Raw genomic sequence first — 502639 nt, 5'->3', positions numbered from 1 at the left:
TGCTGTATACAAGAAACATTTTGTTTCCTTCCATAAAAGAAAGAACATTGAAGTAGAGAAATATCAACAAGGTTTAGAAATACCCTTAGTAATGTGATTTTCTAAGGGTATTTTTAACCTTTGCGTCACATAAGGTGGACATTTTATTAATCTAAAAGAAAACAAAATCCTATAAAAACCTGGGTTCTATACTAATGTTAATTGTCGAGTTTAAAAGGGAAGGAATTGAGTTTTCTTTTTTACAAGCAAATGTCAAAGAATTAGCATCCGGGTTAAACAGAATGTAGAAGATATTTAAATATGACTTTTGGATTATCCCCTTCCTTGCCTTCTAGATCAGTGGTTCCAAACCTTGTTTTGACCAGGGACAACTTTGACCAGGGACGACTCTCCAACATTAATACCAAAAGTGTTACAAACCGGTTTTTGGTCAACTTTCGATTTGGTTTGGTTAATTGGGGAGCTGATTCAGAAAATTGCATTGGATAGACCACGTCAGCTTTAGTTTCTGATACAGAACATATGTCATCCAGTAGTTGCCATCTGCTTGCCTACAGAAAACCATATTTAATAATCTAGAGCTGAGGTGGTGATAGTAATCTTTCGTGGGCAGTCAGCCTCTCCCCTCCCGACATCCTTACTCATGATTTTTTTTTAATTGCAGCATTTTAATTCCTTTTCTCTGTTCAGCTGTTAAAATGCTGATCCATATTTTAGTTACTATAAGGGTTTCGTGAGAGTCACTCTTGTTGCTATGTGGTTTTGAGGCAACGGTGTAGTAATGGTGAGGCCATGGACCATATTTTTGTTCTTGCGGCCCAGTGGTGGTCCACAGACCACAGGTTGGGAACCACTGTTCTAGATTCTCTAGATCAGTGGTTCTCAGCCTGGAGGTCCCAGATGTTTTGCCTTCCAACTCTCAGAAATCCTAACAGGGAATTGTAGATCCACTGCTCTAGATCATGAGATTAGGCTTTGCACAGGCTCCTGGGAATATACCAAGGAATAAGGTACTAGGCATTCTCTTATGGGCAGGTTTTTTTTGCATTGTGTGACCAGCAGATAAAATCCAGATTTCAGAATCCTGGGTCTGTGTATTACCGCATTTACAAAAATCCGGAATTTTGAATAAGACTACAAAAGCTACGGAATCCAGTGATTTTTATTGGAATGCAAACATTTGGAGTTTAAAAATAGGGAAAATGGTTAATATTACAATTATTAATGCTAGAGGTAAGAAAATTACTATAAACATCCATAATCTATGGCCACAGTCTAATACAGAGGGAGGTTGAGCGGAGCTTGTTTTGCCAGTTTGACGCATACACATGTTGGTCTGTGCTCTGTGCCTTCAGTTTATACAAAGTGAATATTAAATACATTTTAGTCACTAATCTGAACCCCCCCAAAAGGCTAGAGAAGTACACAGACTTTCAAAATCAAGCGGGGAGGCTCTTTACCATAGAGCGCTCCAAGGAGAAGAGGCACTGCCTTATTGGCAGTGAAACAGTTCTGGTTCTGAATAGATGAAGGCCACGTCAGCAAGGACAGCTGGAGAAACTGAGGCACTGCATCGCGTTGGTGTGTTTCCCCCTGATACAAGTATATTTACAGGTAGCTGCACAAGAATTTCACAGCATAAGGATCTTTAAAATATACATTGTATATAAAGTTTGCTCACTGGGCTGAAAGAAATCCACCCATCTTTAATGGAAATGTAGCGAGGGAGATTTAAGCCCAGTCGTTTCAAGAGGAAAAAAGGGGGCAATTGGAGAGGGTGAAGGGAGGCAGACCCTAAGATGATGCTCTCTTCTGCTCAGCAAATGGTGATTCATAGACTTCCATTGGTGGACAGGTACAAACCAGGTGCTGATCTCCATAGATGTCATCAATTCTAGCAATTGTGGGCCAGAATTTATTTTCAGGCTTCACAAACGGCTAAAAAACAGGGGGAGAAATATTAAGAAACATCACTAAGGTAAACTTAATACATTATAGAAAATTAAGAGACACTGCTCTTAAGATCGTAATAAAGATTTTTTATTTTGATTTGATAAGAGACACTGGCTGGAATTTTGTTGATCACAAAATCTTAGTACAGGTTGAGTTTCCCATGTCCAAAATATTTTGGAAAACAGCACCTGTATTTCCATATATGTACGCAACCCCAAGACCACCATGCAACCTCACCAATTTGAAGCACTGTGGCACATCAATAGCTATGGAGTCAGGGTTTTCTCAGTATCATTTGGCTGATGCCATGTAGGCCAGAAAAAGAAACAATTATTGCTTTTCTGTTTGTTATTTAATATCTTCAAATCAGAAACGGTTCCAGGCCAGTTTACCTGTCCGAACATGTCTCCCCCTACGAACCATCAAGGAGTTTGAGATCATCGGGGAAGGCCCTGCTCTCGGTCCCACTGCAGTCGCATTTGGTGGGGATTAGAGACAGGGCCTTCTCCATGGTAGCTCCTCGGCTGTAGAACTCCCTCCCTAAGGAGGTTAGATCTGCTTCCTCCCTCTTGACCTTCAAGAAGAAACTTAAATCCTGGTTATGGGAGCGTTTGCAGATTAGATTGATTTTACTGGCAATGATGAGCTTTTATTGGACCTCAATTTGGATCGATTTGGATGATATTTTGGAAGGGCATTCATTGAGAAGGCCCTCTCTCTTGTCCCTGCCAATTGCGCCTGTGATGGTGGTGGGACCGAGAGCAGGGCCTCCCCGGAAGATCTTAATCTCTGTGGTGGTTCATAGAGGGAGATGCGTTTGGACAGATAGATTGAACTGGGCTGTTTAAGGCTTTATAGGCCAAAGCCAGCACTTTGAATTGTGCTCGGTAGTAAATTGGAAATCTTTCGTGTAGTTTTCCTGACAAGATTTGTTCAAAGGAGGGTTGTTTTTGTCTTCCTCTGAGGCAGAGAGAGTGTGACTTTGCAGTTTACACTCAATATGCAGATTGTTTTGAGGACACTCCGCTTCAGTGGAGAAGGCAACTGAATTCTTCCACATCCCACTGCACTCTTGAGGAAAGTAACAATTCTACTCCAAATATTTCTTTTTGAGAATCTCCTTTTAAAGCAAGTGTACTTTGGAAAAATTACCATCTTTCTGACAAATCTAAAGATGGATTAAAAAGTTGCATTTTCCAGTAAAAGTTTTCCTTAATAAAATTACAATTACTTGAAGTATTAGCATGAATGCATTACTTACCAGAGGAAAAACTGCTACTTCTCTAGAGTAAGGACGATCCCAGTTAGGAGCAGCAATGCATGTCAAGGTATGTGGTGACATCTGTCAATAAAAGCAAGTTTAGAACATGGTAAATAACAGTTCCCTAAACTCAGCCACTCAGATTGATTTATGACGCATCTTATTCAGTTCAAATAGGTAGCATAGTTCAATTGCTCAAATAGAGGCAAGAACATTTAGCATGTGAAAGATATGGTAAATCCCATAATTTCAACCATACACATTTATTATTGTTGTTCTTTGGCTATAGATCAGACATTGAGCAATTGTGTTATGAATGCCTATCAAGTGGACCTTTGTCATGTGCCTACTAGTCAATGTCAACTTATAGCAACCCCATCATAGCAAGATGTAGTCAGAGATTTGTCAGAGCGTCCCTACAAGGCCTGGTATTCCTTCACAGCCTCCTTTCCAAGTACTCAACAGTCCTGATCCTATTTAGTTTCAGAGGGCAGATATGATCTGGGGCCATCAGGTATACAGATTTTAAGTGTATTAAGAAACAATAGTTGAAAAAAAAAGCAGAGTCCAATCTATTTACTTCCACAGTCACAAACAGCAGAACGATAAGGTCTCTAAAATAGTTCGTAGTTTCCATCACACACAGTGGGCAATCTACTTCAGACTGCTTCAATCAAACTAAACAGGGCAACAGCATTAAAAAGGAGTGGGGGCTCCAGTTACTAACCTTTAATGGATTAATTCTAGCATCCATTCTCCCTTCTTCTATATCAGCAATTTCTTGTCGTATGTTGATCATTGCATCACAAAATCTGTCAAGTTCTGCCTTGTCTTCAGACTCTGTGGGTTCTATCATAAGAGTCCCTGCTACTGGCCAAGACATTGTCGGAGCGTGGAATCCTAGGGAAAACAAATTATAGTTATGGGTCAGAAGAGCTATTGGAAAATTTAGCAGTTCTCCATACCATCACACAGCTATAAGTAGTCTAAACAGTGGGTATTCTAGACCAAGTGATTAGCTACATAACTCTACATCAGTAGTTCCCAACCAGTGGTCTGTAGACCATCGGTGATCTGCAAGAACGAAAATATGGTCTACAGCAGGCATGGGGAACCTTCGGCCCTCCAGGTGTGGTGGACTTCAACTCCCACAATTCCTTGAGGCCAAGGTAAGCCTTTGGGGCGAATGCCGAGCCTCAAGGAATTGTGGGAGTTGAAGTCCACCACACCTGGAGGGCCGAAGGTTCCTGACCCCTGGTCTACAGCCTCACCGTTACTACACTGTTGCAACAAGAGTTACTGGTCTTGCAAAACCCTCTTATTGTGCCGAAGCTATTAAATATGGTTTTCTGTGGGCAAGCAGATGCTGACTACTGGATGGCATATGTTCTGTATCAGAAACTAGAGCTGATGTGGTCTATCCAATGCAATTTTCTGAATCAGCACCCCAAATAACCAAACTGAATCTAAAGTTGACCAAAAACTTATTCATAACTCTTTTGGTACTCATGTTGGAGAGTGGTCCCTGGTCAACAAAAGGATGGGAACCACTGCTTTATGTAGTGTCTTGTGTGATCCCTCCTATCCTGATTTAGCAGGCAGCAGCCAATGGGAGAGATTTGGGTCTGTTCCCCTATCATTGGGGACACAACAGACTGATATCATCTCCCTCTTTCTGCAAGTGTTTTCCAGTGTAGCATCCAGAAGTAGGATCCCTGGTGCCTTTCTTCTTCACTGCACCAGAAATTGCTGGAGGAATGAATGGGAAGATCAGTCTACTGCTTCCTGATTGATAGAAGAACAGATCCCTGTTGTTTACACCAGCTGCTGCCTGATAAACCAGGTTTGAGGGACTGTCATGATCCCAATGTATTTATTCCTTACGTTACTGAATAGAGATTGTGAATACAAATTGGTTAATAGTATTTAACTTTGGGTCACACATTTGTAACAAATCATGGTTTCCAACCAAAATCATTAGAAGCACGTCATTCGCAGAGTCTGGTTAATGTTTATTTGCCCTGGGTATCCCTTCACAGGGCGGATCCAGACAGACCTTTATCTCAGGAAAGGGTGGATTTTCCTGGGACCCTGTCCACACCCACTCCAGAAAGCACGTGCTTTCTGTGGTGGGTGTCCAGACGTTCTCCCGCGACTGTTGGAAATCTGTTGGAATACTGTCTGGACTGCAGTATTCTGCAGTCTAGAACCGGAAATAGTGGGTTTATCCCGAGCCTTCCAGGAAGGCGCAGAATAAAGCCACTGTCTAATTAATTTGCTACAAACAAGGCTTTCCCTGGTTTGTAACAAATTAATTCGGGACTGTCCAGAACGTTGTCTGAAAAGCCCCTTCTTTATAATATATAACACCATCTGCAAAGCCCATGTACTGGCCTGCATTTCACATCATGATGAAAAGAAAAACATTCTGAATAGAAGCAGTCTTCTCTTTTCCCTTCATCATATAGTTACACCTTGTATAGCTACCCTGTTTCCCCAAAAATAAGACATCCCCTTAGTTTTTGCTGAATTGCTAAATAAAAGGCCTCCCCCGAAAGTAAGACCTAGCAAAGTCCCTGCTGTGCTGTACGAGTGTGCTGTGGTGAGCTCCCCTGGTGGCTGGAAGCTGCCATACTGTATGCTCTGTCCCTGCTGTGCAAATCTGTTCGTCATGGGAGTTCTGTGTGCCATATTTGGTTCAATTCCATCATTGGTGGAGTTCAGAGTGCTCTTTGATTGTAGGTGAACTACAACTCGCATATATCAAGGTCTATTTTCCCCCAAGAGCGCCTCAAGAACACCCCTGGGCAAAATCAACTATATTGCAAATGCTTACTTTGCGTAATGGGTTGAGCCGCCCCTGTGTGTGTGAGTCAGGCAATCAGTGTCTCACTTTTATTCTTTAGGGCAGTGTTTCTCAACCTGGCTTCCACACAGTCTGGAGACTGTAATGATCTCCCACAGCAGTTCTCATCACCAATGATGGAATTGAACCAAACTCGGCACACAGAACTCCCATGACCAACAGAAAATACTGGAAGTGTTTGGTGGGTATTTACCTTGAGTTTTGGAGTTGTAGTTCACCTACATCCAGAGAGCACTGTGGACTCAAACAATGATAAATGTGGAGTTCCAAAAGCTCTGTGGATGTAGATGAACTATAAATTCCAGCAACTACAACTCCCAAATGACAAAATCACCCCAACCCCAGCAGAATTCAAATGTGGGTGTATTGGGTATTTGTGCCAAATTTGATCCAGTGAATAAAACTACATCCTTCATATTGGATATTTACATTATGATTCATAACAGTAGCAAAACTACAGTTCTGAAATAGCAACTAAAATAATGTTATGGTTGGGGGGTCACCGCAACATGAACTGTATTAAGAGGTTGCGGCATTAGGAAGGTTGAGAAACACTGGTTTTTAGGGGGTGTCTGCTTTTCTTCTGAAGGGTCTAAAGTACAAGAAAAATAAGACATCCCCTGAAAAGAAGACCTAGCGTATCTTTGGGAGCAAAAATTAATATAAGGCACTGTCTTACTTTCGGGGAAATAGGGTATGAAATCCCATGGATATCTCTGCAAACTATCAAGTTTGGAGTGACATTAAAAATAAGCAGATATAAATTGTGTTAAAAAGGGAACATTGTCCTCAGCCACACTCTCTTTGACCTCTTACCATAATCCTGCAGCCGCTTAGCAACATCTACAGCTTCAATATTTGCAGTTTTCTTGAAAGGTCGGGTGTCCAATATAAATTCATGAGCTACGTACCCTGCAGAAGAACAAAGTTTTATATACAATTTTATATCGGAGCATAGGGTAGAGTTGTTTGGCAATTATTTACAGCCACAGGTATAACTCGGATCATCAACTTTCACTTGGATACTGCAGACTATTGTATACAGTTGTATACCCGATTAAATAGCATTGTCTGAATCATTCCAGACAATACTGTATTGTTTCTCCAAATGTCTCTACAGTGTTGGAATGTAACCTTGACTGTATTGTTGTTCTTCAAGAGTTGATTTTTAAAAGAAACATACATCTTTTTCCTTATCTGTTTGTAAATAGAAATAAACACATACATGAACTCACACAGATATCTAATTAACACTAGTCAAATAACTTTTAAGGAATGATAAGAGGCTCATTGGCTTCATTGAGAAGCAGATGAGTTCACAGCTGCCCTTTTTTTTTTATTTACTTATTTACAGTATTTTTATTCCACCTTTCTCGCCCGTTGGGGACTCAGGGAGGATTGCAGTGTACATATACATGGCAAACATTCAATGCCACAGACACACAACATACATAGACAGACACACAGAGGCTATTTAACATTCCAGCTTTTTCATGAGGGTATTCTGGCCACCAGGGGAGCTGTCGCTTCACCGTCCATTTGTGACACTGATTAACTACTTCCTCAATTCTTTGCATGCTTGCTGGAGATTTTTATAGCGTCGTAAATTAGCCTCCCTGCATAAGCGGTACCTAAATTTCCTATTTGACAGATGCAACTGTCTTTTGGGTTGCAAAGATCGACAGCAAGCTACACAACTTGGTTGGAAGCTCACTCCGACCCGGGCTGGCTTCAAACTCATGACCTTTGGTCAGTAGTAATCTTAATGCAGCTGACTCCCAGCCAGCTGTGCCACAGTCCCGGTGCTACAGCTCTTGAGACTATCCTCTTAGGACAGCTTTTCTCAACCTGGTGGTCAAGACCCCTGGAGGGGGAGTCATGAGGGGGTTTCAGAAAGGTCGCCAAAGACCATCAGAAAACATTTCTGATGGTCTTAGGAACCCCTTTGGCAGAGAAGGCTGAAGATTTCTCCATCTGTCCTTCTCTTTCTTTTTGGAAACAGCTGGCGAAACCTCCCACCAAAAGCCCTCCTCCGCTGTGATTGTCTGGCCTCTCAGCCAAGGGGAGGGCTCTTTCTGAGACTCTATGCAGGGACAGAAGAGCAGGAATGCTCAGCGCATGGCAGCATGGTGTGCGGAAGGGAGAGCATGTGAGGCTAGAAGGAGGCTCACGCCAGTGAGTCCCTTCATGGCATGGGGGTTTTGTGGGAAGTTTGGCCCAATTCTATCATCGGTGGGGTTCTGAATGCGCTTTCATTGTAGGGGAACTATAAATCCCAGAAAATACAACTTTTAAATGTCAATGTCTATTTTCCCCAAACTCCCCCAGTATTCGGATTTGGGCATATTGAGTATTCATGCCAAGTTTGGTCCAGATCTATCATTGTTTGAGTCCACAGTGCTCTCTGGATGCAGGTGAACTACAGCTCCAAAACTCAAGGTCAAGGTTATGAAGTAGCAACAAAAAAATTTTTATGGTTGGGGGGTCACCACAACATGAGGAACTGTATTAAGGGGTTGTGGCATTAATACATTAATAAAAGGTTGAGAAACACTGTCTTAGGAAGATGAATTCCTCCACAAATGCATTTCTACCTCTATTACTTACAGTACTACTAACCCATATTGTGCATGAGTATATGCTTGGTGGATGGCAAGAATACAAAGCAGGTACAACATGAGGACTAAGTGGTTCAGAGCAACAACAAACAGTGATGTGGTTGACTCTCAGACTCCCTTCTCCTCCGCCAATGGACACTTTCCGTTCTGATGTCAATTAACTACAGTATTAGATTCTATGTAAAACCTAATCTATGGTTAATCTTAACTATGGTTTATATAAACAAATCAGCGTTGTCATTTCAGAATTAATTATGAGCTTTGGTTAGCTATAAACTAAAGCAAAGGTTTTCAGTCTCCTTGCAATCATGCCGTAGCAAGTTAAGAGGCCTTTGCAAAAAGGGCAGTCAAGAAACAAAACAAAGGTTCTTTAGAAAACAGGACTTATACAAGCTGCTGCTTCACAGGGTACGCAGCTGGACTGATCATCCCTGGAGTGAAGATGGAGACAATTGTGAAAACATCCTCTTCCAAAATTTGGGTGAGAGCTGCTCAGGGGTTGGGGGTTGGGGCATGGTTTCTTGCAGCTTGCATAGATAACAGATGTTGAAGATTTTTTTCTTTTAATATTGCAACAAATAATGTAGCAATATTCCTACATTGGGTTATTGTAGGTTTTTTGGGCTGAATCCAGAAAGAAGTAAATTACAGTAAATAAAAATCAACACTCAAACACAGGGGAACTCTAGACAAGAAACAATCAAGGGCAGCTAATCACCCCTCAACAAAGGATTACCCCAGGCAGTAACAAGCCACACCTAAAAACTGTCAGGCCATCAAATGCTAATCAAGGTGGCCAATTGAAACATTCACACCTAGTTCCAACAGACAAGACTTCTTTCTCCCACCCTGGACTTTCCACAGATATATAAACCCCATTTACATAGTTTTCAACAGACCTCACAATCTCTGAGGATGCCTGCCATAGATGCAGGTGAAACATCAGGAAAGAATACTTCTAGAACACGGGCATACAGTCTGAAAAACCTACAACAACCCAGTGATTCCAGTCATGAAAGCTTTCGACAACACATATTCTTACATGATTGGTTACAGCTGAAAGTTCCTAAAACTGCTTGATACCTTCTTCTTTGTTGTACTTTGTTTATTTAAAGCATTTATATTCTCCACTTCTCAACCTGAAGGGGACTCAGGGTGGAGAACAGATATACGGCAAACACTCAATGCCGGAACGTAAAACAAACTATAGATATACACAAACACTAAACTCAGTTATATCCACTTTAAAAACAATTGTTAAAACCATTTCAAAACAGCCATACTGGATCCGGTCAGCAGGGGATGTTTTCCTATTATTACCTTATTACACTGTCCCAAAGGCTTGGTCCCACATCCAGGATTTTATCATTTTTCTGAAGGACAGGAGGGAGGGGGCTGATCTAATCTCGCCAGGAAGGGAGTTCCATAGCCGAGGGGCAATCACTGAGAAGGCCCTCTCTCTTGTCCCCGCTAATCGTGCCTGTGATGGTAGTGGGACCGAGAGCAGATCTTAATCTCCATGGTGGTTCGAAGAGGGAGATGCCTTCAGACAGGTAAACTGAGCCAGGGCCGTTTAGGGCTTTATAGGTCAAAGCCAACACTTTGAATTGTGCTCAGTATCAAACAGGCATCCAGTGGAGCTGATGCAAAATCAGAGGTATGTGCTCCCTCTGGCCAGAGGCCACAGTTATTAACCTGGCTGCCTCCCGTTGGACTATTTGAAGCTTCTGAACAGTCTTCAAAGGCAACCCCATGTAGAATGCATTGCAGTCGTCTATCCTGGATGTAACGAGCGCGAATCACCATGGCCAGGTCTGACTTCCCAAGGTACAGGCACAACTGGCACACAAGTTTTAATTGTGCAACCCCCCCCCCCTCCCCAGCCAACTCTGCAACTTGAGGTTCTAGGCTCAGCAATGAGTCCAGGAGGATTCCCAAGCTGTGAAACTGTGCCTTAAAGGTGAGTGTGACTCCATCTGGCACAGGGTGTAACCCTACACCCTGTTCAGCCTTACGACTAACCAGCAGGACCTCTGTCTTGTCTGGATTCGACTTCAATTTGTTTACCCTCACCCACTCTTGAGCACGCGCTAGCATTTTGGACCACACCCTATTGAGCAGAAGAGAATTCAAGGTGATAATACTTGCCTCTGGCTCCTCTAAAGAGGATTTTGTAGTGCTTCTCTAGTCTCTTTGCCATATAATTAGCATTGAGTATTGCAATCTCAGATGCATGCTTAAGCCCTTTTCCTCCCATCATCTGAAAAGGACAGAAAAATAATAATAATACTGAAAAAGAAGATGAAGAAACCCCAAGAATTCTCCATCTCATCCCTGTTTTCTTCTAAGCTGGACATGGTTTATTCTGAAAAGCACAGTAGTGAGTTCCCTGACTAAGAACATTGAAGAAGTATGCAGAAGTCAAGAAATTAGTATGATTTGAAGGGGTGCTTCTTTCTCAGATAAATTGCTCAAAAAACTATCTTAAATCAGTGTTGAGAAGAAAAAAGATTACAAAGGAGATAGAAGAATGGGAATGTCAATTTCTCTTGTTCCCTTCTGGCAAACAAGGACAAAAAATGTAGTCGTTTTCTTTCTGCTCAGCACAATTCTGCAAGTTGTCCATCTTTTAAATCTTGTTACTGTTTCAGCAGAAAAGGGAAGCACAGTATTCTTTTTGCTTTCAATGAAGTATGAAAAATCAATGCGATGTTCTTGTCAGGAACAACAAAGTTTCAAGAGGGCTTTATTTTTGAATAGTAGCCCTGGCTGATTTTCACCATTTTTAAAAATCCCATTCTGGAAAGTTCATGAATCCCCATAAAAAACTTTTCAGGTGGCTATAGTGGTGACTAGAGTTTGTAGGAAAGTCCAAATGTAGATGTGTCATTCTACACCAGTGGTTCCCGACCTTTCCTGACCAGGGACTACTTGACTAGGGACCACTTTTGTCAGGGACCACTCTCCAACTTAAGTACCAAAAGTGCAACAAGTGTTCCAGGGGGTATTTATTTACACCAGTGGTTCCCAACCTTTTTTGACCAGGGACCACTTTTGTCAGGGACCACTCTCCAACATTAGTACCAAAAGTGCAATAAGTGTTTCAGGGGGTATTTATTTACACAAGTGGTTCCCAACCCTTTTTTGACCAGGGACCACTTAACCAGGGACCAGTCTCCAAAATTAGTACCAAAAGGGTTACAGATCAGTTTTTTGGCCAACTTTAGATTTGGTTTGGTTATTTTGGGTGCTGATTCAGAAAACTGTATTGGAGAGACCACATCTGCTCTAGTTTCTGATACAGAATACATGCCATCCAGTTGTCACCACCTGCTCACCCAGAGAAAACCATTTTTAATAATCTAGAACTGATGTGGTCAATCCAAGGGGACGAGGCTGGTCAGCGACAGGGAAGGACTGGCAGGTGGTGCAAAAGGAACAGAAATAAAATAAAATAAAGAGGAAGGATGCTCACGGACCACAGGTTAAGAACCACTGTTCTACATCAACAAGTCTTATGTAAATCCCTCTCCACATCTTTATTTTTTAAAAGAGGAAAGAGCCCAAGACTTTTAGAGAGAGTCTTGAAGGGAAGGAGGCACAGAGATGAGTGAAAGTAATAGAAGTCCAATACCTTGATATAAGCCCACGAAATGGGCAAGATAGCACTAGATCCCCAAGGGGCAGCACTAACTGTTCCTAACGGGCTGGAAGCTTTGTCATGCTGCAACGCAATGACCGGGTGGCTGGGCAGGAAAGGAGCCAAATGCTTCTTCCTAAAACGGAACAAACAAAAGGTTCTATGTATGGATTAAGCTCCCTTTTCACTTAATTGTCACTATATTAAAACTATTGGTGGCACATGGCTGTGTATTAGGAATTGCGCTTGCATTTGTGCTTTTTTGGATCTCGCAGACAGAGGGTCTTCTGTTCCTCCTTCCGCAAGGATTAAATCCAAGTCTGTAACAAGAACCAGGAGGCTGTTGGTGGGTCTGACTTTCTGGCCACCGATTGGCCATGTGGGCACACCAGATTTGCGCTTGTACAGTAAGAGAGGGATGAGCAGCCTTATGCTCCTCTTTCCTTCTGTGCTCAAGATCATCTGAAACAATCCTGGCCTTCCCCACAAACATTCACTGGTCAGAAAAACCAGTCTGTACCACGCAGTCCCCCTCCCCCCAAACCCTAGTTCTTGTTGTCTACCAGACAAAGGAGACAGGCATAGGAAAAAAGAACCACACACTGGGAAAGACTAATATTTCGGCTGGCATGCAAAACAAGATTTTGGATTATCAGTTTTAGCCAAGTGGTCCAATATCCAAGACCAGCTTCCACTTGCAATCCCTCATACAAAGGTTTTTCAAAGAAACACAATCATTCTTATTAACATGTCATAAATAGCTCCTGTAGTCCATCTTTCTATCCTTAAACAGTAATCATTGAATAGGTCTTTTAAAAAGAGAACAAATCATCTCTCCTCCCTATGCAGAACTTGGAAGGAAAACATTTTGAATCAAGGATACTTCTCACTTTAGGTAATGAGGATGAAATGATGTATTTTGTAAAATAATGAAATGACCAATGTGTTGTCAAAGGCTTTCAAGGCCCAATCACTGGGTTGCTTTGAGTTTTCTTGGCTGTATGGCCATGTATCAGAAGCATTCTCTCCTGATGTTTTACCCACATCTATGGCAGGCATCCCCAGAGGTTATGAGGTCTGTTGGAAACTAGGAAAATGGGGTTTATATATCTGTGGAAAGTCCAGGGTGGGAGAAAGAACTCTTGTCTGTTCGAGGCAAGTGTGAATGTTGCAATTGGCCACCTTGATTAGCAGATGAAACGTCAGAAGAGAATGCTTCTGGAACATGGCCATACAGCCCTGAAAACTCTCATTAATTCAATGAAATAACCACTTTGAACCTTTATTTTAAAAAGTTTGGTCTAATAAGTAATGTGTAGTTGAAAACAGAAAATTTTGGTCATTTTGGTCTATGTTTTGTGTTTTTAAATGAACTTCAAAAATAACTAAGTGTTGCTTATTCTTGAATAGTAAGCAACAGCTTACTGGGTGGTAGTGGTGAGTAAATGCTGATACTAATGCAGCAACTTCTGCAAAGGTATATGAGAAAAGCCACAAATGCAACTAATTTTCTCAGAAGGACACCATGACTTCAGATATATTGGACAGGAGAAATGTAAACATTATGATGTGAATTTCCACCCATTATGCCTTTTTATCCTAGCAGTTTTAAAGGACTGGAAGCAAGCCTTGACCAGACTGGCTCCTTATTTATGGCACAGGATCATTTACATTGTAATCCCAGGCATATAAAGTGAGATGGGCTTGTTTACAACCAAATATATTCCGCAATGTATATTTATATTAAAATATAAATGAATAAAGAAAGAAACATGAATACTCTTCATCACAAGAGTTAAATACTAACACTCCAATTGGTCCCATGCCAGGCCCTCCTCCTCCATGAGGAATGCAGAAAGTTTTGTGAAGATTCAAATGAGAGACATCTGACCCATAATCTCCAGGACGACAGAGGCCAACCTATTAGAGAAAGGACATCACATTTCAAATTCAAAAGTTCAGGACTTATAACTGGGGTGAGTGGAGGATGTGTAGCCTAATGGCTCCATGGGGGAGACATAGACAAGAAATGGGTGTGGAAATGAGATGAAAACTATCACACAATAAGAGGCAGTTATCCAATTGTGCAATGTTAAACGGGGCACCCGTTTTTTGATCTGGCTCTGTTGAACCTTAGCTGCAAAATCTAACCAATTTATTCTTGTGGTCAAAGGAAGGATTGCCAGGTCCCAGGACACAGAGTGAATTCTCAATGAATCGTTGTGTTTCCCCAGGCTTCCGGATGGAAATATATCTCAAGGTGAGTGGTGCTGGAGGGGGTGAAAATTTGGTTTTAATATATGGGCTTAGACAACTCCTCCCCACTGGCACCAGGGCTTACTGCAGTGGTTGGCAAGTGCCAATTCTGATCAATTTGAGAGAACCGGGGGCAACACATCCTGCTATGTTCACCTCTCAATTAGTTGCTCCTACTCTTCCTAATGCTACAGTTGGAATTGTTGTTCCTCCTCTTCCTTTTCTTCTCCCCCTGTTGGAAATGACAACCTTCTTTAAGGCTTCTCCAGTAATGTCTCTCTATGATCTTGTTGCTTACTGTTTCCTGTATGTATGTTCTGGTATGCAGCTTCCTTTACTCTATGGTTCCTGAAAAGTTATAAAAGGGGTTGCAGAGTACATGATCATGAACAGACTACAGACTACTGCAGGCAGACAGATTGCAAACTACTTCAGAACTCAGATCACATACTTGCTTGCTGTTTTGTTGTGAGAGATGTCCTGGCCCAATGGCAAAGAGAATTATCTCAAAGATATTTGAAACTGGACTGATAAGTTTTATACCTGAACACATGAAGGTTGTGAGTAAACCAAATCAAAGTCTACTTCATTTTTGTCTCTTGAGTGCATGATTATAAAACAAGTTGTTTTATGGAAGAGTATATATTTTGGGGCACTAAAAACACTTCTAAAGCTCTGCTGTTTTTATGCACTGGCAAATCTCTGTTTTCCTAACAGATCAGAGATAACAGATGATTCAGTCTAACAACTGAAACCATTGCCTTGTATAATTATATCTGGTTGTATACCACAAGAGAAGATTCTATTCTAAAGGGTTTTTGGCTCTTCTCTGAAAGGTCATGCTTTTCTAAAAGTTATGATCTCCAAAAGGTTTTTCCAAAAGGTTATAAATGCCTTCCTCCTCTACAAATAGATTAGCATTTTGGCTCTCTTTGGGCTGTTTTAAGTCTAGGAAACCACATCAGAAAACGATCCTGTATCTCAAGTTTGCATTAGCTGAAGAAATCTGTAAACTTATTCCTACCTGGGCATTCATATTTGCTCCATCTAGGTAAACCTGGCCGCCGTGTTTGTGAATTAAGTCACACAATTCACTGATTTCCTCTTCGAAGACACCATTAGTGGATGGATATGTGATCATGATAGCTGCTAGGTTTTCCTTGTGCTTATCCACCTTCACAATAAGAAAAGGAGAACAATGTGAAAGGAGAAAGAAAAATGTAAAGGAGAGATCAACACATTTCTAGGTCCTCCCAATATCTCAGAGCAAAGAGTAGAATATCTCTGGATAAAAACCCTCTCACACCACACAAGGGTAGCACTATGATTCCACTCTAACTGCTATGGGTGCATTCCACGGGGTTTGTAATGTTGACGAGAGAGGCAATAATAGTAATAACAATTAACTTGCCTCTCCTTATGACTCAAGGCGAGGTACATCAAGAATTATACATATATACAGTATGACTCCTGTGTCTGTGGGACTGGTATTAAAAGTTTCACTTATTCAAATCAAATAAAATATGTCTAATAATAATAATAATAATAATACTTCATTCTGCCCTTCTCCCCAAGGCGACTCAGAGCGGATTACAGCATATAAACAGACACAGGCAAACATTCAATGCCTATTTGCAGTGAAATACAATGAAACACAAATAACACAGACAAAGGCAAAGTCTTCTCCTTTCATTTCCGGCTCTGGAGATGGTGCTCATCACCAGCTCTAAGGGAGGTACTCTTCTCCATTTCCAAGAAGAGGAGCCTGTGTTGTCCATAGACATATTCTGGTCATGTGGCCAACATGACTGCATGGAGCGTCCTTTTGACTTTCCTGCTGAGGAGGTACCTATTGATCTACTCACATTTACATGTTTTCGAACTGCTAGGTTTGCAGGAAAATTTCGGGGGGGGGGTTGAAAATTTCACGGGGGGGGGGGTTTGAAACCTGCCTCCTAGCTCACTGTGAAGCAAAGAGCACAGCAGAGGGCAGAGCAGCCTTCCATAGCCTGCAGCTCCGCCCCTGTCAACCACCTCCACCAAGTCAGGCCTCCTTAATGAGAGCATTCAACACTCCCCCCCACCCCCCAAATTGGTTGCTTCACTACATCGGCTATTGCTGCAAGTAATGACAGTGTGAATACATTGTCAATATTTGCTTGAGATAGTGCTTGCAGTTCTGGAGGGACTCTTAATTTTTTGCGTCTCATAGACTTAGAATGGGATTAGGTTAACCAGTTAAAATTCACGAGTAAACCAGTTTTTTTTAACCTGAATCTTTGGGGGGGGGGGGTTGATCCCCTTACCCCCCCCCCCCCCCGGGCTACAGGCCTGGTCCAGAATGACCCTGGTAATCTTGGGTCAGCCATCCTTCATTTTAATAGGATTCACTAATATTTATGATTTTGTGTATCACTTGCAACATATGGGAACACATTCTGCATGGATAAAGGGGTCATACTGTATAACCACCAAAAGGAAAAATCTCTTTTTCTTCTTACCCCTCTTTCTTTTTGCTCTCTCTTCTTGAACCTTTATTTCATTGCATTTTATCTTTTAATATTTTTTGTTTCTAAACTTTATAATTTTAATGTATTTTAAATTTTGCAATAAAATATTATTTTAAAAAGAAACCATGGGGTTTGTAGTCTGGCAAGGTGCTTGAGCTGAAAATTCAAATACCCCTCTCTAAACAAAGATCTCTGTTGGTGGGGGCACTTTTGGTCATTGCAACAGTGTAATGATTGTAACAATAAAGCTGTATAATTACAGTGTCAAAGGACGGACTTTGTCATTACTGATCAGGAAGCCCACCTTTGTATTAGTAAATGAGGCAGAGTGACATGGATGAGCAAACAGATGAAACATTGGTCTAGAAACTAAGAGAGGCAGCTGGACAGTTTTGATTTAAATTGCTAAAATATTTATTGTGTTCCTATTTAAGACATAAAATATATTTTTCTGGTATGAACATTTTTTCTAGATGTTGAAACTTAGAGGCCACTAATAACCAAAGCTGTTTAATACAAGAGAAACTCACCATTGCCTTAAGATGACCAGCATCAATGTTTCCATTTTTATCTACTTCCACTGGCTGAATTTTCATCCCTGCCATTTGAGCACTTGCTGGGTTTGTGCCATGGGCAGATTTAGGAATAAGGCAAACCTAAAGTGGGAAAAAGAGACTTGACATTAATAGAACGTTTATCTCACACACATCCGATCAAGACATTAATATTGCAACAATTAAGCCCTAAGACTATATTGTGTCTGTGCCTTTAATTCATCTGTTGACCTATTGGTGACTTCATTAATTTCATAGTGTTTTCCTAGACAAGGAATACTAAAAAGTTTGCCAATTCCTTCGTCTGACATGTAGTCTACAGCACTCTTTCTTAAATTGTGAGTCCTGACCCCAAATGGGATCCTCTTTGCTCTGTCTTGGGGTCACAAAATAATTGCCAACAGCAAAAGGTTACTGAATGTCACCTAGTGGCTGTTTTAGACATTTACACACCCTGCAGTATTTACAATGGACTCTGCGGAAGATGCTTCAGTTGTACTTCATAAAAAGGAAAATCAACCTGCTTAGCAAACCCTGCAAATAGTGATTTGGTATCCATACATGTTTGATTTTAATACCTATTTTATATATCGATATATCTAGGTCACATACAAATTTATTGGGCCAAAAGGGGTTGTGGGAGTCAGACTCCCCTAGACTTAATGTCAAGGGGAAACCTTTACCATTGTAAAGTGAAATGAAAGTTCAAGAAGACACAACAAAAATAAAGCGAGGCAATTTATTTGGATGCAACTCTACTGGAACCTCTGGTGGCGCAGCAGGTTAAATTGCTGACCTGCTGAACTTGCTGACCGAAAGGTTGGCAGTTCGAATACGGGGAGCAGAGTAAGCTCCTGCTGTTAGCCCCAGCTTCTATCTACCTAGCAGTTCAAAAACATGCAAATGTGAGTAGATAATAGGTACCGCTTCGGCAGGAAGACAATGGTGCTCCATACAGTCATGCCAGCCACATGACCTTGGAGGCGTCTAATGACAACACCGGCTCTTTGGCTTAGAAATGGAGATGAGCACCCCCCCCCCCCCGAGTCGAACACGATTAGAATTAATGTCAAGGGAAAAACTTTACCTTTACTTTAACTCTACTAGATTTTCTCTAATATTTTCAGTGATTTTATTTTGTTTTCCTATTCATATCAGACAAATGTGCACTGGGTTTTTTTTTAAAGTGACCAGTGTGTGTTTTGCATTTAAGTATATGGGCATTGTCCCTCTTTCTTTAACAGACTATAATAAAGGAAGTTCAACAATATTGTTTGGCTGAAATGTATTGAACTTCCTCTCTGTGTGTAATAAAATATCTTAAATATATCCCAGGGGTCTGATTTTCCTTGACATCAGGTTCCACTGAAGTTTGTTCTCTTTCACCTTTAGATAGGAGTTGTTGTCCAAAAATATGTGGAGGGCCACATGTTTCGTATCCCTTCCTGACAGTTATCAATACCTTTATCCACAATACCAAAAGACAGAATACATATAAAATTGCTGTGGTTTTGATAAAAAATTGCTTCCAATCCTTACAAAACATTTACAAAGATGTCAGGAAAAGCTTATTGTTAGACACTTTGAGTCCATATGGAAAGCAAGGCAAGATAGAAATAAAGTAAATAAATAATACTGTATTTTAAACATTGTATTAAATATATTTTTCCATCAGGAAGTCTTTCAGTCTAAAAATATGCCTTCCATAGAGCAAATTTATTATCAAGGAAGAATAGTATCCTGCTTGAACAAATGTATTATCTTATTTTGGTTAACATCGAGGTATTAAATTAGGTAAAGGTAAAGGTTTTCCCCAACATTAAATCCAGACGTGTCGGAGGGTTGGTGCTCATCTCCATTTCTAAGCCGAAGAGCCAGCATTGTCCATAGACACCTCCAAGGTCATGTGCCCAGCATGACTGCATGGAGTGATGTTACCTTCCTACTGGAGCGGTACCTATTGATCTACTCACATTTGCATGTTTTCGAATTGCTAGGTTGGCAGAAGCTGGGGCTAACAGCGGGAGCTCATCCTGCTCCCCAAATTCAAACTGCCATCCCTTTGGTCAGCAAGTTCAGCAGATCAGCGGTTTAACCTGCTGCGCCACTGGGGGCGCCAGTAGAGTTACATTCAAATAAAACAAGACTCTTTATATAGCTACAAAGAAATATTAAAATCTGTTTGGAGCTATTTAAGATATTTCTTCAATCCAACAACATAAGCTAGTATATAACAGAATGGTACAGATTGAGCATCCCTTATCCTGGATTCCAAAGTATTCCAAAATCCAAATTTGTCCACACGGGCAGCTGCAGTAGTGATACCTTTGATCTCAGATAATTCAGTATCCACAAACTGTTTTTTCATGCCCCAAAATATTAGAAAATATGACTTCATGGAGCACTGTTATGGAGCCTTAGGTATTAAATTATCTGTTTGATAATCCGACTTTTAATTGGTTTTCATTCTGTTGACAGTCTGTATTTTTAATTAATATTTTAAAATGTGTGCTACTTTTCTATGTAAATTTGAACAATGATTTGTATTGATTTAAAATTAAACAAAGGTTATTATTTTTTTATGGGTTATGTGGAATAGGGAAGGAAGTTTCCAAGAATGGCCATGGACAACTTTGTACTAGCAAAGTAACCTAGCTGTGAATTTTAGTTCACAATGCTGCTCTAATCCCTACACAAAAGCCTTCTGGCTGACCCAACAAGGTTTTGGAAAATCATCGTACCCTGGCCCAACTCTTGGCATGCCTTTTCTGCTAATCTCGGCTTTGCTTTAATGTTGCTAATGAGCTAGTTCCCGGATTTCTGCTGTAAAAACCCAGCTGTGCGTAGCTGTTCTCCAAGCACAAGAGACGGGGCCTCAGTGGGAACTTCCAGTTAGAAAGGAATGTACCAAGGAACAAAAAATAAAGGAGCGAACACTTTCAACAAATCTGTATTATGCTTAGGTGCACATGATGTTTCCACTCGTTATCTGAAGAACTGAGGGCAAGGTCCACAAATTTTGGCTCACTTTGCCCGTCAAAACTTGTGACAACTTCCAAGCATTCTCTTTCTCCTGGGGAGAAGCTTTTCTTCTGTTCCATCACTGACCTTCAATCTGAAGATGTCAGAAGTACTGTCAGCTCAGCATCACTTTAAGGGGCCAAAACTCCTATTAGACTTGTCCTACCCCTGAATAAAAACACTGAGTTTTGAGAGGAAGAGCAAAGTTTGCCAAACTGCTTATTGAATCCAAGAGCCTCTGAAACCCAACACAAATCCAATGATGACTCCATTACTTTAAGGATTAAATAAGTCGTCCAAGTGTATTTGTCTGGAGAGCCACTGGGAAGTCCACTGGGAAGAACATTGATGGGGCCTTGATGAGTGGTTTAAGGCTTTATGTTTTCCATATACATCAGTAGTATCCAATTGTGGTCCTCCAGGTGTTTGGGACTCTCCAACTTCCATAAGCCCTTGACAGCTTGTCCAAGTCTCAGGAATTCTTGGAGCTGAAGTCCAAAGCACCTGGAGGACCAAAGGTTGGGCAGTACTGATATATGTGTCGAGTATCTCTCATCTGACATGCTTGGGAGCCAAAGTGTTTGGGATGTATGATATTTGGGGTGAGTGGGAGGGATTTGGAATATATCTTGAAATTCATTTATGTTTCATACACACATTAGAAACATAGTCTGAAGCCCCCTGACTTTGGAACACCCTCCCCAGGCAAGCTCCACACTGTCCTCCTTTCATAGGGAACTGAAAACCTGCATATTCCAGCAAGCTTTCAAGAATGACTAGTCCTTAGACCCAGTCCCTAGGTCGCCAGATAGTCTTCTTTTCTGCACTTCATCCACTTCTCCGGCCCTACAATACACTGTTTGCACTATCCTTCACCCATTTTTAGCATTCCTGGCTATTGCTATTGATGAACCTAGCCCGATGGAGCTCCAATGTATTCTGCTTTCTATTTTATTTTTAGTGTGTTGTATCAGTTTTTTTGTATTTTATCATGTTTTTACTTTATTTATTTTGATTCTCACTATTTTGACTATTAAGTAATAGTTATGTTGTTTTATATTGTTTAATGTGTCTTGTCCTGATATAAACTGTTTGTATGGTTTTTCTTTTGGCATTGAATGTTTGCCATTTGTCGGAAACTGCCCTGAGTCCCTTCGGAGAGATAGGGTGGTCTTTCCAGGGAGTGGGGTGAGCTCCCGCTGTCAGCCCCAGCTTCTGTCAACCTAGCAGTTTGAAAACATGCAAATGTGAGATCAATAGGTACCGCTCCAGTAGGAAGGTAACGGCACTCCATGCAGTCATGCTGGGCACATGACCTTGGAGGTGTCTATGGACAATGCTGGCTCTTCGGCTTAGAAACGGAGATGAGCACCAACCTTCAGAGTTGGACACGACTGGACTTAATATCAGGAGAAAACCTTTCCCTTTACCTTTTATAAATAAAGATTATTATTATTATTATTTTATTTATTTACATGCGCAATGATAAAAAGGAGTGTGTCTGCAATACACTGAAAAAAACAGGGGAGGATTATAACAGAATCCCAAATACACAAAAAACTTACTTGGACAACCAATGATGAAGAAGCTGATGAAGCTTTGAAAACTTGTTTGATGCATTTTTCTGGATTTTGGTTGGCCAGTAAAAGCGTCATGTGTTTGTGAATTTTGTTGCAGAGAAAAATTATGTTGTATAACCAACATCTAGACTTCATATGCATGGAAAATAGACATATAACCAGTCCTCCTCTGAGCACTCATTCAGCACAACTAGACTGTACACAGTGAAAAAGATGGTTCTTTTTCAAGAGTTCAGACATTAGACAAGATTCATCTTTTTTTACTTACACTTCTCTGCCGTTCTCCTTTTGCATTCAAATAAGCCTTGATTGCAGCCAGTCCAGCATATTCACCTTGAGCCCCACTGTTTAACCATTTCCAGACAGATAGCAAAATAATCACGGTTACTATAACTAATTCAAATCTAATAATAAAAACCTTATGATTTATGAACTCTGTACACACACCCTATCAACCTGGAATATAGACATGAGAATATAAAAAATGTGACTTAATATTTACTTTCATTATATTCCATGCTGGAAAGCAAGTAGTGTATTCAACAGACTAGCAGATGTTCCATTTCTATGTGTTTGTAACTAAGTAGTTCCCTTTTTAGACTTCTTCAAGAAAGGGGTTAAAATACTGAGATGTTTTGTCAACTAACAAGCTGTGGCAACACTGCGTAGGAGACATTACCTTCTCCTGTCCCAAAGCAATCTTCTATGTTTATTAAAAACATAGGCAGAAACAGCAAGGAACTGCATCAATACAGGTTTGGCATGGGACTTCTGCAGTCCAGAAAAAAAAAGCACCAGTCCTCAATCTAGATACAGATCATGGGGTCTCTTCAGACTACACAATTCTGGGGGGAAACTTCTGCCATTTTTGGGATCAGCAAGTCAAATATATCCAGAAAAAGGGCTAACATTTGAGGCAGCAAAACGCATATTGGCCAGTGATAATCAAATGGCTGTAATTCCATCTGCAAAGTCAGAAAGATGGGTGCTGGGACCAGGATCTCTACCCATCACATATTACGATCATATAAGAATTTATACTAAGTTCAACCCTTTTAAAGATATATCAAGAGTTTGTGCTTACTAGTCACTCTTATTAGGCAGTTGCAATGTCAGAATTCCTACACACCATTTATACTATTAGTTTATCCTTTTTCCATAAGAAAAAATATTAAAATTGCCTGTATTTGCAGTATATATATGGGTTCATAGTGATTGCTCTATGCCATGTGAGTTATATTCTTATGTTCATGTATGTGTAGTCATTTGGACAGGCAAATGATTATGGAAGCCCTATTGAGCCCCAGAGAAAAGTGGAATATAATACAAATAAAGTCAGCTGGTTGCGTGAAGCAGCCTTTAGAATTGAGACTGGCCCTCCAGAAGGTTTAGGACAGCCAAACCCATCAACCCTAGCTAACATAACAGGTAGTGCATGTTGGCATGGGGAAAGCAAAAGCAGCATTTCTAGCCTACCCAGAGATTTAAGCAGGATTTATCATACCTATTGGGTTGAAAAGAAATTTTGTCATAACCGGTGATCTCACACAGATCCTTCTCCAGTTCCTTGAAAAGCTGCTGGTAACCTTGAGCCTGATCTAGTGGCACAAAGGGGTGGATATTGGCAAATTCCTTCCACGTAATAGGCTAGAATTAAAAAGAAAAATAACTCAGCCACACAAGGAAAAAAGATAACCATATTTTTGGTTAAAGAATTACAGTATATAAATTATATGAGGTTAATAATAATAATAATTATAACAACACGTGACTCATCCTTCTTCATATTATTTATGCAATGGCTAGTTTAGGCTCAACACTGTACTGAAAACTTCTAAACTTATTCAAATACACTCTTGAAATTTAACAGAATTGGGGGCAAAGTTGTCTTAAGAATAGATTATAAAATCAACTGTTACCAAATGATCAAAATAAAACCAGTTATTACAACATAGGTCCCAAATAACTGGAACTATGCAGGCGAAACGTCAGGAGAAAAATTGCCTCCAGAACATGGCCATATAGCCCGGAAAAACCTACAACAACCCAACTGGAACTATTCCAGAGATAATCCCCAGATGGGCGCCATGTAGGGACTTCAAAAGATTCCTTCTCATTAAAGGTTTGTGTAACCTTCCATAAAAATAGACTTTTCTTTATATTCACATAGAACTTTGGATCAGGGACCTATTAATTAGTTTATTCTCTATATTGGTCTCAGAAAAGTAACGACTCCGAGAAAAGCTTACCATAAGTTCTGATGAACTATTCAACTTCATTGTACAGGATCCCTGAGAAAGGGAAAACATGATCAGTTGATTTCATTCTAAGGAGACAAAAAACTATATTTAAAAAGTCAATTTAAATCAAGACCTACCAAGGGAATCATGCTGTGAACAAGGGAAATATCTTTGTTTTCTAATCTTTTCATATACCGAACAATGTTTGTTTCAGAGTGATAGCTGCAGATACAAAATGTAAAGTCAGCAAATAAATTATATAAGTCAAATGACAGAAACATCAAAAATAATCTTATTTAATGTTTATATTTGTCCCCAAATTAAGTTGTGATACAAACAATATGAACACAAAACAAATCATAATAAGCAGCTAAAATCTGTACTAGGAAGAAGCTTCTAGATTCAAACATACAAAAACAATTGAGTATGACAATGAGCATCCTATACTAAATGAGTCTTGGGGTTCATTTGCACTGCAGACTTAATGTAGTTTTTGCACCATTTTGCCAAGGCTCGATGCTATGGATGTGGTTTGAGAACAGTGGTTCCCAACCTGTGGTCCATGGACGACCAGTGGTCTGCAAGAACTAAAATATGGTCCTCGGCCTCACTGTTACTACATCGTTGCAATGAGAGCAACTGGTGTTGTGAAACCCTCTTATAGTGCTGAGGTTTATTAAATATGGTTTTCTGTGGGCGAGCAGATGGCGACTACTGGATGGCATATGTCTTGTATCAGGAACTACAGCTGATGTGATCTATCCACTGCAATTTTCTGAATCAGCACCTCAAATAACCAAACCGAATCTAAAGTTGACCAAAAACTGATTTGTAACCCTTTGGTGTTGGAGAGTGGTCTCTGGTCAAAGTGGTCCCCGGTCAAAAAAAAAAAAAAAGATGGGAACCACTGTTTTTAAAAGCTATTTAGCCTTCTTTGCCAAATAGCGCTAGTGCCACCATTCCATACCATTGAGGTATGGCAATAAAAAGGGTGAAAACTGCATTCATTCTGTAGTGATGATGCACACTTTGCCATTAGACATGGATTATGCATTCCCTCTCCCAAAATTGCATTATAAATAATAGAATACAAAAGTGTGAGCTGGGTTTCTCAATTTTGAGCTTTCCCCCATGACTTGCACTGTAGTAATGTTTTGAAATAATGATACCCTGATTCTGTTGTAATATAATCTCCTATATTGTCTTATCAAGTAATATGTAGGATTGCAATATCAAATGGGTAAAGAAGTTCCACTGATGTCCACAAACCTGTTGAATACTTTATGTGTTAGGAATGTTGACGTTCTTTTAAATGCAGTAGCAAAAAGGCCTCTTGTTTCTTCGCCCATGCTCTCTGCAACCAGTTCCTTTGAAACACAAGAAAGAAAGACTCTTAGGCATGATTTCCCCTCTCTTAGAAATAGCTTATTCCGAGGAGTAAGGTAAGTATTGTGTCCCCAATTCAATAGTTCAGACTGAACATTACTGGAAAACCAAGCAACCCAGAAAATGGAGAAATTACTTTCAAGGAAGATCTGCAAACAAGTTTGTGCAAATATATTAACATCTTACTTTGAACTACTGGAAAGATGAGTGGAACATTAATTAATGAAATAATTTTTTTAAAATTCAAAAAAGCAAATCTGTTTCATAAGAATCATACATATCGAGGGAGGGATACTTAAATGTTTGTTTATTGTTTATTTATTTATTTATACCTCACCCTTCTCACCTTGAAGGAGACTCAGAGTGGCTTACAGAACACACATACGGCAAATATTAAATGACGATTATATAATTAACAAGGACAGACAACACAAGCAAAGGTAAAGGCAGTTTTTCCCCATCTTATTTCCGGCATCTTGGAGGCTGTGCTCGACTCTGGCCACAGGGTGTGCTGTCTCTCCATCTTCCATGCCGAAGAGCTTTCCTCTGATCGATGACCTTAAGGACACCTTTATTACCTTCCCGCTAAAAGCAGTATGTATTTTATCTACTCGCATTTCTCCTTTCGACTTGCTAGGTGGGCAGGTGAGCTGGCACTAACAGCAGGTACTCAACCCGACCTGGGCTCAAACTGCTGAGCTATTGATTGGCAGGATTTTTTCTGCAGCACAGCGGTTTAGCCTGCTGTGCTAAGCCCAGCCCTCTAATGTTCCAGGATAAAGTGGACTATTAGAGGCACAACTCACTTTAAGGGCTCTGAATTAAAATTATACAGGCTTTAGTAATCTTCCTGTTTCTATAACAACAATTCTCAAGCAGCGAGAAGAAACTAATCATGCAGCCAGAAACTGGAAGGGGGCAGAGGACAAGAATATGGCCCTCCCTTCCCATAATTCCACCACATCCCATACCTTGAAAGCATCAAATTCTATTTGATCTCGCGAGTTAAGCAGGGTCATCCCTGATTAGTCCTTGGCTGGTAGACCACCAACAAATACCATGTACTGTAGGCTATATTTCAGAGGAAGGAAATGGCAAACTACCTTTGAGTATTCCTTGCCTAAGAAAACCCTATTTTATTCATGGAACTGCCATAAATTGACATGCAAATTGAAGATGCATACACCTTAAATAAAATCTGATGAACTATGAAAAATATTTATTTTTATTCTGAAATCACATATTCCCCATTTAAAATTGTTTGAACGTGTAATTCAGTCCGAGAATTCTAGAGGTTTGCAAACTATTTTGCAGTTTTTTGGCCACTGATATTATCTTGTGCGTGTCTTGATTATTTTTACTGTACAGATTAGCATGGTGGCAAATATTGGGCCAACTGACATTAAAACTTTATTTTTCTGATCCTTTTCACTGAAAAAAATAATGAATTCTCATCCACATTTCTTTAAAATTCCCTTTCAGTAGACGTAAGGATTAGATGGCTTAACAATTCTTGATCCATTGAAGAATGTCTGCAATTTCCGATACGTGCTAGCTTATTTGAAACTTATTTCAGATTCTGCCAATTTGTAGAGCTACGCACAATTCACCAATTAATTGTATTATTTCTTGCAAATCTTGTTTCATAATAAGTAAAATGCATATCCTTTACTGAAAAGCCGACTTGATACTTTTTTCAAGTAGAGCATTTCACAGGCTTCTCCCAGATTCCTATTCTCTAGTATCATGTCACATTACTGTTCTGCCTTGAACCTATGCTCTAGTGTGTAGCTAACTTTGCCTAGAGTTTCATCAAGAGTGAGAATGAATTACTGATGTTTACAAATCCTCCTAGTTTTTGTTTAACTGCCCAAACGTGCTCAATACTCCAGAGAGGACTATGTTATGGGCCATCTAACAGATGCAAACTGACACACACACTAATGTGTTCGTGCTGAGCTATGGTTGACTTACAGCAGAAGATTCGCAGCCAAAGATCCATAATAGATCATCCAGGTCTTTTTCATTTACAGTTTCATCAAGTGATACTCCAAGCTAATGACAGTTTGAAGAGAGAAAATATAGTTACTGAGACGCTATCCACAATAAATATTTCATGTTCAAAAATTGTAATTTTTCCTCTTTTGCATTTTCAATCTCATAGGTTCATTGCATGCCGTTGTCTCAGCTCTAGCTTTATATGACTGTGCTAAATAATGTTAGTTCATTTCTACCAAGGCCCCATCTACACTGCCATATAATGCAGTTTCAGAATGCAGACTAACTGCATTGAATTGGATTATATGGCAGTATAGACTCACATAATCCAGTTCAATGAAGTTTATTCTGCATTATATAAGTCTACTTATATGACAGTGTAGTTGGGATCAGATATTTTCTGTCTTTAAATATAATTTCAGTTTTCCACTGTAATGAACATAAACTTTGAAGATGCAAAACAAAATTACAGGGATGAGAGATAAAAAAAAACTCATGAATATGCATCATTCCTTTCCCCACAATCCTGAAAATTCTACCTATGGATTGTATTTAAACAAGTTTCAACATCACTGTCTGCATATTGATGCCCATCAGGAAACTTTATTCTATTATTAACTTAAATCAGTGCTTTCCAACCTTTGGATCTCCAGGTGTTTTGGACTTCAGCACCCACAATTCCTAACAGCTGGTAAATTGGCTGGGATTTCTGGGAGTTGAAGGCCAAAACACCTGGAGGACCAAAAGTTGAGAAACACTAATTTCTGGAGGATGGTTCTGTGGATACTGTAGACTGCCAAACAAACAAACAAAATGGGTAAAATGCAAATCAAGCCTAAACTGTCCATAGAAACAAAGATGACTAAACCCAGACTGTTATACTTTGGCCATATCATGAGATGACAATACTCACTAAAATTACAATAATGCTTGATAAGCTAGAAGGCAGTAGGAAACTGCTTTCTCGATGGATAGACTCAGTCAAGGAAGTCATGTCCCTGAGTCTGCAAGACCTAGCTTTGTAGATCTCTGATTGGTAGTGTCACCATTAGTTGAAGTCAACTTGATGGCAATTAACAACAACAACAAACCTAACCAACATAATAGTTTGAAAGGTATGCAATGCTGTTCTACTTTTGTCAATGAGCAAGTAACTAACCGTGTGATAAACCTGGAAATAAAGAACTATCTTGAAAATTACTTTACCACTGTTTTTAAAGGATTTTAGAGGTTTCTCGATTTTAATCATTTTCTTATTTTAATTACTTTTTAAAAAGGCAATGAGAAATGAATGAAAGTAGATTGCAGTACCAATAGTTTACATTCCCCTGTCCTAAACTACTTTTGAAAGCCTTTCCATGGTTTTGGGAGAATGGGCAAAATAACTGGCTAATGTTAATAATCAAGATAATGTTATCATCACTTACTGCACCATCATTGTAAATCCTCAGGTTTATTTGTCTCTGAGCTGCTCTGTGCAAGACCTCTTGGGTGCCACATCCACACTGAATTTTCAAGGTATCAAAAAATAGGTCATTTTCAAGCTTATGGCCAGCTCTCTTTAGACCTGGAAGTCATAACATATGCATTTTTGTCCCAATGGTTTCTCGCATTTCCATGAAGTTCTGCATGTCTTTTGGTTGTTAATATTTTATCAGCAATTGTACTAGAATTCTTGACTACTGTAGACATACAAATGTGTTCGGGTTTGGTCAAAATCATATAGTAGAAAGAAAACCCATACCGAGATCTGTTTCATAAATAACTTACACAGATAAAAATTAATGATTGCAACACTTCTGACCTTCTCTTAGAGCAGTTGGGGTTTTACAATTAACAATTTCTTGACTTATGGTAAAGGTAAAGGTTTGCCCTTGACATTACATCTAATTGAGTCCAACTCTGAGGGGTGGTGCTCATCTCCATTTCTTAGCTGAAGAGCTGGTGTTAGATGCCTTCAAGGTCCATAGATGCCTTCAAGGTCATGTGGCCAGCATGACTATATGGAGCACTGTTACCTTCCCATCTAAGCAGTACCTATTGATCTACTCAGATTTGCATGTTTTCAAACTGCTAGGTTGGCAGAAGCTGGGACTAACATTAGGAGCTCAGTCTGTCCCACGGATTTGAACCACCGACCTTCCGGTCAGCAAGCTCTGCAGCTTAGTGGTTTAACCGGCTGTGCCACCACAGCCCACATCATTGACATAGCATACTATAAATGTGGACATGAGCTTTTGCAGACAGTATCTTCATTTTTGAAGAATTACTTTCATGCGGGCATTAAATATTCACTCACCTTCAGCTAAAATTAAAGTGGCATTGTGCACCCTCCTTGCAATGTGTTTCAAGCCGTTAGCACCATGATAGACTCCAAACATAGCAGCCATATTAGCCAGAAGAGCCTGAAAGGCACAAAGTTGAAAATAAAGAAATAAATATTTTTGCTAGTTTATTAATGGAAATATATTTGATTGGAAAAGACTAATTTTAGTAGAGTTATACATAGCTGATCAGCTCCAGGGTACAATAACATTTCTGATACTTTAGAATACTTGAGCACTAAGAGATCTTGCTTCAAAAGACTACAGTACACAGAGATATATCCACGTATTTTACTATTCCCACATTCAATTACTTAATGGAGGCCGCCTTTGCACCTTCATCATTAGACAGAGATGCAGTGGCCCAGTATAAAATCACAGGCCCTAATCTAAACAACATATTTTAAACACATTGTTACATAAAAGACCCACTGGACCTAGAAGTTAAAGCCATAGAACAGTACAGTAAAATTCACTGCTATTTCAAAATCATTTTCCCAACGAGTCATTTTAGAAAAGTTCACCTGAGCAGTACAGATGTTGCTTGTGGCTTTATCCCTTCTGATATGCTGTTCTCTGGTTTGTAGTGCAAGTCGATAAACTTCTTTCCCAGTAGCATCCCTTGAACCAAACAAGAAAATATTGCTCTCTTTGATCTAGCCAAATTAAACACTTTGTATTTTTTTAACACTCACTTGTGTTGAAAATGAACTTTGATGCTAAGAAGCTTAAGCAATATTAAAACTGGCAATGAACAACTCTAAGGCATTTCTAAACAAATTTATGTGTTAAGACAGACTTTTTCAGTTATTATTTGAAATGTAATGGAGCAATGAGATGGAATGGCTCAATTCCAAAATATAACTGTGCAAATTACAGTCCTGTGAAATAAGAGTCAGGTCCCATTGAGATTACCATGTAAAATCCAGATTCTGTGCTTTGAACTGGATTCTGTGGCAGTGTAGACTCATATAATCCAGTTCAAAGCAGATAATCTGGATTTTTATGGCACTGATGGGGACTCAAGTGTTTTAGGTTCTCCCAAGACTTGGCTCTTATCTGTCATCCTTCTACTCAGAGAAGGGGATGGTTCCCTCCTGGATTCAGCTCTGATGCTTGAGGCTCAGGTGTCGGCGGTGGCTGGGAGGGCCTTCGCACAGTTAAAACTTGTGCACCAGCTGTGACTGTACCTCAAAAAGGCTGACTTGGTCACAGTGGTTCACGCCTTAGTTACATCTAGAATGGACTACTGTAATGCACTCTACATGGGGCTGCCTTTGAAGATGCCCTGGAAACTGCAATTAGTACAATGATCGGCTGCCAGATTACTAACTGGGGCCAATTATAGGGAGCATATGATGCTCCTATTAAAACAGCTCCACTAACTGCCAATAAGTTTCTGGGCCAAAGTGCAGGTTATCACCTATAAAGCCATGTACGCTTCAGGTCCAGTCTATCTCCGAGACCATAACTTCTTCTATGAACTGGCAAACTCTAAGCTCTACTGGGGAGGCCCTACTCTCAGTCCCACCTCCATCTCAAATGTGGCTGGTGGGAATGAGAGAGGGGCCTTCTCAGTGATGCCCCCTCCCAGCTCTGGAATGCCCTCCCCAGAGAGATTAGATTAGCCCCCCACTCTCCAAGTGTTTTGAACCAATCTGAAGTCATGGCTCTTTAAACAGGCCTTTGATATCATTTAGGAACTGATTATACTTGAGGACTTAGTGATTATTTCATTTTGAACTTACAGACTGATATTGCTTACAATTTGGTTTATATCTGCTCCTACTGTTGCATTTTATTGATTTTTAACAAGTGGGGTTTTTGGTATTATGCTGTATTTTACTGTTATTTTTACTGTGATATAGTTTAGACACTTATTGTATTTTGTGTGTTTGCACCTTGAGTGCTTTCGTGAGCTGCCCCAAGTCCCTTTGAGGTATGGTAGTGGGGTACAAATAAAGATTATTATTATTATTATTATTATTATTATTATTATATAAGGAATAGCATTTACATTGACCCATGGATAAATTGGTCCATCTTCTAGACTAATACATGAGTATATACAGTACTTCACTGTATCTTTTCCCCTTCAGAGTTCTCTGGCTGAAAATGTAAGCATTTTTGTTTGATGTAAGTATATTTGTTCTGTAGCAAGATTTAGAAGACATATAACTAGAGATTTTTAAAAAGGAAAAATGATCTATTAGTGCACCAATAAGCAAACAATTGTAAAATTCTAGAACATAGGTTTTTGGGTGTCTAAGAGCACATTTTTAAACCACTTTATCCAAACAGAAGCATTACATGGAAAGAATGGAGAACGGTAAAAAATCTACAAAGGATGTTTTCAGCATAGGTATCCTGGGAAATAGTAGGCTGGAAGCTAACTTACCTTGTGACTCCTACCATTCGTCCAGGCATCATTCGCACCAGATTCTCCTTGACGGCAAAAAAGGCTGCATGTGGCCCTCCATAACAAAGAGGCACCCCAAACCTCTGGGAGCTCCCCAGGACCACATCTACACCAAATTCTCCAGGAGGCCTCAAGACGCACAGGGCTAACAGGTCAGTGGCACAGCAGGCAAGAGTCTGAAAGAAGAGATGCATTTACTTGTATCTTTTACAAATCACAGTCTATACCAGGTGCAAATGGAGGCCCTCCAGGTGTTTTGGACTTCAACTCCTACAATCCCTAACAACCTACCAGCTGTTTGGAATTGTTGAGTTGAAGTCCAAAGCATCTGGAGGGCCAAAGTTTGCCCATACTTGATCTATATAGACATGCTATAGACAACTAATATGAAGCAAAATATTCTAAGATTCAATGTGTGTGAAACTGTTAATTCTCAAATTTAAAAAAAATCACAGATAAAAGGATATCAGTACCTTAATGTGGTGTCTTCTGAATACAGAGGGAAATAAATTATTTGTTTCCAACAGTTTAAAGAAAATGCTGTGTTATTATCACAGCTTGGAAGTAATAACTCAAAATTTATTGAGTTATCTACAGTGTGTTACCAGTGGGGATACAATTAACAGGAACCAAGTTACTTTTATTGAAATAACGTTGACTTTGTTGTTGTTGTATGCCTTTGAGTCCTTTCTGATGTCTAATGAATCTATGGCAGTGGTTCCCAACCTTTTTTTTTTTTGACTAGGGAACCACTTGACCAGGAACCACTCTCCAACATTAGTACCAAAAGGGTTACGAATCAGTTTTTGGTCAACTTTAGATTCGGTTTGTTATTTGGGGTGCTGATTCAGAAAATTGCATTGGATAGATGGCATCAGCTCTAGTTTCTGATACAGATCATATGCCATCCACTAGTCACCATCTACTCACCCACAGAAAACCACATTTAATAATCTAGAGCTGCTGTTGGCACTCTAAGAAGGTTCTGCGAGACCAGTCGCTCTTGTTGCAACTGTGTAGTATTTTAGTTCTTGTGACCACTGGTGGTCCATGGACCATAGGTTGGGAACCACTGATCTATGACAAATGAATCACAGAAGTTTTCTTGAAAAGATTTGTCTAGGAGAGGTTTGCTTTTGTCTTCCTCTAAGGCTGAGAGAATGTGACTTGCTCAAGGTAATTCGGTGGGTTTCCATGACTGAACAGGGATTGCCAGTCCCCAAAGTCACAGCCCAACACTCAACCCACTATACCACATTTGCTAGTCACCTTTGAAGGCTTTCACTTTAAAAGGCATTTTAAGAAGCAAGCTGACAGTACTTTTATAATATTCTCTTATCAATCCTAAAGGGTTACCCAAAGTAACAAAACATAATGAACAGTGCAACAAGTAGCACAATAAGTAACTTATAAAAATAAAGATGAATTGTGCTAGTACATTATATTGCTAAGCACTGTAATGAGGAACAGAAACAAAAGCAACTTTCCAAATTCTGGCAATGACCAATCCAGGAGCATTAGGAAGCTACTTCATACTGAATCAAATCACTGGTTCCATCAGCAAGAAAAGTACCTTGACTAAGAAAGAAGAACTTGTCTACAGTTTGCTGCCCCCATTAAAAAACAAATGGGGCAGAGATTAGTTAGGGTTGACAAATTTCATTACTATGGGTGTATTGTTGTTATCTTCGGGCATTGAATATTTGCCTTTTATGTTTGGAATGTGCCCTGAGTCCCTCTGGAGGAATAGAGTGGAATATACATAAAGTTGTTGTTGTTGTTCTTGTTGTTATATTATTATTATTGTTATTGTTATTATTATTTGTTGTATAAGTGCACCTAAGTAGCTATATATGTCAAGAATCTCCTAGATTGGGATAATGGTTTTCTGCAACTACATTTGATTGTCAATTAAAACTTTCCAGGCATATAAAACATAGGATATTGCCATCGGCTTGTTTTACCCCATTCTGATGAGCTCGATCCACCAGTCCAGTGAAGTCTTCCACTTTTCCCTCTGTATCTGGGTACTGAAACAGCACTCCACTGACATCTTTACTGTTGAAATCCATCTCATGAGGCAACTTCAACTCAACAGTTATGCCGGTGTAACTGGAAGCAAGAGTTACATGTTCTAATAAAACAATTTATTTCCTGTTTGAAAAGCTATTTTTTAAAAAATATAAAGCAAAATTAAAATAGGAATATCTGACAGAAAACCAATGATCTGATTTATTGTTCCTTAACAATAATTATTACCAAGTAAATAGCAACCACATTTATTATTTAGCCAGCTTTACTAGTATAGATAAGATTGTCCATGCAAGAATGGTATTTTGAATTTTTGCTATATTTGTTTTCAAGAGAAAATATGAAACAAACATTACTTTGCTCTAGTCTGCACCACTGCTATCGTCTGCGGATGGCATCTGATGTCAACATAAAACTTCCTTCGCTTATTATGTCTGTTGGAAGGAGACAGAAAAGACAAGCATGTTGTGTAATTACTTCTGATATATTATGTGCAAATATAATTGTAAATCAATATGTTTTGATTTTTTGAAAATGTGAATCTTCTTAACCATTTGGGAAATGGGATTCATAACCTTTTTGGAAATCACTGGTCACAGGAAAGGCATGACCTTGTTAGAAGTCACAACCTTTTGAAAAGTGATGTTCACCAGAATTCATGCAAGGTCACTAGGTCTCTCAGCTGGTAAACTGATGTACCAAAGTATGTCTTTGAACTGCCAGGGACAAAGATATGCCAATGCACAACCCCCCCCCCCCCCAAAAAAAAACCCATATTAAGCAGAGTTTCAGAAGTGTTCCTTTAGTTGCCCCCTAAAAATCTACTCTACTTTAAAATATATTTGCCTTTAAACCATGCTCTCAAGAGACAAATTTGACAGTCTTCTTAAAAGTAATATAGTTTGTTTACCCACAAAACTTCATGTATACAGCATACAGGCACATTGCTTTTGAATCCAGTTACAATAGGATTTTAAGTAGATTCTCTGTGCAGGTAACATAGGGCATCTTCCTTAGAAACAACAGTCCATAGTCCAATGGAGTCTTTAAGCATACATCTTACTGAAGTCTAAACTGTACTGTTCTTGCAGTCTTCTAAAAAACACACTGCTTTACATGGCTTCTGTTCTCTCTAAGAGTCTAATAGCTTCTATCTCCACTGAAGTCTAAAGTAAACACTGATCTAAAATGCAGTCTGAGTCCTGAACATGTCCAGACCTGATCACAAAGTTTGCATTCCCTCCCACAACAAAGAGATCAGATAAACTTGCAAACTAATACACACATAAAATACAGTAAGCAATTACATACATAACAACCAACCAGTGGAGGCTTGAGAAGGTTGCTACTTCCAACATTGATGGCCTACACCAGGGGTCCTCAAACTTTTTAAACAGAGGGCCAGGTCACAGTCCCTCAAACTGTTGGAGGGCCGGATTATAATTTGAAAAAAACATGAATTAATTCCTATGCACACTGCACATATCTTATTTTAGTTCAAAAACCACTTAAAAACAATACAATAATTAAAATGAAGAACAATGTTAACAAATATAAACTTATAAGTATTTCAGTGGGAACTGTGGACCTGCTTTTGGCTGATGAGATAGGATTGTTGTTGTTGTGGTGTGCTTTCAAGTCATTTCAGACTTAGGTTGACTCTGAGCGAGGGCCGGGTAAATGACCTCGGAGGGCTGCATCCGGCCCCCGGGCCTTAGTTTGAGGACCCCTGGCCTACACCATGCAAGCCAAAATAAATATTGCTTCTATCTATCTTGATATATCAATGGTTGCTCACTATAATAATTGAAGAAAAGATACAGTTTTATGGAATACCTTCCTACGCTTCACTGTGTCTGTGTGCCTTCAAATCATCTATTGACTATAGCAACCTCCATTAATTTCATAAGGTTTTCTTAGGCAAGGTATATTGAGAAATTCCTTCCTCTGAAGTACAGCCTAGTACAGCTGTTATTCTTTGGCAGTTTCCCATCCAAGTAGAAACCAAGGATGGCATGCATCGCCTCTAAGATCAGAGGAGATCTAATGCTTTTATGGTTGATTTGCTGGTTGGCAAAAAAAAGGAAGAGTATTGCCCTCAGTCTAAATTCTATGGGCATTTCAGAAGTGTCTTGGTGGACACTGCACAAATAAGATACTGGAATATATGGACTTTTGTTCTGAACAAGGGAAGGACTACTTATTTTCACTTAGTTATGATTTAGCTAAGTTTAATATATGTTTCCTGATTTAGTCCCCTTCCCTTTTTCCTTGGAGTTGTATTTTACACTGCAGGCCTATGGCATCATCATCATCATCATCATCATCATCATCATCTTTATTTATACCCTGCCATCATCTCCCCAATGGGGACTCAGGGCAGCTTACCTGAGGCCAAGCCCAGAAATGCATTACAACAAAATAAAACCAAAAGACAAAATAAACATCACAATAAAATAATTAAATATAAGAATACAATAAAATAATGCAAAATACAGTAATAGATAAATCACAATCACAGTGAGCGAGCCACATGTACAAGGTAAAATGATAAAAACTCAGGATGAAATAGAAATGAAACACAAATAATCGTGAAGGGGAAACTCATTGAAAAACGGAGCAATGGAGTAATGGAGACAGACCTTCAAACAGGCAGGGGGAAGTACAGTGTGGGGACAGACATTATGGGGGAGCGAACAAAAGGAGATATAGGGTCACTCTCCAAAAGCACAGCGGAAAGGTCAGGTTTTGAGATACTTCTTGAAGGCTGCTAGCGTGGGGGCTTGTCTAATTTCACCTGGCAATGAATTCCAGAGTCATGGGGCCACAGAGGAGAAGGATTACGCATTCAGCTGCACCTATATTTTGAGATAGTTTATTAATAAGATTTTTTAAATTTGTTACCTGTGGCACAACTGCATAGCTTCTGCTGCAGCAGTCCCTTCATCCAATAAAGAAGCATTGGCCACATCCATTCCTGTGATGTCGCACACCATGGTTTGGTAATTCAACAAACTCTCCAGCCTGCCTTGCGATACTTCTGGCTGGTAAGGTGTATACTGAGTCACCCTATTAAACACACACACACAAATACTCTTGAGACAGCAACCCTTTCTAAAAGGCATTTTTAAATAACACAAACACAGAGACATCACAACCACCAAAATACACCAATGTGTTCCTGAGAGTGTCATAATTACAGATTTATGAGATAATAAATATTGTAATATTATTTGCATTTGAACAAGAGCTATAATATGATCAGAAGAGGGAATTTAGAAGTACAGGCAGTCTCCAAGTTACAAACAAGATAGGTTATGTTCTGTATGATCTGGGTTGCTGTGAGTTTTCCAGGCTGTATGGTCATGTTCCAGAAGCATTTTCTCCTAACGTTTCACCCACATCCTCAAAGGTTGTGAGGTCTGTTGGAAACTAGGCAAGTGAGGTTTATATATCTGAGGAATGTCCAGAGTTGGAGAAATGATCTGTATGATCATTCTGAAAGCTCTCAGGCATCAAAACGAAATGTCCTCACCTCAGAATGAAAGGAATGTTGAGAGTTTCAACAGGACTGGGATTGAGATAAGGATGCAGTTTTAATTCGCATGTGTAGATTTGGTCCCACTATGTATTTCATAGAATCATAGAGTTGGAAGAGACCTCATGGGCCATCCAGTCCAACCCCCTGCCAAAAAGCAGGAAAATCACATTCAAAGCACCCCCAACAGATGGCTATCCAGCCTCTATTTAAAAGCCGCCAAAGAAGGAGCCTCCACCACACTCCAGGGCAGAGAGTTCCACTGCTGAACAGCTCTCACAGTCAGGAAGTTCTTCCTAATGTTCAGATGGAATCTCTTTTCTTGTAGTTTGAAGCCATTTTTCTGCGTCCTAGTCTCCAGGGCAGCAGAAAACAAGCGTGCTCCCTCCTCCCTATGACTTCCTCTCACATATTTATACATGGCTATCATGTCTCCTTCTCAGCCTTCTCTTCTTCAGGCTAAACATGCCCAGCTCTTTATTTGCCCATTCTCCTTCAGTGTAATTTGCAACCTTCCACAGCGATGCATTCCCTTGTTAGTTTAGTAAATAATATTATCCTATCTCTGAAGCCTTCTTGATGCAAAAAACTCCCAACTGGATGAAGCTGGCCATCATCTTGGCTTTGTTGAAGGACTGTTTAGGTATCTCCTCATTAATTCAAATGTGACTGGAGCAAGTGCAATGGTTTTGCTCTCCTGGAAGCTTTGTTTCAGTCTTAGGCATCTGCAAACTCATTGTTTCATTTGAACAGTTCCTTCAATGTGCTTGTAAATGTAAAGTGAGGCAGGAAGTCTCCCTGGAGAGGTACTGCACCTAGACTGGAGCACTTCCATAGCTGATTTGTGGGCTGAAATACATCCTTATTTTTTCCAGGTCATGGCAGATATCTCTCCATCAATTCCATGTTCCAAAAGGTTTATATACCATGTGCACATTTCTTCTTGTTGAGCAGAACCTTGTTTAACCTTTCAGGGTCATTAAAATCCCCGGTTATAGTTGGGCACTGTGATGTTCCACCATGATTTTTGTGACAATAACATAATCTCCAACAGAATCACTGAAGTACTTCATGGTTCATTTTCTTAGTGTCTAAAGCTGTGACCAATGCAGTTACTTTCATGAACTCAATGGTAGGAAATAATTTAACAAAAGCTTTGGCTTCTCCAAGCTATTCCATGATTTATTTTTATTCAACTGGAACAAATCAACACAGAGCATATACATTGTCATTTTGTTTACTTCTAATGACAACTACAGCCCACCACTCTGTGTATTCATCAAGTGAATCAATACACTGCCTTTCAATACCATAATTTTTCTACAATTTTCTTGAATTTATAGAGCAGGGAAACTTATACTGCTGTCTAGAAATCAATTTCTTGCTGTCTACAAAATCCATTTTGAATAGATTTTGTGGTGTTTTCATCCATCAAAGGACATGAAAGAATGTAGAGAAGTCAGGTTGACATCATGTTTATTGACATACTTCCCAAATGTTTAATCAATTATAGGTCCTCATGTGCTCTATCTCCTCGGAGGTGTAATTTTTCTTTGTTTTTGTTTTCAACAGTGTGATCTTTTCAGTCTGTACATTGCCACCATGTGTTATTAAGCAAAAGTTTTGGGTGTCTTTTATTCATAACTCGCAACTGGCAAGATGAACGATACAAAAGAGCTATCATAACCATTTTAATTCTTCCTCTTTTGGCATTTTTCTTTACCTGTGAACTAGGAAATTATTGGATAAACTTAGTTTTGAAAATAGTTTATCATGGTTGATAGGAGCTTCTTGATGCAGAAACACAGTATTTCTCTTTGAGCTCACAGAAATAGTTGCAAGGTTCTTCAGTAGCCAACTGACATACAGCAGCCTTATAAAGGCAACGGCATAATTTTTATTCATAATAAAATTAATATAGGTAGAGCATCCCTATATTTATTTATTTATTTATTTACAGTATTTATATTCCACCCTTCTCACCCCTCAGGGGACTCGGGGCAGATTACAATGTACACATATATGGCAAACATTCAATGTCAAAGACCCACAACAGATATAGAAAACAGTCAGAGGCTATTTAACTTTTTCTGGCCACGAGGGGAGCTGTCGCTTTCACCATCCATTTGCGACACTGATGAAGTACTTCCGCATTCTCCGCATGCTTTTGCTGGAGTGCTTTGCTGGAGTCTTTTTTTAATGGCCTCATGAATTTTGTTAAATTAGCCTCCCCACACTTTAAGGTGGTACCTAATTTTTCTACTTGACAGATGCAACTGTCTTTTGGGTTGCAAAGGTTGACAACAAGCTACACAATTGGTGGGAAGCTCACTCCAACCCGGGCTGGCTTTGAACTCATGACCTTGTAGTCAGAAGTGATCTTAATGCAGCTGACACTCAGACAGCTGCACCACAGGCCTTGGGATTAAAATTGTTTTGGATTTTAGATTCCTTTTTCAGATTTTGGAATATTTGCATATAATGAGATATCATGGTAAGGAAACATAAGTCTGAACAGGAAATTCATTTATGTTTCATATGCACGTTATATACCTAGCCTGAAGGCAATTGTATATACAATATTTAACAATTTCATGCATGAAACAAAGTTTGTATATATTGAACCCTCAGAAAACAAAGGTAACACTATTGCAGCCACCTATGTGAACAATTTTTGGAGGACTTCGGACTTCCATGTAAGGGATACTCAGTCTGTACTTGACACCTTCTTAGATCTGTGAGAAAATAATCCTTCTCATCCAATATCTTATTTATAGGCGGGATGAGAAACACACTGTATGTGCAGCCCTATGTGGGGTTGAAACGAAGTGGGTATTCCCTAGTTAACAAGAGAGATGGAGCAGGAGAGGGAGAGAGATAGAGAAACAATCATAGAGACAGAAGGGGTCGCATGGGCCATCAAGTTCAACCATCTCCATCTACAGCAACCCCAGGAACATGGAGGAGAAAGTGAAAGTGAAAATGAGCTTCTGCTCACCTTCATTGTTGCTGGAAGGATGTACTATGACCCATGGGAGGAGGGAGGAAGCGGAAATTTACCCCTAGATCTGCTAGTTGATTATTCCTGCTTTACACATAGGAAGAACATTCCTGTACATGACTTTCCATGTACACATTTTTCTCTACGCTGCCCTGATATTAGCACTACGATGGTTCAACTGAATACACAAGTTTCCCACTTAAAGATCATTTACAGAATTTCACTTGAGTTGGCTTTTACTAATAAGTCTGTATCTTTAATATAACATTAGTATAACATCATACAGTGCATCCCAGAGACATATGCAAATGATATAAGAAGCTACAAGAATATGGTACTCAAAACATTTCCAACCAGTGCCATAAAAACCAAGCAGCGATGATGACTTGGGGAAGGTGGTTTTTCTAGGGTTAAGTCTAGACTTATTGTCAACTCACTCAAGAAGCCAAGCATTCTTTCTATTCTCTACCCATTCATTTGTGTTCATATCACGTCACCTGAATTAATTAGTTTGGTTTCTAGGGCAACACCATAGTAGACTCAGAGCATGAAGGCAGTCAGGAAGCATAGGCACAAAAATGTGTGCAGCCTAACGTAGTCCCACAATGTCACTCTGCGAACAGCTGATTGTAGGTTAGTGAGCCAAGCAATTTATTTTGAATTTTTATCCATTTTATACTTTGGATAATTTTTTAAACGGCAGATAATGTCATTTCACAACTCTTTGAGCGGGGGGGAGGGGGGAGGGATAATTACCAGAAAGGTAATTTGTATTCACATTACAAATATGTATATACTCAACTATAAGCCTCATTTTCAGCCCTTCATTCAGGCTAAAAGCCCCCCTTGGCTTATACCCGGGTGAGGGTCCTGGCGGAAAGGTGTGGGGGCTCTCCGCACAGCCGATGGTGGAAAATGCAGCAGCTACTGATAACAGCAAGAGTATCCCTCTGGGCAGCTAAACCAGGAAATCCCAACTGGATGGCTCCCCACGAGGGTCTTCCTCCAGGGGCAAACCAAGAATGGGTAACTTGGAAGTCCCTGAACAGACTTAGAAGTGGAGTGGGCAAAACAAAAGACAACCTGGCAAAATGGCACTACCTAAAGGAATCCCACACCTTGTGCAACTGTGGAGCAGAACAGACAACTCCGCATCTGTACGCTTGTCCACTATGCTTTGCTTCATGTACAGAGGAAGAATTGTGGGAGGCTACAGACAGTGCCATTGCTGTTGCCCGTTTTTGGTCAAAAGATATGTAGCCGCTTGTGCTCCTTCTATTTTTATCAGTTTTATACTAATTTATGCAATGCTTTTGATATGAAATAAACAAACCTTATACTTGAGTATATACAGTAGATGTTGACTGTATTAATTTTACAAAATATTCTACTTTTTCAGTTTGTATATATATATCCAGTTTTCACAGAGATCAATTTTTTGAGTCTAAAAATTAAAGGAAACAGTGGATCCACAAAGCTGTATGGCTCACTAATATTCACTCTAAGCTTGCTCATGCGAATCAGCTTTGTAAGCCATATCTTACAAAGGTATAAACCATATTTTTACAAGGCTTCATTGTAACACCAATGTTTTTAGAATTTAGATCACACAGCGTGAAATGTATGCAACCATACAGCAAAGGGAGTCCATATTTGGGAGATTCTGTTTATTAAGAAATGGTAGATTTCAAAAAGTAATTCTGCCTTTCTGACAAGGTCATTCAAATTGACTTTGAAGCAAATGGACTATGAACTGCTGATTTAGTTATGGCAAGCAGTATACTCTTATCTCTCATTACGGGAATGCTTTTAATGTGTATGCATCAATCAACATCTCTAGAAAAACAAGGAAACACAGTCCTAGAGAAACAAAGATAATCCTAATAGCATTTGACCTCGTGGCCCCATCACATACATGAAAGAAAACAAATACACTGTGCAAGGGAAGGGATGACTTCCCCGTATTTTTGGTTAGTTGTTAAAAAGCATTCCTCACATGGAAGTTGCTGTAGCTATAGGAAGAGATGGAATCAGCCTTTTTTACTATTTGTTTTCATTTCCATTTCACAATTTTGCATCTTCCCAGGTTTTTTAAAAATTATGATAGTAGTGATTTGAGAAACTGTAAGTTGCTTCTGGTGTGAGAAATCTGGCCATCTGCAGAGTCGTTGCCCAGGGGACACCAGGATGTGTTACCATCCTGTGGGATGCTTCTGTCATATCCCTGCATGAGAAGCTGGAGCTGACAGATGGGAGCTCATTCCATCTCACGGATTTGAACCGCTGACCTTCACGTCAGCAGTTCAGCCAGCACAAGGATTTAGCCCAATGCACCACTCCGGCTGTATCTTCCAGGTTAAAATATTGGTGATATTAGCACTGCAGACACAGTTTGCCCATAACAGTACTTTTAAATAAGAAATGCTTTCGAAAAATTAAACCTATTTTTAAAACCAGTTTATTACCTTAAAAACTTTTTGATCCTAAACTTATGCTCACTGAAATTCTATGGATGACCAAAACAAACAAACAAATGAACAAAATAGTCTCATGTGGGTATTTTACACATTCTCACGCATTAATCCCAAACTCTCTCTCTTTAACATAGACACATACACACAGAGAGAGAAATGGATGTAGTACATTACCATCCTGCATTCTCCAACAGATTCCTCACAATGGCTGGAGGAACTGAGCAGTTATAATATCCCATGCCAATATAGGATCTCCAGATCTTGTTCTTGCTGGCAATACTGTGCAAGGTTTCAAGGATTTCATTCTCACCTAATAAAAAGAAAGTTAGAAAACCTGTCTTACAATAGATCCAATAATGTTACACATTATGAGCTTGTGCAACCGTTAGAATCCTGATTGAGGCAGTCTTTTCAATTTCCTCTCCATTGTACATTCTGATCCATCCTTGCTGTCTGTTTGCCTTGCCTATTGTTAATAATTAAATCCAGAGGTAAATAGAGTTTCGTCACAATTATTTTATTTCACATGAGACACATAAAAAGCCTGCCAAGTCATACATTTAAAAAACTTTTGTAGGTGAATCGATTGCTGTACGGATTATAATTCATGTTTTTGGTTGTTACTGAATTAGCTATTCTAGTATGCTAGCCTGTGATATCATAAAGGGATGACCAAGTCCTGCGCTGAATATCTAGTAGTTTCAGGACAACTGACAACTTTGATTCCAAATCCTGTGGTCCATGAATAAATTCTGCAAAGCTACAAAGCAAACATTAATAAAATCTTTATTTATTTATTTATTTCATTTCTTCTCTATACCGCTTTTCTCACCTCTGGGGGGACTCAAAGAGGTTCATAAAATATCAAATGGTAAAATTCAGTGGCTCACATAAATGTAAAATACATCACATATCTAAAATAGACATGTGGATTAAACTATGAAACTATGAAACATTGAACATAGACATAAACACAAAACATCAGACATTGCACCAATCCCAAGGTTGTCATTTAACTGCTTCATTTCACTTCCTGAATGCTTGCTTGAAAATCCAAAGTTTAAGTTGCCTTCTAAACACCAGGAGGGAGGGAGCCGATCTAATCTCACTGGGGGGGGGGGCTTCCACAGCCAAGGGGCCACCACCGAGAAGGCCCTGTATCTCGTTTCCACCAATTGCACCTATGAGGGCAGCAGGACCAAGAGTAGGATCTCCCCAGCCTATCCTAGTAGTCTAACTGGCTCATAAAGTTAGATTCATTCTGATAGGTAAGCTGGACCAGAACCGCTTAGAGACATATAGGCTAAAGCCAGCACTTTGAATAGTGCTCAGTAGCAAAGCCACAACCAGTGTAGCTGACACAACAGGGGGGTTGTATGCTCCCTGTACGCCACTCCGGTGAGCAACCTGGCTGCTGTCCGTTGGACTACTTGAAGCTTCAGAACAGTCTTCAAAGGCAACCCCACGTAGTGCGCATCGCAGTAGTCTATTTGAGATGTAGGGAGAGCATGGACCACCATGGCCAAGTCTGACTTCCCGAGGTATGGGCGCAGCTGGAACACAAGTTTTAATTGTGCAAGTGCTCCCCTGGTCACTGCTGAAACCTGAGGTTCCCAGCTCAGCAATGAGTCCACGAGAATTCTTTGCCACTGTTCACTGAATACTCTCAATTCTTTTTGAGGGAAATACAATGGGATCCTTCCTAATGATCTTTGCTTCTCAGAAGGGAAAAATGGCCACATGAGAGCAGAACACAGCAAAATTGTTGAGATGTTTATCAAGGCTCTTTGAAACTTAGGCTAGGACTATTGTTAGACGTATGTTAGATGTCAATAGGTAGACCTTTTGGAAACAATGGCACTTAAATTAGTTACGTCTTCCAACTCCCATTTATTTCAGCCAATCTATTCCACATAGGATGAACATTGGATTTAATTATTCAACCATTTTATCAGTGATCACTCTAATAACACTAATTGTGATGTTATGCTCAGAACAGAATTACGTAAAAGCACACTAAAACCCCTTATAGGGTGAGGAGACTCCTTGCCGACATGGTTCACCATTATCTGCAATGGCAAACTTAAAGATCTTATAAAATCTGTACCCTAGGACACAATATTTAAGACTGAACCTTCAAACCCAGAAAAAATATTTTTAAATAAATTTTAAACTTTGTAATGTATCATTCAGATAGAAAGAGTGCACTCAAATAGCAAAATGCGATTTTCTTTTATAATGTACTAGCTGTACCCTGCCACACGTTGCTGTGGCCTATAGTAAAACTTATCAAAGTTGAGGTAGATATCTGGACTATTATGAAAGAGAGGTACCTACCTATTCCTTCCCCCTTTTCCTCCCCTTTTCTCTCCTTTCTTCCTTCTCTACCTCTTTCTTTCTTTCCTTCTTTCACTACTTGGTTTCATCCTTCTCTTTCCTTCATTCCCTCCCCCTTTCTTCCTTTGCCTTTCTTCCCTCCCTGTTTGCTTCCTTCTTTCTCTTTTTATTTCCTTTTATTTCACCACCATCATAACAATAACAATAATGCAGTGCATTGCCTCTGGGACCTGACACCTCGCCCATTCCCCCTAAAAGGGTCTCATAGGAATAATAGCATCATAATAATCATAGAAATAACCTTTACCCGCCACGCGTTGCTGTGGCCAACCTTCCCTCTTTCTCTCCTTCTTTCCCTCCTTCCTTCCTTCCCTCCCATCTTTCCTTCTCCTCTTCCTTCTCTATCTCTTTCCTTCCTTCCCCCTTTTTCTTTCTCTTCTGGTCTCTTTTCTTCCTTCTCTCTTTCCTTCTTTCCTTCCCTCCCTCTTTCTCTACATCTTCCCCCTTCCTTCACTCCCTCTTTCCTTCCTTCATTTCCTTTTTTCTTTCCTTCTCTCCTTCTTTCCTTCCCCCTTTTTCTTTCTCTTCTGGTCTCTTTTCCTCCTTCTCTCTTTCCTTCTTTCCTTCCCTCCCTCTTTCTCTACATCTTCCCCCTTCCTTCACTCCCTCTTTCCTTCCTTCATTCCCTTTTTTCTTTCCTTCTCTCCTTCTTTCCTTCCCCCTTTTTCTTTCTCTACTGGTCTCTTTTCTTCCTTCTCTCTTTCCCTCTTTCCTTCCCTCCCTCTTTCTCTACATCTTCCCCCTTCCTTCACTCCCTCTTTCCTTCCTTCATTACCTTTTTTCTTTCCTTCTCTCTTTCTTTCCTTCCCCCTTTTTCTTTCTCTTCTGGTCTCTTTTCTTCCTTCTCTCTTTCCTTCTTTCCTTTCCTCCCTCTTTCTCTACATCTTTGCCCTTCCTTCACTCCCTCTTTCCTTCCTTTATTCCCCTTTTCCTTTCCTTCTCTCCTTCCTTCCTTCCCCCTTTTTCTTTCCCTCCCTCTGTCTCTCATTTCTTCCTTCTCTACCTCTTTCCTTCCTTCCCCCTTTTTCTTTCTCTTCTGCTGTCTCTCTTTTCTTTCCTTCCATCTTTCCTTTTCTTTCCTTTTCTTCTTCCCTTTTCTCTAACTTTCCTTCCTTCCCCCTTTTCTTTATCTCCCTTTCTCTTTCTTCCTTCTTTCCTTCCTTCCTGTCTTTCCTGGATTTTGACAGGGCGGGAAGGGGCGGGGTGGGGTTTGGAGGAGGCGTGAAGTAAAAGGAAGTAAGATTGGGGCAGGGGAGTGATGGAGCGTGGGGTTGTGTGTGTGTGTGCGGCGGCAGGAGGAGTGATGGAGCATGGGGTTGCGTGTGTGTGTGCGGCGGCGGGGGAGTGATGGAGCGTGGGGTTGCATGTGTGTGTGTGCGGCGGCGGGGGGAGTGATGGAGAGTGGGGTTGCGTGTGTGTGTGCGGTGGCAGGGGAGTGATGGAGCGTGGGGTTGTGTGTGTGTGTGCGGCGGCGGGGGGAGTGATGGAGCGTGGGGTTGCATGTGTGTGTGCGGCGGCGGGGGGAGTGATGGAGCGTGGGGTTGTGTATGTGTGTGCGGTGGCGGGGAGTGTGATGGAGCGTGGGGTTGTGTGTGTGTGCGGTGGCGGGGAAGTGGGGTTGCGTGTGTGTGTGCGGCGGCGGGGGAGTGATGGAGCGTGAGGTTGTGTGTGTGTGTGCAGCGGCGGGGGGAGTGATGGAGCGTGGGGTTGTGTGTGTGTGTGCAGCGGCGGGGGGAGTGATGGAGCGTGGGGTTGCGTGTGTGTGTGCCGCAGCGGGGGGAGTGGGGTTGCGCGTGTGTGTGTGGCGGTGGGGAGAGTGATGGAGCGTGGGGTTGTATGTGTGTGTGCAGCAGGGTGTGTGTGTGTGTGGGAAGCGGCGCGGCGGGGCTTGGAGTGGGCATGGCTTCCGCAGAGGGAAAGTTGGCCAGAAGACTGTGCGCGCACCAGGGAACTTGCTGCTGGGCACCAATGCGCATGCTCAGTTGTTTTGCCGTTTTGTGAGTGTGTTGTTGTGTTGTTTTTCATTTTGAGTAGATATGTTTGTACCTTGTGGGTTGTGTTATGGGCATGGCAATTTTGGTACAGTTTCGTTGGGGGGTTGTGGAGTTTTGCTGTCCGGTTGAACCAACCTAACAGATTTATATATATAGATAGCTAGTGAGACCTCTTGCTAAGATAATATATACAAGAGTTATATGGAAAGTAAGGTTACAAGATTTTTTTAAGAATACAAATAATGAATATATTTTAATAAAACTTACATGGATTGTAGCATAGGTGTTACAATATTTTTCCACATAATCACTATTCAGTTCAATACATTTTGTCATCCATAGGATGAGTTTTTGATGCCTGTGTCATAGAAGTTTCCCTCCGCCTTTTTCAGCTAGTTCATCACTTTGATTTTTGTCATCGCAAAAGAGTTTTCAACCAAGATGTTCCTTCAATTTAGTGAACAGATGATAGTCACTGGGTGCGAGATTGGGAATGTGAGAGAGATGGCTTAAAACATCCCAACCAAATGAAGTCAACAACTCTTGTGTTGCATGAGCGGTGTGCGGATACACATTGTCATGAAGGAGACAGACTTCTGCTGTCAGCATCCCACGGTGTTTGTTTTGGAAGGCTCTAGGAAGTTTCTTCATCGTCTCACAATATATTCCTTACCCCTTTTGTCACATGCTGTCTTGACATTACGTCCTCTCTGTAAACTGAACTGATTTTGTGATGAATCAAAGCGGTGTTCATTCCCTTAGCATTTATGTAGCATATTACAGCACAAATTTCGTACTTGGAGGGAAACGGAAAGAGGACGCTCATCTCTAACCTTCATCACAATGCCAGTCGATGAGCAACTGATGACTGGCACTGCTCGATTGCTTCGCACTACACGGCAATGATACCAACTTCCCCTGAGAAAATTTCCCACGAGAGCTACATGCCTTGTAACCTTACTTTCCGGATAACCTTCGTACATAAGGAGATATTTTGCTAAGATTACCTGCAATGGAGGTGTGATCTGTTTTTATCTTCTTGTTGTCATTATCTGTTGGCTTTTGGAAGGTCACACAGTGAAAAAAATCACCCCCAGATTCCCAATCTCTGGTAGCCCAAACCAAAATTTGTTTTCTTTATTTGTAAACATGATCTTTAAATGTTTTGGTGCATATTATTCTAAATATCTGACTTCAATCCGTATATGGGATTCTAGAGTTATCATCTTGTACTACCTGAGATGCCACTTATAATTTATTTATTTTATTTATTTACAGTATTTATATACTGCTTTTCTCACCTCTAGGGGGACTCATTTATGTTTTTTCTCTCACTTCTGATTATAAAAATAGCTTATAATTGAATTAATGTCAAAGGTAAGTTACTTCTTCCTCTCTTAAAAATTTATTTTTGCATTTCTTCCTTTCAACTCCTCATTTTCAAAATTTAATAAGCCACCAAACAAGATACTCATAACAACAAAGCCAGTTAGCTTCAGTTTCAGAACGCTGACACTGTAACTTCCGTTGTCTTTTCATTCACTATTTTCTAGGAGTATTTTTCCACAGAGAGTCTAGACCAAAATACAAAAACGTATCAAACTTTTTGGTACGCTACATTTATTCTCATGTTACAGAGCAGACATTAGCCTTTCACCATTCAACTATTTGGTTCATTTGAGAGTGTCCCCTTCTTGTTGTGCAATGAGAAAGCTATAAACCAATGTACTCAATAAAAGGGAAGCTGGAAATACAAGAGGACAGTAAACACTCATTAAGAAACACTTGGAAACCAGCCATCCTACTCAGCCTACCGTTTCCAGTTTTCTAGGGCAGCAAATAGGATGAACTGCACTACACCAAACCTACTACATTGAAATAGTTGAGTAATCCTTCAGGAACTTTAGCTGGCAATTCTTCGGACTGAATAAATGCCTCCTGCTGATCTTGTTTATTTCTGCTGGCTGAGGGTATTGCATAACATGATCAGAGGCAATGATCTTAATGTACCAAGAAAAGAGTTCATTGATCTTTTGGAACTGTTATCTGGAAACCTGGGAAAGGCAAGAGGGTTTAAAGATACACTCACTACACATCGAGTTCTGTGCTAACATGTACAGATCTTCAGACACAAGAGTGCACATTTCTAAACAGGACAGAGATAGTTTTTCAGACTTGGAGCAATAAAATTCACTCTCCACACCTCACAGATTTAGCACATCACTCTAAATTTGACTTTTTTAAAACTTTTTTTTGTTATTTAATAAAAACTTTTCAAAGTTTAACATTTTTTAATATTGAAAATTGCTTTGTTTTTTTTTAAAGCAAGAAGATACAAGACCATTAATACAAAATGTTCAAGGCAGTTCATATATCACTCAGTGAAATGAATTTAACCACTTGTGTTGTGAATTGCCACCTTACCTTATTTGTCTATATCGGAAACACACAATGTGGCATATAGAAAATGAATATAATGGCTCAGGTTTTAATGTATTGTCAAAGGCTTTCATGGCCAAAATCACTGGATTGTTGTAAGGTTTTTGGGCTGTATGGCCATGTTCCAGAAGCATTCTCTCCTGATGTTTCGCCTGCATCTATGGCAAGCATTCTCAGAGGTTGTGAGGTCTGTGGGAAGCTAGGAAAAATATATAAACCCCATTTTCCTAGTTTCCAACATACCTCACAACCTCTGAGGATCCCTGCCTCAGATGCAGGTGAAACATCAGGAGAGAATGCTTCTGGAACATGGCCATACAACCCAAAAAACTTACAACAATCCGGTGATTTTGGCCATGAAAGCCTTTGACAACCTGGCTCAGGTTTTGTTTTCTGAAGTGCTACTTAGGTGCACTGAAACAAATCATTTTTATTATGATTCATCTCTGGTGTGCCATACATGTGCTTAAATAAGTTTCCAAGACCCTAGCGAGTTGGATAGAAAAATCCACATGGAAACAAATGCTTCATGTATAATTTTCCATTCCGATCATGTAGCTGTGACTGTCCACATGCGGACTTCCAAAGAAAAGTAATATTTTCAAACTGTCTACGATGGGAGGTTAGTGGCTGAATCCCCTCTTCCCTTCCAAACTTGTTGATAGGTGCAATCGTAGCTTGGGAGTGATCCTGGGCTCATTGCTGAGCCTGGAACCCCAGGTTTTGATGGTGTCCAGGGGATCTTTTGCACAATTATAACTTGTGTACCAGCTGCACACGTACCTTGGGAAGTCTGACTTTTCCACGGTGATCCACACTCTAGTTACATCCTGTAAAGATTACTGCAACACACTCTACGTGGGGTTGCCTTTGAAGACTGTTTGGAAGCTTCAACTGGTCCAGTGAGCAGCAGCCAGGTTGCTCACAAGAGTAGTGTTCAGGGAGCACACAATCCCCCTGTTACATCAGCTCCACTGGCTGCCAGTCTGCTACTGAGCATAATTCAAGGTGCTGGCTTTAGCCTATAAAGCTCTAAATAGTTCCAGCCCAGTCTACATGTCCGAACCTATCTTCCCCTATGAACCAGCTTGGAGTATAACATCATCTGGGGAAGCCCTGCTCTCGATCCCACCTTCCTCGCAAATGCAATTGGTGGGGATGAGAGTCAGGGCCTTCTCAGTGGTGGCCCCTCAGTTGTGAAACTCCCTCCCTAATGACATCAGATTAGCCACCTCCCTCCTAGCCTTCAGGAGGTGAGTCAAAACCTGGTTCTGAGAGCAGGATTTCAAAAAATAGGGCAGTGTATTAATCTTAATATGGAATTATGTGCAATTGATAATGGAATGACCTTTGATCTTGAACTCTGGGTGGTGTGTTTTAACCTTGAATGTATTTTAATCATGCTTATTATGTTATAATTTTAACCTAAACCATTTTAGATGAATTTTGTGTGTTTTAAGGCACTGTCTAAGTGCCATTTGTAAGCTGCCTTGAGTCCCCTTCTGGGGTAGAGAAAGGCGGGGTATAAATAAGGTAAATAAATAAATAAGTCAGGTTTCCTATAGGGACAGCCTGTACAATCATGGCTGATGACCCAGGGTACATTTACATTGTAGAATTAATTTAGTTTAATGTCACTTTAACTGCCATGGCTCAATATTATGGAATCCTGGGATTTGTAGATTGGTGAGGCACCAGTATTCTTTGGCAGAGAAGGCCAAACATGTTGTAAAAGGCCATGGTAGTTAAAGTGGTGTCAAACTAAACATTCTACAATGTAGATCAGTGTGTCTCAAACTGTGCTTCTCCAGGTGTTTTGGATTTCAGCTCCCAGAAATCCCAGCCAGCTTAGCAGCTGTTAGGAACTGTGGGAGCTGAAGTACAAAACATCTGGAGAAGCACCATTTGAGACACTCTGATATAGATGTACCCTAAGTAGGTTTCCACGTGTGCACTTGTTCCTTTCACTTTCTTCAGTATCAGAAATTGACCCTAATCAATGTGCAGAGAATGAGAAGCCCTTCGAACATTCAGCTCAATGTTTGTATCACAACTTTTTTTAGAATGGTCAGACGATGTACTTGTCCTCCTCAGTAACTCCATATTATTGTTCTGTTTCAGAATCAAAACAACAACATTTTATTATGGTCCAAAGACCCTTATTGCACCATAGGTTTCAGAATCAGTAGTGCTTATAAGTACAAAATGTTCAGTAATAACATCCAGTCGTTGGACTTGTTTTATAAACATGTTGATCTGGTAAATGTATTCAACATTAATCATATGCTAGGGAGACCAAATTAGAACAGACATAAATTATCAGATTGCATAATCATAGTCCTTTAGAATTCTTTTTTATTTTTGGTTGGCCTTCTAAAGGTTTTACCACTCTAGAATCTTCAGAATTTGTCTTATTGTCAAATCAGATTACAAGTTGAAAATTAGAGATAGCCTGCTGCCACGGGCAGGAGTAGTTTTATGAGAGGTTTTTATTTATGGCATATCAAAAGAATTGCATAAATAAGTATAAAACGGATAAAATAGAAGGAGCACAAGCAACTAAATAATTTTAGACCAAAAACGGGCAATAGCAACCGCATTGTCTGTAGCCCTAAACCAGGCATCCTCAAACTGCTGTCTTCCAGCTGTTTGGGCCTTCAACTCCCAGAAGCCCTAACAAGCTTGTTCAATATTCAGGAATTCTGGGAAATGAAGGCCCAAACAGCTGGAGGGCCGCAGTTTGAGGATGCCTGCCCTAAACAATTCTTCCGCTGTGCATGAGGCAGGATACTGTGGACAAGCATACAGATGCAGAGTTGTTTGTTCTGCTCCACAGTTGCACAAAGTGGAGGATTCTTCTAGGTCAGTGTTTCTTAACCTGAGGGTCGGGACCCCTGGGAGGGGGGTTGTAAGGGGGGTTTCAGAGGGATCGCCAAAAACCATCAGAAAACCAATTTCTGATGATCTGAGGAATCCCTTTGGTAGAGAAGGCTGAAGATCTCACAGCCTGCCCTTCTCTTTCTTTTTGGAAGCAGATGGTAAATCCTTCCACCAAAAGCCCTCCTCTGCTGTGATTGGCTGGCCTTTCAGCCAAGGGGAGGGTTGTTTCTGAGACTCCAAGCAGGGAAGGGAGAGCAGATGTGCTAGCATGGCAGCATGGTGCGCATGTGCAGGTGAGGGAGAGCATGTGAGATGGGCGAGAGGCTCACGCCAGCGAATCCCTTCAAGGCATGGAATTCTATGTGGGAAGTTTGGTCCAAATCTAGTGTTGGTGGGGTTTGGAATATTCTTGATTGTTGGTGAACTATAAATTCCAGCAACTACAACTCCCACATGTCAAGGTCTATTTTCCCCAAACTCTACTAGTGTTCACCTTGGCGCATATTTGAGTATTCATGCTAAGTTTGGTCCAGATCTATCATTGTTTGAGTCCACAGTGTTCTTTGCATATAAGTGAACTACAACTCCAAAACTTAAGGTCAACACCCACCAAACCCTTCCAGTATTTTCTGTTGGTCATGGAAGTTCTGTGTGCCAAGTTTGGTTCAATCCCATCATTGGTGGAGTTCAGAATGCTCTTTGATTATAGGTTAACTAACTATAAACCCCAGCAACTAAAATTCCCAAATGACAAAATGAATTACCACCACCACCCCCCCCCCCCCAACCCCACCAGTATTCAAATTTGGTCATATCGGGCATTTGTGCCAAATTTGGTCTAGTGAATGAAGATACATCCTGCATATCAGATATTTACATTACAATGCATAACTAGCAAAAATACAGTTATGAAGTAGCAACAAAATAATTTTATGGTTGGGGGTCACCACAACATGAGGAACTGTATTAAGGGGTCAGGGCATTAGGAAGATTGAGAAATACTGTTCTAGGTAGTGCAATTTTGCCATGTTGTCTTTTGATCTCCCAACACCATTTCTCAGTCTGTTCAGGGACTTCCAAGCTGACCATTCTTGGTTTACACCTGGAGGAAGACCCTCGTGGGGGGGGGGGGGGGTTATCCAGTTGGGATTTCCTAGTTTAGCTGTCCAGAGGGACACTCTTGCTGTTGTTGGAGAAACATTAAGAGGAGGCTTTCCTTGATTTCAGTCTACTGGGAGGAAGATGATAACCATGCAGTGGATGGCTTTCCCAGTGTTCAATCTTATTTCTCCCCCAGTTAGCAGCGACTTCCCAGTGCACACTGGAGCCGAGGGGCAATGCCAGCTAGGTTACACTAGAGGGGTGCAATATTCATTAGCAGCCTTTAGTAATCTGAATATTAAAAACCATAATAAAACTAGTTTCTTAACAAGCAAATAGTAACACTTGTTTATTCTAGTAACATCAATTACCAGAATAAACTCGCTGTGCCCATGAATGGAAAGGCTATCAGTGTTCCCATCATGTTATCAGAGGATCACAGGTGACTGTTACAGAATGTTTCTAGTTCCTACTCGGGGCACGGAGTTCATTTTTTAAGAGTCAGAAGAAAGCACAAAATAGATAATGCTCCAGAACATATAATCTCAACATTAATATCCTCCCCATTCAAACAAAAGGGGCTTTCCCATAGAGACTCTGTATTTACTAATTAAGGTTATAAATTTTGGACCAAGATTTTTCCTTATAAGCAAAGTACAATGGTTATGTGTGGTTCAACCTTATAGAGGGAGGATACATATGAAATACAATGAATATAAAGAAATGCTGCAAGGTGTAGGGCAGGCATGGGCAAACTTTTTTGCCTTAGGGCTGCATTGTGGGTCCAGCCAGGAGGGTCGGGCTGGGAGGGAGGAGGAGGAGGAGGGGCCAGGTACGTGCTGGATGGGGAGGGACTGGGAGAGGGTGAGGCCAGGAGGGGGCAAGGCCCAGGTCATCCTCAGGTTGTCTTCCCAGCATAAGGACTGGGCTATGGGAGGAAGGCAAGACACGCGGTGACTGCCCCAATCCTTCTCCCCATCCTCCTACCCTGATCCTTGGGCAGTCCTCTTGGCATTATGCCAGGAGGAGGCCAAGACGTCAACTGAGAGTGCTCTGGAGTGTCCACTGCTTTATTTTCTCCTGTGTTACCAAAACCAGGTACCCCATCAAAACTTGTATTGAGAGGCTTGATCACATTGCTGGGATAGAATTCAGATATGTATGCAAATAAATTTAATTGTGTAAATATATGGAAATGTTCCTCTTTTTATATAGCCATTTCCCCTCATATATACCCTTATAATTGGCTAGCCGTCCCCTGCCATGCGTTGCTGTGGCCCAGTCTGGTGATCTTGAAAATAAAGTAATGAGAAAGTGTTGGTTTCTAATATATGTAATTTCTTTATGTTTGTGGGTAAGCAGTATTTCTTGTTGTTTCTTTGTCAGTGTAGAGATTGTCTAGGTTGCCTACCCTGGAACATGCAACATATAACTGACCTTCTTTAGGAGTCCCTTTCAAATCTATGATACTATATCTGTCATATACATATATGTGTGTGAATCATATCTATCTATCTATATCTATGGCTCTTTGTCGGGAGGGCTTTGATTATGTTTTCTTGCTCTGGTGAAGTGAGTTGGACTGAATGGCCTTAAGGCAGCGTTTCTTAACATGGAGGTCGGGACCCCTGGAGGGTTGCGAGGGGGTGTCAGGTGGGCTGCCAAAGACCACCAGAAAACACAATATTTTCTGTTGGTCATGGGGGTTGTGTGGGAAGTATGGCCGAATTCTAACATTTGTGGGGTTCAGAATGCTATTTGATTGTAGGGGAACTATAAATCCCAGTAACTACAACTCCCAAATGTCAAGGTATATTTCCCCCAAACTCCATTTGTGTTCATATTTGGGCCAGGTTTGGTCCAGATCCATCATTGTTTGAGTCCACAGGGCTCTCTGGATGTAGGTGAACTACAACTCCCAAACTCAAGGTCAATGCCCACCAAACTCTTCTAGCGTTTTCTGTTGGTCGTGGGAATTCTGTGTGCCAAGTTTGGTTCAATTCCATCGTTGGTGGAGTTCCATTTTGATTGTAGATGAACTATAAATTCCAGAAACTACAACTCCCAAATGACAAGATCATTTTTTTTTTAGTGATGGTAACTCCGTGGGTTAGTAGGTGTCTTGTAGACAAATGTGGTAGCAATTTGTCTAGCGGATTTTGAGTTATGATGTCACTCAAAACAGAGCTATTATACACACACACATGTAGATTGATTGATTTCAGGAGGTGACATGTTAACATGTTAACTAGAGGGTACTATCACTTATAATATATTATTTTAAATTATATTTGCCTAAAAAGTGAAGGAATAAACAAAAAGCTTGCAAAGAAATGACCCTTCCATCACAATCTGTTATTTCTGCCTAGATATTTTTCCCCCTTTCAAGCTATCATTCTCCTGGCTTTTTCATCCCAGCTGCTGCTTCTGTTGTCTGAGATCAACATGAACTAACCAGATTGAACTGGCCAGAAACCTAAGAGAAGCTGCATGGCCTGAAGTTTACACTCAAACTGCAATGTGCTGATGAGCAACATCAAAAGCAGAGAAAGAGGGCTCGGAATCACATTATCTTCTATGTACTGAAATGCTATCCTGGATTAGAAGAGGAAAAAGCAGGAAAATATTCTTCAGGGAGTCGAGAGACTACAAGATATGTGACTGAGTGGTTTCACTGTATCTTTATTATATTTCCTAAAATATATATTTTTTGTAGATAGCATTCTCACATTAGAAAATACTTTATACAAGAAGAGACAACACTTCCTCTAAATCCTTATTGCTTCCTTCCCAATGGGAAAGCCAAGAATCTGGAAACTTTTGCTGATGAATTATTAAGAAAGTATTCATTAAGTTGTCACTAAGTCTTCCAAATTTCTTTAGTTTTTAAGTGCCTCTTAAAATTAAACCAGGAAAATATTTCACATATTGAAGTTTTACAAGAACAGGAGCAGTTTGGAAAGGGAATACCAGAATAAACAACAACAATGGATTTGTGTTGTTGTAAATTTTCCAGGCTGTAGGGCCATGTTCCAGAAGCATTCTCTCCTGACGTTTTGCCTGCATCTATGGCAAGCATCTTCAGAGGTTGTGAGGTCTTGTGCATTTGTTGATTGAGTTACAAAATGGAATATTACTACAGGTAGCGGCATTGCAGACTAATATAAAAGAGCAAATATTTTTGGATGTTAGGATTTGATCTCTTCTGTCAATCACTTTGGTAATCAATATCTCGTGTGCATTGTAACTGGCAGCAAGAAGGACTCATTTCACAATGAACTGACATACAGAGCTAGACAAGTCTTTCATAATGTCACACTAAGGAAAACTTCTAAGACTGTAAAAGATCACAATAAGCTTTATGCTAAAACCTTCAGATATATTTTGGAATTGTTGTCACTCAAAACATTATGGCAAGCCCTGTAAACACAATTCTAAAACTTCTCATCTTCTTTCTTTGAAAGATTTACACCTATCTATTCTTACTGAAATGAATATTCCAATTCAGCTAGCAAAGGCATGGGCTAACGTCGGTTCTCCAGGAGTTTTGGACTGCAACTCCCACAATTCCTAATGGTTGTTAGGAATTGTGGGAGCTGAAATCCAAAACAGCTGGAGGGCCAAAGTTTGCCCATGCCTGGGCTAGCATCATTTCATACAATACAGGTTGAACCTCCTTTCTCTGGAATGCCTGGGACCAGAAGTGTTTTGTATCTCAGATTTTGAAATACTTCTATTTGCATATATGTAAGGTATCTTGGGAAGCCCCCAGTGGCACAGTGGGTTAAACTGCTGGCAGGGCCGTAGCCAGAAAAAAATTTCGGGGATGGTTGACAATTTGGGGGGGGGGGGACAATTTCGGGAGGGGGTTGAAAATTTCGGGGAGGGTTGAAAATTTCGGGGGGGGAGGGGGGTTGAAACCTGCCTCCTAGCTCACAATGAAGCAAAGAGCACAGCAGGGGGCAGAGCAACCTTCAATAGCCTGCAGCTCCACCCCTGTCAACCACCTCCACCAAGTCTGGCCTCCTTAATAAGAGCATTCAACACACACACACCCAACTTGGTTGCTTCACTACATCAGCTATTGCTGCAAGTAATGACATTGTGAATAAATTGTCAATATTTGCTTGAGATAGTGCTTACAGTTCTGGAGGGACTCTTTAATTGTTTGCATCTCATAGACTTAGCATGGGGGTTTGGTTAACCAGTTAAAATTCATCAGTAAACCAGGTTTTTTAAAAAAATCTGAAACATTTCGGGGGGAGGGTTGACCCCTAAAACCACCCCCTCGCTACAGGCCTGACTGCTGAGCTGCTGAACTTGCTGACTAGAAGGTCAGCGGTTCAAATCCAGGGAGCAGGGATGAGCCCCAGCTTCTGCCAACCTAACAGTTTGAAAACATGTGAATGTGAGTAGATCGAGATACTGCTCTGGCAGGAAGGCAATGATGCTCCATGCAATCATGCTGGCCACATGACCTTGGAGGTGTCTATGGACATTGCTGGCTCTCCGGCTTAGAAATAGAGATGAGAACCACCCTTCAGAGTCAGACATGACAAGACTTAATGTCAAGGGGAAACCTTTACTAAGATACCTTGGGGATGGGACCCAAATCTAAATACAACATTCATTTATGATTTATATCCACCGTCAGCACATAGAAGGGAGATAATTATAGACTATTTCAAAATAATTGTATGTATGAAACAAAGTTTTTGTACACTGAAAAATCAGAAAGCAAAGGTGTCATTATTATCTCAGCCACCCATGTAGACAATTTCAGTTTTTGGAATATTTTGGACAAGGGATGCTCAATATGTTCTATACACAATAGATTCTTTATGAATGTGATGCTGAATTGAGAGGTTATTAATATAAATTAATGACAGGATCAGTTTGAAAACTAATATGGATGCCCTTGTATGTTTATGCAAACTCCATGCTTGACTTTACTGCTCCTGCAATGAGTCTTTTAGGGCCCTTCTACATAGTCATATAACCCAGAATATCAAGGCAGAAAATTTCAAATTATGTGAGTCCACACTGCCATATATTCCAGTTCAAGGCAGACAATGTGGGATTTTATTCAGCTGTGTGGAAGGGGCCTTAGACAATTCTCCTTGATGACTGTACAACTGATTAGAAAATAGTGAACCCAGCTAAACAGTCAAAGGTGATCCCAACTAAACAGTCAAGGAAAGAGGAACTTTCACACAAGGGCTTTTTACTGGCATTTAAAGGAAAGTGAACACTTACATATCTGGTCATCCATCTTCAGAGGCCGTCGCAAGCGGATATTGGCGGGGATGGTTTTATCGATCAACTCATCCATGCTCTAAAAAGGCAAGGAACAATGCAGAGCATCACATGAGCCATCAGCAGGTTCAAAGTTGGACAGCCTCTCAGGCGATTGGAGCACAGATGCAGACAAAGGGGCCCAAAGGAAAAGCACTGGGGGAAAGGCCTGGGAACAAGGGGAGATGCTACCCTGGCTCTGAGGGCTGCAAGAGAAGGGTGACAAGCGGAGGTTCATGCTGGCTTGGAGGGGAACAAGTGGGGAGGGGGAGGGAGATCCTGGCCTTGAGAGCCACATGAGGAGGGTTTTCCCACTGTGAGAGTAACAAAAGTGAGTTCATGCTGGCTTTGCTGCTAAGAAGAGTATGGAGATTCATGCTGGCTTTGAGGGCAACAAAGGGAAGGGAGATTGTATTGTCAAAGGCTTTCATGGCCGGAATCCCTGGGTTGCTGTGAGTTTTCCGGGCTGTATGGCCATGTTCCAGAAGCATTTCCCCCCTGACATTTCAGGAAGCGGGATTCACCCTGGCTTTGAGGTCAACAAGAGAGGAGCTCAGTTTGGCTTTGAGGGTAACAAAGGGGGTTTATCCTGGCTTTGAGGTGAACAAGAGGGAGGATGTTGTGAGCCTGGATGTCAAGGCCCCGCTCCTTCTCCTTCCCAAGGAGCCCCTTCCTCCCAAGTGAAATAAGGCCAAGTGGGGAAAGGCAAGGATGAGGGGAGGGTGGAGACAAAGCAGAGGCTTTCCCGGGGGGAATGGAAGGGGGGCAACCCATCAAGGGAGGGAGGATGAAAGAAAGGAAGGAAGGAAAGGGGAAAGGAAGGAAGGGTGGGAGGAAGGAAAGAAAAAAGGAAGGAAGGAAGGAGGAAAGGAAGGAAGAAAAGGAGGAAAGTAAAGAAGGGAATAGGAAAGGAAGGAAGGAAAAAGAAAGGAAGGAGGAAATGAAGGAAGGAAGGAAGGACGAAGGAAAGGAAGGAAATAGGGAAGGAAGGGAGAGAGGGAGGGAGGAAAAAAGAAAGGAAGGAAGTAAGAAAGAAAGAGAGAAAGAAAGAAAGGAAGAAAGGAAGGATGGAAGAATAGAGAGAAGTAAGAAAGGAAGAAAGGAAGGAAATAGGAAAGGAAGGAAGGAAGGAAGAAAAGAGGGAAGGAAGGAAGGTAGAAAGGAAGGCAGGAAGAAAGAAAGGAAGAAAGGAAGGGAGGATGGAAGAAAGTAAGGAGGAAGGGGGAAAGGAAGGAAGGAAGGAAAGGAGAGAGTGGGGAGAGAGAAAGAAAAAGAGAAAGGAAGGAAGGAAGGGAGAAAGTTTCCTCACCGCCACCTCCAGGGTCTGGAGCATCTCCCGCTTCTCTTTGTCCCCGGGGCCGATGTGCCGCTCGGAGAAGTCATCGTGCCGGGGCAGGAGGCGCTCGATGTGCCGAACGGTGTGCGGGGACGAAGAGGAGGAGGCTTTGCTGTCTTTGCTGGAGGAGGAGGAGGAGGAGGAGGCGCTCCTGACCCCGGCCAGCCTTTGGTGCTGCTGCTGCACCTGCTGCTGGCGGCGGCCCCACCGCCCTGTCGCCCTCTTGGCCCCCCAGCAGGGACCCCGACCCAGCACCCTCCCCCACCACCAGGCGCAGGACTGCATGGTCAAGCCGAACCAGCTCTCTGCCCCCGACAAAGGCTTTCTGCCGGCGGGGCTGCCCGGGATGCGCCTTATATACCCAAGCCCACGCTGAGAGAGAGAGAGAGAGAGAGAGAGAGTGAAGGAGGGCGCCAGGGGGAGGGGCCCCGCTGTCCCCGCCCCCGACCGCCCCGTCCAGGGCACCTGCCTGCCGCTCGGGCCGCCCAGCCCCGGCCTCTCCCTCGCCGCCTCCCTCCCTCCCTCTCTCCGGGCGGGATGAGGGACTCAAGGGCAGGAGAGGGGCTGGCCGGGGCGCCCACGCCTTCCATAGGCTCACCAGCCCCACGCCCCCACCGGCAACCTTTGCCCCCAGGGTTGGCCGCCAAGCTTTATGACATAGGAGCGCCCTGCCCTCGGTTTGGCCTCCTGCCTCTCACCATTGAAAGACCGGGCTTCCAGCAAGAAGCTCTCCCCGCTGCTTTGTGCCTGCTTCCTAAGGTACATCTACACCAGGGTCCCCAAACTATGGACCCGCCCTGCCCTAAACTTCAGACTTAGGGTCGCCTGAAACGACTTGAAGGCACACAGCAACAACAATCCTTATGTTGGGGAATCCGAGCTCTTAGGTTCAAAAATAACCCACAGTTAGGGTGATTCCACCCAAAAATATAGCAGAGTACCAGAAGGAAACTCCATAACCAGCAGAAACTTATGTGTGGTGAAACCTCCAGATATTTTGGACTTCAACTCCCACAATTCCTAACAGCCTACTGTTAGTCCAAAACACCTGTAGGGCTGAAGTTTGCCCATGCCTGATGTAGATTCACCATTAGCCCCAATGCTTTTCTTGTATCACACACACCACCCATCATTCCAGTGTTTTAATTTTTCTTTCACTGAAACTACATATGTGTCCATGCCTTCCACTTATGGTATCTGTAATGAAATCGCTAATGATAATGTGTGTTTTGAATGTGTTTATTGATGTTGTGATATGATAGATGCAGGCCAACATTTGCTGTGGTTGCCATAGCGACGTAGGCCTCCAGGCAGAAGCAAAAGGGGCAGAGCTATCTGTCACTGGGAGAGAGAGAGTCAGTCTTTGGTCAGAAAACCAAAGAGGAAAGTTGGTTCTGGTGTGTTGAGAAACTGAACCAAGGGATTTACATCTTCAGCCTGTGTGTTTAGAGAGCCAATTGGACCTGTTTAAAGTAGCAATTACTTGTGAGCTAAGGGAAAAAGAAACCCCAGTAGAAACCCATAACTTCAGTGGGGATAGCTGAAGGGAGGAAAAGGCAAGCCAGTGTCTGAATTGTCATCAGGAAAGGAAAGATACTTTGAAATTAAATAAGTTTAAAACCAGTCTGGTGGAAGTAAAAGCCATACTGAGAGTTATATTGGAAACTGTTACAAGTATTTGTGTTAACTAAAGTCAACTGTAACAACATTTAAAGGATTACAGAATAACCATCACACCTTGTACACCTGTGAATCCTTGAATAAAAATTTCCTTGATCAGTTCTTTATAATTAAGACTCATGTCCATTTATTGAGAAGAAGATTTACCTCAGAAGAAGGCGGCTGAAGATATTGGAAGAAAGGATTCTGGTTGGGGTAGTGAGTTACTCCTTTTAAAAAATGCCTCAAGTAAAAACATTTTGAAAGTCAAGACTCAGTGACATGCACTACCACTACCTTAATCTCCTCATCACCCTATCTTTTATATATACTTGTCATTTGTTGTTTCGGTCTTCTCTTTTACAGTAATCCTATTAATTTTAATGGTTTTTTATATATAAAAAACTCTCTAGCATTTATGGGCTCTGTCACGTTGCCAGGGCTCAGCCAGTACACAGGCAGTGGTGAACCAAAACATACACCTAGCTTGTGTCAAACTGTTCAATTAAAGCAGCACTTACTCTCTGGCTGTTTTCATAGTGCAAAATATAAAACATAAAGATAGCATTCAGCCACAGAATAATAAAACAAAGACTGATAGCAAATTCTGATGCAGGTTTGAGGAAACAACATAGTCAAAAAGGTCAAGTCCAGTAGTCGGACGTCGAGAGTTCAATGAGTAAAGTCCAAGGATCAAGAGTCTATATCGTAATCAAGATCCAGTCTAGAGATTCAAGGTTCCAAGAGTTCAGGATACCAAAAATCCACAAATCAGCAGCATCCACAGCCAAAAATAGGACAAATGCTTCCCCCCACCCACCAAGATCAGTCTCCAGGCTAGCACCTTATAACCAGTAAAACCCAGCTGCAACCTATTTCTTGCATGCCTCCACCCTTAACTGTTTTCACCTGTAAACTCTTACTTATAGATTACTCAGCCCTTTAGAACCAAGACTTACATTAACCCCTTCCATCACCAACTGCTAGGCCTGCCACCGCCAGCCACCATCAACTGCAGATCATGATACATGTTCATTGTTAATTGAAGGTGTTTTTGCCAGTTCCTTCCCCTGAAATCCAGCTTGTGGCACCTAGTATTCTTTGGCAGGGCTCTCATCCAAATACTAACCAGTGCTGACCCTGCTTAGATTCCAAGATCAGGCTGGACATTATATCTTTATGGTATTTGGGTCAATAAAATTAGACCTGTTTCTTAATGAATGCTCTGAAATATCATCACTTCTTTTCAAATAAGGTGCACCATCACACTGCTACCTTTTTTCAAAGGATTGGAAAAAGCCATGGCTGCAAAAAGTAATTGCTTATTGTAATTCTCTTGCAAAACGCTTGCCCTTATTTCTTCCTACTTTGGGGGATTAATCCTTCCATATGCCTGCCCTCACCAAGTCCCGTCAGTCAGGGCCTATCTGTATAATGCTAAGCGCTGTTCCATACGTGCCGGGAAGGCATTCCCTTTGGTCTTACAGTAACTGTGCCAGATCCTCCTTTGCTTTGAAATAACCACATCTAATTACAGCAATGGGGGAAATTAGAAATGCCATAGCATTCGTCCACAGAAAATGTGTAAAACACTTAAGAAATTTTAATATTTCTTTAGGTTCTATATAAATACATTCATTTGTCTAAAACAGAATAAACAAAATAATTCTATTGTAAATGAGCAGAGAGCACTTTTCCTCACTTCACAAAACTACCCTTGACTTAGCTAGGGATGACATCAAAATCAATGAATTTGGTCCCAAAACCAGGCTTAGACCTACAGATGAAGTTGATTTATATATGAGTGTATACAGGACCTGTGATAAAGAGGACACTTGAGTTTACTTTGTTCTTTAGGACATTTTAAGTGCTAAATTACAGTAAAAAGTGAAACAACTGCATGTTTAAAAGTAGTGCCTTTTCAGGAGACAAGGTGCATCAGGATTTTTTGTAAAATTCAGCACAGGGCTTTCCTGGCCGGAATCACTGGGTTGCTATGAATTTTCCGGGCAGTACAGCTATGCTCCAGAAGCATTTTCTCCTGACGTTTCACCCACATCTATGGCAGGCATCCTCAGAGGTTGGGAGATCTGTTGGAAACTAGGCAAGTGGAGTTTATATATCTGTGGAATGTCCAGGGTGGGAGAAAGAACTCTTGTCTCTTTTGAGGAAACTGTGAATGTTGCAATTGTCCACCTTGATTAGTACTGAATGGCCTTGCAGCTTCAAAGCCTGGCTGGTTACTGCCTGGGGGAATCCTTTGTTGGGAGGTGTTAGCTGGCCCTGATTGTTTCCTGTTTGAAATTTCCCTGGAGGAAACCATATAAATGAACAAAATCTGGCTACTAATATTTTAAAAAACCCTCTAAAATCAATACAGTAAATAAAGAGCATCACTCAAAAAATGGGGGAATACCAGACAGGAAGCAATCAGGGCCACATCCCAACAAAGGATTCACCCAGGCAGCAAGCAGACAGGCTTTGAAGCTGCAAGGCCATTCAATACTAATAAAGGTGGTCAATTGCAACATTCACAAGAGACAAGAGTTCTGTCTCCCACTCTGGACATTCCACAGATATATAAATCCCACTTGCCTAGTTTTCAACAGGCCTCACAGCCACCGAGGATGCCTGCCATAGATGTGGGCAAAACGTCAGGAGAGAATGCTTCTGGGACATGACCATACAGCTCAGAAAACTCATAGCAACCCAGCAGGAAAGTTTCCCCACAAACGCTCTGAGATATGCCTGAAGTGGTGGACACAGCTAAGAGGATCACTGCTTCTTTTAGGTTCTCCTGGGACAGACCCCTCTTACCTCTCACCACTGACCTCAGAGAAGGGAGTGGTTCCTTTTTCACAATAGTTATGGTGCAGCAATTACATTGACCCATGGCTTAGTTGATCCAATTTTTAATTGGTTTTTTAAACTAATGTTTCTAGACTGATACATGCATAAATAAAATTCATCTTTAAATGTCTCAATCTAAAGACCGTGCTAGAAACGAGAGAGTAGGATGGAATTCTTTTTCTTATCCAGACACATGTTCTGTACCAACCTTTCCCTTCCTGGTGTTCTTGGGATGATTTGGAATCTAGTGTTCATCATCCCTGGCCATAGCCATGATCAGAGTTGCAGCCCAATATCAGAGAGGCACCATGTTGAGGAAAGCTGCTTTGTATTCATTTTATAATGTTCTCAGAACAGATGCAGCAATAGTATGTTAAGAGCCAGTACAGTAAGCTCCTTTTCTCTCCAATGTACTGTTCTCTTGACCTATAAATAGAAATAATGCTGTCTAGAAAATTAAAACAAGCTATTTAATATCCATAGGAGCAAGGTACTATAATACAGATTTTGAAAAAATCAACTCAGTTTTCATAGACCTGATATTTTATAAAGTACACATTCAGATTTATATTCTTATGTAACAGACATTACTCAAAATACTGTTTTATGTGTTCATGTCTCCAAGCTGTTTCCAATGTATGCCAATCCTATCACAAGGTTTTCTTCACAAGATCAGTTTTTTTATTTATCGTGTCAGAAGTGAGTTGAAGGTACAGTTATAATGTATTTAAAAACACAAAGTTAAAAACTTGGCATTATACTAAATGTCCTTTGATCAGAAGCTGGTCACTTGGAGTGCCTCTGGTGTTGCTGTGAGAAGGTCCTCCACTGCGCATGTAGCGGGGGTCAGAGTGTATTGTAGTAAGTGGTCTGTGGTTTTCTCTTCTCCACACTTGCATGTTGTAGACTCCACTTTGTAGTCCTATTTCTTAAGGTTAACTCTTCATCTTGTGGTGCCAGAGCACAGCCTGTTCAGCACCTTCCAAGTCACCCAGTCTTCTGTGTACCCAGGAGGTATCTGGTACCAGCCACTGATTGAGGTTCCGGGTTTTCACTTGCCACTTTTGAACTCTCACTTGCTGATGTGTTCCTGTGAGTATCTCAGTCTTAGGAAGCTATTTCTTGATTTAAGGCATTGGCTTGCTAGCTAATATTCGAAAAGAGGATGGGTTGGAAATTCAATGCCTTGGACCTTTCATTACAGGCTGCTACTTCCCAACGGATGTCAGGTGGTGCAATACCAGCAAAATACTATAATTTATCCAGAGGTATTGGGCATAGACATCATGTAATAATGCAGCATTTCTCATTATGAGCCACATCCACTGTTTTAGCGTGGTAAGATGTATTCCTGGGCATGCATACTCAGCAGCAGAGAAGCAAAGCGCAGTGTCAGATGTCTTCATTGTGTCTGGTTGTGAACCTCCAGGTTGTGCTAGTCAGCATTTGTACAATATTATTTCTGGCACCCACTTTTTGCTTGATATTCAACCAGTGCTTCTTATAAGTCAAAGCATAGTCCAGTGTGACTCTGAGGTATTTTAGTGTGCTGCAATGCTCCTGAGGATTATTCCTTCCCAAATAATCCTCAGAACTCAAGATGCTTGTCTTTTCTGAAAATGGAAAGTACACACCTGTGTTTTGATGGATTAGGAATCAGTTGGTTTTCCCTGTAATACAGTGGTTCTCAAACTGTGGGTCCCCAAATGTTTTGGCCTTCAACTCCCAGAACTCTTAACAGCTGGTAAACTGGCTGGGATTTCTGGGACTTGTAGGCCAAAACATCTGGGGACCCACAGGGTGAGAACTGACCCAAAGCTTTGAAGAGCTTCTGCTCAACCATTTCATAGCTCCCTTTTTGAGTGGTGATGGCATAATTCTCAGCATGGATGAAGCTCTCTGTCCCTTCTGGCAGTGGCTGGTCATTTGTGTAAATGTTATACATTGATGGAGCAAGCACGCTCCTCTGAGGCAGGCTGTTCTGTTTTCGCCATCTGCTTCTCTGGCCTGGAACTCAACAAAAAAGCTTCTGTTTTGTAGCAGATTTGTTCCATCCGTAGATCATCCAGGCTTCATAAGAAATCTGCAAGGTGTGTTAAAAGTTGGTTTGTCTTTTGCCTCCTTCTGGAGATGAATAGTTGACGTGCTCAAGTCACGCACTGGGTTTCAATGCCAAAGTGACAATGAAAAACCCTGGCCTTCAAAATTATAACCCATCACTCAAACCATTATACCTCAGTGACATCTCCACTTGAACACCAACATGTTTAAACTGGCAAGTCTTGTTTCTCACAAATTGCTCCTTAAATTCCCTAAGGATGACATCTAATTTTGAGACAAAAGACTTCTCACTTTACAAGGTCTCCAATATTCTCTTCTTCAATGCATCCCTGACCCAGGTGGAAGGAACAGGGAACTATTCTGGCAGTGGATGTCAATTTTAATGATGGACAGCTGGATACAATTAAAGACTAAACTCAGGGGACTTTTCTTTCTAGGGTCAATATGCTATCACCTCTCCCCAGGTTCAAAGTTTTAAAACAGGATTTCTATTCTTGTTTTTTGCAGCCTGTTCTTATAGTACTGACGAATAGCAACTGTTGAAGTCTAATAAAAGTCTTGCTCAGAGGTATCTATAACACTATGTGAAAGCAACACTTTAAATAGCAAACAAAATACACTTTAAACAGTAAACAAAAGATGGTAGACCTAGAAGTGAATCAGGGACACTACTTAGTAACAGATGACATGCATTTGCACAACTTTTATTAGCATGTGGAAAGGAAGAACTCTATGACTAGCTTTTTAGAAGGTCTGGCTCATGCAGTCTCAAATCTGTAAGATCTTGATTGATCAGTGTTACAAGAGTAGTATTCTGATTTTTTCACTTCTAAGAACTGACAATAGGCACATGAATATGAAAGAGGTAGATCATTAGCCTTACAGACCTTTGGAGGAAGCTTTGTATACAACTGACACAAGAATGGGTCAAACCACACACATAGTGTAGAACATTTTAGAATCACAATCTTTTCCTTTGTGTTCTTTTTGAATCTGAAGTTATCTGATTTTCTAGAAATAAGCTTACGGTATTTTAAATTGCATAAGCCTATGTTAATTAATTGGAATTCCAGTAATTTACTTCTAGATCTGAACAAAGGCCGCAAAGGGCTGCTTAGGTTTTACCCAGCCTGGCATTATTTGTGATTATTATGAAAGAGAAAATTATTTTTAAAAAGAAAACTCCAAAACAAGCAAACTGGTTTAGTTACATATCTTTCTGGGCAAAGATGAAGAGTAAAAATGAAGTATTTGAAGTTTGATTGTGTGGGCAATAACATTTCTCATTTATAGTGATACTTTCAAATATCCAGAGACAATATGAAGAAAACTATTACTGGTACGTTCCATTTGTTTTTGTTTTTGTTGTTGTTGTTGTTGTTGTTGTTGTTGTTTTAAATCAGTGATTAGGCCACAGAGATCAGCACACAATGATGTCTTTGTATTGAGTGTAAGCAGCAGCAACTAGAGGACACATGGATAAAAAGCACAAAAGGCAAGTAGATACCATATGCTTTATAGAGTGTTGTGCCTTGGCCTGACTAGAGTGCTCGCGCTATTTCTATTACATCCTGAATGGCATCGCTAATTAAGCACTACTTCCTGTTTGGATATAGGAAAGCTAGGACTTCAGAAATGTATTTATCGTGTCAGAAGTGAATTGAGAATACAATTATAATGTATAGAAAAACCACAAACAAAGTTAAAAACTTGGCATTATACTAAATGTCCCTTGACCACAAACTGGCCACTTTGAGTGCCTCTGCTGTCGCTGTAAGAAGGTCCTCCACTGTTGAATGTGGCAGTGCTCAGAGTGCATTGAAGTAAGTGGTCTGTGGTGTGCTATTCTCCACATTCGCATGTCATAGACTCCACTTTGTAGCCCCATTTCTTAAGGTTGGCTCTGCATCATGTGGCGCCAGAGCATAGTCTGTTCCAGCACCTTCCAAATTGCCCAGCCTTCTGTGTGCTTAGAAAGGAGCCTCTCATCTGGTATCAGCCACTGGTTGAAGTTCCAGGTTTTAACCTGCCACTTTTAAATATTCGTTTGTTGATGTGTTCCTGTGAGTAAATCTGTAGATCTTAAGAAACTATTTCTTGATTTAAGGAATTGATTTGCTGGCTGATATCCAAACAGAGGATTGACTGGAGATGTCAATGCCTTGGTCCTTTCATTATAGGCTGCTACTTCCCAATGGATGTCAGGTAATGTGATACTAGCTAAACAGTATAATTTCTCCAGTGGTGTAGGGCGTAGACAAGCTGAGATAATATGACATGTCTCATTAAGAGTCACATCCACTGTTTTAATGTGGATGTTTTAATGTGGGCATGCGTACTCAGCAGCAGAGTAGCAAAGCTCAAAGGCAGATGTCTTCACTGTGTCTGGTTGTGATCCCCAGGTTGTGCCAGTCACCTTTTGTACAATGTCATTTCTAGCACCCACTTTTTGCTTGATATTCAAGCAGTGCTTCTTATAAGTCAGAGCATGATCCAGAGTGACTCCCAGGTATTTTGGTGTGCTGCAATGCTCCAGTGGGATTCCTTCCTAGGTAATCCTCAGAATTCGAGATGCTTATCTGTTCCTAAAATGAAAAGCACACACCTCCATTTTAGATGGACTAGGAATCAGCTCGTTTTCCCTGTAATAGGCAGTAAGAGCATCTAAAACTTTGGAGAGCTTTTGTTCAACAATTTCAAAGCTCCCTGCTTGAGTGGTGACGGCACGATCGTCAGCATAGATGAAATTTTTTGTCCCTTCTGGCAGTGGAATTATGGGAATTGAAATCCAAAACACCTGGAGGGCCAAAGCTTGCCCATCCCTGCCTTATAATATAATTGCCATGTCTAGGCTGACACTGTAATGAAAACTGTCCCTAGGAAGCTTAGCGCTTTCCTGCTTACACTGCTGAAGTGTTCATGTGGGTAAGGGCATATGGCAAAGAAATGTACTGGTGAATTGCAGTAAAAAATGAGAAAGGTGGACAGGAAACTGATGACCCAGGGGAGAGGTTGAAACTACTGAAATCCATAACTGAAGAGCACAACTATATGTTTACATTTACATTTATTTGTAGTACTTGTATTATCATCTTTTAGGTCAGAACTCTTCCAATGTAAGTTACACAATAATTACCTTTATATATAGTTTAAAATATGGGAGGAATATTGCATTCCAAATAGTTTTCTCTATAGTCTACTCTTGATTCATCCTGTCCGGGCTGCAATGAACTTCCTTCTGCCAATACATTTCCGATTCACTCTACCCACCAAAGTTATTCACAGTCCCTAAAAATCCTGCCTCTAGTTTCCTAGACTGATGAAAGTCTGGAATTTTGTTCTACATAATAACAGAAATAAATTAGAATATGAAGAGCTCAAATTAGGTCAAGAGTGTTCAAGTGGGGGCTTTTGGCTAAATTGTAACCCCTTCACAGCTACACTGCCAACATTTGGCAATACCACAACAGCCAAAAGACAGACAAAAACAAACAAAAAAGTTTTGAGGGAACAGTGGAAGTCAAATTATAATCCTTGCAAGGTTAAAGTGACTGAATTATCTTGGTGAAGTTACATTCAAGCAAGTCTATTTTGTAGGAGAAGAAATTATAATGTGAGTTTGAGATTTATATTCATTTTGTGTCAAAAGCATTCGACAGATAAAACAAGTAAAAAAACTAAATAGAGGGAGCACAAGCGGCTAAAAAAGTCCAGACCAAAAATGGGCAACAGCAACTGCAGTGCTTTAAGCAATTCTTCCTCTGTGCATGAGGCAGGGCATTGTGCGCGAGCATACAGTAGTTGAGTTGTTTGTTCTGCTCCACGGTCACACAAGATGGATTCTTCTAGGAAGTGCTATTTAGTCACATTGCCTTTCCTGGTTTAGCTGCCCAGAGGGATACTCTTGCTGTTGCTGGAGGAACATTAGGAGGAGCGGTAGTTCTCATGAAACATTTCCTTGATAACCATGCAGTGGGTGGCTTTTACAGTTTTCAACCTTATTTCTTTCACAATTGGCAGCAAATTCCCATCACAAATTGGGGGGGGGGGGGGGCAAGGCAGCTAGCTTATAGAGTCTATCAACATGTGTAGGTCTAAGACATCCTGTGATTATTCTACGTTTCATTCAGTACTATATTCACCTGCTTCATATGGGAAGACTTGTGCCAGACGGGGCAGGCATACTCAGTAGTTGAGTAAGACATAGCCAGGGCTGATGCGCTTATTAATTTTGGGTCTGCACCTCATGTGCTGCCACTAACTTTGAGATAAGAGCCATAAAACATTTTCCACATTAAAAACGATATGCAAGCAGAGGTCTGTAGATCTACTGACATGCATTTAAAGCTTACTGTGTAATACCAAGTTCCAGTGAGACACTCTAACACTGCAACAAGGTAACGGACTTACGTCATATAATGAAATCATCTCTGGTTTGTCCTACAGATACACAAGTTGATCGTGTATTTGCCTTTCCAGGACCAGAGAAGAAGTGGGAGGTATTATTTATCTTTGTCCATAGAAGTAAGGTTAGAAGTTGGCTTTCTTTATACATGTCTATTAGTTTATTGGATTGTACCCTCCATGACCTCGGCTTGCCTGCTTACAGTAACAGGATTTCTGCTTTATTGGTTATCTGTTACAGGTGCCTTTGTCATTTATAGTCTCCCAGGAACACACAAAAATGTTAAAATTTATATTGGCGAATACCTCAAAAAGGAAGTTTAAGAATATTAGGATTGATAATATTACCATGGAGGATGCAGTTTTCTAAATTCTCCCCTCTCTCATCGTATTTCCAACTGGTGCAGAGGTACACATTGTGGAATGATAAGGGAATATTATACTCTGTTCCCAGTGTTATCAAAGGAAATAGTACTCATCTTGTAATACTAAATATGACTAGGAATATGCACAGCTGGTAAAAAATCAGCCTTTTCAACTCCTCCTATCAGTTTTGTTATCTGTACCAGGTGGCTACGCAATAAGCACAAGGACTACTCTTGCCCAACTCTGACTCATTGGGTAATTAAATGCCGCTTCTGCCCAAATTTAATGATTTCCAGATTTGTGCTAGCAGAAGGCCAGAATATCCAATTTGAAAATGTTCAGAGCTTCAGTTAATTTTTTTCACAGATGTCTGATTGTTGTTAAAAAGTTTTTGATCATAGCATGGTGAGAGAGAAAAAAATCAATTCCAAAGCTCAGTGAAGACTGAATACATTGAAAAGGTATGAAATCCCATCTTTCATGGGAGGCAATGGGATACCCTAGATCATTGTTTCTCAACCTTACTAATGCTGTGACCCCTTAATACAGTTCCTCATATTGTGGTGACCCCCAACCATAAAATTATTTTTGTTGCTACTTCATAACTGTGATTTTGCTAGTGTTATAAATTGTAATGTAAATATCTGATATACAGGATGTATATACAGGATGCATTTTCATTCATTGGTGGGGAGGGATTAATTTTGTCATTTGGGAGTTGTAGTTGCTGGGATTTATAGTTAACCTACAATCAAAGAGCATTCTGAACTCCACCAATGATGGAATTGAACCAATCTTGGCACACAGAACTCCCACAACCAGGAGAAAATACTGGAAGCGTTTGGTGAGCATTGGCTTTGAGATTTGGAGTTGTAATTCATCTACATTCAGAGAGCACTGTGGACTCAAACAATGATGGATTTGGACCAAACTTGGCACAAATACTCACTGGTTGAATTTGGGGAAAATAGACATTGACATTTGGGCAGTTGCTATGATTTATAGTTCACCAACACTCAAGGATCATTCTGACCCCACCAATGACAGAATTGGGCCAAACTTCCCACACAGAACCCCAATGCCTTGAAGGGACTCATTGGCGTGAGACTCCCTCCAGCCTCACAGCTCTCCCTCACTCACACATGTGCACCATGCTGCCATGTGCCAAGCATGCCTGCTCTCCCCTCCCTTGTTTGGAGTCTCAGAAACAGCCCTCCTCTTGGCTGAGAGGCTGGACAATCATAGCGGAGGAGGGCTTTTGGTGGGAGGATTGGCCCTCTGATTCCAAAAAGGAAGAGAAGGACAGGCAGAGAGATCTTCAGCCTTCTCTGCCAAAGGGGTTCCTAAGACCATCAGAAATATATGTTTTCTGATTGTCTTTGGTGACTCCTGTGAAACCCCCTGGTGACTCCCCCAGGGGTTCCGACATCCAAGTTGAAAAACAGTGCCATAGAAAATGGCACAACTGCCTAGGGCCCCTTGAACACAGCTGAGTAAAATCCTGCATTATCTGCTTTGAATTGGATTATATGGCAGCGTGGACTCAGATAACCCAGTTCAAAGCAGATATTGTGTGATTTTCTGCCTTGATATTCTGGGTTATAAGGCTGTGTGGAAGGGCCCTAGGTGGTTAGTCCCCTGAACAAGAGCAGTCCACTCTATGAAATATTTTTACAAGCCTTATTGAACAGTTAACAAAACCATACAAGGTGAAACATTATTAATGAGTCCATTGTTCATGTTCTCAGTTCAGTTTTCACTTTTGCTATCTGTATCTCTAATCTCAAAACTGCCCTTAGCTCTGACTTCATGTGTAAGTCACAAGCTTTATGCTTAAGAGAGAAGAGATTATAAGTCTTAGCAGGTGCCCTCTAAATCTGATAGTGTGAGATAGCTTTCTTGAAAAGAGATATAAGCTTGGATTCCCCACATCCAAACAAATAAGCGGCATCCACTAGCGCACGTCCGAGTTTACAGAGTTTTGTTTAAAGCTTCAGAGATAAAGAACTGAATCCATAAGGACATATTCAAGCCAAAGTTATCTTTTAGACAGACAGTTGTAAAAAAGGTAAAAATTCTTTCATTTTGAAATACTATAGTCTCTTCTGAAAGTTAAAGTGAAATTTCAACGTATTCACTTCAAGATAAGGTCAGGGCCGTAACCAGAAAAAAATGGGGGGGGGGGGGGGGTTGTTGAAACTTTTCTTTAGTGAATCATGAAGAGTAGCTCCATAACACAAAATAATTTAAATTATATGCTTCATTCTATATTTTATATAGATTTAATTAAATCAAATTTAGATTTTAGTTCCAAAGTTTCAAGTCTAAAAATAACTCAAAATGACTGTTAGTTGGTAATTTACAGTTACAAAAGAATACCACCACATCTGTTGGAAACACTTGAAAACTGTGCCAAAACACTTTGACAGAAATCAGGCTCCATAGATAAACTTTGGTGGACACTCAAGATTGCAAGTCAGAGAGTGAACAATGGAATGAGCACATTTCAGTTTCCAGTTGATTCTATTAGTAGGCATGATGAGAAATTTGAAACTCAAATACATGAGACTAAATTTACCCAACACCTTTAGAATTCCAATAAGACTAAACATAGTTATTCAGCATCACTTTTCAAGTTGCGATGGGACCTTATTCAGACAATGACAAATATGGATAAATACACAGGGAAGGTTGTATACTGGGCCTAACCTTCTGGATATAATAAGAGGGTCCTTCTCACACTACAGTGTTCCCTTGCTACTTCGCAGTTTGCTTTTAGCGGACTCGCTGTTTCATGAGTTTTTGAAAATATTAATAAAACACATAAGATATAAAATATTTATGTCCAGTGGAGGCCAGGGACCTCGGAAATGTGGCAGCCTGAGGCGCGGCAGGGGAGACTTGCCTCTCTAGCCTGCTGCTGCCTGCGTGGCTCCGGAGGCTCTGCCAGGGTGAGGCCGGCAGGAGCGCTTGGGATGGGCCGGGAGGCGGGTAAGGAAGTGCGGGTAAGAAAATAATATATAAAATATATAAAATAATGTATAAATATTAAAATTAATATGGTGTCCCTACTTTGCGGATTTTCACTTATTGTGGGTGGTCCTGGAACAGAATACCCCCCCCCCCCCCCCCCGATAAGTGAGGGAACGTTGTATATCTCCCTGGTTCCTAAAATAGAGCTCTCCGTGTAAGAAATAATTCTGTTTGTCCATACCACAACTTCTAAAACAATTGGATCTTCCTTTCATCTATTTCATTGCTCACTCTTTCTCAGCAAAACAACAGCTTTGCTTCTTGTTTCCCCTTCTTTGCTTTTTTCTTTGAAACCTGGAACGGAACACCTACGATAAGCGAGGGATGACTGTATTGCTATTGCTGCAAGTAATGACAGTGTGAATAAATGGTCAAAATTTATCTGAGATAGTGTTTGCAGTTCTGGAGGGACTTGTTTAATTTGTGCTGCTCATAGACTTAGCATGGGGATTTGGTTAACTAGTTAAAATTCATGAGTAAACCAGTTTTTTAACATGAATACTTTGAAGATGTAGCAGAGCGCTAGTGGTCTCGTTTGAGAGGCAGGAGTATAAAGTTTTGTTCTGACACAGTTCAGTCACCATCATGCGTTGGAACAGTGAGAAGAGTAGGTTCTTGTAGGTTTTTTCGGGCTATAGGGCTATGTTCTAGAGGCATTTCTCCTGACGTTTCGCCTGCATCTATGGCAAGCATCCTCAGAGGTAGTGAGGTGACCTCACTACCTCTGAGGATGCTTGCCATAGATGCAGGCGAAACGTCAGGAGAAATGCCTCTAGAACATGGCCCTATAGCCCAAAAAAACCTACAAGAACCTAGTGATTCCAGCCATGAAAGCCTTCGACAATACAGTGAGAAGAGTGCTTTTGCCATTGAGGCCTACTTTTCGAGTGGATTTGGAGTGGTCGTTCCGCTCTCCAGATTTGGCCCCTTGTGATTTTTTTCTATGGGGTTTTTTGAAATCCTGTGTTTATGTGAACCGTCCAAGGACCCTACAAGATTTGAAGACCAACATCCAGGAAGAAATTGCCAACATAACGCCTGCTATGCTGGCAAGAGCCAAGACAAACGCCAGAAATCGGTTTACTCAGTGTATTGAGAATGGAGAATGGGGGATGTCACCTACCTAATTTGATCTTCAAAACTACGTAAAACAAAACACACATAGAAAAGGGAGATGTTAACTGCCTGCTTCCAAAACAGATACTGATATCGGGAAAATTAAGAGATTACTCATCACCAATAGTCCAGTTGTGCCACTGTTGGCTGAACTAATGAAGAAAACAGTCATTGTGAACATTTGCTGAATGCATGTAATTTGTAAGTAAACATCATACAAAAATCTTATCTGTGGGAAAGGACAATGCAGAAACTATATTTATATATGATATATTAGATATTTATGTGTGACTTCCACTTTAATTCTGCTTTTAGCTAATTAAGAAAAAAATGCATCAGCAGCACTGAAGAGTTTTTCTCCAAAAGCTGAGTGGATAACCAATTTATTTAAGTAAACATACTTATTAGTAAACATACCTCGAATTAAACATATATATTTGTTCAAGTGCTAATATAAAAGATCAGAATTTATGTGCCTTAAACTATATTGTTCTTGAAGGAGTCAAAACATAATAATTCCATATGAGGAAAGGAACTTGAATAGAAGACAATGTATATATTTTGTAATACGGTGTGTAAAATAATAAGGCATGTCACAAATGCTTTGATTGGGTGTTCCGACAAGGCAGGGGATTAAACTGGAGGGCTCGCATGGTCAACTCTATGATTTATCACTTAAATTACTGTTATAAAAATCATTCAGCTGGATTAAAATAGCTTATTTATCCTACAAAAACAGTTCTCAACTGCTTCTACATTCCGAAGTAGGACACAATATATGTGGACGTGAACATGTATCTATAATGTTCATTTGTGGGATTAACTCAAAAACCACTGGATGGATTGACACCAAATTTGGACACAATACACCTATCAGACCAACGAGTGACCATCACTCATAACCCCCCCCCCAAAAAAAAAGCAGAAAGGACTTAACCCCCCCCCCCCCCAAAGCAAAATGATGATACAGGAAAAAAGGGAAGGAAGAAGGAGGGAAGGAAGGGGGGAAAGAAAGAAAGAGAAAAAGGGAGGGAAAGAAAGAAGGAAGGAAAGAGAGAAAGAAGCATGGCAGCAAGGGCAAAGGAAGAAAGGAAAGAGGTAGAGAAGGAAGAAAGGAGAGAAAGAGGAAGGAAAAGAAAAAGGGAGGATGGAAGGAAAGAGGCAGAGAAGGAAGGAAGTAGAGAAGGCAAAAAAAAGGAAGGAAGGAAAGGGGGGGAAGAGAAAGAAAGAAGGAAAGAGAGAAGGAAGGCTGGAAGCAAAAAGTGAAGGAAGGAAAGAAGGAAGGAAGGAAGGAAAGAAGTAGAGAAGGAGTAAGGAGAGAAAGAAAGGAAAAGAAAAAGGGGGAAGGAAGGAGGTAGAGAAGGAAGGAGAGAAGGAAAGAAAAAGGGAAGGAAGGAAAGAGGGAGGGAAAGAAGGAAAGAAAGAAAGAAAGAGAGAGCATGGAAGCAAAAAGTGAAGGAAGGAAGTAAAGCGGTAGAGAAGGAAGAAAGGAGAGAAAGATGATGGAAAAAAAGGGGGAAGGAAGAAAAGAGGTAGAGAAGGAAGGAAGGAAGGAAGGAAGGAAGGAAGGAAGGAAGGAAAGAAAGAGGAAGGAAAAGAAAAAGGGGGAAGGAAGGAAAGAGGTAGAGAACGAAGGAGAGAAGGAAAGAAAAAAAGGAAGGAAGGAAGGAAGGAAGGAAGGAAGGAAGGAAGGAAGGACAGAAAGAGGAAGCGAAGGAAGGAGGGAAAGAAGGAGAGAAAGAGGGAGGGAAGGTTGGCCACAGCAATGCATGGCAGGTACAGCTAGTCTTTTATAAAAGGAGAGCCATGACAGACCGAAAGGGTGCAATCAGTTGTGAAGAACATTGTGCAGCATGGCCAACAAACTGCTTCCCATGCCTTTTGCAGACACTCATTATCCAGTTTTGACAAAACCAAGAGATTGAATGGCAATTTTTTAAAATTAAATCCCAGTGTCATTTTAATAAAACCTTAAAATTTGCCTTCCATGTGTCTCCTTGTCCTGTGACCAACATAAGCACTCTATCCCAAAAACAAATTGCACATACTGCAGGGCTTTCTACCACCAAGATGATTTTGCAAGACAATGTTCACCTGAACCATTTGATTCCAATGAGAAAGAAAGACCGCCACCTAGTGAGTACTAAAACACACACCAATTTTGTGAAGTGAAAATAGAGTGAGAAATCCTGACTAATTCTATAAAAGCGGTTCAGTACATTTACAATGAATAAACAGAATCATGTCAATTACTTCAAAGCTATTTTTCCCGAGAGGAAAGGCATGTCTACTGGATGGTTAAATAATATATTTTGCAGCACACGATACAAAAGCAGGGAATGCATGATTAATGCAAGAACAGTTTCTTTGATTAAATATTTAATGTGTTGTTGAAGGCTTTCATGGCTGGAATCACTGGGTTGCTGTGAGTTTTCCAGACTGTATGACCATGTTCAAAAGGATTCTCTCCTTAGATTTCGCCCACATCTATGGCAGGCATCCCCAGAGGTTGTGAGGTCTGTCAGAAACTAGGCAAGTGAGGTTTATGTATCTCTGTGTGGAATGTTCAGGGTGGTAGAAAGAACTCTTGTCTTGTCGAAGGCTTTCATGGCTGGAATCACTAGGTTCTTGTGGGTTTTTTCGGGCTATAGAGCCATGTTCTAGAGGCATTTCTCCTGACGTTTCGCCTGCATCTATGGCAAGCATCCTCAGAGGTAGAGGTCTGTTGGAATTAGGACAATGGGTTTATATATATCTGTGGAATGGCTGGGGTGGGGCAAGGAGCTCTTCCCTGCTGCAGTTAGGTGTGAATGTTCAGCTGATCACCTTCATTAGCATTTGAAGGCCTGCCTGCGCCTGGGAGCAACACCTCCCAGCAACAGATTTTCCCAGGCGCAGGCAGGCCTTCAAATGCTAATGAAGGTGATCAGCTGAACATTCACACCTAACTGCAGCAGGGAAGAGCTCCTTGCCCCACCCCAGCCATTTCACAGATATATATAAACTCATTGTCCTAATTCCAACAGACCTCTACCTCTGAGGATGCTTGCCATAGATGCAGGCGAAACGTCAGGAGAAATGCCTCTAGAACATGGCTCTATAGCCCGAAAAAACCCACAAGAACCTAACTCTTGTCTGTTTGAAGCAAGTGCGAATGTTGCAACTGGCCACTATGATTAGCAATGAATGGCCTTGCAGCTTCAAAGCCTGGCAGCTTCCTGCCTGGGGAAATCCTTTGCTGGGAGGTATTAGCTGCCCCTGATTTATTCTTTTGTGAAATTATGCTGTTTTCTGAGTGTTCTTTATTTTCTGTCTTGATTTTAGAGTTTTTAAATACTGGTAGCCAGATTTTGTTCGTTTTCCTGGTTTTCTTATTTCTGTTGAAATTTTCCACATGCTTGTGGATTTCAATGGCTTCTCTGTGTAGTCTGACATGGTGTTGTTAGAGTGGTTCAGCATATTATCTGAGAATACAGAAATGCTGGATCACTCTAACAACTACCATGTCAGGCTGCACAGAGAAGCCACCGAAACTTGCACTTTGAATTGGGACCGGAAGCGTATCAGCAGCCAATGGAGCTGCTTTAATCAGAATTGTAGGGATATTATTCCACTGTAATTGTCATGGTTCTGTCCTATGAAATCCTGGGATTTGTAGTTTGATGAAACATTGCAGCACTTTCACCAAAAACTCCAAAGGCTCTCCCCAACATTGCAAATCCCAGGATTCCATAGGATGGAGGCATGGCAGTTAAAGTGGAATAATGATCCTACATTTCCATCATGTGAATGAGACCAAGGACAACTAAAGCCTTGGATAAGTGGACAAAGACAATTGGATTCTTCTTGAGATCACAGAAAGTCTTCTTCCAAAAGACATCAAGGGATGATTTTTTTTCTTTCACCAAGCTCCATTTTTCTTATCATTTTCATGTTGGTGGCCAAAATTGTAGATACATATATATTTAACATGCTGATGGTAGCTGATGAGGCCAGCCTATCTGCTCCCTTACTTTGTTCTACTGTTCATGTACACTCAATAGTAGATTCTGGAGGTAGCTGTTTACCTTCTCTATTGCAAAAGTTTCTCTATGTTAACTAGCAAAACCTAGCAACTGACTTATTGAAAGACGAATATCAGTTCTTGTAATTATAGCAGCTACCCACAATAATAAACAGATTAAGTGCAAGATTATTATGTATGCTACAGTCCATGTTTACATGCCCTGAAACATGATTTACAAATTATATTTAGTTACAAGATAGAAGGATGAATGTTATATATAATATGATAAGCAGGCTAACAAAAATGATGCACTTAAAAGTCTTATAGGAGAAAGGTGGGAACTCAATTTCCATTTCCTTTTATTATTTATTTATTTTAAATATATTTTTAGTTTTAATGTAAGTGGTGGAAGGACAAGAGGAAGGGACTGGTTTATAATAAATTGTCTAAGGAAATGTATAAACAGGATTAAAATTGTTTATTATATGAAAGGGGATCTGTATCACGTGTAAAATGCAATACTTATACTCAATAAAATTATTATTAAGGAAAGAAATGTGACTTTTGTAGAGACAAAAGTGTCTGTTTGCTGCATTTTCACTGCCATTTGATACTTTGACATGCAACTGGGGAGAGGGAGACCAGTGTGCAAGGACAATTTGAAAGCAAGGCTGACTTGCTTCATAGACAGATTATAAGCATGAATTTGCAATGCTGAAAACATATGGAAACTACCTATCTAGGAATTTATTTAATAAAGTTGGCCCTCCATATTTGCAGGTTTGACTTTTGTGGCGCAGCGGGATTGTGGCACAGCTGGCTGAGTGTCAGCTGCATTAAGATCACTCTGACCGAAAGGTCATGAGTTCGATGCCAGCCCGGGTTGGAGTGGGCTTCCAACCGTGTAGCCTGTTGTCGACCTTTGCAACTCGAAAGACAGTTGCATCTGTCAAGTAGGAAAATTAGGTACCACCTTGTGTGGGGAGGCTAAATTAACTAATTTATGAGGCCATAAAAAAGACTCCAGCAAAGCACTCCAGCAAAAGCATGCGGGGAATGTGGAAGTACTTCATCAGTGTCGCAGATGGATGATGAAAGCTACAGCTTCCCTGGCGGCTAGAAAAGTTAAATAGCCTCTGTGTATATCTGTATACGTTGTATGTCAAATTTGCATTGAATGTTTGCCATATATGTGTACACTGTAATCCGCCCTGAGTCCCCTGCGGGCTGAGAAGGGCGGAATATAAATACTGTAAATAAATAAATGAATAAATTTGATTATTAGCAGATGTGATTAAAACGTTCTGTCCAGGGAAATTATGCTATGGCCAACTTCTGCTAGATGTTGATGCTGCAGGAACTAGATATTCCTTGACAGAAACAGCAACACCTCTCTAGGAAACTCTGTCCTCTAGTACAATTCTATCAACTTCTAGCAGAAGTTGACGATAGAATAGCACTAGAGGACAGAGCTTCCTAGAGAGCTGTTTCTGGCAGAAGTTGACCATAGAGTTGCACTGATGGACCTATAGATTCCTAGAATAGTGTTCTTGCATATGTGTCACCCCAGGATGAACACCTTCAGAAGGATACTCTTGGATCAAGAGTAAGGTTTATTTTAGGCCTACAGAGAAGCAAAAAGGAAAAAAAGAGACCACATTCATGTACCAACCTATCTTGTATAGGTGTATCTTAGAATAATGTTTTATAATTCACCTTATCCCTATTAGCTAGCATCATCGCTGCATGACCCTCCTAGCCAATGTTGGTCAGGAGAGCTGGGCTTTTGCTTGATCACACCATTCTCTAAACATGGTCATGTGTGCATTTCAGCCAAAAAGTGGTTACAGTCACACACTGGCCACTATTTGGGTCATCCAATCATGAAGCAAGGAGGAGGGCAGAAGCCTGAGCATTCCTTGCATAATGCAGCAATCTCTGCACAAAGGGGTTTTGAAAAAAACAACAAAAGTTTGATTTCTGTCTCACACATAAACAGTGCCATTCTCATTTTTGCAGAGGTCCTGCAGAAGATACTTTACCTGTGTTTTCTAAAAAGGGAAATCATCCTGTTTTGCAAGCTTTGCAAGTGCTGGTCTATTATCAGTAAACGTTTGATTTTATACCCATTTTATATACCTGTGTCACATAAAACTGCTTAGATGGAAAGAAGTCATGAGGTGAAAGGTTTAAGAAGCTCCTCATCAGAGGCTTCTGTAGACTAAGGGTGTAGAATGAATGCAGATTGACACCACTTTAACAGGAATGTCTTGCTGCTATGGAATCATGGCAGTTGACATTTGGTAAGGCACCTTCACTCTTTACCAGGGAAGCCTAATGAGAAGGTTAAAGACCTTGTAAAATTACAACTCCTATGATTCCATAGCATTGAGCCACAACTGTTAAAGTGGCATCAACCTACATTCATTCTATAGTGTAGATACACCCTATGTCTACTTATTCAGAAGGAGGATGATATTCCAGCCTAACATAGCTATGTTGAAATAGTCATCAAAAGCAGAGTTATGCCTTTGATTAGGCAGTTCACTAGGAAACTATCCTGCCCCTACTTTAAGTTCTGCACTTTATTTTGGGCCTCTTATTGGTATACTTTCAACAATAGTATCCCCAGACCTCGTTTATTGTTTTTGGCACTTCCATTGGCTTCTTTTTAGAAATTTGGAACATTGATCCTGTACTTAGCTATATTTCCTTTATCCCACCCATTTTGTTTTATGATGTTTTTATTACTGTGTTTGTTTATTATATTATTGATTGATTTTAATTGTGTTTCTGTTTTTATCTGTAATTTTTGGGCTTGTCCCTCTGTAAGCCGCTCCGAGTCCCCTAGGGGAGATGGTGGTAGGGTATAAAAATAAAGTTATTTATTATTATTATTATTTTCTTTGTTCATATGTTGCTGAGCCCACAAATAAAATTGAGCATTCTTAGGGACAATAAAGGCAACACCTTTACATAGCAGGCATGATTAAACATATCTGTTACCTAGGATGGCATTATTATTTGGCAGATTAAGACTAGGTTTCCTTTTTCATAAGCCAACAAAGTATTTTGGTCAGGCTGCTATTAAGAGAAAACTGAGGAGTTAGGCAAAGGGTTTGAACTACTTTTGAAACAATTCAATATTTTGAGATTTTTTAATAAAACGTATCTTTACTAAACACAAACACACACAGGCACATTAAAAATAGATATAAAGGTTAATAATAATAACAAACTAGAAAATGCTAATGTAAAGAAAAATAAAATGGGGGAGTCAACAGGGTTTAGCATTTAATACCTCTGTTGTTTGCCTCCCAAAGCAACTTCCCCTTGTGAAAACATACACGGGTGGGTCAAATATTTTTGCCTCCTGTGTCATAAAAACATTCAGGTTTATCATCAGTCAATTGCTTGGGAACCCACTTAGCACACACTTTGTGATATCCCAAGTCAGCAATGATTCCTTGGGCAGAGCCATATGAGACGTTCAATGCATCAGCAACATTCTGAACTGTTAACCCATCTGTCTTCTCAAATCCATTCATCAGCACGTTCTCGATTTGCATCTGTGACTGATGTTGATGGCCGACCGCTACTTGGTTTATCTGCGATTTCCATTTCTCTGTTTTTGAACTTCTTCACACAACGCCGCACATTGCTGATGCCCATTACAGTGTCCCCATAAACATTCTTCAAGCGATGATGGATTTCTTTAGGTGCACAACCTTCTTTTGCCAGAAATTCAATGACGGCTCTTTCTTTTAGCTTCTGATCCATGGTTCTAATCAATCTGAAAAGAAAAGGCTGTATCAGTAGAGTAAGGTTACCCCTATAACATCATGCATAGATAGTCCAGGAGCTGGGAAAGAAATAAAAGTTAGAGCGATTAAGGCATTACTTTTTGACTGATGCTGGTGTGTGTATGTGCATATATTACACATTTTCTTTATTTTGACAAATAACCTACATGTTATATTTTCCTTATTTTGACAAGTAGCCCATATATATGTATACATAGAGAGATACAAATGACACACATACACAGTGTTATTTGGACAAATAATCTACACATACACGCATGTTTACTAGGCTTGGTTGATCAAGAAAAAATGGTTCTAAACTCGTTTCGTATATAGGGGCGCTGGCGTTTCGATTTTAACATTATTTCTCAAATTTTCTTGAAAAAAAGATCGGAAATAGCAAAAATCTGAATAGCTTCGTTTACTTCGTTAATTGAAGGTGCCCCTCCCCCCCTGTTAGTTTAAAATCTCGCAGTTTCCATGGCCTCCCTGGCGACAAGCGGTGATGCAGTTTCCCCCAGTGGCCGTCAAGAAGAGCTGGGCGTAGCCACGCCCACCTCATTCCCCTGCCATCCATTGCCATTTGTAGTCACCCAGGGAAGGGAAACTGTGAGATTAGTTTTAAAGTCTCGCAGTTTCCCTTCCCTGGGTGACTGAACGGCGATGGATGGCAGGGAAATGAGGTGGGCGTGGCTACGCCCAGCTCTTCTTGACGGCCACTGGAGGTGTAGCCACGCCCACCTCGCCCTTCCGCATCACCGCTTGTCGTCAGGGAGGCCAGGGAAACTGCGAGATTGTAAAACTTGCACCAGACATCCAAAAATAGTTACGAAAAATTGGGAAATTGTTTCAATTCGTAATTACTCCTCACACTATTCCTGCGTGGCTCGATATTGGATCAAAAGGTAATTTAATAAGAATTCATTACGAGTTTAGAAACTTGCGAACAAGATCAACCAAGCCTAATGTTTACATGTTTTACTTATTTTGCCATATATGTCAAAATAAATAAAGCATGTAAACTTCTACTTAACATGATTTCTACTATTATTCAAGCATGATTTTAAGTATTTTAAAAGCTCAGGGATAGCATGGTACCACTACACTCTATTTCATTGGGAAGCTGATGAAGAAATACACCATACAAACGATGTACAGGCCCTCTAAGAAAATCCAACAAATGCTACGTTCAGCAAAGGACTAGAGGGATCTTCTCACCTCTGCAGGAGCCTACCGGATACCATGCAGCTGTGGACAAGTCTACATAGAGACCACAAAACGTAGCATTGTCCAAACACGAATCAAGGAACATGAAAGGCACTGCAGACTACTTCAACCAGAGAAGTCAGCCATAGCAGAGCACCTGATGAACCAACCTGGACACAGCATATTATCTGAGAAGACAGAAATGCTGGACCACTCTCACAACCACCATGTCAGGCTACACAGAGAAGCCATCTAAATCCACAAGAATGTGGGCAATTTCAACAAAAAGGAAGAAACCATGAAAAGGAACAAAATCTGGCTACTAGTATTTTTAAAATACTAAAATTAGGGCAGTAAATAAAGAGGAACACTCAGAAAACAGGAATTCCAGACAGTAAACAATTAGGGCCAGATAACACCTCCCAACAAAGGATTCCCCTAGGCAGGAAGCAGCCAGGCTTTGAAGTTGCAAGGCTATTCAATGCTAATCAAGCTGACCAGTTGCAACATTCATATTTGCCTCAAACAGGCAAGCGTTCTTTCTCCCAACCTGGACATCCCAGGGATATATAAACCTTACTTGCCTAGTTTCCAACAGACACCTCAACTTCTGAGGATGCCTGCTACAGATGTGGGCGAAACGTCAGGAGAGAATGCTTCTGGAACATGGCCATTCAGCCCGGAAAACTTAGAACAACCTAATAATTATATTTTTTTCAAAATAAGAGATCTTTGTAGTGTTCCTGACTGTAGTCTCTCTCACCTACCTCTCTATGAGTTACCACTAGAGGCCCCTGTGTAAATGTCACCTAACGTCGCTCAGAAGTAAAAGGAAGGAAAAGCACCGAGTATTTCCTTCCTGACAGGACATCACTTCCCGACTCACCACGCCGTGCGCCGGCTGAGGAGGTCGCGCATGCGCACGGCAAACCCTCAATCACACCCCTTCCCATCCCCCACCAAGAAACTGACCATACAGAAGCATCCTCTCTCTCTCTCTATATATATATATTTATATGTGTGTGTGTGTGTGTATTCCTAACTCTAAGCACTATGTAACATCCAACGTGATTGGGCAGAAAATGTAGAGGGCGGGTCGGAAAAGGCAAACGACCCTTTTGATTGGCTCGCGGGACCTTTCTTCCACCTCCCCCTCGCCCTCACGCGCCGGGTCGTTCCGAAACCTCACGCCGGCGTCCGCGCGGCGCGTGGCCGACCCGTATGACATCACGCGCGTGACGACACCAACCAAACCAAACCACGCCCTCCTCTGACTTCTCTCCCTTTTGCTTTTGGTCCGTTGCTGTAGGAAGGGGGGGGGGCGCGTGCAGGCAGGGCGTGCCTTCTCCTGTCACGTGACCCCACGCCGAATCTCGAGGACGCCCGCCGGCTCAGTATGCGTCACGTGACAAAGAAATATCTCTCTCTCTCTCTCTCTCTCAGAGTGGTGGGAGGAGCCAGAGGAAGCGTCCCTTGCGAGAGGGGGAGCGCGTCGCCTCAGACGGGTGACCCCCCGCGCATGCGCAGGCGGCCTTAGCTGTCATCCGCGTACGAAACAACAAGTCCGACTTGGTCGGACGCCACAGCGGCAGCAGGGCCTTGGAAGCTCCGGCGGCACCCTCTCGAGGCACAGGCCGGACAGGTGAGGGCGGAGGAGTGGTGGCCGAGGAAGAGGCTGGGGTTGCCTGGCCTTCCTCCTCCTCTTCGTCCTCTTGAGGGGAAAACAGCCTTGGTGAGGCAGGAGTCACAGGTGGGAGGAGACGCTGAGGAGAGGAGGGAAGCCGGTGGCCCTGGAGATGGATGGAGGGCAGGAAGGGGAGCGGGGAATGTGTGGGCGTGTGTTTAGACCAGGCATGGGCGAACTTGGGCCTTCCAGGTGTGTTGGACTTCAACTCCCACCATTCCTAACAGCCTCAGGCCCCTTCCTTTTCCCTTTTCGCTTAAGCGGCTGAGGGGGAAAAGGAAAGGGCCTGAGGCTGTTAGGAATGGTGGGAGTTGAAGTCCAACACACCTGGAAGGCCCAAGTTCGCCCATGCCTGGTTTATATTATATATATATATATATATATATATACCTTATACTCTCACCCAACATATTCAACTTGTATGCAGAACACATCATACGATGTGTGGGGCTTGAGGAATGCAAGGCTGGGGTGAAAATCGCTGGAAGAAACATTAACAACCTTAGATATACAGATGACACCACTTTGATGGCCGAAAGTGAGGAGGAGCTGAGGAGCCTTCTAATCAAGGTGAAAGAAGAATGCGCAATAGCTGGGTTGCAGTTAAACATAAAAAAACTCAAGATTATGGCAACAAGAATGATTGACAACTGGCAAATAGAGGGAGAAAATGTGGAGGCAGTGACACACTTTGTCTTTCTAGGTGCAATTATTACTGCAGATGCAGACTGCAGCCAGAAAATCAGGAAACGCTTACTTCTTTGAAGGAGAGCAATGACCAATCTTGATAAAATATTGAAGAGTAGAGACATCACACTGGCAACGAAGATCCGCATAGTCAAAGCAATGGTATTCCCCATAGTAACCTACGGATATGACCGCTGGACCATAGAGAAGGCTGAGTGAAGGAAGATAGATGCTTTTGAACTGTGGTGCTGGAGAAAAGTTCTGAGAGTGCCTTGGACTGCCAGAAGATCCAACCAGTCCATACTTCAAGAAATAAAGCCTGACTGCTCATTGGAGGGAAGAATAGTAGAGGCTAAGATGAAGTACTTTGGCCACATCATGAGGAGAAAGGAAAGCTTAGAGAAGACAACTATGCTGGGGAAAATGGAAGGAAAAAGGAAGAGGGGCCGACCAAGGACAAGATGGATGGATGGCATCCTTGAAGTGACTGGATTGACCTTGAAGGAGCTGGGGGTGGTGACGACCGACAGGGAGCTCTGGCAGCGACTGGTCCATGAAGTCACGAAGAGTCCAAAATGACTGAATGAATGAACAACAACAATAGATGGGTACTGTGAGGAATTGTGGAAGTTGAAATCCAAAACATCTGGAGGGCTGAAGTTTGCCCATGCCTGCTGTAGATCACCATTAGCCTTAATGCTTTTCTCTTATCGCCTACACCAGTGTTTCTCAACCTGGGGGTCAGGAACCCTGGAGGGGTCGCAAGGGGGTGTCAGAGGGGTCACCAGAGACCATCAGAAAACACAGTATTTTCTGTTGGTCATGGGGTTTCTGTGTGGGAAGTTTGGCCTAATTCTGTCGTTGGTGGGGTTCAGAATGCTCTTTGATTGTAGGTGAACTATACATCTCAGCAACTACAACTCCCAAATGCCAATGTCTGTTTTCCCCAAGCTCCACCAGTGTTCACATTTAGGCATACTGAGTATTCGTGCCAAGTTTGGCCCAGATCTATCATTGTTTGAGTCCACAGTGTTCTCTGGATATAGGTGAACTACAACTCCAAAACTCAAGGTCAATTCCTTCTAGTATTTTCCGTTGGCCATGTGAGTTCTCTGTGCCAAGTTTGGTTCAATTCCATTGCTGGTGGAGTTCAGACTGCTCTTTGATTGTAGATGAACTATAAATCCCAGCAACTACAACTCCAAAATGACAAAATCAATCTCCCCCAACCCCACTAGTATTCAAACTTAGGTGTATTGGGTATTTGTGCCAAATTTGGTCCAGTGAATGAAAATATACCCTCCATATCAGATATTTGCATTACGATTCAGAACAGCAGCATAATTACAGTTATGAATTAGCAACGAAAATGATTTTATGTTTGGGGGTCACCACAACATGAGTAATTGTATTAAGGGGTTGAGGCATTAGGAAGGTTGAGAAACACTGGGCTACACGCATCACTCCAGTATTTTAATTTTTGTAGGAGCTGGAGTCCCAAGTACCTGGAGGGCCGAAAGTTTGCCCATGCCTGAGATAGGTTCTGTAGGTTTGTTCTTAAATTAAATTTGTATGTAAGTCAGAGCAGGTAATGTTTAAGTATAACTTCAGTCGCAAATATATATTTATATGTATGTGTGGATGTGTATTTTCCGCTGCTCTGGAAACTAGCACACAGAACAATGGTTTCAAACTACAGTAGAGAAGATTCCACCTGAACATCAGGAAGAACTTCCTAACTGGGAGAGCTATTCAATAGTGGAATTGTCTGCCCCAGAGTGTGGTGGAAGCTCCTTCTCTGGAGGCTTTAAAATAGAGGCTGGATGGCCATCTTTCAGGGGTGGTTTGAATGTGATTTTCCTGCTTTTTGGCAGCGGGTTGGATCGGATGGCCCATGAGATCTCTTCCAACTATGATTCTATTTGTGTGTGTGTATAGGCTTTGGATAGCATAAGGAAGGGCCAACACCCCTGTGGTGTTTGATTTGCTGTTTGTGCTCCTGTTCAGAAGATTTCATTACACTGTCTGTCCCTATGATAATTGGACTTTGAAAAATTTGGCTTGATGTGGAAACAAGGATTGATGAGAAACCTTCATTGGAGACACCTTTTCCCCATGATAACTCTTTCAGGAGTGAATTTCCTTTCCAAGGGGTAGATTTCTCTCACTTCCTGTTGCCTCATCCTTGTTCTTAACTATGAGTCATTTGTAATGTGGATGTTTGTAACTCAGGGACTGCCTGTATTCCAATATTGTCCATGCAGGTGGTTTCAGTGTATGCAAACTTTGTTTAATGTACAAAATTATTTAAGATATTATTTATAAAATGACCTTCAGTCTATGTGTGTAAGGCAGAGCTTTCCAAACATACCATGTTGGCAACATACTTTGAGGCATGCATCATTTGTGACAGTGATGCAATTTAACTAGGTTAACTAGGTTAAACCGACCCCTCATGGGAGATATGGACACATACATAATCTGTAATAGTGAAAAATGTGGGGATGCATCATATTTTATTTATTTATTTATTTATTTCCTGCATTTATTAACCGCCGTTCTCAGCCCTAGGGCGACTCGTGGCGGTGTACAGCACATAAAAGACAATTTACAATGAGCCAAGACAACAAAACTAACATATCACTAATACACAACATCTAATTAAACTAAAATAATCCGCTCCGTCTTATCGTGGAATCATAATCAATCTCGTAGTCGTAATCCATTCCGGTTGTCATTTCCAGTAACATAGCACTCAGTTGAATGCCATCTCGAAAAGCCATGTCTTCAGGCCCTTACGAAAGGCCATAAGGGAGGGTGCCTGTCTGATGTCAGCAGGGAGGGAGTTCCACAGCCGGGGGGCCACCACCGAGAAGGCCCTCTCTCTCGTCCCCGCCAGACGTGCCTGTGAGGCAGGCGGGATCGAGAGAAGGGCCTCCCCAGATGATCTCAAGGTCCTCGTATCATATCTCATGTCTCATATCTCATGTAAACCTTTGATTTACATTTTAAAAAATATATGTGATTTATTGCTTAATTTACATGAACTCGTTACATTTGTGCGACACATCTACACATTGTACCCGACACACTACTGTGAGCGGCACACAGTACAGAAAGGTCTGGTGTAAGGTGTATATGAAACATGAATATTTTTTTCTGTTTCCAAGATACCCATTATGTATTTGCAAGTAATCCAACATTTGAAAAAAACCCCTGAAATATGGAACAATTCTGTTCCCAATAATTTCAGATACAGCTAACCTATAATGTCTTCATCTGTGGCTGTCATTGGGATTGGGCTGTCTTTTCTCAGCTCCGATGAAGGTGAAGTTAAAAATGTCCTGATGAAAATACTGTTTGATGGTTTTGTCAGTAAGGTGTAATGAATGGAGAAAGGCCTTTTGATTTGCTAGGAAGCAGTAGTCCTCAGGCTTGACTGGATAAACAGACTACCTGTTTAAGAATAGATTGTGGGGAAGGAAAGATGGGCAAAAACTGGGAGTCAAACAAAGTACACACACACACACACACATACACACATATATAGTTGTCTTCCTAGCCATTCAGTGGCAGATCTTAAGTTCAGGAGCTCAGCAGGTTTTCAATCTCAACTCCTCTGAGACTTAAAAGAGTAACAAGGAAGATGCTTGCCATTATTAGATTCTTTGTTTATTGATTTTCTTGACAAGATTTATTTAGAGAAGGTTTATCATAGCCTTCCTCTGAAGCTGAGGGAGTATGAATTGCCCATATGTTTCCATGGCTGAATGGAGATTCGAATTCTGGTCTGCTGGAATCCTGGTTGAACTCTCAAAGCATTACACCACATTGGTTTTCACTTTGCTTTAATTTCTGAGACCATGGTAGTATTCAGTTATGTGGCTTGTAAGATTTAGATGTGCATTTTATGTTCACATTGCCAGGGGTTTCTTGTATTAAACTTGCATATCTTTTGTCTTTTAAAATGTTGATCTTAAAGTCCCATTACTTCTCAACAAAATTTGTGGTGTGCAAGTTTGCTTCTTCTTGTGGTTTGAACCCATAGTGCACTGAAAGAGCACAGCATCCTTTTGTGTGTAGCAATGCCAAAGATTGATAATTGGTAACAGATTTTTATAAAATATATAAATGAAAAAAAAGTTTCTTTCTCAATCTCATTGAAGCCAAGAACAACTAGTCAGAGAGGAAAAAACAAGAGTTCATGACAAGTAACAGTAAGCTTTTAGAAAGATCTGCCTGCATTTAATTATTTCACCAGTCTGTTTAATTGAGACGACAGTTAATTCTCCTTCCTGTTAAATGCAGCACACATAATTCGATTTTGAGATCTAGCAAAATATTATAACAACTTTAAAAATAGAAGAGCGTGGAAACTGGCTGTACATTTCAAAGAATGAGCTCTGTAGGATCCCAGTAGAGTTGGACATTGGTTTCCATTTCAGCAGGGAAGTGAATTTGATTTGGGCTTTACTCTGAATTTTAAATGAGTCACGGTGCTGGGACATGTTCAAGGGACAGGATTCAGAACCTTGGATAGCTCCTTTAAATTTCTGGTTGGCAGATTTACGACTCTACTGACCTGGAAGCTAGCAGCTGGTACTAGATCCCAGGGCTCTTCTCCTACCTTAACTATTGTGAGGAGATGTGATGATTAGGAAACAGTGATAATTAGGAAAGGAAACTGGAGGGCTTCTGCATGGAGAAGGTCCTGAAAAGTTAACGGGATAGGGAAAAGGAAGAGCTGTTCAACACCTTCTTTGTCTCAGTCTTCTCTCAAAAGGAGAGTGGTGTTCAACCTAAGCAATAGAGAGTGGGTGAGGTAATAGGGGAAATACAACCCCAAATTCAAGTTTCCAGGGCCAGATTAATTATATCCAAGAGTATTGAAGGAACTAGCAGACGTCATGACATAACCACTGGCAATAATATTTGAGAATTCTTGGAGGAGAAGTCCCAGCAGACTGGAGGAGGGCAAATGTTGTCACTGTCTTCAAGAAGGGAAAAAAGAGGACCCAAACAATTACTGTCAAGTCAGCCTGACATCAATACCAAGAAGGATTCTGGAGCACATCATTAAGGAGGTAGCCTGCACTCACTTAGAAAGGAATGCTGTGATTCCTAAAAGTCAACATGGATTTCTCAAAAACAAATCATGCCAGACTAATTTTATCTCTTTTTCAATAGAGCTACAAGCTTTGTAGATGCAGGGAATGCTGTGGATATAGCATATCTTGATTTTAGCAAGGCTTTTTACAATGTCCCCCATGACCTTCTTGCAAACAAACTAATGAAATGTGGGTTGGGTAATGCTACTATTAAGTGGATCTGTAATTGGTTAAGCTACCGAACCCAAAGGGTGTTCACCAATTGTTCCTCTTCATCCTGAAAAGAAGTGACTAGCGGAGTGCCACACGGTTCGGTCCTAGGCCCAGTACTGTTCAACATCTTTATTAATGACTTGGATGAAGGTTTAGAAAGCCTGCTTATCAAGTTTGCAGATGACATCAAATTAAGAGGGATAGCTAATATTCCAGAGGACAGGATCAGAATTCAGATGACCTTAACAGATTAGAGAGTTGGGCCAAAAATAACAACATGAATTTAAACAAAGACAAATGTAAGATACTACACTTAGACAGAAAAAAGGCATGAGTACAATCAATGGTTTCTAAGATTCAGATGTCCTAAGCTGCTAAATGACTTATAGGTTAATAAAAGATTATTACCATTCTGGGCCAAGTTAAACAAGCAAATCTTTTATTGAGGTCCCAAACCATGATAGTCACCAGTTTTGAATCTAAAGAAGGAGGCCTTAGTCTTTTCACAAAAAAGCAGATTAAAAGGGCTGCTCAGATCAATTAACTAGTTAAAAGAAAAGGGGTGGATCCAATATCATCTTCATGCTAAGAACCTGAGTGGTGAATGAGCATAGAATATTTTATGTTAAATATTTATATTTCATTCTTTGTTGTTAGGGAAGAGGCCTAAATCCTCTAAAGGCACCAGAAACTGTCCGATCTTGAAAGTTAAGCAGGCCTGGTCCTGGTTACTACTTGGATAGGAGACTAGCAATAAATATCAGGAGCTGTGGGCTATATGTCAGAAGAAGGAACTGGTGAAACCACCTCTGTATATTTGCCTAAGGAAACCCCATGAAATTGATGAGGTTGCCATAGGTCAACCGTCAGCTTAAAGACACATGCAAGCCCACATACATAAAATCAATGAATCTAAAAATAGTTTAAACAGATGAAAATCATACCAAATCATATAACAGCTTAAAACAGGTTTGAAATGTTGAAAAAAGTTTAAAGCTGTGTGCATTTTGGAATAAATTAGTACCAATTGGGCCTCCAAGGGGAATGCATGCTACAGTTGTGCTGCCATCACCAAGAAAATCCATTCTTATTATCTTCCACATCACATTGCCCCTGCTGGTGAGACACAGAAAAGCCCATTTTAGCTGATTTTAATTCTTAAGCAGGTATATAAAGGTGTATTAATGAATAGACTTGGAGTGCTGAGTTCTGTTGATGAATCAAGGTCTGTTAATCACTATAACAGCAGGAACTATCATAAGATGAACGGATGCTTTAGATATTGGAGCAGAAATTTTGCTCCCCTCAACCTGAAATGGGACAGGCAAAAAAAAGTAATAAAGGTAATTCTACTGGTCATCAGTCCCATTGATCCTGTATCTTTGGTCTTCCCATCCCAGGAAGGGTTTTAGGAAGTTCTGAACCATGTTGATGGTTTTTTTTGGTCAGGTGCAATTAGGCAGAGAACTTTACTAGCTTCTGAATGTAGCCATTCATGTCAAAAAGCGGGGAGGCACTTCCTCTTTTTCCTCTGCTTCAAAATGGGTTGAGAAGCTCTGTTGCACCCTGGCTGTTAGTAATGACATTGAAATAGTTGCTCTTTTCATATATTAAAACTAGAATTTTCCATTTGCCTCCAGAAACAAAGTAAGTTCCATTTCTCCACTTGCAAAATTTATGATTAGGCAGCGCCTTTCAATGAAATCTGAATAAGTCTGTAAGCAAATCTTTACGATCAATTTATCAAGGAAAATAAAAAGCAGTGGGGAGGAGAGAATGAAGAGGAGAAGCAAAAAATCTGACTTTATGTAGCAGGTCACATAACTAAAATGGGATAAAGAAGAAGGTCTAGCCTGAAATAGGTTAAACTCACTAAGTGTCATACAGCCTTCAGGTCCAGTTTTTAGTACCATTTAGGAATTGATTCAGAGGGTTTATTGTAGTTAAGAGTAAGAATTGACTTCAGACCATAATATCTATTTTCTCAGTTTATAAAAATACGCAACCCAGTAATTAATCATATTTATCTCCAAGTCTAGGCAAAACACACGTTCCTAAGGTATAAATAAGTTCGTGGCATTGAAAAAAATAATTTTAGCATGAATTTTTGTGGATAACAATCCACTTCCTCAGATTCATGAAGTTTAATAGTCTACATTATACATAGTGTATATCTTTGTGGCTGTGGGATTAGAATGATAACATTCAAAAGGGCACTTGGCATATAACCAACTGACAGTAAGGCAGATAATTAATTGAAGCAATGCACCATTTTTCTAAGCAGTTAAATACTCCTGAAGTGTTAATCATTGAATTTCACTTTCAGGAAAGTGCTTGATTGTTTTAATGCCAGATGGTGCTCATTCATTTCATAATTTGTTTTATAAAAAGTCTGTATACAAGAGTAATGTGAAAACCAGCCTATTCAGACACATACATTCTTCTCCCAGTTCAAATCTTTGGTGACAGACTGGAATCTGTGAAAGTATCTTGATTCAGCGTTTTCCCACTTAAGTCTTCCCTTGATATTTCTTTGAGATCAGTGACAAAAAGGTGTTAGAAGACTGAGATGTTCTGGTACTGGTTTTTGTGTTGCCATTTTTAACATGATTGTTCTGTTTGCAGAGGGGCATAATTGACAAAGGATGGCTTATATCACATTAGGAAATAAGCAAGTGAGCAACCTCTTCATATAGTAGGTTATTATGCCTACTATATGCCTACTATTATGCCTTCTCATGGTACTACTTCAGTTGATGGTTGGGACTGAGTTGGCATATGAATCTGTCTATGAAGTTGTGTAAAGTTGGGGGCTATCTGTAAAGACGCATAGACTTGCTACCCAGATCCCATGAAATGGAAGTATTAGTGTCTAGTGGTTGGATTTCATAGTCTGAGCAGTGCCAGCTGCATGTTTTTTTCACTTAATTGGATTGATACTGCAACTTGAGACATGCCTGCTGTAAATTCATGATTTGTCCGTCTCTGTTGGAACAGATGCGGATGTGTTGAAGATGCTAACTGTAGCTTTTCTGGTCTGTTCTGGGCAGAAGCTAGAAGCATATAAGGACATGTGATAGCATGATTTTGATAAAACATTATGTTTATATTCCTATTATACAGATTCAGTCTGATGTTAGAACAGAAGTTATTTAGTTCTAGTGGAATTTGTCAAGATTTCTGCTCATGAATCCAGGTGATAAACAGGCCATTAGTGCAGCTCAGGTAGAGGAAGGTCTTTGGGGAAGGAAATGAAAGTGTTGTACTTGGTCAGCCATGACTATGCTTGTGAAATGGTGGTACCATTGAAATGTTCAATAACAATGACACTCATCTGAAGGTTCATCTTATTCTGAAAAGTGAATTCATTATGGATTAGTACAAAGTGATAGATTTTGTTGGCTTAATAAACTAGAACTATGAGAAGTGGAAGTAAATTCACTCGGCACTCACAGTGGCCGGAAAAGAAGTAAGTCTGTAGTTCCTTTTTAGTAGCTTGGAATACTAGTGGCATTTGACTGGCATCCTGCTCTACACTATGCTGTCATAACAATAGATGGGCAACAGTGGTGGAAGGATGGAAAAGGGCTCAGATGCAATGTCCGTGAAGTAAGCAAATCATGGAGAGAGATACTGAGCTGAGTTGATAGGCTTCTCACCACCACTGCATGACTTTAGAAAAAGTGCAACCTGTTAGATAATATATCCAAGTACCACAAAAGTGATAGCATTTGAGTATCAATGAGAAGTTAGCAAACAGTCTCCAAATTTCATCAGACTGTGTAGTTCCTTCTTGAGGGGTGTCTGTTGACAGATTTGTAAGAAATGATTCTGAAAAGTTGTTTCTCAGATTAACCTGTTTGTGGCCAACTGATTCATACCTCAGTGTCTCCAATTTTCTGCCTGCCTACCTTTCTTGGATTGCACTCTGTATAGATGAAATTACCATATTTACCTGAGTCTAATGCACCATTGAATCTTATGGGCACCTCAATTTTCAAAATCCTGAAACCAAAAAGAAAAAAGAAAAAAAAAGAAAGGAATATAATGCGCAGTGCCAAAAAGTGCACTCTTTGAAATATGGCAAAAAAGGGCACCTTACAGTGGATGCAAGCTTAGAATTATTTCTTTAAAAACAATATAACACCAAAGCTTTTAGCAATGGAAAAGAAAACCTTGGGGTGCACCTATACTTCAGAATGAATCTACTTTAACTGCCCAGTCTCAATGCTATGGGGTCATGGTGGCTGCCAAAGAATTCTGATGCCTTTCCAACCTATAAATCTCAGCATTGCATAGCATTGAGGCATGGCGATTACATTAGAGATGGCGTCCCTCAAATAGGAGCTCCAGGTGCTCCTGAAGTAGTTTCCTCTTTTGCTTTGGCTCAGCAATAAACCATATTATGCAAATCTAATGTGCACCCTAATTTTGGGAAGGTAATTTAGCCAAAAAAAGTGAGCATTAGGTTTGAGTAAATACAGTAAATGATTGTTTAGATTGTTTTCTTGATGAAGATCTTACATTGGTTGTTGCAGTGGAAGCATTCTAGGTAGAAACCCAGTTCTGCATTCTGACTATCAGGAAGGCTTCAGATAGGGTCTTCTTTCTGTAGCACTGAGTAGGGTGTTGCTCTGTGTTAGTGCAATGTCCACTGCCATGCTTTGGAGACTGATATGGCGCTTTTATACTGGTTCACTGCTTGGAAGAACTAGCTTGATGTAATGGGTTGAATGTTGGACTGTGACTCTGGAGACCTGTTCACCCATGGAAATCCCCTGGATAACCTTAGGCCAGTGGTTCTCAACCTGTGAGTCCCCAGATGTTTTGGACTTCAACTCCCAGAAATTCTAGCAGCTGGGAAACTGGCTGGGATTTCTGGGAGTTGTAGGCCAAAACACCTGGGAACCTTCAGGTTGAGAACCACTTCCTTAGGCACTCTCTGCATCAGTGTAAAGTAAAGGCAAATCCATTCTGAACAAATCTTGCTTGGAAAGCACCATGAAAGATTCATCTTAAAGTCACCATAAGACAGAAATGATTTGAAATTACACAACAATGAACATTTGAAGGAACCATAGTTGTTTAGCTGGTCCTTGATTTCTAGCTGAAAAGAAAAAGACTCCAGGTCAGTTGGAATTTTATTAGGTGTGGATTTGATAGGGCAGAAAGTTAGGTCCCAAGAAAACAGAAATAGATTAGACAGGCTAGATTAGCAATATTCTTGTGTTCTTGTGGATTTTAAGACCTTAAGAGAAGCCAAATGTTCTTAATTGAAGGCTTTTCTTGTCATGGAGAATTCTTGTGCAGTGTAGTCTTGTGGATTGGTTCAGTATATGTTTACATCCGCTCTGGTAATACCATTATGGAAACCAATAGTTCTGCCCACAACATCAGAGTTTCTTTACTTCTCATGTAATACGTGCTTTCTTTTCCCAGCAAAACTCTTCTGCATTCTCACAGAGAATTTTTTGTACAAACAGGTGGGTAAAAAGCTGAAATAAAAATGACAATGTGCAAAAACAAGTGTCAGAACACCTTAGTCCTAAAGGACATTCCTATCATCACTCTCCAAATGACTGTTGCAGAATAAAGAAGCATCAAGAGAAGAATTGAATAAGAGATTGCGGTACTGGGATACATTCACTAATTGTAGTCTATTACCAATTGTTTGAACTGGCAAAATATTTTCTTAGCTTATATATTAGTAATAGTTTGGTTTTCATATCAGACTTTCACCATTCTACTCAGAAAAGGGGATAGACCCATGGAAAAGTTGATGCAGATTTTTGGGTTGACCTTTTGACTAAAATTTCTAGACTTATAATTGAGTATATAGGAGATGTGTTTCAGTTCACATAAAGAACTGAAATTTAAAACACTGATCACAAAGGTGATGGGTGGAAACAATGTGACCTCAGCTGCCTAGTGAAGGAAGAGCAGCAATGCCGTCAAATTTTCAGTCAACCCTCTCAAGACTTTGTCTGCTCTTCTACCTCTAAGAACTGGTCCAGTACATCTTCTGGCTGGCTTAGATTGGACACTGAAGGGTTTATAATTTGAGGTGTGACTCTGAGTGCATCTTAAAACATAAATTTAGGCAAATGTGTAGAGATGGGATGTTGGTTATGTGTGACAACAGTTGTGTCCCCCCCCCCCCCCCCTTGACCTTGAGAGAACTTGAGGGAATTAGTTAATTTCTGGAATTTCCATTTTTTCCACTGGGGCCATTATAATACAAAACAAACTGAGTGGTGATGATCAAATGATTGGTATTTATTTATTGTGTTAGAAGTGAATTGAGAATACAGTTATAATATATAAAAAACCACAAAGAAAACTTGGCATTATACAAAATTTCCTTTGACCAGAAGCTAGCAACTTCAAATGCCTCTGGTGTCGCTGTAAGAAGGTCTTCCATTATGCATGTGACAGGGCTCAGACTACATTGTAAGAAGTTGTCCATAGTTTGCTCTTCTCCACACTCGCATGTTGTGGACTCTACTTTGTAGCCTCATTTCTTAAGGTTAGTTCTGCATTTCATGGTGCCAGAGTGCAGTCTGTTGAGTGCTTTCCAAGTTGCCCAGTCTTCTGTGTGCCCAGTGGGGAGTTTCTCATGTGGTATCAGCCACTGATTGAGGTTCCAGTTTTAACTTGCCACTTTTGGACTCTTGCTTGCTGAGGTGTTCCTGTGAGTATCTCTGTAGATCTTAGGAAGCTATTTCTTGATTTAATACATTGACTCACTGGCTAATATCTGAACAGAGGATGGGCCAGAGATGTCAGTGCCTTGTTCCTTTCATTATAGGCTGCTACTTCCTGATGGATGTCAGATGGTGCAATACTGGCTGTGGTGTAGGGTGTAGACATCCTGTGATAATGCGGCATGTCTTATTAAGAGCCACATCCACTGGTTTAATGTGGTGAGGTGTATTCCACACTGGGCATGCATACTCAGCAGCAGAGTAGTAAAGCATAAGGGCAGATATCTTCACTGTGTCTGGTTGTGATCCTCAGGTTCCCCTAGAAGTGATTGGTGGGAAGAAAGTTCTCAAGTGTAATTACTTTATGATGAACAAATCTACTCCAAGGAAATATATGTGATTTCTCCTACTCCTGGAATCCATGCTTACTTGCTGTTTGCAACTGAAAAAACTCATCTTGCTCAGTGAAGAAATGTGGAATTTCTGAAATCTTGACTAGAACTGTGTTCAGGTTTACTTAGTTTCAGTAAAACTGTATTTTAGAACAATGTGTTAAAGAAACTTTAATGTCTAATAATACATGATTGTTTTTTCCCATTTTCATTAAAATTAAAGTTAACTTGCCTCATTAAAGAAGAACTTAAATTGTAAAGCAAAATAAAGAGGGCAAAACACACACAAATGAGAGCTTGTTTAATGTGTATATGCTTCTATATTCAGACACATGTCTAGCAGTATGTATGAAAGTGCTATGTGCATGCAGTTTCAGTTCAGTGTGTCATAATAAGGTATATGTAATAATATGAAATCTGGGCTTCCATATGAATTCTTTTTATGCTTCTGTGGCCTCAGTCCAACATTCCTTTATCATAGTATAAATACTTACTTCAGCATAAAACAGCTCCAGGCAGAATAGAAATACCCCCATATATCAATGACTGAGTGCCACTACATGGTACCCAACTGTAGTGCAGAGTACAGAATTTACAACTGCTACATTTAATGCATTCTTCACCTTCCAAAGGCAAGTCACAGATGAATATGCTTTCAGCACAACTCTGCTTTCATCAGAATATATCCACTTCACAGTTGTGACTTTTTAGTTCTGCATTTTTGTGATTTATGCATTCATTATGGTCTGTGTCTAGTAAGTAATACTCACAAGGCTTTTCTTATAAGAGTAGTTTGTATTCTGTTTGGGATTTCTGAGATGTTTCTTAAGGACCACTTTCATGCATTGCTAAAAAAGAGAAAATGGTTCCGCCAAACAAATACCTGTAAATTCTTCATTTGGGTTTTGTGTATATATTGAATAGATACATTGTATGGGAAATTTAGAATAATTATTATAATTTACATAAAATATAATATCTCTCTTTATAATGGGGGAGAGTGGGAATAGGTGACCTCTTCCCCTGCTGAGTTTGCTGTTCAGGTGGTAGCTATTGATGCGCACCTTAAAGGCTCCTACTCTCCCTACTTGTTATTCTTTATCTTTAAAGTTTACTTGGTCTCTAGATAGCTCTCCAAATAGGCAATACCTTCATATAGATGACCATCACAACACTTGACTATCACAAAACATGAGAAGAACTGCTGGTGTAAATCAGTGGTTCCCAACCTGTGGTCCATGTACCACCAGTGGTCTGCAACAATGAAAATATGGTTCGTAGCCTCATCATTACTACACTGTTGTCTTGAAACCATGTGGCAATGAGAGCGAACTGGTCTTGCAAAACCCTCTCATAGTGCCGAGGCAGCAGGGATGTCTGGAGGGGAGAGGCTGACTACCCATGAAAGATTACTACTACCACATCAGCTCTAGATTATTAAATATGGTTTTCTGTGGGCAAGCAAATGTCAACTACTGGATGGCATGTGTTCTGTATCAGAAAATAGAGCTGATGTGGTCTATCCAATGCAGTTTTCTGAATCAGCACCCCAAATAACCAAACCAAATCTAAAGTTGACCAAAACCGATTCGTAACCCTTTTGGTACTAATGTTGGAGAGTGGTCCCTGTTCAAGTGGTTCCTGTTCAAATAAAGGTTGGGAACCACTGGTATAAATAAATGCCCCCTGGAACACTAATTGCAATATCAAGAACAGAAGTAACTTAGCTTCTAAATTAGCAGAAAATATATGCAACAGAAGAGTGCATTCTCTATGGATAATTAAAATGATAATTGTATATTCAGGTGCTTGTACAAGTGTTTACAAATCTGTGGGACATATACTACTGTATCATTTACTTGTGCTTTGAAGATGACTTTTAAGATATGATACTTAATAGCCAGACAGGTTTGATTTTGCAAAGGTTTTCTGCTCAGTAAAGATGATCCTCTTCATCCTTTTTGTTTAGAAGAAAGTCACAGCTGGCATAATATAATTTGGACACATGAGATTTGTTTAACTGGCGAATTCTGGAGGCCTTTTTTGAGACAAGTGGGAATAGTAATGTAACATTATATTTTTCGTTGGCTTGATGGAGACTAGGATGCATGTAAAGACAGTATTTGTCAAAATTGTTTTGCTTTGTAAACCTAGATGATTATTACTGTATTACTATAGCCAGGGATTTATTTACATTAGAAGTCATATTGTTCACTTCTTTATTATTTTTTATGATTTTTTTCAACTTGGTAAATTTGTTTTAAACAACTTAAAACTTGGCTTAGGAAGCAAGCTTTTGGAGACGCTAGGTCTTTAATGGAGGTATTTTAGTAAGATCGATGGTTTTAACATTTTAATGCTTGTAACCAGTAAGAGCATCTATTTTTGATATTGATGTTATGTTATGTTTTCAGTAATTGCAGTGGTTCTATTTTAAGTTATGTTAATTCGACCTATGTTTTTTTGGTATTGTTTTAATTGTTACTTGCTGTAAGCCACCCTGAGTCCTTTCTGGGAGAGAGGGCGGGATATAAATAAAACATTATTATTATTATTATTATTATTATTATTATTATTATTATTTCCAGTTGGATACAGAATGGGAACTAATTATGAATCCATCAGAAACTACATGATAACTCAAAGCATACAGCTTCTACTAATTATATGGGGCCTTAATATATCTTATAAAAGAAGCATAGCATGGTAGAAATGGTTTGCTCAGTGTCACTTTGTGTAGGCTTAGTGAAATTAAGAATCAGGTATGGGCAAACTTTGGTTCTCCAGGTATTTTGGACTTCAACTCCCAGAAATCTCAGCTGGCTTTTTAGCTGTTAAGAATTGTGGGAGAACCAAAGTTTACCCATGCCTGTTAGAAATAATAAGGAAACATTGTAAAAGAGGTAAATATATGCTTTGTCATCTGCAAAGATTTGGTGGGAACATAAGCCTGAAAAAGTTGTTGACTATGGTGAAGTAATTGTCTTAAGGACAATTAAAATGATTAGTGTAAAATATGTTAGACACAACTGGTTCAGTAAAATAAACCTTGGATTATAGATATGGCAATCCTGGAGAAGAGATGAACGAATGGCAAAGAGAAAATATTATGCAATATTGAGACCTCCAAATTGAGATTCAGCACTTCTGAGAAAATAAATCAACCATGACTTCAGTGGTGATAGGTATTTTGGCAGCACTTCCAACCCAACTGACAAAATATCCGAATGAAATTGACATAGATAGGATCACAGTGGCATAATTACAAAAAGTGATAGAATTTGGGATATGTCACATTATTCAATGATACCTCACTGATTCTTAGACCAAATCCAAATCATTGATGGTCCAAGACTTCAGTCAGTAGCAGCTGCTAAATTATGAAACTGTGAAACCATAATTTTGAACTTTCATTCGGAGGGGAGGATTAGAATTTTCATATTTAGTACTAAAGAGCTGTTGTGCATGGATCAGCAGATGGTTGCTCTATGCTGCTTACTGTGCCTTTTGATGCTTTGATGGATATAGTTCAATCATGGGCAAACTTTTTTGGGTGGGGGCCACATTGGGGGCCAGGGTGGGGCAGGTAGGCTAGGCCAGCTTGTGAGGGAGGGGCAAAAGGGGAAGCCAAGGGCAATTGGCATGGGTGGGGGGCATTTGGTGCAGTGAGGGTACAGGCGTGTTTGGCATGGGGGGCAGTTGGCGCAAGGGGGAGATTGGTGTCTGGAGGGAGGATCCTCCTCTCCGTCTGGGAATACAGTGGCTCAGTGCATTTCTAAGCTCAGAGGAAAAAGAGACACATAGCGCTGGTGATACATTATCCATCAAAGTGAATAAGGCAGTTTCTGTGCTTTCCACCCCCTTACTTGAAACCGGCTTGAAATTTCAATCTGAATTGATTTCCTGCTAAACCAAACAAATAATAAAACAAGGATATAGGCAATATCTGAACATGTCATCTTGTCTTATATGAAAGAGTTTTCATGAAAAGACCTTCATGGGTCATTGCTAAGATTGGCCAAAGTGGAGTCGGAGGGATTGCTAAGGATTAAATAGAACTTGTCCTGAGAGCAAGGCACTGCACAACTTTGGATTCTTTTTTTTTTAAACTTTTTAGAAAAAAAGTTCATTTCTACAACTTTTTGATTGCAGGGAGTAGATTCTTTTTTCAGAAGAATCTGGGGTTTAATCATAGTGATTTTACCATCATAAACAGAGATTGAAAAATGTAACGCATATACCATCAAACCCCATTCCTTCTAAGAGTCTGATTTTCCGCATTTTAATAGCCTTCCAGAACAGCTACAGTTTGTCACTTTTGCTCTTGTTCTCAGCACAAAAATACAGAAGTTACATTTGAGAAAATTTTGCCATCTGATGTATTATAATTATATGCACTCCCAAATTATAAGCAATATTCTAATACTTAAACCTAACGTATCTCCGAATGTACCTCCCTCTATGAGCCAGTTAGGAAGTTAAGATCGTCTGGGAAGGCCCTGCTCTTGGTCCCATCTACTTCGCAGGTGTGTTTGGTGGGGATGAGAGACAAGGCCTTCTCAGTGGTGGACCCTCGACTATGGAACTCCCTCCCAAGTGAAATCAGATCAGCCCCCTCCCTCCTGACCTTCAGGAAAAAGTGAAAGATGTGGATGTGGGACCAAGCTTTCAGTCAGTAATAGTGCAATAAGACAATACAGAATGCTACAATGACAATTGGAATGGTCTCGGATTATGGCATCACACTGCATGATTTTAAATAAGTGGTTTTAATGCTTGATACGTTTTTAGCTATGGTTTTAATGTATATATTTTTTAATTTGATGCATATTCATGTTGGCATCTAATTGTTGCCTCGATACGTAAGCCTCTCTGAGTCTTCTAAGGGGCGAATAGGGCAGGGTATAAATATGATAAATAAATAAATAAATAGACCTATATTTTATCTCAATTACGTAGAGTTTTAATATTATATTGTCTTTTGAACTACAGTTTTGAGTTCCACCCATTTTTCTTAGCTGTCTTCTCTCTCTAAAGTTATATTTTTCATCCTGCTAGTACTTCCCTGCTTATTGAGAGCTTTTGAAGTAAGGTTTACAAAACTGTACATTTTAAAATGGTTAAATATGGATTAATATAATAATTTAAATGCATTTTCTCTTTCTCTTCCCCTTCTTTTCCCTTCTCCCTCTTCTCCTGTTACTTAGGTTGAAAGAAAACTGTTTTTGAGTTGATGTAGAAGACAGGTATCAAGTTACAGGTAAAAACAATGCCTTCATTTTTTCTCAATCTTTCCATATTTTACATGCTTACACACACTTCTTAAAAAGGCTAAATATTAACTTTTAATCTCCAAACTGTAAATAGTATCACCTTTACTGTTTGATAGCTGTGCCCTGCTAAATCCTAAATAAAATATAGGTAGTGTATATAATATTTTATAAAGCATTCGCTGAGCTTATATCAGTAATTCATTGTGTTGTATTTACTGTCCCCTTCCTGACTTTATAAGGAGTATTTGCAATCCTGAAAGTCCAGTTGAAATTTATTTTTATTCTGATAGAACTTCGAGAATTGATTTTTCAGAGAAAACAGACTATAATCTATTTTTAGTTGTTGATTTAATTCATTTCAATTTTATGATGATTTAAATGCTTTCTAACAGTTGTAAGCTGCCTTGATTCCCAAACTGGGAAAAGGTGCGATATAAGTGTAATTGTATGAGTTATGTATGGGTATCATCGTTTCACTCCTGAATTGGCCATAAATGTCAGAAATAAGTACATATATGTGAGGTTTTATTTGGATAATAAATATTAAAGTGAATGAATTTCCATCTCTTGTCAGACTTGTTTTCATATATTAATTGTTCGAAATACTGGAGTCCATTGCTTAAGATGTAAAAGCATGAAAGAAGTGGTGACTACTGAAAATGTTCATACTTTTTGGGCTGTATCTATATAATTATATACTCTTCAGTTTTGTTTGTCTTTACTGTAGACTTGTATTATACACCTAGAATCAGTATAAGAGCAAAGAACTATAGATAGAACAAGGTCTTCAGTCAGCATGGGCTGCATTGATATAATTGTACAAGCCATTTTAAGTATTTTTTTTTGCTAAAACATAATTGTGATTAATATATATTTGCTCATTAGCAGGTATAACATTGAACAGCCATGGCTGCTCAACCAACAGAACCTCCACCAAATCCAGGCTGTAAAATTATGACTTTTCAGCCTACAATGGATGAATTCAGGGAATTTAACAAGTATTTGGCTTATATGGAATCAAAAGGGGCTCATCGTGCTGGATTGGCAAAGGTAATTCTTTGATATGCTGTAGATGATAGAAAATGAGTTTAAATAATATGCTCCTTCTAAAACCTCCTGTCAAGGCTCTGTGAACTGCAGATTTACTGATACATTAACACAACGGCTTTTATCATATTACTGTCTAGTTATTATTTTGAAGAAATCTTGTTCTTACTTTATGCCAAATAGAACAGTAAAATATAGAAAAAATCTGGTGAAACTTTTTTTTAAAAATGTTGGATAATTTGCGTTATGAGGATAAAGTTGGCATTCAAATATTACTGCTACAATCAATGCCTGAAGGTTTTTAAACAGAGACTGGGTGGCCATCTGTCAGGAGAGCTTTGATTGTGTGATCCTTAAATAAAATAATTTCCTGAAATGAAATAATAATATACAAACCATCATTACTAAAAAACAGAAAAGGATTGTCTGTGCAGGTGACTGCACATCATTTACAATTTGGTGTTTTTATACTTTTCCCCTTATTAGAGGTGTTATTACATTGCATACATATTAAATGTATATGCTCTTCTGTACTACAATTTATAGCGATTAACAACACTAAAATATAAGATAAAATACAAAATTATAATTAAAACAACAAAGTTAATCAGTTTTATTATTATTTATACCCCACTTTATCTCTCCTGAAAGAGAGAAAAGAAGTGAAAAACATTCAATCACTCATGCGTTGTACTTACACCTACTTCAACAAATAGCTTATAAGACAAATAATAACATTTGTGCTTCTCAGGTAAAAGATGACAAAGGGCCGGGCTGGTAACACAACTGGTTAATCAGCTGCAATAAATCACTGCCGACTGAAAGGTGGCAAGTTCAAAGCCCGAGTCAGGGTTGAGAGCCTGACTGTTAATAGCTGTTTTAAAAAATAGCTGTTAAAAAAAATTGCCCAGCTCACTATCGACTTAAGCAGTTCGAAAACAGCTGTGAGCGGTGAGTAGAGAAATTAGGGACTGCTTAAAGCGGGGAGGCTAATTTTTGACACCATAAAAATGCAGGAGAGCAAGGAAGAAATACTACGATCAAAAAGTCTCGGCGCCATAGTAGACAAAGCGACAACTCCCCCTGTAGCCAAATCGAGCAACCTCCAGGATCCGGTGGAAGAACGGCTGAATGGCCTCTGTCTGTATGTCTTGTATGTCAAAAACGGCATTGAATGTTTGCCGTGTATATGCGTACAGTGATCTGCCCTGAGTCCCCTTTGGGGTGAGAAGGGCAGAATATAAATACTGTAAATAAATAAATAAATAAATCTAGTCTGACCTTTCTTGAAATGAAGTTTCAGAGATTTTAAGCAGCCATTAATAAGGCCTTTTCCTCACCTTCATACCAAATGGCCAGACAGATATAGTGTAATGAAATCTCAGCAAGTTTATATGGAACAATATTTCATATAGCCTGTTCATATAGCCAAGGTCATGTAGGACTTTGCAGAGCATAGCCAACGTGGGTTTTTTTCCACTTTGTGACTTGTACTCCATCTTCTGGAAAGAAATTAAATATTACATTCTGATAGCCTTCATTGGCTTCTCCTCCCTCATACCTCCAAAACAAGCTCCATAGGATACTCAAACACTGAAGCAGATGTTGTATCATAAGAGACTTAAAAGAGAAATCTGCTTGACTTACAGGGTCCATTTGGCCATTGATGGGCACCATTCTTTTCACTTGTTTTTATCTACCTTGTACTTTTCAGTTCCTATCATAGGCCAGGAGGTCATAAGTACATAAAGAGTTTTGTCCACTTGAAAGTATCCTTCACAAAATTGAGAGAGATAGCTAATGTCCCAAAGGTCAGGGTCAGAATCCAGAATGACTTTAACAGATTAGAGAGCTGGGTGAAAACTTTACAAAATTATTTCAACAGCGAGAAAAGTAGGGTACCATACTCTGGGAGCAAAAAAATGAAATGCAGATAAATATAGGGTGGGTGATACCTGACTTAAAAGCAATACATGTGAAACTGAGATAGGAGTTTTAGTAGACTACAAGCTAAACATAAGTCAGTAGTATTTTTCAGCAGTTAAAAAAGCCAGTATGATTCCAGTTTGTATCAATAGGAGTCTAGTGTCTAGATTATATTCTGCATTGATCAGACCTCATCTGGAATAGCGCTGTGTCCATTTCTGGGTACCACAGTTCAAGAAGGATATTGACAAGCTGTAACGTGTCCAGAGAAAAATGACCAAAATGATCAAAGGCTTGGAAGCCAACCTCTATGAGGAATGGCTGAGGGAGCTGGGTATGTTTAGCTTGAGGAAAGGAAGGCTGAGAGGGGACATGATAGCCATGTTTAAATATTTTGAAAGGTGTCACATTGAGGTGGGAACAAAGTTGTTTTCTGAAAAATGGATTCGAATCACAGGAAAAAGAAACACCTCAACATTAGGAATAACTTGCTGATAGTTAGAACTGTGGATATTCTGCCTTGGAGTATGCTGGAGTCTTCTTCTCTGGAGGTTTTTAAACAGAGATTGGATAGCCATCTGTCAGGAAAGCTTTGATTGTGTGATCCTGCAGAGCAGGGGATTGGTTAGTATGGCCTTTATGGTCTTTTTCAACTCTATGATTCTCAATAGAAAAGATAGCCTCTTGTATAATTGGTTACGTGTGTATCTGCTTTAAAAAAAACTAAATGTCTAAACATTACATTTATCTTTTTAGTTGGATACATTTGTTGTGTGTGTGTGTATACATGTTGAGTACATGGAGAGATTTAGTGCCTTTGGGATACTGTTTTCCACATTGGAGGCTTATGAGTGTTGTATGGACGTGTTTCCTGAAGGGTTGCAGTAACTTCCAACTAATTAAATCTCAGTTAAAGCTAGAGTAATAAGTTCTCATAGGCCATATTGCTTCATATATGTCACCAAATAACTGTAATCTCAAATTGTGTAATTTAGCATGGTAGTAGTAAGAAATGGACTACAGAAGCAAGATGGAGTCAGATATAGGCAAATTGGGGATTTGGAAGCTTCCAGGAGAAGAGTAGGGAAGAAAGAAACAAATAGAGTTTAGGAAGTGGGAAGGAGTGAAAAATGCTGAGTCTGGCTCTTGCAAAACAAAAAGAAATTGCAGGCTAGTCATCATGTGTGATTGTGGTAACTAAAGGGGAGGGTGGGACAGTCATTAAGCATGGCCACTCATTCCGGACTAAGCCTTTGTGTGCTTTGCCTAAGTTCCTGTTGTCTTCTATTGAACACACATATTAATGAAATAAAGACGTGAAATTTTGCCTTACCTTGTTTCCTCTGATGAAATTAGCAAGACAAAGATGAGAATAATAAGAAGGAATTGGAGGCAGAAGAGGAGAGAACAGGGAAGGAGAATAAAAGATGAGGACAGACAATTGAAAAGGAAATCTGATTGTAAGCAGATTTTATAAGGATAGGCCTCCCCCAGGTGACTGCACACCCTTCAAAATAAAATTAAAGATAAATTAATCACACCACCAAAAAGAGGGAAGGAGAGCTTGAGGCTGGCTGCTAGTGCACTGAAAAAAAATCTCCTGAAGATGGATTAGGGCTGCAAATATTGCCTTCTCCTGGTACCTTGTTGCCTCCCAAAGTAGCATTTAGTTCCTTTCTGTGTTTGCATATCTCTCATGAAAACATTGTCATATAGACCATCCTATATGTATGTATGTGTGTGTGTGTGTGTGTGTGTGTATATATATGTATATATATAGAGAGAGAGAGAGAGAGAGTCTAGAAATTGTGGTCAAAAAATCAACTAAAAAAACTGAGTCAACTTATCACTGAAATACAAGTACTGTAACTTAATTCTAATTAAAAAAGAAATTGTCTTTCTTCTGAATGAAATAATGCAAAGGGAGAGCATAGTCCTTCCTGACAGAATCCACTCTGCTATTTTCGCTGTGGGTTTTTGAATGTATTTGCGGGAAAATGGCAGTGGTGGCCAGGAGTGGTTGGCGCTTTCCCCCTTCCATGGAGTGACCCTCAGGATATCTTAGGGCCATATCAAAATTCTTAAGTTTGGCACCAAAACCCACCCTCGACTTATGCATGAGGGCAACTTTTACATGTGCATATATGGTAAGTAAAATGGAGAATAATATTACTGAAGTTCTTATATGGCTAGATATTCTCTCGTATATTTATTCAACTGATGTACATAAGGAAGCAACCATTTACTAATTTCATTTTACTTGACCGAAATTTTGCCATCACATTTTAAATGGCAATATCTCTTTGAAGCTCACTTGGAGCCATAATGACTAAACTGTGGCTAAATTTAAAAAAAACCATAATGTGTAATCAACAATATTTTAATTGGGCCTATTAAAAAGCAAGAAATACATCATGAAGCTTTTGAATCACCACTGGTCCTTCTCATCAAGCAAAGGTGTTAAAATCATACAGGAAAAGAAATGATGATGTTAGAGTCAAGGGGCTACATTAAACATATCATGAGAAGACTTGATTCACTGGAAAATATAATAATCATGAGAAAAGCGGAAGGCAATAGGAAAAAAGGAATAAACTTTCCTTAGTTTGTGAAAAGCTTCAAGCAGTGTAAAGAGGGCAGAAAGGTTTTGCAGAGTAATGAAGTGTAATTTTCTGACATTAACAATTGTACTATGTCTCTACTTGCTGTTTGCCTTGTCCATGCACTGTGTTGACTTTTTTCTCTCTAACTCATGACTATTTCTGGAATATTACATAATAATATAGAATAAAATAGAAATCCCTGTTTATAGAGAGAGGTTCTACATCTGATGATGTTCAGTTTGTACAGAGCAAGGATTTATCTGCAACAGCCATGTGCAATATCAAACTCATTTGTAAGCAATGGCGGGTATACTTTCCTCAAGATCCATTTGCCAACCCAAGAAGTGAAGGCATAGACTAACAGAAGATGCTGTGTTAAAGTGTGTACAGTTTTCTGTTAGCCTACAAGTCACATTCAAGCAGTACATCTCCATATAAACCTTGGCCAAAGATTATAATCATTACATAGTCTGTACTACCACTAAGCACAAAGAAGTACCACCAACTGAGTACAGTCCTTACTTATATTTTAGTCAAATTTATAAACATACACATATGCAGTATATTAAGGAATTAAGCATAAAGATATTTGGAAAAACAATCTATCAAGTTCACAAGTTGGAAAATAATTAAGAATGATTACATAGTTGTTTTGGGGGATCCAAGAATAACGGATAAATAGTTTCAGTGTCTTCATCATTTACATTAAAGTTATGTAAATAATCTGCGATCATTATTTTTGTTTCTGATTTTCTTTATATATTTAATTTTTCATTTGTAGGAAAAACACATTACAAATGCATAAACATACATAATAAAATGTATACTAAAGAGAAAGAAAAAAACTTAACTAAAACAATCCTCCAACTAAAAATGCTAACGCTATCCATAAACACCTTTTCCCATAAGAAATACACAAAAGTTGAATTTCCACCCTATACAATTATTTAACCTTTCTTTAACTTTAGGCTAAACAATTCTTCTCTTGACTAAAACAAAACAATCTGTATGTATCAATTTTCAAATTCTGCAAGTGTAATTTTTCATTCCTTCTTTATAGAAAGTCTTTATATAAATTCTTTTGTTGACACTTATTTCTCTTTTTCTAAACTTCTAGGTAATTCCTCCTAAAGAATGGAAGCCAAGAAATACTTATAATGACATTGATAATCTGATGATTCCAGCTCCAATTCAGCAGATGGTCACTGGTCAGTCAGGTCTCTTTACACAGTATAACATTCAGAAAAAGCCAATGACTGTGAAGGAGTTTCGACAACTTGCCAACAGTGACAAGTAGGTATATTCTTCTACTTTTGCTATTGCTATCCTCCTTTTTTCATTTATCCCCTACCTTTCTCTCAACATTTATTTATTTATACTTTATTTTTATCCTGTCATTCTCCCGATTTAAGGATTCAAGGTGGTTAACAACAAACATGATACAATACAATTAAAAACAGAGCAAATTATTAAAATATGCATAAAAAATTTAAAAACAATTGCATTTGTGTGTCATAGGGCATAAGAATATTAAAACACAAATAAAACTATGTTAAAAAAAACTACACAGCTCTCCAACTCTCACCCACAACCTCCCCAGCAGCCTACCTTTCATCATTCCCTAAATACCTGATGGCAGATGTATGTTTTCACCTGTGAAAGGCAAGCAGGGATGGGGCCATCCTGGTCTCTAGGGGAGGGAGTTCCAGAGTCTGGGAGCAGCCACTGAAAAGGCCCTTTTCCTTGTTCCCATCACAGGCTCATACAGAGAGATACTTTCCTTCAATAACCTAGACCCAAGCCATATAGGTTAAAACTAGCCCTTTGAATTGTGCCTGGAAATGAGCTGGTAGGCAGTAGAGCAGTTGTGACAGGGAAGTTGTGTGCTTCTGTAGCACACAGAGAGGTTAAGTTGGTTGTGCTAACCTATGTATTCCTCCAATGAAACCATGTAACATATGGCTACTAAGAGCTAATCAATACATGACTTAAGTCTTTTGTACTATCATTTATTTTCTCATACTGTCCATGAGTATATAACTTATTCTGCAGGAAGTATTTTTTTCTCAATATAGTACTTTTTTGGATTTTTTCATCTTGGAAAATATTGTTCTTCATATGTTGACATTATTGTTTGGCGTATAAATCAGATTATAATTTTACGAATAGCTTTTGCAATTTTAATCATGTACAAGCTTTAAAAGCATTGAGTTGCCATGCAAAAGCATTCAGCCAAAGCAAAGCCAAACTAAATTTATCCAACTGAAATATAGATAATCCCAGTTTTGTTTTAAAGAATGTTTTAACTCTTAGTACAAATATACGTTATAGCACATAAGGTGCTTCTTTTTACATCTAGCTTTTACCTTTGTAATACAGAATACGCCCAGCAGACTAAAATATTAGATTAGATTTCCTGTAAAACAGAAAATTGCATATATATTTATGTAGACGCAGGGGAAATGAATTTTGAGCTGTGAGAAAGGTGAAATATTAATTAATTAATGTATAAATGAAGGATAAATGCACATTCATCATGAAATAACATAGAAACATTATACCATACTTTTTCTTCATGTTTATTGTCATGTATTCAAACTTGGTGTATAATACAACCCCCATATCCTTGGGGAATACGTTACTGGACTTAGCATGGATACATGAAACCATAGATAATAACAAACCCTATTATTTTCATTGGGATGAATGATGGCAGTACTGACGAGAAGGTGTAGTACAGGCACAGGCAAATTTTGACCTCCAGTTGTTTTGGACTTCAACTCCCAAGAATCCTAGCTAGCTTACCGGCTGTTAGGAATTATGAGAGTCAAAGTCCAAAACACCTGAAGGGCTGAAGTTTGCCCATGTTTGGTGCAGCATCCACAGGCGGTTCCAGGTGAATATGTGAAACTGTGTATATAGGTTCTGTGGATATGGATGTCATATTGTACTACTAATTTATTTATCTCTTAGTTAGGACAACGTATCGCAAAAGAATTAAAATACCAAGCCTTCTATCATAGCTAGATATCGTAAATGTCTTGAATCCACGATGCTCAAAGGATTGTTTCCTCCCAAACTTTCTTCCTCCTAGACCTATTTCTTAATATTTGTTGGAGAGACTTTTATTCAAGTTTTATCTGTATCTGTGATTGGTTAGGATGGGAGAGAGCCTTCTTGATGCATGTGCCTAAAGTCTGGAATGTCTTATTCTGTTGCTCTCTTATTCTGTTAGCACCGGGATTGTGGCGCAGCTGGCTGAGTGTCACCTGCATTAAGATCACTCTGACCAAAAGGTCATGAGTTCGAAGCCAGCCCGGGTTGGAGTGGGTTTCCAACCAATTGTGTGTAGCCTGTTGTCGGCCTTTGCAACCGAAAAGACAGTTGCATCTGTCAAGTAGGAAAATAAGGTACCACCTTAAAGTGTGGGGAGGCTAAATTAACAGATTTATGAGGCCATGAAGAAGACTCCAGCAAAGCATTCCAGCGGGGAAACCTGTGGGGAATACGTAAGTGCTTCATCAGTGTTGCAGACGGACGATGAAAGCGACAGCTCCCCTGGCGGCCAGAAAAAAAGTTAAATAACTTCTGTGTATGTCACTATATGTTTGTATGTCAAAAATTGGCATTGAATGTTTGCCATATATGTGTACACTGATGAAAAGAAGCAAGGGAGCGGAGGGATGATTTATTGTTGCCACCAATTTGAAAGGAACCAGTATTCAGGAGATTTTACCCCAGTTCCCAATTTTAAAAAGAACTGGCTGATTTGTAATGGAGGTTGCCGATTAGGAACCAAATTTACCATCAAGTTGGAAGGGAGGCTGTTCAATTGCACCTCCTCCTTTATTAAAAAAGTAATAACTTAGTAGTAATTACACTGTATATACTGTAGCATGACTGGAGAGAAGAATGTAGATTTATTTGGTTACTTTTCCCTGTGTTTCTGCCACCACGTGAGGTAAGTTGTAATATTGTGAGAAATGGCACTTTGGACACAGAATAGACAGAGCTGAGGCAATCTTCAAATAAAAGTTAACAATTTTATTAAGTACACAGGGTGTGATTGCAAGATGTAACTTTTCCTTGTTGCACTTGGAATAATACTTGTAACTTTAACAGTTCATTCTTTCAAGTAACACAGTATCTTTCTGATGTAGAGCACTTGTTTCAGACAAAGTTTCAATACAGGGATGTTTCCCTTATTTGATCCTCCCTAGATCAAATACTAAGTAAACTATTCTTTAGCCTCTCCTTAGACTAAAAGAATACCAGCTATGTTTCACCATTCGGCTGCACTAGCCTGAGAAACTTCCAATAGCCAAACCCAGCTTTTCAAAGCCTCAATGCTTTGCTTCACAAGTCACTCCGCCACCTTTCTTTTCCTTCTCTCCCAACTCCTAACTCCTGACTCCTCTGAACCTAACTCCTGACTCCTCTGAACCTAAACCCGGACTGCTCACTCCTCTAAACCTAAACCCTAACTGATTTTTAACTGTCGTTTTTTCAAACTCTCCGCTCTAAGCTCCTCCCACTTCCCTCTCTCCTGCATCGGTCTCCATGGCAACGCACATGGAGGACTCCTCTGACTTAAGCCGCTCCAGCATTATTGCAGCCAATCTAAACACAAATACAGTTAAAATCATACCATTTATAATCAACTCCTGTACAACTGTAATCCGCCCTGAGTCTCCTGCAGGGTGAGAAGGGCGGAATATAAAAGCTGTAAATAAATAAATACATAAATAAATACTCTCCTGCCACACAACTATTTCATTTCCAGAACAGATTTCTCTTGCACAGCAGATGTTTTTTATGTAGAAGACCCACATGTTAGAATACAAAAAATGTATTGGTTTGGTGTGTTAGCCTGGATCTCTTGGGATATTTTTCAATTGACAATTATACAAGGTACACAAACGGTTTAAATAAATGTTGATGGTTTGTAATATCTGATAACTAATATTTAAATGCTCTATCTTTTGTAATTACTATGACATTTCCTTTATCTCCTTACAGATACTGTACTCCAAGACATTTGGACTATGAAGACCTGGAGCGTAAATACTGGAAGAATTTAACTTTTGTGGCACCAATCTATGGAGCAGATATTAATGGAAGCATATACAATGAAGTATGTGCTATAGTTGGATATTTTTCTAATTATCTAATGTTACAACACTTCTCATTTTAAAGAAGAACAATAGTTCCAGTGTTGTCTACTTTCTGTTTATTTTGAGTCAATGTACACTTTATTTGATGACTTCCTATTTGCCCTACCTGTCTGCATTTTTAATACAGCTGTGCCGATAATTTTGAAGCCATTAAAAAAAATAGAAAAGCTAGGTATGGCAACAAATCTGATAAGAAAAGTAAGATTATCAAGGGAAAAAGAAGTAACTGAGGAAAACGTGAGAAACAAAAGCAGAGGAAGAGGGATGCTAAGAATGCAATCTGTGTACATCTCTTCAGAAGTATACTACATTATGTAACATATTGTGCATCCTTTTCTGTGTTTTAGGACTACAATTCCCAACACTCTATCTAGCATGTCTAATGAGAAAGAATGCTTGGAACTGTAGTTCAGTAAATATGACTTCCACTGCAGTGTTCCTTGCAAAGAAACATAGATGTAAAACTGATGAGATTTTTGAAGGGAGATTAGCTCAATCTAAATAGCAATGCTTGTACCAGTTAATTTTTCTTCAGCCACTAGATGGTACCCTTGTACAAGGATACATTTCTTTTCATGTTGTGAGCTATTAGTGAAATATGTTCTAAATTTAGAATCTAGATCTCATATTTATTCACATTAGGGATTTATGTGTTCAGAAAGGAAAGGGAAAATATGCTCAATCTAGAAATGAGGCTATGGAAGGGGAGAAAGTACATAGCATATTTTCTCATGAGAAACTATGAGATGAAATATTTTTTGCATTAGTGATAATAAAAGCTGTGTAGACAACCTAATGGAGGCAAAATAGTTTCCACAGTATGTAAACAGTCATTATTCTATGAGACTTTATCTTCTAATACAAAATTCCAGCTAAGATATAGGCAATAATTTAAGTAGAATATAATTACAATTAATCTGAATTTGTTGAATGAACGGGTAAAATCTTCTAGCCGAGGAGCTCTTCCCCTTCCTTGGGTACCTGTGCCCCATTCTATGTTGTTCTGGTCATAGACCGTAATAAATAATTGATTGATTGATAGATTGATTGATTGATTGCTGAGGAGCTCTGTGAATGCAATGCCTAGGATCCGAAGAGCTACTTGGACATATCCAGTGAAATGTGTGATTTTTTTTCTTTTAATGGTAGACTATGACACAGAATAGAGAGTGTGTATACACTTACACTTACACACACACTCGTCATTTGCCTTTATTTCAAAAATAATTTTTCATGGAAAATTGGTGTTATGAAATCCAGTATAGTTCTTTAAATCTGGCTGTATTCTAATGATTAAATTCACTTATAATTTATTATTTAAAGCATTTATATTCCACCCTTCTTATCCTGAGGGGGACTCAGGGTGGAGCACAACATATATACTGCAAACATTTAATGCTGAACATACTATAAACTATAAATATATACAAACATTATTAAAATGTGACAAAACTAGTTTGCTGCGTCTAATTAAGTGTCCATTTCATCCGGTACTTCACTTCAAGTATCCATCTTAAAAGCAAGGACCTGATATATCACCTCTTCAATGAGTTCTGTAAGAGTTGATGTGTTCCTTGATAGAGTAGAGTCACTGTTGAATTGTAGTGGAATCTCTGGATTTACTTGTTTTTTTTTCATGTTTCCATTTTTTATTTAATTTTATTTAAGAAAACATACATTTGCAAGTGTTTGTTGCATACAGTGCAATACTCGCCATCTATTAATGTTCTATAATCTTTTATCTCATAGTATATTTCTATTAAGGGGTCACAGTCTACTATCTAAATATTACATAAAAAGATATCATAGATTCTTACTTTGCATCCACTTCTTCCTTGTCTACGGTCTTATAGGATCCTCTATATACATTTTTAATTTAACTTTACATTAAGGTGTTGAATCATTGGTTGCCATTCATTAACGAAGTTGTCTAGTATTTCTCCTCTTAACAATACAGTTATTTTGTCCATTATCAACATATCTATAATATATTTTTCCCATTCTTCTAGAGGAGGTATATCTGGGGTTTTCCAATATCTAGCATATACTATTCTAGCTGCCACTGTTGTGTAAAACAAATTTTTTCCAAATTTTCTTTCTAATTCTTCCTCAGGCATATTCAAAAGGTACATTTGAGGTGTCATTTTGAAATTTGTGATTAACATTTTTTCAAGATATATGTGGATCTGTTTCCAGTAATTTTTTACTTTGCTACAAGACCACCATGTGTGATAGAATGTACCTTTTTCTTTCCCACATTTCCAACATTTGTTGGAGCAATTGTACATCTTAGCTAGTCTCTCTGGAGAGAGATACCATCGCAAATGCATTTTATAAACATTTTCTTTTAAGTTTTGACATGCAGTGTATTTCATTCTTCTCCTCCATGTCTTTTCCCACTGGGACATTTTTATCTCTTGGCCTATATTTTGGGCCCATCTAACCATAGAATCTTTTACTATTTCCTCTTCCGTGTGCCAAGTCAGTAAATTTTTGTATATATATGATATAAGACCTTTTGGTTTCTGAAACATTGCCACATCAAACCATGTTTTTGCTGTCTGGAAGCCTGAGGTTCTAAGTTGTTCTTTAAATTTCTCTCGCAGTTGTCTATGCAGAAGCCAATTGCATTTAAGGCCCTTTTGGTTTAGTTCTTCTAGGGATTTCATTTCTGGTTTTTCTAAATCAGTCTGAATCAGTTCCCTGTAGGTTAGCCATTTCCCTTGGAGGATATTCTCCTTTTTATAATATGCTTCATGCGGGGACATCCACTCCGGTGTCTTTGTGTAAATTCTGTTTTTATATCTGTTCCAGGTATTTAGAATTGGTCTCCGTATATAGTGATCATTAAATATGCCTGTTGGTTTGGCCTTTTGTATGTCCAGATATGCATGCCATCCGAATGGGAGATTTAGACCTTCCAGATCGAGTAGTTCATTGTCTTCTAAGGTCACCCATTCTTTAATCCAATCAAAACAGGATTTACTTGTTTTTAATTATTCTGTATAAACTACTCTATGGAACATTTTTGGCTAAAAACTAGTATAAAACCATTTATTTACATGTTTAAAACAGTTTTACACTAGTCTTTAGCCCAAAACGTTTCTAGAGTAGTTTATAGACAATAATTAAAAACAAGTAAATCCCTGTTCATTGTTTTACAGCCTAAGGCCTGAATCCTTTGGTTACTCTTAACTAAAACAATGAATTAATGAAACTTATACAAGGGATGATTTACTGGTGACTAAATTCTCATATTTTTTTTCTTCACTATCAATCCATTAGTCTTGATATAGTGGGTCCACTCTAGATGAGATTAACAGTAGGGTTTAGGCCAAAGCAACATAACACAAAAGGTATTAGGGATGCAGAGGAAAGAGAATGTAAAGCAAACATAAGCACTAATGTTAGCGTTCTTAAAAGGGCTACCTAAGATACAAACACTACAGGCAGAGAGAAAATGCATTACTCTCCCAGGACATCCATGTGAAATGCCCATTGGTTATGCTGCTATACAGACATGGATAGATGTTGCACAAAGAAGCATCTTATATGTCCCCATGTATTGTAGTTCAGGGACTCTTAAACCTTTTCAACTTGCAATCCTTTTTTTTCCAAAAAAATGTTTATGTGACCCCAGGTTTATAAAAATTTGTATAAAAATCAACATTAATGATAATAAATCAACATTTGCAAGGCTTGCTAAACAGGCTGATTTTCCTTTTTATGGCGTACAATTGAAGCATTTTCTGAAGGGCCCACTGTAAGCACTGCACATTGTTGCTAACAGATTCATTTAAATGTGCAGTGTTCAGAAAACCTTTACTGTTGCCAATTTTATGACCCTAACATTGAGCTAAGGAAACCCCATTTGGGGTTGGAACCCACATTTTTAAGAAGCAGTGGTTTAACTGACCCCAATGTGCTAGAATTGCCAGGATATTCTTAGCCTTTGATTGGGCTCAGGGCTTTGAGGTGCCTTTGAACATGTTCTAGCTGCACTTGATCATCTGGCTAAGAAGGAGCAGCCTTACACTGGAGGCAGAGGTTGTTTCTTTTCTACTGGGTCTGCAAGAATAGTGGGGATGCAGCTGGGCATAAGTGAGCAGTACCTAGGAAAATGGAGCCATGCCTGGAAGTACAAAAAGCAGGCATACATTGGTAAAACTTCAATTCTTTGTTTTACCAGATAATTTTTGTTTACAATAAAAATAGCATTTTATAACTTATTAGCATTTGTGAAGCAGCAAGTAAAGGTTCAGTAATTTTTAATTTCAGCAGACATATTCCATGTGTGACAATATTCTTAGGATGCAAGAATTTCTCCAGGATTTCTTCTAAACAAATATAATATAATTTTTAATTTAAGTACTCTCCACTTAGGTTTTAACCTACTACTTACCTATGTTGTATCTGCAGGAGTGGCTGTTCTTACCATTCTGATTGAATTAAGTATATTCCTTCTCAGAGAGAAGCAATGTAAAAACTCCACATGCAGAACTTTGCTGTGTCTCCTTCTCCCCAAACCTACCTTTTAGTTGCAACAATCCTTCATGGCCATTTAATGATCAACGAAGGGCAGGAGACATCAGAGAAGTGTCCTGCTGTGTCCCTATGGCCACCCGCAGAATAGCAAATCCTCTGCTAAGACTTCCACAGTGGCCCCAGAAGTCATGGCTATCTGGATAATAGTCAGATGTTTGGGTTGCTGTGAGTTTGAGAAACATCTGACTATGTGTTGTTGAAGGCTTTCATGGCTGGAATCACTGGGTTGTTGTGAGTTTTCCGGGCTGTGTGGCCATGTTCCAGAAGCATTCTCTCCTGACGTTTCACCCACATTCCCTCCTGACGTTTCACCCACAACATCAGGAGAGAATGCTTCTGGAACATGGCAACGAATCCCGGAAAACTCACAGCAACCTGATGATTCTGGCCATGAAAGCCTTCAACAACACATAGTCAGATGTTTCTCTGTTGCCTCCTGCTCTCAGCAGGTCATTTAATGGCTGCAAGGGTGGGGGAGGACTACTGCAGCTAAAGGATGTTATTAGAGAATTCTGATACCCGCAGTGACCAAAAAGTAACATTATGGTGTAAGTTGGACTTATTCTGCCATAAATCACTAACAACCAGTAATTCGTTTTGGGAATGATTTTTAAAACCATTATCTTAATACATGCCTTGCCTCCAAGACAGCTGGCCATGCTCAAATTAATGGTAATAGAACAATTTAGATGCATACAACTTTTTCTGAATAGGAGGAACATAAACGGAATTGCTCTTTAATTCAAAAGCTGATGGTACACATTTGTTTTCATTTGATCAATCATTTATTGATCATTCATAAAATTGATCGACTGTGTTTTCACATTTTTCTTTCAGAATGTTAAAGAATGGAATATTGCTCATCTCAATACAATATTGGACATTGTAGAAGAAGACTGTGGAATCTCAATTGAGGGAGTAAACACCCCATATCTGTATTTTGGCATGTGGAAAACAACATTTGCCTGGCACACTGAAGATATGGATCTCTACAGTATTAATTATCTTCACTTTGGAGAACCTAAATCCTGGCAAGTTTCAACTCCTTATGAAAATGAATTTTATGAAAGATGTTTCCCCCCCCTTTCTGAAACTTAAAGGAGATAAATGGGTATTTGGTTAATTTTTTCACCATATCTGAAAACAGAAAGAATCATACAAAAATGTAAAACAACCTTTTTCTAATATTTGTGGAAAAGGCATAACATTAATGTTCATATAATCTGTTTAAAGAGAAAAGCTTAAAAGATTAAGCATACTGCTCAGATAGCTGCGGTAGAACACCAGCGTTGCATGCGAAATGACCCCAGTCTCAATTCTTGACATCTCCAGGTAGGACTGGGAAAGATCCCTTTGTGAAGTCTTGGATTGCCGCTGTTAGGCATTATAGTACACAATACGGAACTTGATGGACCAGAGTTCTGATTTGGTAAAAAAAATAGAATAAATTTTTTAAAGAAAAAAAATCAAATGAAGGGCAGAATAATAGAGGAAAATACATCTAGTGGGAAAGAACTTCTAGTAAGTAACATAGCATGGGTGAATTATGATTGGTGGGGTGTAACATCCACCTGTTACATAGCTTAGGATTTGAGGTGACATCTCTTGTCTAGAAAAATGCCATTGAAATTTTGGGCAAGGGGATAGAAACACTGCCACATCCCCTTTTCCTGTTCTTGAAATTCTCCCTTCCTTCTTGAAACTGGAACAAAGCTATCCAGAGCAAAGAGCAAATGCATTCCATTTTGAGGTTAGGGATACATAGCAACATTTTATTCTCTCTGACAACAGACTTGAGTTATTGAATGTGTATCAGTTGGAAACAAAATAAAACAAAATCCACAAAAAATGACACTTTTAATGGATCAACTGAAATATTACTGGATTCTTCAGGCAAAGGATGTTAAAACATACACGAGAAAGGAAGGAAGATATTATGGTGTTGGAGTCAGATGTTATTGCTGCTGTGTTTTCTTCCTAACAAAGGGGCCCATGGCAAAACTTTAATATACTATGTCTTCACTCCCACATTACCAAATAAATGAACAAACCTACGAGTGGCCTCTGCCTGCATTGTGATCCCTCCAGACCAAGTGAGCTGCAGCAGAGGCTACATCTGATACAAAATGTAGACCTGTCATATTTACCCTCTTTTTCTTTCTCCTGCATGGTTTTTTAAAACATCTTTTGCCTGGTAAAGAAGCCAGTGGAGCTTCTAAAACTTGCATAGTATGTTTTGTGCATTTTGGTAGGCCAATTAAGGTATTGATTTATCTCTTGTGTGTTGTCAAAGGTTTTCATGGCCAGATTCACTGGGTTGCTGTGAGTTTTCTAGGCTTTTTCGCCATACAGTGCCCCCCTCACTTATTGCGGGGGTTCCTTTCCAGGATCACCCGCAATAAGCGAAAATCCTAAAGTAGGGATGCCATATTAATTTTAATATTTATACATTATTTCATATAATATTTTCTTACCCGTGCTTCCTTACCCGCCTCCCTGCCCATACCAAGGATGCCTGCCTGCCTCCCTGGCCTCCACAGATCCCTGCAGAGACTCCGGAACCATGCAGGTAGCAGCAGGACAGGGAGGTAGGTCTTCCCTGCCACACCTCAGGCTGCTGTATTTCCGAGGTCTGTAGAGGCCAGGGAGGCAGGCCTTTCCCGCCGTGCCTCAACAAGAATAAATCAGGGGCAGCTAACACCTCCCAACAAAGCATCTCTAGGCAGTAACAAACCAGACTTTGAAGCTGCAAGACCATTAAATGCTAATGAAGATAGGCAATTGCAACATTCACACTTGCCTCAAGCAGTTCTTTCTCCCATCCTGGACATTCCACAGATATATAAACCACACTTGCCTAGTTTCCAACTGACCTCACAACCTCTGAGGATGCCTGCCATAGAAGTGGGTGAAACATCAGGAGATAATGCTTTTGGAACATTGCTATACAACCCGGAAAACTCACAGCAACCGTATCTTTTGTGTATTTTGTATTTTGTTTTATTTTGGCCTATGACTAACACAGCTGCCCCTGAGCATATTTCCAGTTGGAAGTAAAAACAAAGTAATGATTTTTTATGTTTTCAAGATATTCTGGGCATGTGAATTTGCAGCGACTTTCTTAAATTCTCTAGTTACAGCCCAACATGGCCCTGTTTGTGGGGGAGAAGATTAAAAAAGGATGAATGGATGGCAGGAAATAGAATTAAAAGAATCTTCATTTTATGTAGTATACATTAATGTCTTAAAAGGATGGAAAGAAAAAGTTTTGTGTGAGCTAAAATCCTCAACAGAAGTGAGAATTATCACTGAATGTTTAGCTCAGGGGTCCTCAGACTTTTTAAACAGAGGGCCAGGTCACAGTCTCTCAGACTGTTGGAGGATCGGATTATATTTTTTTTTAAAAAAATGAATGAATTTCTATGCACACTGCACATATCTTATTTGTAGTGCAACCCCCCCCAAAAACCCCCAACACACGCTTTAAAACAATACAATAATTAAAATGAAGAACAATTTTAACAAATATAAACTTATTAGTATTTCAATGGGAAGTGTGGGTCTGCCTTGGACTGATGAGATAGGATTGTTTCCCTGCGTGGTCACTGCAATTTACACATATATGGTAATATCCGGCGCTCGCGCCGGCAGCAACGGAAAGTTCACGAGATAAAAGATCAGTTGGAGCAGCCCCTCCCGCCCCCCTCTCCTCTATAAATAGCCCTCCCGAGAGACCGCGGCCAGTTCTTTCAATCCGCGCTAAAAAGGCAGCATCAGGGAAAGTGAGAGATTTAAATATGACAACAACTTCCTTCAAGAAATGTATTTTGTGCCCAAATAAATATCCGGACAATGATGCCCATCCTCATTGTCTTGTTTGTCTGGGAGAAGAACATCTCTCCCAGCCTTGTGAAATATGCAGAGCGTTTACGCCGCAAACGAGGAAGAATAGGGAATTGCGGTTAAAAGCGGCTTTGTATGAGCAGGCTCTGCTCCCTCCGATAGAGGACTCAACAGATAAGGCCGACCCGGCCCTTAAGAAAAAGAAAATCATAAAGTTGAATAAAATTAAAGCCAGCAAGCCCTCCGAAAGAGGTGAAGTGGCTCAAACTTCTCTTTTAAAAAAGCCTCAAAACCCCTCTAAGGAGGGAGAAATGGCTTTATTAAACCAACCGCCGAGTAAAATGGCGGTTTCGGCTCGCAACGAAGAGAAGAATGAAGGGGCGACCCTTCAGTTACCTGTTGAGGCATGCCCCAAAAGCATGGCCCCATCGTTGGTCTCGGTGTCGACGCCGATTCAAACTCAGGGCCCCAACGATACCGTGGCTTCGGTATCGGGCGCCCTCTCCTCGCCAGCCAGACAGCAACAAACGACTCCTCGACGCGCTCGCGATCGAGCGCCTTCGCGTAATGCAACTAAAGGAGGAGGACGCCGGCGTCGAAGCCGCTCGGCGCCAAAGACCTCAAGCTCCTCCTCTGACTCCTCCTCTAGCTCCTCCCCTTTGAGGAAGCAGAGCAAGAAAGGGAGGGCTCGTGACAGTCCAGGGAGTAACTCCCATACATCTAGATGGATGAATATACAGCCCTCATCCACTAACGTTAACCAAGACAGCCAGGGCTGGAGTGCTGGCAATCAGAGCAACCATTGCCAGCCACTACCTCCAATTTTGTCCTATGGAGGATTTAATCAAGGGGGTCAACCCCAGCCTAATGTTCCTTTTATAAATCAAGGAGGCATGATTCAAGGGAACCAGTGCCAGCCCTCCCAAATCTTTATGAATCAAGCAGGCATGTTACAGGGAGGACAATTTCAACACCCACCTCCCTTTATGAGCCAGGGAGGCTTCTGGCAGATGGCACCAAATGGTCAAATGTTTTATTGTGGAGCACCACTGCTTACGCAATGGCCCTTATCTAATACTAATGTGAATACTGTGTCCACTACTGGACAGGCTCAGAAAAGGAAAACACATTCATCTAAAACTAAGAAACATCATACTCTGGCTTCGGAGTCAATAGCTCCACAGGGCCAACTGTCTCCTCTTATTCAGTCTGAGGTGCCACAAATGGCTGAATGTCTATCCTCGGATGAGGATGTGATTATTCAGGATAATTATGAAGAAACAGAACAAGATGTTCTCAGTGAAGAGTACACGAAGTTCGCTTCACTTATAAATAGAATGGTTCGCGCACTTGATCTCCCAACTCCAAAACAGCCGGAGTCAGTGGACGACCCAATGTTTCCTGCTGAACAACAGGAATCTACTACTTCGGCAGCTCTTCCGGCACTTCCTTACCTACTAAAGCTTACTAAGTCGGCTGAAGGTTCTCCTTCATTGGCTCCTGCAATCCCAAGGAAAGTGGACAATCTTTATAGGATTGATGTTTCCTCAGCAAGCTGGATAGCTAGACCGCCTATACCTAATACGGTTATAGCTGAGGTTGGGAATGGTCAAAAAAGCAAGAAATTAAATCCAACACCTTCTGATAAAGAGGGAAGGAAAGTGGATGCTATGGGTAAGAAGGCCCATATGACTGCTGGACTCTTTACTAGGATGGCTCATTTTGCAACTTACATGAGCGCTTATCAGACTCATTTATGGAATAAAGTGGTCCCATACATGGACCTCATTCCAGAAAACGAACAACGTTTTCCACGAGCATTCCATTCAGAGGCATTATTGTTGGCAAAATTCCAAAAGGACTTCGCCAAACATATGGCTGAAACTGCTGGGAAGCTTTTTAGTACTGCTACTTCAATAAGACGACATGCTTGGCTACGTGCATCAGCTTTGTCCGAGGAAGGGCGTTCTTTAGCGGAACACTTACCTCTCCACGAAGACGGCCTTTTTCATCCTACAACAGATGAAAGACTGAAACACAATCAAGAAATGAAAAAAACGATGCAGATATATGGCTTCCCAAAACAAGGATACTTCCAACAAAGACCTCGATGGCAGTCGTCCCCATCATACTTCAGAAGAAATTCTGGTAATTTTTATGGAGGCCAGCAGCGACAACGTGCGCCTCTGAACTCTAAGCCTTACGTTCCGCGAAAGCAAACCTATGGGCAAAGAAACAAGTTCCAGCCTTACCAGAATAAGCCCAACCGCCAAGGGGGAAACAAGCAGCGTTTTTGACATTCTCTCTATAGGCGATGGGGGATCTAGTTTACGTACATTAGTACCTTCTGTTTCATTACAAAGTTGTAACTTTACTGTTTGTGAAAATCTGAACATTGTAAATGCAGACTTACCTTATTTTGGGGCGCGTTTAGCCCCTTTTTATGACGCATGGTCAAGTATAACCACTGACTCCTGGGTGCTTCAAATTGTTAAATTTGGCTATTTGATCGAATTTGAAAATTTACCGCCTGTGGGTCTAATTAAGACCACGTCTCCTTCTCCTGCACTTTTAGAGGAGATTAAGATTTTACTGTCTAAGGGAGCAATAAGCCCACTATCTCCATCGGCATATGGACAATGTTTTTTCTCCCGTTACTTTTTAATATCTAAAAAAGGAGGTGGTTTACGCCCAATATTAGATTTACGAGGGGTGAATAATTTTATTAATTCTAGAAAGTTTCGCATGGTTTCACTTAAGACGATTCTTCCGTTGTTAAATAAAGATGTTTGGTTTGCATCAGTAGACTTAAAAGATGCTTATTTTCATGTTTCCATTAATCAGCAACACCGCAGATACCTGGCCTTTAAAGTCGGTAGTCAGGCCTTCCATTTTAACGTTTTGCCTTTCGGACTGGCTACTGCACCAAGAGTATTTACAAAATGTATGGCCACAGTGGCGGCGTACCTCCGCACATCTGGAATAACGGTTTTTCCATACATTGATGATTGGCTGATTGTATCGAATTCGAGAGAAAGACTTCTATCGCATATCGACAAAACGTTGTTTCTCCTCCAGTCTTTAGGTCTAATAGTGAACTGGGAGAAATCCAACCTCGTTCCATCAAGACGGATGCAGTTCATCGGAGCATTGTTGGACTCGGAGACTCAGAAGGCATACTTGCCCGACGACCGCTTCAAAAGACTGCAGAGTCTTATACTTCAGGTTGTAAAACGAAACGTCGTAAGGGCCAGACAGATTCAGGTGATATTAGGGCATATGGCGTCGACGACCGCGGTGACTCCGCATGCAAGACTGCATTTCAGACCCCTTCAGTCCTGGTTCCTGTCGGTTTTCAACCCATTGTTACACAGATCCAGTATGCACCTGTCTTTGCCTGTGCAACAACGCAAACACCTTTTATGGTGGACGGAACGCCACAATGTTTGTGTTGGCCTTCCCTTTCATCAACCCAAGCCTTCCAAAATCCTAACCACAGACTCCTCACTCACGGGATGGGGAGCACATGTGGATGGGTTAACAACACAAGGGACATGGACTTCTGTAGAAACATCATACCACATAAATCTGTTAGAGTTATTAGCAGTAGAGAAGGCACTGAAGGCTTTCGAACCAATTTTAAGGCATCAAACAGTCCAACTGGTAACAGACAATACAACTGTAATGTATTATGTAAACAAGCAAGGAGGAACCCATTCAAGGGGATTACTGGAGATAACACTCAGGGTGTGGAATTGGTGCATAGACAGAGACATTCATCTCTTGGCAATACATCTGCCAGGGGAGCAGAATGTGTTAGCGGACTTTTTAAGCAGAAACCCCCTCACCTGTCACGAATGGACTCTGAACAGGCAGGTTGCAGCTCTACTATTTCGAGCCTGGGGCAGGCCAGAGTTAGATCTATTTGCTTCGGCCCAAAACACACAGTGCCATCTTTTTTGCGCCAGGAACAGTCAGAAGCTGATGCCCAATTGCCTGGGCGACGCCTTTCTGCAACATTGGGGAGAGTGGAAGGTTTATGCGTTCCCTCCGTTTCCCCTTATACATCGGGTAGTATCAAAGCTAGCCCAGGATCGGGCTCAAGGGATCCTAGTTACCCCATGGTGGCCCAGACAGCCATGGTTCTCCCTAGTACTGGAAATGTCCCAAAGAATATTCAAACCGCTTCCTCAGAGGGAAGACTTGCTGACGAAGGAGGATGGTCGGGTGTTATACCCGGACGTCCAGAAATTGAAACTGACAGCTTGGCGTATATTTCCAGTCTAGTAAAGTTAATTATGGAAGCAGCCCAGAGACAATCCACGAGAAGGTCATACATCTATAAGTGGTCAAGGTTTTCGAAGTTTGCTCAAAATAAAGGGATAGATCCTGTTAAGGCTCCAACTTCTTTGGTGTTAGACTTTTTGGCCCATTTAGTTGATTTAGGTTTATCCTGGTCATCTTTAAAATGTTATTTAGCGGCTCTATCCTGGTTTAGGAGGAAGGCAGGCTTGCCATCGTGTTTCAGTGACCCGATGGTGTCCCAATTCATGAAGGGTTTAAAGAATCTGAGACCACCAGTAGCACCAATTGCTCCTTCATGGAGTTTAGAGATAGTACTTTCGGCCTTGGTTAAAGCCCCATTTGAACCATTGGCGACGGTAGATATGGCATATTTGACATGGAAAACAGCATTTTTGGTTGCAGTAACGTCAGCACGTAGAGCGGGAGAGCTGTGTGCCCTTAGGTGCGATGAGCCCTATATGAGAATACACAGAGATAAGGTAGTACTAAGACCTGATATATCTTTTCTACCGAAGGCGACAAGCAGGTTTCATATGTCGCAGGAAATTATATTACCAGCCTTCTTTCAAGACCCATCTTCTTCTTTAGAGAAGAACTTGCATCTGCTGGATGTCCGTAGGGCTCTAATATATTATATAGATAGAACCAAAGGTTGTAGAAAATCTACTAGGTTATTTTTAAAATACAGAGAGGATTCTGTGGGACTTCCTGTTTCCTCACAGAGGTTTTCAGCTTGGATTGTCTCGACCATTAAACTTGCTTATCAAATGTGTAGGAAAGACTTACCTTTGCAGGTTAAGGCGCATTCTACAAGGGCGATGGCCACTTCGACAGCGTTTCTGAAAGGCGTTCCGCTTGACACTATTTGTAGAGCAGCCACTTGGTCCAGACCAACGACTTTTGTGAAACATTACAAGCTGGATGTGCAATCGAAGGCTGATGCAGCGTTTGGTAGAGCGGTGCTTTTTTCGGCTGTGGCATGACGCCCTCCGTCCAGGTTAGCAGCTCGCTAGTCTACCATATATGTGTAAATTGCAGTGACCACGCAGGGAAAATATGGGTTGCTTACCTGTAAACATAGTTTCCCTAGTGGTCACCTGCAAATTTACACAACCCACCCTTCCTCCCCTCCTGATTGTCATGCCCCAGCTCTTCTGTATGCGATTTTTAGCGACGGAAGAACTGGCCGCGGTCTCTCGGGAGGGCTATTTATAGAGGAGAGGGGGGCGGGAGGGGCTGCTCCAACTGATCTTTTATCTCGTGAACTTTCCGTTGCTGCCGGCGCGAGCGCCGGATATTACCATATATGTGTAAATTTGCAGGTGACCACTAGGGAAACTATGTTTACAGGTAAGCAACCCATATTTGTTGTTGTTGTTGTTGTTGTTGTTGTTGTGTGCTTTCAACCTAAGTTTCAGACTTAGGTTGGCCCTGAGCGAGGGCTGGGTAAATGACCTTGGAGGGCCGTATCTGGCCCCTGGGCCTTAATTTGGGACACCTGGTTTAGCTGAAGGTATACATACACACGTACGAAACAAACCTTGAACAGCAGGGGATGGGGTAGAATTATGGTTTATCAAAAAAGGCTATAGGAGACTGCTTTGAAAAAGGCAAGTTGGATTTTGAGAGAACTAAACTTATCAAGGTTTAAATGGCATTGAATGGGCTGTGCGACAAGGAAAATTGAGAAATTTAAATATACATTTGGAGAAAGAGGAAGAAACAGAGCAGTTCTTTTATTTAGATAGTTAATTGTGCTTTGTGATAGTTGGTAAATATGAAATTCATAGTGGACACATACTCCTTTGATGTTATTCAGTCTTTGGATGACATAATGAGATTATTACTTCAGACTGTGCTTCAGTATGGTTTAGACAGAACCAGCATAGGCAAAGATAACAAAACAGACTGTCTAGTCAGTTATTAAGGGATCCTAAAACCTCACATAAATGCTGAATGCAGGAATAAAGTAGAATTTGGAATGGAGAACACTAGAACAAACACTGTTGACCAGTATCAATTTCAAGGCTAATTACTTTTATTTAAATGGGCAAGAAAGCTATTATTTTCTGACAGTAATGATGTACAGCACTCTAGCTTCACATCATTGGCATAACATATGCCTGGATTTTTCATTTTAAATTATATGCATTGCTTTGAAATAATGGATTTTATAAGCTGAAGTGTATTGTAATGTCAGTCAGGAAAAACAGTCTTTTCAAACAATGCAGCTGGGTATTAGGTGGTTCATATTTAAATAGTACATTTAACAAAGGATGGTTAAAATGTGATGAAATAAATATAATAGTCATATTATTCATAATGAGTTAACTCTAAATTATCAGTACCTTATTAATAAACACATGTTTTGTTATGTTACAGTAAATGACATTAATTTTCAAACAAAAAGGAACCTTTTAAGTGTTAAACTGGGAACATGGAGAACACTTTCCCATGGATGCATTCTGTAGACCAACTGTAACATTTATAGGGCACCATAAATACTCATTCGCCTATCTCCTCCAACCCTCCGTATATCATTTTCAAGGGCTTGGTGGGCTGCCATGAAGAGGAAGGTTAGGGAAGTCCATTGCCTTCAGTCCACTTGCATGAACATAAATCTGGCCCTAGTGCAGCTTAAGGGATCAGATAGCCAATGGATTTCCATGAAGAAATTGTGGAATTCCTTGGTCTTATTTTTCGTAGTGTCTGTAGCGATATGTTTTCATAGTTCATTTAAAATTCTTTGGAAATAGTTATGCAATTGGATTACTTTCTGTTATTTACTTTAAAATATTGTTTTTACAAAAATACTTCACAATAATCTTGAGTTGCAAACACCTGATGTGCAAATGACGCAAAGTTAAGAACGGGAGTGAGACAACAGGAAGTGAGAGAAATCTACCCCTCGAAAAAGAATTTCACTCTTGGAAGAGTTATCATGGAGGAAAGGTATCTCCTCTGAAGATTTCTCACAAATCCTTGTTTCCACAACAAGCCAATTTTTTTTTCAAAATTCAATTATCACAGGGACAAAAAGTTTGTAATTGCCTGTCTGTGGTAGATTTCCTGATACGTGGCTTTTTTTGCTGATTTATATTCTTGAAGGATTTTAAGGTTTATACCACATTACATTTATGATTTTTATAGCTTGTGTATGTATTCCTCTGTTGACTAGAACAATGGGCAGCTTACTTGCTAAACTAATTTATCGACATTTATGAAAATTAAGCAGGAAAGGAAGTCTGAAACCTCTCTAAAATAAGGTTGTACACACAGTCCCCAAGTCGCAAACATCTGACTTACATCCGACTCCTTGTTACTAATGGGGTGTCAGACAAAAAAAAGTGAGAGGAAATTTACTCCTAAGAAGTGGAATGCCCTCCTGGAACACTTATTATGGGAAAAAAAGTGTCCTCACTGAAGCTTTATCTCCAATCCTTGTTTTCCATGACAACCCAAAAAATTCCAAATTAAATTGTCACAGGGACAAAAAGTGAGACAAAATCTGCAGAACAGGGACAAAAACAGCAAAACAAATGTTATCGGGGTGGTAGCCATTTCCTATAAAAAGAAAAAATAGCTGGAGTTACACTTATAAAATGTACCTATTCCAAGTTACATACAAACTCAACTTAAGAACAAACCTACAGAAACTGAGGTGTGAATTATTTTTATGGAATTGTATGAGCCATTGATGTCTCTTTGTAAGATGTCAGAAACTTCTCTTAATTTTCCATGTTAAACTTGAATCTCATGAAAACAGAAGTGATGCCAAGCGCTGCTTGCATAAAGTAGAGGCAGGCTTCTGGCATGGGAATGAAACCTTTTGAGCTGCCCTCCAGGGCATATCATTCAAGATTTGGAAGAGCAAACCTTTTGTCATTTGACAGCTAGTGTACTCAGGAATTAACTTGTGAAGTTCCACAAAGGTTAATCATTTTGACAGATACAGTTAAGAATGGTAGGAAATGCCGATATTTTCTTCACAAGCAAACAACAGATAATGTAAATACATATTATATAATTGTTAATTGGTATTCCATGGGATTATTGGCTGACCCTTATACTTGACAGCTCATCTTTAGTTAGAACACTGTTTATTTGGATAAAGAATGTAGTTTTGTCTTGCCCTCCTTTTGAATAGGACAGTGTCATGTAGGTGAAGAAAATGGTGTATTATGACAGACACCTTTTTCATGTAGAGGAAGCGCCACTGCAATAAGTGTGTTGAATTTAAGTGGGGTTACATGAAAAGGAAAGCTTTCTCCGCCATGGGCAGTATAAAATGTAGAGGGCTGCTTTATGAACAAACTTCTACTTTTTAAAATGTATATGCTAACTTTCTTCCAGCATGAGACCCAAGGTGTCTTGTTGTTGTTGTTCATTGGTTCAGTCGTCTCCGACTCTTCGTGACCTCATGGACCAGCCCACGCCAGAGCTCCCTGTCGGCCGTCACCACCCCCAGCTCCCTCAAGGTCAGTCCAGTCACTTCAAGGATGCCATCCATCCATCTTGCCCTTGGTCGGCCCCTCTTCCTTTTGCCTTCCACTTTCCCCAGCATAATTGTCTTCTCTAGGCTTTCCTGTCTCCTCATGATGTGACCAAAGTACTTCAACTTTGTCTCTAGTATCTTTCCCTCCAGTGAGCAGTCAGGCTTTATTTCCTGGAGGATGGACTGGTTGGATCTTCTCGCAGTCCAAGGCACTCTCAGAACTTTCCTCCAACACCACAGTTCAAAAGCATCTATCTTCCTTCGCTCAGCCTTCCCTAAGGTCCAGCTCTCACATCCGTAGGTTACTACAGGGAATACCATGGCTTTGACTAGGCGGATCTTTGTTGCCAGTCTGATGTCTCTACTCTTTACTATTTTATCGAGATTGGACATTGCTCTCCTCCCAAGAAGTAAGCGTCTTCTGATTTCCTGGCCACAGTCTGCATCTGCAGTAATCTTTGCACCTAGACATACAAAGTCTGTCACGGCCTCCACGGTTTCTCCCTCTATTTTCCAGTTGTCAATCATTCTTGTTGCCATAATCTTGGTTTTTTTGACGTTTAGCTGCAACCCGGCTTTTGCGCTTTCTTCTTTCACCTTGATTAGAAGGCTCCTCAGCTCCTCCTCGCTTTCGGCCATCAGAGTGGTGTCATCTGCATATCTGAGGTTGTTAATGTTTCTTCCAGCAATTTTCACCCCAGCTTTGCATTCATCCAGCCCCGCACATCGCATGATGTGTTCTGCATACAAGTTAAAAAGGTTGGGTGAGAGGATGCAGCCTTGCCGTACGCCTTTCCCAATCTTGAACCAGTCTGTTGTTCCATGGTCAGTTCTTACTGTTGCTACTTGGTCCTTGTACAGATTCCTCAGGAGAGAGACAAGGTGGCTTGGGATGCCCATCCCACTAAGAACTTGCCACAATTTATTATGATCCACACAGTCAAAGGCTTTAGAATAGTCAATGAAGCAGATGTTTTTCTGAAACTCCCTGCCTTTCTCCATTATCCAGCGGATATTGGCAATTTGGTCTCTCGTTCCTCTGCCTTTTCTAAACCCAGCTTGAACATCTGGCAACTCTCGCTCCATGTATTGCTGGAGTCTTCCTTGCAGGATCTTGAGCATTACCTTACTGGCATGAGAAATAAGGGCCACTGTACGGAAGTTTGAGCAGTCTTTCGCATTTCCCTTTTTTGGTATGGGGATATAAGTTGATTTTTTCCAGTCTGATGGCCATTCTTGTGTTTTCCATATTTGCTGGCAAATGGCATGCATCACCTTGACAGCATCATCTTTTAAGATTTTAAACAGTTCAGCTGGGATTCCGTCGTCTCCTGCTGCCTTGTTGTTAGCAATGCTTCTTAAGGCCCATTCAACCTCACTCCTCAGGATGTCTGGTTCTAATTCATTCACCACACCATCAAAACTATCCTCAATATTATTATCCTTCCTATACAGATCTTCCGTATAGTCTCACCACCTTCTCTTGATCTCTTCAGCTTCTGTTAGGTCCCTGCCATCTTTGTTTCTTATCATACCAATTTTTGCCTGAAATTTACCTCCAATGTTTCTAATTTTCTGGAAGAGGTCTCTTGTCCTTCCTATTCTGTTGTCTTCTTCCACTTCCATGCATTGCTTATTTAAAAATAGTTCCTTATCTCTTCTGGCTAACCTCTGGAATTGCGCATTTAACTGGGCATATCTCCCCTTATCCCTGTTTTCTTTTGCTTTCCTCCTTTCTTGGGCTACTTCAGTGTCTCAGCAGACAACCATTTTGCCTTCTTGGTTTTCTTTTTCTTTGGGACGTACTTTGTTGCCGCCTCCTGAACAATGTCTCGGACTTCTGTCCATAGTTCTTCTGGGACTCTGTTTACTAAATCTAGTCCTTCAAATCTGTTCTTCACTTCCACTGTATATTCGCTAGGAATGTTAGTGAGATCATATCTAACAAGGTGTCTTACAAAAGACTAAAACAAGATAAGCTAAAACTCTAAAATATAATAAATAAAAATACAGTTAAACAAATTGTCATATTAGAATTTCACTTAAAAGTGTAATATTATTTAACACATAACAAAAAAGTAAACAGGTAGACTAGTGCTTGTACATCTATTTAAAGTTAATATATGGATTTAAAGCACAACTTTGGTCATGTAAAGTTAGAGGTAAGTCATATGTTTATCCTGTTTTCTTACCATCTTCATACACTGACAAAACGGAGTCTCACAAAGGCCATCCCATGATACACAGCCACTTCCGGTGGCTGCCTATGGGAATCCATCTTGCCAGTGTGCAAAGACGTCATGGGGTGGCTGGCCATCCCTAAAGATGGACCTTACTGGGGTAAGATGGGTTCCCACTCTTCAAAACACTTTGCTCTGCTTTCCCCCGCTTTCTTCCCCCTCTTCTCCACCTGTAGGGTAACGTCCTTACTCTATTTAGTGGAGCTTCTGCTTTGGTAAGTGCCACCTAATTGTAGATGCTTGAGAGTATGGCTCTGGATTCCAGCCTCTTTAACCTAGTTATTCTTTTCATATTTTGAAAATTATTGGAAGCATTCACACTATTTTAAAAAATAACAATTCATTCTTATAGGCATTCAGGAAAAGCTATTTGCATGTGCACAAATATATGTGTGTGTCAGGGCTACAACACACCCAGAGGCTACATGCAATTCAGAGCCACTCCTACCTTAAAAAAATGAAAGTTCTGCTACCTCTATGTTGCTCTGCTTTAACCATGTTTTTGTAAGCTCTTTACAAATATTCACATTTTTTAAAACATTAATGTATAATGAATTACAAAAAATTGCCAACTTATAGAAGAAAGCACACCCCTCCAAAAAGCATACCAACATGTTTACACATACAATGATATGGAAAATTATAAAACTTTACAATAAACGTGGTTTATTTATTTATTTGTCGTGTCAGGGAAACCAGTCAATTGTATTACATTTCTAATAAACGTGGTGAGGGGAGAGTATAGTAATTGCATTCGTATATCATTAAGTTTCAAATGAGAAAACTGGTGAAAAAGAACTTGAAATAATGTGGAGCTGCAGTAAAAAAAAATTTTCTCCAATCCCTATGTACTACAGCTAGAGAAAATGTTTAGAAATTTCTTCATAGAAAGTATTCTCCAAAATTATCCAGAATATCTTACCCACTATCATATAATTCAGTTCAGGTATGCGTTGTTTTTGATTTGGTTATTTCACATTGATTTCATGACCTACTTCAATTAATATTAATTAATATTAATAGAAGTATCCTAGATGCAGTGCCCCCGGTGGCACAGTGGGTTAAAGTGCTGAGCTGCTGAACTTGCTGATCGGAAGGTCGCAGGTTCAAATGCGGAGAGTGACGTGAGCTCCCACTGTTAGACCCAGTTTCTGCCAACTTAGCGGTTCAAAAACGTGCAACTGTGAGTAGATCAATAGGTACCGCTTTAGTGCGAAGGTAACAGTGACCCATGCAGTCATGCCAACCACATGACCTTGGAGGCATTTATGGACAATGCTTGTTTTTTGGCTTAGAAATGGAGATGAGCACCAACCTCCAGAGTCGGACATGACTGGACTTAATATCAGGGGAAAACCTTTAGCTTTACCCATCCTGGATACGTTTATTCAGTAGAAAAAGTTTAATACTTAGGAGGTTCAAAAGTGCTCCTCCTTCGATTCAGTATATTTTAAAAGCTTGGAAACGCAATTTTTTCAGTTTGATGATAACAGTGGGTTTTGCAGACTACTGGCTTATTAATGAACTAAGCCATACCTGTGTAACTGACCATGGAAAAAACAAAGAGTATCTCTGATGTCACCCACTGCAAGCTTTTATCATAGTAAAGTATTCTCCTGTAAGTGTCAACATTTTTATTGATGTACTTAGCGCTCAGCAGGTATTTAACATTTGAAACTAAAAGCAGTTCAAATAATATCAAGAGAGAAAAGACTGACATTTTAACTGGTGATATTTTGGTACTCATTAAACTTTGCCTACACACTGACACTTGCCATCTAGCCTGTCAGTGGCTATAAGTAGTGTTAAAGTCTAAGAAAAAGAAAGGTAGCTTAATAATTCAGTGATGCATTTCAAAACCAAGCTGAAATGAGCAACTACAATTCATAGTGAACATTTGTATGAGTGAGTGTTTTGTGAAGAATGATTGGCTATAAAAACATTTTATTTAAAACATTTTCCTTAGGTACTTTGTTAAGCTCAGGAAAGTTTCCATTGTTAAAAATAAAAAATAAATTATTGCAACATTAAAATCAAGAACAAGAATGAGGGGGTTTGAAAAGCTAAGTAGGTCCTAACATACGATATATAGGCACTAACTAAATGTTGCATGAATTTCATTTTTTCTCCCTAATATTGTGCCTTACATTTCTCCCTTTTGGAATTAATTTTGTTAGTTTTGGTCCAGGTCTGTTAAGGTCACTTCGGGTTCTAATCTCATTTTCTGCTGTATTTGGCCACCTCACTTAGTTGGTTGTCATCTGTTAATTTAATAATCATGTTCTCTATTCCATCAACCAAGTCATTTATGTTGAATAGCACTGGATCTATTGTAGAACCTATAGTTCTCCTCTAGTCACTCCCCTCCAGGATGAAGGGGATCCACTGATGAGTACCATTTGGGTTTTGTCAATCAACCAATTGCAAATCCACCTAACAGTAGCATTGTCTAGCCCACATTTTACTATATTTATCGTGTCATCAGCAACCAGACATTTGTATTAAATTTCTAACAGAACAAACAAACAGATAAAAACCCACAAATTTTGCAAAACTTGGTAGTTTATTAAATGTCCTTTGACCAGTATCTGGCCACTTGGAGAGCCTCTGGTGTTGCTGCAAGAAGGTCCTCCATTGTGCATGTGGAACGGCTCAGGTTGCATTGCAGCAGGTGGTCTGTGGTTTGCTCTTCTTCACACTCGCATGTCGTGGATTCCACTTTGTGGCCCCATTTCTTAAGATTGGCTCTGCATCTCATGTTACCATTTTACTAGTGTGTTTGCTAGAATATCATTGGAAACTTGTTAAAGACCTTATTGAAATCAAGATATCCTACATCTGAAGTATTCCTTTCATCTTATAACTCTTAAAAACGAGATAAAATTTAAAAACGAGATAAAATCAATCCTGTATGACTTGTTTTTGAGAAACCCATGTTGACTTGTAGTGATCATGGCACTATTTTCTAAGTGACTAGAGTCTGTTTAATAATTCTAGAATCTTTCCTGGTTTTGATGTCAGGGTTAATTGGGTAGTAATTATTTGGGGTCTCTCCTGCCCCCCCCCCCATCTTTTTTGAAGATGGAGACAACATGTGCTCTCCTCCAGTCTCCTGGGATTTTTCCTCTTTTCACTAAATGCTCAAAGATTATTGCCAGTTGTTCTGAGATTACACCTGGCAGTTCTTTTAAAATCCTTGGATACAGTTAATCTTGCCTTGAATTCATTCAGAGTAGTAGGTATTAATATCCTCTTTACCTGTTCTGTGCTGCGTTCCCCCTGTTGTACTATCTGCCCCATTTTGCCAAGCTTGAACATTATTTTCCTTTGCTGAGGCAAAGTAAGTCTTGAGTACCTTTTTCCTTTCTCCTGTTAGCATTTCACCATCTTCTACAAGTTTCTTGTCTTTTGCTATGGACATGACCAAACAAGCCCTTTACACTATTAGTGATATCTCTAATGAGCCTGAGTTCATTCTGCCTATCCCTTTTTCTGATTTTTTTATACATGTGCTGTTATTCCCAAAATCATATTTAGTGATTTTCCCCATTTTCTATTTCTTGTAAATGTTTTTTAAAGTCTTAGCTCAGTTGAAAGTTTTTTAGTATCCATCCTGGTGACAACTCCCATTTTAATTTCTCATTGGAACTGTCTGAAATTGTGCCTTCACTATCATATTAAAAAAAAAACTCTCATCCATAATGAGCTCTCTTCTGTTTTAGTATTCCTGACCACAGGATCACACCCGGAATTTCCCTATCTGTACAGAAATCAGATATTTTGATGTATATAATATGTGTCTGACTATGCTTGGTTTCCTATTTTTGGTGTATAACAAACTCCAGAAGGACATGGTCACTCCTACCTAAGAATCCCACCACTTCTACTCTATTAGCCCAGTCATCCTTGTTGGTAAGAATCAGATCTAAAATAGCTGATTTACTTGTTCTCTCTTCCACCTGTTGGACCTTTAAATTATCTGCAAGGCAAATGAAAAAAACTGTTGAACTTGATAAGTTTGGCAAAGTTTGGCTTCCAATGAATGTCAGGAGAGTTGAAATCTAGTAGTACTATTTCGTATCTCCATTCTGAATGTGTGACCATCTGTTCCAGGAAAGCATGATCCAAATCCTCAGTCTATCTTGAGGGAAGTGTAGTAGGCTCAAGGATTTAAGTAGGTGTAAAGTTCTTCGATATATAATTATACTCCTTCTCATTTCCAAGTTCGTCTAGTTCTCTGAAATAGATTATTTCCCTCTGTTACTTCATTCCATTCATGAGATTCATTTTAGTATATTTCAGTGATGCATGTTGTGTCATATTTACTGTGTGTAATATAAGTTCAATTTCATCTTGTTTATTTCCCATGCATTAGTGTAGAGACATCTAAGATCATAGGCCATTCCCTCTAGCTGCTCCCTTAAGTTCTCCTCCCCACTATTGGGTTCTTATACTAGTCACCCAGTACTCTCTATAATAGTCTTCAGCACTTGATAAACTCCTGCCCTCAAGAATTCTGTCTCCCCTCTCCACCCCAATAACTCAGTTTAAAGCCTTCCTGATAAGATTTGTGAGACTCTTAGCAAAAATTTGTCTGTCTACTACTGTGAGCTGCAACCCATCACCTGCCAGAAGTACAACTCCATGAAACCACAGACTATGGTCCAAGAAGCCAAATTATGGCCAGCAGCACCAACTGCAGAGTCGGTTCAAGTCCACAATTATTCTTTTGCTTCTTGACTTATCCTTCAACTGGAAGGAAAAATGAATTGGCAATAGGTGCATCAAGATCCTTCAGGTTCCTACCCAGAGCCTCATAATCCCTTGTGATATCCTGAAGACTATGACTTGCAGTGTCATTGGTTCTCAGTGAAACTTTTTAGCCTGTCTGCTATATCACAGATTGTTGCCCCAGGGAGACATCACATTTCTTGACACTTTCTGTTAGGCTCACAAATCACTGTTATTTTATTTCCCTCCCTCAGCAGGGAGTCCCTTACCACCACATTGGGATTGGCAGAGGCTATTCAGATTAATCCACAGTCAGATCCCACTGAAAGTGATGTGATAAATTTGCCATGATTTTAGTCCCAGAAATTTCAGTGGAAATGAAGTGCCAATTTAGTCAGAATTTCACCTAATAATTTTTAGCATATGGAAATGGTGCATTTGTAGTTGCCATCAAAGTTATTAATTCCATAGAACTGTAAACAAAAATATCTTCTGTATTTCACAGTGCCATATATTCATATAGAGAGTACAAACTGTATTTAGCAATAACCCTCTAATTTTGCTATATGATCTGCTTTTAAATGGATACTATAATATGCTTCATTATCATGGGCTGACATTTTCTGGTTATGAGAGGCAGTCAGAATGTGGTGTTATTCATATTTATTCTTTTTCAGAAGCTGTGGAAAATGTATTTGCTAATGGTGATAAACTTCTTGAAATTGTAAACCAAAATATCTCAAAATGTATTCATCTTTAGGTGACACAGTTACTTTCACATTGCATTTGGAGACCCGAATATGTATTAAAAGGTAACTGAGGCATAAACTGAAAAGTAATAACTTTTGAAGACAATATAATATGATTGTAGCTGTGCATGTACTTGAAACAAGTAATATGACTTTATTAAAGAAAATTTGCTGGAAAAAATAGTATCCAATTTGTAGGTTATTAAAAAAAACAACAACACATGATATCATGACCAAAGATAAATACTAAATTTTCCAGCCTGATTTTACTCATGTTTCCTCAGAAGTAACATTTATTTAAATGAGTTACACCCAAATGCAAATGTGACAGAAGCTCTCATATTCAGGAAGTTTGAGGGAAATTATTAATTGTAATTTGGCTGTTCTGAGTATATTCACATCACTTTTCAAAACCCAAAAATGAAATACAGTTAGAGCTAGATCCCAAATCAAATCCTAGTGATTTGTTGAAATTCTGTGATTTTAATGAATCAATTAACATATTTTGAAGCCTTTCCTTTTGACATTCACCTAGCAAAGAATATGGCTAGTCCCAAAAAGACCAGTGTCATGGACAGGAGTATGGCTGATTCTCAGGATGGGACGAAGGAATTGTTTTCCCCCTGATTGTTCAATATCCTATTGATGTCCATATAGATCTGCAACACAGTGCCTTGGTGGACACTGTCACCCAAAAGTCTTCAAAGGGATGCCTTTATATCTCTCCAAACTTCACTCTCCGTAATGACACGTGTGTCTTGTTCTGGATAGGGCATTCACTACAATAGGCTTACTGTTCATGGAGGATGGTGAATGTCTAAGAAAGAACTGCACATAAATGTGTTGTAGTTGCTAGTGATACTGAAAGCCTTCAGAGTGAATCACAAATGTATCACAGAGTGATTTGGTGGTGTCAGACATGAAAGTCGCCTGAGATCAAAAACTTCATTCAAATTGGCTATTCAGATTTGGGAATAGTACATTCCCACATTTATAATTCCCGTGGCTGTCTATTTACTGGGATCTGACTTAGCTGGAACATGATATCAGCTTGTGAATGATCTCTGTCTTGGGAAGCATTCAGTCTCCTTGTTGCCTTATGAGAACACCCTATTACAGATGTGTTCACTTCTACCTAAGCAGTGTGGTGATTAGCCCTTTTTCTTTAGGGGATATTTTTCTCATGGTCTGATCAGGACCAGTGTTTTATGGTTTTCTACCAACAAAAGTGCTGCTGAAAATTCAGAAGGCCACTTGTAGGATTCTTGTTGCCCTTTGTTGACTATCAAACATTCTTATTATTCTTATTATTATTTATATCCCGCTTTTTCTCTCCACAAAGGAGACTCAAAGTGGCTCCAGGGCAGCAGAAAACAAGCTTGCTCCTTCTCCCTATGACTTCCCCTCACATATTTATATATGGCTAGCATGTCTCCTTCTCAGTGCTGTCTGCAGGCTAAACATGTCCATCTCTTTAAGCCACTTCTCATAGGGCTTGTTCTCCAGACCCTTGGTCATTTTAGCAGTTTTCTCTGGATACATTCCAGCCTGTCAACGTCTCTCTTAAATTACGGTGCCCATAATTGAACACAATATTCCAGGTGTGGTCTGACCAAGGCGGAATAGAGGGGTAGCATTACTTCCCTGGATTTAGACACTATACTCCTATTTATGCAGGCTAAAATCCCATAACATTGTTGGCTCATGTTTAACTTGTTATCCACAAGGACTCCAAGATCTTCTAATTCCTTCTGCCAGATTATTATAAACTTAAAGCGAATGGGTGTTGTGATTCACCATATTTTGGCGAAGAATTGCACTTCCTGGAGACCTCTGGGAATAGACTTCTCCAATTCTAATTTTTTTTTTTTGGGTGATTGACAATGAAACAACATAAGTACTATCTCTGTGTCGAAGGGTATATAGCTCAGGGTAAAAGCATGCTTTGTAAGCAAAAGGTTGAAATTGCAGTAATGCCAGGTAAAGCTGGAGAAAATCTTGCCTGATATCTCTAAAAGAATCTTTCAGTCAAGTTGACAAGACTGTACTAGCTGGACCAGTTTTCTGATTTTGTATAAAACATCTTTATGAATTACTGAAAGTTTGCACTTCATTTAGCTCCTAGTCCTTTCATCAATATAGTTTTGATATGGTGGATCAGAAAAAGGCACAGCTTTTTCAGATATAGTATTGCCATTATGAAAGACTTTTTCCCAAAGACAGGTTGCTGGGCTGCTTTTAAAATTTTGTTTCACCAGCTTACTGAGGTCTTAAATTAGACCACCTTTTGAGGAGGCTTTATATTTTAACCACTCCTGTATTGAGAGGCGGGTTTGAAGACACAGGTATTGAAGACGCAGGTTTGCATCTTGGGAGTGATCCTGGACTCATCGCTGAGCCTGGAACCCCAGGTCTCAGCGGTGGCCGGGAGAGCCTTTGCACAATTAAAGCTTGTGCACCAGCTGCGCCCGTACCTTGGGAAGTCAGATCTGGCCACAGTGGTCCACGCTCTTGTTACATCCCGAAAAGATTACTGCAACGCACTCTACGTGGGGTTGCCTTTGAAGACTGTTCGGAAACTTCAATTAGTCCAGCGGGCGGCAGCCAGATCAATCAGCGGAGCGTCATACAGGGAGCATACCACCCCTCTGCTATGTCAACTCCACTGGCTGCCGATCCAGTTCCGAGCACAATTCAAAGGGCTGGTTTTGACCTACAAAACCCTATACGGCTCCGTCCCAGCGTACCTGTCTACGTCCCACCTCGGAGTTTGGGATCTTCTGGGGAGGCCCTGCTCTCGACCCCACCTCTATCACAAGTGAGATTGGTGGGGACGAGGAGCAGGGCCTTCTCGGTGGTGGCCCCTCACCTGTGGAATTCACTACCCGGGGAAATTAGGTCATCGACATCCCTCCTTTCTTTCAGAAGGAAATTAAAACATGGTTGTGGGACCAGGCTTTCGGGCAATCTGGCAGTTAGATAAGGACAATGACGACCAGAATCGATGGTACTGGTGCTGGTGTTATCCTACAAAGCCCTAAACGGTTCCGGCCCAAAATACCTTGCAGACCGCATCTCGGCCTATGAGCCCACGAGGGCCTTGAGATCGTCCGGGGGGGCCCTTCTCTCGGTCCCGCCTGCCTCACAGGCACGTCTGGCGGGGACGAGAGAGCGGGCCTTCTCGGTGGTGGCCCCCCGGCTGTGGAACACCCTCCCTGTTGAAGTTAGACAGGCGCCCTCCTTGATGGCCTTTCGTAGGGGCCTGAAGACATGGCTCTTCGAGCAGGCCTTCAACTGAGTGTATCTTGAACGACACTGGAACGAACTAGGACTATGAATTTTGGCTATGACCCCAGGACTTGACGAAGCGGATTTTTAGTATAAGTATATGTTATGTGTGTATTGTCTGGTTTGTATTGTCTTGTTTTATTGTACACTGTCCTTTTTTGTTGTTGTTCACCGCCCCGAGTCGCCCTCGGGCTGAGAGGGGCGGTCAATAAATGCAAAAAATAAATAAATAAATAAATAAATACTGACAATGTGGAATGAATTTACGGACTCTGAGATGGCGAACGATGTTTAAGTTTGTTTTTATTGATTTTGATTTATAGACTGACTGTTTTAGTTGCTATAATTTGCTGTTTACATGTCTTTATCCATTGTTATGTTTGTGCTGGCATCGAATTGTGCCTTTGTAAGCCGCCCTGAGTCCCCCCCGGGGGTTGAGAAGGGCGGGGTAGAAATGCGGGAAATAAATAAAATTATTATTCAACTGTTTCCTTTTTGTGGTTTTATGCTTTTCGTTTCTAGTTAATTGATGTTTTATTGTTTGATTTTTCAGCTTTGCATTTTCGTATGAGAAGCAAAGTAGCATTAAAACCCATAAAAATATTTTGTTTCTCTTGTTAGCATCATATCTGTTCAATTTCCCTTCTTGTATGTAAACAGTAAATAAAAACCCCTTTTTATGTTTCCTTTTATGTAAATTTCAGGTATGCTATCCCTCCAGAACATGGAAAACGACTTGAACGACTAGCTCAAGGTAAGGTTGCTTCCACAAAATACTTTCATATATATCAAAGACATGCAGTTGAAATGTGTCTTAGTTTTAGAGGTAGGTGGAGAATGTAGAAGGTCAAAGCTAAGCAATACAGTGATTTTGAAACACATTGATATCTTTATTTTTTGTTGTATATCTTCATATTCTATCTAGATAAAGAATTAATAAGGTTAGAAACATGAAAAAGTAGGATATCTACTTGAAAATTGTATGTAAACTGATTCCTGTGTTCACATTATCCTTGTGCATAGAATATGTTAGGTATAAATCCTTACATGGCATTTTTAGAGGAAAATGACATCTTGGTCAAAAGCCAATGCCATGCATGCAGGCTTTGAATTGTACATGGGATCCATCTATCTTTCCCCCTCCTATCTGCTTCCGAGTGTCTAACCTAAATTTATGAGTAGAGCAAGAATCCCTTGGTGTTGATCTCTTCTCATGGAAACTGATAGTTTAGAAAATATAGCTTAAGCTACATGAGGATGGCGATGCATATTCAGGAATCCTGCAATATATGAGTTTATGTTGGTTAGGAGAGAATTCATATGTTGTTTAAGAAACACTCTTCCAATTTTTCAGTATTCTGTGTTGTGTGGAGTGTCTATATATAGAGAAGGTGCTTTTGTGTTGCAACTGCTACTCTATGGGAAGAGAAAAAAAATGGCAGGGGTGCTTATGCCATTATTTTAAACTTTTTTTATTAGAACGTCTTTTGTCAGCCTGTGGACCAGATATTAAGGAAAGTGGGGGAAATTCTATTTTTCCATCTTGGGAGGTAGAAATTGTCAGTTGATGATGGATAAGAAGAGTGGGGGATCTTAATCATTTTGTTGCCAGACATTTCCTCAGAAACGACCCCTCTTCACTGCTTTTGTTCCTGCCACTTTGGTTATCTTGAAAGCATAGGTCAGCTGTGCTTACGTTTTTATGGTAATTCACAATGAGAACAAAAATCACACTTGTGTGCACACATATACATAGGAACACACTCATTCACATACAGACACCAATCAAATCTGATTCAAAGTATAATGAGTGGAAAGAATGAAAGGAAAGGGAATTTGTAAGGTAAAACATAATTTAAATATATGAAAGTTTAGCAAAAAAACAAAACAGAGCCTTTACTGTGTGAATCTCAGTATTTCAGTGTTGTACTCGTGAATAATGAGAATTTAAATAGTAAAAACTGTAAAAGTGGACTTGTAGCTCCATTGTGAACTACTATTTTTGCACTTTTTGGTTCAGAGAGCCCATTTTTACATATCTGTAATGGATTCAAGGGGGCTGTGGTGGTGCAGCGGGTTTAACCGCTAAGCTGCAGAACTTGCTGACCGGAAGGTCTGCAGTTTGAATCTGCGGGATGGGGTGAGCTTCCATTGTTATCTCCAGCTTTAGCCAACCTAGTAGTTCAAAAACATGCAAGTGTGAGTAGATCAATAGGTACCGTTTCAGCGGGAAGGTAAAGGTGCTCCATGCAGTCATGCTGGCCACATGACCTTGGAGGCGTCTAAGGACAGTGTTGGCTCTTTCGCTTAGAAATGGAAATGATCACCACCCCCCCAGAGTCGGACTCGGCTAGACTTAATGTCAAGGGGAAATCTTTACCTTTATTATAGTGGATTCATCCCCCTCCTCCGAAAATCATCATACTAGGCTATGTTTAAACATCCTGTAAAATGTATGAAATAGCATCCACAACTAAGCACTGGAATTCCTGCGCTCAGTCCCCACCCAAGCCTTCATAATTTCTTATAATATGTTATAATGGTTTGAGCGTTGGCCTAGGACTCTGGAGACCAGAGTTTGAATCTCTGATCAGCCATGAAAACCCACTGGGGACCATGAACAAGTCATCCTCTTTTTCTTAGAGGAAGACAAAGGTAAAAGCCGTTTGAACAGACATTGCCAAGAAAAAACCATGTTAGGTTCTCCATAAGTTGGAAACAACTTGAAGCTGCACAACAACAAATGTGTGATTATTAAAATGGATGATTAATTCTAGAAATATTAGTATAATCTGTAATACCGATGATCATCTTTAATGAGTGGCTTATAGCTCTGATTTGGAATTTTAGAATGCAAGAGTGGTTCTGTTATGTATGAATAAAAACCTTGAGAGTCTTGCAATTGCATTTTTTTCTTTCACCATTCACTAAATTTTGGGGTGAGGGTGGAGACAATTCTGTTTTATTACTGGGAGAATGTGTATGTAATTTCAATGCTCTAGTCACTGTCCATAAAGATTACAATGGAAATTTTAAAACAAGCTGTTTTAAAATGATGGAAATGTCACGACAGCCTCACAGCTACAATTTGCATAATCAGCAAAGGTTAATAAACTTGCAGAGTGAATAGATTTCAGGCTTAATTACATATTTATATTAAAAGTGTTGCGTAGAGTTGCAGCATCTAAAAAAAGCTGTGAGATGCAGGAAGGCTGGTCCTGCTTTCCAGATGCCTCCTGAATTAATTGAATTTTCTTAAATAATTAAAATGCTAAAATAATGCAGTAAATGTGGTGAAGCATTGCAGGTTATCTAGGTCAAGTCAGTACTTGATACATAAAATTAAAGGAAGGCTAGGATTTTTTCCATTATCTTGTCTGCCCATCATAATTATCACATTGCCTTTTATGCATGAATGCTTTCATCTTCGGAATACATTGAAAACTTGATTGACTATGGCACCTACAAATATTTTATCCGAAAGATATTAGACTTGCACCTAATAAAGGCAGCAGTTTGATTTTGCCCTTCAGGTGCTTTCTCATTTATGTGATTCTTTCAATTTTATGTAGATACAAATGTAATAAAAATATCAAGTGAGCTGTTATTGCAATTTTGAACCTAGTAATGCTCCTTTCTAATATCACTGAATTCTTAGATAGTGAAATGCTTGGTTGGAAAATATAGAGAAACATGAAAGTTAAAGAAAGAGATTTAGGTGGTCTATTCTGTATTCACCAGGGTAGCTTAAAAAAAGACATCTCATTAAGATGTTCAGTTATGTTTGGCAAAGTTGCAATGGAAACAAATTTAATTTACGGGTATTCTGTGAGATTAATGAATAATGGTTGAGAAATCCCACTTCAATTTGTAGATATGTCAGTCTGTTCCATTCAAAATGTTATTTTGTTTAAATTAAGATGTGTGTTTAGTTACCTCTTTATATTTTAACATTACCTCTGTATTTGCTGTGTTTTGGGGTGGAAGATTAAATACTTACGTCATGAGTATTGTAACTCTCGTTATATAGCTTCTTGACGAATATGATGAGTACAAATTCCTGTTTTACACAGATATACACATAGAGCATATAAAATGTACCAAGGTGGCAATCTGATATAGCTTTAAGCCCAATGAAATGAGCAAGCTTAAATCTGCATTAGAATGTGCTTTATGGTTATTTATTACATTTTTTTCAACCCAGGGTTTTAGTAGAACTTCTGTTTCACTATTATAACGTGCAGCAATGTATTTGCTTCCTAGCTTCAACTGCCTGCAGAGTGACAGAACAATTTTTCAGTACCTTCAGGCTGTAATCTCCATGCATGGGTCTGTGTGTTCAGTTGCTGCCCATTGCTTCCTGTTATGTGGATTGAAGTTTCCAGGCTGTTATAATGGCTCTAGATGTTGAACTGACTCATCCAAGAAATGAAATTTCTTATTGTGCCATCTATTTCTTCTTTAAATCTGTACTGATTTACTCTAAAGATGCTTTGGTTTGTTCCTATTGCTAATTTATTTCCGTCTCTTTTATTGCCTGTTTTGTAGGGTACGTTTTATATGCTTTAAATGAACCTTTAATAAGGTATATAGCAGAAGGCACTGAGGCTTTATAAATCATGATGGTGATTTTTATTACGTTGTAATGATTGTACTGGTGGAAATGAAATATATGTTTTGCGGCCTACGGTTATTTATCTGAATTGTGCACCCACAGTTCCTTCAGAAGTGGAGTAACATAAAACCCTACATTAGAGGAAGCCGTTTTTGGTATTTTAAAGAGCTTCTTTTGATTTTTTATTCAAAACATTAAAGAAGTGTGTGGAAAATCAATTAGCTCTGAATTTTAATAAAATTTGACACACTAATTAGCTCTCATAGGCTCCAGAGGATTTGATTGTTCTTCATTGTTCTTCCATCATTGATGTGGTGACATCTTTTCTGTTATCTCAATTTACAAATTTCTTAGGAATATTCATTGCCGAGGTTGTAGACTCAGTCACAAAGGACGATTGCCCCATCCTGATACGCTTCAAGAATAGTTCTGTGCTGTTCAGGTCCTTTCAAGCGTAAGAACTTAAAATGTAAAAATAAATGGATATTTAGCATTTATTTAGCCACTATTTCACATAAAGATGCTTGTCTTTCAATAGCAGGAGTGGACTTTTGGCCCTTCTGTTTCTTTTCTTTTTAGTTTTGTTGTTCTTTTTCTGTTATTGTTGTTGGGCATCATCCCTCCCCCCCAATTTTGAGAGCATTTGGAAAATTCTGGGACAGCAAATTTGACCATAAATATTTCCATTTTCTGTCCTCGGGGTACACTTGGACACAAGAAAATAACCCCCAGATCCTGTTGAGCAAGATCTCAACAGGTTATAAAACTAGGACTTGGGATGATCAAAAATCCACTTCACTTTCTTGATTTTCCCCTCAGGATGCAGAAATTAAACTCCCCCTCTCATCATATTTCAGGATCCTTAAAAGAAAGTGAAGGTATTTGCAACAAGATGTTTCCCCACCTTAGTCTGTATGTTCATCTCGCTTCCCAATGCATTGCATTCAGCTTTCAACATTGAGGAGACTGAGGAGGGAGGCGAATATCCTTTTCATCTAGCCATTCAGATGACTACATAGTTATAAGGCTGTGCATTATCCTTAGTCAGCATGAATAAGAATAGAGATATTGCACATTGTTTGCAAAGCATACATTTCCACTTAGAACTTAAACAGTGTTGAAAAACATGAAAAAAGCACTTTTGTAGAGAACTGGGCTATTAACATCCCACATTTCATTATATCTCCTTGTTCTTTGCTTTCAAATAGATGTTGCTATGAAATGGAGATAATATTTTCCCTAAACACCTTTAAAACTTGTTAAAGATGTTATACATACGTGGGAGGAAATTGTTTAACATTAAGTCAGAGAACTAGTCTTGCATTTCATTATGTATATAAGTGTGTTTACATAATGTATTTACATACTATACATAATATTTTGATATGTGATTGTTTGTATTGGCTTTGTCACAATGAAGTGAATGAAGCTGTGGCTTGAATTTGCTAAATGTGGAATACATGAAGTGAGATGATAACCTGGGTATAATGGTCAAACTTGATGAGACATCGAGTCTATAGTTGAATCTCTCTCTCTTTAAAGTTAAAATAGTTATGATTATGGGGTGTAATCTAAGGATTACTCCTTTGTTATTTTCCTATTCTAACTTCTTTTGCTCTATATAAGAAACATGTAGGTGTTTTTATTGTGTCTTAACTGTTCTCTTTGTGGAGTAAACAGAAACTTTAGGGGAGGAAACTAAGAATGAGAAATAATGCCTAGCCAAAGTAACAGGCATTTGATTGGATTTCTCCGTTAGATACACACCACTGTAACAATGTTATTCCTCACTAATTTTCTTCTTGAAGCAACAAATAATTTTTGAAATCTTCTTTCTGTAAGAAAATCTCAGAAAACAGAGTAAAAGCCTTTTTTCATTTTAACGCATTTTATGCAATAGCAACACTGTTGTTTTATGCACAAAACAACATTTTTTGTGCAAAAAATAGTATTTTTGCAGAGAAAATTTTGCTTTTTGTGCAGAAAATGCAGTTTAAAATCTGTCAAATTCTGTTTGCCAACTTCTTGCCAGGATTACTCTAAAAAGAAATGTATTTTTCAATGATTATGATTGTGATTGTGATTTGTTCTCTGTTTTTCTCTCAGAACTGAATAATAATAATATTAATAATAATACTTTTATTTCTCCAAACCTGAAAACTCCCACTTACTCCCAAGCCGAGAACACAATCCCAAGACTGGTTGACACACCTCCACCCCAGATTAGGACCCTTGATGGCAAGCACCTCTGTTTTGTCTGGATCCTGTTTCAATTTGTTTTTCCTCATCCAGCCCATTACTTCCTCCAGGCATTCATTTAGAGGAGACACACTAAGCTTAGCTGAAGCTGTTTTTTAAGGTATGGAGAAATATATTTGGGTGTCAACAACATATTGATAATACCCTAACCCATGTCTATGGATGATCTCTCTCAGTGGCTTCATGTAATGACTTGAATCACTGTAGTCCAAGCCCCTCTAGGCGTTCCAGAAGGATACCATGGCTGACTGTATTGAAAGCCACTGAGAGGTCTAGAAGCACCAACAGGGACACACTCCCCCTGTCAGTGTTGAGATGGATATCATCCACTTCTGGTAGAGCAAACCCAGAAGTGCGCACTGGGGCTTCATATCTTGCTTTTCACACAATTGAACCAATTTCCTAGAGAAGTGGAGTGGTCGCCTTTTCTGGAAATCTTCAGAAAGAGGCTGGACAGCCTTCTTATGATGCTTTAGCTGAAGATCCAACACTGAGCAGGTTCTTGGACTTGATGCCTCATGAGATCTGTTCAAATTTTATGATTCTTTGTATGTTGCATTACATTCTTATGCTCAGCAGATCATTAAGAAATGGAGATGGTGGCAGGAATTGTTGGTCCACCATTTTTTCACCTTACAGTTGGCCTGATAGCCTGTCATCTTGCAGTAGGCATGCCCTAGAATGGATGCAATGATACAATCTACTTTAGTCTTTATAGCCCTCCCCCCTTTCTTACCACCAAATTTGAAAAACGAATTAGAGTATAAAGCTATCTGGAATGTAGCTGTATTTTAGAATTGCAATATGAATGACTTATCCCCAAAACATTATATCCCCAAAACAACATAAAAACTATACGATTGGAGTTGCTTTCCCTTTGGCTCTTGTACATTTTGTGAGTTTGTCCTCAGTCCACCATTGTTCATTAAGCCACATCTAATAACCCAACCAGTTATACAAAACTCTGTTCTCATTTTCATGTGCAAAACATTGGTGAGTATAGTATTTCTAAGGAAGAAATGTAATTGTGTTACAAATGGTATCTGTTTCAAATAGTCACAGAAGATTGGCTTTCAACGCATCTATCTTTCATTGTGCATTGTGTTTTCCCCTGTGCTGAGATGATAGAGCACATAATTTTCCAGGGTCATTGTAAATATATATTCTGAACTGATATGCTGGGCTTAATATACTATGCATTACCTTACTCCAGTGGTTTTCCAATTTAAATTAACTTATGACCAGTCACCACATTTGTTCAGGCCCTGATTGCAAATCCATAAAGAAGGAGATTTAAATAGACTCTTCTTTCTTCATTGATTTTAATTTAAAATTTAATTTATTTAATGCAGCTGAAACCTACAGATTTTTAAAAAGTGTGATGTTTTCATTTGATATATGTGGTTAATAGATAGGCTTTCCTCTGTTATTGCATTTGAAAATACCAACCTTTAATAGTGTCTTCTCTAAAACAAATAGTGCTGACTAGGCAAACAAAGAATGATTTGGCATACTTTTCCTCACTTTTGCTGTATGAATCTTTTGCAACTAATGCTTTGGTTGTCTAAAGTGCTTGTATGATAAATCCTGCATCCATTTGCACGTTTAGAATTGTTGTCCCTCAGCTGAAATGACAATTAATAGTATATGATGAGCATGGCATTGCAATTGAATGCTTTGATGCAAATATGCCACTTTGTATGTGGGAATCAGTGTCTATGCTTGGGTCATGTACACTGTAAAGTGTCAGAATTGGTGAGCAAGGTCTTTCAGATCTGTCTTGTGTCATCCCTCACTTGTCTTAGGCTGCTTCCACACAGCTGAATAAAATCCCACATTATTTGTTTTGAACTGGAATATATGGCAATGTAGACTCAGATAATCCAGTTCAAAGCAGATATTATGGGATTTTCTGCCGTGATATTCTGAGATTTAGGACTGCCTCAGGTATCATGCACACTCAATGTTGTTTGCAAATCCAATATGGGGAAAGTATCCTGAGAGGAACAACATTTATTGTGTGACACTATTCTTGAAACTTTGGTTCAGATTCCTTATACAGCATAAAGAACTGGAATCTGTGACTCTACTACATCACCAATTGCCCAGACTCTCCCAGAAACATCTTTGGAAGCTGCTTTGGCACACTAGATGATAAGGCTTTTACACATGACCTTACTCCTTCCAATGTTTCTTATTTTTCCAGCTGGGCAATAGGGCTTGTGCAGTCAGCAAGCCTATTTTTGCTATTCAGAGTCTTGGTTTAATTATGTAAATAATTGACAAAAATACATGTTTTATGCAACATAGAGCTAACACTGAAAATAGCCTTTGCATGTTCTCTTCTATACCACTGTTTTGACAATACATTTCCTTGTATGTTGCTCTCCTGCATCATTGGTGGTTGGGAGAGAGGGGCAGGGAAATGCACAAATTGTTGACATCATAACACTAATTAAATGGTGTAACATACTATGGGGAAAAATTCTGATGTGCATTTTGTTTTTATTACTAAACTCGTGTCTTGTGTAACGTGGCATTCTAATTGCTAGAATGAGTCCTTGAGTCTTCCAGAGATAAGCCTTTCTATCCTATCCAATGTGGTTCCCTAAAACCATACAGTATGCGGTTATTGACCATGAGAGGACTTTGGTTCCAGTTGAATCCTTCATACATTTTTTTTTCATAGGCATCTGAGAGCACTGAACCATAGAATACTATTTCACAAAACCCAGGGGTAAGAATGCAAATTACCAGGATCTTTTCTGTAGCTCCTTGAGTTCCCTGTTGAAATGTTGGGGAAATATGAATTTCCAAATCTAGATGCCTGCAGAAGCAATGATTTTGCATGTACACAAAGCTCAGCCTCTGCCCTACATATTTTTTTGTTTGCAAAATAGAATAGAATAGCTTTATTGTCATTGTACTATTACACAACAAAATTAAATGCCTTCCCCAGCACACATCACAAAAACAATACATCCGTCCTTCCACACTCCAACCTCCACAGCTCCCAATGACACAGCTCTAGGATAAAAGCTATATCTCAGACTGTTTGTCCTTGTCTTTAAGTAACCCTGTACCATCTGCCAGATGACAATAATTAAAAAAAAGAGTATCCTGGATGAGATTGATCCCCAAGAATGCTCTGAATTTTCTTAAGGCTGTGGGACCTATAAAATAAAGTCAAACAATTTTAAAAGTTTTTTTCTTTACTTTTAAAAAAACAAAATAAACTCTATTTCCAACTTTACTTCTGTTTTCCTTAGTGGATTTTAAGGTGTGTTATAAAACATACCTTTTATCAGAGGCTTCAACAGCAGTATGTATGAGTGGGGTACCTTCTTGTTTAACTGCTTTGGCCTTGCTAGTAGATGATTTGTCTCACGGAGAGCAATACTGATCTCCTCCTTGAGACGACCAACTGATGTTCCAGACATAATCCTTTGTGTGTGAAGTATTCCTAATGCTGCATGCATTATAACTCAGCAAGCAAGGTGAACATAATGACCCCTTTCTCAGTTAAAGCATTTGTCTTTACCATTATAAGCTTCTATTCAGCATCAAATAGGCAGGGATTAGATATGAGAGATGGTGTAAGAGTTAGGCAACACTCCAGGAATGTGGATAGTTTTAAGGATTCTTTAGATGCCCAAATTCCCCATACTTTTAAGTACCATTTGAGGCTTATCTATGTATTTTTTTAAAAATGGTGGTTCCCCCCTTTCTTGGGACAAAATGTGGCACACAATTAGCTCACCATGGTGCAAGATCCACTGTTTTTGCTATTGGAAGAGAGGCAGTATGTAATTGCCTATCTGACTTAGTGGTTCCTCTTCAAAGTTCTCTGGTGTGAGTCTTGATAGAATGAATTTAAAACTTTAATAAGAAAAGACATTCAAATTTCAGACGGAAGCATACAACCAACAGTGTAATTATTGGATTTAAAAATCACCTGGAAATTGTGACTTATCTCTTCTATAGACACAGCTGTTGTAAAATGCTCCCAATGATTTTTTTCGTGTCAGGAACGACTTAAGAAACTGCAAGTCACTTCTGGTGTGAGAGAATTGGCCGTCTTTAAGGACGTTGCCCAGGGGATGCCCGGATGTTTTTTGATGTTTTACCATCCTTATGGGAGGCTTCTCTCATGTCCCCGCATGGGAAGCGGGAACTGACAGAAGGGAGCTCATCTGCACTCTCCCGGGATTCAAATCTGCAACCTGTCTGTCTTCAGTCCTGTCGGCTCAAGGGTTTAACCCATTGTGCCACCAGGGCTCACTCAATGAAATATATGCATAATTTTCAAAACATGTTTATTTTTTAAACTGAATTTATCGGTATTGAACAATGTGGCATGAAAATTATAAGTCTAAATGCACCAATTACTGTTGGGTTTTTACTGTGTATATGAAGACAGCTGCGAACCTCTGAAGACACAGGTTCGCAGCTTGGGTGTGACCCTGGATTCGTCGCTGAGCCTGGAGCCCCAGGTCTCAGCGGTGAGCAGGGGAGCATTTGCACAGCTCAGGCTCTTGCGCCAGCTGCGCCCGTACCTTGGGAAGTCTAACTTGGCCACAGTAGTCCACGCTCTTGTCACATCCCGCCTAGACTACTGCAACGCTCTCTAAGTGGGGCTGCCCTTGAAGACGGCCCAGAAACTGCAACTAGTCCAACGCGCGGCAGCCATGATTCTAACAGGAGCGGAGCGCAGGGAGCATACAACCCCCCTGTTGCACCAGCTCCACTGGCTGCCGATTTGCTACCGGGCCCAATTCAAGGTGTTGGTACTGGCCTATAAAGCCCTAAACGGTTCCAGCCCAAGATACCTATCTGACCGCATCTCAGCCTATGAACCCACCCGGACTTTGAGACCTTCTGGGGAGGCCCTGCTCTCGATCCTGCCGGCCTCTCAAGCACGGTTGGCGGGGACGAGGGATAGGGCCTTCTCGGTGGTGGCTCCTCGGCTGTGGAACACCCTTCCTGTAGACGTTAGGCTGGCACCATCGCTCATGACATTCCGTAGAAAGCTCAAGACTTGGATGTTTGTGCAGGTGTTTGAGTAATCCAGTGCAAGTGTGGTAATGTGAACATAGGAACGGAACAATGACGACGAATTTGGATCACGTTTGGATGATGAGGCGATTGGGGGATGGGATTTGTGATAATTGTGTATTGTTGATTGTTTATTAGCTATTAATGGAACTGTGTAATTTAACTGTTTTGTATATTGATTATTGCTGTTTTTATTGTCTTTGCTGTTTGGAAACCGCTGTGAGTCGCCCTCGGGCTTGAGATACAGCGGTATACAAGAATAGTAAATAAATAAATAAATAAAAATAAATATATGTTTATGTTTTGCTCTTCTGTACAAAACTTCTGTTTTGTGTATTTTATAGAATAGAAATAATTGTAATATGTGTATTTGTGGGATTTTTACAATGTTTATGTGTTTAAATTATTCTGTAACCCATCTCGAGCCACAAGTAGAACCGGGTAAGAAATAAAATTATTATTATTATTATTATTATTATTAATAATAATAATACTACACTTTAAAACCAGAAATCCCATTTTATCAAGGATTGGACTTAAAATCACATACCACTTTCATGGTGCATTTGGGCAGCTGGTTTATTTCTTTACACTGTGAATATAACAAATAACTAAAACATTCTTGTTATGACTGATATCATTTTGTTTTGTTTTCTTATTAGGATTTTTCCCAAGTAGCAATCAAGGATGTGATGCTTTTCTACGCCATAAGATGACATTAATTTCTCCCTCAATCTTGAAAAAATATGGAATTCCTTTTGATAAAGTGAGTGATTCATTTAAATTTTGCCCATTATATCAACTTTTTAATAAAACTATATGGTATATGGATATTTAGACATTACTTATCTAGAGATAAATTCCAGCTCAAGTGTTGACATTCTGTATTCTTTAAGTTAGGTACTCATTTTTAAGGGTGAGGAAGTTCTAGTATAAGTATGTGTGCCTTCATGAAACTCTTTGATAATAAGAGGTAGAAGTGCTAAACAATAGAGATGACTCCCTGTGGAGCAATTTAAAATAGGCATTTGGAGAGGCCCTGCTCTCGGTCCCACCTCCTTCGCAGGCGCGGTTGGTGGGGACAAGAGACAGGGCCTTTTCAATGGTGGCTCCTTGGCTCCCCAGTCATATTGGCCCCTTCCCTCCTGACTTTCAGAAAAAAAAATTGAAAACATGGTTTTGTGACCAAGCCTTTGGCAACTAATACAGTTTAAAAGATGACTTGGATTTATGTATAATAATCATTGGAATGGCCCAACCTTGGTTGTGGATAATGTGATTTTATAGCTGTAATTGGTATTGTTTATCTTTTAATTGCTTTTAATCTTGTTTAGAATTTTAACTAAATGTTATCTAATTGTTAAATGGTTTAAGACGTTGAATTTTGCCTCTGTTGTAAGCTGCCTTGCGTCCCTTCTGGGGTCGAGAAGGGTGGGATATAAATATAGTAAATAAATAAATAAATGTCTGAATGGGTCATATGAAACTTCCTTTTATAAAGCTTCTTGAAATTTTAACCCCACAGAAGATTCCAAGCTAATCAAACATACAGATTAATGTTTACTTAACCATTTAAGAAGAGTCATTCTCATACATTCATGTATATAACATTAATCAGCTTTATAGCTTACTTTCCCTATCAATAGCTATAGGAAGTGTACAAGGTTATTTTTACATGAAGATTGAGTGATTAAATGTAATCATCCAAAAGGAGATTCTATAGTCCAAGACTTTTAGAGCAAGAACATCAATAAATAGTGAGCTTTCCAGAAGTATTTTATTGTTGTAAATGGAGGTTTATTGGTCCTCATCTACACTGATGGCCAGACAGTAAACTCCTACAGAAGAGCGTGTGTGCAAACAACCCAACCCCCCTCCCCCAAACCCTTTTATGTATATCAGTGCTCTGTGTTTTGTGTAATCCAGGTTTCAAACCGGTTCTATTTTCTTCAATACTGTTTATAATTGCATTAAATGAACAGTATAGATGGGACCTTAATCAGGGTTCCATGGAATTCTTAAGTTCTTCAAGAACCCATTAAGGGTTCAGCAAGTGTTTATAATTCTAAAAAATCTGGTATAAATATGATAATTTTATATTTTATATACGGGTTCTCTGAGAACTCATAATTATTACTTAAGAGATGTTCAGTGAAAGAATCAAAAGTAAGGAGGAGAAAACTGGCTGGTGCCAAAGATATGAATTTCGTATCTAGTGAAAGCCTTAAACTGGAAAACAGGCGAAGCAAGAAAAAAATGGACTTTGGGTTGTATTTAGGATTGCTGGTTTAAAGAAACATACCTCAATTTTTGAAATATACATTCCCATTTTTTAATTTTTGAATTGGTTAATATTAACTTGTAATGTGCTGTACTAGAAATGGGCATTACTCAAAAACCTCCGGAAATCAAATACCAACTCTTTTAAATTCAGCATTTCTCCAGACCTTGGAGAAAGCACTGACAGACCACCCTACAGAGCTTATTTTTTAATTGTTTTATTGTGTATATAAGAAATAGAAAAGACAATCAGAAAAGAAAAGAGGAAAAAAGAAAAAAGAATGGAAAAAAGAAAAAATACAAAAAAACCTAAACAGGTTTAGAAAACAATATACAGCAAACACTCATCAAACATGTGAAAAATCGATATTAGCTGAACAGTTATTGTACCTTAACATAACTCCACACCTGTGAAGTCAACCCCATGACCTCCGACACTCCTCAACTGGATCACATAACTAACCAGCAACTACCCATATGTAGTTTCACTAAATCCCCTTTGTGGCAGTCATCGAGTCTACTTTTGTCTTCTTTTCCAGATACCCAAGTGCCAGCCTCCATTTGTTTGCAAATTCTTCATTATTTCCTCCTCTGCTACTATTTGTCAGCTTGGCCATTTGAATATAATATAATAATTTATAGCTCCAATCTTGAATAGTTAACTCTTTCTCCTCCTTCCATGTTCTAGCTATTATTAGTCTTTCAATAACAAAGCAATATTTACAAATTTCTTCATCTCCTGTGCTAATAATGCACCTTCTAAATAGTCCTAATAAGCACATTTCTGGTTTTTTCTTGATCTTTTTGGTGATCGTATTGTTTGTTTCTTTCACCACCTTTTTCCAGAATTCTTGAATGATAATACAGGTCCACCATATGTGGAGAAAAGATCCTTTCATCTTCTTACACCTCCAGCAAGCCCCCCTCTAAAAGCACTGACAGATCACCCTGGGCTTTTTTTTTTTTTTTAGCTCTACAGAGGTTATTGATCCCCATATTATTTTGTGTTTATGCCATGTTTACAACTTATAGATCAGCTGGATATGATTCATGCTCTGATTTTCAAACTGTGTTTTGTCTTTCTTGCTTAAATACATTTCTCACTATGATATCTGGGAATTATTTAGCAGGAATAACCCCTGAAATCTACTGATTTCTTTCTTCTTTGCAATTATATGTTATGGCACGATGTTCCTTTATTCAAATTATATGTGCAGCACACCTTTTCTCCGCATTCCTCTGCATATATAAAATGAAACCAAACAATTTAGATATTTTCAAAGCCAGGTCACAGCAGTATATCTTCTAGCATTGGAGAAACAGTAAGGCTGTCAAGTAGTTGATGCAAAAAGACTCCTTCCTGAGTAATCTCTTTTCTCTTATTTTTGCAGAAGCTGAAGAATATTCAGCATGTAAGCTTTATCATTTTAGTACGTCTTTCTTTTTTTTTTTTATTTAATCTTTATTCAGTTTTCCAATATTAAAAAACAGAGAGAAGAACAACTAGACAAGTAAACAAACATAATGACATACATAAAACGTCCAATACAAACGGTAGACGATACCAACATCAATACTGACAGACGCACAATACATACAATATAATGCTAACCCTGCACCCTAACATTTATCACCAGTACGTCTTTCTTGATTCACTGATTTTAAGGTATTTCTTTCTTGCCCTTCATAGTAGAGGACTAGAGACTCCCCAGTTTCTCATTTAAAAAATTGCAAATAGTTAAATACCATTTTATGTCACATTGTGCCACCAGAGAGCAGTCTATACCCAACTGTAATTCTGATTAATAGGCTTCTGTGAGAGTGTGAATAGAGAGAATCAGGCTCTGATCTCTTGTGGCTTGGAGTGATAGAACTGGAAACGTGCTGAACACTGATAAGCCAGCCTCCGCCTACCAGGTGACAGCTGAACTGTCGGTTATTGCAGTAGCACACCTGCTAAACTGCCATCAGTAGGGGTGAATGACAAGATAAATTTGGGAATTGCTGGCACAGAAAGTGTTCATACTTATATGCACTCACACCACACATTTAGAAAAACTCCAATCACAATCTCAGCATGCACACCTGTGTGTTGTGCATACTTACGTATTTATGTGCTTGTGTTTAGGCACAGTATGCAATTGCTACCAATTCATCTTGGAACTGTAATGTAACATAATATTAATGCAAAATGAATATACTATGACTGTGTATAATTCCTCTATGCCAGCATTGTGCTGACTAAATTGTGCCAAAAATTTAACAGAGAGTTACAACATTCCTTTTATCAAATCATGCATAAACCGCTCAATCTCCCCTTCCTGCATAGAGAAACTTGCTGACACCTCTTTCTCTCTTGCCCACCGCGTCTCCATTCTCATTCTTTCATATACTAACCTGTTTCCTGGTTGATTGAGAATAGGCTTTACTACCAAGATGGAACAAATTGAAGGCAGCTGTGTTTCAATCCATGCTTGAGATTTAAGGAGATGCTGTATCACAGTGGGAGAACAAAGCAAAAACAGACCTTTGGCTATTGTTCTGGAGGATCCATATCAATAAGTCAACACTGCTGGGCACAAAATAGAGACAGACATATCCAAAACAAAGATTACTGTGTTTTCATGCTGTTCTTTATTCCAGAACTGTGGACATCAGGGACATGATTGGGAATGAACTTTTTACAATTTCTTCCTCATAGTACTCTTTTTTATTAGCCTTGGAGATTTGGTCATGTGGACTATGTGTTTGGGCTGGTGGCTTTAAGCAGGTACAGTAGATGTCGGCTAAGTGTAGTTTCTTGTTACTTTAGTTACAATAAAAAATAAGCCTAATACTATATCCCATGCTATAGCATACCATAAATTCTAGATTAGAGGGAAGGATATTAGAGGCAAAGATGAAATACTTTGGCCACACCATGAGAAGACAGGAAAGATTAGAGAAGACAATGATGCTGTGGAAAATGGAAGGAAAAAGGAAGAGGGGACGACCAAGGGCAAGATGGATGGGTGGTATCCTTGAAGTGACTGGCTTGACTCTGAAGGGGCTGGGGGTGGTGACGGCCAAGAGGGAGCTCTGGCATAGGCCGGTGCGCAGGAGCAGGGGAGCCTCGGGATGATTATTGTTGCTACCAATTTGAAAGGAACCAAATTTACCATCAAATTAGAAGGGAGGCTGTTCAATCGCACCTCTTCCTTTATTAAGATAGTAATAACTTAGTAGTAATTATACTGTATGTATTGTAGCGTGACTGGAGATAAGAATATAGATCTATTTGGTCACTTTCCCCTGCGTTTCTGCCACCACGTGAGGTAAGTTATAATATTGTGAGAAATGGCACACTGGATGCAGAATTGATGGAGATGAGGCAGTCTTCAAACAAAAGTTAACAAGTTTATTGAGCACAAAGCGTGTGGTTGCAAGTTGTAACTTCTCTTATAGAACTCAGAATAATGCTTGGTTAGTTGAATGTTATACTCTTTCAGGTTATACAGTATCTTCCTGAGGTGAAGCACTTATTACAAAACAAAGTTTCAATACAGGGATGTCTCCCTTGTCTGATCCTCCCCTGATCAGATACTTAATAAGCTTATTCTTTAGCCTTTCTTTAGACTAACGGAATACTGGTTATGTTTCCCTTATCAGCCTCTCTAGCCTAAGAAACTTCCAGTAACTTAATCTGGCTTTCCAAAGCCTTGAAACTTTGCTTCACAATTCACTCTCTTACAGCTATAACCTCCTAATCTTTCCTCTATCAATTCCTCACCCTCAAATCTTAACTCCTGACTGCTCACTCCTCTAAACCTAAAACCTAACTCATGACTGTTTACTCCTCTAAACCTAAAACTTAACTGAACATTAACTGTCGTTTTTCAAACTCTCCCCTCTAAGCTCCTCCCACTTCTCTCTCTAGCCTACATCGTCTCCATGGCAACGCACTCCTCTCAGTTAGGCCGCTCCAGCATTAGTGCAGCCAATCTAAACACAAATACAGTTAAAATCATACAATTTATAATCAACTTCTGTACAGCTGGTCCATGAGATCACGAAGAGTTGGAAGCGACTGAACGAGTAAACAACAACAACAACAATGAAATAAAACACAGTTTTACTGTACAGCGATACCTTGACTTAGAATCATAGAATCAAAGAGTTGGAAGAGACCTCATGGGCCATCCAGTCCAACCCCCTGCCAAGAAGCAGGAATATTGCATTCAAATCACCCCTGACAAATGGCCATCCAGCCTCTGCTTAAAAGCTTCCAATGAAGGAGCCTCCACCACACTCCGGGGCAGAGAGTTCCACTGCTGAACGGCTCTCACAGTCAGGAAGTTCTTCCTAATGTTCAGATGGAATCTCCTCTCTTGTAGTTTGAAGCCATTGTTCCGCGTCCTAGTCTCCAAGGAAGCAGAAAACAAGCTTGCTCCCTCCTCCCTGTGGCTTCCTCTCACATATTTGTACATGGCTATCATATCTCCTCTCAGCCTTCTCTTCTTCAGGCTAAACACGCCCAGTTCCCTAAGCCGCTCCTCATAGGGCTTGTTCTCTAGACCCTTGATCATTTTAGTCGCCCTCCTCTGGACACATTCCAGCTTGTCAATATCTCTCTTGAATTGTGGTGCCCAGAATTGGACACAATATTCCAGATGTGGTCTAACCAAAGCAGAATAGAGGGGTAGCATCACTTCCTTAGATCTAGACACTATGCTCCTATTGATGCAGGCCAAAATCCCATTGGCTTTTTTTGCCGCCACATCACATTGTTGGCTTATGTTTAACTTGTTGTCCACGAGGACTCCAAGATCTTTTTCACATGTACTGCTCTCGAGCCAGGCGTCACCCATTTTGTATCTTTGCATTTCATTTTTTTCTGCCAAAGTGGAGTATCTTGCATTTGTCACTGTTGAACTTCATTTTGTTAGTTTTGGCCCATCTCTCTAATCTGTCAAGATCGTTTTGAATTCTGCTCCTGTCCTCTGGACTATTGGCTATCCCTCCCAATTTGGTGTCGTCTGCAAACTTGATGATCATGCCTTCTAGCCCTTCGTCTAAGTCATTAATAAAGATGTTGAACAGGATCGGGCCCAGGATGGAACCCTGCGGCACTCCACTTGTCACTTCTTTCCAAGATGAAGAGGAAGCATTAATCATAGAATCATAGAATCATAGAATCATAGAATCAAAGAGTTGGAAGAGACCTCATGGGCCATCCAGTCCAACCCCCTGCCAAGAAGCAGGAATATTGCATTCAAATCACCCCTGACAAATGGCCATCCAGCCTCTGTTTAAAAGCTTCCAAAGAAGGAGCCTCCACCACATTCCGGGGCAGAGAGTTCCACTGCTGAACGGCTCTCACAGTCAGGAAGTTCTTCCTCATGTTCAGATGGAATCTCCTCTCTTGTAGTTTGAAGCCATTGTTCCGCGTCCTAGTCTCCAAGGAAGCAGAAAACAAGCTTGCTCCCTCCTCCCTGTGGCTTCCTCTCACATATTTATACATGGCTATCATATCTCCTCTCAGCCTTCTCTTCTTCAGGCTAAACATGCCCAGTTCCCTAAGCCGCTCCTCATAGGGCTTGTTCTCCAGACCCTTGATCATTTTAGTCGCCCTCCTCTGGACACATTCCAGCTTGTCAATATCTCTCTTGAATTGTGGCGCCCAGAATTGGACACAATATTCCAGGTGTGGTCTAACCAGAGCAGAATAGAGGGGTAGCATTACTTCCTTAGATCTAGACACTATGCCCCTCTTGATGCAGGCCAAAATCCCATTGGCTTTTTTTGCCGCCACGTCACATTGTTGGCTCATGTTTAACTTGTTGTCCACGAGGACTCCAAGATCTTTTTCACACGTACTGCTCTCGAGCCAGGCGTCACCCATTCTGTATCTTTGCATTTCGTTTTTTCTGCCAAAGTGGAGTATCTTGCATTTGTCACTGTTGAACTTCATTTTGTTAGTTTTGGCCCATCTCTCTAATCTGTCAAGATCGTTTTGAATTCTGCTCCTGTCCTCTGGACTATTGGCTATCCCTCCCAATTTGGTGTCGTCTGCAAACTTGATGATCATGCCTTCTAGCCCTTCATCTAAGTCATTAATAAAGATGTTGAACAGGACCGGGCCCAGGACGGAACCCTGCGGCACTCCACTTGTCACTTCTTTCCAAGATGAAGAGGAAGCATTAGTGAGCACTCTCTGTGTTCGTCCACTTAACCAATTCCAGATCCACCTCACCGTAGTTTTGCCTAGCCCACATTGGACTAGTTTCCTTGCCAGAAGGTCATGGGGGACCTTGTCGAAGGCCTTACTGAAATCCAGGTACGCTACATCCACGGCATTCCCTGCATCTACCCAGCTTGTAGCTCTATCGAAGAAAGAGATCAGATTAGTCTGACATGACTTGTTTTTGATAAATCCATGTTGACTATTAGCGATGACTGCTTTTGTTTCTAAGTGTTTGCAGACCACTTCCTTAACAATCTTTTCCAGAATCTTGCCCGGTATCGACGTGAGGCTGACCGGACGGTAGTTGTTTGGGTCATCCTTTTTTCCCTTCTTGAAGATTGGGACCACATTGGCCCTCCTCCAATCTGCTGGAACTTCTCCCGTTCTCCAAGAACTCTCAAAGATGGTTGCCAATGGTTCCGAAATGACTTCCGCTAGTTCCTTCAATACTCTGGGGTGTAGTTGATCTGGCCCTGGGGACTTGAACTCATTAAGAGCGGCCAGGTATTCCTGAACGACTTCTTTTCCAATTTGGGGTTGGATGTCCTCCAAACCCTCATCCACTCCATCTTGCTGAGGTTGAAGACTCTCTTTTTGTGAGAAGACCGAGGCAAAGAAGGCATTAAGTAGTTCTGCCTTTTCCCTATCCCCTGTCATCATTGCCCCATCTTCTCCTCGAAGAGGTCCTATCGCCTCCTTGTTTTTCCTTTTTCTACTGACATAAGAATAGAAGCCCTTTTTATTGTTTTTAATGTCCCTGGCAAGTCTGAGCTCGTTTTTTGCTTTAGCCTTGCGGACCTTTTCCCTACAGGTGTTGGCTATTTGTTTGAATTCTTCTTTGGTGATTTCTCCCTTTTTCCACTTCTTGTGCATGTCTCTTTTGTGTCTTAGCACAGTTAGAAGTTCTTTGGACATCCATTCTGGCTTCTTTGCACTTGTCCTATTTTTTCTCTTTGTTGGCACGGTTTGCAATTGCGCCTTGAGTATTTCACTCTTGAGAAATTCCCATCCATCCGTAACTCCCTTGTCTTTTAGTATCTGTGTCCACGGAATGCTGCTCAGCGTTTCCTTCATTTTTTGGAAATCAGCTCTCCTAAAGTCCAAAGTGCGGGTTTGACTTGTCTTAGTTTCGGCCTTCCTTTGTACCTCAAATTGCAGGAGCACATGGTCACTTGCCCCTAAGGATCCTACCACTTCGACCGCATCGATCAGGTCCTCCGCATTTGTTAGGATGAGATCAAGAGTAGCCAATCCCCTTGTTGCCTCTTCTACCTTCTGGACCATGAAATTGTCTGCAAGGCAAGCGAGGAATTTGTTGGACCTTGTACTCTTGGCCGAGTTTGTTTTCCAGCAAATATTGGGATAGTTGAAATCGCCCATGACTACTACATCTCTTTTCTGTGCCTGTTTGGTCAACTGTTGGCAGAAGACTTCATCAAGTTCTTCCTCCTGGCTTGGGGGTCTGTAGTAGACGCCTACAACGACATCTTTTTGAGTCCCAGTTCCCTTGATTCTTATCCAGATGATTTCAAGCTGGTTTTCCAGATTGCTGTCTTGAATCTCTTCTGCAGCATAAGAGTTTTTGACATATAAGGCTACTCCGCCTCCTCTCCCCTTTGTTCGGTTTCTGTGAAAGAGGTTATACCCCTTGATACCTACATTCCAGCGATAGGAGTCATCCCACCAGGTTTCAGTGATCCCTATGATATCATATTTGTGGTGTTGTGCTAAAAGTTGGAGTTCGTCTTGTTTATTTCCCATGCTCTGTGCATTAGTGTAAAGACATGTGAGCCCCTGAGATCTTCCCTTGAGCTGTTTAATTGGGATTATTGTGCTTTTGGTCCTTGGTCCTTGTTGTGTTTGTGCAGCCCTCCGTTTAGCCTTCTGGCGATTCCCAGACATTATGGGTAAAGTAGTGTTCGCAAGGCTGTTGTCCCCCTCCCCCGGTGGACCTAGTTTAAAGTGCGTCTAATGAGGTTTGCGAGTCTGTGAGCAAAAAGGTGTTTTTTTACATGTGTGAGATGCACCCCATCCCTTGCCAGTAGGCCATCCTCCTGGAAAAGCAGGCCATGGTCGAGGAAGCCAAAGCGTTCCTCCTGACACCATTTTCTAAGCCAGTCATTGACCTGTACTATTTTTCTCTAAAAGTTTAATTCATTCCATGACCGAGCTCTTAACTCAAACACTCTTATCTCAAAACAATCATCCCATTGAAATGTTATTAATTCATTCTGCCCCTACCCCACACTCCTAATTTTTTTGTTACGTGTCTTTAAATAAGAAAATGTACTTTATAAATAACATATACTGCATAAATGTATATTGACATGGAATAATAAAAAAGAAAGATCAACGTTAAAATGGTAGAAGCACAAAGTTGTGGCAAGGAAGCACAAAGCACAAAGGAAAGAGGCAGAAGCATCATTTTCTTCTTACTGTACTCATTCCAGCCTCCATCCCTCTCTTTCTCACTCCCTCTCTTTTTGAAGACAAACATACCAGAAATAAAAACCACACAAAATCAACTAACCCAGACAATGGACAAGAGCAAAGCAGACACCAGTCTCCCAAAGTGGACAAGAGCATGAGGCATGGAGACACGAGGCATGGAGGCTGCTTCTTTCAAGTCCTAAAGCCTTCCCTCTTGCGCTAGTGCTCCCTCTGGTGCTAGCTCTTAACTCAAAACACTTCTTGTATGATAAAGCATAACTCGGGCTGAGGGAGAGCTTTTAACTCAAAATAGTCTTTAAGTTGGGATGCTCTTAAGTAGGAGTTCCACTGTATTATTAAAACAACTTTGTGGATGCAGTATATATCTTCAATTGTTTTTCTGGTTACTTGAGAGTTCTGGTTGCTTGTGTTCCGGTTAATTGAAAGTCTACTGCACTTTCATTTGTAGTTCACCTAGCAAGTAGTTTGATCTGATTTTCTCTGCTAGAAGTTACGCTGTCAGTGACATTGCAGAGTCTTTGCTTTTTCCATGGAAAATTCACAGACGCTGAACAAAATAAAGTTCTGGCCTATTTTAATTTATCTGTTCATCTCCAGTATCCTTTTCTCTTCTCTTCTGTACTGCTTAAAATAAATGAAAAGTAAAGTTAATGGAACAAGAATCTTTAGTGTAAGGGATGAAGCCACTGGTGTCAAATCATGATAAGAAGTTCAAGTTTCAAGCCATGGCATATACTAGTTACCAAGTTTTGTTGTTGTGGAGTGAGGGGCTTCCTTTCCATTTCCAGCCTTACTGTTTAACAAAAGGAAATGATTAATCTTATCTACCAATCTTCATTTATTCACAGTGAAACAGTGCTTGAAAAAGTAAGACACACTATACTCCACTTGGAAGTTATTTTGTTTCAAGAAGAATGCATTGCTGTTAAATGCCTGAACCATTTATTTTGTACAAGTTCACACCATAACACAGAGCACTGGCTGATCCCTCTTAACTAATACACTCGGAGCTATAACTTTAATGTTAAGACCATCATTTCCCCCTTCTTAATAACTCCTCAAAAATACCAGACCATTATAGAGCTACATTTATAATGGTCAAAACTGAGTTTTATTTACGTTCCAAAACTGTTCTTAAAAAAACACACCAAAAATATAAGTGATCATTGCAAAAATGGCAGATGTTTAAATATTTCAGAAGATATAAATAAAAATTGTTCTGAAATAATGAATTTCTGAGTTAGTAATCATGAAAGATGCACAAAGGACAGTCTTATACATTAGATCACAGTCCTAGTGAATCTACAGCTGAATGGAGTTCCATTTCTGAACAATGCTCCCAAACAGATTTCTACTACAGACCACCAGCTCCCAAGTGGTCAGCATGATATAGTTTTATTATTTGGTAAGTCCCCAGCCTTAGCACACAGCCGAACAAAGCTTGGAAATGTATCTTTTAATAACTAACCCACAAATGTAATTATTTAATTGCAAATGTTACAAAACCATTTAGTGATTGTTACATTGATTTTTTTTGTTTTTAGATTGGTTTTTAAAAATCTGTTTTTAAAAAATAAGGAAATAGCCTAAAAGTTGAAATATCCCTCCCAAATGATCCAAAACACTTTAACTCCCCAAGTAATTTTAGCAGTTCCTTTTGGAAAATGGCATTATAACCTTTTGGAAAAACACCTTTTGGTGATCATACCTTTTAAGAAAAGCACGACCTTTCAGAGAATAGCCAAAATCCTTTAGATTAGAATCTTTTCTTGTGGTATACAACCAGATATAATTATGCTAGGCAATGGTTTCAGTTGTTTGACTGATTAACCCGTTATCTCTGATCTGTTAGGAAAACAGAGATTTGCCAGTGCATAAAAAACAGCAAAGCTTTAGAAGTTTTTTCAGTGCCCAAAAATATATATACTGTCCCATAAAACAACTTGTTTTATATCATGCACTCAAGAGACAAAAATGAAGTAGACTTTGATAAAAATAACATATTCGGTTTACTCACAACCTTCATGTATTCAGCATACACAGGTACAAAATTTATCAGTCCGGTTTCAGGTATGTTTACTCATTATTTATTTAAAACATTTATATTCCGTCCTTCTCGCCCCAAAGGGGACTCAGGGTGGAGCACAACATACAAACGGCAAACATTCAATGCTGGGACATGAGTTCATTATCTATATATATAAATTTGTTAGGGGCATCCAACGAGGAAACAAAATTCAAAACCCCCCCAACGAAACTTAACCAAAATTCCCATGCCCATAACACAACCCACAAGGTACAAACATATCTACTCAAAATGAAAAACAACACAACAACACACTCACAAAACGGCAAAACAACAAAACTAAAAAAAACCCCAACGAAACTTAACCAAAATCCCCGTGCCCATAACACAACCCACAAGGTACAAACATATCTACTCAAAATGAAAAACAACACAACAACACACTCACAAAACGGCAAAACAACAAAACTCAAAAATCCCCCAACGAAACTTAACCAAAATCCCCGTGCCCATAACACAACCCACAAGGTACAAACATACCTACTCAAAATGAAAAACAACACAACAACACACTCACAAAACGGCAAAGCAACAAAACTCAAAAATCCCCCAACGAAACTTAACCAAAATCCCCGTGCCCATAACACAACCCACAAGGTACAAACATATCTACTCAAAATGAAAAACAACACAACAACACACTCACAAAACAGCAAAACAACAAAACTCAAAAATCCCCCAACGAAACTTAACCAAAATCCCCGTGCCCATAACACAACCCACAAGGTACAAACATATCTACTCAAAATGAAAAACAACACAGCAACACACTCACAAAACGGCAAAAGAACAAAACTCAAAAAAACCCCAACGAAACTTAACCAAAATTCCCATACCCATAACACAACCCACAAGGTACAAACATATCTACTCAAAATGAAAAACAACACAACAACACACTCACAAAACGGCAAAACAACTGAGCATGCGCATTGGCGCCCAGCCGCAAGTTCCCTGGCGCGCGCACATGGCCTTCCAGCCAACGTTCCCTCTGCGGAAACCATGCCCACTCCAAGCCCCGCCGCGCCGCTTCCCGCACACACACACCCCTGCCGCACACACACATGCAACCCCACGCTCCTTCACTTCCCCCGCCGCCGCATACACACACACAACCCCACTCCCCCCGCCGCCACACACACACACGCAACCCCACGCTCCATCACTCCCCCCACCGCAGCACACACACGCAACCCCACTTCCCCCGCCGCCGCACACACACACGCAACCCCACTCCCCCCGCCGCCGCACACACACACGCAACCCCACGCTCCATCACTCCCCCCGCTGCCGCACACACACACGCAACCCCACGCTCCATCACTCCCCTGCCCCAATCTTACCTCCTTTTACTTCACGCCACCTCCAAACCCCACTCCGCCCCTTCCCGCCCTGTCAAAATCTAGGAAAGACAGGAAGGAAGGAAAGAAGGAAGAAAGAAAGAGAAAGGGAGGTAAAGAAAAAGGGGGAAGGAAGGAAAGTTAGAGGAAGAAGAAAAGGAAAGAAAAGGAAAGATGGAAGGAAAGAAAAGAGAGACAGCAGAAGAGAAAGAAAAAGGGGGAAGGAAGGAAAGAGATAGAGAAAGAAGAGGAGAAGGAAAGATGGGAAGGAAGGAAGGAAGGAAGGAAGGAAGGAGGGAGGGAGGGAGGGAGGGAGGGAGGGAGGGAGGGAAAGAAGGAGAGAAAGAGGGAAGATTGGCCACAGCAACACGTGGGGGAAGGAATAGGTAGGTACCTCTCTTTCATAATAGTCCGAATATCTACCTCAACTTTGATAAGTTTTACTATAGGCCACAGCAACGCGTGGCAGGGCACAGCTAGTATGCATATATAAACATTAAAAAACATTTGTCTCAACTTTAAAATATATTTCTCAGCACATGGGTGAAAGGGACCATTGTGAGAAAGCATGGATGTGTAATCAGAGATGAAATGTTGACACTTAACAATGTTATTTTGGTTTTTAGATCACACAGGAAGCAGGAGAGTTTATGATCACTTTCCCATATGGATACCATGCAGGATTTAATCATGGTTTCAATTGTGCAGAGTCTACAAATTTTGCAACAATCAGGTGGATTGATTATGGAAAAGTAGCCAAATTGGTGAGTCAAAATACATTTCTATTTTTTTTAAAAAAGCTATCAGTTAAAATTTGTTTAAAATGGAACTTGTGGATTTAGATAAAATAAGCTTGGAAGACTTTTCAAATAGCTAATTGTTATAATTTTTAACATAATGAGGTACTGAAGGTGCTGAGCTTCAAGAACAGTACAAAGGGTAGTGTGTGTCTTGGTATACAAACATTATGGTCTTACATGGGTCTGCATAAAATACATTTATTATAGAATGCTGCAGTTTTTGTCAAAGTTCCATTTAACAATTCATGAACTTCTCAAAAACAATGAGATAAAATATTATTCTGTTTCGTTAATATGAGAATCCTATAGTCTGCATATACTTTCATGGTTTTGTGTGCCCTTCATTTGTCAGATGTTGAATGCCAGGAATATCATATCACAATTAACTAGAGCCATAGTTTTTATTGAGTCATTAAAATCTATCTATAAAAACATTGTGAATTACAACTGAAATCCTTAATTCATCTGGAATAATGAAGACAGGATGAATTGAAAGAATATTCTGCAAAATTAGGAGTATTAGTTGAGAGACAGGATAATTGTTACTAATTGGAAAAAAACAAACCCTCCAATTTATTGAAGAATAACATGCAAGATATGGTTAAAAACACTCTTTCAGTATTCCTGTTATAAAACAATTTGTAAAATGCTAATGATCAGGATGAAGACTGGCTGGATGACTAGAATATATTCACCACATAACAAGACATAATATAATTGCATGTATATGTAGTACAGAAGTTGTTTTATAATACATTTTTTTTGCATGTGTAGTTTTTATTTTTAGTGATTTTTCTGGTATTATTTTATCCTTATGCATATTTATGCCCATTTATTATAAATATTCCTGTTAAATGAAATTTAAAAATAAATCAGGCTATTAGTTGAATACTTTCCAGTCTTTATAGTGTCAAGGAGTCAACATGTCCACCAAAAACACACAGTGCAAATGGCAGAGGATTCTTGAAAATGTTTCCAGGTTCATATCTGTTTCATTCAAGATGCTGTTGAGCCTTTGGGGCCTTTCTGTTGTTCTGTATATACCGCTGCTTCTTAAACTGGATCCCAACCCCAAATAGGGCCCCTTAGCTCAATGCTGCGGTCACAAAAGCTTTGGCAACATTCAGGTTTCTGAATGCCACCCATTTACCCAAATCTGTTAGCAACAACATGCAGTGTTTACAGTGGACTCTGCAAAAAAATGCCTCAGCTGTACACAAAAGGCCTGCTTATCAAGCCTTGCAAATGCTGATTTATTATAAGTAAAGGTTTGTATCTATTTTATATGCCTATATACCTGGGGTCAAGTAAACATACCTTGGGCACAAAGTGGTCACAAGTGGAAAGAGTTTCGGAAGCCCTGGTAGATATTATAGGACTTATATAAGCGATGTAAATTATATTAAACTGTCCAGTGATGCACACATGCAGGATAATGCTGGGCATGCTAGAGCACTTCCAGTGTGCTACAGTGTGAAAGTTTACTAATTGTATGGAATCTTTATTTTTAAGGTTGCTTGTTTATTATTAATCTTGTTAATGAACTAGAGTTCCCCAGAGTGTAGTTTGACATTGACGTGTTGAGGTAAATGTGACCTTTACTATTAACTTACTTGCCTCTGTATCACAAATCCATTTCTGTTTTTGAACCTTTTTTCTTAAACTGAAACCAATAAAGAGAGAGTAGATCACATTCTAAGGTTTTGAAGAAGGGCAGATGCAACATTTCCTCAGACTTCTGTGGGTTTTATTATTTACCTAATAATGCTGATATTCATCTTAGTTGGTTAGAGATTCTTCTTTCTGTGGGAAACATGTTGAGCAATTGTACTTCAGTATGTTTTGCTAATGTTAATAAAACAGATGATCCAGTGGCAATTACTTTCTATGTGTTTTGTTAGGGCCAATTTCTGCTGAGACTGCAATATTAGTGCTGAACTACGAGGTACATACAGACATTAGAACTGCTGAATATAAATGTTTACATACTGATAATTTCCCTCTGTTGTTAGAAAATAAAGCTTTTTTTAAAAGCGATTCTGTTAAAAACATTTTAATTTGAACATGTCCTTGGGTGTTTCTCAGTAGTCAAGCTTTTTCTTTTGCATAGCTAGAAAAATGGAGATTCTGGGTGATTTGATTCATGACCTGCTCAGGACTTTCAACTGTCATTTATTTGCTTGATGTATGTCAGTAACCAGTTTTTAGTAGCAGCCATTCTGAATTTTTAAGGACTGGAATGCCAGAAAAGTTGGCTTCAACTACTGAATTATTTCCACATAAACTGGGAGGTGAAAATGAGTTCTTCTCTCCAAAAATAGTTTCAGTAGAATTCTTTATTTGGATAGTCTTCACCTCAAAGAAAGGCCATGGGGGGAGAGGGGGGCTGCGATATTGCCCTCCCTTTATCAATATAATCAAGAATATCTAATACTGGTATATTAATAAAGAACAATATTAGATATTCTAGTGGTTTTTTGCCTTTCTTTAACCTGGGACCCCCTTTTTAGTATTTTTTGTGTGTGGCCGTGGTTCCTTAATAATATAAAATTATATATTAAATTACTATTTAAATTTACTATATATTAATTTTATAAAATTAACGATATTATCCTATTAAGGTATCTAAGAACATATTTAAACAAAGGGATTATATACTATTTTATACTGTGCTATATCAAGCTGTTTCTATATGTGACACCTTATACATGTTCTTTAAATAGCTACACTGTAATACTTTATACATTAACATTGGTAAAACTTCCCTCCTCGGATACACATTACTCCATTTACCTTTATCACCCAGGGTTTAATCAATTTTATCCTGTGCATTTAGCCCTCCCACTGTGTTTTTATTCTTCCACTATTTTATTTTGTGTTTGTTTATTGTGTATTTGCTATTGTTTGCATTTTACTTTGTTGCTATTATTTGCTGTAGTATTTTACTTTGCTGTATTATAATCTTTGGGCTTGGCCTCATGTTAGCCGCCTCGAGTCCCTTTGGGGAGATGGTGGCGGGGTATAAATAAAGTTGTTGTTGTTGTTGTTGTTGTTATTTGAAACACAAGATGAGTCTACAGCAGACAAGATCACTCTGCTGGCTGTTATATTGGATCACATGTCGGACACTTCCCAAGTGTCTAGGACTGTGTGATGTTTCGGTGTATAATGCGTGCAGATCCTAGTAAGTTGGCCTTCTGCAGCTGGCAGATGGTAATTTTGTCAGTGCAGATTGTGTTTAAGTTCAGCCCAAGGTCTTTAGGCACTGCACCCAGTGTGCTGATCACCACTGGGACCACCTTGACTGGCTTGAGTCAGAGTCTTTGCAGTTCAATCTTTAAATCCTCATATCGTGTCAGCTTTTCCAATTGTTTCTCTTCAATCCTGCTGTCACCTGGAATTGCAGCATCCATGATCCATTGTTGTTGTTATTGTTGTTGTTGTTGTTGTTGTTGTTGTTACATTCGGGGTTTTGTGTCCAATTGTTGTGACTCTTTCTTAAGGAAATGATTACAAAGCACTCCAGGCCATTGTGCACACATTGTTAAAGAATTCAGCCCTGTGTGGCCTAACAAATGTGAAGTTCTATGGTTAGGCTAGCATTTACTTGGCACTAAATAATACAACAAATCCTTCAGGGCTGAATCCAGAAGTGCCTCCAAACTGCAAACCTGCATTTTCAGGGGGAATGTGACCCCATCTAACACAGAATGAACAACTTTTCCCATACCTATCTTTTGACTGAACAGGAGCACCTCTGTCTTGTCTGGATTAAACTTCAATTTGTTTGCCCTCATCCACTGCATTCCAGCTGACAGGCACAGGTTGAGCACAGTAAGTAAGGGATCTTATGCCCTTAAGAGAAATCTGCTTTACAGCAAGAAAGACTCTACTTTTGTGACTTATGTAAAATCACTGTATAAATAACAGTTTTTTGTTCCTTGTATATTGCTCAATGCTGTATTATATAATTTGATTATACGTTTAATATTGTATCATATAAACTGCTAAAAAACATTTACCTTTGTGATTTTTGTACTATGACTTGTAGTGGATTTGTGTTTGTTGCGATTCTGGGAATCAATTGTCTTTTGTTTTAAGGCACCAGTTGAGCACAGGAATAGCTTACTTAGAATTAAGTGGAAGGGAGTGATAAGAGTTGGGTGCATATAGATGGTATTTCACTCAAAAACTCCAGATGACCTCTCATAGTGGTTTCATATAGATATCAAATAGCATTTTGGATAGGTATGAACCCTGAGGGACTCCACAGGCTGATGGTCTGTGGAGTCCCTCTTCTAGAGTAGATCAAGACCTCTAGAGTTCTGGTAACATTCTCAAAAAGAAGAAATAAATAAATAAATAAATAATAAACTTTATTTGTACCCCGTCACCATCTCCCCGATGGGGACTCGGTGTGGCTTACATGAGGCCAAGCCCAAACAACAATTACATAAAATAAAACTGAAAACACAAATAATAAACAATAATAACATAATTACATAACACAAATGAAAACATAGCAAGATTATAAGATTATAAGATTACAATAAGCACAATCACAATAACAATGGGCAAGCTACATGTAATGGATAAAAGGAAGGCTGATTAAAAGCAGATTAAAAACGCAGGCGAGACAAAACAGAAACAGATTATTTGTGGAGGAGAGCTCATTATAGTGGAGGTCGTGGAACCAAGCTTTTCCACAAGGGGGGGAATGTACTCCAATGACAAAAAAAGTTGAGGCTAAACACTAGTGTGAGGATGTAAACCTATTCATCAAATGCGCAGCGGAAGAGCCAGGTTTTAAGGTTCTTTTTAAAGGTTTCTAGGGTAGGGGCTTTCCTAATCTCTCCAGGTAGTGAGTTCCAGAGTCGGGGAGCCACAGAGGAAAAAGCTCTCTCCCTTGTATTCATCAGGTGAGTCTGTGAGACTGGCAGGGGTGAAAGAAGGGCCTCCCCAGAAGAACGGAGGGCCCGAGTTGGTTCATGGAGGGAGATACGATCACGAAATCAGGCGGGTCCCAAACCGTTTAGGGTTTGTCTTCGTACTGCCACCTTACATAGCCATTCACTATGGTGCAGAATGATAATTGTGTAATCCTGTGATATAACTGTTTATTCCAGGTCCAAACGTGCATATTCTGTACTTGTAACTACTGATGGGCTCCTGATTGACAGCGTAATGCATATATTTCATTAGCAAAGCAGAACGATTATCTAGGCTATCCTGCAAAAGAGCAAATAAGCAGATTTGTTGAAAGAGCATGATCATGAAATAGCACGGAAGTATGATAAACCCACTCCTGTGATTGCAAAGGCTTAGAGGACATGGATATGCACATAGCTTTTCCATCTGTACACTGATAAGCACATTGTGGTGTGCACGCTGAGGACATGCTAGGAGGGAGAGGAAGAAATATGCTGATTTCTGCCTATTCAGAAATGGATTGTGTCCCTTGCACATTTGTAGTGTTCAAGGCACTTCACATATATTATTTAGAGACAGCTTCCACAAACAGGCAGCACTAGAAATTTGCATTTGAAAGCTGCTATATCAAGCCACATGCAACAATCAATGAAGAAACATTTTAAAATCTATACTGTTTCCGAGCTTTGTCAGAATTTTTGAAAAATCATGACACTCACATATTTATAACAAATATTGTTAGGACAGCATAAAGGAAAAGCAATACTCATTGTCTCTTTTTTACCACAAAGTTAGAATAATGTACAATTAAAAAAAGCATATCTGTTATAGCACATGGGTTCATGTACAATCTTAGAATCATAGAATCATTAAGTTGGAAGAGACCACATGAGCCATCTAGTCCAACCCCCTCCACAACACAGGAAACCACAATCAAAGCACGCCTGACAGATGGCCATCCAACCTCTGTTTAAAAGCCTTCAAGAAAGGAACTTCCATCACACTCTGAGGCAGAGAGTTCCACTGTTGAACAGTTCTAAAGGTTGGGTTTTTCCTAATGTTCAGGAGAAATCTCCTTTTCTGTGATTTGAGTCTTTCTTGATCTGAGTCTTAATCTCCAGGGCAGCAGAAAACTAGCTTTCTCCCTCTTCCTTGTGACAGATATTTAAATACGGTGATCACGTCTCCTCTCAACCTTCTCTTCTGCAGGCTAAACATCTCCAGCTCTTCAAGCCACTCCTCATTATGCACGATCTCCAGACCTTTGATCATTTTAGTCACCCTCCTCTGGATATGTTCCAGCTTGTCAATATCCCTCTTGAGTTGTGGTGCCCATTTTATCATATGTAAAGTAACCAGAAGTCACTTGCCATAGGTTAAAAATGTAGTCTTATTTATTTATTTATTTATTTATTTATTACTGTACTTGTATACCGCTGTTTCTCAGCCTAACTGGCGACTCAACGTGGTTTACAACAAAATACAACAATCAACAGTATTCAGTTAAAACCATAAAAAACACCATACACAATATTGGCCCATCAATAACAATCCAATGCATCTCCTGACTAAAATCGTGATCCAATTTCGTCGTCCATATTACCAGTCCTTTAATCATCAAATTCATTGCACCGAATTAACCAAATGCCTGTTCGAACATCCAGGTCTTCAATCTTTTTCGAAACACCATCAGCGAGGGGGCTGATCTTACCTCCATGGGAAGGGCGTTCCAAAGCCGAGGGGCCACCACAGAAAAGGCCCTGTCTCTCGTCCCCGCCAGCCGCACCTGTGAAGCAGGCGGGATAGAGAGCAGGGCCTCCCCAGAAGATCTTAGGGTCCTGGTGGGCTGATAGGCTGAGATACGTTCGGATAGGTAGGTTGGATCAGAACCGTTTAAAGTTTCAGAAAACTAGGCAATAATGTTTTTAATGGAACTTCAGGTGCCACTTTTTCTTCCCGTCCAACGGAACTATTCTATAAGCAGACCAGAGGGAAACAATTCCTCCTCTCTCAAAAAATGTATGCTGCGGGGTTGGATATCTCTGGAATAGACCTTGATGGCGGCAGGGAAAGGAAACAGGGTCTGTGGGTGGAAGAAAGGAGGAGAAAATCCTATTGCATGAAGTAATGACTGCTCGCACATCATTGGATTTTGTTCAGTGTTTTGTGTCCCAAAATAAAACGTATTTCTGTAAACCATTTGTTGCTGTAAAAGCTGCATCTTCAATGCTTTCTCTTGCCACTAACACTGTTTCTTGTCTACCAGCATTTCAGATATATTCATTTCAGATATTCAAGTATAAACTATAGTATTACAAATACTATAAATATCCATCTCTTCTTCGATAACACAAGCTAGATGTGGTTGTCCTGAAGACAACAATATTCTTTTTGAAAGTCAAATAAATCAGCATAGTAAATAATTTTTCTCCTCTTTAGAGATAGTGCGAGGTGCTTGAGGCTGCAACAGAACAAACACAAAATATCTTCACAAATGTCTCCAAACAGTCAAGCTGAAAATCTAAGCCAAAGTTTCATTTAACAGCCTGTCAGTTTTTTGATGTGAAGCTAATGAATGCAGTGGCAAACAAATCCATCAAACCTAACATCAAAACAACTGCACTTCATCCCACCAAAGGGGAAAAATGAAATACAACCTGCAGGCCAGCACTTTGATCTAACCTACCCACACAACAAAGGTCTCTTAACAGCTAGTGCAGCAGAATATGCATGAGTAATTATGGACTTAAATCTTAGGAAAGGAGCTGATAATTTGGAGCTTCTACAGCTTTAGAAGAAAGGATTGCCAAATACCTTCCTTTAGGTGTTCATTAAACAGGGGATCATCACGAGAGAAAGAGCATGCAATCTTTCAAGGTTCTCTCAAAAGGCACTAGGTTCTTCAGTGGTGTTCTCTACCATCCCAAATGAGAGACGTTAAAATAAGCAAAAAGCTAGGCTGTGAAATGCTTCAAATTTGTAAAGAACTAGAAAATGAGGATGTAATCATGCACATGCTTATTTGTATTTCTGTCCCAGTACAAGCGCATAGGCTTGGTGCACAGATAAACTGAACTTTTGTGCTAAAATTATTCCATAGCCTTCTTTGGGTGCATCTACACTGTATAATTAATGCAGTTTTGGCACCACTTTAATTGCCCTGGTCCCAAGCAATGGGAATGCTGGGAGATGTAGTTTTATAAGGACTTTTAGCCCACGCCTTTTATCATAAAAAGAATGCAGTTTTGATGTAATGTCAGCTGATGAGAGTTGTAGTTTGTTCTCTGGGTGCATCAACCCTGTAGAAAGAATGCAGCTTTGTCACCACTTTAACCTCCCATGGTTCAGCGCTATAGGGTAACTGGGAGTTGTAGTTTTCCAAGGTCTTGGGTCTCCTCTGCCCTTGCTGAACTATAACTCCTGGTTTCCGATGCATTGAGCCCTCTTGACAAGTTACTCCAATACAGACAACTGTGAAAGCCATTTGCAGCCATACAAGCAAGCTGAAGACAAAAGGGGGATGGAACTAGGAAATTGGGGTGTTTCAGTAGCAGCCTGAAAAATGGGAATAATCGGGATTCTTCTTCCTCATTCTGCCAAATTGATGATTGCAGAGCCATTTTCCAAGACGCCTCTCTTTGAAGGACCGATCAATGCAAAGCTGGAGGCAGGAAATAAATTAAAATTGCCCATTGATGATGATGATGATGATTTATTGAAGTCAATGATGACCTCCAGTAGTATGGTTTAAAAATGGAGATGGCTATAATAGGTGCTATTCTTTTCTTTTCATCCTACTAAAGGAGAATAATTCACCATTTGTGTCCCCTGCGGCACCAACAAGTATCACGTTCAAGGGTGCTGAGGCTCATGGCTTTACTTAAACGTCAAGACCTTAGAACATCTGCTACAAAGTAACAGTATGCTGATCATCTATAAGCTACTGAGTTGTGATGTGACAATTATTGCTCTGTGATGTTTGGAATATTAGCTCATATAAGGTGGCTTCAGGTATAGCAAGCCTATTATTATACTACACTCAGAAAATCTATTTCACTGCAGATAGATTTCAAGAGCATTAGATATGCATGGGAAGGAATTTCATTCACATAGTTTTGCTTTACGCTACAGCAGTTTCCATATTTTATGTCAGAGGATAGCAAAGGGCAGATTGCGGGCCTAATCTATCTTCCCACACATCCTTTTTGCAGTGTCCACAGACCCCACCTTTCCATGTCTATTGATTCCCTCCCTCTTACTGTTTGAGGCTTCCAGGAGTAGCAGTTTTTGCATTGGGATCATAGCCCCTCCAAGGCTACATTACTTAAATCAAAATTAGATATACTGGTCATTCCTAGTTTCTAGGGTCCTAGGGTATGTGTATGCTCTGTTTGGTTCCCCCCCCCCCCCCCAGCTATTACCAGGCTTGGTGAGGGGAAATACAATATGGTCCTTAAATCTGCCAGGATTGCAAACCCAGGTCCAAGTATATTGTTTATCTGTCACACAATTGAATTTGAGAAGTATATGTCTTTTGTTGGAAGCCATTTCAGAGAAATTTTTACTATTTCCCTGGTACAGCCTTTTAAACAAGTTCAGACAGAGCACCACCTAGTAACATACACACCATAGATTGCATGCAAAACTGTGCTGGTGAAAAATTGATAGTATGATAAGATTATCTCCCTCTCTACTCCATAGTCCCCCACATCTACACCACCTGAAAGTCAGTTCTGAAAGGTTTCTTTGCTCTCTGAAATAGATTTTTTTTTGGAGCAGGAGACTACATCCTCCAGAAAACCAACATGGTGCAGTGGTTTGAGGGTTTTTTTTTAACCACGTCAGGAGCGACTTGAGAAAATGCAAGTCACTTCTAGTGTGAGATAATTGGCCGTCTGCAAGGATGCTGCCTAGGGGATGCCTGGATGTTTGATGTTTTACCATCCTTGTGGGAGGCTTCTCTCATGTCCCTGCATGGGGAGCTGGAGCTGACAGAGGGAACTCAACCCGCTGTTCCTGGATTCAAATCCCTGACCTGTTGGTTATCAGTCCTGCCGGTACAAAGGTTTAACCCATTGTGCCACTGGGGGCTCCAATGGTTTGAGTTTTGGACTATGACTGATGACCAGGGTTTGAATCTCTGCTCAGCCTATTGTGTTACTTTGAGCAAGTCGCACACTCTCAGCCTCTGGCGAGGGCAAACCACCTCCCTCTGAACAAATATTGTCAAGAAAATCTTGTGGTAGATTTCCCTTTAGATTCCGTAAATTGGATAATATATGAAGGCGCACAACAATGAAGTTTGGTTTTAGCAGTTAATAATCAATGGATTTTGAAAACAGCTTCAGAACAGAATTTCAGACTGGATCAAATGGTGTCCTGGGGTGGTCGTGATTGTGGAATCCTTTATTGATACTAGAGAGAATCGAGAAAACAGGAACTTAAGGATACAGCATAAACAGTGAAGTAGAAAGTGCCTTCTTTATTAAGAATTAGACCTGGTTTGTGTCTCAGTGCCGCTAGTTGGACTAGATGGCCTAAGTGGTCTCTCTTAACTCTCTGATTCTATTATTCTTGTGCAGAATACTAACAATATATGCTGAGTTTTAGACTTTGAGGTGTTTGCTATTTCTGCCACCAGGTCTACTTCATTAATGCTACAGAAATGTTTTTCAAATACTACTGTTTAGTTTTAATTCAGTCAAGATATCAATCACTATGCAGAATTTCATTTCTTTCAAAGTCATAGTTTCTAAGGTTGCCTTTGAGTGTTGTGTTTGACTCTGAATTCTAATCTTATGTAGCACATCTGTATTTGTCAGTACCATACTTCAGCTAGTACAATTTAGTACCATGTTTTCCCAAGCATTTTTGCTTTACTGGCATAAAGAAAAGTTCAATTTCTATTCCCTCAAGACAATATTATTTATCTCTAGTGGAATTTTCATAGTGACAATCCTTCAGGATCTTATTTGTCACTTACCACAAGAGACTTCACTCATCTGTTTAATGAAAATTAAACACCATGCATGATTGTAATATTCATTATGAGTGGGACTGCTTAGGCAGGAAGGAAAGAGGCAACTGAAGGCTGTTGAGTATTTCACCAACAATAACTGCATAAATGTGCTCCTGGTGATAAGAATATTTTGAAAGCAGGTCAGATTCCTTAATGTTTTTGTCTGTATTTTAAATTAAGTGTGATGTTGCAGATGGGATATGACATTAGTATAATGTGGAAGAAAAGTTTGCTCCTTGTAATGTGTGTTGTTTATGTCTATGAAGATAGAGCAACAAATCATTGATCAAAGAAAGAGCAGTTATATATACAGATATTTTATTACAAAACAATATAGAAAGAAGAAATAGTAATGGTGTCCCTACATGTGAAATTTCTGGCAAAAAGAGCTTAAAATTGTGAGTGTTTTTTAAAAATGGTGCTAACGGCGGAATAGACAGATGGATTTCTTTACATATTTCCCCTTATCCCTCACATTCATTCATCCCCAATGCCAACAGAAAGAGAGGCAGTAATAATTTTTAAACAAGAACATAGGCAGTACACTATATTCAGCAATTTCTTTTATCCAGATTGCTGAATGGAAGAAATCTAAATGGTTGTTTCTTATCTCTGTCAGTATATCCCATAATAGTTGGGTTTCTGCAAAGAAACATACAGTACTATAGCCATATGTTTCAGCAAGCAGCCAAGTCTGCACAATTCTCAACTGGAGGCTTTCAGTGCTTAGGCTCTTATATATGATATTTTGAGACTGTAGCTCAAGTATGATTACTATTTCGCAATCTTGTCTTATTTAAAAAAGAAAAACTGCATATTTTCATATTTTTATGGTTTTAGTCTTATTCATTTGGTGCTCATACAGGAAATGCTTATAGATGGGTAATCATACTGAAATTGCAAACACACACACACACACACACACACACACAATTTTTCTGGCTTGCTAACCTGTTCAGGAACCATTACTAATTCCCTGTGAGAAAAACTATAAGGGCTGTACAGATTCCAGAATGTAGTTTGATAACCTTCTGTCTGTTCTAATTATATTTCTATTATTAAGCAAGAATACAAATAAGTTGTTGCAGATATATAAGCACCGAGAATCTTTTTTAAAGGTCCATGTGATAAGTCAATTGCTTTTTTGTTTAGTTTCCTGTTTTAGTTAGTGTTCAAGCAAGAAAAATGTTTTAGTCTGGAGATGTTCATATTTTGCAACTCTTTTCTTGGAATCTGGAATTAGAAACTGATTCTTAGAATAAGGAATGTATGTGATCTAAAAAAGACAATGCTATACTTAGATACTTCACATTCAGTGGAAAAGCAGTGAAACATTGAACTTCCTCCATCAATTATCTTTTGTATATTGATTTTTAGGTGTTATAAAATAGTATTTCAACTTAAGTTGTGCTTGGTCTGCATAGAATCTTTCTTGTATTGAATTTCTTAGTGTAGCAGACTTCACTTTCATGGCTCTGAATCAAAAGAACCTTGCAAATGGATCCATGAATTTAGTAAAGTTTTGGATTTGTTGATCACACATAGTTTCCCATGTTGTCTGACCAGCTTCATAAAATGTAGGGGTTTTGATAGGAGCATGTGATTTAGAATAAAGTTAATTGAAAGGATAATTTTTTTACCCAGCGTGCTTAAGGAGATCTTTACATCACAGTCATAGATTGAGGGCATCGTACTTGTTTGCGTATTTATTCAGGCAGTGTACAACATTTTAAAAACACAATGCAACTGAAAACCTCATGGTACAAAAGTTAAAATCCAACAAAAACAAGTTGGAACAATTTAAAAACACATTTAAACTACAATACCCTCCTTAAAAGCTCCAATGCATCGAAAACTAAGTGTCTTCTTAGATCAGTGGTTCTCAACCTGTGGATCCCCAGGTATTTTGGCCTGCAACTCCCAGAAATCCCAGCCAGTTAACCAGTTGTTAGGATTTCTGGGAGCTGAAGGACAAAACATCTGGGGACCCACAAATTGAAATTAAAACCACTGTCTTAGATAAAGGTATTTTCCTGCCGGGAAGGGAGTTCCACATCTTGAAAGCACCATCAAAAGGCACTCTTCTTTAACCTCACTTTCTGTGCCTGTGATTATGGTAAAACTGAGAGAAAGTTCTTCATCACAGTGATGAAAGGCCTTTCAAGCTTGCAAAGATTCAACTCAAGTGAATCTGTATGTAATCATGGAACTATCAAAAGTTCCTCAGTATCAAATGGTCTCACTATTGGGGTTGCATATAGATCAGTGGTTCTCAATCTGTGGGTCCCCGGATGTTTTGATCTTCAACTCCCAGAAATCCTAATAGCTGGTAAACTGGCTAGGGTTTCTGGGAATTGTAGGCCAAAACACCTGGGGATCCACAGGTTGAGAACCACTGACCTAGATGATGGTCTTGAGTCATATCACACTTCCCATATTGATTGTCACAACTTTGGGCAGATAAGACACAGAAGCTGAATCTAGTTTGGGAGGAGATGTGGCTTGTGTGGTTGGAAAACCATACAGTGACTGAGTGGATCCTTACATCTCTCATCCCAGCATTACTTAGCAAATAGTTTGGGTGAATGTGTTTCCATTGGCCAGCAAGTGGGTTGACCGAAGAATAGCTTGCCATTGGCTGGCAGCTAAATTGACTGTTGCCTGAATTCAGATTCACTTGTGAGCCAATGCTGTTCAGTTGTAACCAATAAATGTGTGTCCCTTTCCATTCCGATAAGATGTGTTCTCTGCTTATTCTTGCAAAACATGAAGCCCCGTGCTTGTTGCTGGGCCTGAAATTATAAAAACAGATAAATAGACAGGATGTCTGTGTTAACTTGTTTTTGATTTAAAAAGTTAACACAATCAGAAATCTTTTATAAAAAAATCTGCAGATCAAAAATTTCCAGAAGAGCAAGAGAGGCATCACTTGAAAAGTGTATATCAATAAATATAGAAAGTCAAGGTTGCTCAATTTTGGGGGATTAAATTAGAGCTCACCCTCATATTATTTAACATTCTTTGATCAATACTCAAAATCATTAGTATGTTAGATTTAAGCCTCATTTTCAAAGTAGTCACATACATTACTTTGTCCAATATGAACAATGAGTTCTCAATGACTTCCCAGTTTTGGCCAACCTTGGTAAAGTGTTGCATGATGAAAGCTCATTTTTAAAGCTGAACAATGGGCCCAGAGCAGCGCCAATAATGAGTTTCTTAAAGTAGAAAGCTGTGGTACTGCTAAGTAATTGCTTTGAATAATATGGCAATAGGAGTACAATTTTGCATTCATGCAAAAGCACGATTGAGATAAAACTGCCCTAGATGTTTATCAGATATTTTGCAATTGGATTTTCTGTACAGAGCAAGATCAATATTCTTTGTTACACAGACAGTATCACTAAGATATAATTATTCATTAAGAGTAATATAAAATTTTTACTTCTCTCTATATTTCTCTGGAAATCGTTATACATTAAATCCACTAGAATTCAAAGAATTAAATGTAATGAAAACTCTTTAATTATATCTTGGCATATTTTAAAATGTAATTAATATTGTTTATCCTATTATGGAGGTATTAGCTTTTATTTTTAATTAGCATCTGATTGTATTGTTTTAGCTTTCATATTTATTTAAAAATGGAGGCACCAAAATTACGTTAATTAAATATATTATTACATATTAAAGCAAAGAAAAACTACTGTCTTATTTTTGGGAAGGAAACAAGGTGAAAGTAACTGTCAAGACCCAGAAGCCCCAGTAAAGCCAAACACAAGATATAAGGTCCAAACACAAGTTTATTGTTCACAACAGTCTTTGAAACACTTAAATTCAGTGCCTCAAGCTCAGCCAACAATTATAAGCAACTGAAGTATAATCCGGATTATCCTGGCGTTTTAATCCGGTTCAACACAAAAATTCAAACCCCATGAAGTCCTCGTCCTCTGTAGGAGCACTAAGTATATCACGGATACGCTTCCTTCGAATCTCCTCGTCGGACTCTTGCTCGCGAGTAGCCCGCTTTACTCCCCTGCTTTCCTCCCCACCCCCCATTTCACAGTCGGAGAAGTCCTCAAAGGTTTCAGAATCACTCGGAGCCATGATTATCTCCCTAATCCGCTTTTGTTGCTGCTCCTCTTCCAACACATGCGCAGCCCTCTTCTCCCTTCTACCAGTAGTAGCAACGTTACCATCATGCTGAACTACAACAGTAACACAGTCAAATTCTATGAAAAGCTTAATATAATCCTTGTCTTAGTAATGGTCAAAGATACCAAAGATGCAAATATACAACCTACAGTGTTGTATATTTGTTTATTTGTTTACATTATTTGTATACCACTATAAACCCAAAATGGTTCTTCAAAGTTATTCACAGTAGTAAAACAAAATTTATAAGCAAATGCTGTTGTCCCCAGAATATCAGATATAGAAATACAAGTTACTTTCAATAGTGTCAAGCAGCACTTGCATTATAGTAGCTACTCTGTGTGCCTACTTCACTGGATTTTGAAACATCCACAAGTACAATCCTGAAAACTGGCTGGTCATGCCCCAGAGTTCAGAGCTGCTGCTTCAGTATGGGCAGATTTACATTGACAACTCATATAGTTTTGATACTTATTTGTTCAGAGTCAAGGACTTGGTTTTGAGTGCCAGAATTGAATGGTACTCACTGCACTTTTTCATAAGAGTCTAGTTCTAGGTGCTTTCTTAATTTTGGCAGTTTAGCTTAGGGCAGTAGTCAGGGCATGGTTTTGTTGCTGCTACTACCAAATAATTAGGAGTAAAACATATTTGGTATTGACTGTATATTACTTAGAAATGTGTCACAGCATCCAGAGCTACCTTCTGCCTTTCCTGATATTCGCTTTATTCCCTGTAACTTCTGTATGACCTTTATAATCAAGAACTCTTAAAGCAAGGCCTGAAATGATTATCTCAAGAAAGGTTTATAGGATGGGTATTGATTATTGAGGAGGGTAAAAACCAGCACTTTGATTTGTGCCCAGAATTTTATTTTAAATGTTATATTACCAGGAATATGTGGAGTATCTCAGTTGACATCCTGATTACCATATTCTGAATCAACTTCAAGTTTCCAGATGCTCTCCAGTGGCAGTCTAGTGTATAATATACTGAACTAATCTATCCTAAACATTACAAAAGCACCGTCTGCATCCATAAGGAACATTTTGAAAAGCAGACACAACTGGTGTGCCCTCTAATACTGTTAAAGAGTATTCTATGCTATAAACATGACTAAAAGATTAATAAACAGGGATATAAAAAAGCATGTGTTCCATACATTCCAGAATAGGCTAATCACTACCTCGGTTTGCACCTAAACTGCCTATAGACAGAATCTTATTCTTGTTATGATTGAATTTTAGTTTATTACTATCATTTCACACACCCCCAGGATTGAGATCCAAAGCAGCTCTAGAATGTATGAATGTGCTATATTTAGTTTGTAAACCATTAACAAGGGGTAGAGAAGCTACTTAAAGAAGTTTCACAATATCTAATCATAGAAACAATAAAACTAAATCAACCCATAATCGTATTAAAAGTCAAATATATGCAGTTAGACATTATCTAATATCTTTATCCTGATTTTCAAAACCATATTTAAATATGCTGAAGACTTCTTAGTAATTTTGGTATTTTATTCTTCCCTACGTTTTGAGAATGATAATTCATTGGAGTGATTTTGAAGGGATGCTGAAACTGAATACTTCAGTTTTCCTCCAGTCCCTTGGCTAAATGAACAATAAAACAGATGGGTTTCAGTTTTTCAGTATCCTCATACTACAGAAGCAGTGATTAGATGGCTCTGTGTTATCCTTCCAGCAAGTGAGACTTCATCACACATAACCTTGCTGGTTTAAAATCTTTGCAATACTTCAAAATGGTTAAGTTCTGTATGCAAATCATTCTTTGCATGATGTTGGGGAATGTTAAATGATGAGCCAAAGGTGAACATACACAGTTTGATTGTACCAACTAATTGAGTTTCTCTGCCCTGGATTCTTTTAATTAGCAATTTAGTTTGTGAATTCTCTATTCAAGAGGAGAAAAAATCAACAAAAAATGAAGCATGAGAAATACTTTTCGTCTAGCAGGATTCAGAAAAATCCATCAGGATTAAGTAAACAAATATGCTGATAAAACAATTCCATCTTAAACTCAACCCGTAGCAAAGCTGTTACTGACATACCTTGATGGCTACAATGCAGAATTTTGATTCTAAGCTATTCCTACCACACATCTTGGAAGTAGATGCATCATAGGATAATAGAACATAAGAATCTTAGAGTTGGAAAGGACTTTAAGGGTAATTTTGTCCAATCTTTTGCAATACAGGAATTCATAACTAAAGCACTCCTTAAGATCTCCATCCAGCTCCCGTTTAAAGATTTCTAAACAATGTAGAATCCATCAACCCCTGATGCCATTTATCCCACTGTCAAACTTCTTCCTAATGTTTAGGTGAAATCTCTTTTTTTGTAATTTAAAATAATTAGTTCGAGTTGTGGTCTCTGAGCAGCAGAAAAAACTTGATCAATCTTCTGCATGATATCCCTTCAGTTATTTAAAGATGCCTATCTTATAATATCTTGCTCCTCTCTTCTCTGAGGTAAACAGATGAAGCTTCTTAAGTGATTCTTCATAAATCTTGATCTCCAGTCCTTTGGTCATTTTTGTCTATGTTTCAACTTTGATTTCCTGCTTGAACTAGAATTTGACAAACTATTCCAGATGCCTGTGATCACAGGCAAGCATGGTCTGGGTGAACAAAATGAAGCGGGACGCAGGCTGATAGAATTTTGCCAGGAAAACTCGCTGTGTATAACAAACACTCTCTTCCAACAACCTAAAAGACGGCTTTACACATGGACTTCACCAGATGGTCAGCACCGAAATCAGATTGACTACATCCTTTGCAGCCAAAGGTGGCGGACATCCATCCAGTCGGTGAAAACAAGACCTGGGGCTGACTGTAGCTCAGATCACGAACTTCTTATTGTTCAATTTAAAATAAAACTAAAGAGATCAGGGAAAATACACAGACCAGTTAGATATGATCTCACTAACATTCCTAGCGAATATTCAGTGGAAGTGAAGAACAGATTTGAAGGACTAGATTTAGTAAACAGAGTCCCAGAAGAACTATGGACAGAAGTCCGCGACATTGTTCAGGAGGCGGCAACAAAGTACGTCCCAAAGAAAAAGAAAACGAAGAAGGCAAAATGGTTGTCTGCTGAGACACTGGAAGTAGCCCAAGAAAGGAGGAAAGCAAAAGGAAACAGTGATAAGGGGAGATATGCCCAGTTAAATGCGCAATTCCAGAGGTTAGCCAGAAGAGATAAGGAACTATTTTTAAATAAGCAATGCATGGAAGTGGAAGAAGACAACAGAATAGGAAGGACAAGAGACCTCTTCCAGAAAATTAGAAACATTGGAGGTAAATTTCAGGCAAAAATTGGTATGATAAGAAACAAAGATGGCTGGGACCTAACAGAAGCTGAAGAGATCAAGAGAAGGTGGCGAGACTATACAGAAGATCTGTATAGGAAGGATAATAATATCGAGGATAGTTTTGACAGTGTGGTGAATGAATTAGAACCAGACATCCTGAGGAGTGAGGTTGAATGGGCCTTAAGAAGCATTGCTAACAACAAGGCAGCAGGAGACGACGGGATCCCAGCTGAACTGTTTAAAATCTTAAAAGATGATGCTATCAAGGTGATGCATGCCATATGCCAGCAAATATGGAAAACACAAGAATGGCCATCAGACTGGAAAAAATCAACTTATATCCCCATACCAAAAAAGGGAAATGCGAAAGACTGCTCCAACTTGCTTCATTGACTATTCTAAAGCCTTTGACTGTGTGGATCATAATAAATTGTGGCAAGTTCTTGGTGGGATGGGCATACCAAGCCACCTTGTCTCTCTCCTGAGGAATCTGTACAAGGACCAAGTAGCAACAGTCAGAACTGACCACGGAACAACAGACTGGTTCAAGATTGGGAAAGGCGTACGGCAAGGCTGCATACTCTCACCCAACCTTTTTAACTTGTATGCAGAACACATCATGCGAGGTGCGGGGCTTGATGAATGCAAGGCTGGGGTGAAAATTGCTGGAAGAAACATTAACAACCTCAGATATGCAGATGACACCACTCTGATGGCCGAAAGTGAGGAGGAGCTGAGGAGCCTTCTAATCAAGGTGAAAGAAGAAAGCGCAAAAGCCGGGTTGCAGCTAAACATAAAAAAAAACAAGATTATGGCAACAAGAATGATTGGAAAATAGAGGGAGAAAATGTGGAGGCCGTGACAGACTTTGTATTTCTAGGCGCAAAGATTACTGCAGATGCAGACAGTAGCCAGGAAATCAGAAGACGCTTACTTCTTGGGAGGAGAGCAATGTCCAGTCTCGATAAAATAGTAAAGAGTAGAGACATCAGACTGGCAACAAAGATCCGCCTAGTCAAAGCCATGGTATTCCCTGTAGTAACCTACGGATGTGAGAGCTGGACCTTAGGGAAGGCTGAGCGAAGGAAGATAGATGCTTTTGAGTTGTGGTGCTGGAGGAAAGTGCTGAGAGTGCCTTGGACTGTGAGAAGATCCAACCAGTCCATCCTCCAGGAAATAAAGCCCGAATGCTCATTGGAGGGAAGGATACTAGAGACAAAGTTGAAGTATTGTGGCCACATCATGAGGAGACAGGAAAGCCTAGAGAAGACAATTATGCTGGGGAAAGTGGAAGGCAAAAGGAAGAGGGGCCGACCAAGGACAAGATGGATGGATGGCATCCTTGAAGTGACTGGACTGACCTTGAAGGAGCTGGGGGTGGTGACGGCCGACAGGGAGCTCTGGCGTGGGCTGGTCCATGAGGTCACGAAGAGTCGGAGGCGACTGAACGAATGAATAACAACAATTCCAGGTGAGATCTGGATGGTATTACTGCTTACCTTAGTTTGGCCTAGAATTGCAGTTTGGCTGCTGCATCACACTGTTGACTTAAGTTTAGCTGTGATCTGTTAAATGTCCCTAGAGCCTTTTTACATCCATGTCAAACCAGGTTTCAGTCGTCAATTTTTCCTTCTTATATGCAGTATCTTCCATTTATCAGTCTATTTTATTATTTTTGGCCCAGTTCTCCAATCTCTTAAAATCATTTTGAATTCTGTCCCTGTCATAATTTAATTTCATATGAAATTTGGAAAGGATGCCTTCTACTCCATTAACTAAACAACATCAAGTTCAAGACAGAACCCCAAAACTCCCCAAATGTCATTTCTCTTCAGGATAAAGAGCAGTCATTGGTCAGCACTCTCTGGGCTCAATCTGTTGACCAATTACAGATCCATCTAACTGAAATACAGTTTGACTCACAGTTTACCTGCAAGAATATAACGGGATCCTGTCAGAACCTTATTGAAATCAATCTAAATAACATCCACAACAATCCCCTGATCTAGCTGTCTTTAACTCTCTCAAAAAAGAAAGATAAGATTTATTAGACATAATTTGTCTAATAAATGCAGGCGAAACGTCAGGACAAATGCCTCTAGAACATGGCTCTATAGCCCGAAAAAACCCAGAAGAACCTCATAATTTGTTTTTTAGAAACCCATGCTAGTGCTTAGCAATCACAGCATTTCTTCCTAAGTCTATACAAACTGACAAGTAGAACCTACTATCCTGGGATCAACATCTCAGGGCCTTCTAGACAATCCCAAAATGTGGGGCCTGTCTCAGTTTTATCTGAGGTGTCCAAATGACTGAATAAATCTGGTAAGACCCACCTCCTGACGCACCATTTTCAGGCACCAGGGAAGCTCTCTGGAGGGGCCTGTGCTGCCAGCAAAACCCACAGATTTTTTTTTTGTGGGAAATGGGTGGCTGGGGCCTGGCTTCATGCCCTCTCAGGTAACAAGGGAGTACATGTAACCAACCCACCAAGGGGATCCTGGGGTTTGGAGTTGGTTTGTGGCCTTAATTCTGGAAGGAACTGGGTTTAAATAATCCAGTTCTTCCTGAGATTAAGACCTGTTTGGAGGGGCCCTCAGTGACGGGTCAGTAGCATCTCGGGTCTTATTTTTTATCCTTTTTGAAGATGGGGACAACATTGGCTTTCAATCTGTCCAGACATCTCCTGTCCTCCAAAAAGCCTCAAAGATTTTTCACAGTGCTTTTGAAATTACAACTGTAAGTGTCTTTAGTACTCTTGGATGCAGTTCATCCTGCTTTGGACATTTGGATTTGTTTACAGTAGCTAGGATACTACTAATTTACTTATTCTTGGCTGCAATCCATTTACTATATTATTTATTATCTGGAAACTGATCACCAGTAAGGAGAAGGCCCACTGGACCCAATAACTTGTTACTTGTTACTTTCAAACACACACACACACACTATTTTTATTAAGGAAACTTGTTACTTTCTGAACCAGTGCTTCTATAAGCACTTAATTTCTTGGTCCATCTGTTGAACTTCAGTGTTTGACAGATTCACATTTGTGAGATTGTATTTAGAATTGATAGCTATTCAAGTTTCACCCTCCACTTAGGATCAGGACATTTTCTTTACCAGCATTATGTTTTGTTGCAGAACTCACATTTTGCAACATTGCAGGCTAAGGTACCTACCCCCCCCCCCCGCTCTTTCTCTCTAAAAATCAGATAAGAGCTGCTCCCCAAAATGTTCCCCAAATGTATTGTATTTTGCCATTGGGGTTTATTTTTGTCTGACACAAAGTAATGCATTTGGACAAAAATGGCTCATGGTGTTTTGTGATTGATATGATACAGAAAAATGGAAGTGAATTTTCTAACCAGAAACAACAATTCTGTCTGTTCATGGCTGGTAGCTGAGCACACATGCACATGATCCTGTCCAGAATGACTAAATAGAAATATTGGTGCAGTAAGTTGGAAGGATCCAGTGCAGAAGTTCACAGTTCACTGCAGCCAGAGATATCATTTGGAAAAAAACCCATTCAAGGCCAAAGGAGAACACAAACAAAGAGGCTCCGAGTTGTCCCTCAGATAAATAATTGTTTATCACATAATTTGTGAAACATATAAGTAACCAGAATTATGGAATCCTATCAAAGTATGAAAGGCACTTCATATCACTGAACTGTACCATATGTCAGTGTACTCCCTGCAATGGTGTGTTGTGGATAAAATGAAACTCTGTAGCAGTGTTGCACCCAAGAATGCTACCATTTCGTATCAACAAAGAATCTAAAGAGATTTGGGGCATTTACAGTGTCCTTTGAGGTTTAGCCACAAAAAATTAAGAATGTTGAGCAGAGCTGCTGATGAACTGCCTTTCTGGACATATGAACCATGTTCCAGACACATAAACCATATGATGTAAAAAAGCCATAAATCACCACCACCATCACTGCTTTGTCTGCAGTATTGCAGTGGATCCAAAAAACAATGCAGACAATGCATCATGTGTGTGAAGTTTGCTTATTTATTTTATTTTATTTATTTATTATTTGCACTTGTTAACCGCCACTCTCAGCCCGAGGGCGACTCGTGGCGGTGTACAGAACATAGAAAAGACAACAATTTACAATAGATCAAGACCATAACACAACATCTTACTAATACAACAACTAATTAAACTAAAAATCCGCTTCGTCTAGTTTGGGGTCATAATCAATCTCGTAGTCATAGTCCATTCCGGTGGTCATTCCAAAAACATAGCACTTAGTTGAAGGCCTTTTCGAAGAGCCAGGTTTTCAGGCCCCTGCGGAAGGCCATGAGGGAAGGCGCCTGTCTGATTTCAGCAGGGAGGGAGTTCCATAGCCGGGGGGCCACCACCGAGAAGGCCCGCTCTCTTGTCCCCGCCAGGCGTGCCTGTGAGGCAGGCGGGACCGAGAGAAGGGCCTCCCCAGATGATCTCAAGGTCCTCGTGGGCTCGTAGGCCGAGATGCGGTTCGCAAGGTATTTTGGGCCGGAACCGTTTAGGGCTTTGTAGGATAACACCAGCACCTTAAATTGGGCCCGGTAGCAAATCGGCAGCCAGTGGAGCTGGGACAGCAAGGGCGTTGTGTGCTCCCTGCGTCCCGCTCCGGTTAACAACATGGCTGCCGCGCGCTGGACTAGCTGGAGCTTCCGGGCCGTCTTCAAGGGCAGCCCCACGTAGAGAGCGTTGCAGTAGTCGAGGCGGGATGTGACCAAAGCGTGTGCCACCGTGGCCAAGTCAGACTTCCCAAGATACGGGCGCAGCTGGCGCACAAGCCGAAGCTGTGCAAATGCTCCCCTGGTCACCGCTGAAACCTGGGGATCCAGGCTCAACGATGAGTCCAGGGTCACACCCAAGCTGCGAACCTGCGCCTTCAAGGGGAGTGCGACCCCGTCCAGCACAGGCTGTAACCCTATACCCTGCTCGGCCTTGCGACTGACCAGGAGTACCTCTGTCTTGTCTGGATTTAATTTCAGTTTGTTCGCCCTCATCCAGACCGTTACAGCGGCCAGGCACCAGTTCAGGACTTCGACAGCCTCCTTAGTAGCAGGTGGGAAGGAGTGACAGAGTTGGACGTCATCTGCGTACAGGTGACACCGCACCCCGAAACTCCGGATGATCTCACCCAGCGGCTTCATGTAGATGTTAAACAGCATGGGGGACAGTATGGAGCCCTGAGGAACACCACAGGTCAAAGGCTGTGGTGTTGAACAGGAGTCCCCCAATAACACCTTCTGGGTACGACCCTCCAGAAATGACTGGAGCCACCGCAAAGCGGTGCCCCCAAGGCCCATCTCTGCAAGGCGTCCCAGAAGAATACCGTGGTCGACGGTATCGAAGGCCGCTGAGAGATCCAGGAGCACCAACAGGGACACACTCCCCCTGTCTAGCTCCCGGCGGAGATCATCCACTAAGGCGACCAAGACCGTCTCAGTACCATGTCCCGGTCTGAAACCAGACTGTGCCGGATCCAGATAATCCGTGTCTCTCAAGAATACCTGGAGTTGTGAGGCCACCACGCTTTCCATGACTTTGCCCAAGAAGGGAAGATTGGAAACAGGCCGAAAGTTGTCAAATTTAGTGGGGTCCAATGATGGTTTCTTCAACAGCGGCTTTATAATAGCCTGTTTTAGGCTCGCTGGAATCTTGCCTTCCCGAAGGGAGGCATTAACCACCACCGTTACCCACTCAGCCAATCCCCCTCTGGCCTCTTTCAGAAGCCAGGATGGGCAGGGGTCTAGGATGGACGTGGTAGGCCTCATTCCTCCAAGTATCTTGTCCACATCCTCGGGCTTCACAAGCTGAAAAGAATCCATCAAAATAGGACAAGCAGGTGCTTGTGTCACATCCACAGAGACTGCATTTAATGTGGCGTCCAGCCCAGAACGGATCAAAGCGACTTTGTCTGCAAAGAACCGAGCAAATGCTTCACAGTGCGTGGCCGAGTTGTCAGGGCTCCCACCTAAGGTAGGGGGAGTTAAAAGACCTCTGACAATCTGAAACAACTCCGCCGGACGGTTTTTTGCAGACGCAATAGTGGCCGCAAAGAAAGTTTTCTTTGCGGCTTTTATTGCCGCGGCATATGCCCTTAGAAAGGACACAAACCGTGCTCGATTTGGCTCGCTTGGGTCCGAGCGCCACACGCTCTCTAGTTCCCTCTTCCTTCGCTTCATCGCTGCCAGCTCCTCAGTGAACCAAGGAGCTGGTTTAGCTCGGTTACTTGAGAGGGGACGTTCCGGAGCGATCCTGTCAATTGCCCTGGTCATCTCCCCATTCCAGAGAGCGACCAAGGCCTCGACATGGTCACCCACCGAGGTAGCGGGGAAATCCCCAAGAGCTGTCAGGAATCCATTCGGATCCATAAGCCTCCTGGGGCGGACCATCTTAATGGGTCCTCCACCTTTGCGGAGGTTAGGGGGCGCAGTGAGCCTAAATCTGATCAGGAAGTGGTCGGTCCATGGCAACGGAGAGATGGACAACTCCTCCACACCGCCACCCTGCTCCCATCCCTGGCAGAAAACCAAGTCCAATGTGTGTCCAGCACAGTGGGTGGGGCCAGTTATTTGTTGGGACAGCCCCATGGTTGCCATGGCAGACATGAAGTCCTGAGCCGCTCCTGTGAGGGTTGCCTCGGCATGGATGTTGAAGTCCCCCAGCACAAGAAGCCGTTGGGACTCCACCACCAGGCTCGAGACCACCCCCGCTAGCTCAGGCAGGGAGACTGTAGTGCAGCGAGGTGGACGGTACACTACAAGAATCCCTATTCTGTCCCGGTCACCCACCCTCAGGTGGACGCATTCGAAATTTGTGGTCTGCGGGATGGGACTCCTGGTCAGATGGATGGAATCTCTATAGACCACTGCGACCCCGCCTCCCCGTCCTCCGGCTCTTGGTTGGTGTTGCACGGAGAAGCCTGGAGGACAAAGCTGGGAGAGGTTTACGCCCCCCGCTTCATCCAGCCAGGTCTCCGTGATGCACGCCAGATCTGCCCGCTCCTCCAGGATTAAATCCTGAATCCAGGTCGTTTTTCCGTTGACAGATCTGGCATTCAGCAACACCACCTTCAAACCAGAGGGCCCGCTCACCTGGTTACACCAATTTACCTTAGGAGACCGGTTGGGAATTGTTAATATGGATAAGCGGTCCGAATTAGGCCGAATTCGAGGTCTCCTTTTCCCGCATCTCCTCCTTCCCACCACGACCTCTATGGGGGCCCCTCGGCTAATGGAACACCTCCCCCCCTCCATGCCGCAGTCTAAAGACAAGATCTTGCTTTCTGCTTTGTTCGTTGTTTGATTTTTCGGTCCTTGCCAATATCCTTTCTCCTCCTCTTCCCTCCTCCCCACCTCATTTTTATTTACAGGTTCCAGCCCACCTCCTCCCCTGTCCCTTACACTATACAGTAGTAACAAGGATAGTACACAAAGGGGGATGGGGGACCACATGGATAGCAGCAATACAAGGTGGTGTAAGATGTTCCGGCCACCCCAATGGGACAGTTCAGAAAGTGCACAAGTCTTAGGTGCAACACCGTCAGTAATAGTAATTCAGTCAGCAACTACGTGCCGTTGGGCGCATTTGTAAAGTGCTAGGTCTAAAGTGCAATGAGTGCCCTACCTTGATTCGACGGTAGCTAAAGTAGCTAAAGTGCGGCACAGAGGGACAGGAAAGGGGCGAAAGTGCTGGTGCAGTTGGCGGCAGAGGCAGGCGCCTTATTAGGAATACCGTGGCATCCGGGTGACATGCTCTGGTTATCTTCAGAGCATTTGTTTTGTTTTGGTAGTGTTTAGTCTTCAGCAAAAGTTCAGCACACTTGGGCTGTGGAAATATTATTTAATGTAGGCAAGAATTGCAGTAACCTTTGGCAAGGAGAACTGTTGCAGTGCATGGGATATTATCTTAGTAATCAGTTCGTCTGGTCTTCATTTTCTTAGTAGTTTTAGCATGGGCCTAAAGTTTTGATAGCAGTTTGTGTGTCATCATATGAAGTAGCCCAAACAGTGTCCAAATTACTCAGCAAATATTGATTGTACCAGTAGAGAAAAATTATAGCAGGTACCTAAAAGCCAAAAATAGGAATGCTATAATATCATAGGACATCAAACCTGTGTTTGCAGTGTGATTTTTCCACGTGAAAAGAACTATTTACAGAGATATCATATTTTGCAGTGCAGTCATATATATATTTACTCAAAAGTAAATTTGACTATATTCAGAGAGACTTAGCTCTTTGTAAGCTTCATACATATTTTCAGATAAACTAGTGAATCCGATGGAAAGGACTATAAAATGTTGGACAGCACTGACACTAAATAACACAAATTCCATTTTAAACTATTTGCCAAACACTGTTTGCTTATTTTGATCAGATATTCTGTAATAGAATAATATGTGAGGATAGCAATGGAGTGAGCCAGATTACAAATATTTGATGTGATTTATTCATAGGACTTAGTACAATGAACACAACATAGTCATTGGACTTATTTATTATGGTATTGGTTTCAATGTCATGAGAGTACTTCTGAATCAGACCCAGCCCTATTTAGTTCAGCATCTTGATTTTCACAGGCCCAAGCCTGTTGGCTATCAACAATCCATAAGTGAGAGAAGGCACAAATACCCACCTGTCTTCTTTTTGCTTTCCTTTAGCAGCTGGTATTCTGTGCCATGGGGCCAGTGTGGTTTTGTTTACATAATTTGTGCCATAATAAAAAAAATATTCTGATTCTTGATAGTGTGGAGTTATCTTATGTGCACCAAATGATAACAATGCCACTGAAATCCATTTCAAATCTAGGTTAGATCACATATCAAGTGTTTAAGTGTGGGAAAGTCAAAGGTGGTGAATACTTCTGCAAGACACTATAATCCTACATTACAGTAATGCAGACATCTAGTAATACCAGCTGAAAAATATAGCTTTAAATGAAAGATTCCTTCGGTAATAGCTCAATACTTATTTGTTGTTTGAAAAAAGCTTTTACAAGGAAATTATATTTGATTATATATGTGATTTAAAATTAAGTTTGATCAATATATTTCTAACATTGCACATTTCTTCTTTTTAAATCTGTTGTGTTGTGTAGTGTAGTGTTAATTGTATTGTATTATATAATAACCCCTTCTAAAACACAAGTGACATTTCCTATCTGTTAAAATTATATTAGAGCAGCAGGTATTTGAATTTTCTTATAATGGCATATTCTAATGGAAGTATTCAAAACAGGTCTATTAGTGTCATTCTGTTTCCATATTCAGTTTTACACATTCATCAGCAGAGGGCAATATAACTTCATCCATTTGTAGGCAATGACTTAATTTGTTTTCTTTACTATTGGACGCAACTTCAAGCTATACGGGTATTGTGTAAAAATAAGCACAGCGTATTGTGTACAAACTGACGATGAAAAGGCACTAAGCATTCAGGTGAATATAATTACTGCTTCTTAATAGCACAGTGAAAGTTTATGAAGTAGTTCTTTTTGGAAGACAAGTTTTACATCAAGTGAGAAACTGGTGACTAGTCCAAATCTTATCGTCATAAAGAAGTTTTTCACAGTTTATTTTTGCCTGAAGTACCAGTTAAAGCAAGCTCCAGCATGTATTCCACATTATTGGCTTATAGTTGTTAAGAATTGTCACTTTCCTTGGGGCATGTGCTGTAATGATTTTCCGGCACTATAGTATTTGTATTTTATATCATCGTTTGTATATATTGAGGGTCACAATTGTGTATCCTTCTTTAAACTGAGTTGAGTGACTAGCACTCTATGAAAATAACTGACATTTCAGTAGAAAGGAAGTATGGAGTACGATTTAGAAAAGAGTTCAGTGCATTGGTCTTCACATTGATTTCACATGATTTCATTGATTTCATTGGTTTCACATGATACTGCTGCTCCCCTCAACGCTTCTGCCACTGGAGTACATGCCCTCCACTTGGGAAGTTTAGCTCTACAACCCTGTTTGTTTTTACGAACTCCCTTCAAATAACTTGCTCCTATTTTATCTCATCAGAGCTTTTAAAATGTTTTATCCTGTACATGCGGCCCGCCCACTGTTATTGTGATTATGTTTATCGATTTTTTTCTGTGTAATTTTGATGATGTTGATTGTAGGTTATGTTTTTTTGTTTTGTTTATTTTACTGTAATGTTGTTCGGGCTTGGCTCCATGTAAGCCACTCCGAGTCCCCATCGGGGAGATGGTAACGGGGTATAAATAAAGTTTATTATTATTGGTCTTTTACTTGGCAGTGTAGAGGTGAGGTAGATTTGAGGATGATCCATATTTATGTTGACTTGCTTACCTCCTGCTCTGTATAGTTGGATTTCAGTGTGTTATACAGATGAAACCAATTCAAAACGAGGCAGATAAATTGAAATTAAGCTTGAAAAGCAGAATAGGAAAAGATTAATTTTAGGAAATAAAAAATTATGAGTCATTTCCAGTGATTTGACAACTACAGTGGAGTCTCGCTTATCCAACCTTCTCTCATCCAGTGTTCTGTATTATCCAACACAGTCTGTCCCTTGCTCGGATCCACAGCTGTTTCAGTACATTGTGATGTTTTGGTGCTAAATTTGTAAATACAGTAATTACTACATAACATTACCATGTATTGAACTGCTTTTTCTGCCTATTTGTTGTAAAACATGATGGTTTGGTGCTTAATTTGTAAAATCATAATGGAATTTGATGCTTAATAGGCTTTTGCTTAATCCCTCCTTATTAACCGATGTTTTCGCTTATTCTACCGGCCCATTTATGTTGGATAAGTGCGACTCTATTGTAGTACCCATTCTTCTTCGCAACTTTTGTTGATCTTAAACATCATTGGCTCATTTTTCCATTTCTGCTGCATGTTTTGGAACCATTTTTGTGTTAGGATGGGAGATAATCTTGTATAGGTTTTGCAGTTGTAGTGGTTTTACAAGTTTGCAGTAGTTTGTCACATTTGTAGTTTGTTTTTTTTTTTAAAAAACAACAGGCCATTTTTAAACCAATTCACGCCAGGGCATTTAGAAGATGTTCAGGTGCACATCTGTAGTATGACACTGCTGCTTGTTTACTGAACATCATGTGGGACTGGTCAGGAAATGAGAAGGCAGAACATGAATGGGTGAAGCTTTACTAGTATGACAGGCGAGAGTGGAGGGGGAAAAGGAAGAAGTTGTGTCAGTTAAGTTGGGTACTTAGGAAGGATAGGGAGGAGTCATGAGAGATTTGGTAGAAAGCATTAATTCTACTGAAAGAGTCAGACTGGGGCTGTTCTAAAGATATATTAACTCCACATTTGCTGGGGTTAGGAGACAGGACCCATGTGAAAGTTAAAAATGGTGAATAAAGGAATTGCTATGGTTTTTTTTTTCAGAGGGAACACTTATCTAAGAATTTATAGGTCTTCCAGCATGAATTTAAAGTCATTTTCCAGTGGCAGCTGGCCATGGAACCAAACTGGAGAGAGATTCTTAGAGAGGTGTTCTTTCTTGAAATCTCTACATCTTCTAGCATGCCCGAGGAAGCTGACCACAGTATTACACTGGAACCTAGAGATTCCTAGAGACAACAGTTTAAATCAAAACCGTGAATAACCAAATCCTCAAAAATCAAAACCACAAATGTGGAGGGACAACTGTAGCAGCATGGTATTCTTGCCTCCTTCATTTGTTGCTTTACATTCAAATGTAGTGATGTGATTTGACTTTACCATATTATCACCTTGCATGTCATAAAGGGAAGGACTCTGTACTCTCATCCCACATATAATAGGAAGGAATTAATGAATGGAACATTACCTAGCATATGAACCTGGAATCAGCATACTCTGTAGATCTGCTTTAGGTCTGATGTGTGCAGTTTCCATTTCCAAATGCTGGGGAAACCTCTAACTCCTATGTTTTTGCCAACCACTTTGTGGTCAAAAAGAGATGATATAGTGAAGGGGTCCTCAAACTTTTAAAACATAGAGCCAGTTCACAGTCCCTCAGACTGTTGGGGAGTGAACTATAGTTTGGAAAAAAACATGGACGAATTCCTATGCACAGTCCTCATATCTTATTTGTAGTACAAACAAAACATATAAAAGAACAACACAATATTTAAAATGTAGAACAATTTTAATCAACATAAACGTAAACAGTATTTCAGTGGGAAACGTGGGCCTGCTTTTGACTGATGGGATAATCGGGTTAATTAGAATGGTTGTTTGTGTGCTTTCAAGTTGTTTCAGACTTTATAGTGACCCTAAGTATAAAGTTTATGGTGGGGGCTAGGTAAATGATCTTGGAGGGCCACATCTGGCCTGCAGGCCTTAGTTTGGGAACGCCTGTTCTAGTGTATTTGAAGTTCCTTGTAAAGGGACGAAAGACAGGCAGAAATTCAGAAGATATGTGTTTACCTGGTTTATGAGAATTGATGTATTATTTGTAATTATTTTGCCTGTATTTTAACTCCAGGCATCTGAAAAGGAGGTGGCAGATATGGCTTCATTTTTTAACTATGGTCTACAGTAGTGTTTTTTTTAGATTATGGACTAAGTTTGGGGAGTCATTAAATAAACCATTTAATTGGCGCAAAGCGGAGTTAGTATCTGCATACAATTGAATTAGTCATTCTTACATATTGCTGCCTACTACCATTTGAGGGCTGGTGGGACTCTTCCATTTTCAGGCTTCTCACAATGCCCTGAGGCTAGAAAATTTGAAGAACTCAGGCTTGAGAAGTGACCAGTGGTGATTCAGTTGTTTAAATTGCACGCTGTTATAAATAATTCATTAATATTCTCTATTTTCAACTCTTTTCCCACTCCTGTAAATCTTTTTTGTATTTTTGAAAGAGGGATTTGTATCTCCTTCACATGGTGGTTACATTCCAGGATCACTGTATACTAGCTAAATTAAGCTGAAAGTATTACAGACTCTTCTGTGGCGTTTTCCCCCCAAATTGTGCATGCTTTGTATTAATGAAAAGGAGATGCAGGAATCTGATTGAGGATTGGCGTGGAGGAACAGGGAAAGTGATTACAGTTTTCCTTTCTGACCACTTCCCATTCAGAGTCAGGCCCACACTCCTCTTTGCATGATTCATAGTAGCAGTTGACAAAATTGAGTACTGTATTTTCCTTTTCTCTTCCACTCTGGATGGATTTTGAGCTGAAAGGCAGGAAGAATAGAACAGAAAAGAATTTACCAAATGGATGACAGTGCAGTCATGAAATGGAACTGTCACAGTGATGAATTCACATGATAACCCTCAAGAAGATCAGGACTAAAGAGGGCTATTGTTTACTTCTTCATGGATGGGGTGGGAAAGACTTTTTTCTAGGCAGGATAGTTTTCTCAGTCTCCATCCTTCTGTCATATGATAATACTCATAGTTCCTGCACATATGCATATAGAAATTCTTTGAGCAATTGATTATTTTAAAGGTTTTTCATGTGAGATAACACATATGGTCTACAGTTCTTTGGATGCATTGGGAATCACAGGCTTAAACTGTTTGCTCTGACATTCAGACCTTATTATTCTTTACCCATTGCACTATCAAAGATGCTGGTGAGAGATTTGGAATTGCTGGAAGGGCAAATCAGGATTTGCTGGCAGGTTACAGGACAGAATCCTGTTTAGTTTTCAGAATATGGAGAATCAAACTATCATTTTGAAACACCCAGCTGCTTTGAGTCTGCTCTGGTAGATATAAATTGAGGTATAAATAAATATAATAAATAAATCTTCAAGGTTGGCTGTATGTCTTTATTCTGGGCAACACATCTGAAACAGAGAGCTCTGGGTCTCTTTTTAGAGAGATAAAGCATAATAATAATAATAATAATAATAATAATAATAATAATACCACCTTTCTCTGCTTTGCTCAAGGTACATGGGCCCAGGTGTTTTGCAAAGTACAATCTAATTTTATAATTATTTCTAACTTGTAGAGAGGAAAGGTAGTTTACTAGATTGTGCAAGCTTGATTTCCACAAAATTTATGTGGCCATTTATAATTAAAATGGATTGGTGGGAAGGAAAGTTGCTTTTAGTGTCTGGAAAAAATAGCAAATGTCTTCTTTCTTTTCATTGTGTTCTTCCCATGTTTTGACTGCTTGTTTCCTAAGTCTGCTGTTTTGAAACCATTTTCATTTGGTCATCTTGTTCCCAATCATGTTGTTCCTACTCAGTGGAGATAACATAATTTGATGTAAAGTTGCCATTCAGGCCCCTTCTACTCTGCATATAAAATCTAGATTATCTGCTTTGCACTGTATTATATGGCAGTGTAGACACACAACCCAGTTCAAAGAAGATAATGTGAATTATCTGATTCAATAATCTGAATTATATGGCAGTGTAGAAGGGGTCTCAGATATGTCTAAGAGATAAGCTTTCTTGTATCTGTGCATTCCGGACTTTAAAATGGTAGAAGCACAAAGTTGTGGTAAGGAAACACAAAGTGAAGTGGCAGAGACATCATTTTCTTCATACTGTACTCATTCCAGCCGCCCTCCCTACCCTCTCTTACTCTTTCTCCTTCTCTCTCTATATGAAGCCAAACCTACCAAAAGTGATTTGTTGATTTCTGGTGACCCTATGAATTTCATAGGGTTTTCTTAGGTAAGGAATATTTAGGCCCCACCTACACTGCCATATAAAATCTGGATTATCTGCTTTGTACTGGATTATATGGCAGTGTAGACTCATATAATCCAGTTCAAAGCAGATGTGGATTATCTGATTTGATAATCTGGATTATATGGCAGTATAAGAGGGGCCTCAGAGGTGGTTGTGCCAGTTCCTTCTTCAGAAATACAGCCTACCGCATCTGCTATTACTTGGCAACCCCCTATCCAACTACTAAACTTGGCTGATCCTGCTTAGCTTCCAAAGAGGATGTCAGATTCTGATGATTTTGGGATGTTTAAGCATTCAACCACAAGCATGCAAAATGGCTTTGAATGAATTACTAACTCGGTTAGGATCTTGGCATGTTCTGTGGGACAGTAGAGTTTTTATATGGTAAATGGTGGATTAACAAATTAATGATCTGCCGTATTTCATATTTTTTTCATTAATTTACTTCCATGGTTTCTGAAGCACAACCAGAGAATATAGGAAGATGGAGTGTGAGGAATTTGGTAAATTGCAATAAGGGAATAGAAAGTTTAAAATAAAGGCATTTTTGTTTGTTTTTTTAAAAATTATTTTCAGTTTGATCTGCAATCAAGTTTTATATATTTATGGATCATCTAGTTGTGTTTCATAGGAAGTGTTTAAGGTACAAGAAATAAAGCGACTGAAATCTGAAGTATAAAACATTAGGTTACTGAGAATTAGAAAATGACAAAGAAATATTAAGACTTTTAAAAGATATGTGGTTCTCATGACTTCTCAGTTTAATACAAAATCAGGAAACTCACTGGATGCTGATGAACTTGATTCAAAGACGTCTATTTATCCAATAAATTCTATTGTCATTTATCAAGATAGCTGCCCGTTATGGAGAGATTTTGTAATCCTGGGGGCAATCCTGGAAGAACTTGGTGAGGAAGGTTGGAAACAAAACAGGCTGGAAATGTGAGAATATGGAAAGGATATACATATGGGAAGTGGGTATGGAAGATTATTTCCCATTCCCCAAGTTTTATATACATTGAAGGTTGATGTCCAATTTGAGTATTTGCTCAAATTTTGGCTAGGAACCCAAGCTTTAATGTAAATATGAAAAGAAATATGGACTGGCTTTTCAGCATTTGAGATATTAATACTGGATTTGAGTATTGATGCTGGCTTAAAGTAAAAATTGAAAATTTGAGGAAAAAGGTTGCAAAAGAGATAATTTAAAAAGCCATTAGGGTATCTTTAGAAGGGTTTAGTAAATTGTACATTAGTTCAAAAGAAGTTATAAGTTTTGAATTGATAACTATTTGCAATAAGAAAGAGAATAACTTTTTCCTTTGTTGATGGTTGGCAAATAAAACAAATGTTACAACAGATTGACTTTAAGTGGGAAAGTGAGAGAGATTAAATTGATTAAATTGGAAACTTTATTTAAGAGTGTCCCAACTTAAGAGCTGCCACTCAGCCTGGATTTTGCTTTAACATAAGAGCAGCATTTTGAATTAAGAGTTAGCACCAGGGTGAGCATTAGCGCCAGAGTACAGGACTTTAGGACTTCAAGGGAGCAGCCTCCATTCCTCTTGCCTCCTATCCAATTTAAAGAACTTTGGGTTAGTTGATTTTGTGTGGTTTTCAGTTTTGGTAGGTTTGGCTTCATATAGAGCAGGGGTCCTCAAACTAGGGCACGGGGGCTGGATGCGGCCCTCCAAGGTCATTTACCTGGCCCTTGCCCAGGGTCAACCTAAGTCTATAATGACTTAAAAGCACACAACAACAACAACAATCCTATCTCATCAGCCAAAAGAAGGCCCACACTTCCCATTGAAATACTAATAAATTTATATTTGTTAAGATTGTTCTTCATTTTAATTATTGTATTGTTTTTAATTTTTTCCACTAAAAATAAGATATGTGCACTGTGCATAGGAATTCATTCATGTTTTTTTCCAAATTATAATCCGGCCCTCCAACAGTTTGAGGGACTATGACCTGGCCCTCTGATTAAAAAGTTTGAGGACCCTTGATATATAGAGAGAAGGAGAGAGAGCAAGAGAGGGAGGGAGGCTGGAATGAGTACAGTATGAAGAAAATGATGTCTCTGCCACTTCACTTTGTGTTTCCTTACTACAATGTTGTGCTTCTACCATTTTAAAGTTCAGAATGGATTTACAGCATTTCAATGGGAAAATTTGCTTTGAGATAAAATAGTGTTTTGTGTTAAGAGTTCAGTCACGGAATAAATTACACTCTGAAGTTAAGGCATCATTGTATTTTAATAGAAGCAGTTACGTTTAAGAGGAAAGGTATTATAGATTTGTTCAGTTGGCAGAAGGAGAAACAAATTTAGAAATACTTTATGGTGATGATTAATGTTCAATTATATATACACACACACACACATATATACACACACACATACATACAACTGGAAAATAGAGGGAGAAACCGTGGAGGCCGTGACAGACTTTGTATTTCTAGGTGCAAAGATTACTGCAGATGCAGACTGTGGCCAGGAAATCAGAAGACGCTTACTTCTTGGGAGGAGAGCAATGTCCAATCTTGATAAAATAGTAAAGAGTAGAGACATCAGACTGGCAACAAAGATCCGCCTAGTCAAAGCCATGGTATTCCCTGTAGTAACCTACGGATGTGAGAGCTGGACCTTAGGGAAGGCTGAGCGAAGGAAGATAGATGCTTTTGAACTGTGGTGTTGGAGGAATGTTCTGAGAGTGCCTTGGACTGCGAGAAGATCCAACCAGTCCATCCTCCAGGAAATAAAGCCCGACTGCTCACTGGAGGGAAAGATACTAGAGACAAAGTTGAAGTACTTTGGTCACATCATGAGGAGACAGGAAAGCCTAGAGAAGACAATTATGCTGGGGAAAGTGGAAGGCAAAAGGAAGAGGGGCCGACCAAGGGCAAGATGGATGGATGGCATCCTTGAAGTGACTGGACTGACCTTGAAGGAGCTGGGGGTGGTGACGGCCGACAGGGAGCTCTGGCGTGGGCTGGTCCATGAGGTCACGAAGAGTCGGAGACGACTGAACGAATGAACAACAACAACATACATATACACACACACACACACACAGAGACACCCCCAATTAATGGACTTTCTGTAGGGAATATACCGGTAAGAGTATAAGATTTGATTTGCATGATCAGTATTTGCCTCTCATAGAAAGGAGATGAAGAATCATTATATGAGAGACTTATTGGTGGATCTTATAGATTGCTTTTTTATGAAGGCAAGTTAGGAAGCTTTTTTAAAACTTTCTTTTTCTCTATTTTTATTTATCTCCCTTTTACCAATTTCTCAGCTCTTTCACTTTCACCTTTTGTCTTATGTACTGTTGTTGCTTTATATATTTTGAAATCTTAAATAAAATTGAGAAAAAAAAGAAAAAGGAAAGGACTAAATTGCGCATGCATTTTAAATTCTCCTTAGTTCAGAAGAATGCTACATTTGAAAGGGAGAGTCCAAGCCATAGACTTTAATTGAACCAACTAGTTATTTAAAGGTTGTTTTGCAATATTTTAATTGGAAGGCTTTCATTGGGCAGGGTTGTAGTTTGAAAGTTTATTTGTGCTGTTGTAAATGGCCAGGTTTCAGTGAAAGAAAAGAAAGATATAATTTCACTTATTCTGCCTTTCAGATTTGTGGGGGAAAGATGATTATCACTGTTCTTACCTTCAGTATTCAAGTTTAGGCCAAATTATACATTTCACAAAGGGCTTGTTCAATCTCTTTAGAGTGAAAACTGATTGAATTGGCTTTTCTCCAGGGACTATGCCAAATCATGGTTGGCAATGAATTCTTAACATCTGTGTTTATTTGAAAATCTAATAATCACATTCAGGTCCTATTCCTAGTTTACCATGTTCACTTTATCCCATTCTCAGAACAAAGCCAATAAAGTGAGTTTAAATATTTCAGTATTTACATTTGTTCATTCATTTCCTGCAAACTGTTAAATGCCAGTTTTGTTCCCAGCAAGTTCTTGAGTCTTTTTTAAAAATAGCTTTTCTTTCCTGCTTCATTTAATTTGTAAAACATCTTGTGCTGCAGATAGCACAGCAGTTTAACCGCCAGCTGTAGAATATCTTTCCGACAGGAAGGTTGCCAGTTCAAAGCTGCAGGTTGGTGTGAGCTCCTGCCATCAGCCCTAGCTTCTGATTACCTAGCAGTTCGAAAACAGTAATGTGAGTAGATCAATAGGTACCGCTTTGGTGGGGAGATAAAAGGTACCCATGAAGACATGCCAGCAATTTGATTAGGAAGGCGTGTATGGATAACAGGCTCCTCGGCATGGAAAAATGGAACAATAGCACCTTTTCCATGGCCGGAGTCGAGCACAGCCTCCAGATGCCAGGGATGAAAAAGAGGGAAGCCTTGCCTCTGTCTATGTACTGTCTGTCCTCGTTGTTAATTGTATAACGGCACTGAATGAATGCTTGCCATATATGTATTCTGTAATCTGCTCTGAGTCCCCTCGGGGAGATAGAGTATATTATTATTATATTGTGCAAGACATTCTGATTTAGCAAATTGTGTTCAAGTTATAATAATTGTTTTAACCTAATTGCAAACATTAGCTATTGACCTGTCCCAGTTGTAGATAAACTAGAAGTCGAAGTGTAGTTTGAATCACAGCTTCTTAAACTGTGGGCTTTGATTCCATGTAAGGTCCCTTTAGTTCAATGTTGAGGTCATGAAAAATATGGCAACAGTTCAAGGCTTCTGAACATCACCTAGTGGCTGTTTTAGATTTTTTTACGAATCGGTTGTACAATGTTTACAGTGGACTCTGCAGAAAATGCTTTACCCGTAGTTCATAATACAGAAAACCAGCTTTTTAAAAAATAAGTCTTGGCATTGCTTAATTATCAATAAAAGTTTTATTTTTATACTTAATTTATATATCTATATACCTGGGGTCATGTAAAAATTTCTCAGGTCGAAAGGAGTCACAAATGGAAAAGTTTAAGAAGTCTTAGTTTAAACCACCAAAGCAGTGCTTCTCAACCTTTCTAATGCCATGACCCCTAAATAAAGTTCCTCATGTTGTGGTGACCCCCAACCACATTTTTGTTGCTACTTCATAACAATAATTTTGCTACTGTTATGAAATGTAATGTAAATGTCTGATATGAAGGATGTATTTTCATTGTTACAAATTGAACATAATTAAAGCATAGTGATTAATCACAAAAACAATATGTTTGGGGGAGTGTGGGCAACAGATGATGGGATGTGAAGTACCTTCAACCGATGTAGCTCTGACTTCCAGAGACCACTAAGACACCCCCCCCCCCCCGAAATACAGACCAGGACCAAACTTGGCACACAGAACCCTAATGACCAACAGAAAATACTGGAGGGGGTTGGGAGGAATTGATAGTGAATTATGGGAGAGGTAGTTCACCTACATCCAGAGAGCACTGTGAACCCAAATTACTATGGATCTGGACAGAACTTGGCACAAATACTCAGTATGCCCAAATCTGAAAACTGGTGGAGTTTGGGGAAAATAGACCTTGGCATTTGGGAGTTGTTGGGATGTATAGTTCCCCAGCCATCAAAGAGCATTCTGAACTCCAACAATTAAATTGGACCAAACTTGGCCTGCAGAACTCTCACGACCAACAGAAAACACTGGAGAGATTTTGGGAAAATAGACCTTGGCATTTGGGACTTGTTGGGGTGTTTAGTTCCCCAGCCATCAAAGAGCATTCTGAAATCCAACCACAATTAAATTGGACCAAACTTGAGATGTGTGGAAGGGGACTGGGTTATCTGAGGCCCCTTCCATACAGCTGCATAAAATACACATTGAAGTGGATTATCTGGCTGTGTGGTCAGAAATCCAGTTCAAAGCAGATAATGTGGGATTTCATTCAGCTGTGTGGAAGGGGACTGGGTTATCTGGGTCCCTGTTCCTTCGCTCTTTCGCTTGCCTTGCAACCTCTTCTCTTCCCTTCAGTCTCCTCTCATGCTGTTGCTTTCCCCATTCACCTCGCGCGGAGGCCATCGGCAAGAGCGCAAGGCAGGCGACGAGGGGCTTCTGGGACGGCAGGCGTCGCGCGAGGCACGCGAGGAGGGCTTACATGACACCAGGTCTCGCGCGGAGGCCTCCTCGCCTACATCGCGCCATCGGCAAGAGAGCAGGGCAGGCAAAGGGCGCTTCCATGACGCCAGGCTTCGCGCAGAGGCCTCCTCGCGACCTCGCCATCGGTGAGAGAGTGAGGCAGACAGGGCGGGCTTTGCGCGAGACCTCGCTTGTCCACGCCCTTGGGGCGGGGCCAACGAGGCGGCCTCGCGACCCCGCCGAAATGGCCAGGCGACCCCCCTGGGGGTCGCGACCCCCAGGTTGAGAACCGCTGCACCAAAGGAATGTAAACCTGAGTATAGAAATTTCTGGCCATCCCATATTCAGTTTCTCAAATATGAACAGGCCATTTTGCATAGTATGCAAGTTATGTTGTTTGATAAAGGGTTAAGCAGCCATCTGCCTCTTACGTCACATGCCAAACGTATCATTTTTAGGGATGTTTAGAGCACTCTTGAGGAACTTTTCATTCATGATGTTTCTTGATTCAGCCCACCAGGTTCTTCCATAGGCCTTGGCCCCAGTCTGCAGGCAGCAAAAACCTCTAATCAGCTGCCAATCAATGTCTCTAATCAGCTGCCAATCAATGATAAGAGCTTTTTTTAGTTGAACATTGAGAGGTGAAGGGGAAATCTCTTCAAATTTAGCTAAACTGTATAGACAACATGAGGTAACAAGAGCAGGAATGATTTGTATGAATGGAGTGTATGTACATGCATGTGTTTCTGTGTTATATATCTATCAATGGTGTGAGAAAAGGAAGGGATGCCACATACACTCTGGATATACCTATTGCTGACATGCAGTCTTTTAAGATTTTTCTGGGTCACAGGCTCTTGCACCATTTCTCTCTTCCCTCCCGCCCACTTTATAAATTAAGACAAGTATGTGGTGTAAGAAGATTAAGAGTACAAGTCAATGAATGCTTTTGCACACAGTAGGCCTTACTTCTGAGTTCAGGGAAGTACTATAAGTAATCCTCAGTTCACTTGTTAAATTAGCAGTATTTCTTGTAATCTCTACTTTTTTAGGCATAGTAATTCTTTACTGTATTTCCTTAGCATGTTTTAGCTTTCTTTTGGTTATTTTTATACATTTAAAGGGGTATTTTTGTCTGATTGCAATACTGTCTCACAAATGAAAAGTGCTGAACTTATTATCTTCTTCCCTAGCTGAATAGAGTTTCAGATAATATTCAGGCCCTGATTTGTCACAACACTAACGGTAAAAAATAAACCTTAACAGGAGAGCACATTCTCTGGAATTAATGTATTTTCACTTCAGCAACAGAGTTACTTCAGAGATTATCTGCCTCAGGAATTGCAAAATCAGCCTTCGTTTACCATCCAATGACTAGTTATAAAATATTGTAAATGCAAAATGCATGGCTGAGATAAAGAATGTACTATGATAAACAGATGTCTTTAACAACTTTCATGACCTTAATCTCTTCTAAACACAAACCTCTCTGTTTTATTGACTATTCTAAAGCCTTTGACTGTGTGGATCATAATAAATTGTGGCAAGTTCTTGGTGGTATGGGCATACCAAACGCACCTTGTCTCTCTCCTGAGGAATCTGTATAAGGACCAAGTAACAACAGTAAGAACCGACAGACTGGTTCAAGATTGGGAAAGGCATATGGCAGGGTTGTATACTCTCACCCAACCTATTCAACTTGTATGCAGAACACATCATGCGATGTGCAGGGCTTGACAAATGCAAGGCTGGGGTAAAAATTGCTGGAAGAAACATTAACAACCTTAGATATGCAGATGACACCACTTTGATGGCCAAAGGTGAGGAGGAGCTGAGGAGCTTTCTAATCAAGGTGAAAGAAAAAAGCACAAAAGTTGGGTTGCAGCTAAACATAAAAAACGCAAGATTATGGCAACAAGAATGATTGACAACTGGGAAATAGAGGGAGAAAATATGGAGGCAGTGACAGACTTTGTATTTCTAGGTGCAAAGATTACTGCAGACGCAGATTACAGCCAGGAAATCAGGAGACACTTACTTCTTGGGAGGAGAGCAATGTCCACTCTCAATAAAATAGTGAAGAGTAGAGGCATCACACTGGCAACAAAGAGCCCCATAGTTAAAGCAATGGTATTCCTCATAGTCACCTACGAATGTGAGAGCTGGACCATAATGAAGGCTGAGTGAAGGAAGACAGATGCTTTTGAACTGTGGTGTTGGAGGAAAGTGTTGAGAGAGCCTTGGACCGCGAGAATATCCAACCAGTCCATACTTCAGGAAATAAAGCCCGACTGCTCATTGGAGGGAAGAATAGTAGAGGCCAAGATGAAGTACTTTGGCCACATCATGAGAAGAAATGAAATCTTAGAGAAGACAATGATGCTGGGGAAAATGGAAGGAAAAAGGAAGAGGGGCCGACCAAGGCAAGATTTACTTACTTATTTATTTATTTATTTACTGTATTTGTATACCACCTTTCTCAGCCTGCCGGCAACTCAAGGCAGTTTACAACAAGTCAGTACACATAATATCAAAATACAAATTAACACATTAAAACAATATAAAACCACAACAGAAACAATGAAACTAACATCATTAGTGCCTCCTTGTTAAAACATTGTCTAGTTCCATCGTCTAGTCATACCATTTCCTATTTCAGTTACTCTGCATTTGTCAACCTCAGCAAGAGACACAAAAGTAATCTGTAAATATAGGGAAATAATAGAATGACACATTATATTTTTTGCTTCAGCAAAGTGTCTATGTCAAGACAACCCTTCATTTGGGCAGTTGTTCTTGCATGCAACTGAGTGCTGGATTTGAGACGGTCTGAAAATTAAATAAAATCAGAAAAGTATAGTTTCATTTTGCTATGCAAGGAAGGCATCTTTTCTCCCCCCCCCCCCTTAACTTGATGTGGCATAACCCCATGGGCATACTATCTTATAGCTCAGCAAAAAATGGGTCAGAATATATATATTCCTGGGCAATTATTATTTATAATAATAATAATAATAATAATAATAATAATAATAATAACAATAATGATTTTTACCTTTACCTTTCTTCAATACGAACTACAATATAGTTAAAATACATACATAAACATAACTATTAAAAGACACTAAAGTTTTAAAGTTTTAAATGTCTCGATCCTTAGACCTATGTGTTTGTGCGGGACTGTGTCTCTCTTCTCTTGAGTTGGTCATTGACCATAATAAACTTGGAGAGTAATAAGATTAAAACACATTAAAACTATTCCTACAAAAAATGCCATTTTAAAATGCATAGTTTTATGGGTAACAGACAGAATAGATTTGTCTTTATTATTATCTTTTGCTTGTTTAGCTTTCAAATCTCTTTTGATGGGCCATTCCACAGTTTTAGAGCAACCAATGAAAAGTTCCTCTGTGTGATGGTTTCCAGTCAAGTTGCGGCTCGTTGAAGTAAGCCTCCCCCAGAGAACCTGAGTGTTTGGGAAGGTTTGTACCGGAGGTAACCAGACCCAAATCACGTAGGGCTTTAAGGGTAATAACCAACACTTTGCCTGGAAATTAGTTGGCAACCAGTGGATTTTACTATAAGTGTGATATGCTTACTCCTAGATTTACCCATAACCAACCCCCTTGCCATATTTTGAACTAATTGGAATATCTGAACTTGGTACAAAGGTAGCATTGCAGAAATCCAACCTTAAGGTTACCAGTGTGTGCACTACAATCTTTAGGTCTTTGAATTCTAGGAAAGGAAGTAGCTTGCCTATCACCCAAAACTGATAAGTATTCCTGACCATCACAGCTATTTGGGATAATGTTTGCAGAGATTGATTTTGAAGCACTCAAGCTGTGAATACAGTATTTCAGGGGAAGTGTAATCCTGTCCAGAACTGGTTGACACACCTCCAACCCCAGGTTAGGACCCTTGATAGTACCTCTGTCTTGTCTGAATTCAGTTTCAATTTGTTTTTCTTCATCGAGCCTATTACCAATTTTTTAAAAAGTGTTAGAAATCTTTATCTGCCTTCTATAGTTAAAATAAGCTAGACACACAAAGATAATTCCTTCAAAACTGCTAGAAATAGTTCCTACCACTTTTGCAGGTGAATTCTGAGGGGGAAAAAAGAAATCTCTACTTTTTTAGGCATAGTAATTTTGAGTACAGTCTTATTGCGGGATTTTCTGTTGGTTTCCAAAGGAAAAATAAAAAAGCAAAGTCATCTAGAACAAAATAATCTAGAATGATGACCAAATAGGGGAGTACTTCTGCTTTATTGGTTTATATTTACTACAAATGTTAAAGCACACATATTTAAAGCCTACAGTGCATTTTTTTTTAAAAAAGGACACTTAGGTGAAGATGACAGCTGTACAGCTGAATGCAGAAATAGCATTGAGGAATAGTTACGCTTTTCTTTCTGAATACATTTCCATAACAACATTTCACCACACTCAATAGCACTCGAGGATTACCATGCACTTCTTTCATCTCCATCTTTCCAGAACCTGACAAATAAGGTTATAGCAACATTTTGCTGCTCTGCAAGACTGATACGACCCATGTCCAGTCAGTCACAGTACAATTGGATGGGTTTTATTTACATTAATAGAGAATTGGTTTAAAAAAAAGTTTTAAGAACTCACACATGCGCATGTACTGTAAGGAATAAGTGATTCATCCTTATTGAATCATAGACACAGGTGTGAGTTATTTAAACATTTAAGTCTTCCTACCAGATTTCAGGGTGCAACTACATTGCTTGCACAGCACATACAGAAAAATGTTTGGACCTATAGAGTCATGGTCTCCCTCTCCCTTGAATTTCATATATCACATAAAAACAGGTGACAGGTAGCATGATAATAAATGCTATCTAGAATTGTTTATGACTCATGTAATAATAGATAGTTAAAGTTTTTATTAAAACTTTCTACCCCATGATGATGTCAATCTATATAAATAAAAATGTAATGTTCGTTTGTGGGATTAACATAACTCGTAAACCACTGGGCGAATTGACACCAAATTTGGACACAATGCACCTATCAGGCCAACAAGTGACACTGAAAAACACAGCGGAAGGGACTTAAAAGGCCAAAAATTAAAAAATACATTAAAATGCATGTGCAAAACCACATATATACACATATACACAGACATATACACACACAAAGCACATATACGCAGACTGGGCCACAGCAATGCGTGGCGGAGGACGGCTAGTATTCAATATAGCATTTCAAACTAAGATGTATATAGAAGTGATAAGAATAGGTTGCACTACATACATCAGAGATCTTAGTTACAATGATGGTGAGGAATTTGTGACAGCTGATAAAGAATAAATTTTCAATTCAAATTCACTTCTTTGCTTGACTGTTTTAGAGCATGTTAAAGAAATATTATTTGATATGTGTTCTCTGAGGCTATAGTAAGGTATCATCAATTTCCCCCTTCTTTTCCTGTTTTAATGGATGTAATCTCAACTCTGCTGGGTTCCTTGACATATTTGAATCAAATCATTGCCCTCACGGAGGTAGCAAATAGTTGGAAGAAAATGGGCTGTCTTTTACACCATTATGATAATGTATAGAGACAGAAGTGAGAACTCTATCTTGCAAATTTTAGAGTTTTTTTCGAAATAAAAATGTGAAGAAATCCTATTGCACCTAAGGTCAGTTTGCTTTGGGGTACTTTCCTATACAATATTTTTAAAAAGAAAAGGCAATGAAAAGATAAACAGATTCAGTTATCGCAGGTGAAAAGTGATGGCAGAATGAATATACACTGCAAAATAAGTGTCAGCACTGAAAGGGCAACCAAAATAAGCAGTCTTTCTGTTCTGACTTTCCCTCTTTGTGCCTTCTATTCATTTGTTGATTTATGGTGACCCTGTGAATTTCGTAGACTTTTCTTAGACAGGGAATACACAAAGATAGTTTTGCCTGGTATTTGTTCATGGTTTTCCATCCAATATTAACCAAGGATGACCTGGTTACCTTCCAAGATCAGACCAGAACTGATGCCCTTATAATATTTAGGTCACTTGCTTTTATTTGGAACCAGTCAATGCCACAGACTTAGTACCAACACTTACGCTGTTTTAGGGCTCATCTGCACATAGATTTAATGCAGTTTGACACCATTTTAACTGACATGTCTCATTGCTATGGAATCCTAGTACTGGTAGTTTTACAAGATCTTTAACTTTCTCTACCAAAGAGTTCTGGTGCCTCACCAATTTGCAACCCTCAAGATTCTCAACCAACACTACGTCATGGCAGTTAAAGTGATGTCAAACTGCATTCATTCTACAGTGTAGATCAGTGTTTCTCAAACTCTGCTCTTCCAGATGTTTTGGACTTTAGCTCCCACAATTCCTAACAGCTGGTAGTTGAAATCCAAAACACCTGGAGGAGCACAAATTGAGAAATACTGGTATAGATGCACCCTTGGTTGCCTCATCCACTCAGAAATACTAAGAGATAATTGAATGCTTCATTCTAAAGTGCAACCAGTTCTTACATTTTATTTCTAACATATTGTGGTGCATGATGAACACTAGCTAGATTGGGTTGTTGTAGGTTTTTTTGGGCTGTATGGCCATGGTCTAGACTGAGGCATTCTCTCCTGATGTTTCGCCTGCACTTTGGCAAGCATCCTCAGAGGTAGTGAGATCTGTTGGAACTAGGCAAAAGGGTTTATATATCTGTGGAATGACCAGAGTGAGACAAAGGACTCTTCTCTGCTAGAGCTAGGTGTGAATGTTTCAACTGACCACCTTGATTAGCATAAAATGGCCTGACTGTGCCTGGGGTAAACTTTTGTTGAGAGGTAATTAGATGTCCCTGCCTGTTTCCTCTCTGTTGTTGTACTGTTGCAATTTTAGAGTTTTTTTTAATACTGGTAGCCAGATTTTGTTCATTTTCATGGTTTCCTCCTTTCTGTTAAAATTGTCCACATGCTTGTGTTGTGCAACAGCACAACAACAGAGAGGAAACAGGAAATTACACTGCTTAGCCGGTATTGCACCACCTGACATCCGCCGGGAAGTAGCAGCCAATAGTGAAAGGACCAAGGCAGAGACATCTCCAGCTCATCCCCTGTTTGGGTATCAGCCAGCACGTCAACGACTTAAATCTAGAAATAGTTTTCTAAGATCTACAGAGACACTCGCTGGAACACCTCAGCAAGTGAGAGTCCAAAAGTGGCAGGCTCAAACCCAGAACCTCAACCAGTGGTTGATACCAAATGAGAGACTCCCCCCTGGGCACACAGAAAACTGGGCAACTTGGAAGGTGCTGAACAGACTGCGCTCTGGCACCAAGAGATGCAGAGCCAACCTCAAGAAATGGGGCTACAAAGTGGAATCCATGACATGCGAGTGTGGAGAGGAGCAAACCACAGACCACCTGCTGCAATGCAACCTGAGCCCTGCCACATGCACAATGGAGGACCTTCTTGCAGCAACACCAGAAGCACTCCAAGTGGCCAGCTACTGGTCAAAGGACATTTAATCAACTACCAAACTCACAAATTTTGTATTTTGTCTGTTTGTTTGCTTTGTTCTGTTAGAAATGTAATATAATTGACTGGTTGCCCTGACACGACAAATAAATAAAAGACCCTCCATTGAGGATGTCAAATTCTAGGCATACTCTTATCGGAAAGGACAGTCTTTCAGATACTGGGCCTGATACCCTTTAGGTCTGTGACAAAATGATCTCCTTGAATTGACCGTAGAATTGAAATGGAAGCCTATGTAATTGACACAGAACCAATAATATGTGGTTTCTAAAATTGCTTCTGCATACTTCTCACATAGCCTCATTTTGAATCTGTTAAAGCAGTCTGATCCAGTGGTAGGCATGGACCATTAAAGCCAGATCTGATCCTTCAGGGTGGCGCCCTCTATTTGGAACAGGTGGTAATCCCAGACCTCTTTAATGATTTACAAATTTTATTTTTTTGCCTGGATTAAGCCTCTATTTACTAACATTTGGAAAACAGTGTATGACCTTAGCTTCCATAACATTTATAGCGAAAGAGCTGTAGAGCTAACAAGGAGATCCAGTCCCCAATCTATGATTGACTTCCTTCATCAACCTCACATAGATGTTAGAAGGATAGAGGGGATATCATGTCTTGTGGAATCACACAGACTAATGACCATAAACTTGAATAGGTATTTATCACACCCTTCTTATGAGATTATTCCTCCAAACTCAACCAGAACTGCCACAAAATGGTGCCCCCAAGTTCAAAGTCAGTAAAACACTTCAAAGAACACCACTGAGAAGTCTAGTACAACCAACAGGAATGCACTTGCTAGAAACAATTGTTTCTGTCCCAAACTCACACCAGACGGCAGACTGGACTAGATAGGAATTCAGTTTGATGCAAGCAAGACATGGGTTGTTTTGTTGACAGCACTCTCTTAAACTTAGAAAAGGGGAAATAAAAATGAACCCATCATATCTAGGGGATGGATCCAGAAAATGCTGTTTGAACAGAAATAATCTAATTGGATCTGGAACACATTCAGACTGTCCACCACCTAATTGGTCAGACTTCTCTGGTAAGCTAGCTATTAACCAGGAGGAACATGGACCTAACAAACATGCGGTTGGTATCATTTCTCAACCATCATCAGGTTGAAACATTGCCCACCCAATTGAACAATTACATATTTCAATTATTTTAGCCCTACAGAAATCTATTTCTGATTAAAACATCCATAGGTTTATATTGTTGGGAGTCTCATTGATCATTAAGCTATTTAATGATTTAGGTGACGATATTAGACATTAGGAATGGTGTGAGAGAGATCCAGTCCCTATCAAAAGCATTTTTGCTAATGTGTGAAATAAGGGATGGGGGCATCTTTGTAGCAGTTCTCCATGTAGTACATGGCTGTCATTCTGCAGGATCCCCTGGAGAGTGCTTTGATTCAGGATGCATAGGAAGCAGCTAAAGGGACCCTGATCACTTCTCCAGTTGGCTGGAGAAGTACTCATGCATGCTGGTTTTGTTACAACTTCATAAGCAATTTACTTGGTTTTTAGAAGACAAATTGGTGCTGCAGTTTAATGTAAATTCTATTTCATTGCTCTTTCTAGCATTGATACATGTTTATGTAATATTTTAAATGTATGGCCTTCCTAAAGATGTTACCTTTTGATGATGTAGAACCATATAAATAAACCATATGAAATTATTAATGCAAAAACATATACAGTAGGAATGCACATTCATAAAGCAGACCTCTTATTATATGTATAAAAGCGTAAATAATGGAAACATTGCTTGGGGGTATGTAATATAGGAGAAATCATAATTTCTGTAGTATATATCATTCTAATATTTGTAAGTATGACTCCCTTAGATATTTTTATGATTCACAAACAGTTGGTTATTTTTTTTTTACGCCTTGGTATTTTTTGGAGGTGAAGATTGTGTCAGTAGGTATCATTATTATGGAAATGTTGCTAATTTAACTGTAATAACTGTGTGCAGTTAAAAGTGAAAAAAATGGTTTATGTGTGAATGTGTGTTCGCGCGCATGGGTGAAGAAATAAAAGTATTTCAGATATGTCTGTTTTGGAATTTGGAAGGATAAAGTTAACCAGGTGTTAGTGAACGTTCTGTGTAACAATGCTACCACCTTTCAAATCTATGCAGAAACTAATGAGCACTGTTCTGAAGCTAACTGTCACTAATTCTAGATAACATTCTTATGCATCCAAACATTATATCACCTGTGTTTATATCACATCTTATTGATGTCACCGAGGAGCAGCAGAGACTGTTGCTTTTCGTCCTTCTCCTGCTTTGAGCCCCATGGAAGGAATTTAAGTGGATAAATGAATGGGGGAATATTTAAGTCTGCTTGTGATGGTTCTAATCTGGATCAGGGCTACAAACATGTAAAAAGGAGTAAAAAGGACTCCGTTTGGTACTGTATATTTAAATTAGGATGTAGTTTGGCCCTTTGCGAAACTGCCGTCTTAAATACTTCCACAAAAACAAAACAAAACAAAAAACCCTCTAGTGCTCACACAGTGTATATATTGGCCAGCAGTATTTTGTGTATACAAAACTACAAGTAGCCTCTTAACACTTTGGTTCAGATAATCATAGTCTCCTGCTTTGTTAGTTATTGCAATGGAGCTGCCAACTGATCTGCCAGCAAGAGTAGATTTGGAGGACTACACCCTACGTTACGCAGCTATAGTTCATGCCACATTTTTATCTCTTCTCTACTGTCTACTGTAGTGTTTGATGCATATGAGGGTAGTGGAACCGAGATCTTCACCTTTCAGATGTTAATATTTCTGTTCCATTACCGTGACATTCCCATCTCTCTCTTTGTATTTATGAACATCTAGACATACTTTCTTTAGAGGAGAATGTGAAAATGTGCAGTGAACCTGATGGGGATATATAGATCCATAAAAATAGTTTCATTTTATTCTTATACTGCCTGATGTGTCATCAAAAAATGTGACCCCTCATATATGTAATGACGTTGACCTCATCAATACCTCCTACAAATTTTGTCTGGTGGAATATGCAAATGGGCCTCTTGGATTTGCTTATGAGTTTGGCAGAGTGATGAGTACCTTTCCTTGGTCCACCGTGCTTACGGTCTTGAGAAGGATTTGTTTTAAAGGGAAACAGATTTGAGTAACTATTTCCTACTGGAGGTGGTGGTGGTCCTATAGATAGATGACCAACACATGATAAGAGCTGTTAGTCTCAAACTCAATGCTGAGTGGGCTCATGTGACTGGTGCATGCATTGGTAGGTCTGGTGAATCTAACACTGAGATTATAGTATTTTTATAGGCCATGAGTTGGTAGGTGGGGGGTGACTGACCAACAGGAAGGCTGATGTTGGATCCTTGCCCTGTGCCATGCCAAATCATGTGAGATAGGGCCAAGCAAAGATGTGGCCTGATTAATCCCTAACTGGACTATGGCATGTTATTTTACCTTTTTCCCGTCTCACCTGTTGGGCACTATGAGTGCAATAGAGGTCTTCGAAACTCTTTTTTAAGATAGTTGCCTAAATCTAGTGAGTCTTACTTGGTGGCTATGAACCAAAAAAGTGTAATTTGTCAGTAGGTAACAGAGTGAGATTTTCTCCCATTCTGCTTCTAAGATTCCATTAACCATCTTTCAGAAACAATTTCCAGTGCAATTGAAAGGACCTGTTGTTAGGATGTTAAAAATACTGCTACACACATGCACCTTGCAACAGACATTTCTCCATAACAAATAATTCTGCCTCCCTGTGTTTTCATATGGACAAATTGTTTTGTTCTTTTTCTCTTCCCGCAAGACTGGAAATGTAGGTCAGATTCAACAAGTTATGTTGTGTTTTCTTTGATTCCAAGGCAGATGATTCAACATGTCTGCAGCATTTTGTTTGAGATGAAGAGATGACCTTCAGCTACTTTGTATTTCTTTCTAATGCTGCGCTTTCCTGTTATTTATTATAACTAAATTTAACTTTGAAAATAGATGGGACAAAATTCTGTCAATGAGTATATTTTCCTAAATTAACTTTTGCCATTTTGTCAAAGTGGAGAAATTATATATGCATACTTTTAACAGCTTTAATATATGCTATAGAAGTACTTGGAACTGGTTTTCTACTGTCGTATCAAAATTAATATAATTACTACAGTAACTTAAACGAAAGAGATTTTTAAAACAGTATGGGAATAGACATCTCTATGGCCATACAGCCCAAAAAACTCGCAGCAACCCAAACATCTCTATATTAATCAAGGCTTCTAAATACAGGAAAGTCTGATATAAAAAATATTTGCTACATAAATTGGGGGAAGCATCCTTGTGAACTTTTCTATGGAAGATGCTGCCTAATAGTAGGACCATGAGAAATATGGGAAGACTTTGCATCCCAAATATGACCTGGAGCAAATCACCTGTAGATCATGAAACCAAAGGGTTTTCACATGGGAAGACTGCCCAGTTGTTAAGAATGTATTGATAATTACTAGCACCTTATTTTACAAGCCAAGTAGAATGTAAATAGGAGTTTACATCATGTTTCTTGTGTTTCATTTTAGTTAAAAGATGGAGAATTCTGTAGTAGCTGAAGCTTTTGATTTCCCCCCAGAATAGTCTCACATAGACCGCACTGAAGTAATCTTGACAAGATGTAGCCAGAGCAACATTGTTAGCAAGGGATCTAAATCGTTGCTCATTTCATTCATAGCTTTTGACAGGAAAAAAAGTTTTCTTTCTGCTGCATGAAACTACAAATATTTTATGCTTTTTTTTGTCATTTCAGGATTAGGTGACTGTTGTCCAGGAGTGTTGCCATTATTAACCCAGAATTTCAAAATGACGTATTATAAGAACTTTAGCATGTTGCTTTTTCTTAGTGGCAGTAATGAACATGTACCAATGTTATTTTTTTGAAAATAATGCAACCATTGGGAATGTTATTACTTTTGTTAGAGTAATGCTCTTAGTTCTTAAATGTTGGTAATGGAGTCATCCCAGTGTCTTTTGGGAAATTTTGATATCTTTTTTGTAGTGGGATAAAACGCTGAGCTGCTGGACTTGCTGACCGAAAGGTCGCAAGTTCGAATCCAGGGAGCAGCGTAAGCTCCCGCTGTTACTGCCAGCTTCTGCCAACCTAGCAGTTCAAAAACATGCAAATGTGAGTAGATCAATAGGTATCGTTCTAGCGGGAAGGTAATGGTGCTCCATGCAGTCATGCCGACCACATGACCTTGGAGGTGTCTATGGACAACACCAACTCTGGCTTAGAAATGGAGATGAGCACCCCCCCCCCCCCAGTGTCGGACATGACTGGACTTAATGTCAGGGGAAAACCTTTACATTTACCTTGGTACTTCTGTTCAAGGAAAGTGTAGTAGAGCTAGTGCAGTATGAGCTTATTGTATCAGTGAAAAGAATATTCAAAAAAGTGCAGAAAGACACTAAGAAAGGAGCTTTTCAATTTTTTAGAAACCTATTATCAAGGAAGCCCCTTTCATTTCCTCCAGTCTTTGAGTAGACTAATCTCCTGGTGTCGCATGATAAGCGGGCTCAGAAAAAAAACCAGGAAAATATTACTATATTCCACAGTATCCTGATCCTTGACTGCTTTCTACCTCAGTGTTGGAACTCTTGACCACAAATACTAACAGAGCATTCATCAACAGGCTGAGATCAAGCCGATAGTTCAAGAAGGTGGAAACATTAAAAGGATAACACAAATAGAGAAGCCAAATAAGTTGTAAGCCAATTATCAGAGTGTCCAGGTTAGAAGGTTGAATCAGAATCCATAAGGTTCAGTGGTCAGTTCCGAATTCAGGCATACAAGAGTCTAAGGTCATAGCTTCTAGAACTGACATTGCAGCCAGCAATAAGGTGCTACCCCTGAGCTCCTTCAGTCCTAAATGCACAGGTGTTATCTTTTGCTAGTTCTCTTCTCAGGACCTGCGCAACTGAGATCTCTCTTTTCACTGGAAGAGTTAACTCTTCCTCAAACTTCTCAGAGGAACTCGCTTGTACTTGTTCTGCAGGCTGAGAAGTAGTAGCTCCTTCCATGTATGTTGCTTCAAAGCTTGGCTGCTAGAGCTGCTGGACACTGCTAGGCTCCAGCTCAACTGCTGAGCCTTCCACCAGCATCTCCTCACCCACACTTTCCACACTATTCATGATATATACCTTTTTGATGTCATGCAGGGTGGATTAGGGTGAAAGGTAAGTGAAGATCTAAAAGGCTGTGGCCTTTGAAATCTTTGCTGCTCTCACCTCCAAATGGGATGTTAGGTTAGTGGGTCAGGGTACCCCTCCCCCACCAGTGTTGGCGATTTTCTTTCCATGTAATAGCTCTTTGAAAACTACACAGTTTTTGAAGTAATCTTGCAATGGGAATAAAGATAATTAAATTGTTCATTTGCACTTAGCTTATAGAAGAAACTGGCTAGAATGCTCTTGTAAAATAAAATAGGGAGGGGTACCCTTTCCATTTATTGCTGTCATAAGACAAAATGGAAATCCATTTTAGAAGAAGAAAGAAGATGTATATTGGGTAAAGAAAGCCAACATGTACTTGGTTACAAGAGCCCCTAAAGCAGGCATGGGCAGATTTTTTTCTCTTAGGCTGCTTTGCGGGCCTGGCCAGATGGGGCGGGCCAGGAGGGAAAGGGTCTGGGAGAGGGTGAGGCCAGAAGGGGAAGGGCAGGGCCTGGATCATCCTCAGGTTGTCCTCCCAGGAGGAATTTGAGAGACACGGTGGCTGAGAGCGCTTCAGAGGGCTCTCAGCTGCTACGTGCCTTCCCCATCTTTTTGGCATAAGGATGTGGTGGGCGCCGTGTCCTGCCAAGAGGACAGGGAAAATGAGGAAGGCCAGAGGTAAGCACCCAGGGGGCCGCATCTGGCCCCCAGGCCTTAATTTGCCCATGCAACCATTACTGGGGTTGGAGCTCCTACCTGCACTCTTTCAGATAACAGGGACAGCAAGGCTAATTTCTTGCAAAAGAAGGATGTGAACTCAGCAAATCAGCAGGAAGCAAAAAGACCTGAGTAAAAGAAGATAAAGATATACTGTGGGCATTACCTGTCTCCTATCTCTCAATAATTACTTTATATAAGCATTCGATATCTCTTTGTCTCAAACACTTTGAATGAAAACATAAATAGTTATTAATGGTAGCATTAATAAATTACAAAAAAATAATAATGTGTAAGAAGAGTTTTTTTTTAATCAGGAAGATGCCCCAAGATGTGATTTAGCTAATAAAAGGCCTCTTGGAATAACCACAATCTGAGCTCCAGAAATGGATATTGGATTTTGAATCCCATCATACTCAGCAACTTAGCCCTCCTCTTGCAAGTGATATTCCTGTTTTTTTTTGTTTTTTTTACAAAATACACCCAAGTATATATATTCTGTTACTTCACGAAGCTTCACTGTGGCCTATTAAAACAACTGTTTTAAAACCTGACTGTATTTTAGAATACTTTTTCTGGAACAAATTCCTCCAGTTCAGGAGTGGCTGTGATTCCCATTTGTCCTAACCATTATATTCAGTGGCAAGGAATGATGGGAGGTCCCCACTTCTGTTCTAGGCAAAATTATATTATTATGGAAATGAAATAAAGCAAAGCATTTCTCTAGTGTCTGCAAACTGTACTTTTAAAGACGGAGGTTCTATCTTATTTCACCAGTCCCTTTAACAGCATAATAGAATTATAATGTGAAGTCAATACAATGTCTTACTGCTTCATGAACTTCATTTGAGAGCTATACACACTTTTGGGGCTCTAGTTTTCTTCTAGCATCGACAAAATCATTATCCTGGTAGATGGTAATGATAGCACAACACAAATAATAGGAAGGTTTCTTTAAAAGCCAGTGTTTATACTTCACTGCATCACAGATGTCTGTCCCACAAGCATTTAGAAATTAATTTTCCTATACACGCGCACATTCTTTGTGTGTGCTTTGCCTGTCCTTTAGTGTCTGATCTGATTATTTACATTGTCTGCAATTTTGAATGAGAAATAAATAAAGTGTATAGAGCGCTACAATATTTCTCATAGATGGGTATTTGATAAAGTCCCCCTCCCCTCTCCAAAGCTCCCGATGTGTCATTATGAGGTGTCAGAAGTTTTCTCTGAGGGGCTTGAAGATGCAGCCAGGGCCCTCTGGTAAGTTTTGGGTGGAAAACAGGGGGCTGGGGACTGGCTGGATACCCTCCTGGGTCAACCTCAGGGGTATGACAGGCAAATCAGCCCATCAGATGATGTCGTAAGAGAATACTCTAGATAGGAATATTACTGGGTGACAGAAGCAGCATTTTGAAATTCTGATTTTGTAAATGAATTTCTTGAAACACTTTCTGTTTTTTTTGGTAGAAAAGAGGATAAAGCATGTTGTTCTTAAAAAAGAATATTGGATAAAATGTATATAAAACAGATCTTCAGGTTTTATAAAAATCTTTTGTGTTTCTTATTTTGGTTTATGCACAATCTGAAACCATAATTTGCTAACATGACATACATTGTTTTGAAATATCTACTTAGTAGTGAAGTGCTTGAGTTTTGTTGAATAAAATACTAAAATTCAATCCATATATATATTAATATTCATTATCTTAAACAAATACATATGGTCATATCCATTTTTGTTTTATTGTACAATTACAGACCTTTTAACTTATCCAGCATGTTTATCACTTCTAAAATCCACTTATGTCTATGGAAAAATTCAACATATGCTTAAATATTACATTAAATCAATGCAGTTTAGTAATGCTTAACTTTGGCAGGATTGTACATATTATGAAGTGCAATGTACATATAAAACATAATCATAGATTCAAATTCAGTCCCTCTGCTTCAAAAACAAACAAAAGCTAACACTGATATTTTAATCTGGAAAAGAAACAAACGTTCTGAACTAAAGATTGCTGTAAACAGCCAGCAGCTGGTCATACCAACCTGAATACAATTTCTACTCCCAGCTAAAATAAACCCATTGAATCTGCAGCTGAATAGTATGTCGACCCTGATACAAATCTCATTGATTCAATAGGCCTACCTTAGTTGAGACGACAAATTGGAATCGGTCAACTATATTTGCTTCTGGACTATATCTGATTCAGTTGCAAATCACATATTTGAATGTCAAACTTCACTTTAAAAAGGTTCATGTTCATAAATGAATCAATATTTTACATGTGAGATTCTACACTAGTCTTCTTTTCATATGCTGATTTTGAAAAAAAAGTTTTTGTTTGATTTAAATATACATCCAAACATTTTTTCTTATTATTTGGAAATGGAAGAAATAAACCATTGATGGGTTACTCATCATGACATTATATGTGTCCACTAGACATAACATTATAGTCCCACCAACCCCAGAAAATAAAATAATGCTGTGCTTCCAGTCCTATCATTGAATAGAACTATTATTGAATAGAGTAATTAGAGTTAATTTAGATGGAGGTTGGACGGACTGTAGCTAGATCTCTCCCAAGACGTAAGTTTTATGGGGGCTGCTGAAAAATGGTCCAAGGGCATGGCTGGCTAGCAGGGGACTAATTGACCTCGTAGGACAAGTAATTGATTGCCTCTGCTTCTAACTGTCAACATTCCTTTTTTGAAAACTTCCTGTGCCTATGGTGTGCTAACACACAACTCTTTGGTAATGGGGGGAAAAAACCACACAGAGCAGCTTGAAGCCTGGTTCCATGCTTAATGTAACCACTTTCCTGGCTTCAAAACAATTCCAAGTCTTCTCAATCTAATTATCTTGGCCTGCACTTCAACACAATCGGCACTGACAAAATTACCATCTGCCAGCTGCAGAAGGCCACCTTACTGGGATCTGCACACATTATTCGCCAATACATCACACAGTCCTAGACACTTGGGAAGTGTTCGACGTGTGATCCAATTCAACAGCCAACAGAGTGTCTGCTGTGGATTCATTTCGTTGAGTTTCAAATAATGATAATAATGATAATAATAATAATAACAACAACAACTTTATTTATAACCCGCCACCATTCCCCAAGAGGACTCGGGGCGGCTTACATGAGGCCAAGCCCAGCAATACAACAATGCAAATATACATACAAGAAGTATAAATAAACACCTTAGACAATATAAAATCACAATATTTGAACACAGAAAGTTGATCACAGTGGGCAGGGCCAGTTGCAGGGAATAAAAGTTTAAAAACACTGGTTGAGAGAGCAATGTAATGTATGTAGAGAGGGTGATACGAGGGACAAAGTAGGGTTTAATTGCACTAACAGGTAAAATAAAGTGCTTCCGAGGGCATTTTATGCAGGGTTTGATCAGGTCAGGGGTTATTTTTCTAATCTAATCATCCATGCAGAGAAAGCGGTTCTCACAAACCAGTTCCAAGCTGCACTATAGTGCTGGTGTATAATCATAGAATCATAGAATGATAGAGTTGAAAGAGACCACATGCACCATCTAGTCCAACCCCCTACCATGTGGGAAAAGCACAAAGTCCCCTTGACAGATGGCCATCCAGCCTCTGTTTAAAAGCTTTCTCAGCCAGTATACAAATGCAGTAAATAAATAAATAAATAAATAAAGAGCTTCCACTCCACTCCGGGGCAGATAGTTCCACTATTGAACAGCTCTTATAGTCAGGAAGTTCTCTTCGGTGATTTCCCTCCTTTTCCATTTTTTTGTGCAGGTCTCCTTTAAATCTTAGCTCAGTTAAAAGTTTTTAGACATCCATTCTGGTTGCTTTACACTTCTCCTATTTTTTCTCCTTGCTGTCACTGTTTGCAGTTGTGCCTTCAGTATTTCACTTTTTAAAAACTCCCATCCATCATGAACTCCCTTCTCTTTTAGTATTCTTGTCTAAGGAATCACGCTCAGTATTTCCTTAATTTTCCTGGAGTCAGCTCTCCTAAAGTCTTAGAATGCATGTTTGACTTCTCTTAGTTTCATCCTTCCTTTGTATCACAAACTTCAGGAGCACATAGTCACTCCCACCTAAGGGTCCCACCACTTCCACTCCATTGACCAGATCCCCACTGCTGGTTAGGATTAGATCCAGAATAGCAGATTCCCTTGTTGCCTCTTCTACCTTCTGGACAATAAAATTGTCTGCAAGGCAAGTAAGGAATTTGTTGGACTTGGTACTCTTGGCAAAGTTTGTTTTTTTTATCAAATATCAGAGTAGTTGAAATCCCCCATTCCTTGTATTTCTCATCTTTTTGCATGTTTGTTCATCTGGTCAATGAAAGCTTCATCCAGTTTTTTAGTCTGGCTTGGAAGCCCATAGTAGACTCTCACAGCAACATCTTTTTCAGTCCTTGTTCCCTTAATTCTTATCCAGATGCTTTAAACCTGGTTTCCAGGATTCAAGTCTTGCATCTCTTCACAGGTGTTAATATTTTTGATGTATAATGCTGCTCCACTCCCTCTCCTGTTTGTTCTATTTGTCTGAAATAGTTTATACCCCTCCATTGCTACATTCCAATTATAGGACTTGTCCCACCATGTTTCAGTTATGCCTATTACATTGTAACTGTTTTGTCAGGCTAAGAGTTCCAACTCATCTTGTTTATTTCCCATGCTCTGGGCATTTGTGTAAAGACATCTAAGCTCAAGGGATGTTCCCCTTAGCTGTTTATTTGAGTTTACTGTCCTCTTGCTGCTTGGTATACTTGTTGTATTTGTACAAACCTCTCCATAGCCTTTTGTTTGTTCACTCCAGGACTTGATAATACACTGTTCCCAAGGATAATGTCACCCTTCCCCATCAACCTAGTTTAAAGTCTGTCTGATCAGGATTGCCAGTCTCTGAGCAAAAACATTCCTTCTTACTTCTGTGAAATGCAACCCATTCCATGCCACTAGGCCATCCTCCTGTGTAGCACTAGCTATGCCCTCAGACACACATGAACAACACCCTGAAAACAGGGGAATTCTAGACATGAAACAATCAGGGCCAGCTAACACCTTCCAACAAAGGATTCCCACAGGCAGAAATCAGCCAGGCCTTTAAGCTGCAATGCTTTTCAATACTGATCAAGGTGTTTAATTGCAACATTCACACTTGCCTCCAACAGGCAAGTGTTCTTTCTCCCACCCTGGACCTTCCACAGATATATAAACCTCTCTTTCTTAATTTCCAATATACCTCACAAACTCTGAGGATGTCTGTCACAGATGTGGGCGAAACATCAGAAGAGATTGCTTCTGGAACATGGCCATACAGCCTGGAAAACTCACAGCAACCCAAAGTAGTAGAGCTTACTTATGGTGTTTATTTAGAACCTTGAAGGAATATGACGCAACAATATATATTGTATTATTCAGTCTTTCCTATTGGATACAAGGAATAGTAATAATCATAGGTGTGAAGATTAAGGCTTGTCATTTTGTATTTCACAAGAATAATCTGTTAATATTATTGCACAGGCAGACTGCTATTCCCTTTTTGTCTTCATTCTAAGCACTAACCAATCCTGACTAGGCTTAGCTTCCAAGAGAAGAAGGCATCTGGTGCCTTCAGGGTATTTAGGCATCCTCAGCAAAGAGCAACATGTAAATAATTTTTGAAAGCCAACACATTGCCTGCTTCATTGTAAGCTCCCTAAAATAGTCTTGTAATGAAGCAAATGTCTGGAGTAAAACTTAAAAGTCAGATTTTATTACAACTCTACCATTGCTGAACTTTAGGACGATGTATGTTTATTTGAGTTTAATTGACTTATGCAGTAATTACAAACATAATTCCTGCACAAGGTAAAGCACTGGTGCTTATATTTTCTGCTTCTCAAAAGAATACCATGATTGCTTAGTTCTGTTGAAATGCAATATTGTATCTGAGTAGGAGATTTTAAATGTTAATCATAAGAGACTACAAAGGCAGCATGATCCTGAGAGCATTATTATTTAATGTGAAAATGAGTATGTTCGTTAACATGTTGATGACCTGCTACCCTTTTTACGAAAGCTATGTTTTTGGTCCCCTCACAAGGAACCTGGAAGAACATTTTATCATGAATAACATCTTTTTGCCCGTTCCTGGAAGTTATAGAGAAGGAAACTCTACCTTTTTAGGAAAACAATGGGATTGCCAAAAGTGAGGGGGCACTTTTGGAATGGAACTAACTACTAGAGGTGTGCAATTTGGCCAAACAACATTCTGTTTTGAAGTCCATTGTCAGCTGACCCCTCATTCTGTTTACCAGGAAGTTACTCAAAAGGGGAGGGGTGTTGCTGTTTTCATTTGGTAGAGAGGAAATTTTAAAGGTCCAATCCTCAGCCATTTTAAGGCCTATGTGCATGAAACCCACCTCAGTTTTAGATCCCATTTACAACTGCAGGCCTGCCAAGTTTCAAAACAATTCACTAATCTACTGATTTTTAAGAATTATTTTAAGTTTTGACCATAACATTTTTAAAAATAAGACTGCAAGAGAGGGTTCCGGGAATTGTAGTCGCCAGTTGTGTCCATTCTCAGCCAATCAGAGCTTGGACACAACCAGACATTTTATTGTCTGAGAAACAGACAGAGAGAGGGAGAGAAAAAACTTCAATTCCCATCATGCTCTGAGAGGATACTTTTCAATGCCTGCCCTATGCAAGTTCTGCTGGGAAAGCGAGTTTCCAGCAGGGCCCTATCTGGAGGAAGAGCCTAGGAAACTTCCCATAAAGAACATTTCTAATGCCAAGGAGGGAGAAAAGGCATGGCAGATCCCTGCCTCGGGTATATTGCAGATTTAACCCCTCCCTACCCAGGAACCAGATAAAATCCTCCTCCCTTAATCCATTTTGCTGGGCTTTTTGGCTCCCTCCCCATTCTGTTTTTGGAGATTATATAAAACGGCTCACTGAATACTGCAAATCATTTTTGTTCAAACTGATTCGGGCACAAGCCTACTAATTACAATGCATAGTATATAATACTGCAGTTAGTGCAAAAACAATTATACAGTTCTTGTGGACAAATATTTGGTTCTCCAATGGTTGCAAGATGGCATTTAAAAAAACAAACTTTAACATTATGGCCTACGCTGAAAATAATTCTATAGAAGACAGAGAAGCAGGAACCCCTTTCCTAATAAGGTTTAACAATATCTATACCACGTTTTAATGCGTGAGCTCATTCAATCTTTACTGCTTCCTGCAAATTAAACATAATCCCCTTAAATATATTTAATGGAAAAGAACAGTACTATTCATCTATAAAAAATTAATTCTTTGTCAAGGATATTGTTGTTGATTTGTCTATTTTTGAGAGAACACTGCAATAATAATAATGTAGCATCTGCACAATAAAATAACATGCTGATTACAATGGAACGGCGAGCGTAAAAGTTTTATTCCTACTGTTTTGACATAATTAAAAAAACTCAGAATTCCTTTGTGGAATGTTAAAATTTAATAATCTAATTTAGCCATGTCATGTGTTGTGTAAATAAAAATAACTCTATTATCTATTCAAAGCACAAACTCCTAAGTATTTCATTTCAGAGTATCTGAGCACTAATGCACGGACATAGGAGGTAAAGTAACATTTAGATATTATTCAATTGTCTCCTTTGTTTAGATAAAGAGATTTCTACTACAAAAAGAATACTATGTTTAGTTGACTCTGCATCATGCTTTTAGATTGATTTGGCACCAGCGGCTTTTGTTGTTATCTTCTTAACAACAGTGAGAGGTCTTATCACAAATAATTGATGAGAAGTGAGAACTAAAAATGGAGTTTGAAAGAATGCTCTCAGACTAAGAATGGACTTCAGAAGGATGATCCCATTCCTCTCTGTTATGAGATTCTCAATTTGGAGGGTTGTCCCCTCAGAAGCTTGGCTTGCTATAATTTAAATTTCTTTCATGCTCACTATTCTTCTGTAAGTAAATCAGTATTCCTCCTTTTTGGCATCTTGCTAGCAAAGGGACCAATGAAACAAATACCTTATTTTATTTTAAAACACCGGAATGTATTTGATTCAACACTTTCTCAATACATTCAGCTATCACTATATGTATTTCAAAGCCAGTTTTTGGATTGTGTTGCAGGCTAGCATGACACCAGACTTGTAGTAGCAGTAAGTCTAACATTCTACAGGTTTTACACCACCTTTTTCAGATAAAATGGTACTTAAGTTATATGAGAGTATAAGCAGATGAGGGAAAAGATTGACACAGCGACTTACATCAATTACCTTAATCCCTGTATCTTTGTGCCTGCAAGCAGAAAGCACTATTCCCTTAACATTAGATATGCTGCAGGGCCAAAAGTATAGATACTTTCTACTTTTCTAGGTGGTTGCAAATCTGGTTTCAGAAACAAAAATGTTTTCTATCCCTAATCTGATGCTATCATTGGTCCTTAGACATTTTACCACTTACTTATGGCCTTTCACCTTGACAGAATATTCAAAACATACCCCCTCAATTATTATAATATAATTATAATATAATATAATTATAATACTAATAATAATAAACTGCTTATCTTTGTGACCATATCCCCCTTTGTAAACCAGCGCTATCACTAAGATCTGCCGGGAAGGCCCTTCTCTCACTCCCACCTCCGTTGCAAGCACTGTTGGTGAGGACACGAGAGAGGGCCTTCTCGGTGGTGACCCCCCAGCTCTGGAACTCTCTTTCCAGGGAGATTAGATTAGCCCTCATCTTGTCGATCTTTTGGAGAGACCTGAAGACTTGGATGTTTCAATGTGTCTTTGAATAATGGTTCAGCTACTGATCAAGTATGTCCAGCCCTCATCTTTTGGCAGGATCTCCAGCACTTTATTCCCGCCCTCAGCCTTCTAGTTTATCTTGGACTAGCCCTGTCTTGCCCTATTAATCTCAAATCTGCACATGCCCACTTTTCTCGGCTATTGGTTGTTTGTTGCTTGGTTATATTTATGATGTCTTAGATTTTATTGGTTTTATTGTTTTAATACATGTTCCAGTAGCATTCTCTCTATATATAACACACAGGTTAAATGCTACTTAAAATTTACCAATATAATGCAGGTTAAAATTCACAAGTTAATATTGACTGGCTTATTTGATTGTGTGACTAATCATACACAAATATTGATCAGGGCCTACCCCCATTAATACAGAGATTTTTGACCCATAGTATGAAAACAGTTAACTGGAGGTTTAAAAAAATCGAATTTTTTGCATATTAGCTGGCTCTTTTGATTCAGGCATACACACTTCTCTGAAGTTCCTCTTGGTAATCTGGTTTGTCGGTCCAAAATATTAAAACTGAAATATTAAAACATTTTAAAATGTCTTAATTTCTAAGCCTTTGCTACAATTTTATCTCTATTATTATGCTTATTTATCTCTAGTGAAATTCTTTTAGCCGTGTAGTCACTGGGCAGATGGTATACTAACTGTGATCATTAACATTAAAAAAATATGCTAGAGGTACTCCGAGGACGAATTTTCAAGAGAATTTCCTCCCCAATCTATTGTTACTATGCTGAGTCTCTCCTAGCTGGAAGATAATAGGAATTTTTTGCTTGAAGAAGTTTGACATCGGCCTCTGGCCTCAAATGGCAGTATGGGTGGAAAAGATAGTGGCAGAATGGTGAGCCAAATTCAAAGAAGGAGACCCTTTTTGCTTAATTGCTATATTGTCCGGACTACTGAAGATTCTTTGTTGCCTTTCTGATCCTTGGGCACAGAGTACACATATTTTGGTCCTTCCATAGTGGTCAGTGTAGTTAGAGTGTGGAGGAGTGCATCCCCATCAGTTTTTACATGTCTTACCAGCTATATATTTGTTCACCATGTTCTTCAAGCCACAGATGTTTCTCCTGCCTAGCTTCTTCATTTCCTGGAGCAACAAGTGGGGTGGGATAGGGGAAAGCCCAGTTTCTGCTATCTTTAATCCCATCTGATCTTGGAAGCTAAGCAGGGTCATCTCTGGTTAGTACTTGCTTGGGAGAATACCAACAAACACCACGTGTGTAGCCTATATTTCAGAAGTAAGAACCAGCAAAACCACCTTTTAAGTATTCCTTGTGCAAAATAACATTTTAATTCATGGGGTCGTTGTGAATTGATAAACAACTTGAAGGCACACACATACACAGGTTGTATTTGAGGCCCCTTCTACACTGCCCTATATCCCAAGATCTGATCCCAGGTTATCTGCTTTAAACTGGATTATATGAGTGCACACTGCCAGATAATCTGGGATAAGCAGATAATCAGATCCTGGGGTATAGGGAAGTGTGGAGGGGCCCTGAGAATGTTTTTGGAGATGTAATGGTGGTAAATGAGAAACTGTTTTCTACCTCAGTGTTAAAAGAAACACACCACGTTCCCTGATAAATTTAGATTCTGTATAAGAGAAAGACAAACACAGTTATGCTTGCTAAAAGTGTAGAGAGCTAGTCTAAGGGAACCAATGTTTCAGGGAATCAGTCTCTGTGTGTATATATTTGCCTTCAGGTCTCCAGGTGTCTTATGGTGAACCCATGAATTTCAAAGGGTTTTGCCAGTTCCTTTCTCTGAAATATACCCTAGAGCTCCTGGCATTATTTGATGATATGCCATCAAAGTACAAACCAGGTCTGGTCCTTCTTAGCTTTCAAGATCAGATAGGATCTTAAGCCTTTAAGGTATTTAGATCGAATCTCATAGAACTCTGCAGAATTTAAAAATCTGGGAAAAGTGATAGAATTATATCCAGAAATATTAATGATTAAAATTCTGCTACTGCTGTCATAGCTATGGTAACATATTGGAGAAATTGGGATCGGTATGTAGTAAGAAGGGAGGAATAGTACTTTATTAAGTAAACGGCTATTTAAAAAAACTGAAACCGAAATTGAGAACCAAGACTCAGGAGCTGGTAAAGCTTCCATTTTAACATGCTAAGTCTATGTCAAATCTATTTCATGCAGAATCACGGCAGAAAATTCTGTTTCATATTGAATTTTGCTCTGTACTTCCAAACTAACTTTCCCACTCTAATTTAATCTGTCAAATGGCCCAGACTAGGCCTTCTGCATGTTTTAATGGATGCTTGCCAACATTTCTTATTCTGAAGCTGGAATATATTTCAGCATCTTTCCCTCTTGACATTGAATAGATCACAATAGGCAACCACTTTCCAAGACATACATAAAAGGGCTGTCAAATCATGATTTGCGTTTTACACATTTATATTAATAGCCATTCTTTCTTTCATTCCTTTTACAGTATAGTGTGTACAGATGTCTATTCTGGCATCAGAAATCCAATTGGACAGAGGGAGATAGAATTGTCTTAGAATGGTCTTTACTGCCTGCCAAAGTACTGAACTGTTATCAACTGTTTTATTTATGGTTGATTTCCGGATAGCTGCAAATAAATTTTAAAATGCTTTCTTAAAAATATCTGAGTATGAGAGATGAATGCATTGTTGAAACGGTATATATTTTAGGATTGGATTTTTAAAAAGAAAACCTTTAGACAGTATGTGTGATTATTGGATATTTAAAGACTAAGAACAGTGTACATGCTGTACACAATATTTTGTTCAACCTTATCAGTTATCTTTTCCTTAGATATAATTTAGTCTGAAAGCCAACACTGCGATGGAGAGATTCTTTTATGGTTGACATTGAATCTTTCTTATTATCTTGAATTCAGTATAACCAGAAATTGGTCCCATTTCTTCAACTGACTGTGATGCAAAGATAAAGTATGTGATATTTTATAGATTTTTTTTACCAAAATAAGGAAGTAGTAAAAATTCTTTATTTTTTATTTGTAAATGTCCAGTTCTTTGAGGCACATAAAATGATGTAGTATTTCTTATGTTAGAAAAATATTTTAGAAACTGAGAAAGAGAATGCCTGGTTTGTTCATTTTAACATATATTGTATGGTACAGTGCTGGAAATCATGTTGAAATTGTGTTGCGTAGTAAAAAATTGAAGTATTTATAAGGATAAATAAATAAAGAAAGAAATGTAAAATAAAATAAATACAAAGGACATACCAGTTGTTTTTTAAATTAAATGGTGGAGAATCCTCCTCCTGTGGTTCACACCAATATCTATTCACACCAATACCACCAGAGCCCCCAGTGGCCCAGTGGGTTAAACATCTGTGCCGGCAGGGCTGAAGACCGACAGGTCGCAGGTTCGCATCCGGGGAGAGGCGGATGAGCTCCCTCTATCAGCTCCAGCTCCTCATGCAGGGACATGAGAGAAGCCTCCCACAAGGATCATAAAAACATCAAAATCATTTGGGCCTCCCCTGGGCAACATCCTTGCAGATGGCTAATTATCTCACACCAGAAGTGACTTGCAGTTTCTTAAGTCGCTCCTGACACGACCTATATACCTTTGGGCGTGTAACTTGCATCTGCCAGCCCCGTCCACAACAAGTCCCGGCCGAGACTTTGTCTTGCCTCTCCCTTCACTGGAAGGGAGAAAAGTGCTTCCCTGTCCTCATGCTGAGGGCAGGAAAGGGGATATGTATGTGTGTGTGTGTATGTGTGTGTGTTGTTCTTGTTGTTTATTTGTTCAGTCGCTTCTGATTCTTTGTGACCTCATGGAGCAGCCCACACCAGAGCTCCCTGTCAGCTGACACCACCCCCAGCGCCTTCAGAGTCAAGCCAGTCACTTCAAGGATCCCATCCATCCATCTTGCCCTTGGTCAGCCCCTCTTCCTTTTTCCTTCCAGTTTCCCCAGCATCGTTTTCTTCTCTAAGCTTTCCTGTCTTCTCATTATGTGGCCAAAGTACTTCATCTTTGCCTCTAATATCCTTCCCTCCAATGAGCAGTCGGGGGTTATTTATATGTGTGTGTGTATTTCCAATCCATCCATCTACAAATGTACATAAGAGTTTTACAAAAGTTCTAAAGCACATTCTTACTCCAAGCAGCCACTACATCGTCTACTGGTGATCAATGCAAATAAAAGGACCAAGGAAGAAAAGCAAGGAATAAAGGAGGAAATATAAGGGAATATGTAGAAAGGCCTTTAGACTAAGGCTAAAGAGTTCTGCTTAAGACTTTACTGAATAGTTAATTTTGGGGTTGAGCTTTTCCTGCCTATTCTATGACATGTCAAAAGTTATTTTATGAATGAAGTTACAAAATTACAAATGAGGTTTTGTTTCCAAGAAATGGTCCCATGTCGGATCATGTTAGAAGGAGTTTGTTGTTGTAGAGAGGAATGTTTGTGATAGGCATTTGATTTTGTGAATGCTCTTTTTTATTATGTGATGTTTGCATCAGCACTCTATATTCCAAACAACAGAAAGCCTTGTAGTAAATGATGCTTTTTTACCTAAAGGCATTTGTGTCTAGTTAACTTTAATGAAGTCTGTAGCTTGTTTTGTGTTTGAGTAACATTGCTCATAGAATTTTAAGTGGCAAGGGTTTGAACTAATAAGATTGCATCCATCAGGCAATAGTTATGATGCAAGACTTTTAAAAACGTTGAGGCTTGTTTGCTGAAAATATAACAAATAAGGAACATTCTGAAATAATGGTAGTTATATCCCTTTTTATTGAAGAGTGGGAACAGTTCTCCACAGCTAAACATAATTATATTTCATGTCTGATAATGAGATACTGTTCCCCTTTTGAACTGGTGCACAGGTGTACCTTCCAGACATTTCCAACCTATGGTGAAAACACAATTTTCTTGGCAATATTTGTTCGGGGCAGTTGCCTTGTTTTCCTCTGAGGTTGAAAGTCTGTGATTTGCCCTAGGTCACTAGCTGAGCAGGTATTCAAACCTTAGAGCTGTGTGTAGCCCAATGCTCAAAGCACTAAACTAGGATGAGTATATTTTTAGTTACTGTCAATTTACAAATAATAATAACAACTTTATTTTTGTACCCCACCTTCATCTCCCCGAAGGAACTCACCGGTTTACATGGGGTCAAGCCCAAACAGACATAGATTAAAAACACAATGCAATAAAATAAGCAACATCATGATAACATAAGACAACAATAAAACAACTAATAGCCTGACCAGTATTAAATACTGAACTTGAAGGGTAAGAGCTTCTCTCTTATTACCTGGCATCACTTACTTGCCCTAAAATATCATAATCAACAAAAGGATTCTGTTGCATATTTACAGTAGTAGTAGCAGATATGATAACATATGCTACAAGCTCTTAACATCCCATAAATGTTGGGAATATGGAAGAATTTGCATAAAGTGGAAAGTATCAGAAATATATTGTTTATCTATACAGGCAGTCCCTGAGTTACAAACATCCAAATTACAAATGACTCATAGTTAAGAACAGGGATGAGACAACAGGAGGTGAGAGAAACCTACTCCTAGGAAGGGAAATTCACTTCTGAAGGAGTCATTATGGGGAAAAGGAATCTCCACTGAAGCTTTGTCATCAATCCTTGTTTCCACAACAAGCCAAATTTTTGATAATCCAAAAAAGTAGAAAGTGAGGTGAAATCTTCTGAACGGGGACATAGAGAGAAGAACAAACACCACAGGAGTGTTAATCCTTCCCTATGGTATCCAAAGCTCGCTCACTCTATCTATATCTATCTATCTATCTATCTATCTATCTATCTATCTATCTATCTATCTATCTCTGGAGTTACACTTAAAAATGTACCTGTTCTGACTTACATACAAATTCAACTTAAGAACAAACCTTCAAAATCTATCTTGCTCATAACTTGGGGACTGCCTGTATATCATTATTAAACAAAATAAAACAACTTGAGAATTATGTGAGGATTAATTTTGATTAATTTTGTATTATAGTTTTGGGTATGATTCAGTTGTGTTACAGTTAATAATGGAGATTTAAATATATGTTTTGTTATTTTCCTAGGAACTGAGTAAGATAACTAAAATATTGCTCTCTTGTCTCATTGGCTTTGATACATGTATTTGTGTGTGTGTGTGTATCACATTACTGTTAGTCTTCCTGGAGCTAGAGTTTTCTAAATGTTTTGCACCACAGCTCACAGTATTTCTAATCAGGGTGGTTGAGAGTGAAGGATGGTGAGAATTATAGACACTAAGTTGAGAAAGATTGTTATATGTTTCTGTGCCAGCAAATAAACTTTCTCCTATTTGTAGAAGGCCCAAATAACACTAGCTTGATTAGAAGCTTACCTTGGGTAGCCTTTTTAAAACAAAATTATTGTGGTCTTACATACTCTCCATTTCCTAGAGTTGTAATTAGTTCTAGAGGCCAAGTTTGGTTTCCTTTGCAGAACTGATCACTGGGGATTTTAAAATAATATCTGGGTTTAATTATTCGAAAATAGGGAAGGACAACAGGTTAAGCCATTTTGTCTACAATGGGAACAAAATTCACAACTTAATATCAGAAACAGTGGGGATTTGTTTTACAACTAGCTGTGCCCTGCCACGCGTTGCTGTGGCCTATAGTAAAACTTATCAAAGTTGAGGTAGATATCTGGACTATTATGAAAGAGAGGTACCTACCTATTCCTTCCCCCTTTTCCTCCCCCTTTCTCTCCTTTTTTCCTTCTCTACCTCTTTCTTTCTTTCCTTCTTTCACTACTTGGTTTCATCCTTCTCTCTTTCCTTCATTCACTCCCCCTTTCTTCCTTTGCCTTTCTTCCCTCCCTGTTTGCTTCCTTCTTTCACTTTTTATTTCCTTTTATTTCACCACCATCATAACAATAAGAATAATTCAATGCATTGCCTCTGGGACCTGACACCTCTCCCATTCCCCCAGGGTCTAATAGGAATAATAGCATAATAATAATAATAATAGAAATAACAACCTTTACCCGCCACGTGTTGCTGTGGCCAACCTTCCCTCTTTCTCTCCTTCTTTCCCTCCTTCCTTCTCCTCTTCCTTCTCTATCTCTTTCCTTCCTTCCCCCTTTTTCTTTCTCTTCTGCGGTCTCTCTTTTCTTTCCTTCCTTCCTTCCCCCTTTTTCTTTCTCTTCTGGTTTCTTTTCTTCCTTCTCTCTTTCCTTCTTTCCTTCCCTCCCTCTTTCTCTACATCTTTGCTCTTCCTTCACTCCCTCTTTCCTTCCTTCATTCCCTTTTTTCTTTCCTTCTCTCCTTACTTCCTTCCCCCTTTTTCTTTCCCTCCCTCTGTCTCTCATTTCTTCCTTCTCTACCTCTTTCCTTCCTTCCCCTTTTTCTTTCTCTTCTGCTGTCTCTCTTTTCTTTCCTTCCATCTTTCCTTTTCTTTCCTTTTCTTCTTCCTTCTTTCTCTAACTTTCCTTCCTTCCCCCTTTTTCTTTACCTCCCTTTCTCTTCCTTCCTTCCTTCCTTCCTTCCTGTCTTTCCTGGATTTTGACAGGGTGGGAAGGGGCGGGGTGGGTTTTGGAGGTGGCGTGAAGTAAAAGGAGGTAAGATTGGGGCAGGGGAGTGATGGAGCGTGGGGTTGTGTGTGTGTGTGCGGCGGTGGGGGGAGTGATGGAGTGTGGGGTTGCGTGTGTGTGTGCGGCGGCGGGGGGAGTGATGGAGCGTGGGGTTGTGTATGTGTGTGCGGCAGCGGGGGGGAGTGATGGAGCGTGGGGTTGCGTGTGTGTGTGGCGGCAGGGGGAGTGATGGAGCGTGGGGTTGCGTGTGTGTGTGCGGCAGCGGGGGGAGTGGGGTTGCGTGTGTGTGTGCGGCGGCGGGGGGAGTGATGGAGCGTGGGGTTGTGTATGTGTGTGCGGCAGCGGGGGAGTGATGGAGCGTGGGGTTGCGTGTGTGTGTGCGGCGGCGGGGGAGTGATAGAGCTTGGGGTTGCGTGTGTGTGTGCGGTGGCGGGGGAATGATGGAGCGTGGGATTGCGTGTGTGTGTGTGGCGGCGGGGGAGTGATGGAGCGTGGGGTTGTGTGTGTGCGTGCGGCAGGGGGTGTGTGTGTGCGGGAAGCGGCGCGGCGGGGCTTGGAGTGGGCATGGCTTCCGCAGAGGGAACGTTGTCCGGAAGGCTGTGTGCGCGCGCCAGGGAACTTGCGGCTGGGCGCCAATGCGCATGCTCAGTTGTTTTGCCATTTTGTGAATGTGTTGTTGTGTTGTTTTTCATTTTGAGTAGATATGTTTGTACCTTGTGGGTTGTATTATGGTCATGGGAATTTTGGTTAAGTTTCGTTGGGGGATTTTTGAGTTTTGTTGTTTTGCCGTTTTGTGAGAGTGTTGTTGTGTTGTTTTTCATTTTGAGTAGATATGTTTGTACCTTGTGGGTTGTGTTATGGGCATGGGAATTTTGGTTAAGTTTCGTTGGGGCTTTTTTGAGTTTTGTTGTTTTGCCGTTTTGTGAGTGTGTTGTTGTGTTGTTTTTCATTTTGAGTAGATATGTTTGTACCTTGTGGGTTGTGTTATGGGCATGGGAATTTTGGTTAAGTTTCGTTGGGTTTTTTGAGTTTTGTTGTTTTGCCGTTTTGTGAGTGTGTTGTTGTGTTGTTTTTCATTTTGAGTAGATATGTTTGTACCTTGTGGGTTGTGTTATGGGCATGGGAATTTTGGTTAAGTTTCGTTGGGGGTTGTGGAGTTTTGCTGTCCCGTTGAACCAACCTAACAGATTTATATATATAGATGTATAGTATAGCATTGGAATTTTCATTTTAAAAACTTTAGCACTTCCTGAATTTTAGTTCCCTGGTATGAAAACTGTTGCCAGTAATATATTTAATTGCCTGGGAAGACCAATGGATCTCCTAAGGGATTAAAGGCCTTGATCCCAAAATCTTTGAAGGCTACACTCCATTATATACAATGGCGTAATAAAACAATGTCCCTTGTATGAAAAAGTAAAATCAAGGTTTGCTTTTTGGATTTTTAAAACAACATTTTCAAGTGGTGAATGATTGAATCTATGTGTGCAGAATCTGTAGATATGGAGGGTCACTGTACAGTTTTTTTAAATCTTATTAAAACATGTAATATATATATATATATATATATATATTGATGGACAAAACATTATTTATTCAATCATATGCTTTGAAATTACTTTGAGGGCAGTTAATTTCAGTAGAGCTGGAGCTGACACACAATAAACTTAACACATGTTTGTACCAATATTTTCAATGTGTTAAACGTTGCTTTGTTCTACTGAATTGTTCTTGTGATTCTTTCTACTTTCATCTATTTAAAAAGTGGGGTGCTATTCCATAAGGCAGCAGTTCTCAAAGTGTGCTCCACGGAGCCCTTGGGGCTCCACAAAACATATTGAGGGGCTCTGCAGTTTCCTCCTCCTCCTCCTCCTCCTCCTCCTCCAAGCTTTTCCTGGATTGAATGGTCCCTGGGGTTTCTCCTATTAGTACTACTACTACAACAAAGGCTGGGTGGCCATCTGCTGGGGATGCTATAATTGTGTTTTTCCAGCATGGCAGAAGGGGGTTGGACTGGATGGCCTCAGGGGTTTTCAAGTTTATGTTGGTTAAAAAGTTTGCCCATGCCTTACGTATTTACATTATGCAATATAATATAATATAATATAATATAATATAATATATAAATATTTATTGGAGCTCCACGAGAAACTTTTGCTACAGAAAGGGCTCTATGGCTAAAAAGGTTTGAGAGCCCCTGCTGTAAGGTATTTGAGAAGATGATCTCAGTTATAATGTCTGTCTTTGCTCCACCATCATTCAGTCTTTATTTTTATAGCTTTCTGGATCACTGAACAAGAGTAATCCATAATGCAGTGCTTGGTTGCAGGTCTGATGTGCTCTGCATATGCGGGTATGTGTCAGCCTGTGTGCTACATGATTTGAATATAAATATTTATTTAGACAAAATGGTACTACCTCTTTCCATGTGACAAGGTTTCAGCAGAATGAGGCAACATCAAAAGGTATCAGAAAATTGAAATTACTTCAGAAAAATACTAAGGGTCAGATGACTCTAAACCATTCAGAGAAAACTGGGCATCCTCAACAGATACAACATGCTGTCTGGCTGTTGAGTGTGATAGTTTAGAATGGAGTGGGGTGTTTTGAAGACAGCATGGCAGACTGGTTGGCTAGAATCCTAAACAACAGCTCAGCGAGTTGAAAAAGAAATTTGGGAGTGGGTCAGTGGACAATGGACTGGGCTGCCTGTCTAACAGTAGCTGCTGAACTAGCAGATATGGCAGAAGAACCCCCAAGGCTTCAAAATGATGTTAATCATCTGTCAGGAAAAGTTATCTCAAAAAAGAAAGTCAGAGACTGCAGATGACGTATCTCGTATCTCTTATCTCTTCCTCCATTCTTATTTGCCTCCTTCGTTTTCTTTCTTTAAGATGGGCGGGAAAGGTGTGTCTCTCCAGATATTTTTGGACTGTAACTCCTGACATTCTCAGCCAATTTAGACAGCAGTGATGAGCTATCCAAGTTTGGAGGACCACACACTTTCCATCTCTGCTGTAAGAATGGAGAACAAAGGGGGTGGAGAAGACACATTGATAGTAAACAGATAATAACAGTCACGAAACTGTATACTGCATTTTTTGATTCACCTTGAGAAAACTTTTAAATATTCAAAGGGAGGAGAATGGAATGGAATATCCTCAAGGAAGGAACGGCCAATTTGAATAAGAATGTTCTACACTGCAGCATTTTATTCCAGGTCTGATGTCTGTTGTGCATGTCTACATGTGTCTGTCACCTTATGTATTATATCCTTTGTGTCTAGATGACATACTGATAAGGATCTGCACATCCAGTGCTCTATTTTCTTCTGTGTCATTCATGGAAATAGTCAGCAGGATAAGTTATTTCCATTCTTAGACACCAGCGACTCTGGACTGAGGTTGGAGTGGGAAAGAGCAGAGAGAAAAAAAGGAACTAATACTGCAGTTATGGGTACTTGAAACTTTCTTCACATGTCAGAGGGAAAATAACCTGTTCTTAACTTCACTCTGTGTATAGTGCCATATATTTCTTATAGAGAATCTTAATGTTGTTTCTTTCTCCCTAACTAGAAAGATCATAGTCTGTTAATCATTTTAATCTCTGTAATGAATATCACCATCAGAACTTTTAAAAACTGTTCTGATCAATTTTTATTGTTAGCAGAGGAAGAGTGGTCAGTGGATCATGATATAATATACATAATGCATATGGCTTTAGCTTTCAATCCACATGATTGGTTTTACATGGAGCTTTTCTCACTGAAGGAAAGAATAGAGAATGGGATCCATAAGTGTCATTCTGCTGATAGAACTGCATTTCTCAGCATAACTAAAGAACAATTTACGTTTACATTCTGCAACCCCTTCTGCCCCTGCACTCCCTGACAACCAGATCTGGAATGCTGTTGAAAGTAGAGTACTTTTCAAGCAGTACAAAAGACTGTGGGTGGAAAGAGAAAAACCTATTATAGCGAGGTTTATTCTAATATAGTATTGGATTTAGGTCAATGCTTTGTGGCTGTTTTATAGCCAACAGATAAACATCTCTCTAATAATGAACTGAGTTGCACTTGCTGTTGTTTTTCTTAGATCAGAGTTTTCCAAAAGGTGGGTTGTGACACTTTACTGTGTCGACTGTCGTGTGTAAGGGTGTTGTGCAAATGTAACAATAACCCTCTTAGTCTATGTGACGTAAACAATATGTATATTTTAAAAACATATAAATGAAAGGTTTTCATTAGATATGTTGTGTTCACATATGTATGTGCCTGCATTTCTTATAAGGTGTTGGTTTAACCTCCAGTTCGTGAGTAAAACTGAATTACTGTGTTGTAAAACAATGCATGTCTAAAAAGTGTGTCACCAACAAGAAATATTCAGACAGGTCTGCATTAGAGCATGTCCTCTATCTGTTCCAATTTGACACGGATAAGCCTGATTAATCCTCTGTCATCCCACTTTTCAGATGCTTTTAAAACATCCTGGGTTCCTTCTCCTCCTTCCACTTTCTCCCTCTGTCCTCAGCGTATTTCGGTTATTTCAAACTGAGTGCAAAGTGCAAAAGTATGGTATTTTTATCAGTATATGTCAATCTCATATATTAGGCGAGGGGATGTTTGCAGGCCAAAATCATGAATTTTGATAGGAGGAGAAAACTGCAGGCATAGTCTTACTCTTCGCAGTAGGTTCATGCAAAAGCAAACTGCTGTAATGTGTATGTTATTCCTTATTAATACAGATGTTACTTGGCCATGTTCATGTGTGTAATGTGAGGCCTATAGAAGGTCTCAGATCAAAAAATTGATCTGGGAACCCACTACAATTTCTAAACCGTGAATTAAATTAGCTTTTTCTGATATAGCTCTAGATAACTAATTTATCAGTTGCATAACATTGTACATACTAATGGTGATATTACATGTAACAAGAGCACCTAGAATGACATGTAAATATGCTGACAGCTACACTTTTTCTTATTATTGTAAATTTACCAAGATTTCATTATATGATAACTTATTTCTTTTATAGACCTGAAGTTTAAAATTGTGTGAGGGGGATGTAGTGTCAGTTGAACATTATGTATCTTTTTTAAAAAGTGACTTTGAACAGAGTGTTCCTTTCTGGGCTTTTTACCAAAGGAACACTTGTTTTATTGAAGCTTGTACAAATGGATAACTGATATCAAGGGTTTCTGCAGTATTGCCTATGACTTGCTAGAAGGTCAGTGTAAAAATATATCATTCTCTGATTCTGCCAGGGAAGAATGACTATTGTTGCAGCGTGCTCTAAATCCTTTTCACATTTGAGCAGCACCCGCCAAATGTTCATTCTGTAGGTAATATGGAAACTGTAACCCTGCCATCACAGCTCCTGTAACAAGGTTTATGGGGATATATCTTGGTTACTTGCTTGATTCTTGAAGAAAATGTGTGGCTATAGATGAAGGAATCTTTAACAGGATGGGCTCTGGGGCTTTAGCAATAATTGAATTCATAATATGCTGTGTAATTGAATATCTGGATTTTGATGCCCAAAAACTATTTTAGCACCATATTATGGTTCATAGTTAGATGAACCACAAACAAAATTCCACAAATCTGTTTCTTTTTAAAATATTAGAATCTAACCTATGTGGTACAGTCTATTTGTTGTTTACTTCTCCAGAGGGAGAAGAAAACTAATATACAGAATGAACTTTATTGCCATTATTACATGTTGATTGTCATGGCATTGTGCAATACATGTTTTTATATAAAGTATTTCATTAAGAAGATGGCCAGCTGAAAGAGAATTGTAATTAAAAACATGAATTTGAGACAGAGTGAATCATCTAAAGAAAAAATGGTTTTGGATTAAGATAATCAATTTTAATATGTAATAGCATTACCCTCACAATACCACACCGATACATGTTGAAAATCTTAACATGCTACAGCTTCCCATATTTTAATGCAAGATGGTTCTACTCATTGAATAAAGCATAAGTGAGATCTGTGTCAAGGCCAGGAATGAGAAACTGCACAGGAGTATGAGGGCCATTTTTCTTTGTGGTGCCCGTCTAGTTTGCCACACCAATGCTTTTCAGCATGTCCAAACTGAAGTGATGTCATTTCTGGACACAATTTTGGCCAATTTGGGGCAATTTTCTTTTCCTGTTTGTTGTGTTGTATAGATGTATGTGAATGAGGGGTTACATGGCCATGACAAAAGAAATGCTGTGTTTTAGGTAGTTTGGGCCCATTTGGAACCAAATGCCCTCAAATCAACTCTCTTCTCCACTGATCAGTGTCGCAAAAAGAGCTGGAACATGTTTTTTCCACTGATCCTAGCAGTCTGTCTGACATCATGGCCAAGATTGCGGACTTTAGTGATGTCAGGTGACTGCATACCACCAAGGAGGGGAGATTGACCACCTCCTTCTTGCTAGTCATTTGGAAGCCCCGTTTTGACATCAGCAGAGATGATCATGACACCAGGCACTCAGATGGTGATCCATTGCTGGCTATTAGTGATGACAACATGGAGGAGGTGATAGCCTTGCTGGGTCAGTACAGTCCTAGACTGTCTAAACAATGCCCCCAAATTCATCCTGTATGTGCTGGATCTGGAGCTGCTCTGGCCCTGATTTTCATCAGGCTAACCTGCCTGGCGTAAATCAGACTTAAGTAGGAATTGTGAATAAAGAACAGTTATGGATGAGGAAATCCAAACAAAATAGCTTATGTAGAATACTGACCAATCTAATCAAAACTCAAAAATAAGTGTAAAGCAGGAGAATAGCTTAGAGAAGCCTGGGATACATAGATAAATTGAATGCAGGTCAATATATGTTTCTGACAGCAAATTCAAAATACCCCCAAAATTTTGAATTATCTTTTGGCAATATTATATTTCTTAGGTGTTACCAAACAGGATTGTGTCATATAGTCCTGCCAAAATACCAGCCCTGGAAGTAAAATACCTGCTTAGCATGCCAGTAATTATGACAAGAATTGTTTTGAGGTTTATTTTGTAGATTGTGTTCTTATGATAAGGGGAAAACAACTCACATTTAACAACTACTTAAAAACACATTAGGATTGCACCCAGGCTGGCGATTTTGGTTGACAGACTTCACTTGAATTGTCCAAATATTTGCTTTCAAAAATATTCTTCTTCTTCTTCTTTTTTTTCCATTGGCTGTTTTGTCTTCCTGGATTGTATGTGATTTCCTCTTATCATACTTTGCATAGTTAAGTGAATGATGTAATGCAGTACTGATTGACAAAATTCAGCTACATTTTGACGTGATTGTGGGCATGAGGGTAGTTTAAATGAAGAGTGGAAATTGCCTACTTGATTGCTCTAAAGGAGAGTTATGTGGATGATTGTCTCCATGGAAAGAGTACTCTGGTTCTGCCATACATATAAAAAGAGAGTTCTCAAAATATAAACCTAATTCCTATTATTTACTTGAGATTTTAGATATTATACTGGCATACAATGTACTTTGTGAATACATCATTTTGAAAGTCCTTTTGGAATCCCTCTCTGTCCCCCCAAAAAGGAAAATTAAAATGAGAGAGTTATTCTCAATTCCTTTTCCTCATATACAGTGTTCATATTTCCACTTTCCAGAGAGCAGAAGTGGTGTTTTTTAGGAAGTTATTCTTTCGATTTGTGTACATTAAATAAAGATCCTAAACTTGGTTGTTTTTAAAATGGGATTCTCTTATCATCTGAGAAATAGTACATATTTGAAGTGACTCTCAACTTCTGGCTCTTCATTTTAAACTATGACCCCTCTTTGACCTCAGCATTGCCTCACAGCAGGAAAATGATAAAAAGGAATTCTTTGTAGATGCAATTTTATTTGGAAAGTTTATTTCCTTTTAAAGGATCATTTCACCTCTGAATATCATTTCACAAGGGGTGCAGTTCATCAATAAATTAACAGTGTCTTAGATATTAATCCTTTCTCAAATTGCAGGATGGTTTTCAGTTTCATAGCAAAAACTGTAATCCCTTAAGATATCTCTTAAGCAATTGTTTTTCATGCCTGTCTATAAATGTATCTTCAATGTACAGAGATTTTGATTGGAAAAAGGAGAGAATTCTGTGTACTTATTAATTTGGAAAGTCTTTTTACCCTGTGTCCCAGTTTCTATTTTTACTAACAGCATTCCCTCCACCTGTCCTGATTTGGGAGAGATGATCCCAATTAATCCTCTATGTTCCCACTTTTTCAGATGCTATTAAAGTTTTCCAGGTTTTCCCTCCTCCCACTTTCTCCCTTTGTCTTTGGCCATACCATCTGCTGCAAACAGAATTCAAAGTGCAAAAGTAATTTGCACCCAATTCTGCTAGGGAGAAAAAGAGGTGGGGTGCTATCCTTCCTAGTAGATCCATGCCAAAGCAACTTATCTTAGCTTCTCTATTCTTCCTTATTAATAAATTTTCCTATGTTGACCAGACTCTGATGTTGGCTGGCCACACACATCCTAGCTGTTTTGCTGGAATAAAAAGATTAAAAATGTTAGTACCATTGGTCTTACTAAAATAACAACAATATTAATTTTAATTACAATGAATATGTACTAGAATTCTGGATTTTGTTTTGCTTCTATCATGAAGTGATCAGCTCAATCTTTTTATGCAAATATATATACCCCCCCCCCCCAATGTGCGACAGGAAGTTGCTGCTGTGAGAGAAATTAGGTTGAACACTGTGAAAGCCATCCACTGCATGGCTGTCAGCCTCCTCCCAGTAGACTCAAATCAAGGAAAAGCTTTATGAGACCGACCACTCCTCTTAACGTTCCCCCAGCAACAGCAAGAATATCCCTCTGGGCAGCTAAACCAGGAAATCCCAATTGGATGCCCCCCCCCCCCCATAAGGGTCTTCCTCCAGGGGCAAACCAAGAATAGGCAACTTGGAAGTCCCTGAACAGACCCTGAAGTGGAGTTGGCAGATCAAAAGACACCTGGCAAAATGGCACTACCTAAAAGAATCCCCCACCTTGTGTGATTGTGGAGCAGAACAGACAACTCCGCATCTGTATGCTTGTCTACTATGCCCTGCCTCAATTGTTGGAGGCCACAGACAATGCTGATGCTGTTGCCTGTTTTTGGTCAAAAGATATTTAGCTTCTTGTGCTCCTTCTATTTTTATCAGTTTTATACTAATTTATACAATGCTTTTGATATGAAATAAATAAATGCAAATATATTAGTAACACAGTATTTTCATTGGTTAAACCATGAATTGGAACTTTTCTACACACAGAGACATCACACTATGTGTTGTTTCAGTAATGATTCAGTAGGTTGCTTTTGTGGTTTTGTTTGCATTTCTGCCTTATTTGTGAGCTTGTTTTAATATACCCATCCAATTTCTTCCCCAGTGTACCTGCAGGAAAGACATGGTAACCATATCAATGGATATATTTGTAAGAAAATTTCAGCCAGACAGATACCACCTGTGGAAACAAGGGAAGGATGTATATACTATTGATCATACAAAACCTACTCCTGAAACGACACCTGAGGTAAAAGCCTGGTTGCAGAGGAGAAGAAAAACGAAGAGATCATTCAGGTGGTATGAATGTTTTGCATTCCATGTAGCTAAAGTTAAAATATTTTGTAATTTCTATTATTTTCAGTTGCTCTCACCTTGTCATACCCATCCCTCTGACATTTCATTTCAGTTGTTTCATTTATTTTAGTCACAGTTAATTTGTGTCTTCTAAAAATCTAGCAAGGAACTTGAGGGCAAAGGAGTTATATTTCATAATGATAATAGTCATTGAAGAAGCATCCATTTAAAAAAAAAGTTTAATGAGAATACGTTACTAAAATCTATGTGGATTTCAGAGCATTGATATAGTATTTGGTGTTTTGTCTTTATGAAGATAAGCATTTCTTGCTGAATCACAGTGTGGTTTTGTACTAAGAAAAGCAGCGCCAGGGAGAGCCCAGTGAAATGCTAGCTTCTAGATATTAGAATGCTACAAAATCTTCACGTATTTATTTCTGACAGTTCAGTAGCCTCTGGCCACAGACAGGTTCTACTTGCAGAAGGTTCAAAAGCCAGGACAATATCTAGTTTATGTTCTACTGCAACAGCAGATTTGAATTTATGATACTGAAACTCTTTTCCTAGGTAGTAGTTCCGTGTAGTGACCTGATCTTTGTCCAGGTTTTACCATTTTGCCCAACTATTTTCTGAGGAGGTGCCTTGTGTAAGAGAAGAGAATCTCATCACTCTATACCATGCTAATTTGATCCATGGATTTTAAACTTGGAGAGTACAATAGATATGTTCTGAGTGTTTCATTCATTTTTTTCTGGATCAAGCCAAGAGATCTCTTTAACATCTCTTCAGATGTTAAAATGTAGTGGTGGCCCTGGCATTTATCTCGACAGTTTCTTCCTAGGCAAAAATTGCCGTGCTTTTCTTTGCCCCCTTTTACATTACAGCCTTTTAATGTGTTCTTCTGGTGGATCACAGCTTTCTCTTCTTGATACAAAAATGTTTTTTAAAACACACCACACATGATTGAACTAGATATATGATGCCTTTTTGGAAACCTTTTTCCATGAACTAGTGAGCACTGCAACATTTCCTCTGGCAAAGGCATATAAAGCAAATGTCTGAGCTGCTGCTTTTATACTTCCTTTTCTCCCCAAGTAGCATTTTGGTACTAAAACAACACAGCAGCCTTGTTGGGACAGTTTAGTATTTGACGAACAAGCTTCAGCAAGCTTTGGGCTCACACTCACTCTCCATTTCTAGCAGGTGGAAAGAGCAGTATGAAAATTTTGTTTTACATTAATTGCAGTGTAATATGTCTGATCCCTAAACTGTAGTTAATTATGGTTTGTTGAAACAGATTGGCTTTTTGAACTATGTTTCAGATGAAGTGGCAAACTAGTTAATCTAAAATAGAATGAAAGCTTCTCTCTCCTCATAACTATGTGCAAGGAAGACCGTTGCTACATTTTCTTCTCATGGCCATAATATTTATTTCTTATCTACTTCTCCCCATGGATTGATGTGGTGCACAGCAACATAATAGAATGCAACATATGCAGTCTGTTAAAACACATAACCCAGCTAAAAATTAGTTTAAAAGAACTATTCTCCCATTGACAAGGATCCTGAATCTGTGTCATATTAGTGAGGCTGGATCTACACTGCCCTATATCCCAGGGCCTGATTCCAGATTATCTGCTTTTAACTGGAGTATAGGAGTCTACACTACTAGATAATCAGGGATAAGCAGATAGATGCATTTAATCCAGTTCAAAGCAGATAATCTGGGATCAGATTCTAGGATATAAGGCAGTGTAGATCAAGCCTCAGTGATTTCTTCTGCTTTTTTCTTCTTCAGAAGCTCTTCTGAACCAAGGCTTCTTAAACTGTGGGTCTCTTTGGCTCAGTGTTGGGGGTCCTGCAAAATTTGACAATGGTAGAAATTTTCTGAACACCAAGTGGCTGTTTTAGACATTTACATGATACACTTCTTCTTCAGTGTTTACAGTGGACTCTGCAGAGGATGCTTTATCTGTACTTCATAATACAGGCAAATCCACCTGTTTTGCAAGTCTTGCAAATGCCAATTTGTTATCAGTATAAAAATTAAATGTTTACTGGTAATAATTTGGCACTTTCCACTTTGGAATCAGAAAGCACCTCTTTACATTTATCAAAAATCCCATCTTCTTCCTCCTCTTCCTGATGCAAGTTCCACAAATGGAATGTGTCATATGTAAACAATCACATTTTACTGTCCAGCACATGTGAAAGCTTGATTATACATAATTGTAAGTTCTCTTGTTCATGTACCACATGTACCACAGCACATAGGGATGGAAAAATATTCAAAAATAGATTTTCAGATGACTGAAAAACATGTTTTTTCCATGATTGAGATACTCTGAGAGAAAAATCCTGCGTTGATGAAAACTTTCACAACTCGGGATTTATTGTCCACAAAATTCACATGTGATTGTTTTGTGGCAGAAGCAGTGTGGGTAAATAATAGTTCAATGCAGTAATCCATATGCTGAAAAATCTCTGCACAGTAAGACTTAATTAAACATTTGTTTAGTGTAAAATCTGGGATAAGCAGATAGATGCACACATGATTGATTTGCATAAAAAAGCATCTTTTGTTGCAGAAAGTAGCAATTTCAGGGCAGGAATTAACATTTCTGCATTGAAATATTATTTTCCATGCAGAAAATACTTTCATGTAGAGAAAATGCAGGATTTGTTTTTGCCTAGCTTTATAATACAAGGTTGAAACAGGTCACCCTGTGTTCATTTTTGGCTGTATTTGTCTGTGGATTTGCAATTTTCATTGAGAATGGCTCTAATCCCCCTTCTCATTTTCCTATAATTTTTTCTAGAGTGTATATGTAATGTATATATAGAATAAGGCAATTGACAAAGCAAGAAAGAGAACAGGACTGATGATTACCCTCTATGGGTATTTTCATAGCCCTTGGGCACATGGTACAAGTCTACAGAATCTACAAAGCAAATGATGGTACATTAACTTTCTTGGTGCAGATTTTTATGAACATTTTGTGGTACATTCCCTGACCTGTGAATCATAATCCATCCAGCCACAGCAACTAAATATGTGCATATATATACTTGCATTTACAACTTAGAAACTTTGAGTTTTAATATGTATGCTGCATAATTGTGTGATGATGCTTCTGTATTGCTATAGAGCTTGGCATCTTTATTATACAGCTGCCATTTGCACTTGGCAGAGAAATTATTTCCTTGTCAGTACAACCCTTATTTATCTGGATAACCAATTTAAAAGTTAAAATTAAAAATGGAGACATTATAGTAATTATGTTGAAAGTTTTATCAGATGAGTGCATGCACTGAATTTATTCGCTAAGCTAAACCAGTAGATGCATTTCTGAGCTATTTAATTAGTAGACTTGGCACAAGCGCAAACACAGCAGGAGATGCAAGTCCCTCAAATGAAGATAAAATGTTTGTTCAGTTTCACCTCTGCTGTTATATGTCAAGAAAAAAAATGATAACATTGATTTTGGGAATAGCATGCTTTCCAGAGAGGATCCCATAAGTACAGAAATACCAGTTCAAGGAAAATACACAGGTAATAATGACAATATTCTAAGTGACAGGGTATGGCTAGCAGTGCTATGAAAAGAGAGTATTGTGGAAAATGTCAATACTTGTGCCATATTGCAGTTTATGGGTATATCCACACTGTAGAATTAATGCAGTTTGACACCACTTTAATTGCCATGACTCCTGGGATTTTTGCTTGGTGAACCACCACTGCCTTTGGCAGAGAAGGCTAAAGACCTTATAAAACTACAATTCCCATGATTCCATTGCATATATGGATCAGACTGATAACAGTTTTGACATGATTCCTATTAACCTAGGCAAGAGCAAAACCCAAAGGAGACCCATGCATAGAATCTTGTTTATTTCTGTTTATTACACTCATTGGATTAGAAGGGATAGTCATCTACTTTTTTGAAGAAATGAGGTTTCATGATCTTCTATGTTGTCTTTATTACTCTGGCACATTTTTAAGATTAAAGGCATTAATTTACTATTTAAAGAAATCCCACATGGATTCTTTAAATGGCTCCTTAGAAGCAGGTGAAAAGTTGTTCTTCCATTTCTGTTTCCATGTCTTAGACTCAAGTTCCAAAATAGACATTTTCCTTGTCTGTCAGTGATTGACAGACCTGTGTTCAGCCGAGTACTCCAAAAACTAGCAATTCTTCCTGTAGAGAAACGTCAACATAGCATATTATTAAAATAGCTGCAAACCAGTTTTTGTATTGATAGCATAGAATTTCAGCATTGTTCAGAATATTGTTACCTTTTCCGCTTCTTTTCATTGTCCTTCGTCTTCATAGCTAAATATTTCTAACATGTTTGTATCTACAATTGTTGTAGTTTCTTGTACATTTATAGAACTTCCACCCAGAAATAAAGAGTGAAGATGCAAATGATGGGATAAAGTAGGATAATCCTCTAATCATAAATATAGAACTCGACTGAGGCAAGAGATCATTCCTCCAAAACTGTGATGGGAGCCCATCTTGGGCCAGTCCCCAAAATTATTCCCTTTCCAACTCCAAGGCCCACAGAGCCCTAGGTTCAAATCAGGGTACCTCCTTTCACCCAAAAATGCTCAAGTCAGGGCCATTGATAACTGATTCTTTTTCTGCTTTTGACACTAATCCCTAAGTGACCAAATTCAGAATTAAGACTACAATTTTAGCCATTTTTGTCAATGCCAAGTAATTTCCATCTGATCCGAAAGAGAGCCAGTGTGGCCTGCATTGAAATTTAGGGCAAGACCATGAATGGATCAAGAAGGTGGCACTGAAGGGAAGTGGGATTTTAAGCCCACCGTTCTCATTCACCTGGTGCCAGCTGTGCAGCAATGTAAGTTGTTGCCACACATAGCATCTTCTTTCTTTCCAGGTGAGAGTGCAACTCCACCCCACCCTCCCTCTGCAATCTCAAAACCTGACATATATTTAGAAGTGGCAATTCAGTTCAGATTATGGTAACTGCCTCTAAAGTTTTCTTTGTAATCTGTTGAAATGTGTTTATTTATTTATTTATTTGGTAAATAAAGTTAAAGTAAAGTAATTAATCATATTGTCTAAACACTTTGGTATTTTAGCATCATTGTCACAGTTTAATGCAATTGAGAAATTGTTAGAGGGAACCCCAACAGCAATTACTTGGTGAATCATTCTTCAGGATGTGGGAAAGACTAATTTAGGTGCATTACAGCTGTATTACTTGGGGTCATTTCAGTTTAATAACTAGGCTTTTAAGAGCTGTTATAACAGAGTAGTAGAAGGTTAAATCCAATCAATTCTTAATCTGTTGCTTAATAAATTGTAAACACCATCTCCACACAAAAAGATGAAAAATTGTCACTTTTTTATTCCTTTAAGCAGGTGAAAGGGACATTTATATTGGTAGATATTTTATCTTACCCCAGCCAGACGGTCTGTTCTGACAGCAGTATCTCTTATAACAGCTTCCAGCACACCCGATCACGATCAAAAAAGCTTAAAACTCCAGAGGACAAGAAGGTATCAACCATAGTAGTTGGTACAGAAATCACAGCCACTGAAGCAACTACAGATAGCTTCAAGGTCAAAGAAAAGCCATCAGAAAAAGTAAAGCCAGTAAACACAGGAGTGCCTTCTGGGGAAGAACAAGACGCAAGCAGGATGCAGATAGATCAGAATTTATTGGATAACAAAGAGGTCTCGGGTGAGATGCATGATATTTATTTCCCGAAGTATTTGTAGGCAGTTGATACTGTGATCCTATAAATCTGCAAGTGAGAAGTTACACCTTGTGTTCTCCTTCAGTTCCTTGGAGACTGTTACCAGGTTGTTATACAGCCACAGGCATTGTCAGCACTGTAAAATATAATGCGAATTGGGGTAAGATCAGTTGTCTATTAATATTTGTCAATACTAAAAGGAAGCAGTGTTTTTCATTGTGACTAAGGATTTCCTTAGACGGGCTAACAATCATTCTCTGGCGTTTCAGTAAGGCACCATTTTTTAACCCAACTTGGAGATCTTTGGTACCATCTGGCAGTCTTTCGTTCATGTAACATCCAGGCCTGACTCTCCTTCCAAAATCAGATTAGTGTATTTTGAATGGTATGGTAGCACTGGAATATTGTTCTAATATAAATGTAATGATAAAGGCACAACTGTTGGCACGCTCTCTCTGGAGCACTTACCTATTTACTTTGGGCTTTAGGTATTATCTCATGTTTTTCCTAGACACTTGAGTTTGTAATCTTGTTGCCATCAGACACCAATATATTTCTATGCAAAATATTGAAATCTATTAGATAAATGGACCCAAATCTATTTTGGTACTAACATAAATTCTCCTTTTCTCCGTTCATACTGCTACACTCAAAATCTTGTCTAGAACATTTTCTAGACCCTTTTAGGGAAAAAGAAAGCAGAATTTTGCAAATGGCAATGAATGGTCTGTCAGAGAAACCGCATTAATGAATCATTTTGCTAAATCATAATTAAAATTTATCATTCTGTAATATTCTAAAGGGAAAAAATACTTGTAAAAATATCCAAATATGTGTTCAGAAATTTTGTCTATAGCAGCAGATTAATTTTGCTTGTGGTATCCAACAACTGCTTCCAAGGGCAGTTCTGTAAAAGTTGACATTATGGTATGATCAATAAACATACCCTTTTTTTGAGGGTGCTTCCCTGGAATCTAAGTAAGAGGAAAGAGAGAAGTTGAGAAATGTTAACAATAGTCCTGCAAGAGTAGATGTACTGAGTCACCTTTGGTTGATTCACAATTCAGTAATTGATTCAGTAGGTCTACCTTAAGTTGGGAGTAATTATTGTGTTTCAGACCAAAGCCCTAAAACAAACAGTACCATGGTAGATGCCTTCTAGTGTGACAAGACACTCTTGTCTTTCCTCTTTCAGTCCTCTGTACTACTTGAAATGTCTGCTACAGAGGGATGAACATTTCCTTGAGCAGATTTTGAAGGCGTTGGGGAGACTTACAAAGCATAGGAGCAACCCACTGTTTCCTCAGTGGAATGGGTGCTGAATCTTGCCAAAAAGTTTGCCCTATAAATGCACAGCTCCAACATGACATATCCATGTGGGATTGCTTGCATAATTGCTTCTGTGGTTCACCCATGAGTTTCAAATGGTTTTCTGGAATAGCAAAATTAGAGAAAAATTACAGAATGTAGTCAATTGAATATTGTTGCTGTCATGATTATTGGATGTCTTTTTGAAATGCATTGAAAATGGGATTGATTCCATATTACAATATATTTTTAAAAGGTTTAATGTATTTTGGACATCATTTTGCATTTCTTTTCTTGGATGTATCTCGAAAGCTGGAACTGTATCTAAAAATATACTTTTTATTCCATGATCAGAATGTTTCTTACAAATACCCGCATTACCTTCATGTTGAAATTTTCTCCTTTTAGGTTATAACTCTTCAAGTTCACCTCACCGTTGTGTAACTGAAAAAGTACAAACTGAAAATGAAGAGAAAGGAGGTTCTGGCTTTGTGCACTTTTGTTCCCAGGAATCGGCCCTGGCTTTGCTTTCATCTGCTAGTTGTAATCAGGAAAATTTAAGAACTTCAACTACTTCAAGACAGACTCTGGAGTATGCTTCTTCAGAAGCTGAAAGTATAGAGAAAGAAGAAACTAGCAGTTTCTCTACAGAAGATGATACCAGTGATGTTGAAAGCAATGAAAATGGCCTGGAACCTGGAGAAGTATCAAAGGTAAGAAATGGAAAATTAAAATAAATTGAACATATGATAAATTCACTGTTTTATCTGAGAATTTCATGAAATGACCCTAGATTTGTAGGTATTGATATAGAAAACAGATATTGTTATTATTATCCACAGATCTGTTATCCTGCTTAATAGTTAAATGTGAAATGTGCTTGGTCCTTCTGTTGCATTTGATCCTTTCAACAGCCTTCTGAATGAAGTTATTTGACTTTGGATAGGTCAGAAGGGAAGACTTTGTATTCATCAAGGAACTATAGGGGGAAAACTGCTATGATTATTCAATTTAATATATTTAATATAATCTTCCTATTTGTATAGGTTAAATATAATTTCATACAATGATTTCAGATGATTGGAATCTCATAATGTCTGTAGCTAGTCATAGGGGCGAATTTAGTTCATAATAAATATACTTTGCATTTTTATGCTTTACATTATTTGTTGCAATTTATTATGGTGTAAGAGATGCCAGTGACATTACAGCTGTTCTGCAAAACAGATCAGCATTATAACCCCTATTTTTGTATCTAAAGCAAAGAAAATAGTGAGCACGTGCTTCAAGTATGATTTTGAATTGGTGACTTTTGTAGTTCATCCTCTTAGTAATTACATCAAACAATGCTGTTATTATTACCACCTTTTATAAAGCATCCATTTTTGAGATGTTGATTTTAAATGTTCACTGAGATTCCAAGATATAATAGCATAGCTGCATTCACAAACGTGGAGGCTGGTTCTGCTTTTGTCACATGCAGAGAGCAGCCCATTTTGGATTGCCAGATGTTCCTAAGAGAGTGGGAAATGTACTTTAGAGCTAAGAATAAAGCAGCACTTGCCCTTTTACTGACATAAATAGCAAACTCATCATTGTTTTACAGAGAGATGAGATTTAACAGTCCCAAAGCCAGTCCTTCTGTTTTCATATAAAGTGCTAATAAACATCTTCTCAGTGGTGAGATTCTGTATTACAGCTTATGTTTAATTCATTTGCTTGGGTACTTTTTAGCCATTCCTAAGTGGGTTTCCAAATATTTTCCAATATGTTTGCCTGCTGTGACTGTCTTGTGGTTGCATACAAGCATTTTATAGGGATGCTACTGAAAAACCTCGGCCTCTTTGACTTTCTGCACAGCTACCTTGCTTTGTTTAATGAAACCACCGTACTCTTTAATCATAAGAGCAGCTGTACTGCATTAGGCTAATGATCCTTCCAAGTCAGTGTCCTGTTTCCTTGAGTGGCCAGAGCTGCCTGCCTCAGGAACTGTATGACAGCTGCAGGGTGCTAATGGAGTATTCCATTCTGCACCAGGCACTGTCAGTATCATGAATTCCAAGCTTTATGAGTATTCTCGCAATTGAAATAGAATATTTAAATTACTACCTAATGTTGATGGATATTTAGCTATTCTCTGTGGTGAACAGAGTTCGTACAGGTTTGCAAAATCCCAGAAACTAGAATTCTGATGAGGACATTTTCTACTACTGTGGAAATCTCAGCATTTACTAAATAAAGCCATATTTAGATTTGATCCTCAAATTTGAGAAAATCAATCTAAAATATTCTGGAAAAATATTTCTGCCAAGTTGTATTCTATTTCTATCAAGCCTTCTTCCCAGTATGGGATTCTGAGATTCACATTAGAGAATATTTACTTTAAGATTATAATACGTTTTGCTTCTTTAAAAATCAACAACTGCAATTTCACTTGCTCTACTCCATTATGAAAGGGCAGTGGCAGCATCTCACATCATTGCATAGGTCTGCAGCATCTCTAGGCTCAGGGTTTAGAAACCATTGTCATAATAAATAATATTTCTCAAATTAACTTCTACATATTGCCAGAGTTATACCATTTTCTATATTTTGCAAGGGGAGGTATTCCATGTAGAGGATAGACTATAAACTCATTCCCAAGGTTTTGAAGATTTACCAAGGACTACCAAAGAATGACTATTTTCATTTCCTCGAATCCTTTTAGGATGGGGAAAATCCCATTTAGTTGATTACCATTTGGTTCCTTTTGGTAGTTGCAATATTAAACTTGGTTCCGTATCAAATCCTAAATGAGCTTGTAAATTGTTTTCTTTACTTCAATGCCGAGAACTGGACATGGTATTTTAGGGCTGTGTGTCTTTTCTTTATGGAATGCTATTGATGGTTCAACCCTTTTCTCTTAAGTATTGGATTACCCAAAAGCACCAGCATTTCTTACCTTTAAGAATATTTACAGTCCTTCTTCATGGTCTCTATGACTCGTACAAATGGGTTATCTGCACCACTGTAGTACATTATCTGGAAAATTTCAGACGGTTACATAAGCTTTTTGGTGGTGTCCTCACTCACCTTCCTACCTAAATCCTCAGTTCCTTTTCTTCCTCCACTGTAACAGCATTGCTGGGAATGATTTAGATTGTCTTCTACTTCATTTTTGACTTTTCAGTCTGTCTTGATCTCTTCTAACTGTGGATTAATTCTGACTACAGCTTTGAGTGATGGCTTTTGGGTGTGGCCTGTTCTGGGATGTTACTTTCTTAAGGAATTCTTAAGAATTATTTCAAAAGTATAATAACCACAGGAAGAGGAATACTTGAAAAAGATGGGCAATCTAAGTGTCTGCTGTTCAGGTGAAAGTCACAAAGTTGGTTTATGTAATCTCTGCAAAGGCTTCATATCTTAGGCCAAGTGAAATTTGGACTTGCACTTCAAGGCACTACTTTATGAACATCCCTTGTTGGTGGCCAAAGGTGCAAGCTGAGAAGAATAGGCCTTTTAATCTAGTCTCCTTTATTGTGACTCTCCTTTACAGTGCTTTCTGCCTCTATAGCTCCTGGCTTTTTGGACCGCTCTTAAAAGATCTCTCTGGGAGATTTCTTCCTGGCAGAAATTTCAGAATTGAAGACTTTGGCTCAAGGGCCTTCTATATCAGGCCACTTTTTTGATCTTACAGCTCCATCTTCTTGGCCTCTTTTTCATGAGATGAAATTGATCAGACTCACATTGATCACATGAAGATCTTCCATATTCTTTGGAAGTGACTTCCATGCCTCCTTCTGGGTGTACTTAATTATCATCTTGACTGGAAAAAGTCAATTTCCACCCATGTAGATTTGCTGAACATATTCCTCAGCCAGGAGACGTGGAGATACAGTGGCTACAAGCAAGGGTGTATCCCCTTTGGTTGAGGTGGCTAAGGTGTCTCATGTGAAATCCTAGAGTTTTCGCCCAAAGAACATGATATAGACTATGAGATACAGGTTGATAGGCTCAGTGTGTTCAATCCATTCCTGGAGAGCCTCAGCACGCTTACATCAACCATGCATTTGCCACTGATTCTGCAATTGCAACTTTCAGGCAGGGAGGGAAGTTTAAGCAATTCAGGGTAGGCCAGCCATGCCTATGATTTCAACTATGATTTCATTTTTAGACCAGACATCCTTCTCTCTCTCTCTCTCTCTCTCTCAGGTGATATCGATGTTCCACATCAATCAGGACACTGCTTTGGCTGTGTCAGTGCTCAAATACTTTTTAACTGTTATTCTGTGAAGAGGAAAGGACTGCCTATATCTAAGCAGTGTTTCTCTAAATGGGTGGTTTCCACCATACATCTTGCTTATGAAGTTGCAAAAAAACAGCCACCACCTGTTGTGCATAGCCATTACATAAGTCATGGTGACAGCTTCAGCCTTCCTGTAAGGAATTCCTTTGGAAGATGTGTGTAGAGCAACTACACACTCTTGATCTTTATCACCCTTTACAATTGGACACGTGATCTAGGGAGGATGCTGCCTTGTATTTGTGTTTGCCTTGATATCCCTTCCTCTTGATCTATCACAGATAATCTTAAAGAAGAAGAACAGGTTGCATATCTGTAACTGTTGTTCTTTATGTGATCATCTGTGAACTCACACAACACTATTCATTCTCCTTTAACTGTATCTTGCCTTTGATTCACTCCTGGGGTATCCATGCAACTGAGGATATAGGTAAGAAGGTCATATAGTTGCTCTGAAGGTGGCCAGGATTGCCACTAAAAATCTTATGTAAGATTCTGGAGTGATTCACTGTGTGGGTGCAGATAACCAATCTGTATGAGTACACAGGTGATCACTTAAAGAACTACAGTTACAGTTACGCTTTATCCTTAGCTACTCATTTTAGTACTGTCATCCTAACTACTGAATTTCAACTGTCATCTAAATCTAGCCAAAAAAGTTTTAATAGCAATGATCAGCTGTCACCTTCTGTAGTGAAGGAATTGTAACATAACATAATTATTTGAAAGAAAAAGCCAGCTGCATAATGTAATGCATTCTTTCTCTTTTTCATCATGTTATATAAAGCAGTAATGAGTCTTGTGACTTTCACTATCCCTCTGGAAAATGTTATAATAAAAGCCATACTTCTAGGGCATTTTTGGTATATCTTAAACTCCATGTATGTTGTCTCTTTTTAGGTGACAGAAGGTGAAAAAACAAAAACATCTAAAAGCTGGCGTCATCCGTTAAGTAAACCTCCTGCCAGGTCTCCTATGACACTAGTTAAACAGCAGGCAATAAGTGATGAAGGTGAGCATCTTTTAAAAAATCTCCTCAAATAATACATCTTTCAGTCAGCACAGTTACATCTGCATATACTTTAACTGTTCCACAGTGCTGAAGATGCAAGGATATTTGACTGGGTGCCAAAACTTCAACTGCTGCAGAATGAGCTGCATTAAAAGCTTTCAGCATGTTTCCTGAATACGCGATGTGTTTTTTTGGGTACTTTCCCACTCCTCTTTTCTCTTAAATCCTACTAAACGCATTAGAAGGGACTTGTAAGAAGCTCAGAACAGTATGAAGTCACTTAAATACTACAGGGAGGATGAAAGCTCATTTGGCAAGCAGATAGTCTTTGTTGGATTTCTCAGCAATTAGCTTTGGCACAGAACATTACACTTTATTGTATGAAGGCAAGTAGAGCTAAACAGGGCACCCCTAGGTCTTCAGAACAAACAGAGAACCAATTTGCCATTTTGTTCTCCTGTATATATCCAAGAGGATCTTTGATTGATCCAAGGAAAGAGGAGCAGAAGGAAAATAAATGCAAACACCTGCACAAGAGCTTATGCAAGAGTTTGTACAGTGTTGACAACAAGTAGAGCTTCTCACTGTTCTCATGATTCTGTCTCTGGAAATAGAAAAAAATGTTTGGTCTTCAGTATCTTTTCCAAATGTAGTGAATGCCTTTTGTGCACAGAATCACATCTTTGGATTTTGGACATTGTTTTTATTGTGAGCAATGGCAGTAGGGTTATGAGCATCCTTGCTGTCATCTTCAAATTTTATGTGCGAGGCGAGTAACGAACATGAAATAAAATAGATGCATTATTTTTCCAGCCCAACTTGGCTCTGAAAAGCTTCCTCATTGTGTGCATTAAAAATATAGGCAGGCATATGTATAATCTGAGAATTTTATTTATTTATTTATTTATTTACAGTACTTATATTCCTCCCTTCTCACCCTGAAGGGGACTCAGGGCGGATCAAAGAATACATATACGGCAAACATTCAGTGCCAATTATACAGTGACAAGACAGACAACAAATAGACGTATATTTAGGCCTTTCTTCATCCTTTGGCATCTTTTGGAGGCTATGCTTGGTTCCGGTCACAGGGAGGTGCTGTTTCTCCATTTCTTTGTCGAAGAGCTTTCTTTGTTTGTAAACTTTCCTCTGATACGCCGTGCCTAAAATACCTCCCCACTTAATGCAGTTCCTATTCATCTAGTCACATTGCTGTTTTTGATCAGTTAGATGGGCGAGGGAGCTGGGATAAAGGCGAGGAGCTCACCCTGACCCAGCTTCGAACTGTCAACCTTTTGGTTGGCAAGATTTACTGCAGCTGCAGCTGGTGATTTACCAGCTGTGCAAAAGCTGCCCCCCTTGCATGCTTTTAAGTATGCAAAAAGAAGCATGCTGTTTTCATACTGTCAAATTCATAATTTTGCATTAGTTGTTCCAAATCTTGTTGTTTCATTATATAGCTTAATAGTATGATTAGTATCAGTTGGAAGCATTATTACAGCATTTCAGTACTTTTACTGTACTTATAAGTTATGTGTAATCACATTTTGGAAGAAGAGGACAGAACAAATTTACATTGATATTTATAATAATACAAAGACAGCATTTTGCCATTTACTTTTTTGCAGCTTTCCTCCTTTTACTCCCCTTTCTTCTGCTTTTCTTCTGCCTCCATCCTAGGAACTTTCAAGAAGAACCTCAAAACTTGGCTTTTCTGTTGTGCTTTTGGAGAGCGATTTTACATTCCCCTTTGTCATTCCCTCAAAAATGAGTGTCTTCATATTACAATGCCTCTTGCCCATATGAAGGACTTTCTCCACTACTCCATTCATGAGTTTCCCTTACAAATATATATGTTTCATTTCTATCTCATCCTGAGTTTTTAATCACTGTATCTTGCATATGTGGCCCGCTCATTGTGATTGTGTTTGATTTTATTGTATTACTTTGCACTATTTATTGTATTTTATGCTTGTTTCATTTTATTGTGATGGTATTTTATGCTGTTTATGTTATTGTATTGTAATGCACTACTGGGCTTGGCCTCATTTAAGCCGCCCTGAGTCCCCTTTGGGGAGATGGTGGCGGGGTATAAATAAAGATGATGATGATGATGATCACTTATTTTTAAAGTAATTATATTCAGCACAGAAATATATATGAAAACAGAGCATACCTGCTTTGAGTTTTTAAACAAAAACATGTATACATTTTTTCCTTTTTCCAACCTCTCTAATGCACTACGATAAATAATTAAAAACTTGCATTGTGTGAGATGTGGGCTCATTCTGACTCAATGAAAACTTCAATGTATTCAGAATTAGGTCAGTTTAGGGTTATGGGAAGGATATAATGTAGACTTTTTAATGTATTTCCAAATCCACATAAGGATTGTACTATTCTTCCAGAGGGGAGAACAGTGTTTTCCCATGCAAAAAGCACATTATTGAGAATGAGAGCCAACATTTATATTGTATCATCTTGGCATTTGCATGATGAGTTGTTAAAAACAACATCCTATTGCCTGGGACAAAAAAGTACATGACAAAAAGCAGTATATTTGTTAGGACATTTTTTTCTTTGCCATTTAAAAAAAAATTACATGGTGATTGGATAACATTTAGGGAATGTATACCTTATAGGTGTAGTTCTGTGTGGGTTTTGCAAAGAAAGAAGAGTTAGGAATTAAATTCTAAAGACAGGTAACAGTAAGCAATTACTCATTTGAATACTTATCCTACTTAAGTGCATACATGATTAGTGGGTTTATGTCTGTGGACAGGCACAACTGTAAGAGTAGTAGAAAACTTGCTGGTAATTACCTCCTGGTAGAAAAAAGCATAGAGGAGGCCAGCCGAGCCACCTGTGAAAGGGAGTTGCACAGTCTGGGCGCAACCATGTGCCTTTGAAGGTAGTAGGACTGAAATTAAATCCACCTGATCATAAAAATTCTCTGCATGGTGCACAGAACATTACAAATATAAAATAGGAAGGCAATAGATAAAGACTGGACAGGGCTCAGAATAAAAGCAAAATACAATCAGCAGCAAAAAATAAAAAAATGACAGCCTGTAAAACCAAATTAATACTAGCAGTAAAATAGACAAGTAGTATGATATAAGGGCAATAAAACAGTTCTTAAAATGTATTTGGGAATTGAAAAGTTCTTCTTTCTGTGCAAAAAAGGCCATAATGTTGGTACCAGGAAAGCCTCCATTCTGCAAGAAAGGTACCAGGAGTGAAAGGCATTTTCTTGTAGCTTCTGGTCTCATTTCAGTTGATGGAAGTACTGCAAATGATGACTGTGGGGAATAAGGTATCTTAATATGGGAGAAGATTTTTTTTTAGATAAACTGTCTTCAGGTTATTCGGGGCTTTAAAGCCTGAAATTGGAACTTTGAATTGGGTCCAAAAATTGACTGGCAGCCCATATAAATGGCAAAATAATTGCATAGTGTGATCATATCATCTTATACCAATGAGTAGTGATTGGATTTTCCAGACCATTGCAGTTATTTAAGGAGTAATCTCATGCTAGCTGGGACTTTCGATTGATATATGTCAAAAGTTTGGAGAAATTTTTGTTTATTTCATTTCTACCCCGCCTTTCTTTACCCCTGAGGGGACTCAAGGCGGCTTATAAAAAGTAAGAACATAACAGACATTTCTAAAATTATGCATGTTGCAGGCGGAGTGACTAGAGATAATTTTCCCTCCCTCTTGGTTCTAGAACGTGGAATCATCAATTGAAGTGTTTCTGATATATTCATGACTGAAAAAGGGATTATTTTTCACATAGTGCATAGTTAATTTTGGAATTTGCTACAAAGATGTAAGGATGTCACTAGTTTAAAAACCTTGAAAGGAATAATTAGAGATTCAATTGCTAGTCCCAACTAGAGTTGACCTATTGATTCATTGCTAAATCAGAATGTACGCAAAACCTTTTGATTCAGTGAATCTGATGTACCCAGGACTAACAATTGGGTTTAGCTCATAAAATATAAGGACACAATGGCCACATACTGGCCATATGCAACCTCCAAGTTCAGAGACAATTTGCCTCTGAAGTCCAGTTACTAAGGAAAAACAAAGGGAGGACTAATTTTTTTATGTCCTGCCTTTTATCTTCTTATAGATATCTTGTGGATCAGCCTTCAAGGTGAAACTGTCTGAGTTTCTAGGGTATTTGCTGTATATTTTCATTATTCCACTTGCTTCCACAATAAGACTGGAACATGTGATCTTTTTGGCCTCGTTATTCTATGTTCATAGTGTTCTCTCCGCTGTTTACAAGATCGCTGAACACTGGGACACCTGCTGTGTCAAATTGTCCTGATCAAGAAAGTTCCTTCATTATTTTTCCTGTTCAGTTTTGTGAATAATTGAATAGATCTATATTGTTATGGGGTTTTGAAGGGGGAGCCTGGCCTACAAATTCACTAGCTACAGTACTTCAATTAGCTGTTAAGAATCTCTCTTCAAATTAGAGACAGCTTAGAGCCATGATTTATATCTATGTAATATTTGCATGTCTTGAGGGGACAAGATTGAGTGGGTTTCAGAATGTTCCAGTAATTTACACAAAAAAGGCTATATTAATATTAGAATCCATCTGGTAAAGTAATTAAAAGATTTAAATATGGGAGGGATACGTGAAATTGCTGCATTTTTAATTAGAGATTATACAGTTTTGTGACTAGGGATGGCTATTAACCTTGGTTACAGCTAAATAAAAAGTCTGAAAATTATGATTACCAAGCTCATTTTGAGTTGTCCTTGTCAAAATATTGCCAGGTGAGAGGAACTGAAATAGGAAGTATTTTTGGGATGCATTCCCTCATGATCATGTAGCTATTTCCAGCATATATTAGATACATTTGTCTTCTTCTCACAGTCAGATTTGTTGTACTTATCCATGGATACCATGGATACCTAATTGATTATGTTTAGCTGTCGAAGGGAAAATTAAAAGATTTTAGCGTTGATGTGTTGTCTATGAGTATGGGTATGGCAACTGCAAATCAGATTATAAAGTTTTTGCCAATAGAAGCCATAGTTATTTCAAAGAATCATTATGTGAAAAGTGATAAGTTATTATTTCTTGCCAATGTCTGAATATCCATCCCATTCCCCTTATCTAAAGAGTGTGTTTGTGTGTAGTTGTTCTTCCAAAAGTTTAGTATACTGTCTAGGGGATATCAACAAGAATTGCATTGAACTTAAAATGTTTACCTTGAGAATTTCCCCCCTAAGTCTTGATGTATGAAGCATTTCGTATGTGAAGCATTTTGTAAATGTGTGATTTAGCCTTTAAAAACAATTATATGTGTATCCTTCTTTATATCTGACTTTTTGCATGATGCTTGTAGTAATGAGACTACTTTAGCTCAAAGGAAAAAAATGAAAACAAAAAAAATATTATGTACTGTACAAATGGAAAACAAAAATGACAACATGCACAAATAGTACTCAGTGGTGCCCCTTGTATATGGCCCACAAAATGAGTAACCTGCAATAAAATTAACTACCTTGCTGGGATCTGGTAGACTGACTGGGAGCTCTGTTCTTCTTGCAACAGCCCCATTGCATATTTATGTTGTACATGGAGGAGAGGGCTTCTTGCATTTGAAAACCTGATTCAGATTCTGGCCATAGAAAAAAGAGCAAAACAACCTATTTCTTCTTTGATATTTTGCTCACCCATCATGTTTGCAATGACAGTAGTTTTGGCTTAATGCTACCAGACTTGGGGTTAAATGTAAGGCAGGAGCCCCCGGTGGTGCAGTGGGGTTAAACCCCTGTGTCGACAGGACTGAAGACCAACAGGTTGCAGAGGCGGATGAGCTCCCTCTATCGACTCCAGCTCCTCATGCGGGGACATGAGAGAAGCCTCCCACAAGGATGATAAAAGAACATCAAAATCATCCGGGCGTCCCCTGGGCAACGTCCCTGCAGACGGCCAATTCTCTCACACCAGGTCGCTCCTGACACGATTTTTTTTTAAAAAAAGCAATAAATATAAATATTGTAATTAAATGAACAAATCAGAAATATTTCCTTATTTGATTTATGGTGATGCCTGCTTGTTGCTTGAAGAAACTGATCTACAACATTCCCAATATTCTAAATGATTTAAATTGGGTTTGTTTGTGTTCTTATGCAGTAGCATTGCAACCCATTTACTGAAATCCCATCCTCAATGATCTCAATAGAACATATTTTGTGCCTAGTATTTTGGCTTAAATTGCACAACAGTGGCTGATGAAGAAAATCGGCACAGAGGTTCTTTTTTTTAAGAAATGGGAGAATATTTTATGAGACTTATGGAAGCAATTAAACTGTGTTACAATTAATAATAACTTTTAAACATTTTTGAAAGTGTTCTTCATTTAATTTCAATCAATTATGGCAAAGTGTAAAATGTTCCAGTTATTTCTTTCAAAAGGACACATAATATTGAAATTTTAGCAGAGATTGTATCCAAAGAAATCTTCCCCTAGTGAAAGGAAGTTCTTTGACTAGAAGGATTTTTTAAAGCCACTGGCTGCATTATGCTCCAGGCTGACCCTAGAGCAACCATGATGACAGCTAGACACACTTGGCTGCAGCAGCTGCATTGGCATCTAGACTGTCTAGCAGGGCAAAGACCACAAGAGACCTGCTGGTCTGTCACCTCACCCTCTGTGTTGCTGCTAGCCATGGAGCTCCATGAAACTGCCTGTGGGCTCATGTTCTGTCTGTGATGTCATAACAGGGTGCCTGTATGACCAGAAAGAAGATGTAGATCAATCCCGTTTTCTTGCTGGTTGTGCAGACATCCCATTCTAACAGTAGTAGATGCAGCCATGACAGTCAGGCATTTGGACAGAGGTCCCTTCCACACACCTTCCACATTTTCTGCTTTGAACTGCAATATATGGCAGTGTGGACTCAGATATCCCAATTCAAGGCAGATATTGTGGGATTTTCAGACTTGATATTCTGGGTTATATGGCTGTGTAGAAGGGCTCAGAGACAAATCATCCCATTGAGATAAATTTGGTTGATGCCCCGGGAAACGCCTTGCAACAGCAGCTTCCCAGTGAAACAGCTATTCTCTGTATTCACTTCCCATGTCGCACTAGGTGGAGGAGTGCTTTGATAGAGTATCTTTTCAAACTCAGGCAGCAATAGATCCAAACAGGGGTGGTTTATCTTGCCTTTCTCCATGGAGTAGGGATTTAGTGAGGAAATGGCCAAGCAAGTTTGGCTTATAAGCTACTAGGATGTATCCACATAGTGTTATTTAAAAAATTAATAACGGTCTCTGGGGATGTTTGCTGATCTCCTTCAGAATTAACCTGGCAATATTTTGTCATTTATTACTAGGATCCTAGAGTCTATGCTATACTCTGTGCTTTAAAGCAGAAAGGAAGAAACACCTGAATGCTGGCTATTTTAAAAAAGCTGAAATACAAGAAAAGCTTGAGACATACACAGGCAAGCAAGCAGCATAAGTCAGGCAATTCTCTATGCTATGATTGATTAAAAATCATTAAAAGAATGTGGTTGTAATGTTTAGTTAATTAATTGGTTAATTTAATTAGTTAAAACATTTTGATTGACTAAAATTGTGATTGGTAAATGCTGTTTTAATGGAACCGTTCCTTCCTGCATGACTTAGAAGCGGGGAGCCTTTTTTTTGAGGAGGATCTCTATGATATACATTCCCACTCCTATTCAAAGATTATTTGTCCAGGGATTCAACCATCTACACCTTGAAAATAAATTACAATCCCCCCAATTTGCTTTTACTATCCACATATATAAAAGTCAAGGTATGTATGTATGTATATTTGTTTATACAACAAAGGCTGCTACATGGCTTGATAGATCTGGACTAAACTTGCCACACATATTCTTCATGACCCAACTTAAAATAATTGAGGGACTTCAAGGAAAAAAGTACCCTTTGGGGCAAGGACCCCCCAAAGTAAAAAAAAATGACAGCATATATATTGTATTTCATTGATTCTAAGACATACTTTTTCCTAGAATCATGGATATAACAATACAGCAAGTAGTAGAGAAGATTTTAATTTAAATGTATATATGGGGAAAATATATATAAAATAATCCCAACGCTGCTCAGCCAAATTATAACAATAACACTTCCACTACAGACTAGCTCACCAAAATATAGAGGGAGTATGGTTGCTGAACCAATTGTCTGTTTAAAAGTTAGGAACTGGGAACCACTAGAACTGAGAGACTTAAAATGATTCTTCAAAAGATTTCTGCTGCCACCATATTAATAATAAACAGGCTGAGGTATTATTGAGATGTTGTTCAGTAACACACACTGTGCCACTATAGGTTCTTAAAGGCTGTTAAAAGCTGGTTTGAATAATGCTTTGACCACAAAGGTATTCACACTGAGGCTGGTATAAGTTGATAAAAATAACAAGAACGTTTACTGAACAGGCTTGAAATAATCAGGTACAAATGCTTAATGGTTTCAGTAAAATATTGGCATAAAAAGCTTGTGGTTGCATTTGAGTAAAGATCTTAAAACTTCTGGGTTACAAATCTTCAAAGTTTCAAACACAGAAAATTACTTCAGGAAATGAATATCTGAAAGTGACTCCCAAAAATCCCCCTTAGGAATCTAGCCAAAATCCTGAACTTTTTAAGGAAACGAACAGACCACTAACGGGGTGCTGTTCCACATAGTATTCTAGCTATATTTTCATTAGCTATTCTGAATACTACACAAAAGACTGACCCAAACTTCTTCAAAACCCCAAACTGCTCTCACTAACACCCACTCTTCTCTCTACCCATTCCAAATTTCAACTGGCAAACTGGGACCTCAAACCTCAGTTTAAAAGACACCTTTTCCTTCAGACCACTTAGGCTCCGCCCTCATCTTTCTCGCCAATCCTAGCCTTCTAATTTTCCCTCCTAGACTTGAACACACCCCTTAAGGCAAACCTAACAAAATGGCTTCTCCCTGTCTCCCTTTCCTAAAATGGATGCCGTGGCTTTGCCAGGCCCACTCCCTTAAGCTATCATGCAGCTAGCTAAGGTAAGGGATTCATTACAATGGACATCCTAGATTTGAGGATTTTTTAAAGAACAAAAATAAGATCAGCAGCTGCAGTTGAGAGCAAGAGCGAAGCAGCTGTCTTGGCCACCCCTGGAAAGCATTCCCAAACCACACCTGATCCTGCCTCTTCTAAACCCACACCTTCTTTTGGGTTGTTGGTTGGTTTGGAAGGGAAAGGATTGTGAGGCAGTGGCAGCTCAGAGAGTGCAGGAACCACATGGTCCCTCTCCCCTCTCCCTCCAGGTCCTGCTTGCTGCCATCAGGAGTGGAGACCAGCATTTAAGAATTTATTTAAAATTGAATTGCCTTCACCTTTCTCTGAGGTCAAGAGTGCAATTCAAGGTTGGGAGAATGTGACTCAGTTAAGAAAACCATTTTTAATAACTAGCTTATGTACCTGGCATTACTGAAATATGCATTATTAGCAACATTTTGTGTTAGCTTTAGGATGTCCATGATCTCCCTCTGTCATTCCCCCCATAATGTTTGTCCTCATATTGCACTGCCTCTAGCCTGTATGAAGGCCTGTCTCCACTACTTGTTGTTCACGAGTTTCTCCCTTACAAATATATGTTTTATTTCTATCTCATCCTGAATTTTATCATTATCTTGTACATGTGGCCCGCTCACTGTGATTGTGTCTGATTTTTTTACTGTATTGTTTTCCATTTTTATTGTTTTTTTATGCTCTATTTATTTTATTGCGCTGTTTGTTTTATGCTTTTATGTTATTTTATTGTACTTGCACTACTGGGCTTGGCCTCATGTAAGCCGCCCTAAGTCCCCTTTGGGGAGATGGTGGTAGGGTATAAATAAAGATTATTATTATTATTATTATTATTATTATTATTATTATTATTAGCTTTACAATGTTAATGTTTTTTTACATTACAAAATATATACCCGGGCAACACTGGGTACTTAAGCTAGTATTATATAAGCAACATTTTACTGTGCCATTGTATATAATGGAACTTGAGCATCTATAAGTTTTGCATGGAATAAGTAGATGTGTATCTAATCTATTGTTTTTCTTTCATGCGATTTTTTGTAGATTTAATAATGATCTGAATGAATTAACTAAAACCTCTTACATTTAATCAAATAAAATATATTTTAGTTATATGATAACCGGGTTGTTGTAGGTTTTTTTGGGCTGTATGGCCATGTTCTAGAAGCAGTCTCTCCTGAAGTTTCGCCTACATCCATGGCAGTCATCCTCAGAGGTTGTGAGGTCTATGATAACCCTTGTAAATACTGTGATGTAGGGGCATTGGCTGCATGCTGCATGACACCACATTTGTTAGATGGACACTCTCTTATACTGGCAGTTTCCAGATTGGCAGTCCATAGTCATAGAACAGTGAGTCCTTTAAATAATTTTGCACAATTCCAAGATAAAATATGATTATCTACCTTCGAAAGAATTTTCCACATCATTTCTCTCTTTGCGTCAGAAGATTGAAAGAAACTGTAAAATTTCACCAGCCATTGGGATAAGGACGAAGTTTTTATTTCCAGCATTCCATTATTCTCAAACAAGAATATGACCTTCAAATGATGAAAAATATTAGCAGTTTCATAACCATGACAGTTTCATCAACCTAATCTTAACCAACACCCTTCTATTATAGTGGAGGCTACTGCATATAAGCGGATAATTATAAAATCATAGAATATATAAAGTTGGAAGAGACCACATGGACCATCCAGTTCAATTAAAGGACACAGCATGGACAGAAAATATAGGGAAAAAAAACAACCCAAAAACCCAGGTAAACTTATTCACAGGTCAATGTGAATATGTGAGTACTGTGCCTTAATACTTATCAAGAATGAAATCATCCCCTTCTCTGGGTAGAGTAACAAAAGGCAGGAACTTAAGTCCATCCCAGTAGAATCTAAAATAAGTACCAACCCCCTCTGCTCTCTCCGCCGTGGCACTGCCTCTGGCCTTTTTGAATTCCTGCGGAAGAAAATGCCAGTGAAGGCCAAGGGCATCTGCTTTCCCTGAGATTGTATTAGTGTTGTTTTTTTTTGTCTCTTTGAGGAATGACCCTCAATTTACCCACAGGCATATCAAAGTCCATAATTTTTGCTCCAAAACTCGCCCTCAACTTATACATGAAGTTGACTTATATATGAGCATATATGGTAGCCTGCCATGGTAGATTTAAAAATGCCTGTTTTCATGTGACCATGTATTTCTGACACAATTTTTTTCCCTTTTCACATAGAGGAAAAAACTTGCCCCAGTTCTAAGTGCTGCCCTTTGGACTTCTGACAGCCACTTGAATGTTTTGAGTTGTAATTATGATTGTGGCAGCAGCACTTCAACAACAGAAAATTGTCATGGGCCACTTAGTGACCTGCTTCAGCCTCATATGTTCTGAAAGCTTCCTGTTTCCCATAGATTCTGTATCAGCCCAAATAAATAGTACCTAATTTCTCCCCAGGATGCTATTTGCAGAAGCTTGCCTATTTTCCTTCTAGCTATGGCAGTCTTCCCAGCAGACAAGGCTTTACGGATCTCCATTTCACCGGTGAGGTAAACATTGTAATACTGTATACACCCAAACATTTCTACATCTTCTGGGCTTGATGGTAGAGGGATAGGAGTGTTATATTGGGTGTTTGCAGTGATGGTTTCTTCACCAATATTGACCAGGGATACTGATTTTGTTGTCCTGAACAGAAAAGTGTGCTTCAATGTACTGAGAAAATGATATACTGTCACAATTTTATTTTAGATTTTGTGTTTTTCCCATAAAATTTTCATTTTGATAAAAATAGGGTTTCTTTATAAAGAAAACATCATATTTTAAACAAAAAATGCTGTTTCCTTTGCAAAAACTCTAGGTGTTGCATATTTTTTTAACAAATATTCTGAAAATATGAAAAAATATTTAAAAGCACAAAAACTTTGGTAATCTTGTCCAGTGCAAAGAAAAGATTTGAACTTGGAATAAGAATGCATTGATCAAAATGAGTGTCCATGCTACTGATTCAATAAAGGTTGATTGAACTTTTTCTTAACTATCAGAGTGAGTTTGGTTGTCGAGCACTTCTAGTAGTTTAATAGAAAACACATCTTGCATACATGTACAACTGACTGTTGTATTACAGAGGTTTGTCAAGTGGGTGGTGAGAAATATTTGCTTGGCTGAGTTGTTCTTATCTGAACAAACTCATATTCGCACCTCTACCTTCCTGAAAGGTCTCAATTCTTATTTGGCCCTATTGTATTGACATGTACCAGGGCAGTTTTTCTACATTTGCCTTCCTGCCAATGTTTTGTGGTCACCTTGCTAGCTAGGTGAGGAACTGAGGTTACACTAAAGAATAGCTTGTTTGCTTGTAACTTCTCTGAGTAGTTCATTCACAACTCGCCCTTTGCATTGGTGGGTTCCCTTTTTCTGTTGATCACTATATCCAATGGCTCATCTAATTAAGGAAAGAAGTGGAAACGTATTCAGGAGTAGTTATGTTGGCTATGCTGCAAAATAAAACAAAATCCAATATACATAAAGGGAGTGATTCCTTTACTGGACAACAAAAAGGCACAACATACATTATGCATGCTTTTGAAGTTCCACTGGCTTCTTTGTTGGGAAAAAGACACTAAAAATCATATGGGAGAAGAAAAGTTTAACTGTTGGAATGACAGACCTCTTTTTTGCATGAGATGTTGCTTTTATTGTAGTTCATTTTGTTTAGAGGCATCCCAATGCAGTTCTGTTAGCCTTTGTTACTTTTCTTCTGATGAAGAAGTCAATTGAGCTTTGAACCTTGCATGATGTATTAAGGAAAGATCTGTACAAGTATGCATATAAAGAGGAAGGGTTATTTCCATAAATTTCTAAGTTCTAAAACATCCAAAGTTGTGATTTCTGCAGAAGTATATCCACATTTATAAATACACAAATGGCCATTTATTTGAATAATTACAACTGCAGCTAATCAATCTGTTCATTCTCCAGCTTCTACCCCTTGCTCAATATATCATTTATATTAAATTTCATAGTGGCAAGAAATTACTTTTGCTTGTTTAAAGAAACCCATTGTTATTTTAATAGATTTTTTAAAAAATGTAATAACTCTGTACATCCATAGCTGTGCCCAGTTATGTGATTTTTCACCAACATAACTGGAAGCACGGTGGCCACCATTATTATGATAACCCTTGTTGTTGTTGTTTCTGCTGCTGCTGCAGCTCTTACTATTATAGTTAAATTTATCTCTGGCCTTTCTTTAATATTTTAACAGAAGATTATTATTTAATGAACAATACAATAAAAAACATTAAAAGTGGGCATTGAAGTTGCACATGTTATCACCTTTACAGAAGTAGTGTTGTAAGTAATTTTGTTGATGTTAGGTTTCTGTTTTAACTGATCACTATGTTAGTCAAATGCTTTATGTTAGTTATGTGCATGACTACAATAATGTGAAGTTAAAGATAAAAAGTTGTGCATAAGTTCAGTTTTGATTTAGAGTACTGCAATTTTCATTTTGAGTTATATTTTCCTCTGCATGTTTGTGCATTCTTTTTAGGAAAATTAGGTACAAGCTTACAAATAGACAAGGCTTAAAATAGAACTCATTTATATTGATGAGATAATTTGCAAAACTGAAATTAGTGGGTTTTTCATCATTTTGATCTGGCACTAGCAACAGGTGAAGAAGAGCTTTCAGAAATTTTGGGCACATTGTGTATTCACTAAGGCACAAACTAAGAATCAGATCCTGGCATCCTAAAAAATTGTGTTAGTTTTTTTAAATATAGATTTTGTTTAAATAAATAACTATCAATGGCCTAATATAATAAAGAATGATTTCATGAATTTGCTTTATCAGAGTCAATTAAAACAAAGACTTAAATCAAAAGATACAGAAGATGTTGCCATGCCCAGTCCCTCTAAAACAGTGGTTCCCAACCTTGTGGTCAGTGTAGCCCTAAGGGCTCCACATGCACTTCCCAGGGGCTCCATAGCTGCTCCAGGAAAATAAAATGAATAAAAATTGAAAGAAATTAAAGAATAAGAAGAAAAAGTAGAATTGTGTGTATTGGTAATAGTAGAGAATAAATTGAGATATTATGGCAAATTTCAAAGTTTTAAATTTTCATCGCATGAACATCACACAATTGTTTTAATATATATTTATTTTACGTTCTCTTATTATCCAACACCTCTCTCCCCCCCCCCCCCCCCAAACTCTGGTAACACTGTTCCTAAACACCATTAACTTGTAAGACATAGGGTAAGCCAAAGGGGCTCCACCATTAAAAATTGATTCTAAAAAGGGCACTCCTCTAAAGATTATGCACAAAATCTCAAAGATGAAACTTTCAGGAAGAACAGGGTGTAAATTAGGGCACAGGGTGCTTAGAGTCAACCGTCCTGATCCCTATTTACCATAATGGTGATGATTATATTGTATTAAAAAGATCAAGGTTGTAAATATAAGAATTATGCATGCATCTTTAGGGAGGAGAGGAAGATACAATTGGTTTTAAAATAAAATATAATTTTGCTTCCCAAAAATAGCAGTATAGTTGCAATTTTAATCTGTTTTTTTTTTCAATTTTTAAACATAATGAAAGTGATTGCTTTTTTCATGTTTTCATTTTTAAAAAACACCCAATGAAGGTGTGTTTGGCACAGAATGAGCACTTCAGCCATATTCCTTCTTCACCATTTAGGCCCGACTATGATTTAACTTTTCTTTGTGGCCAAATTCTCCAGCAATTTTAGGTTTGTTTTGCTAACTGCTTTTGCATTCTAATTCCTTATTAATATATCCTGTTTGAGGTTTGATCACCACCAGCACAAAATCTTTTGATATCATCCTCTTCTGCCCTTGTAGCTGATGCATAAACATAGATTATGATTATGATAGGTTTTCCATGAAATCTTGCCTATGTTATTCAGTCTGACTTTATACAAGCCTTGCTATTTTTGTTACATCTCAGTTTACACTTAATGTTACCCATCTTCTTCCAAAATTAGCATTTTCAAACACTATGCAATTATCTTATTAAAAATATCCCTTTCCTGTCATATAACTTGTTCATCCCAAGTATTGCAATGTTTATATGCTCAATTTTGTCTTTCACCATTCCTAATTTCCCCTCATTCATGCTTCTTACATTGCATATGTCTGTTATCTATGCAGTGCTTCTTCAGAGTTTCCTTTCAATCTGTGTTTATCAGCAGCTGAATATCCTTCTGGCTTGAGTCCAATGGTATCATTAGACATTGCATTATTCATACTTGTCTTTTGCTGTTTTCCAGTAGCTGCATGAGTACCTTCGAAGTGGGGGTTGGGAGGCTCATCTTTCAACACTGTCGTTTCCTTCATTTTGGATTTCTTCATCCTAGGCTTTTTGAGATAAAAGATATTCAGAAGTGGTTTGCCAGTTGCCTCCTTCAGTGAGCACTTATAAGAGCTAAATAAAGTGTTTCTGCTGTTGTTTGTGAAGTTTTTCAACCAGTGTCACCTCCCCATGACTGCTGCTGCCCACTAGCTTCCCCTCACCATGTGAAGCAGTATGGCCCCTGACCTAAAGCCTGTCTGACATGGCAGAGCTACCAGTACAAACCTCTTGTCTCCCAAAAGGATGTAATCCCTCTGCCGTGGAAGGGTGGTGGCAAGCTGGGAGAAGGGCAAAATGATCTTTCATTCAATTGTAGTGATCATGCAGTGCAATGATAAATTAAGGTCTTAATTAAAAATACATTTTTCTATGAAGCTGGATATTTCCCAGTTCTGAGATGGCAAATGCAGTCATCTCGCATGTGACAAACTGAGGGGTAGCTCAAACATACAGAGACTTGGCTTACATAGAAATTTAGCATTTACGCGACACATTAATTGAGTACAACAGTGTGTCAGTACTTCCCTGCTGGAACCTGTTTGTTTTGTATTTTTAACCTTTTCCTTCAATTTATATCTTAAATCAATTAAAATCATGGCTGAAATGGATTCTAAATATACAATAATTTGAATTGGAAGGGAAATATTAATTAGATGAGCTCAAAGATAAAGCTAGGATGTTGTCTTAGGTTAGGAGTCAAACTCAGATAATTTACAACTCCAAATGCTTGCATGGATACTTGGAGGGGCCTTTGTATATTTTGGTAATATGGCTAAATGATGCTGCACATCTGGGAACGGTTTTACAGTATTAAATAATATTTGTAGCTTCCAGATTATTTAGGTAAGTCACTTTGCAGAACAGTTGCACCTTACTTTAAAAGAATCTCATCTCCCTGTATATTTGGCAGTTTCTTCTTTTCTATATTAAAATGTAGGGATGAAGATAGGTCACTGTGAAGAAACTTCAATAAGTGACCAAGAAAGGAATCCTACTGAAAACTAGTTTTTGCAACTTCCTTATTCTGCCAGCAAAAGAAATCTTGCCATTTATAATTGCTGTGCTGTTCTCTAGAAATCAAGGGCAATTCATCATTAAAAATCTATAAATACTTTTTGTCAACTAAATCTATGTTGTCATGCTCTAATGAAGTCTGTTGTTTCAGCATTTTAGTAAACTTAAATTCGTTTGTACAGCAGAAGCAGAATCTTATAGTATTGAGATGCATTTCTGTAAAAAAAAGGTATTTCTTAGAAATGACTTCTCATGAGACTTATTATTCTCAAATTATATTCTGTTTTCTGTTGCCATGATTAATTTGTTTTAGAAGAATTGAGCTTGGGTCGGAGTAGGAAGGATAAGAATTGGGTCGGAGTAGGAAGGATACTCCTTTCTGCTCTTGTGTCCAAGCCACCTCTTTGAGTCAGTGCAAGTGTTTTCACAGGTCTGTTGCCTTATATAGAATTGTAACCTATTTGTCTTTATGTCTGCTTAAATAGTTGCTTGTCCTCATTCTTAAAAAACAGCCTTTTCATTTTTTAAAGAATTGCCAGAAACTCTCTTAATTGAAGAGGAGGTGCAAGAAACGGAATCCTGGGCCAAGCCTCTTGTCTACCTTTGGCAGAACAGAGTACAAAATTTTACTGCTGAAAAGGAATACAATGCAGCTGTTGCCAAGTTGGAACCCTATTGTGCCATTTGCACACTCCTCAAACCTTACTACAAGGTAGGGAATAGTCTTCATCTAATTTGAGAGGTATTCATATATGTCATCTGTAAAGTAAATTATTTAAAAACAAAGCCATTACCAATGCTTGTAGAAGGTTTGAATTTGATTTTATCATAAGCAAGTTTAGGAGGAGCGAACCAATGTATTTGAGAAAACACAAAATTTAAAAACCTCTGGTGTTGCTATAAGAAGGTTCTCCATTGTGCATGTGGCAGAGCTGAGGCTGCATTATAATAGGTGATCTGTGGTTTGCTCGTCTACACACTTGCATGTCATGGACTCCACTTTGTAGCCCATTTCTTAAGGTTGGCTCTGCATCTCGTGGTGCCAGAGTGCAGTCTGTTCAGCGCCTTCCAAGTTGCCCAGTCATCTGTGTGCCCAGGAGGGAGTCTCTCATTTGGTATGAGCCATGGATTGAGGTTTTGGGTTTTAGCCTGCCACTTTTGGACTCTCCATTGCTGAGGTGTTCCTGTGAGTATTTAGTAGATCTTAGAAAACTATTTCTTGATTTAAGGCATTGACGTACTGGCTGATATTGAACAGGGGATGGGCCAGAGATGTCACTTTCATTATTGGATGCTACTTCTTGGCGTATGTCAGGTGGTATAATACTGGTTAGACAGTGTAATTTCTCCAGTGGTATAGGGCGCAGACAGCCTGTAATAATGCGGCATGTCTCATTAAGAGCCACATCCACTGTTTTAGCGTGGTGAGATGTGTTCCACATCCTAAGCAAGTGAAGATGGACATTTCTTCCATAATGTTAAATAGATGCTGTCATTCTGTGCAGACACTTGCATCTTGGGTTACCAACAGTGAAAAACAACTGAGAATAGAGATAATTCCTTATTTTGGTGTGGAAAAAGCCATATAGAAGGAGTAATTTTCTTTTTTAATTTAGCTATATGAACTGCTATCAAATAAACTCAGTTTAACCCAGGTTAGGGATTTTGTAATGCTATAGAAACACTGTTTGCTTTTCAATTTTTATAAATGGGCCCATTAGAAAATTCATATGAGACTTTTTATAAAATTGTACAATGGATGGGCTGCAAGTGCCATCAGTCCAAGACCTGGTCAGGCCTCGGCTCCCATTAGCCCCAGTTCTGGCTAGCTGTAATTCCCATCAGCCCCAGATTTGGCTGACTGTAATTCCCATCAGCCCCAGATCAGGGTGTCTGCAGTTCCCATCAGCCTTGATTTTGCCAGGCTTCAGCTCCCATCAGCCCCAGATCTAGCTGGGCTGCAACTTGCAGCTTTTTTCATAACCAAACAACTTAGACTTCTCGTTTGACTGCAGCTCCCATCATCCCCAGCCTGCATAGGTTACGTTTTTAGGAGATGCAGCCTGGCAAGTAGGATGAGCCCTCTGATATGTTAAAAGGAGAGCTGAGACCTTGTCCATAGCTTAAGGATTATGAACGTCTCTAGATGTGACTAGACTCCCAACTCCCATCATCCTCTATGACCCCCTCCCCCCAACCTCACCAGTCTTTCAAGTTGGATCATGAAGTGTATGTTTACTAAGTCTTGTCGAGATCCATAGCAATTAGGATTCATTCTCTATCAGTCCCCAAGACCCTTCATCAAAGATCTTTTACAAGTTAAAACAATGTACATATTAATACAGAAATTAAAACAACAATTAAACAATAATTCTGGCTAAAATCACAAGTTAAAACCAGAATGTCAGGGTATTGGTTAGATGGCCCTTGTAGTCTCTTCCAGCTCTGTGATTCTATGATCCTGAGCTGCTCTCACGTGACCAATCTCTACATGGATGTTGAAGCCCCCCAGCAATATGCTACAGTCTTGAATCAAGGCTGATAGCATTATTTCCTCATTCCTCTCTACCCATTATTATTGGAATGGCTGCTTCGTGTCCCATGCTCTCCAAGTCACATTTTTTCTTTCCTTTGTTTGCAGGACAGATTGTTTTTAAAAGACTTAGGTAGTGTAAATAAAAAGCAATTATCTCCTGCACTCTCAAACAGGGGAACTGGCACCCCCCTCACTTCTTTCCCATGTGGTTCCCCCAATGGGATGACCATCTTTGGCATCACCACACCCCGTAGACAGTTTATATCACATTACAAGGAGACAGCTGTTAATTTGGCCAGTTAGCCAGCAGCTGACTCAACAACCTGATCCAGTAAACTATGGAGAACTTAAAGATAGGCAGCAACCTCTGAGAGAGCGAGGTAGCCAGTGGCAGCAGCAAATAGGTAGTTAGTGAGAACAGCTGGCAGAGAGACCCTTTTCTTTTCCCTGGATTGGTGATGATATTTTTCGTCCCATGTATGCTCCACTATGAATATAGCAAAGCAGCTCAAAATTACTAGTAAGCAATGGGAAATTGATTTATTATGGTTTAAACAAGATGAGGTAACCTATCCAAAAAAAGAACAAATACCTTTCTATTCAAATTTTATTTTTCAGCCTGACAGACCTAATGAAGACATCTATGCATCCTCCGAAATAAAAGGAGGAGACATATTTGTGGCCAGGGAAAAGACAAAACCACTGATTCCAGAGATATGTTTTATATACAGTGAGGAGAACACAGAAAACTACCCGTCCAATGGCTTTATTGAAGAAGATGGAACAAGTCTGCTGATAGCTTGTGCAAAGTGTTGTGTACAGGTCCATGCAAGTAAATATCATAGTTGTTCAACTTGAAATATTGTATTTGCTATACTATATGAAAAACCACAATATAGATAATACATTGAGTTATTCTTAAGACACCGAGGAGAACCATAAACCTATTCCTATTTTCAAATGCGTGAAATTATATAGATAGTTTTTGTCTGCCAGCAAATTGATATTGGGAGATTGATCAATAGTGGCAATATAACCAGAAAGTACCTTAAACCTTCTGATCCCTTTAGGCGAAAGTATGCAATGTGTATATTTAAAGGAAATTGCAAGGGCTATTGCAGGAAAACAAACAGCTTTTTCTGCAAGCAAATAGACCTGCATGATTTCTGTGTGTGAAATTGGGGTGAGCCACCTGTTCACTTGACTAACCATTAGGGCTGTTCTCCATCATAGTAGTCCATCCTCTTCCCCGTCCTTCAGTGATATGCATCTGTAAACTCTGAATGAGGATACAGAAGGGCTAGGTCCTGTCTTTTGAAAACAGCTTTTCCCTGTTGAGAGGAAGTCTTGCACGGGACTGTCCTGCAGCCAAGTACCAGAGGCATTCGGGTTTGTGCAAGAAGAATTGGGATGGATATCTGTGCAATATGGATTTTCCAACTTTCTCCATTTCTGCTCACAGAAATCACTCAGGAATGTTACCTTATGTATGTACTGCTCAATTTCAAGCAGCATCCCTAATTTTTAATACAGGATCCATACATTTTCCATAACAGTCAGAAACCTTAATTCACTAAATAAGTCCAGAATTGCAGCATTACTCACAATGCTATAAAATTATCTACAATGGAGCATTACTACATGATGATAGTTATAGCAATTGGGTTTACTAGTTTACTGGATAATTGAAAGATTGTTGTGGATATCACGACAGGTTTAAGAAAGAGAATTATTGCTTCCAGAGATAGTAGATCAGTTATCAGTATAACTACGAAACATTGTTGTTCATTCGTTCAGTCGTCTCCGACTCTTCGTGACCTCATGGACCAGCCTACGCCAGAGCTCCCTGTCGGCCGTTACCACCCCCAGCTCCTTCAAGGTCAGTCCAGTCACTTCAAGGATGCCATCCATCCATCTTGCCCTTGGTCGGCCCCTCTTCCTTTTGCCTTCCACTTTCCCCAGCATAATTGTCTTCTCTAGGCTTTCCTGTCTCCTCATGAAACATACGAAACATATTATTGGGGAAATAATTATTTGCTTTTTTGTGGTATGGTATGCATATCTAGTGTCTTTCCTTAATAGTTTAATTGTCTGTTTAGCTATAAAGGCAATACGTACAGAATATGTTTATCATCTCAACTTTCTTATTATAGGTTGTTATGGTGTTCCTTCTCATGAAATCCATGATGGGTGGCTGTGTTCACGATGCAAAAGAGGAGCCTGGACAGCTGTAAGTTGTACATTTGGTTTAGCTTTTTTTCACAGTGTAACCTAAATCTGATTGTGTGTGAAAGTAAAAGAGATGGAAGTTCATTCCTCTGATCTTTCCATTCATAATTAACACACTATCATTATGGTTCGAATGGAATGTTTGATTGTATATTGGTGACTAAGATGTGTAATATTATGCCAGTTAACAAAGCTACCAAAATTGCAGTCTGGTATTTTGTGGCTTGTTTTGAGATGTCATTTGTGGTATTGGTAGATTGTGTTTTGTTTCTGTCCCCGCTCCCCTTAAAATAAAATTGCAACACCAGCATGTCCACTATAGAAATGCAAAATTCTACTAAATGTTTTTTGTGGCTACTTCCAATTTCTTTGTTGTTTTGCTGACCACACTTTGCTCTGTAGCTCCATGAACAGCCTATTTTAATTGCTCCAGTGTTAATTTATTTTCCTGTTGGGAGTAGAGAAGGCTTCAATAGTTACTGATTTACTCTCATTTTTATTTGCATTTTTAATGGTAAATAGAAGTCTTATTTTAAAAATGCAGCAAACCAGTAATTAAACCTTATAGGGTAATTTAGATTGCATTCATAAACAAAGAATAAGTTGCATGGACTTGGGAGACTTTACACTACAGAGGTAATATGTTTTGCATTGTAAAAGAGGATTTCAGGGAGCTCTTAAGAGACCTTTGATCACTACCTTCTATCTGTGAGTAACAATAAAACAGGTAATATCTGTAGTCTATAAAGTTCTAATTAATATTTAAAGGGCTGTTGATGAAATGGATTTAAAATACAAATCTTATACCACATATCATTATAAGCCATTTTCTAATAAAACTGTTGCATATTTATCATTGTTTATACTGTGATCACTCACTATGGCACTATCTTTCTGCGATGGAGAGATTGTGTGAGACAAGAAGTTATGCTGACAATATCAGTGCTCATAGTAGTGTTTCACATGTCATACAGGTTATTGCTTAGGAGCCAGACTAAACAGGAACTTTTCAGCAACTTCAAAGCAGGGAGAGAACTATTATAGCAATCAGTGGAAAAAATAGAGGTTGGAAAAAAAGAAAAACAAAAGATGTATTCCACAAGATCCAAAAAATCAAAAGGAAATTTAAGCCAAGAATGGAGATGTTATACAACTAGCAGGGGAACTCATTAAATGACTAAGTACAAATGAAAAAATGGTGGAAACAATGCACAGAGAGGCATACAAAAGAGATGAAGGGATTTGTTCAAAGGAGAGTTATTTGAAGGTCAACTTACAATTTTCGAAAGTAAAGTGGAAACTGCACTCAAGGCATTTGAGAAAAATAAATGACCAGGGACAGATGGCACACAATAGAACTGCTTCAGACTACCAAGGCTTCTTGGCAGGGGGTTGGACTGGATGGCCCATGAGGTCTCTTCCAACTCTTTGATTCTATGATTCTAAGGCAGTATATATATTAGTTTGAACTAAAACAGTGGTCGACATCCTGCAAGCACTCAATAAATATTCCAGGCCCCAAGAAAGAGGGTACCATTAATTACAGTAATCACAGGATCATTGCATTAATATCTTAAGTAAGCAAATAAATTCTCAAAACTTAATAACAAAGACTTTTACCATATTTATTTATTTATTTATTTATTTATTTATTTATTTATGGTATTTATATTCCGTCTCTTCTCTACCCCAAAAGGGGGACTTATATATGGAGTAAGAAAGGCCCGTCGTCTAAGCTAGGTTCAGGAAAGGGAAAGTAACCAGGAATCATATTGCAAACACAAATGTGACTCACTAAAATACAATAGTTCTTGGCAAGGTAGAAAGCAGTAGGAAAAGAGGAAGATAGCATTCTAGATGGCCATACTCAGGGACTGGCCCCAAACCCCATATTTCGTATGAATGGACCACTGGCAGTCTTCACGATGTATAGCAGTTTCCAGCGAATACCCTGAGTTTTTTCCACTTTAAATCAACATTGGTCTGCTTTTACAGACTCAGGGGATCTCTGAGAATTTGCTTGAAACTTTGGAGTATCCCAGAATTTTGGGACAGCCTGGAGTCAACCCAATCCACTATCCTGATGAATGCAGTGGCCATCTCCTTTTCCTGTTCTGTAATCGATCCTGCCCATGTTGCCACTGCAGCTGGCCACAGCGATGTCCAAACAAATGTATACTTGCTAACCTGTCTGATATAGATGAGCCCTCAGTCAAGGAAGCCACTTCCCAGAGTCTGAAAGAGCTGAGCAGGGCCGTTGATGATAGGGTGATGGTCACTTTTGGGACTCTCATTCATAGCGTCACCAGAAGCTGAAGTCATCTTGACAACAGTTAACAATATTGCTGTAATCCAGATATCCAGCATGGTGGAGAGGTTTGTGTGATTAAACCTTATGGACTATGATCCAGTAGGCCAGGATTCCAATCTTTACTCAGCTATAGAAACCCACTTGCCATGGGCAGATTATATTTTCTCTCAGCCTCAGATTAAGGCAAAGAGAAAGGCAAGCTCCTTCTGTACAAATCCTGACAAGATTACTTTCTGATAGCTTCACCTCAGAAATGACTTGAACACTGCAACTATACAAAAGCAACAACAACACTGCTTTTCAAACTACACATAATGCTAAATATGCCATGCACAGTGTGTGCATATATTTATATTTAAGTAGAAATCAAACTGGCCTCTTCAATATCATCTTCAGCTTTCTGAGGGAAAATAGTATAATGATAATTGAGGCAGTTCCTGCTTCCCAGAGAGACAGAGAAGGGGGGAGAGTCTGTGTGTGTTTTGTGAAGGAACTCATTTCTGAGATACCAAAATAGAGAAACATGCAATAATATATATACATTACGCAAAGCTGTTATCTTCTGGGATCGCGACAGTATGTTTGAAATTTGTGAGAAGTTTTTGCTAAAATCACAAAAGCTAGAGGGTGTACTGTGTTTTTTTTTACCAGTTCCACTTCTTCCTACCTAGCCTTTAAAAATTTATTTGTGCATCCACAGTTTTCTTTAATTTCTTTCCCTCAAATTTGTAGCTCCCTCTTATATCTTTTGTGAGTTATCCTATCTTCTACATGAGCTGGGATTATAGAATACAACCAAACATCAACAGGAAATGCCACACACAAGCTTTTCAGGATACATAAAACACCTGCCTCATTCCAAATGTAGTAGAATGTATTGGCATTTCTCACACCAATGAAATTTCTTACTATTTATGAAAAATAAGAGAGAGAGGTAAAGTGAACAGTTTGGAGGGACAGATAATATAATTTTTTTTTTAAAAAAGAGAGATTCCTTGTAGCTGTTGGTAAAGAACAAAACAGGAGGATGCATATGTGGTGTGCATATTAACCAAGGCAGGGAAATAAAATGGCAAATACCAATTTAGAACAGATTATTACAAAAATAGTGATTCACATACACAGGTAGTTCAATGTTTGCTTGGTGAATTGCTATTAAAATGTGCCCAGAGTCAATTTCTGTATCTGTAATATGTTTTCATTTTAGCAGGGTAGGCATTCTTTCCAGGCAAAATTGAATTTTTCCTCTCTTGCTGGCCACCAGAGAAAATTGTGAAAGGTTCCTTATCGGGCAATCAGAAGTTTCAGGACTTATGAAACTGCTTTTGTTACAGCTCCTGCAGAGTTGTGGGTGGGTGTAAAGGGGAGGGGGAATGGCAAAAGTCAATCCCAGCAGCTGACAGGGTGTCTTTTAAGTCAGAATGTAATTATCAGCTCAGTTCACTGAACAGAGTTAGACACTAGCACTGCTGCTCTAAAAACAAGTTTGTCAGTTTTCTTTCAGCCAAGGGACAGGTGTGGCAGCTCTAAGCTTTAGTAAGGGAGAATTTCCATGGGTTTCCTCATGTGGAGAGCCTGATTAAGCTCAAAATGATGAGTTCTGTTAGAGAACTTAGATCTTTTTCATCTAACAGGGTATCTGCCTTTTCAAACTAGGGTTTAGTCCTAAATTGATATTACATACTAAATCTGGACTATATTTACATATCATCTTAGCCACTTTTTGTCCAAGAATGATCCGTTCAACTAGCTTCTTAAAATAGCAGAGCTAGAGTGCATCTGCACTGTAGGATTAAAGCTGTTCGACACCATTTAAAATGCCATGGCACAATACTATGGAATCACGGGAGTTGTACTTTTACAAGATCTTTTGCCTTTTACCAGAGTGTTGGTGACTCACTAAACTACAAACTCCCAGGATTCCATAGCATTGAGCCACTGCAGTTAAAGGACATCATCACAATGCTGAGGTTCCCAGTGCCAATGTGCCAACCTCTGTGGTGAATTGGCAGGCCAGCAGGGCAATCCCAGTGCCCCACGCCCTGCCTGGCTGGCAGCAATGTTTCCCCATCACATGTGGGGAAGCGTCGCAGTGCAGCTTGTCCCCATGGTAGACCTGTTGTTTTGGAGCCCCGCTGGAAGTGAGGCTACATCATGTGATGGCCTGCATGGGGCTCCCATCGCTCAACTGGGGTGTCAGCATCCTAGGAAGCTAAAAATTTGTTGTGTGATAAAGTCAAAAGTGATGTCAAACTGCATTCATTGTACAATGAGCCGGACCCAGAAATATAACTTCAGGGGGAAGGGAAGATATATCTGCATGCATTCTCTATGTATGGTTCTTTATCCTCTCAAATGCAGTGTGCAAACATGTCCATATTATGGCTTGTTATTATTTCAAAATATCTATCAGAGTTTGACTTCTATTTGGGAAGGAGATTACTGGAAACATAGTAGCAGTTAGTAAACTTTTGTTTTCCTTCTATCATGGATGCAGACAACCACCATGACATTCTATTAGATAGCAGCGCTCACCTCAATTTCCAAAAGTGACATCTTGCCCTAGTCTTCAGCTGTCTTTCTGACTTACTATCTCTTTTTGTTATTGTTTGAAAACAACTTCTCTTGTGGGCTGGGTCAGTACTATCTTTTCAAAACGCTGTTAGGTAACTCTTTGGAGATCTCTGACTATTCATCAGGGACATTCAGTTTAACAAATCATGTGATCTCTTTGGCTTGCTATCACACTAGTAATAGAAATATTAAGTACAGGATGATGATCTGTTCCCTATCCTAGAAGCAAAGAACCATTGTTTAGCCACTATTAACCAAAGAACACGTAACTTACCTTTTATTACCAGATTTGTTCAGCAAGCTAAAACAAAGACATTTTTTGGTCATGTTAGTGATGCATTTTAGTTCAGAAATGGAAGCTAGGAGCCCTGCAAAACATTCATTTTTTCTCTCTCCCAGACACTCTTGGACATTTTCACCACCCTCCCCTCCTCCAAGTTGTTTTAGGCCCACTTTGATTTGACAATACTATCAGTTTTAAAAATGACAGCTCCCTCCAGAATTGCAGTGAGAGGACTGATAACTCAGGATTTCCCTGGTTTCATTTTTTTTATTAACTTGGTCACTTAGAATCATAGAGCTGGAAGAGACCACATGGGCCATCTAGTTCAATCCCCTGCCATGCAGGAAAAGCACAATCAAAGCACCCCCAACAGATGCCCATAGTCTCTGTTTAAAAGCCTCCAAAGAAAGAGCCTCTACCACACTCCAAGGGAGAGAATTCTACTGCTGAAGAGCTCTTACGATCAGGAAGGTCCTCCCAATGTTCAGGTAAAAATGTAGAAGTTGATATCCAATGGTTTGATTTAGTATTTTAACATGATAATGCTTGATATTTATCTTCTGGAATCAAATGTGAATTCAGATACAGCTTGCAGACAGACACTCATACATTTCCAAAATTATAATATGTTCCATGTACACAGAGACCTTTTTTCTTCTTCATAGTTCCAGTGACTCATGTAAGTGGGACATTTTGTCCCTGTGCAACTTCATTCTGGGAGATTTGTAAAGAAAAGCTTCTTTGGGGGTTGGGGACCCATCTGTTGGGGGCACACAGAAAGTGTGGGAATTTTTTTTGTTGTTCACCCATGACTAGAACATAGAAAAAATATTTTTTCTAGCACAATTCCCCAAATCGCTCAGGCATCATGGGTATTTCCATGCTGTGACTCTTCTCTAAAGAAATAGAAATACTGCTATGCACACAACTGTTTGCTTTCATGCCATCAAAGCTGTACTGTGCCATTTTTCTGATTTCCACTGAATGTAATCAGAGCAGCGTGAGTATGCTTTAGGACTTCTGGAGAAAAACAATTCTAGTCAGCCAGTAATAAAAATGGCCCTTTACTGTGGAATGGTGTATGTATGCGGAAGAAAAGAAAGGATGAAAGTAAGGGAGGAAGTGGAAGGGAAGGAAACCTCACCTATAAATCTATCACAGGGTTTCGTGGCAATATTTGTTCATGGGAAATATCATGGCCTTCCTCTGAAGGCCACCCAGTTTGTTTCCATGGTTGAGTGGGGATTTGAATCCCAGTCTTCCAACGCCCTAACATAACACTCAAAACAGTATACCCTGCTGCCTGTGTCTAGACATATAGATATTACTGCATTTGAAGAATTGGAGGAACTGAATTGGGCTCACACATATTCAGGAACAATTTAATCTTTTGTTGAACGTGGGAAAATTGCTTGATCAAAGGATACAATTAGCATAATGACTGCTAAATATATTTCAGTTTTCATCACATGGATTCAGAATGGAAAGCCAGAAGGCAAATCTGAAGTGGCTATGTGACTTCAAATGTATGTTGTACAATGTGCTGTAAAGAAACATATGTATAGCAACATTTGTGAAAATAAGATGAAATACAGTTATAGAATTGTTGTTTTTTCAGCCGTTCCTTCCCCACAGCCCACTCACATTAATTTTAGAAATGACGGTTGTGGAGAAACAATCCCGCAGGTGCATATGACTGACCGCTCTTCCTACAGCCATCACCCCAGGCGTTCCCTTTAGCAAAACTCGCAACACCTCAGCTCAGCTCCTGCATCATTCAGGAGGTGTCCCACCCACTCATAAGGTTATGCACATTTTTATTTCACTCTGCAGTATTTACTGTGCAACAGATAATAATTGTTGAGACAGAAAAAGGGTGACATTGAATCCATCTTTGTTATGGTGCTGCTTTTAAAAAAGAAGAGGGGTTGCCATGCATCATCCCCAGAAATAAAAAGGTCAAAGAAGGTTTAGTAATTCATCTGTCTTGCTCCTGAAAGTGAAGCTATATTCACATGCAGCTTCTTGATTGAGAACAAATGCCTCATTAATCTTAAACATTTCGAGCAGAAATAGCTAGTAAAGTCAGAAAGAATAATGACCGACATTTGAAGGAAGAAAGTATACTGAAAAACAGTGTTCTCCAAACTAGTGCCTTCTATAATTTGGGGGATTCTACCAGGCCCAGATAGCACTGTTAATGGTCAGGCTGAGGAAGGCTGCTGTTCAACTTATAGGGCTAATTATATTCTTCTGGCTCTTGGTTGAAATAGGTGCCTTTGTTTCATTACACAAACCAAGAAAGGTTATAGGAGATCTATGGAATAGGAATCACTATTGCTAAAAGTTGAATATCAGTTCATGGAGTAAAGAATAACTACTTTTAATATTAGCTTAGAACAACAATCTTCCCTTACTTTAGTCATAATTTTGAAATTTGAATATAAAATTGGAATCAGAAATTAAAAATCTTTAGTGCCTTTCCTCTCATAATATGAAAAAGAGAATAATTTTGAACTGCTCACTGTATAAATTCTAGAACCTGTTTTCGGCTGACATTTTAAGGCAGTAGGATGATGTTGACTCGCCACAATTTGTTTAACTCACATCTCCCAAATACTCTGTACAGTTCACAGCTGCGGTATTTTGTTTTTTTATGCTGTTGTTTTGGCATCACAGAGTTAAAGAGTTTTTGAGATCTACAGATGTAACTCTCGTAGTGCTTGTGTGCTGTGAATTATTTTAATTATTCTATCTTTAATGGTTATACAAGATAATCATTAGTGTCTTTATACAAAACAAAAGCTTGTAATCTCATTTCCTCCCCCTAGAAATTAGTGTATCTTCTATTATTAAATGACAGTTTTCTGTGTTCTTGCAAGCATCTCATTTATTTAGAGATGTATTTAAGTGGTGTGTTTCGGGGGAGGAGGAAAATTAGAAATGCATATTTTAAAAAATATATCTTAGAGTATAAGCAACACATTTCAGCATTCCAGGTGTCCTTTGTGTTACCATAACCATTTTATGTTCCCCTGAGTGCTCCATTTGGGTGAATTAGCACACATTTTCATTTCTGAATTGGCACACATTTCCATTTCTGAAAAGATTGGTCCTAATAATCACAAATAGTACCAAATTTCAGCACGATACCTTGACAGTTGCAGCAATGTTACATGTCTGTCAGAGAGGTCCAGTTGTCATTAGAGATATATAGATGATGGCGAGTTTTATCTATTTGAAAGAGATTTATGTACTTGGTTTTTGCCAACGAATGTGTCTGCCTGTATCTGTGTTTTGAGGGCAATTGGCAATAACTCATGATAGACTTGGCCTGGTTCACAATATACTTTTGAAATAAATGTGTCACTGAGTCTACACATTGTGGTATATAGCTGTTCAAATGTTACAACATTTTCAGGAAACAGTAGAGCTTCAAGAGGCTTCCACGGCATGATTAGGATCTTGATATATTCTGTTAGAGTTGCTTCATAAAAGCAATTGGCTGCCTGGGCAGTTTTGCACTTTTGTTGTTTGCATTCTTTAGTGTAGTTTTTCATAGGTCAAGTATTTGGGTGGATGTTGTTCATGATTTGGGGGGCGTGGCGTATTAGTTTATTTATTTTCCTGCAAAAATCAGGCTTTGAAACATCCCCACCAATGAAACCCCGATGCATCTTAAAACTCTTGAAGAATCTTAGATTATGACAATTGTAGAAAATAAAAATTCAGCATATAATGGTAACAGCAGCTGATTCCTGTCTTTGTCCAGTGTTTGTATATTTATTGATATTTATTTTAATTGAAAAGCTTAAACTGTATAATTTTTTTAGATTATTTTTTCCCCCTTTTCTGAGTATAGTTTTGCATTTCGTCACAGCAGTGTTCTATTAAATGGCCCAGTCTGAATAAGAAAGAACAAGTATTTTTGAACTAAGCAGTTTCCCCTTGAGGCTGCTGAACATGAGACTGGCTTGTGGCCTATATAGCAGGTTGTCTAAAACCAGAACTCTGTACATTTTAAACTAACAAGACAGTTTTATACAGTTACCATCCTTTGAAAGTGCCAGTGGAACATCATTATTTTTAGCAGAATGAAATCAATGGGGACAACCTTATGATGCTGCTGTTCTGTCTGCTATTCTTAAGGTTATATTGACTCTTCTATAGCACACTTGTTTTTCAGCAAGTGATAACAGAGTATACATTTTCTGTTGTCTAGTGACATATAACACAGCCCTTAATCCATAGGGCACCACTTCTTTCTTTGCTTGAAACAACATTGATGTGTGTATGTGTGTATAGTTGCACTTCTGTTTGTACACTTCTGTGTACCTACAGAGAAAGTTTCAACTTTTCATCTTCATGATGTTTTCCACGTACATACTATCTCTCTTTCTTCATTCTTCCCCTGCCAGGAAAATAAAAAATATATATCAATTTAGCGTGAGAGTCATGCTTTCTTATTTTGTTGAGGTGGGGGGTGGGGGGTGTACTCATTTTAATAGACCCTTTTCACATTTACACTCCATAAATTTCATAGTTTTTAATGAGGATATTTAAATTGAAGATTATGTTCAGATATAATCACTATGGCATGTTCTTGATGAGGAAATAACCTTCTGACCTGATTTGACAAGAGATGCTTGTAGAGAAAATGGTGTCGGTTCTGTAGCACTTGGCTGTGGCACACCTTTTTAAAGTACTTATCTGACAGTTGTAGCAATTACTAAGGTCACAATTCTTTATCGGAGTGACAGAGGTAGGTTACTATATACACAATTAACTGAATATGTTATCTGCCACTTCTAGTCTTGCATGCATACTAAATAAAATTACAGTATATATTCTATTAATCTTGTATTCACTGTAAGATTTTTTTTTCTTCAGTGGCTGGCAAGTGCCCATTGCTTCTATTTTCTTGAAAACATTTTCTTACCTCTGAAGGAAATAGGGGTTATTTCTGGTATGATTTAAGTGAAATGCCATACTATGTTGTTTAACAAATTCATTTTTCGCTTATTAGCCTTGTTGTCAGTTTAAATAATACTGATAAAATGTTCCCTTCACTTACATTTTGAACTTTAAAAGGTTATGTACCATAAGCATTACAGTCAGGCCTGTAGCCGGGGAGGGGGGGGGAGGGGTGTGTTAGGGGTTCAACCCCCCCCCCCCCCATTTTTCAGATTAAAAAAATGGTTTACTCATGAATTAACGTAACACTTGTTGAGCTGCCTTGGTATTATAGAAAGGGAGCAAAGTTAAGGAGTAGTAATATGTGTGACCCAGTTATCAAAGTAGTATTCAGTCAGATCTTGTTTTGTTTTGGTTGTCAGCCTGTCAGCTGTGACACTGTGAATGAAGCTAGGTAGCTTGATTGTCACTAGCAAAGGGATACGAAAGGCACTCAAGCACAAATGAGCTGCATTAATTTTTAAACATCCATGCATTCACAGGTCATGTTATGTCTCAAGTGATTTGTATTTGGTTATTTATTTAGATTAAAAAATAGATTTGGTTGCTAGACTAGTACCCATCCCAGATTTAGAAGTCATAGTACTATAATAGTATATGTAGACAGTATTCAAAGGGTTTTTTTTCCTTTCTAAAAAGTGTCCGTGGAAACCCCAATCGTTACGGTAATTTCAGAAAGGAGAAATCCTGCACAACTTCAGCTAATAAATAATATCATCATTCTACTAGGGCTGATATTGATAATAATAATAATAATAATAATAATAATAATAATATAAAAAAACTTTATTTCTATACTGCCCTATCTCCCCGAGGGGACTCAGGGCGGTTTACAACAGAAAATTGGCAAACATTCAATGCCGGCATAACATAACATACCAAACAAATCAAATCATAAACAATAAAATAAACAACATCAGGTGTACTTATAGAACAACTCAAAAATAACAAACTTAGACATTTAAATATATAAATCAACCATTTAGAACATGTTTACTACTAGATCTAATAATAGCAAACAGTCAAAACATTAAAAGTAAAAAAGGCATTTACAAGTCAACAGGGCTGAGGTGGTGTCCAAGTCAGAATGATTAAGATGCTGCACAATTCCACAAGTTATAAAGGACTTATAGGGGTCTAGTTACCATCCCCCTCCCACACCCACCTCCCCATAATATCCACCCCCATTCTTTATGCTCTTCCAGAGATTCCCAGGTCCTCACAATTAAGGAGTCCTCTGAATACAGTCTAAGCACAGGAATGCAACCCAGCTCTTCATGGGGGGTATAAACTGTGGTATGAGGTCCTTGGGGAGGCAGATGGGCCCACAATTACAGTTATAAGTTATAGCCCCCAATTTTCTAAATGTTTTAAAGTTAAAAATTATGCTTTAATAAATTGTATTTATTGTACAAAGAAATGTTTATCCCAAATGAATAGTTATTAATACAATAATATATGTTGTGTTAAGACTAAACAAAGCCTTTCAAGTAGGATCTAATGGAAACTAGTGAGTCTGGAAGAATTTTACATCTAAATAATATTTTAATGTTGATAAAATACTGATTTTATATGTAGATACATAATTATAAAATGTTACATATTTTTGCATTGCTGTGAGTTTTCTGGGCTGTATGGCCATGTTCCAGCAGCATTCTCTCCTGACGGTTCATCCATATCTATGGCAGGTATCCTCAGAGATTGTGGGGTCTGTTGGAAACTGGGCAAGGTGGGTTTAGATATCTGTGGAATGTCCAGGATGGGAGAAAGAACTCTTGTCTGTTGGAGGCTAGTGTGAATGTTGCAAATGGCTAGCTTGATTAGCATTGAATAACCTGGCAGCTTCAAAACCTTTCCAACAGACTTCATAACCTCTGAGGATGCCTGCCATAGATGTGGGCAAAATGTCAGGAGGGAATGCTTCTGGAACATGGCCATACAGCCTTGAAAACTCACAGCAACCCAGTGATTCCAGCCACGAATGCCTTCAACAATGTTATATATTTTATTTGATTTACATTTATTTTTTTTGACAAGCTGTCCGTTAAAAATCTGCTAAGATCATCCACTTCTTTAACCTTGACATCTTTAGGTTTGCATCCTTTAAGTAGTTAGCCAGCTAGGAAAATGTTCCCCAGCTCCTTCACATTTCCATCTAGAACAGGGGTTGGCAAGTTTTGACAAGACCAGATTTTTTATAGAAAACTAAAGAGGTTGTATTGACTCTTCTACAACACACTTGGGTGGTTCAGGGTAACACTGTTGAAGGGGGAAAGTTTTAACTGGACAGTGGCACAGGAGCTTCCTGGGTTTTTTTAATTGTCAGGGATTTTGGAGCCTGCAACTCTTCTCAAGCTTCCTTATCTCTCCTGTGTTTACTGCAGTACTACCAGTATTCCCTTCAGTCTCTCAATATTTTCCTAGCAAAAATATTTTGTTATAAGCTATTTATGTAAATGGATATCCATTAAAGAGTAAATCACCCCCAAACTGATTTGATTTCCTCTTGGAAATGGACGCTTAAGATATAGAAGCTTTGCAGAAGCTTTTTTTCTGGTGAAAATGAATACTGCTAGAACCAATTTGTTGATATGGATGGCCTCAAATGCCTGAATTTCTGGACCCTTGTTCGAGCTGTAGCTGTGGGCATTACCATGATATTCACCTGCAACTTCAAAACTTACCAATGCTCCAGTGCAGGCAGGGAAATACAAACTTTTGTGACAATAGAATGGTAAGGGAGCAAGGCCATGGAGAGTATTAAAGGAAGAAGAGTTCATGTTGGATGCAGATGGAAAATCACAGTAAGGGAGCAAAGGAAATGGAAGAAATAAAGCTGAACAGAATGGGTTGTCTGAGTCACTGAATGTTGAGAAGAGGAAGTCATTGTAGGAAACTTGAACAGCTAAGATATTTTCACTCCGATGAGACAGTTAATGATATAGAACTGAATGGGAATGAGAAAGTACAGGAAGAGACAAGTGTAGGTTGCATCCAGCAGTGTCTGTCCCCCAAGAGAGTACCATCCCTTTATAGGAATGGAGTCACCCAGTACACCCTGCATAATCTCCTATTTATTAGATGAAGGAGGATGCATAAGGTATCAGATTTTGTGGCTCAAGTATAAGTTTGCTCCCTTAGTATCTGAAGACTCTCTTGGAGGTATAAATCACACACACACATTCTTGGTGATAAAGAAGGTCTCAACATATTGTGATAAACCATGAAAACAATGACATTCTTCATGATTTGGTACTTTTATTGTAAACATTTTATTTTTACAAAAAAACTTTTTTGCAAGAACCTTTTGTGAAGAATATAGTGCATTTACACTTACGGTTCCCAAACTTTTTTTGACCAGGGACCACTCTCCTACATTAGTACCAAAAGAGTTATGAATCAGTTTTTCGTCAACTTTAGATTTTGTTTAGTTATTTGGGGGTGCTGATTCAAAAAACTGCACTGGATAGGCCACATCAGCTCTAGTTTCTGATACAGAACATTTGCCATCCAGTAGTCGCCATCTGCTCACGCACAGAAAACCCTACTTAGTAATCTCAAACTATGTGGTTTATCCATGGGGGAAGGGCTGGTCAACAGGGAAGGAGTAGCTGGCTGTGTGAAAGGAGCGGAAATAAAATAAAATAAAATAAAATGAAGAGGAAGGAAGCTCGCGGACCAGATTTTTGTCCTCGTGACGCACTGGTGTTCTGCAGCCCACAGGTTAAGAACCACTGATTTACTCATACTTTTCTGCACATTTTTTCAAACTACAAGGATTTGTTATAAAAAACCAATATTGTTTTATTAGAAAATATGCAGGAACTCTGGTCATCTCACCTAGTGGGGATAAAATTTTTGAAACTGCTAGTTCTTGCATGCAATAAAATAATTGAATATTTATATCTTACATATATACATTTGTTTTTCATATAGCACGTGCATTTGTATTTTAAGTGCATAATTGTATTGAAAATCAAGGAATTCTGGGGAAGGGAAATAGTAGGGGATCAATGACAGAACCTTGAAGAATGAAAGGATTAGTAGGAGAGTAGAGGATATTCCTCCAGTGAGAATTTTAAGGAAGAGAATTGACCATCACAAAGATAGCTTGATGCAAGCTAAAAATCTAATACATGGGTGCAGCACAGAAGAAGGATTGGTATGATGTATCAAATGAAGCAGTTTGCTATTGAGCAGTGATTCATAAATTATAGTGAGGGCAGTTTCATGAAACAGTGGGCAGAAGGAAGATGAGTATATCTTGCCCCAGGGAATTGTATTTTTTGACATATGGCCTATATTGCCATTGGAAAGTAAACAGTGATTCTTCCTTTTTTGATTATTTTTATGGGTGAGGATTTCAGTATCTAAAACAACCCTGAGAGCATGTATTTAATGCTGTATTCAACAAGGGCTAGGTAAAAAACAGCCAGCTAACCTTACTGCTTCCTTGCTCAGTAGCTTCTCCTCTTGTGTGTGGATCATAATGCTGATGGTGCAGCGATAAAGAATAATGCTTCTCAGCAAATTTCAGAAAGCTACACTAGAGCATACACCTGTATGTGGATTACAGCACCTCATTATGATAACAACATAGATAGAAGAGAGAGAACACGTAGAAGAGCAACAAATATTAAGGAAGGATTAAAACTGACTATGTGTTCATGGATAGCTACTGGAGCTTAACATATATAGCTTAGAGAAAGGGAGATAACATGGGGAGTAGGTGATAAGAACCTGAAATATTTGAGAGGCCCTAATATAGAGAAAAAAGGAAAAATTTATATTGAAACAACATTGTTGTTTTTAAAAAACATATTAGCTTTAAAAGTCGGCAGTTTGGAACACAGTCCTATGCATGTTTATTTGGACGTTAATATCATTGATTCTACAGAGTTTGCTTCTAACTAAGTGAATACAGAATCATGCAATCTTAAGAGTTGGAAGGGGCTGCATGGTCCATCTAGCACAACCCCTGCCAGGCTGGAATACACAATTAAAGCCCTCCTGAAAGATGCCCATCCAACTTCTGTTTAAAGAACACAAGAAGAAAAATCCCCCACCATCCTCAAACTGTCTATTGTACTGTTAGGCAGTTTATATAGTAAAAAAAAATTTTTTTCTTATTGTTTAGGTGGAATCTCTTTTTTTGTAATTTGAATTCTGGAGCAATAGAAAACAAGTTTACACATGTTTTAGACAACATTCAATGTTTAAAAATAGCTGTCATATCACTTCTCAGTCTTTCCTCCAAGAAAAACACACCAGCTCCCTCATATGACATAGTTTCCAGAATCTTGATTGCTTTTTTTCTGAACATATGCCAGTTTATCAAAAGCCTTCCTTAGTTGTGGTGTCTAGAACTGGACACAGTATTCCAGGTGAGGTCTGACCAAACCAAAACAATCACTTCCCTCAATCTGGATACTATACACTTACTAATATCAGTTACATTGATTCTTCATTACACTGTTTAGTCATTTACTGTTCACTTACATTTAGTTCGTTCTCTACTAGGACCCCTAGATCCTTTTTCATGTGTACTGCCTTCAAGACAGGTGTCACCTATCCTATATTTGTACACTACAATTTTTCTATTACAATTTTCACATATTTGATTTCATGCGAGTTGGATAGTATCATCATCATCATCATCAGTGGTAGTTCTGCTCTTTTATACTCCCAGTATTAAGGCAATACAAAATTAACTGCTGCCTAAGGAGAATGAATTCTTATTGAAGGGAAGGCAGCTACCTTTGATAGATTTCCCATGATTTCTGCACATTTATACTAGGAGTGGGCAATTTGGGGTGCATATATCACTTTCCCTCCCACTTCCAAGCCCACTGGGACTATACTCTATTCCATTACAATAGCATCCAAATTTTCTCCCTTTCAAAGTATTGAACTACTTGCTTGGTGGCAAAGTCAAGAAATACCTTTATATTTCATGATTGTGCTATATAAACCTTGATTAGCCAGTATTGATATACATTGCTAATTTTGAATTGATTTAGTGACAGGAGACCCAGGAATAATGAAAGTTTGGTAGAAAAGAGAAAACCAAAGGAAAAAAAATAGTAGCACAGCAGAGAATTAGTAAGTTATTCAAATGAGCAACAAGAGAAGACAGATGACTTTTAAAAAGAATATGAATATCATCTTTCACCGAAACTAAGGCACCATCAAATATAAGATGTACCGATGTAAGATTAAAAAAAAATTAGAATTTCTTTTGCATACAAAATACTTCTTTATTTGTGTAATATAATATTTCCTGGCCGGGAGTGAGGAGGGAATCTGAAGAAACCTGGAAGTCATCCCATCTATATGAATCTATTTTACTAAGTTTAATAGGCCCATTGGGGAAGCAGTGGAAGCAGGATGCAGTGCTTAGTTCAGCCAGACAGTAAACAGTCATCTGGCTGAGGCTGAACACAAAATGGTGGGGGCTGCCAGAGCTGTTTGGTGTTGGGGCCCTTGTTCCTCCTCCTCTCTCAGAGATGGTTTTAAAACAAAAAACAAAAAAAGGGGGAATCGAATCTTTTGAAACACCTTAAACCAGTGGTTCTCCCAGAAATCCTAACAGCTGGTAAACTGGCTGGGATTTCTGGGTGTTGTAGGTCACCTGGGGACCCACAGGTTGAGAACTACTTCCTCAAACAGTGAAAATGTCTTTATGTCTGACAAAATATAGTATTAACAATTCATTATAAAAAAGGAATGCATTCAGTCTTTACCTGGGAAGCACCAAAACATAAATCAACATGCGAATAATAACAACTGCTGGATATGCCAAGCAATAAGGAAGACCTGTGAAGCAGACGGATTGGACTGGTTTTGAGGAATATGAAAAAAGTAAATTTGAATGTTAAAATGAATAAGATTTGAAATGGTGAGACACAATTAGGTTTATTATTGGTATGGATGGGTGAAAAAAAATGGGAGACCCCCATGAGGGTCACCTGGGAACATTGGATGAAACTCTGTACGGAAACTAAATGGAAGTCTTATGTTTTTAATATGTGTAAGTATGTGTGTTGATGTGTGCTTTATATTCCTTCCCTCTGTAAGCAGGGGGACACATTTTATGTGCTTGTGTATGCATGCTTGTAATTATATATATGTATTGTACCCTCCCTCCTCACCTCTCCCCCATTTACCCTCCCCTACCCTTTCCCCCGATCCCCTCCCCCCTAGTCCACGCCTACCCCCCCCCCCCTTTTGTTGTAATTTATAATAAATCTAATAAAGATCATTAAAAAAAAGAATAAGACTGGGCTGTATCATCTCATCATGATTCATGACTTAATGGTTCCTGAGTTACAAATGGCTGAAGCCAACATGTCTTTTAGAGATTGTATCTCTCAACTATCACTATAATTGTTACTGGCTGGAAAAGGGGCTTAAGTTTGTATTGCATGGATTATGCCCTTAGTCAAGCATAACATAAATGCTGTAAATCAGAATACCTGCTGGTTTATAAAAATCTAAAAGAGTGCTGTCAGCTTTTTAGAGAGGCCTGTTTAAAAATATTTGAATACCTCAGTAAGAAGAGTGCCTCAAAATTACATCACCCCCCACATACTGCACCATTACTGATTTACAGTTTACAGTCAAGTATATAGCAGTAGCCCTTTGTAAATTAAGATTAATTCTGTTTCTCCATTTCTTCACAGGAATGTTCTCTTTGTAATTTGAGAGGCGGAGCACTCAAGCAAACTACTGATAAAAAGTAAGCGACTCATCCAGTAATACCATGCTGATTCTCCTTCAGCAGTGTTATTTTATTAGCATCAAAGAGTTTTCAGTGGGGTGTTAGCAGTGGTTCATCCCACCCATCATGTTGTATGTGAGCTAGTCCTGTTTTCTAGATATTCCAAAGGAAAGTTATGAGATAAGAATAAGTATGAGGTATTTCTTCATTCAGTTTAACTTCCTAGCAGTATGGAATTTGTGTCAACACAATAACAAAGAAATTCTTCCAGCTTATTTTGTGTAATCTAAGTAACTAGAACTATTGTTGAACCACTTATCAAAGGCTGGAGTTGGAAGGAGAGTGGGAGAAAAACGCATTTTTGAATTGAAACATGGTTATAGCTTTTGGAGCCTCCGGTGATGCAGCAGGTTAAACCGCTGAGCTGCTGAACTTGCTGAGCGAAAGCTCGATGGTTCAAATCCAGACAGCAGGATGAGCTCCCGCTGTTAGTCCCAGCTTCTGCCAACCTAGCAGTTCGAAAACATGCAAATATGAGTAGATCAGTAGGTACTTCTCCGGCAGGAAGGTAATGGCACCCCATGCAGTCATGCCAGCCACATAACCTTGGAGGAGTCTATGAACAACGCCGGCTCTTTGGCTTAGAAATGGAGATGAGCACCACCCCCCAGAGTTGGACATGACTAGACTTAATGTCAAGGGGAAACCTTTCCCTTTAGCTTTTATAGCTTTTATTTACCAATTATATATTGGTAACTGATAGTGAGAACCTTGGGGCATCATAGAGCACAAACCCTGGCATCAGGTGACCTGCTTGTCACCGAATGTCTCCTGGCTGATGGAAGTCATGAGATGGAAATCCACATGGGTGTAAGCCACTGTGTGTGTGTGTTTTTTTTGTCATGTTGTAGTGAATTAGGCCTGATATTTGTCACTCCCAAGTTTCCTTAAAGGTATCCCACAAATGAAGAGTTCAGCATACAGTTCCACCCACACAAATCTGGCTTAATGTCAAACTGTTACAAGAGATGAGTGGAGTGACCATGTTCTTGCTGCCAAAGCTCCTACAGCTGAGACCATTGCTAACAGCTTGTGATGTATAAGCTGGAGTCAAGTGAACTTTTCCCATTGTGAGAGAAGTTCTCCAGAAAACAAGTAAACAGTACACTAACAGAATTTCCAATCCAAACCATGCCTTCATGATTGGGACAATTAATTGTATTACAAACATTGGCATTTTTAAATGAAACCTGAAAGAAGTTTGTTGGAAGTGCTCTTAAATACACTCTCGCTAAATATATGTTGGCTGCAAAAATGAATAAGGAATACAGCACTTAGATTAAAGCTTTCATCTTATACTTATGTCTTTCCACATGTTAACTCTGCATTTTGACATTCCTTTACCTATTACATTTTTTGTTCCTCACTATGTGTCATAAAGTTGTGTCTCTGTCAGTAATTTTTTTACTGCTTCACTGTTTTTCAGACAGTGAAGGAATTTTTAAGGAGGTTGATAGATAATTGAAAACCTCTTTAGGATGCAAACTCATCCTGACCCTTTCCTAATCTTTTGTTATTTATTTTATGTGATTTGTGTGTGTGTGTGGGGGGGGGGGGGGATGAGAGTACTTATTCAAGCCTTATATCTTCAGATTTTATGGCAATGAATTTATAGGAGTGTACATGTGCCCTCCAGCAGACAAGGCTGATGTTCTAGGAAACCTCAATGGGCAACAGTTTCATTTTAAACTATGTTTCAGTGCCTCCCTGTGCTGTTTAACATAGAACATACACATTTTTTTAAGAATGAGAAGTGGACTTCCAGCTACTTCAGCTTTTTTGTTTATTTTCAAGTAGTGCATGTCACTTCCAGAGGGTCCCAAAGTTGCCCACCCTTGATAGAGAGTTACCATAATAGTTGTTATGGACAAAACCAATTCAAGTTGAACAATTCTTTAAAACGTCATTGTTGATGCTGTGTTTACAGAAGAGCCTTTTTACCCGATTCAGCTGCGATTCTTTGAGTTCATTTTGTATAATTGTAATTAGTTTGGAGAAGTAGTCAAAGAAATAATTAGTCACAATGGAGAACTGGACTTTAGTGGGTTTGGAAATGCCTGGGGAAATTTCAATAAAATCAGTGTTGCATTACTACTTTCTCATGCAGACATCATGTTTAGTGTTGGGTTTCAAATCACAGCTAAGGCTTACACAAAGACAGCTCCAAAATGTAATTTATTTTACACTGCTCCTTTATCTCTCTGAAAATGAACTAACATATGAGCTTCTCTTCTTCAACTGAAAGGCACAGGTAGTTTCCAATTAAGTTGCTAAGTTGGGTTTCTCCTGCTTTGTGAATTCATTCTAAACGCTAATGTGGAAGTATTGTTTTATCATCCTCTCATTGTGAAATATTCCATACTGAGTTTTTGCTGATGACAGTATATAAAAAAGCAAACGAAAGCTCATTTGTCATTGTTTTCATGGGCAAGTCTTACACTGTTATCTCATGTTCAAGTTCTTTTATTTAGCTCTGGAATTGTATGATTATGGCTCTTAATATTGTATCACCAAAGTTTTCTAAGAATTAAGTATATTATTAACAAAATAATCAGTCTGAGTTAATATTAAATGTACCTGGATCTGGCAAATAAAAGGTTAAGAATTGCAGCAATAGTGTGTGTCCCACCAGTTCAAGCACATTTAAAGATGGTCAGTTTTATTACTTTACCTTTTGGAACAGATTCAAAAAATAGTTTATCGCTTGACACCATACTATTTAATGATATTAATATCCTGCTTATGATTGTACAGTCACATCTTGGAGGTTCTGAAAGGATAAAATGGATGTAGTTCTGTGTTTGTTGAGTAGAAGAAATCTTTGTTGGTATACCACTAATTCAGTGTTGATGTTTTTGTAGGCGGATTTTCTCTTAGTCACTAATCCCAAGAAAACTGTGTATTGCCATTAAGAGTTTAATTAAGTAGGACTGATACACATTGTTTCTCAACATGGAGATTCTACTTGGAGTAGAGCAGCGGTTCTTAACATTTATTTATTTACAGTATTTGTATACCGCTTTTCTCACCCCATGGGGGACTCAAAGCGGTTTATACATAAATAATGGCAAAAATTCAATGCCAGTCTGTAGACCCTGGGGTGGGGGTGGAGGCACAATGTCCTTAACAGGAGATCTGTGAAGCTTGAAGAAACATAATGAGCTAAAATAAAATGAATAAATGAAAGAACACCGATGGACAGAAAGTCATACAGTGATCTGAAGAGCAGGAGTCTTGCCATTGATAGTCTTGATGATCACCTTTCAGTATGTTTGTGATGCACTTTAGGGTTTCAATCATGAATTAGCCTTGGTAGTCCATGGCAAAAAATAAATAAATACAGGGTATTTCAAAATGAACCAAATTTCAAAGCAGTGTATTTAAATACACAATGGCAACATGTTACTATTACACAAAAATTACAAATGGTTTAATGGGTTATCAAGTTTAATGGGTCATTGTTGCAGAGATAGCGATTTGAAATTGAGTCCATCTTTTTGAAACACTCTGTATATTTAAAGGTGGCCCATGGCAAAGAAAAGGTTAAGAATTGCAACAATAGTGTGTGTCCCACCAGTTCAAGCACATTTAAAGATGGAAATTGGTTGGCTTATGGTGACCTTTCATGTGGCCCCCAAGTTCCCCCATTGCAATTTTGAAAGAAAAACAGACATTTGCACCTCAGAACCTTCCAGGGAGTACAACTCTATGTACAAAGCCTCCCACAGAAATTTTGTTAGTAGGAAAGGCCTCTCAAAGGCTGGAAGGTTTTCTTATCATTAGGAAGGTTTTTGTAATGAGCGGATTGTTCTCTTAATGTTTGGAGGGTCTTCTTATAATTAGGAAAGTCTTCTCATTGTTGAGAAGGTCCTCTTAAGGCTTGGATGGTCCTGTTGTTTCTGGGAAAGCCTCTTAATGATTTAATAATTCTTATAATTAGGAAGGTCTTCTCAATGGCGGAAAGCCCTTCTTGACATTGGGAAGGTCTTCTCAATGGTGGAAAGGTAGAAACCAATTTTAATGGGGAACCAAAAAAGCAACCTACAGCTATCTGGCAGTAGGTGGGAATGTAACGGATGCAGCTATCTACTCTTGCTGCTCCTTTGAAGAAATACATTCTCACTAGTATGCTCCATTTGCTGCTTCAAAAAGCATTGGAAAAATTGCTTAACTGGGTTTCATTATAAGTGTAGAAGCTTTCTACATATGATGAGAGGGAATGCTAGTCTGCTGTTTGGTGTCCCAATTTGTTTTATATCATAAACAAGAAGAGTTACAATGCTCTATAGGACTTTTATCTAACCAACCTCAGTGGAGTAGTTTTCTATAGAAAGAAACATGAGTATTTGTAATTTTACCTGTTTATGTATTCAACATAGTTGCTGTAATCTGATTATTTATTCTGCATTTTAAGATTGGTTGTAATTCTTCTGTGAACAATTTCACTCAGAAAAATAGGGTACAGATAGTCCTCAAGTTATGAACAAGATAGGTTCTCTAGGTTTGTTCTTAAGTTGAATTTGTATGTAAGTTGGAACAGGTACATTTTTTCAGTTTCACTCCAGCTATACACACACACACACACAAGCTTTGGATAGCATAGGGAAGAGTTAATACCTCTGTGGTATTTGTTGTGCTATCTGTGTCCCTGTTCAAGATATTTCACTTCACTTTCTGTCTCTGTGATAATTGGATCTTGAAAAATTGAGCATGTTGTGGAAACAAGGATTGGTGATAAAACTTCAGTGGAGACCTCTTTCAAGAGTGAATTTCCCTCCCTTGGGGTGGATTTCTATCACTACCTGTTGTCTCACCTCCATTCTTAACTATGAGTTGTTTGTAAGTCGGATGTTTGTTACTCAGGGATTGCCTGTATTCATTAAATTTATTAAATAACTGTATGTATGAAAAGATTAATTGAATGAGGCTGCCATCTTCATTTTTTTGGCCATTCTTTGAATTTTTCTCTTTAATTTTTTCACAGACACATCTATAATTTATTTGTTAAGTATTTTGAATTTGTTACAAATAGTTATTATACTCTCTCTGCAGGCAACTTTTTAGCTAAATGTTAATTAAGCATCAAGTATCTCTTAATGGAGTGCTGACGGAAGTAAACAAATTTCAAAATATAGATCAAGAAAATGTCAGCTAAATGGAATGCAACACTTTGATATCTCTGACTGTGAGACTACAAAGGGCAGATCTAAAATGCATTTTAAACTTTTACAGATATAAAAATGCTATGCTGATGAGTTATTTATACTCACTGTAAAGTTTGGAAAATGCAGTGTGAAAAAATAACCACATAAACATTTTGGCTTTTTATTTGTTAATGCTAGCATTTTTCTCCCTTTATTGACAGGTGGGCTCATGTCATGTGTGCAATTGCTATTCCCGAAGTCAGATTTGGTAATGTTACAGAAAGGACACCGATAGACACCAGCAGGATACCTTTGCAGAGATTAAAACTGGTGAGCAGTAATGGTCCAAAATATCATATATTGTTGTGTGAAACATGTAGCAAACATTATGGATTATGATTGTTTTGTGGAATTACTCTTATTCAAAAATGCCAGCTAACGTTTGTGGAAACTGCTGTTTTATACTGTCTGCTTAAATATGATGTAGATATTTTATTGGACATTTTCTCCTAACTTGGGAATTTCCATACATACTTAACAGAATAATAAGAAATGTTCTAATTTATAATTTTCAAGAAATTTTGCTTTAAGACGAGGAGAGACTGAACAAGTATTGGCACATAGAATGGTGTAGTTTTTACAGCTTCTGCTGTTTTCAGGCATCATCCCTCAATATTTGCAATTTGACTTTTGTGGAATTGATTATTCATGTATTTGTTTTAAAATGTTTTCTCCAGGAATGTCTAGGTCCTTGAGTGTGACTCGGTGGTCAACTTCCCCTGGTCATCCTGGAGAACCTACACAGATATAGAGAGAACATTTCTATAGGAATATCTAGGTCCACCAGTATGATTCTATGGTCAGCATCCAGCAAAAGTTAACCAGTCATACAGGAATACCTAAAAATTCCTATACAGACAGCCCCCAAGTTATGAACAAGATAGGTTCTGTAGATTGCTTCTTAAGTTGAATTTGTATGTAAGTTGGAACAGGTACATTTGTAAATGTAACTCTATCTATCTATCTATCTATCTATCTATCTATATATCTATTTTTGGATATCATGTTGTTGTTGTTCATTCGTTCAGTCATCTCCGACTCTTCGTGACCTCATGGACCAGCCTACGCCAGAGCTCCCTGTCGGCCGTTACCACCCCCAGCTCCTTCAAGGTTAGTCCAGTCACTTCAAGGATGCCATCCATCCATCTTGCCCTTGGTCGGCCCCTCTTCCTTTTGCCTTCCACTTTCCCCAGCATAACTGTCTTCTCTAGGCTTTCCTGTCTCCTCATGATGTGGCCAAAGTACTTCAACTTTGTCTCTAGTATCTTTCCCTCCAGTGAGCAGTCGGGCTTTATTTCCTGGAGGATGGACTGGTTGGATCTTCTTGCAGTCCAAGGCACTCTCAGCACTTTCCTCCAGCACCACAGCTCAAAAGCATCTATCTTCCTTCGCTCAGCCTTCCCTAAGGTCCAGCTCTCACATCCGTAGGTTACTACAGGGAATACCATGGCTTTGACTAGGCGGATCTTTGTTGCCAGTCTGATGTCTCTACTCTTTACTATTTTATCGAGACTGGACATTGCTCTCCTCCCAAGAAGTAAGCGTCTTCTGATTTCCTGGCTACAGTCTGCATCTGCAGTAATCTTTGCACCTAGAAATACAAAGTCTGTCACGGCCTCCACGGTTTCTCCCTCTATTTTCCAGCTGTCAATCATTCTTGTTGCCATAATCTTGGTTTTTTTGACGTTTAGCTGCAACCCGGCTTTTGCGCTTTCTTCTTTCACCTTGATTAGAAGGCTCCTCAGCTCCTCCTCGCTTTCGGCCATCAGAGTGGTGTCATCTGCATATCTGAGGTTGTTAATGTTTCTTCCAGCAATTTTCACCCCAGCTTTGCATTCATCCAGCCCCGCACATCGCATGATGTGTTCTGCATACAAGTTAAAAAGGTTGGGTGAGAGGATGCAGCCTTGCCGTACGCCTTTCCCAATCTTGAACCAGTCTGTTGTTCCGTGGTCAGTTCTGACTGTTGCTACTTGGTCCTTGTACAGATTCCTCAGGAGAGAGACAAGGTGGCTTGGTATGCCCATCCCACCAAGAACTTGCCACAATTTATTATGATCCACACAGTCAAAGGCTTTAGAATAGTCAATGAAGCAGAAGTAGATGTTTTTCTGAAACTCCCTGCCTTTCTCCATTATCCAGCGGATATTGGCAATCTGGTCTCTCGTTCCTCTGCCTTTTCTAAACCCAGCTTGAACATCTGGCAACTCTCGCTCCATGTATTGCTGGAGTCTTCCTTGCAGGATCTTGAGCATTACCTTACTGGCATGAGAAATAAGGGCCACTGTACGGAAGTTTGAGCAGTCTTTCGCATTTCCCTTTTTTGGTATGGGGATATAAGTTGATTTTTTCCAGTCTGATATCATAGGGAAGAGTTAACATCCTGTGATGTTTGTTTTGCTGTCTGTGCCCCTGTTCAGAAGTTTCCACTTTACTTTCTGTCCCTGTAATAATTGAATTTTGAAAAAATTGGCTCGTTGTGGAAACAAGGATTGGTGAAAAAGCTTCAGTGGAGATACCTTTCCCCCATAATAACTCTTTCAAGAGTGAATTTCCCTTTCTGGGGGTAGATTTCTCTAACTTCTTGTTGTCTTACTCTTGTTCTTAACTATGACTCATTTTATAAGTTGGATGTTTGCAACTTGGGAACTGCCTGTATAGGTGTTCACTCAGGTAAAAAACTTGCAATTTCTTTATTTCATTTACCCTCACTTTCATGGGGGGGGGGGGGGTCTTCTGCACCTAACCCCAGCAAATGTGTAAGGCTGACTACCTTCCTTTTGCAACTCATCATTTTGCAAGAACTAAGGTAATTATGGTATACCTTGCATGATTTTTGCTAGCCCTGCTTGTTTTATCACATCATTTCCTCCTATTTATGATCTGGCCATGCAAATCTGGACTTAAAACATATCTTTTCTGCTCACCTTATCTTCAATGAAAATTCTCTAGAGTGCACTGTGAATTGGAAGTGAAGGTGAAGGCTTCAGGTGGACCCGTTCTATGTATCACCAAGTTTGAAGCATTCCAGGAACATTAGGGAGACAGGAAAGAGTTGGGGTAGATATCAGATTTCTCTCTCTGTTCCAGGTGAATAATAAATATCTAGTTCCATGTTTTCACTTGCTAGCTTAGTATGATATAATAGCGAAAAGGTAGATGTTATTTTAGGGTCCCTCAGCTGGAATGCAAAAGAGATGCCAGGCAGACTTGGGAGGGGTCTTATATTTAAGCTGTGATCCCAACTGAAAAACTTCTTGTTGAGCACTTACTCCAAAAATCTATCAGAGCTTTGTCTACTGTTCATTTCCCCCCTTTTGTTTGCAGAGCATAAGCCTCCACAATTGTGTGATACTAATAAATTTCTGTCTCTTGAAAACATATCATTATGTGCCTAAATATTATTAAGTTGAACAATAATGCAAATGAATATGGCTAAATAATGTGAAATGTGAGTGCATGCGAGCACCTTTAAGTCGTCTGTCAATTTATTATGACCCCATGAATTTCAAATGGTTTTCTTAGGCAAGGAATACTGAGAGTTGGTTTTGTTGGGTCCTTCCTCTGATATTCCTGTTGGGTCCTTCCTCTGGTATTTATTGGTGGTCTCTCATTTAGCCAAGGCTTACTGTGCTTCGTTTCCAAGATCAGACAGGATCTGGTGGCTTTAGGGTTTTTTGGCCAAAACAGTTAAAATTATACTTAGATACAAAGGTTCATCTCTATGTTGACACTGACATTTTTAAAATTTATCATGTCTTTCAGAAGAGTAAATGACACAAAAACGTCTATATTTGTCTGTATCTTGACTGACGATGCATTTATTTCTCTCTCTCTTTATATAGTTTCCTATTATTTTTACATTTCAGATCTGTTTCTCCAGAGGTAGAATATGAGTTTTGGAGAGACTGAAGTTGCCTTTGGGTTTTTGATTACCTCAAATGTATATTTGATAAGTGAATCCAATATAATCATGAGTATAGTGAGAAATTTTATGTTAGAAATAGAATTTCACAGCAAGGATGACTGATCTATAAACCTTTCAGTGTAAAGCTAAGGCATAAGGAGTGCATTTAGAAACCTATGTTTGAAAATTTGCGCCTGAAGGCAAATAATGGCAGGTTTGAAAACCAAAGATTATCACCCTTATCCTTGAGAAGGGGAATTGATTCTAAAAAGAAAAGAAAATATTGCGATTTTCCATTAAAAGGAATGGTACAATATTGTTGACAAATGCAAGTTATGTCTAAAAGTATTTCAGTCTTTTGAATATTAAAATCTAAATAAAAAACACAATATACCTTCTATATTTGATCTAAAAAGAAAATAATTTTCAATAAAATTTATATAGATATAGAAAACATTTTAATATACTTAAAGCTTCTTGCAGTGATGTATTTTACTGTTTTAATGTATTTTTCAAATATAAGCAAGAATGGATGAACTTTCAGAATTTCCCACAATTATTACTGAAACTGATAAAATCAAGGAAAGTAATTATACTGAAAATTAACTTATGTCTTAACTAGCTGACTTCCATACATTTTCTGTCGGTCGGGAGAACACTGAAGCGTGTTCTCTTACTCTTACAGTGTTTTAAAAATTATCTTAAAATAGTTTGAAAACTAAATCCTTCTTTTCCCCTCAATTAGAGCTGTGGTAAAGTACTGATGATAGCTGACAAGCCACCATTTTAATGTCAGTTAAAAATGTATTGTCTCGTCACTATATATATATATATATATATATATATATATATATATATAGTGCCACTATTCATATGGGATATTAATAAACAGTGGTCTAAAATTGTGAAGTAATAGTAATATCTATTTAATATCTAATGATTTATTCCATTAAATTGATCATATTGTATACTGTCAATTTTTATGTATACTGGTGAAGTAGCTACAAGATATTTCTATAAAATATAAAATGCTTTTTTGAAATCTGAATCTGTGAAAGTGGATACCTAGGAGCTGTGCACTTTGCAATCACTATATCTGTACTAGTGAATACAAGGAGTAAAAAAATCATCAAACCATTCTAGGCTTCAAATGATCTGAAAATTCTTAAATATACAAACTCCATTTCAAAATAGGTTTTATCATTTCTTCAATCTGTCTTATGTCTGAAGCCATATATAAAATAAGGGAAATATACATAAAACTAAATGATGGACGTGATCCTGCATTAGTAGATGTAGCTACAGCAACATACAATCAACCCTTCACATTTCTGGGTTAAACTTTAGCAATTTGGTTATTCATGGATTTTTCTGCTGCTTTATGCCATTCTTGATAGGGATGTATAAGGTTCACCTTGTGTTTGCAATCCCTCTGCAAGTCTTGCAAGACCTTCCTGGTCTAAAGGGGCAGAGCTCCAGCTGCTGTCTTTGCTTCTGGCTGATGTCCCCATCTGTGTCAAGGTCCGCACTGAGTTTAACTTTTCTGGCAACTGCTCCTTCGGGTGGTACCAAGAGCAGACAGAAGGACACCTGGGAGAAATGGGAATTGGGTTTGAGTGGAAATCCTGGGTGGCAGCAAGTATGCTTTCACTCTGAGCAAGGAGCACAGCAGTCCATGTCTCAACCTTGTATGCACGCTGGGCAACAGTCAGTAGAGTGATGTGCTAAATCCATATTAAAATGGTATAGGGCAGCAGCAGAGGTGGTGTAAAATATGGCGTGTTGTGAGATCTGTGGGGTTTAGAGATATTAGTGTTTTTTTCCATATTCAGTTATCGCCCTCCTCCAAAAAAACTGTCTTTTAAGCCATTCAGTTCCTGACAGAGGAATTTCTGAGGCATCACAGAGTGGAGTGATGAGCAGGGATGCTTTCAGTCCCCTCTGGGTAGTGTTACACCTGCCTATCATAGTCCATCCTACTATTGGGATAGTTCTGAGTGCACCACTGCTTAATGTTCTGTTGTCAATGCTTCAGAAATTCCTGTGTTGAGGGCCTGCATGGCTAAAATGTTAAGCTTGGAGGTTTCATTCAGTTGTTCCAATAGTGTAACAACTATAAAACTGAATTAATGCAATCACCATGCCATCAGACACGTAAAACATTATAATTACTGAACAGAATGCCAGTCATTGGTTTTTAGATATCTCCAGCAGAATAAACAATATATTCCCCTCCCTTTGCAACATCATTAATGTATTCTTATTTTGCATGATGATCATATTTCCCTAGGTGTTAAAGTCTAGTTTTTTTTTTAAAGTAATGATTTCTGGATTAGCTATGGATACCTTAACACAATTGAGAATATGTCTTTTTTAACAATCAGTCAACTTATCAGACCAAGATGTGCTGTTAATCAGTGTGGATCATATATTCTGTCTACTGATGAACAATTTAAGAGAAAGAAACAACATTATTAAAGAAATGGGTGCAATTGTATATGTGCTTTCTTAGGTGTAAACTCACTCAATATTGTTGTTTCTAAGAAAAGATTTATTTAGAGACTAACAACTTTTATTTAACAATACATACATACATACATGTACTACACTAATGACTAACCACAATTTCATGACTAAGAGTTTATCAGATGTATTGTGGATTCCACTGTCCATTAGATATGATTTATAATGTGGTCTGAGTTTAGGAAAACAATAAAAACCTAGCCTTTAAGGTAGATTCTGGTCCCAACTACACTGGTCATTTAATGCAGTTCAAACCTAGTTTCAGACTGTGGCAGCTAGGCAGTGAACACCCATGAAAGCACATGAAAGAAAGCCCTTCATGAGCATTAATGCTCTGTGGTTTGTATAATCATCACCTGGCCCTCTAACTGGTTCCAGGACTTTCTTTGTTAATGATCTGCAAAGTGAAGCCACTTTCTTCAATACCAGTTTGAAACTAATTTAAGTGGTAAGTGTAAATATGCTCTCAGTTGGATTTGCTGCACTGGATTCCTATTGATTGTAATTACAGATTATCTGCTACAGTTTTTCCTATTCATATAGGATGTAAGTAATATGTATTCCTTTCTTAGTTGTTGGAGTAATATGTATGTATGCTTGTATATTGTTGATTAATACTTAGGTTTGTTTCTGCTTTGTTATATGTATTAGATCTTAGATGTAGTTTTAGAATATTAATGATATTGTAATAGAGATAACTTAATAAGCGGAAAGATTAAACTTAAGTGACAACAACAACAATAATTTAAATACGTGATTTACTTAGCAAACTCATCCAATAATAGAGCACCATTTTAGTTTTTTTAATGCAGAAAATATAGCATAAGAGCTTAAATTCTGTCTCCGTCCAGCTGAATCAGATGAGCCCATTGCACATCTCATTAAGGGCTTACCTGTATTGCTCTCACTTTCGACAGATATGGATGATGTTGCTGAGTGATATCCAAAATGAATTAGTTTGCTAACAGAGTGATTCCACAGCTTTATTGCTGCAAAACTGTGACTAACATATTATTGATAGCAAAGGAAACTCTTGCTGACTGTATATTTTTACAAATACAGTATTATGCTATTTTGAAGTGCCTTTCCGACATAAACTTAAATAAATATCAGAACCAGTCATACCTGCATAGTAATTATATTGAAAACACAAAATTAGTTAGAAATATAACATTCATTCTAACAAAACACAGACAGTCCAGGGGTTATGAACAAGATAGGTTCTATAGGTTTGTCCTTAATCTGAAATTGTATATAAATTTAAACAGATACATTTTTAATTCAGCCATTTTTTTGATAGCATAGGGAAGTGTTAATACCTCTGTAATGTCTATTTGCTGCCTGTGCCCCTGTTCAGAAGATTTCACCTCACTTTCTGTCCCTGTGACAATTGGATTTGAAAATTTGGGGTTGTCTTGGAAACAAGAATCGATGATAAAAGTTTCAGTGGAGACACCTTTTCTCCATGAAAACTCTTGCATGAGTCAATTTCCTTTCCTACGGTTAGATTTCCTATTACATCCTGTTGTCTCGGGAACAAGAAGTGAGATTACATCTTTCTAACTAGGATAAAATATCCAGTAGTAACAATATCACAGTGGCTCTAACCCCACACCATACTAACCAAAACTAGAAAACATTTTTTGCATAGAGTTCTATTGAAATGAAACTTGGACAGCCTATCCCCTTTCTCTTCAAATTTACTCTAAAAAGCAAATTGAAAATGGCAGCCAAGAAACCAAGCTGCTTATATTTATTATTCCTGCTTTAATTATATAGCCAAATAAAAAAGTGGATCCCCACACCTATTATCATTTTAATGAGGTAATGAGGCTCCTGCCTACAGCAGACAGTGTGTTGTCTGACTTCTACATTGATGAATTGATTATGTCAAACTATGCCACAGTTTGCAAGGAAATATTTTTTCCTGTGAAAGTTTCTCATTCTTTATTTATAGGAGCCATGGTTGTGTCATACTTTATAATACAAATGTCATTTTGTGTGATTTATTTTAATGGATGTCAGTTCTTGACACGTGTAGATTCTTGACCCATATTTAATGCTTAAAAGTCTAAGTGTTCTGAAATGTAATAAATCAGTCCTAATATCTTTATAAAAATCAACAAACCATATATCTTTATAAGTTCTCCTCCGCCTTACAAAATACACATATCAATTTTCCATTAGGCAGACACTGTGTCAGTTGATTTTAGGTATTTTTCAAACACTGTCCATCTCTTTATATATTAAAATTTAACAAATGGACACATATTCTTGTAGAGACACTTGGACTCCAGTGACGAGTGGAATGCTGCAGGGTTCTGCCCTGTACCCGGCTCTGTTCAACATCTCTATTAATGACTTAGATGAAAAGTTAGAAGGCATGGTCATCAAGTTTGCAGGTAGGACACAATTGGGAGGGATAGTTACTCCAGAAGACAGAAGCAGAATTCAAAAACTAAGAGATGGGACATCAAATCCTGTTCATATTAAAGAATTAGAAATAGCAAAATGACAGTATTGCAGATCCATACTTGTGACTATAAACTTGAGATGAAACTTCTCTTTTTATGGAAGTGTTTTCTAAATCTTGTATTACATATGTGATACTTAAAGGTCAATAGGTATTATTCTGTCATTTTAGAAATTAAAACTTCTCCCATCCTATGCAGACTGCCACATGTCCTGCAAATATGATTTGGAGAATTAGAAGATCCTTTGAATCAACATGGTACATGGCATAGCATGCTGCACAGGGCTGAAGAATGTCTCTCTCTTGCTGGTTAAATTCTCTGCTGGAACCAGGCATGTAGCCGGGGGGGGGGGGGGGGGCTTGAGGGGCTTCAGCCCCCCCCCCCCCCCCATTCTCATGGTGGTTCACAAAAAGGCCTTACTGGTGCATTATTTAAACTGTTATGTTTATTCATATCATGATCTGATCACCATACTCAATATATCCCATATGCATGGGGGTATTGGGGTAATGATACAAAAGGTTTGCTAGGGTAGACCCTCTTTCACCCAGACTCAGCCCCCCCCCCCGAAACAAACTCAGCCCCCCCCCCCCCGAATCAAAATCCTGGCTACAGGCCTGGCTGGAACAAAAAACATCCTATCAGTAGAATGAAAACAACTGATTCTACCTCATTCTTTGAATTGAGACAGTGCCCTCAGTTGCAAGATAAATTATTCCAAAATTGGAAGCAGTATGTGTGTGTGTGTGTGTGTATAGGTTCGAAAACATGCAAATGTGAGTAGATCAATAGGTACCGCTCCGGTGGGAAGGTAATGGCGCTCCATGCAATCATTTCGGCAACATGACCTTGGAGGTGTCTACAGACAATGCTGGCTCTTCGGCTTAGAAATGGAGATGAGCACCAACCCCCAGAGTTGGACACGACTGGACTTAATGTCAGGGAAAAACCTTTACTCCCCCCCCCTCTATATATGAGAGAATTGGGGCAAGTTTGTTGTAGGATTTCTCACTTGAACGTCTTGTGAGACACTAGCTTCCTGGTAGAGTCCCATTGCATTCACCTAAACCCTAATAAAAATATTCAGAATGCATGGATTGATAGATTAGTTTGTTAATGGCATGATCAAAGAGTTCTCACAGGATTCATGATTATCCAGTACAATATTCTAACAGGTAGTTATAGTAGTAATGAGTAGAATGTTGTTGTGGTTTTTAAACCAGTGTCCATTGCAACTGAAACAGTATAAAGCTTTATTTTCCTGTTTCCGCCCCCAAATGTAATTTCACTGAGCCTTGTGCTATGAATGTATGAGCAATTTGCCACCTTTATTGTCATCCTGATAAGAAAAATGGAATAAATGGATGACTCAAGAATTCAGTCTGTGTCCCCTTAGTTTTCCAGGTCAAAGAACCATCCATTTTTCCCACGTAGAAAGGCAACGTTTCCACTTTAATGGGAGCTCTTCTGTCACTGACTGCCGTTCAGTGAAACATTTATCTTCTACTTCAGATATTTTCAGCAAAGTGATTAATTAAATAGAAATGGAAATCCTTCACTCACAGTGTCCCTCACACCTTCAGTGGGGTGTGTATTGATGCGGCTGAAAATGGGAGTACCTATCACTTTCCTGATGCCTAAAGTAAAGCTGATAATATTTAGTTTGCATGGGTTCTGTTAGATTTAGTAATATAGTTCAAGATGATGCGGGTGATGCTTTATCATTCTTAACAATATCAATTTATTCTACTCCTTTTCCTCTATGGTCTGTTGTTTTTAATCTTATCCAAATAACATTAAATTGCCTCTTTTCATCCACAGATTTTTATATCTGCTTTTCCTATTCATACCTGCCCACTCTATGCTTTTGTGTAGATGCAACTATAGCACTTAGCTGAAATATACAAGAGCTGACTTTTGAAACACTTATGCATTATTTGGAGCCCTGTAACCCCCATTTTAAAAACTATCACTGAATTCTCTTTAAAATAGTTGGTGTTGAGAGTTCTAATTTATTATGACTCATCCAGTCTCTTTGTAGGATAACATGAAGATATGGGGGAAAATAAATGGATGCTAAGGTTCCAGGCCATGGAAAATAGCAATCTTTAAAAAGAATTACAGATAAAGAATGCAGTTTGCTCTTCTTTTTATTGGGGAAGAGATACTCTTATTTTCATTGTCAGATTTTAAGAGTGTAATAAAATGAACAAAAAGCACTAACCTAGTCAGGTTCTTTGGATCTCTTATGCAATCATAACAGTTTCTGATATTTCCACACACACACACAGTTACTGAATCAGACAGTGCCACATCATTTTTGCGATACATATTTATTTATTTACTTTACTTCTATACCGCTGTTCTCAGCCCGGAGGCGACTCACAGCGGTTCACAACACACAGGAAACAGCAAAATTCAATGCACCAATATAAAAAACAGTTAACAACCTAATCTAATACACTGTTAGTACACGATTACTATAATAACCATTCACTAGCGTCTCATCACTAAAAAACACGATCCAGATTTGTCATCCATTGTTCCATTCCTATGTCATTACCAATCATTGCACTAATTATTCGAACGCCTGCACAAATAACCCGGTCTTTACTTTTTTGCAGAATACCATTAGAGATGGTGGTAATCTAATGTCTGTGGGAAGGGCGTTCCACAGCCGGGGAGCCACCACCGAGAAGGCCCTATCTCTCGTCCCCGCTAGCCGTGTTTGTGAAGCTGGCGAGATCGAGAGCAGGGCCTCCCCGGAAGATCTCAAAGTCCTGGTGGGTTCATAGCCCGAGATGCGGTCGGATAGGTAGATTGGGCCGGAACCGTTTAGGGCTTTAAAGGTAAATGCCAGTACTTTGAATTGAGCCCGGGAGCAAATCGGTAGCCAGTGGAGTTGGCGCAACAGGGGGGTTGTATACTCCCTGTGTTCCTCTCTTGTTAGAATCATGGCTGCCGAGCGTTGGACTAGTTGAAGCTTCCGAGCCGTCTTCAAAGGCAACCCCACATAGAAAGCGTTGCAGTAATCTAGGCGGGATGTAACCAAAGCGTGGACTACCGTGGCCAAGTCAGACTTCCCAAGGTACGGGCACAGCTGGCGCACAAGTTTTAACTGTGCAAATGCTCCCCTGGTCACCGCTGAAACCTGGGGTTCCAGGCTCAGCGATGAGTCCAGGATCACACCCAAGCTGCGAACCTGCGTCTTCAGGGGGAGTGCGATCCCATCCAACACAGGCTGTAACCCTATGCCCTGTTCGGCCTTGCGACTGACCAGGAGTACCTCTGTCTTGTCTGGATTCAATTTCAATTTGTTCGTCCTCATCCAGACTGTTACAGCGGCCAGGCACCGGTTCAGGACCTCGACAGCCCCCTTAAGTAGCAGGTGGAAAGGAGTGACAGAATTGGACATCATCTGCGTACAGATGGCACCGTACCCCAAAACTCCGGATGATCTCTCCCAGTGGCTTCATGTAGATGTTAAACAACACGGGAGACAGAATTGAACCCTGTGGAACCCCAAAAGACTTTAATTGAAAATGTAATGCATGAGTACAACAAAGACTGTACAGTCATTTATTGTGCATTTAATAGAAACACTAACAAATGACATGTAATTGACTGAATGTGCACTCAACACATTTGGGCAGCCTAATCCAAAGAAAGGAAAACTAAAATCTACTTTCTGTTCTGTTAGAATACAACACATAAGATTTCATGTGAATATTCAGAAATTCTGTTGTCGTCCATAGTTTGTGAATCTTGAGTACAGTAGTAGTAAACGTATGTAAGTATCAGCATTTTTGTACTCCAAATGCACTACTGTATTACATATATTAGTATTTATTTAATAGGGAAGAACTGTTCATCACAATAGGAATCATTGCACAAAATGGAAAATTAGAGCCATTAAGGCAGCCATGGCATTCTCTTCTGACCTTTTGAAATGCATGGTATACTACAGAGTATTTATAGTGTTTATTTATTAGACCTGCATGCTATCATGATGGGATGAACTTCTCTTTGGACTGGAAACAGTGAGTCTAGAGAAGAACAGCCAGGCCTCCTAATTGGTTCCAGGTGGCTGCTGATAAACTAGGCCTGAAGCATAAGATGCTGTGAGTGGACTTGAGATGTATGAAAAGGGGAACAATACTTCCTTTGGGAAGATGCTTAAATGAAATTGCATCTCTAGCTTTACAGCTGAGCAATGGTCAAATCAACAGTATTAGCGAAAGCAGATGTGCCATATCTACTCTTCCTGAAAGGTAGGCATGGGGGAGACACTTCTGATCAGGGTGACCTAGTATGTTGGTTGCATGAAAAGCGAATGCAGAGTGCATTTGAAAAACGTTGTGAACTCATTTTTGTAGCCCGACCTGAATGAATACAATCCACAAAAGTCTATTAAACAGAAATCAAGCTGCACACTAGGTCTGTCCAGTCAATTGTATTTTCTTTCATTGATAGAAGGGCATTCCTGTAAATAGCTAATGTAGACCCAAGATGTAAAAGTATTTCTGGGCAAATATAAAATAAGTTGTAAAGACAGTCAATTTATTTTAGATTTATTTATGTAGGAAAGACATGGTGTTGTCTAAATTGTTAAAACATTGGTGACACTCATCTTTTTCATTGCACAGATCTATAGCAAACCTATTACATGAAACAGACAACCAGGCAATAGGAGTAGATAAAACTTTGTGGGTTCACAGTGCTTAAGGATCAAGTTTCAGTGGGGAAAAAAGGTCTTCTGAAAGGTTCCATGGCCGAAAACATCTGGGAACTGCTGATCTAATAATTGATTCATACAGTTGTTGGTTTTCAAAGTGAACGTTCTATTCTGGTCGTATACGCTATGTAAAACCAGGGAAACCCGACATAGAAGTTTGATTTTGATTTTGCAGCAGTGTTATCATATCTGAAGTTAGAAATTTGCCTGGGGGGCAGCATGGAATATTAGGGGAAACTCAACTGAGATACATTGAACCATATGACCACTCTGGATAAAAAGGGGTGGGAGAGATATTTTTCACCAGTTTAAAAGGAGCAGAAGGTCTACTAATCTATAGTCTAACACCTAGATGTACCATTTGGCAGAATGAACCCCACACATATGTATACCCGCTCCTGTGGTAGGGTAGAGAGCATGAACATGAGTCGACATATACTCCAAGGACTGACACAATGTTTAGGTGATATACTCTGTTTGTAAAGAGGATGTCACAAAGAATGAAGGAAATATAACTCAACAGAGACTGCTTTGGTTCAAAGGAGTCCTTTGGGTGCATCTACACCGTGAAATTAATGCAATTCAATCCCACTTTATCTACCATGGCTCAAATCTATGGAATCCTATTATTTGTAGTTTGGTGAGGCACCAACACTCTTTGACAGCAAAGCCTAAAGACCATCCAAAACTACAGCTCCATTGGTTATATATCATTGAGCCCTGGCAGTTAAACTGTATTAATTCTACAGTGTAGATTCACTCTTCATAAGATTTGGGCGCAGTTTTTTAAAAAGCTTTATAGTTCTGTTTTTGAACAGTTTTGCATTTCTAATCACTTAATAAGCCCATTTCACAAATAAAACAGGGATTTTAACTTGCTCCGTTATGTTTCTACGTTTTTATTCAATATTTATTTTATTTTTATTTTTCTTGTTTTTACTTTTTTGCAAGTTGCCTTTAGTCCCATTCAAGGAAGAAAGCAGGATATACCATTAATTAATTAAAGCTTTATTATTGGGTAGAAAATTACTTCATTCACAATAAATGTTAGGTGTTTTTGAAAACTGTAATAACATTTTTGGACATCAAAATTTTCTTGGTTACATTTTTTGGGGATGAAAGGTGGGTTTTGGCTACTTATAAGAAATGTTCGGCTGAGCAAAGGAAGATAGACGCTTTTGAAATGTGGTGTTGGAGGAAAATTCTGAGAGTGCCTTGAACCACAAGAAGATCAAACCAATCCATACTCCAGGAAATAATGCCCAGCTGCTCACTGGAGGGAAGGATAATAGAGGCAAAGATGAAGTACTTTGACCACATAATGAGAAGACAGGAAAGCTTGGAGAAGATAATGATGCTGGGGAAAAAAGAAGGAAAAAAGGAAGAGGGGCCGACCAAGGGCAAGATGGATGGATGTTATCCTTGAAGTGACTGGCTTGAACTTGAAGGAGCTGGGGGTGGCCACGGCCGATGGGGAGCTCTGGCGTGGGCTGGTCCATGAGGTCACGAAGAGTTGGAAATGACTGAACGACTAAACAACAAGAAGAAGTGTTCTGCCCTGGGTGTTTTCTATGTTTGGTATTCTACACTACAAACGCTTGTGTTGACATAGCACAATTTTAATCCCTGGAAAAACATTGGAATTTCCATAGGGACAAAAAATGCAGAATTTAATTCAGCCCAAGATGTGCATTAAAGAGGAAATAGCTTTTTGAGTTAAAAAAAAAAAGAGAGGGTGGGGGAGTGGAGAATTGTGGTCTTCAAGCTGCTCTGCATTTGGTTTCCCAGTACTGATACTGTTAGAGATTCTGAGATTTCATTTCAGAAAGTGCTCAAAAATTGATTGCAGACTTCTTTTATAGGAAGTTGGAAGATCAAAGACAGGCTATTTAGAGATCTATCATCACTGCCTTGGGACAATATTTCTCTTGCAAGTAGTTGTACATATTATAATAGCCTAAATGACTGTATGTGATTGTGAAATACTAATATGCTTCCCTTCACAACAGAATACACATTTAAATTATAAGGAAAATATATTTGAAACAAATTTGTAAACTAGGTACTGATTACAGGTTTGTAGCTACAATATATGGATCACTGTATTGAGAAGCTTTATAGTTCTGCCAGTTTGCTAGGAAATGTATAAAGGAGTAAGCCAACTTTCCTATCCTAAGAGGAGAGCCTACTTGCCGGCAGGTTAGCACACATGTTTAGGTAGCTGTATATCATTGTTGACACTACAATGCCAGCTTAAACACTATGCAGAACCTTACACTGGCGGAGATGGGATGCCAACACAGAAGCTTCAGGATTTGGGCTATAGAGACGCAATATATATGTGTATTATGTTGAGAAGGGAAGCATATTAGTCTGATGTGGTACAATAGCAAACAGAAAAAAGAGATTGCTTGAAATAAGCCAAGGAGTTAAGACCTTGTGGTTTCCTCCCTTTTAAAACACCAAGGCGGAAGTATAAATTATGTCCATCAATGTATGCTTAATCTCAATCTCGGGTATCTGTACCAGAGCACAAAATGAATAAGAAGCAAAATGTGATACCAGTCAGAATCTAAAACAATGATTATATTATACAGACAAACATTGCTGATCACTCCCTTTTCAGTGCAGCCTGGATATATCAGAGGTTGTAACCTGCATGGCCATTCCTGGCATTGACAATTTGCAGGAGTGCATATTTTTTCTGTCCATCATGGGAAAAAGTACACATAGCTAATCAATTTGACACAGTCCTGAAATATCTCTTGGAGCAGTCCAGTCAATCACGATTCTTGGCACTAAAAATGGCACTGACAGAAGCAATGGTAAAGAGAGTAGAATGCACTTTAATAGTACTTTTCTACAACCTGTTTTAAATCTCATTGGTCATTACAGTGATTCTGGGGTCCTCGAAAGACATTTGTCTGCTTATTTACATATCAGCAAATTATTTGGTTGTCATTCCCCACTCCAGATTATTCAGAGCTTGAGTTCCAAATACTTCCAAGGCAGGAGAACCTGTAGGGAAATAGTCTTAAAGATGACAACACTGTCAAACATTTGTAGCAGACCATCTAGCCAACAAAGCTGAAACCACTGGTCCTGCTTGGAAGAATGAAGATTCAGAACTTTTAACCTTATTAAAAATCCAGTAAGACATAAGTTGAGGAATAAAATGATGGATCTTAGAATCATAGAATCATAGAATCATAGAATCAAAGAGTTGGAAGAGACCTCATGGGCCATCCAGTCCAACCCCCTGCCAAGAAGCAGGAATATTGCATTCAAATCACCCCTGACAGATGGCCATCCAGCCTCTGTTTAAAAGCTTCCAAGGAAGGAGCCTCCACCACACTCCGGGGCAGAGAGTTCCACTGCTGAACGCCTCTCACAGTCAGGAAGTTCTTCCTAATGTTCAGATGGAATCTCCTTTCTTGTAGTTTGAAGCCATTGTTCCGTGTCCTAGTCTCCAAGGAAGCAGAAAACAAGCTAGCTCCCTCCTCCCTGTGGCTTCCTCTCACATATTTATACATGGCTATCATATCTCCTCTCAGCCTTCTCTTCTTCAGGCTAAACATGTCCAGTTCCCTAAGCCGCTCCTCATAGGGCTTGTTCTCCAGACCCTTGATCATTTTAGTCGCCCTCCTCTGGACACTTTCCAGCTTGTCAATATCTCTCTTGAATTGTGGTGCCCAGAATTGGACACAATATTCCAGATGTGGTCTAACCAAAGCAGAATAGAGGGGTAGCATTACTTCCTTAGATCTAGACACTATGCTCCTATTGATGCAGGCCAAAATCCCATTGGCTTTTTTTGCCGCCACATCACATTGTTGGCTCATGTTTAACTTGTTGTCCACGAGGACTCCAAGATCTTTTTCACACGTACTGCTCTCGAGCCAGGCGTCCCCCATTCTGTATCTTTGCATCTCATTTTTTCTGCCAAAGTGGAGTATCTTGCATTTGTCACTGTTGAACTTCATTTTGTTAGTTTTGGCCCATCTCTCTAATCTGTCAAGATCGTTTTGAATTCTGCTCCTGTCCTCTGGACTATTGGCTATCCCTCCCAATTTGGTGTCGTCTGCAAACTTGATGATCATGCCTTCTAGCCCTTCATCTAAGTCATTAATAAAGATGTTGAACAGGACCGGGCCCAGGACGGAACCCTGCGGCACTCCGCTCGTCACTTCTTTCCAAGATGAAGAGGAAGCATTAGTGAGCACTCTCTGTGTTCGTCCACTTAACCAATTACAGATCCACCTCACCGTAGTTTTGCCTAGCCCACATTGGACTAGTTTCCTTGCCAGAAGGTCATGGGGGACCTTGTCGAAGGCCTTACTGAAATCCAGGTACGCTACATCCACGGCATTCCCCGCATCTACCCAGCTTGTAGCTCTATCGAAGAAAGAGATCAGATTAGTCTGGCATGACTTGTTTTTGATAAATCCATGTTGACTATTAGCGATGACTGCATTTGTTTCTAAGTGTTTGCAGACCACTTCCTTAACAATCTTTTCCAGAATCTTGCCCGGTATCGACGTGAGGCTGACCGGACGGTAGTTGTTTGGGTCGTCCTTTTTTCCCTTCTTGAAGATTGGGACCACATTGGCCCTCCTCCAATCTGCTGGAACTTCTCCCGTTCTCCAAGAACTCTCAAAGATGGTTGCCAATGGTTCCGAAATGACTTCCGCTAGTTCCTTCAATACTCTTGGGTGTAGTTGATCTGGTCCTGGGGACTTGAACTCATTAAGAGCGGCCAGGTATTCCTGGACGACTTCTTTCCCAATTTGGGGTTGAATGTCCTCCAATCCCTCATCCACTCCATCTTGCTGAGGTTGAAGACTCTCTTTTTGTGAGAAGACCGAGGCAAAGAAGGCATTAAGTAGTTCTGCCTTTTTCCTATCCCCTGTCAGCATTGCCCCATCTTCTCCTCGAAGAGGTCCTATCGCCTCCTTGTTTTTCCTTTTTCTACTGACATAAGAATAGAAGCCCTTTTTATTGTTTTTAATGTCCCTGGCAAGTCTGAGCTCGTTTTTTGCTTTAGCTTTGCGGACCTTTTCCCTACAGGTGTTGGCTATTTGTTTGAATTCTTCTTTGGTGATTTCTCCCTTCTTCACTTTCAAATGCTTCTATAATGCTTTGTTGTTGTGTGCCTTTGTTCAGAAAGGGGTTTGCCTTTGTCTTCCCCTAAAGCAGGGGTGTCAAACTCATTTTCATCAAGGCCCACATCAAGCTTATGGTTGCCTTCAAAGGGCCAGTTGTAATTGTAAGACTGTATAAATGTAGACCCCATCACACTAGAGAATTAATCCACTTTAAATCCGGTTTCTGGCGCTTTCAGAATTCTGGGGTTTGTAGTTTAGTGAAGCTGTTAAAGTCTTCTTAAACTACAAACCCTAGAATTCTTCAGGAGGCAGAAACCGGATTTTAAGTGGATTAATTCTCTGGTGTGATGTTGCTATGGCATTGAAAGCCTCGCAGGCCTTTTATTCGACGCATGTGCTCTAAAACTTGGGCTTCTGTGGCTGAGTCAGGATTCAACTTCGGGTTTCCTACTGTCTACACTCAAACCACTACATCACATAGGCAATTTGGCATATAAACCTTACACAGTCTGGAGAATAATTTTAATTTGTTCATGGAAGAAAGTTGTATACATTGAACCATCAGAAAGCAAAGGTGTCATATCTCAGTCATCCATGTGGACAATTTTGGATTTTGGAATTCTGGATAAGGGGTGCTCAGCTGTGGTTGTGCAGGGGGCGTGGGGACTTGTTGCCCCACACCCCATTCCTTCGTGGCTTCCCCCTTGCTTCATCACATGGGGGGAGCCTCTTTTTTGGCAGCTTAGCTTATCTTTCATTATGGAAAGACGAGGAGCTTGCTGTTGTCTGCCATTGCCATTTTTTTCGGTGGTAGCAACACTTCAGCTCTGTGGCTGAAATCCAAAAATGCCATCAAGACACTGAAAATAAAGTATGTGTGAAGGGTCTAGAGCTGAAACAGTAGGCAAAGAGTATGAATCCCATTTGAAATCCAGTGGCTGACTCCTGCAGAATTCCGGAGCTTGTAGTTTAGGAAAGGGGCCTTTAAAATGCTCAGTCAGAGAGGTCCTGGGTCTTATTAAACTACAATTTTCAGAATTCTGCAGGAGACAGCCACAGGATTTCAGATGGGATGCATTATCTTTGTCTACTCTTTCAGTTCTAGTGTGATACCAGCAATAACACAGTTCACCTTTACCAGCTTTCATGTAGGTTGTATGTCATTAGATACAGAATTTATATGGTCCAAATGTGTAGCAGCTCCACAATTTACATTCAGGCAAATTTAATAATATAATAAAACTTTATTTATATTCCACCTTATCTCCCTGAGGGGATTTAAGAATATGGCGAAATCTCCAAATAATTTCTCTTCATTTATGTAAAAGGTTCCTCCATTATTTGTTACAGTTCTTAATATAGCAAGTTTCTCCTTGAAATAGCCAATAAACAGCAAAATGCTTTTGGTAGATCCACACTCTTGACAATTCTAATGAAATTTGAACCACAAAACCCTGCTTTTTCCGAAGGATTATAGTAGGGTACCACATCTCTACTCAGAAGTAAGTCTTACTGAATCCATTGAAACCTTTTCCCCTGATCATTGTGTACAAAATTGCAGTTTTAATTATTTTCAATTGAATTTGTTGCCAGGTATATAGAAGTGAAGCCCAGGTATAGAATTCCTAGGTATAGATAATTTAGCATCAGTATATGTGTAAATCAGGGAAATATATCCATATATTCTTCAACATAACATCCAATACAAATATTCCTTCTAATAACATATCGATTCTTTGATTTTACAATTGATCTCACTCAGTGAGATTTTGTCCAGTCTCTCATCTTCTAGTTGCAGTGTATGCACAAACTATGAGATGACATGGTTTTTTAAATATGGAATTTCCATTGTTCTCCAAATCATATATTTGTTTCTTGCCATGGTACAGATGGAATCAAGGGAAAGTAAAGGAATTGGTTCGTGAAGCAAGTTCTGCATCTATGTCATTGTTCTGTATTATGCACCATTCATGGCGATGCATAATGAACTCTGTGCATTCATAACTTCTTACGGCAGTGGTTCTCAACCTGGGGTCCCCAGATGTTTTTGGCCAACAACTCCCAGAAATCCTAGCCAGTTTACCAGCTGTTAGGATTTCTGGGAGTTGAAGGCCTCAACCGGGGGTCCCTCAATCTGGGGACCCCAGGTTGAGAACCACTGTCTTGTGGTATTTTGGAAAGGTGGTGATATTGCCTAGTGACACAAAAATGTCCTAAGTCACATTGTCCAAAGTACATTTGCAATATTTACACATGCCATGGCTCTACTTCAGCTGATAGCACTAGTAGCCATGTCTCCTGCCATTACCCATATGCTTCAAAAATGCAACATGTTCCCACCCAGAGGCAGAGAGCATTCATTTAGATAATTAACCACAGCCTCCTCTTGCCCAGAGCATAGGGATTCTGATTTGCTCTTGTTTTAAACCTTGAAGACATGCTGCAACACATTGTTGAAATGCCAGTAGGCCAGCCTCAAGGAAGATGAAATTTTGATATGAGTATTTGTATCATCCTTGGAATTCTTCGCCATAGTTTGACAAGATTCCTGTTTCTAAATATTTGAACATTCAAGCCTTAAATGTGACTGACTGTCTCAGGACTGTTTCCATCTCTGGTGCTGAGGAGGGATGTGTGTGTTTTTAATTTAAATTATCTCTTTTGAGGTTTGTGGGAGAAAAGAAAATATTTATCTTTTAGCTTATTGATATCAGCAGGCAGGCTAGCTAGTCTCAGAAGGCTGGAAGGTTTATTGGTTAAGACGCAGGCACCCAGTTTGTGATAAAGAATTCTTTGCATTTTTCTTCAGTAAAGCAAACTGCTTGTAGGATATTGCTCAGAACTTAATCCTTTCAGAGCCGCATCTCAGTCAATCAGTTTTAAACTGCTGTCTGCTATTAAATAGTTAAGTCTTTCTCTTGCTCTACATGTTTTAGCTTCTATACACAGTACAAATACATAAATTTTATAGTAAATATAGAAATGAAACTAAACTATAGATAAACTTTTTGGGGAACAATTCAAATAGTCAAGGTTGATGACAGATTCATCTACCTTCTTCATTAGGTTCACTTGTACCCATGACTGTCTCCATTGTATATGTGTGAAAGAGAAACCTTTCAGGTGGGCAGATAGGGAGGAAATGTATTATCTTGCTGGGTTTTTAAAGATGTTTTCTCATATATATTCATATAATTGAGCTACCTGATAAAAAATCAAGTACGTTATAGCACAGGAAGACAGAGTCATGCCTTCTGTGATGTCTCCCGAGATTAGATTGTTGCACAGATACATGCTGATTGTTCACAATAAAAGATCCATGTGATAGAACTGCAGTGAACCACATTATGATGCATGGCGTTTCAAATTATTGGGGAGTTCAGATGTGCAAGATGCAAGTACATTTCTACCTTTAATAGTGTCTGCTTAACTGTTAGACTTGTCGGGAGTCTGACCAACTGCTCCCCGTAGTAGGCATCTGGAGAGAAAAGGTGTATTTTTGCATTATATTACTACACTGAGATGATCCTTCTTAAAATTCTATGCAATAATAGTTGTACCCGGCCACGTGTTGCTGTGGCCTAGTCTGGTTAAATGGAAAAGAAAGAAAAGAGAAAGAATTGGTTTCTAATATATGTAATTTCATAATGTTTGTGGGTATACATTTCATTTGTTGTTCCATTGTCTGTGAAATAACAACAGCAACAACAACAATAATAATAATAATGGTATAAATAATATTGATACTGGCCTATATAATCTATATAATAATTATACTGGTGTATATAATAATGATAATAATAACCATGATACTAGTCTATATAATAGTGATCAGTGTGTTTTGGGGAAACACTTTCCTTTCCTTTCCTTTCCTCTTATCTATCTCTCCCTTCCTACCAGTCAATCCTTCCTTCCTTGCCTGCCTCCTACCCTCCCTCCCCTGGGCCGGTGCCTTGCCCTCTCCCTGGCCTGGATTTCCCTACCTGTCCCACTGCCCTTTTCCCACTCTTCTTCCCCTGGTTCTGCTCTGGAAGGAGGCAGGCAGGCAAGCTCAGTGGGGGGCAACCAGGCTGTGGATCCCCAATGGTGGCTCCAGCCCTAATGGGGTCACTTTGCAATGTGTTGCTAGGACATCCAGCAAATGGCACTGTTTTTGATGCCAAGCATGTTTTTACCTGTCAGAGGTGTGACCGGTATATAATAGTAGGTATGTGAATACATAAAAACGTTCATCTGTTTGAATGCTACGCTGTGTCCAAATGTCAAAGCAATCGGTGAAGTCTTTTGGGAGATTTGAATTCATTCACAAAAATACAGTCACATTTTTATTTATATAGAGAGATAGAAGTTTCTGCATGCCTTCCACCTTTGCACAGATAAAAACCAGTAATATCTATGGTCAAGCAACTTTAGAGTGTGGTCAGGATGACAAACATCATTAATGAGGAGGAAAACAACTACTTTCTACTTTGAAATCAGTTTGCGTCAATTCATCAAAGGATAAAGGGGGAAAGTGGGAGAAGAAGATAGAAACTGGGGTATTTTTAAAATGGCTGAACAACTGGGATGACAGAGAATTAATTGAGTGCACCTCTCTAAATTGGAATATTTGAAGTCATGAAACTCGTCTGGGAAGCCTAACATCAACTTGTGTATTTTCAGGAGTTCAAGTTATTGATTGTTTAGTGCATTGTTGTGATAAATAAATTAGAAAACATTAAATCATATCGCATATTAAATATTATATCTTACTTCTCTGATAATGAAGAAATTTGTTCATCTTTTAAAGTCACAGCAAGCAACAGAGCTATTCAAGCTCTGTTTTGCACCCTTTTCAAGCCCATGATGCATTAGGTTTGCAGTAATGCATAAGAATTTGTTTTTGTATTTGCTTTTATTGCTAGAAAATGGAAAAACATAGTGTCTTTTGATAGATCATTTTGAAGCATTTTCTGTTTAATTTTGACAACACATGTTTTAAAATTGTTCACTGCTTTCAAAGTGTTTTTAACAGTTTGTGTTTGAAATCTTCAATTGCTGTTTTGTGTTGGGAGGAAAGTGGGAGATTAAATAAATACATTTAATGTATTGTATACTTATAAAATACTAGATGGCTTAATATGATCTTGATAAGCTCAAGCATTTAACTATGCATTGATTTATACAGCTTTTAAAAATATTCTTGATGTTGTTCATAAAGTTTAACTTTCTCCTGGTTACATATTGTACATTAGTGAGAGATATGGATAGTCAAACCAAATATGTATTCAAAGGCATAGCCATTAGGCTTGCTTGATCAAAAAAAAAAATGATTCAAATCCCGTTTGGGATGTAGGGGGTGCTGGTGGTTCGATTCTAAAGTCAATTCCAATTTTCACAGAAAAAAAATGTTCAAAACTTTTCAAAACTTCTGAGACTTCTGAATCCTTTCCCAGGGGAGAGGAGAGGGAGGAAATTCATCCAGTCTGCTTTAAAACACTTCCCAGGATTCAGACAGAGGTGAGGGGAGAGAAGGGGGGGAGGGGGGGAATCATCCAGTCCATTTTAAAAGCCTTCCCAGGATCCAGACAGAAGTGAGGGGAAGCAGGGAAACACTGAATCACTTACGGCTTTGTAACAGAAATTGTGGAAAAAGCTTTGAAAGGGCAAAGGGACATCCAGTTTCCTTAAAAATTTCGAAATTGCTTCAAAAAGCAAATCTTTCTGAATATATTCCGAATTGTGAAGATTCTGACCGAACCTAACCATGCCTAATAGCTATGTTAGTCTGTATCACCATACAAAGTAATCATGTAGTACCTTTGAACTTGGAGAAAGAAGTTTATACACTTCAAAACATGTATGTTTGTTATAGATGATATTTACTGAGGAAAGATATTCAAAATCAAATTAATTGGGAAAATTGTTTTATGCTTTTAGAAATGTATCTTTTGTCGACAAAGAATCAAGAAAGTATCTGGTGCCTGTATCCAGTGTTCCTACGGAAGATGTCCAGCATCTTTCCATGTTACATGTGCCCACGCTGCAGGAGTACTGATGGAGCCAGATGATTGGCCATATGTTGTCTACATCACATGTTTCAGGCACAAGATCAGTCAAATCGTGGTAAGGAGTTACCCTAATTTCTATTTTAATATTGCAAAGAAGTATTAATGCCACCGAAATGGGACCACCAAAAACTGTAAAGAACCTCCGTCAAATGCTAATTAAACTGCCACCATAATGTATAGAGACGCTGGTATTAAAGTCTCTGTTAGTCTCTGTTTATGTTGTGAGGTAATTTTGGTAGAGTGGAATGCACCGAACGTAAAATCAATGGAGATGAGGCAGTTTTAAAAATAACAAAGAGAACAAATTTATTGTTGAACAAAGCTTGTGGTTGCAATATAAAGATGTTCAGCTTGGCATATACTTGATGGTTACAATATGACTTGGTTGAGATACAATTCAGGCTTTTGATGTTACAACTTATAAACTCTTGCTGTAGTGAAGGTTTTATTATTCAGTGTTCCCTGCTGTGAATATTCTCACTGTTTGATCTATACTGGATCAAATAATAGAGCTCCAGTCTTCCACCGACTGGCGATCATGCAAAGCCTCAGTTAGTTCTTTTAACCAAAGTAAACTAACGAGGTTTTACCCTTCAGCTCCCTAGCTGAAGAAATATTCACGAACACTAAACTAACTCTACACTTCTTCACTCCTCAGAGTCTCTTCCCTGACTCTGCTACTCTCTCAGAGTCTCTTCCTCCTGACTGAGTTACTCTCTCAGAGTCCCTATTTGACTCTGCTACTCTCTCAGGGTCTCTTCCTCCTGACTGAGTTACTCTCTCAGAGTCCCTATTTGACTCTGCTACTCTCTCAGGGTCTCTTCCTCCTGACTGAAACTTAACTGTCACTTTCAAACCTTTTTCTCTCTAAGCTCCTCCCACCTCCTCTTCTGCCTTGTTTCCATGGCAACATATCTCTCACAGCTGGGCCGCTCCAGCCATAGGCAACCAATGTAAAACACAAATACAGATTTAAACACATTATAATAAACACTTCTGTACAATATCATTTCATTTTGAATGTTTAAAAGAATAAACAACACCTGACTCTCATTTCTAGACTGAAACCAATCAATACATACTTGCCGACCATGAATAATGCTGTCTGCATCCAATTCCTCCTATGTAGAAAAACTACACAGATTGAATTGAAATATAGTTAATAATCGATCTATGTAAACCACGCATCTGTGTTAGTTTCTTAAAAGTGCTGATTTTGTCCATTCCGTGCCCCAGATATTTGGGAACTATTTAGTGCTAAGGGAGTTAGACTGTGGTCCTTAAGCAACTGAGAAGAAACATGCCTTTTACAACCCTTTCCTTATTCAAGAAAGCTTCAGAAGGAGGTTTAGGAGGAGAGCTGGGGAAGAGGAAGAGGAGGTGCTCTTGACCAGAGCAATCTGCACCAGAGGCCAGTGATTCTGGTATTCCAGCACTGTTGTAAAGATACTTTCCCCACCAAATTGATGGTCTATTAATTAGTTTTCATTAAATGCCTAAAGATATAGAAATAACAATATATCAATTTTAGTTAACTAAAATTTTAGTTGACCCATGGCACAATAGGTTAAATTCTTGTCTTGGCAGGACTGCTGACCAATAGGTCAGTAATTCGAATCTGGAGAGAGCGGGGTGAGCTCCCTCTGTCGGTTCCAGTTCTCCATGCAGGGACACGAGAGAAGCCTCCCACAAGGATTGTAAAATATCAAACATCCAGGTATCCCCTGGGCAACGTCCTTGTAGACGACCAATTATTTCGACCAGAAGCAATTTGCAGTTTCTCAAGTCTCTCCTGACATGAAAAAAGTTAACATTTAACCTCCATAGGTCTTGCATTGAGAAACTCTATGATCTAATTTCTAATGTTATTGCCCATAGTTTATTTATTAGTGCACAAGGGCTTTTTGTGAGTTCAAATTAAACTGATGTAGCTTATACAAAATAGTCTAAGCTTAGCAGTATGTTGACGCTCTACACTGGTATAACTATGCCAGCATAAGAAATGGCAGTAGAAGGAAAAAAGCTATGGATTCATCAGCCATGAAAAAAGTAAGGCATTGGAGAAATAGGCTGTTCATTCAGCAGACCTGTCCGTCACCCAGATAATGAAAATAGTGTAGCTGTTAGTGTCATGCACCAGTAAGATTCTGGCCAAAGCAAGACTTACACCATGAAATAAATTACTTGCAGGAGAAAGGCATGATAATAAATCAGTAAATAAGTAAGCAAATGATCGCATGTATAGAGGTGTGCCTTGGGTAAGCAGGGCCCAGCAGGATAAGATAGAATGACAAGCATTATATTTGAAGTAACATTTGTTCCATGTTTGTTTTTAAGAAATCAAAAGCCTTAGAAAAAGCTGTCTCAGTTGGGCAAACTGTGATAGCAAAACATAGGAATACACGATACTACAGCTGTCGAGTAAGAGAAGTCACATCACAAGTTTTCTATGAAGTCATGTTTGATGATGGGTCCTTCAGCCGAGATACCTTCCCTGAAGACATTGTGGTAAATATTTATTTTAAGAAACTGATTTTTAATTTTTCTATAAAAGTTAAATAAGTAAATTTGAAGTATTTCATCTGACCTTTCAGCAGTGATAATTACCTTAATATTCTGATCATGTTTGTTATTTCTTTCTGCAGGGAATTATTACTTTCTTGGGGGCTTCTCAACCTCGTTTGTTCTAATTAGTATCCACCATTTCACCAAATGAGTCAAAACCAATCTTACAAAGCCTTTTAATTAAATAAGAAATATGTTTTTAATAAAAGATATTAGAGTGGGAATTCCACATATTGTAATCTGTCTCTGAGAGGTAATATAACAAAATTCCTTGATGCATTAAAAAAAACCTCTCTGTGTTCAAATGTGAAAGAAACAGAATGGTTTACATGAAGGTAGTATGATTTTTAGTTTGTTTACATTTCTGATTATGTGTCTTCTGATTTTCAGCCAGAATGGAAAACAGCATTATTTGTAGCAATTCACAACATACACTTGGTTTTACTGGTTTCTTGAAATGGCATTTTATTAAGGAAGTTAATAAGCATGTCCTATATTTATCCAGAGCATTATATAAATTTATTCTGAAATTCTGGGCATGATGCTCCCTTGTCATGCATGTTACGGAACCTGTATGCATTCTGATTTTGTGGCCAGTCCCTTTGCACTTTTCTACTCCTGAGAGTGTACAATCCTGGGCTGATAGTGGGCCGCCTGTCAAAAATTTTCAGGCTTCATTACATCAGTCAGACATTATCAAAGTATGGCAGAAATATGTTATTCTTCAGACTTTCTTTTTCTCTGTCCCTCACAACTAGAAAATAGAAAAAAGTTTCAGCGTTATCTCACTATCTTTTTCAGAAAGTTAAAAATCCAAAAAGATGCAAGAGAATAGAATTTGGACCGCTATACATCAGCCTGAAAGCCTACTACAGTGGCCCTTTGGTTTGGTTTGACTTGAAATCCCATTATATACAGTGGTGTAGTAAAATGGTATCCCTTATATAAAATGGTGAACAACTCAAATAAAAACTAGAAAGATCCTGAGAATCTGTGAAATAGTGGTATGCTACAGCTAGGTATTCAATTCATACACATCAAGATAGTGCTCAGCGTACAGCAAAATCAAGGTTTGCTTTTTGGACTTTTTCCCCTGAACATTTTCAAGCTATGATTGGTTGAATCTGTAAATGCAAAACCCATTGATATGAAAGCTTGATTGTATTAACCACGGGGGCTAGGATATACAAAAGGTATAGCACTTGTGTTGTCGAAGGCTTTCATGGCCAGAATCACTGGATTGCTGTAAGTTTTTCGGGCTATATGGCCATGTTCCAGAAGCATTCTCTCCTGACGTTTCACCTGCATCTATGACAGGCATACCTCTGAGTATGCCTGCCATAGATGCAGGCGAAATGTCAGGAGATAATGCTTCTGGAACATGGCCATACTGCTCGAAAAACTTACAGCAACCCACCGATATAGCACTTGTTATTCACTCTGGGAAATGTCCACCCTGTTCATTCCAGAATTGTATATATAATTATATATATTATAATATAATTTCTGTACTTTGTGATATATGTTACATAATTGTACATCATTTCACAGTTCATAAATTATGATCACAGAATGTAAACCACATTTTAACATTTATTTTCTAAGTTGTTTTCCCACTTGGCCGTAAGGTTTTCACCAATTGTTAGGAAGCATTGCCAACAAGGATCGCCTCTTAGCCTACAAATTAATTGCTTTTTCCTCTCCCTCCTCACTTTTTTTGGCCAGTGTTTATATGTCATATTTTGGGAATCACTTTTTTTGCATTTTGAATAAGGATCTAAGATAAGAAACTTATTCATGGGTAGGTGTGGTGGCCAAACAGCAAAATAAAATCCCAAATCCACCAAATATCTTTAGCAGCCAGTAAGAATGCTTGTGTGTGTTTGGTTGACCAATAAAGGTATCTCTCTCTTGTGAACTTTGCATTTCATTTTATCTTAGATAAGTATCTAAGATAGTCAATTTGATATTTTTGAAGAAATATGAACTTTTTTTGTATAAGATGCTCCAGGAGCTGTGATTCAAAGGAAGAAGAAAGTTACTAGCATAGGTTTTGAAACAGCCAGGTCAGTATTTTTAAGTTTTGACTCTTGTGCCAAAGAGGTGGCATTTTGTTCACCAGTTAGGATTAGCATCAAAATATTTAGTCATTTAAGGATAAGAATGCAATTGGCTAATGTTATGAGTTTCAACTTGGATAGTATGCTACATGCCTGAAGTAGCAAGCAATGATTTATGATGAGACCAGTGCACACTATGAAATATGCAATCAGAAATGAACACCTTCTCTATAACATATTAAGAAAGAGAAATTAGGATTGCCAGATTTTTAAAATAATGATAAGGAACGGACATTATTCTTAATGTACAACATTAGAAAGTGGCTATTAACAAAATATTCCATTATTCTTCCCTTCCTTATCGAACCTTGTGTGTACCGCCAACCCCAGGTAAATATAAATCTAGCTAAACATAGATTTGCCTTATGAAACTGATACATCTTTAAGGTGCACGGCAGCAAAACTGTTATTCCCTGGGAGGTGCTCTTTAGAATGAAGTTAACTGCATTTTTCAAGTTATAACCCTTTTGCCACTTTTCCAGCCTATGCAAGACTGACTGGTGAGACATCAGGCAGGGGACTCCTGTAGTATATCTAATCTTGTGAGAATCCCCATACCTTTGTGATGATAGACCAGCAGTCCACAAGATAAGGAAGAGTAATTGAGCAGGAAGAGGAGGTGCCAGGTATGCTCACATAGATGGAGTTCCTAAGATTGGTATGTCTTGTGAGGCCATTGCTATATATCAGATGCTGGGGAATCTTGTTTGTAGAGTGCATCTGGTGCCCATTCTTCATGCGCAGAGCTCATTTCAGTTACAGGATTTTGGGAATCCAACATAGCTTCAATATAGGACAACTTTTTGACCTCTAAATACAGGATTTCCCATATAAAACAGGATGCCTGGCAACTCTAATAGATATGCATGTTAATCTCTGTACTTGTTTTACATTTTTTCAGGAAGCAGAGTTGCCCTTGAAATGTTATTAGTGGAGATTATCCTGTTTCCTCTGCTAAGTCCTTACTTATAAAAGGTCTAATGCCTTTTTGGAAATGTAACACTCAAGAGTGGGGCATTTTCAAAGCAGTATGCGAGAGATTTAGCTGTTCACCTCCCACTGGTGATAAATAAAGGCATGCAGCTAAATTCCCAATATGACCCTTTGAAAAGCTACCCCTTTGGTTTAGGATATTATAAAATACATCATTAATGATTGAGGATGCCTTGTTTAAGGAATTTTGATATTAGACATATGGGACTGTATTCCTTACTAGAAACCGCTCATTTGTTTGCCCCTGTATCTGTGTTTGAGTTGTGGGAGAGAGGAGAAACTGCTTACCACCCAAGTTGCAGGGTGTGTGTGTGTGTGTGATTTGGAGCTAAGAAGAAATGTAATCAGGCCTGGATATGCCTCAGTGCTTCTCAGATAGTAGAGAAACAACATATAATTGTTTGAAGGGAACACCAAAGAACTTTCAGGTTCCTTAGAGAAATCTTTGTGTGTTTTCATTAGATAATATACCTGTAGCATCAGTAACTGGGGGGAATTTTTTTCAACTGCTTTCCTAATCCGTTCAATGTGCATATCAGGTGTTAGTGCCACTGGGAAGACTTATTCTTCGGGGTTTTTTTGGTTTTTTTTTTTTTGCAAAAGCAATGTTGCTGCTTATTGAAGAAGCTATTCCTCTAATCTGTTTCCCCTGTTCGGTTAGCTCAAAAAGATAGCAAAAGCTTTATGTGTTCATGCCACTGCACAATTTCAGTTCAGTTTGCAATTGCATTTATGCAAGCAAGCCACCATTTCATGTTAGTACATATATGGTTGATTGCAGTGGTTCATAGAAATTACAGCCTTTCATTCAAACTTTGTATCTTCATTGTAAGCACACAAGCCTTGTTTTTGTTCTCAGTATGTATCTTAATGATTCTGTTACTGTCCGCTAAGTGCAATATTTAATTTTGTTAAGTAAACTATTAAGTCAATAGAGCTAATTTGTGCATGCTTATTTTTAGGAATCTGGTTATTATTCCATTCCAGCTATCTCTAGATACAATGAAATACAGCCCATCTCTTCTGTTAATATTGTTAAATTCTTTCAACATGAGCGCAAGAAAGGTACATTTCTAAAATCTGGATACAGCATTTATGTGAAATCTGGATACAGCATTTACACCTTTAAGGAAATATTGCTGCTTCAGTTGTTGCTCTTGCTGAATGAAGTCTGAGTCCTGGAGAGGTCTAGGCAATTGGTTCATTGCCTCATTTGCCTTAATTGTAATTGGTGTTTTCAAGACCAATTTAAAGTGTTGGGTGGGAGAAACGTGGTTTACTGTCCAGGTGCAACATCCTAATGCTGCTTTTGTGGCTTTCATGCTTTCCCCTAGACCTGTGGTTCTCAACCTGGGGTCCCCAGATGTTTTTGGCCTACAAGTCCCAGGAATCCCAGCCAGTTTACCAGCTGTTAGGATTTCTGGGAGTTGAAGGCCAAAAACATCTGGGAACCCCAGGATGAGAACCACTGCCCTAGACCTCTTGAGGCCTTTAAAAAAATATTGGCCAAAAGGTTTGGTTTCCGCTCTCCTGGGAATGATGATAGCCAGTGCTATTATGCTTTTCTAGCTAATTCCAAGGATGCTGTTCCTTTTCTAAACCGGTGCCTACAGCTGTAATGTACTGGATGATGGCAAACAATTTGAAGCTTAATCCAAACAAGACAGAGGTGCTCTTGATCAGTTGAAAGGCAGCTCTGGGAATAGGGATTTAGCCTGTGTTAGATGGGGTTACATTGCCCCTAAAAATGCAGCTTTGCAGTTTGGTGATACTCTTGTATTCAACTCTGACCGTGGAGGCCCAGATTTCAGCACTCCCCAGGACTTCTTTTACATAGTTAAACTGCACCAGTTCTTAGATAAGTTGGATTTGATTGTGATGATGTGTGTTCTGGTTTTATCTTTTTTGATTACTGTAATGTGCTCTATGTGGGACTGCCTTGAAACTTCAGTTGGTGCAAGGGCTGCAGCCAAGTAGTTAAATGGGGCTAGCACATGTCTTTTTTGTTACAATAGTTGCATTGGCTGTGTATCAAGTTTCAGACTCAATTCAAAATGCAAGATTGACCCATGAAACTCTACATTGCTTGTGTCCAGGTTATTTGAAGGACCGTGCCTTATGGCATGAGCCCAGTAAAACTCTTAAGATCATCTGGGAAGCTGTGCTGTTATTAAATAAATTGGGTTTGAATGGAGGTCTAATGTTAATACTTTTTAATATTTGTAATGTTTACTGTTTTAACTTAAAAAGTGTTGAATCTTACACTTACACTTTATTGACTTTGTTTGACTTGGATTGTTGTTGGTTGCCTTGAGTCCCAGTATCTGGAGAAAAGTGGGATATAAATGAACATAGCAACAGCAACTACAGTATACTGTTTTCAGAATTCCAACATGATTTATTCCAAATGTCCTTGTAGTCAGCATATGTTCATGTTCTGTGTGATTTCTAAAATATCCAACATATTTGGATGCATTGGTATTGTTCTACAGAAAGTATCACTTTTCAATTAAAAGCCTATAAGCTGCAGATATCATAAGCAGTTGTTAAAAAAATGCTACATGACCCATGTCTATCAAATCTAAAAAATTCTGACATGGCTACTGATTCCTTCTTTCCTTCCCTCCATCCATACATCCATCCTAAAGTGGATGCTTCCTTGTTAAAAGAACCACAAACATGAATAGAAATATAATGCACCCCCGTTTGATACAGAAAGCCAAACACAGAATTATGCTGACACTAATGTAACTGCATCCTTTTAATAGATAGAGGACTTGAGAGAGCCTTCGGTAAAATGAGAATAGTGCCGATTAAACCCCATCATTCAGTGCTTTAAATTCATCACCAACCATGAAAAAAGGAAGCGGGCCATTTAGAAATGTGACAGCAAAAATACATCATATAGAAGTTTTCTAAAGACTACTTTTGCTTTTCCAAATGCACCTACATTTCACAAAACATCAAAATTATCATCTTTGGCTTTCTTTGTAATGGAGTTGGGCATATATTTTTCACTGTACATTTGAACAAAAAGATGTCAATACGATAACATGAGATGCTATGTAAAAATAAAAGTTTCCCCACCCCTATATACTCCTTTCTTGTAGATTACAGAATAGAACATGTGTGTCCTATGACTGTCTTATATAAAATGTTTGTGAATATATACTTTACAGCAGTGATTCAGCATTATGTCAGGGCTAATTTGATATTTCATGAGAGAATTATATGAATTAAAGAAAACCTCCTTTGAGCTGAGCCACCCATAGAAGAAGCTACCCATTGAATATCGGAATGAGTTACTCTGATTTTGTCTCTCAAGAAAAGAAAATATTGTCAGAGTAAGTGTGAAATGTGTCCCAGTGTTTTACACAGAAAGAAAGGATATGTCAACAAACACAAGACTGGAATTAAAATATTATAAACACATTGTAAGGAGTACATTAAATAACTTTGATTCTGCCAGTATTTAATTTATTAATTTTTTGTAATTTGCCTATTAAAACTATTTTGAATCTTTTGTTTTGAAATGATAAGAAAACATGATTTAAGAAAGAGATTTTTCATTTACTTCTATTCCTATCTTACAAGTTTTATATTTTGTAACAAAAATGATTGATGTGATACTAAGAGAAACATGGCATCAGTTGTTGGAAGCAAAAGCTAAAAAGGGGAAGGGTGTGAGGGGGATGGAGAGTAACTGCTAAGAGGAAAAGACAAAAAAGGAAAGGTCAATAGGAGAAGGTAGGGGATTCCATTCATCAAATAATTTAATGTTTCAAATTATTGGCAAGTTTTGAAAATATTCATCTTAATAGCAGCTATTCTTCCCATAAGGGTAAGATTTATGTTATTCGAATTTTTAAGTTCCCTTTTAATCTCAGCCCATTTTGCTTCATAATTATTTTTTAGAAGCTGGGAATTTTTTTTGCTGTCAATTGGATTCCCAAGTATTTTATTTTGAGGGATATTTGGATTCCTATTTTTTCTCTCAAATTATCTTGACTCTTTTTGGACATATTTTTCATCAGGATCATTGTTTTCTTTTTATTTAATTAAAAACCTGCCAGATTACCAAATTCTTCTATTTCTTCCAACCATTTTGTGATATTGTCTCTAGGTTCTTCAATCAGATCGTCGGCAAACGCTCAAAATTTATAAGTTTGTTTTCCTATATTTGGGCCAAATTAAGGTGTTGTTTTCTCTAAATCCTTTCAAGAGGATTTCCATTTCCATAATAAAAATAGGGGGAGAAAGAGGGCATCCTTGCCTCGTACCTTTGTTTATCTCTATTTCTTTTGAGGTTTGTCCATTCATCCAAATCATGGCTTTTTGCTCATTGTAGATTGCTTTGATTGCGTTAAGAAAATAGTGTCCAATATCTAATTCCTTAAAGATTGCTTTAAAAAAACCTCCCTGTTTAAATTATCAAAGGCCTTTTTGGCATCTACTACTACCAAGGCCAATTCTTTTTGGTGATGGGTCTCGTAATATTCAATTATGTCTAAGATGTTTCTCACATTGTCTTTTAAGTGTCTTTCTGGAAGAAACCCAGTTTGCTCTTCCCCTATCCATTCATTCAGGAAAGTTTTCAGTCTTTCCCCCAAAATATTTGTAAAGATTTTGTAGTCTAAATGTAACAGAGAGATGGGTCTCTAATTCCTGACATGCATTTAATCAGTATTTTTGTGTGTATTAAAGTAATATTTTCTGTTTTCCATGTTTCAGGAATTACCTTATCTGTCATTACCTTATTCATAAGTTCCTTCAGGTATAGTGTAGTCTCCTCCATAATCACTTTGTAGAAAATAGCTTGTGTCTTTCACATCTTCATTATGGATGTGCCACACATCTTGTAGGTCATATTCCTCTTTCAGCTTTGCAAAATTCCTAGGTAATGTGCTAATTTCTTCCCATTTGGCATTTTTGTTTAATTTAGTCTTATCAATTTTACTATTCATTACACCGTCAAAATCTTCCAGAATAATCATATTGTCAAATGCTACATCTTGAATTTTACTTTTCAGATTGGACACAAAATTGGTTTTGGGGTCATTTGGGGCAAATATATTGCACACTAGAATCCTTTGCTCTCCTTGTTTGATTAATATCCCACCATTCTTCCTTCTGAATCTTTAAAGGCTATTTCTGTGGGATAGTGTCTTTTATATAAATTACCACCCCTCTCTTTTTTCCAGGGCAGATGAATAGAATTCTTTGCCTAATCTTTTTTTGTTGTTAAATGAGATACTTGTTTTTGAGAAATATGAGACTCTTGTAGTGCCACTATATCATAGTTTCATTTCCTAATTTTATTAAAGATTTTCTTTCTTTTAGAGGGTGAATTAAAACCATTCATGTTATTTGAATAGAATTTTATTTCTCTTATTAAAGCACTCATTATCTATATTTTCTACTTCATCTGATTCATCTTCATCATCTTCTGGTCTATTCTTGGTGGTCGTTGTTTGTTTTGGGGTCTGAATTTCATTGTCTGGGGAGAAAAAGCGGTGTTTCTTTTTCTTTCCTCCAAATGGTAACTGGTCGGGGGTGTTAGGTTGAAATCTTGTTTGAGTTGTTTGTAGAAATTTAATTAATTATTTTTCTTCAGAGGTCAGCCAATGACTTATAAGTTGCCATTATTCCTTCGAGTTTTTCCCAACAGAATGGATTTTCTAAAACGGTCTTGGTTACTTGAGGGTTAAGGTCCAAATCACTCTCTTTCAGCCACATTTCCTTTTTTCTTTCCTAAATGTTTTTGTGCTTCACAGGTGCAATGATCTGAGATGGGCTACAAGCACTCCCTCTTCTCCATATTGACTTCTCAAAGAAACTCTTTTGTTACATAGACTAATTTGTGTAATTTCTTTGAGAAGTCAATATGGAGAAGAGGGAGTGCTTGTACATTTCTGCCATAGTATTTACTCTCCCAAACCAGCCTTCCCATTTTGATGAATATAAGAGAGGGAGAGGCACACACCCTAATGAGTTCGAACAACCTAATTCACTAAAGCATATTTTAACATTAGGGTTAATTGGAGAGTCTAAATAGTTAGGTGATGTTACTGTCAAATTTAGTGAATTAGTAATGAATTTCTCAACAAGGTAATTCCAGATTGTGGTTCTGCGAGTAGATTAGCAAATGAAATGAAGGGCGCCAAAATATATATTATACGGTATTTCAGAAAGGCCTTTGGATCAATAGGCAACACTCCCACCCGCTCCTGTTTTCCTACAGGCAGCAGTCCTGCCAATCTGCCATTGAACTAGGTGTTTCAAAAATCAGCCATTTGAGTAGTTTGAATCATAGACATATTTGTTCAGTTCTCTCAAACTACATGTCTTCTTTTCATACAACTTGAGAAGATAAATTACATTTGTTACTTCCATGCCTATATGTTTCTATGATAATCTTGTCAATTACAGAGTTATTAATACTAATTGCAGTAGTCATTTTCCATATGAAAACCAAAACTTTGTAAGCATAACTGTGAAAGCTTAATCACTCACACCCAAGTTCCAAGCTAATGCACAGTGAACTAACTTAAGCTGAATGGACAGCTTGCATTTAGTGCATTAAGTGTATGGACTTGCTGACATTTCAATACAATCCTGAGGGATCCTGTTCCTACCTGAGGGAGCTCCAGTTCAGTCACCTTTACAGCTCTGCTACAGGAGCCCTTCTTTCCCCTTAGATTTTAAATCGCATGAGCTGAATATTTGTGACAGTTCCCTCCTTCTCTTGCACCTTTTACTTAATAATGAACTCTTGACAAAACTATCATTAGACAATTTCTGTTACTAGTCTGAGAAGCCCATTGTAGAAAAAAGTTTCATGCAATCACATTTTTGTATAAAAATATAGGGAAAGTGGCATTTCTTAGAATTATTCAAATAGGGACAAGCGAGGAACAATATGTGCAAGAAGCTATATGTACTGGTGTAGTGACTTCCATGTTTTGATTTTTTTAAACTACTTATTTGGATTTGTTTTCTTTGTAACAAACATTTTCTGTTAGAAAACTGTGAAAATATATTAGATAACAGTTTTACTCTTCATGACCTGTAGCCACGTGGCGGGAAAATGCTGTCCAGAATTAAAACACAGCATGTCTTATAATTGTTGCTTAGGATAGGAAAGGGTGTTTTAGTTTGTTTTGTTTTGGTGACGAATGCCTCCAGCAGCACAGGAGATGAGAAGGGGAAACCAAGGTTATTATTAAAAAGAAGTGTTAGTTTATTCCAAGTCTGGTGCATGTTGCAACACTCCTGTAGCAACATTCAAAACTAAATAGCTCTGTTAAATGTAATTTTCCTCTTGTACCAAAATCTTTTGGATGTAAGACAGAAAAGGAGACTTCTGCTAGTGATACCAGCACCAAACCAGGTGAATGGGAAAAGGAGAAAGAAAGAAATCTTTTCAAAAGTTGACCAGATGACCACCTTGGTCTCAATTACAAGATCTCAATATTTACAGTTCAAACTAGAAGTTTAATAGACTTTACTGTGCTATTCATTTCCTATTTCATTGCCTGTTCATCCATTTGTGGGAATCATTCAGGATATTTTAAATATACTTAATGTGATGCTTGCAAATTTGACTTCTTCATTGTTTTTTTCCCCCCAATATGTTTTTATTGCAGACACAGGTAGAATAATATCACAATCCATCACCATTTAAAATACATATCAAATATTATTTTCTCAACCTTACCTATTCCACCTTTATCTCCCACTTGTATCTCTCAGTTTTACACCTCTCTATACTGGGAACAGTATTTTTTTTCATTCAAATACTATTTTAATTGAACAAACGTAGAAGGAGAATTGTTCAATTCTTTATATTTTCCTTTTCCTTTGACTTTATCTATCAATCTTCTCCATTTCAAAACCCAATTATTCTTGATTCTGCCTGATGTATATTTGGTTCTTCTTTCAAAGATGTAGTCCTGGAGCATAAAGTCTGCTAGGTATCCGTACCATATTTTAGCTTCCCACTTTCTGTGGTCTTTCCAACCTAAGGCCACAGTTGTTTCTTCATTGTTTATGTGAGACCCAAGCCATGAATGACTAGATACTTCATTTGATCTTAGTAAGAAGATATGAATATGGAAGTTTAATTGCACTGGCTAAAAACAGAATGATGATGAAAACTCCCCTGCTTTTTCTTCTGTTGTAAAACTTGATGAGCGTGTAAAAATTAGAAATCATTCTTTTTTGACTAAAGTGAACATGTTTCAAGGAGACACTCCTACAATTGTGCAACTATACTTACTTACTTGAAACTATACTATGCCTCAAGATATATACTTACTTGCAACTATACTATGCCTCAACATAGGCAAGTTTTGAGCTGATTTTGTCCATTAGGAGTTTGGGAGGAATTAGCTGAATCACTGAATTTTAGTGGATTTAGGCACTGGTTTCAATGATTTTGAGATTATTTTCATCTGCTCCCAATCTGGGAATATCAGGATATGAACATAATATAAAGACCTGTTGTTCAGTAGGTCTTACTTTCTCCACTCCTACTTTAATTGAACAATATGATGCAAATAAATAATTGACATGCTCAAGCAATTTTGTAAATGTTGTAGTAGTGGAGAACAGGAGGCAGAGGAGCAATCTGTAGGATCAAAAGAAGGTTGGCATAGAGGATGATGTAGGAGAGGGTCTTGGATGACTACCAATGTTTCATAGTGTTATTTTTGAATAATTTCAGAGAGAATTGTTGTGCCCAGGTAAGGAAAGAAAACAGGGACTGGGCATAACTTGAGAGCAACTGATACAGTAGAGAGAAGAGATGCTAAGGAGTAGTTCTAAACTCTGAACCAAAGGGAGAATGAAGGATATGTGGAGAACAAAGAGTACTTAATTATTTAATTTCCCCCATCTCAGGTCACAGGAAACCTGTGTGTGTGTGTGGGGGGGGGGGGGGTTAATCTGGAATAAAAACAGGGTAGGAAATTGAATTGGAAAAAGAGAAAATTCATGAGCGATCACTTCAAATCCTACTGCATAAATGAGGGATATTAGAAATGGTTCATCATGCAATGTCAAATTAGGTACTGAGCCTGCAGTCCTCATTTACAGAAAGTTATTCTGCTGGAGCCAAAATACTACCCTGGAGGAACAGGATTATGAACTCAATGATTATACACATTTTCCTGTTTTTTTTTCTCCTGAGGGAAAATCACAGTACTAGGTTTTAAATGCAGTATTTTATCATATAACCCAGAGGTGGGGACAGGGGTGGGAACCAAACCTTTCATTCCCAGGTCTATCATATCCTCCTCTCTAATTGCCAGTGCAAAAGAAAACCCTGTTCCCTTTGCAGCCAAAATATAGGGATACAAAACAAGCTGAGATTCAAACCTGTTTCCTTACATGTCAACAATACACAATTGTTGTTCAGTTCTAGCAGAACAGCAGACTCTGGGTAGCTCTCTTCCAAACTATCATATCAACCTTCCCATCTAGTTCAACGCCCCACTGCAGCAGAGCAGCCTGTAGAAATGAGCTTAGCAATCATCTGCAAAAAAAGAAAAAAAAGACTTCTAATCTTATCAAGATGAGAATTGATTTTTTTTCATCTTCATATAAGAAACTTCACCTCATGCACATGCAATAGTGATAGTGGGATTGAAAGTACAGCTGTTTGGGCAAGATTGTTACTTCTAGGAAACCTGTGGCTGCATCCACATACACAGCATTACTATCACGGTAATCTAGGGATCTTATTTATTAATTATTTATTTACAACATTTCTACCCTGCCCTTCTCAACCCCTGAAGAGAGACTCAGAGACTACCTTTTCAAGTCATACATATACTTTAGGCTTGCTTGCATGTCCCACTAGAGGGAGCTAGGATTTAATATATGCACAGAATTTGGGCTGATTATAAAAGCTTTAAGAACGATTAACAAATGCTGTTTCTATGAAAGCTGTTTTCCAGCAGTCTGAACAAAGTGACATTTTCCCCACTGAGATTGATGTCATTTTCTGGCAATACATGTATATCATCCTGCAGCACTTAAATGTAAATATTTCATTCCTCTATGTTTCATTGCCCTATTGTGCATGTGTGTCTTCTCTCTGCATTACAAGAATACAGGGTTGTTATTGAAAGCAGTGGGTTAGTGACTATGATCTTCCTTTGTTTTAACTGGGAAAAGCATTCACATTTTTCACCAACTGCCAAAAAACTGAAGCATGGACACATCTGTGCTATTATTTCCTTCTAACATGCACTGATACTTTGGTGTTCTCTTTATTTTCATTTTGAAATTCTGCTAATAGCACTCTGGTGCATTAATTTAAGTACAGGTGTGCTACACTGAGATGTTATGTTGTGAATTCGGCCATATATAATGGCCAAATTCACTACCAGGTTGAATTAAAAGTGGGTTAATGTATACCTCTGTGTAATAGACACTAGAAAATACTACTTGCCACCATATCTTTGTTCGTTTATTAAGTTCTTTGCTTATGGACCACTCCATTCCTCTGTTTTTCTGCTTAGCTGATTCTATTCTGCTATTTGTTCAAAGATGAGAGTGAGAACCTATTGCTGGTAAATATGCTCCACCAAAAGCTTCATTATCAGTATTGATATAATGTTGCCATAACCTCTATTGAGAAGGCTTGTGGTAAATTCCACCCATTTCAAGAATCACTATTCATAACCAACTACACACTTAATTTTTAGGTACCACACTAAGTTCATGTCCTGACCTCAGTCCCATCATGAATCATGTACCTATACCTCAAAGTCTGGGAAACACACCATGTGACTACAGAAATGGACTATACAGTTATGCTATATTGAATGTATCACTCTTTAAGTACTCTAAGTGTTTTATAGTATTTATTTATTTATCATATCAGAAGCGAATTGAGAATGCTGTTGTATAGTATATATATAAAAAACCACAAAGTTAAAAACTTGTCATTATACTAAATTTCCTTTGAATAGAAGCTGGCCACATGGAGTGCCTCTGGTGACATTGTAAGAAGGTCCTTCATTGTGCATGTAGCAGGGCTCAGACTACATTGTAGTTGGTCTGTGGTTTGCTCTTCTCCAAACTCGCATGTTATAGACTCCACTTTGTAGCCCCATTTCTTAAGGTTGGCTCTGTATCTTTAGGTGCCAGAGTGCAGTCTGTTCCACACCTTCCACATACTTATAGTAGTATGTGTGTATTTAGTAAATGTCTGTTCTTTACTTATTGTTTTCTTAATTTATTGCTTTACAAATATTATATTTGCAAATATTGTATTCATTGTTGCTTTTCATCCCAATTTTCTAACTATTTGAAGATAAAGCTTTGTTTTAACTATTTAAAATATAAATCACATCAGCTATGGAAAGATCTGGTCTGAAGACCACATAACAATATTTTATTTTAATCCAAGTCCACAGCAGATGTTGCAAGGCAAGGCATTAATATCTAACCCATATTACTTTGGGACCCAAAAGATTTTTAATGGGATTTGTTATGACTCTCATTCTTGAAATAATTATGAACTTTTAAAAAAATGTACTACAGAGAGAGATTAATAATTTGTTCAATCATAGAATAAAATATTACTCCCAGGTTACCATGTCTCCTTGCATACTCTGAGAATATATCTCTCTATCTGAAGACTCATCATTATCTACATGGCATCAGGGAGCCAAGTTTCCCATACTACTTATGAAGAAGCTGAAATAGTTTTTATTCTGCTAAAGTTTCACTCCACAGGGTAGTAGTTCAAAATATATTCCAATAAATTATCTTTTTAAAAGCTATGAGGACGGAAAATACAAATATTCCATTAAAATCAAATGTATGTGAGTGCTAATTTCATTTCTGAGGAAACATATACACTTTGTGTTATTTACAATTATATGGCATGCATTGATAAATTCTATCATTGAGGTTCTTTAGGAATCTGACACCCATTTTTGAGAGATCTTGTAGTACCTGTGATCCCAAGAGAAAGAAGTGGGTAGCATATGTTTTTGTAGACTTAAGTCTACTTCTGGAGAAATGTATGCTATCAACTTCTTTCTTCCAGTGTACAAGATCTCTTTGCATAATGATCTGTCACTAACTCAGTTATGTCTTTGAATTTTACTCATGTGCTATTAGGAATTTTTTTTTTAGGAGTGGGAAGTGGGAATGCCTTTTCATGATCAACATGTGCAGCAGAACTATTTCTTGGTAGTTCCAGATGTTATTCCTCTACTGACTAAGATATTTCCATTTGTTTTTGTTTTTAAATAGAGCAGAGATTGCCTGAAACTTGGCCCACCTGCAGAGGGAGAGGTTGTTCAAGTGAAGTGGCCGGATGGAAAACTTTACGGTGCAAAATATCTTGGAACCAACATAGCTTACATGTATTGTGTAAGTTTAATTTAGAAACATTTATTTTCTCTCCTATGCTCATTATATGCCAAGGATAATATATGCTAATTGCAAAATTCTTTACCAAGAATAGTTAGTTAACTTCTATGCCAGGAGTAGTTGAACCAACTTGTTCTGTCTTCCAGAAGATGGACCCAAAAGTAGTTGAACTGACTGCCTTTAGAGGTGATGCCACCATTCTTGCTAAAATTATTTAAGCAGAGGCGACACAATCACTTCCTAGATGTTATCTGTATCTAGTTTTGCAGATCCTGCAAGGCTAGATACAGAGGGATTGTCCTAGAGACAATGCTGGACTCTTTAAAACAGGGGTCTTCAAACTAAGGCCCAGGGGCCAGATACGACCCTCCAAGGGCATTTACCCGGGCCTTGCTCAGGTCAACCTATGTCTGAAACAACTTAAAAGCTCACAACAACAACTACAACCCTATCAGCCAAAAGCAGGCCCACACTTCCCATTGAAACACTAGTAAGTTTATATTTGTTAAAATTGTTCTTCATTTTAATTATTGTATTCTTTTAAAGTGTTTTTTTTTTTTGCACTACAAATAAGATATGTGCACTGTGCATAGGGATTCATTCATGTTTTTTTCAAATTATAATCCGGCCCTCCAACAGTTTGAGGGACTGTGACCTGACCCTCTGTTTAAAAAGTTTGTGGACCCCTGCTTTAAAACTAGCATTGTATGTTGTTCAAAGCTATTTCATTCACTACATGTAGTTCTATATGTTTGTATGTAGTAGACAGTGTTTCCCAATGTTATCTCTGCCTTTGACAAGGGGGAAATTCTTTGGCCTTGCAGATAATATCCAAGCCATAAGCCTGATTTACTTAGTGTGAACTCGGGTCTGTTTTTGGGACACAGTTCTGAACCAGTTTACTATCTTCGCTGTAATGTATCAGATCCTATGGTTTCAGATTTTATAGCCTAGGGGTATCTGAATATATTCAAAATCAGGCTTTTTTTTCCTATAGGCCTTCTCCATTATTAGGTTTGTACATCTTTGCTGATATTTATCTTCTAAACTATTTCCTGTCCTAGCATATTTTACATTCTAGACAGTGGCTGAGCTTTCTGGAAGGAAGACCAGAATATTTAGACATCAGACTAGAGTGATCACAGCTTAGGCACAAACTATGTGATAAGTACAAATCTGTAAATGTAACCCACAACTGCATTAGAACTAAAAAAAATTACCCCTGAAGGGGGGGAATCAAAAATTGAAAAGTAGCAATAGAGTTCATGTTTCTATTATTTTTCTGCTCCATCCTACTTCTGCCAGCTTCCCTCACTAAGTATCTTCATGTATGTATGTTTAAAGCCATGTACGTGTGTTTATCTTTAAGTGGCCCTTCAATTTGTGGCAATCTGTTAATTCCAGGGGGTTTTCTTAGGCAAGAAATATTCAGAAGTGATTTTGTTTATTTCCCATTAATGTGGAGACGTCTAAGACTATGTTTTGTTCCCCCTTGCTGCTTCTTTAAGGTTTTTTTCCCTCATACTTTTGGGTTCTTGTATTATTTACCTAGTTCTGTCAGTAACATTTGGGCCATTATTCCAGCATGTGAGTAACTTCTGCCTTTAAAAATACTGTCTTCCTCCCTCATATATTTCAGTCTTTAAGCAGTCTGGGTCAAGGTTGTGAGACTACTAGCAAAAACACTTCCAGCAACTGCTGTAAGATGCAACTCATCACTTGCCAGAAATCTATATTCATGAGATCACACACCATGTGTGTAGAGAGAACCTGGGGCTACATACAATAGAACAACAGAGCACTAATGAGCACACAAGCACACCTCCACTTTGCTCATACAAACAATCAGACTTAACCCAATAGAAACATCTGTGTAGTTTGGGTAAATTCATAAAGCGGCATAGAATGTAGTTACCATATATACTTATATGTAAGTCCACCTCATGAATAAGCTCGTGAAAACACCATAGAACACTATTCAGTACATAAGCAAGTGACCGTTCTTCCAGGTCACATAAAAAACAGCCTTAACCTATAGAGTTTCCATATAGACTCCCCAGGGCTGGAAATATTTAACCCAACCAAGGCATAACTTCCCCTTATGCTGTCTCTTCCACCACACCCATGCAAAACATCCCTATTGGTCTTCCTTGTAACTGAGGTCCTGTTTGCCAAGCTCCAGGAATGAGGGCTGCAGCTATAGAGAGAGCTCACTCCACTTACTTCCTTTTTTTGATTGTGTTCCATTATGCAGGGTGGAAGCTACTAGGGGGCGCTAGACAGAGAAGGATAGTCCATTTTATGGGGGGGGGGGGATTGAAGGAGTTAAACCATTAAACCCTGGTTTCCTGTTATTCCCCCATCCATGTCTCCATTGTTGAAACAACTATTGTTTATGATATGGGAAGGGGGGGGGTTAACCAGTGGAAATGAGGATAATGGTTTCCCTTCAACACCCTCCCCCCCTAAAATTGTTTATCCTTCTCTAGGCCCTCTTTTGGAGTCTGCCTGGATAATGAACAGTTTCCATGATCTGTTGAGTAGGGTGATCAGTAAGGGACTTTCTCTTTTGTAAAATCTCTGGTAATGTAGCCTGTAGGTGGACAGTGTTTGTGATAGAGAACTCAGCTCAGCTGAGCCAAGCATTGCACTATGAAGGGAAAGAAGAGGCTATTAGAGCTCTCTCGTTTAACAGACAGTGTCTGTTTGTGGGGAAGAACATAGCTGAGTGACTGCTCAGTATTCAGTATCAAGAAATGAGAAATCAAGGATTTCTCATTCCTTGTAGAGGCCTGGTTAACCACATGAAAGCACTAGGCCCCTTAGCCATTGTGTTCCAACAGCACTACATGTATGCCTGCAGTGAAAAAGAAAAGTAGAAGCAGAGAAGATAAAAATTTTAAATTCTCATTATTTTTGTTGATTACATACTCTGGGGAGGAAGGAGTAAACCTTGTTAGTATCAGCATTTAAGTATATTTCACGGTGTGAATACTTCATTAGAAAAATGTGTGCATACTTTTAGGCCAGTGAGTCTATTGGACAACATATTTCCTCTTGCTGCCATGTTCTTAAGTTGCCCTTGAACAGATGTGAATTAATGAAGACCTGGTCCTTTTCTCTTAAATATGGTCCTCCCTAGTCATAAAATTACAGTTGGTGGAGAAAATGCATCACAATGTTATTTCTAGTCTTGTGTTATGTAGAGGTAGATATTCCTGAATTGTCTAGTGCAGCTGCTCTGTATTTCATGCAAGGAGTCTAACATATTCATTCTGTAAAGGACAGCACAGAAACACTAGTATGCATCAGCAGATGGCAAATGAAATGTTGGTGCAAGGTCATTCCGGGAGATAATAAGATGAGATTGTGTAATGTTAAGCATTGTTCTTGACGACGGTCTGCATTAAAGGCAGTTTTCCACAGTAAGCATGCATATTATATCAGGAATAAACCTATTTTCTATTCGTAAGAGCAACAGTCAACAAAAAGAGGTTAAGTACCCTTTCTAAGGTTACTTGAAAGATACAGTTATCTGTTTCTTGGTATTGTAGATCCTGTCTTATAATTAGAATCAAATCATGCAAAAAAATGCTAAAAACAGTGGGAAGATAGGATACTCAAAAGCTGGCAGTTTTATCCAGTGTATGCTTATAAACCACAAAACGCCTGTATATTCCACGTCTATATAGAAGAAAATGAGAGATTTCTAAATAGAAGAAATCATTTATGTAACTTATGGTGCCTTATGGTACCTTCACATGACGGGAAGTTACCTGTAGTTCAACTGCTAGTAACAAAGCCCTGATTACCCTTTCTCCCTTGGCAGGATCTGAGTTGCACTGGAGGAAGGTAGGGTGGAAAACAAAGTTGTTGTTTATGTGCCAATTGTGTGAAACCTCTCTTTGACGGTTTTAACAAGCTCAGTATTCCTGGGATACACATTTGTTTAATATTGTCACTGCTAAAAGCAGTGGGGAGACATTTCATAGTAAAGATTATTGTCAGGAAAAGGATTACACCCAGTCTTTTCAAATTCAGCTATCCTATCTCAGAGATCCTTTCTGGGGAAAGGGATTTGTGGCGTTGTACATACTTACTGTTTAATATACAATTTGTTCCTCATAAATCTGCCTGCCTATCTATTGCTAATTAGCTAAGATACAAGTATCTTTGCCGCAACTCTAGTTATGTGTATTCAGTTCTTCCAGAGCTGGAGTAGTACTAAGATGAGACATCCTAATGTGGTATTTTAGGGTTGTGGGCCTAAGGACATTTTGGTTCTTTATGTGAACCAGAAATGGTGTACACATCTGTGTAGTTTGGGTAAATTCATAAAGCTGCAGAGAATATAGTTACCACATATATACATGTATAAGTCCACCTTGTGAATGTATAAGCCCAACTCATGTATAAATCAAGGACAAAGTTTGGGGCCTTAATTATGGAATTTGATATGATCCATGAATAAGTCAGGGGTTATTCTATGGAGAAGGGAAAGCACCAATGCCACCTTGAGGCTAATTGTCCCTGGCTGCCACCTCCATTTTCTCACCAGGCATTCAAAAAGGCCATAAGTGGTGCCATGTTGGAGAGGGTAGATAGAGGGATCAGTGCATCTTTTAGGTTCTCCCGGAATGGACTACTATTTCACCATTCACCATTCTACTCAGAAAAGGGGATTGTTCCCTTTTGATAAACATTTACGATACAGTACTTACAGTGACCCAATCCAGTTTTTTGGGGTATATTTTTGACTCAAATGTCTAGATTTATATCAGCATATAAGGTACTGCCATATAAAATAAGGATCTGTTTATGCTGATATTGTATAATAAATAAATAAATAAATATTTGTTACCTGCCTGTCCTCATGGCTTGAGGCAGGATACAACATGGTCTAAACAAATAGATAAACTATAATACTATTAAAATTATATATGGGTTTGCCTTAATCACTTTCAGATGTAGTGGTAATATGTGCAAAATTAGAAATATATTTCCAAGGGAAAAATATGGGGTTTAAACCTTCCGTGTCTCACAGTGTTGGTTTTGTGTTTCTTTTTAATATGCATGTGTGAGCTTACGAAGATGACTAAATTACCCGTGTACCTAATCAAATGCTTTCCAGCAATTCCAATTAAACTACTAATTTATGATGTCCTAATGCAAGAAAATCACATGGAGAGAACTAAATAGCAAATGTTTTTGACATAATATTGCAGTAGTGTTTTTTTGTTATTATGTGTGCATATCTCTTGGGGCTGATATAAATTAATATGGACAGTTATTGACAGACATACTGGTCTGCAGTTTGCCAACTGAAGCCTGGTTCAGATTTTAACCCATTAGAGGTAATCTATTGATACTAAACCTGATAACCCCCTATTGAATATTTTGAAAGAACCATTCCTTGTTATTAGATTGCAACAATGTGGAATAGTTTCCAGCCCAAAATAAAATTTGATTTTCAGTTAACAGGGATGGCAAAAGCATGGCTGGATGCTCAATGTTGTTGTTGTTGTTCATTCGTTCAGTCGTCTCCGACTCTTCGTGACCTCATGGACCAGCCTACGCCAGAGCTCCCTGTCGGCCGTTACCACCCCCAGCTCCCTCAAGGTCAGTCCAGTCACTTCAAGGATGCCATCCATCCATCTTGCCCTTGGTCGGCCCCTCTTCCTTTTGCCTTCCACTTTCCCCAGCATAATTGTCTTCTCTAGGCTTTCCTGTCTCCTCATGATGTGGCCAAAGTACTTCAACTTTGTCTCTAGTATCTTTCCCTCCAGTGAGCAGTCGGGCTTTATTTCCTGGAGGATGGACTGGTTGGATCTTCTCGCAGTCCAAGGCACTCTCAGCACTTTCCTCCAACACCACAGCTCAAAAGCATTGATCTTCCTTCGCTCAGCCTTGCGTAAGGTCCAGCTCTCACATCCGTAGGTGACTACAGGGAATACCATGGCTTTGACTAGGCGGATCTTTGTTGCCAGTCTGATGTCTCTACTCTTCACTATTTTATCGAGACTGGACATTGCTCTCCTCCCAAGAAGTACAATGGAACAGCTAAAATGCATTACTTGGATTATTTTTTTGCTAATAAGGGTTTTTAAAATAAAGGTTTCACTAAATTTCAAAAGAGAAGTATATCTTCCACAGTAAGAAAGCTAGGAAATGTAGTAGTGATAAAGAAGGGGAGAATAAAAAACATTGATGTACGCTATATTCTTAGGCTGAATGTTTGGCATTTTGAAACTATTCTTTTCTTTGTTGTGTTGTATTTCTTCAAGTCGTTTCTGACGGCAGCCCTAAAGCAAACCTATAACAGGATTTTCTTGACAATATATGTTCAAAGGAAGCTTGCACTTGCCTTTTTTGTGGCTAAGAGAATGTGACTTGCCCAAAGTCAACTCAGTAGATTTCCATTGCCAAACAGGAATTGGAATCCTGGTCTCCAGAGTTGTAATCCAAGGCACTAAACAATCCTGGCTCTTATTTAAACCCTTTTATATAATGAGTTTCTGGGTTTTACTCTCTTATACACTATCTTACTAACAACTCAAGAGTCTTGTGTGATCTTAAAGACTTTACATATTTTATGGCATAAGTTTGGTTTTTTTTTTTGGTCTACAAGAGCTTTTCCAATCATAAAGGTGTATAAAGCAGCATAAACTTTTCTGTTTGACCACACCAGATTAAAACAGCTTGCTGATCTGCAAACATTTCCTGTTTGTTTAAATTTATTCATATCCTGCCTTAAGTCCCCATGGGGAGAAAGGTGGGGTAGAAATAGTTAATATATAAATAATAAATAAATAATACTTCTCCTCATATGGGACCCAAAGTGGCATACAATATTACTTAAAGCAAAATTCATTTAAATTTCTTTATATACTGCTTTCATACTAAATAATGATGTGTGACATGGTATGGAAGTGAATGTGGTGTTAATAATGTAAGCATGAAAGGGAATTACAAGCTAAGTAAGTCAGACCTCTTCATGTGGGGTTAAAATCGGCATATGCCATCTCCTCCCTCCTTCACCCATGGAGGTGGTCGGTTCTCATTAGATGGCACTGGGGTGGCTCTGTGAGTGAAAGAGGGCAGAACAGCACATGCCGCTTCCAGGGCAACATGGGAGGGCTCCCATGTTGTCATAGAATCAATGGGGGGAAGCTGCACACTCCATGTATGCTCCACACTTCCCCCATGTGATTGCTTTCACCTGGATCTGAACGATGTGGGGTGTGGGGTGCCAGATATCCCTTCACCCAACAAAGTGGAACAATACCGGTGGCCATGTGGCAAAGATACACATAAACCAAATGTTGCCTACAGATAGAGGCATAATATACTCTGATCGAGGGAGCTATTACCCCTCAGAACTTGGCAATTCTAAAGACGGTAGTGTCGCCTCTAGATGAAGGGTTCATGTTTATACACACACACACACACACACACACACACACACACACATCTTTTTCATGTCCATAAATGAATTATACATGTCTGAATATATTGGGAGCTTTGAATATTGTTAATGAATTTGATCAGAAACACAGAACATGTAGATATTACCAGGTGTCTGGCAGTTGAAAGGCAGTGTCAAAAAGTAATTTACAACTTCTGGAAGCCACATCCAGCACAGCAGCAGCAGAGTAATTTAGCATTCCCCACACCTAGCTGCATTCTCTTTCTCATTTTCTGCTAAAGGGGTTCATACTGGATTAGATCTAAACCTAAGCATGATAAAGCTTTTCATCTTCTGAACAGACTATTTTAAAGAAGTTCCATCAGATTCAATATAATTCTGTTAACTGGCATTTCCTTTAGTATCAGTCATAGCTTCTTCCTTTTGGCATAAGTCTCCCACAACCTTGAAAACAGAAAGATTAGTTCATATCACTTTGAAAATTAGAGGAAAACATATCAAGCCACTCCGACATGCAACATAATGATTTGTGTACATTGGCATTTTTAATAAAAGCCTCCCAACTGTCCTGCAAGGTGTTTCCTTCTCCAGGGAATTGAGACCACCACTCAAAATAATATTAAAAGGCATTTCTGTGCAATCAGAGAGAGGCTGTATGTTTTGGAGAGAGATACTGTCTGTTTTAGGGAAGAGGTCCTAGAATAGAGGCCTTAGCCCTTGGGCCACAAGGAGAGTCTTATATGGGGAAGATGCTGAGATTTGGCATTTTGATAGCTTGTTTAACATACCTAATTTGGTGGGGGAGTGTGGATGATCTTCCTAAAGTTTGGAGCCTCATAATATATGTGTCTTCTTTGTTGCATTTACACTTTTAAAACTATATCATCTTTCCATGGGTTCAAGTAGGTTGCCTCAAAGTAACAAACGTTTCAATTTTTTTGTTGTGATTGTCCTGATATATGCATGGGTTTGTATCTAGGCCTCTCTTGAAACATATTGGGTTTTCCTTCCTCTTTTGTATTCTTCCCCACTGATTTTATGTCACAGTCAGTCTAATGCAACATTTCAGAAACTGTTTTTCACCGATTTCAGTTACATTTCAGAAGTTATTGTCAAAATGTGAAAGGAAATTCTTAATATTACACTATCGAAGCATTAAAATCATTTTGTTTTAGCATTAACAGCCATCTTTTCTTTGCTTGGTCTCTATTCAATCTGTGTTGTGGAAACACTAACTGTTTCCCTTATCCAAAATACTTGGGACAATAAGTACTTTGAATTTCAGATTTTTCTAAAAAGAAAATTAATTTATGCTTCATTTATATATTATGCACAGAGCCTGAAGGTCATTTTATGTATAATATTTTTAATAATTTTATGCATGAAACAAAGTTTACATTGAACCACCAGGAAAAAAGCTACCCCTATCTCATCCACCCATGTGAACAATTTTGGATTTTGAAGTATTTCAGATTTTGTAATTCTATATAAGGGATACTTACTCAACCTATTTAGTGGCCATCTTTATGAAGATGGGAAAAATGAATCCTATTAACGGATACATTTGATTTTGGAAAGTACTTGGTTAAATTGTTTAAGATAGTGGGAATAAAAGCTTTGGATAATGCTGGAAGCTACCAGAAAATACTTTGAGATTTAGAAAGCATCATATGGATCTGCAAAATAAAATTGGTTTCTGCAGGAATAAAACTTGGCATTTCATGAGAATTTTCCCATCTGGAGGTAACTTATAAAAATTGTAACCCTCTGTCCCCCTCTCACATTTCCAATAAAGCAAAATACTTTTATGTACAGATAGATTACTTACATATTGAAGTTAACATTGCAGATGAGAACTACAAAAATCACTTGTTTTGAACACAATTTAGAAAAATAAAATAATGTGGTTAACTTCTTTTAAGATATATATTTTACATTTAAAAACAAATACTTTCAATCTCTTCTATTCTGGTGTTTACTTGAATTATTTCGATATGCTCTGATGGAGTCAAATCTATTTTTCATATCTTGGAAACCAACATCTCCATTTATTCAGATAAGGATTATATTTTGATCCCTTTCTTTGTTTCACAGGTAGAGTTTGAAGATGGCTCTCAGATCGCAACAAAAAGGGAAGAAATCTACACTCTTGAGGAAGAACTCCCCAAAAGAGTGAGAGCTCGATTTGTAAGTATATCCAAAGAAGGATGGATGGTCCCAGGTGAAATTTAGATAAAGTATCATCCTGCCAATCTTTTACATCCTTTACAACATTCACTGATTTTTCATGAATACAGAGCTTATGACTTTTTCACAGCCTGTGCCATTGAATAAGGTTGGAAACTGAAAAGCATCCAACTGCAAACCCTTTCCCTCTGCACTTCCTTATTCTGCCACATGGAAAACTTGTTCACCAGTCAATAATTCTTGGGGAAAGTAGGGATCCAACCCCATTCTAACCCAGCTAAAGAGCAGTAGTGGAATTCACATAGCCTATTTCTCTTATAATATTACATGATAACCTATCTCGACAAATTTCAGGGACAGCTCTTCAGGGATTAGTTTTCCTTCAATATGAGAACCTGAAAAAAAAACTTACAGTTTATTTTGTTGTATTTTCAGTATGTGTATTTTAGATTAGATTTCAAAGAAGTAGCCATGTTTCATCTTTTCCAGCATAAAAAGGCAGGCGGGCGTAGGTGGGTGAGGAATACAACAGTATCTTTAAGCCTAGCTGGTTTTTACTTTAGCATGAGCTTTTTTAGATACAAACCCACTTCGGATGCAATAAGACAGTGTAGAGATTTCATCTGCTTCTCCAATGTCCAGTGCATTGCTGTCATAGGATTGCATATATATCATTGGAAGAAGAGCAAGTAAATTCATCTCTGATGTTGTAGGTGATGTTGTTAGTTCCTGTAATATTGTTTCCATATTAGATATGGAGATAGAGCTGACATCTGGGTGTGTGGCAGAGTTTTTTCCTTGTATTATTATCAATGTTATATGAACTACAAGACATTCAGATTACCACCCTAAATGAGTCTCTTATTTCTTCCACTTGTGGAGAAGGATTAGTAAGTTGGATTTTCTGATAGACCAAAAAGGTTGAAAACTTTATCAGACATTTACAAGCTTAAAAATCAAGCAGAGGTAGAATCGGTATATTTACAATTCCACATAATTAAAAACAGAACATAAATTAACTCATTTGCTAAGAACAGTGTTGTTTTTTAGCCAACTGTATTCAGGGAAGGGGCCCATCACCACTAATTGTTTTATAGAGTATTTATAATGGCGCTTATAATTAGCTAAACATACTGTAAATCTGATTTACTGTTGCAATCAGCTATGAATTCTATTGCAGATATGGTAGCTTTCCACTATTCATCTGAAATTATGACAGTTTTATAGATCATTTTTACTTTTGCTTGTGATCGGCTTCACTTTTAGGGAAGTTAATCATATTTTATACTGTTCCTTGAAATCTGGGAATTTCCTATTAGCTAGACACCTCTTCTGGCATCTGTTCATGGTGCTGTTCTATTTGTCACCCAACATTATGACAGTAAGCCAATATCTCTCCCAGTGCAGACTAGCAAAACAGACTGCTACAGAGCTGTGTTGCATGGCTTTGCTTGTCTGGGAAACTGGAGATATTTGTGTATGTCAGTTTGCTGTTCATGTGGCTCTTATCTGCTTCACTGCTACATAAAACCCGTGGGATCTCGGAGAATCATACGTACACCTTTGTCATGCCAATTAGCCAATAACATCTTCATGTCTCAAAGGAGGAGTGCTACTGGCCATTGTGCTACTGTATTCATCCAGTGGCCTTTTTTCCAAGCCAGGAAATTGTTACCCGTGATTTCCTTTTTGTGCTATTCCTATCTTTTTTCAGAAGAGAAAGTGGCTGGGACCCCACCCTCCTCCATAATTAGGCTAGGGGATGATGGTCTTAACTCTAAACTGTGGCAAAAATACACATACACACATCCTGAGTGGTGAAGTAGATTTCTATCATGGCACATAGTTTCAGATTTTTATATGCAGTGCCTAAATCTGTTTTGGAAGTTCAGCTATGGTAATAACTGCTCTCAAAACTGTAGCACCATTACCCAAAAAGTCAATATAAAAAGGATCTCAGAAACTGTCTAAATATCAGTCTACAGGTAGAGATTTGCATGTTTTAATGTTCTCCCACAAAAAAAATAAATACAAAATCCACATGCATATCAGATTGGTGGCCTGGGTAGAATTACATAGCTGCTGAGCTTGGTGGTGATGATGGTGATGACTGGATACCTCTCAGACTATGACTGCTGAAAAAAAAGTCATGATGGTGGTGGGGCTTGTAGGACTTTTTGAGATCTTTGCTGATTTATGCTGATTTGAGTCAATGGAAGTAAACTGGTTTTTGATATGTTTTTAGTTACTGTCCATAGATAAAATAAACTCTATACTGAATGTCTGTTTTCAGTCTACAGCTTCTGATATGAGATTTGAAGACACATTTTATGGAGCTGATATTATCCAGGGAGAAAAGAAGAGGCAGAGGGTATTGAGCTCCAGGTTTAAGAATGAATACGTGGACGACCCTGGCTACCGCAGTTTCCTAAAAGCCTCATTCCAAAAGAAGTGTCAGAAAGGACTATAAACAAAGGAAGGAACTCATGCTCATTTGTTCTTTTTCTCTTTATGTGTGGAGGGAATGAAATATATTCAGTGTGGTACAGACAAAAACAGGCAGAAGATATTATTTTGATGATCTGCCTTTATCAAATCAGGCATCTAGCTTCTGAGGTTGCCAAGAATTCTACCAAAAATATTCTGGGTTTTGTAGATGTTTCTTAACTTTGGGGCCCAATACAGAGTTAATGTGTTAAAACTAAACTTGGATGTCTGATTTCCATTAAGGCTTGATCAATATCATGTTGGAATTAGGCGGCCTTATCAAATAACACACATAAGAACTGCATTACCACACATCAGTAACTGTTTATTTTTATCTCCCACTGATAGTTACAAGAAAAGCTATATTTAGACAGAGATCTTTGTTCAGCCCCAAAAGGCTATGAATTGCAATTATTTGTATATTTTCCACAATCCTACATTTTTGCTATAAAGTGCAAGTATAAAAGACATAGCGATCTCCAGATGCCATTGTTACTTTTCTGGGCTTTCCACATTGTTTATGCCGTCACTGCTTTCAATATTCTCTGGGGTTTCAGGTGTGCATGTTAATAAGTAATGAGCATAAGTTTCTAAAGAAGGACATCCTGACGAATGGAAAAGGGGTGTGTATTTAAAGAGGGAAATTTTGGCATCTATTTTTTTAAAAAAATCATTAAACTCTTGCGGGAAAATAGCAATTTGTACAATAAAATGTCTTTCATTGTGTTTGTAAAATTAGAGTTTACATATCTTTGCTTGGCAGGCTAGTTTTCAACTAATGTAATATAGTAATATAATTTGGTCTTCCCTTTTTAAATAACAGTGCAAATGTAATTGTGTTTGAAATAAAATGATGTCCCTTTGCTTACTAATGTTGAGTGTGACAGTCTAACATTATAGAAATGCAACATACATTACATACCTCACCAATCTAGTGAGTTTAGGCTGAGTTTAAACCTATCAGGGGTGTGTGGGTTTGTGTGAAAAATATCATTCATTTGCAAGGTTCAGAGTGGCTAGTTTGTGTGTTCTGCAAATAAGATTGTCAATCAGGAAGCCAGAGAAATCCAACCCAAATCTGAATAGAAACAGATCTTTTCCAGTCTGACTTAGCAATATCCATGCACAACCAGGTCTATGTTCTTTACAATATATGGAGAAAATTATGTAAGTACACTTTCACATTCACTGTTGACTTTTTCTTATTTTGGTTCCAAAGTGGCTACCAGGGCAATTAATTATATTACTTCTTAGTTTTTAGCATTATCCATAATAATAATAATAATATAACTTTATTTTTGTATCCTGCTACCATCTCCCCTTAGGGACTCAGGGTGGCTTACATGGGGACCAAATCCAGTCAAACAGAGATTAAAATATAACACAATAAAATTATACAAATAATAAACAACATAAAACAAACAAGGACAGGGCTGATGGAAAAGTGCAGGAGCCAGGTGCTAAATCTGGGGTTGGAAGTGCCAAATCACTCAGTACAATACAGCTATATGGCAGGGACAATGATAAAGTGCAATAGGCAGATACTGAGTTGTGGCTAGAGGGGCCAAAGTGTCTAGTGAACTAGTTAATCAAAAGCACAGTGGAACATCCACATTTTTAGATCTTTACAAAAAGTGGACAGGGTGGGTGCTAATCTAATTTTCCTTGGAAGAGAGTACCATCATTCTGCCCCCCCCCCAAATGAGCCCGAGGATGTCTGGATTTTTTGGGGGGGGGTGTGTGACAAAATAGCCTTTGCATCACATGAGATCTAGTAAGGAGATACTGCTTTTCAGAACCTTCTGCTTGATTTCAGAGAAATATCTGGATAAGTCTGTTTCAAGAAGTAGGAAAAGGCAGGGTCTTGTGGCAGCTTTAAGACTAACCAGTTCATTTTAGCATGGATTTCTGTAAATCACAACCCACTGATTTGTTCCAGTAAGTGCTTTTATAGTAATAATAATAACATCATTATTATGGTTAGAGGAGGAGTACGGCATGTATAAATCAGACAAATACAACAACATTAAATGTATATAACACAATACACACAAGAAAGACCAACACCAATAACAATTAAATCCAGGGTAAAATTCACAGTTTAAAAATTGTGTCTTGAATTCTGATTTTTAATGGATAACAATCCAATGATAAGAGTACAATTCTGAAGCCTCAGAAGACATTTTCTTTTCTGTCTCCCCTCTCTACCTTTTGTCCTGAAACAATATTTTTCTGAAAATTGCTAAAACAGGCATGCCTGTGCGACTCTAACTGACCAACTTAATCATGTCTGTCTTTTACCCTGGAAGGTGGGGGAAATTAGGGAAGAGCGAGAGGAAACCATAAGTGTAAATCAGTAGGAAACAGAAGTTTTAGTGTGTAGAAAAAGCTGTCATGGAAGGCATGCTTTCCATTTTTATACATTCAAGGTTATTTAACAGTTTGTGTTCAACTGAATGAACAAGAGATAAAAATACAGAAAGCTGTGAGATGGACAACAGTGTCTATCTGCTAGAACACATGTCAGACAGATTGTGTTTGTTTCATTCGTAATACGTTGTCAGTGCCTTTATGTCTATGATTAGCACACTAACACACATTTTGAGGGTTGTAGGCTAATGTTGCACATTTTGACAGTAACCAGTTTAAACATGAGTCTGTGAAAGAGCACATGAGTTTTTAATGCATCTGACATGATACTTAAGGTCTTGTTAGGTACAATCTTGCCTCAGTCATTGAATTTTATTGGGATTTCTATACTGTTGTCCCCCACCTACAGCTCTCTGTTGCCTTTTCTACCTCTTTTCTTACTGCAGACAATCTATTAATGACAATGTACCAGTCTGCTGCCTTCTGATTTCTGGGGTGAAGAATCCTCTTTCTTGCAATGCTTATAATTTCCAGCCTTTTTCTTTTGTAGGTTTATGATGAGTATTTGCAAATTTCTCAACATGAAGGGGTGCCTTGACATTTTGAGACAACCCCAAGGAGAGAAATGTTGACAGTTACTTTTCCCATTATTTGTTTTAAAACAATTTTGTGGGAGAAAGCTGCAGTTTGTTTTGGCAAATGTCTTAAAATGTGAAAATATATAAAATGCCCTGTCACTCGGGGTGGGAGACTTTGAATGTGTTTTGTTTTTGTTCATATGTGCAAGATCTGAATAAGCAAAGATGTACATCCTTAGCTTTTTGGTTTTAATCTTTTCAGGCAACATAAGAGACAGCAGACCAGAGCTTTCCAAACTGTGTCATGACACTTTAGTGTGTCAGCTGAGATGTGTAGGTGTGTAGCACAATAGTAACAAGAAATGACATAAATCTTGGAAATGTATATTGTCTTACAAATCATGTATTTTCAAATACTATAAATGAAAGGTTTTCATGAGATATGCTGTGCTCCCATATATTTCGTTATTACAATATATGTATGTGTCGGCATCTCTTACAAGAAGTTGATTTAACCTCTGATTTGCTTGAAAAACTGAATTATTGTTTAGCAAAAGTCTAAAAAGTGTATTTATTTATTTATTTATTTATTTAAAGGATTTATACTCTGCCCTTCTCATCAAAGGGGACTCAGGGCAGAGCACAACATATAAACAGCAAATATTCAGTGTCGGGACATAAATAGACTATACACATACATAAACATTAAAATCATTTATCTCAACATTAAAATCCACTGTTTAAAACTGTCTCAATCATCTGCATCGAATCTGGTTGGCATGGTAAGGTTTCCTATTGCTACCGTATTGCACTGTCCCAAAGGTTTGGTCCCACAGCCATGTTTTTACCATTCTTCTGAAGGACAGGAGGGAGGGGGGGCTGATCTAATCTCACCAGGAAGGGAATACATAGCCAAGGGGCAGTGACTGAGAAGGCCCTCTCTCTCATCCCCACCAATCACGCCTGTGACAGTGGCGGGACAGAGAGCAGGGCCTCCCCGGAGGATTTTAATCTCCATGGTTTTTCATAGAGAGAGATGCGTTTGGACAGGTAAATTGGGCTGGGGCTGTTTAGGGGTTTATAGGCCAAAGCCAGCACTTTGAATTGTGTTCAGTAGCAAACTGGCAGCCAGTAGAGCTGGCGTAACATGGGAGTTGTGTACTCCCTGTATGCCGCTCCAGTTATTAACCTCTTGTTGGAATATTTGTAGCTTCCAAACAGTCTTCAAAGGCAATCCCACATAGAGTGCTTTGCAGTAGTCTATCTTAGATGTAACAAGAGCATAGACCACTGTTGCCAAGTCACCAACTAGACATGTCTGGAAAGCTCTGCAGTAGACTCTCCTAATGAGTCCACTCTATTTTTAAGATCTGTTTTAGGATTATCAAAAGTCCAAAGGAGGTTCATGATTAACATTATATTTGTACTTGAGGCTTTCCTTTCCATCTCCTGCCCTTCCTGTTACATGTCTTCTTTCTATAACTGATCTGTGATCATAATGGAATTGATTGACTACTTAGGAGTAGGCTACACTAAACATATAGAAGGAATTCCAAGGAGATATTCTGCCCATAAGGCTCTTAATATTTTGGGATTTTTCAGTGATTGTGACTAGAGAAAAGTAAAATGCCCTCTCCTACAAATCTGCAAGTAAGCAGGATTAATGGCAACCTGTTTGCCAAAGTTGAGGAGTGCACTCTGCTCTGCCTTAAAAACAATTGCAGTGTTCCTAGTTCTGAATATAAATCATTTTTGTAGTAATTTAATATAAAAGAAATTTTATAGGCAGCCATGATAGTTTGCTTTAGCCAAAATAAGGGAATCTTCCAAGCAGTGTAAATAGGACCTTCTGCAGCCAAGTCCCACTTCTGCTGATTTTGAATATTCTATTTTAGTTTAGGATAGCAACCCATCCAAGTCTGTTTTGCTGCTGACACACTTGCATATTTAAATTTCACTATCTCTCCTACAAGGTTGTGTAGCTCCTCTGTCATTGGCTGTGCTGACAAGGGCTAATAAGAAGTGTGGTTCAACATCAGGGGAGCCCTGTGTTCTATACTCCAGTGTTTGCAAAAGGTATGGTGTTGTGCTACAGTTCATAGCATTCTCTAGCCTTTTGAAGGATATAATGAATACTATGTGCTGGGTAGTTTGAAAGTTTGTGTGCAGCAGGTCATCCCTGGTTTACTATACCACCTAGTTGTCCAAGAAATGTAATCTTGGTGCATATAAGCAGATAAACCTGATGAGGTTTCTATGAAGTCAGGACCATATTTGTCTTCCTGTTAACTCCACTATGTGCCCAAATACACTAAAGGCAACAGATCCTGTCTGATCTTGGAAGCTTAGTAGAATCGGCCCTGGTTAACACTTGGATGAGAGACTGCAATGAAGACCAGGTGCTACATGTAGACTGTATCAGGAGAAGAAACTGGCAAAAGCATCTCAGAATATTCTTTGCCAGAGGGTGCACTGCAGAATTAATGTAGCTTGATACCACTTTGACTACTGTGGCTCAATACTATGGAATCATGGGAGTTTTAGTTTTTCAAGATCTTCAGCCTTCTCTGCTGAAGAGTCCTGGTGCCTTACCAAACTACAGTTTCCAGGATTCCATGATTGCACCAAGGAAGTGAAATTGCTGTGAAACTGCATTACTTCTTAAATGTAGATGCACCCTAAGAAAGCCCTGTGGAATCCATAAGATCTCCATATGTCAACAGATGATGTGAAGTCACATATACACCTTAACTCCACTGAACATTTTCTGGAACTAAGCCACCCAAGTTTTTGTTCTACACATAGGTGTTTTATTTTGAAATAACAAAAGGGATGGGCCATCTCTCGTAGAGAGGAATTAATGGCTATTATTAAAGTTAAAAAAATATATCCAGAAATCAATTGAGAGGAATCACAGACGGGTAATTATTAGTTAAAGGTGCTCTTAATTTCTTCATGAATGTTAAGAGCATGGGCATAGTAGCCACTCAAAAAGCCCTCAGGAGAAGAAGATTAGAAACCCGCAAGTTCTACAGCCTTCCTCAATGATTGATCACATGTCATCCACACAGACATCTGTATTTATTTTATTTTGTTTGGGGGAAGGAGCTGGCCTGATTTCAAAAAATGAGGTTTTGTTACCATCTGATGAGGGGGAAGTGGGTGTGGAATGAAAATACTGATCCCCATATACTGATTGTTCATAAGTTAGGAGTCAGATCAAAGTATTTTTAAAATAACAACATTTAGTGCTCTCAATTGATTGAAACTTCTTGTTTGATTAGTCATATGCTTTTTTCCTTACTTTTAGGAAATTATGTGATGCAAAATAACAGCAACCTTTAATTTAATGTCTTTCCGGAGATCTTACCCAAGCAATTTAATGAACAGGCTCTTTAACTGTTAGAAAAACAGCAGTACTATTCCCTTCTTAGTCCATTTTGCAAGCAACTGAATTTCAGGTAAACAAAGGCTGCAAGGTTGGATTCAATGAGTGCTCAGACAAGAAATAAATTGAGGCTGAGGTATTTTGCCTTGGTTGTGCCCTGCTTTTGTCAGAGCATGTAATCCATTCTCCCTAGTGAATTTGGCTAGAGTTGGTACAGTCGAAACATTATTTGCCACTTTGCAACGTTTCTTTTTATCAGGATTTCATGCTTACTTCACCTTTCAAATGGCTCTGCTCACTCACATAATTTCTCTCCTCCTTTATCTCATGAGCTTTCTCCCAGCCCACTTCAAATTTGACCTCAGCCAGCAACTATTTAAATATTCTAGGCATCTTATGCATCTTGTGGAATATGCCAAAGAGGTGTATGCTCAGATTCAGATTTATTACAAAATTCATTGTATTTTAGACTTCCTTGAACTCCAAACATAATGATTTCGTACTAGGAATTCAGAAGAGATAGAAATGTGCATGTATTTGCCCCCACACATGTGGTGAGATACAAACGATAATATAGTATGCACATTTTCACTGTGATAAAAAAGGTAAATACAGCTAGAGATATATATGAAGAATGAGTGTGGGATGTTGGGTGGAGAATAAATCTGGATACGGATTGTGACTGGGGAGTGAGAGAGAACAGGCGCTGTTGGCATGATATGGTGAGAACAGATGACAGTTTTAGATAGGGACCACTGAGAGGACAGAGAGAAAATATAGTTTTAGGCATCCAAAAAGGGGGAGGCAGGCAAAGGAATATAAACACAAGAGTCTAGCTATGAATAATTTTCAGTGTCTCATTCTTTGTGTTTTCTTTGCAAGAATATACAGAAGATCTTTATAGGAAGGATAATAATATCGAGGATAGTTTTGATGGTGTGGTGAGTGAATTAGAACCAGACATCCTGAGGAGTGAGGTTGAATGGGCCTTAAGAAGCATTGCTAATAACAAGGTAGCAGGAGACAACGGGATCCCGGCTGAACTGTTTAAAATCTTGAAAGATGATGCTGTCAAGGTGATGTATGCCATATGCCAGCAAATATGGAAAACAAAAGAATGGCCATCAGACTGGGAAAAAGTCAACTTATATCCCCATACTGAATCTCCTTTGGGGGTGACACCTGCTGTCAAGAATTCAATGACTGCACGTTGCTTAAGTCGCATTGATCAACCATTTGCGCAGGGTTCCATACTTTGCACTTTAATAACACAACGGTTCAATGCTAAGGCTTCCAGCCAAAATGGAACTGTAGAGGAGAGTCTACTGAATAAGCCAGTACCTGTCGCATACCAGTACTGCCATCTGTTGAGTTACAAAGGTGGAGGCATTACTTTTCATTCAACCCTTGTATTTTCCTGGCAAATATATTTGTTGGCTGGGAGCTTAGATACTGATCTGAGTTTCCTTTGGCAAATTCTTGTTGACTTCTTACTATAACTGTTGGGGACACCTGAACTCTCCTTTCCGTTTTCCCAAGGACAACCAAAGTATCCCCTTTGCAAGACTTTTTTTTTTTAAGTCAGCAGTTTCCCTCAGGGTAATGAGATTCATTTAGTCTGAAACACTCTCCTTGAAAAATATGGGCAGTAATTCTGCTCTAATTTCCAATTTTCTCCATTTTTATATAGTTTCAAGCATGAAATATGGCAAATTACCTTTAAAGGTTTGATCTGTGATTCTGAAGCCACATTTTACAACAATTAATTTTCTGTAACATCGCCCACCTTTTGTCTAGCCACTTCCCATGCTTAGGTTTAAAGTTGAGGAGAGGTCTTTTTTAAAAGAAGGCCGTATGCTTAAAAGTCTAGCTCAGCTATCCTGCGTGCAAGAGTCTTAATATAATAAGACACTGACTGCTGTGGAAACGATGGAATATAATAGGAAATGCAGAACACACAATGTATTTTAGTTAATGGGACATTTCCTAGAGGCGGCTGCTTTAGAGAGTGCTAATGACAGCAGAAATGGAACGGCAGGAGGGGGATCGGGGAGGGAAGGAGAGGAGAAGAAGACCACAAATGGGCTGCGCAACTGCCTGGCTGGATAGATGCCTCCCAGTTAAGTGAGCCAACATAGGAAAAGGCCAAGTATTGAAAATGTAGGCTTGTGAGCAATTGCTCTTGTTCTGATGTGATTTTATAACACTTGCCATTTACACAGCATGAATGTGGATCCTCCAGAGCTAAATATAAATGAAGAAATTAGCGGCCTTTCTCCTCTCCTCTTCGGTTAATGCTGACACTGAAACCATTTTGGTGCTTTTATGCTGAGAGTGCTTCCCTGCATGAATGAGGCTCAGGCAGAGGTTGCTCAATGGGCATTTTTTTAACGGCAACATTGGTGTCTCTGTGTATCTTTGATGCCTCTCTTCTGCTTTTAATTCTGCACTCAGCAGAGAAAAGGGGGAAGTTGAATTGATTGGTGGCAATTTTAACTCATGTCTGATACTGCTCCTAACATTTTGGACTGTGGAGTCAGTTTCTGCTTTTCTGCAAAGATGCAGCTTTGTCCTAGAGTCCACTGTCCAGTTCTTGCCTTGCCTCTGATTTTGCCTCTTTCTCAGGTGGATTCTTTGCAGTACAGTTCTTATTTCCTTCATATTCTCTTTAATTTAGTGACAATTTAGACTAAAGTTCTGTTATATTACAGACAACTGATGGGATTAATATAGGGTGTTGGTTCCCTTGATCCACTATTGTCACATCCCACCATTATATCTAGTAAACATATTTTGTAAGGATTAAAAACTTCATTAATCAGTTGTGACACTGACACTAAAGTATATATGTATGTACACAGGTGTGTGAATGAATATGTATGCTCCATCATACTACCTTCATCTCTTCTCAGAAATGGTCTCTTCCACCATGGGATCTCTTCATGTGTTGTCCATTATTCATATTATCTTTCCCCCTACATCTCTCTCTCTCTCTCTCTCTCTCTCTCTCTCTCTCTCTCGCACACACATACATACACAAACACAAAATTCCAGGTCTGGCTTTGAATTTTATCTTGAATTGTATACAACTTTTGCATTGTTAGTATCAAAGATGACAATACAGACCCTCCTGATTTTAATAATAATTGTTTATAGTAGTTACTAAAGTAAAGAACAGTGCCATCAGATTTTGTTTTTGTTTTTTTTACAAGCAGCTTCTTCCCCACTCTTGTGTTTTTGTGTTATGTTATGTTGTGTTGTGTTTTTGTGTTATGTTACATTCCTGTGCTATGCTAATAATATAATATAATGTAATATAATATAATACTACTAATAATATGATATTATAACTGTGTATTTTATATTACATGTAATATTACTAATAATATTACAACATAATGGTATAGTACAATATAGCCCCCAGTGGCGCAGTGGGTTAAAGCACTGAGTTGGTTGACCAGAGGTCACAGGTTCAATTCCAGGGAGCGGTGTGAGCTTCCGTTGTCAGCCCCAGCTTCTGCCAACCTAGCAGTTCAAAAACATGCAAATGTGAGTAGATCAATAGGTACCACTCCAGCGGGAAGGTAATGATGCTCCATGCAGTCATGCCTGCCACATGACCTTGGAGGTGTCTATGGACAATGCCGGCTCTTCGTCTTAGGAATGGAGATGAGCACCACACCCCAGAGTCGGACACAACTGGAGTTAATGTCAGGAGAAAACCTTTACCTTTACCTACAATATAATACTGATATTGTACTATGCTAATAATAATATTGTATGTATATATATCTTGTAAGCCGCTCTGAGTCCCCCTCGGGATGAGAAGGGCATCATAAAAATGTCGTAAATAAATAAATAAATAAATAAATTTTGCAGAATGCCTGTGTGCTTATAAACTGATTGTGGTAATATGAAAATAACTAAATTAGCTCAATGTATATATTACAAATACACATATAAAAAAACCAGGACTGCCACATTCACATTAAGTAGAAACAACTGGTTCTTCTCTTGAAGTATAAAACAAAGTCTGCATGTGAGTAAATGTCCTGTTCTTTATTACATATGAGTAGACTCCAGTAGTCACATGAATTGATTCCAACCTGCGGCCGGTTTCGACTCACAAGAGCCTTCGTCAGGCGGTTGGGTTCAAATTATCACAAAAAGCTCAACTTTTGAGGTGAGAAATTCACCAACAGTCTTCTGGAGGGGTGGATCAGCTAGTCTTTGTTGAGCAATATATCCTGCAAGGAGTTTTATTTTGTGGCGAGTTTTATTCTGCAAGGAGTTTTATTCTGTGGTCTCCACAGTGTTAGGGGAACCCATTTTTCTTCTCTGCTTATAAACTGACCCATTTTTAATTGCTGCCACACATCCACATCTGTTGTTGGAAGTGTTTTCCACTGGTGTCACCCTTTGTAACACATTTGGGCAAAATGTTCAACATAGTGGAAAATTTAGACAATGGTCCTCTGCTTGTCGTCCCCAGATGTTTTGGCCTTCAACTCCTAGAAATCCTAACAGCTGGTAAACTGGCTGGGGTTTCTAGAGTTGCAGATCAAAACAACTGGGGACCCACAGGTTGAGAACCACTGGCTAGAATGTTCCCATGTGTGTCTCCCTTAAGTCCAGCTTGTCTTGCAAACAAATATGATCAGGATTGTCTTTAAAATTATAGTATATTGTCTGTTTGTTTGTTTGTTTATTTGTGTATTTATTTTCATGATGAACTAGAGGTTCCCCTTTCATGTTATTCCTATGACAAAAATATGAATAATTTAGACCAGGTGGATTGCTGGATCCAAATTTACCCAATGAGCTTTATTGCTAAGATCCCTTCAGACTGGATCTACACTGCCCCATATCCCAGGATCTGATCCCAGATTATTTGCTTTGTACTGGATTATATGAGTTGACCCTGCCAGATAATCTGGGATAAGCAGAAAATCTGGAATCAGATCCTGGGATAAAGCGCAGTATAAATTCAGCCTTGAACATAGAGAATTCCAAGCAAACAGACAACGTTTTTCCTACTACTTGTAAAAAACAGAATTTTGGCTGGTGCATTTCACTTCAGTACATTCTCTGGAGGGAAAGATGTATGAACGGCCCCCAACACAGACAGGGAAATTGTTCCCCAACAAACAGAGCTAGCTAGAAGTGATGGGCAACCCTGCTGTGTGCTAACTACCTTCCCTTTCTCTGTATATGTGTATTTTGCTTCTGGTATCTTTTAAGTGAATGGACAGTTAGAGTATCACTATTAGAAATATTAGTGGAGTTATGAAGCTGGTTTGGAATTAATTCCATAGAGGACCTGAATTACAAAATGACCATTCATAACATTGCAGAGATTTTAGTTTGTTTTAGCCACTACCGGCTTGCCTGTGTCAAGTTTACCAGCATCTCGCAAACACAGAGCTCAGCATGGCTTAAGAAATGGGCAGCATCAAAAGACAGGTGGCCATTTCTGGCTCTTGAAAGCAGCTCTGCAGGAGCACTTTCTGGCAAAAAGGGATGTCTGAAGCAGTGAAAGCTGGGCTAAGTCTTCTCCCCTCCTCCTGTTATCCATCAGGGAAATATGTCACTGAGATATGAGTAGGAAGCTATTTTCTGTAATGCAGAGGATTCACTGAAAAGCTCTTTTCTTTGACCAACAAAGAAAACATGTATTTATAAACACCCCAGTCCTCCTCTTGCTAGTGATAAATCTGCAGGCTTTGATGGTCTGTTCTAAAAGCTGCTTTGCATTTAGGCCAGTTAGGGAGAAAATATTCTTTCTGTACAAGGTAGGAGGGCTGGTGGGAGAATTTAAAGAATCTGGGGAAATTACAGTATGGTGCACTTATATTGCAACACTATTATTTCAGTTTCCTGATACATATGATTAAGCTATCAAGAAAAAAACCCACTGTATTCTGCAGTTAGGGTCTAATTATGTTTAGAAGGTAGTAGCAATGGGTTAAACCCTTGTGCCGGCAGCACTGAAGACCAACAGGTCAGAGATTCGAATCTGGAGAGAGTGTGGATGAAATCCCTCGGTCAGCTCCAGCTCCCCATGCAAGGACACGAGAGAAGCCTTCCAGAAAGATAGTAAAACATCAAAACATCCAGGTGTCCCCTGGGCAATGTCCTTGCAGACAGCCAATTCTCTCACACCAGAAGTGACCTGCAGTTTCTCAAGTGGCTCCTGACATGGAAAAAATGTTTAAAAAGAGGGGTAGTTGCTTTACCCTAACCTCCATCACAAAGTGATGGACATAAAATCAGAAGATATAATTTTAGTTAAGTGAGATAGAGAAGTTTAATGTATTTTAACGACCTTGTCATTGGTTTAGAGCAATGATTCTCAAACTCTTGTCCTCCTGGTGTTTTGGACTTCAGCTCCCAAAATATCTGGCCAATGGTCAAAGTGGCAGAGGATGCTAGGAGCTGAAGTCCAAAACACCTGGAGGACCGAAGTTTGGGAATCACTGGTTTAGAGGGCAGGAAATCCATTTAATGCCTTTAATGTGGGGGTGGGTAGTGGGTAAATGAGGGTAGTTATTTGTAGTATTTAGTTTTTTGCTGTGTATTTTTAGTGTACCATAGTGTACATAGTGTAGTGTGTTATTGTTAATGTAATGTTGTTTATGTACAAATGCATATTATACACACACACACACACACACTTTGTGGCCTGGAAAGCTCTCCTTTCAATGTAATGTTCAGGGTACTAGCAAACTAAAAAATCAGCATATCTAGAGAGATGCCTCTTATTTACTCCACTTCTCCGATTTTTGTGCTACTTTTAATCCACTTCAGGGCTCATTCATATGTCATTTGCAACTGCACAGGTAAAGCTAGCTTGTGCTCCTCCCAGGAAAATCTGCAATCCATACATTTTGGATGATTATATATCCTGTTCCCAACACCCTCCCGGTCTTTCAGTGGTGTGATCAGAAGCTGTGGATATGACCAAAAGCACCATAGCACTTCAGGAGTAACATACAAATAGGGCTGTAAACAGAGGCAATGACTTATACATACTGTAACTATTTGACTATATTGCATTTAGATTGTGTTTTTGATAGAGTATTTGCTGGAAGCCAGAAGGTTTATGAGAAGTTCCCCTCAGTGGTTCAACAGATGATGAGCACACATCATTAGCTTTCTCTGCTGATGCTTTGGAAGACGATACACGAGGCCAGAGGCTGTCTGTTCCCAGCCAGAAAGTTTTCATCCCTCAATTTATTTTTTCCCCTCAAAAAGTCAAGTTGGTTATTGGTATACTAAAAATTACATTGTTTGCTTTGCAGCCTCATTGCAATGTCATTAGAGGCCCTGAGGGCCATGAACAAAGGACAGGCATTAATTAATTAACAGCAATATATTCTATTCTCTAGTAAACACACCGAATGGAACATTACCTAGGAAAGATCTGGGCCTCCAGAGGGAAATGGCAGGGCCATTTCTGTGGAGAAGTTTGCGCCGCTGTGATCTAAATTGTGTGTCCTCCACATCTGGGTTTTCTTTTTCAGATGTCTAATTTTCCTCATGGCAGTGGGAGAGCGTGCTGTGCAGGGCTTGTAGCATAGGTAATTTATTTCGGTTCTTCGAGACGTGTATTTTTTTTGCAGTAGCCTGACCAAAAGCCGAGTAAAAAGAGCAAGCATGGGAATGAAGTAATAAAGTTCTAGCACAGTTGGCCTTCCATATCCATTTGTTGTTTATTCTTTCAGTTGCTTCTGACTCTTCGTGACCTCATGGACCAGCCCATGCCAGAGCTCCCTGTCGGCTGTTGTCACACCCAGCTTCTTCAAGGTCAAGCCAGTCACTTCAAGGATACCATCCATCCATCTTGCCCTTGGTCGGCCCCTCTTCCTTTTTCCTTCCATTTTCCCCAGCATAATTATCTTCTCTAAGCTTTCCTGTCTTCTCATTATGTGGCCAAAATACTTCATCTTTGCCTCTAATAACCTTCCCTCCAATGAGCAGTCGGGCCTTATTTCCTGAAGTATGGACTGGTTGGACCTTCTTGTGGTCCAAGGCACTCTCAGAATTTTCCTCCAGCACCACAGTTCAAAAGCGTCTATCTTCCTTCGCTCAGCCTTCCTTATGGTCCAGCTCTCACATCCATAGGTTGCTATGGGGAATACCATTGCTTTAACTATGCGGATCTTTGTTGCCAGTGTGATGTCCCTACTCTTCACTATTTTGTCGAGATTGGTCATTGCTCTCCTCCCAAGTAAATGTCTTCCAATTTCCTGGCTGCAGTCTGTGTCTGCAGTAATCTTCACACGTAGAAATACAAAGTCTGTCACTGCCTCCATGTTTTCTCCCTCCATTTGCCACTTATCAATCAATCTGATTGCCATAATCTTGGTTTTTTGGGTATTTAACTGCAATCCAGCTTTTGCACTTTCTACTTTCACCTTGGCTAGAAGACTCCTCATCTCCTCTGTAGATGCCTCATTCTTGGATTGAACCATTCGGTGTTTGAAAATATCCAAAGAAGAAACATTCCAAAATGCATACTTTGAGTTTGCCATTGTATATAATAGACATCATTTTACTATACCATTGTTTATAATAGGATTTGAGCATTCACAGATTTTGGTATCCACAGAACTAAGCATGCAAAACTACCTGCAGCTTTTACTCTCACCAGGCAATGGGATAACATAGGAAATATCTCCACATATGAGATTGCGAGATTGGATCCTGAATATTGCCCTTATATCTTAGATCTTAGAGCAGGACTATGTGTATCTGTCTTCTATCACCCTATGAACCTTAAAGGCAGAAACTATGTTTTTGGACTACACTGTCCAACATTCTCTAGTCAGTGTGGATATTGGGAAGTGTAACAGGACTAAATTATCTTTAGTAATTTTGATTACTGTTGGATTACAAATCCAATTGCTAAACTCACCTAGAATAAACCCATTGACTCTCCACCTTATCATAAAGGCCAAGCGAAGTGACTTGCTTTGCCTGGCTTCCAGCGAGGAAAGAGCCAGCAGTGGGGTGAATCTGTTGCCCACGCACAGCTTCTTCTCGTGACGCTTTCCCCATCACATTGGGAAAGCATCATCTTTGCACAGAGGCCCTGTGCAGACTCCATTGGAGCCAGCACAATAGGGGAAGCCTCCTGTGGTGCCGGGGAAAGCGTCTGGACCGTTTTTACCCCGGTTGGGGGCAGAGCCCCAGGCAACGTCATCTGGTGGCTTCTGTGGGGCACTGTCCCCAATGCAGACTCTAAGCTTCCTAGGATGCATATTTTGAGCCATGTGATGAGGTCATCTGTCATTGAATGATGAACCAATTATTTCATAAATCTCATTTAGTCAGCTGATCAGTTTTTCAAATGGGCTCAGTCCATAGTGTAAAATGCTGTCATCTACTGCCCATGGTGGTAAGAGATTTCTGGAAGTTGCAGTCCAATTAGTAACTTTTTAGTCCTGCCTAAGAGCCATGTAGACATGTCCACAATTAAAAAAATAATAAATATAGGCGAGCCAGGGATTTATGAACTCATATTTACTCAATTATAATGCACTATCAAATGTAATGCTCACCTCAATTGTGGCAATTTAATTTAGCTAAAACAGGTAAGCATTAGTCTCGAGTAAAGATGGCAATGTCTTCAGCCAAATTGCTGCTTATCAGATGAGTTGGACTTTTTAAAAAGCACATCATCCTCAACCTTGTTGACTGAGGCTAAGGGAAGTCATGATCTGAAACATGAGGCCAATCAAATTGGGCAAGGATACTTCAGCTTCTGGATGCTGTATGTTTTTCAGGCTCCAGGTGAAGCCCACTTTAGATAGTGGCACTCCTATGGCTTATTTCTGGCTAAGAAGAGTTTTGTAAAGGTCTCTGAAAGTTGAGATTTGATTAACTAGGTTTATTTATTTAGGCTTACATAATGATTTTCATTTTGTCATCTAGCCTTCCAGGATTCCTCCTTCCTTTTTGTACAAAACTATTTTATGTCACCAGAAGGGGGGAGAGTGAATGGCTGTGATGAATTACTCCACTTAAGCAATAAAATGAAAAGCTTTTGAGTGAATCTTTCAATTAAATTCACGAGGTGTGTAAAAGCAGGGAAAGGGAGGCCTCCACCCCATCTTTTCTAATTAAACCTTATAATGTGAACTCTTCTAGGCAAGCATGGGGAGAAATTGGCCCCACTGACACACTCTATTCACAATGGAGCTGGGCAGGGGACAGTGAGTCATACTCAGAAAAGAGATCAGGACCTACAGTTTGATTTCTTCCTGATATGCAGTAGATGTAACGGTTCTGTCCCAGCTTACCTATCCAAACATATCTCCCCTTATGAACCTACAGGAATTTAAGATAATAATAATAATAATAATAATAATAATAATAATAATAATAACTTTATACCCTGCTACCATCTCCCAAGGGACTTGGTGCGGCTTACATGAGGTGCGGCTTACATAAGATCATTTGGGGAGGCCCTGCTCTCGATACCACCTGTTTCACAAGCGCGTTTGGTGGGGACAAGAGACAGGGCCTTCTCAGTGGTGGCCCCTCGGCTGTGGAACTCCCTTCCCAGGGATATTAGATCGGCCCCCTCCCTCCTGGCCTTTCCGAAAAGAGCAAAAACCTCACTCTTCAAGCAAACTTTTGGATCCACAGTGTAATCTTATAAACACGACACTATGAAATAGCGAACATGGAATGGTTAAATGATGCAAAGGACAAAGAGATGAACTGGAAGATATTGATTATTATAATTTTAATTGATTTTAATATGGAACTGATTGCTATATAGATTTTACTATGTACTTTTAACAGTTTAATCGATGTATATATGTTGTGGCATTAAATTGTTGCCAGTTTGTATGCCGACGTGAGTTGCCTTTGGGTTGAGAAGGGCGGGGTAGAAGTGTGGTAAGTAAGTAAGTAAATAAATAAATAGAATACTGGTGTCTTAATGTTGAACAATATCATGAATTAAAAAAAATCTCACTTCGAAATTATGTTATTGGGGTGGGGACAGAATCTTTTAGGGCACTGATGGGAACTTGGAGTAGATTTGTGTGTGAAAAGATTTGTGACAAAATATTCGGGTACTGAAAGATCTTCATTCTGGTCCTGTTCATAATTTTATTGAGCAGTGGATATACTCAGCACTGACAGTGTGTTGTGAACATTCATGGTTCTCAACTCTGCTTACCTCTAAAATAGGCAAATTTGTCAACTTACTCTACAATTGAATTTGCATAGACTTGTATCTAACAATGGAGCCATTTTATACATACTGTATAGGTTTGGGCTACAAGTCCAGGACTACCCCAGCCAAACATGCTGGCTGGGGGAGTCTGAGTTATAAAACCATATTTGAGTTCCCAGATTTAGTCATTTATTTCTTCTTTCTTCATTGGCACATTTTCCCAGATGTTGAAGGAAGTTCACTTACATGGCCATCCTCCTTATATTCTACAGTTTTACATTACATTTACAGTGAAGTCAATCAGTCTCAGAAGAAACCTATCCCTTGACACCAAAATCTGGAATATTACCTGGTTTTTGTTTATTTTTCATGGATGTGAGAAGTGTCACCAATGGGATGACGATGGATGCTTTAGACCTCTTTATAGGTGTGTTTGAGGACGAGTTCGTTTTTATATTTTTATCATTTCTTTCTTTCTTTTCTTTCTTTCTTTAAATAGACATACATTTGGAAGTGTTTGTGCGTACAGTACCCTACTTTCTATCTATTACTGTTCCATAATAATTTCTCAGATAATATATTTCCTTTAAGGGGTCACACTCTATGATTTAAATAGTACTTATAAAGGAGCCCCCGGTGGCGCAATGGGTTAAACCCTTGCACTGGCAGGACTGAAGACGACAGGTCACAGGTTCGAATCTGGGGAGAACGCGGATGAGCTTCCTCTATCAGCTGCTGCTCCCCATTGTGGGGACCAGAGAGAAGCCTCCCACAAGGATGATAAAACATCAAAACATCTGGGCGTCCCCTGGGCAACGTCCCTGCAGATTGCCAATTCTCTCACACCAGAAGCAACTTGCAGTTTCTTAAGTCACTCCTGACATGAAATAAAGTACATATAAAAGTATTATAGTTGTGTTTGAGGGCAAGTTCATTTTAAAGTCATAGTTGTGTGTCCGAATGAACTCCCAGTGAAGACAAATGGACATGCAACTTAAGCCCCTTCCACACAGCCATATAACACAGAATATCAAGGCAGAAAATCCCACAATATCTGCTTTGAACTGGGTTATCTGAGTCCACACTACCATCTATCCCAGTTTAAAGCAGAAAATGTGGGATTTTATTCAACTGTGTGGAAGGGGCCATAAGTAGTGAGTAAAGAATACAACTTCAGACTAGAATCTACTGAAACAATGACCACAAGACTGAGATTTCCAAGAAATTTGATACTAACTTTAGAATCTTCTGCCAGTTATTTTGAACCATTTAAACAAAATCACCAATCTCAGATGAGTTGTGTTTTTGTTAAACTTTCATAAGAATTTTAGGAATTGTTCTTAATACTTTCCTAATCTTTAATTATTTATATCCAACATTTTAGAGTTGACAACTGGGAAATGTGTGTTCAAGCAATATCGCTGGGTAGTCAAGATGGCAAAAGTTATTAATACTGACAAACACACAAAATAAGGGGGATGTCACATTTTGCTTTTGTCTCTGAGACTTCTGCAAAGGGCAACATTCCTGACTGCTCCTTTCACCTCTTCCTGCTGAGTTAATTGAATGCCAACCACTTTTGCATTTTGAACTCCGTTTGCCCCAGTTGAAGTAAATGGAAGACGGAGGGGGGGGGGGGATATGGGAGGGAAACATTTTAGTAAAGATTGACAAAGATTTGAGTAAAGGAGCACTTTATCAGATTTAGGGGAGATGAAGAAATAACTGAAGAAAGGTTCTAATAGAAATGTTACTGAAGACTCTGAGAACACAGTTGACATTCAAGGCTGCCATGACCAAGGTTGGGATAATGGTGCTCCATTGGAGTCAGCACAACACGGGAAGCCTCCAGTGTTGTGAAGGAAGCATCCAAGGATGCTTCCACTCTGGTTGGGGGTGGAGCCTCCTTTGAAAGTAAATGACACTGTGTGATGGACAGTGTGGAGCTCCATCCCCAAAATAGGCTGGAAGCGTCTTAGGAGCATGATGAGGTTGCAAGACTTCATCTGCACTCTAAAGTTAATGCAGTTATACATCACTTTAACTTCCATGACTCAATGTTATGGAACAATGGGAATTGTAGTTTAGCCTTCTTTACCAAATAGTGCTTTTGCTTCACCAAACTAGAAATCTGGGTTAATCCATTCTGGAACTATCCTGTTGCAGCCTGGAAGAATCTCTGGAGCCCTTTAGCTATCCATATGGCTGGCTGGGTACATTGGAGCTGGCACCATGATGTTGTCAGCAACAAGCAGCTCCTCGCCAGAGGCTTCCCAGGTGGTGGCACATTTCCTGGTCACATGGCTGGGCATCCCAGTGTGACCTCTGCAGAAACAATGTCACTAGTGGGCCTCTGACAGGGAGATCCTTGTGGCCAATGAGACACCAATGGATCAGTTGGAAATAAGCTGCATTAATGACCTGCTTCATCTGGGCTCCCTGCAACAGCTGAGAAGCAAGTCCATTTTATTTTAGACACTTAGATTTGGCCTGAGTTGTAGTAAGCCACATTTGCCAATGATTTACTCACATGATACAAGTCATTCTTTCAATTACACAAAAAATGAAAGAGCATGTTTTAGCAAATTAAATACATCATATTTCATCTCTTAATGAAATCACAAACCATGCTGATTTGCAAAGATGCAAGTTTCCTGTCTGATTGCAAATATGTATATCTACCTTTCCTTTTCTCTAGACTACTGTCTTCCTGGGGAGGAAGAGACACTGCCATGCTGTCACTGTTATGCTCCAGTGTGCAACATACCATATACTCATGTATAAGTCAAAAAATCATAGTAAAAAATCAACCCCAGAAAACTGAGTTGGCTAATCCACAGGTCAAGTGCTATGCTTTAATCCTTATCAGAACAAGTAACCATCCTCTTCTCTGAGTAGAGGGAAGAAAGGCAAGAGCTTCATCTGCCCTGGAGAACCTAAAAGGAGCCTTCACCCCATCTAGTCTCTCTAGCATGGTACTGCTTCTGGATGTTTTGAATGCCTGGGTGGGAATATGATGATGACTGAAGGCTATTAGGCACCCTTGAGACAGTCCTGGCACTTTTTTTCTCTGCAAAATGTCTCTCAACTTACCCAAATATCATATTAAAATCCATAATTTTGCCTCCCAAACCTGCCCTCAGTTTAAATATACAGTAATTTTTCCTGCACTCTTTTGCCTTTGTTTCTGTTCTGCTGGAATGCATTAAAAGCCCACCTCCTACAACTCAACATATACAGCTTTCTGACTTGCTTGAATGAAAGGGAATATTGGTAGCTTAGCACATTCCCTGACATGTTACTTTATTTTAATTTTTTTTTGCATGTGCCTACTCAACCTCTCAATCATCCATCTCATGAAACCAATAATCACAGTCAGTATTCTGAAGACAGAGGAAGACAGATTATGGATAGAGGCGGAACTTTCATCTTGTGCTTCCAACTGTGGGGAAGCTGCGGCAAAATGTTTATGAGATGAAATCTGTTGATGAAATCAATGAATAAACAAAGCCAGGCAGGTATGAATGAGGCAAGTATTATATTTCTCTGATATCTTACACACTATCTAGTCTAATACAGCATTATCTTTTAGCAGGTAACAATCTTTTTGATTAGATAATGAATGAGGTGTGGGTGGAAAGGTGTGGGATAATGTTGTTTTAGCATGCATTCATGGTGTGCACAGTACTTACTTACTTAGGCGATCCGTTGTTGTCCGAGTAAGATTGTCCCCCAAGGTCGGTGTACTGGCGGTGGGTATGTAGGTGACTGTAGAGCCCTATTCTTGACCTGCATGTCAAGAATGGGGCTCCAGTGAGGGCATTGGTTTCCAGGTGGAAGGCTGTCCCAGTCAGGGTTAGCTTGATGTGCCTTCCTCTTGGCACGTTTATCTCTTTTGGCCTCCATTCATGCCGCTTTGAATTCTACAGCACTGCTGGTCACAGCTGGCCTCCAGCTGGAGCGGTCAAGGGCCAGGGCTTCCCAGTTCTCAGTGTCTATGCTACAGTTTTAAAGGTTGGCTTTGAGCCCATCTTTAAATCTCTTTTTCTGCCCACCAACATTCCATTTTCCATTCTTGAGTTCAGAGTTGAGCAACTGCTTTGGGAGATGGTGATCGGGTATTCGGACAACATGGCCAAACCAGCAGAGTCGATCGTGGAGGACCATCGCTTTAGTGCTTGTGATTTTTGCTTCTTCCAGCATGCTGACATTTGTCTGCCTGTCTTCCCAAGAGATTTGCAGGATTTTTCAGACGCAGTGCTGATGGAATCGTTCCAGCCCCCTCACCACAGATAATTTTGTGAATGATAAAGGTAAAGTGTAGGATTTTGAGCACTGGACTCTGTGCCATATTAATATAATGTGCAGATTTGATAAATGTAGATTTAATATGTGTGGGTATGAATAAATTGAATGAAAGGAATGAATGAATGTGAGCTAATAATTTTGGAAACACCATTCTGAAGATTAAGCTCTGCAAACCATTGACTACCTGCTTAAAACCTGCTAATGAGAACTGAAATGGTTGACCTGCCATAAACTGTGATAAGAACTGTGACAGCGATAAGAGAAATGTTTACATCAACATTTGCTGATCAGAAACTGGATTAAGTCTAAAGGAAATTATCTCTGTTTACATTAGTCAAAGACAATGCTCTTTCAAGTCAAACCCAGAACACAATGGTTCGTTAACTGAAGACAAACATCTATGCTAGGAAATGAGATGAAGTCAGGATGTTTCATTTAAAACTTGGGAACATCATCAGCAAGAAATATTGCTCTATAAGGGACCTTATTACAATCCAAAAATCGTGACAGACAGCTGTGCTGTTCACCCGCCATGCTGTCCTCCTTGGGAAGGCAAGAGATGTTGTACTTGGGAGTGGCAGATCTGCAATGGAAAGCAGGATTCTGGTCACTTGCCTCCATTTCTCAAGGGAAGAGAAAGGAGTGTGATTTTGGAGTTTTTATACATTTGCATGGAGTCAGTAAGGAAAACAGAGATTTGATCCTTGGAATTGTCCTTAGGGAAAGAAGATACATTTTTGAGTTTTTGAACTATTGGAAAAGTGGCACATTTGCAAGGAAGCAGTCTGCCCTAAGAGATGTTCTCCTCCAGGAGACAGCGGGATAAATGGTGTTGTGTGCATGAGGATGAATGAATGTGTATGGGTAATGTAAATGCTGAGGGAAAATGTAATTCCCCTTTGTTAGCCAATATAACTATAGGTTGTTTGTGAATTCAATATAGTTACATAGAATCTGTATGCCCGTATGTCTAAATGTTGTTCTGTAAAAGTTCTGATACCCTTTCTCTTACTGGAAATTTGCAATAAAAAGAACCTATACTTTAAAGTTATTGAAACATTATTCATAACATCTGGAGAACATGGATTGAATCCCCACTCAACCATAGAAACTGACTGGGTGACATTGTGCAAACTCTTTCATCCTCAGAGGAAGGTAATGGCAAGTCCCTTCTGAACAAATCTTGCCAAGAAAACCACGTGATAGGTCTCCGTAAGTCAGACATTATTTGAAGGTACACTACATCAACAAAATGTTACAGAGCCCTACTTTCAGTGATTTTTTTAAAATGCAAAGCTCTTTCAAAGCAGCTTATGTGAAATGAGTAAAACAAAATGCCTTAATTACAAAGCACAAAATCCAGGAATAAACCCAATTAATCAACGGGATATACAGAAGGGTTGAGTTACTAGTCAACCACTGATGCAGTAGTTCTGAGCTAATTGAGATTAACAAATGGATTCAGCTCTTGTTGCTGTATTAAGCAAGAAAGTCAGCTGAAACCAAATTAGTAGCATAAGCTAGTTAACAGATGCTCACAGGCCCACAAAAATCCCCCTCTTGTTCAAATCCTGGTACTTCAGATATCTTATTTATTATCTTCATCTGCAAAGAGATGATCAGTTATTTGAAACTTCATTGCTTATGAGCTATACAGGGAGAAGGAATTCTCTCTTGTTGACTACATGCCATTCAGTTGCCAAAATTGTTCCACTTGCCTGATGACCAATACTGATTAGTACTTTTGCCCGCTAATAGCCAAATACTAATATAAATACTATTACTACTACTACTACTACTACTACTACTAAGTAATTATATTTATATCCTGCCTTTTCCCCAAGGCTGGGACTCGAGGCAGCTGGGACTCAGTGAAGTTGACCAAGCATGGAGAGAGTGAGAGAGAATGTGAGAAGTGGTTATTGTTTTTCTTATATTCAGACAGAATTGGTAAAGTGACAGAGAAGGGGTTTGTTTGCAAAGTTTGCTTCCCTGATGTGCACTATCCTGGCAGAATAGCAATTCTGGTGAGCTTTTTGTTTTCTACCCTGGCTGAGAGATTTTGCACTCTGTTGGAGCTTTAAGTATTCCAAATGGGACATTTCCACTCCCACACTCACATTTGTCTCAGAGGGAGAGACGCTTATAAGCACTTGCCCTCAATTTGGTTTTTATCATCCTCACGCTGTCATCTTTGTACTATCAATAATTGATCTTACAGTATCAGATCATTTAGTGATTGCATTTTAACTCAGATTGCTAATCCAAAATACCTCCAAGCATTTAATTAAATTTTTTCCCTTTTAAAGCCGTTGCTACATGGTGAGTTTTAATGATAGGTTCTTGCTCCTGATGAATACATATTACTCTGGTTAGTGTTAATGAGGATTGCTTGTACAGAACAAGAAAGAGCTATTCCCGTTGGATGTTGCATTTAAATAAAGAATAATGGGGATAGCACAACAACACTGTGCCATATATCTGGTCTTTGGATTTGTTGTTGAGCCATTCTCAGAATAGGGATAAGTGCCACAGGAGTGGATAGTATACAACTATTATGATCTTTATGTATCTTGTTGGTAAACAAACCTCTTGGCGTAGGGTGGGAAAAGTGTGGTCCACAGCCTGTTTATTGCACTTGGGACCCCTATGTGCAGTTTCTGACACCCCCTCCCAATATTTTGGGAGGGGGTTGATTTTTGAATATTTTCCCCTCAAATATTGGTCCAAAGCCTCTCAAACTAACCTTAAATGCAGCAGTTTGCTTTCATCAAGATCACAGATCTCTCTAACCCCCCAAAGAAAACAAAATAATCGAGTAAAATTGGCCAAAATGATGGCTAGAAGTGAAGTTACATCATTTGTAGTGCACAGAAACATGATGGTAGGATCCACTGAATTGATGCAGATTTCCTACTCCTAGAGCTCAAGAAATTGCTAGGCAAAGATACAATTGTTTATTCATTAAAGTAAGGAGGACCCAGCTGGTAATGTAATGTACTTGAACATTACATTATGATGGCCATGTATAAATATGTGAGGGGAAGAGGGAGCAGGCTTGTTTTCTGCTGCCCTGGAGACTAGGATGCAGAACAATGGCTTCAAACTACAGGAAAGGAGATTCCACCTGAACTTTAGGAAGAACTTTCTGACTGTGAGAGCTGTTCAGCAGTGAAATACTCTGCCCCTGGGAGCTCCTTTTTTGGAGGCCTTTAAACAGAGGCTGGATGGCCATCTGTCGGGGATGCTTTGAATGTGATTTTCCTACTTCTTTGCAGGGGGTTGGACTGGATGGCCCATGAGTTCTCTTCCAACTCTATGAACAGAAGGCTTAGGTTTTTTTTAATTAAAAAGTTGTTTTCTTATTTCATAGCTTAGCCTATTTTTATAAGTACTAATCACTTTTTGGCAATATACCTATAGAAACAGCATCTTGTAGTGGTTTGAGCATTGGGCTAGGACTATGGAGACCAGGGTTTGATTCTATGGAAACCTACTGGGTGGCCCAGGATGAGTCACATACTTTCAGCCCAAGAATCCCATTATGGGTTTATGGTAGGATCAACATAAGTCATAGATGATTTGAAGGCACACAACAACAACAAACCTGTAGAGACACGGGGAGATGTATGCCTGTGTATTTTTTGGCTGTTGTCTTTGAAACAATACAGTGACAATTCTAAAGGCCCTTCCACACAGTCATATAACCCAGAATATCAAGGCAGAAAATCCCACAAGATCTGCTTTGAACTGGGTCCGCATTGCCATATATCCCAGTTCAAAGCAGAAAATGTGGGATTTTATTCAGCTGTGAGGAAGGGGTCTTAGAATGAGTTAAAATTCTTCAGAGACTCTGGATAAAGATTAAGAGAAAAGAAAGGGAAAATAAAAGACCTCTTAGCTTAAGATCTCCAATGTTAGGTACCCTGTGGTTCCCCAATGTCATATGGGCCAGAGCCTTGAGTCTCAATCTAAAATTTCATTGTAAGCACGAATCTACTCACACTTGATGTATCTCATCCTCATCAGCCTTCACTACTGTCAGTAAGACATTATAGCCACCCTCAAGAATGTACCCTTCAAGAAGAAGAAGAAGAAGAAGAAAGTAGCTTTGCACCTCCAATTTATGTCTAGTTGCATGGAATAATAAATAATATAGCCAATATTTCAATAAGAAACAGAGGGAATTTTTGATGCCCTGGCTTGAAATGCTTTCCAAGGCTGTTGTCAAATCCTTCTGTTGAGCATATGGTGCTCCTTATGTACACAGGCTTCCCTGGCTCTTCAGTCAGTACACTAGTATCCAACATTTGCAATAGGAAATCCCATAACAACTCACCAGGCTGACTTCTCCATTCCCACTCCAAGTGGTTGCATTGAATTTTTTATTCCAAGTTACACTGAGACTTTGCAGGAAGTAGTTCTGGGAGTCTCGGCCATATAAATTGCATTGTGGCATTTAAAGTACCATTGATTCACCATTACTCCAAGTTATATTGCTTTCAGATGTTCCCGCATCTAAGATACCACTTCAATCTGCACAACAAATATTCATTGCCAGACTGCACTAAAGGCAGCAGGCATGATCACCCAGGAAACAAGAAAATGATCAGAATTGTTAGTGTTATATTCTGCCGCTAGTTTAGACAAAGGGGAAAGGTGGCAATTTTCACAGTATGTATCTGTGCAGTGGTCAATTGTGTAGTTGAAAATGGGTTTAAAAAATAAGGACAATGAGGGAACTTAACTCCCTGAAGGCTAATACAAATGTAGTCCAAAGCAGTGGTTCATGTAGTCTAGAAAGTAGTACAGTTAGAGTGTTGTGTGACTTCAGGGCTGTGTGGCCGTGTTCTAGCAGCATTTTCTCCTGTCGTTTCATCTGTGGCTGGCACCTTCAGAGGATCTGAAGGCGTACAGTTATTTTAGTCATAGCAATGAAAATTATTTCCAACAATTCTACAATATAGGTATGCTCAACAGTATCATAATTTCGCACTACTAATGAAATTAGTCTTCCTTTGTTTTCTGTTTACTCCAGTGATGACCAGAATCGAGAGTACTTGACAATGTGGAATGAATTTACGGACTATGAGATGGCGAACGCTGAGCATTAGATTGTTTTTATTGATTTTAATGTATGGACTGATTGTCTTAATTGTTACAATTGCTGTTTACATGTTTTATCCATTGTTATGTTTATGTTGGCATCGAATTGTGCCTTTTGTAAGCTGCCCTGAGTCCCCCCTTGGGGGTTGAGAAGGGCAGGGTAGAAATGCGCGAAATAATAAATAACCTACACTATTGCAGTTTTATAAACTTAAAGCCTACTATGAAGGTTAACTACAATAAAATGATTGCCAACAGATAAATGTCTTATTGGAAAAATATCATTTCAGGGCCTGAGATGTTTAATAGGCTGATGGATGACTTGAAAAATAACAAGTCTAATTAGTCATTTCAGTTTAGTTTGTTTGGTTGAATGCTGCAAGTTGCTTCTGGTAACTTCTGGTGTGAGAGAATCAGCCATCTACAAAGATATTGCCCAGGGATGCCCGGATGTGTTACAATCTGCGGGGATGCTTCTCTGAAAAATATATGATTTGAATTGGCCAGGAAACAATATCTCACGAAAGCTGACCGGCACAACCTGAGGATCACAACCAGACACAGTGAAGGCATCTGCCCTTGTACTTTGCTAATCTGCTAAGTACGCATACCCAGTTTGGAACACATCTCACCATGCTAAAACAGTGGATGTGGTTGTTAATGAGACATGCCACATAATCACAGGATGTCTACGCCCTACACCACTGGAGAAATTATATTGTTTAGCCGGTATTGCACCACTTGACATTCACCGGGATGTAGCAGCCAATAATGAAAGGACCAAGGCAGTGACATCTCTGACCCATCCCCTGTTTGGATATCAGCCAGCACGCCAATGTCTTAATTCAATAGATAGTTTTCTAAGATCTACAGAGATATTTGCAGCAACATCTCAGCAAGCGAGAATCCAAAAGTGGCAGGCTAAAACCCAGAACTTCAATTGATGGCTGATAACAAATGAGAGACTCCCTCCTGGGCACACAGAAGACTGGGTGTCTTGGAAGGTGCTGAATAGACTACGCTCTGGCACCAGAAGATGCAGAGCCAACCTTAAGAAATGGGGCCACAAAGTGGAGTGCACGGCATGCGAGTGTGGAGAAGAGCAAACTACAGACCACCTACTGCAATGCAACCTGAGCCCTGCCACATGCACAATGGAGGACCTTCTTATAGCAACACCAGAGGCACTCCAAGTGACCAGCTTCTGGTCAAAGGACATTTAGTATAATGCCAAGTTTTTAAACTCTGTTTTTTAAAAACAAACAAAAAACATTACAACTGCGCTTTTGGTTTGCTTCTGATAACAATAAATAAATAAAAATAAATCTCAGTTTTGAAAATGTGGCTCGACCATATGGAATTATATGGACAAAAATTATATTGACAAAAATAATGGGGATGTCTAGTTCTGATTTTCTGTTAAAACTTATCATAATAACATTGGGACATTTGGAAGATTCGGGATTGAGCCATGAATTTGGGCTGATTTATCCTCAATTAAGAACTGACACGATTTTAATTTAGTTTGGGCAGTGGGAGATAAAATGGTTACAATGTTGTTGAAAACTTACATGTTTCCTGTGACACAGAGAAGGTCAAATAATATTTGTTGGAAAAAATGTGGTGGCCAATGTTTCTCCGTTCTGGGAAATAAATAATTTCACTTGATAAAGGCAAAGGCTTATTAAGATGTGTTGTTTTAGATAACAGTTAGACCAGAGAGCTAGTGAATATATGTGATTGATGTTTTGAAGTTTCCACAACCTTATTCCTTTTGTATTTACGAGATTAATAATTTATAGCCAAGATGTTGTACGATATTGAATAATTTTGCTAAAATGTTTTTAAAGGCTTGTCGCCAAAGACTTTTTTCAGAATATGCATGCACCAGAGCATCCGATTTCTTTGTTTCAGAGCTTATTCATATTCTTCTATTTCTTTATGGCTGTACAAAATGGAAAGGAATGGAGATTCAGACAGTTAGCACAAACACAACTGTGCAATTTCATCTCTCCCACCTTCCCATTTACTCTTTGTGTTCTTGTTGAAAGAGAGGGGAAAGGGAGAGGCAGTGACAGAAATGAAAGCAGACATAGCTGGGAGATACCATTAGTATGTGTAATGACTATAGTTATGAAGAGAATTTGCAAATGTTCTTGGTCTTGAAAAGAAATGGTGAAAAATAGGGAGGGAGTGGGAAATCCTCAGTCTTTGAGATATTTCTTCAATCCCTGTGCGAAAAGACCAAGACATTTTGTTCATAGAATTATTGTTATACAAAACTATTTTATTTTGCAGGAAAACAAATTTGGACAAAACAAAATTATAAAATTTGCATCAAAACTGCCAACATATGCAAAATTAGGAAACTCCTTGTATTTATGCCTCGAGTTAGGGAAGAATGAATGAACAAAGATGTATGTTCCTGGTCATAACATGCAACATTATATTCAGGGGATGTAGAATGAATCCTTACTTGCCAGGTTGGTCTAATCATAAGACAGTGATGGTCAGCTAGGCACCAAATATTGGATGGTGGTAGCAAGATATGGCATGACACACAACATATTCTATGTATAAAGCTTGCTGGTTTAGGGATTCATAGAATCAAAGAGTTGGATGAGATCTCATGGGTCATCCAGTCCAACCCCCTGCCAAGAAATAGGAAAATCACATTCAAAGCACCCCCGACAGATAGCCATCCAGCCTCTGTTTCAAAGCCTCCAAAGAAGGAGCCTCCACCACACTCTGGGGCAGAGAGTTCCACTGCTGAACAGCTCTCACAGTTGGGAAGTTCTTCATCATGTTTACATGGAATCTCCTTTCCTATAGTTTGAAGCCATTGTTCCACATCCTACTCTCCTGGGCAGCAGAAAACAAGCCTATGACTTCCACTCACATATTTATACATGGCCATCATGTCTCCTCTCAGCCTTCTCTTCTGCAGGCTAATATGCCCAGCTCTTTAAGCCGCTCCTCATAGGGCTTGTTCTCCCGACCCTTGATTATTTTAGTCACCCTCCTCTGGCCACATTCCAGATTGTCGACATCTCCCTTAAATTGTGATGTCCAGAATTGGACACAGTGTGATTCCAAGTGTGGTCTGACTAAGGCAGAATAGAAGGGTAGCATGACTTCCCTGGACCTAGACACTAAAGTCCTATTTATGCAGGCCAAAATCCCATTGGTGTTTAAACTGCCGCATGACATTGTTGACTCATGTTTAACTTGTCCAATTCTGGGCATTGTACTTCAAAACTCTGCCTGTGTACCCTTTGGCTAACTTGCCTGTGTACTTTCAAACTTATTGCAGAGAATGAATCCTTACTATAAGCACTGAATAAAGTTTTGATTGCAATTCTGTAGACTCTGGAGCATGGGACAGTTGGCCACCATCTTGGTCCGTCTTGGACTGCTTCTGCGACTTGCCTACTTTGCTCTGCATTAATATAATATTTCATATATCAATCTTACTTCATGTAAATTGTTTCACCAAGAGTATACATTCCTCTCTCTCTAGACATGTTTCTCCTTCCCTTTACCAGAAATCTGTTTCTGATGTGGAGCCTCAACATCCTCAGTCACTTGCATCCTCTGGTTTGCCCATTCTATTCTCAGCCTTCTTCATGGTTTGTAAGTCTGCACCTTCAAAGAAAGTGGATAGAAAATTATACATTTCAGTACATGCTTCATTTACTTAAAAAAAGATTTATATATACACTCTTGGAGAATTCAGGGCATCTTGCAACTTTAGTTAATGTGGTTCAAGGCCATGTTAAGGTGGTCTTGGCTCACGTTAAGCCAGATTAGCTCTGTCTGTTGTTTAGCTGCCACAGTGCTCATTCACTTGCCCTTTGGGATAGTGGCCGGTATAGATGTGCCCTTAGAATAGGCATGGATAAACTTAGGCCCTCCAGTTGTTTTGGACTTCAACTCCCATAATTCCTAACAGCCGATAGTCACCAGTACCTATTATTCATCATAACGACAGGAAAAGTTAATTTGTTGTATTACTTGTTGCACAACTTCTTACTCTTTTAATATTTTTGGTTACTTTACTGAGGATAGATAGGAGACTGCCATAAAACTTCTGGATACAACTTGAAACTTTAAGATTACTTCAAGAAAATAACTTTACTTCTGCAATGTTTTTCAAATGTGACATGGTTGTTCTTTGCTACATACACACAAAAATCACTGGTAACTTACTTGTAGCTCACTAATTCTATGTTCCGCCAATGGAGGAAGTACAAGGAACTCAATCCACAATGAAGAACAGGTAGCCTAGGAAATTGGGCTTTTACTGAGGGCATGCCTACACTGCCTGAAACCCCAAATGTCTGTACCATAATGTAGGGTAGAACTGGTCAGTGTGGGGTAAAACTGGTAAATTTAGTTTTACCTGGTATTACCAGAAGTTGGAGAAAATGCTGCACTTTGGGATTGATGTGGACATCTGGATGGTTTCAAGTGCTATCATCCCCTTTCCCCTGTGCTTCATGGTGCAAGAAAAAGAGGATTGACCTTACCTGGATTGTGTTTTGTTGCTGTGGCACCCAAATACAGAGCTCTGGAGAGCTCATGATCGTCACCAAGCACCTTTTCTGGCCTTAGCAGAGGCACCCGGCAATGGCCTTGAGCGATCACAGCAACAAAAGGACAATAGAGGTAAGGATGGCTATCCAGCAGAGCTGAACCCTGTTCAGCCAGACTAGATGATCTAGACTCTTTCCCCACCTCTGTTGCATTTTCTGAGTGCAGTATTTAAACATCTCTGCCAAATCTGGTGAGGGTCCAAAGCAGCAATGTTCCAGCCCACCTCCACATTTAGGTGACCAGATAGATGAGAGAGAGAGTAAATGGGAGAGAGATTTTGAAAGTGTGTGTGTGTGTGTGTGTGTGTGTGTGTGTAAGAGAAATAATAGGGATAGGGCAGTGTTTCTCAACCTGGGGGTCAGGACCCCTGAGGGGATCGCGAGGGGATGTCAGAGGGGTTACCAAAGACAATTGGAAAAAACACAGTATTTTCTGTTGGTCGTGGGGGTTCTGTTTGGGAATGTTAGCCCAATTCTATCATTGATGGCGTTCAGAATGCTCTATGATTGTAGGTGAACTATAAATCCTAGGAACTACAACTCCCAGATGTCAAGGACTATTTTCCCCAAACTCCACCAGTGTTCAGTTTGGGGCATATTAAGTATTCGTGCCAAATTGGATTCAGATCCATCATTGTTTGAGTCCACAATGCTCTCTGGATTTGGTGAACTACAACTCCAAAACTCAAGGTCAATGCCCACCAAACCTTCCCAGTATTTTCTGTTGGTGATGGGAGTTCTGTGTGCCAAGTTTGGTTCAATTCCATCATTGTTGGAGTTCAAAATGCTCTTTGATTGTAGGTTAACTATAAATCCCAGCAACTGCAACTCCCAAATGACAAAATCACCCCACTCCCCAACCCCACCAGTATTCAAATTTGAGCACATCAGATATTTGTGCCAAATTTGATCCAGTGAATGAAAATTCATCCTGCATATCAGATATTTACATTACGATTCATAACAGTAGCAAAGATACTGTTATGAAGTAGCAACAAAAATAATTTTATGGTTGGTGGTCACCACAACATGCGGAACTGTATTAAGGAGTTGTGGCACAAGGAAGGTTGAGAACCACTGGTTTAGGACATGGAAAGTATGGGTAAGCTGAAGATATTGTCACCTGGATTGCAAATGTATCACTCCTATGACAAAGAGTTCAGCTTTTATTGTAGAATGTTTTAAAGCCTGGAAAAGAATAATAGGCTGTTTTATTTGGAAATTAGAAGCTTGCTGAATAGGACTTGGAGTTGCGGGAGTGAAACTGGTATAGCACAGGAACAGACAGAATGAAATGTAATAGAACAAAGCTTGAAAAATGCAGACCCATGTACTTCTGGGGGTGGGGAGAGAAGAGTGCCAAGGTTGCAATTTGCATCCCTCTCATGTACTGTTTGCATTTTATTTACTTATTTATTTATTTGAAGAGGGGAATGCTTTGCAGAACTGGAATCCATTACCAGAATGAATGGATTCAATATCTGTGCAATGATGTGTTAAAAATGAAAGAAACATCATTAAATGTCAGAGATGTTATTAACACATTTTACTTCTTTACCCGAATGAAACAGGCATTATCTCCCCAGGTAGCACACAACCCACTTGCCATTTGCTAGCTTGACTTGGTGGTTGGGCTGTCCCCAGGAGGCAGCAGACAATGCCTATAATAGTAATGTTTGCATGGATCTCCAGGCTCCAGCTTTCCTGTGTGCACTCATACATACTCAACCAGAGTTACAGAAAAATGGCAAAAAAATACTTGTTATTCAGAGAACCTGCTGGTTGTCTATTTAAACTGGTATTAGGAAATCATGCCTTTGTGCACATGCAGGCCATAAATTTCTTCATATTTCCCCCTATCCTTCTGCCAGTGAATAATGGAGTGAATCCGAAGATCAGTTACTGGAAAAAGAGCTTTTGTTGGGTACCACAACACACACACGCAAACACTCAGAAATGTGTATATTTGCTACCTTCTCGGATGAATCATACTTGGGCACCAACTTGTATCTGAGGTTAAAGAAAGTCGTTGTGTTTCCCTGGCAAAGAAACAAAAGGATCAAGCCTGAACAAACACCATTGCACTTCCTTGATTTCCCAATGAGATCAACAACTCTCAACTCTTTTTTCATGGTCAAAGATTTTTCTAGAGGCTAAAGTTATTGCTAGGCTCCTTAATTGTTTTGGGCCAGCTTGTCACCAGGCTGCAGTTGCCCTTTTCTGTATCCTTTTTTTCATTCTGTTCTCACAACAACATAACTATCCCTTTATTCCGGAGGCTTGAATATTGTACACCATTGGTGTACTTTGGGAAGTGAACTGTAATTCACAAAGGCTCATGTTAAAATAAATCAGTCTCAACAGTATTAGAGCATCCCTTTGCCCTCTTCCTTACATGTAACAATAAAACAGCACAACAATTTGGAAATTGGCTATCTCTGGAAATTAGTACTTGATTTAGTGTAATTCAGTGCTTATCTCTTGTAATGACAAGTACAAAGCAGGCATCACCCATGGTTAGCACAACACCCCCCCATGCTGCTCTTTGGCTTCCCAGATATTGGATCCACAGAGTTGCAGCAAAATAAGTCACACAATTGGTGAATAATAATAATAATAATAATAATAATAATAATAATAATAATATATTTATATTTCACTCTATCTCCCCAAAGGGGACTCAGGGCAGATTCCAAACATAAAAGGCAAACATTCAATGCCCAAATACAACAACAATATATCCATGCTAACAAAATTTATACAACCCAACATATAAATATGAATTATAACTTAACAAACTAAAATTAGATAAAAAGCACAGCCTGTTATAACTGACATAAGAGAAAACATCAAACATCAAATGGAAACAATTATTTCCCATCAGACTTTCCAACACCGGCACAGCTGGGGGGGGGGGGGAGGGGGGAGAGAAATTTGCCTCCTTCTCCGAAGGATGAGATGGTTGCTCTCATTGGAACCATCCAGAAGGGGACATTGCTAGGCTACAGCCTGGCTCAGAACCCTTTACCTCATTCGGAGCCTGCACAACAACCCACCATGCTTGCCCATTGACAGCATAATCATTGGTTGCCATTGAGACCGGGTAGGATTTCTTCCCTCTTCTATGTTCTAGGAAGGTTTTTTTGCCTACCCTATACTATCTTAGGGGCTATTTGGGATGGTGTGGTAAGTAAATAGGTTTAGCGTAAATAGATAGGTAAAATATGGAAGTCGGCATACACCCAAGGCACCCCCTTTAGGGGTGAAGGCTTGCAGCTAAAATACTCACCGGCAGATCATTTGGAGGAGGTGAGGTGAAATCAATTGGCATTAAAATGGTGAGAGTCTGGCCTCAATAACTTTGAGGGAGACTTCTCCACATGTTTTCCTTAGAGGTTGCCTGGTTTAAGTTACCAGGGGACCCAGGTGTTTCTCCCAAATAGCAGAGGGGTAGTCCAGATACGGATGCTACTTCGGCTTTGCACCAAGTTCAAGACACACGTAAGTTAGAATAGTAAAAATGTTAAATAGGTAACCTTTAATAAAAGTTGCCTAGTTTTGAACCCAAGTAACGGTTGTCTAGCAAATGTCTTTTATTCAGCTAGAATCTCTGGTACCTCCATTTAAAAAGATAATATCACTTGTGATGGGAACGATGACAGAGTGGGCAATAATGGACAAGATGGACAATCTATCCTGATGTACAGAAGTTCCCTATATTCTTCATGTCTATCTCAGAATAATCCTTATCTTATTCAGAGGTACTCAGTTCCATAAAAGCATATATAGCATTGCAGGGTGAATGTGGTTGTAAAAATCCTTTCCAGTATTGTGTTTGAACCTTTCCATATTGTTCTGACAAAACTGCAAATCCAACCTAAAGGATGGCTTTTTTCTGTCTGGTTCATCTACAGGCACAATTCAAACTATTGGTTATTAAAAAGGCATATATAGCTTTGCTCCAGACTATCTGCAAGACCATATCTCCTTATATGAACCTTCCAGCATCTTGAGATCCATAAGGAAGGTTTTCTATTGGTTTCACCCAGGAGCGTCTCAACCCATTATGCAAAGTAAGCATTGGCAGTATAGTTGATTTTGTCCAGGGGTGCTCTTGAAGCACTCTTGGGGGAAAATAGACCTTGTGAGTATGCGAGTTGTAGTTACTGGGATGTATAGTTCACCTAAAATCAAAGAGCATTCTGAACTCCACCAACGATGGAATTGAACCAAATATGGCACACAGAACTCCCATGATGAACAGAAAATATATATTAATGATTGGTTGGGGGGAGGGGCAAAATACTGTTTGCTTACCATTGAAAATTACCTAGGACTGCCTCTGGTTTCATCACCATCACAGGCACAATTGCTGAAGACACAAGAGTCAGTTTTCAATAAAATCTCCCACCATCTGGAATTCCCTTCCATGGGAGGCCAGCCTGGCCTCCTTCCTGCTTACCTTTTGTTGACTGGCTTGTGGATTTTAGGAGATGTACTCCAACAGTAATTTCCCCAAGCTTTAGGAAATGATGGCTTCCCCAAGAACTTATTTCAGCTTATAGTTGAAGACAAGCATATATAATCACAGATAAATTCAAATGTTGAGCAGCATATAGGATCTATAAAAGTCCAATATCCCCAATTTAGACATTTTAGACAAACATTTCCATGGATTTCCCATCACATATTCCAGAAGGAAATGCTACTGTCTTCGTCTTCTTAAGGTTCCATGAGTATTTGACATAGAGGGATACTATTCCTGCCAAGAGGTCTCTACAACATAGGCTATTTTACTGGAAAGAAACAATTTTGAGTGAAATGTCATAAATCCATTTATTACAGCTGGGATATCTTTCCTCTTCTGGCAGGGGAAATAAATTGCTACTAAAGTGATACAAGATTGGTTTGATTATTTCATTGGAGGAAATATATCATGCTGTTTCAAAATCTCTCCACTTTCAAGTTGAAATTAAATAATTGTAACCGTGACCACAAGACATTATCATTTGCATATATTTCATCTCCAAGGAGACGTTTGATGTTATGTAATGCTGAAGTATTTAATTGTTCTTCAGACTACTCAAATATCAAATTATATTCAAAATGAACGGAATTCTCCAGTAATACTGAAATGATTGACTCATTTATTTGACAAGGGCAGAAATGAAAAAAATGAGGAAATGTGCAGAAGACTAGACTCTGACTCAAAAGGCCATGACCTCCAATATGTAGTCAGTGTATTTTAATGCATTTGGTTGGTCAAAGAAATTGCCTGTGTGTGCATGTGTTAGAGCAGATTTAAAGACTTTTGATTAAGTTCAGTTATTTTATGACTGACAAAAATAATAGAGATTATGAAAATGGACATATTAACACAACAGCTATCTCATAACCAAAATAGAATTAGAAAAGAAACAGACTTGTCACAATTAACCAACTTTCTGAAACAAGAAAAGATGAAGATTATGTTATAACTGGAGTATAAAGAATATTGTAGCCCACCAGGAGCAGACAAAGAATCAAGATAAGAACTGACAACAAAATTACTAACAAAGCTGGTCCATGGTCAAGAGAAAGGAAGATTTCTCCCCCCACATTTCCCCTCCCCTCCTGTCCAACCCACGATTTTAAAGTCTTATATCTTTCCCCATTCCCCTACTTTTTGTATACATTGAAATATACCTAATAAAGACTATTTAAAAAAAGAGAGAGAAAGGAAGATTTGTAAATATCCCATTAAACCCCCCCCCCCATTTTTTACCATTATTATTTTTTCATCTTCTATTCCTTCTTCCCTTTCTTCCCTCTTTCTCTCTATAGTATAACCCCTCCCCTCTTCCCCCCTTTTCTGCCCTTTTCTCTTTCCTCCCCCCCCCCATATTCTATTTTAATCTTGAAGCAAAATCAATAAAGATATTTTTAAAAAGTTCAGTTAATAGAATATGATATAATCCAGTTGTTCAATAGACTTATCAAACAATGCACACACAGGTCCACATGTTTATACACTTATGTAATAAGTTAAGATATTTAAATATTAATTACTCAATAACTAGCATTTGCAATGGCTCAGTAAGATATGCAGTATAAGTCTCATTCTTAGATCCCATATTGCCTAGATCTCCTCATTTGGTAAACCATTATCACAATTTTCACTTCCATGTTTTTTCACTGGAAGTCTCCAATCTAGTATGCAAACAAACATTTTTTTAGGACACATGGATATAAAATATAGTAATGAAAAGTTACATTTACAGTCTGAATTGTGTAAGCCACTGATCTGTGGTACAAAATCTATGCTTCTCCTACTCAGCTTATCACTGGGTCAACATCCCACAGCAAAATGCTAGATGGCAGCGTGAGACACAACCACGTGACATTACTTCTCCACTATTTTGTGACACCACACTCATAATGATAAAATTAACACTTTTATTTACAGTAATGCACCATATGGAATGAATTATCCATTTCATGTTGGGGAAATGATTTTATTACAAGAGATTCGTTGTTTTTATGTAATTATATATAAGCACTAGCCAAGCTGGAAGTTAGGGTGAACAAACAACCCTAAGTATGCTTCGGGACCCAACAGACCGGAAGGCAAGATCCAGCTCCAACAGGAAGGCCTTCTAGAGTCTTCTGCTCAGCAGCATTCAGCAACTAGTTCTTTAGTTTGGGGTCTGAGAGAGCTTAGCTATCCAAAGTGGTAGACACATAGATGATCTGTCAGACATGGCACTAACACAGAAATTTGAAACTTCTCCATATCAGCTTGGTTGTTCCTGATAAAATTGATCTCATGCCCAGATTACACATCTCAGGTGAAATACAGGAGTTCCCTTTTGCATGCCATCCCCTAACTGCAAGGGGGGGGGGGCAATTTTTAAATCCCCTCCCCCGACATACAGCTCACATTTCCTTTATTTGTATTTTTCCCATAACATAATAAGTCATAATGACTTTCCTGATTATGTTAACTCACCCACCTTTCCTTCTTTCTCTGAAGGGTCATGAAAAAAAACCTATACATTCTTAGTGGTAGCCTATTGGTAGAATGGTACTCTGTTTTCAATGTGCTTTTCAATTAAAATATTTTAAAATTCAAGGAGTTTTTGTTGTTCTTTACCTATTGAACAGGGAAAGGCAATAATTTAATTCAAGGTTTTGAAGAATTTAGTTACATTTTCTAACCCTATGATTATTATATTGCCCTTCTTTTTCTGAGTAGAGTTCTTCTCTTTCTTCTTCTTCTTCTTCTTCTTCTTCTTCTTCTTCTTCTTCTTCTTCTTCTTCTTCTTCTTCCTACTCTTACTGACTTATAATCAATGATGTTATCTCTTCCATTTTGTTTTGTTCCTTCTCAGTGCCTTTGATTTGTCAGTCCGAAAACCATAGTCCCATTCCTTCTCAGTTAGTTCACTCCTTTCTGGCCATTTCCCATTGATTCTGTTGCCTAAATTATTTGTGGTGGAGGTATAAGTCAGATAACAGTATATGATGTGCAAAACTCCAAAGAACTATTATCTGATGCTTCTGTGTTGGGAAGAGTTAAATCTTTTTTGACAATTCAATAGTTCCCTTTGGGTCTTCACAAATGGCACCTGTTGTTGAAGTCAATAGAGCTTACAATTTAATTTCATCTGCCTGCAAACAATCTCTCTCATTAGGGGGTGAAATGATGATAGAATTCACTGAGCCATGCAGTTTCACTTTCTACAGGGCACTACGTAAGTACAGTCATCATTTTCAACAAAGGGAGGCACAATTATCCTGGAAACCGATTGTAAGGAAGACAAAATCTGTAGGAAAAAAAGAGAGAGAGAGCGAGAGCAAGCACTATGGAAAGTCAGCCTCTGCAATTTCTGTACATTTGTTGTTCAGTGCCAATTGTGGTCTAATTATTGTGTATAACAGGATCTGGAAATATAGCAGTCCAAATGATAGGTTAATGGATTTTTTCTCTCTTCCTCCTTTTCCCCTTTCCCTTACATTAGTGACAAACTTGCCAGTTCCGGCTGTATACAGCCATGTGCAGTTTCGTCACGATGAAGAGTGTTTGTTCTTTTGACTCCTGCTTTCATATACCGCACTATACTCTGTGTTTTAAAAGCTAGGAGGAAAGTGGAAAGGAACATTGATTGTGTAAGGTATTTGGCTTAAGAATGCTTTTGATCAAAAGTCCATGCATGATATATTCAGATTAGCTTTCTTGCCCAGCTTTCAAGAAAGAGAGCAAGATTTGGGGCTTTAATGCAGTGGTGGCAAGTGGGCCCAATGCCAGTAGGGTGGAGAATTTGTTCTGAATGTTAGCTCAAAATTTAGAAGAGCCATTCAAGGTGCTGAACCTTGTTCCCAAGGTTTAGTGTAAATTTAAAGGACCCTGGACAGCTCCTTTAAATTTACACTAAACCTTTGTGTGGGCGCACCATCTCATTGGTATGGGAGTTCCAATGGACTCGACCCATTTCTACACCCATTTCCACTGTATTTGATAAAGGTGTCACACAACAACAACAACAACAACAAGAAGCCACAAATATCATCTACCCGTGACAAAGAACTGGTGGGATCAGAAGCCTGAAAAAGTTACAGAAAATGAACACATCAAACTACTCTGGGACTTCTGAATTCAGACTGACAGAGTTTTGGATCACAATACTCCTGACCTCACGATCGTGGGGAAAACAAAAACAAAGCATAGATAATCAAAGCTGCAATCCCAGGCAACAACAGAATTGATGAGAAGCAACTGGAAAAACTTACATGATACGAGGATTGAAAGACTGAACTGCAAAGACTCTGGCACAAGCCAGTAAAGATGGTCCCAGTGGTGATCAGCACACTGGGTGCAGTGCCTAAAGACCTTAGCCAGCACTCAAAAACAATAGGTGCTGATAAAATACATCATGATACAGACAGGCTCCTGCCTCCACAAACTGCTACAGCTCCCACTACTCAGGAGCCATCAAGGCCCTCCCTCCAATGACATTGCAGGTTATAGCAAGTACCATGAATATGTACAAGAGCCCTGCCAATGCCCTCCACAAACACCATACTGCCCACCACCCAAGTGAAGGCTTTCATACAGGAACAATTTCATCCTAGATTTTATGTGTATTCTCCACCACAGGCATCCCAGTATTTCATACTCTTTCCATTGGTATATAATTTGCATGGTCCCACCCATTGCCTCTCTCTTAACCCTTTCCTATTCTTTTCTATGGCACAAAGCAAACAGAGGAATTTTTCAGCATCACTTGGGAAGTGTCCAACGTGTGATCCAATATAAAAGCAAGCATAGCGATCTTGTTTGCTGTGTACTAATCTTGTTGTGTATCAAATAATAATAATAATAATAATAATAATAATAATAATAAAACTTTATTTGTATTCTGCCCTATTTTCCTGAAGTGACTTAGGGTGAATCCCAATTACAAAAAGGCAAACATTGAATGCCTGAGTATGAGAACTAAGATACACATAATAACAAAAATAATAACTCAACATATGAAACAAATCATAACTTAACATCTAAATTAAAATAAAAAACAGAATCTATCACATAAATTATATCAACTTAAAAACAGAATGTCAGACAGAAGCAGCAATTTCCCCACACTGACAGAATTCAATTAGATATATAGATTGATTGTTTCCAGGGATGTTAATTGGGCAAGCAGGATAATTATTATTATTTTATTTTATTATTATTAAACTTTATTTGTACCCCGCTAGCATCTCCCGAAGGACTCGATGCGGCTTACAAAGGCCAAGGCCTCAACACACAATACAACAATACAAAACCTAAGGCAAATTAAAAACAGTTAAAGCAATATAAACAACAAGCAATAAACAATACACTAAGACACAATGAAAAACTGGGCCGGGCCAGCCCGGATAGGAGTTACTGATTTTAGTCAGAGATATGGTAGCTATATCATTATCTAATCCTCCTCCAGGATCCAGAGAATGAATTCTCCACAATAAGATCTACTTAGGGTTATAGTTAATTGGCCATGGGAGGTCATCTAAATTCCATCAGGTTGCATTGTGCTCCAGTAAGATGCCCCACATAAGTAAAGTCACTTACTTTTTAAAAAGGTCACAACTGCAATATTTTATATATCTACGCGTATTTAGAACTATGTACTGCTGATATAGAAATATGTACCAATGGATCTAGAATATATTCGTGGAAAACTGTGAATTTGAAAACAGGTATTTATCTCAGTCAGTCTCATAGTCTCATTCAGTCACAAACATATGTGTGTATGCGCACACATGCACGTGTAGACCTTACTCTTCCGTTGTTCACTCCCAACACAGGCATAATCACAGTGATTTTGTGGAGTGGGAGTGATGAAGGTGATGAAGTTAATCTGCCTCCCTCCAGAGGTACAGCTGGAGTCAGTACTTGAATCATGAAATATTTCTCCTCCATCATTTTGTGGCACCAGCTTCCGATGATAAAAATAATGGGAAGAAGTACTGTTAAACCACAGAAGGAATTGCTCATTGAGTTACAGTTCTAATGCAATGCAGTTACACATAACCATGATGCAAAATAGCTACATTTGCATAATCTCTGAGTTGATATAGAAATGTTAGGATATTTTGTTGGAATACAATAAGAATATTGCATACTATGTAGTACCTTGATAACATTCAGTGTAATGAATTCTGGCATAATAATAATAATAATAATAATAATAATAATAATAATAATAACTGATGACAATCCACTATGCATTACACCCATGTAGTGATGCTGACAGACTTTACCTGCCCAGAAAATCAGGAGGCAGAGGGCTTCTGCAAGTGAAACAAACGGTAGAAGAAGAGAAACATGCCCTGTCAGATTATGTGAAAGGCAGTCAAGAACTAACATTGAGGGAAGTCAATAGTAGTAAACTGCTTAAAGTGCAAAAGACAAAGAGGGAATACCGTAATAACACAATACAGAGCAGATCTGGCTACCAGTATTAAAAAATTCTAAAATTGCAACAGCAGAAACAGCAGAGAGGAAACAGGCAGGGACGTCTAATTACCTTTCAAGAAGAGTTTGCTCCAGGCACAGTCAGCCCATTGTATGCTAATCAAGGTGGTCAGTCGAAATATTCACACCTAGCCCAACTGACAAAAGTCCTTTGTCTCACCCTGGTCATTCCACAGATATATAAACCCCTTCCCAGTTCCAACAGACCTTACCTCTGAGGATGCTTGCCATAGATGCAGGCGAAACGTCAGGAGAAATGCCTCTAGAACATGGCCATATAGCCCGAAAAAACCCACAAGAACCTAGTGAAACATTCACACCTAGCTCCAATAGACAAGAGTTCTTTCTCCTACCCTGGACTTTCCACAGATATATAAACCCAATTTTCCTAGTTTCCAACAAACCTCACAACCTCCGAGGATGCTTGCCACAGATGCAAGTGAAACGTCAGGAGAGAATGCTTCCAAAACATGGCCATACAGCCCGAAAAACCTACAACAACCCAATGATGGAGATTGCTTGCATGAGGGATGGGTTGGTTGGTATATTATAGGAATGAACTTCTATCAATTGCAGCAGCTGTGGGATTTAGGAGATTTTTCATTGCCCCTATCTAGCACCTAAACTAGAAGCTGCATAAGGATTATGAATATGTAGGAGATAATGTGTAACTGTAGGTTACATATTCACAAATGCCAAACAAAATTCTGGATATTTTTATTTATTCTTTTGTAGGTCAAGTAACAAAAGGAAGTAGCTTAATAGATTTTAAATCAGATCTCTTGGCCAGAGCTTGGAAAGTGATTTTGTTCAATAAAAGTGTATCTAGGTCAATTTAGTCACGATAGGCCAACACTACCCTGAATGGTTATTGATCCTGCCTAAGATTTTAGAAGAAGTGCATCATAAGTTTCTTAACTGGAGGGAAAAGAGACACATTGGTCAGGGAGGGTATATATTATAGAAGAGTAAATCTGCCTGTTGAATGGCATAAAAGCAGAATATTGTTATCTACTTTTCACTAAACCCATTCTTCTGTGAGATGGCTTGGATGTCCAAAAAATCAGCGGGATGTGAATGGAATGGGAGAGAAATTCCTTTGATTCACATTTTAGTGAATTTAGTGAACCAAATTAATAAAACAAATCTGAATTAATTAATGTATACCTCTGGAAGCAGTATGTCAAGAGTGGAGAACCTGAGGCCCTTCAGCTTGTTTAATTAGAAGCTCTTTACTTTTTGAGCATTGGCCTTTTTGTTTGAACTGATGCTCAATAGCATCTGATGGCTCATACGTTTTTGATATGCAATACATGACATGAAATACACATGACTTCTCTTGGTATTTGCTACTTTTCCTAATTCCAAATTGTAGTTTTCCAGTCAAAACTGTGTATAAAACGTGAATCTTACAAGACCACGTTATATGAAGCAAAGTGACTTGCATAAATGAACTTATAGTGCATACAGAAATGAGAATGGCAGGAGAGATGTGCAAAGATGTATATGATTTTTTGGGTATACTTTGGAGAGGGGGATCCACATTTTAATATGGAAACAGGATTAAATAAAAGTGTGGTGCAAAAAAAGCAAAATCATCAGATATGTCAATTCCCAGAAAATACAACATGCATTCTTAAAATATGCACAAAATCCTCTAGTTAGCCAGGGCAGACAACCATTTCTGGACATTCATTTTAGGAAGATGCAGTAAAATCTGTACAGATCCTCCCTAAACCCATGAAATTGAAATCACAAGGAACTAGCATAGAACAAATTTTGGAGGTGGAAAAGAAAACTTTTACAGATCTGTCCATCCTTAACCCTGTGTAAGTGGGCATATGATTACAGTATACATCTTTGGTCTAACACATACATTTTCTGAGTCCCCTTGCAGGTATTTGCTTGCAATACAAAGACACAAAGATGGGAATCTTTGAAGGTCTCACACATCTCATTGCTGGAAGGCCTGTGCCACTGATGGCACTAAAGATTTCTGTGCATTAAGTGTGAAGATCTTAACAAAGGCTTGTAAGTATGTTCGCCCGAGCACACTTACAAGGCTTCCTGGACTGGAAATCCTGTTGGAGAGTCCCAGTTGCCAGGGCTTTGCACCTCGATTCACCTGGATGCACTTTCAAGTCACGTTTCAGCAATTTGTGCTGTATGTGTAAAGATCTATACTAAAACCAGGAATATGGGAACACATGTCAGTTGCATGTGCATGCTTTCCCATCCACATTTTAACCCTGTCCACATTGCAGATGAATGCTTGCTACTGTCAAAGCAGTGCAGGCCATGTATAAACTTAATTTTTAAAATTCAAACCAGAGTCTTATGGTAGATCCATATCCACCAGCATTTTCCTTTCCACAACTGGCAGAACTGGATTGTCAGGATGGCACAAAATAATCTGTCAAGTATATTAGTTCTTGTAGTTTCTACTGTCTTAGATTCCCAGTAGATTCTGTGTTAAAAGATGGGAGAAATTTCAGATTTCATGGGTGCAATGGAATGGCAGAAATATCAAATTTTATAGATATACTAGCAGTACCCACCACATGTTCCTGTGGCCAACCTTCCCTCTCTCTTTTTCTCCTTTTCTTTCTCTCTCTCCTTCCTTCCCTCCCTCTTTCCTTCCTTCCCCCCTTTTCTTTCCCTTCTCCTTTCTCTCCTTCCTTCCTTCCTTCCTTCCTTCCTTCCTTCCTTCCTTCCTTCCTTCCTTCCTTCCTTCCTTCCTTCCCTTTTTCTCTCCTTCTTTCCTTCCGTCCCTCACTTTTTCCCTTCCTTTTCTTTTTTCTTTCCTTCCCTCCTTCCTTCCTTCTCTACCTCTTTCCTATGTACCCCCCTTTTTATTTCCTTCCTTCCTTCTCTACCTCTTTCTTTCCTTCCTTGCTTCTCTGCCTTTTCCTTCATTCCCTCTTTCTTTCCTTTCCTCCTTCCTTCTTTCCCTCCCTCCTTCTCTCCTTCCTTCCTTCCTCCTTTCCCTCCTTCATTCCTTCCCTCTAGACATAGGCTGGAAAAGTGTTGGGCTCAAAGGCAGTGCTTGAGAGATTTGCATCCCTGCTCTCTGCAGAGCAAGGGCTCCATGGTTAGTAAGCCAGGCATCTGCATCTGTACTGTCATATAGCTTTTTTGGGTTGTTAAGTCCTTTCTGCTCCTTTTTTTTGGGGGGGGGGGGGGCTAATGGGTGATGGTCACTCGTTGTCCTGATAGGTGTATTGTGTCCAAATTTGGTGTCAATTCGTCCAGTGTTTTTTGAGTTATGTTAATCCCACAAATGAGCATTACATTTTTATTTATATGGATATGCTTGGTCCGACTCCCTCTGTTTCTATGTTTTAGAGCTGATGCAGAGTTTCCAGTGCTGATCACAACTGCCTGCAATGCAAAATTGCCCTAGCAAAGTTGTTCAGCTATATTGATAAAATACAGTCAGAGTGAAACCACTTAGCTGTGTGAGCAGCAATGTACCTCCAGGTACGAAAAGTTGGACCGTGGCAGAGGCCAGAGATTGTATATTGAGCTTTCCATCTTAATAAGCAACCAAAGCAGCTGGAAGAAGCTCCTGGCTAATCCACCAGGAACAAATGTTGTGTTTGTGGATCCTAAAATTGTGAAGAAACAAAAGGGACGTTGGGTTGTTTGCCTGCTTCTTTTTAAAGACTCCGTTTCAATCGATGTCTTTGAGGGGCTGCAATTGTCCGAGGGCAGAGGTGCCATACATTCTACCAATTAGAGAGAATCAAAGCTGTTCTCTGGTGCGCGGTATAATCAGGCAGGTGAAAGCACCATGGTGCCACCAGATGTGGAAAGATCCTGAGTCGTCCTGCGAAGGCTCACTTGAGAACTTAGCACAACCCAGTTGCCTAAAAAAGAGCTCAATTATCAATAATCCAATATTTGTCAAGGGAAGAGAAAATCCCTACTGAGGATAGAAAGAACAACTGCACTTCTGAGTAAGTACAGTTAGGTTTGGAAAACTCAGGTGGTTAAATTTCCTAATCCAACCCCACTAATAATGCTAAGTTGAAGTGAGCCCCCCGTGAAATGATTGGAAGTATCCTAGTTTGCAGTCATTTTTAAAAACTCACTTAATAGATTATGTATTTCCACTTCCCATGATAGGTTAATTAATTTTATGTTTTACACAGTTTTATAACATGTTATTTATTATTTTATCACTGCCTTCATGATAATCACCTTGTTAACTGATTTGGTTGGTATTATTATAATTATCGTTCCCTATGCTCTGTGTTTTATTGTTTTGTGCAAAGATATATGGAAGTGTACAAAATTCATATTGAATTTGTCAATGTGCAAAGTTCTGTTGGTGCTACTAATTATATGTATTAGCAACATTAATGTGGACTTTCAGCAGTCAGCCTCTTTCCAATTATCACCCATTTCACACTTTATTGTACTTCCCTGCAATCTCTACAATGCACTCATGTTGTGACCGCGTGGTGCATTTTTACCTATTCAATACCTATTTCAATTGCATTTCTACAGTGTTTTTCAAAACACCCTCTTAGAACTCATTAAGTACAATCATTATTCCATGCCAAGAATTTGCAATGCACCTTGTGTGCAATTACAGAAAAAGAATATTTGTTAGCAGCAGAATTTGGATTATTTCTCTTAGAATCTCTAGGACAGTATGGCCATGAGCTTGCTGGATGGAAGACCTGTTGTTGTTGTTGTTTTAATGATAAGCCTAGGAAGATCAGAAGAACATATTTTTTCAGTATTTTTTATTTTTGTCAAATAATTTGCATTACTTTAATGACACCCAATCGCTTTTTTCAAAGTCAGAGTGATATCTTAATAATCTTCTCAGACAAAGCAAAGCACTTTAACAGCTATGAATGAAGTAGGGAATGCTGTATGAAACCTACCAGGAAAAGATTGATCGATTGTATTTATACCCTGCCCTTCTGCCAAAAAGGCTCCCAGAGTGGCTTTCAGTTAATTTGACAGTTCCCTGCCCTTGTGACACACAAGGAAATTAAATGTGAAAATGGGGTGGCAGTGAGGGAGAGGGCGAAGTCCAGCAGATGCCAGATACTGCCTACTCCTATCTGTCTTAAAGGCTACAGCAGTGGCATTTGCAACATGAAGTGGGGGGGGGGGCTGTGTGTCACCAGCCCATGATGTCAAGGCATGATGGAGATAAGTCGGCCTATTCTCTCTTGCAGAAGCCAGAGCAATGGCTGCTGCATCATGGAGGGAAGATCTCTCACTAGACACAGGACCAAGGCATAATACAGGCATGGGTAAACTTTCTAACTTGGGGGGCTGCATGCTAGCTCTCCCTGCTAGGAGGACTGGCTTTCTGGTGACTGAAGGAAGAAAAGGAAAGAGGGAAAGAGAGAAGGAAGGAAGGAAGGATGAAAGGGGGAAGGGAAGGATGGAAGGAGGGCGAGAAGGAAGGAGGGAAGAGGGAAGGAGGAAAGAAAAAGACAAGGAAGAAAGAAAGGGAGGAAAACAAGGATGGAAAGAAGCGGAGGATAAAGGAAAGAGAAAAGAAAGGAAAGACAAAAGGGAAAGAAGGAAAGAAGGAAGGAAGGAAGGAGAAAGATGTAGGAAAGAGGGAAGAAAAGAAGGATGAAAGCGTGGAAGAGAAGGATGGAAGGAGAAAGAGGGAGGGAAAGGAGAGAAGTAAGGAGGAAGGAAAGGGAGAAGGAAGAAAAGATGAAAGGGGGAAGGACGAAAGGGAGGAAGGGAAGGATGGAAGGAAGGAAAGGAAGGAGGAAAGAAAGAGAGAGGTAAGGACGAAAAGGTGGAAGGGAATGGAGGGAGGGAGAAAGAGGGAGAGAAAGAAGGGAGGGAGGAAAGAGAGAAGGGAGGAAAGACAAAAGGGAAGGAAGGGAGAAAAAGGGGAGAGAGGAAAGAAAGGAAGGATGAAAGAGTGGAAGGGAAGGAGAAAGAGGGAGGGAAGGAGTAAAGAGGGAAGGAAGGAAGGATGGGATGGTGTGAGAGAGAAGGGCCTGAGAAAAGAGTCCAAGGGGCCACATCCAGCCCCCAGGCCTGGGTTTTCCCATACCTGGCATAATACAACTGTTCCAACTGTCTTTCTCTTTCCTCAAAGACTACAGCGATGGCTGTTGTAACATGGACGAAAGGCCTTTTGTTAGCTGTTGTGGCCAACTATTTCCTATCTTTATTTTGGTTGCAGGTACAACACTTCTCAGGTTAAATCTATATGTTTTACAGTTCATGTATAGGACAAATGAAACAAATATCCTATTGTTACCCGTGTTAGGGGAAATTACCCCAAAATACAGCAGAGCATCCAAAATACAAACAGGATACTAATAGTTGAGCATGAGCTCACAGTAGGCATGTAGCCGGGGGGGGGGGGGGGGCTTGAGGGGCTTCAGCCCCCTCTCTTGAAATTCTCATGGTGGTTCGCGAAAAGGCCTTACTGGTGCATTATTTAAACTGTTATGTTTATTCATATCATGATCTGATCACCATACTCAATATATCCGATATGCATGGGGGTATTGGGGTAATGATATCCTGGCTACGGGCCTGGCTCACAGCAAGCAAAGTGTGAAGTGCCGTGTGATGTGGCTGTAAAGAATTTAGAGCTCAGGCAGGCAAGAGACAGAGTTCAATCTGTAAAACCCCAAAAGGTTTACTTACAATAAAGACAATAACTACATTTCGTAATAGTAAATAACTGGGTTTGAGCTACTCTAACACCCATCTCTTCTGAGGTTTCAAAGAGAGGGGGGAAATCATCTAATCACTACATCTCTCCTGACACACAAGCAGAGAGAGATCTCTAAACACACAACATATTCAAAGATGTAAAAGCAGAAGTCAAAGTAAAGGCTCCCAGTAGAAAAATATCTATTCTACACAACCAATCAGAATGAGAGCAGAGAGAGGGGAAAGAGAAAATATGTAGATACATTCCAATTGTCATTCAGGAGACAAGGGGGGGGGGGAACCCTCAGCCTAGTCTAAGCTAACTAACTTGTTCCTCGTTGAGGACTTGAAATTTGAGCTATGTGGAGTTGAATCCCAACACCCAAAGCCCTCTGTTGCTGCCTATAGTGGTATTACTTTATTTCTACATTACCCTGATTGGGTTATTCATTTGCTAACAAAACAGTAATATCCACTTTATAGATGTGGGGAAAGCATTAGGAAGAATAAAATAAAAGACTGAAGAGAGGAGATATAGTGGATACATCGGTAGAGGAAAGGGTATTTGAGCCATATATGTGAAAACATGGGGCACTACAGGGTTTGTGCTGGTTCTCTTGGAGAATGTTTTCTCTCTCTCTCCCTATTGCAAAGGCTTACATAGAAAGCAACATAGAAACAACCAGTACCACAGAGACTGAGCGAATAAATACACAACAGCATTAAAGCCAGCATCCAAATTTTAGAAAGTGGTGGCAGAATGATAGCACCTCCGGACACCATCTTAAAGAGGAGCAAATGGATTTCATGTGAAACACATTCTAAATAAGAGGGACCAAAGAGAAAATCTCACCAATTGCTAGTTAGCAGACAGCCTAAAGGCTCTGTGTTGATTGTCATGATGTTGATCGTGGGCCCTTCCACATAGGCAAAAATGCAGCTGAAACTCACATAAAATGCTGGTTTCAGACCACATCGAGGCCTCAACAGACTGCCCTAAGCCATTGGCCCGATAGCCCAGGCCTGAAAGTCTGCACTGCTGAAACACCGGGACAGGTCCAGATTTTCCTGGATTATTCAGACCTGTCCTGGGTTAATTGGTTTGCCCTGGGTTAAATCTCATTAGTCTGTGTACGTCATGTGGACGCACCAAGCTAGTGCATTTCCTACACCAGTGTTTCTCAGCCTGGGGGTCGGGACTCCTGGGGGGGGGGTCGTGAAGGGATGTCAGAGGGGTCACCAAAAACCATCAGAAAACACAGTATTTTCTTTTTGTCATGGAGATTCTGTGTAGGAAATTTGGCCCAATTCTCTCTTTGGTGGGGTTCAGAATGCTGTTTGATTGTAGATGAACTATAAATCCCAGCAACTACAACTCCCAAATGTCAGGGGCTATTTTCCTCAAACTCCACCAGTGTTCACATTTGGGCATATTGAGTATTTGTGCCAAATTTGGTCCAGATCCATCATTGTTTGAGTCCACAGTGCTCTCTGCATGTAGGTGAACTACAACTCCAAAACCCAACGTAAATGCCCACCAGACCCTTCCAGTATTTTCTGTTGGTCATGGGAGTTCTGTGTGTCAAGTTTGGTTCAATTCCATCATTGATGGAGTTCGGAATGCTCTTTGATTGAAGGTTAACTATAAATCCCAGCAACTACAATTCCCAAATGGCAAAATCAATCTCCCCACCCCACCATCCCACCAGCATTCCAATTTGGGAGAATTGGGTATTTGTGCCAAATTTGGTCCAGTGAATGAAAATACACCCTGCATATCAGATATGTACATTATGAATAATAACAGTAGCAAAATTGCAGTTAAGAAGTAGCAAGGAAAATAATTTGTGGGTCACCACAACATGAGGAACTGTATTCAGAGGTCACGGCATTAGGAAGGTTGAGAAGCAATGTCCTACACTCCATTAAATGGCAGAATAGATGGATCCTGTGTGGGATGGTAATCTCTACCAATATCCATTAAGTTTGGAATTAGACAAGGCTTCCATTAAGAACAGTTTCTGACATCTCCCACCAGGCAACAAAACTTTGTTCTGGGCTGTAGAAAATAATAGATGCATTCCACTTAATCCTTCTCTCGCAAGGGATACCCTCCCAAGGGATTCTGCAGTGGGTGGTTACCCCAGTTGATAGTCTATCTCCTCAAACAGGCCCATGCCTTTAGCATGGCTTTATTATGCTATTAGAAGGTGGAAATAAGTGGAAATAAATATGTGGATGTCTTTAAAAGGAGAAGAAGCAGTTCATAGATTCCTCCAGGCTCTCAACGGGACAGATTGCTTTGCAGCATACATATGGAAGGCGAATCAAGAAGATGACTTAGGGCTCTAAGAGACACGTGTCACGGAAGTCCTGTCCTTCAGTGCTCTCCTTGCATGCACCTCTCTAATGAAGCATGGTATTGAAACTATTTCAAGGAAAGGAAAGGAAGGGGAAATGAAGGCAAGGAGCCAAGAATTTAGCAGAAGCTTAGAGATGAATTAATGTTAGTATGAGCTTTCGTGGATTTCAATCCACTTCTTCAGATGCATTGATGGAATACTGTATTAAGTCACTGGTTTTTAAGAGCAATTATTACATAGTAATGGGGGACATAATGAGATATAGAAAGAAGCAGACTGTGACCCTGGTAGTACACTTTTGAAGAGCTGTGTGTGATTATACAGTTCTGTCAAGCAGCTTGACAATGTAAGAGTCTTGTGTATAATCAATAATTTATGCTTACCTGACAGTCAGTTCTCTTGTGGTGGAGACATTTTCTGAGAATTCCATTGTTATATCTGTCACCTGTGATGAAAACACACAATAATATATATAATGCACCAAGAAACCATTGCTTCTGTTCCTTTCCTTGCTAATGGAAAGGAATTTGGGACCATATCTCAGTTCAGCCGTCTCTTTCCAATTATTGTTTGATTTATTTCCCCCCGTGAAATCAGTTCTAACTATAAGTAGGAGTGTTACTCTGTGATGGTGGTGGGATGAGGGCATAACCCCTCAAATAAGAATTCTGATCCCAAATGTATTTTCCCCTCAGCTCCTAACTTTCTAGCATTGAGAAGAGTGAGTCAATGAAAATGGTCACATGTAAACTTTTATACTTGCTGTGTTTGCATAACTTTTCCTGCACCTTTTCTGTGTTAGCTATTTAGGGCCCTTCCACACAGCCCTATATCTCAGAATATCAAGGCAGAAAACCCCACATTGTCTGAGGGTCTGTCCAGACAGTACCTTTATTGCTGTATCTACCGCAATAAAGGAGGGGCTGTCCAGACAACGTTCTGAACAGTCCTGAATTAATTTGCTACAAACTAGGAAAACCCTGATTTTTTGCGAATTATTTAGATAGTGGGTTTATTCCGCACCTTCTTGGAAGGCATGGGATAAACCCACTATTCCAGTGTCTGGATTACAGTACAGACACCAGACACCATTCCCACAGTTTACCGGGCTAAATAAGTCCGGTAAACTGTGGGAATACCCACCTCCTCCCCCAAAGTCCCCAAACCCCTTTGAAAAGTAAAAAAAAATAATACCCAGCCTCCAGTATACTCTCGGAGCAGCTCTCCCGGCATGTAGAAATAACATGCTAGGCGAGCGGGGGGGGGGGGGGGGGAGGAGGAGGAAAATTGCCCCCTCTGCTCTTCTGGCACATCATTTGTACACATTGAAAGAGCTGTTCCAAGAGTATACTGAAGGCTGGGTAAGTTTTTTTTACTTTTCAAAAGGATCTGGGGGCTTCGGGGGAGGGGGATAGGGCCTCCAGACCTTCTCCCAGGCTGTTCCCAGGAGAACATCTGGGCACCCACCCCAGGAAAATCTGTGGGTTTTTTTAACGTGGATTCTCTTGGGATAACGGCCTGCCTGGATCTGCCCTGAGATGCAGAAAACACAGTTCAAAGCAGATATTGTGGGATTTTCTGCCTTGATATTCTGGGATATAGGGCTGTGTGGAAGGGCCCTCAGGGTGTATGAGTGCAGTTTGACACCACTTTAACTGCCATGGCTCAATGAGCTTTGACACGCTCTTTAGCTTCCTCTGTCAAGGAGTGCTGGTGCCTCACCAAACTACAAATCCCAGGATTTCGTAGCAATGAGCCATGTCAGTTGCACCACACAGTGTAACAGTGTAGTTATATGACTAAGTAGAGGTTGTGCATCTGTACCACTCATCTAGATGTACATCCGTAACTGTTCCATGTTCATGATTGCTGCCAGAAGAGGTTACTTAGTTAAGGAGCTTCTTAACTAAGAAACTGATATAGAATACTCGCCTCTGTTTCTAAATATTCAACTAATCTTAGTGGTAATGCTAGAAATTTGGGGACTGAAGAAAATTTTCTTTTGAAAGGAAGCAATTCCTATTCAGAACTGACAATGCCCTCTGTATCTACATCCCAGATAAGCATAAAAGAGCTTTTAGTATTCTTTGTATCATTTATCCAACACTATTAAGATTGTTCCATTTTGTTTCTTTTCCTCACAAGATTGCATTTTTTTTGGTTGGTGTTTTGTCTACACTCTTTTGTGCTTTCCCAAACACGCACAATATGTTCTGTTTTCCCCTAAGCTCACATTTTGAAATTGTCAGACTGACACCATTCCTTCTATGAGCTCAAGGTAATCCTGGTGGTCCCCTAAATCTCTGCTCCATTCTCTCACAAACCCTATAAAAAGTAGATTGGTCACATAGAGACAGATTGACTCAAGGCCAAACAGTGAATTCATAGCCTCAGTTCAATACTCTAACCCAGGCATGGGCAAACTTCAGCCCTCCAGGTGTTTTGGACTTCAACTCCCCGGTAGGCTGTTAGGAATTGTGGGAGTTGAAGTTCAAAACACCTGGAGGGCTGAAGTTTGCCACTAACAGCTTCTATCTTCTTGACAATTCTGTGAAACAGTGTGATCTAACATCTGACCAAAATTACTCAGTAACCTTTACTTGGAGTTCCCTTGTCCAATAATTTCTTGCACTAACCAACTCTAACTTTGTGCTCTGTAGTGGCTTGAACATTGGGCTATGACTCTGTGGAACAGAGTTTTATTCCCTACCTACCATCTCTTCACACAGGTGATTTTTGCCCCTTATCATGCTGTGGCTCCTCTTCAGCCACAGATGCACCCCATCAGATGACACAGGCTGAAGCCCCACCCCATCAGTGAGTGAGGCAGCGAGGAAGTGTTGCCCTAAGCTTTCTCGCCAACACAGTGACTAATTCGTCTTTTGGGTAGCTCCGATGGAGCTACCTGTGGTTTTATGCTTTCCCCCATCTGATGAGGGAAATGGCAAAATGCCAACACACCATGTCACACTTTCCCCTGTGATGGGGGAAGCAACAGGGTGCCTTGGCTCAATATGTCACTCTTTCCCTGTGTGATAGGGGAAGGAGGGAGGGTGCATGGCTTGCTGCAAAGTGCCTTCTGTTTTGCCAGTGATTGCTGGTGAAAAGTGACAGAAAAGGGAGGAAGGCATCGACACTGTATTGTCGAAGACTTTAATGGCCAGAATCACTGGGTTGTTTTAGGTTTTTGGGGTTGTACGGCCATGTTCTAGAAGCATTCTCTCCAAGTGCAGGCAAAACGTCAGGAGAAAATGCTTCTAGAACATGGCCATATAGCCCAAAAAACCCTACAACAACCCGGCATCTACACTGCCAGTTTCTGAATCCAGATTACCTGCTTTGAACTGGATTAAATGGTAGTGTAGACTCATACAATCCAGTTCATAGCAGAAAATGTGGATTCAGAAACTGTATTATATGGCAGTGTACATGGGGCCTAGTTGGGCTACATACTCTTCATCCCATAAAACCCATGGTAGGTTTGCCTTCAGGCCATCATGTCAGAAACGAAGGCACACAACAACAAATATAAGTTATTGGGAACTGAACCCCATCAACCACACTCTTGGTTATATATAAAATCGTGGGTCAGAGGGAGTGGTTGTGGTTTTGGGGTAAGAGCAAAAGTAAAGGTTTTCCTCTGACATTAAGTCCAGTCATGTCCAACTCTGGGGGTTGGTACTCATTTCCATTTCTAAGCCAAAGAGCTGGCGTTGTCTGGAGACACCTCCAAGATCATGTGGCTGGCATGACTGTATGGAGTGCCATTACCTTCCTGTCAGAACAGTACCTATTGATCTACTCACATTTGCATGTTTTTGAACTGCAAGGTTGGCAGAAGCTGGGGCTATCAGTGGGAGCTCATGCCGCTCTCTGGATTCGAACCTACAAGTTCAGCAGCTCAGCAGTTTAACCCACTGTGCCACCTGGGGCTTCGTGGGATAACAATATATAAACACACTAGTCATGTATATAGTCTTTGTGAATACATGCTAGCTGTTTAGCATCCTGCAATGAAGATATATCCTCAATTTGTGGCCTGTCTTACTGTGCCCCTCACTGATGCTTAAAGAAAAGAGAATTTTTATTCAAATCCAACATTTCCGATTTGTAATTATCCTCTTGAATTCCCCTTTGCAATTATTCTTTTTTAAAAATGATCTCTTGCATTAGCTGACACTCTAAACTGTTTAATTAGGTGATAATTTATTCAAATCACAGACAAATACGTTTTTATTATAATACTAAAATCTTTCCAGAAACACAGATCTTTTGAGCTGTGGTACATTAAGAAAAAGGATTTGGGAAAGAAAATCTGTTGGCCTATCATTACCAATAATGAGGCATCTTTATGACTTTCCTGTCGCTATTCTTTTCACACAGTATGCAGAAATGCCACTCTTTATAGAACAATCTATTTTGGTGCCCCCTCAGGGCTCAATCTCCCAACAGCTGCAGAACCTTGAAGATATATTGTGCCTATTTCTGTGACACACAAAACCAGGGTCTTTCTGGAGATTGGGATGATACCACAGTTCAAGGCTTATCACAGTACATGAAAGTGAGGACAGAGGTCGGAAAACATTGTTTGCTAAAGTTCCCAGGATTTGTCACCAGATTTGGTCGATAAATCTCCCTAAATCCCTCAACAACACAGCCACTGGTCATACTACTAAGGAATTCTGGGTGTTGTATTCTAAAAGGGTAGCTTTTCAAAGAGAGGCAGTGGGGTGGTATGACTGGCAAAATGATAACAGAAGACTGTAGTAACTTACCATAAAATAATATAACGAACTATAGGCCTTTGCAGAAGCAAAGCTTTCAAATGACACTGTGGGAAAATCTACACTATGCAATTAATGCAGTTTGGCACCACCTTAACTGCCATGGCTTGATGCTATGGAATTATAGGATTTGTAGTTATGCAAGGTATTTAGCTTTCTCTGCTAGTAGTTTGATGAATGCTAGTGCTTTGTCAAACTACAAATCTCACTGCCTTAATTCTAGTGTAGATGCACTTTTTTATTAGTTTTTTTTAACTAACGGGAAGATTGTGAAAGGCCATAAATATTCGACTATAGAACTTCATGAAGGGAAAATGGAATATCAGCTGTCATCTTACAGACTGATCTTTGTGATCTTGTCTATAAACAGCTCTGTTGTTGTGGGATCGAAGCCAATTCCATCAACTAGTTCAGAGGTGGGCATAATGTGCACTGCAGGCTGCATATGGCCTTTGGGACCCTAAGTATGGCCACTGTAGCCCCTGAGAAGCCTGCAAAACCCAAGACCCCTATTTCTTTTCCTAAACACTGATTTCGAGGCAATGTTTGGTCGTGAAACCATCCAGAATGTACCTAAACCAAAACTATTTGCTTTTGTTAACCCTCCAAAGCTGCCCCAAACCTCTCCAAAACACTGAAAAAAGGAAAAGATCAGCCAAAGTGATACCCAGACATGATGTATTACTTTAGATGCACCAAAACATGCTAGTGCCAGGCAGGTGTAGGGTGGAAGAATAGCACCCCTCCACACTTGTCCCAACCTGGATCTAGATTTGGTAGGTTAGACCTAGGGTCCTCAAACTTCTTAAACAGAGGGCCAGGTCACAGCCCCTCAAACTGTTGGAGGGCCCGATTATAATATGAAAAAAAAAAACCATGAATGAATTCCTATGCACCCTGCACATATCTTATTTGTAGTGCAAAAAACACTTAAAACAATACAATAATTAAAATGAAGAACAATTTTAACAAATATAAAATTATCACTATTTCAATGGGAAGTGTGGGCCTGCTTTTGGCTGATGAAATAGGATTGTTGTTGTTGCTGTGTGCTTTCAAGTCATTTCAGACTTAGGTTGACCCTGAGCGAGGGCCGGGTAAATGACCTTGGAGGGCCACATCCAGCCCCCGGGCCTTAGTTTGAGGACCCATGGGTTAGACTTCCATGCCATGCTTTGGATTGTGCCTAACACAGTGGTTCTCAACCTGTGGGTCCCCAGATGTTTTGGTCTTCAACTCCTAAAAGTCCTATCAGCTGGTAAACTGGCTGGGATTTCTGGGAGTTGTAGGCCAGAACACCCGCGGACTCACAAATTGAGAACCACTGGCCTAGCAGATACTTGAGGTCCCTTTGAATTGTACCTGGAAACAAAGCAGAAGACGAGTATTAAATAACATTGGGGTTGTATAACCCAAAGAACACACCCAAATAAAAATCTTGGCTGTAGTTTTTAAAAAAAATCCAGGGCAATTGTCAGAATGCTCTTTTTGTCTGTAAAACAGAAATTGGACCCACCCACATCTGTATTACTTTTTGAACACCTTTCTTCAAAATGTCATGTCACTGGTCACTATGGACTTGGTGTATGTGTACACACACACACACACACACACACACACACACACACACACCTATTTGCAATTTGAGAATAAGAGTGTTTTAGATTCTGTAAAGTTCTTTGAGAGCTGTGACTGGGAGAGCACTCTGTGAAAAAGTTATAATTTAGTATTCTTAAAATCACTAGCTACTTAAGATAATCTTGGCCAACAGCACATGTTAGTATTTGAGAGGAATCAGCTTTCACTGCATGATATGAATTCCAAAAGGGACAGATTACAATAGGCTTAAAGTAGATGGATCAAAGCCACAAAATCACTTTTCAGATTTCATGCATTTCTGGGTTTGGGGTGATTGCAGCGAGGCCCCAAACACTGTGAATATTCATAATATAATTTCTTATGGACAACCTCCGTGGCCCGAGGCCCAGGGAATTTTAGTGGAAAAGTTGTATTTATTAACTTGTTGTCCATGGCTTATGTAACTGTGCCATTTGTTTATCAGTTTCATTTTATTTTGTGTCATGTAATTTCTGTCATTTTAATTTGTTTGCCCCTTTGAGTCCCACCCATGGGAGAAAAGCGGAATAAAAACAAAGAAACAAACTAATAATGTAGTCTAACTAGTGCCTCTAATCTGAGAGACTGGACAGACTGAGGGAGAAGGATTTCCTGGGCAACTTTCCTAAGGCTTTTGTTCTAAAAATAAAATACATCTAAGGCCCCTTGTGCACTGTCCTGTATCCCAGGATCTGATCTCAGATTATTTGCTTATGCCAGATTATATGATACTGGAGACTCATATAATCCAGTACAAAAGAGATAAACTGGGATAAATTCTTGGGATATAGAGCAGTTTAGAAGGGGCCTAAGAGATCTTCATTTGAAAACAATGTTGCAATACAGGATAAACCCCAGATCTGCGGGACTAATATCTATGGTTTCATTTATCAATGTCCAAGAAAATACATCTTCTGTAGGCATTTTCTAGGTACTCCAGCATGGCCCCTCCCACTGATGGCTGAAGTGGCAAGAAAGCATCACAAGATGCTTTTTTGTCAACCACAAAAGATAAATCAGGTTTTGGATAGCTATAATGGAACTACCAGCTGTTTTGGGCTCCCCCCTCCCCCCCCGTCTGATCAGGGAAATGACAATGTGGCAATGCATGTTGCCACCCTTTCCCCTGTCTGATGGGGACAGGGACAGGGTGGCAACATGCCTTGCCCCGATGCTCCCATCTGATGGGGGAAGGAGGGGAGTCTCTGCTAGATATTTGCTGTGTAACCTTCCACTCCAATAGCCTCACTTATAAATAAACCAATTCAGCTGTATTTGAAAATGTTCCTTGTTTGCTTTTTGGGGGCTTTTTCAGCTGCTGGATCACATTGTTGGCTCATGTTCAACCTTTGGTCTCCTATGGACACATCCAGACATCCTCTTTATTGTGGTAACTCCCACAATAAAGAAGGGGCGGTCCAGAGAACATCCTGGACAATCTCGAATTAATTCACTACAAACAAGGAAAACCCTGGTTTGTAGCAAATTAATTAGATAGTGGATTTATTTTGCAACTTCTTGGAAAGGCGTGGGATAAATCCACTATTTCCGGTGTCTGGACTGCAGTCCAGACACTATTCCTACAGTTTTCCGGACTAAATTAGTGGGAATACCCACTTCCCTTCCCCAAAGCCCCCAAATCCCTTTGAAAAGTAAAGAAAACTTACCTGGCCTCCAGTACACTCTTGCAGCAGCTCTCCCGGCGCATAGAAATTATACGTGCAGGGGAAGAGAGAGAGCTAGTCCTGGCAGAACATCTAGACACCTGTAGACATGCCCTCAGGAACATATGAGTTTTTAAAAGGTGAATGTTCCTGGGATAAAGGGCTGTCTGCAACTGCCTAAGACTCCAAGAAGGTTGTTTCTCCCTTGCCTTTTTCTCGGCTCACCTCAGGATGTTGCTATCTCCTCTTTTCCCCCTTAAAAGAGAAGCCAGCCACAAGCAAGAGTCAGTTGAATGTGAAATCACCTTAACAGCCTCCCTGCATCCCTTTTATGGAGGGCAACGTTGAATCTGTGGCAGGGCTTGACAGCTGCTATTGCCATGACAAGCTTTTCCTCCAAGCAGGCGGGATTCCGCTTGGGAAAAGGCTGGGTTTACCTCATCATATTGAGGAGTCGTAGGAGCAAAATGGGGGGTGAGGGCATCAATATGATAAGATCCCTAAACTGGATCTACATTGCCATATAATCAAGTAACTGATCCCAGATTATCTGCTTTGAACTGGATTATATGATCCTCCACTGCCATATAATCCAGTTCAAAGCAGGTAATCTGGGACCAGAAATTGGATTATATGGCAGTGTAGAAGGGCCTTTAGTCTAAAACTCTAATCACTACATCTCACTGGTTCTCAGTCAGCAAATGCTGCCACTTTTAATTTTTTTTTTTTTGGACCAGGCATTTAAGCATCTCCCATACCTCTTGCCAAACAACCCCCCACCTTCTTTCTTACTTATTGTGGAAATGGACTGACCCCACCTCATCCCCCATTTTGCCTTCTCCCCAGTGTTGTGGATGAACATCATTCAAAGTCATCACAATCATGGTAGAAAAAATGAGAAAATTCTGCAGAATGGACTTTTTCTAGGCAGGGAAAAAAGAAAGCAAAAAGTCTCAAAAATATTTTTAAAAATTCTAGTTAAACTCTATACAACCAGAATAATTGGTGAGCAGGACAACGGAAAAACTGGTCTTTGTGTAACAATGACAGGAAATCTACTGAGTAGTAATTCAGCATTATGTATTTGTGACAGCTTCATATTCACAATCATTCCTATTTCCTCGTTTTGGGGATACATAGGGACTGTAAAAGCCCCCCAATTTACCAGTCAGTAGCTGCTGCAATCTGTAAGGATCTGTTCTCCTGTCACTCAGGAAGCAGTTGATGTTCTCAAACCCTCTTGTGTGAGTGATCTCTAATGTTAGGGAGATTGTGACAAGGATCCGGTTTCCACTTATCATGATGGCAAACACTCACACTAGGGGGTGATTCCATTCGTCATGACTTCCTAATTGATGGAAACAGACTTCTGTTGATCACATGAGTTGCTGACTGGTTGGGCTGAGTTTCACTATACAGTTACATAGCAATGTAGTGCATAGAGCATTGGTTTTTGACCTGTGGGTCCCCAGATGTTTTGACCTTCAACTCCCAGAAATCCTAACATCTGGTAAACTGGCTGGGATTTCTGGGAGTTGCAGGCCAAAACACCTGGGGACCCACAGGTTGAGAACCACTGGCATGGAGGATCTGGGCCAAATTTTATTTCTTGTCTCTGTTCCCTCCCCCTCTTTCTCATCTGGTTTTTGGGGGTATTTCTATGATGACGTAATTAGTGATCAGATATCTAGCGGACATCAATATTTCAGCCTTATTTGCCTGTTTTTAGTCAACCTTTATGCAGAAGATGAGGTTGCAATCCTCATCTCACATTAAAGCCATATAATGAGTATTAATTTATTACTATCCATAAAGCTGTCAGAAACAAACAAAACCAGAAGAGAGCCTTTGTTGTATTTTTCTCATCTTATTTGCTCATTCTTACTAGGGATTTCTTAGAGAAATAAAAACCCAACCAATTTGATAGGAAACAGGCTCTGCCTGGAGTCCTTATTTTCGTGAAGCATGAATTTGGCATAAAAGTGCCCTTTGCTTTGTATCTTGATTATGCAAGGTAAACATCCCCAGACACTAAATATGCAAATAATTCAGAATTAATTTTCTGTTCAGGTAGTGGAAGAAGTTAAAATTTATGCTAGCAAAAAATAAGTGATTTTCTCTCTCTCTCTCCCCCCCCCCCCAATCAATCTTTCTTTCTTTCTTTCTTTCTTTCTTTCTTTCTTTCTTTCTTTTGCAAGCTGATCCTCTACAACAAAATTTCCAGATAGTGTCCTTTTAACAAACATCTACCCACAGTTCATTCTTAACTGCAGGGAATCCCTAAAAGAACCAGTAAATAAGTAACTCAAGAATTAAATTAGCTCACAGCTATCTTAAGCAAATAACCTACAAGGGAAATTGTGTTATCTAACTGGCCAGTTGATGCTTGGTTTTCTCCAGCTTGAAAAAAGAAATTAAATGGGAAGGCAGTGTATTACTCTCATTTCAAATCCTCTGGAGCAGATAAACATTATCATGAAACTGGCCAAGGATGAAATTTAAATAAGTAGTGATTGGGAAGGATGACAGCAAGAGTTCCCGACCCACAAAAACAGACAAATTAGTTTAATTAACTGCGAATTTTGGAGTACAAAGATATGGGGGAGTTATTTAGTTTGTGTAATGCATTCCCAATATTTTTGTAAACAGATTAGGCAAAGAAACACTGCCATATAATTATCCCTTTTTCAAAGGGGAAGAAGGAGAAAAATAAGCTGGAGCAACTACACATTTTTTCTCATTTTGAGTCACTGTCACTTTATAATTCCAATGTGGATTACAGATTTATTCAATTTCAGCTGTGTTCTCCGGCTAACGAGAGTTCGTTCTCCACTGAACTTCACAGCAAATTTCTGCTTGTGGCATAATGGCCATATGTGGCAGTCATGTATACAGGATTATGAATCCTCATATAAACTTGCTTTGTGTACAGTTCAGTCCTTGAAGAGTCCTGCATTGTGCAAACATAATCCTGTCTGTCTGTAAATACAGTAGCATGAAGATTAAACACACACATGTTTAAAAAGCAGCACAAGCAGATGGGTTTTTTTCCTAGTGCTGTTTCCGGTGCTTTACCTGTTAGTCTTACGTTTTATCATACTGACAGCTAATGTACTGGCTAATGGCCACATTTTGTTACCTTACGCCAGCTTGAAGGATACTTAAAGGACTTCTAAATTAAAAATGACTTCTTTCTCCTGCTTGCAGTATTGTGCTGTGATGAAAACAGTGTGCATTATACAAGAAACAGGAATGAATTACTATTTGGTAGATTGCAATCATCATCATCATCATTTCTACCCCTGCTTTCTCCTCATGGGTACTCAAGGCTGCTTACAATAACACAACACAGCCCAATAAATTTAAAAACATGACAAATAAAAAAATTAAAACAATTAAAAATTGAATATTTGTTTAATGGATTCAAGTTAAAATACAGTTAAGATACAATAAAAAGTCCTATCACATTTAAAATTAAATATGTTCCTCAACTCCTACCCACAATTGCCTAGCAATGTGCTCTTCATCCTCCCTCAAATGCCTGATGGCAAATATAAGTTTTCATCTGCTGGCAAAAGGCAAACAGGGATGGGCTCCACCTGGTCTCTCTTGGGAGGGAATTCCTTGATCTGGTTGCAGTCACCGAAAAGGCCCTCTCCCATGTTCCCACCAAACGCTCTTGAGTAGGTAGTGGGACCGAGAGAAGGCTTTTCCTAGAGGATCATAGATATCTGACAGGTTCATGAAGAGAGATACGGTCATTCAAATAACCTGGAACCTGGGGAAATGGAAGGAAAAAGGAAGAGGGGCCAACCAAGAGCAAAATGGATGGATAGTATCCTTGAAGTGATTGGCTTGACTTTGAAGGAGCTGGGGGTGGTGACAGCTGACAGGGAGCTCTGGTGTGGGCTGGTCTAAGAGGTCACAAAGAGTCGGAAGCAACTGAATGAATAAACAACAAAACATGTCGTAATTGTGTTGCCTTGTGTTGAGACTCAACTAGTTAATAGTCCCTTAGTTATTCATTTCAGGAGGAGGAGGAGGAGAAGGGATCCAACTTCGATCTCTCCAAAAGGAGATATTTCGATCTGATATTCCCCCCACCCCAATGTACATCTCAAATTTCAGGCTTCATAGTTCCTCTTTTATAATCTAGGAAGCTATCTTTGACCAATTTATGGCTTAATCTTGTGTCTAAAGAGAACACTGTGTGTGCAGCCAGATGGAAATCTACTCCAGAAGCAATCCTTCAGAGCAGAGCAAATCCTTTGAGCCATAAGCCATTAGGTGATGCATATTGTTTCTTTCCCCAGAGTATGCCAAGGTGTCATTAAAAATAATATTGTCAATTTGCAGAAGGCAATTGAGATCTACTCTGGGTAAAGTATTTTGAAAGTATTCATGATGTTAATGTAATGTATGTGGCAAGCATAAAGCCCAAGTAATGCTGTAGCTGCCATGGAAAATGCTTTTTTTTCTAATGAAAGGTCACCACTATGATTTGACTGCAGTATATTTGTCAATAGGTTTCCTTTTTAAATATAAAAACATCTAGTGTGTGGCATAAAGCCTCTTATATGGATTTCAGTCCAACAGAGACCACGACAATACTAGTGAACCAATTCATTTGAACACCCCATTGAGCTCATACAATCCTCCCCTGTTGACCCCTGTCCCGGCCTTTCTGTTTAGTTTACTTCAAGATTCACATGAAAGAATGTAGAAAGGAAACTGGAGAGCTTAGTATCTCATAAAAGCATAATAACTGGTTTCAGCATTGGAGCTGCTGTTGAATATTAGACATAGTAAATTCCAGACCTCAACATTGACAAGCTGTGATGCTCAAGACTAAATTGAACAATATATTGTCATGAAAGGGTGTGAGTGGCATCATCATTTTTTTAAAAAAGAATTAACTAGAACTTTTTCTCTTATTTGGTTTTCTCTTCTGCTTGTTCTCACACTGTGTAATGAAACAAGGCAATGAATGTAAGGAAACTGGCCTTGTGGCTGATACTGCCTTTTCTGTTTGTGTTGATGGGACTCCTTCAAGCTCATCTATGATGCGGCATTCCCCAATGCCCCAAACTCAGCTCGCACAAAGTGCACCAGCTGTCTTTCCAACTGGCGATCAAGGGTCTCCTGGATAAAGGCAATTGGATGCAAATCTGCCGTGAAAATGAAAACCCTGCCATGTGCAGCCATGTTTTTCCAATTACCATGTCTACCATTGTGTGGAGGAAGTTTCCAGCAGTGACCATGAAAAATGCACTCCGAAGGCTTCTTCCAGAACAAGAGCTCCTCCTGGGCTGTGTACAGCAGGTTCCCTCTCCATGCTGCTTTTAAGTGCTAAGTAAGCAGTACTTGTACAACCAAGAAAATGCCCACACCCTAGTAAAAAAAGAAACACATGCAGGGGGTGGGGTGTTCTAATCCAAAGATAAAACTGATGTGCAGTCACTGCTTGGAAGAAAATGAGGCATTGTTGCCTATTTTGCATCTCGACTTCTAGGGCTTGAAAAGTTCATTTCATGGGTCAGAATCCTGTTGGAGATTTATAAATATGTAACTTGGAGTTATGCATTCATAACAGTGTGATCTTCACAATTCTTACAAAGCCTCAAGTTTAGGGGGCTATGGAGATCTTGAAAGTCTTCCAGTCACCATTTACACGGAAGCAACTGCTGTGATTGAAGATGGTGCATTTCCCTTTTGCTTAGGAAGCAGCTGGCCAATGTCCCTTTCACCTCCCATGTGAATGACCACCAGCATGAAGGGAAATGATGACAGGGATCCCACTCCTACTGTTTCAATAGAGATAACCCACAGGAGGAGGTGTAAGCATCACTCAATTGCATCCTGAGTGACAGACCTCCATCAGTTACAATAGACCCTTGGTATCTGATGGAATTTGGTTACAGCACTCCTGTGGATGACAAATTATGTTGATATTTAAGTCTCATTGAATACAAGGGTGTCATAAGATAATGTGCCTTACATACAATAGCAAAATCAAAGGTTGCTTTTTTCATTTTTTTCAAAACAATTTTTAAGTCATAGATTGTTTAATCTATGGATATAGAGGGCTGACTGCAACAGCATCCTTGTAAGTGGGGATTGGGTGGGGAAGTTAGACTGAAATTTACTGTGTAGCTCTGTAACTATGGTAGTTACGTATTTGTAACTGTTCAATAGGATTCTGGCCATAGACCATAGTTCTGAAAATTACCCAGATAGCATGGTCACTGGGGGATTACAATAATTATAGTCTGAAAGGATGCATTTCTGTGTTCTGATAAAGTACTTCATCATGCAACTATTTCCAGTGCACCCTTCATATTTAAATGCAGTCAACTAGTTGAAAACTGAAATGGTAAAATAGTAACCCTGTTCACAATTGGTTATGTGTTATGAAAGAGATGTGGCTCGTGATTTGTGGGCCACTTCTCCAAGAATCTCCCAGATAGTACAGCAAGTGGCCAGGCTGGGTGAAGCATTCTGAAGACTGTAAACCCCCCAAAATGACATTTCAAGTTTTTTCCGTTTTTTATGTTTGCCTGAAGGCAGTGTTTGGGACTGCTTGTAGAATTGTTTTAAAGTCTCAACATGTAGCTAGAATTTGCAGTGCCAGCTAAATTTCAAGACTTGAGCTGAATTTCTCTTCCCATTCCCAAAGGTTTTTTTTTAAACCCAGCATCTGTCAAGGAGAGATCTATTACCCTTATTTGCTTGAGTCTAATGTGCCATCGAATGTAACGCTCGCCTCAATTTTCAAAATCCTTCAGCCCAAAAAAGTATTTAGCATATTATGTGAATCTAATGCACACCCTAATTTTGGGATAATTTAGTCAAAAAAAGTGAGCATTAGAATCAAGTAAATATGGTAGTTTTTCCAAAGCTACATGTTTTTGAGTTTAGGGGTTGTTGTTTTTGGTAAAACTTTGCTGCCATTCTTCCTTTGGGCATTGCTACATCAAAGAAACTACTCCATCATAAATATTCAAAACACATTAATGTTATGCAGCCAAAGATTGTTTCCAAAACTATTTTAAGTTCAGCTGAGCTGTATACTTAATTTTCCCCATCTTTCTTCAGTAGGGCTTCTCCCAGGTAAATGTGGATATGACTCAGAGCAGCTGGGTTTTAAACTGGATGTTAAAGAAACTATCTGAGGTGCTGACCCTATTTTGAAGATACAGTTCAGTACCTTGGATAGCTCCTTTATGGTTTAGTTTTTGGTGCATACTTGCTGCCCCATTGATATGGGAGTCATTTTTGAAACCTTCAGTGGAATTAGAAATGATTTCATCTGTGCTTTGCTGGATATAGCAGACACATTATGGCCACTGCTAGTGATAGCCTAAGTTGTGTTATGGATTGTTTTGGACAATGTTGTCTAAAAAAACTGCTGTGAGGAAAAAAAAGTCCCATAATATGGCTGAAAGTTGCCTTACACCATGTTCAGTACCACCAAAAATATGTCTGAACTCTTTATTTCTATTGAAGTTCCTCTACCATTGGCAATTAAAATGCTAGGGATGTATTGCAATTATGTTAATGTATTGTAATTATTAATTGCATTAATTATGTTAATTTACTGTAGGCTTGTACAGTCTTAAGTTATATAATTGTTCTTCAGATTTATCAAGAAAAATCAATTGGAGTTTTCTCCCAATCCTCTGTTGCAGACCTTATACCATTTTCTTGTTTCATCAGTAGCTTTAGAAAGCTTCAGTAAGTGCTGTTCATCTTCAATAGTAAATAGCAAGTCTATCCTCTGATGTCTAGTGGAGAGCTGATTAAAAAATCTTTCCTTTTTTAATTAGTTGCATGACTGCATTTCAGTATTTACTGTAATTGTATTAGTGGTGTCAGGCTGTTGTCCTTTCAAGAAAGATCAAGTTTAAGAAAGAATAATTTAAAAAATTAATATCAAATTATGAAGTTACTTCCCTTCCTTTGTGTCTGTTAATATTTTGGCACATCCATGTTGTTTGAAAGCACAACATACTTCAGGTTTCAAGTTTGTAGAAGAAATCTCTCTTAAAGCCAGGTTCATTTCTATCACCAGAATTCTTTATCAATTCAAAAAAATATCAAAGCAGAATCCCAAACATCTCCAACTTCCCAGTGGTGCAATTCAGATGTCGCAACTGTTGGATGGTCTTGTAAAAGCTATCACAACATTGTGGGCAAGGTGTGTCAAGTGTTATCATTAAGACTAACATCCTGTTCAGCAAATGAAACTATGAATTTTATAGGGTCACCATAAGCCAAGAAGCAACTTGAAGACACACACATACACATTTTTAATTTAGGCTATTGGGTTTTATGGTCCTTGGGCCATCATAATGACTAAATGTCCCCCCTCATATGCAGGCCTCCTATGTGCCCCTTGTGGAATTGCTGAAGTGCAAGGAGTGAATAATGATGCATCCAGCCCTCCTCCTGAAGTGAGCATTCTGCAACATGGAGTTGCAGGGACCCTGAAGGGTAATTTTGGAGGCAGTGGGACTGGATGGCTTAAAATGTTGGGTTTTGAGGTAGCATCAGTCTCCATAGCTATAAGATGTGGCTACACTTCCAAAGTTCCTCAAAGCAGACAAGAGCAAAGTGGACAATGATCTCTCAAAGTGGAGAAGAGCAAAGCAGACAACAATCTCCCAAAGCAGATAAGGGCATGTGGCAAGGAGGCATGAGGCATGGAGGCACAAGGCGCAGAGTCAGCTCCCTTGAAACCCTAAAGCCTTGTACTCAGGTGCTAGCACTCTCTCTGGTGTTAGCCCTTAACTCAAAATACTGCTCTTATGACAAAGCAAAATCCAGGACTAACCACAGCTCTTAACTCAAAATGCTCTTAAGTTGGGGTGCTCTTAAGTAGAGGTTCCATTGTACTTGTATTTGCATATACATAATTAGATATCTTGGAGATAGTGCTCAAGTCTAAACACAAAATTCATGTTTCCTATATATCTTATATATTTGAAAATTTTTTATACAATATTTTAATAATTTTATGCATGAAACCAAGTTTGTGTACACTGAGCCATCAGAAAGCATGTGTCACGATCTCAGCCATCCAAGTCGACAATTTTGGATTGTGGATTATTTTGGAATTCCTGATATGGAATGCTTAACCTGTGTTTTACATATTTGACTATATTGCCTGCATTTTATTTTCATGATAGCAGTGGCTTTTAATGTAGTTGGCTGTGATCCTGCATTTCCATTCCATCAACTAAATCTTGAGCACTTAAGTAAGTAGCAAAGGCACCAAGAAAAATGGTTATGGGATTGTAAATATGCGTAACCAATGTCCATTGAGAGTGCCTAATGCGGATCCTGCCAGTGTCCCACTGCATATGTCACTACACTTATTTTGCTACATAGTTATGAAGCAGAAAATCTCTACTGAATGAAGATGTCATGACAATATTAAGCATCCTCACCATTAAATGTGAGGATGCAACATCCCAGCAGGATGTGCATCCAGGGAAATTCAGGATCAAATCCCCTTCAATTGTGAAGCTCAATGGTAGACTTGGGCCAGTTGCACCAATTCTATCAAATCTATCTTGTTGGAAAGATAAAAAGGTTTGTCTAGAGGTTAACTAAAGGTTTATGCTGGAAGACCTAGAGATTCCTAGAAAGAATATATTAAACAAATCCACAAGATAATGCAGTCCACAAATGTAAACATGGAGGATCAACTGTAATTACAGCTGAGATTCTAGATCTGGAGGAAGTTGATCACAGAGTCATGCTGAAGAACTCGATAATTCCCGGAGAGATGTCCTCTCAAGAAAAAAAAAAAAACAACCCACGTGGGTTTCTTTGAAAATGGGGGGGGGGGGGACACAAATAAAAGGGTCCTTGCCCCCTAATCCTAACAGATCTGGAGGGCCAACTGTAATTGAAAATCTCTATCTGCACGAAAGTCCTAGCATACAAGATTTTGTTATGACTTTGTCTGTAACTTTGTTGTTGGAGAGATTAAGACTACAACATTTAATATGCATCTCACATCCTTTGTGGATGGCTTACATGTATTTAAATTGTTCAGGCTTTTTTGTTTCCTTAAAGGGGTTGGCATTAGCTAAACACAAATGCATAGAAATGGTTGCCCTTTTAAAGTGGGCTTTGCTTTTCAAGGCTATCCACACTGCAAAGCCCTTCTTGATTTAAAACCGTAAGAGAAAGCAATTAGAATTTGGAGCTCCTAATTATGTTCTAATTAGAAAGTTTAATAGAAGTATCTAAATGAAGATATATGGTGCCTTTTAAATTGAAGCACTGAAGATGGAGTAACCTAGCATGAAAGAAACCAACTCTTTATATGCGACACAGTCAACACGAGTCTTTCAAAAGAGGAGAGAGCTCAAAAAGAGAATCAGAATGCTTAATAGTTAATTTCTCCCAAAATAAGAGGGATCAGGGAATGCTCTTTGAACACAGGTGATATATGCATTTCTAAACTACTGAATGCTGTGCCAATGACTGTTCTAGACAGCAGCACTTCCAAGAGCAAAGAACCCCAAGTGCGATTTTAAAAAATATGACGCTTATTATCTACATGATGAAAGTTTGTCGGGCAGAAAGACCTGCTTGAGGCAGAATATCATTTTTGACACATCAGCCATATAATCCGCCCTAAGTTATATTTCTATAACAGCTTTTCATATCCCATTTTGGATATGAAATCCTTCTTCGTTAGTTGAACTGTGCAGCAATTTAGCTCTCACTGTGGCACACTGGTCATTCCTGGTGTGCAATTATTATTGGAGTCAATTAGCGATGAATCTCTGGCTGCTGTTTACTGGCACTGGAGTGAAGCAGTCAATCAGCCATTTCTGGGAATTTGTCTGAGATCCATAAGGTTGATTTACATGCCAGATGTTTTTCTGCTGGGGGCCTCTCCTGATTATATGAAACGGGGATGCATGAATCAGGAATAACCTGAATTTGTGGACTGCCAGGTCCTTGTGTCTGGTTCCCAAAAAAGGATTTCTAAAACAATATTTTCAAAACAAGGCTATTGTTTCACATGAGCCCCTTTTTGGCATGTTAAAAGTGTATCTACAAAGGAGCAGAGCTCACCAGCCCCAGCAACATAGCTGGAGTTGTGTATCTGTTCCTGCACTAAATAACTTTATATGATGTGGATGGGGCAGCAGAAGATTAGATGGTATCACTGGTGAGGGGATTATTGTGTGAGGAAGATGCAAACACGTCTTTCCTCCATGATTTTTTTTTCGTGTCAGGAGTGACTTGAGAAATTGCAAATCACTTCCAGTGTGAGAGAACTGGCCACCTGCAAGGACGTTGCCCAGGGGATGCCCAGATGTTTTGATGTTTTACCATCCTTGTGAGAAGCTTCTCTCATGTCCCAGCATGGGGAGCTGGAGCTGACAATGGGAGCTCATCCACGCTCTCCTTGGATTTGAACCTGCAACTTGACAGTCTTCAGTCCTGCCAGCACAAGAGTTTACCCCATTGCACCACCGGGGGCTCCATGATCATAATAAGACATATATTTCTTACATGGGTATCTAACAGGATGGTACTCTTGAATATTCACTATTCAGGTGACTATTTTAATAAAGTATTTGGGTTGGCTTGAGACTCTTTAACACTACCCAATTATATCACTGTCATTCCACTTTACCTGCTGTGGCAACATTCTGTGCAATCCTGGGATTTTTGATTTAGGGAGGGGCATTTAGGATTCTCTTTCAGAAAGCTCTAGCACAGTGATTCCCAAAGTGGGCGTTACCTCCCCCTGGTGGGCGCTGCAGCAATCCGGGGGGCGGTAATGGCCACAGGTGGATTTGGGGGCAATGAAAAACTGTAAGGGGGCACTGAAAGCATAAAAGAAAGAAGAGAAGACTTGGAAATATTGATTTCCATGGCTACAATTGCAGAGTGTGAAGAGAGACCTAGTGTTGAATGGGCTAATAAGATCCATTAAACCTGTTTGTAGCAGAGATGAAAACTACTAGCATTGGTTTATCTGGGCAACAGCCTACATTTTGGGATTCTGTTTGGGGCACAACTCTGGAGAATCTCATGATGAACACCCACTGCATTTACCACTATACATTTAATTCACAGCTTGGATTCCCATATAGCAGAATAGGTCTCTTTAGGAGTAGTAGTTGGAAGAGCTAAGTATGCTTATCTTGGCAAAGTGAAAATTAAGCAGGAAAATATTTCCAAATATATGAAGGGATGTCATAAAGAAAGTACAGTAAGGTTTTTATTGCTCTACATATCAGAACTAGACCAATGGCTAGAAATTGTAAGTGACCAGATAATGGTGAAACATTAGGCTACTTGGACATGCTATTTGCAACAGAGTAGGAGTCTGGCACTAGTCAGATCTTTAGTTTCAGCAAAATTGATATTTCACAAACCTTCACACCATGCCATACAGAGGAGTGGGAATTCCAACTCCCATCAGCACCTGGCACATTGCCTGTGGTTGAGTTGATGACAGTTGCAATTCAACAATTACTGGAAGGCCACAATTCCCTCATATCTTATTTGAACTTGTCAAAAGTACTGTATGGACTATATCATACAGAATTCTCCACCCCACATGGTCAGCTAGTGATCTGAGGAGTTACAGTTCAAAATAGTAATGTTTCCAAGCTCTGTTCAGTCCAGAAAATACCACAAACCCTGCAGGCTACCTGAACTTCAATTGGAATGTTTATTATAGATTTTATTATATGTCAGTTACTGATCTCCACAAATTCAGTTGTTTGTATGGCAAGATTCAACATAGCATTAGAACAATTCTCACCACAGTAAAGCAAACCACAGAAAGAGTGATGTTGCATTGACGTCAAAGAAGTCATCAAACCACTTCACACAGGATTTCTTCCTATGTGGAGCTCCCTCTGTGCCATGGGTAGTGATGATTCATACGGGCAGCCACATATCTCCTTGTTTCTATGTACTAAAAAGTTAGTAATCAGAGGAGAAAGCTTGGATTAGAATCTTGGAACACATTGGCCAAGATTATAAAGGACTTCCTCAATGCCTTTGAATGTTCAATTTCCCTGTTTCTTAAGTGAAAAACTTTGATGCAAAACAAAACTATTTTCTGAAAGAAGGCAGAGCAGGCTCTGCTTCAGATTCTCTTTAGTACTTCAAATTGCTTAATTTGTTCTGCTTTGATTGGCCACTAAATAAATTGAGACAGGCCCCATCAATACAGGACAGGAATAGTTTATATCATCAATTAAGTGTAGCTTTTGTGTGTTTCCATTTTATGGTATCCCCCTCTACTTGTCACCCCTAAGTTGCCTCCTCCTTCTGCCTCCATGGCCACACAAGTCTTATTGGTGGATTAAACTAGTTAGCAGGCTAGATAGATTATATGCATTAACAGCAGTATTTTTCTCAAGCACTGAGCAAAACCAAAGACATTCATTATACAAAACAATTAAGCAACAGGACTTTGTTGAGCTTCAGGATGAATGGTGGCAATGCAATCATTTTTGAGCTGAAGCATTTAGCCATCTTTCCTTGGGATTTTTTTTATTGACATTGCACAAGCAATAACATCATACTGAATTTTCTTCACACACCAATAGCAAAAGTACCATTTTAGATAAACAATCAAGAAATTGTCATGGCCAGAATCACTGGGTTGTTGTAAGTTTTTCGGGCTGTATGACCATGTTCCAAAAGCCATAGATGCAGGTGAAACATCAGGAGAGAATGCTTCTGGAACATGGCCATACAGTCTGAAAAACTTACAACAACCCAGCCAAGAAATTCCTCCAGAAAATATATTTGAGTCTTTATTGAAAATAGATAAAATGGTCACAAGCCAGATTTCATAATATAAATCACAAGACATGTACACAGAATTACTATACAAATAAAGAGTTGAGTGCCTTCAAGTTAACTCTGACTTAAGACAATTGTATTGTAGTGCCTTCTTTGCAAAATTCATTCAGAGGAAGTTTACCACCATAGGCTGAGAATATGTGATTGCCCCAAGGTTATTCAGAGGGTTTCCAGGGCTGAATATGGATTCAAATCCTGTTCATCTAGAGTCCTATCACATGAATATTTCACCTACGCACAGCTAAACAATTCACAAGCGGCATGAAAATTACAATAGAATAACAAAACAATAATAATATAGTAGCAACATCAGGCTAAACATGATGAGTTATGGACTTTACATATGAGTAATAGACAAGTCTCCTTGTCTAGTTCTGGCACTATAATCATGCCATCCTTATATTTTGGTGTTATTAGAACTGGGAATTAAAAAGGAAATATTTAATCTGTTTTAAATAACCAAAATACTTTTTTGAATTTGTGTTGTTGTTGTTGTTGTTGACTAGAATTTGGAAATGTTAATGTGGGCACTTTGTGTTCCAGAATTCCTCAGCTACCAACACCAGTGTTCATGTGTTTTGAAAGTTTCTGGGACTTATAGTCCAAAATGTCAGTGATCTAAGTACTATTGCAGACTCTTTTCCACAACTCCTGGAGGAATTGAATGCTGAGGTTTGGAAAGCCTGCACATTCATAGGAATATAATTGATTATTAAAAACAGGTGAATGTTATTCTTTAATAAATTATCATTTCAATTTATAACCCATTGTATTCATCTGTCTTAAATGCCTGACTATTTCATCTCATCTCTGTTGATGAAAACAGATGCAAACAGATGTTTGCAGGGCCCAATGGGGCAAAGCTACTGATGTTGTCTCTCTTACACCAAGACACAGCTGTCAAATTCATCTAACAGAGTTGATGCTCACATAGTCTTAATTGATCCACAAGGCTCAAGTGACAAAAAATCCCAATATCTTTGGCTCTGACTTCTACCTTTCTTCAAAATCCCCAAGGAAAGTTAATACCTAGTCTTCCCATTACTGTCCACTGTAATCTTGTCATCGTGGAGGTTTCAAATGAAGCTCAGACTTCTACTCCTTTTCTATAAGCAGACTTCTTTCCTTTCCTGGATCTCTTGATCTCAGTTGAAATTATTTCCTATGCTTATATATATTCATTTCAAATGTTTGTCAGATCCTAATTCTTATCTAACTGTCCTCTTAACACCCACTGACTCCACTCCACTTTTGCAAGACTCTAGTGTCTCTTTATTAATTAGATCATTTACATTATTTGTATATATGTTCTTTGCACTTCATGTTAACACAGACTTTTGGGGAGGGGGAGGGTTTATAATGAGACATGTCTCCAGTTAATATTGGTTCTTTTCAGCTTCCAACGTGTTCCTTGCCGATGCATTTCTGTTCTCTCCTCTGCATCTCAAAATAATTTGTTTTTCATTGAATGCTGAGATGGAGGTTAGATTCAAATCACCAAGGAAAGTATGTCATGGCAGATAATTTGTTGCTTGCATTTCCTTCGGACAAACTCCTTGCTGGTTTTGTATACCCCAAATAGCTCTGTGTTTCCATGACAATTTATCTGGAAAAGATCTCCAAACAAAGATCGGACTTTTGTGATGTTGGAGAATGTCCACTAGAGGCTGGAGTTGGACTACAGGACTTTCCAGAGGCTGGGACCTCTTCCTATTTTTTCCTTAAATCAGCACTTTTACCTTTCGTCTTCCGACAATATAAGGTTTAGGCCTCCTTGGAATTCATCAATCTGTCAACAGTATCTCAGGGCTGGTATAACTTAGTCTGCTTCAGCCTGCTTCATTGATTAGTGATCCTTTTAAAATGCCACAAGTTTGGGAAGGAAAAGTAACCAGTGCAAACAAAATGAAAGGGCATGGATGCATTAAAAAAAGAGAAATTAGTGAACAAGTAATGGAAGTACATTCCCTACTAAACCCCCTATTCACTGTTCTAGCAAGTAGAATTGGATAAAATACTGCCCATCCAAGAGTATAAACCCACTGCATTGTTCTCTCTACTATATAAATCTTATGATTTGGGAGCCTCAGTTTGATGGCAATTGTTTGTAAATAGGCTCCTGATAAAGACATGCTTTCTTGGGAAGGAGGGGAAAATCTATGGTGGTGCTGGAATGTGATCCCGCTAATGCTTTTTCGCTGCTTCTTTGGATGCCTCAGCAGAGCCAGTCACTTTCATCATGGGAAATAACGAGCAGAGCCACGCATGCAGTTATTTTACACTGACAAAACATCAAGAAAATGAAAACAAATGTTTTGAACAGTCCTTGGGGGAAAGAAAGAGTTCAGTTATTTACGCTCTCCCTCCACACACCCTGAAACCTGAAACAGGGAGCTTTCTTCTTTCAGGATGATCTCATTTCATTTTTTATTATTGGCTGCACTGCAAAGATCTGTGTTTTCCTTCTGAAGCCAAGATGGTGGAGAATCTTCTGATGCCGTTAGGCAGAAATGTCCCTTTGTGTGCCATTATGTATTAAATATATATTTAGAAATAATGGTATGGATTCTCTTCCCCTCCTCCTGCTATCAACTAGGACGGGAAGCACCAAAGTACAATTGAGTCTATTAAAATTTGCTTGTTTCTCAGTAAATTTGGTCTGCCAATAAAAGGCATGTTTTGCATTCATTTGCATAGCTCTCAAAAGAGTTGAGCCTTGAGAGGTAATGAAAGAGACAATGAAATTTCACTGCAGAAGGTTCAAATGTGGAAGGACTGGTGGGGAGGAACCCTTAGTACCGTGATTGATTTCTTTCCTTTTTTGTTAAAAAGACCCTTATTTTGGGGAAAGTGATGGGGGATCTAACAGCAGCATACCCATCAACATTTCACACATGAAAATGAGCAACACCAGAGTGTGGTCAAGATGACAAAAGCTAGCAATGAGGGAGAACACACAAAATAGGAAAGTCTGCAACGGTATTGTCATTTGCTTGAGTCTCCTGGGAAAGGCAAGATTCCTCTCTCTCTACTCATTTCCTCCTGCTGAATTAATTGTTTATAAGCTTTTTGAATTGACGTAAGTTGATGGTAAAGAGGAAAAAATGGGAGAAGGAGAGCAAAACTGGAAGATTTTAAAAGCAGTTGATAAGTGAGGCAGCAGAGGATTAATTGGAATTGTCCCTGACTGACAATACAAACAGCTACTGCCTATCAAAAGTCAGTGGTGGAGGCTGAAGGTTTACCCCCTACAGATACTACCCTCTGTCATGATCTCCACTCCCTGAAGCCCTATATGCCCCACTGAAGTCCTGTCAATTAGATTGGAAGAGTGGTGCTGTTGTGCCCATATTTTTCTTATAGGCTTCTCATAGATATCCCATTGGCTGCAGTGTAAACAAAATGTTGGACTAGATTGGCCTTTCCTGTTTTCTGCTGTTGTTATATGTAAAAAATACTAGGTTCTCATAAGAATACAAGCATCTTCTTTGCTCAGTCTGCAAAATGTCTTACTCTAGAGCAGACCTACACAAGCTGTAGCCCTCCAGGTGTTTTGGAATTCAGCTCCCAGAAGCCCCTGATTTGCCTCTAAAACCTATCTGAAAGAGGCAGGTAGCCATGGTACCTCTCAGGAGAGTCCTCCTCATGGGGAAAACGACACCTCAGGTAGGAAGTAAGGGGGGAAGAGGGATTTCCTTCCTCATCCCTCACGTCTCTTGAGGTGCCTTTTCCTTCACCAGGAGGACCGGAGAGGCCCTGTGGCTGCCAGCCCCCTTTGGGTAAGTTTTAGGGGTACAATCAGGGGCTGAAGGGATGGGGAGAAACCCAAAAGTGTAAGATGGTTGTGGAGATTGACCTCAAGTACTGCAGAATGCGGTGCCAGAAGTCAATCCCAAGAGGCCCAATACCTCATCCAGACTCTGATATTTCATTAATGTCCAAACTGATGAGGCATTTAATTAATGTAGAGTAAACTGGGAAACCCCCAGTTTACTCCACATTAATTGCTTTTACCAGAGGCGTCATTTGGACACCTCCAGTAAAACCGAGACAGGTTTGGATTAAAGGCCTGTCTGGAAGGGCCCTGGATATAGCTAGAGCATCCCTTTATGCCCATTTGAAAAATGCTGCTGAAGGGCAGAGAAAGATACCAAAGTCAAAAGGAGTATTGTATAAACTATGAGAGGATTTCCTACATTGATCTTCTTGTTGGAAAAGCATTTGGCAGAATCATAACTTGGAAAAAATGCTTTTCAAGAGTACAATTCATAGAAACTTCCAGCCTACCCCAGGATGCCCTATGGCTTGGGGTTTCTAGGAACTGTAATCCAAAAAACAAAACAAAAAACACCATCCCAATATGTCCAAGCTCTGGTCATAGCAGTGCATCTAACTGTATCATTATGCCAGGAAGTCAGCTGAAAGTGGTTGACCTAGCATCCGAACCACATCCTTTTTCCTTGGCATGCTTTGAAATATGCCATCATTTCTGTATGTTAAACCCAAAACGGTTTTTCTTCTGAAGCCAAAGGGAGAAAAAAATCAGGCAACTGAATATATGTTTTGGGATCTGGCTCATGTAGACATTTTTACCTCAAAATGATTTCCTCCTAGGAAATTATGAGCACCTGAAAAATTGTGCTTATAATGGAAGTGCTATTCTTTATCCTTCTGTGCAGTATCTCATATGGCACTATAATAATAATATAGATTTTTATGAGGCAATTTATTCTTAAAACATATTTCCCTCTGCTTACTTCTGAGTTCTGTAGAAACTAAAGTGCTAGTTGAAGAAATTTCCATTCTGGCAACAGTGTTCTCCCTTCCTTCCCCTGCCTCACTCCTAGTCCAAAGAGAAGTAAGCACAGCATGTGCTATCAATAGCTTTTGGTCCTCCATTTGGACCTCATCTCCTAAAAGCCTCAGCCAACATGGTCTATATAATATGGGATCAAATCTAGACACTAGATTCTGGGTATTGGGTTTACCAAAGATGCTGAGGCCCTGATAACTGTTCATGGGTGCTATTTCTTTGGGCACTGGAGACAGGAAGTTGGAAAGAGCAACTTGCCTCTGATAGATCTTAACTATGGTTCCCTCTGTTACTGGCTCAGCTGTCAGGCAGCTGAAAGAAAGAGAAGACAGCACCGGGGCAGCTTGGGGCTGGAGGATAGGGTTGTCACAACCAGCCCTAAAATGTTACCCTCTTCTGACTGGTTCCAGATACAAACTTAATTGGTCCAATGTGTTTCTTGCTATCATTTATTGTCTTTACAGGAGTTGAGGTAAGGAAACCAACCTTTCCTGGAAGCAGATAATTTCCAAAGTAGATCGAGCCTAAGGCATGGTGTGGACATCCAAAGAACAGTAGGAATTGCTTTGAAGTTTTTAAACAGTTAAAAGCTTTGGGGAAGAGAACTGTGGAACTAACTCATCCCCTGCTTAATTGCTTTTCCTGGCCGATCAATAAGGGTTGTCTGATCCACGATGAAAAGCCTCCACAGGCTTTGGGTAAAGTCCAGGTATATTGACAAAAGGACTAAAGGGCTGGAGTAGAAACACTGCTTATCAAGCTACAATATCTCTTTCTTTTACTTAGTGTACATTCAGACAGCTTGATTTCAAGGAGCCCCAATAGTAAATGCAAGGCTTACTTTGGCTGTCTGTAACTTTCAAATGCTTGACAAATCTCCATTTCCTGAGAGTCCAGTTCTTGGGTCGGCTACTAAGGGAAGGACATATTAAAAACTAGATTATGGTCCACCAGTATGTAGATCAGGCATGGTCAGACTTTGGCTCTCCAGGTGTTTTGGACTTAAATTCCTACAATTTCTTACAGATGGTAATTGGCTTAAAAGCATTTTAGAAAACTAGCATAGCTTGAGTATTAGATCAGGGCTCTGAGAGATCAGGGTTTGAATCTCCATTCAGCCATGGAAACAAAATGAGTGACTTTGGGAATAAAAAAATGTGAGTTATTGTAATGTAGAGTACCACATTTATCATATAATAGTCAACATTGCATAATAGTCGCACCCAATGTTCAGGGTGGCAAATTGGTTTTTTTTAAAAAAATTCCCGCTTAATAACAATACCCTTAGTTCACTCACCCAGGTGAGTGAATGAAGGGTGCGACTGCCATTTCGGCGCTATGAGACTTGACTCAGCTGTCAGCCATGCCTGCTCCCTCTCTTTGGCACTGTGGGGCTTGACTAGGCAGCACCAAAGAAAGTAAGCAGGTGCTTGGGGGAGTGAATTCACTCGCCTGCGCATCTGCCTCCTTTTCTTGATGCTATGGGGCTTGCTTTAGCTGGCAGGTGAGTTAAGCTCTGTAGACCAAAAAGGTAGGAATGTGGCAGAGTGAAACTTCACTGTTCTTGCACTCATCTATTTTCCAGCTACGGGGCTTCACTCAGCTGCTGGCTGAATGAAGTCCCACAGATTTTTTTCACTGCATAATACTTGCATACCCTTTGTTCATTAAAAAAGCAGGGAAGTGTGACAATTATGTGATAAAATACAGCTAGTTTGAGTATTGGACAAAGACCTTGGGAGAACAGGATTTGAATCCTCACTCAGTCATAGTTACTGCAATTTTAGGAAATGTGCTGCCAAAGCAAGCACTTAAATACTGGCTCAAGATCAGAGTTTTTAGTTTAGGATCCGGTTTGATTCATTACTTAGCTCAGGATGAGTACATACGCAGTTGGTTTAAGATCAGTTCTAAGAAAGCCTCTTCCACTGGTCTTTCCGCATCCCTCTCAACTCATCTGGGTTTTGACATGGCTCTCAAATCAATCAAGCAGAGACTTTGGGATATTGCTTTATGAGAGCTTCACTCTCGCTCTTATGTATCATGCTCCCCTAGTGCCCTGCCCATACATCATGTTGGCCCTTTCCATTCAGCAAACTATCTAAGGACCTTGACTGTGACCAAATACCATTGCCTATTTTCCAAAGCAAGGTGCAATGTGCTCCCGTCTGAATTGCTGTGTGGGAGATTTGCAGGTACCCCATATAATGAAAGAATCTGCCCATGTAACAAACAGGAAGTAGAATGCATCTACCACATTCTTCTGTCATGCAGTTTCTATGAACAGGCCTGAGTACACAGAATCAACCCCTATTAAGAAACTTTCCAGCAAGTTCAGTGAAATTTTATTTGACCATGGTGGTTGCCAAGTTTCTTTCTGAGACAGCCAGGATTAGACAAGTCCCAAGTTTAGATACGGGCTGAAACACGCCAGCACTTCTTGTAGTCTTTTACCTATGTTTTTAGCGAATATGTATTTTAAGCAGTTTTTAACTGTTGTAAATGCTATCCATTTGTGTGTTTAACCAACTGGAAGCTTTGAATCTCATTACCTGCATATCTTGTACACCTGCAGTGCAATAAGGGTCTTTGGACCATAATAAAATGTTGTTGTTGTTGTTGTTGTTGTTGTTGTTGTTGTTGTTGTTGTTGTTCATAGAAACTCAAAGGTGACCTAGGGCAAATCACACTCTATCGGTCATAGAGGAATGGCACACATCCTCTGAATAAATCATGCCAAGAATACCATTGTTGACGTCAACCTGAAGACATGTAAAGCAACAAAAGTGTTTAACTGGACATGCACATCTTGTATCTTGTCTGACACATAAGGATGTCCACATATATTGGCTTTGCATTCAGTGGTTTGAAGGAGCTCTGAAAATAATAGTAAAACACATGCACTCAAGTGCACAGCCACCTTGTCTTTTGCTGAGGCAGTAAAACATCCTGGCCTTTTTCTGCTATAGACCACAATTCAGCCTGCCCAGTATTGGCTTTTGGTGATCTTCCAGGAGTATTGTTCTTGGTAGAGGTTCTCCAGTCACACAGATTCCTGTGGTGACTTTTTCAAACAGACAAGCTGGCTGGCTCATGTCTAAGAGTGGTTTCTTTCCATTTCTTGATATGCCTTTTGTGGGAAATGTGTGTGTGTGTATAAACAATTTTTATACTGGCTATAAACTGTGTTTAGAAAAACACTGTCCCCCACTTTGTATTATTCGAACGATGTTAAATTGGCAATGTGGTTGCCCAGACATTTGTGATGATTGGTTGAGAGGCAACATGTTGCTTAATGCCCTACACATGTGTTCTATTTGTGGTTTTGGCCTCCTTTTCAACTTTACCTCTGGGTGTTTATGCAGGATCAATGTAATGTATACGATGCTTAGAGTTGTCTCTAATATTATTAGCCCCAGATGGATTTTGGGGCTCAGCAGCTACAGATCTTATTACTTGGGTAAATCGTGGATTTATAGTTAGAAATAATACACGACGTGAAGGTGCTGTGGTCTACAGACAGTATGCCATATTTTAAAAGACAAGAGTATGGTATTGAAAAAATATTAAGAAAACGTAGATTTTATGGACTTACACTATATTAGGAAAAATTGTTTGTTTGTTCTTTTTCATAATCATATTCATTTGTTTTCTTTAGAAAGGTTTTAAAAGTTGTATTCCCTGAAATCACAGAGGGAAAGCACATCAGGACTTCTTCATTGACTAGAAAAACACAATTGGTTTGTACATTCTCAAGACTGTTAGTGTTGCAAGAAATGAAGTAGAATTAATAGTTCAATTCTATCTGTCTATCTGTCTATCTGTCTATCTATCTATCTATCTATCTATCTATCTATCTATCCTTTTGCCATGAAATTTGAAAGTTTTATTTTATTCTTTCTTGCAGAACTGCTAAATTCTGCGCAGTAATGTCTGATTTAGGCCTTTTGATTTGAAGACCAACAGAGTCTGGAAACATCATAATCATCTTGACTGCACCTCTTAGAATCTCTCTGCCAGTGTGGACAGTTATAGCCCCTTGGAAAAGGAACTTTTTCAAGCTCTGGTTAATATATTCATGAAGAGTGGTTATGTATCAATAATTCATTATATCTCTGAAACCACATGCACCTCCACCTTCTGCTTGGGCAAGTCTCAGTTGAGGAAATGATGAAAGGAAAGTTGAGAGCACATGGGACAGTAGATAAGCTGGATGGGTGTGTTGTCCCAGTCACAGGAACTGCTCCTTCCGGACCTCCTTTAACTCTGTGATAGTGGATTAAGTTTATGTAGTCAACTGCAATCTGAATATATAGAGTTTGGTACTATTCACAGTTTTAGGTGCACATAGTAGGAGGAGAGGTCTTGGAAAGTCTCTCCCATGGACAAGAAGGTCTTACAAAAGCTTATTCTCCCCAAAAATATTTCTGGGGGCCCACATGTGATCCATGGTTGCATTTGCCCAACCCTGGCTTAGGCTCATTAGGGAAAGGTTTGGGTATATATTTTCAGGTACCTTTTCTGGAGTAGTACAATTTTGTAGATGAGTGTAATGCTATAGTCTAATGGAGTCCTGCTAATCTTCTTTAAGCAAAGAATGATAAAAACATTTTCATGAAAGAACCACCAATTCTGTGGTGTCCTTCTGTCTAACAAGTTGGTTGGAAGAGAATTTTAAGTCTTGCAGAAAGTACAACTATGGGATTGTTACCATTGTCATAAAAAATATAACTTTTCAGAGTTTATGTGTTCAAGTGAACAAGAGACAGAAAGAGAATTATAAACTCTCTATGCAAACTTGATATACATTCTCTCTCTATCTGTCAAAATGCTTCCTGGAAATGCTTTAAAATCTCATGCCCATTTTATGAGATTGTTTTATTTGATATTGAATCAGTTTTGCTGCTCTTTTGACAGTAGGTTCAAGGGTCAGTTCAATACCGATTACAGAAATTGAGACCCCTTCCTTCTAAAGATGCCAAAGTGTTTTATTCCATTATCTCATAAGAGGCATTTAACAGCTGGCACAATCAGAAAACATTAACCCATAGTAATGAAGCAGTCTATGAAAAATACAGTTTGACCTGGTCAAAATTGCAACAGAAGTGTTTAAGAGTGTTTTCCACTTGAAAATGATAGTTGATTAGAGCACAGAAATTCAGGGAGAAAAATCTGAAGTACAGGAACACCCTCAAATGGAGAAGGGCTGGAAGCAAAGGGCAAGTGATGGAAAGTTCATAACAAACAAGCTTAAAAGGAAGTGAAACTCTGTGGTGATGATGTTGGTGATGACATTCTACTCCACATGGAATCCACATAATACAGACCTGTGGAGCAGATCTGAGTTATGAAGAGCCTACTTACAATGGATCATAAGGTCCATATATCATGTAATCTCCCAGCTTTCAAGTGGGCCCCAAGGCAGGCCACAGTGTGATTAAAATACTTAGAGGTGACTTTGTCAGTTCCTTCCTCTGAAATATAGCACCTCATACCTGGTATTCATTGGTGGACTCCCACCCAAGTATTAAACAGGGAGCTGTGCTTTTCAGGATTGGGGCCACTATAACTAAACCATAGTAAGTTATAACATTGAAATGCTTGGGTGGGCGGGAAGAAAACAAACCACCCCCCTGCCTTAAAAAGTTATTTCATTTGTGGTTCATCAATGCCCAAAAGATGATATCAACAGAAGGGGCTTTGCTTGTTGGCATTTATCATATTCTCATTGGTTTGAGCTCTCTCTTACCCTGATGGAAAGACGAGAATTGATGTTGCCTCAACAGGACCATCACCCCCTGACAAGTGTTAGGAAAGGCAAGTGTTGTTAATAACGGGACCTAGATTGTTTGATACAATTCAGTCATCCTTCCACATTTGCAGTTTTAGTTTTCATGAATTTGATCAAAAATAGTCTCTCTAGCAATCTCTAGGACCTCCAGTGTGTTTCTGTAGTGAACTTCCTCTAGTCATGCTAGAGAACTGAAATTCTATGGTCAGTTTCTAGTGGATATTGATCATACAGTCATGCTGGAAGACCTAGGCCCCTTCTCCACTACCATATAAAATCCAGATTATCTGCTTTGAACTGTTTTATATGGCAGTGTAGACTCATATAATCCAGTCCAAAATGGATAATGTAGATTATCTGCTTTGACAATCTAGATAGGTGTTCTGCCCCTAACTTCAGTGAACGCGGAGGGCTTGCTGTATTTGAACATTTACCACTTATCCATCCCGAAGCCATTTTTTTGTATTAACTGGTTACTTGTGCTATTATTACATTCTTGTTCTCCATTTAAGAAACAGTACCATTAATAGTTCAAGAATCATTGTAGTGGATCTGGTAATTCTAAGATATCTTAGTGAGAAGGCCAAAAGCATCTTTCACAGAATTCATGCATATGTTTTAAAACCATATCTGGTAAAACTATCCTGGCATATACAGCTGCCCCATTTGTGGTGGCTTTTAAGGGCCCATCCAGACAGGCCTTAAAAGTGAGTCCTGTCTCGGTTTTACCAGAGGTGTCCAAACGATGACTCTGGTAAAACTGAATTAATTTGGAATGAATAATTAAGCATCCTTATTTGGATCTTAGGTAAGCTCACATCATGCAATCTCTGGGCCCAATCCACACAGCCATCTAGGTTTTTTGGCCTCCAGGAACCCAAAAAATTGAAAGGGCACCCACCTCTCCCCCCAAACCCCAAAAGAACCCCTAAAAAGTTTTAAAAATATACCTAGTGTGAAGAGGACCATAATGATGGCTGGGTAAGTTATAAACCTTTTAAGGAGTTGTTTCAGGGGGCTTCAGGATGGCTGCATGCCGTCCTGATAGTAATCAGGATGTCATGTAGACCCGCCCCCTGGGAAAGCCTGGGGTTTTTTTTGGGGGGGGGGGACTTAAACCCACATGTAAACAGGTTTTATAAACCCACTTCAACATGTGTTTAATTCATGTCTGGAAACGTCCTAAGATAGTTTCAAAAACATAGCTCTTCTTCATGGCTCTTAATGGAAAATAGTTTATGAATCACTTCTAATTCAGATAGATGAACATTTTAAAATGGTATTTTAAGGTAACTGATAAATAGCATATCCCTTGCTTCACTATCATTTCTCCAAATACAAGAACCAAAAAAGTATGTTTGTTGAATTGGGGTATGTAATCATATATACGTAAATGTTAAAATGTGCAGTTTTCTGGTTACAATATAAATACTGTCACCACATGCAATAGATAGCATCAGCAACTGAAGACTGCCAAATCTGTTTCAAGGTAAAGCTCTTTTCAAGTTGTTGTAAAAATAGCTTCTCAGAAAAATAGTCTTTTTATCACATTCCAGCTTGAGTTGTTGTTGGGCAGGAGTTCTCCCACAATAGTTTTGTGATAAACAGGTTGGCACAGTTCCTTCTTTGTGTAGGATCCACCATTCTGTGAAATACTTCCTTTCAAACTTGACTGCTTTTTCATGTAACAAACATGAAAGACTCAAAGTCAATATTTATTTTCACTCTGGGTACACCCATACTGTTGAAATAATGCAGTTTGACACCACTTGAACTGCCATGGCTCAATGCTTGGGATTTGTAGTTTTGATGAGGCACCAGCACATTTTGGCAGAGAAAGCTAAAAACCTTGTGAAACTACAATCGCCATGATTCCATAGCATTCCATAGCATGTTAAACTACATTAATTCTAGTGTCAAAAGTTTAGAATACAAGAAAACTATCTTAAATAAACTGCTCAGAAATGTCCCCTCCCCGCAATGTTAAAAGCCCAAGGAGAAAATAGATACATTTAATGTTCTATTGATTTATATTAGTTGCAAGATCCAATTCCTTAAGAAGCAGATGGTAATTTTTAAAGAAACATGAATAACCCTCATATTGTCATTGCTCCAAATGGAAACAGACTTTTACCTTACTATTTTATTATGAATATGTTGATAGATCAGATTTATTGTTCAAACCACAAGGGTATATTCATGTTAAGGATGTAAATCTTCAACTATTTGGTCCTTACATGGAAACATGAATATTTATGGTAGTTTTATCCCTAGTTTAAATATTTCTCTGCAGTGTTTCCCATGTAGCTGGACATCCTTAAATGTTAAAAATATTTTGCAGAGGAAAAGAGGGTGTGTGGATTGCAAAAAATGTATTTTTGTGTGCAGAATTAATTTTTGACATAACTTTGAGGTGTTTGACTATGGGAGAAAAATACAACAAATCCCACAAGTAGTGATACTTTTATTGAGTCAATGCCAAAGCAAGATCTCAAAGCTTCATCAGGCAAAGATGTCAAAAATCATGTAGGGTTAAAATGGTGATGATGTTAGAGCCACGGACATACTTTCTGTCTGAGATGTTATCAGTTAAGATGGTATTGTGGGATTTCAGGGCAAACAAAAGCCATGCTGCTTTTTAGGCTTGTGTGGGAAAATGTTTCACAAAACTCTTGGTGGTCTATTTCTTTTTTCCATGGTTTCCCAGCTGTTGGGGAATCTGGGGATTTTTGACCTGGGAAAATATAATTATGAAAATTCTTTCCATCCCTAACCCACACAACATATCCATATCTATTTGATATCGTTTGAATCCCCATGCTCCGTCACACAGAATACTGTATTTATAATTTGTTGAAGGACTTCAGATTTCCTGCAAAACTCTAGTGGTTCAGTAGTTTAAGGGAGCGGAATACAACTGATAATTTCAAGTTCCTCACCAGACTACAAATTACTGATTTCAGTGCCAGGGTTCAATTGAATGGAGCTTTTGTAGTTATAGTTGTTTCAAACTGCTGCAAAGGAGGATAATGGTCCATATCTTAAAGACTTGTGAAAAAATAACATGGTAGCACAATGGTTCTCAACCTGGGGTCTCCAGATGGTTTTGGCCTACAACTCCCAGAAATCACAGCCAGTTTTCCAGCTGTTAGGATTTCTGGGAGTTGAAGGCCAAAAACATCTGGGGACCCCAGGTTGAGAACCACTGTGTTAGCATCTTGTAATATAGAAGCTTTATGTTGCTGGTCAGTGTCATGAAGAATTCAGAAATTCTCCAGGACTGGCAATTATTATCAAGACTGTTCCTTGCACTTTGTTGCATTAGGTCAGCCCCCTCCCTCCTGAACTTTTGTAAGAGAGTGAATATGTGGCTCTGTGACCCAGCCTTTGGAGAACTTGTGTGATAAATAGAAATGGAATGATGTGCACTTGAGGATTACATGATTAATTGTGAAGATATAGTCTTAAATATTTTAATTGTTTTAATGTATTTTATAATTCTATTTAAATGTTTATTTTAATTGTACATTGTTTTATGGCATCGAATAGTTGCCTATGTGTAAGCTGTCTTGAGTCCCCTCGGGGGTGGAGAAAGGTAGGGTGGAAATGTTGTAAATAAATAAATAAATAAATAAACAGTCTTGGTGCCACTAGGAGATTTGACTGAGAAATGTTTCACAATCTTCCACTATGAGATATAACTGAGAAAAAATTGCCAATCACAATCTAGTGTCAAAGTGTCAGGATAAAAATTGTAGGCCTTCAAAAGCTGCCAGATTTGAACTGTGGTTCTGTAGGTCCCATTTATCTTTTATGTTGGGGGGGGGGGGGGGGTTGATTTTTGTTTAGCAAATCATGAAAAGTAGTTCCATAACACAAAATACTTTAAATAGTATGGTTCATTCTATATTTTATATAGACTTAATTAAATCATTTTTCTGGTCTCCTTCATGGGTAGCTTTAAATTCCTCCCATGCCTTAGCCTTTGCCTGCTAGTTATGGGTGGGCCAACTTGGTTGCTTCCACTATATCAGCTATTGCTGAAAGTAATGACTATGAATAAATGGTCAATATTTGCTAGTGGTAGTGCTTGCAGTTTTGGAGGGACTCATTTAATTTTTGCTTCTCATAGACTTAGCATGCGGATTTGATTAACCAGTAAAAATTCATGAGTAAACCAAGTTTTTTTAAAAAGATGCCAATACTTGATTAGGAACTGTGCTTTCCTTCACTGTGGGAGGAGCAGGCTAGCATTAACATGGCTAGTCCACCAGCCTTATACTTTCCATACGTGGTATTCCTGATAGCTCTGTAGCTGGGCCATGATACCATTGACGTTTTCACTCACTGTGGGAGACAATCCATTATTTAAGAGCTGTTGATGTTTGCTGTATTGTCTTCCTGAACATAGGACAGCCAGGAACGCCTGGTTGCCTGTGACTTTTTAGCAGCCCAAAAAGAGCTGTAGTGTAAACTATTGGGTGTAAAGAAGTTGAAGGCTATGTAATAGACCCCAGAAGGAGGATGAGGATGGCTGGAAAAAAGAAAAAGAAGGAGATGAAGGAAATGCTGTAGGACAAGGACAAGAGCACAGGAATGCAAGGGTGTTTTGCTCATGGGAAACAGGAATGAAGGCTGGACAGAGGAGGAACAGGACAGGAAAAGTCCCCAGTACATCAACTACCAGGGGAGGCCCAGATGTGTGTGAAAATGATCCAAAATGAAATACAGGAAAAGAATCCCATAGGGTGAGTTTTGGGCTTGGGCTTCAGAAAAATGAGAAATGGTTTGCAGGAGACCAGCAAGGTATAGAAGGATGTAAACAAGATAAAAAAAATAGAAGTAGAAAAAAGCAGGAACCAAGAACTAGAGGTATGATACATTCATTTTTGTCTAAGTCTATCTTGCAAAAATGCTCACACATCTCACCCTTGATGTCTTGTAGAGATATCTAAGAACACAAGAAGATGGTCCATCAGACAACTCTAATATGTATTGGACTACTCTATATGTATAGCAGAGAACAGATATTCTTTCTATTTTGCACCCAGTGGGACAAATTGGTTGAAGTGCTGACCTTGGATTAGCCTGACCTTGGCTCTTTGAAGAGAATTGCAGATGCAGAGAACTTTAGTATATCAAGGGTCCTTACAAAATATCTGTTAAAAGCTCCCTAGAGACTAGATATCATTGGTGATGTAAGATAGATTTTTATATGCCCTTTCCACGTGTGGGTAACCAATTCTAATTCCTTAATTGTAGCTTGAATGGTCACAGTAAGTCCCTACTACACACAGTGGTGTTTCGCCATTGATTTCCCGTTCTTTCACTAAAATAGTCTCCCGTTCTTTCACTAAAATTGGCAGGGGTTAAATCTGGGCTGTTAAATGTATTAATCATCTCCTCTGGCTCCATAAAATGTACCTTTGTTTGATGAAAGCTACTCCCCATCCTCTCTTTTTCTATATATTCAATAAACTCTTGAAGTGAATAAACTCTATAGTACTGCCAGGTTCAATGGAATCATTTCCTATTCCAGAAAGTTAAGCTGTAAAATGCACAGCACATCAATAAAGTCTCCAAACTTCTTCCATTTTTCAATCATGTACACATCTTTTGATAACATTCTCTCCCCCCTCCTCCTGAGAGGAAAAAGTAGTTAGTGTATGTAATGCTCGGGTTACATTTATTTAGGATTAGAATGAAATAGTTTTCAGTTTGTGGTGCTGGCAAGTACCTTTGGTTCTCAAGCCTGACAGTGTCAGACATGAGTCAATTTGAGGATGATGGAGGATTAGAGGTAGTTTCTGCCACTCCAGCCTAAGAAAAGAACTGCGCTCTCCCCACTCTGTATTCCAAAACAGTTTGACTTTACTGCAGAAGCTGGATCAAATAGGGAAGGCAAGAAAGCAAGCTATTAGTAAGTGTCAGATGAAGTTACTGAAGCATTTTTATAGCAAGCTATTTCTATGGTTTGGGTGGTCTTTTAACTTCAAAAAAAATCCAGTACGTTTTTAAGGAAATCAGAATGAGATCCTTGCGTGAAAGAAACAGCTGAGGAATTAAATCTAAATGGTAAAACGTTGAGTTCTTGATTTATATATTAACTTTGCAATACATGAAAAAGCTGCATGATGGAAAGGCACTTTCTGAGAATATCAGGTGATCTAACTGCAAGTCAGGCAGTTCAAGCTGCATGCATTTTTAAAAGCAAGTGAATTAGATTGAGGAATGGGAGGAAGGTGCAGCTTGGCAGCCACCCTCAGATCATTTTCAACAAAACAGGATGGGAGGGAAAGAAGAGCTCACTAATTCCATCTCAGTGAGATGCTGAATCTAACTTCAAACCAGATTTTAAATCTGAACCTATTTTGAGGAAAGAATTCTGTATTGGAGATAGCTCATTTAAAGTTTGGACTAAAATCCAGAGTGGTTTCACAATGCTACTGACATAGATTGCACTGGAGAATGTGATATGGTGGATGCAACTAAGGTAGAAGATTAAGGAGATATCAAGTGAGGCTGGTGGTCAAGGCAAGGAAATAACATGTTTAGATTCTGCGTCAGAAACTTAATCTATCAGGAAGACAAACTGCAGATGAGAGCATAGAAGAGTGAAGGCTACCAGTAAGGAAGGATAGAGCAATGCAGAAAATCAGTGAAGGTGTTCGTTGAAGCTCTAATTCAAGGGATTCACAACCCCCTTTCCCCAGCTATGGAGAAAACATATTGTGCATTGCTAGTACTTTGTTCTTTCAGATCATTTACAAATTATGACCCTAAGGTGAATTTATCATGGGATTTTATGAGTCTAGGAGTGTGTGACTTGCCCCATGTCACTTAGTGAGTTTGTTTGGTTCTGGTTCTCCAGAGTCATTGTCCTGACATTAAACTACTATGCTGCACTGGCTCAGGCAGGGAAAATGGTGCCAACGTGCCTTGCCACATTGTCTTTTCCCCCTTCAGATGGGGGAAAGACTTGAAAAATGCAGGTAGATCTATTGGAGGTACCTAAAACATGGTTTACCTCTTGCTGTTGGCGAGGAAGCATCTTACAATGCTTCCTCACCTCTTTGGCCATCAATGGGGCAGGGCCACAGCCTGTGTCATGTGATGGTGCTTGGCAGGCCCTGTCCCCAAAGAAGAACAAGGGGCCAATTTACCCCTGTTTGATGAGGTAATAGGAGTGTAACTTGTCCAAGCTCACCCAGTGGGTTCCCATGGGCAAGCCACTCGCAGTTTCACTGTAACAGGGTGTGTGATTGGCCCGAGGTTATCTAGAGTCACCAAAGTGGCTAGGCGAGCCCAGGTTGGTTTTGGTCTGATAAATGCACACATCCCTGGAGGTCTGAAATAAAGCCTACAATGTCTGGTATTACTGTATGCTGTATTATTATTACTAACAAGAGCTGACTCTGGTTAGCTTCAAAGATGAGACAGGATTGGATGCCTTTAGGGCATTTACAGCCTAAAACAAACAAACAAAAAACCTAAATGATAAAAGCATGGGAGATTTAATGGCATTTTGAAAGTTAGTAGAATTTTCAGTTTTGTGTCTCTCAATCTTACTTTCAAAGGAAATTTGGGCCGTCTTTTATGCATATGCCATTAAGTGAAATAGAAACTTTTTGAAAGACCACATACAATGAAAAACAGCATGGTATCAAATTAAGCAGCATGCTTAGGTAGCTTTATACAGTATTTAACATGTGGCATGATTTACGTTAGAAGCAGCGGAAAACAACAATTTAATGAAATTAGAAATTAGGTTGAAATCGGAAATGTTGCAGACTTCAATGAGAACTCAGGGAGATGAGTGGGGAGGCTGATTGATGGAGACAAACCAAGCCTGCTGGGACTTTTTCTTTCAAGTCACTGATGCCAAGGAAGAGACAGAGAAAAAAAAACCCACCAGTCTCTCTCCATTTCAAATGGCTTCTCCCCTCCCCCTTGATTTCTTTTTTTAAGTGTGTGTATTTTTGGTCAGTTCTTATGCTTGCTAAAGTTGCAGGAGAAGTTGGATTCATATGAGTTATAGGTTATCGTAAAGGATGCATGGCATTATTTTATACTGAATTCGATCATTGGAACATTTAGCACATTTCCATATACCTAATGGGGAGCTATGGCTGGTATTCTGTTTAGGAATCATGAGATTGTCAATGGCATTTATGGTCTTGTAGCTTCTGGGAATTCATATTTATAGTTGTTAGTGACTGAACCTGAACCTTAAATCCTGAGAAATAGTGTGCTTTTCCAGTCATGAAGAAACTTGAGATTAGCAGTCATATCAGGAGCATTTCCTTGTGCTTATTTATTTATTTACTAACTAAATAGCTGTCCCCTGCCACGAGTTGCTATGGCCCAGTCTGTGTATATGTGATTTGTGTGTGTGTATGTGTGTCTGCTGTGCTTTCCAGTGTTTTTATGAGTGATGGTCACTTGTTGGCCTGATAGGTATATTGTGTCCAAATTTGGTGTCAGTTCACCCAGTGGTTTTTGAGTTATGTTAACCTCACAAACAAACATTACATTTTTATTTATATAGATTTATTTATGATATTTCTCAAACCCACAGGTGACTCAAGGCAGCTTTACAGCTAGGCAATTAGTCGATGCCTTCAACAATATACAATAAAAACAACATTTAAAGCAGAATTATAAAATACATTAATTAAGACCTTTAAAAAACATATAGCCTCCTAGTTAGCCTCATTGTCCAAAGTCATTGTCTGAGCCATTCCAGAATTCAATTGCACATATCAGTGTCACCTCTCAGAATTCTTGGGTGCCCCATGCTGATATCAACTATGAAGGAGGAGGGAGCTGACATCCCCACTTTCATCTTGATCACATTTGTGCATCTGCAGAGGTCAGTACAGGGCACCCATGATGCCCAAAAGCTCACATGGATAAGTGCAGGGAAAAGAGGGTGGCAGTGGTGCCCTGTGTAGACAGTAGACTGGCCCAGATTGGACCCAATCCTGCTATCCTCTCTGCCCTGAAGCCACAATGTTGTTCTGGAGTTTCAAGCAAACTCCAGAGCATTTCCACTACAAGGCATGAGCAGGAGGAAATCAGGAGAGAGGGAGGAATGTGTATGTGCCACTCCCAGGTATTTTTTTCTTAACTGGAGAAAATTAATTTGATTAGCTTTGTTTATGTGTGGGTTCCCAAATGTTCTACCCAGTAGGAGTCATGGTCAAATAATGGAAGAGATTTGGATCATGTAGACACAGAGCCTCTTTCACGTCTCTCTCACTTTACCCACATGATGTTCTTTCTCTATCTTTTTCCAATCAGAAAGGTCAGAGAAGTGGATCTTTCTATAGGAGCTATGGGCTAGCAAGGTTCCCAAGATCAGATATCTACTCAGAAACGGGACTTCACTCTCCGACTTGAGAGGAGATTTTCTATTCTGTTTTATAGATCATCATTGGACACTTCCACGGGTACTGCAGGATTGCACTGTTAAATATTTCAATTAGATGCTAAACATATGTTTTCCATGCGACATCTCAGACTCAGGTTTGTCACTTTTCTTCCTCTTGGAAATGTGATTCATAAATTGCAAAGTTGTTGAGTATGACTCCAAGACCACTTCTCAGCGAACTCAGTGGATGAATGCAGGGTAGCTTTTCAAGTGTCATTAAATAACTGGTTTTTATTCAACAGAACTAGAGAGTGCTGGCTTGTGTCAGATTGATGAATTATGTAAAAGCTGATTTCCTCGTGTATTATTAATCACCCCCAACAAATGAAGGCATTCTAATTAATTTGTGACTGTTTTCCAAACTAAAACAGAAATAAGCTCTCCAGTGCTTGAATAAAGGGAGTTTTAAAGTGATTACCAATAAAATGGAAGAGTCTGCCTATTTCACTAGACAAATTTAAATCTTCCATCCCAAATACTATAAATTAGGCAGTCTGCACTGGACTAGAACAATAAATACAGAGTTCTTTAAAGTAAGGTAAATCTAACTCTGATACAAGCAACTTAAATATCTGAATTAACATTATTTAAAAATATATATCCAACATTAGAAATATTTGCCAGGGATTATTGTCCCAATGTTTGCATTCATTCTTCTGAAGGGATGTTCTGAATGCAGGCATAAGGCACAATGTTGCCCCTGCTTTTTAATGGCTCTTGCTTTACTTTGACAGTAATGGCCATATCAGTTATCATGGGAAATGGAATTTCTACTCAGAGCAATACTTTTGTCTTGGGAACAGTTCTGGGATTCTGTCTCTGCAGAATCCCCAAGCGTCACAGTAAGACCTAGAGAAAGTCTTGTCCTGAATGCTTGGGAGTAGCCAAATACAAGAGACAGGTTGACGTTTCCTTTTTGCCAGAGGCATAGAACTCATGCCTGCGGCTGTTTTAATGTTGTGATAAAGCTTTTCTCCCTCCTTCCCCTTGAATAAAAACCTGACTGTATCTCGAAAGTGCATAGTTTGCTCTAGGCATAAGTTCAGTGTCCTATTTTCTATTTTTATTTACATGCTAAAACTAGACATACTAGGAGGAAATTTGCCAACTACTCATTGGTCAGTTTATTATAGTTCCATACTGGCTTTAGCTTCTGAATGCCCTTTCATTTATGTAGTTTTCTGCTCATATGGATTTATTCTTCATGTCCCAGAATAAAACTGTATGCATAACAGACTTTATAGACTCTTCAAGGTAGACCTTAGCCTGACACCATGGACTTTCCAATTCAAGACTTTGATTTCGGGGATCTGTCCCTATTCTATTCCTACCTTCCTTTCTTGGCATCCATATACTTCTTCTTTCTTAACTGGATGATTGTGGGAATGAATGATACCAACATCTAGTAACAAGAAATCCTAATTATTAGATGTGTGTATTCAAGGGAAATCTAGTCCCGTTTTGTTTCCTGGCTTTCGTTGGGGGCTCTGATCTGTTTTTTGTAAGCCTCCTGAAATTGTGATGGTTCTTTTGTTTTGGGGCCTGAAGATTGGATCATTATGGGGGGGGGGGGAACACTTCCCACTCACTGGCTCCCCTTCCCGGTGTGCGTTCTTCTTACCTGGCATCTGCTGTTTCTACTCTTAGAATAAGAGGGGCTCGGTTGTAGGCACTGGCAGGCACACACACATTCCAGGGCCTTCCTGCATGCCCGCCACACATGCACTGTCCTTGGAAAGAGAGTACTTGTGTAGCAGGGTGTGCAGACAAGCCCATAAAGCACAAGCACCTGCCACTATCTGCAGCCAAATACCTCTTACTCTGCCTGCCTGCCCGCCATACACACCTAATTTCTTTCCAAGGCAAGGAGACAAGTTCAGATGCACATGTGTGTGTCCATCAGATTTTTGTGTGGGAAGGGGGTTTCCTGTTTTGAGCTTCCAAAGAAACGGAAGACACAAAAGAAATGATAGAAATGGTAGGAACATATATTGTACACATGTCTATTAATTATTAATCTGTCAATTTTGGCTGGTGGCCAGCACTTTCCTTTCACTTGTGGCTACATGGAGGAAAATGGGAAGGAGAGGAAGGGAAAAGTGGACCATACTACTGGTTTCTGCTAATGGAAGTGGCCTGCAGATGGCAGCATGGGAGCTAGGCTGGGAGACAAAAGAGAAGAAGACGAGAAAAACTGGGTCCCATGTTAAAGATGAATCAACGTGGATGAGATTGAGAGATTGGCTCGGACTGGAAAGGTTACAGCAGGAATGAGAATTTTACACATCCTTATAATATTGTTGGACTGAAATTCCCAATAGCCCTGAACACCAAAGCCAGTGGAGAGGAAGGCAATTCAACACCATCTGAAGGTTAAGTAATGTCCATTCTTCCAGTGAATTTCTGCATAACATACACTTTTTTTGTAAACCATTGAAACTATTATTTTTATACCAAATATGCATATTTATTTATTTATTTATTATTTATTTGCTGCATTTGTTAACCGCCGCTCTCAGCCCTAGAGCGACTCGCGGCGGTGTACAACATATAAAACCACATTTTACAATAAGCTACAACAACAAAAAAACAACATATCACTAATACACAATCATCCAATTACACTAAAATAACCTGCTCCGTCTTATCATAGAATCATAACCAAGCTCGTAGTCCATATTCCGTTCCAGTTGTCATTTCCAGTTACTGTAGCATTCAGTTAAATGCCTTCTCGAACAGCCATGTCTTCAGGCTTTTACGGAAGGACATAAGGGAGGGCGCCTGTCTGATGTCAACAGGGAGGGTGTTCCACAGCCGGGGGGCCACCACCGAGAAGGCCCTTTCTCTCGTCCCCGCCAGACGTGCCTGTGAAGCAGGCGGGATCAAGAGAAGGGCCTCCCCAGACGATCTCAAGGTCCTCGTGGGCTCATAGGCCGAGATGCGGTCCGAAAGGTATTTTGGGCCGGAACCATTTAGGGCTTTGTAGGATAACACCAGCACCTTAAATTGGGCCCGGTAGCAGATCGGCAGCCAGTGGAGCTGGAACAACAAGGGCATTGTATGCTCCCTGCGTCCTGCTCCTGTTAGTAACATGGCTGCCGCACACTGGACTAGCTGAAGCTTCCGGGCCATCTTCAAGGGCAGCCCCACGTAGAGAGCGTTGCAGTAGTCAAGGCGGGATGTGACCAGAGCGTGTACCACCGTAGCCAAGTCAGACTTCCCAAGGTACGGGCGCAGCTGGCGCACGAGCCTAAACTGTGCAAATGCTCCCCTGGTCACCGCTGAAACCTGGGGATCCAGGCTCAACGATGAATCCGGGATCACACCCAAGCTGCGAACCTGCGCCTTCAAGGGGAGTGCGACCCCATCCAGCACAGGCTGTAACCCTATACCCTGCTCGGCCTTGCGACTGACCAGGAGTACCTCTGTCTTGTCTGGATTTAATTTCAGTTTGTTCGCCCTCATCCAGACCATTACAGCGGCCAGGCACCGGTTCAGGACCTCGACAGCCTCCTTAGTAGCAGGTGGGAAGGAGTGACATGCATTTTCCTCCAAATATCCTCCAAATATGCATGCATTTCCTCCAAATATTCTTTTAAAACTCAGTTACAAAACTCAAACAAGTGTGGGTTTCACAGGATAAAAGATCTATTGCGAGTATATTTAGTTGATTGTTGTAGATTCAAGTTGGCATATCCAGTTCAAAAGAACAAAATTGGATATGTTCATATTCAAATGGGAGCCAGATGCCATTCACACATTATATCACTTTAGAAGAACACCAAATGCACAGTGAACGGGAAAGGCCTCTTCTCACAAATAGTATTAGCTTTTAAAAAACCGAACAATTGTTGGTTAATGGGGGAGGTTTCTGCCTCTTCCAAATGTGGAACAGCTTGATCCCTCACAAGCAAGTGTTCCTAACTGGCTGTGATGAGTCCAGAGGGGAATTTCATTATTTCACTTCATTTCCACCTTTGCCCAAACGCGTCGGAACAAGATTTATAAATACTTAACCCTCCACCTTAAAAAATCTGAAGGTTCCACTAGAATAGCAGAGACAACTAGCTTTCTAGATTTCAGATCTCTTATTCCCATCCCAAATGCCTCCCCCCATACCCACCAGATGCCCATTTGCAATCTGCTCTCTATCACACAGCCCCAATAAAAGCAATATAGACCATGCTAATTATTTTAATTGAAGAAGATCTTTTATAGCTCATTTGGTGATAAAAGTTTGCTATGCATAGAAAGCATACTTTTGATCTATCTTCAGACTCAGTTGTCTGTCAAGATAATTAAAATGAAAAGCAGTGATATTTAGACAGCTCCTAGTGTCTCAAAATAAAACAGGTCACACAAGTGCCTTCAGCAAGAGAACACCTGGCTTGGGCATTCATCAAATTGCTCCTTGAAATTCAACATGACCTCTTGAACCTGTCAGTTTAGGTAGTCTCTAAACTAGCTTCACTGTGCCCCTAGAAGTGATTCATCATCTTCTAGAATAGTTTTATGGGTTATACAATCTGTTTAAATGGCAATTTTCACTAAACGTCTTGACATGTTTAGGCAGTTTAAGCAAAATATTAAGTGGTAGTTTCTGCTCAATTCTTTTCCCATCTGCATTTCCCTTCATATTATTGTATTTATTTACCAATATTTATGAGCTCATTTAATTATTTTTCTGTATTATTTTCAAATAAGAACAGTTTATCAAATGTAAAAGTGGAAATAGTGGTGGAACAAGGCGATTCTGAGAAAGTTTAATTGAGAGAATTTTATTTTCAAAAGCAGCTTTGGAGGTTTGGCACCAGTCAAATTTGGACTGGTGTGTGTGTGTGTGTGTGTGTGTGTGTGTATGTATGGGGGTGCTCTGAACTTCTGTCTTCAGGTACTACCAGGTCCTGTTGCTCTACACACAGTTATAGTGCTATGGTTTCACTTTAACAGCAATGGCTATATCCTATGGAATCCTAGTTTGTAGTCAGGTTGCCCATGAAGCATTGAAGGGATGATCTTGAGGGGCTGGGCCAATAAACAGGAAGTATCGAATGTAGGAAGGGATTAGGGAAGTACCTATAAGGCCCTTTTGTCTGCCAACCCACGAAGAAACACACGAGAATAAAAGACACAACACCAATGCGTTGGATTCAAATTGGGCAACTTTTATTTAACGTTACCTATTTAAGTTCTTAACTTAACTCAAGGGTGTAAGGAACTGGTGTCACCTAACCCAGGTAGTATCACTACCCGATAATAACAATTTCCGGGCGAAGCACCTGGGTTTCGGTAATCAAACCGTATCACCATCAAGGGAAAGGAATGAGGAGTCTCTTCCAGAGCTCTTGTATCGAGACTCCTTCCCATTAAAGGCCATTAACAACACCTCACCCCTTTAAACTGTAGGTGAGTGTTTAACTTAAGGGCCTTTCACCCCTTAAGGGGTGCCCTAGGTGCACACCGACTAAAGGAATTTCCCTATCTATTTACGCCACGGATTGGGGGCAAATGTCCATTTCGCCCCCATCCCCCACCAATTCCTCTAACACCCCTAAAATACCTTCCTGTAAATCTAACCGAAATCGTTGGTTGCCCAATTCCGAAAGACGTACTCCAAAACCCCGATACAACCTCTCGTCGTCACGAGTGATGTTTGGGTGCTCAATGTAACGACCCCTCTGATGGATCCAAACAATCACATGGCCCGAGTCACTCGTATTCTGGCTTTCTCAAGCCTTCCCATGTCGCCTCTGCACTTGCGACGAGGTATGATAGCGGACAAACGACGTGCACCCTGGGCCATGACCAACAAATCCTTCGAATGTCCGCCCGTGGATCAGAACAATCACATGGCCCGAGTCACTCGTTTTGTGGCTTTCTGAAGCCTTCCCACGTCGCCTCTGTACTTGCGACGAGGTATGATAGCAGACCAAACGACGTGCACCCTGGGCCATGACCAACAAATCCTTAGAATGTCCGCCCGTGGCTCAGAACAATCACATGGCCCGAGTCACTCGTTTTCTGGCTTTCTGAAGCCTTCCCACGTCGCCTCTGTACTTGCGACGAGGTATGATAGCAGACCAAACGACGTGCACCCTGGGCCATGACCAACGGTGGATAACCAACACATCAGGAGAAACACCCACTCCTGGTAACAAACAACAAAGGGAACACAAACCGTCCCAATGCAATGCAGTCAACGCCGCTGCATGATATAACACCTGCTCATAAACTGATGTGTGCTAAAGCCGCCAGCCAGTAATTTGCTGCAGCTCTGTAAGGCTAACTTTCCAGCCAGCAACTAAGCGGACCCGCCTTGATTGGGCTGGGGCCCTTTTGGAACAGTAACCTGTCCAGGGTTCCTTCTATTGAACTGGGCACCTCTTGGCCCACTTCTTGTGGGTTTTCCCTTGTAACAACTATTGGTTGCGTGGTTACCCTGGCATATTGCACAGGCGTGCTGATATTTACAGTCCTCGCGGGCGCAAGCTCCCTGGGCCGCGTATTCCCAGCACATAGCCTTTTGCCTTTGCGGCTGTTGTGCTGGGCCTCCCTGCCGAAAGGGCTGACTCTCTTTAGTGTTCTGTATAGTATGGCCGCTATCGGCCTTCTCACCAGAAACTGCTCTGGTTGTATTCATTACCTCCATCCACAATTGACTGTCGATGAGGTCCCATCGCTTGTTAGGCATCGTGGCAGCCTCAGAACGAAAGCGGCTATCGTAAACAAGCCACGCCTGACCTTTTCTTTAGCTTCTCTTTACGTTCTTCGTCCAAATCCTCTTTTTCCTTTTTTCTAACTCCCTAAAGTATAATGAAAACATATCTATATACTCGTTCCTGAGTATCCTGTCTATGGTTTTCTGTGACAAATGAGCCCCCAAAGAGGCTGAGGCTGCCGTAGGTGCAAAACCCATTTATCGGTTCCCCAATACTGGTTGTCATCCCCCGTCCTAGCCATTTCTAAGGTTATGGGGGCAACCGTAGGGACTTGAGGGCCAGCCTTTGCGACCGAAGCTCCTGTTGCCACCAGGGCCGGACTTGGGAGAGTAGGTGTTGTGTTTTGCGCATGGCACAGGCCCCAAGGCCAGACCAGTGTGGTGTTATTACCTGCGGATGTCGAAGGCCCGTCCACGACGATGGCTTGTGTAGCAGGCTGACCAGGTGCCGCCCGCTCTGGCACAGCCGGTGACGCCGAAGGAGATGTCATGACCGGATCAGCCGGTGTGGTGGCCGATGGTGATGCTTTCTTCGCAGGCTGTACCTCCGCGCTAACTGGTTGAGACCAGGATACAGCCGGGGCCGCGCTGGTCAGCGTTGTTGTTGCTGGGTTGTCAGCCGACACTTGACCCACGACCGTTTGCGGTGTCGGGGCCGGAGGATCTTGTTCCCTCTGATTGGGCTCCGGTTGGCTGTTGTGATCAACTTCTTGTGTCGCAGCTGCTCGGGCGGCCTCTAGAACAGACATGCGGGAGAGCAGATTTTTAAAAATTATCTTCCTGCTAGCCTGCCGCGCAGGGCGCGGCCCAGCCTCCCTTGTTGAAAGCCCCCTCTCCCTCTCAAATTTGTCCATCCTAGCCATAAGAGCATTCAATTCTTCGGCTGAAACGTCCTCCTCCTCCGATGATGATTCCCTAGGAGGGAGGGGACGCTTCGCCGGAGTCTTCTTGGCAGGTCCCTTTCCTTTAGGGCCGCCAACATTCTTCCTCGGCGTCATCCTGAAAGAAAAATTACCAGTGACTGTGTCAATAAGTATAAAGTGCCAGTAAAACAAGTTGACAATGACTTTATCACTATGTATATATATATATATAGGGCAATGCAGAAATGCTTAAATCTATGCCTCACCGACTGTTGTATAGTTATAACTTAAGTGACCTAAGGCTCACCTTAAGTTCCCCATGGAATAAACCACTGTTCAAGCAACTAATATGCTATTTACCAGCGTCCGCTTTGCCTAAAGGCGGAGCTCTCTAGTGCCTTCGTAAGGGAAGCCCAGGCTAGGCCGGGGCATATTGATCAACTCACATTTGCATTGAGTCTCGCTGTGAGGTTATCACAAGTTGGGGCTGACCCCAGAAGCTCACCCTGTACCCAAGTAGTCAGAGCCTACAGTTGGGTATATACCTATGCATTGAGTCTCACTGTGAGGCTATCACAAGTTGGGGCTGACATCAGGAGCTCTCCCGCACTCAAGTAGACTGAGCCTACCGTTGGGCCTATTGATCTAATCACATTTGCATTTATTACTACTTAAGTGTTGATTTTTATTTTATATACATATGTCTTGAGTCCCACTGTGAGGCTATCACAAGTTGGGGCTGACATCAGGAGCTCTCCTGCACCCAAGCAGCCAGAGCCTACCGTCGGGGCCTATTGATCTACTCACATTTGCATTTATTGATGTTTAAGTGTTGGTTTCCATTCTATATATCTATGCATTGAGTCTCACTGTGAGGCTATCACAAGTTGGGGCTGACATCGGGAGCTCTCCCGCACTCAAGTAGACCGAGCCTACCGTTGAGTCTATTGATCTAACCACATTTGCATTTATTACTACTTAAGTGTTGATTTTTATTTTATATACCTATGCCTTGAGTCTCGCTGTGAGGCTATCACAAGTTGGAGCTGACATCAGGAGCTCTCCCGCACCCAAGTAGCCAGAGCCTATCGTTGGGGCCTATTGATCTACTCACATTTGCATTTTTTGCTGCTTTAAGTGTTGGTTTTTATTTTATATACATATATATACACATACACATAGATATCCATATACATGGATACATACCTACAAACACACACACACACACACACACACACACACACACACACACACATATATATATATATATATATATATATATATATATACACATACATACATATATATATATACATATATACCTTTTTTTTGGTATCAGAAGCTGGATCAAACAGCAGGAGCTCCCCCTCTGATCCTATTTAAAATAATAATATTATTTGGGGTGTATCAGAAGCTGGATCTAGCAGCAGGAGCTCTCTCCCTGCTCTATTTTTTTTTTGCTATCAGAAGCTGGATCAAACAGCAGGAGCTCCTCCTCTGATCCTATTTAAAATTATATATATATATATATATATATATATATATATATATATATATATATATGTTGGTATCAGAAGCTGGATCTAACAGCAGGAGCTCTCTCCCTGATCCATTTTTTTGGGAGCTGTGGCTAACATCGGGAGCTCGCTCCGCTCCCGAATAAGAACTATCGACCTTAGGTCAGCAACCTCTGTAGCCAAGGGTATAACTCCCCTATTACCTGTGTAACGTTGTATATTTAACATCATACCTACTACATATAACACGCATCCGGCCCAAAATAAAGTAATTGAAATACCTTTCACTTTCATTTTGCCCCATGTGGCAAACGAAACTGGGCCTATCCTAAAATGGCAGCCGCCCCATCTCCCACCATGGCCTCCATCAACGGCCCGGACGGCGACCAAAATTGACGCTGCGGGCCCCGGCAGTGACGGATGCCAATTCAACACGAACCCTATTGCCAGAACCCTCAGGTAGCTCGAGGCCGGGCCCAATCCTAGGCCACGGTGACCATGCGCCAGGGAATGTCGATGGCCGGCTAGCCGCCTGCCAAGCCGCCCAGCTCCAGGCCCCTGGCCACATGTGCCTTTGTTTGCCATAACCAAGGCCTCTGTGAAGGGCCCTGAAGGGCCCAGCCTTCGTCCAGGAGGGGGGTGGGTGGGTGAAGCCTCCCTCCCCCAGGACCCCTGTACAGACCTGTAGATGCTCTTCTTATCCCCTTAACCTCTTTTCTTCTCTTCTTTGCTGAACCTCTTCAGACTTCTTGTCTTCGCTCTTCTCTGCAACCTCTCTCCCCAACTTCCAGGCGCGGAATGAGCCTGGGAGGGCCTGGCCTGTGCTATCAGGCCACGCCCCCGGATGTTCTGGAGGGTTCCTCCAGAACTCCTCCCTGCCTCGTGTGAGGCAGACAAATGTTTTTTCTCTCCCCATTTCTTGGGGAGAGGAAAACTGTTGTGAAAGGCTGGTGGTTAGATTGGTGCCTAAGTGTCATTGCTCACCCTCTAGAGTTAGAAAGGTCAGATGAACAGGATAAGGCAGATTGCCAGGAACCCACAGCTCCTGGTGGTAGTGGTTTCTCTGAGTGAGAAAACAAAAATTGAGGCAGAGGGGGATCCAACAATCCAGCAGGAGTTGCAACCCACCGAAGACCCATTACCATCATTCATAATGTGATGAAAAGATAAAAGAGAGGTTGTATTGTTAAGTAGGAGACACTGACCTAATTAGGCACCTGGGGTCTTGAAATAGTCTGCTATATATTACCCTATACATCATCCTGAAGGCCTTGTTGCTTTCAGCCTTCCTGTTTGACAGCTAGCAGTACTTTTCAGCATTTTCATGATCTTGCACTGGCGACTATTCTGAATTCTGTTTCATTTCTTACTGGCTTTATTTTTTTGGACTGACTAATGATCTCATCAGACGTGGGGAATTTAGCATCCTAGGACACTTTCACTCTGTCTTGGGGATGGAGCCTCATGGGGGATTGAGCCACAATGTCATGTGATTACTGATGCAGGCCCTGCCCACAATTGGTGTGGAAGTGTTGTTGGATGCTTCCCTCAGAACATTGCCACGAGGAAGGTGCATTCCCCAAGTGATGGGGAAAGCATTGCCAGGAGGGAGCTACGTGTGGTGCATCCTGCTTCACATGGCTTTTCTGATGAGACCCTTGCTGAATTACCTCTATACTGGCTGAGGACAACTTTATTGTTTTTATCTTCATCCTGGTGGATAATCCGTAACTGACCTCAATTGAATTTACACCTTGACAGCTTCTCATTCCTGAATCACTTGCTGACTGGAATATAGGACACAACGGACTACATGGATTATAATAGCTGAGAAGGGGTTGGCCCTTGGTTTTGGCTTTTCATACCTCACCCTTTAAAGTGTATGTTTGAGGGAGGTAGTGGCAAAGTAGAAGCCTCATTTGAATGCATCGCTGCTGACATGCTGCAATGAATAAAGCATGGAAGTGGGCCTTAGGTGGCTTGCCACTTTATGGGAAGGGGGAGATTTAGAAGACCCCTGGCATTGACCATTTATTCCACATTAGGGAGGCCACTCTGCAGGTTATGGATTTTGTAAAGCATTACTAATGTGTGGCCCAAGTTTACCCTACCACTTGTGTCTGTCCCATTATTTCTGAGTATATAAAGACACCAATATATTGCATTGAAGTCCATGTTTATCTGTGGTTTACATACACCTTTTATTTCAAAAGCATGAGCTGAAGTGGTGGTGGTGGTGGTGTTTGAGTATATCAGTGGAAAGTATCAACAACTGCTTGCTTCATTATAAACAATTTGCTGCAAAATATTTTGAGCCACTTTACAAGTTAAGTGGAAAGAGATTGGAACCTGACATTTGGCACAGGAACAGTTCTCATCATCTAAGTGATTTTGGTGACATTTAGCTTTGACTTCACCATGCTATGCACCTTTGGAAATTTAATTTTACATGTTGTGTTGAAAAGGTTTAATGCCTCTCATGGCCAAAAATAGATACCTGCTATATGTTATATATAATTGATCTTAACAACCCCACCAATAATTTTAAAGGCAGAAGAGATAGCTGGTCATAAGGAAAAAAAGTGAACCTATGATCATGTTGCAGACTTTTGATAACAGTGGTGGGAAAAAAGGAATAAAACCACACAATTACTAACTGATTTTAATTCACTGCTCCACACCCTTGTAAGCAAATGCATAATAATGATGAATGAATGAAACTGAACTGTGCGTGAGATCTTAAGCTAGAAAGAATGATGTTTAAAATCCCTGCGGGTTAATTTACTCTGAAGTTCTCTTTTTTTCCAGAGGCCCATATTTCTGCAGAACATCCATCTGGATTATTGAAGTCCATCTGGTCTTGTTTGCAGTAACACATTTTCTATATTTCATAGTGCCCGGGCCTTAGATCTTTTTGCACATGAAAATGTCATTTGGTTTGCATTCCATTCTGTCTCCAACTGCTGGATAAAAATCTTAGTAATCCTCATGTATACATTAAAATAAATAAGAAAAGTACTATACAACTTTGAGTGACAGTCTATCTCACTGGTATAGAAGTTCTTTAAGAGGAACTACATGATGGCTTCCATCTCATCACTCAGCCTTTTGCAGTGATAGTCCCTTCTTTCTCCATGGCCATTCAGTGACTTGGGAGGGTGGAGGAGAGTTGGAAAAGCATGTATGGTATATATGTTCCTGTATCTAAATGCAGACTAATGCCCTCATCTGAGAAGTTCCACTAGTATCCTCCAGAGATTTCAACATATTATGTCATTGTTTTGCATCTAGTTATGCTCACATTGCCTGATGCTATTCTGATTCTCACCTCATTATTCAACAACCACTTAATAGCCAGGAAGGGAGGGGTCTATCATGGTTTAAATAGTGAGAGCAGGTTCATTGCTGATGGCAAAAGAAAATATTAAACTTTTCAACAACAATGGCACACATGGGTACAAATTGAATTTACAGTTGCATACATCACTAACAAGATGCCAACTATCACTATTAGGCATCAGCCACAGCATCTATGAGGTAGTGTGATTGTGAAAAAAAAGCACAGGCATCTAAATATCTAAAGCTTGTGTCCAGGGTAACGTTAAGTAGAAGCTCGAAGGATTCATACAGATTTTGATGGGAGCAAGGTGAATCCCAATCTGCCCCCTAATTTTGGGGAAGAGCTCTGCATAGTAAAACATAATTTTCAATTGTACCAAAAGGAATTTCATTAAAGCCATTAATCTTGTTGTGCATCAGTGTCTCATCTGTAAAATTTGATTATGGTATACAATTGGTCCTTTATTAAAACTAGGATGCCCGGTTTCTCTAATCTCCAGATTACTATAGAGTATCTTGGGGCCTGATCCTTATGATTACTTAGAGATACACCAGCCAAGTATGCATTCACCAGAGAATGACATAAACTGCTGCTTTCATATTCATTGGTATTTCAGGATGAATATTTTTAGCTCCACAGTTTAAGAGCATTTCAGACTGCTGAAATTGTATCTGACATGCACAATATATTGTATGTTGTGTGATAAATAATTGAACAAGGAAAGGGGAAAAATAATAAATTGGGGTGTAGGATAAGATACTTATGGGCAATGTCAATTACCAGATACAGATCTGTACACAACAATATCAATTTCCTAAGTATGGGAATGTAGCTATTAACTAGCTATTGATTCAGCACCATAATTTATTTTCTTTGTTAAAATTTCAGAATGCTAAATATATTAAATAAAAACCAAGACATGGATCGATATGCAGAAGTCAAGAGGATGATCACATAGTGATATTTGCTTTAAAATGGTGCAGCATGATACATACAGGTTCGAAGAAGAAGAAGAAGAAGAAGAAGAAGAAGAAGAAGAAGAAGAAGAAGAAGAAAGTTAAGCTCCAGTTGAAAGATAGTTCTCTGACCCCTTTTATTATGAAGTGTTATCTAGTGAATCTAGAATTGTATCTCACTGGAGAGAAGAAAAACATAGGAGTGTATTATCTGTGACATTCATTTATTCATTGTAATAAAGAGTTGCTTTCCATTATGGAAGAGTCTTTGAATGACTAAAAAAAGAAAACATACAAAAATCCAGGCAACATATTTTTGTGTTATTGTGTGCTTTCAAGTCGTTTCTGATGTATAGCACTCCTAAAGGTGTTTTCTGATAATGAAAATGTGTGTTTTCCTCACAGTCATCCAATGAGTTTCCATGGCTGAGTGGGAATCAAACACTGGTCTCCAGAGTCTTAGTACAATGCTCAAAAACATTCTATCACACCGGCTCTTGTCAAGGAAAACTATAATCAATAATGGATGATAATGATTATGACGTTCACAACCTACCTCTATTACCTATGTTATCCACAATCAATATAGCAGGGTAATACAACTACAAATATAAACTTAATACGTAGACTGGCTTACTCTTCAGTATTTTTGTCATCATAAACTGACTTATATGTAAAGGTGAATTGCACTGCTGTGCAATTCTTGCAGGCTCAAGAAGGGAGCAGAGGTGTATCTACATCTCCGGGACATTGCACAAATGGATCCTGCAATATGGCTTTTGCACCTTGGGTCCCATTTCCCAATGGTGAAAAAACACAATGGACTCTATAAATTGCTCCCCAAAATGCATATGTTTTGAACTGCCATTGATTCCCTATGGCTCTATTAATCTCAGAAATATTTATTTGAATAAAGTCATGGTATTTAATGCCAAATATCTGATTAGTTGAAGAACATTTACAAGGCATATAGAGCTCCGCAAGTTCCCAGTATCATTCTACATTGTGTATTTCAAGATGACTTGCTATAGTAAATGTGCAATAAGAAACTGCTTCTCACTTGCCTCCATCCCAAACTGGAAATGAGCCAAATTTCCTCGTTTTTTTTCCAATTTAACTCTCACCTGTGATTTCTTCTAAAGATCCATAATCACACACCTAAAATATCTTTCCATACCTAGCAATAAATAAATAAATAAATAAATAAATAAATAAATAAATATCCAGCACACAAACAACTTTCACATTTTTCTCCCATAAATTTCCCCATGTCTTTCTCCCTTCTAAATTTTGCGGTCAGGGTTTTCTGTTACTACAGTAGTACTTCCACCACTCTATCTGGATATATCCTCCTTAATCCTTTCCAGGCCTCTCTTGCCCATTTGTTTGGGCTAAGACATTTCTCCTAAGGCTATGTCCTCATATTCTGAATTGGGTTCTCTGTCTTCATCTTTCTTCTGAAAGGTTGTCTACACCAGAAAAAAAATAAATCTATACCCACTTTAATTCTGGCACCATAGGAACATAGGACAATACAAATGAAATGCACAGACACACCATGGGTGACATATGGTCCACGTGAAAGGGATCTGGGAGTCTTAATTGACCATAAGCTGAACATGTGGTAGCTAAAAAAGCCAGTGTGGTTCTAGGCTGCTTCAATAAGAGCATTAAACACTGAAGGAAGTAACAGTCCCACTTTGTTCTGCTCTGACCAGACCTTGCCTGAAATAATGCTGTGTCCAGTTTGGGGCACCAAAATTCAAAATTCATTTCCAATTCAGTTAATGGAAGATAATCTCTTCCCTGCACTCCATGTTTGGTACTTCAGAGAATGAAAGTGAACAAACACAAAAAAGAATGTTGTACTACAGCCCATAGAATCCTTTAGCCATTGGATATACTGGCTGATTTGTACAATTTGGTTAGTTTGTAAAGCAGCTCCTAGAATTCATAACCACTGGACATACTGATTGCTTTAATAACTAGGAAAGATAATAATGGAGCTCTCCAGCAAAGTAACGACACATGCAAGGCAGAAGTTAAAGAAAACAACAACCCAGCAATGCCCACACTCATCCACACACAGGAGTCATATATAATCTATATATAAAATAGATTTACTTACAATATATCTACATGGTCAAATACGTCTTCACATAATAGAATCATAAAGTTGGAAGAGACCACATGGACCATCTAGTCCAATCATGAAAGCAGAGGAGACAGAAAAAGATTGTAGATTAAAATGATCTAGGAGGAGAGTATGTAAATTAAATTAAACAATTAAGAAGTCTGCAAGAATGCTAAGTAGGAATTAGTGAGTATAAGTATGCAAAGGTTGCCAGTTCTAACACAGTGGGAAATTCTGGGAGTTGCAGTCAAAACTTTCCTAAACTCAAATACAGCTAGTATTTGACCATCTCTCACCATCAGAAAATGTTGCTCAGTAGAGTGTCCCAGTTTTCCTATACTCTCCTTCATTGCGTTTTCCTCCCCCACCCTTCTGTTTTCAGCACTTTATTATAGTTCCTCTGCTCAGCTCTTATCAGTACTTCTTCAGATCCTCTTTGTTCCTATCTTTGCCTCCAGCATTGATTTCATGGCTATGCTATGCCATGTTTTCTGCTTCTTGTGCTCATTCACCTTCACTCCTCCCTCTTTTCCACTGCTACAGTAAAATGCTCTTTCTTTTAAAAAAATGTGCTAAAATTTAATTTTCTCTTTAACCAAAGTTTCCTTTTGTTTAACAGGACAGACATGGCTTCTATTTTCTGTGGGTATCTTTATGAGAGAGCAATCTTTTTTTTTTTTGCCTCCCTGAACATTGGAATGGAGCAAGAACTTATTCCAGAAGTGGTGTTTTGTTGTGCTGAGTGAACAGATGATGCCCTGAAGGCTTTTCATGTAATAGCTAAAAATGCTTACTTACTGGGTCAGTTGGTGTTCCTAGAATCTCTAGTGCAGGACACTATCCTCCCAAAGCCAAGGCAAAGATCAGTATGGCAAAAAGGCTTGAAAGAAGCTATTTATGGAGCTGGAATGTGAACAACAAAAAATGAGTCTGCAGCCTACCATGAAGAGGTTCTCCAGAGATTTCCAGATTATAAAAGCAGATTGTTGTGGTTTTACCACACCAACTAGTGCTGTTTTGTGACTAGTACCTAAGCAAATAAGTACTTTTCCCCACCTGTTCATCCTGTATTTTTGCAAATGACAAATCCAATGCAAAAAGCACAATTGGTCTTCATGGCTCTCATTTCACAAGGCAAAACGAACCTGCAATTGGCTATACTGGAGCTGCCTAATGCTGAGAGAAGTGGGGATTGAGAAGTGGGGGTGGGAGCAAATTTATTCTATCAAAATCACATTGGCAGGATTTGGCTAAGATTCAGGAGATACCTTATGAGCTTACTTAAAAGTACAAATCTGGGACCAGAGATTGGTGAATTAGCACAACTGTGTGAATTGAGAGATGTGCGAGAGGGAGGATGCTTATACTGGTAGCATTATCGGTGATCACACAGCTATCATGGCATATCACCATCATCATGAGATAAAGTCCTCACTTTCGGTGAACTGAAGTTTCTTTCATTCAAGTATCAAAAAAGTTAAGATTCAAAACATGATGTGCATGATACTTACCTGGCAGGGGAGACACCATGGTCATGAAGGAGGTTTTCCCAGGGTGAGGCTCATCCATTGCACTCTGGGTGTGCTGACCCCTGTGATTTTTCCAAATGCGGGAAACTCGACTACATAATATGTGGTAGTTCAAGTTCAAGACAAAATTTGTAGCAGAAACATCTGTACTTCTGTGCCAGAAATAGCAATATGTTTTTCTTGTGAATTGGTCCTAGGGATAGATCATTCTGTCTGTTTTGGTTTCTGTACTGCACATCAACACTGCTTCTGCATCCATTTGAAAATAGGCATTTAAAAGTGGCACATCAAAAAGTCCACACAACTTAAAAAAGTACCTCAAGTGCTCTCACATAATGTTTCATTTTTAAGCTATATGCATTTTTGTATGCAATTGCCTCTATCAACTGTCCTCAGATCATCAAATACCTTGGTGCAATGAGTCCCTTTCAATTCTGTGCCAGCAGGCAATGAGGTGACACCAGGGTGGTGGGATTCTCCTTTTCTTTTCCTCTCCTTCTCACTTTTCCCAAGCTGTTTTTTCTGTTTATTTTATATATTACAGTTATAATTGCCTTTCGTTTTTTCAAAGCTGGAATTTCCAGCTAAAGAAATACAGAACAGGAAAAGTCCAGGAAGGAAAGGTTACTTCAGTATACATGGGACCACAAACAGATGAATAATCACAATTGCATTAATTAAGAAAGCTGGGATATTGAAAGTGCTCAAATTGATGATCGTTTATTTATTTATTTAAAGTATTTATATACCACTTTTCCCACCCCTAGGGGGACTCAAAACAGATGATGATGATGATGATGTTTATACCCTGGTTTTTCTCTCCACAAAGGAAACTCAAAGCGGGTGATAGCACAACTGTAGTGGAATAGAGGGTTTGTGAGATAAAGTCCTACAATGCTGAAATGCAAGGGTGCACAATAATTCAGCACCAGATATACAATCTACATGTGATATGGATTCTACACATATGTTTTACTCATTCAGTGTATTCAACTCCCACAGTATTTTCCAGCAGTGGGAAGATGACGAGGAGGAGAGAGAAGAAGAAGAAAAGGAAGAAAGGGAGGAATAAGAGGAGGAGAAGGAATTTAAAGAATATTTGCAGATTTTGTTATCCCTGCCAAGAAATGATATCTCAAGTTTTGATACCTTACAAGAACTTTCATGTTGTTGTTGTTGTTGTTTTTTTTTTTTTTTTGCATACTGGGAGTCTATTTGCATTATGTATGGAAAGTTATAGTACAATACACATAAAACACATTCTGGTTGCACAAAAGAGTGATTTTACATACAATGTTAGATTTTGGGGGCAAAAAAGTCCCAAATAAGAAATATAAATAAAAATATATCTCATATTATTGTACCTTTTCTCAGGAAAAATAAACAAATTCCCAGAGAGGAACTGAATACATTGTTGATACAGGCATATGACCGTATGTAATGTTACAGCATGTGAGAAATTGGGAGCGTATGCCCAGGTCTGGTGCTCTATTTTGTGTACAGTTATCCTGGATCACTGATTATGTGAGCTGATCCTATATGACAGAAGAAAAAGGAACAGAATCAGGATCCCAAGAGTATCATGAGGGAGTGGGGCCGCATAGAAAACATTAATAACACTCAGAATCCAGCAGAATCAGAGGAAAAAATTGTGTTCTATAGAGAACAATGGCCAGGTTTTGGAGTTAATAATCAAATATGCAATTGACGAGAAAGAGATGGTATGGTCCAAGATTGAGTAGTGGCCAGGTTCCTGAGTTAGAAGATAAATGAATGAATAAGACAACAATAATTTTAGCATCTTCTTTCAAATTGATTAGATAAACAACCCCAAAATAAGAGACTTCTTATATAATTCCAGGAAATGCATCTATCAGTTCTTTAGCTGATAGAGACATATCCTGATCTCTTCTTGGATGATGTGGTGACACCTTACAAAAGCTTCAATATCTGGAGGACTGGATTAATTCTGCAAGAAGCTCCAGGAAGAGTATGGGCCCACCTGGGTAATGTGGAAACAATTCAGTTCAGTTTGTCCTCTGGTTTTTGAGATTCGGGCTTGTCTGATAAATGAGTAACATCTGAAACAGGATTTAGAGTTATGACTCCAACAACATTATGATTTTAATGTTTTTGCCTGCTGAAGAAATCAGTAAAGTGTTGAAAGCCTTCAAGATGCATTTTCTTAATTATGGTTGGTGAATAAGGCATCTCTTTTTTGTGAATTTTTGCTTTTGTTTGCTGTATGGCCAACATGACTACCCCTTAATAATTTCCAAGTCTGGAAATGTTTTGCTACCTAATTGGGAAGGTCGAATGGTATCTGTCTAGGCATGAGTCTGCAACATGAGGCAGAAAACCTCTCATACATCTCTTCTTATCTATAAATATGAGACAACAGCAAATTAAAGAATTAAACATTTGCCATTATTTTGTCATATAAAAATCAGCTAGATATATACACTTAGCATACAGCTATGCTTTTAAAAGACAAGTTGCCTATAAAAAATGTCAAAGTCATCGTCGCCCCCCCCCCCCAACCTGGATGAAATGCAGCAATAAGGGGGAATGAACTGCACAGGACACCCTTAAGATATGCTTTTCAAAGGAATATGGAACAGAGGAAATGGCTTATCTCTTCTCACACCTGTACCCATGTTGGCTGGGTGGTTCCCATAAATGCTATTACTATTTGATAACCATCCATACAATGAGAGTGGACAAGGAATTTGGGTTAAACTTATTTTGATCTTACCTATTAAAGATGGGTTGGTTGGGAAATGAAGCTAGAGCAATGTGATGTGAGTCTACCTGAGTTCAATTGTCACCCCCTTGGCAACCTCTTCAGTGAAGCACTTCAGCTCCAAGGTCAATCCAAATATCGAGGTTGCCCCCCAGCTTGTCACAACTGGAGCGTAATCCAAGGGATTCACATCAAAAACACAGAACTCTGTAAGTGAGAGCCAGGATCTGAGGTGAACTTCAAAGGTAGCCTCCTTCCTCGACCCCTACATCACAGAACTCTACAAAAGGAAGTTTCAGAGTCACATCCTACACCAAAAGGGTGCTAAAGGCAAACACCAAAGATGTATTCCACTCTCCCACATGACAGGAAAGCCTATTTAATGACAACATTCAAAGCCAATTATACAAGTCCTGTGGACACAGTTTGGGGTAGACAATGGTATTGACAAGTAAATGACAAATACCTTAAGGTATTTGCAGATATTGTTCACACTTTCAAGCCTCTTTATAGTAATATGGAGAGGAAAAAAATACAGAAGCAAAGTCTGAGTACTAAATATTTTGTTTTAGTACTCATTAAGGTAACACTTCTAAAGCAAGGGAAATATATGTTTTGATGTTGCGTTTTTCTTAAGAAAGTGACAATAAAACCCTCTCTATGTCACTCATTAAGTTAATTTTTCATTTTTCTCAAATTTGTTTTGATTCACACTGCAATGTCCTCAAGGTGAGCATTTCTTTTTATCACAGGATTTCCACCCCTTTCACAAGTATAATGGGCATTCATTTCAAAAGGATCTCAACTACGTAATTCATCTAGTCATATTAAAACTGTGAAAGGTATCTTTTTATGGCATTTGAATTTTCATTTTAAATTACCCTTTCCAAAGTCATTCAATTAAATTCATTAAAAGGACTCCACTGGATTTTTGAACTTTCAGGTAAAGATTAAAAAGGATGAAACAGAACTTTTAGTGGCCAGTATCTAGATGAAAATCAGTCACCCTTTATGTACAGGGTAAAACTTGACACACAGCTTAAAATGCTTTGTAGTTAACTGCCATTAACTTATGGTGACTCTATGAATGAGATGCCTCCAAGTCCCACTATAATCAACAGCCCTGCTCAGCTCTTGCAGACTCAGGGCTGTGGTTTCTTTGATTCAGTCTGGAAAGTGGTCCTGCTCTTCTCCAACTTTTCTAGTGACTCATTTCTTCTCACAATGTTGTCAAAGTACGGCAGTCTCTATTTAGTTATCTTGGGTCCTAGAAAGAACCTAAACATGATTTCCTCTAGGGCCCATTTATTTGGGGTTTTTTTTTAGCAATCCATAGAACCACATTACAAATGAGTGGATGTTTTCCTATCAGCTTTCTTCACACTCCAACTTTCCCAAACAAACATAGAAATAGGAAATATGATAGGATGGAATATTCTTACTTTAGTATTCAGTGATACATCTTCTCACATCAAGATTTTGTCTAGTTCCTTAATAGCTGATTTTCCAAATCCAAATGGCCTTCTGATTTCTTGTCTGCAGTTTCTATTCTGATCAATTACTCAACCAAGCTATGGAAAATTGTGAACTATTTTAATGTCTTCACCATCTGCTTTAAAGTTATGTAAATAATCTATGTTTGGTATTTTAGTTTTCTGATGTCCAAACTGTTCAGGAAAGGAAGCAGCAATAGAGATCATATTGCAAACATGCATTGGATAATGAAGCATACCAAAGAATTTCAGAAGAAAATAAGCCCATGCTTTATAGATTATAGCAAAACCTTTGACAGCACAAATCATGAAAAATTGTGGCTCACTCTTAGCAACATTTCATTGTCCTGATGCATAATCTGTACTCAGGACAAGGGTTTACAGTTAGGATAGAATATGGAGAAATGGAATGCTTTCCAACTGGATATAGAGTAAGACAAGGTTTTATTTTATCACAACATATGTTTAACTTGTATAATGAACATATCACACACGCTAAGGGGCCTTCTACACAGATGGTAAAATGCAGAAGAAACCAGGATAAAAGGGGTGGCGGGGGTGGCTAGGTGACGGTTGCCAAAATTTTGTATTGGATTGCATTAATGGTTGAAAATGTGTTTAAAAGGTACTCTTAAAATCCTATTTTGGATGAAAAATGTGCATATCCATATGACTGTAAATCTATGCACTCAAGAAAAACATGTAAATTCATTTCTATATGGTGGTGTGGAGTGCTCCAGAGCATGTGGACATTTTAAAATCCCAAAACAACTGATGAGGACTGCAAACAAATGGCGCCACGGGCACACAGGTGGCTAAATGGAAGCATATTTGGAAAAAAATCCTATGAGAACTCTCTGCAAGCATTCCTTTGTTCTGATGTTCATGATATTAAATGGAGCTTGAATTTACACAGTGGACACCAGCATGGCACACAAGTGACCCCAAAGGGTAACGAGGGGGAAAGGGAAAGGCAGCAGAAGGGTGAGGGGAGATAATGACAAGAAATATACTTGTGTGCACATTTGTATATCTGCAACAGTGCTTATGAGGTCCAGTGCCTCTCAAAACATCTATTAAAAAAATTAAAAGTAAACTTTTGGCGGATGTCCCGTGCGTCCATCTTGCGGATTTCTAAAATCCGCTACAACTGGACTTGTCAGGATGTTGGGGGACCATTTACCAGGACTGACAGCTCTGTGACTGGACTCTCCTTAAGGTCCTGCAATTTTTAAACCCACTTCTTTGTCCCAGATTATGAGACTGTCTGGAGGGGCCCAAAGACTGGAGGAAGGAACATCAATAATTTAAGTTATGCCAATGAAACCGCATTACTGGCAGAAATAACAGAAAATAGCAAAATCTTGGCACATTTAAAACTTGAACATTTAGAAAACTATTGGAATTTGGAAATCAGCTGTTAAGGAACTAGACAAAATCCTGACGTGAGAAAATAGATCATTGAATAATTAGGACATTCCATCTCATTGTAATTCTTATTTCTAGGTATGGTTGGGAAAGTTGGGCTGAGATCAAGGAATGGCTCTGCTGTAAACATTAGAGATGCATCTCCTGTGGATCTGTGTGTCCGTCCCCCACTTCGCTGACACAGACAAGGGAGATACTCAAGGTATCAAAGCTGAGAAATAAGAGGCAGGCAGGTATCCAAATTATTTTATCTGCAGCCCCAAAATTCAAATTCAGACATGCTGTGTTTTGTATTCTTTTGGAAACATAAAATGAGTAAACTCTAGTGTAGGAGCTGGCTGTGCAGACTTTGAGCTCTTTTGTATCCCTCAGTCACTCCTGACGTGCCAGGTAGTTTTTTTTTTATTTCTGAACAGAAAAGGGTCTGAATTATTTTGGAAGCCCCCAAGCTTCAAAATTCACTGTTTAAACACTGTAGTTTGCAGCTTCTTCTTCTTCAGCATTGATGAAAATTTCAGGAAACACCAATTTTGCAAAATGGAAGTGGATTAAGCCCTTCAATAAATGAAGGTGCAGTTAAACTTTTTTTTTATTCCATTGCTTTTTTATTCGGCTCCAGGATAACAATTGCTGCAAATTTATATTGAAACAAAGCAGCCAAAATATTCCTTTAGCTATACAGTGTCTGCATAAAGCTTTCTTGCTTAGGGCTCATCTGGACTGGTAAAAAGCCTTGGGTTTCTCAAGCATTGTACCTGTTCAGATTGGGATTTTTAAAAATCCAAACAATTATGTCCTGTGCTAGTTTACTCTTTATGAATTTCCAGCACAATATGTTATTTCTCAAAATAACGGCAAAGGACTTTCCCTCTGTTCCAGGAGTCCATAAAATCATAGTTGGAAGAAACTGTAGGGGACCCCCTGCTTGGGGTCCTTGCTGAGTCCGTCGCAGAGGGCAGCAAAATGAAGAGGGTCTAGTCTCCAGAGGTAAAGCAAATCTTGTTTATTTTCTTCACGGCCGTGGAGAGATGGAACAAGCCAGAAACAACACAGTGTTTCACTCAAAATGGCTGCCTGTGCTCTACATCTCAAAAGTGGTGTTTCTTATACTCTTTAACAAACATCTTAATCCATGAGATTAGGCAAAAGGCCAAACATCCTATACCTGGTTATACATTAAAGTTTCCTACCTTTGCTGGTTCTGCATTCCCTAAATTAAGCAATAAGGATGTGAATGAAAGGTCATATGGGCAGAAAAGCAATGTGTCACTCCTTCCAGTATGGGAGGGGTACTTCTGTTTCCTCTCAATCTTTGGTTCATAGTGACCTATTAAGCCTGACCTCTTCATTATTCTGCTGACCACTTCCAGTTTCTCTTTCTTTATTCTGCAGGTTTTCTGTGATACGTGTCTCTAGCTCCTCTGTCACTCTGTAACTTGTAAATGACCCTTTGCTTTGCCAAACAGCAGGAAATGCCTATTTTCTATTCTTATCTTAGTTTGACAAAGTACTTATTTCATTCACCTGCTTTGAATCTGCCTGCTTTGAAAAGGGGAAAGGTTACTGTCTTATGTAAAAAGCTTCTATAGTATAGGTTTTTAGATTGATTCAACTTTAGGATTATTAATTATTAGGATTTTCAGGCTTAGCCTCTTTCAAAACCACAAAGGACATTCAGTCCAATCCCCTGCCATGCAGGAACATACAATCAAAGCATCCCCAACAGACGAACATCCAACCTGTGCTTAAAAACCTCCAGAGAAGGAGAATCCATCATACTTCAGGGCAGCACATTGCACTGCAGAATAGTTCTTACCATCAGGACATTCTTTTTAATGTTTAAGTGGAACCTTTTTCCTGCAATTTGGATCGTTGCTCTACGTCTTAGTCTCCAGAGTAGCAGAAAATAAGCTTGCCCCCTCCTCAATGTGACATCTTTAAAACATTTATATAATAGTTAACTTCCAACATCTACTGTCTTAATGCCCTTTGTACTTTTGGGTGGCCAAATGACTCCTTATAGACTCAATTGCAGAGGACTGGGGAAGAAAGCAACCGTTAACCACACCTCAAGCTAGACTAACCATCAGATGGGCAAAATTGCCCATCGTAGGATGCTCCCTTTTCACTTTTGCCATGGAGCCCAACAACTCCTATTTCATGAGGTAGATCTACTTTCTGTGAGGCTCCATGGTAAAAGTGGACCGCAACACTCAATGGCAGCAACACAATGAGGGGGGGGACCAGGTGGTGGATGGTTCCTCCCATGAAATGGGATAAGCGGGGGAAGCTGGGCAATGTGAGGTGCGGAGCGATGGGTTCCCCCTGCTGGGCCCCACTGGATTCGCCACAATCCATTGACAAATCCTTTAGCTACTGTGAGGAAGTCCTAAGATGGACCAAACCATGTTTTATTTATAGTATGACTGGATGTGGGGATGGAAACAACTGTCATGACTTGTTAAGCAAAGAAATAGAATAGTTGAACATTTATTATGTCTTTGGCCATCTCAAACAGCCCTCAGAATAGACAGCACACAACACAACCCCCTTGATACACAGTGCCTACTAACAGGCTTCTCCAACCTGATGCCTGCCAGATTTCTATTTCCTGTTGTCAACAGCTAGCATCAAGACTAGATTAAATAGAAGATGTAGTTCGGGGGTGGGCAAAGTGAGGTCATGTGCGTCCTTAGGGGGATTTTTGTAAACTCTCCTTAAGTTTATCTCCCCCAAATGACCCTTGAAGGCATAAAGGGCAGTTCAACTACCATCGACGCTCTGTATTTGGCATCATCATATCCAACATCCACATATTTGAAAACATTTTCCACGGCTCCAAGATGGTGCAAGAAGAGCAGGTTGAGAAGGAGAACCCCATGCAGGAGCTGCGCATTCGCGAACTCTGCCTAAATATCTGTGTTGGTGAGAGTGAAGCTGCCAAAGTCCTGGAGCAGCTCACGGGCCTGACCCCAGTGTTCTCCAAAGCTCGATATACTGTCCGCTCCTTTGGGATCAGGAGAAATGAAAAGATTGCCATCCACTGCACTATGTGCAGGGCCAAAGCTGAGGAGATCTTGGAGAAAGACTTGAAGTGCATGAATATGAGCTGAGGAAGAATAACTTCAACTTTGGTTTTGGAATTCAGGAGCACATTGATTTGGGCATAAAATATGATCCCAGTATTGGTATCTACGGCTTGGATTTCTATGTGATTGTGGGCAGGCCTGGTTTCAGCATTGCTGACAAGAAGTCCTGGACTGGGAGCATTAGGGCCAAGCACAGAATCAGCAAAGAGGAAGCTATGCGGTGGTTTCAGCAGAAGTATGATGGCATGATCCTTCCTGGGAAATAAATGGTTTCCTCTATTTAAAAAGAGCCGATAAATGTTTTCCACTGTAAAAAAAAACAAAAACACATTCAAATGAATTCCAAAAAGAAAATCTTGATTTTGCCATTTTACATAAGAAACACCATTTTACAATGCCAAGGTATGTCACGGCACTTTTGGTGTCTGTAGTGGGTTTCCTGGAAAAATCAAGGACAAGTGTACAACATTTTTTTAAAAAAAATAGTTTTGTCCTAATGCCCTACAATGTGGTTCAGCATGCCTGAAGGGTAGCAGGATTGTGTACAGTGCTGTCCTACACTGTTTCAATTAAAAATAAATTCCAAAAAGGAAATCTTGATTTTTCTATTTTACATGAGAGACACCATTTTATGGTGCCATGGAATAAACAGGGTTTTTTTAAAAATCACAACTGTTTGCGTGTTATAGCTGTGCTTACTTACTTTACTTAGGCGATCCCTCATTGGACAAGAAAGGTGGTCTTCCTTGATGACTATTTTTGTGGGTTTGTAGGTGGCTGTGGAGCCCTATTCTTGACCCGCATCTTCTCCCACAGTGAAGGCATTGGTTTCCAGGTGGAAGGCGGTCCCGGTCGGGGTTGGCTTGACGCGCCTTCCTCCTGGCACGTTTTTCTCTTTCACCCTCCACTTGTGCCTCCTCAAATTCTGCAGCACTGCTGGTCACAGCTGACCTCCAGCTGGAGCGGTCAAGGGCCAGGGCTTCCCAGTTCTCAGTGTCTATGCCAGAGTTTTTAAGATTGGCTTTGAGGCCATCTTTAAATCTCTTTTCCTGTCCACCAACATTCTGTTTTCCGTTCTTGAGTTTGGAGTAGAGCAACTGCTTTGGGAGACGGTGGTCAAGCATCCGGACAACGTGGCCGGTCCAGTGGAGTTGATGTCAGAGGACCATTGCTTTAATGCTGGTGGTCTTTGCTTCTTCCAGCACGCTGACGTTTGTCCGCTTGTCTTCCCAAGATATTTGCAGGATTTTCTGGAGGCAGCGCTGATGGAATCGTTCCAGGAGTTGCATGTGACATCTGCAGACAGTCCACGTTTTGCAGGCATAGAGCAGGGTTGGGAGGACAATAGCGTTATAAACAAGCACCTTGGTATCCCTACGGATGTCCCGGTCCTCAAACACTCTCTGCTTCATTCGGGAAAATGCTGCACTCGCAGAGCTCAGGCGGTGTTGTATTTCGGTGTCGATGTTGACTTTGGTGGAGAGGTGGCTGCCAAGGTAGCGGAAATGGTCAACATTTTCTAATGTTACACCATTAAGTTGTATCTCTGGCATTGGGGAGGGGATGGCTGGTGACTGCTGGAAAAGGACTTTGGTTTCTCGATGTTCAGTGACAGGCCAAGCTTCGTGTGTGCTTCTGCGAAGGTGTTTAGAGTGGCTTGTAGATCTTCTTCTGAATGCGCACAGACGACATTGTCATCAGCATACTGGAGTTCTATAACAGATGTTGTTGTAACCTTGGTTTTGGCTTTCAGTCTGCTGAGGTTAAACAGCTTGCCATCTGTCCGATAGATGATTTCCACTCAGGTGGGAAGCTTCCTATCAACAAGGTGAAGTATCATAGCGATGAAGATGGAGAATAAAGTTGGGGCAATAACACATCCCTGTTTGACACCCGATTCCACCTTAAATGGGTCACTTTGGGAGCCATTGCTGTCCAAGACTGTTGCCATCATGTCATCATGATGTTCACAAATTTGCTTGGGCACCCGATTTTTTGAAGGATGGTCCAGAGAGCGCTGCGGTTCACTGTGTCGAATGCCTTTGCAAGGTCGATGAATGCCATGTACCAAGGTTGATTTTGTTCTCTGCATTTTTCTTGGAGCTGTCGTGCAGTGAAAATCATGTCCACGGTTCCTCTGGAAGGGTGGAAGCAGTTCTGGGATTCTGGGAGGGTTTCTTCTGAGGGGGGCAGAAGGCGGTTTGCAAGGATTCTTGCGAGGATTTTCCCAGCGGTGCATTTGGTAAAAGAAGCAAGACTGTTAATGTTTTTGGTCAGTGTCTTCTCTTGCCCAAATACTACCAGATTCTTTTCCCAATAATTTCCCACTCATTGTTAACACAATACACATGTCAATGAAAAGGAAAATGCCTCCTGTGTAACTGTGAATGTTTCAAATATCACAGTATTACCAGCAACCTTTGGATATTACTGGTCTTTTCTATGCCCAAAGATCATGGGAGTTGGAGTCTAATAATATCTGGGAGGCTGCAGCTATCTCTAATCCCTGTTGTAGATACTTGGGGATGTATTTCTCTGAGAATACAGGACATATTGGATACGTTTTTTACAGTGTTCTTCGTTATCTCACAATTATAGGTTGGTTCCAAAACAGACTTTTTCACAGCATCGTTTTTTGCCAGACAGCCTTCAATAGTCACATTAACCTGAGTCAGCTAGAAGAGAGCAAAAGAGCTTTCTCTTCTCAAAAGGAAGAAGTTAGAAAGCATGCTGTCAGAGCTGAAAGATACCTGGTATTGGCGTCAGTGAAAACTCTGCCTGACTTTGGAGATTGAACTGCTGCTTTCAGCTGACAGGGTTCAGAAGATTAAGGACTTGCTCTGAGATTACTCCATCATATCAAAACTATTAAAGCATCACTCCTCCCATCTCCTACTTTGGATTTAGGCTAGCTGGGAAGATGAAGATGCACACTATCTCCTCACAGTATTTTTTGAACATTTTTCTCATGAATTTGGCCTATGAAATGAGGATCCAACACCCCTGCACTGATCTTAGGCTGTGGCAAGATGAAGGGAATGTGAGAAGCAACCTGTGTGAACACAAAATCCTGTCCATGGTACAAAGTACAAAGGGCTGACAGGGATTTTAAACTATAACTGCAGTTATAAAAATCCCTCTCGATGCAGAAAATATAAGAATGACTATTGGGTACTCCAACCAGAGATAGCAGAGGTCTAATAATGGTTTGGCCAAGAAGGGTGACAAACTGGTCTATAATGTAACCCAAAGAGAGACATGTAATGGTTTTATGCTTTCCCAAAGCAGAAGGATGCACTATCAATTTCCTTACAAGCTCAACATTTTGGCTGCTAGATTTGTCTTGCTTCTCTTCGAGAGATAGAAATTAATAAGACACTTCTTTCTTAATTGCACAATCAAAATAAATTATGGTCCCAAATTGGAAGGCGTGGAAAATCGTATGTGCATTTTGGGTGCTGAGATAATGTCCAAGGGTAAATTGTTTTCGTATAAATTGCATACTTAATTAATTGCTTTTAAAATGCCCATGTATTTCTTTGTGCAAATACATTTATGTCGGTAGTCTATCTTTTTTTTTAAAGGATCGACAAATTAAATTGCACAACCACGTATTAAAATGTTGCCCTAGGTGTATTCTGACTGTGCTCAGTCATCAGCTCTTTACCCAGATACAGCAATAAATCAGGATGAGATCCTTCTATTCTGAAATTGCTACCAAGTATCCAGTTGACTAGATTTAATTTTTCTCAAATTACTGGCATGCTAAGCCCTGTTGTCTGGATAATTTGAACATAATACAATATGTCTCCAGTAGAAATATTTTTCCTCCCAAAGAAAATAAACACCTCCACTTCTTCAAAGAAATAGTTCCCCAGACAGAAACCAGCTCCTGCTGGGATTTTGCATTTCATGTTTGAGCAATTTGAATACGGAATGGCTATAGCTAATTCGAACTACAAGTGTCCATAACAAAATGAGCCAATATAATTTGGCTTGGCAAGTATGCCAGGCAGTTTAGGCTGGGACAGAGGAATGGATGCCCTTCCTGATGTTATTGGACTGCTATGGCCATCCATTTAGTTTTAAAACATGTTTTTTTAGGTCTTTGACCTCATGTAATTTATGGTCAGAATTGAGGACATTGCTTTATTCCAGCACCTTGGATTGCTAATTGTAGACAGCCCGTTTTATTCACAGGTTCCACTGCATTTCACGAATTTTATAATTTTATTCGAAGGGTTTTATGTGTGTTCATTGTTTATAAACTTATGTTTTTGTTCTATATGCTTATGTATTGTTATTTTATGTGCAGTACTTTGAAGTGCTTTTATGAGTTATCCCAAGTCCCTTCAGGGAGATGGTGGCAGGGTATAAATAAATTAATATTATTATTATTTGAAACACAACAAAATGGGTCCACAGCAAACAAGATCACTCTGCTGGCTGTATTGAATCTTATGTCAGACACTTCCCAAGTTTCTAGGACTATGTGATGTATTGGTGAATAATGTGTGCAGATCCCAGTAAGGTAGCCTTTTGCAGCTGGCAGATGGTAATTTTGTCAGTGCCAATTGTGTTTAAGTGCAGGCCAAAATCTTTAGACACTGCACCCAGTGTGCCAATCACCACTTGGACCACCTTTACTGTCTTGTGCCAGAGTCTTTGCAGTTCGATCTTCAAATCCTCATATTGTGCCAGCTTTTCCAGTTGTTTCTCTTCAATCCTGCTGTCACCTGGGATTGCAACATCAATGATCCATACTTTGTTTTTTAACATGATTGTGAGGTCAGGAGTATTGTGCTCCAAAACTCTGTCTGTCTGAATTCGGAAGTCCCAGAGTAGTTTGACGTGTTCATTTTCTTTAACTTTTTCCGGCTTGTGATCCCACCAGTTCTTTGTCGCTGGTAGATGGTATTTCTTCTTCTTCATCATCATCATCATCATCATCATCATCATCATCATCATTTTATTACTTATTAATCACCCTCCATCCAAGATGCTCTAGGTGATTTACAAGCTAAATTGTAAAGGATAAAAATACATACATACAGATATTGATGAAATTAACATAGATCAAAAGCTCTAGTAAGAAGCCAGGTCTTAAGTGCTAGGGTAAAAGGCCCTAAATCACTCATATAGGGTGGTAAGGAATTCCATAAGGCGGGGGCAGAAATGGAAAAAGCTCTGCATCTGGTACTTCCCAAGTGCACTTCTCTAGGACCCGGTATATAAAGTAGGTCACAGTCAGATGGTCGTTGCGACCTCCGATGATGGGAGAAAGAGAGACGGTCCCTAAGGTACGATGGACCCTGGCCATAAAGAATTTTAAAGGTCAGAACTAGCATCTTATATAGACCACGGTAATCAGTTGGAATCCAATACAAATGCCGCAGGACTGGAGTTATATGGCATTTCATGGATGTTCTTGTGAGTAGCCTGGCTGCCACGTTCTGAACAATATGGAGCTTTCGGGTCGTAGACATCAGAAGGCCAACATAGTCCAGCCTAGACGTGACTGTGGCATGGATGACTGTTGCCAGAGCTTCATCAGATAGGTAGACTGCCAATGGCCTTGCTTGTCGTAGATGGAAAAAGGTCTGTTTGCTGGCAGCAGCGACCTGAGCTTCCATTGTCAGCTGCGAATCCAAAACGACACCCAAGCTCTTAATGGTAGGCGAAGGAGATAGGGCAGCACCATCGAAGGTGGGTAGCAAATGGGTCAGGCCTATCGAGCAGCCATGCCAGAGAATCTGTCTTCACTGGGTTCACCTTCGGTCTACTAGCATGTAGCCAGTTCGACAGAGCCTATAGACATAAGGTGAAATTGTCTGGTATTGACGTTGCTCCAGGCTCCAAGCGCAGAAGAAGTTGGGTGTCACCAGATATTGATAGCAGTCTAGGCCGAAACTCCGAGCCAAACTAGCAAGGGGTCTAATGTAGATGTGGAAGAGAAGAGGGGAGAGAATGGCGCCTTGGGGTACCCCACATAGGAGGGGAGATTTTTCAGAGACTTGATCCATATACTCCACACATTGACTCCGGTTTCGGAGAAATGAGTTGAACCAATTGAGGGCCTGACCGCGAACTCTAGACATAGCAAGATGGTGAATCAGTAGGTCATAGTCGACGGTGTCAAACTCTGCGGTAAGGTCGAGAAATACCAGTAGCGCCGATCCGCCACTATCAGACTGGCGATGAAGTTCATCTGTAATGGCAACCAGGACTGTCTCCATCCCATGGTCAAGGAGAAAACCTGACTTTATTTGTGGCATAAGTTCCAATAAATCATCTGAACAATGGTGTTATGCCTCTTCTTGTAGTCTGTTTGTACGATCTTCCTGCAGCAGCTGAGGATATGATCTATTGTTTCATCTGCTTCCTTGCAGAGTCCTCTCTGCCTCCTCTTCCTCCTTCTTATCTACCCTACCCAACTGTATTAATAACAAGGGACAATGGAACTTCCCGTTTGATGACATCTGGAAGACTAGATGTTTCCCAACAGCGGCTGAGGCCACCACAGTTGGTTGCACTAATGTCCACTTGAATGGTTTCTGCATCTTCAAGCAGCTAGAACCAACATTTAGGAGGAATAGCAGAAATAGGCATCAGTGGTTCTTCTTATTTCAAGTATCCATATATAATTATGCTTCTGAAGGTAGACTCTGCAAATATGGGTCTGGCTACTAGTAATTTAAATTTTATAGGGAAGGGATGGGGAATGAGAGAGAAGCATGCAGGCTCTTCTAAATTATTCTGCTAGGTGAGCATATGTGAAACAGTTAGTGAAATAAATACAGGATAAAACATTCAAATGCTGGCAAACTTAATCTTCAGACTGGCTGTCCCAATAGATAAATGTTTAGATACGGCCTCTCGCCTGATGCTTTAGTGCAACATCTGTAAACATTACATTATGTTGCAGTTCCAGACAGTTCTGGCAGCATACATATTTAAGCTGAGAGTGCCAGTCATTCTGCTGAGCCTGTCAGTTGCTACTTCTGCCTTTCTCCATCCCTTGATTTATTTTTTAAAATTCAGTTGAAAGGAAATGCCTTCAGGTGCTCTTGTTTTCCCAGAATCTCAATTGTCTTGTAGGCCTTTGTAACAATGCCCGTATAGAATGAGAAAACACAGCACATGCTGTAACATATTTCTTTTTAAAACTCTAAGCCCATTGATTTATTTATAAACGAAATTTGGAAGAGGTCTTTTTTCTTCCCTGCTCTTTTTGTTCTCTGTCATATTTTTGTTACTTCTGCTCATCACTCTCTGTGTGTGCATTTGTGTTATACATACATGGATGCAGGGCAGCATCCATTTTCTGCTAAAAAGCAGCCGTGGCTTTGGAAGCTAGATGTGCTCCTTGTCAACATCTAAGGCTTTTGCAGCTGCCGCTCTGCAAACAGCTGCTATCCTTGCACGCTGAACTGCTGTATTTGCACCTCCAGCGTAGCTGATGGCTCAGGTGGCAGAGATACTCTTTAATATCCCAGAAAGCAAGCTCATGCCTTTAGAGTCTTTAGTGTACACTCAGAATGTTATTATCAGTAATAGATCAGGGCATCCAAGGGCATGGGATACAGGTCTGTGGATTATGCCAACAGATTGGTAAGAGTCTACACATGAGGCGCAAGTGGTACAGGGAACTTGCTGGGTCAGATATCTCAGATATACAGGGGGTTGTTCCAATGCCTGTATTAAAAAAAGAAAGGTAATTTGGACAGGAAGTTAATGGATTACAGACAGTGGCAACTGATGCCTGCTGGGACCCAGGAAGGCAGAGATTAGGGTCATTAGAAGCAAACCCATCTTTTGAATTCCCACAAGACTATACTACAGAAAGAGAGAAACTGAGGGTCATGGACTTTACAACTATGCATATGAAGAAAAAGAGAAGGAAATCCAGATGACCACATTAGAAATACTCAGAGCCAAAAGGCAGGGCTATGAATATACTTTGAACTCACTTTCTCACATCCCAGCAAAAACTCTCATTGGGTAGAACATCAACTGACATTAAAATGTAAAGGCAAAATAATAGTGATACATTCGCAGCCATGCAGAGTCTCTTATTCTTCTATTCCTCCTCCTCCTCCTCCTTTTCTTCTTCCGCCTCTTCCAGCAGCAATTGGAACAGGGAGCAAGGAGAGACAACATGCCTGCAAAGCTGAGTGGAGTATTTGCAACAATAATCAAAATATTCAGACAGTTCTCTTAACATGACACACCTCTCTGTGCCTTTTGAGATATAATGCTGAGAAATAGAAAAGTAGATAAACCAAGCCAATCCAGTCTATTCTAAAGAAAGGATGGCATTAATCAGAGGATAAGCTTGAGCAGAAAATTCTGAGAGCCAAATCCAAAACCTACTTCTAAAAAAATTATTCCTAGCTTGCTGATACTTCACTCACTAAGCATACAGGAGGAGTGGCAGCATCAGATCCAGTATTTTCTCTTCCAGTATTCCTGTTTCATTTAGAAACCTTCAGCTTCTAAAATTGTTTTTCCAGCTGCCACTATCTTCTTCTGCTACCCCAGCATTAAGATGAAGTCAAGCTAATCAGCTCCAAGTTTCCGGTATGGGTGCCCACAGTAATATCACAGCAGAAACATGGCATCTGCACAAGCAGGGAGGAATTGGGGTGTGGCCATTTTTGACAGCCCTTCAGGATCCCTCTCCTCAATCCCTCTAGCTGTCTGAGCCAACAAACAAGAAAATGTTGGGAGTAACAGATAAAGAGGAATGGGCATGCTCTCCCATGGATCTTCCAGAGCCTACATCACAGAAGACCCTCGAGATGTTGCAGCTGGGACCTCATCACCTTAGGGATTTTCAGTGTTCTAGGATGCTTGCAACATGTTGGGAGGACGGAGCCTGCTGGATAACATCAGACAACACATGGCTACTTCCATCTACTTCCATCCTTCCAGTGTGCTGCAAGCATCCTAGGATGCTAAAAAGTGAACACAGGAGGTTTTCCATGTTGTCATAGAGAAGGAAAGGGCTAGCTCAGGGGGAATCTGGGCAGCGGTACTTCCACCTGTGGGATGTTCAAATGGATGATGCCGGTGATGCAGGGCACAGGGTGATGGGTTCTCCTACTGCCTGCCAGTTTCACCACAATGCATGGTGAATATCCCCACTATCATCCATAAATTGGACCTCAATCTGATGAGGTCCCTGGACTTGCAGCAAGTTAAACATATTTGGGGGGGGGGGGCAAAGGAGAGGGGACAATGGGAGGGGATTGCTTCTTCTAGTTCCAGGTATAAGGTAACATGATTCTCTTTCATTCATTCATTCATTCATTCATTCATTCATTCATTCATTTATATCCCATCTTTTACCCAATGTGAGATCCAAGATGGCTTACAGTGTAGGCTTAAACAAAGCAGAAGAATTCAAAATACAAAAGTTGCAAGTACTTATATGCAAACAAATTAAAAGCATTGGTCACACATCACCAGCATGTAGCTATGATATGCCTCCCAAAGAAACCCACATTATCTTTTTTATACCCCTCCCCCAAGATAGCCAGTTATTTACTAAAAGTGAAGGGAACAGTAGAAATACAGCCTCCTAGGGATACCTTTCTTCCTCTGGGTACAGGTATGTGAAACCATCAATATGGTGTTACAGGCCTCTTAATATCCAAGCGAGGTGGCATACCTATTCAGGAATGGGTCCTGGATGACTGCCGTTTTTCTATTACTGACATAGAATTGAGCAGCAACAGTTTTAGCTCAGCGGCTTGTAGCCATGACTGTCTATATGTTTTAAAATGGTGGAAGGTCTGGGAGCATCCAGCACTCTGACTTTCTCTCACCTAATGGTGATACAATGATCTCTGTACTGCACATCTCCTTATGTCCACTCCCCTACTTTTGTTTATTTACTCTCCTCTGCTTTCTATATAGCATATCACTTATGATGGCAATCCTAGTTGTTGAAAGATCAAAAGCTAACACAAAAAGGGTCTTTCTCTTTCCTATGATCAAGGAGATTTACCCTTGTCCTTTCACCACTGCCAAAGTGGCTTCCCCAAGGGTCAGCTCCTTTCATGTCACTCTCTTTGGTGTTGCTCCTTCTGGCAGTGACCTGGTCTCTCCAAGCAGACAATGTATATTCCCTTTGAAATTAGGACAGATGGTGCTTTGCATGATTTGTAAACAGCTGGTTCTGTACCTGAGGGGCCTGGTCCTGGGGGGATTGGAGGAGTAATAGGCAAAATTCTGCTGACAGGTAGGCAGGAAGATTGACCAAGAAGCAACAAGCAGTAGGAAGCAGATTTTCTCTCCCGCATTGCCTATCTTTCCCCTCCCCCAACGTGCTGACTGTTAGTGAAAACAAACTTGGATCATAAACTGTTTGCTTATTTTTTCAGTTCCAAGTGTTGTTGTTTTTTAATCTTGTGAGGCTTCTGTTATAGAAAGGAGCTTCTTTTCACTCATTATGCTGGAGAGTACATTCATCTCAAGCTTTATATTAGGGATCTTCAAAAAGTTTCTGCACTTTTAAAACTCTGTTTATTAAGCTTTTTAAAAAATAAAAACAACTTACATCATATATCTATGTAGTCACCTTCCTTTGCAATGCATTTCCCCAGCACCATACCAAATTGTTAGTGTTATCAGAAAAAAAAATGTTTTTGGTTGAGCGCATAGGTACTGATGCCAATCTGTTCTAGGGCTCTTTCTTCATTTCTAGTGTCCATGGCTGTCGCTGGACTTCTGGAGCACTCTGCATCCTTTACACTAGTAGGGCCATTATTGAACATATCAGTCCACTCATAGATGACTCCAAGAGAGATACCTTTGTCCTCATACTGAGTACACATATGGAGATGAATTTGTGCTCCTGGTATACCTTTTGCCCACAAAAATGTTCAACAGAATGCTGTTTCTCTTTAGTGCAATCTATAAATTTTTCAGTCCTCTTCATCAGCTCTTCTACTAAACTGTAAGGTCAGATGGCTTGTCAGGCAGATTAGTCACATGACACTCTCAGACATGACACTCTCAGACATGACCAGTTAATTCTGCCTTCACAATTTCCAACAAAAATATAAAAATGTGGAAGGACCCTCATATGTGTCAGATTCTAAATATGGTTGTAAAAAGTACCCGGGGATCAAACTACAAGTAATGTTAAAATTGGAAAATGTAGTTCTGTTTGTTTTTTTTTAAAAAAATTGTCCATCTATAATTGTGTGTGGGAGAACATCTTGATCAGGATCACAACATGTGAAGAGAGGACCTGTAATTTTCCTCCCTGCCACTAACTTTGTGAAATTTCTTCAACAAAGTAGTTTAATCAAACAACAAAGTTCTATGTTTGTGAAACTAGGCTATAATGTGTTGTGTGCTTAACTGTTATCTGTTCATGCGAAGCTCAATGACACTGGTGTAACCAACGAACAGGTACAATTTAATGGCAGTTAACAACTACCAGGTCAGTATGAACTTCCAATGATTGCCAGCTTCGAGCAGAACAACAGGCTGGATGACATGTCTGAAAGCAAAAGGCCAGGTTAAATTGACATGTACCTATTATAGTAAAATACGACACTGTGGCCAAATTCTGCTCTTGGTTGCAACTGCCAAAATGGTGTCTGTGGATTCTGCCAGCTGGACAAAATGCCGACTGTGCCTTTAAAACAGATGATTGAAAAAGGAGTTGGACAATTAAATTCGTCCGTGTGGAGGTTTGCTGCAGGACCAGTTTTATGATGTGTAAAATCACTGAGCGAGAACAGTGGCTGTGCAGGTTGCTTGCTCCAAAAATATCCAGCTTGACTTCAGCCAACTACCTGCCATCTTGTAGAGTACTTGATTGAACACCCCCCGGAGGTTACTACTCAGATAGCTAGCATCTGAGTTGTGGGAATGTTTTGCTGAAACTCAATACAGGTAGCTAGATGCAGCCTGGATTTTATTCTTAGGACACAAACCTAAAGAATAGGTTCTTATGTCATCTATTTACTGCTACCACTTTGCCATATCAAAAGCTCCTCACCAGCAATGGCTTTTTTTCAGTCACTCTATTGGAACAAACTAGGAAAGTTAAACTAGTGCGAACACCTTTTGAGGCATGTTCCAAAACATCTTAACATGTCATGCGGATAAGTTAACAGTCATAACACCAGAATTAGAGACAAAAACAACAAGAAGAACATAACTTTGAAACAGTGCTTATATTTATTTGTATGCTATAGCCTTTTATTGCTCAATTGATTCAATGACACATTTTTGTAAGAATCCTAGACACACGTATGACCTCATCACACAAGAGAATGGATCCACGTTAAATCTGGTTTCTGCCTTCTGCAGAATTTTGAGATTTGTAGTTTAATGAGGCTGTTAAAGGTTCCTCCCTAAACTACAAACTCCAGAATTCTGAAGGAGGCAGAAACCAATTTAAAGTGGATTCATTCTCTAGTTTGAAGAAGTCTCCAATTTAACTATTTGTTTAATGTAGACCTCTGGGCTACTAAGCCAGAGCTCATCTAACATTATGTTGTTAAACGGATTTCAATTTACCAGCAGACTCCATTCTTGAACCTTTAAAGGTTAAAAAAATCCAGTACGATTCCATGGGCAAAAGAATTAGGTAGAATACTGTTACAAATAGGAATGGGATACTGGATAATGGGAAAAAGAGGACTCAGAGTCTGGATGAGTTACCTTCTGGCTTGTAACTTCTGGAATCATCCAGATATATTATGGGTACTGGCCATGTTACTGACGGGATCTTGGGGAATGTTGTCCAGAAATAATTTCCCAAGCTTTGTGAGAAATGAAAGTGACACAATGATTTCTGGTGCTCAGAAACTGGCCGGGTAAATTAGGAAGTAATCAGTGTGCTGTTTTATAACACCCACAATAGCTTTTTAAGCAATTATTTGCTAATAGAGCAATAGTTCTTCAAAATATGTCAGTGCCTTTGTTGCAGGAATGCTCTCCTGTGCACTAATGTGTCTATAAACCACAACCAAAATGGTTTATATGTGGCATATGGTGGTGAAAATGTGTCAAAAAATATGTTGTGTGTGTGTGTGTGTGTTTTTTTTTAAATACTGTTTGATTAATGGGCTTTTAGGATTATTTATTATTTTAACACTACTGAATTCCCTCCTAAACGAAATCAGATCTGCTCCATCTCTCCTGTCTTTCCAAAAAAAAAAGTGAAACCCTGGCTGTGGGATCAGGTCTTTGCAGACTGGACTGACTTGCTGGCAAAGTTACGGTTTTAATGGACTATGATGGACTGCTTCTCAGATGACAACTGAATTCAGTGATGTGTTTTAATGTTTTTGTATTGTTTTATACTGTTTTTATTATATTATGTTTATTTATGTTTTTCTTATTGTGGGCACTGTGCTGTGCTGGTTGTTAGCCACTCTGAGTCCCTCTGTGGAGGTGAGATAGGATGGGATATAAATGCCCTAAATAAATAAATAAATAAATAAATAAATAAATAAATAAATAAATGGGTTGCTTGATAAAATTATAGTCCTCCCTCCAATTTTGTAGTTTTTACTTTTTGAGTATTTGTTATTCACAGATCTGTTTTAAAATGTTCTCTCCAGGACTATCCAGCATTACTCTATGGTCATCTTCTTCCAGTAAAGCTGGAGGAGCTAGAGATTTTGAAGGAGAACAGTTCTAGGACTCCTTAGTCCATTGTGATTCTATGGCCAGCTTCCAGTGGGCATTGACCATAGGGTTATGCTGAAAAACCTGGAAATTCCTGGACAGGTTTTTTTTATCATGTCAGAAGCATCTTGAGAAACTGCAAGTCGCTTCTGGTGTGAAGGATTGGCCATCTGGAGAGTCGTTGCCCAGGGGACACCTAGATGTGTTAACATCATGTGGGAGGCTTCTCTCATGCCCTTGCATGGTGAGCCGGAGCTAACAGATGGGAGCTTACCAGTCTCGTGGATTCGAACCGCTGACCTTCACATCAGCAGTCCAACCGGCACAAGTGTTTAACGCATTGTGCCACCATGTCTCGAGAGATATTATCCCAGGTAAAAATATAGCCATTTGTTTATTCATTTTTTACTTTCACAGGGTTCCTAATCCCAGAAAATGTGTAAAGTTGACTGTATATACAGGTGTTTAAAATGTTCATAAACACATATAACAGCCCCCAAGAGCCTTTCCTGCTCCAAAATGTAATTTACAAATGGCATCTGAGGGTGCCAAAACCAGGGTGATGATGGTGATTTTGACCATGGTTCTAGATTGAATTTTAAATGAGCTGTCCAATTTACTGAAGGTATTTTGAGAACAGGGTATTTATTAAAATCTGGCATAGACATATATTCCCAGTGACATGATAGCTATCACAAAGAACTTAACTTAGCAATAATATTTGCCATAACACACCACATATTAAGAGGCATTCCAAGTTTGCATGCACCAAAAAGCCTTTATTCTTATACATTTTCCATCTTTTAAAAATAGTCTCACCAAGATGTGACTCATGGCTGGTGATATTGTGTGTGTGTGTGTTTATGGGGGGGGGGGGGAGGGCAGAATATTAAATATAAATGCTTACTAATATATTGACTATCTACACATCAATAAATATTTAAAAGTTCTGTAGTTTCTGATCAGCTAGTGCTTATTGTGGTGTTCTTGGGGATACTAACTACTATGTAAAAGTGGCATATAAACTAACTTAAAATAAGAAATGCTGGTGTTGCTGCTTTGAACAGAAACCAATCGGCGCACATATGACTGTGGTTTGTTTTTCTTGTATAGCAGAGTGTTAGAGGGCTTGCTCCACTGTTAGATTCCTCACCTTTCTGAACCAATGTCGTAAAGAGCATTTTTTCAAATGGAATGCATGTGTATTGAAGAAATAGATGCTGGGCATGTTACAGCTAAGTTATAAACCAAAAATGCTACTTGTACGGCTTGCAGTCATGAATATTGTATCACATTAGCCTCAAACTGTTTTGCTTTTCTGTTTCCACAATGCTGCTACACATAGCACACAATAGAAACTCGTAACTGATGATGGATGACTGGCATGCAACCAGCCATTATAGAAAGAGGTTACTGTGTTTTCTGAATAGTCTCATTAAGGAATAGCAGTGTATCCCTTCCATTGAACAGGAACAATAGTAAGTATGAAATGAGGTTGGTCTTTGTAGGAAATAGAATTGCTTAGGGAAATAATTTGTTGTTTGGCCACCAAGTTGTAGAATTAGTTACAAGGATTGTTCAAGGAGTAGTGGGAGAGAAATAAAAACACACCGAGAGACTTGACCACGATGTGTGTCTCTCTGCCTATAAAAGTATCAGCAAAGGTCAAAAAAGGAGGAGACGATGAAAATGAACAAAATCTGGCTACCAGTATTAAAAAACTCTAAAATTACAACAGCAAAACAGCAGAGAGGAAACAACCAGGCACATCTTAACACCTCTCAACAAAACATTCCCCCAGGCTCAGCCAGGCCTTCAAATGCTAATGAAGGTGGTCAGTTGAAACATTCCCACCTAGCCCCAGCAGAGAAGAGCTCTTTGCCCCACCCCAGTCATTCCACAGATATATAAACCCATTTTCCTAATTCCAACAGACCTCACTACCTCTGAGGATGCTTGCCATAGATGCAGGTGAAATGTCAGGAAAAATGCCTCTAGAACATGGCCATATAGCCCGAAAAAACCCACAAGAACCTAAAGGTCAAAATAGCCAAGAGGACTTAATAGTTCCAATCACAGATATATCCATTTCCACATTCTTCTTGCCAACATGCCCCCTGTCATTTAATCCCTTATAAAACTTGAGATGGATGGTGCTGGCAGCCTAGCAGTGTTGGCTACGATGAAGATATGAATCCATCATAAACACAACACAATATTACAGTGACCCCAGGGATTGCTAGTTGTGTGATTTTGTAAGGATAGGTGAAAAGGGCAAGGACCATGGCACAAGTTGGGATCCCATATTCAACCCAGGTCTTGAGTTGCAAATAGATTTAAGCAGGTCTGTGGTCAGTCATTAGCTATACAGTTTGAATATCCCTTATCCCAAATGTTTGATACCAGAAGTGTTTTGGTTTTCACACTTTTTTGAGATATGGAATTCCTGTATTTGCATACAGATACATAATGAGATGTCTTGGAGATAGAATCCAAGTAAGCACAAAATTCATTTATGCTTCATATATACCTTGTGCACATAACCTAAAGATAAATTTTATACAATATTGTGTATGAAACAAAGTCTGTGTACTTTGAACAGATGTCAGTATCTCAGCCACCTGTAAAGACAATTTTGAAGTATTTCAGATTTTGGAATTCCAGATAAGAGCTGTTCAACCTGTAGAATAATTGCATGCAGTATATTTTAATAGATTACTTGTGACGGAGGGAGGAAAAAAATGCTAATTTGCGCCATTCAAAATGTAGTTGCATTTTGATATTTGCACTTTTTCAAATTTTGCAACCAAGTTCTAAAAACTACACACAGTGAAACATGTATTAGTGAGCAGTACATATAAAAAATAAGCATGTTAGTGACAGTGACATGCAACAACATGTTATATTTGGAGAAACTGCTGGCAGCAGAAGAGCCAAAATGATGGAGCTAACCTGGCCTTCCTTGGCAACTGACAAGGTATTCCACATTCTGGCACTAACAACCAAGATGACTGTTTACTCGTTTCCTTCCAGCATGCTTCTGATATTGGAGCACAGAGAAAAGAAACTGTCATGTATCAAGATTAGTTCTGGAGCTGGGAGCTCTATGCAATGGAATTTGTTTTAAACAGCTGTTTGTGCCATCTCTCTCACCCTATTTCATACTTACATAATTAGTTGAGAGCCAGTGGTCTAAATATTGGATTGGGACTCTGGGAGATCAGGATTCAAATCCCTGCTTGATCCTGGAAATTCCCTGGGTGACCTTGGGCAAGCCCCACTTACACAGTCCTTGAGGAAATGTCCTTTGAATAAATTTTCAAGCAAACCATGACATGGGGCCAGGGTAGGGTTGCCATACATTGGAAATGACTTTACAATGTTAATTTTAATGGGAATATTGCTGTCATTTAAAGTCACCAGAGTCCAGCAAACAGACTGGAAGAGATTGGCCAGTCATAAAACTACCGTGAAAGTAATTGTATCTCCTTTAATATAATCACTGAAACTTCAATGCTTGCCAATTTCTCCTTGGACAGCATTTAACACACATAATGGGAGGAAGACAAATATTTTTTGACAGAAACTCCTGGATTCTTAGAAGGCTTCAACATGGTACTAGAGTTAGGTAGGGCACATACTCCACTGACCAGACTTATCTATTATTTTCCTATTACAAGGTACACTGCAGCTTGTATTGTAGAACAAGCGCCAAACGTAATTGAATTCCTGGCCTTTCTTTTCTCTCTTTCTTCCTCAACCCACCTCTCCCCCTCCCTATGAAAAAAGTGTAGATTCCTCTCTGGCCCTATTTGCACAGACTTGATTATTGTGCAGCAGTTCATGTGCATTGGATTTAAACCTAAATGTGTTGAAGTTGTAAAAGTAACAATCATATAAATTATTCAAGCAGTCCCTTGATTCAACTTGAGTTTTGCTGGCGGTCGGCTTATAGAGCTCAGTTGTCAAGGCAAGTGAGCAATCGAAGGCAGTCGTTTACTGAGCATCAGGGATACTACAGTGGCTGAAAGAAGAGCTAACAAGGTTGGGCAGATATTTAGAGCACTGAATCAGTGGCTGGAAACGCTCCAGTGTGCGTGTGCAGCAGCAAATGTCACTGAACTCATTCAAATGTGTGCTTTCTCTTTCTTTCCTGCCTCTCTCCTGTATTCTTGCTCTCCCAGTAAAAAGAATTTGAGCATCACACAATAGAAGGCTCTTTTGCTTAAAGGGTAGAGCTTCTGGATTTGCTACAGAAATCCACAAGTTTCCAATGTCTAAAGTGTTGGAAACACAAAAGATGGTTGTTGGCGCTTTGTTTTTAAAATCACATCATGACTTTCTTTCATTTTATTTATTCACAGTGTTTATGTTCTACCATTCAGTTCAGAAAAAACATGACCCTTCAGGGGGACATTGTTGTGTGTCATAAAGTCATTTTGGACATGCCAGTTCTAAGGCAAAGGTACCACATGGCTTTCTAGGGATGACAGTGTGTGACTTGCCCAAGGTCACCCTATGGGTTTCCATGCCAAAATGGGGAATCAAATCCTGGTCTCCATTTGTTTTTTATTGAAGATTTTGAAAGGGGGACCAGAGTTGTAGTCCAACACTCACACGACTGCACCATGCTGGTTGTCATAATGAATAAAACACAATCAACACAGTTTGCAGCAAAAGACATTAGTGCCAAAAATAATAATTGCAAATGTTCTTTTCGGCAGAAGAAAAACCACAATAACCAGTTGTTAAATTTCCTAACATTTATCCTTTAAAATGAAGTAAAACAGAATGAATTCTATGTACAGTATATAAATGCATAAGATTCCCTGTAGGGGTCTTGGCTTGATTTTTACAGGATATTGCTATAGATTAGGCTTGTGCACTGATTCAGTTTGATTGGTTCCCTTTGGCCAATCTGGCTTCTTTGGCTGGCCATAATGGTAAGGGCTCAGTCACTATATTTTTCTTTGTCTGGAATGGGCCACATGGCAGCTGATCACAGCTCCTTCTCCCCATGCGGCATCATGTGGTACATGGAGAGGCTTTTTTTCTCGCCAAATGAGGCAACCCATTTGAGAGAGTTACCAAGAGAAAAGTGGTTGACCTATAGACAGACAAGAGCCTATCTTGAAGTCACAAGAGGAATAAAAAATGACTGGCCCAACATTATCCTGGTTTCAATATTGGCAGATAAAGAAAAATTTTATGATAGACAGGAAAGTAGGTTTTGAAATCAAGGAGACGTTCTGGGACAAAACATTAAAAATAGATACAAAACTAACTAAAACGTTCTATCAACAATTACTTACCTGGTCAACGGAAGAGGAACAGGTAAAGGAGGTAATGACAAACTGGGCCAGAGACATAGGTAGAACAATAAGCATAACAGAATGGGAAGAGATTTGGACTAAAAAATTAAAACTAACATATTCTACAAAATTCAAAGAAAATTGGTATAAACTTTTCTACAGATGGTACTTAACACCGGAAAAACTAGAAAAGATTAATAAAGGTAGAACAAGTGCAAAATGTTGGAAATGAGGGAAAAAAGTCAGCACCTTCATACATCTATGGTGGAAGTGTAAGAAAATCAAATCCTTCTGGTGGTTGATACACAAAACGATAGAATCAATTTTGTAAGTTAGCTTTGAGTTCAAACTAGAATATTTTTTGTTAGGACTAATGGATTTTGAAATGGACAATAACACAAACAGAATTTTCATTTATTTAATAACGGCAGTAAGGATCAAACTAGCTCAGTTATGGAAAACTGAAGAAATACCGACAATTGAGAACTGGCTATTGAAAGTTTGGGACATAATGAATATGGACTTACTTATGCAAAAATTAACAGATAATAATATACAAAGACAGAAAACGAACTGGGAAAATTTATTGAATTTATTAGTAAAAACAGTGTAGAATTGCATATTCAGGAGATATAAAAAAGGATCAAAAGCTAATGTCTACTGAGAAACCAGACGGCAATCTGACGGAATATACATCAAAAGAAGAGTTGATAACATAATCAGAAGCAACCTGGAAGTAACTTACAACTTCTGCACTCTGGGTTTTTTTTTGGGGGGGGGGGGGGGGGTTCTCTCTCTCTTTTGATCCCTACTCTTTTTCCTACCTACTTTTCTTTCACATATTGTTCTCACATTTTTGCTGTAAATCTATCGTGATTTTATTAGCTTTCTCACTCTCCAATCTTATGGAGACAAATTATTTTCAATAAAAACAATGATTTAAAAAATGATGAGCACATTTAGAATGGGTTTTTTTTCCTCTCGCATTTGAAGTTTGGGCAAATTCTGAAAAAAAAATGAAAACGAACTTTTCATCCATTGTTACAGTTGGACAAATCTGTCAGTTTCACATTTTCTCATGCTCATGTTTTGTGAATTCTTGTAACTTTTGATAAAAAACCCACATACCAGACAAAACTCTTTCCCTGTGAGGTCCTAGGATCTCTTCACATGGGTAAAAATACCCTGTTTTGCTGCCTTTATGCATGGCTTTGATGTGGCCTGCTGTGTGCAGTCACATGATGCATGGCAGACCCTGCCCACTTTCCTCCCAAAGTGGAGGCAAATCACCCTCCACTATGGGGAGGAAAGTGCTACCTGCACTTTTGTCCCCAAAATCCCTATGTGATGGCAGAAGGATG

The 502639-nt window shown here is 39.4% G+C and overlaps 2 protein-coding genes, 2 long non-coding RNA genes, 1 other non-coding gene and 1 pseudogene across 10 annotated transcripts; 3 read left to right on the top strand and 3 right to left on the bottom strand.

Annotated features, from left to right (window-relative positions):
* Positions 1-1144: 1144 nt before the first annotated feature.
* On the bottom strand, positions 1145-61452 carry GLDC (glycine decarboxylase). The gene is made up of 25 exons (XM_060762300.2): positions 61086-61452; positions 59738-59816; positions 43845-43980; positions 37562-37726; positions 35014-35091; positions 34591-34738; positions 32606-32802; positions 30732-30828; positions 30183-30288; positions 29311-29450; positions 27860-27940; positions 25769-25866; positions 24637-24721; positions 24509-24550; positions 23764-23906; positions 22528-22603; positions 17635-17760; positions 15619-15768; positions 14146-14258; positions 12333-12474; positions 10847-10958; positions 6897-6992; positions 3942-4114; positions 3215-3295; positions 1145-1938 (listed from the first exon to the last, which is right to left on the bottom strand). The coding sequence occupies exons 1-25, from the start codon at positions 61395-61397 to the stop codon at positions 1795-1797; spliced, it is 3120 nt and encodes a 1039-aa protein (XP_060618283.2). The 5' UTR covers positions 61398-61452; the 3' UTR covers positions 1145-1794.
* A 22299-nt stretch (positions 61453-83751) lies between these two features.
* Positions 83752-86762, bottom strand: LOC132767406 (uncharacterized). 2 transcript variants are annotated; one of them, XR_010909309.1, is made up of 2 exons: positions 86201-86762; positions 83752-84400 (listed from the first exon to the last, which is right to left on the bottom strand). It is a non-coding gene; the product is annotated as an uncharacterized lncRNA (long non-coding RNA). The 2 variants fall into 2 exon arrangements; XR_010909308.1 differs by having other exon boundaries at positions 86384-86762.
* A 186-nt stretch (positions 86763-86948) lies between these two features.
* Positions 86949-363846, top strand: KDM4C (lysine demethylase 4C). 5 transcript variants are annotated; one of them, XM_060762302.2, is made up of 23 exons: positions 86949-87258; positions 105612-105664; positions 106566-106727; positions 112371-112546; positions 116273-116387; positions 121810-122003; positions 145328-145377; positions 157215-157318; positions 171559-171696; positions 251108-251301; positions 256778-257016; positions 258749-259053; positions 263523-263634; positions 280649-280830; positions 283273-283486; positions 284808-284884; positions 302708-302763; positions 308171-308279; positions 332673-332858; positions 335141-335311; positions 350755-350874; positions 360395-360487; positions 362781-363846. In XM_060762302.2, exons 3-23 carry the CDS (start codon positions 106584-106586, stop codon positions 362955-362957), a joined length of 3156 nt encoding a protein of 1051 aa, XP_060618285.2. In that variant the 5' UTR covers positions 86949-87258; positions 105612-105664; positions 106566-106583; the 3' UTR covers positions 362958-363846. The 5 variants fall into 5 exon arrangements, with proteins under 5 accessions (XP_060618285.2, XP_060618284.2, XP_060618288.2 ...); XM_060762301.2 differs by having other exon boundaries at positions 106563-106727; XM_060762305.2 differs by having other exon boundaries at positions 86950-87258; positions 106563-106727; positions 251108-251298.
* Positions 363847-463613: 99767 nt separating this feature from the next.
* Positions 463614-466530, bottom strand: LOC137096128 (uncharacterized). Its single transcript, XR_010909307.1, has 2 exons — positions 466278-466530; positions 463614-464214 (listed from the first exon to the last, which is right to left on the bottom strand). It is a non-coding gene; the product is annotated as an uncharacterized lncRNA (long non-coding RNA).
* Positions 466531-473528: 6998 nt separating this feature from the next.
* On the top strand, positions 473529-473688 carry LOC132769505 (U1 spliceosomal RNA). The gene has a single exon (XR_009630858.2). It is a non-coding gene; the product is annotated as a U1 spliceosomal RNA (small nuclear RNA).
* An 8372-nt stretch (positions 473689-482060) lies between these two features.
* On the top strand, positions 482061-482593 carry LOC132766462 (large ribosomal subunit protein uL5-like; annotated as a pseudogene).
* The last annotated feature ends 20046 nt before the right edge of the window (positions 482594-502639 follow it).

The sequence above is a fragment of the Anolis sagrei genome, chromosome 2 (assembly GCF_037176765.1).
Source record: "Anolis sagrei isolate rAnoSag1 chromosome 2, rAnoSag1.mat, whole genome shotgun sequence".
In the NCBI taxonomy this organism is placed as follows: domain Eukaryota; kingdom Metazoa; phylum Chordata; class Lepidosauria; order Squamata; family Dactyloidae; genus Anolis; species Anolis sagrei.
Note: the sequence above shows the minus strand (reverse complement) of the source record. Positions and strands in the feature narration are given on the sequence as shown.

Coding starts and splice junctions, on each gene's coding strand:
- KDM4C (XM_060762302.2), top strand. CDS start 106,584: ATGGCTGCTCAACCAACAGAACCTCCACCAAATCCAGGCTGTAAAATT. Junction 171,697..251,107: donor ATGGAAAAGTAGCCAAATTG/GTGAGTCAAAAT, acceptor TTTCTTCCCCAG/TGTACCTGCAGGAAAGACAT. Junction 283,487..284,807: donor TTGTGTACAGGTCCATGCAA/GTAAATATCATA, acceptor TTCTTATTATAG/GTTGTTATGGTGTTCCTTCT.
- GLDC (XM_060762300.2), bottom strand. CDS start 61,397: ATGCAGTCCTGCGCCTGGTGGTGGGGGAGGGTGCTGGGTCGGGGTCCC. Junction 23,907..24,508: donor ATAGTTCATCAGAACTTATG/GTAAGCTTTTCT, acceptor TTTTAATTCTAG/CCTATTACGTGGAAGGAATT. Junction 12,475..14,145: donor GGCATGGGACCAATTGGAGT/GTTAGTATTTAA, acceptor GTTCCGTTTTAG/GAAGAAGCATTTGGCTCCTT.